This window comes from Miniopterus schreibersii (genome assembly GCF_964146895.1).
Source record: "Miniopterus schreibersii genome assembly, chromosome: 2".
In the NCBI taxonomy this organism is placed as follows: domain Eukaryota; kingdom Metazoa; phylum Chordata; class Mammalia; order Chiroptera; family Miniopteridae; genus Miniopterus; species Miniopterus schreibersii.
Genome location: NC_138102.1, coordinates 145,394,328 through 145,971,043, shown reverse-complemented (window position 1 = coordinate 145,971,043; position 576,716 = coordinate 145,394,328). Strand labels below are relative to the sequence as shown.

Sequence of the window (576,716 nt, the reverse complement as noted above, 5' to 3'; positions counted from 1 at the left end):
ACTTCTTTTAGCAATTTATGTTATGTGGACAAGAATTTTGTTCTTTTGAGTTTCTAGTAATCTTGAATTTTTCCATAAACAAGAAGAATAAAATTATAACTCTTCTTCAATATATACTCTAATAATTGATTTGCATATTTCTTGACAGAATCCCTAACAGTTAAATATCTCGTGCTATTTATTTAAACCTCATCATACTTGGGTTTTTCACTTCTAATATTTACCATGAAGTTCTTCCCTCCAGTTCTTGCCATTTCTGCACATCCTTTTAGATATTTCTAGGCCATGTGTCAAGCTACTAGGCAGCTGTACTTTAGGAACACAAACAAGAACCAAGAACTAATAAAAATAAGAGTTCCGAGCAGCTGAAGTAGATATTACCAAGTACATTCATGAAAATGCACATATGCAATTCAAAGGGGAGGCCCAAACTCAGGGCGCATTAGCACTTTGCACACAGTTCTGGAAGATGTTGTTAGCTGTTTTCCAAGTCTATTAGGCCTGTGAATTTGAAATGAAGCAGTTTCTTTCTCTAGGTCAACATTCTGAGAGGTGTCAACAATGTAACCTAGAAGAACCCAGAAAAACAAAACCACTAAAAACTACTGCAGAGTGAAGTCACTAAATTTAGGACAAACAGCCCTATGCACCTCAAATGACGCTGATGATACTACTGTGACATGCCACCCTCTAGTTATTAATTGCAGCTCATAATAATGATATGTCCATTGTGTTTATATGGTTTCCTGGTGAGGCAAAGAAGAAAATAATACATTTTAAATGAACTTCCATCTAAAATAATTTTCAAATGTTTGTTGTTTAAAATAGCTATTAGTTTTAAAAGGCTGTCTAGAGCAATTGGATCTTCAAAAGATAGCTAAGCTTTTCTATAAATAGCAAATATAGAAAGTTTGTGAATACCATATTAAATGGATCTTTGAGTATCTTCCTTAGTTCTGACACTATAATAACCTTTAATAGCAAGACTATTTATATATATATATATATATATATATATATATATATATATATATATATATATATTATTTATTTATTTATTTATTTTTTACCAATGCCTACCCTTTTGAGAGTATAAATTCCTCAATAGCAGGGACTGGTTTTGTTCTACTTGCTTTGGATATAGAACAGCTATCTGATCACACAATAAGAGTTTAGAATCCTAACTTTTAGAATGAAAGAAATTTCAGAGAGCATTCTATTCCAATCCATTTTTCTACAGAAGTGTTAACTATATGCATAAACATTGTCTTAAAGTTAATATGGCACTTTCTTCTGAAACTATATAAAAATCTACACAGCAACAGTAAATCTCCTTCCCAAACAGAATCCCCAGTGCCCTTGTTTTTCTCTCTTAATACAGTTACCAGTTTCTTTTGTAAAAACAAAAAACAAACAAACAAAAAAACCTATGTAAATATAAGTATATACTTAGAGTTTTATAAAATATAAACAATAGCATAAGATAAAGACTGCTTTGCAACTTGCTTTTTTTACTTAAAATACTTGATTTTTTTAAAAATAATGAATCTGTATGCAGTGAGAATTATAACATAGACACTAAAATTAAGCTCTCTCATAATATTACCTAAAGTTTACTACTAGTAAGTCATTAATAAAGACAGTAGACTCTCAAGGTTGACTTCAGGCTATTCGAGTGCTTTCCTTCAGTTTGGGAATGGAATGATCTCTTCAGAAGGAAGCAAAGAAGATTCAGAGAGCAAATGTTTCTCCCCATAAGAGTGCACCCCCCCACACATATGGTCCTTCAGCAGTTTAAGGTAAAGGTGGGGGGCAGAGATTGTCAAAGTTTTATTCTTAATATTCTTGCTATTAAAGGTTATTATAGTGTCAGAACTAAGGAAGATACCTAAAGATCCATTTAATATGGTATTTGCAAACTGCAGGTCACAAAGGATAAGTGGGCCCTAAGGTCAGTTTAGTGGATTACCACCAGTATTTTCTTAATGAAATAAAAATTTTAAAGAAATAGAAAGTATCAGAATGCATTCCATTTAGTAAAGGTAAAAGTTGATTTATAAAAAAAAATTCACGCCCATCTGGGCGTGGCTCAGCGGTTGAGCATCGACCTAGGATCCAAGAGATCGCGTTTTGATTCCTGGTCAGGGCACATGCCCAGGTTGCAGGCTCGATCCCCAGTAGGGGGCGTGCAGGAGGCAGCTGATGAATGAAGACTCTCTCGTCATTGATGTTACTATCTCTCTCTCTCCCTTCCTCTCTCTGAAATCAATAAAGATATATATATATATTTTTAAATCACAGTGCATTCCTGTTTGTGTGTACACTGGGTTGTGATAAATGTATTTTTTGCTATGGATCACAGGCACAAAAGGTTGAAATCTTATCTGATCTAGCCTCTGGTTTCTAATGAGGTGTAAGTGTTCTCGGGGGGGGGGGGGGGGGGGTCTGTGCATTCCTTGCCGTCTTAAAACAAGCCTCTCCCAGAGAACCATCTTCACTTTGGCTCATTATTTGAGCACAATGTCAAGTGCTCTTTCCATCAAGATGAGTGGCGGGCAGTCTTCATTCCAAACTCGCTCACTTTACAACATAACTTTATCTAGCTAGGTAACTGAATAAAACCCAGTAGAAAGTCATCTTAATCATTACTTATCATTATTATCTCAATTATAGGAGCACAGCAGTAATAGGAAAGACTTAGCTATACCTAGACATGGACCTCACATTCTTGGATGAGCTTCTTTCTTCCTCAGAACCAGTGAGGCAGAGCCTGCTGACCCATCCACAAACCCCCGAGGCATGTGCAAAGCACTGACAGTCTCAATTTGATTAAGCCAAAAGGAAAAGTAGGACTGCACCTAGAGTCTGAATGAAGAATACATCTATCTTTGCCACAATCCTTCTTTGTGATACAGTGTAGAAACAGTAATGGGGAGAAAAAAGATATGTCCAGAAACTTCTGTGATTTACCGGCTTCTTAGTAAAATAAAGAGGAAATGAATGGAGGGTGGGTGTGAGGGTCAAAGGCATGTGTGTTCTGGGTTGAAGCTCAGTGTGGTTATAATTTGAACCAAGTCTTTGGGTCACTCTGAGCCTTCCATGTCTTCATTTCTACAAGAAGGGACTGTGTCACAGCAGGTTAGCCAGAAATAATAACCACAGCTGCACTCAACATGGCATTTACTGTGACACAGTCTCTGTTTCAAGCAGTTTACACAACTGACTGATTTGATCCTCACAACAACACTAGTAGGTAAAAAAAATTTTCCTTGGTTTTCAGACAGATATGGATGAGCAGCAAAGAGGTTAAGTAACTTGTCCACAGTTGAACACCGGATGAGACAGAGATGAGATTCAAACTAGGCACTCTCTAGATGCTGTGCTCTCAACATAATGCAGCACTGCCTCAGCCAAGCCCTTTTAAATCACTCATTCTGTCCCAACTACCCTCCAAAACCCATGTTACTGAAGATATTTTCTACTGAATAAATAAACTATAGTTACTAAGTGATACTGAATTCATTTTCTATTTTCATTAATCAAGACGTACTGAATGGTCAGTCACAGTTTCTGATTCGTATAAAATGAATGACTACACACATTCACAGAATTCCTGCCCAAAGCGAAAATGGAATGTTTTAATTAACCTAATAGTTCAATCATGTATGATTTTGGTTAGTTCAGGGACTCCAGTTACCACTAGGGCCCTCCTTGTGCTTGGGGACATCAGATTTCCCCTGAATACTTTCATAGAGTTCACAGAGATAAACTATTTAACTTACCATTCCAGGATGTCCGCAACTCACATGCTGCAATGGATGAGCATTATATAATTCTGCTTTCAGTTTTTTAGTTCCTCTAATAGTCAAGGGCAGGGAAGTTACAACCACCCTGGAGGGTGTTTGGAAATTGGGTGGGGACAGTTTGGGTTGTCACAATGACTGGAGGGAGGAGACACTGTATGGGGGGTTGGATACTGGCATTTAATGGGCAGAGGTCAGGGACAATAAAAGCCCCCTGTTCTGCCATGGGACAGTTCCACCCAAAGAAGATTTCCCAAGCAGATGCCAAGAGTACCCCTGCTAAGGACCTCCCACCCTGAGGGCTGGCTGCTGGAGAACGGCAGAGGTGAAGGAGAGACATGGTACCTTTATTCTTATTATCCCCAACCTGTGCCTTCCCTTTAGTGGGAGAACCTCACCTCCTCCTGGTCTCTTGTGAGGTCCAGGAAAGACCCTCCTATACTCTTCCCTTAATGTTTCCAGCCTTTCTGTCTGTTTTATGCTGCTCCTGCATACGTAGCAAGACACCATTTGGGAAAAGAGACTGTCTTCGTGCACTGATGGTGTCTGTTCTTCACAGTTACAGCTTAGCAAAAACCTCTGTGCCCAGGCCAAACATCTCATCAGCCCACTAGACTGCCAGGGGTTGTTGTTTTTTATAATATATTTTTATTGATTTCGGAGAGAGGAAGGGAGAGAGAGAGAGAGAGATAGAAACATCAATGCTGAGAAAAAGTCATCAACCAGCTGCTTCCTGTTCACCCCCGGCTAGGGACTGAGCCCACAACCCGGGCATGTGCCCTGACCGGGGATCAAACTGCGATCCCCTGGATCATAGGTCGATGCTCAACCACTGAGCCATGCCGGCTGGCCAGGGATTACGTTTGATTTTCCAGTTGTTCTGGGAGTGGTCAGGGAGGCATCCCCACAGGGTAACCAGAGAGTGGCAGAGAAAAACCTCATGACACATGTCAAATGAGGTCCTTGACCCAGATTTATTGGCACTTTAAAAAATAGGTATCAGAAAGTCACAGTGAAATACCCCTTTATATGCACTAGGATAGCTAAAACTAAAAAGATAATAACAAGTGTTAATGGGGATGTGGAGAAACTGCCCACTGCTGATGGGAATGTAGAGTGGTGCAGGCACTTTGGAAAACAGTCTGGCAGTTCCTCAAAAGTTAAACGTAGAGCTACCATATGATCCAGAAATTCCACTCCCAGGTACCGAAGAGAATTGAAAACATGTCCACACAAGACCATAAAGATAAATTTTTATAGCAGCATTATTCAAAATAGTTCCAAATTGAAAATAACCCAAATGTCTATCAACAGATAAATGGATAACCAAATGTGGATATTTGTGTAGTGGAATACTATTGAGCCACAAAAAGGAATGAAGTACTCATACATGCTATAACATGGATGAAGCTTGAAAACATCATGCTAAGTACAAAGTCCATCACAAAAGGCCATCTATCATATTATTCCACTTATACAGAATGACAAGAATAGATTAATTCACAGAAACAGAAAGTAGACTAATGGTTGTCAGGGGCTAGGAGGAGGAAAGATTGGGGAGTGACTGCTAATGGGGATGGGGTTTCTTTTTGGGGTGATAAAAATATTCTGGAATTACACAGTCATGGTGGTTGCACAACTTTATGAATATACTAAAAACCACTGAAAGGGTGAATTTTAAGGTATGTTGAATATATTTTAATTTTTTTAATTCAGTCTTGATACTGTAGGGAAGAAAAAAGTTTTCCTCAACCCTCTTAGGGTCCCTGGCTGGGTCTGAAAATTAAACTGATAAAAACCTATTAACAGGAGAAGATCATACAAATTTATTTAATATAAGTTTTACATAACACAAAAGCCTTCATAAGGAAACGAAGACCCAAAGAAACAGACCTGAGTGCTTTTATGCTGGGTTGATGAGAGTGGACAGTCATCGAGGAAAATGGTAGCTTAAGGAGTATAAGGTAAGTGAAATAAACTGGGGGGAACTGAGCAAGGCCTGTTTGTTAGGATTGTTCTTGGTGTCCTTTTGTCTTCAGAAATAAGAATGCTCCTTTCCTCAAAAAAAAAAAAAAAAAGATTCATAGTTTCCAGGAGCTGGCAGAAAGGGGAAATGGGGAGTTACTGCTTGAGTTTCTTTTTGGTGTGATGAAAATGTTTTGAAATTAGATAGTGGTGATAGTTATACAACTCTGAACATACTAAAATCCATTGAGCTGCAACATTTTATTTATTTTAAGTATATCTTTATTGATTTCAGAGAGAGGAAGGGAGAGGGAGAGAGAGAGATAGAAACATCAATGACGAGAGAGTCATTGATCCACTGCAGCCCGCAACCCGGGCATGTGCCCTGACCGGGAATCAAACCCCAATCTCCTGGATCTTAGGTTGATGCTCAACCTCTGAGCCACGCCCAGCCGGGCGAGCTGTAACATTTTAAAGGGGTAAATTTTATAGTACATGAATTATATCACAATAAAGCTGTTATTAAAAATATAAAAAATAGCCCAGCCCACATGGCTCAGCAGTTGAGCACCAATCTATGAACCAGGAGGTCACCGTTAGATTCCCAGTCAGGGCACATGCCCCAGTTTCGGACTCGATTCCCAAGTAGGGAGCATGCAGGAGGCAGCCGATCAAGGACTCTCTCTCATCATTGATGTTTCTGTCTCTTTCTCCCTCTCCCTTCCTCTCTCTGAAATCAAAAAGAACATACATATAATATGTACTGCATTCCTTCCTTGTGGCAGACACTCCTCTAGACACTGAGGGGATTCAGCAGGGAACAAAGTAGACAAAGTACTTAATCTCACAGAATTTGCAATTCTAGAAAATTAATAAACAAATGAAAGCTAACTTCGTGCTCCTGCAGACTGAACCCTGGAGCAAGCCTGGGGCACAGCCAGTGTTTGGTCCCCACTCATGTGGGCTCCTGGCAGGCCCACTCGCCCAATACAGCTCCTGGTGCTCCAATGGGCCCATCACGGTGCTCCTCTCAGGCCACGTGCACAGCAGCTTCTTGGCCAAGGCCCCAGTACAAGAATTCATGCCAGGCTCAAGGCATCAAAGTTCTCAGCTGACCAAGCCCTCCTCTCTCCTCCCAGCCTCCCTGGCTTTCTTCCCACCCACTTCTACACTTACTCATTCATTTAACACATTATTTAACAAATATTTACTGAGGGCTATATTAGTTAGAATGCTTTAGGGTAAAAGATACAGGAAACTGACTCAAAACTTTTTAAACAATAAGGAAAATTATTATTTCCTGTAACAGGATGTCCAAACTCCAGGCAAAAGGCCCTGGCTCTGTTTCTCTGCTTTCATTTGGCTCTGCCCTCATCAGTGCACTGTCATTGTCCTCAGGCAGCCACTAGGGTTACATATAGCAAGAAGGAGGGATAAAAATGTCTTTTCAGTCCATCAGAACCAACTTAGATTAAGTAGGTACCCACAGCGGGCAGTGAAGTGCCGTGTGAGGACCGACTTCAACCGCTCTCTCAGACCAGTCACTAGATTGGAATTCCCATGATTGATTTAGGACTCAGCCCTGGAGCTGGAGAAGGGGTTGGCATCCCCAGGATCCTGTGGGCTGCATAGGAAGGAGGAAGGGGCTCAGTATGATTTACCATTTATTATAAACTATTTAACTGTACCTTAAGCTCAATCCAGGCACTAAGTGCTTCTACGTGTGCTAGGGGTAGTATACCTTTTATTTAATGAGGGACTGTTTTTACAATTAAAGTGGTCTCTAAGCCCCCTCCCCCCATGGAACCATGTGTTGTCTCTCCAAGTGGTGGCATTTCAAGATCTATTACACTTGAGTGGGATGCTATTTGAGAGCAAGTCCCTGACAGTCCCAATATCACATTCTATGAGCAGCCACTCACTCATTCTGCTGTTCTTATAAGGCAACTCTGCATATATCCCACAAAATCCTCATGAGCATAGGTGTGCTCTCTAGGAGGAAGTTCTTTCACTTCGGTCCCATCCATGCAATGTGCTAGAAAATGTGAATGCCAAATTTCTTGCTAGAAGGCTCTACAGTTCATTCCCAGAAAGCTGAGTCCAGCATTGGTCAAGTGATCAGCCTATGTTTGAAAGTTTTTTGGACTTTTTGGACACCTCTCAGAAATATTTAAGAAACTTGATTGCAGATTATTCATGTCACTAGAAATAGAAATATACACTCTAGGCAAGTCCTGAGACAATCCATACCTTTTGGTTTCTTAATTCCTACACAAAGGAAAATTTCAAAGAATTTATATGCATATATTCATAACCCAGGGACACAGACAATAATGAGGTGAAGGCCTGGGGGGGGGGGGGGGAGAAGGAGTCAATGGGGGAGAAAAAGAGGACATCTGTAATACTTTCAACAATAAAGATACATTTAAAAAAGGGGGGGGGGTGTTAAAGTGTAGAGCTACTACTCCACTGCCACATACATGCATGCCAAAATTTCCCCATCTGCTAAAAATGTAATTTCAGGTGGCATCAAGAATGAACATGAACATTAATTCTAAACTCCATTTGTGCTTAATCAGAATCACAATTCTGTCTATATAATCTTGTAAGTGCAAGGCAAAGAGACTTGCCAATGTAGCAGGAAGGAGAGAGGCCAACTTGTTGGAAGAAACCCATAATTAATTGATTAAATTTATAAGCAGCAAATGCAGAAATGCTCGTCTCGTCTCTAAGGGGGGAAAAGTTTTCAAAATAATACTGAGACTTCAATCCAACTGATATTATTAGTAACAATACTAATTATTCTATCATGCTTTATTATTTATAAAATTCTTTTATATGCATTACCTCCTTTGGACATCATAACAACCTATTAGAAGGAGAGGAGACATTTTCATTTTATGGAGGAAGAAACTGATAAGGCAAAGTTTAAGGTTATGTCATGAGCCCCTAAGGTAGCAAGTTCAGGAAATGACACTCGCTCCCAGGTTTGACTGTTCCTGAACTGCACCTGGCTCTCTGACATCCATTTCCCTGTGGGGAAAGTTTATATTTCAATGTGCCCACTGCAAAGAAGCAGCTCAAAATTGATTATCCAATTGCTAGAAGAATGGATGGAAGGAAGAAGCAAATGCATAATCTGGAACAAGTTACAGTGAAATCTAGAAATACAATTAAGAAAAGTTAGGAACAGGGAGAGTTAATTAATATAAACTGTCTTCAAGTACATACGGAAAATTGAATGAAGGCAAAGTTGAGGAATTTTGTTCACTGATTTAACACACCTTTTTAAAAATGTACACTATAAACCTTGATTGTTGCTATCATCCAAAAAGATCTTTAATATCTCTATTATTTTTTATGAATAGTTACTGTTTGTTATGTTTACCCAGTTCCAGGCACTCTGCATATATTACCTGGTTTAACCTTCACCATTACCCTATAAATGGAAATTATTAATTGCATTTTGTAGATAAGGAGACTGCAGCTGGAAGGGTTATTAAGTATGTTTCAGCTCACACAGGAGAAAGTCTTGGAAGCTGGGATTAGAAGGAACATTATTATAACTCGATGCCTTTCTTCTGGGTCAGGCTCTCTTTTTGGAAGACAGTTTTCTTAATAAACTTCTTCTGAAAGGCAGATGCACAAATTATAGTTCTTAGTAGCAATAGCATTGACCAATATTCTTAGAAATATCTGAAATTTATTTAGCAAAACTCAAACCTCAATTGCAGCTTGGAAATACACAGTGAAAAACAGAGTAAAATAAAGTACATCTGGGCAATTTCATCTTTTTCCCCCATCATTTTATGTGATCAAATATATGCAGATTTAGTTCACACTCTTGTAATTAATGTTGAAACTATTCAAGGTATCAGGATTTTAATTGCATGTTCCCAGAATACCAAGAAGTGCTATAAGTATTTTATTATAAAAAAGCATGCACCTTCGCAAAAATTAAAAGTGTTTCCCTTAAGATCAAGAATAAGACAGGGATGTCCGCTTTCACCGCTCTTATTCAACATAGTGCTGGAAGTCCTAGCCACAGAGATCAGACAAGAAGAAAAATTAAAAGGCATCCAAATTGGAAAGGAGGAAGTAAAACTGTCATTATTTGTAGATGACATGATATTGTATGTAGAAAATCCTAAAGAATCTACCAAAAAACTGGTAGATTTAAAAAAATGAATTTGATAAAGTAGCAGGATACAAAATTAACATTCAGAAATCGATGGCATTTTTATACACAAATAATGAACTCTCAAAAAGAAAAACTAAAAAATCAATCCTACTTACCACTGCAAAATAAGATACCTAGGAATAAACTTAACCAAGGAGGTAAGAGATCTGTCCTATACCCAGAAAACTATAGGACCTCTGTAGTTCTGTCAACAATAAGTTTTTTTAAAAATGCATGCACCTTCCCTTATAACCAGTGATGTGCTTTTTTCCCCTGATGTGTAAAACTTAGGAGACCATCCATGAGATCATTTTTATATAAATGTTTTTATTGATTTCAGAGAGAGGAAAGGAGAAGGAGAGATAGAAACATCGATGAGAAACATCGACTGACTGCCTCCTGTACTCCCCTACTAGGGATCGCGCCTGAAACCTGGCATGTGCCCTGACCAGGAATCGAGGCAGCCACCCCCTGAGTCATCTATGAGATTGTTAATACTAAATTTCTTGTATTGGTAAACCTTTAAAAGCTATTGTTTGTACTATTAGTGCCCCCCTCCCACCTGCCCAAAGACACAAACTGAATGATTTTGGTATCGGAGGGAATTAACATTGTTTAGTGAAATTGTTCAAGACCAATCCGGAGTCATTATCTGTAATATTGTCCAAGAATGAGTAAAAAAGTGTTCCAGGTGTTCTGCAGCCACAACACACACACACACACACACACACACACACGCACAGTCCTGCCCTCCAGTAGTTAAATCATAATGAAAGTGGATCAGGAATGCAAACCCAGCCATACGTTTTGTAGATCATTAGCCAAGCTCTAGAGAATGAAGTGGCATCAGGAAGACAAACAGGTTACTGTGAAAACATTGAAATCCAGATTCCTTGAGAGGTAAATGCTGCCCACTCCCTGTGGCCTGGTTAGAGAGCTCTTCAGCAGATGGCTGATTTACTTTTCTTATTTCATTCTTGCAGTTAACCTCAAAGAGGGAGAATTCTCAATTTCCAAACCAGATGCGCATAACTGTTTAACTCCAGGAAAATGCACAGAGAAATAGCTGGTGACTTTCTCATTACTAGGCAATGTTGTAGAGATGAGGACTGGGGTTTCTTTTTGCAGCCAACACGACTTGACTTTTATTCCTGTTAAAAGCACTGAAGATTCCTAACTTTGCTAAGGAAAAGAAGACTGAAGAATACATCTGCTCATGGAACATTCTGCCAAAGCAATTTTCTCCCCAGTTCACCTGTACCTCTTGTTACTAGAAAGAACTGTGATTTGGGACCAGCTCAGAGCGTGGTGCTTTTTCCTTACAAACGTGGTCTGCCTCAGATAATTTGCACAAGCTTTCCTTCGAAGAAAGATGAATAAAAAATTTAATTAGCCAGTGGTTTTCTTGAAATGTACCCGAAAGCAGATGACAGACCTCCATAATCAAACTACCACCTGCATTTGAATTTTACAGTATTTTCTCAGAAGGGGAATGTACTGGTTCGTAACTGTCGTTGCTTATAAATATATGCAGTTATTTTTATCTTGTTTTCTATGCTGGATGTGACTTTTGCCTATATATAAGTTAGCGAGAAAGAGCTGCCTTTGCAAGGGAAAATTTATAATTCATTGCTGATGTGCTTTACTAATCGCATAGAATAAATTTGTGTACTATCAACACTGAGAATGTCTTCCACCGCCCAATGTGTATAGCATTTTCATTTTTTGCTTCAATTAACAGGTTTTTATGTGTAATTATTTGGAAATAATGGCTAATTCATCTGTATAAAATTTTAAAAATATTTTAAGGATGGTTTAATTCTAGCATCCCACCACTTAAAGTGTAATACTATACACAGTATTTCAAATACTCAGTGTCATAATAAAAGTTATCTTTATCCATTCTACTTGCTGTTTAGATTTCCTGATTTCCCCCTCACTGTACTTTGTTTTGATTATGCATTCATGAAGCATTTACCAAGTAGCTACTATGTGCCAGGTACCAGAGATACAAAAATGCCTTAAGGCATAATCCCTTCCCTTAAAAGAGCAAAATCTAATCTGGGAGACAGACACATAAACAAGTAACTACGAAGTGCTCTGAGATCCCAGAGGGACAAGTAAAGCCTTCTTCAAGGGAGGTGTGTGTGGGAAGCCTTCATGGGGACTAACATTCAAGCAAGGTCCAGAAGACAGCAAAAATTCAACAAGTGAAAGCTGGAAAGAAAGGCTTGACTGGGCATATTCTGGAATTGCTGTGTTTTCTGAGGTTCAACACAAGGTGAAGATGGGTGTTTATTAACGCGACGACGGGTATATTTATTAAAACACAATTGTCATGGTCTACTAAATGTCACTTAACTTGTTGACTATTTCTTCATTTTCTAAAGAGACCTTAATAATGCAATGCTACACATAAAATAAGAACTATAACATTGTTAATAGAGAAAAAGTAGTAAAGAGTAAAACCCCCAAATAAGTATTCAAGTCAACAAACAGTGGGCTGTTAGTATTTGTATTAATTTGTTCATAATAATTTTATATATTTATATACATGTGTATATAATATTTAAATATATAAATATGTATTTAATATATTTAAAACATAATTTACATGTTTATAATATATCATAAAAAAAAGTATATGACAATATATAATGTATATAGCAATGTAATAAAAACACATAATAGATATAAGCTGGGCCTGCTTTACTTGGTACCTATTATCTTCCAGGCTATGTTCTAGTTGTCAGGAAGACAGAGCAAACAAGGCAGGTGAGCCCCCTGCCCTCATGAGACTTACATTACAGGCCAATGAGGCCAGCAAATAAATGTAAAATAATGTAATGCTTGCAACTTGGGGAGGTATTGAGGCATTTATGACAATAAGAGTTGGGTGTGTTGTGTTTCCTGATGCTAGCTTGCCCTCTAAAACCAGCCTAATCATTATAAACTTTAAAAATAGTATATGTATGTGATTTATCATTTCTATAGTTTTCATAGTAAACACATTTTTCTGTATTTGTCATTTAAAATGTAAAATTGAAAGGCAGTATTAATGGTTTTCTTAAAGAGAGTCAGTAAACTGCACCGTGATGAAGAGCAAAGATTGTAGAAAGAAACGACCTGGGCTCACATCTTATAGCTGAGTGGCCTGTGCAAATTAACTAACCTCTTTGTATTTCAGGTCCTTCAACTGTAAATAACAACAACAACAACAATACCCATCTCATGGAGTTGCTCTAGTAGTAATACGCTTCTATCACGTAGAACAGTACTAAGTACATAGCACTCAGTGAACACCACCTACTATTATTATCAGAAGATTAACATACGCTGTTTAACAGGCCAGTGTTTGAAGTAAGTTCAAGTCTCAAAAAATGTCATAAAAAATTATGTTGTGCAAGACTTTCTCTTGATTCATGGTATATACTATGAGCTGCCATACATTAAAAATAAGATAAAGAAAAAAAGGAAAAAAAAAATTCCAGGAGAAAGGGTCCTCTTGTCCCCAGCAGAGATTTAGAGGCCAGTTGACCCAGAATTTGGGTGTTCTCACAGCTACAATATGCCACTTCTCCTGAGCAGATGAGTAAAATCATTCATCTTTATGGTAGTAGGCAAAGCAAACTATTTCCTACTTTCATCTATGCTGCAGCTTTTCAAGTGGATTTAAACTAGCCTTCTTCAATTAGCAATTGTTTCTCTAGTGGTTTCAAAGCTATTTGATCTTCTTACAGCACTTTATTCCCGTATGTTATTCATACATATGTTGAAAAGCCAACATAATAATATGATTGCCTCATTAAACTTTCACTTAATCAACCTAACTCATTCAAGTAATGATTATTTAGTTTCTTCTCTTCCTGGGAGAGCTGGAAAGGCTTCACAGAGGAGATGATATTTGAGTTAAATCTTGAGAGAGATAGGATATAGGAGTATATCTTGTAGAGAAGGGCAGACTATGCAAGTTCTGGAAGTGGTGAAAAGCTTAGGGTGTAACATCTACAAGGCTGCCAAATCATATTCCACTTAGAAATGAACAATATTAATATAATGGCATCTTTTGCTGGCTGTTGCTAATGTAGATAACTTTTCTTCTCTCTTGTCACTGCCTCCCCCTCCCTCAACACAGGCTCTACAAATGGACATTCACACATATTCTGAAGCATGGGAGATGTTTTACATTTGAAAGAAGAAAGGCAGCATTTGGTGAGTAAGGGACAAAAAATGAAGAAAAAAGCAAGTAAAAGAATATAATCCTTTTAAAACTAGTTTTGTGCCCTCCATAAAGGTGGGGTAGTAAAGATAATAACCTGATGAATTTGTTCAAGGGTGACCTGGGAGATCCTGCACACATAGATGCCCATAGACTCAGTCAACAAGGCATGGCAGGGGGCTACATATACTCCTTCCCCCACTCCCTCACCCCCCACTGTTAAGATCCTGGTAGCAACTGGTGCCCAAGGATGGGAAGCTTCGGGAGCTTCCAGTCACTCCAAATAAACAAGACATCTCAGTAAAAAGCAGGGTGCTTGCTGTGCAGATGTAGCTCAAGACCATCCCCTCTCCCTCTCTTCCATTCAGACTGCTCCTCCTATAAAGGAAGGCTGGGGGAGAAAACAACCCGGGAAGTACCTGGCACAGGCAGAATACTGCTCTTCTCCAAGGGCCATGTTAGTGGTGCGACCTCTCCAGGTGGTTTCACATGAGCAAGGACTAGGGAGGAAGGCAAGCCAGGCGCTAAGTGTTGACCACAGCGGGCAAACCAGCCTTGTGGTGTGGCACTCGTGAGACACGGCGACGGCAGCTCCTAGAAATAACTGAGTGTGCCCTTTTGCATGTTTTCAGCTATAATGGCTAATGAAGAGCTTGGAGTGAGAGCGGGAAGAGCGTTGGTTCTGCAGTTTCACCACAATCCAACGTATGTGCTCGGTCTGCCATGTCTAGGCGCTATTCTAAGAACTGGCAGGACAGCAGCAAAGGAAATATCTCTGTCTTCCCTGAAGCTTACATCAGAGTATATAATAGACACTATAAAGAAGTAAATTATAAGCTATGTTAGAAGTGCTAACATTAAAAAAATAATAATAAAGCAGGATGAAGGGAATGAGCCATATGGGAGTGGGGGTGGCAATTTTAAAGGATGGTCAGGTAACATGTGAGTAAAGCCTTGAAGGAGGTAAGGGAGTAAGTCCTGCCAATAACTGAGGGAAGAGCACGTGAGGCAGAGGGACCAGCCAGAACAAGGGCCCTGGGGTGGGACACTGCCAGTGTTTAAAGAACAGCAAGGAGGCCAGCGTGGCTGGAGAGGAGTAGGTAGGGGATGGGTCTTACTACTCTTGTGCTTACGTTATCAGTATAACCTTCAATATTTGAAGTCATTTGTATATTTTTAAAAGTTTGCTTTAACTGAATGTAGATAATACAACTTATATAATTTACTTACCCAGCCATGCGCAAATTGCAATATTTTGCAATAAGCTGGAAATCAAGAATGAAGATATCACTGTCATTCGTCCGCACTGTGGAACTGGCATTCTTCCTACAGAATACATCACATACTGTCTGTTCTGTGACCACCTGACATCACATAGAGTGTGAGTGTTGGTGTCAGCTCATAAACTGATATTAAAAACATGTAATTTCTTATTTTCCATTAGACTAAAATATAAATATTAATTCAAGTTTTATCTTACAGTGTGCCCCCTACCCACTGCCTGTTCCGATGATCTTGTGCTCTGCTGAGAAAGAGGCACTAGCTATGGCACCTCTCTCCTAGAGAAGCAGGGAAGGATGGTCCCCAGGTCAGGCTGGGGTGTGAGTCCTGGGAGACCTCTCCTGGGCTGCTCCACTGAAGAAGGAAGTTGCTTGTGGATTACAAAGGATGGGGGCAAGAAAAGTGACACAAAAGATACTACTATTCAAGAAAGAAATTAAAACACAAAATGGGACAATGTGTCCCAGAGAAGCTACCAGTCTAAAGGGGCAGGGCAAGACATGGAAAAATTCAGGAAAAGGTAATGAAACAAAAAGTATGAAAATAGCCAATTCTTTGCTGTGCGTTTCAAAAAATATTCACTCTCTGAAAGAGTCAGAGTGGAAAGTGTATGCCAGAAACAAAAGATTTTGAAGATTCTTCATCATTCAGAGACCGTTTCCCCTTCACCACTCATCCCTACTCCCAAATAAGGTGATCAACACAATCTTTTTGCCCAAAATTTTCCCAGATTTAGCAATGAAAGTCCCACGTTCTGAGAACCCTCTTGATCTCAGGAAACCATGACAGCTGGTCACCCTACTCCCAGGTTAAATAAATGATTCCCAGACTTGGAATGAGGGGAGCATCAGAAGGGAAGCAAAAGAATTTGATGTGGATGTCGATCTTGAGGAGCCAATCTCTGCAGAGGAAGAAGAGTGGGAACCTAAAATAAATTTGGCAAATGCAAGATCCAAGGGAACCCATGCCCTCACTCCAAGGTAAAATCTAAAGAAAGTGACAACAAGCCTGCTAATGCAAGGCAATGTGGTACAGAACAGTAACAGAAGTGGGTTTGTGGTAAGTCTAGGCTAAGAGAAGCTGGGACCACCTGAAACAGTTTCCCAATTCCTGCGTGACACAGGAAAAGTGCCTAAGAGGAGCTTGAGGAATCAAATGCAAGAAGGCTTGAAAATGAGCAGAAGAAGGACACAACAGTTCCCTGCATGAACCAGATGAGCAGGGATGACTAAAGAACCTGAATGGATAACCAAGGACCAGTTGGGTAAATGATGAGTGACCCAGGATCACCTCAGCTCCTTCCCCCACTTTCAAAACCTTAACAGCCCCTAAGCCCCTGGAATTTGGATGCAATCCTGGGTGAAGGCAGTGCGGGACGGAGGGGTATGACTAGGACAACTCTGAATTAATTGAGATTTCATTCCCCATGACCTAGCATACAGGGACTTAAAATACAAATTTAATTCAATTATAGAAAAATAAACATATTTTCTACACACCTGAGTCCATGGCCTGAAATTTATAGTTTTTCTCTTTCTCTGAAACACACAGACACACACAGAGAGTTCTGGAAGGGTACACACCAAATGATAAGCAATAGGAAGCTCTGGAGAGGGGACTTGATTGATTTTAAAGACCATATAGCTTTTTACTCTTTATGGTTCCTAATTGTCTAAATTTTTAATAAGATGAACTTATTTGCCATTTGTATAGTTAAAAAAATAAACAAAAGAAAGAAAAGATTATGGATTGTTCCTGCAAGAGTGGCGTATACTTATTTTATTACTGCTGTGCTGCTAATGAACAGATCAGCAGAAGATGGAGAATGAAACTTGCAAGACTCAGTGTGAGAAAAGGAGAAGCCCCAGCGAAGGGTGATGAACCATAGAGGTGAAGAAAAGCTGAATTGTTGTTTTGTTGTGTAGTGTTGTGTTTTAGGAAAGGTTTCTGTAGGCTGATACTCTCAAAAGAAAACATAAGCAACGTTTACAGTAGAGAAAGAATGAGATTTACAAAGCAGAGGCTGCTCTGACTCAAAACAACATTCAAGGGTCCTTCATCAGCTTCATCCTCAGCGGCTTTGGGCAGCTTTCCACGCGGGGGCCACCCCGCCTCCCGGCTGCTCCCCTCCTGGAGGGGTTGGGGTCTGTCTCGCTCTTCTCTCCCTCAGCCTCTCCTGTGGCAGCCTCCAAGCAGCCCCATGGGTTTAATTAGCACTTTCGTGCAGACAATTCCCAAAGCCATCTCCAGAGATGACCTCTCCCCTGGGTCACATTCTTCATATTTAATTCCCTCCTAGCTTCCCATCCTAACATATAAACACAGAACCCATCGTCCCCCTCACCCTCCTGGTTCCAGTCCAGTTAATGATAACTACCGTCACTCCCCAGCCATGTCACTTGGGGTCAAAATCTCTTTTTTCCTCTTCATCTCTTTCTCCACCTCATACAATCAGTTTTTCAGATCTTTTCATTCTCCCGGGTCTCTCCTCCGCTCCATTTGAGCTTAGCCTGAAGCTGTCCCTCTATCCTGTCACTTAGACCCCTGCAACAGCAGCAGTCTTCCAATTCATTTCACACAATGCCCAGAAGCTCCTGGAGGCAAATTCATTCACTCAACACAAAGCACCAGCCACTCTTCTAGGCCAAGGTGAATCAGAAGGAATTAACACAAGCTTTTCCTACTCTCCTAACGCTTACATTCTAGTGGGAGGCAACAGACAAAAACAAGTGACCAAATAACTAAATAAGACTTCAGAAAATAAGTGCTGTGAAAGAACAAAATACTTGGGTATTGCACTGGGGTGGAATTGACAGCTTCACAGGGTGGTCAAGAAAGACTTCTCTGAAGAAACTATCCTGAACGGGGACCTGGCTGAGCTGAGACTTGCCTGAGAGGGCAAAATATTTCAGGAAGAACTAGAAAGAGGGAGAGGGGTAGGCAGGGCCCAGCTCACAGAGAGCCTTGTGGGAATACTGATAATATTCTAAATGTGAAGGAAACCCACTGGTGAGTTTCATGAAGTGGACAGATCTAAATACTATTTCGTTTCTTAAAAGGTTATTCTAACAACTTTGTGGGAAAATGATTTGTAGGGGGCTGGGTATGGGAAAGATGGGAGCAAAGAGAAACCTAAGAACTATTTAAGTTGTCCAAGTGAGAAATGACAGTGGCTTGGACCTGGGAGGCATCAGCAAAAGTGTTGAGTGGTTTGGGATGTAGAGCCAAGAAGAATTTGCTGATGTATTTACTACGGCATACGAAGGAAATCCCGAATATGTTCATGGTTTTGGCCTGATCAACCATGTGATGAAGGCCTATTAACTAAGATGATAAATACTGGGTGAGGAGTACATTTGGAGGGCAAGGACAAGGACTTGGGAAGTTTGAGATACCTGTGAGGCACCTGTGGTAAGATCATATTTTAAGCACATTTTCTTGTATAATTTAAAACTTTTTTATTTTGAAAAATTCCAAACATACACAAGAGAAAATAATATAATAGGTCCCAACGTACCCACCATCCAACGTCAATAACTATCAATATTTGGCAATCATGTTTCACCTCTATCCTTACACACACAGTTGCCCCTCCTACCACTTCACCCCAACCTACTGGTGTATTTTAGAGTAATTTCCAGACATCATAGTATTTTATCCATAAATGCTTTGGTATATATTTACTATATGAACATTCCTTTTATAACATATCCACAAGACCATTATCAAACCTAATATGAGTATATTCATAAATTATGGAAAGCAAAATGGTCATTTTCTAATTCTGTCTTTCTCTCAGTAATCACTAGGGGGAAAAAAGGAATTCTTCTATAAAGATAACTTTTTTCATCAAAGTCTTTCATAATTCTAAAATAAAGCTTGTTTGGGAAGAAAAAATACTTGATATTTTCCCTTATTAGATTTCAGATTAATGTGTTGGTACTCAGCAACTTTCAAAGACTGCCAATTAAGTTATTGTTTGTTTTGTTTTAATACATCCAGTTTTTTTCAACACATTGCAATCATTATGACTTTTTTTTTTTTGGATGCTCAAATGGTTCCCTCTGTGGCCAATAAGCTTCCCTTCCTGTTAGCTCCTACGTCCTTTTAAAACCCAGTGTTCTATATTGTTTCTTTGTTTTCTGGCACCACACAATGTTCCAGGTTTACCTGGTGTATTTCCTGCTTCAGACCTGGAGTCAGCAATTTCTACAAGGAGCCTCAGGCAATGGTATTTAGAGACAATAACCTGGGAGGCAGGGATACATACTAACTGCTACTGGGACATCATTGCTTCTAGGGCTTGTCAGTGGTCCAGAGTTAGGAAGTAAATGTTATTTTTGTTGTTTTGTTTTTAAAAGAAAAATAGATCGAGTGCAAGTCATATTCCCAGAATACATGGTTTTAACTTCTCTAACTTATATATGTGTTGCTTTTATCCTGAAAATCTTGGTTCCTAATCACATTATTTATTTACTTTATCCTATTGTGTGTGTGTGTATATATATATATTTATTTTTTTAAATAACAATATCAATATTAATACTAACAACATGATTACTAAGTGTAGTTTTAGATATCTTTGCAATTTGTTCTGTCCTTAGGATATATTTCACTAAGAATGTATTTTATTTTTTATTTTTTTAATTTATCTTTATTATTGAAAGTATTACAGATATCCTCTTCTTTTCCCCATTGATCCCTTCTACCCCCACCCACCCCACCCCTGCCCCAGGCCTTCACCACACTATTGTCTGTGTCCTTGGGCTATGCATACATGCATATAAATTCTTTGGGTAATCTCTTCCCACCTACCCACTCACCCATACCTTCCCTCTGAGAATTGTCAGTATGTATTTTCAAATTTCATGTGTTTTAAAGTCACATAAAATAATCCTCTATGTTACTGAGACACAAACCCACACATTTGAAATACATTTGTTTTATTTTGCTTCACTTTGTTTCCAATTTTTATGGAGTGTCTTATTTGTTGTTTTCTTTATTTCTGCCTAATTTTGTTTTAAGATTGGGTAAAAACATTTCCATGGCTCCAAGGTGAAACTATCAAATAAACTACATTTAGAGAAGTCTAACATTTCCCTTATCCCCACCACCCTGTTAATGCCCTCCTCACTTACCAGAAAACCATTTACAGGTTTCTGTTCATCCTTCCAATGTTTTATTAATGTAATATATATCCATATTTCACCCCCTTCTTAGATAGAAGGTAGCATATTATAAACACTGTTCTTGACTTTTTTCAACTAATTATATCCATAGGATACAGAGGTCATCTTCATTTCCTTTAACTATTTCATGGTCCTCCATTGTATACTATAGTTTATTTCAACTAATCTTTTATTGTTGGACATTTGGGTTATTTTCTATTTTGCAATTACAAATAGGGTGACTGTGAATTGTCTTACACATATGTCATTCACTACTCTCCCAAGTGAATTTTTAGGAAAGATCCTTGAAGTGGATTGCCAGACCAAAGCATAAATGTTTAGGTAATGTTGCTAGATATGGACAATTCCTCCAGCAGGGCTGTACTCCCATCAGCGAAGTATGGGAGTACTTGTTTCTCAACAGCCTTGCCAACAAAACCCAACACTTACATTCTTGGATCTTTCCCAGTCTGATAGGTGAGAGATGGTGTTTTCATTTTCATCTCTTATTATGAGCAAGGTTAAGTATCTTTTCAGATCTTTAAGTGCCATTTGTATTTCTTGTGAACTATGTGTGTGTATTTCTCGTCCAGTTTTATAAGGCTTTGCTTTCCTCTCAATTTCTATAAATTTTTTAGATATTAGAGACATTAACACTTTTTCTGTGAAAGAAGTGGCAGATATTTTCCGATGTCATCTATGTTTTTTTTCATGTTTAATGGCATTTTGTCAGGCAGGATTTGAAAAAAACATAGTCAAAGTTATCAAAATTTTACCTTAATTTGGGAAATTTTCACTCACATGTTATGGAGTCACTAATGTTTTCTTCTAGGATTTGTACAGTTTTATTTTTTACATTCAGATCTTTTACTCATTTTGAATTTATACTGGTATATGAAATGCAGATGAATTTATTTTTATCTTTTTCATATGGCTAGCCAGTTGTTTCAACATCTTTTTTAAAGGTTTATATTTTCTACTAATTTCAGATGCTGCTTTTATCATGGTCTGAATTTCCATGTGCAATTAGGTTTATTTCTGGATTTTCTATTTGGTTCCATTAGTTTGCCTGTTTAGCCACTTGCCAATAAAATTTTCATCTAATTATAGAGCCTTTGTAATATGTTTTAACATCTGGTCTAAGATCTAGCCCCCCCTCCATTGTTTTTCTTTTTTAAGGTTTTACCGGCTATTTATGTTTAATTGCTTTTCCAAATGAAATATAATCAATTTGTTCAACATCAAGAAAAACATCTGATATGTGTTATTGTCAGAATAGATATCATTACAATATTGAGTCTCTTCCTATCTAAATTCATGGTATGGCTTACAATTTGTTTATGTCTACTTTTTGAAAATTCAGGTATATTTTGTAGTTTTCATATATATTTTGGTCACCTATTCTTAGATTTATGCCTAGGTACACTTCTGTTACTTTTGTTACAATTACAAAAGGAATCCTTATATCTTCTAGTTAGTTATTTTTATATAAGAAAACTATTGCTTTCTATATACTGATTTTCTAAACTGGTATCTAAATTATCTTAAGTCTTTTGGTATTTTTTCAATGATTTTTTTTAAGTATTCCAGATACATAATAATATCTGTAAGTAGAGATGATTTTACCTCTTTTTTTCTAATTTGTATGCCACTCTCTAGTGGCACTGGATGATAATCTTTTTTAAGGTTTTAAATAATAATGATGATATTGGCCATCATTGTCTTAATTCTGACTTTGGCAGATGTTTCCTCATTAAATAAGATGCTGGCTTTGGGGACAAGATACATATAATTATCTGATGCATTTTTAATTCCTAGTAAATCTGTCACTCCCTCTGCATTGTGGCTGAGAGGATACTTCAGGAATAGAGCCGAAGAACCAAGAATGGTTGCTTTTCAAATTTTAATGTACATACCCATCACCTGGGGATCGTGTTTAAGTGCAGATTGTGATTCAGCAGGGATAGGCTGGGGGCTGAGTGTCTGTATTTTTAACAAGCACTCAGGATAGGTTGGGATGCTACTGCTAAAAAGGCACCACACTTTAAGTAGCAATGATCTAAAACAAATAAGTCATTTTTTAGCTTTGATTTTCAAAATACATTTTAAAATAATTCAAAGGAGAGGAAATAACCATGAAAATTCTGGTTTTCAATTCTAAGAGACAGACACTTAAGAGAGAACTGGGGGTTTGCTCGCTTCTTTGTTTTATTTTGTTTGTTTTCGGAAAACTCCCAGTGCTGGTATTCTAACTCTCCGTGAACCAAGCCTGGTGGACTGGAGCAGAGGTTTTCTCATAAGCCACAGGATAGGAAGATGCAGGATGTGACAAAAGGTGGCTTCCTGCCACATAGGAAGAGGAAGACAGTCCTTTCTGCAGCTGGGGAGAGGAGTCTGAGGGGACAGACTTGAGACTTATAGTTCCTCTAGCCCCAGTGAGAAAACATGCTGGGGCTGGGGGCAGGGACAGAAAAGCACAGAGCCCATAGTAGACAATATTGTATTGTGTGCTTAACAATTTGCTAAGAGGGTAGATTTTATGTTGCATTCTTATCGCAAAATAATCATCACCAAAATAATGAATAAGAGGGCAGGAGGAGACTTTTGAGGGTGATGGATAGGCTGATGGCCTAGACTGTGGTGGTTTGTGTGTGTGTGGCGATTTGTGTGTGTGTGGTGATTTTTTTTTAATTGAGACACACTGTAAGGGTAAAATACACACTGGGTTTTGAAAGCTTAGGATAAAAAAGAGTGTAAACTATCTCTGATAATTTAAAATTATCGATTACATGTTCAAATGTTAATATTTGAATATATGTGGTTAAATAAAATAAAGTATGCATTTTTTAAAAGATACTGGGTGTGAAATCATCTAGGTGTCTATTTAACTCACACTTTTTTTCTTTTTCCCTGGCATTGCAACGTTTGGTTAGTCAATTAACCCCTTTGAGCTTCAGCTTCCTCATCTCAAAAACTGAAATACTTCCCCAGTTTTACTGTTTTACTAAGAATCAAATGAAAAATATGCCAAGGCACTCTGCAAATTGCAAAGCATTATGTAAATCTTAGTTACTGATGTGCTTAGAGCCCCTTGTCTTTTTTCACTTCTTAGCATATAAATTCCCATTCTATTTGGGGAAAATCCCACAATGGATGGGGAGCAGGGCCCACACTTCACTATGAAAGTCAAAGAAAGGTAAATATTCCCCGACTCCCAGCAGGTAGAACAGACCCTGGACTTTGAAAGTTCACGGAGTAACCAAAGGCACAGGGTCAGCGATGCATTGCAGCAGCTGCAGTGGGTTGGAGTGCAGTCTGGATGGCACGCATGCAGGGCGGTGCTGCCAGCAACAGCGGTGGCAGTGTCCAGTGGCATCATCCTAAACAGAAGCAGCCCGTGGCAGGATCTTGGCTCTGCCTCATCTCACTTGAAACCTGTTCAAGTCTGGCTCCCCAACTTTCCCTTGGGATCTGACGCATTTAAGACAGGCAGAGGCAGTGTCTATTTTCATAATTTAAAAATCTTGATTAGTACATGTACCAACACATAAAAGAGTCAATCCCTAAGCTTGAGGAGTTGGTATAGAGTCTGGGTTTAATATTCAAACTGCCAATGACAGAATAAATTATACATATTTAGTTATTTAATATATGTCGGTGAAAACCTAAAATAATCAGATGAAAGAAAAAATCAGCTGCCTTTTTTGCCTTTTTTTCTTATTCTACAAACTCTCCCTAACCCACTTAATCATGCCTTTGGCTTTCACCTCAAATTGCTAATCACCCCAAATCTCTTTCACTAATTCACATTCCTTTTCTTACCTCCAGATCCATTTACCACATCTGCAATTAATATGTATACTCGGATTTCCTCCAAGCATATTCAACTCAGTGTGTCTTTCCAAACTGAATTCACCCTTTTGCTTTCATTTTATATTAACTAGATGAATGAATGACAATCAATTTCCAAGGCAGTAAATCTGAGAGTCGTTGTAGATTTTTCTTCTTTTTTGCTTTCCCTATACAATCAAACTTCAGTTCCTACTGATTTGACCTCGTACCTCTACAACCCTGTTGTGATCCAGACAATCTCTGTCAAGCATACTACCATAACCGCCTAAGAAATTTCTGCCTTCAGTCATGCCTCCTTGGACTCCTTCATACTTCACACTAAACACTCTCATTATAATGAAAATGACAACCACACCCCAATTCAAAATCTTCCAATGTACAACATCATTTCCCTCTTTCCCCTTTGTTTCATGGTTAGGAGACATTTGCCACAGTAACATACATGTTCTCTTTCAAATTGCGTATCACCCCCAACTAACACCTTTTCAGGGGAGCCTGAGTGATTTTCCTGGTGAATTTCAGGGAATATACTGACTTAGCCTTTTAGAGTCAGCCAAGCTATAGACATACCCCATTTTTGGCTCACCTAAAGGGTAATTAAATTTTTTTAAATTAAAATATACTTGGCATACAATATTATATTAGTTTCAGGTGTACAAAATAGTGATTCAAAATTTACATACCTTATGATATGATGACCACCATGATAAGTTTAGTAACCATCTGTGTCACCATGCAAAATTATTACAGTATTATTGACTGTATTCCCTGTACTGTACACCATATCCCCATGTGGAGGGTAAGTTTTTTAAGGGCAGGCTCTGCCCCTTTAAGGAAGGGGAGCTGCAGTGTGTCGTGGCACAGTGGTGTGCCCCAAGAATTTTTAAAACATGCAGTACCTGACTATTTAGTCAGGGGCACTGACCTCTTTTCCCTTAGATTGTCAAATTAAAAAAATGACATCAGCCAACCCAACAATAGCCGTCCAGTGTGAATGAATCAAAATTATACCAATTTTTTCATTAGGTTGACAAAAATCATAATATGATTTTTGGTGTGCCATAGAATTTTGGTAATTAGTTTATGTGTGCTATGGGACGGAAAAGGTTAGAAATCGCTGATCTAAGCTACATCGTCCAATTCAGTTTTTTATCTGTAATAAAACTACTTTCCTTTTTTTCTCTTTTTTCAGAATACACCAAGCTCTCATATTTCCTTCCTTTGCAGTGCCATTCCCTCTGCTTCTTCTGCATTTGGAAAACTCTTCTCATACTTCAAGCCTCAGCTAAAATGCTACACCCAGACAGGCTGAAAGGCTCTTATTCTGCTCTCGCTGAAGGTTATCTGTGTCTCTATATAGGAATTATCATATTACATTGTAATTACTTGTTTGCATATTGATTATAGCCTGTAAATTCCTCTAAATGAGGAAATGTACCTTAATTCAACTTGAATTACTAGATCTTAGCATCAAACAACATAGTAGTAGATCAGTAAATCATTATTCAATAAATAAGTCAATAAATAAGCTCACATATACTCTCATCCCTCAAAAAAAGAGTTTGAATTTTAAAAAATGTTGGCAGTGTAATTACATGAGTACTAAAACTGAGCTAAGAAGAAGTGTCACAGTCCTTTTTAAAATGTATGCCGCTGGGCTGGGCGTGGCTCAGCAGTTGAGCATCGACTTAGGATCCAGGAGATGGCAATTTGATTCCTGGTCAGGGCACATGCCCAGGGTGCAGGCTGGATCCCCAGTCGGGGGCTTGCAGGAGGCAGCCGATCAATGACTCTCTCATCATTGATGTTTGTCTCTCTCTCTGTCTCTCTCTCTCCCTTCCTCTCTGAAATCAATAAAGATATTTTTTTTAAAAAATGTATGCCAACTGTAGTGAAGGAGAATTATTACTTCTTAGATGTGTCTTAACAGGATACCAGTCTAAAAATAAAATCAGCTTTACTTATAACCCCTACTCTATAAACTTGCCAAGTACAAAATTACATATCAAATACCTAAGAAAAGAATGCAGTTCTTCTAGGTAAAAATCAGTCTTACAGAAAATTGTACACAATTGATTTTCAAGCTTATATTACTTGCAGCTTATGGGCTACAAAAATGCTGATCGCACTGTTTTATAAGACTCAATCACAGAGAACTGTATTTTGGACAGAGCATGGTGTCAGTACAATTCCATAGGATAGTATTATAGAATGAGAGTATAGGTATGTGTTAATATTGAATAGTAACCCTCTCAGAATCATTCAAAAATAAAAATTGAGCTATTTTAGAAAAAAGGACTACTAAAACACATTTATACATCATCTCCTAGCAAACTTACTGAGTATAGGCTGCACGTACAACAGGAATGTAATTAAGTAAAGAAAATGAAAAAAATAAGTGTCAGAAAAACAAGACAGAATACTCACTGAGATTAGGACACAAAACCTGCCATTAGGCTGTACATACTTTTGGAGGTTGCATATAAATTTGGCCTTAAACAGAGTTTGGCAAATTCCTATCAACTTGCATGTTGTACATAAGCATAAACACACTAGGGTCTTAGCTTAATAGTTAATGCATTTAAGCACATTGATTATTCATATCAATGGGAATGTAAAAAAGGTCAATAAGTCATAAATAATCATATATAATCCTAACATTTTCCTGTCACAAAATGTTAAAGAATCTGTACTGGGTAGCTAAGTCTAAAGCCAGCCTGCATTTCGAACACCATTTTGGTCTGAGAGGCCCAGACTTAGAATTTAACAAGCTTGCAAAAGGTAAAATGTAACCCATAGTTTGCAGCCCTTTGTTTCATGCTACTCTTCATCTCCTAATGTCCCTTGGTCTGATCATGAATACAGACAGGACAGACTCTGAGGTGAAAATAGTGAGGTAGGAATAATCACTTTCCATGCAATCTAAAGTAATTATTGTAGTTAAGATATAGGAACAATAACTAACCTACCCTATGATAATAGTTCCTAAGAGAAGTATGGAGAAGTTTCTCCAGTTTGATCCCATGTTCTTCCTTGTAGATCCAACAGATTAGGTTACCAAATAAGTATGGGGAGAAATATTCTCTTTAGAGAAATGTATCTGTGTTTTCAAAGTGCTTCTAGGAGGAGCTCTCCCATCCCCCAACAATTACACATTAGGAAGTTTCCACTGAACATACCTCTAGTCATGGCACTGAGGTTCCCAGAAGCAATTCAACCAATTGGAGAGTAGGAAAAATAAATAACAGTTGAAAGCATACAAAAAGGTGCCATATATCCAAACAAGTGTTGTATTCCTTGATACAGAATTTGTAAGTGTGAAGGCAAATTGCATTCATCTTGCCAAGATAATAAATCACAACCAAAGAAAGAAATTGCTGATGTACAAGTCGGGGAGCTTATCCATACTCCCCTGAGGTTAACTAAGAAAAGGCATCCGATCTACTCTCTGGCCAAGGTTTTTCTCTGATAGATATAGATAAAAGTTCAAAATACATGAGAATATTGGAAAATGAATATTCTGAAATCCAGGTCTGTTTCAGGCATATAATTAAAAAAACAACAACAGAAAACTCAATGCATAAGGAACTTTATCTTTAGAACAGCAACAAGCTAAGTCCTAGCAGAATCTACTGTGAAGGGACTCAGTCTACTGTTAAGTCATGTGAAGGAAGTCTAACCAGGTCAAAGGGCACAGTCAGGTGTACTGATCCTGGTGGCTTTCATTGCTGCGATTCTCTGGCTCAGAGCCCAGTGGCTGCCTTCCTCTGCTGGCCTTGCTCCTGGCTCCAAAACCATTCTAATTAAAAGAAATTACACTATTTTGCTCACACTCAGACCTGGAATGTTAAAAAGCTGACCATTGTTGAGGGAAATGGTCCAGATGCCAAAATCAAAAGCGAGTGCATAGATTTTTGGGACAAATGGGTGCCCAGCTGGAAAAAATGAAATTGGATTAAAACTTCTTATTTAACATGAAGCCAAACCCAATATGGTGTAAAAGAAAATAACAATTAATATAAAAAAGGAAAACTAAAAACCTATGAACTTTAAAAAATTTTGATTTAGAATAGTTAAAATACTATTTAATCCAAATTAGGTAGTAGAACTATCATCTAGACTTAGATAAAATGATATGAAGAATAATTAGTTTGATGTACTTGATAATTTTTCTTACTGTAAAAAAATATTATGATGCCCCATCTTTGAAATATTTGAAAATTGTTAAATGTAAAAACATGGTTTAAACTGTATATTGATCATTGTTTCACATTATTTATTTTTTATTCATTATGTTAATAGTTTTTTCCTTTCTAAATGTTCTTTAATGTTCTTGCCAGTCATGAGATTCTGTAATTCAGTGGATGTTAGGGTCACTGGCAATCTATCAAGAGATCTCTAAGCAGTTTCACAGTTTAAATATCATACTCATTCAACAAGAGCCTGGTACTTTCCCAACACTTCCTAGTTTCCTTGACTTGTTGGAGAAGGAAAAAAATCATGTATTATTGGGTGTTTTTAAATTTTTTTAAAATATGTTTTTATTGATTTTTAGAGAGAGAGAGAAGAATGGAGAGGGGAGGAGAGAAACATTGATCATTGCCTCCCGCATTCACCCCAACCAGGGATTGAACCCACAAGCTGGGCATGTCCCCTGACCGGGAATTGAACTGGCAACCTTTTGGTACATGAGATGATGCTCAACCAACTGAACCACACTGTTCAGGGCAGGTATATTTAAATCTTAAATAACACATTTTGTTTTATTATTTAACAAAGGAATACTAAAGTACTAGAAGAAAACTTAGGGTATTTATTACAACTTCAGAGTAGGGATGGTCCTTATCTATACACAGAACCCAGAAGCCATTTAAAAAAGATAAATTTAGCCTGGCCAGGATGACTCAGAGGTTGAGCATTGACCTAGGATCCAGGAGATCACAGTTCGATTCCTGGTCAGGGCACATGCCTGGGTTTCGGGCTCGATCCCCAGTTGGGGGTGTGCAGGAAACAGCTGATCAATGACTCTTTCTCATCATTGATGTTTCTACCTCTCCCTCTCCTTTTCTCTCTCTGAAATCAATTTAAAAAATCATATTAAAAAAAAAGATTAAGCATATCAAAATCAACAACTGCATGACAAAATGCATCTCTCTTAGTCTGTTGGGGTTGCTATAACAAATTCCATAAACTGAGTAGTTTATAAACGGAAATTTATTTCTCACAGTTCTGGAGGCTGTGAAGTTCAAGATCAAGGTACCAGCAGATTCGGTGCCTGGTGAGGGCAATAACGTTCCTGGCTCATAGACAGCTATCCTCCGCTCACAGATAAGAAGAGAGCTCCCTCAGGCCTCTTTTATAAGGACGCTAATCTCATTCATGAGCCCTCCACCCTCATCACCTGATTACCTTCCAAAGGCCCAACTTTCTAATGCCATTACCATGGAGGTTAGGTTTCAACATATGAATTATTGGGGTAGGGGGACACAAACATTCAGACCATAGCAACACCATAAGCAGGATATAAAAGCAAAGCAAAAATGTATTGGCAACTCATATCACAGACAACATATAAAAAGCATCTAAACTTGATTAAGAAAATAATTTTAAAACTAATTAGAATAATGGACAGAAGATTTATAAAGAAAATTTACAGAAAAGGAGATTAAATGACTCTTAAATGTTTGAAAGCATGTTTAACCTCATTCATAACAAGAAAAATGCAAATGAAAACTATATTAATATAAAGTTTCACATCATAGTAACAAGTATCCCAAATTTTGATAATACACTGTATTAGGGAATTGGGGCTGGGGGAGACATTCTCAAACATTGCTGGTTGATACAACCCCTATGGAGGTAAATTTAGTAATATCTAGCAAAATATAAAATCCATGTACCCTTTGCCCTAACAGTCGTGCTTATTTAAATTTATCCTACGGTATACTTGCACACATGCAAAATGCCGCATGTATAGTGTTATTCACTGAGGCATTGTTGTAAGGATCTGATTAAATAAATCATAGTATATTCCCAAAATTGAATCCTACATGGTTGTAAAAAACAAGGAATCTTTTTATTAAAAAATAATATATATGACATATTATTAAGAGAAAAAAATGAAATGTAGAACAATGTGTATACTATGTTATATTTGGGCTAAACAAAGTAAGATATATTCACATTTGCTTGATAATGTCAGCTTTTAGGTAATTACACCTACACAACGCAAATTAATACAAATCCAGGCTACCTTCCTATATTTATCAACATGGTCCTTTATTCTTAATTATAAAGAGACAACCAAATATTAGAGAAAAACTCAAAGCACAAAAGAAAAAGATTAATAAGCAACAAACACCAATTGATCAGGAAGAAAGAGAGATGATGCACGGAATGGAAAAAAACTTTCATAAATTAGAGAGAGTATTCCCAAGGAGATTTAAGAGGATATTGCAAAAATAAAAGAATAGGCTTTTACCAAAAAAAATTTAAAAAATTGTTAAGAATATAAGAAAGAAGCCTTAAAATATGGCTGTTAAAAGAAAACAAATAGAAAAAAAACTAGGTAATAGAATAAACAAAATTAAAGACCAAATTAATGATTTTAAAAATAAAGTTGCAGAAATGATAGGTATTCCTAAAGAAGAGAACAAAGATAATGCAAGGAAGAAAAATTAATAATGTTAATTAGAATAAAATGGCACTGAGAGAAAACCTAGAATCCTCAGAATGAAAGAGTTCACTGAGTATTAATGAGTATGAAAGAAAAACACTAAGGGACTGGGGAGGGGGAAAGGACGGGGTGGAATGGGTCATTGGGGAGAAAAGGGACATCTGTAATATTTTAAACAAAAATATAATTAAAAATAATAAGAAGAAGAAAAAGAAAAACACTATACCTAGACACATCCTAGTGAAATTTTAGAATTTCAAGTATAATGAGAAAATGCAAAAATATCCCAGAATGGTTAGAAGGTGAAAAGAAAAAAAGCAGTTCATTTACAAAGGAAATAAAATTTAGCATCTCAGTAGCAACACTTAAGTTCTTGCATAACTTTAAGAGAAAATGATTTTGAATCTAGAATTCTATACTCAGATTAAATATTAGTCAAGGGCAAGGGAAAATAATGACATTTTCAGGCTTATGGTAATGGGTAATATTGAACTCTTACTATGAACCAGGTACAGCTCCAAGCTCTTTGCAATTATTAACTTATTTGTTTAATCCTCAAAACAATCCAATTACTTGAGTACTAGTATTATCCCTGGTTTTACAGATGAGAAAACAGAGCCATAAAGAGGTTGGGAAACTTGCCAAAGATCATGCCACTCATAGGAGGCAGAGCTGGGCTTTGAACCCAGGAAGCTTGGCTGCAGAATGCAACCCTTACTTATCACACAATAGTGCCAATCTGTTATTCAGGTACTCAGAAAATGTATGTCCCATGTAGTCTTCCTGAAAAAAGAAATTTACTTGATGATATACTACAGTAACATGAAATGTTACTGACCTGGGAGTCCAGAGATTTCAGGATGATAGCTCTACACCATGCTAAGGTTCTATGGTACAAATTGCATAATTAAAGTCCAGAAGTTCTTGTCAAATAATGACATATATTTCTCCTGTCCAAAAAAAAAAAAGGCAATTGAAAATAATAATTTTGAGCCATTTTTGGAGTCAAAGAAAAGAGAAGGCTTGGAACATTCTCATTCTAAATGGACAAATTTAATCACATGAACATTTCTATCCAATCACATACTAGCTTCTCCAATCTATATTTACATACTCAGTATTGTAAATGCAGCTTATTGGTTCTTCACTTTTAGAGTTAATTATAGGAAAAAATAGAAAATAAGTCTATTTTCTATAGAATAGAAAGAAAAAAATAGAAGCAATAGAAAATAATGTTAATTTACAAGTACTGGAATACTTAAAATAAGATAAAAGGAAGAAGAACAGGAGAGGGGCGGCAGAACTGTGCTTATTTCCTCCTTTTATAGAGCAGGAGTTATAAAGTATAAATATGAAATGTCACAAATTTATAAAGGTAAACATAAAAATAGGTGAAATAAAACAAAACAAAAACCTAATGAAAACCTGGAGATGGAGAGGGAAAGAGGCAAGAAACAGGTATAAGTAGAGCTTATAATGGTGTCGACTAGGTTACAGTCAGAGATGGCTACCCGACCGGGGGCTGCCTGTGAAGAGCCATCCTACTTGTCCTTGTTTGTTTCTACCATGTGCATGTATCACTTTTGAGTCAATGAATGGATAGGCTGATGAATGGATGGAAGTGAATAAAGAGCTGTACTACCTCCCGGAAGAAGAAACATTTTAACAAAAAAGCTGGCAAAACAGTAAGAGTTCTCTAAATGAGAAAGAGGGAAAAGTATTTTATGCAGAGGGTCCATCCAGAAGGAAGTTCGTTGGCTGGGAAGTGGAGTAGAAAGGGGAAAACTGAAATAAGATTGGACAGACAGACAAAAGTCAGGGCCCGTGGGCCATGTTAAGCAGCTGAAGGGAGAAGCTATTGAAGTGGTCTGAAAAGGAGAGTGTGGCAGCCATAGAAATATGACGCTTGAATCTTCCCTCCAGAGAGGATCAGCTTGAAGGGCTGTAGTTAGCTAACAGCTTCCAGCCCGTACGGGAGCATTCAAGCTGAGGTCACGCTTCCCCCTCAGCCAATGACTAAGAGCAATGCAGTGGAGTATTAGAGCCAGGCCATTACTGCCCTGCGTGGGACCCCTCTGACAGGAGATCTAGGCTCTTTGACTTCTCATCGGACTGGCTAAGGTTTCTCAAAGATGCACTACAGTCTGAGCCTTTTTCTACCCAATCATCCTTCCTTCCCTCCCTCCTCTCCCTTATAACATGGTGTGAGGCCCTCCCCACCACCACCACACACACACACTCCCCTTTCTTTATCTTTCACAGCTATTTCCCCCAATAAACCTCTTACAATTCTAGTTCTGTCTTGGCATCTGCTCCCCAGAGGACTTGAACTGACCCAGGGGGTGACATGAAGTCTTATTTTACTATAGAGTGTAGAATGAGGGTGGTGAGATTGAATATAAAGGAGAAATTGTGAGGCTTTTTAAAGAAATCTGGGTGCGATCTTATTGAGGCCAGGACAAAGATAGTAGACTAGAAAAGAAATGGATGTATTAAAATGATTGTTTTATATAATTTATATAATATATTGGGAGTAGAATTGATGGGTTTTGATAATTTATTAGCAGTGAGAGAAAAGGAAGAAGTTGGAAATGATTCTAAGTTTCTGGCTGGGTGTTGGTACCATTCACTGCCATAAGAAACAATTGGTTGTTCTGCACCCCAGCTTTGATCATGGGACAACTATGCAGTTGATGTCATGCCTAGACCCCAAATGCTCATTTTCCCTTCCCTGAGTTGAGGGGCTTCACAAGAATATAATGGAATAATTAAAATAGGCTGAAGTAAGGGTTCCTCGGACTTCCTCTGTAGGACTCCTAATGTTTTCCATAAGGAAAAGGAATGGGGAGCACTACACATGGACCACCATGGCATTAAAAGAGCACAATCTGTAACCATTACCCACATCTATTACTCTCCAGCCTCCTGTTCCAACTAGGACACAAGCTTTAACAAAACTATACCCCAGAGGCCCTATAACTTTTCTGAATCCAGGAAAGTGATCAACGGCAGATGGCCTTCAGAACATGCTTAATCAATGCTAGTGTACTGTAATGACACTTGGCCTATGAAATGACCATACCACCTTCCAGATGATCTCTTAGGCTAAGAGATGATACCTGGACTTACTATCTCATGAACTTCTATATTTGAGATTCCTGGTTGAATCTTTCTGGTTGAATTCTTTTTATAGCCTCTGCTCCAGCCATCTAAGACAACACACTGGATAAAGATGAGAACTGGGAATATTTCTGATAAGGGGATCTGGTAAGCTCCAAAAGCCAGTATTAGGGATGACATACCCAAAAGATAAGCATGAGAACTTGTATCTTCTTCAGAATGTCTCTCAGCAAGTCAAATCTTTTTCAAGCAAGAGAGAATAGAGTGTCCAAACCAGTTTAGAATTTGTAATCACTTTCTCATTGCCCAAGAGCTCATATATTGGAATCCATCAGAAAGTTTTAAAGAATATTAATGATATTATAAAATGCCCTCAATATAAATTGAAACAAAAAACACTAGGATACAAAACTCCATACAACACTAATCATATGTCTAAAACACACACATAAATATATGTATATATGGGAATATAATATACGCCCTCACAATAATATATAATATATATATACATGCATATTATCTTAACAGTGGTTATCTCAGGATGGTGGAATTACAGATAAATTTTACTTTTTTCTTTGTACTTTTATACGTCTTGCAAATTTTATTAATGAACAAATTTATATTCAGAAAGTTTAATTTTAGCCCTGCCCAATTGGTTAAAGTATTGTCCCCATACTCTAAGGTTGCAGGTTCGATCCCTGGTCAGGGTACATGCCTGGGTTGTGGGTTTGATCCCCAGTAGGGGGCATGCCGGAGGCAGCCAATCAATGACTCTCATCATTGATGTTTCCATCTCTCTCTCCCTCCTCTTTCTGAAATCAATAAAAACATATTTTTAAAAAATCAACCAATGAAGGCATAAATAAGTGGAACAACAAATCCACTTATTTATCCACTTCCTCTCTCTCTCTAAAAAAGTAAATAAATAAAAATCAATAAATTTTTAAAAGTTTAATTTTTAAAACTAGGAGAAATTAAATGCAAAATAAAATGAAAATGTAATTAAAACGGAAAATTCCAAAAGTCAAGAATTTTTAAAAGAGTTAAAAATAAAAAAAATACTTGGTGAAAAAGGTGATGAGATTAAGAAAACAAAAATAAAAAAACCCCACAAACTCACAGACACAGATAACGGTATGGGAATTACCAGAAGGAAAGGAGGGTGGGGAAGGACGAGGGTCGATAAATGCTGATGGGAGGAGACTTGACCTGGGGTGGTGAACACACAATACAATATACACATGGTGTATTATAGACTTGTACACCTAAAACCTATATAATTTTATTAACCATTGTCACCCCAATAAATTCAATTAAAAAGAAAAATAAATAAAATATAAGCTATGCTAGGAACTCGCGTATAATAAAATATAAGATATGCATATACACAGTTAAAAAGTTAAAACATTAAAGTGATAAAAAGCAAAAAAAAAGAAGTAAAAATTAGAAAATAATAATAGAAGAGTATAAAATACACTTTAAAATCTTTAAAGTCTAGGAAGGAAGACTTATGATAAAGTAAGGCAAGTGAAAACAGGAAAACCAAAGATTAAATAGGTAGCAAGAAAATGTTAGTCAATAGAGTATGTCTTTAATAAGAAAAGTAAAGACAAAAGAGAAACAGGTCACATAGTAAAGAAATACAACTGTAGACCAGCAAGTGGACTCGGTCCTCAGCAAAGCTGTCTGGTTGAAGAAGCCTTCCTGAGAAAGCCCCCTCCACTCAAATCTCAGGGGAAGAGCCACAAGACACCTTCCTTCTCTCCTCTTTTACCCACAGCTGTGTTTTTACCAACTCCGTGGAAGAGGGCCTGACGGAAAGTGTCCTCTGCCTTTTAGAAGCTTCAGCACCTATGACCATTCAGTCCCTGGAAGCCGCTGGCCTCCTGCATGCCAGGGGAAAGAACTGTGCTTCTCCACAACAACCATTTTCAACTCCATTTTGTTTATTTATCTACCGCTTACAGCCTACTGTCTACTGACTTGCCATTTTTTCAAAGCAGTCTTCCCTGACCACCTGCTCTAAAGTTTCCCTGTATCCCTGTTTCTGTTAGAATATTCTATTCTTGTCCTTCAGAGACTTTTCATAGTTTGCAATAATTTATATGTACTTGTTCTCTTAATATCTATTTCTCTTAGTAGAGTATAAGCTGCACAAGAACAGTGATCATACTGCTTCGTTTACTATGAGAGAACAGAGTACTGGCACTTAGTAGGCCCTCAACAAGTATTCATTGGATGGATGGATGGACGGACAGATGGATGGGTGAACAGATGGATGGATATGTAGATGTACGGGTGGGTATGGGACTATGCTGAGCCCTATGCTTTTTGTATTATTTATCTTTGTAGCTCAGCACCTCCAATAGTACAGTGTACAGTGAAGCTCTATAAATTTGTTGGCTATATCGTAGGCACTGGGGATTAAAAAAAAAAAAATGAGTAGAGGACTGTTCCCACCTTTCAGAAGTTAAATTCCAGGGAGGGAAACATATCAATTAATAATTACAACAATGTGAGATATATGGTGTGTTAGAAATACAAACCCAGCACTGCGGAAGCACAGAGGAGAATGCATTTATGGAGTTCAAAGAAGCCTCCTGAAAGAGACTGTACTTGAGCTGAATCTTAACGTCTGCCAAGAAATTTTCTGAATACAGAATAGAGGAAAAGCATTCCAGAAGATATGTAAAGATAAAGAGAGGGTCGTTTGAAGGATCCTGAGTCATCCAACGTGGCTGCAGAACAAGGCGCAGCAGAGTGACAACAGATGAGGCTGGAACAAGGACAAGGCCAGGCTGTACTGAAAGCGTTAGCTCTGTCCTAAGTGATGACAAAGTCTGGGATGACAAGCATGAGAATGACAGATTCACATTTACATTTTAGAAAGGTCACTCTGACTGAAGCATAGCTAATAAGGTGGAAGGGCAAGGAGGTGTGGGCACCAGTTAGTATTCATGTGAGAAATGATGAGGGCTTGAATGTGGCAATGGCAGTAAAAAGAAATAAGAGGTAAATTCAGGGGATGTTTAAAAAGTAGAATAGGCAGAAGCAGATCGTGTCCAGTGGGATGCGGAGACTGGTGGAGAAGAGGGTCTCGTGAATGATTCACAGGTTTCTGGCTTGAGCATGGATGAACGATGATGCCATTAACCCAAAATTAAAAAATTAGGATGGTAAAGAAGAGAACATTTGGGGCTATATTGCCTGTTACATTCACAAAAAGAGAATGACACAGTAGCTGAAAAGATAGGTCTATAACACATGACAGCTGTCAGAGGCAAAGACGAGATTTGGCAATGATCAGTCCATGGAAGATAGTTACAGGTGCAGGTGGAAAATTGCCCAGGGAAACAGAGAAGGGAGGAGAAAAGGGGACTAATTGGAATACACGCGATTCATTTCAGTATCAGATCGCAGCTTATTTGGTATAGATCTCTTCCGCTGACTTAATTTTAATAACTTAGTTATTTACTCTGTTAGAGAATTCCATAATTTAATTTTAGTAATGTGTATGCAGTGTTGACACCATTGCTATTTACAATAACTCAAGGCTAATATTTTAATCTTTTAAAATGTTTTAATTATTTGTATAACTAAAACCTAACATACTGCACAAATCATGGCCACTTTATATCTTTCATTTAATTAAAAAGTAAACATGTAGACACAGATGAACGTTGAAATGATTTCCTCCTTACCTCTTCCTTCCTCTGCTTGTCTACTGTGGTTTTTTATTACTCAAATGTTAGAACTGTGCCCTGCTTTTGAGAGAGAGAAACTTGCCTGGAAAATTGCCATTTCAAAGTTCTTAAAGAGCTGCTGGAACAAAAATCCACGAAACAGAGCAAGTTCATTGTTATTAGTACATTCATAAAATGAGACATAAGGTCAAACTTCTTATTTTTACTCCAAAATGTCACCTACTTATGTCATTGATAATGCTTTTTGTTCTATAACAAGTAGATTAATACTTATGTGATTTGAATAAATTCTGAGGCATTTATGCTTTAAAAAATAAGAATATCCAGAAGAAATACTTTTTTTAGTAAAGATACATGTTAAATTAAAATACTGCAGAAGTTTAGGCAGCTCTGTAGCCCACTTCAGAACAACCTGATGCCCTTGAACAGCCTCGTAATCTCACCAGGAAAACTTCCTCCCATTCATTGATATTTGTAATAAAAATTGTGACAGCATTATGCTGAAGTAATTTCCTAGCTAACATAATGAATTAAAATATTCAAGTCATCATTGTTTCTTGTACTCAAGAAGCATGGCAATTGGGAGAATTTCTTTAGCATGATATTCATCAAGAGGCACAAAACACCTCAGTGTTAGTTTGGAGAGGAAAATGTATGAGAAAATACAGGGGACATTGAAAAACTCTCTTGGACATTAAAAATTTTATGACATGTACACAAAAAACAGAAGGCAGGGGTATTTTGTATATATCATATGACACCTCCAAAATTGACCCAAAATTTAGGCAGAGAGGTAACCACTTAATAGATTTGAGAGTCAATCATATCTGCCTGATTGAGAATGAGATGGCATCTCTTTTATTGGTCTGTTCTTCCATTCTGCTCCCCCTCCCCTCAAGACAAGTCAGCAGTGGTGGGTGGAAGGAAGTCTTTTTCTCTCCCACCCCCTACTCCCCAGTAATGCCTAGACCCTAAAAAGATCCTTTGTGCCTTCATAAATATAAACTCTTCCTCCCCTGTCCTTTTAAACTATTATCTTCAATAAAACTATTTGTCCTCTTAGCACACTATCAAGGCACAGTTATTTTTTAATGGCTTTCACTCCCAGACACATTCTCCAGTTAGACCAAGTGTATTTGTCTCTGCATTTTCCATATGTTTTCCTTTGTTTCCCAGCATCCAGTAGCTACCCATTCCCAACACTCACTCTCACACTTAGGGCCTGTTTGAATGTCCTCCCCTCTGTACAGCCTTCCCTGGTCTTTCCCAAACCTATCTCAAATAAATTGCTTTCTCGCAGGTGATTGCTTCCTTATAATGGAGTTGAAGATTAAATGCATTATTCCATATAAACTGCTCAGAACACCGCCTGGAATATAATACGTTCTGTGTGAGTGTTGGCTGCATCACCATCATCATGTGCTTCTGAAGCACCTCCTACAGACCTTCACTGTAGCATGACTTTCATCCTATCACTTTGCCTTTTTTTTTTTAACTAATCTTTAGAGGGAGAGGGAGAGAGGCAAGGGCAAAACATTGACGTGAGAGAGAAACATCAATCGGTTGCCTCCCATGTGTGCTCCGAGTGGGGATCGAACCTGCAAACTTTTGGTGTCCTGGAGGAAGGACATTTCAAACAACTGAGCCACCTGGCCAGGGCTCTCCTCACTTCTTTACTCAAAATTCACTTTCTCAGTGAGGACTTCTAGCCCACCCATCTAAAAATTAAAAACCACCTCCTCTAAAATTCCTCTTCTGATTTTTTAAGTCCTATTACTTCTCACTGCCCACCATACATTTCATTCATTATTTTATTTGTTATTTGTTTTATTAAATATCTCCCTCATCAGAATGTAAGTTCCAGGAGGGCAGCAAATAGTTGTTCAATAAATAAATGAATTTGCACATGGTTTCACTCTATCCCCAGAGAACCTAACACAGCATCTGGCACTCTGGCACTCAGTGGATCAGGTGAGTAACAGAAAGGTCTAGAACCCTGAGACCATTCCAGAGAATGGCACATTTGAATGGAACACCCAGTGAGAAACACACAGCCAGTTACATCCTGAAGGCGCTGAGTGTTAGGAGGAGAGGAAGAATTCTCGTAGTGGCCATCACAACTTTTTATCTTTTTCTTGGCAATGGTTACTAGGGAAGGCTCTGGGTCCAGATACACTGTTTATAAATGATCTATTATTAAATATAAAGGTTGCTGATGCGTAGTATTTGTCAAAGAAAGATAAAGCTGACATACATAGTGTTTATTTCAAAACATAAATTTAAAGTTAGATTAAAATCTTTATATTACAATACTACATAATGGGTACACTTTTTTAAATAGTGTCGACAATTTTTTAAAAAGAGCATAATTCAGGGGCCATTTTTCTCATTATACCAAATGGTGTTTCTGTATTGAAATGGTCTCCAAAATCATACCATAAATTGTGAAAATGCAGGGTAGTTCTTAAGCAGGGAGTCATTTTTGAATGCCCATGTAACTTAACATTTTCTTATTGATTATAATCAAAAGATTTCAGGGAGTTTGGGAAAGTGTCCAAAAGTAGCTGCTGAGCAGGAATGGTATGGAAAAAGCAGGGTTTGTTAACTGGAATAAAGTAAGCCTCCTTGGAACTTGGAACTCAAAAATCCCAGCTCACTTACAGGCTGTCTGCCATGCCCTGTTCACATGGGGTACATTCCTGGCCAGGAATGTTAAGTCCTAAATAATTCTATCCAGAACGACACAGAAACTGATAAAAATAACCCAACAGCTATGGCAGACTGAATGTCCTATCACACTGATCAGAAAGATTTGAAACTCATCCCATTTAGTAGCAGTGTGACCTCAAATAAGAAACTTAACCCCTCTGAGCTTTCCTTACCTCATCTCAATAACACATCAGTGCTGCCTTACCCAATCGTTATGAGGATCTAATGAAATACTGCATGGGAAAACATTTGTAAACCCTGAAGTGCAACATAACTGTGTAACTTTTGTGTTTCGGAGATCTTTGGCACCTAATCCTTGCCTCAACAAATGATCTCTTGGTTCTCAAGCATTGGCTCAATATTAATATCTTACCCATAGAAGTTGTTTCTTTAGACCTTGCTTCTGCCCAGTTCTTTCTTGGACTACTAGAACTTAATTACTTTCCTGACTTCCATCGACTTAGCATTTAATTTTAGGCCTGTGTTGAACCTGCCACCATAAGAGCTGTGAGTGTAAGCTAAGGGCATACTCGCCTGCCTACTATAATTCATCTCAGTAATATGCACTATTTGAAAAAACAACAACAACAAAAAGAGGGTAGAATACAAGTTGGCATGGAATTGCACTTCTTTTTCAGAGAACTAAACCAATTCCTTATCCTTAACACTTTCTTAAAAGGACTTCCCATTTTTTTCCTCACAAAATAATGCAGAAACCATTATTCTTTTTGTTTGTCTCTCACTCCAGCACTGAGCCAAAGGCATTTACAAACTAGAACTAGAAGGCATTCTTGTTTGTAAAGCACCTTGATAGAATCGGAGCTGATGGCTAATGGCAGCAGTAACAAAGTCTATGCACTAGTCTCTTCAATAAAATAATATCCAATAGATACAGTAGTTATTATATGTCAAGGTCTTTACATGTATTATCTATCTCATTTGCCCTTCACAACTATTAACCCCATCTTACAGATAAGGAAACTGAGGCACAGAGAGATTAAGTAGTTTACACAAGGTGGAACAGATAGTGACCGAACTGGAATCAAACTCCAGAGTCAGGCTACAGAGTCTACTGTTTTAACTCTATTATAACACTAACAATCATAATATTAATAGAAATTATATTATCTATTGTTGCATATCAAATTACCCCAAAACTTAGGGGCTTAAAACAGCAACACAGGTGTCTATGGGTCAGGCATCTGGGTATAATTTAGCTGGGTCCTCTGTTTCAGGGTCTTTCACAAGCTGCAATCAAGGTGTCATCTGGGGCTGCAGTCATTTCAGGGCTCGGCCAGGGAAGAATCCACTTTCAAGTTCACTCACCTGGCTGTTGATAGGATTTAGATTCTTGCAGTCTTTTGGACAGAAGCTACCCTAATCCTGTGTGAGACTGCCAAACTGTGGCAGTTTGCAAAGGTATGCAAGCTGGGAAGGCAACAGAGAGTCCAGCAAAATGGAAGTCACAGTCTATTTTAATGTAATCACAGTAGTGACATCTATCACTTTTGCCATATCCTACTCATTAGTAGCAAGTTCCTGCGTCCAGCCACACTCAAGGAGATGGGCATCAATGGGAGTGACGTCAGAAGCTGCTTACCCCCGTAATAATTAACAGTAACTAATGTTTACTGAGGGCTTACTGTGTGCCAGATAATAATCCAAATATTTTAGATATATTAATTCATTTAATCCACACCACAAACTTCAATCAACAGATGAGTTAATGATAGGGAGGGCCATGATTACACTTAGGGGAAGAAAACATGAAGAATGCCATTTTCCTGTACTCCCACAGAGACCGTGCATGTCAGAATGCTTCATAGCTATTTTCACAAATTGACTTTGCCACAACCACAGCTCCCTTTAAGAATCTTCTGTCTTATTCACTGAATGGGCCTCCCCTAGCTAACAGCAAACAGCACTTTCTCAAATTAACTCATCTAGCTCTACTGGTCCTGGAGGTGAAGATGACGAATTACCCTAAATAAATAAATAACATTCAAAATTCACTACTTCTCATTTAAATAATTTATAAAAATGAATACATCTTTATATTAACAGTTTGGTTCTAAAAACTGAATTAATAAGAATTATCTTAAGTTTTTCTATATATGAAAAGCTACCAAGAATTCAAGATATCCAAATGAATTACAGCTTTAATTTAATTCTATATTCGTTTAGATCCCGTTTCTCTTTAAAAAGCTGAGAGGTGCTGGCTCCCAGTTGGCCAACCTTAAAGAAATATAAGAGAGAAGCATTTCCTCTGAAAGATTCCAGGCTATGTGGAAGGGGTGGAGGCAGGCATGGATGGCTGATTAGGCTGTTTCTCTGGGCCCTGCCCTCCAAATTAGAGGCCTGGGGAAGAGGTAGAGTCACTTAGGACAGGAGGGGCTGGAAGTTCTCTTCCCTATTTTTAATAGGGCCTAACTCAGTTGCTTATTATGAGAGCTATATGGAAGACATCCCAGATTCCTAGGCTGCCGGGTGCGTGTCTATTTTCAAGCCTCTGATATTTACAATGACACATCCTTTAAGCATCTAGAAGCCAGTTCCTGGTCAAGATAAAAATGTCAGCAAATGCATATAGACTCAAAGCCCTAAATAAAGAATAAACAAATGAAATACAACAGTTTATTGTTAAAAGAATAATAAGAGTAAGAATTGTTTACCAAAAAGGGTTAATCAAGTAATGCAGGAAAGATTATCTATTAATATATTAATGATTTATCACATTAATAAGTCAAAGAAGTGATACATCTCATGAGACACCAAAAGGTAGTTGCAAAAATTTGGCAGCTATTTATAATTTAAGAAAAATTATCTCAGTAAGCTGGCATAGAGGAAGCTTATTTTACCATGACAAAGAATAGCTACATTACTACCATATTTAACGATGAAACACTAGAATTCCCAATAAAATCAGAACTAAGACAAGAATGCTCTTTATTGTGTTATTTTTAAAGCACAAAAATGAAAATCTAAATGTTCAGCAACTGAGTATTAATTTATAATATATTCATAATATGCTGCCATTAATCATGCTGTACATGCATGTATACATGTGTATGCATGAAATCCATACACATGATATATATAAATCTATACATCTGTGTAGATGTTCATAAATAGAAAATATGTGTGAATATCACTGTGCACCAAAAGAATTCTGAAAACAAACACAAACTTAACAGCGGGTCCTTTATAAGAGCGGGATGGTAGAACTGAAGGATTCCAATGGAAAGACCCCATGTAGAGAGAACCCTGTGTAAGGAGTAATTCTGTACTGTTTGAGTATTTTTACAATAAGGAAATGTAGTATATGTGATATTTAAGTCAGTTTTAAAAGACAAGTCAGGGAGAAACAAGATGGCGGTGTAGTAACAGCTGCGCCCGCCGCCTCCCGCAACCACATCAAAATTACAACTAAAATACAGAACCACCGTCACTCAGAGCCTCCTGAGATCTGGCTGCACAGAAGCCCCACAACCAGGGAGCTGAAGGAGCATCGAGACCGGGAGGAGGGGCGGAGACGCGGGCGGATGGGGCTGAATCTCAGAGAAGCGGCCACGGGCCCACACCCCAGCCGAGGTTGAAACCCGGGAGGGAATCTCGGCGGTGGGGGTTTCCTGGAGGAGTGAGGGGGTCCCAGCCCCACAGCAGGCCCCCAGCCCAGGGCTCCAGGGCCGGGAAGAGACGGCCCCACAACTCCGGGCTGTGAAACCAGCGGGGACTGTCCCTGAGGGTCGCGGAGGCTGCGGGAGCCCCAGCAGCTCCTCTCAAAGGGCCCGGCACGGACTCACTCGGACGCTCCCTCTGAGCCCAGAGCCGGGCAGCAGCCTGAAAGGACCTGGGACACTCGGGGAGGAACTAACCTGCCTGAAGTTGGGGCCAGAGGCAGAGGGGCACCTTTCTCCCAGGCAGAAGAGCTGCAGAGGCCGTTGCTCCTTTGGCGAGTCCTCCCTGCACACAGCCGGCAGGCAGGCGCCATGTTTGAATCCCCAGCACCTGACTCACCCCGTTGGCCCCGCCCCGTGATTCCCGGAGGCCCCTCCCCTCCCCACCTGCAGCTCATCCAGGCCATTTCCAGGGGCTTTTCTGTGCAAGTGGCCTTTCCAGCCTCATGCTTAGGACTTTCCTGAAATCTCTCAAACAAGCAGCATCGTGCCCCACATGGCTTGATAAGGGGCCCCAGGTCTGGCACTAGCGGCAGCCTGCATTGGCTCATAGCTTGGCCTCTCCTGGGCACCTCCAAGCCCAGCACAAGTAGCAGCCATCTACTGTTTGCTGAGTAGCTCATGCTGGGTGGCCCTGGGCAAGGCACTGGCACAGGCTGACTTTGCACCTCCCGGGAAGCCTCAGAGACAGGGCACCTGGTGGTCAGACTCGACCACTCTGGATTACAACCCTACCACATCCACGAGTGACACACTCAAGGGGCACACTTGGTGAACACCAAAGCTCCACTGAAGTAAATCCTGCTGCACAGGGGTGTCTCCAGCACAGCAGCTCTTTGGCTGTAGTTGAAGCTGGTCCTCACAGCTGATTGGCCTGGGGGTCAGTTTCTCCCAGTGACACCAACAGCAACCAAGGCTCAACTACAACAGGACAGTGCACACAGCCCACACAGGGGAGCACCTAGAAGGCCCAGCTCAGGTGACTGGGGAGGCTGAGCCACTGGACCCTACAGGACACCTACTACACAAAGCCACTCTACCAATTCCAGGAGACATAGCAGCTCTACCTAATACATAGAAACAAACACCTGGAAGCAGCCAAAATGCAGAGGCAAAGAAACATGTCACAAAGGAAAGCACAGAAGAAATCTCTAGAAAAGGAACTAAATGAAATAGATCCAAGCAAGCTAACAGATAGAGAGTTCAGAATAATGGTTATAAGGATGTTTAAGCAAATGGTTAGGGAAATAACTGAGAAAACCGATAACATAATAAAGTACCAATTTGATATGAAGGCTACAGGAACTGAAATGAAGAATAATTTACAGGGAATCAACAGTAGAGTAGAGGACGCTGAGAATCAAATCAGCAATTTGGAACATGAGGAAACAAAAAACACCCAACCAGAAGAGCAAAAAGAAAAAAGAACCCAGAAATATGAAGATAGCATAGGAGCCTCTGGGACAACTTCAAGAGGCCCAACATTTGTACTATTGGGGTGCCAGAAAGGAGAGGAAAGAGAGCAAGAAATTGAAAACCTATTTGAAAAAATAATGACAGAAAACTTCCCTACCTGGGGAAAGAAATCGACTTACAAGTCCAGGAAGCACAGAGGGTCCCAAACAACAGGAACCCAAAGAGGCCCACACCAAGAAACATCATAATTAAAATGCCAAAGGTTAAAGACAAAGAGAGAATCTTAAAAGCAGCAAGAGAAAAGCAGTTAATTACCTACAAGGGAGCACCCATATGACTGTCAGCTGATTTCTCAACAGAAACTTTGCAGGCCACAAGGGAGTGGCAAGAAATATTCAAAGTGATGAAAATCATGGAACTACAACCAAGATTACTCTACCCAGCAAAGCTAGCATTTAGAACTGAAGATCAGATAAAGAGCTTCCCAGACAAGGAAAAGCTAAAGGGGTTCATCATCACCAAACCAGCACTACAGGAAAAGTTGAAGGGTCTTCTTTAAGAAGAAGCTAGTGAACAAAAGAATCTGACGAACTAAATAGATCCAGAGACATTGATGCATGCAACTGACGATCATATTTCAGAGGGAAGAGGGAAGGGGGGTGGAGGGTGGGAAGAGATTAACCAAAGAAGTTCTGTGTATATATGCATAACCCATGGACACAGACAATGTGTGTGTCCTGGGTTGAAGGCCTGGGAGGAGATGGAAGTGAGGTGGAGGGGGTCAATTGGGGGGAAAAATGGGACACCTGTAATACTTTAACAATAAAGATAAATTTTAAAAATAATAATAAATAAAAATAAATAAAATTTAAAAAAATAAAAGACAAGTCAATGAATATTGACAGTGAAGAAATGGTATTTCTAATTGAAAAAACAACCATAGGTGTAAGACATATTAATACATAAAAAAATAATCCAAATGATGTACCCCCAAATTTTGACTTTGGTTGTTATGAGGCAGGAACCGCCGCCATTTTAGGAAGATTCCCCATTTCAGGTATCAGATTACCTGCCTGAATGTATATGTAACCTTATCTAACCTCTGTAACCCCGCCCACTATTTTCACACCACAAGCAGGCCCGACCCACGACCCTATAAAGCTGACCCAAGCCCTTTGTTTGGGGCCCAGAATTTGGAGACTGCCTCCTCTGGGACCGCATGCGTTAATAAAGGTCTCCTTTCGCCTCCTCCGGTGTATGGCCTGAGTCTTTTCCGCTACAGTTATAGTGGTGTGATAGAATTGTGGATAATTTTTTCTTTTGCTTTCTTTGTTTTCCAAGTTCTATTAATTACATACTTATTTTGTCGTTAGGTAAAAGGTTACAGAAAACTATGGTAATGTTTAATTTATAGATTACACTAAACAACTATTACAGTGCTTATAGGAAACTCTTTTTATCTTAATCTAGTTTCTAAAAGGGTCATGATGCCTCCTAACTCTATCACAATCTTATAAAACTACTGGGAAAGCTAGATGCTCCCATTTTATTACAAAGCCAGCTCCCTTTCCTGGGCTTGCTTAATTTGGTAATTTCTCTGAGGTTCAAAGCCCTGGAATCATTCTTCATTCCTCTCTCCTCGTTCTGTGTGGAGTAACTCATTAAGTTCTCTCAATAACCGTTCCTCCATTTGACACAGCTCTTTCCCATTTGAATCCCATACTATCTCCTGGATTAGGCCTTCATTACCTCATGCCTGGACCACTGAGACATCTCATTGAGTCTCCTTGCCTGCCAGGTTTGCCCCTTCTGTTCACACACCTCTCATCTTCACCTCACACCCTTCATTGCCTGTATGCCCTCTTTATACCATCCGACTGCTCTAGCCCTTGTTTCTCTAACTGGTTGCATTCCCACCTCCATCCCTCTGGGTTTGACATTGCTCTTTACAATTGTATATAAGTCCCACACTTTCTTCCCAACTAACCCCATCTCCACCGAGGTCTGTCCTTCTTTTTCATCCCTTTATATATCCAATCCTTCATTTAGTACATATTTCTTAACCATGTACTTTATACCAGACACTGAACTAGGCATGGGGATTACTGACTAGTTTTCCAAATTAGTGACTGGACCATGAAGAGTTATGAAACTCTAGCGACTTGACCACGAAGAGTTATGAAACTCAAGTTCCCAACCTTATCTGCTTCACCCATATTTTATCATGTCCTCCAACAGCCATAGAGTTCTGTAAGATCCCCTCCCTTGCCTCTCTGGTTCCCTTGAACTCTATTCTCAAATCTTTCTTGTATTCAACAATTTTTACTTGCCCTGTGTCTACTAGGCTTTATGCTAAATGCTAAGAATGGAAAGGTAAATAAAATCTTCTCTTTACTCATTGAGAGTTTTTGTTTAATTGGGGAAGGTAGGCAGGAAAATAAATACAATAGTGAGTAAAAGGCACTCTAATAGAAGTGCACAGAAGAACACCAGAGTGTGCTTAACTCCACCTGGTAAGAGCAAGGAAGGCTTCATATAGGAGCTAGTGCTTGAGCTGATGGCAGGTAGAAAAGATGAGGAAGTATTTCGAGCAGTGAGAACAGTATCACAAAAGCACAAAGCATTAAACAGCACAGCTGGGCAGGAAACCGCAGGTACTTGAGTATGACAGGAGCACAGGAGGCTGGAGAGCTGGGCTGGGGCCAGATCTTCTTTTGCTTTGCTTTGCACTTGAGGGAGTGAGGAAACACTAAAGAATTTTAAGCAATGAAGTAACATGATTAGATTTGTGTTTTGAAAAGTACCTCTGGTGGCTAGATGGAAAATAGTTGGGGAGGGCTGACCAACGGGGCACAGGGTAGACAAAGTCCCAAAGAGGTTATTATAGTCTAGGGAACTAAGGAGAGCCAGGCAAGTAATGAAGTAGAGGAGTGGGGGAAGGGGGAGGAAATGGTTTGGAGAGATGTCAAAGAGGTGAAATCAACAGGATTTCTCTACGGTTGGGTTTTAGAGACTAAGAGGAGAGATTACACGGTGACTTCCAAGTTTCTGACTTGACGTATCTAGATTCCAAGCAGAAATTAGAGGAGGGGGTATGTAGTCACTTGAGTGGCCTGTTGGGTATTGAGGCAGAAGGTGTTGGAGGTTGTTGGATATATACAGCTGTGAGCAAAAGCAGGTTAATAATAATAAATACAATAATTAATTAATTAATAATAATACCAGAATAAACTCTTTTGCATATTCACAACGGTAAACCTCCTTTTGCCAACCACTATATATATGGAGAGAGAGAGAGAGAGAGAGAGAGAGAGACTGGAGTTCAGGATTTTGTTTGGATTAGAATTAGAGATTTAGAAGTTAGGGTATAAATAGTGGTCAAAATCATGAGAATGGCTAATAGTACCTAGAGGAAATGTATATGATGAGAACGGGTATTAAGGATAGAACTCTGGGGAACACAAGCCATTAGGGAATCAGTGTAAAAGGAATTAGGAAAAGACCATGGGAAGAATTGGTCAGAGAAGTAGAAGGGCAGCCAGGATAGGCTATTGTAGGGGTTTCCAAATGTGCTGTAACAAATTACAATTTTACTATTAAAACAACACAAATTTATTATCTTACCTTTCTGTAGGCTAGACATCCAACATGTGTCTCACTGGTCTAAGGTCAAGGTGTCAGCAGAGCAGCATCCCCTTCTGCAGACTCTAAGGAAGAGTTATTTTCCTTGCCTTGTCCAGCTTCTAGATGCCGCCTGCATTTTTTTTTTTTTCCTTTTCATGTGTCTTCAAAGCCAGCAAGAGCAATTCCAGCCTGTCTCACATCACTCTGATCTTGCTTCTACCCTCACATTGCCTTCTCTGACTCTCTAATTCTGCCTCCATCTTCTACTTTTAGGGACACTTGCGATTATATTGGACTCACCTGAATAATCCAGGCTATTCTCTCTATCAGCTGATTAGTCATTTTAATTCCATCTGAGTCCAATATAATCACAAGTGTCCCTAAAAGTAGAAGATGGAGGCAGAATTAGAGAGAAATTGGAGAACGGGAGTAAATACAATTCTTTTTAAAAACTGTTTAGTAATGGAAGGAAATGGGGCTGGAACAGCCTTAGCTATATGGAGACGGGAAGTTACAGGAGATCTGAACACATTTCCATGATGTGGGGATGGGGCTAGTTGGTAGAAAGGCTGAATATATTAGGGAGGGAATAAGGGAATAATTGATGTTGAAAAATCCCAGAGGAGATGGAATAGATGTGATCAACAGCTAAGATGTGGGAGTTAACTTTGAACAGGAGAAGAAACAATTAATTCTCTGGGTCTAGAGGGAAAACGATGAAGGTGAATCCCAGGAATTAAATATAGTTCTTTTCCTTGGTTGCTGTCTATCAGTAGGAATTACTCATAGGCCTCCACCTGAGGCTATGACACCAGAGCCAGAGTTTTCATTCATTATCCAATATCAGAATGCCACACATTATTAATAGAGTTTACCTCCTTCCACAGGAAGTTTCCGTTGGGTCTTTGAGTGTTCAAGTTTAGAATTACCAAGCAAAAATCTCATTTCTTTCAAGGGTGGTTAATTTCATAAACACTATCTGTCCCTTTCGAAAGATCTCTGATCTGAAGGTTGACAGAGGGGACGAAGGTTGACAGAGGGGACGAAGGTTGAGGGGCTGGGTGAAAAGGTGAAGGGATTAATAGTACAAATTGGTAGCTACACAATGGTCACAGAGGTGTCAATTACAGCGTAGGGAACATAGTCAATAATATTGTAATAACTATGTATGGGGCCAGGTCGGTACTTGAAATATGGGGGGGGCCACGCTGTAAAGCACATGATTGTCTAAACACTATGCTGTACATATGAAACTAACAAAGAATGATATTGAATTAAACTGTAATTGGGCCCAGCCGGGCGTGGCTCAGTGGTTGAGCGTCGACCTAGGATCCAGGCAATTGGGGTTCGATTCCTGGTCAGGGCACATGCCCGGGTTGCGGGCTCCATCCTCAGTCGGGGGCGTGCAGGAGGCAGCCGATCAATGACTCTCTCATCATTGATGTTTCTCTCTCTCTCTCTCTCTCCCTCTCCTTTCCTCTCTCTGAAATCAATAAAGATATATTTTTTAAAAAACACAAAACTGTAATTGGAAAATTTTTTAAAAAGATGTCTCTGACCAAGGCATGCATGCTACACTGCCCCTCACCACTTTTTGTCCCTATTTTTCTGATAGAAAAATTAAGAAAAAAGGATACCAGTCCACTGAGGTATAACTTCATTTAACAGAACAAACCTTCTTTATTTATTTTTAACTTTTTATCATGGGAATTGTCAAACACATTAAAATCAAGAGAATAATATAATAACAACCCTCCCATGTACCTATGACTTTGATAATTACAACCTACTGCCAATTTTATTTCATCTATACATGCCCTTACTCCCCACCTCCACCCCCTAGTATTCTAAAGCAAATAAGCTTTCTAAAAATAAAATAGGACTTTTATACTTAGTAATTATACACTTCATGTATCTGTTTCTCTTCCATCACATCACTAAGACACATTTGAAAGAGCACAACAGAAATATTAATAAAGTCTCACTTTAGATGCTAATTCTAAAATTTTTAAGATTTGTGTAACTATTAAAAACTGCATAATTGCTGGTAGGCAAATAAACATCTTTTTTGTTTTTGTCACCACAACTGCTCAACAGAAGTGCCTACCTATCCTTCATATACTATGAACACTTCAGTTACGTGTTTTGGAATGAAATAATTTTGGTGACTATTTTGCTGCTTAACACTCATCATTATTTTAATGTAAACTTGTTTTTAATTGCCCATACAATGCCATCAGGCGCTGATGCTAGTACTTGAAAACTTAGAAGTTAAATGTGATAAATTGCTCTGAAGAAGGCCAGACCCTACACAGGCAATACTGTTCATTTGGAAGAAAGCACACTGCAAAATATTAGAAATGCTGCTGAGACATGTAAATGGAGAAGATACATCTTTAATCTTAAAAAATCCTCGAGTATCTGGGCAAGGATAATGGAAAAAGAAATACTGGTGACTCAGCTACAAGATCAATATCACTGTAATAGATTTGTAGGCTCTGAAAAAGTATTCCAGCCCCCACTACCTCCACCACCACCATTTATTTTACATTTATTCCTATTGGGATATTATACTAGATCTTCAAGAATATATCACCTGCATAAAATTCAAGTGTCCTACTCTCAAAATTAAATGCAGACACCTTAATGTACATCATTATACAACCCTGTTTTACAGTATCTTCAAGGTACTCAAAATAAGAAAAGATTAAATTTTTAAATTTTATTTTTAATTAAAATAGCTTGAACCAGCTTCATTTGCCAACCTTCCTAGCGGCTAAGTGTAACTCTGTGGCTAAGTTCTGGCCAATGGGATGTAAATAAAAGTGTTATATGGCAGTTTACAGGACCCTTTCTATAAAAGGTTGTAGGTGTCTTAAACCAATGGTGTTGAGAAAACTAGATATCCACATGCAAAAGAATTGAAATTGGTCTCTATCTAACACCATATATAAAAATTCATTCAATATGAACTGAAGACCTAAATGTAAGAGGTAAAACTATAAAACTCTTTAGAAAAAAAACATAGGAAGAAGGCTTCATGACGTTGAATTTGGCAATGATTACTTGGATAGGACACAAAAAGTGCGATCAACAAAAGAAAAAATAGATACATTTGATTACATCAAAATTAAAAACCTTTTTGTTGGTTTGTTAATCCTCACCTGAGGATTTTTTTCCATTGATTTTTTTTTTTTTTTTTTTTTTTTTTAGAGAGAGTGGAAGGGAGCGAGAGGGAGAGAGGGAGAGAGAGAGAGAAACATCAACATGAGAGACACATTAATTGGTTGCCTCCTGCATGTGCCCCGACTGGGGCAGGGATCGACCTGCTACCCAGGTACATGCCCTTGACTGGGAATCAAACCCGAGACCCTTGGGTGCACAGGCGGATGTTCTGACCGCTGAACAACACATGCCAGGGCTAAAATTAAAAACTTTTATGCATGAAAGGACACTATCAACAGAGTGAAATGGCAACCCATAGAATGGGAAAAAATATTTGCAAATCATAGATCTGATTAGGAGTTAGTACCCAGAATATATAAAGAACTCTTACAACTCAACAACAACAAAATCCAATTAAGAAACAGACAAAGGAGTTAAATAGACGTTTTCCAAGGAAGATATAGAAGTGACCAATAATTGCATGAAAAGATACTCAATATCACTATCATTAGGGAAATATAAATCAAAACAACAATAAAATACTACCTCATGAGCATTAGGATGGCTATTATGGAAAAAAAACAAAAACAGAAAATAACAAACGTCAGTGAAGATATGGAGAAATTGGGACCCCTCTGCATTGCTGGTGAACATAAAATGGCACAGCCTGTAAGAAAAACTGAATTGCCACTCCTCAAATAGTTAAAAATAGAATTACCATATAATTCACCAATTCCACTTGTGGCTATATACCCAAAGTAATTAAAAGCAAGGACCCAAACACATATTTGGACACCCATGTTTCATAGCAGCATTATTGACAGTAGGCAAAAGGTGAAAGCAACCCAAGTGTCTATCTCTGGGTAAGTGGATAAACAAAATGTAGTAGCTTATTAATCCTTTCAAAGTAAGGAAATTCTGACACATGCTGTGACATGAACCTTGAAAGCATTATGTTAAGTGAAATAAGCCAGTCACAAAATAACAAATATTGTTTGATTCTATTCATGTGAGATACTTAGAGTAGCAAATTCATAGAGACAGAAAATAGAATAGTGATTGCCAGGAACTAGGGGGAGGAGGGAATGGGGAGTTACTGTTTAATGGGCACAAAGTTCCTGTTTAAGAAGATGGAAAAGTAACTCTGGAGGTTGATGATAGTGATAGTTCCACAACAATGTGAATGTACTTGGTGACCCTAGGCTACCATACATTTTTAAATGGTTAAAACGGTAAATTTTATGTTATGTGTTTTACCACGCACACTAAAAAATGTTGGTAGACCCTTTACTCTCTCTTCTTTGTTCATTTTTCGTTCCTGCTGGCTGGAATGCAGATGTGATGGCTGGATCTGGAGCAGTCTCCTTGGACCTCACAAGTTGTATCTTGCACAAGTCTAAGGGGTAGCATTTACATAGAATGTATAGATAGTTACATAAAAAAGAAATAATCTGTCTTGTTTAACCACTCTTTTTTTAGATTTCTGTTACTTACAAACAAATCTAACTCTAAATGATACAATAGGATATATATATATATAATAACCCAAGTATTCATAAGCCATAACTTTCAGAGCCCAGAGGCATATGGACTATTATAATAAAGTGAACACATTCCAAATGTATGCTAAATTCTGAACATCAGACAATTAGGCAGGAGAAAAGAGCAATATAAAAATAATCCTATTTTTCAATTGATTTATGCATTACAATAATTACCTTATAGTGACAAATATTGTAAAAGTCTAAAAAACTATGAAATGGTTCATGAATAGAGGCCCAGTATGAAATTATTAAAAAGAACAAGGCAAATGTATATATAAGCAAATGTCAGAACTGCCTGTCTTATATGGTCCCATTTGTATGCATATATATATAAAAGCTGACATATGCTTGCATGTGTGAGAAAGAGACATAAGAATAGCTAACATTTATAAAATATGCCTCTGTCCTAAGAGCTTCTCCTAATTATCTCCATAAGTTCTCAAACAATTCTGGGAGGTGTGGAACTTCACTATCCTTGTTTTACAGCTGGGGAAATTGAGCACAGAGTTCATAGCATACCTTGTCCACACACGAACTAAACATTGGAGCCAGAATACTAAGCATAGCTGCTTCTGAGGTGTGACGGTAATAGGGAGTTATAGTGAGGGCAATGGTTACACTCCTCAATTCAGTATTTTTTTAAAAAATATATGTCTTTATTGATTTCAGCGAGAGGAAGGGAGAGGGAGAGAGAGAGATAGAAACATCAGTGATGAGTCATTGAGCGGCTGCCTCCTGCATGCCCCCTACTGGGGACTGAGTCCAGGCATGTGTCCTGACCAGGGACTAAACCGAGATCTCCTGGATCCTAGGTCAATGCCCAACTGCTGAGCCATGCCAGCCAGGCAGTATTTTTTTTAAAAAAAATATATCTTTATTGATTTCAGAGAGAGCAAAGGAGAGGGAGAGAGATAGAAACATCAATGATGAGAGAGTCATTGATCGAGCCCGCAACCTGGGCGTGTGCCCTGACCGGGAATCGAACCCTGATCGCCTGCATCCTAGGTCGACGCTCAACTGCTGAGCCAAGCCCGGCCGGGCAGGCAGTATTTTTTATTATTATTATGAGCATGTATAACATTTTAAATAAATATTTGGGGATATGAGGAGAAATGCCAGAGAAATGTAAGGAAATGAAACCATGTTTAGACCCTAGAGAATTAAAAAGTGTTGAATTAAGCACACTTATTTAAGATTTCTACAAAGAAAATAAAAAGGGATCCATAGAAACTTTAAAAATGTAGTATATGTCAAAACTTAGGGTGATAGCTCTTAATATATTTAGTCCAAGTAGATAGTACTGTATAATGCAACATTTGTCAAACAGTACTTGGACAGTGAACACTGCCTGGTCACCATAAAAAAATAAATAGAATATTTTATACTTTGCCAGAGACACAAAAGAATAAAAAGTAAAAATTAGATTAGTGATGTGGGATTAAAATATCAGATTAAATAAAGATAAATATATATATACACATGCCATTGTAGGGGCTGAATCTACCCGACTCTAGGGAACTGTAGCAGACTCTGCAATGCCCAGGCCTTTTGTTGTGCTCTGAATGGCTTCCCCTCTCAGCGTCTGAATCTTCACCCCTGAAAGCTCCTTCCCTCCATTCTCCGCCCCATCCCAGAACCACAGAAAGCCCCAGCCCTTGCTTCCAGCAGACCAGGGTGCCAAGAAATCAACATTCCCACACCCACTCTAGCAGCTCTCATTCAATGACTAGTCTCAGGAGTTGGTATATAAATACTACAGTTTCCTCTTCCCTCGATGGGGATAATTCTGAGGCATGTATTTTGAACTATTTCCCAGTTTCTCCATGGCATTAAGCTCCAACCACTCCCTGGGGTAGCTAACATAATAATGCACCTTTTATTAGCTTTCTTCCTTCCTGGTATCACTTCCTCACTTTCCTGCCCTATTGTTTTCTCCACTTCCCAAATAAATGCTCACTCTCACTCCTTACCTTGGGGTCTGCTTCTGGGAGAACCCAAATTATGATGGGGGAGGGGGAAGATCTTCATTTATATTGCAGCCTATGTGAATAACGCCTCCTGCAGTGGTGCATTGCTCAACCTGTGACACCATCCGTGTGGCTCTGTAAATATATCAACCTTCATTTCCACAGCAGCCGGAACAAGAAAGAAGATGAAAAAATGCCACGCTCTCATCATGATTATGATAAATGCACCTAGAAGTCACTGTTTTTCAAGGAAACAAAAAAAGCAAGAGGCTATTTAAAAGAGTAAGGAATTATAACAAATAAGGAAAAAGAATCCATTGGAAACCCAGCAGGAAGTTCAGTCTTAGCATTATCATCAAATGCAGTGTTTACTGAGCACCTCTTTACAACTGTGCACCTGGCACTATGATTTCAATATTTAGTATGCTTAAATTCTTGAGTTTAGGAAAAAAGAAACAATAAGCACTTAAACCATCAAATCCTACCTAAATCTTAACTTTGCAAAAGCCATTTTGTTCATCAGGATGAAGGTCGGGGACGGATCTTCACAGTGGCCAGCCCTATATAGGCCACTCTACAAAATGCAGAAATTTTTGAAATTCATGTCTTATAGGATCATAATGAGGACTCCAATGTTTTAAAGGTAATGTTTTGGAAGAATTTTTTCAAACACAGCAAATAAAGTCAATCAATGTGCAAATAAAAGAAACACAACAGATAGCAGAATCTATTAGAGGCCTGCTGATTTATGTATTTAACAAATACTAAGCACCTACTCCACGTGCAGCCTTGTGCTGGGGTGTTGTGGAGAATATAAAGAACAATACCATATGTTCTCTTTCTTAAAATCACTTAGAATTGGTGCTATTTTTGTTAATAATAATACCACGGTAGAGCCTCTTTCTCAGAAATTATGCCAGCCAGGTCAGCAGGCCAGATCCTTACTTTTAAGAGACATCAAATTGCTAATAGACACTCTGTATGTGCCTATAAAATTTAATGTGCAAATCAAATATTGTATTTATATATATGTATTTAGGTCTCTATAGATTAAAAACAAGAAATTATATTTTATCAGATACGTTTTGTACATCAGTGTCCAACTCCCTTTCAAATCTCACAGGACTAACAAGATGATGTGTTTTATACTTGACGTCATCAGTGATGATGAGGAGAGTGGAAGGAGCAGATGTAGTGTTAGTAATTTGTGAGATCAGGCCACCAAATGGCCATTTTCAATGACTTTTCCCCCAACTTCTTTTGAGTCTGTGGGAAAAGAAGGAGAGAATTTCCTCCATTGCAGCTGGTTTGGAGGCCATGTAGTAGTTAGTGCATGCTCTCCTGCAAAATATCACATAGCTACTTTAAGGAATCCTTCAAATGTCAAACCAAGAGTAAGGAAAGAACCAGAGATATTATTAAAAGATCATAATAAAGATGTAGAGTTTCTTATAATACCTTCCAGGTATGAGTGTGAGTGTGTGTGTGTGTACACACGCGCGCACACGCTTGCCTGCATATATGTTGAAACATTTTAAAGCTCTCTTTGATAAATATTAAGTAAATTTTTATTAACACAGTGTGTAGCAGAACTTGACTCTGAGTATCTTCTTTTGGGGGAGTTATTTTGTTGTTTTATATAGAATGGTACCTTTAAACTATTCAGGGAGGCAAGACATATAATACAAGCTCTAAAAAATCCATTAATATTTATTGAGCATTGACTTATGTAAAGATCTATAAAATTCTGTTTCAACTAAAATAATAATAGTGTATTATGGGTTTGTGATATATGAAGACCTAAATAATATACATATAAATTTAATATGAATATAAGAAAAACATACTCAACAATAATATAAAAGTCTGGAGGGGAGAAATGAAAGTATACTATTTTGAGGTTCTTAATTTATTATTATTCCCCAAAGGAATAATAGGAAATGATTTTATTGATATTATTCTGACTCTAGAAAATCCTAATTTTGGAGAAACTCTACTTGGCATTGACCCTTTAAAGTCATGAAGAAGGACATTTATAGTAATCCTGAAATTTATCCTATTGAAATGAAAACTAAGGATTAAAGTGACAATGTTTAACACTTCAACCTCAAATGCCAGCCCACATTTTATTAACTGCACACACTAAAAAATAAGGCAGCACCTAGGAATTACCCTTGCACATTAAGCACGCACAAAATAGGCTTAAGGAAAGTAAGATATAAAAACCTGCTTGTGCCCCAAAGTTCCTACTAGCCTGCTGAAAAGTATGACACTGCCTTTGTGAAAACAAGCAGAGGACGACAGCCCCTTGCCATTGTCATGCCTCCACCTTAAATGAAAGAACCTACTGTGGTCAACAGTGTTGGCTCTGGGTCCAGATTGCTCAGATGCAAATCTCAGTTTCACTTTTTGGGAATGATATTAGGCAAAATACTAAACCATCTCTCAGCCCTATTTCCTCATCTGTAAAACGGAAATAATCACAGTATCTCCTTTTTAGGATTGTTGTAAGGATTCAATGAGAAGATTAATGTAAAATACACAACACAGTGTCTGGCACATAGTAAGTGTGCAATAAATATTAGCTTTGGTTACTCTGTTTGTTGTACAGGTGGCCAGATTTGGTGGAGAGAAAGTTTCTGATATAAAAAAAAGTTTGGTATAGAAATATTAACAAGAATTTTACAGGATCAATGGGTGACAAAGCTTTCAGTCACAATTTTCAAAGTTGACTACTTTATGTCCTGCTAATAAACCCTTCAACCAAAAAGTTAAAAAAAAAAGAGAGAAAAATAAGGCATAGCATAGTTAATAGTAAAACCAGTACTATGAAACTCTTCATCCTGTCCTTACAACTATACTCCATAGAGAAAGACAAAGAACTTCAGACCAAGGTGGGGTAAAAGTAGGTTTACAGTTGTTTGTATGGAAAATAATACAATAATTAACAAGAATAAACTCTGTATCTTGAGTACTCACAGCTGTAAACCTACCTTTGCTTCACCCTGTATTTTTTAGGCAACCCATCTGTCATTGAATTGTTACATTTGCCTCATTTAACAAGCATTTGTTGAGAATTTACTAAGGGCAAAGCAAAATTCTAGTTGCTGGAGAAAATCCAGGCAAAATTTTGACTTTGGGTGGTGGACACACAATGCAATATACAGATCATGTATTGTAGAAGTTTACACTTGAAACCTACATGATCCTATTAACAAATGTCACCCCAATAAATTTAATTTTTAAAAATCCAAGGGAATTTGCCTTTACTGGCATAGGAACATACACTATAAAGTTAAAGTTCTTCAAATTTAAGTTAGGTATACATAACAGAAATAGATTTGGTGTGTTTAGGGTCTAATCTGTGGCCATTGTAACTCAAATTCTCAAAAACGCAAAATCAGTACACCATATTGATCAGTATAGGTATCAGTCGAATAATGTTACAAGTGCATTATTTTGTCCTAAAATAGAATTTTAAAAGTTAACCTAGCAACCAAATAAAGATTTGCCATGTAGAGCCAATTAAACTGGGAGAAAAGGCATCTCTCTACCCTTAAGTGTCTACGTTGTTAAAATAAGACATAAACCTAAAGAATATATCCTACTAAAAGTGTTACTAAAAGATACCAAAGGAGTGCTGGTAATAATTAGGCTTTGAGGAATAGAAAAAAAGAGTTATATGACCTCAACAGTAATTCTGACACTCTATATTTTAACCCATAAACTTTGAGGTGGAGGAAGTAGGAGCATTTCAGAAATCAAATGAAAACTATGGTTCCTCTCTACAGAAAATTGTACATAAAGCATGTGCCAAAATGTTCACATACAATTGATTTTATTAGGATGAACATTGATTTTCCTTACATAACAAACATTTTAAAAATCTTTAGCAAGATTTATGTCTTCCGTATTTCTTCACACAAAAACTAAAGCTTCATTTTGGAGAAAAACATGTAAAATGTTAGGAGAGAACAAAAAGCTAGGTTTAATCCAGCTCAAAAGAAAATTTCTGGAAGGGTCTGTTTGTCTTGATTGTGAAGTTGACATTGAGGGGTGGTAGTCTTTGCCATAGCAACATACATCATCTGCAACATTTGTAACCATTTTTAAGATGATCAGAGTAAGTAGTTTTCAAAATATTTTTATAGTGTTCTTGGTTTTTGTAAATTACAGCCTACAGAAAAATTGACAAAGCTTTATTAAGCCCCCTATTCCCCCCTCCCCCCTCCATCACAACCCCCAAACTTCAGTTGTGGAAGTGCTTCCTCTTTTCCTGGATGTTTTACCTGGTTATTTCTCTAAAATCTCCTAACAATCTTTATTTATTTTTCCCATTGCTTTCCAGAGAGAGTGGGGGAAGGGAGAGAGAAATCAATGTAAGAGATACACATCAATTGGCTGCCTCCTGCACGTGCCCCAACGGGGCTGGGGATGGAGCCAGCAGCCAAGGTACCTGCCCTTCGGCTGGAATCAAACCCGGGACCCTTCAGTCCACAGGCTGACACTCTAACCACTGAGCCAAACCGGCCAGGGCTCTCCTAACAATCTTGAATAACATTTTAAAATGCACCTCAGTAATTCACCAAAGAAGACACGAATGAGCTTTGCTCTGTCACACTGTTCTTAGAATGGGTTTTGTTTTCTTTCTATAAACAATAACAAAAGTAAAATGTCTGTCTGAAATTCAGTCAAGCTCTTCAAGACTGTGCTTGGGGAAAGTCAGCCAATTTCTGTGTAGTCGAGAAGAGTATCACATTTCTGGGTACAATTATTTTAAGGGGCTCTCTGGCTTTTCTAGCAACAGGCAAGACTCCTTACAGGACTGTCACCTGAGGCTGAAGCTTTGATGACAAAGCATCAAAAAATGAGCTTCACTGATGAGCGAAGCTTTTTCTTCACCAACCACCACATATACTCTAGAGTACATCCCAGCCTGAGTGAGTTAGAGGTGTCACAGCACATCGATCCCCTCTGTCTTTGGAGCAACTGGATGGGGACTGTCTCCTGTCAGCAACCAGCTATGTTTGTCCCATTTTACCAGGTGAAGATTACAATCTTCAGTACGTGCCACGGACATGATGGAAAGGACTGAGAAACATAGCTGAAGTTTTACTTGACAAAGAAGTTTTTCACCATTTCAAAGATATTGATGGCTTTTAAAGTTTCTAAAAAGGGTTCTTAAGGTAGACCCCCCCCTTTTTATGACGTGGTATGCACGTAATAGATGGAAACCAGGAGCCGTCTGCCCTCAGACCTGGCAGTAGTTTCATTCAGTGGCATGCTAAAGAAATTGCCGTAGCTGACAATTTCTCCATGACCTGCTTTAAAGTAGGAAAAAACAACACCCAAACACCAGTAATTCTAGTGTGGATGACATCAATCAGCAGAGCTATTACTTCAATTTTCTTCCTGTGCCTCAAATCACAAACTAGAAGTCATTTCCAGGGCACATGACTTCTACAAAGTTTCTGCAGTTGTGTGGCTTCTTCTGTTTCAAATCTTGTTGATCAGTCAGGGAAAGTTTCTTTTGTTCGGGGTACAATCCAAATGTGATGTTTTTCTTCACTCCCTTTAGTCTCCCTCTTTATAAGAATACATGCATAGTTCTTTATAGTTCTGTTTTGTAGGGGGCTCTGATAAGAGCTCTTTCAAACAGTAGCATGTTAGCATTTGATGTTTAGCTAATTAGAAAATTGTAGAACTTATTGTTTTGATTTAAGAGAGGAAAGCTGAGGCATAAAAAGGTAGTGATGACTTGTCCAAAGTAATAGTTATTGGCAAATATTTATGGAGTGGGTCTGTTTTTAGCACTGTGTTTGGTACCACACTGATGTTTTCTGCTTTCTTAGCCAGGCCTTTACTTAGAGACCAGCCTGTCTCTCTCTTTTTCAAATTAAGAAAATCTTTATGAAATGAGATAATCTATTATTTCAACCTTACTGAGTGTCAATTCTGTTTTTTATTTTTCCAGCTTTATTGAGATATAATTGATAAAAATGTACAATTTGATGCTCTGATATACACTAAAATAATCACCACAATCAAGCTAATTAACATATTAATCAAGCATATTACCATCACCTCATTAGTTACCATTTTCTTTTTAAATTTTTTTTATAGGAACTTATTTAAGCTAAACTGATGACATGCCAGAGAGCAAGCTCTCAAATGCTCCAGTTACCATTTTCTTTTTCTTTTTAATTTTGTGATGAGAACACTTAAGTTCTACCCATTTAGCAAATTTCAAGTATACAATATGCATAGTTAACTTATAGTCATATTACTGTACAATGTATCTTCAGAATTTCCTCAACTTGCATAACTGAAATGTTGAACCCTTTGGCCAATCTCTCTCCCTTTCCCCCACACCCCAGCCCCTGGCAACCATCATTCTACCCTCTGCTTGAATGAGCTCAACTTTCTAGATTCCACATATAGTGAGATTATGCAGTATTTGTCTTTCCGTGTCTGGTTTATTTCACTTAGCATAATGTCCTTTGGGTTCATTCATGTCGTTGCAAGTGGCTTCCTTTCTCAAAAGCTGAATAATATTCCACTCTGTGACATATATATATTTCTTGTTTTCAGTTTCACTGAGATATAATTATATATTGCACAATTTATGTTAAATGTACAAGCTTAAGGTGTACAGCATAATGCACAGTATAATGACTTATGAAATGATTATCACAATAAGTTTAGTTAGCGTTTATCACCTCACATAGTTACAGAAAAGTTTTTTCCCTTGTAATGAAAACTTTGAGGATCAACTCTATTAGCAACTTTGAATGTACCAGGCAGCAGAGTTAACTATAGTCATTGCTGCACATTAATTACACCCCCGGCACTTATTTATCTTACAACTGGAATTTGTATCTCTTGACCACTTTCATCCAATCCCCCCACCCCAACCCCCTCGCTGTAAGCACAATATACTGGGTGGGACAAAAGTAGGTTTCCAGTTGTTCAGATGGAAAATAATACAATAATTAATAACCAAGAATACAAGAATAAACCCTGTGTTTCACGTACTCACAACTGTAAACCTACCTTTGCCCCACCCTGTATAGTATCATGGACCTAAAATTCAGAAGGCTCAAAGGAGTTTCTTTTGAGGAGCTGCAGCCAGGGTCAGGGTCTGCAATTTGAAAGAGTATCCACTTCATTCCTTGGACATTGCTGCCCTATACCCATCTACTCACCTTTGTTCTTTCTTTTTTCTTCTCCTGTCTACTGGCAATGTCCTGCTTGTTAAATTCTTTAGCCTCTTACTGTTACTACCAGAGCACTGAAAGCTTAACCTAGACTCTTCATTGATAATGCTAGAATAAAACTCTGTTCCATAATATAGTATCAGATCTCACTGTCACCATAAAATATCTTCAGGTATCATGTTCAAGGGAAAGAGTAATTTTATATGAGATCAAAATTATCTTTGTGTATTTGTATTTCCCTCTTCTGCCGAGAAATGCATGTAACTGTAGTGATAAAAACCTGGAGGCACATTTTTTTATTCTTCCTCACATTTTACCATCCTCTGGGAAAAGGTATCTAGCAGAAAATTCTAGCGAGTACTCAATTCAAGTTCCGGCTGAGTAAGCAAAACAGTTTTTGCTACCACAAAGAATGATCTAAACATATTAAGAAGAGATAAATAGCTAAGTGTTTTTGCTAATACCAAAAACCATAGCTTATCTCAAATGGAATATCTATCACATTTTTCGAACGAAATCTTGAATTTAACTATCCTGATTCTATTAGGGCAAATTCGAAATAATTTTCCTGAGTTACTGTGGTATGTATCATTCTGGATTACTTTTGGAACCAGACTATACATTTTACTTAGTGTCCTACAAAATCAACGTTCTACTTTTTTTTTTTTTTTTTACATTTGAAGAACTACATTTTTAATGGTTTGGTATATAAGCAGAGATGTTTAAGAGAGAACAAACACCAAAGCCTCCAAAAAGAGGCATGTGCTAGAAAAACTGTTGTAGGGAACATGCATGTATCCTGCATAGCAGTTTCCTCTTCTTTTCTAGTTCACCATGGTTTTTAGAAACTAGAATAGTTCTGAACTTTCTAGCTGGTATTGTCACAACTGAATTATTACTTCCTTAAAACAAGGACTCTCAAATTTGAACCTTCAGTTATTTTAAAAGGACACTTTCTCTTTTTTTAAAATTTTATTATTTTTTCTTGACCAATACATAAAGGAGACATGTAGAAACACACATTTTTTATTTTTTGTATATTTTATGCTTAGAACTTTAAAATTATAGTATCAAAGTTAGAAACTTGTGGAAGGAAACACCAAACCAATTTGTTGTCTCTATTTTTAGTTGGTTAATTTCGTTGTTTGTAAATGCAGTGTTTAAACTTATGTACATGCATACCAGCTTCTTTATGCATACTTTTATGCATACTTTCTTTCTTCCTGAAATATATCCTTTTATAATTCTCTTAGTAGGATTTCTTGGTTAAAGTCTTTCTTTTGTGTATATAGAAACATCTTCATTCAACTTTAATTTTTTAAAGAGTTTTGCTGAGCACGCAATTTTAAGTTGTCTTCTGTTGGTAGTTTGAGGATGTTATTTCACTGTGCTCTGGTTTCTGTTGTTACTGTTGAGAAGTCTTCTGTTGATCTAATTGTTGCCCCTTTGAAGGTGATTTTTTCTCTGTCTTGCTACCAATATATCTGTTTTAGGATAATGCAATTTCACTACAATGTGTCTAAGTGTGTATTTCTTATTATTTATTCTGCTTGGGATTTACCCTGGCTCCTAAACCTGAGAAATGACTTTTTCTTAATTCTGGAAGATTTATGGCATATATACATATGTATATAATTTTCCTCTCCTCAGTTTCTCTGTTCTGTTTCTCATTCTACCATTCATGTCTCTTTACGTTCACATATCCCATCTGCTTAAAATTCTGTGATGCATTCTGGGTAAAATCTTCAGATTTATCTTCCAATTCATTAATTCTCCTTTCTAGTATGCCTAATCCACTGTTTAACCTATGTATTTCTTTTTGTTAATCCTCACCTGAGGATATTTTTTCCATTGATTTTTAGGGAGAGTGGAAGGGTGAGAGAGAGAGGTGAGACACATCACCAGCTGCCTCCCAAATGTGCCGACGCTCTAACCACTGAACCACACCAGCAAGGGCCTATGTCTTGCTTTTTAAACTGCAATGATTATATTTTTGTTCCTAGAAGTTGTACTTTGTTACTTTTAAAATTTACCTGGTCATATATTGATAGTCCCTTTTTTCTTACTCATGTTTTCAATTCCATCTCTTACCTAAACATTTCACACTTAGCTATTTTATATTCTGCATCTCATAATGATATCTGAAGTCCTTACAGGTCTAAATCTATTGTTTGTTGTTTCTTATTCCTTGTGCATTTCTTTTCGTGTTGTTTTTTGTGTGTGTGTGTTTTTTACTGTCAATTCATATTTGGCATTTATTTTGAGGAAATCTTGAGGGGCATAAAGAATGCTTTTCTGCAGAAATGATTTCTGATTATTTCTGCTGGGTGTCAGGAGGTGCTACTGGTCTGGGATCATTTTCATGTGTTGGCCCTGGCTATGTGTATAAATTTTACCCCCCGCCCCATGTAGCAATAGATAATACATTCTGTTGTGTTTACTTCCTCTTGAAGCTATGACAATGATAAACACATTTTCTTATTTACTCATTACTACAGGTGATTTCCTTCAGGTCACCAGTTCACTGAAGCTGTAGCCTCTTCAAGTTGTCTGCTTATTCAGCGTGTGTGTGTGTGTGTGTGTGTGTGTGTGTGTGTGTGTGTGGCCGGGGGTGTCTCAGAATTAACCCTGCCCCCAGTTTCTATGGGCCTTGGGACCTAGTTTCTCGGACCTCTGTGTTCTGTATAATACCCAAAACTCTAGGTTTCTGATCTTAGCATAAGTCCCCAAAGTAGCCACAGTTCCTCATTTAATTACCTCTCTGATCTCAGCTCAGTGTTTTATTTTGCTTATTTTTGTTGAGTGTGAGGGGGATTCATGGAGACTTTCCTTATTTTCTTGCAAGCTCCCCATACATTTAAAAGTGTGTTTATTGTATTTTATCCAGTGCCTAGGTGTTTAGCTGTGGGAGAGCCTTTTCAAAAGCATCTAGCTTGTTATGCTGCCAGTAGAAAAGTCATAGCTAGTTTAATTTTCAAACTTTGTTGTTGTTGGAAATAAAAGACAAGTCTTACCAAGTACAAAATCCTTAGTGTTAGTGATTTGTAAATTGTAATAACTACAATAATGACAGGTAAAATTTACTGTATATCTAGTGCCAGGCATTTTATGTAGGTCTCATTTACTCTGAGAATGATGTACAGTGGCACCTCGGTTTTCGAAGGTCTCCACTGACAAACATTTTGGTTTATGAACACTATAAACCTGGAAGTCAGTGCTTCGGTTTTTGAACACGCCTCGGAAGTTGAACACGCCGCACGGCTTCCACTGAGGGCAAGATCCTGAGGCCCAGCTGTCGACAGTTGATCCCTCGGTTTTTGAACGTTTCAAACTCGAACAGGCTCCCAGAATGGATGACATTCGAAAACCAAGGGACCACTGTAGTATTATCTCTAAGCTACAGGTGAAAAACTTGAGCCTTTCCAAAAGTTACAAAATAAATGGCAGAGACAGGGTTTGTCTGATGACAAATTTTTTTTTCTCTTTCACTGAACTGGACTGCCTCTCTATTCAAACTCTGCAATCATAGAAGCTATAACTATTTGGAAAAAAAATGTTATCAGCTATATTTTGTCTAAAGGTGGCAGACTGATCACAGATCAATATGGAAGTATAGTATCTTCATCTCTTAAAAATGGAACAAATGTGGCCAAAATCTGACAATCTCTCCAAAATTTATCATGGATCAAAGACAGACAAAAATGGGAAACATTAGTTAAGTTGAAAAAGAATTATTTTTCAGTCATTTAAGAATATCAGATAAGTTCTAGAAGCAATATATGTTTGTTTTGTGCTTCAAAAACGATTCTTTGCCTTAACTCAAAAAAATTTAATATCACTAACAAGGATGCATAAAATTCAAGATATAAATTAGAAATAGGTGGGGGGGAAAAAGGAATAAGATTTAAAAACAAAGAAGTCAGATTAAAATAAAAATGTATAACATTGAGCTTGTTATATATTTATTTAGTTATACAGGTGACAAATTTGGACCTAAGTTTTCTAAGGTCAACTTAAAAAGGGATACCTGAGTAGTTATGGGTCACCATTTGTATATAGATGTATATACATATATATGTATATGTGCATATACACACACACATATATATACATGTGTATGTATCAACTCAGTTGCTCAGAATAGCTATAGATGAGACTAATTCCTATGAACAGGATCAACCGTTTGTCAAAAAGCATCTCGTAAAGAGAACATTATATAATGAAAAGAACAATATCTTGATTTGTGACATTTTTTGAGAGTGAAAAGGGAATATTAAACATTATGCTGGACAACATAGTAAACTGGGACTGCCCCCCAAAATAAAAATGTATGCTCTCACCCTACTTATAGTAATCACAACTCACAACAAATGACATGTTTTACGAAGATATTTTATTATTGCATCCCTCAATACAAGCTGATGATTGCACACAAAATAGCAATTTAGTAAAAGGAGTTCTGTTTGAGGTTGATACAATGATTGGCTCTAACTTACCGCTGATCTAGTTGAATAGATTTTAGAGCATAGTGGAGCAGGCTAACAAACTCATATGGGTTTAGTGGTGAGGAAATTAATATAAGAGTGTCAAGTGGCCAGGTGCAGGATAATAGAGAATGGTGAATGAATACAACATTTTAAAACAATGTTCTGAAAAACAAAATCCATCTACAGTTGAATTTAGTTTCCAACTAAGTCACTGAGAGTTGGAAATAATAGCATATCCATATAGGATGCTTTTTGGATTTCTATGTAATCTGCACTCAACATTCAATAGACATTTAAAACATTAACCAGGTCTTCCTATTTTCAACTAATTCTTGCTTGTGTTTGTCACTATATTGAAAATGTTTAGTGATTTTTTCCAGTTAAATTTGAACAGCATTTTCTGAATTAATTCCTGACTTTTATAAGTAGCACATTCTTTTGAACAGTAATTATTACTCAAAATTTCCTCTAACCCTGTCTTCTGGAAAATGAGCTTCAGTATGAAAGCTGTTTTAAAAAAAATAGCTTATCCAATCAGAGGCTGTATTAGTAAAAGTGCAAGATTCCAAGCGAGGGAACTAACAGTGAAGGGAGACAGTAGTTTCACTTTACATTGCACTGGCCAGACCCCATTTAGTGCAGCTCAATGTGGGTGTCTCTGTTACTAAAGGGAGACATTGACAAAGCATAGGGTCCCAAATGGCAACACTGCCATTTCCAAGATTTCCTGGTTTCTCCTCTTTTTAAGGGACCTTTTCAGGGTCCTGCACGTCAGTCCCTCCTCTACTCCCCTTACCTACTCTCAAAAGTTGACTTGACTTCAGAGATATCAGCAAACAATTCAAGTCTTCTTTCCCCTTAAGATGTACCTGCGTCCACACAGGTTCATGGAAGAGGTGTCCCTTCTCCTTCCTGTTCAAGACACACTCCTCCACAAAATGCCACTTCTGTCTTCTCAGGCATACTGTTTTATTATTTACTTACATATTCTGTTTCTTCAACTCTCCCTTTCTCCAGGCTCTTTTCTGTGGACAAAGAAAAAGGTCAAATCTCCTTGACCCATCCTTCCCACTCTAGCTTCTACACTACCTTTCCTCTACTCCTCACAGCTTCTGAAGAGGGAGCCTCCGGGCATGTCTTCTTCACCCACTTTCTATCTCGATTCAACAATCTCTGGCAATCTAGATTCCAGTCCCTTCACTACTCTGAAACAGCTCTTGCCCAATGACTTCCAAGTTGCCTAATCCAAAGAACAATTTTCTCTTATCACTGGAGCATTTGTGACTGTGGACTTATTTTAAAACTCTCTTCTAAGTTTCTGGGATAGTGCTATTTCTCGATTTTCCTCTAACATGCCTGGACATTCATTCTCAATCAACATTATAAGCTCTTTGATCACCCCTTAATGTTGGCCCTCCTCCATACATATACATGGAGGCTTCAATTAACACGTGTCCACGAATCCCAAATCTGCAGCCCTAGACCAGATCTAAACTCCTGATATGAATAGTCAGGTGCCTAGCCTTTCTCAAACTCAACATGTCTACAGTTCAACGTACCTGTCCCCCCTCCATTCTTCCTGTGAACCAGTGTCGTCGCCTTTCACTCATTCAAGGCAGTCTCTAAGAAGTCTCTTTGACACCACCTCTTCCTTTTCTCCTACCTCTACATTTAATTGGTCATTAAGCTTTAATTCTATCCTGAATCTGTTTTCTTCGCCCCTACATCACTGCGTTATTTAGGACATTTCTCAGTAGTAACACAGCAATAGAATCCTGATTTTCCTACCTTCTCTTCCCCACTGTATCTATACTGCTGCCAGAGAGACTTTACAAAGTTGCAAGCATGCTGCACAATTAAACTTTCAATAGTTCCCCATTACCTTCATGACACAGCTTTACTCACTCAGCATGGCATCCAAGGCCACTCATACTTCAGCTTTCCTGCAAGTAGCCTGTCTGAACAACCAAAGGACCCTGAATGCCCCAGGCTCTCTCATCCCTGAGTTAGGTGTGCCCTTTCCAAGCCCACCATTTAGTCCTGCACCACTGAGTTCAGACGCTTCCTCCTGCAGGGTGTTTCCCTAGCCTCTCTAGCTAAGATTAGGTGTTTTGTTTCTCAGGTATGCTTCCATAAGCACTCTGTGTTTACTTCTTTTAGGGCATTCATATCAACCCTGCAACTGCTAATTTATGAACCAGAATCCCTCTTTACACACAGGGATATAATATAATAGCTAGAATTTGTTGAAAGCTGTATATCAGGCCTTGCAGTAAGTACTTTGCATGTATTATTCATTTAATCCTCAAAACAATTCTAGGAAGTAGGTACTAGTACTATCTCAACTCCCAGGTGAGGAAGCTGAATTAGAGGTTAAGCAACTTCCTCAATGTTGCAGAATTATATCCTAACCTTTTTGAGGGCAAGGATCATGTCCTATTTGTTTATGAAGAGAACTTGATGATGTATATGGTACATGGTAGTTCCCCAACTGATGTTTACGGGTTAAGTGAATGAAGAGGACAACACTGGGACCAACAAATAGAAATTACATAAAGACAAATTTTAGTCTAAAACAGGACTTTAAATTAACTAGGGCTGTCCAATGGAATGGATCACTCAAAAGACAAGTTACATGCTGCACTTTCCGCACTGAAGAGGACCTGTACATTTGCATTTTTCCTCCTAGTGAGTAACGGCTATATCTTACGTGCTTTTATTCCTCAGATCTAGCCAAGGGCCAGAGATGCTCAGCATGTTTATTGACTGAATTGAATGGGATTTAAAGGCCCTGAAAAAGAAAAAGTTGGTATTTACCCTTAATACAGTCCATTGGAAGTTTAATTCCCATTGTTCTTTATTTCTTCCCATTATTCTGCATTTTCTTTCCAAGCAGCTTTTTTTTTGTAAAAAATGATTTTATTGACTTTAGAAGGAGGGAGAGGGAGAGGGAGAAACATCGATGTGAGAAACATCAATTGGATGCCACTTGCACACTCTCTACCAGGGACTGAGACTGCAACCCAGGCATGTGCCTTGACCAGGAATTGAACTGGTGACCTTTTTGTGCATGGAACGATGCTCAACCAACTGAGCCATACCAGTCAGGACTCCATGGAGCTTTGAGAGTAAAGAGAATACAGGGAAAGAATTTAGGGACTTATTTGTTGTTTGTAAAATTCCATCAGACTGTAAGCTCTGTGAGGGCTGGAACATATCTTTTATCATGTTATATCCTTAGCTTAGCCTAGGCCATAATAGCTGTTTAGTAAAAATTTGTTGGATGAAACACACCCACACACCCCAACAGTATGTTGTTGTTTTTTAAATCCTCACCCAAGGATATTTTTCCCATTGCTTTTTCAGAGAATGGAAGAGAGAGAGAGAGAGAGAAGAGAGGAGAGAGAGAGAGAGAGAGAGAGAGAGACATCAATGTGAGACACATTGATTGATTGCCTCCCACACAAGCCCTGACAAGGGCCGAGCCTGCAACTGAGGTACGTGCCCTTGGCCAGAGTCAAACCCAGGACCCTTCAGTCTGCAGGCTGATGCTCTAACCACTGAGCCAAACTGGCTAGGGCCCAACAGTGTGTTCTTTACTCCAAGGGTATCATGGAATCACATATCATATAAGGAATTCCTGCATTAGATGGGATGTTGGACTAGACGAGTATTGTTATACTGGAAAACTAATTAAATTATATACTTTGGATCCCAAAAGAGAGAGAAATAGAGAAGGGAAGAGAGGAGAAAAGCACTACATCACCATTGTCATTTCTAAGACGGAGAAAAGATTAAGAGTAAGAAAATATCTTCAATGATCCACAGATAGGTAGAAGAAACAGTGGGCTGCATGACCTCTGAGGGCCCTGCCAAATATAAGATCATTTTATTTTCATTTATTGATACTAAATATCAATCGAAAGGCTGTATTTCAAGACACTGATGGTTAGATCTAGAATTCATTAAACAATACTGTAGGCAATGAGGATACAGCTGTACATCTATCAAAAGAGACAGGGAAATTCTTAACCTAATGGAGTTTACATTCTAGTGGAGTATAGGTGTGGAAGAAAAAAGAGAAACAAGATATTTTAGTGGCCAAAAAAGATAGCAAGAGGTAAGAAAGTGGCAAAATTAATGGTACGGCATTATAATGGTTATATTTTGAAGTGCTGGGCACTTGGTCATTGGTATTATTTAATAGGCCTTGGAACAATTTTTGACAGTGACCACACTTAACACTTTAAAGATCCATTCCTTTCTGCCCTGGCCTGTGTGGCTCAGTAGGTACAGCATCAGTCTGCACACCAAAGGGTCACTGGTTCAATTCCTGGTCAAGGCCATGTACCTTGACTACAGGTTCATTCCTGGCCTGGTCATGTGCAGGAGGCAACCAATTAATGTGTCTCTCTCACATCAATGTTTCTCTCTCTCTCTCCCCCCACTCCTCCCTTCCCCCCTTCCCTTCCCCTCTCTCTTAAAAAAAAAAAAAAAATCAATGGAAAAAAGTATCCTTGGGTTAAGATTAACAAAAAATAAAGATTCATTCCTTTCTCAATGTCCTATTATCTATATCCCCCATTTAAGTTGTTAGCAACTTAAGGCTTCCAGCTTTTCCTCTCCTCCATGCATAGAAACTACTAAAATTTTCTCTTGGATATCAATTTTTTTAAAAAATCTTTAACAAATCTGTGAGGAAGCATATGTCAATTTTATCATCGCTCTAATTTTCTTTCCCGCCTTTACCTGTCTCAGGTCTATTGGCAAACTCTTCTAACTCTTCATTAGTGTTTCTCTCTCCATTCCTTCAATAAACCAAAATAACCTCCTTTCATATTTATCAAGTGGTCTTCATCTCATTTTAAATATCCTGATTTTCTTTCTCCTCCATAAAACTTTTCCTAACCTAGTATAAGTAATGTTACATACTACATATTAGCAATTTTACAATTACAGCCAAGATTTGAAACCTAAGTCATAAAACACCAAAATATGTAGAAAAGGATTATAAATGAATTTTATGTTTTATATTTAAACTAGTTTATCAATGTTTATTTTTCTCTTTAACTTCAGTGCAAGACCTTGAGAATCAGACTACTGTTTGAGCTACGTTCTATGCTTTCTAACACAGGAACACAAGGCCCTAATTAGCATTTGACGTTGACAGGTTCAGATCCAAATAACAGAGATTTGTTTGCGGTTGTGGAGTCAATACACAGGAATCACATACAAATGCCCATGTTTTTATTTTCTCTCAAATAATTATAAAGACCAATATTTGCTGTTAAAAAGACAGTTTCAAAATACTTATCATTCCTAGGAAAAGAGTATTTTTGTTTAAAGTCCAAAGAGGCTGTATGTTCTTTATGATCACCTTATGTCTATCTTTCAACCTAAACCTGTTCCCTCTAAGGTATACTTTGAGCATTTATCACTTCAAACTTATACAGCACCTTGTACCTAGGGTTCTCAAACAATCAAATCTATCAGATTCCATAGAATCTTTTCCCTATTTAAAAGAAAAATGAGGTAGAAATATAAAATTGCCTTCTCAATTTTTTTAAAGTAAACTAGTACTGGAGATAGTAAGATCTGGAACTCCTATTCTTGTTTTGGACTATTCTTGTATATAAGTATTTACTATTGTTAGAATTATTATAAATTATAATAATTACAAAAGAAAGCATTTAAGCTCTAGGGTTTGATCATATTGGAAGAAATACCAATTTGTTCACTTTATACAAGAAGCATGAGGAATATCCAAATGCTTAATGTAACATTTCCTTTTAACTATAATAAATGACTATGCTGCAAAAATAATTACTTTATAGTGCTGGGTCTCAGGGAACATTAATCTCACGTCAAGTAAAATCATTTTAACTTTTTAGAGCTGATTCAATCATCTCTGAGTGACTGAATGAAATCTCATACATGAGTGTGCCTGCCATAGGATAGGCATTCTGTGCACGTGGTTAGATCTGAATCCAGATTCTATTCTTTAAGCAAATTCACATGATCCAGGATTTCCTCTACTCAGATATCCAGATGCCACAACTGAATCAGGAAGTAGTTAGAGTTATCAAATCAATAAATATTCAAAGGTTTTTAATGTTTCTTACACTGTGTGTGTGTCAGACACAACTCTAAGACAAATATATGCTTTTACTTATACATATTTTTTATTGTGGGTGATAACCTGGTTGCAGTTAGTGTCTGCAATACCAACATTCTACCTGGCTCTGAAGTTCATCAGAAAAAAAAAAAAAAAAAAAGCTGTTAAGACTGACTTCTTGCCCAGCCGGGTGTGGCTCAGTGGTTGAACATCGATCTAAGATGCAGGAGATAGCGGTTCGGTTCCTGGTCAGGGCACATGCCCAGGTTGTGGGCTCCATCCCCAGTTGGGGGCGTGCAGGAAGCAGCGGATCAATGACTCCTGTCATTGATGTTTCTCTCTCTCTCTCCCTCTCCCTTCCTCTCTCTGAAATCAATAAAGATATATTTAATAAAAAATTTAAAAAAAAAGACTGACTTCTTTTTTAATTCTCACCTGAGGATATCTTTCTATTAATTTTTTTAGATAGAGAGGGAGGGAGAGAAACAGAAATGCAAGAGAGAAATATTGATCTGTTGCCTCCCATCTGTCCCCTGACCAGGATCAAACCCGCAACCTAGGTATGTGCCCTGACAGGAAATCAAACCCAAAACCTTTTGGTATATAGGACAATGCTCCAATCAACTGAGCCACCCAGCCAAGGCGAGACTGACACTGCAACTTTAAGCTAAGACTTAAGGTTACATAAATTTAAAAATGGTTGGGATCTCAGTTATAACACTTTAATATTCCAGTTATGGTCAACTGAAGTGGAATCTTAGTCGTTGTCAAAATACTCTTAAGCTAAACAAACACTGAATTTAACAGGTGACATTAAAGAGTTTCTATGATGTATTTAAAACTGCTTTCCTATGCTATTCAGGTCTTCCAAGTAATGAGATAGAAAACAGAATTATTCCTTATACCTCTTTAATGGCACTTGTTATTTGACATTAGTTATCTTTGTACATTTTAAACTTTCATAAGTATAAACTTCTTGAAGATAGTATGTAATGGTCACTTAATATTCACTGAATAAATAGAAGGACAAATATCCAATGAGGCTAAAGGAGAGGGCAGATAAGTGGCAATATAAGGTACACATTTATAAAAAATAATCCAACTATGTTTACACAATGACTGGGTATATTTAAAAATTCACTATTGACAAAAAAATACCATTTAGGTAACACATATATGCACGCACACATGCATGTGTATAAATTATATAAGCAAATGCAGAGAAAAATGTGTAGGTAGGATCAGTTGAACTCTAAGCTCTATGTTTTATGATAAACCATGAACTGTCAATTATTATAAACCATTGCCTGAAAGCACTAGACCAATGTTTGTTAAAATATAAACACCAGCCAAATTGTTTAGCATTAAGAATATATGAACAGAAAGCTTCATTTTACTCCTGTACCAAAGCAAGGTACTGTACCCATGAATGACAATGCAGAAAAGGAGTACTAGGAGAATCCAGAGGAAAAATGGGGCTCTGAATAAGAAAGAAAAAAAATTGATACTCTTTTGGAAAAGAAAATGTTAGTGAAGAAGTACCTAGCATTCTGAAGTATTCCTTTTGATGCAAGCGGGACTGTGAAGATGCCTAAAATGCACAAGTAATATGCAGCAGGCACTTACTCCTACTTCTCTAAGTTGTCCTTACTTTATCTTTTAAATTCAGAGACAGAGGGAAGGATGAGATAATCAAAGATAAGGAATATGAGAGCCAGGACATATATACTTCTTAATTTTTTATTTATTTTATTATTTCTAATAAAAAAATTAATGTCCTGTTTTAAAGAAGAATGGTGGTGATAAAGTACTGGCCGCAGCAGTGTGGAGGCAAGACAGACAGTAGATGTGTGCTGGGCGGGGCGGGGCGCTGAGGAAGTAGCGTTGCTAGAACTGAACCATGCAGTTGGGTGGGTCTTGGAAATTAGTTGAGTCCTCACAGTTGTATTTCTGCACTATTTCTTGAATCCATCCTCTCTCCTCTCATTCCACTAATAAAGCGCTTGCTTTCAGTCTCCTGTTATGCTGTGATAGTGGCTTCTTTGTATTCCTTAGTACTAGTCACCTCCTGTTCTCAACCTATGTCAAGACAACCATTTTCACTAGTTGTGCACAAATAATAATTTAAAAAGTCAAACATATGTTTAAAAAGTCAAATCTGTGTCTATCTGTAATTATCTATAATTTTCTTCCTTGTATTCCCATATGCTTGAGTTGAATGGAAATGACTGCAGAAAAAGTTAGGGCCTAGGAATTGTATGTATCCTTGCATATATGTACATCTATCACATATGTGACAAAAGGAAAATGGCTGAGCAATACAGACTTCAGGAAATAAGTCCAAATTCTATAACATCATAGATACCCCTTCCAGACTGGCCACAATGTGTAGGTTTCTAACCTTTATTCTTTTTCATCTCCACCCCTGCAAAATGGGCTCTTCCACAGTGGGCTAGTCATCGTTGCCAAAACATACCATACTCTTTCTTACCTCTGGGCCTTTTAATACCCTAACCCAACCTTCCCCACCACCAACTACGAACATTCGTATTTTAAGATACACTCAAATGTCCCATTTTATAAAGCTTCTAGACCCTCCCAGGGACAGCCAACACCTCCATCATACTCCTTGATCATACTGTAGCACAATTATTTCTATATCCACTGTTCCTTCCCATTATTATAAACTCCAAAACTTTAAAAAAGGTCCTACACATTCTTCAAACAGCTTCTGGTCTCAGCACAAGTTGCCTGGCTGATCACCTTCAATCACTGGTAGTTTGAACAGAGACAGAAGAAAACAATGGCAACAAAACATCTGGTTTGAGGGTCATAAGGAACTCTTCTGTTATTTACAAGACGTTCATTTAAGCTACTCCGTGAATATCTATTTTAAAAGGCCTTCAGTAATAATTTTCTGTATCAGATAATCCTTGTTAAAGTTCCCCCTTACATAGGAAATTCTTACAAAATTATGCAAAAAAGATGCCTAAATTGTCAAATATGAATTTCACACTACATACTTATTAAGAGTGCTTTAAAAAGCATTATAATCCAATTAAGAAAAATATGTTTTTCCTAAACATTTGAAAGGTGTTGATCTTGAAACTGATTTAATGACTGGATAGGTGCATTCTTTCTGTTTTCTCTTTTTTAAAATTCAAATAATTTGTTCCTATATTTTTCCTTTTCCTGTTTGCTCCTGACACTATTACTATGGTCTTTAATATCAATTAGATCTCTAATTGAAATCTACAAAACTCTTTGAGCACTTTCAAAGCCCATAAATCTTCAAGGAACCCCAAATTTTCCTTCCTCTAAAAAGGAAGATGCAAAGTTCACTAGATGTTCTATAAATATGCATCATACTTTGTAACTGAGACTTTCCAAATTGTCCTCCCTTCATAGGTCTGAGGGCTTATTACTACGTGCACAGCAACAAAGTCCCTTCATTTTGGTAAATGTATACTTAATACTCTTCAGCACATCCAGGAAATCCTCAAGAACTCTCAGGAGCCTCTGGCAGACAAAGAAATCTATGGGGAAACATTAGGAGAAGATCTATAATATGGGGCAAAAGAAATTAATGGAAGGATTCCATGAATTCTGGGAAACTATATGGACTCCTGATAGGAATGGGAACATAAATAGACAAATTATCTTCTTGGGAGGTGAGAGTTAAAAGTGAAGAAGAAGGATATGAAAAAGGTTTCAGATTCCTAGAGGAGTAAACATTAGGGGGAAGTGGAATGAAGGTACCAGTGAATTTTCTGATTTCTGTAACTAACAATTTTGAAATGCTTCATAGTTTATGAATAGCTCTCACATGTGGCTAGTTCGACATCTCTTCAATAGACATAAAAATAGCTGGTTACTACCCTTAACATACAGCTACAAAACAAAACATTTAAAGAAATTCTAGTTCTTCTAAGTATAGGGGAAAAAATAACACAAAAGAAAATACACAAGTTATATAATAATTAACTTTAGCAAATCAGAAGCTTAATTAGGCTCACATTTAAAAAGAGACTTTCAAGAGTTATTAGATTTATATTAACTTATTGGATAATATATACTAAGAATTATATTGGTTATATGTAATATGGGATTACAAAGAATTAATAGGGTCCTTGCCCTCTAGGAGCTGTAATAAAGGATCAGGCACTTTTTGTTTCAGATACTGTATATGTACTCAACTTTTAACCAAACAAGGATGGGAAAAAGTAGGTTTAAAGTTGTAATACAAATAAATGATGCAATAATTAATAAATTATACAAGAATAAACTGTTTTGCATACTCACACTATAAACCTACTTTTGCCCACCCCTGTATTCAGACTAGCACTGCCCAGTATTTTCCATTGGGACACCAATACTATTAGAAGGCCAGGTATGTTTGGAAAATAGAATATATACAGAGGATAACATAGCAGGATACTAAAGACCCTGAGAAGTCTTGTAGAAAAAAATGTTAACTTTGCTTAACTTGGCATTTTCCAAAATTATGTAACTGCATTTTTAAATTTTTAAAAAATCTAACACCTATAAGCAGATCATGGCACACTTTGAGAAATGCTCATTTGGGCACACAGTTTTAAAAACGTATTCCTATGTTCCCAAAGGCAATGAAAATACCAACTTTTAACACCTTTCACATTTTCAGAAAATACATTAAAGAGAGCAAATTTGCAAATTCTTGGGAAAATACTGTAAAAATAATTATAAGGGATGGAGTTAAATGATTGGGAGACAATAATACATTAGCTTTCCCAAACTACAGACTAGTTGTAAATGTAAATAATGTTTTATAAAGACTAAGAAACTACATTAAAATTTAAAAACAGGTGATTTTAAATATATGATCCTTTTATTAAAAATCTACTCTTTGAATACAGAAAGTTTAAAACAAACATCTTAACTTTGGATAAATTTTACTTATATTCTTAATTACATGTAGAAGTAAGATACCACATGCTCCATATTCCATTTAACATTCATTACCCTTCCACCCTTTTATGAATTTTAAGTTTGTACCTGCTCTTCTCTCGAGGATAGCTAATGGAATTCCAGTATTTAGGCACTTCTAATTGTGGGTTAAAGAAAAAAAAAATCTTAGCAAGATTAAGAGGGGAAAATGTACATTGTTCCTTATAGCTGCTGAAAAGCAGACAGAATTCTAATTCTATATCATAAAACTGCCCTTTCAAATATTATTTCAAAGAGTAGTCTTGTTAAACAAATAGATTTGTGTTGCTATATCTTGTGAAAGTAACTTTTACAGTCTGTAATTCTGATTGTCTGACATAATAATATGTAGCCTTGTCAATATATTTAAAATAACATTCTGATTTCTCAAAGTTTCTTCACAGATTTATTTAAGCTAAGGGGAAAAAAATCATTGGCACATCCCTTTTCTTGCACATAAATGGTCACACACACATATACATACAGCTTTGATTATGTATGATTTATTTAAATAAAAAGTTTTGACTACCTCATCTTGTTTAAGTAACAGGTGCTACAACCAAAACAAAACACTTCTGTGTGATACTGAAGAGGGAACTGGTGGCTCAGAGGAAAAATAAATTGGTCTCTGGTATGCAGTCTGTTTTCAACACAGGGTAATAAAAAGTTTTGCTTTCTCTATGTTCTTCCTAGGTGGCAGAAAGTGCTGTCCTCACCCAAGATTATACTTTTACTTCTCAGAAGTCATAACTGACTGATTCTCCTCAAGCTTTTGTTAGTTCTTGTAGACAATTATAAAAACAAAAGATTCATCACTTCTGGAGGCACTAAAATATCCAGTAGTCCTTAGTTTCTTGAACTGGGCTATTAAGAAATGTTATTAATCTTACTGAACTAAGGCTGTGGTGATTTCTTGTTCAACAGGCATTATTGCTCTTATCTTTATTCACCAACCCGCTTCCTCTGTTAACTCATTCAGATGTTATTCTTTTTCAAGATTAGGCCACAAACTAAATTAATAAATAAATGAAATAAAATCAGACACCCAGCAAGCCTTCTGCAAACATTCAGGTTAACATTATATGTCAGCAATTTTCAACTTTTTATCGCATGACACACATAAACTAATTACTAAAATTCTGCAGCACACCAAAAAGTATATTTTTTGCTGATCTGATTAAAAAATAGGTATAATTTTGATTTACAAAACTAATGATGATATAATAGTAATTACCTACCCTTTTTGTCCCAAAGTGACTTTTTAAAAACTCAGGTACCTATACCTGTATATAAAGATTTCTGGTACCAAGAATTAACCAGTCAGATGCAACCTTATTATGTGCCGTGACCAGTAAGATGCAACTCTATAATATACCTATGTACTTATGGCTCAAGACAGGGCATTCATACCGGATGGCTATTGTTGTGTTGGCTGCTGTCATTTTTTTATTTGACAATCTAAGGGAAAAGAGGTCAGTGCCCCTGATTAGTAAGGTATTGCATGTTTTAAAAATTCTTGCAGCACACCAGTTGAAAATTGCTGTTATATATGTTTTGTTCATAGAATATGTTTTAGTGATTATGTGTATATGTGTATCCTTGCAGAATAGACAGAAACATACTTATATGCAAGAGCTGACATAATGATAATTGGCAAAAATCTTTATTGCTAAAATCTCACAAAAGCACATTTTGTCTACTGACAGTAATCAGGGAATACACTTTTTAAGACAGATTGTAAAAGGAGTTTATAAAGTCCTACAGACTTTTCAGCCTTTCCTGTTCCTCCATCTAGAAACAATAGGGACAGTGTAACATCTAAATGGGATTCTAAAGAAGTAGCCAGGCACACTGCCCATGTTTTAAAGAAATCTTTAGCAATCACTTGGATTTTTTAAAAAACTCATATAATATTAATAGCCTATGAGATTTCTAGGTATTCACCCCACCCCATTCCCATCTAGGTTCATTAGTGGAAAATAATAGCTGAACCTCATATAAGGGGGCTATTCAAGTCTTCCTACCTGTCAGGTGCAAAGTTCTTCTGTTTTGGATCTATACTTGATGTTTAAGAAGATGCATATCTCATCCATCAAACAATCTATTATTAATTTTTGGTCTAGAAGAAAGTTTCTTGGACCACTCCCACTTGAATCACAGATTACTGGTGGCAGCTTACAGATAGCTCCTGGTAGTGCTGGGTCTATTTAGACAGCTAGTGGACCTTCTGTCCTAACCTTGGCCTTCTAGTCGAAAGAAAAGTCAACCACATGTTTCAAACATGTCCAAAATCTTCCAGACCTGTTCCAAAAAATCCATCATGAAACTACTAAAATCTACAGAAGAAAGCACTTAACTTGACTGTCAGTAGTAAGGTCTTGCCTCTGACTGCATTTGATAGTTCTTAACTAGATTATAATTTGTTTCCCTTAAATACAGCCCAGCTTTTGCTTTCAAGCTTTGAGGTTTGGCTTTGGCCACTTCTGAACTGGGTACAAAGACTACAGAACTTTTAAGGCAGATCTACTACTCTGGAAATCTTTCTACAGGAACCTATTTAATCACTTTTCCTCTTAGAAAAGATATCCTTACTTGAGACTTATCAGTCAATACAGGAGAAAGGCTGTTGATCTCATCAAAGACTGGCAAATCACCACCACTAAAATAACAAATGCATGACATTGAGCAAGCACTGTGAAGGTTGTTACTCATTGGACTACCTTTCCTGAACTTTCTGGTTTTGTTATAGAGTATCAATTATAAGGTGAGGAGCATCTGCTACCAAAGACTAAGTAAAACTAACTTAACTAAAAATTAACAGACCTGTACATAGTTATTGCTCTTATATTCTTTGCTATGATAACTCAAAAGACACACAACAACATATTCCTTAAATGTTGGTCTGTTCTCAATTACCACAAACACTAGTGGAAAAATTCCTATACCAGTGTCTTTTGCCTCAATATGTGCAACATTTGTATGTGCAACAGCTGAAGGTAAAAATCACCCTTAATGTTCGGAGTAAGGCACTAGTTTCTCATGATAAAATTTGTGGGAAAATATGGAGGTATCTGCCTTATATTTAGCTATTGATATCCCTGAATTCTTATACTATGTTGATAGGAAGTGAGCTGTATAAAAACATGCTACCTGGCATTCTGATTCTGGGTGAAACTTCCAACTGTAACACGACTTTAGGAAAGAGTACGGTAACTTACAAAGACACCCTTTTCATTTGTTGAGCTCATCTGCACTCATGGTTGTACACATTTGGCCATGCTTCATATCTTCCAATACTTCCCATGGGGAAATAGTCACATCTGTGAAGCCCAATGATTTCAGGAAATAATATTCCCATGAGAGGTGATAAGCTATCTCAGAAAGATCAAAAACTATTAAAATAAAGTAACAATAAGACTACTTCTCTAAATCTGCTCACTGAGAGGACGGCTATTGCACTAAGGTCCTATAGAATCACATGGTTGAGATTTCATCTTATTCAGCAAACAAAGGGTGTGTGCTCTCTCAAATAAGTAATGATGTCCCTATGTTTCTGGCATTTCAAGCTATGTCAGAAAGAATTTGCCAAGTTGCACCTGACTGAGAGCTGGGATCTATTTGCATGGGTTGATAGCCTTTTATAGGACATTTAGCAGTTATAAAATTGTACAAGGTATTGTAGTGAGAAAAAAAAAGTTAGTTTATATGTAGCAGTAATACTTATGTTATATAAGTTGTGGCCTTAAAAGACTCATTTCAACTGTTCTCTCCTGGTTGGTAAGGAAGCAGTGCACATTGGCAAAGAAAGTCTAAGAAGAGGTGATAAAGGAGTTCCTACAAATTCTAATTTAAGGTGAAGTGTTGCCTAAGAAGACCCAGACCTCATATGTGAGCTCAGTTTTTCAAATTCCCTAAATGGCCTTTTAACTTATTCTACTATAATTCTATTTTTATTTTCCTTATTTTCTGTCACTTTTACTGCTCAATGACTTCTGTTTAAACTTTTATATACTACTCTTTAAATAATAAATGATTTGGATAAATTTATGGTTTTATGCATATCTACTTAGCAACTATGATTCTGGAAACTGGGTTTTATTAGCAAGACAGAAAAAATGTTTAGTAGAAAAAACACTAATTTGTAAGCAAGGAGGCATATTGTAAAATGTTTACCTTTTCAGAATGAGATCAATGTATAACAGAAATCAAGAGCATCAGCCTAATTATTGATATCCGAGTAAAGCATGTTTTCTCTCAAATATGCCCTTTCCCTTTGGTTCAGTGGGGAGTGGGTCAAAATCTTAATGTTAACATATATGTAAAACACGAACAGGTGCTAACTTTCCCCCTCCTTCAAACAATGCATGTAATTGTGGATTTTAAATAACAATAATTATGCATATAAGAATCTACATATGAAAAAAGGGCACAGAAATAATTAATGTATTCATAATATCTGTTGAGCAATTTGGAATATGCATAGTTTCGGTCTGAAGTAGTTAGCATTTTTTTTAAAAAGGCTACGCTGAACTGCAGTCTGATGTAGTATCGTTTAAATTCCAATTATCATACATTGAGCCCACAAATAAGCTACAGCAACCTGCTGTGGGATAAAGTGGCCCTGTTGACAGACCGCTACAAAAGCAAGGTCTGGGTCAATTCCTAGGTACATTCCTCAGAAACTGCAGCAAAGGGCAGCAGAGCAAGTGAGCACAAAGGAGAACAGGAAGATGGCAGTGTCTCCTGGACACACCATTGGAAACACTCTAATCAGTGCTACCCATGAACACAAGGTACACACAACTGTGTACACAACGGTAATAAATTCACATAAATCCTTAAGCATTCCCAATTAGTTAGTCAAAGAATTATATTTGGGGCTTACTTTGAATAAATTAATCCCTTATCTGTACATTTTCAATAGAGGGCAAATTGAAAAAGAGTTAAATGCAACTAAACTTTCTTTAAAAATTTATTGTAGTTCTTTAAAAACAGGAATAGATTTTTGCTTGTTTGCTGTAATTCTTACAATTTGATGAACTAAAGTGGCATTCTTTAACTAAAGTTTCAAGCCTAGAGGCAAACAACACACAAAATAAAAAGCAACACCTCAGGTAATCCTCGAAACTTGTTTTTAGCAAATAGTGCTTTAAGTTTTTGGGTATCGCAGGGTCCTTTAAGATGCCCACGCCTGCTGGGCATCTCCCTAGAAAAATGCAATAAACACATCTTGTTTCACAGGGTTCATGAACTCCTTGAACACCAGATATAGGCCACAAGTTGACTTATTTAGCTGGGAATATATTAATACTATTATTTCAAAAGTCTCTTCAGAAATTGACACTGAGAACAAGGATAGGTGAGGAAGGAAAAGTATCTGCAGTGGGCACAAGCCCACTCAGGAGAGTGTAGTCTTGGTATTACTATTTATGGTGGCCCCAACTTTAATGGAGCAGAAAAACAATTGAGGTTAGCAAATGGCAATGTAAAGGATAAATTTAGTTCAGTGGGAAGAGAGCAAATTCCTGCATATCTTAGAGAGGGAAGCTTTTTTTTCTGTTTCCAGAGGAACAGAGGATCATCACTTTAACCCCTCATTAGCTCTGAGGAAAAATATGTCTTTAAATGCAGTTAAAAGTAATAGACATTAGAACAGGACCTAAGTTCATATTTACTTACGCTATTAATAATCACTAATGGCTAACTGCTACTAATATTAGTATTGCTAAAAAGAGGGTAATTTGGTTATAAAAATGTAGCACAATACTCTTAAATTTTTCATCTTTATTTAAAATACCTGGAAGCATTGTAGTTAACTGCAAAATATTAAGTCAGTTATTTTGTACCCCTAAAAAACTGTTTATAAGCATTTCTCATGTACATTATCACCCAAAGATTATTCTAGATTGTTTTTAATTTACTTCTACATACTACAAATTATGTTAAAGAACCATGGCACTTTTAAAAAATTGTTGCCACTGAACCATTGGTTAGAATTTCCCTTAATGAGCAATAAACTTCAACAAATTAACACTGGCCCTGGTTGACTTTTGATTTTGATGCTATTTATGAAGTCTGTGGTATGTTTTCAGAGAAAAACAAAGCTAAATAAATTACCATTAAGTCAATACTACTCTTGACTCATGTAGTTAGAAAGAAAAAAACTACACATAGTTTTATGAAACCTAATTATTACATAGTTTTGCATTTGGCTTAATTTCTATTTTATTGTTTTGCCTTCAAGACTGCCAACTCCTTAATCTTTACAGCTAGTCAAGAATTAATTCTGCATTAAATACGAAATTAATGTGTCTTTGGGGTTTAATTTTTTTAATTAATAGTAAAATGCAATGTCAGAAGAGTCAATGTACCAAAAAATTGAAACAGAAAATCAAAATTCATGAAAACAATTCCTGTTTGTTTGCTTCGTAGTATATTTTTTTACATTCACTGAACATCCCCTTGCCTTTCCCATAATTAAAGTTAATTATTGGAATCTGATTTTTTGTGGATCTGAGTTTTCAAACAATGTGATTTAAATCTGTTATTAGTATTTTTACAGCATTTCAAGTAACACATTGATCCTTACTAACATTAATGTAATGCTGTTTTACACAGAATTATATTTAATTGTCTCTATTCTAAACAGAATTTTTAATTTAACTCGGTTTAAGATTTTGCTAACGTATTAAAAATGAAGAACCCTGGGGTCTGAATATTTCATTATACTCTTTTAAAGCTAGCAGTTAAGAAAAATCTAGTACTGGAGTATAATTTCCTTGAGAGGCAACTCAATTTCTCATCCCTCACTTTTGACCAGGGTAGGCATTCAATAAATACAGGAGTAGGCAAAAATAGGTTTATAGTTGTAATACAAGTAAATAATACAATAATTAATAATAAAAGTAAATATTTCCTATTTAGGCTCTCCTAGTTTTCAGTTATCAAGTACTATAATGAGCACCTTTAGTTTTGGGGCCTACTTTTCTTTTCCGTGATCAAAAGATGAAATTTAAAAAATGCAAAAATGTAGCACCTTAAACTCATAATAATTTAAAACATTCAGGGTTAGATAACTGATGAGACCAACTCCCAGTGAAAAGTACATTTGGGAATGCGTCTCCAAAGAATATTATAATTGTCTAAAATTTAATTTTTCACTTATTAAGTCTTATTAAAAAGTCTTTTTTAGTGGTGAATTATCTCTTTTTAAAAAATAAATTGCACTGGATTTATGTACAAAGCATAATCTCTAATATCTATTGAAAACAAACAAAAAACCCAAAAAGCTTATCAGATGCTTCAGGAACAAATCGTTCAGAAAGTTAGCCTACATAAAAAAAAACACAAAAAACAGCAGCAGTAAAGACAGTAAGAACAGGAAGTGGTCAAAGTGTTCTTACTTTTCTTCTTAAGTTTATCTTTAAAGAAATACAAATTTAAATTCATTAGCCTTGTTCAACCAATTCTTTTAAACTTTAGAGTAACCTAAAATCCAAAAATTTCCTCAATGAATTGACATACCAGTTCTTCAATTAATTTTTTTTCAGCTGTTGTAATCATATACCTGACTTGCTTGATTTGAAATTTGGTATAGTTTTCTTAAGTTTACTTGAATGAGGGAACTTTAAACATCACAGTTTCTTGGTTAAATAATATTAAAAATGATAAGGATCAGAGATTTATATAAAATAACAGAAACTTCTAATTATGGAGTTCAGGGTTGGCAGTTACTATTAAAAATGCTTTGCATTTTTCACATCAAAAGGCTTTGTCAACATCAGAACAGTAAACTATACAAATTAAGTTTCAACAATTTTCAGTTACTGGTAATTTTTACAGGAGTATTTTCCATTAATGTTTGAAAATTATGAAGTACATTTTATTTATATCTTATCAACTTAGAGAATATCTGTTGTAAAACTGTGGGGCATCTCCATAACATTTTTTTTCCCAGGATCCACCTGCTCTATGCTGCCCACTACAGGAAATGCAACATGGTACAAAGAAATGTAATACTCAGCATTAGGGTTACTTTTAGTGCAATCCTATAAAAAATATTCTGAGTACTTGGGTGCTAAGATAAGGTATTCTTGCAAGAGATACAGACTGACTAGTGGTAACCAAATTTATTAAATATAAAGAACATCAGTAGGAACAGACACGGCCAGAAACTGTATCTTGGTAATCCACACACAAGGAGTAGCAACTAGGGTGCGGCAGAGGATGGGGCATGGAACTTAGTGATTGAGGCGCAGCCTGCAGAAAGATACAGTTCTGCATTAGAGAGGAAATAAGAGGGTCAAAATCAACAAAGACAAAACACCTCAAAAAAAGAGTCATATAAAAATACAAATAATTGCTTCAACTGGGAAAAAAAAACACATTTGAAGTAAATTATTCGTGTAATTCATATTTAAGTTTCATCAGATGAATCTCCTTTTTCCTTAAACCATACATTCCCCTTACAAGCAAATATAGTTAATATTAAGCTTACTTTTGTCTTACATTTTCTAGTCTTGGGAAGGTTCAATCACACAGTAACGTGATAAACATCAGGGTTTTTTTTTGTTTGTTTTCTTTGACTAGAGCATATCCTAAGTGTTAGGAATTGAAATACTATCTTTCAGACATACTTTAGGAATCCATTTTGTAGATGGCAGCTTCTTCTGCAGAAAGGGAATTTTTTTTCAGTCAATTATCCAGTTACATATCCCATCTTAAATTTTTAAGAAGGGCATTAAAACGTTAGTATCACATTCTAGGTCTTTAGCCTTAATACTTGTACTGGAAAGGAAAACACACTACCGTACATGCATGTGTGTATACACACAAACACACACTAATAGCAAGCAGTCATTGGCTTAAAAGTAGCAACCTCCCCTCGGAAAATAAAAATATAAAATGTCACCCCTCGATTCTGTCCCACGAATGAGGTTTGCCCACTGCCAAGTGGGATACTAGAAAAGACGCTCTAACTTCTAACCTGAGACATTAACATACAATCCCAGGTCCCGACTCGGACGACTTAAATCCCAGTGTAGGAGCCTCGGTTCCCACTTCTGCCCCATCACCGCCATCCAGGGCCCGGGTTCGCGCCGCGACCACCCGGCTCGCCGGGGCGGCAGATCCGCGAGTCCGCCCGCTCGGGGACACGCGGCTCCCGGCCGACTGCCGGTTCCCGTAGCAGGGGCCTCCGGGGCTCCCAAGGCCCAGCAGACGAGCGGTACCGACAGGCCCGTGAACTCCGGCGTTTAAGAACTACCGAAAAGTCTCGCTGCGCAAGTGACGCATCTGCCGGTGCCGCGGCGCGTCGCCCGGTCCCCGTCCCGTCGGTAAGGGCCCGGCGGCCGAGGCGACCCTCCGCGCATCGCGCTCAGCTCCCGGGAGCGAGTAAGGGCCACCAAAGCCACCAAAAAGACGCCCCGACAAGTCCCTGGAGAAGTCAGCCGCAGCCTTTCCTTCTCCCCTTAGTTAATTACCCCGAGGCTTCTAGCGTTTCCTTTGAGAAAATGGAATAAAAGAGCGTGGAGGTGCTGGAAGTCGCTGACATTTGCCGTCGAATGACATCCCCCTCGACTCCATCCCTTGAGCAGGCTTTCCAATCTCGGATGCATCCTCGGCGGAGGTTTTCCATGTTGACAGATCTCTCGCCTCCCACAAAATGGGGCCGAGGAGGCGGCCGCTGTCTCCTCTATGGGCGCCGCCATTTTGTGAGGTGGCGGCAGAAGCCCGGGGTGTGTGTAATGGTTGAATAGAATGACCCCCTCTAGGGAATCCCCGGCGCTGACAGTTACGTAAGGGGCTGTGCGCAAGTGCGGCGTTTAGGTAATCCGCACAGCCAGGCCGCGCAGCTCTGCGGCCCACATCTCCATCACCCCTAGAAGGACCGGTTGGGGAAGGGACAGACGACCAGGTCTCCCTCGCACCCCGCCCCCCTCGCCTCCGGCCGGGCCGCCGTCTCCACTCCCCCGCCCGGTCTCCGCCCCTCGCAGCTTTCCGCGACGTTCACTGGCCCTTGGGTGTCAGGAACCTCCTAGCCGCAGCCTTATTCCGACCCCACTTAAGACACAAACTTTACTTGGGAAATAAATGTTTCCTAGAGTGAGCGCCGGAAGCGTGCTGGGCTATATTACATAATTTCTTTCAACACCAAATAAATGTTCCCATTGGAACCACTACCTGAAATAACCCATTCAGACATTTATTAGCCTGTGACCTTGGGTTAGTCAGTGACTTTGCCCGTCGTGGCCATCACTAAAATGGGAATAATGATATGCTGCACATATTGTGGAGCTTAATTAACATTTGTCGCTCAGGGTCGAGTCCAACACCCCTTGTAAATGCAAACTTTGGCAGTATTTGTGGCGATGTCGGGTCTCCCCCCCTTTTTTTTTAACCTTAAATGAGGGTCGCATTTAAGACATTTGAGAGCAAGCAAGGAAAAACAAGGTTTTATTCAATATTTATTTTAAGCGCATTTATCTTTAAGATACCTTAATATAAAAATATAAACGTTAATTATTGTCAAAGTTCAAAAGATTGCTTCCCAACCAGTTTAATTACAGTTTGCATAACTCAGCACAGCATAATCTAGTTTGATACGTGACACCAACCAAAGGCAAGATGAATTAAGAGCACTGCTCCGTTTCCACAGAACTAGGGCAGTTCACACTGAATTTACAGTTTGCCAAAGTTAGTTTGTGGGTAATTCATTGAAAATGTGCTAACCAAACCCCCCAAATACTAGCACAAGGCTCAAAAAAGACGATTCCTTTAGACCTTTGGGGGGGAAAAAAGGTAACAACTTGACTTTATTCCAAGCTGTGGACGATGCGGAGCGTGAGGAGCTGCCCCTCTGAGCTTCGTTTTCCTGCCGAGCGCCACCCGGGCCCCGTCGCGCGGGCGGGGACGCCCGGCCGCCCTCCCCGCGCCGGCCGGGGCCGCGAACATCGCCTCCACCCCTAACCCTCAAACAACCGGTAGTGGCCGTTTCCCCGCGCCGCCCCCCTTTCCGCCGGCTTTGTGTGCGTGTGAAATGTGCGGCACATTGCAGATGAACCCTAAACCCGGCGAGCCGAGTCTATTGTTCCCCGCGAGGAGCAGCCGGGGCGGTGTGGAGCCAGGCGCAGTGCCGCGGCCGGCCCTCGGGGGTCGCTGTGCGGCGCTGGCCGCCCGGCCGTGGCGGCGGCGCTGGCGGCGGCAGCGAGGGAGGCTGACGGGGAGGGAACGGGCGGGCGGCGCGGAGCGGCTCGGCTGCCGCCGGTGCCTTCTGCTCTGGACGCCCCGGCCGAGGCGGCCGAGGCCGCGCGTGAATGTGTGCGAGGGCCCCGCGGAGCCGCGGCCGGAATACACGCTGTCACCCTGCTTTCCACAAACCACCACACAGACCTCCCCCTCCCCACCCCCAGCCCCGCCTGCCCCAGCCCCGCCGCCGCCGCCGCCGCCGCCGCCGCGGCCGCCGAAACTCCCGGGCCTCCAGCCTCCCCGACCCCTCACCGTCGGCTCGCCTTTCCCCTCGCTCGCTCGCTCGCTCGCGCGCCCCCGGCAGCAGCACCATGTTGAATCGCGTCCCCCGGCCGAGCCGCCAGAGCCGGCGGCGCTGAGAGGCGGGCGAGAGCCGGGCCGCGGGGAGGGAGGGAAGGAAGGGGTGGGGGCCGCGCTCGCCCCGCGGCTTCGCGCGGATCCGGCAGTCGCCTGCCCCTCTAGTTTCGCTCCGATTTCTTTAAACTTTTTTAGAAATTCCCCTCCCTCCTTCCCTCCTCTCCCCCAGGCCTCCCGCTCCCTCCTTCCCCTCCTCCTCCTCCTCCTCCCCCTCCCTCCCTCCCTCCCTGCGCCGCCGCCGCCGCCGCCGCCGCCGCCGCCGCCACCACCGCCGGCCCATGACTGAGCCCCGCCGCCGCCGGCCGAGGAATGGGCTCCGGGCTCTGGTAGGAAGCGCAGGGAGCGGGGGGCGCTTTTAAAACACCGATCTGGTTTTTTTTAAAACCTCCTTTGAAAAAATAATGGCAAACTCGACGGGGAAGGCGCCTCCGGACGAGCGGAGAAAGGGACTCGCTTTCCTGGACGAGCTGCGGCAGTTCCACCACAGCAGAGGGTGAGAGCAGAACCGGGGGGGCAGCGCCGGGGCGAGCCGGGGCGAACGGGGCTCTCCCGCCCGGGCCGGGCGCGGGGTCCCGGCTGACAAGTGCGGGGCTTTCTCTCTCCCGCAGGTCGCCTTTTAAAAAAATCCCTGCGGTGGGTGGGAAGGAGCTGGATCTTCACGGTCTCTACACCAGAGTCACTACTTTAGGCGGATTCGCGAAGGTGAGTGGAAGTTTTAATTTGTATTTCCCTCTCGCTGGCCTCTTCCAAAAAGTCTCCTTTGACCCCGGAGTGGGCGCTCGGGGCCGGGGGGGTGGCCCGCGGGGGCCAAAGGCGTTCTTTTCGCTCGCAGCCGGTGGCTCGGAGGCGGACGGCGGCGGGGCTGTTTTTGGCCTGGTGGCTCGCGTGCGCGCGGCGGGCGCGGGGCTCGGGCGGGCGGGCGGCCCGGCGCCGGCTCGCGCCCTGCCCGCCGCCCGGCCCGCCCGGCGGGGTCTGAGCGCCGCGGCGGGGAGTGCGGGCGTGCGGGGCGCCCGCGGAAGCCCCGCGCCCTCCCCGCGCCCGCGCCCGCCCGCCCGCTCGCTCGCTCGTCAGCTCTGCCGCGGCTGCCGCTCTAGCACAGGCGGAGACACAGAGACACACAGACTCTGAGAGCAGTTTTCGTGCAACTCAAAATTAGCGCGGGCAGGTTTAACATCGATAATCGGCTGTGAAATGATCCCGGCAGCCGGGGGCACAGCCTCGGCCCCATCGCCCTCGGTTTATACAGCTAACAAAAGAAACCAGGACCTGTCTCCAAATAGCCATCTTAGGCTTCAAGGCTAGGCAGAAGCTGTAGGCCTCAAAGAAGGGCCTATGGAGATGGATAGATCTGGGAGAGGGATCGGAATCGGCCCTGGCCCCGGCCCCCCCAGAACCTGCGGACGTCGCTGTCCGGAACAGTATTGATCCTTTTGAACTTTTTTTTTTTTTCTTTTAGTGTAAACGGACCGCGTTGAGATTTAAAAGGGGGCGACAGAGGGACTTGCGATTGGTTATTGTCCGGGCTTCAAAAACAAAACAAACCCACCAGACCCCCTCTCCCGCCCCCCAAACAAAACAAGTGCTGTTAAATACAGGGCTCACGGGTGAAAATACGGTGATTCAAGAAGTCTTTGCTTAGTAACTCTTTAGGATCGATCCGAAACACCCATTGATGCCTGGGTATCTACAGATCTCTGTAGAATGGGTATTTATTTCATAGTTAGGTTAGAGTTTTCTTGGATTGTGCATTTTCAGACAAGCGTGGCTGTGTTTTTAACAGGTTTCTGAGAAGAATCAGTGGGGAGAAATTGTTGAAGAGTTCAACTTTCCCAGAAGTTGTTCTAACGCTGCCTTTGCTTTAAAACAGTATTACTTGCGGTGAGTAGTAGTGACTCTTGCACAGTATTTGGAAATAAGGGACTTATGGGGAGATTTGTTTTTAGCAAACACACACACACACACACACACTAAACCTTGCACACTAATTTCTAAAGTTCTGTTAATTTCAGCCTGGAAAACATTAAATGTCCACAAAATGAGGTTGTAGGGTGGTGGAAATTTTCCTCACCTATTTTAGGTTTGTTTACATTTTTTATACAGAACCATTATACAGGTGACACCCCACGCCCCCATCTTGATAAACATTCTTTTGTGACATTGTTATTGATTGCTTGATATCCAAGGAGGGGCAGAAAGGTGATGCTTAAGTAAAAGAGTTAAGATAGTTAATGAAACTTTGTATCCCTTGGGAAATTTTTTTCTTTGTTTTGGAAACTTCTTTGTATTTTTAAATTTTGACTTTAAGGTTTTTATAAAATGAAACCTCTTGTGTGGAGCCTTGTCGCTGAGTAGTTTTTCAGTAGAATATTTCTACATAGCAGAACATGTTGGTGCCTTAGGTGACCAGGAATGTTTTTAGAATATATTTTTTAATTTTCAAGTCACTTAAACACATTCAAAAGGATTATTATATAATTAGGAAAATTAGAGATAACTGTGAAAGGAAGTACTATGATTTGGATTTTTCTTTAATTCTCCTCTTCATTTTGATTATTTATTTGCCAAAGTAAATTTCTTATTCAGTTGGTATGTGATAAGTTTAGATGATATATTTTGTGATTCAACTTTAATTTTTTTCTCCCAGTGTCTTTCCTAGGAATATTTTTATATTGTAATTTATTATGAGGTCATCTTTTATTTTTAATGTTTACTTACCCATAGAGGGTCTGTAGTTGGTGGTGGTTATTTAAAACTAAAATACTGCCCTTTATACTTACTGCTTTTTAATAATGATATTATAGGATGGCCTTCTATAAATAATGTGGCATCTGTATAATTTGAGTTTGGCATTTACCATTGATCCAAATGTAATATCCCAGTGTGGATAGTCTGTGTTATGTTTAGCATTCTGAAATAGGAATGTAGTAATTGCACAGGTGTGCTTTCTATTGGCTATTATAGATTGACTTCAGGCTTGAAGCTGAACAGTTCACAGAACTTTGTGGGTAGTTATTGAGCGACACAGAAGTCTAGAAAATATTAAATATGATTAGTTGTTATCTACTGTGTGTCTGTGATGTGTGTTAGAGTACATTTTTAGATAAAGGACTAAAGCAAAAAGCAAAGTAAAACAAAAATTAACCTCCATAACATTGATTTAGTAATGTGGCAAGAAGTTTATGCTTTTATATTTATAGTGATACTCACTTGCTCATTTCCATTTATAATCTTGAGTGGAATACTGTTAATACATGCCCCTGGCTTTCTGGTAATCAGTTTGAACCATTTGGATTTTAGACTGTTTAATATATACATTTAAAGTTATGCCTGATACTTACTGGATTGACTGATTGAAATTTAATATCCATAAGGTACTGTATGATTCATGAGATAGATGTGTGTTTTTCTGAAGAATTTATATTTATCCTAACAGGGTTTTAGACTTCCAGTTTTTTACAAGTTACATAAATACTGCTTTTCCAGTTTTGATTTCTATCTTGAGATCATATCATCCATTGGTGATACTTATAGGTACTATTTTTAACTATATAGTTTCAAGGTTGTTTGCAACTTTTTACATTGTTCTCAGATCAGTTTGAACTTATGCTCTTATTAGAAGCTGCTTTTGGTCTGTGTCTTTAGCTAAACTTGTTTTTCCCTCCATATGTCACTCTACGTTTGTTTTTGTAGGGTTGTAGCTAGGCTACTAGGAAAAAAGTTGAGCATTTGTTTTGGAAAATAAAACCATGTGAAGATTTACATGGCTTCTAAAGAAATACAAAAGAAATATGCTGGTCAAAAATTGGGTACTACCAACTCTGAAAGTTTTTTTTTTTTTTTATAGTGGTGTAATATTGCACAGTTAGAGGACATGTATTATGCTGGGTTTTACACCTTCCTCTGAAAAATCTTAACTGGCAGACAGGATGCCAAGCTTTCACAGTGATTCTGTTACTTAACCATAAAAGTGCCTCTGCATAGTAAGACATAGTAACCAAGTGACTTTGTAAGTTCCCTCTTCCATATATCAAATTGAATTGAATATCATGGTTTCTGATGAGCAGATAATGTGTTTTATAAATCATAGGTGGGATAATTTCTTTAATATGAGCTGCTTTTTCATTTGATCTATTGTAAGACTGTCCTTAAATGTGGTAGTTCTCATTTACTCTACGAGTTTCATATTTGCTGACATTGTTCTGTAATTTTATTATTAATTGGATGATGGCTGTTAGCCTAATATTTTATCATATATCTTCATGATATTACAGATATTTAAATAAATAAGAGCAAACTAGTATTCTGACCATGTATATATTCTAACATTTTTATGTTTGTTTTGATACAAACATAGACGTCATTAAATATAGAGATTGGGTTTTTGTCTGCCAAAAGTTAGCTTGATTGTATCAAACATGTAGACTGTCTACAAAGATTTCTCAAAATCTAAAATTGAAAATGCAGTGATTATTTGTTTCAACATTGGCGTAATTTTTTTAATGTGTTTACTGATGCGTAAAAGAACGCTTTAAAAATTGAATATTAATCATCTATGATGTCTACATATTTTGTTTGCGCTTAGTTCCTTTCTTGGCATGTACACCTCAATATATTCCACAAATGCTTATTATTAGATTATCCCTAACATAAAAGCATAAGGTATAATTTTACACATTTCATAAATGGAGAAATTAAAGTGCAAAAAAAAATTGAAATGGCTTTAGGGGCATTTGTTAATTGGACAAAAAAGTTATATTCCTGACATGTGTTTAGTAATGTTTAATCTGTCTATTATGAATTCAGTTGGTTGGTCACAAATGATTTTAAGAAATTAAAGTATAATTGAAAATTACATAAGGTTTAATTTATGCCCATGCGTATCTTTACCCAGTGTTCCTTATTTACTCTGAATTTTTATTGTGGTTGTTCTGTTTTGGTATTAAGATTGGGGGGGAAGTAATACTCTTATTTCCATTAAGAATTTGAAGCCTTGGTATAAAGATTTAGGTAAATATTTCAGATACTTAACTTGAAGAATTTTGTTTAACTTACTGACTCCAGTAGTACAGCTATACTTAAGGTTAACTTGATGTTTCCATTATAAAACTTAATTTTTTGGAAAGGAAGTGAAATATCTTAGACATTAAAAATCTATTGTACAAAATTATATGTTACTGGTTTTCTTATAACATTAAATGATGTCTTTACACATAACTACCTTTAGAATAGTCAGAAACTTAATTGTAGAGTTCCACCCACCATAGTGAATTTTCAGTTGCATTGTGAGTTTATTCTGTTTCCCCTGGTGGATAAAGCCATTCCTAAGTTATACCAATAGAGTTTACATTTATCAGTTAAGTAGAATGGATACATTCACGTGTTCTGTGGCTAGTGTCCACCATGTAGATCACTTCTTTTAAGAGAAAACCTTTTATGAATTACTTGAGGTTAAGTGAAAGAATGCTTCAAGATTGTAATAAATACACAAATAAAGTAATACATTGAGTTTGTGTGTTGCTAAACAGAATTGATAAACAGAGATTGCTCTTTTTCAAGGAAGGAAAATAAAAGTAATAAAGAGACTGGAAGAACAACTGTATCTAAATAAATTATTCATATATGCATTTTAAATTCAATTTTAAACTGTATCTTTTCATTTTGAACAAACCTGATTTTTATATCTCCTGATATTCTGTTATACTTTAAAGGACATGCAGATTTGTTAAAAGGAAGAGTAGAAAGTGGAGAAAGTTGAAAGACTGATTAGAGCTCCGCTAGGTTAGTGGTGTATCTTACCATACTTTAAGCAGCTTAAATTTGCCCCAAAGCAGAAATAAATCTCTTTCCAAGATAGATAGTTTACTGAAGATAAAAATTTCACTGAGGATTCAAACTAATAACTCTAACTCTCAAAAATGTTTATATGCTTTTTTGCATTTATGTTTTCTGCTTCAGATGTTAACTAAAAATGTCTGTTTCTAAATAGAAGTACCCTTTTATAATCCCACCTCGACTCTGTTGTAGATTCAGTTTTTTTCATAGTTGGTCATGTGTGAAATCCACTATCACTTTGATAGACACCTATATCTCTTCTGTGACTCTTTTATATTCTCAACTTAATGATAGAAGTTGGAAAGGAAGGAAAAACAAACACTTTAATTCATTAGAATTTAGGTGCATTAGTCAGCAAGCAAGTAAGTACTCTACATATTTTTAGGTATTTAGAGTACTTATTATTTGGTAAAGGCTGGTTATTGGGCATTTTTCAGAGTGGTATAGACCCTATTAAGGTTACTGTTAAAAATGGGGTTTGTAGGAATTGGGAATTAGGAAGACATACCAGTCAGGGTTGGGGGATTCTGCCTGTTTCTGCTGCTTTGATCTGCCACCACCATCATCACCACATTCTTTGTTATTCAGGATCAATTAGAGTAGGAATTCCCAATTTGTGTTGTATTAAAAATTCGTTTTCCTGAAATATCAGTATGTTTCCTTGAAAAAAAGGCCAAATGAATTTGAACAATAAAGCTAAACTTGGTTCTGTATTGCAGAACTTCTTAGAGACTTCAGTTTGTTAGTGTGCATTGTGGAACTGTTGACACTGGAGAAACCCTAGTTATTACCTCCCTTCCCATACCCATAGTAAATGATGTTTCCCAAACCCCCACCACACATCACGAGGGTTGTGGTGTGAAACCCCATGTTTGAGGAACACCTACTGAGTTCTGTGGAGTATAGTTTGAGAAATAAAACAATATTTTTCTAAACTATAATGTGATGAAAACATATGTGACCATGATAAAGATTTTTTAAAAATTAGGTTTGAGAGAGAGAGAAACATTAATTTGTTGTTCCATTTATTTATGCATTCATTGGTTGCCTCTTGTATGCCCTGACCAGAGAGCAAACCCACAACCTTGGTGTATCTGGATAGCGCCCTAACCAACCGAGCTACCCAGCCAGGGCCAAAGATTTTTAAGTCTCAGGCAGTGGTTTATATACTGGCATGGTGTTCTTTACAGTGAAACAATTTACAATTAATTTTATTTGATTGATTAGTCTTCTTTTAACTTAAGGTCCTCATTTGAACCAGCAGCCCCCAAAAGGCAATTAACTTCTCTTTATTTCCCTTGTTTATCATTCTAACTAGAGGCTTCTTTTTTTAACAGGATATTTACATTTAAATTTTTGTTTTTTAAACTTGTCTAAACAAGCCTCTCTAAAGAATTGTAGCAGAATTATTAATTACATTGTTTTAGAACGTTGTATTTTGGAATAATAATTCCTTTTGTTGAAATATGATGATGGTGGTAGTCCTGCTAAAAGTTTGTATTTACGTCAGTTCCACAACTTAAAAACTGAGAAGTAATATCATGAATTTTGATTTTAGGGAAACTACTTATAAGTAGATACTGGCTCAAGGTCCAAACTTACTGTAGTTTAAAATGGAAATGTTAAGATTAAAGATTATCTTCAAATATTTTACAACTTGATATTAGAAGCATTTTTATGAAAAGCAAAAGTATTGGCTTTTGAATTTCAAATAGATACAAATATCGTTAGTTCAGTTATCCATGGTAGAGCCAAGGAAATAGGCAGATTAATTCTCCCTATTCAGAAGTATACAAAAATGCATAGATCAGACTGACGAATGTCAGAAGGATGGAGGAGGGCGAGTGGGTGGAGGGGGAGAGAGTAACCAGAGAATTTATATGCATAACTCAAGGACACGAACAATGGTGGGGAGAGAGACTGGGGAAGGGGAGGGGACAGGGTCGAATGGCTCATTGGGGGAAAAAAAGGGACATCTGTAATATTTTAAACAAAAATAAAATTAAAAAAAATACACAAATGCTAATTGGTACTGGTATTGTTTACCTATCATAAAATTTATTAAATGCATCCACTTGTTAAATAAAACTTTTGGGGAACCTGGAATAAAGAGTTGGTTTAGAGTAAATTGTCACTCAGTACCATTCAGATTATCTATGAATTTCATTAGGCTTTCCAAGAATTATGTTATTAAAAATAGAGTCTAACTTATTTTTCTGTTTCAAAACAAAGAACTTTCACTTGTGCTTGGATACTTTTCCATATTCATTATGTTGTAAATTGGAAATGAATGCCTTTCAGCAAGGCATATACCCTGTTGATGAAGTACATTGTAATAACCTGTTGTTGGAACTGAAATCTCTTGGTGATATCTAGGAATAGCTTCCACATTCTGAATTGTTGGCCAGAAATGATGGGTCCATAGTTCTATTAATATCTAAGTCAACCCTAGCCTGTCGGGCTCAGTGGTTAGAGCATTAGCCTGCAAACTGAAGTGTCCTGGGTTCAATTCCGGCCAAGGGCATGTGCCTGGGTTGCAGGCTCACCCTGGTTGGGGTGCATATGGGAGGGAACCAATTGATGTGTCTTTCTCACATCAGTGTTTCTCTCTCTCACACACACTCTCTCTGACAAGCAACGGAAAAAATATCCTCAGGTGAGGATAAAAAAATAATATATCTCAGTGTTTGCAGGATCCTCCCTCCCCATCTTACTGCAAGAGAATTTTGTAGTGGGGCGGCCAAATCTGTTGTTTTGGTTGTTTTACCTCATTAGTTCTTAATAGTTCCTTTTCCTTTTCCCATTATGCCATTGATTTGTTGAAGTAATGAGATCGTTTGTCCTTTAGTATGTCCCAAATTCTGGATTTGGTTGATCACTTCCTCCTAGTGTCAATTAACCTGTTCCTCTATGCCCTGTATTTATTTCCTGAAAACTGATAGTTGGGTCTAAAGGTTGATAACATTCAAGTTCAATATTTTGGGCATTCCTAATAGGTAGTGCTATGTTCTTTAGATCATGAAGTGTATAATATTTAATTGTCCTGCTTTAGCGGTGCAAAGATTGATCAGTGGTTTTAGATATTAGTAGTCTGGAACACTGTATTTTTAAAAAGTGTGCTCCAGGTGATTCTTAAGTATGCTGAAGTTTGAGAACAGCTGATCTAAGTATTGTAATGAAACCAATTTAGCTGCTGAGATAACTGGTGTAACTTGGCATCAGCATGTTGGACAGGGCTACATCCAGAACAAAATTTCTAGGTGACATCTGGTCTAGGGCACCTGCTCAAGCTGCACCTGTCATCTCTAAGCAGAATCTAGACACACCCTACACTTTGTCTCTGGGCTTGAGATATAACAACGGCTCCACTTCAGTTAAGGGGAAAAAAGAATAAATGAAACTACTAATTTGAACTTATCCTAACTGTATTTGTATTATTTGGATTTTAAAAAATTAATTAAAAATAAGTTTTCCTTAATATCTAGGTGTGTGTTTTTTTCTACATAGTACTTTATAATATTCTCCACAAGTGGGATACCATTTGTTTTATTGAATTTACTGAATGTTTTTTTTCTCTGTGAGGATTTTGTTGATCTAAGTATTGCTTAGGGGAGTTAACTTACATTGTATAAATGCCTATAAAAATAACAATACTAACAGTAGCCTGTTTTGTTTAATGCACTTCGTTTTCATTTTTTAAACCGTTTTTCTATGTGAGATTTTATTTTTGTCATTTCAGATTTCTGAACCAATTGCTGTTATTCAATCTTAGAAAAATAACACTTAGAAAAAATTTCTTTACACTACTCAAACTTTTCTTTGAAGCATATGAGTTACTTCTTTTTTAAAAAGGTTGTAGGTTCTATCAAATTCTCAATCTTAAGTGTCAGCCATAATCACCAGTTAGGAAAGTATATTCTACAGCTTTTCAGTCCACACTTTCTCCCCTTCCCCTTTCTGCTCCCTTCCCTGGTGCTTTCATTTTACATTTATACCTGCTTTACATTTTACAAAGCATTGTCTTATACATAATCCCCCATTATCCATAGTTGTTAAATATCTTCAGGTAGTATTTCACCTTCTAGGTATGTTTACCTTTTGTTTCTCTTAGTAAATGATTTTTTTTATTACCATATAATGGGGTACCTAAAATGTTGCTTTTTATGAAGCACTATTTGAATAAAGTTATATAAGAACCCATTGTTGGAATATGCATCTTACCGTGAAATATGTAAAGTATATAATTCTTGTCTTCCTTTCTGATTTTTTACTATTTGGTAAATTCTTACTTAGTAGTGTTTAATGGTCAGTTGCTATGTGAACAAAGATATTTATTATATAATCATGACATACTCATCTTTCATGTTTTTGGATGAAATTTTATTTTGTCCATTGGTTAATTTTAAATAAGTAAGTTATTAAATTAAACATACATGTGGTCAGTAGGAACATTCTTTTAAAATAGGACTGTAAGTTTGGGCCCTATGCAGAAAATACATAACCAGTAATTCTTTAGAGATGGGGCTGAATTTAAATTTATCAGTAATAATGCCCAAGTTGATCACACTTTCCATAATGGTTTATAGATTAAGTGAATTTTCAGTGTACTTGAGCTCAGATCAGACCACTTAGTGCTTCATAAACAGTAGTTAGTACCTTAGCAGGCTGTACCTCCAAGTGCACTCACAAGTACTAGGTCAAGAGTGCTTAAGTGCTTTGGTATAATCTTTTTAGTTTATACCATTAAAAAGTCAAACTTCTGAATTTCTGAGTAGTTTTTCCCAGGTAGTCCCATATTGCAATGAATTAATTCAATCTAGTAGTAAAAAATCTATTTGTGAGAGAAATGGTGAACCTTTTTTCCTTGCCATGTTTTGGTTTTTTTTAATTAACTTTTTTTTGCTATCTGTATATGAACTCTTGCTTACATTTCATTAATATCAACCAATTGTTATTTTGTCACATTTGCTTTATATTTTTCTCTTTTTATATGATGGTGTGGGTATGTACACATACATTATTATTCATATTATTACTCTTTAATCCTTTGATATCATTGTAGTTAATGCCCTTTACTCAGAAATATAAGTATATATCACCTTAGAATAAAAGCATTCTCTTATGTGACAGTAGTGCAGTTTTCAAATATAGAAAACTTAACATGGATATAATTGTATTATCTAATATACAGAGCTTATTCAAATATTACCTACTGTCCCAAAGATGTCTTTTTAGCAATCATACTTACCTTCCCAAACCAAGATCTTGTATTACATATCTTTAGTTCTTCAGCCTTTCATGATGTTACCATTTTTGAACAGTATAGGCTGACAACTGTATTATAGAATTTGGATTTGTCAGATGTTTTTTTCAGGATTAGATTTAGGTTAAGCATTTTTGGTAGGAGGCATGATGTCATTTTGTCCCATTAGTGCTGATGTTAACTTTGGTTAAGGTGGTGTCCTCTTGGTTTCTCCACTGTGAAGTTTCCATTTTCTCTTTTATAATGAATAACCTGTGGAGACATTCTTGGAGACCAGGAACATACCTTGCTTACCATCAAACTTTTACCCAATAGTTTTAACCTCCATTGATGATTCTTGCTTGAATCAGTTATTATGAAGGATGTATGATGCTTACTTATTTCCTAACTATATTATTCCTTCGACATTTATTAGTTAGCAATCTATGATAAAAGTATTTTCATTCTTATTTATTAGATTTTTATTTTATACAATGGATTAAAATCCATTATGTTACGCATTTTGCTGCTTAAATTTGTCCACTAGGCGCCCTTTCAAGACGGCTTCTGTGTCTTTTTAACATGTTCCCATTATTTTTGAACTCTTTCTTGCTTTCTACAAGGTAAGATCTTCCAAGTTCAACTTGTATTTTGCTTATCCAGCTCTCTAGCATCACCTATTTCTCCAAGGCGTCCTGATTCCTCAGTGGTATATAGAAACCAAGATCTGGGTAGTAGGTATGCTCATTGTTATTGGGTTATTTTTTCTTTCAGGCCTTTCAGAGGACAGAGCTAGGAAGTTTGTTTATTTTAAATAGAAATATACATATTTTGAAAATCATAAGGCTTTACTGATATCCCTAAGTATTAGTCCACACAAGTTTCTTTTTGCCTTCTTCCATTCCATGTATCTCTCTTCACCTGCATTGAGAATCCTATTTCCAAGTATATTTACTCCATCTTGTCAGTTCTATAGTACATAGAGAATATTTTCAGAATTGTTATACCCATACCACTGCAAACAGTAAATGTGCTAAATAGAGTTAAAGATTGTTCGCAGTTCTTTTTTCATGTGTTCATACTGAAGCTGTATCATCAGTAGTGTGTTAAAAAATTCAGTGATTAGATTCTTTTTTTTTCTGGGTATTATTTAAAATACAGTAAAATTCATATTTTTTCCATTTGTATACAATTTTGTGTTTTTCCCCATTCTTATTCCTTTAATTTTATTTATGAATGTGCAAAACACTTAATATGATTCTAAAATTTAAAATGTAAGAGAAGATATACTTAGAGGTTGTTACCCTCTTCCCTGCCCTTTCTCTTCTGTACCATCCCCGACCCATGCTCTGGTGGTAATCAATTTCTTTAGTTTCTGGTTATTTTTCCAGGGGTTGGTTGGTTTGTTTGTTTTTTGATTTTTTTTAGTTCCCCTTCTTAAAATGAAGAGTGTATACTTTTTTTGTATTTTGCCTTTTTTAAAAAAAAAAAAATATCTTTATTGATTTCAGAAAGAGGAAGGGAGAGGGAGAGAGAGAGATAGAAACATCAATGATGAGATAGTCATTGATCGGCTGCCTCCTGCACGCCCCCAACTGGGGATTGAGCCCGCAACCCGGGCATGTGCCCTGACCAGGAATCGAACCCCGAACACCTGGATCCTAGGTCAACGCTCAACCACTGTGCCATGCCCGGCCGGGCGCCTTTTTTGGCTTAATATAGCTTGAATATTACTCTAAGTTCATAAAATCCTTTTTGTTTTTGTTTTATACAGCTGCAATAGTATTTCTGTGTGGATATATCCTAGTTTATTTAACCACTCTCCTATATAATGGCACTTAGATTGTTTCCAGTATGTTATAATAGCAAATAATGCCATAGGAGTAATCTTTTGCAAATCTAGTAACCTTATGCAGACCAATTTTTCAAATTTTTGGAGATGTATCATCAGAATAAATTACTCAGGTGGGATTTATGTCGTAATTTGCTTTGTAGGAGAGAACTATTTTATTCCCACAAGCAGTATGTGAAAGTGCCTATTTCCCACAGCCTTGTCATGTGTTGCCTAGCTTTTTACATTTTACCAATCTTGGGAGTTAAGAAATGGTATCTCACTATATTTTAATTATTGTGGTTTTATATAACATGTTTTAATATTTGGTAGTTCCATTCCCATCTCATAGTTCTCTTTTTTACAAGGTTTTATTGGGTATTCTTTTATGTTTGTTTTTCTATATGATTTTTAATGTTAGCTCTAGTTCCACAGAAAAATCTTTTTCATGGGGATCACATTAAATTTATAAAGTATCTTAGAAGAACTGGCATTTTTATGTTACTGAATTGACCTGTCCAAAAACAATGAAAGTCTTTCTGTTCAAATCTGTTTTAAAAATATATATTTTTATTGATTTTAGAGAGACAGAAAGGAAGGGGGAGACAGAGATAGAAACATCAATGATGATAGAGAATCATTGATTGGGTGCCTCCTGCATGTCCCCTGCTGGGAATTGAGCCCAAAACCTGGGCATGTACCCTGACCGAGAATCGAACCGCCATCTCCCGGATCATAGGTCAATGCTCAACTGCTGAGCCACGCTGGCCAGGCTATTCAAATCTTTTTGTATCATTCAAGAGTCTAAAATTTTTCTTTTACAGAGTTTGAACATTTAAGCTTATTCTTTTTTTTTAATGTATCTTTATTGATTTCAGAGAGAGTAAGGGAGAGGGAGAGACAGAGATAGAAACATCAATGATGAGAGAGTCATTGATCGAGCCCGCAACCCGGGCATGTGCCCTGACCGGGAATCGAACCCCAATCGCCTGAATCCTAGGTCGACGCTCAACGGCTGAGCCACGCCCGGCTGGGCTTAAGTTTATTCTTAAGTATATAATCATTTTTGTTGCTATTGTAAATGTGGTTTTCTATTCCATTATATCTTCTAATTGGCTATCATTTATTTATATAAAAGACTGAGTTTTTATATTTGTAACCTGCCTTAACTATTCTACTGTTTGTAAAAAAAAAAAAATTTAGAGATTTATTATTGATTAAAAAATTTTTAGAGATACTAGCAGGTCATCTGCAGATAAGGATACTTTTACTTCTTTTCTAAGTTGTATTCCTTTAATTATTTTCTTTTGTCTAATTGTATTGGCCACTGTTTAACGGTTGAGAAGATGAGGGCATCTTTTCCTTGCCTTGATGCTGATATTAGTTTGATATTTCTAGCATTTCCTCATTGAATAAGATACTGCCTGCTATGTGTTCTTGATGCAGTCTTAATTCTACATATCTTACTAATGTAGTATTTCTATATCTGCTTATTGAATGAACAGTACTATTGGACTTAGAAATCAGATTTAGTGATATTTTTCATATGCTTTATCTACTATCATTTAGTTTTAATTTTTGAAATCTAATTATCTCTATTATCTATATTTAAGAGAGAAGCTATATCAAATGTTAAAATTTTTAAATCTCATTTTGTGGATTATATTTGAATGTAAATATTTCTCATGTTCTAGGAATTTAACATAAATAAAATCAGCAAAAATGCTAAGTGATAACTTGGGAAGAAAATTACCTTTCCCGCTCTATTAAGCAGTCTTTACTGTTTCATTCTTTGCTGCCTACTGCATCACTTGTTACACAGGCTTGATTTTTTTTATATTCTAAAGGTGAGAAGTAATTATTTTAGTTTAAAAGCCTTCTTTATAAGGTAGCTTTAGTTAAAATCGGAAATCTTATATGCTTGTGTGAGTGACTCCATTTAAATCCACTATCACTAAATTAAACGTGTTATGTTTTTACATTGTCTATTTGATCCTCTGAATTAGATATAATTTGGATATTAAAGTCTTCATAGTTTTGAGAGTTGGTTAGAACATTCCTTCATCTTTATCCCCCTCTTTATAAACTTTATAAACTTCGGGGGTTAACTTAAATGGATGTGTGTATGTGCACACATGCATGCATGCAGCACTATTAGCTTTAAGCAAATTGCTTGGTAGTTTCATGGTCAGTTCCTGGCATACCAAATCTTACCTATATTTATCAAGTCTTACACATTTAAGGGGTAAGTTGAGGTACATGTTAGTATTATATGCAAATTTAATCTTTTGTAGAGTCCTAGTAGTAGTGTGTATAGAGCCTGAAAGTTAGATTACTAAGATAGGAGCAAAAAGTATGTAGTAAGCAATAATTGGATATTGCTACTGAACCTATCAATTGATAGCATCATCATTCTTAGGACTAAAGGGATTTTAAGAAGGTGGTGTAGTCTCATGCTTTCTGGTAAGCTATAAATAAGGATACTTTTTTTCTAGTAGGCCTGCATAAGGATAATTGGCTTACCTAAGATCACTATTACTAAATGATGGGAGGGGAAACTAAAAGCTAATTCAAAGCTGCCCTTAGTACTCAAGCCACTTGATTCTGATTTAAAAAGGATAAATGTTGAATATCAGAGATTTCTTTGCTGCTATAAAATGTGACCTTTACTTTTACATTAAACTGATTCTACTGACTTATACCATCTGTGAGGAATAGGTATTAAATTGTCCATTAACGGTGATAAGTATACCCTTGATTTATTATTTGTATCCAACAGTCTTATCGCTTTCTCTTTCCTGTCCAAAGGATTATGTTTATATAAGACAGGTGAACATTATTGGAGAACGCATAACAAAACATAAAACAATCATTGGGGAAGAGTAGAAATCCCTTTTTATTTCATATATTCCTTATTTTAAAAGTTATGCTTTGAGAAACTTAAACTTGCATATTTGATAAAGCTGGCCACTAATTTGTATATGTGAGTTTTTAATAACCAGGAATACTAATTTTAAGTTTTCAGTCTGATACATTATTTTTTAGATGGAGACCTCTACTGGAGGTATGAAGCAATAGACGGATTCTATTATACATTATAAAATATCTGGACAAACAGATGGTAGGGAGATTTATTTTTAAAATAGGCAATATAAGGTATTCAAGAGTCCTTTTAAAAGAATCTTGTGATCCATTAGATAATAGTGTTCTTCTGGTTTATGACACATTTTTTAAAAAGCAGAATACAAAGTTTATATTTTGATTTTTGTTTTTTAGCTTTTTATTGAATTTGCCATGTGCCAAGCACTGTACTAAATGGTTTACAATAACTAGTTTCTTCTTCACATCTCCCTGTACTGTTATTATCCCGATGTTATACAAAACAGGATAACGAGGGTTAAGAATCTTCCCGGAAGACCCACAGTAAGTTCAGGAGTTAATATTTGAACCTGGGCTGTATAGCTCTAGAAAAATTGTGCTATATCGTCTTCCCCCAAGTGCACATGATTACAATTTTTTTTTTAAGTATGTGAGGTCCTAGCCGGTTTTGCTCAGTGATTAGAGCGTCATCCCAAGGACTAAAGGGTCGTCCTGTCTTTGATTCCAGCCAAGGGCATGTACCTGGTTTGCAGGCTCAGCCCCAGTTGGGGCAACCAGTTGATGTGTCTCTCTCACATCAATGTTTCTCTCTCTCCCTCTCTCTCTCTCCCACTCTAAAAAGCAATGGAAAAAATATCCTTGGTGAGGATTAAAAAAAAAAAGTATATGAAGACAGGACTTGAAGGAATTAAGCAAAATATGAAAATTTTGGGGGTAGTTGTGGGATAAAACCTGTGTGCTACAGTACAGTTTGCAGTATAATGTGCTTCTACAAATGTTCGTTTTACTGGATTTTTACAACTCTATAAGATAGGTATAATCCTATCTTACGAGGAAAAAAGCCTCTGAGTACCACTGGTAATAAGTAGTGGTATCAGGATTATGGTTTGGCTTTGTGAATTATAATTCACTGCTCTTATTTTATTACCAAAGCCTTGGGGTCAAGAACTTTTTTTAAAAAAACATTTATCTGTTAAAGCCCCTAATTTAACATTCAATACATTGTAGTTGACCTGAATCAGAGCCTGTCACTGGGAAGGTGTTCATAAGCTCAGGTGGGTATGGTTGGCCTCACAACAATGGAAAATCTAATTTGGAAAATTCTGAAAGAATTGAGAAATTCTGAAGTACACAGTTGGTTGACTATAGCATTACATTGATCTGGCCCTAAGCTTACTTAACCTTTTCCTGTGTGGTTTTGTGAAACAAGCACCAAGAGTCAGTTTTAGTTGTAGAATATATGTTAACATTGTGATAAATGTGGCATTTTGTACAGTTTTATTTAGCACTTTAAAATGTTGTTTTAGGTAAAATAGACACTTAATGTTTCTCCATCTTTCTTTACAAGCTACAATAGAATAGACTCTTGTGTAAGGTGAGAATTGATCCAGACAGAGTAATATTGATCTTGTTTCAAACTAAAATGTGAAGATTCAAGGATTTTGTAGGGTAACTACCATTTCTGAAAAAATGGATACTGGGAATGATGATAACCCACTGGAGGCATTTTGGCAGTTAGGAATGTTTATTATCATCATAGTAATAGCCAACATTTATTGAGCACTTATTTGTCAGGCAAGGCACTGTGCTCAACCTGCATTATTCTAATTCTCAAAACCATCCTTTAGGATTGATACCATCATCATCATTTTATAGATGAGGAAACTAAGATATAGAGAGGGTAAGTAACTTGCAGTAATTACAAAGTGAGGGAGCTGGAATTTAATCTAGGCCTCCTGCGTCCAGAGACCAACTTTTTAACCATGATGCTGAATACTGCTCTTTAGTCATTCAGTGAATAATGATTGATCATTTTTCACTTGCCAGACACTATTCTATGTACTGGACACGCATGAGTGATGAAAACAGAAAATATTTTCCTGTTTGGAGCTAGGGAGAGGAGACAGAAAAATACAGGTAAAACAGTATATATTAGATAATATTACGTGCAAGGAGAGAAATAAAGCAGATAAAAGAAGATAGGTTTCTCATGGAAGAGTGTTATATTTTTAGATAGAGTGAACAGGAGTGACATTTGAATAAAGACTCAAAGGACATGAAGGAGCTAACCAGGTAAATATCTGAGTAAGAGTGGAGCATCCCTAGTATGTTCAAGAAACAGTAAGGAGGCCATAGTGGCTGGAGTTAGTGAGCAAAGAGCAGAGAAGTTAGAGATTAGAATCAGAGAGATAAGAGAGCACTGCTACCAGATTTTGGTAGGGCCTTTGTAAGGTTCTTTGCCTTTTACTGATCAGTGAATTGCCATTATCTGGATCTCTCTGGGTGTTTTGTTGTAAATAGGTGAGGGGGGGGGGGGCTCAGGGGCCGAAGCAAGGAGACATGTTAATGAGGGCCAGTAAAATAATCCAGGTGAAAAAATGATATGATGGTGTTTTGTACCAATGAGGTTCATAGGTCTTGAGATGGTGATAAGTAGCCATATTTTGGATATCTAAAGTTTCAAATCTAAAACTTTCAGAACTTTAATTAATAGAGACTACTTACTGAGAACCTACCAGGTGTCAGGTTTTATACTTTTTCAATTATAAACTTTATTTTCCTTGAATCAAAGTGTAGTAACACATGCTCATTGTACACAATTTAGAAAATACAAAGAAGGGGAAATAATGAACACTATTAATATCTTAGAATGTTTTTTTCAAGTATTTTGTTATAAAGATTAAACCTTAAAACCTATCCACCTTAAGCTGGCTCTCTGTCTCTCCTGATAAAATGTTAGCACCTCCAGAGCAGGAGCTGTGCTTTTTATTTCTTTATCTTGGGTACCTATCTTTGTAATCTGGTTCATAATAAATTCTCAGTGGTGCTTGTTTTGTTTGAATTAATTGTGCCAATCAACTGGGTGCCATATCCTTGCACATTCTTTGAGGACAGATAACATGTGTTGTGTATTGTTTTTTGGGTTTTTTTTTCAAGGCTTGGTAAATGGGCAGTCAGTAAGTGTTGGTAGATTTAATGTACTCTGAACTCCAGCCATGCTTGTCTATTTATAGTTCTCTAAACATGCCAAGTTTTCCTTGCCTCTCTGTCTTTGCATGTGCTGTTTTCTTTGCCTGGAATTCCTTTCCCATCTTTTTTGCCTGATATACTCCTACTTATCTTTGAAACTTAACACAAATATCACCTTCTCTAAAAAGCCTTTTCTTGTGTCCTGAAACAACTTGAAGTGATCCTTTATGATCCCCCTTTTCTCTCACTTGAACCTCTATTATAGACCCTGATATAACGACTTTTTTCGTATCTGTCTCCCTTACTGCACTGCGAGCCCAAGGAAATAGGGACTTAGTTTTATGTATCTTTGTAGTCCCTTCATCATAGTCATCATAACACAGTGAGTATTAGTGCATTCATAGAAGTTAATGTGTGGTCAAGGGAATCAGTGAATGAATGCTGGAAAGGGTCATTGGAAGTGAGAAAAGGAAATCACTGTGGTTTAAGGATAGAGGAGTTTGTGGAAGAGGCCTTGAGTCTTGACATCCAAAGATTGGTTGGATGTAGCTAGAAAAAGGGTGTGTGTGTGGAATGGTCATTTTAGGTATGAGGGAAGTGGGAAATAAGAGTATGTACAAGGTGTTTTAGTTGTGTAAATGAACCCTGCTGCATGTGATTTGTGGAAAGTAAGATGGGACCAAAGATTAGTACCAGATTATGGAAGATTTAGAAAATCAGGTCAAGGTGTTTGACCTCTAGTATTCTATACATTGTAAGGATGTAATGTTGTATTTATTTTTTGCAAAACAATTTGATGAAAATGATGTTTGGGAAACATTCTTCTTACATTTTCACTACATTTGGATAAACAGCAAGGAGTAAAATTGCTAGGTTATACAGTAAATATATATTTAATTGTATAAAAGACTGCTCAGCTGTTTTTGAGAATAGCTGGACCATTTTGCATTTTCCATCAGTAATGTATGAGAGTTCCAGTTGCCCCTCATCCTTGTTAGTTTGTTTAATTTTAGCCATGCTAAAAGATGTGTAGTATCTCATTGTATTTCCCTAAATGACTAATGATGTTAAGCATCTTTTATGCTTATTTACTATCCATGTGTCTTCCTTGGTGAAGTATCTGTTTATATCTTCTGCCCATTTCTTATTGGTTGTTTTCTTATTGTTGAATGTTATGAGTTCTTTAAATATTCTGGATAAATTCTTTATCAGATATATGATTTACAAATAGTTTTTCAGACACTGTTGTTTGTCTTTTTGTTCTCTCTTCTGTTTTTTAAAACAGCTTTATAAAAAAATTTGATATACAATAAACTGAACATGTATAAAGTGTGCAATTTGGTAAATTTTGACATGTGTATATACCTGTGAAATCATTACCACAATCAAGATAGTGAACATATTCATTACCCTTAAAAGTCTCCTCCTGCTCCTTTGTAATTCTTTCCTCTACCCACCTATCACCAGGCAAGCACTAATTTTTTATCATAAATTAGTTTGCATTTTCTAGAATTTTATATAAATGAAATCATAAAATACATATTTGTCTGTTTTCTTTCAGGAAAATTGTTTTGAGACCCACCTATGTTGCATATATCAAAGTTCATTAAGTTCATTCTTGTTTTATTGCTGAGTAGCATTCTGCTGTAGGGATAATACCACAATTGGGTTATTTCTTGATTTTTGTGTACTACAAAAATCACTATAAACATTTGTAATACTATCCTTTCAATAGATTTATACTTTCATTTCTCTAGGAGTGAAATGGCTCAGTAACATGGAAAGTATATGTTTAACTTGTTAAAGAGGTGTTAAACTGTTTTCCAGAGTGATTGTAACATTTTAAGTTCCCATCATCAGTGTATTAAGAGTTGTAGTTGATCCACATTATCACCAGCACTTGATGGTCAGTCATTTTAGCTATATAATAGGTATGTAATGATAGTTTAGTCATTAGAATTTACTTTTCCCTAATGACTACTGACTAGAGAAGAGTCAGTTCAAGTTTTTTGTGTACTTTTTAAAATTGAGTTATATTGGTTTTCCTTATATTCAATTTTGAGAGTTTTTAAATATATTCTGAATATTATCAGATATGTGACTTACAAATTTTTTTTATTCTGTGGCTTATCTTTTTTATGAGAAGAGGAATTTTTAATTTATGAATTTTTTTTCTTTCAAGATTCATGCTTTTGGTGTTATATCTAAGGAATCATTGCATAACCCAAGGTCACAAATATTTTCTTCTGTTTTCTAGGTGTTTTATAGTGTTAGATTTTCTTCAACTTTATTGAGGAATAATTGACATACATAATTGTATATATTTGAGGTGTACAATGTGATGATTTGATACACTGTAAAATGATATATAGTTTTAGGTTCACATTTAAATGTATGATCATCTTGACTTAAATTTTGCATATGGTGACACATATGATTGTTTAATACTATCAGTGTCCTAATATATGCCTTAGTGACATCCCACAAATTTTGATATTTTGTATATTTATTTCCATTCAATTCAACATACTTTTTAATTTTCTTTTATTAGTTCTTTGACTCATGAGTTATTTAGAATTATTTAGTTTCCAAGTATTTAGGGGTTTTGCTAGATACCTTTTCATTATTGGTTATTTTTGATAGTTATTGACTATTAATTTCATTATGATCAGAGAGCATTTTTTCATTAAAAATTTTTAATGTTGACATTATTGCACGTGTCCTCTCCTTTCTCCCCCTTTTCCTACCTCCACCCACGTATTTTTTTATGCCTTGAATCTCTTTAAATTTAATTGAGAGTTGACTTATGGTCTGGAATGTGGTCTTTCTTGGTAAGTGTTCTGTGTGCACTTGAGAAGAAATGTATTCTGTTGTTTATTCAGGTATTCTATAAATGTCAATCAGGTCAAGTATGTTGACAGTTTGTTAAAGTCTAATACACCTTTCTTGACTTTTGTCTACTTGTTTTATCAGTTATTGAGAGAGGAGTATTTGAATCTCTTACTATAATTGTAGATTTGCCTATTTCACCTTGTAGTTTATTAGTTTTGCTTGATGTATTTTTGAAGCTCTGTTAATTTTGTACATAAATATTTAGGATCATATGTCCCGTTGGTAAAATGACCCTTTTGTATCTTTGGTAATATTATTTGATTTGAGATCTACTTTAGCTAATATTAATATAGCTACTCTAGCATTCTTTTGACTGATGTCAGCATGGCATTTCCCCCCCCCATTATTTTACTTTTAACCTATCTGTGTCTTTATATTTAAAGTGCATTTCTTGTAGGCACCATATAGTTGGGTTTTCTTTTTTCCCCCTCTAATCTGACAATCTCTGTCTTTTAATTGGGGTGTTTAGACCATGTACATTTAATGTGACTAATGATCTGGTTAGGTTTAAATCCACCATCTTTCTGTTGTTTTCTATGTGCCTTGTCTGTTCTTCGTTTCTTTTTCCTCTTCTGCCTTCTTTTGGGTTAAGTATTTTTACAGTTCAATTTTATCTCCTTTGTGCATTAGTTAACTCTGTTTTAGTGGTTGCTTTAACTTACCGTAGTTTACCATCTAATGACATTACACATATAATGTATACCTCATAGTAGTATACTTACATTTCTCTCCTCTCTCCCTTTGTACTATTATTTTCTTATATTTTACTTTTACATAGGATGTAAACTAAGTACTACATGGTAGTTAATTTTCTAAAAGTTCTCTCTTAAAGAGATTTAAATATTAAGAAAATATCTTAGGCATTTTTTCATTGTTACCATTTTCAGTTCTCTTACTCTTTTATTGCACATCCAAATTTACATAAAATTTTATCACTATAGTCTATCCTGGCTGAAAGTAGATGTCTTAGTTTTTCCTTTTAACCTCTATCTATATCTATTCTCTTTGCTTTGGGGATTTATGATTTATAAATTAATTAATTGGTTCCACTTGATATACTTTTAGATGCCTTAACTTCATGCTTTTTAGTTTTGTTTTGTTTTTCAGTTTATACATCACACATTTAAATACAGTTTTCATTCTTTAAAGATAGTGTAAGTAAATGAGATTTATTCCTTTTTGTATGTACTTATCTAGTGCTAACCCAAAGATTTCAGTTTTGAATTTACTATCTGTCTTGTAGATAACCCTATAGTTCGACTAACTATAGTATTCTAACATAAGACTAATTTGTCATTTCAGCTTCAAAATAACATGCTTGTTATTTTTCTTCCCCTCTCTTCTCACCATATACAGAAAAAATAAGCCCGTTGAATATATTTTTTACTGACCATTTAGGTCCCCTTGATAAATTGGAATTTCCAGTAGAAATGAATATTGTTATAGAAAATGTAGTTTTATATGTTTGAGATATCCCTTAGTAATTGAATTCAAATAATTGTATCCTAAATGGCTTAAAGCCAACCTTTAAGTCTAGTTTCAGTAAATGGATTTCTTCTTCTTTGGGAAAATTAGGTGGGTGAAAATTTGTATTTATAAAAAAGGTCTATTTAGGGGATTATAACTTGTAATTTTTGTTTAACTGGTTCCTTATAGAGTTAATTTAAAATAAGTTTTTTTCCATGCTTTAAATAATTCAGTAAATGAGAAAATCTCTAATAACTGGACAGTAATGGCAAGTCACTAAAAACATCGACAAACTCTGGGTTCTGGGAAGGGTAATGGTGTGTGATAGGGGATGTATCTGTGGAAATAGAGTTCATACATCTTTGCCATTGAGAGTATGAGGAAAACACTTTTTGGCCTCTGTTGCTGGTAGTCATCTCCTGTTGTAGGAGACAGGGTGAAGACAATGCATTAAGAAGTCATTAAAAGACAATTGAAGTATAGCTTTTGTTGGGGTAGTCCACTTCTGACAGATCAGCATGAGGTTCTCCTTGGACCTACTTCCCAGTGAAACTATATAAATTATTTTTTAAAAAGCAGTTATTTAAAGTCTTCCTAAGGGCATACAGCAAATAAAGAAAATCTACTAAAAATGGTAAGAACAGCCAAAGTTTGTGGTATTTGAATTAAGACTTGCTTCCTCTCTCCCTTTTCCTAGCTCAGTAAGATGGAAACTTCACTCCAGACTGTCACAGCAAAGAACACAGGGTTCTGTCTCTCTACCCCCTACCTAGTTGGAAGGTTTCTTTCTAAGAGGAGCAGGACATCAGCATTTCTCATTCTGTCCCCAGCTACCTGTTGCTGAGGCTAAGTTCTGGGCAAATGGGACTGAGACACAGGGGTTCAATTTTTCTGCCTAGTTTTCACTCAAGGCAAGAGTGCTCTCTACTTGTGTGCAGTGCCACTGGAAATACTGGTATCCCAATCACCCATACCTCAGTTCTTAAGGGACCAGGTCCACACTGAAAGGAGAGTCAAGAAGACCTTAGACAACTGCCCACCATTCCACCAACTGTTCAGCGCCCAAAGCTAAGTTACCACTCAGAAGAAGTGCACTACTCTCTCCACCCCGGGCTCCAGAGCCGTGGCTCAGAGACTTTGCTTGGAGGAGAACCATGCTGTAAAATAGAGAACTCTGAATATTTTTCCAGGGAATTAACTCATTTGCAACAGTATGTGGAGAACTTCAAGCTTAAGAGTGTTCTCAAAAACAATGGATGTGGTGAAAGGCAATTGGGAGGAGATTAGTGGATGCATTTGAGATAAATAAACCATAGGCTGGCTAGTTTGTTGGAGAGGACCAGAAAAATAAAGAGCTGCTAGGAGATCTCCTGGGGTTAGAATAAATCTCAAACACTAAAACACTAACCTTGGAAACTATCCCTTCAAAGAAGCCCAGATTTATTTGGACCAGCCTATGGAACATTTTATGCTTCAGGGCATCGCTGAAAACAGTAGAGCAATCAGCTGGCAAATAGTGGTGCTTAACAGCTGGGTTTGACCAGGGGAAGAGACAGGGAGTCCTGCCAAAACCACTGTTATCTTATGGTAATTTTGGGAATATCCCAGGCTGTGCTTCCTGAAGAGGAATATTAGGGGCTTCACACTGAGAGAACATGGGGGAATAGACTTCACTGAAATAATCCAGACAATGGCTAAGTAAACAAGTGAATAACAATTAAAACCCCAAACGGGGGAACTACTATCTTGAGTTTCTATAATATAGTGTCTGAAATGTCCAGATTTGAACAAAATATTATGAGACATGCAAAGGAACAGGAAAGTATGACCAGAAAAAAGGCAGGCAACAGAAACTGCCAGTGAAATTGACCAGATGTTGGTTTAACAGAGATTTCAGAGTAGCCATTATAAATATGTTACAATGAGAGAACTCACTCTAAGAAGATTCACTTAGTGAGTAAACTCAGAGCGTCCACTCTTTTAGTGAGTGAAAGAAAGGAAATCATGATTAAAGAAGTAAAGTATGATTGACAATTTATATCAAATAGAGACTATCAATAAAGAGAAATTATAAAGAAGAACTAAATGAGAAATTCTGAGTTTGAATAGTACTAAATGAAATGAAAAATTCAGCAGAAGGGCTTAATTATAGATTTGAACTGACAGGAGAAAGAATTTGCCAACTTAAAGATAGATTGATAGGGATTATGCAATATGAAGAACAAGAGAAAAAAAGTGAAGAAGCCCCACTGGCATTACTCAGTGGTTGAACATCAACCCAGTGCCAAGAGCTTGCTGGTTAGATTTCTGGTAAGGGCATATGCCCTGGTCGCAGACTTTGATCCCTAGGACGGGGTGTGCAGGAGGCAGCCAGTTGATATGGATACGTTGATATTTCTGTCTCTCCCTCTCCTTTCCTCTCTCTAAAATCAGTAAAAACATATTTTTTTAAAAAGCGAAGAATAATGAACAGAGTCTCAGAGTAATGTAGGACACCACTGTAAGTTGTAAGTGTCCACCACGTATGTTGTAAGTGTCCCAACATATGCATAATGGCATTGCCAGGAGAAAAGAAATATTTGAAGAAATGATAGCTCAAAAGTTACCAAATTTATTGAAAAATGTAAATCTGCGTATTTTAGAACCTCAATGAACTCCAAGTAGGATAAATTCTAAGAGATCTACAAATAGACACATCTTAGTAAAATTGCTAAAAATAAACAGATTTGGAGAAAATATTAAAATCAGCAAGAGAAAAACAAACCATCACAAGGGAACCCCAATAAAATTAATAGACTTTTTATCAGACAGAGGCCAGAATACAATGAGATAACACATTCAAAAGTACATTAAAAAAAACCCTGCCAACCAAGAATTCTATGTCCAAGAAGTGTCTTTCAAAAATGAAGATGAGATACATTTCCAGATGAACAAAGCAGAGAATTTGTCACTAGCAGACCCACCTTACAAGAAAATACTAAAGGAAGCTCTTCAGGCTAAAAGCAGGTGACCCCCACATAATAATTTGAATACACACAAACACACACAAGAACACCAGTAAAAATAATTATGTAGTAATAAAAGCCAGTGTAAATGCATATTTCTTCTCTTGACTGATTAAAAAAGCAATTGAAAAAATTATATATATATATAATGTATTTTGGGCCTATAACATAGAAATGCATTATATATGTCAATAACAGCAGAAGAGAATTTTATGGAAGCAAAGCTGTATTGAACTAAAAAAAATAAGATGGTAACTTGAATCCACAGGAACAAGATAAGGGAAATATACGTGAAATGAGGCTAATATAACAAAAACTATAAATACATACTTGCCCTCCTCTCAGCTTCTTTAAAGTTCATAAATTATGTAAAGTAATAATTACAATTGTTATAACAATTGTAACATTTATAGGTTGAGATAACATTTTATTGAGTTTGTTACATGTGTAGGTATAACATATATAAGGAAATAAAGTTATATAGGAATGACGTTTCTATATTTCACTGGAGTTGGTGTAAATCTGAAGCTGACTCTGATAAGGTAAGATATATATAGGAAGACCTAGAACAGACATGAAAATAACATATATATGAAAATTCACTAAAAAATTAAAATACTGCATTAGAAAATATTCACTTAATGTAAAAGAAAGTAAAGTAGAAAAAAGGAACAAAAGACATGAGACTCATGAAAAACAAAATAAAATGGCAGACATAAATCCAACTATATCAATAAAGACATTAAATATAAATGAATTAATCCAAAGTCAGGTCAGATTGGGTAAAAATATATAGGACGCAACCATCTGGTCTCTATAGGAGGCACTTTAGATGCAGTGATACAAATAGATTGGAAGGAAAAGGATGGTGAGAGATACATTGTGCAAACAAAGCATAAGAAAACTGGAGTGGCTGTACTAATATCAGACAAAATAAACTTCTAAATGGTAAATGTTGCTGGAGATAAAAAGAGATAACTTTTATATTGATAAAAGTGTCAATTCATCAGGAAGATATAACAATGACATACATATATATGTGCTTCTAACCAACAAAGCACCAAAATATATGAAGCAAAAACTGACAGAAATAAAAGAAATAGACAATTAGACAACAAACTTAGATAAAACAACGATGCAAAAGATTAACAAGGAAATATAAGTCTTGAACAGCAGTGTAAATTAACTGTTCTTAACAGACATCTATATAACTCAACAGTAGCAAAATATGTACTCTTCTGAAGCACACATGGACCATTTTCCAAGGAACAACATATGTTAGGCTGTATGGAACAAACCTTAATACATTTTAAAAGATAGAATTAACATAAAGAATGGCTTTAAACCACATGGAATGAAGTTAGAAATCAACTTAAACTTGGGAAACCCAGAAATATGTGTAAAATTAAGCAATATACTCCTAAATAACCAGTGGGTGTAAGAAGAAATCAAAAGTGAGGTTAGGAAATACTTGGAGCTAAATGAAAATGAAGATGTAGCATGCAAAACCATGTCTGCAGCTAATGCCGTCCTTAGAGGGAAATTTATAACTGTAAATATATATTTAAAATGAAGAAAGATCGTGAGTCAATAACTTGATCTACCTTCATATACTGGGAAAGATGCTAAACTTAAAAGCAGCATGGAAAATAATAAAGGAAATAGTAAAGATTTAAGTGGAAATTAAATGAATAGTAAAACAGTAGAGAAAATAAAATCAAAAGCTGGGTCTTTGAAAATAACAAAATTGACAGAATGTTTAGCTAGAAAAGTTTCTTTTATTGATAAGGAAAAATGAATGTGATTTAAGTTACTAGGATCAAACTTGAAAATGGGACATTGCTATCATTCTTTTCTTTTAATCCCCACCCGAGGACATGCTTAGAGGGAGGGAGGGAGAGAGAAAGAGAGAGAAGCATCTATCGGCTGTCTTCGGTACTCTCCCGGACGGGATCAAACCCCACAACCCAGGTATGTGCCCTACCGGGAATTGAACCAGCAGTCTTTTGGTACATGGGACAACACTCAACCAACTGAGCTACTCTGTCCAGGCACTACTATCATTCTTAAAGAAATAAAAAAGATTATAAAGGAATAACAGTTATATGCCAATAAAATTGATAATTTAGATGGCATGGAAATATTCCAAGAAAGATACAAACGACCAAAATTGACTCAAGAAAAGTAGACAATCCAAATAGATCTATATAACAAATAAAATGATTGAATTAGTAGTTAAAACAATATTGACAAAGAAAAGCCTAGGCCTGGATGGTTTCACTAGTCCTACCAAACATTAAAAGAAGAATTAATGCCAATTCTTCACAGACTCTTGCAAAAAAATACTTATTTGGGGACATTTGTACAAAGAACATTTGTATAGATCTCATTTGAGTCTCTCAAATTTTTGAGGTTGGTAGGTTAGCTCTTATCCTCTTTATCTTTGTAGGTATGTACATGTAGGTGTGCGTGGGTTTTGTGTGTGTGAATATATGAATTGTGGCATACTTTTTACTATTTGGGTTATAAACAGTGGCTTCTTATTAGTGTCCCAATAGACAACACCAGTGGAACTCAGTAAGTTGAGTTGAGGCCCCCCCCCCCTTCCAAGTTCCTAAACCTTTTTGTTAACTATTATAGGAAGCTGATTGTTTAGATTGCTGTTATTGCAAGTGTACACACAACTGTATCTTCATACAAAATGATAATAGTAATAGTTAACATTTATTGAGTATGTAAGTATCAGTAAGTGTGACCAGAAAATTGTTCTAGCTAAAATCTAGATTATTTGAAGACATTCTGAATTTACTGCTGTTCTTGATCTTAAACTAGGACAGTGGTTCTTGACAAAAAAGGACACTTTTGACCCCCAGAGAACATCTGGCAATGTCTGGAACATTTTTGATTGCCATAACTGGGGAGTACTACTGGCATCTAGAGGGTGCTAAACATCTTAACAGTGCTAGGGATGCTGCTAAACATCTTAACAGTGCATAAGATAGCCTTCCACAAATTACTTGGCCCAAAATGTTAATAGAGCTGAGGTTGAGAATCTCTGGGTTAAGGTGATTTTGCCCTTGTCCTAGGAAAAGTGACCAAAGTTTGAAGGAAAATCTTTATTTTCAGTGTTTGGTTCAACTATGATATCTCCATGCCAGTATTTCTCAGGACATAAGTTGGCCACCGGAATGTTTAACTCTGGAAAGATTTAGGCGACCATCATCTCAGGGAAAACCTGGAACAACTATTTTGGATGACTGCTCTATATTGCCTGACTCAGTGTACCAAAATGTGTATTTCTACACTACCAGTGATGTTATCCAAGAGATCTCAATGCTGTTTTTTTGCCCTTCGATTTTGGTTATAGCACCTTCATTCTACCTGATAGGATTCAGTCATTGAATCCAAGCGAGAAAAACAATTTTTCAGTTCCTTCTCTAATAGAAGCTTCTGACTCCTTATGAAAATGTATTCATTCCTGTTTTTATAACTTGATGATCTGAACATCAGTAGTTTCATGGAAGGAAGGAAGACATTATAAAATATTATAATTCTCTGCCATATTGGAACTCTCTACATTAAAGGAAGGAGGCAGATGTTAAGTCATGCTAGCTTAGCCAATGTCACATGAGCTGGGTGTTTGGTGAAGCCATGATTCGGCCTTACCTATGTCTGACATAAAAACATACTATGTTTATTATACTGCCACTCAAATGCAAATAGAGCTTATTTTAAATATATTAAGGAGCGAGTCTCTGTTTTATGTTATTCAGGACTCTTTTTTCCTGTCTGCTTGAAGTACTTTATTGCTGACATTTATTTCAGTAATTTTTAGCAGGTAAACTGTTAACCTTTTGAAGAATGTCATTAACCTCTGTTGTTATAGTAGTGATTGGTGAAAATTCAAATGGTACTATTTTTCTCTGAAAAAATTTATTTCTGGTAACTGAGATGAGAGTATTTGCTTACAAATATTTAGATTTGTATTTTATTTCTAATTAGAGATCTTCTTAAGTCAAAATTTTTATTTAAGACAGTATAATTCACTATATTCTAGTGATTCTTGATAGGTCCCTAGACCAGCAGCATCAACATCATCTAGGGACTTGTTAAAATGCAGATTTTTAGACCTACTGAGACTATCTCAGACCTACAGAATCAGAAACTCTGGGGTTAGGGCTAAGCAGTCTCTGTTCTAAGTTCTCCAGGTGATTCTGGTGCTTGGTAAAATTTGAGAACTCTGCAGAGAGGGTCTTGTTTAATTGAGTTCTCTGGTTTTAATGCAGTGCACTTGTTTTCTTTTTGGTCTTGCCACATTTTAAAACTGTATTATTTATAGGGAGATAAATTGTCCAAATTATTTACTGAAATCAAATAGCATGTATAAAGTGTTCAAAGAAACACTTCTTAGGCAGATTTGAGAAATATTATTTCAAGGGATCAGGATAGGTATTTGTATTTTATATCATAACACCTCAAGAGTTTAATTCAAAATCCTGCATTGTGGAAATGTGACTGTTTGGTACTTAGGGGCTGCTGAGTTAAACAGACTTCTGAGATATGAAATCAAAAAATATTAAAAACACACATACTCCCATAGTAACTTTTAAAATGGAAGTTAGGATACCAAAGAGTGGGAGTACGCTGAAAACTGTAATTGTATTTTAAAAATTTCTTCAACTACACGTTAAGAGGTCATGGTGTAGTAAATATATATTGTGTAGAGATGTAGAGATGGTATTTTAAATAGTGGTAAAAAAGAATTCCAGCTTTGGGTACCTATAATACCACTGTTAGCCTATTTGAGGATGATTATTTTTAAATTATAGCTTAATTAGTATTAATGCTTCAGTTACTACATTTATAATGACTGAATTACCATTAAAATGATAGTCTGTTACCTACAATATATAGGAGATACAATAACATTAAGTTTATAAAGCTGTGCTATCTATAGCTTCCAAATCTTTGGTCCTTGCTTCTTATTGCACAAGCAGTGCATGAATATTGAGGTATTTCAACCTTGATTTTTCTCCCTTTAAGTTATATTTTTTAATAAGCAGGTTATACTACTAAACTCCAACTTGAATCTGGCCCCTAATTCTCTTTTAATACAGGTGCTATATGTATATGTGTTACATTTATTTTTGTTGGACTAATTTATATTTTAAAGTTAGTTAGGTATATATTAAGGTTAGTTTAGCTCATACATAGTGATGTCTTAGATTGTAAAGTTCTAGATCCAGGGACTATTACCTCTAAAGCTTATGTTACACTCAACAAGTAAGATTTTAACAAATTGGACTGTTCAGTAATTTTGCTAATAAGAATGATTAAAGCCCCAGATAATGCCTGGCCTCCTGCTTTTCTTTTCTTTTCTTTTCTTTTCTTTTCTTTTCTTTTCTTTTCTTTTCTTTTCTTTTCTTTTCTTTTTTTTTTAAGGAAAACACTTTATTATAGATTCAGGATGTACATGGCAGAGTGGGATAACCTCATATGTTGTTAATTTTCTGTTTTCATTTTACTTCTAACTTTGGGACATCTAACCCTCCATAACTCTGAATAGAAGTCAGGGATATTTGCTTTCATTGTCAAAATAAGTTTGATGTCTGTTAGTACTTAGGGCTATTTTTTATACCAATGTGCAGAGAGAGGTAGAGCGATGGGGAGGAGGAGCAGGTGGAGAGGGAGAAATAGTAATAAAAAGCCTACAGGGTCTGGATTGATCTGTATTGCTCTGAAGTTACATACAGTAAATATAGTTTACTGAGTAGTGTTTTTATTTAGCTCAGTCTTTTTTAAGAAAATCAGTCTTTTCAGGACTTATACTTAAAATTTAAATTAATTAAAAATTTAAAATAAATGACTTCATTTACAGAATAATGATTTGTTGTATTACAGAATTAACATTCATACTCTTTTATTTAATCATCCGAATTCAGCACTTTGGAAAATAATGAGCTTTTTTTATAATCTTAAAGCTAACATTTGCTAATTATATAAAACATGAAAAAAAATTTTATTAAATTTATTAGGGTGACATTGGTTAATAAAATTATATAGATTTCAAGTGTACATTTCTTTTTTTCCTTTTTTTTTTTTTAAATATATCTTTATTGATTTCAGAGAGAGGAAAGGAGAGAGAGAGGGAGAGAGATAGAAACATCAGTGATGAGAGAGCCATTGATCGAGCCCGCAACCCGGGCATGTGCCCTGACCGGGAATCGAACCCCGATCGCCTGGATCCTAGGTCGATTCTCAACCACTGAGCCACTCCCAGCCGGGTGCAAGTGTACATTTCTATGATACATCATCTGTATATTTCATTGTGTGTTTACCACCCAAAATCAAATCTTCTTAAGTAACCGTATATTTGATACCCTTTACCTTTTACACCCCTTCCCCAACCCCCTTCCCTCTGGTAACCACCATACTGTTATCTGTGTCTGAGTTTTTGTTTGTTCATTTGTTGCTTTCACACACACACACACACACACACACACACACACACCATATCTTTCTTATCCAAACATCTATCAAAGGACTCTTTGGTTGTCTTGGCCATGGTGAATAATGCTGCAGTGAACATAGGGGTACTGGGTCATATGGTAACTCTATTCTTAATTTTTTTAGTAACCTCCATACTGTTTTCCATAGTGGCAGTACCAGTTTACATTCACACCAGCAGTGAATGAGGGTTTCTTTTTCTCCACAACCTCTTCAATGCTTGTTATTACTTGTCATGTTGATACAGCCATTCTAACAGGTGTGACATGACATCTCACTGTAGTTTCGATTTGCATTTCCCTAATAGCTAGTGAAGGTGAGCATCTTATCATGTATCTGTTGGCCATTTGTATGTGTTCTTTGGAAAAGTGTCTGTTTAGGTCCTTTGTCCATTTTAAAAATTGGATTGTTTGTTTTATTGTTGTTGAGTTGTATGAGTTCTTTATATATTTTGAATATTAATCCTTCGCTGGAACTGTTGTTTGCAAATATCTTCTCCCATTTGGTTGGTCACCTTTTTGTTTTGTTGACTAGTTCTTTTGCTGTGCAAAAGCTTTTTGGTTTGATATAATCCCATTCATTTATATTTGCTTTTACTTCTCTTTACTTTGGTGTCAAATTTATAAAATTCTCTCCAAGACTAAGGTCCATAAGTTTAGTACCTGTGTTATCTCCTATGTAATTTATTGTTTCAGGTCATATATTTACATCTTTGATCCATTTTTAGTTAATTTTTTTATATGGAGACAAATCGCAGTCTAGTTTCATTCTTCTGCATGTGGCTTTCCAATTTTCCCAGCACTATTTACTGAAGAGACTTTCTTTTCTCCATTGTATGTTTTGGCTCCTTTGTTGAAAATTATTTGCACACATACATGTGAGTTTATTTCTGGGCGCTCAGTTCTGTTCCATTGGTCTGTGTGTCTGTTTTTCTGCCAATACCATGCTGCTTTGATTATTGTCACTTTGTAGTATAATTGGAATTCTGGGAGTATTATACCTCTAGCTTTGTTCTTTTTTCTTAATATTGCTTTGGCTATTCAGAGTCTTTTGTAGTTCCATACAAATCTAATGATTTTTTGTTCTGTTTTTTTAAAAAATGCCATTGGGGTTGTGGTGGAAATTGTATTAAATCTGTATATTGCTTTGGGTAATATGACCATTTTTAACTATGTTGGTTCTTTCAATCCATGAACATGGGATATCTTTCCATTTCTTTGTGTCTTTTTCAAATTCTTTTAATGATGCTTTGTAGTTTTCAGTGTATAGGCCCTTCACATCCTTTGTTAAGTTTATTCCTAGGTATTTTATTCTTTTTGTTACAGTTGTAAAAACACATTGCTTTTTCCTTTTTGAAATGTTCAATGTTAGTATATAGGAATGCAATGGACTTTTGTACATTAATATCCTGCAACTATATTTGGTTTTAAAATTTTTTGGTAGTCTTTAGGGTTTTCTTTTTTAAAATTATTTTTTATTTTTCAATTATAGTTGACATACATTATATTAGTGTCAGGTGTACACCCCTGTGATTAGACATGATATAACGTACTAAATGATCATCTTGATAATGTCATTCCCATCTAACACCATTCATAGTTATTAGAATAGTACTCTACATCCCCATGACTATTCTGTAACAACCAATTTGTACTTCTGAATCCCTTCACCTTTTTCACCCATTCCTCCAACTCCCCTACCATCTGGCAAACATCAAAATGTTCTCTGTATCTCTGAGTCTGTTTCTGTTCTGCTTGCTCAGTTATTTTGTTTTTTAGATTCAATTGTTGGTAGATACGTATTTATTGCCATTTTATTGCTCATATTTTTATCATTTTTTTCTTCTTCGTAAATAAGGCCCTTTAACATTTCATATAGTACTGGTTTGATGGTGATGAACTCCTTCAGCTTTTTCTTGTCTGGCAAGCTCTTTATATGTCCTTTAATTTCAAATGATAGCTTTCCTGGGTAGAGTAATCTTGGTTATAGGTCCTTGCTTTTCATCACTTTGAATATTTCTTGCCAGACCCTTCTGGCCTGTAAGGGTTCTGTTGAGAAATCAGCTAATAGTCTTATTGGAGTTCCCATGTAGATAACTAAGTGCTTTTCTCTTGCTGCGTTTAAGATTCTCTCTTTGTCTTTAACCTTTGGCATTTCAGTTATGATGGGTCTTGGTTTGGGCCTCTTTGGGTTCATCTTTGTTGGGACTCTCTGCATTTTTTTGGACTTGTATATCTGGGTGTGTTTTTTGCCAGGTTAGGGAAGTTTTCTGTCATTCTTTCTTAAAATAGGTTTTCAGTTTCTTGCTCTCTTCTCCTTCTGGAACCCATATGATGCAAATGTGAGTACACTTGAAGTTGCCCCAGAGGCTTCTTACACTGTCCTCATTTTTTTTTTAATTCTTTTTCTTTTTTATATTCCAAATATCTGTTTTGATTATCAGCTTTATCTACTCTACTGTTAATTCCCTGTAAATTATTCTTGTTAGTTAACCTTCATTTCTGACTGGTTCTTTTTTATGGTTCCATGTTATTTTTTATGCCGTTGAAGTTTTCTCTAAGTTCATCTACTCTTCCCCTAAGTTCATTGAGCATCTTTATAACCAGTGTTTTGAACTCTGCATCTAAGTATACCACTTGTCTTCATTTTGTTTACTACTTTTTCTGGTGTTTTGTTCTGTCCTTTGGGACATGTTTCATTTCTTCTTTCTTTTTAAAATTTTTTATTTATTGACTGATTTTAGAGAGAGATAGAAAATATCTATTTGTTGTTTCAGTTATTTATGCACTCATTGGTTGTTTCTTGTATTTGCCTGACCAGAGATTGAACCCACAACCTTGATGTGTTGGGACGACACTAACCAACTCAGCTACCCAGCTATGGCTAGGAACATGTTTATTTGTCTCATCATTTTGGCAAACTCCCTGTGTTTGTTTCTATGTATTAGGTGGAGGTATTATGTCTCTTGGGCTTGGTAGAGTGGCATAATATAGTAGGTGTTCTGTAGGGTCCAGTGGCACAGCCTCCCTGTTCACCTGAGCTTGGCACTCCAGGTACACCTGCCCCACATGTGGGCTGTATACACCCTCCTGTTGTAGTTAAACCTTGATTGCTGTTAGCATGTCAATGGGAGGGATTTACCCCAGGCCTGTCAGCTGAAATGACTGGTTGAGACCACCATGGAGGATCAGCTATGCAGGGGCTCACCCCATGGAGCAGGACTTACTTCAGCAGGGCTCTGGTGCCTACTGAGTCTGCCCTTTAAGTGTGTCACCTGTGGAGGTGGTTGGGTGTTGCTCCAACATGGTCTGAAACTGTCCACAGGGTACACTAGCTATGGGGCCTCCCAGGAGGTGCAGACTAAGGTCAGCCACTGCCTGTGTTCTGTCCTGGGCCACCTGGCATGAGCTACAAAGCAGTCTGCAGATGGCTGTGAACATAGGCTACCTACCCCTAGTGCCAGGCCTGGGGCCACTTAGTGAGAGGTACAGAGCACTCTGAGGCCAGATGCTGCTTTTCTGAGAGATTTTAGAAAAGTCTGAAGCATGAGCCAAGACAGGACAATCATATGGAAAAGCTACTGGAAACAGCTTGGGTGGGTCTGCAAGTTCATGGGGCAGAGTCTCAGGGAATCACCAGGGCGGATGAACAGTGTTAGGTTGATGGAAACTCAGATATGGTGCCTGCCTGCAGGCTCTTTGAAGGAGGGGCTCAGCAAGGGAACAGTGGCCTCTGCCAGCACTTCTGTCTGAGAGAAACCTGCCCCTCCAGCTCTTGGCCTCACGCCAGATGGTTCAGTTTCTCTGGGTAAGTTCCTGGTGCCTTTCAAGCTGCTGCCCCGGTGCTGGAGCTCAGAGGAGTGAGTCTGAGTAAGTTCATAAGTGGGCTCCTTTAAGAGGAACTGGGACTCTAGCAGCTCTGTCTTACTCAGTCACAATCCCAGCTCACTTTTACAGCCAGAAGTTATGGGGACTTCTCTTTCCAGCACTGGAACCTGGGGCTGTGGGACTGGGACCCTTCGCTTTTCAGGGGGGACCTCCTTAGTGGAGATATCCCTACTGATTTTTATCTACCACACATGGGTATGAGACCAGCCCATACTGCATTTCCCGCCCCTCCTACCAGTTTCAGTGTGGCTTCTTCTTTATGTCTTTAGTTGTAGGACTTTCATTCAGCTAGATTTCAGGTGGCTCTGAATGATGATTGTTTAGTTGTGTTTTTGATGTGGTTGTGGGAGGATGCAAGTACTACATTTATGTATGCTGTCATCTTGACCAGAAGTTTTCGGTTTTTTTATATAGAGAATCATGTCATCTGCAAAAAGTGACATCCCAGTTTGGATGCCTTTTATTTCTTTCTCTTGCCTGATTGGTCTGGCTAGTACTTCCAGTACAATGTTGAATAACAGTGGTGAGAGTGGACATTCTTGTCCTGTTCATGATATTAGAGGAAAAGTTTTTAATTTTTCATTATTGAGTAAGATATTAGCTGAACATTTGTCATATGTGGCCTTTATTATGTTGAGGTACTTTCCATCTATACCCATTTTATTGGGTATTTTACTTATAAATGGGTGCTCTATCTTGTAAAATGCTTTTCCTGCATCTTTTGATATGATCATATGACTTTTATCCTTCATTTTGTTGATGTGGTATATTACATTGATTGATTCGTGTATGTTGAACCATCTTTGTGCCCCTACAGTGAACCCCACTTGATCATGATGTGTTTTAAATGTATTGCTGTATTTGATTTGCTAGCATTAGAACATGAAAAATTCTGAAAAAAATATTTGGAAGAAAATGTAAATCACATATGCTTCTACCACTCAGAAATAATCACATTTAATGTTTTGGTATTTTTCCTTTCAGCCTTTTAAAAATAAATTTCTTAAATTGAGATCACTCATATCTTCATATTTTTTAACTTAATGTAATTGCAAGAACTTTTCCATATCTTTAACAAGTCTTTAATTTTAATAACTGCATAGTTTTGTCATAGTTTTATGTTGTCATAAAAATTTTTTATGTTGTCAAACATTTGTTGCTGCTTTTCTTTAGTATTATAAATTTGGTGAATCTTACTGTTCATAACTCTTTATTTGTATAAATCTGTACGTATCTGTGTCTGACCATTTCTTCCTAGATGCCTAGATGAGAAATTACTGAGTCAGGAATTATAAATGTTATCAAGATTCTTAATGTGTATGGCCAAATTAGCATCCAAAAACACTGATCTAGTTTAACTTCCACCAGCAGTATGTAAGATGTTTATTAAGGAAAACCCTTGTCGACACTAAGCATCATTATTGCATTTAAAAATCATTGTCAGTTTCCTTCATGAAAAATTATATCTTATTTTATCAAATATTGTCAAATACTAAAATTACTGCTATTTGACATTATAGTTCTAAATGGATTAATTGGACTGTAAAAAAATCGTACCTGGACTTACCAATTTAAATTAGAATGTAACTTAATAGATTAATGTCAACAATAGGAAATTTGGAAATATTTGGCCATTATAATGCTCTGAGGGTCCATGGAACCATCTTATTATTACTGTTGAAACAATGCAGCTAAAAGCGAGAGGAAATACATACTAAGAAGACATTTTTCTACTATAGAAAAATTAATGCTTGCTATATTTTTATCAAGTTTTAGGAATAGCAGTTATAGGGTAGGAGTTTAAGAGAATTGCTTTGAAATTCGACTCTTTAGTTTCTTATTTAAGATTATGCCTCTTTTTTACTGTGTTTATATTGGATAAATTATTTAATTTCTAGACCAGTTTCCTTATCTATGAAATGAAGATTAAAAAACAGCTTTTTCTAAGGATTATGAAATATAATACATATAAAGTACTTAGCAGAGTGCCTGAAAGTTGGTTAATGCCAAATAAATGCTAGTTATTATTTAGCAGATTTTGATAGATTTATTTATTCAACAGATATTTACTGAGCACTTCCAGTGTGCCACACACTTTCTTGATGTTGAAAAGAAAGCCATGAAACAAACTAAAAAAATCCCTATTGGAACTTACATTGTAAGTAGGGACGAGAGGGAGATGATATTATCTTGTAAAATAGAGTAACAACAAATAAGAGTTTTTAAAGTTTACAATAAATGACTTCATATGAAAAATGATCTAACAAGTAAGTTAGATAAAGAATGGCTTCCACCTTTTGAGGGAGGAATGCCTTTGCACTGGTTTTTTGTTTAATTTGTATTCGTTTGAAAAGTGATATGATTAGTATCTGCTCTTCTTTATTTGGCAAACTCAAGCCGTTCGCAAAAAAAGAGTCTGGTTTTTATGGTAATGCATTTTGGAATTAAAGATGCTATAATTATTGCTCTGAGAAAGGAAGAAGGAATTGCTTTGTTGAGAACTAAACAGAGTACATGTACACTTAGAAATATATTAATAGAAAATATTAGTTTTCTTTGCTTAACTAATAGCAGAGTATTATAAAATTGGTCTTAAAATGAAAGAAATGTAATATTTCTTTTAAAAACTAGTATTTGTTTTTGAAAATACTCATGAGATATCTTTGAATCTCTCTAAATACCCCAGCCCCATAAAAACAAAGCTGCGAGATAAAGTACTAGTTAACAAATCCCAAAACCTAGCACTGTACTTAAAACAACAAAGATTTATTATCTTAAAGTTTCTGTGGGTTTGAATCTGGGCACAATTTAGCTGTGTACTCTGGTTAAGAGTCTCATAGTCAATCTGTGGCAATCAAGATAACAGTGAAGATGCTGGCTCAAGGTTTGACTGGGGAAAGATCTGCTTTCTAACTTACCGAAGAGGCAGAATTCAGTTTTTCATGGGCTGTTGTACTGAGGTCTTTAGTTCCTTGCTGTTGGCTGGAGGGTTCCCTCATATCTTGCTCTTCTCCATAGGGCAGCTTATAGTAGGGCAACTGGCTTTCATTCGCGCAAATAGGTGGGAGAGCAAAAGAAGGTAAACAAGATGGAAGCCAGCATCTTTATGTAACCTAATCTCAGAAGTGACTTCCCATCATTTCTGTTGTATTCTTATCTTAGATAGGTTCAGCCCACACTTGAGGAAATCACTTAGGGCCATGACTAACTGTTAGGAGTCAGGAATCATTGAGGGCCTTCTTAGAAGTTACCTACCACAGAGAGCAAAGCAAAACATCCAGGGACAACATCTATGAAAAACTAAGTGAAAAGATATTCACATGAGCCCTAAATACAAGAGGTTGGGGCACATCACAGCTGTAAGACCTGAGCAGTTTGTGAGGGAGTAAGGACAGAGAAATAATGTATCATCTGACAGAATAGAAAATTGGAAAACCCCAAAATACTCTTCAAGTACTTGCTAGAAATCTGAGAAAAGTAAGTGGAACTAGACTGGGTGCAAATGATGTGTGTTAAAGTTGAATGGGTTGGATGATCTGGATATTATAAACTCTCAAAACTGCAGCCGAAGGTCCCTTCTAGAAATAACCCACACTGAGAGGAAATTACTGGAATAATGTCCAAATGAACAATACAGAGACAATAAAGAGAAAAGGAGACGATTCAGATAAAAGTGCGTGAGAAGGACCTAGCCAGGATATCTTGGAAAACAAGCTGCTTTTTGAAGACCACACAGAAATGGCAGAATGAGCTTTGAGATGTTAGAAAAGCTCTGCTGAACTATGTCTCCTAAAAATTCAAGAAAAGTAATTTAATTTAAAAATGAGTAACAGAAAATAATAGAAGAAAAATCCCAAAGTTTATTATAAAGGAAAAAGAGAATAAGAAGCAACTTCTTAAAGACAATGAACTCAAGTCAGGAAGATGTGTCCACAAAACAGATGAGTACTATAATCAGTTTCAAAACATTCTAGAATGAATTAAGAAAATGAGATGATATATGAAAGAAAAACATAAATTAGAATTAGAAAAACTCAAATTAAGTCATAGAACTTGAGAAAAAATAGGAAAAAAGTTTGAAATTTCAGAAACGAACCCTAATCTTAGAAGAAATGAAGAAGTAAATACACATCATGGGTAATGTGTAAAGAGATACAAGGTGAAAAGAGAAAAATAAATTTTAATCAGAGAAGAAATGAAGAGAGAGAAAAGATTCAAGAGGGAGCAACAAATAGTAAAAAAAACAACAATCCAATGTATGAGTAATGCAATGTATGGGTAATCCAGTAGCCCTGTAAAAGAAAAACAAAACAAGGAAACTGAACAGATATTAAAAACTAAAAGAAAAGATTTGAAACTGCATATTGAAAGGGCACACTGTGTACCTGAGAATTTTGATCCAGAAAAATGACAACTGACACAATATCAATTAACTTAAAGTGGGAAAAAAATTGTTTGGGCACCAAGTAAAAAGACTAAATGACTTATAAAGAAAAGAGAGATTGTCATCAGAATTTTTTACAAGCAATGCTTTATGCCAGAGGAAAATAGAGTAACTTATTTAAGATATTAAAAGAAAGAAAATGTGAGCCAAGGGGTAATACATGGATTTATATCCAACATAATATCTTTCAAGTGTGAAAGCTGTGAAAAATCTTTATGGATGTATAAAATACTCAGGTAATGTTGTTCCCATGAGCTATTCCCTAAAGAACTTTACTAGAGAAAAGCTTCATACAAAATCAGTTGCAAGGTATGGACATAAGGGTTGTTGCTAACTTTAATTTTCTTCTCTCTTAAAGATTCCTAACTCAGAGGCACCTTCATTGGCTCTAATTATTTCAAGTATTGGGCTATAAATGTTTAGAATTTTGTTACATTCTTTAATATAGCAACCTTGAATAGGAAGAGCAATAAGTCTTTTTGTTAGAGTATTTCTTGTATAATGGAATAACTATGATTCATTTTAAGAATGGATATACTGCCTGGCCAGGGTGGCTCAGAGGTTGAGCATTGACCTTTGGTCCAGGAAACTGAGGTTCGATTCCCAGTCAAGGCACATACCCCAGTTGTGGGCTCAATCCCAGATGTGGGGACATGCAGGAGGCAGCCGATTGATGACTCTCTCTAATCATTGATGTTTCTCTCTCTCTCGCTCTCCATTCCTCGCTCTGAAATTAAAATAATAATAATAATAAAATGGATATACCACTTTGCTTATATAGAGCAGGCTTTCTCAGTTTTGGTACTTACGACATTTTGAGGTTGGATAATTATTTGTTGTCCTGTGCATTGTAGGATATGTAGCCACATTCCTAGTCTTCTATGTACTAAAGTCCAGTAGCACCCCATCTCCATGTAACAACCAAAAATTGCCAGATATAGCTTAGATGGCAGAATCAGCCCTATGGAGAACGACTGCTACAGAGAAGTGTTGAATAATTCTACAAAGAATTTGTTAGTACACCACTGTACTTGATCAATCATGAATACCCACTTCAAACTGTAATAGGATAAAGGCCTACTAAAAGAAATTAATTAGCCAGGATAATGCCATTGTAGATTGGATTATATATTTCATAAACTTTACTTTTGAAATGGGAGATTTTATATATATAGATATATGTATATTTTATGTGTATTATCTATGTGTGTATATTCTATAATCTATAAGTAATTATTAATCTATACATAATTATGCTTTTATTGGATTAATCCTGAAATTAAGTTAGGTGCTATATGCTGGTTTCAGAGAAAGTGTCAGTGTTGGATATTACAAAAATTTAATTAGTAGAATTTCAAAATTAAACATATATTTTTGTCCCATTTTCATATTTAGTCCTTAATGTTAAATTTACCAAATTATTTTCAGTATTTTACATGTTAACCTGTATATTTTCAACATATTAAAACATTTTTTTGAAATGTCTTCTTTTTTAAAAAAAAAAAAATGTATCTTTATTGATTTCAGAGAGAGGAAAGGAGGGGGAGAGAGAGAGATAGAAACATCAATGATGAGAGAGTCACTGATCGGCTGCCTAAGTCTGCAACCCAGGCATGTACCCTGACCGGGAATCAAACCCCAATCTCCTGGATCCTAGGTCGATGCTCAACCACTGAGCCACACCCGGCCGGGCTGAAATGTCCTTTTGATTGTACCTTGTACTACTACTATGGAAGGACTTAACTTGTTAGTATATAGGAAAGGTACCTTCTAAGGTATATCCACTTATGAGTATAAGAAAATCATTCACTTATAAATGCCTACTTATCTGAAGGTATGTAGAAAAGGCACTCTTCTAGGATAAAACTGAAATAAAGTGATACAAAATTTAGGAGTGAGTGTTGTCCAACCCCTCAATGTCTGCATGACATTTCCTGGAGCTTTTATACCTGAGTACCAAAATCACAAATTATGCCACTCCTAGGTGAGAATGTTTCATTTGAGGCTTCATTTATTTCCTAATGAACACATATTAAAGAATAAAATTCATATAGTTGAAGTTTACCCGATTTTTCTCTGTAATTTTTTTTCAATTAATGGTAACTTTCAGGCCTCAGATACTTACCAAAATTGAATATTTTGCTCAATAAGACTAAACCTTTAAAGTATAAAATGTTGATTCTATTTTGGAAAAAGTTCAGATTATTAACAGTCATTATTTGTGCTAGCTTTCCATGTAAATATCAACTATCACAAGGTTGAGGGATATAACTTCAAACAAGATAAGGCACTTTCACTTAGCTCTTTTAAGCTGATTTTTCACAGAAGTGCTTTTATACCTTGCATTGGTTTGAAGGGCCTCACTGTAATTCTGGTTTTCAGGCTTTTAAAAATGGAGGTGATCTCTTCTGATTCAGTATGATTCATCTCCTTCAGGCCTTGAATTTCCCAGGACAGCATTTCACAAACTCCCCATAAAATTGGGTTGGGGGTGAGGATTTCAGAAGGCCCTGTGAGTCTGAGAAAAGCTGCATGTTGTATTCTACTTAGAAATTCACTATGCACCTTAACATATTGTGTTCTTAGCTAAAGAAAACTGTTTAACCCAGTGTTTCTCAAAGTTAATTGACCATGGAATCCTTTTTATAGAGTATCTATTAAGATCTTGAGGAGCAAGTATTTTGTGGGCCAATTTTGGAGGCACTGCTGCTTCCTCCGTAACTGTTAAATGACCAGTGGCAGGGAGATGTAAAAATACCATACAACTGGTTATTTAAAAAGCTGAAGCCTTGATTTTTTCCATTATAATAAATTACCTAATTATGAGTAAACAGCTGAAATGTGTAATGAGCATAAGAATGGAAAACCTTGTTATAACCAGAGTATTTCCTATAAGTCTTTCAGGCTGTTGAGAAGCCCACCTTCTGTTTTTTTTCTAGATTTCCTCTGCTAGAATGGAGGTAATGAAAGAAGATAAGATGAAGGCAGTGAACTGTAGTGATAAGAGCACTAGAGTGCTCTAAAGTTAAACAAGTTTAACCCTGATTCTATCACTTAACTAGTTTTGACCTTGGACAAATTATTTAACTTCTTTAGTCCTCAGTTTTCTAACTTATTGAATGCTTTTAGTTATACCTACCTTATAGTGTTTCCTAGTTGGTAACTAGTGTCTCATCATCATGAATTACACTGAGAGAATTCAGTTAGAATTGAGTTTCTTTGTCAGAGGCACAGGAGTCTTTGCCTTTTCCCCTGGCATGAAGGAAAATGATCATAACCTGCTGATTTATGTAACAGCAAAGATAAACGATCTGTGATCCAGAAGGCCTAAGTTCAAGGGCCTTGTTAGTGGAAAAAACTTTAGATGGATTACTACTGGGTAGGGCTTATGTTTTATTATCATTAGAAATATCACCCAAATAGGAAGTTCCAATGAGATATGATGGATATTAATATACTTTGTATAATAATTTTGGGTTTTTTCTCTACAAGTTACAGCTTTTCTATTTCTAGTTCATCACCAATGAAAAATAAAGGTAATAAACAAGTTTATTTGATCCTTTTGGTTAAAGTAAGAAGAATCTAGCACAAAGTAAAGAATCCTTGAGAAAGCTGCTCAGAAGATTCAGGGTGTTGATTAATACATCTAAAATATGGTGACCATATTCTTTAAACCATATCTTGGACTACATATTCTGATATATAGTATGACAATATTATTTAATATTGGAAGACATAATCAGTATTTGTGATATTAGCAAGGATAGTATTTCCCAGACCTTTTGTTCCACAGGACATGTACAAGTTTGGAGAAAGGTAGTTATGTTAAGGAAAAGACGTCTTATGAAAGGGAGAAGAGGGAAAGGATATAGTGTGGGCAGCAGTCTTTCCAAGCGAAGATAGTAATGCCTTTAGTTTGTATAGTGCTTAAGAGTTTAACAAATGATTTTTTTTTTTCATATATTGTCTCATTTAATTCTTAGAGCACTGTAAAGTACTCAGAGTACTCCTAGCACTGTTCCTTGTTGAATAATTTGAACTGTTAATATTTTAAAAGATGTACAAAATTTGTTTATAAACCTTTAATTATAGAAAAGTGTAACTTTTGTATAGATTCTATTTCTGATCTAGATAGTATTCACATAATATAATTATAATTTTGCTCTAATGCTTTTGCTAATCCTTAGTTTAAAATTTTTTCAAACTGCCTAAAGTTCATTTTTCTCTTTAAACTGGAAAATTTTTAAATGGACAGACATAATATAAAGCTAGGCTTTTAGGATATACAGGTGGTGCAAAAATAGGTTTACAGTTGTGAGTGTGCAAAACAGTTTATTTTTGTATTATTATTTATTAATTGTATTATTTTCCATATGAACAACTGTAAACCTACTTTTGTCCCACCCTGTATTGTCCTGATAAAGCTTCAAAATAATCATGAGGGTATAGATTATTATCCCCACTTTACCTATTCACCCAATGTCATGTAACTTTTAAGAGACAAAGCTAGAATTTGAAACAAGATTTAACTTATTCCAAAATTTCTTTTTTTTTTTTTAATCCTTAAAAAGGATATTTTTTCCATTGCTTTTCAGAGAGAGTGGAAGGGGGAAGGAGGGAGGCAAGGAGGGAGGATGTAGCTTCGATTTGATAGCATTACTTTATTAGATACCACTGAGAGCTTTATCATAATGTTAGCAGCTACTACTTATATGCAGAACACCATGTACTTAGCTCAATACACAGTCTCCTTTACAACAATACTATATACTAGGTAGATACTTTATCTGTTTTACATACAAGAAAACTGAGGATGAGATAAGTTATGTGCCTCAAGTTCATATGTCTTATAATTGACAGCATTGGGATTTAAATCTAGGTTTAATTTTATAACTCATACTGTATTTAAGCATTTTTTTTGGCAACAGTATGTCTATTTTGTAGAGAAATTTATTAAATCTTTCAGAAGATAAGCTATATGAAAATGTCTTACTTTTTTCTCTCAGCAGTATCTTCCTGGGTAATATTATAAAGTACTCCTCAAAATAATTGCTACTGATTACATATATATGCATCTATATGCATGCCAGGGAGACAAAGTAGGGTTTGATTAGACAGTGAACTACTAGAAAAAGTATTACAGTCCTTAGGAGTTGCAACAATAGATAGAACCTTCTCATATAAATCTTTTCATGTGAAATTTTTTGTTCTTAATTGAGAGCTATAAAATTGAACTCTAAGTCCATTTACACTATATTTTAATGCTTGAGTTTATTTGGTTTAATAACTTAATAAACTTCAAGCTAACATTTTTCTGCTTGATTATTAATGTATAGGAGTGTGAACAGTGCATTACTGTGGTTCCTTTGAAAGAAAAATCTCATCAGCTTCAGAGACATTTTATATTCCTTAGAAAATCAACAGTAGTTTCCTTAAGAATTCCTTAATATTTGTTTATGTAATAAAAGAGGAAAGAATAACTTCTGAGTTATTATATGAAACCTATATTTACTGTCTAGAATAATGTAGATCTCATTAATAGTACTCGTGAGGATCAAGCATTGACTACAGATAAATCTCTAATGGATGTTTTAATGCCTAGAATTCTCTTCCCAGTAATACCTGGAAAGAAGCAGATTGTATTGATACATGTCATGCCTAGCATCTTATAGAAATGTCTTTATGTCAAAATGCTGCTATTGGGCAGATACCAAAATTCATGCTTTTACCTATTTCTTTTACTATTTCTTTTAAAGAGGTCTTTTACTATGCTATCAGGAGCAATCAACTAACTTTAGAACCTATGAAAAGTTTCAAGAAAAGACATATAGATGAAACATAATATTTTTTGTTAGAAACTTCTCTTTGTTTATTCTTTTTCTTCCTTAGAGCATAGGTATTTATAATAGTCACATAATGAAGAGTTTCGAGGAAATTCCTTTTATTTTGTGTTCTCCAAACTGAAGGTTTTCCAGCATCTGATTCTTCTTTTTTTAGCAGTGATAGAAGGAATTCTGAAAAAAAGAATATTATTTAAAGCATGTAACAATCTGTGCTGTTTAAGAACTTTTCGTTTGTGGAAAATAAATGTAAACTTAAAGGCAATCTTTTATGAAAGTTCAGATTGATAGTCACCTAATGTAAAGCAGTTTCCTCTTAAGAAAGGGTTATGTATGTATTCAAATGACTTTTCCATCCTAAAAACTTAGAGCAACACACATCAAAAATGTAACTATTCTGTTCTTTTGTCCTCAATCAATTCTCCTGATCTTATACTCAAGCATGTCAGATAACCTATTACTCATTTGATATTTATTAAATGCCTACTACAAAGTTTAAAATAGTGTAGCCCAACCGGGTGTGGCTCAGTGGTTGAGCGTTGACCTAGGATGCAGGCTTTAGGGGTTCAATTTCCCGTCAGGGCATATATGTCCAGATTGCGGGCTCGATCCCCAGTCGGGGGCATGCAGGAGGCAGCCAATTAATGACTCTCTCATAATTGATGTTTCTATCTCTCTCTCTGCCTTCCTCTCTCTGAAATCAATAAAGATATATTTTAAAAAATAAATAAATAAAATAGTGTATAAGTTATGGGTTCAATAAATAGACAACTAGGGTTCAAATCCTGACTCTAAAACTCATTACCTTAAGTTTCCGTTTACGCATCTGTAAAATATACTTGACAACATGACTATTTTATAAGCAAAGTAGAACACCTTCCTCCTCTTTCAGATGTCCTCCATGGGAATGATGGTCCAGAGTTATTTTTTATTTGCCTAGTGCAAGGGTGGGGAACCTTTTTTCTGCCAAGGGCCATTTGGATGTTTATGACATCACTCACAGGCCATACAAAAATTATCAACCTAAAAATTAGCTATGAAAAAAGCTCCTACATTTATTGAATTTCGAGTCCCACCTGCGGTTGCCTTAGCTGGGCCAGACCTGGGCCAGACATTCCCCACCCCTGGCGTAGTAGATAGTGCATTTTAGATTATATGTAAGTTAGGACATGGGGTCTCAGGCTGATTCTTCTGGTTTATAGCCCTTCCACTGGGACAATAATTATTTGTTTATCTTTTGTTATTGACTTCTAATATAATAGCATTGTCAAAAGATGTGGTCCATTGATCCTAGTTTTGATACTTGTTGATAAGTCTCTTTATGGCCTAGTAGTCAATTTTTATAAATATTCCCATGTGCTTGAGAAGAATGTATATTCTCTACTTTAAATATGTCTGTTAGATTAAGTTAAATAATCACCTTACTCTTCTACATATTTATTAACTTTTTTAGTCTGCCTAAATTATCAGTAAATAAAAGATATGAGTTGAAATCTCCCACAACAGTGGCAGATATGTAAATTTGCAACTGCTGACAACTATTGCTTTAAATATTTTGATGTTGTTTTATAGTGCATACAAGTTTAGAACTACCATATCTTTCTGGCAAGTTGAAACTTTTATCATTATATAGTGACCCTCTTTAAACCAAATAACATTGTTTGTTTTAAACCTATTTTGTCTCTTACTGATAGAACAACTCTCAATTTATGTGGTTAGAACGTAACTGCCATAACTTTTGAATCTTTTTCTATACTTACGAATTAGGCACCGTATAAATAGCAACGTAACTGCCATAACTTTTGAATCTTTTTCTATACTTACGAATTAGGCACCGTATAAATAGCATCATATCTTTCTATTTTGTTTTTAATCCAATCTAACTTAATCCAATCTAACGAACTCTTGAGTTTGTTAATAATCATTTTTATTGTTTGTGATTTGGACTTGTTTTTACTACCTTTCTTTAAATTGTTCATTTTTCCTACTTTAGATGATGACTTAAAAAAAATACTTTAATGTATATTTAAATCTTTTTCTTTATTCCATTTATAAACACCTTAGAAATTGTATACTCTTATTTCTGTTATTTTTAGAGGCATCCCTGGTAATGTTGCTATATGTATTAACAGTTAAAGTTATAATTTCATCTGCTCTTGAACAATAAAAGGACCATAGCACACTTTCACTATTAAATCTTCTTTCAAATCTTTGATTATAGCTTGTTTTTTATGGATCTGAATGCTTTTATTTTTGGACAGTTTTACTCTTTTTAAAAAAAAAAATGTTTTAATTACCTTCCTTATTTTATTTGAACAATGTGGGGTTTTGGGGAAATATTTAATCATTTGAGCAAACATTTGTCAATAAACATTCTATAGTACACAAAGCGTTATCAGGTATAACCATTACCCAGGCACCCCCATTCATTTTTATTTGAGCATCTGAATGCTTTTTATGTTTACGTGCAGTTTTACCAACTTATTTGCTCACCATTTATTGGCCCTCTAAGACCTTCCTCCTATTATTTTCTTTCTTCTTGAAGTACATCCTTTAGCATTTCCTTTAGTGTAGGTCTTTTTGTGAAGTACATCCTTTAGCATTTCCTTTAGTGTAGGTCTGTTTTTGTTTGTCTGAAAATCCTTTTTTATCCATGTTTTTGAAAGATAGTTTTGCTGAGGACAAGTTTTGTTTTCTAATAGAACTTTGATGACATTATTCCACATCTTCTGCCTTAAGTTATTGGTGATGAGTCAGCTTTGGTCTAATTGTCATTCCTTTGTTGGTGATCTGCATTTTCTCTTTGGCTGCTTTTAAGACTTTTCTCTTTTTCTTTGGCTTTTTGGGGTTTTATTACAATGTACTTGGTGTGCATTTTTTTTATTTGTCCTGCTAGATATGTTTTCTTCTTATATCATTTGGGTGTTTCATCAGCTCTGGAAAATTTATAGGCAGTATCTTTTCAGATCTCTCTCTTCTTTTTAAATTTATCTTTACTGTTGAAAGTATTACGGATATCCCCCCTTTTTTCCCTCATTGATCCCCTCCACCCCACATCCGCACCCCACCCCCACCCCAGGCCTTCACCACATTATCGTCTGTGTCCATGGGTTATGCATATAAGTTCCTTGATTAATCTCTCCCCACCCACTCCCCCACCCCTGCCTTGCCACTGAGATTCATCAGTCTGTTCCATGTTTCTATGTCTCTGGGTCTATTTTGTTCCTCAGTCTGTTTTGTTTATTAGATTCCACATATGAGTGAGATGTAAAACTGAATCAGGAAGAATCAGAAAATCTGAATAGGCCAATAACAACTGATGAAATCGAAGCAGTAATAAAAAAAACTCCCAGCAAACAAAAGCCCTGGTCCGGATGGCTTCACAGGGGGAGCTTTCTAATTCTTTAAGTTGTAGGTGTAGATAGTTTACTAAAAATTTTTCTTGCTTTTTGAGGTAGGCCTGCAGTGCTATGAACTTCCTTCTTAGGACTGCTTTTGCTGTGTCCCATAGCTTTTGGATTGTTGTGTGTTCGTTTTCATTTGTTTCCGGGAAGTTTTTTTATTTCTTTCTTTCTTGATCTTATTGGTAACCCATTTATTGTTTAATAACATGTTATTTAGCCTCCATGTAAGTGTTTTTACTGTAGTTGATTTCTAATTTCATGCCCTTGTGATCTGAGATGCTTGATATGATTTCAGTCTTCTTGAACTTGTAGAAACTGGTTTTGTGTCCTAACATGTGGTCTGTCTTTGAGAATGACCCATGAGCTCTTGAGATAAATGTATATTTTGCAGCTTTGAGGTGAAATGTTCTGTAAATATCAATTAAATCTATCTGATCTAGTGTGCCATTTAGTCACTGTTTCTGTGTTGACTTTTTGTCTGGAAGATCTATCCAGTGAAGTCAGTGGGGTGTTTAAGTCCACCACTATGACTGTATTTTCCCTTGACAGCTAGATTACATTTAAGTGTAGAAAAGCAAATTTTTTTATTCATTGCCATTTTGTTAAAACAGTTCTGGCATGATGTATACTGAATGGTCAAAACTGACCAGATTTACTATTTTCACTATTTTCTTCAACATTGATTTAACATCAAGAAGCATATTGTTCAATCACTGTATAAAAAAAATTTTTTTAATGTATCTGTATTGATTTCAGAGAGAGGAAGGGAGAGGGCAAGAGAGAGACAGAAACATCAATGACAAGAGAGTCATCATTTGATTGGCTGCCCCCTGCATGCCCCGAACCAGAGATCAAGCCCACAACCTGGGCGTGTGCCCTGACCAGGAATCGAACAGCAATCTCCTTGATCCTAGGTAGATGCTCAACCGCTGAGCCACTCCCGGCTGGGTGAAAAAGTTTTACAGTTCCTCAAAAAGTTAAACATAGAATTATCCAATGGCTCAGCAATACCACTCCTAGGGAGTACCCATAAGAATTGAGCCCTAACTGGATTTGCTGAAGGGTTAGAGCATCAGCCCTTGGACTGAAGATCTCAGGTTCGATTCCGGTCAAGGGCATGTACGTTGGCTGCAGGCTCAATCCCCAGCCCCGCTCGGGGCAGGTGAGGGAAGCAACCAGTTGATATCTCTCTCACATTCCATGTTTCTCTCTTTCTTTCTCTCTCTCTCAGTTTCCTCCCCTCTTCCCCCTCCCTCTCTCCCTCTCCCTGTCTCTCTGAAAAGCAATGGGAAAATTATCCTCCAGTGAGGATTAAAAATAAAAGAATTGAAAACAAGTACTCAAACAGTTTCTTCACAAATGTGCATAGAAACACTATTCGCAATAGCCAAGAGGTGGAAATAACCCAAATGTCCATCAACTGATAAGTGGATAAAGAAAATATGGTACAATCATATAATGGAATATTATTTGACCATAAAATCGAATGTGCTGATAACATGCTACAGCATGGATGAACCTTGAAAACATTATGCCTTAAGTAAAAGAAGCCAGACATAAATGGTCATGCATTGTATGAATATAGTCAAGATGAACTGAATGTTAGTTCTTGTAATGTATTCAACTTTAAGAACTATAATATGATTTCTGTGGAAATAATAATCTTACATTTCAAATTTGTGACATCTAGATACCAATCTGCTTTCCCCTCTCAAACTGCTGAAGATTTACAGATCACTTGATAAATTCTAGGGACCAACAGTAATTTATCCTGAGCACTCCAGTGCCTTAGTTCATTGTTTTCCAACTTCAATCATTCACATACTATTTTGACAGTATTTTTCATCTCTCATATTTTGCAGTTAGGGTTAGATTTGAATTAAAATAGCAGAGACATCCAACGACAGTGACTTAAAGACTGTAGTTTATTTTGCCATTACTTAAAAGTCTGGAAGTAGGTGAAAAAGGACTAGTATAGTAGTAGCTCTGTTAAACTTAGTACTCAGGGATCCAAGTTCTTTTATCTCGTTACTCTGCCATGCATAAGCCTCCATTGCCAAGGTCACCTTACAAACCTAGATGGCTTATTTAGTTTCAACCATCATCTGTATTCTAGCCAGCAGGAAGGAGAAAGGAATGAAGAAGAGGAAAGCTAAGAGGACAAATGCCAGCTGTTTTTTTAAGAAAGGTTCCTAGAAGCTGCCATCAGTAACTTTGTTTAGATCTTAAACTGTCCAGAATTTATGAACATGGCCACACTTAAATATGAGAAGCTGTGAAATGTATTCTTTTTTCTGATGGCATGTGCCCAGTGAAAATTTGAAGGGTTTGTGGAAGATTTGTATCTGCTTTATTATATCACTTCCTTTATTTCCTTAATCTTTTTCTTTATGTTAGATCCCTTATTACTTAAATAACTATTTAAAATGTAAGTAATACATTCTCACAGTAAATACATAGTAAAACCTACCAGAAAAACAAGAAAACTTTATAAATCGGTAGAGGGAAAAGGCAACAGTAAGTCCATTCTTTGTTAAAAAGAGAGATCAGAGTTAGGTGCTAAAGAAATACAGCATCAAACTGGGATTTTGTTTTTGACATAATAATTGAAAGTAAAGAGAACAAACTTTATCGTCATGAGTCAATGCTAATTTTTGCCATGACCTTCTGTCATCCCCAAATAATTTCTTATTCTTAGTCTTCCCATTTGTGAAATGCTGCCCTGGTGCACGCGTGTGCAGGTGCGCGAATGTGTATGTATGTGTGTCTGTCTTATCTACATATCTGTGTATCTAGTAACATAGGTAGATAAACAGTTTGACTATTTAATATAAAGTTACTCTAGAATGAATCAATTTAAATATATTTATAAAATTGTTTTATAATTTAGCACTTGGTAGTTTATAAACAAATTCTTTAGATTTATTGAACGATAGTTTATATTTTGCTGATAACTATTTTGTCAAGAACCTTTGTAAGCTTTTCACTTGAAAATGAAAATACTGATATTTTTGTATGCTGTATTTGTGTATTTTATTTCATTGCTGGTCACTTTTAGTGGCCACCTTGCTGGATGATCTTAAGGAAGAAAAAAATAATTACTGGATTGTAGAGGAATATTGTCATTACATTTCTATAATTAATATTCTGTGTAATTTTATTATTTTGTATATTGATTTTAAAAGCTTTAAGATAAGGATATCAAGAGTGTGAGACAAAGCTCAAAATGTACTAGAAAATGTGCACTATCATAATAATTATATAATCACTATCTTTAATTAAAATAGAAAGTATAAAGCAAATGAAATTCAATACTTTGTTTCTAATTGTATGTATTATTGTTAGGCAATGGATTACACTATCTGACAATATTCTGTTTGTAGAAGTATTTATGGATTTCTCTATAGTATTTATATTGAGTGGAGAATAAAAATACCAGAATTTCTCAGTACATTTATCTTTTTTTTGTTGGTGGTAGCTTAAATTTAGATCCCTTGGGGCTGGTATGTCATCTAATTTGGGGAGAACAAAAGTGTTATCGGGAGTTTCAAGTGAATTCAAAGAATCAGAGTTTGGATATGAGACCATATGAGGGAAAACTAGAGAAATGGGGATGTTTAAATCTAGAAAATAAACTTAAAACATGATTTGTGTACTCAGCAAGCATTTATTGACTAACAGTTGTGTGTTCAGAATGTTACTGCCCTCCCCCATTGTTACCATAGAGCAGCAATTTTCAACCTTTTTCATCTCATGGCACACATAAACAGATTACTAAAAGCCTGCAGCACACCAAAGAATATATTATATTTTTTTGCCGATCTGACAAAAAAAAATAGGTATAATTTCGACTCATTCACACCAGATTACTATTGGTGCTGGCTATTGTCATTTTTTTATTTGACAATCTAAGGGGGAAAAGAGGTCAGTGCCCCTGACTAAATAGTCAGGTACTGTATGTTTTACAAATTCTTGTGGCACACAGGTGCATAGAGTTATCAGTAAGTTTAAGTTTAATAGTAATCTTATTTATAAATTTCCACCTGTCTATATCATTGTTAAAAAGAGAGATTAGAGTTAGAAAGGTGCTAAAGAAATATAAGCATCAAACTGGGATTTTGTTTTTGACATACAAGAAATGATATAAGCAGGAAAAAGTACTAACTGGATGAATTCAATTTAGCTGAGTTAACATTTTCCCTTACTCTGACCAACCACCATATTTGTTTTGAAGCAATATGACAGACATTGCAAAAGAGATGGAATCAGGATAATTGCTTCTGCCTTTTTTCTGTCTTCTGGTTCCATAACTTTATTTGATTATTGCATTTATGTTTTGTGTGTGTCGTGTCGATTCATTGTGTCACGTTCTTTTAGTATGAAAAAAGTGTAGGAATTTTGGTTGGATTAAATATCTCTGCTATTCAGAGTAATATGTCTGGCAAGAGTTGGTGGAAATTTATAAATAAAATTACTATTAAACTTTTAAAAATTTAGCTTTTGGTTATAGATCATGTTTCTATTTTTGAATGATATATTCTTTGGAAACCAAATTTTAAATTTGCACCTATTTTCTTAAAGCACAGTGAAAATTTAATTTCATTACCTCTGCATTCCATTGTTTCTGGTGATTGCTTGAATGTCTTTCTTATCTTGCTACTTTGAAGAAAATCTGTCCTATTTTTCTTCTATCTTTACTAATTTTTATGCCTTTAGTTTTCAGTAATCTTAGATGTGATAAGTACAGATTTTTAAAAAATACTGTTTGTGTTTGATAATCCCAATATCTGAATTTCCTTGGAGTGCATTTTTACTAAGTCTTTTGTTTCTGTTGGTTCTTTGTATCTGTTGCTTCCTGATTTTTCTGGTTGTCTCTTGATTGTATCCTGGGTTGTACTTGAAAACCATTTACAGACTTAATTTGAGACCTGGAATTATATTTTCTTTCTTCAGAGTTTATTTTGAATAGTTTACTTGTGACAGGACTCCAGGGACATTAGCTGTCTAGGATCACTTTAATCCAATTTCAGGGATTAGAGTTTTCTGAGCTCCCTAGATGACTCCAAATCAGTCTGCAATCTCTGTGGGGCTCTTTTACTTGTTCATCTTATTACTACAGTGGAATTTTTCAGGGACACCATCAAAAATGGTTATTTTTGTTTGTTTCTCCCTAGGCTCTCTAGGCTGTCAAACATACTTCTCAGTCTCAAACCACCTTTTCCACAATTTCCACAGAACAAAACATGACCCCAAATGCTAAATTTCCCTTTCTGGATTTCTGTCTTCTCTTTTAGTCCAGTAATTCTTCAGTACTTTCTCATTCTCTAATGACTTTGGGCAACTTAAAAAATGAATATAGTATTTTTCAGATTTTCTGATTCTCAGTAGGAGCATTGGTCTAAATCACCTGTTCTGCCATTTCTGGAAATAAAATGCCCATTTCAGATCTGGTGTTTCTTTAAACACATACACACAACCCTTAAAGTTTTTTCATTGACATGTTAATTAAACAGCGTATTTTCTGGAGCAGAAGCTACAGCAAGAGGCTCAGAGTGGTGGCCGAGCTGCAGGCAACAGAGGCAGGGGACTCTGACAGTGGCGGGGGCAGAACCTGGGCCATGGAACCTCTACTGCTGGGCTAGGGAGGGCTGGCGCCTGGGACCTGTGGCGATGGAGGGCTGTGCCTTTGGGTGTGTCCTGTCTGGCAGCCTTGTCATTCCAGAGGATTTTGTGTACACAGAAAGGGGAACAACACTAACCAAGGGCCATTGGAGACCCAACCAGGAGACACATTTTGGAGATGATAAACTTGGAGATCTCGAAGAGGCAAATCTATTTTTTTTTAAAAGAGTTTCTGAAAATCAAGAACTTCAGCCTGTTGAAAGACGACACAGCCAACAGCAGACTTCATTTAAAGGAAGCCACAAGGTACTCACTGGGACTCGACAGCAGCTCCCCAACCTTCCAACCTGTGGACTTCTGGCCTGGAATACCAGCAGCTGTTTTTCGCTGAACGGTAGAGTTCCTGTCCCCTTGGACACTGAGTGACTCGGACTCTCCAGTCTCTCCCGTGGGGAGCTCCAGTGCAGACTTTGCAGCCCACAAAGAGCCTCTGAGGCAGAGGCACCTTCCTACGATTCAGGTAAGTTGCAGAACACTGAAAGATGAGAATTCTGAACTAAGAATAGAGCTAACTGAGGTTCAGAGCTTCTCTGAACACAACCTGAAATGGTGAAGATACTTGAGCAAAAATGATCAAGGAGGAGAGTGACTACCATGACCTGAAATCTGTGGACCAGCAGGTAAAGCAGGACCTGGAGCTGATGACCAAACGTGCTGTAAAGGCAGAAAATAATGCCATGAAACATGAAACTTGCTGCAGTAGCAGGTCTCCAACTTGAAGCACAATAATGAGGCCCTGCTCCCTCTAACCAGGGCACCAGCCCTAAGGGTGGTGAAGTAGAACACAGATGTGGCCTTGCAGAACCTCTGTGTGGTCATGAACAATGTGCACGCCTCCATAAAGTAGCTGGTTTCTGAAACTGAAATACTGAACCTTGTTGCTTAAATCTATAAACAATATCTGAAATTAAAGAGGACAAGGAGGAATGGAAAGATGGCAGCAGATTAAGTGGAAGCTACACTGACACTCTCCCAGCACCAAACTGGAGTTACATCTAAAATATAGGAAAAACATCCTGAACAGTCAACTAAAGACTAGCTGGTGAGAACCCTCATAACCATGGGTGAAAAATGGAGACCCCATAGAGACGGTTAAGAAGTGCAGAGGCTCCAGAGGGCTGGCTGGGCTCCCACAGGCAGCAGCTGAAGTTCCTGAAGTTTCGGAGAGATATCTCAACTGTGGGGGCTCCCGCTGAGAACTCTGGTGTCTAAGCCCTAAGCTGGGCTCCCCAGCCCAGATCACCAGAACTGAGAAAGGTGCCCACATAACATCTGGTTGTGAAAAACAGCAGAGATTTCTGTCTGCCAGCAAGAAAGGGCCAGAAATTCAGCATCCTCTTAAAGGGCCAACATACAAAACATTGTGTGCAGCCATTCACCTTGGGCTCTGGCAGAGGGAGGGAAAAGTGATCTAGAGCTGTGTGAGGAGAATCTAAGGGTGCTGGTTGGGGGAACAGAGCTTGGATTCCTGTGCTGAGTCATTCCTCCATACTGTAGCAGACATCTTTCTCATGCAGACCTTTACCATCCTGGCAGCTTTTGCCTGGGGGGGGAAGCAATTTCCCCACCCTGTTGGAAAACCTCTTGCCCCACCCTGTGGAGTTTACCCCTAGCTGTGGCCTATAGCCTGAGGCTCATTAAGAGACTAATAATCAGCCTACAGGCAAAGGTGCATATCTGAATGCATTGAGTCTTTTTCTGAGCTGCTTCTGGACCCAGGGCTAGGAAAAGTAGACCTTGGTACACATCTTGTTCCTTTCGAAATGCACCCAGCACCAGCAGAGGGAGCCACAAGCAGTAATTCACTGAAAGCTCCAGACAGCACTCAAGGCCAGTCACAAACAGCATCTGACACTGGCCTGCACCAGAGACCATCTCAAAGGACTGGGAGTCCTAGCAGATCTACCTAATACATAGAAACAATCCCAAACAGGCAGTCAAAATGGGGAGACAGAAAATCAGGCCCCAAATGAAAGAATGAGAATTCTCCAGAAGAAGAGGTAAATGAAATGGAGATAAGCATTCTGCCAGATACAGAGTTCAAAATAATGATTGTAAGGATGCTCAACAGCATGAGAAAACATGTGGAAACTATGAAGGAAATGAATAACATAGCAGAAAAAAGAATACATTGGAAGGATTAAAAGAAGACATGGGGAAGCTGAGGATTGGATCAGCAATTAGAAGACAGGCTAGGAAAAAATAATTCAATCCGAGAACCAAAAACAGAAAACAGGAGGACAGTCTAAGGGAGCTGTGGGACAACATGAAATGTAACAGTATTCATATCATAGGAGTGCCAGAGGAGGTTGAAAGTAAGCAAGGGTTAGAGAACCTGTTTGAAGAAATAATGGCAGAAAACTTTCTTAACCTGGTCAAGGAAAAAGTCACACAAGTTCAGGAGGCACAGAGAGTCCCCAAGCAAGAAGAACCCAAACAGACCCACGCCCAGACACATCATAATTAAACTGCCAAAAATTTAAGACAAAGAGAATATTAAAGGCAGCAAGAGAAAAGCAATCTGTTACCTACAAAGGAACTCCCATAAGGCTGTCAGCTGATTTCTCATCAAAAACTCTACAGGCCAAAAAGGAATGGCATGAAGTAGTCAAGGTAATGAAAAGCAAGGATCTGAAACCAAGACTACTCTATCCAGCAATACTATCATTCAAAATAGGTGGTGAAATAAAGAGCTTCCCAGACAAAAAATCAACAAGGAAACAGTGACCTGAAATGACATACTAGATCAGTTGGATTTAATTGACATTTATAGAACATTGCACCCCAAAGCTACAGAATATACATTTCTCTCAAGTGCACATGGGTCATTCTCAAAGATAGACCACATGTTAGGACACAAAATTAGTCTCTACAAGTTCAAGAAGATTGAAATCATATCAAGCATCTTCTCAGATCACAGTGGCATGAAATTAGAAATCAACTACAGTAAAAACAATTAAAAACATTCAAAAACATGGAGGATCACATGATTTCACTCATGTGGAATCTAATGAACAAAATAAGCTGATAAACAAAATAGATCCAGAAACATGGAACAAGAAGGCATCTCAGAGGGAAGGCGGGGGTGGAGAAGTGGGTGGGGAGAGATTAATAAGAGAACTTGTATGCATATATGCATAACCCAGGGACACAGACAATATTGTGGAGAGGGCGGGGGGGGGGGGGTGTTGTGGATGTGGGCTGAGGGGATCAGCGTGGGGGGGGAGGGAGCATCTGTTATACTTTAAACAATAAAGATAAATTTAAAAACAAAGAGGATGAGGAAAATTCTTGAGATGTTTCTAACTTGCAGCTCTGTTTACATCATGAAATCACTACTTACTGGATTTTAAAATGCCATTGTGTCTTTAGATATGCAGTCTTCACAGGAAAAATATTTATCTTGAGATACTAATTTCATGACCTAGATCAGTATTATTAGCCAGCCTCAACAAGGAGCAGCTCTATAGTGAGAGTTGCACCTGAGGTTTCTAGGCAGCCCTTCCTTCTTGGTGAACTCCCTGCTGTTAGAGAGACTCTATGATCTACTGGAAGACATTTTTATAAAGGCCATCCATTTTTTAAAGTTACTGAACATGGAAACAGTTCTGTGATGGGTGTCTTCCATTCTTATTCCGGAACGTTCCTTCTAAGATAAGTTCAATCCATCGTCCTTGATTTCACAAGTAAAGAAAAGCACTAAATGAGCTGAAACTCAAATGATTGCCTTGAACAGGGACTCATGCCTTTTTGCCATGCTCAGTGCCCCCTGGCTCAGTCCACTCCTGCAGCCTTCACAAGGGTGGCTCCTGTGATTTGGTGGCGTAAGTGTGGATGCCCCATGCGGTGGATACTGCTATTCTCCCACAGGGACCAAGGTCAGTACAGATTCTACATTGTGAAGCCGTCCAAATGCACCTCTTTAGGGGCCTTCAAGGTTTGAAAAATGTTTTTCATGGAAGGTTTTGATACATATTCCTAGTGGCCTTTTGTATAATGAAGTTTAGAATTCAGGAATTCATAGGACATGCAGAGTCTTCCCTGGGTCTCCCGGGTTGCCTTTCCAGCTGCTTTCTGATGTAGTGAGGCTTAACATGCACTCTGCCTTTTTGGCTGTTTTCCTGTAGGTATTATTTTTTTTTAATAAATTTTTCCTCCTGTTTAAATTGACAGCTTTCTTAATAAATTCTAAAATTTAAAAACACACACAAAATAACTATATTTTCTGATAAAATAATAATCTGAAATCTCCAGTTTAATCCGTCCTTTCATTATCTTACTTGAAAGAAGTCTAATATGTAGAACAATAATAGTAAAAATAGCATATGTTCATCTTAGCTGCTTTTATCCCTACTATAATTCTGAAAAATTGTAAATTGATTTACTAATATGACTGTATGTCAATATGTATCTCATGATTTAACAGTTTAATAAATTTTTTTCAGTTTATAACTTCTTATAAGGAAACATTGGGATTTAATTGTTTTTTTAGTACTTTGAAGCAAAGTGATCACAAGTTGATACTATATTTTAATATATAAATTTTTTCTATAATTAGTTGCTAATACAAACATCTCTTTGTCCCTTTATTCTTTATGGGATGTTTTGGGGGGGTTATTTTGTTGTCTTGTTTGCTTTGTTTTGTTTGTTGGTTGAGTTGGCAAGCAATACTTCTGGGAAGCAGCATCTTGTTAAACTCTGCATAAAAGAATGTGTTGCCATTTTCTAGGTGGTATGATTCGGTTATTCTAGGACTTTTATTTCCGTTGGTGACAGGGCCTCTAGATTCCTTTGGCCTCATTTCCTGTGTGTAGAATGAGTGAAACATTCATTGGGAATTTCCCAATTCATTAGAAGTTTATTAGGAATTCTTAATGTTTACTTTTATAGCTGAATTAGGTCAGTGTTTCTCAGTGGAAATACTGCTGCCATTTGGGATGGTACAAATCTTTGTGCATGTTTAACATCCTTGGCTCCTACCTTCTGATTAGCAGTAGGGCTCTCCTACTCATTGTGTCAAACAAAAATGGCTCCACACTTCTTCAGACTATACCAGGCATGGTAGTGCCATCAATTGAGAATCACTGAATTAGATCAGCAACATTCTTACAATAGCTTTTTACCACTTAACAGAATTTTAATTCTTAGATTTAGAAACGTTAAAAATATGAACATGTTTGTTCGTTGCTTTTTAGCACTACGTGCCTGGTCATCTTTGATCCTTCTAATTTGTTCTGATTTATTAAATAATAATATGTTATGTCAATAATCAGCTTAAAATGTTTTATTCTTAAAGCAGTAGTGTTCAGACTGCTCTGTAGATACCTTAGGCCACAAAGGAAATGGTATTGGGATGGAAAAAGTGGATAGGATTCTCCAATAGGGCAGTTTCCTTTTACTTGTCACAAACCGTGCTTTCAGGCAAGAAAGAGTTCTGTTGTCCTAAGTTATATCTTCTTTCCTCTATCTTAATAGGAACAAATGATTAAAAATAAGAAGCATGGTTTAATGACAAAAACATCCAAAATGATTTTGACATAATTTTTAGATCACTAGGTAGTATAAGATATTAATTGTAAGTATTTTTAGACAAATAGATCCCAACAATTGACTGTCTGGATGAGCTTCTCAGGTTACGTTTGTTAAGCTCTTTATGAGAGGAATCATCTCCTTTTCAAAGGAGCAACCAGTTCAGAGGAAAATTAAATCATTTAACAGACCATTTAAACTAAAATGATACATTTGATGAGAATTCTTTATTTCTGTTATACTTAGACAATCCTTCCTAAACCTGTTCATATTTGTTTCCATTGCAAACATAATAATTTTATTAGTGGTTTAATTTAATAAGGTTTTCATTGTAAACTTTATTAAAATCATCGTATCTGTTGGAATGCCCAAGTCATTCAGACGAAGTTTTACATTGCATCTTGATTCTTTGTGGGTTTTACTTTTGTTCCACATTTTGAATAAGTGCAACAGAAAAGTATCATCTGTTCCCTTCTCCCCCAAAATAAATAGTATACATTTTCTAAATCCAAAACATTTACTCTTGGTGATTTCAACATTGTGATTTAGGGAATTCTGGTTATTCTTCTTAGTTCATGGTAGGTGCTTAGTTTCTGGAAGGATTCCTAATATGATGACTTTTTAGAAGACATATATATAATAAAATGTATACTACTTAGACAGTGGAATAATTGTTAATTAATTATAGATCAGAAAGGGTGAAAAACAACAAAAGATTTACAGATTTTATAAGAGTTGATAGAGCAATAAAATGAATCTCAATGATAAATAGTTTTCCTAGGAAGATTAATTTCTAGAGATATTTAGCTGACCATATAGCATATGATTCTAGTACTTCTCGTGTGTGGGGGGTGTACATATACTTTTATTTGGATTCTTTGTTACCATGCTTTTATTTTTTTGTTATTATTTTTTTCAATTATTGGGACATATAAAGAAGACATCTTTATACAAATGACCTAGAATATAGACCCTTTGCTCTATCTCTATATTTTATTTCCTAATAAAGTTTGAAAGAATATACTTACAGAAGCACAGGTTAGTGTGTAGTTTGCTGAAATGAGGCTAATGAGAATTCAGGCAGATTGGTCAGCAAAGAAATAGTAAACTTGGATTCATGATTAGAAAAATGAGTCTTTAAGTTAGGTATCAGACAGCCGGAGCCAGTTGCAGCACCAGGGAGAGCTCCAAGTGTGCTCTTCGTTCTGATGGTGTTATTTTAATGACAGAGGGCATTTGTCCTGTGTACTTTACTTGAACTGGTTAAACAAGAGCAGCTCCCCTGAGGGTCATAGATTTTTCTTCCTCATTTGGCCTGAGCCTTCAGTTTCCCTGTCTGAGGTCAGAAAACAAAGTGTAGCTTATTCAGTAATGAAACTAATTCATATATTATGTGGTAGAGCTGATCGTGAAAAGGAATTCCGTAATATTCTGCTTAGCTATTTTGTCTTGAATAATTTAGCATGATAATACTTACCCTCTCTTTTCTCTCCTTTCCAGAAGAGTTTTTATCAAAAGTACCATTCTTTTTCCTATTTCAGCTTGAAGCTTAACTTTCTTGTAATTTTGCACCTGCCCTTTTTTCTTTGTGTTGTTATATTTTATTAGATTTTAAAACCTGGAAGAGTTCTTGGATTATTTAAGAAACATAAGTAAATGTTATCTTTTATAATCCACACATATATAAAACAAATCCACACACATATGAAGGGTCTGTTTTAGTGTAGGGATATTACATCTTGTGGACCCTCCACATGCCAGTATCAAAGTTATATCTAGAACCTTCACACTATAAGGGACAATATATTTCTACTTACTGTACATCCACCTCAAGTCTACTCTTCTCATGTGGTCACTGCTTTCTAGTTAACCACAATATTCCACTGCAGTCTAGATAACCCATTTTGTAAAATAAGCTCTTTTATATTCTCAATATTTTCTTAGAGCACTCTGCCCTGCTTTCTTCTTCCCCTGTCTTGTCTTCTTTCCTACGCCTTTACTCCCTTTCCTTTCACACTTCCCAGTTCACTTCCTCTCTACCCATTTCCTTTTTCTCATGCTCTCCTCTTTGCTGTCTTTCTTCTTCCTTTCCTTCCCCCCTTTAAATTCTTCCTAGTCCCCTTTCTGTCCTTCCTTTCTGCTTCCAGTCTTCCCCAATTTTCTTCCCTCCAGTTTAAACTAAAGCCTCTTTCTCCAGATAACACTGCTACTACCTGGGTACCATCTCAAGAAATGATCATATTCTCCTTCTCTAAAAAAGCTGTTTTAAAGTTTTGTCACTTTGCTGAAATTCCCAATTACCACTCCTGCCTTCTGTACTCTTTTTAGATATCCTTCTAATATACTAAGAGAATAGAAACCATCATATATAATTTCTTGTTACACTACTTTTCCTGCCACTTCAAAATTATCTATATCTTAACTCATTTTTATCACTCTAGATTCAGAAGGAATAACTTCTCTACCTATACTCTATTTTTTTCTTGATAAAATAAAAACAAAACATAGTTACTGTAGAAAATTAGTAACTATAAATTTAAACAATTTTAAATCATATACTACTTACACTAATTACTGTCAACATTTTGTTACATAGCTTTAAGACTATTTTCTTTGCATATATTTACTTACGAAATTTATTTTTTAAATAGAACCATACTCTCCATTACATTAAAAAAATTTATTATAATATCTCAAATATCCTTTATGTTATTAAGCATTCTTTTACATCAATTTTATGGGCTGCATAGAATTCCCTTGCATAAAAAGTTCGTGTACCAGTTCCGTTTTGGATAGTTATATTGCTTTTCATCATATAAATGGCGATGGACAGTTTTTTTGTTTTAGGGGTTTTTGTTGTTGTTGTTATGTTTTTGAATATATCTTTGAAAACATCTTTGAATAACATGTTTATTTCCTTAGGATAATTGCTAGAGGAAAGATTTCTGAGATGAAATGATAATCATTTTTAATGCATACTGAATTTGCTCCTTTTACAAAAATGTAATATTAGTCCTTTTCACAATGACTTAAACTATTTTAAAATCTAACATACATATGTATATACACATATATATGAAATATTTTTCCAGGTTAATTTTTATCATTTAGCATTGTGTTATTTTTGCTTTATACAAGTTTTTACATTTTCATGAAGTAAATATATTACTCTTCCTTTGTGGGTGCTTCCACGCATGCTGAGAAGGTCCTTCTCCTCTAATATGATAAATACGTTAATGTGTATTTGCTTCTGTTGTTTTTTTGTGGGTGGGTTTTGTTTTTTGTATTTTTAAATTTACATTTAAATCTCTAACTCACCTGGAAATTAATTTGGTCTGTATAGTATGTGGCAAAAATTTAATTTTTTGTTTCCCAACAATGAATCGGTTATTTCAGAGTTAATTACTGAATATGCAATTTGTTTCACATACTTGTTTGAAATGCTACCTTTTTATATTGGATAATGGCTTTCTCTGTTCTATTCCATTAATTTATCTCTGCATTCTACTTTACATCTTGTACCTTTTAATAGATTTATTTATAATTAGCCTTTTTTTATTGAACTATTCAAGAGCACTGTTTTAAAAAAGAAAATTTAAGTAACATAAAGGGTAAGAAAGTTTCCCCTATGAAGGCAATCACTATTACAGTTTTTAAATTTCATTCCAGAAATACTTTGTTTATAGGCAAGCATGTAGCTGATTTTCTTTCTTATTACATAGATAGAAATATACCATATATACCATTGTTCTACATTCTTTTTTATTCCATATTCACATATACAGATTTAACTCACTTTTTACAGTTATATAGTAATCCAATTTAAGAGTCTGTAACAATTGCTCGGCCAGGCGTGGCTCAGCGGTTGAGCGTCGACCTAGGATCCAGGCAATCGGGGTTCGATTGGCTGCAGCCGATCAATGACTCTTTCATCATTGATGTTTCTGTCTGTCTGTCTGTCTCTCCCTCTCCTTTCCTCTCTCTGAAATCAATAAAGATATATTTAAAAAAAAAAAAAAGTCTGTAACAATGGTTTCCTATTGTTTCAACATGTAGATTTTTTTCTGTCTTTTGTTGCTACAAATTATTGTGATGTTACACATCTTTATCCTAGTCTTTACACATCCTTATCCAGTTCTTTGCCAACATGCAATATAGGGTAAATGTAGAAGTGGAATTACTGTTATAAATTATAACTACTTGCAAACAACATTATTCAGCCCTTGCTAATTTCTGAAGAAAAGGAATTTACAGGAAGTCTGTAAAATCAAGTTTCTCAACTCCTACTGGTACTACTATAAATAATCTATTTTTGTGATTTCCTAAAAATTCAGTTTCATGCAAAGCTCCTTTTGGACGAAACTGATTTGTATGTTCATGTATGTTCTACCATGAAGTGGAGAGAAGACTTTTCCATTCTTTTATTGTCTTTACTGTGGCCAGACTCTGCTACTCATCACTTTGGAAAGTTCCCCAAATACTAGGATTCTTGAGTGCTGGATATCAGCCAACAAATATTTAATGCAGTTTCCTTTTTGGCTGCTTAATGTCTATATACAACTCTCTTCTCACACCTATACTTAAAGCAAACAATAAAAACCTAATAAATTGGAATGATTCCTCCTACACTTATAAATTTACTTATTATGCACTCTCTAAGAAGAGACAACCCAACTTTTCACAAGGTATTCCATCTAGCTGTAAGTCCAGGATCTCTTGGTGAAGTCCTCTAGACATGTGTGCTCCACAGACTGATTATGTTCCTAAAAATGGAAAATTCCCCAGTATATAACCTAAGTATAATTAAATAGAAATACACAAAAGGAAATATTTGATATGATAAGAGTGAAATAAGTCATATTTTAAGTTTTATTAGCCATATAAAAAGCTTTTTAAAAAAAAGTATATTATTAATTTCATTGTTTGTCTTCCCCCTTGAGAATGTTAGCCCTATTTGGATGGGGATGTTTGTCTTAATAAATTTTTGTTGAATTAGTGACTGAGTACTATTTTATAAGAGCAGTAAGCTTCAATTTAAAAAATAAAAAACTCTGTCAGTTTAATAGATTGGCATACATTGATTCAAAAGTCTGTTCTATATTCAGTTTATTTTGATACTTGCTTTCTATTGTGGAAGAATGAACTGTGGATGAAAAATGAAACAATTGCATCATTCTATACATTTAATAAATCATGATCTTCCCTTTTTTTTATTGATTTTTAGAGATAGAGGAAGGGAGAGAGAGAGAGAAACTTTGATGTGAAAGGAAAACATCAATCAGCTGCCTCCTACATGCCCCCCTACCAGGATTAAGCCTGCAACCCAGGCATGAGCCCTGACTGGGAAAAGAACTGACAACCTTTCAGTACATAGGACGACACCAGACCAACTGAGCCACACCGGTCATAGCATGATCCTCCTTTTTTCAATTCGTTCTGTCAGTTATGCAGTGTTTTTCTGTTGAAATTAATTTAACGTTTTTTTTCATCTTTCATGAGATCAGTTTTTCTTGCAAATTTTGGGACACTGTCACATTTTTACATTTTTTATTAAAGGATACAAATCAGTTTCTGGGCAAGTATGGGTAATGATAGGTAAGGATAAATCCAAGTGTCTCCATATATCCTTCAAAATCAGTAAAGATCAACAAGAAGAACAAATAAAACTACAAAATCCATACCCTCAACAAAGCCAGAATTCTGACAGAATGCTACAAACTTCAAGTTTCCTGTAAGTGGAAAAGTAAACTCCAAATCCCAGAAGAGAGATTTCCCTCTTCTAACACAAGCATTTATGGACAACAAGGAAGGAGGAGGAAACTAGGATTGCTGTAAAATCACCATCAGAAGGAGAAACTACACCTTAAGTACCAAGGAGTTCTGGTTTATCAGAGCACTGTTTATAGGTCTTGGGCTTAAAAGTTCATGTGATTTCAGATAGCAGTGTTTGAAAGATATTTTTTCTGAGGGAGAAGAAAGTTAAACAGAAGGGAAAACACCCTTTGGAGATTGGATGGTGAAGGAAAAAGAAACTAAAAGGGAAAATTTAAGGTCTTGCAAGATAAAATAGAACCCCTCCCCCCAAATTAGAGAACACACAATCACCCTCCGTACCATCGCCACCAAAAAAAAGTCATCCATTAAAAAATTATACTTTGCTACACTATCAAAAGAGGAGGCTTGTGAAACAGGAATGTTGTGAACCACCCCAAATCAAAGTCACAATAGATAAAATCCTCCTAGATTTATGGAAAGCCACCATAAGAAGAAATCATAATATGGCAATCAAAATATCTCTGCAAGTGAAATCCTCCTCTCCAAAAGAAAACAACCACACAGCAGAAGAAAATGATAACACATCTCTCCAGATTATGAAATAATTGCAAATATAAAAACCAACTAGAATTATAATTTTAAAACAAAAGAAACAAAAAATTATTCCTAAAAACCCCACAAAATTAGAATGAAACCTAGGATGAAATAGTGGAATTGACTGAACCCAAGTAAGATATGGAAGACAAAAACAAAAATCATCTTAAAAATAAATTTTAAATTTCAAGGTGCCCAAGAGGGAATGGACTCAACTGAAAATTTGCAGAAGGGCATTGAAGAAAGGCAGAAAAATAGTCATGGGAAATGAAAATGAAATAAAGAAGTAAAGGGTGGAGCTGAAAGAGGGTATAGGGGAGAGAAATGATGATGAGTAAAGTAAAAAGTAAAAGTAAAGTAAAATAAGAAAAGTAAAACAGGTAAAAGAGAAAGTGGTTGAGATAGAAGTGAGACCAAAAAATTCAACATATATGTATAACTGAATTACAAAAACTAGGCATTGGTAACAGAAATAATATTTAAAACTATAATTTAAAACTTTTTCTAAATAAAAGACCTGCATCTACAGATTGAAAGGACTGTAGGATACTTGGAGATACTGATATTAAGTAGTCGGTTTTGAGTCATATCCTTGTAAAATTGTTAGACTTCAAAGATAAAGAAAAAATTCTGAGAACCTCGGGGGGGGGGGGGAGACCAAGTAACCTACAAGGATGGAGAATTAAATTGGCACATTTCTAAATAGAAACATACAAAGCGAAGTAACAATGAAGCACTGTTTTCAAGAAAGTATAGGGAAAATAAAATGAGAACCAAGAATTTTACGTACAGGGGGGCAAAAGTAGGTTTACAGTTGTGAGTACATGAAACATGGGGTTTATTCTTGTATTATTATTTATTAATAATTGTATTATTTTCCATATGAATAATGGTAAACCTACTTTAGCCCCACCTGGTAAAGCTGTTCTTCAAGTATCAATAATAGAAAAACAGCCCGGCCGGGCGTGGCTCAGCGGTTGAGCATCGACCTAGGATCCAGGAGATCAGGGTTCGATTCCCGGTCAGGGCACATGCCCGGGTTGCGGGCTGCAGCTGATCAATGACTCTCTCATCATTGGTGTTTCTCTCTCTCTCTCCCTCTCCCTTCCTCTCTCTGAAATCAATAAAGATATATTTTAAAAAAATAATAATAGAAAAACAGTTAAACATGCAAAACTCAGAGAACACTATACACATGAATCCTTGAGGAAGCTACTAGAACATGGTCTTTTTCCTAAGAATTGAGTAGTAAACATGATGAGTATTAAATATATTTAATTGTGGATCTAAGACTGAAACATAGGTGGCAACAAAGGTGAAGAATAATATGTAAATCTTACATCTTCTTGCAAAGTAGAAATAATGCAACTATAAAGGAAGAAGGAAGTAGAAAAACTTATTGATTGTTGTAAAAGCAATATTTGGGAGTGAGAAGATCCTGAAAGTTGACATACTAGATGATAATAAGGAAATGGGATTAAGGCATTGCAAATGTATAAGCACAAAGGTAACCAATAGAAGAAGGGGAAAAAAATGCAGACCTTAATACCAAAAGCAACTTAAAAAGAAAATAAAAGAACAAAGAAATTATATCACATAAATTACCTCTAATCATTGCTTTAGCAGTAAATCACAATTTAGATTTCATACAGAAAATAGATTCATAGTCAATAAAAATGAATAACAAATTTTAAAAGATAAAATCAACAAAAATATGGAAGAATAGACCTAAAATGGAATAAAACAGAAACAAATGCACCTGTTTCAAATGATATATCATTGATCTAAAGACAAAAGGAACTGTAAAAATACTGAATTCTAGAAAGTTTGTTTTATTGTAGGATTGAACAAATATAATTTTATTGAGAAAAACATGAGCAAGATTTCTCTCTCATCAGAGAAGAGAGTTAAAAATATTAAAAAAGAATAACTGTGGCATTAAATTGGCTATAGAGGTATTGGTATGATCTCATGCTTTTATAGAATTATAGAAATAGATTCACGCACAGGTGCGTGCTTATGTTTATATTTCTTATGTATGTTGAAGGGGCCTAAAAGCAAAAATATCTCTATAAGCAATGAGTGCACCTAGGGTCCAGATTTTGGTTTCCAAACACTGTTTTTTATTTAAAAGAAGCAGTGTCCCTGCAGGATAAGCCTGTTATATTTTGATCTTTGAAGCAAGAAGCTGCTCAAAATATTATAGAGACATGTCAAAGGATGTGGAAGCTGACTTAAAAGTGCTCCCACTGGCCATATCTAGGACAGTTTGAGCATTAGGATAAGTAATGATAGGAATATAATCATGAAATAATTTTTGAGTCTGTGGTGTATGAATAAACGGGAGAGGATGGAAAGAGATCATTTATGGTAGAATGAATGCCAACTAAGAAGTATAGGAGGAATAATGGAGTTAAGAAAAATCACCATTAACAGTAATAATTGATTCAGTCAAGAATCATCAATGGATGCTAAAACTAGTGGTTGAATGTTTGATAGGAACAGGTATCCTGATATTTACATAGTCTTAAAGTGTTCTCCCATAAGTTAGTTATTAATTTCCAAAAGGAAAAGAGTTATTTTATAGCAATTTAACCTAGCATTCCCAATCTTAACTAATAATCAAAGTTAACAGCACCATTAGTGAGACAAATTGACATGATGTACCACCTAATATGTGTACTTTCACTTTTGTAGTATTCCTACCAAAAGTGCATTCTCCTTACCTAATTTCATTATAATGAGACATCAGAGAAACCTAAATTGAAGGACTCTATAAAATAACTGCCCTGTACTCTTGAAAAATGTCAAGTTTGTGAAAAATGAGATAATTTTTAAAAATTTATTGATTGATTTTTAGAGAGAGAGAGAAACATCGATACGTTGTTCCAGTTATTTAGGCATTCATTGGTTGATATTTGTATGTGCCCTGACCAGGGATCAAACCTGCAACCTTGGCATATCAGCATGATGCTCCAACCAATTGAACTACCCAGCCAGAACTTTTTTTTAATAAATTTTTTATTATAGTTGATACAATATTATATTAGTTTCTTTTTTACACCCTAGTGATTAGGCATTATATAACTTATTAAGTGATCATCCTGATAAATTTCATACCCATCCATACCAATACATAGTTATTAGAATATTATTGACTATATTCGCTATGTTGTACTTTACATCCCCATGACTATTCTATAACAACTGATTTGTACTTTGTACTCCCTTCACCTTTTTCACCCATCCCCCCAGTTCCTCTACCATCTGGCAAATGCCAAAATGTTTTCTGTATCTATGAGTCTGTTTCTGTTCTGCTTGTTCAATTATTTTGTTTTTTAGAGTCAATGTATTTATTGTCATTTTGTTGTTCGTATTTTTTAATCTTTTTTTTTTTTTTTTCCTTCTTCAAGAAGACCCTTTAACACTTCATGTAATACTGGTTTGGTGGTGATGAACTCTTTCAGCTTTTTCTTGTCTGGCAAGCTCTTTATATGTCCTTTAATTGTAAATAATAGCTTTGCTGGGTAGAGTAATCTTGGTTATAGGTCCTTGCTTTTCATCACTTTGAATATTTCTTGCCAGTCCCTTCTGGCCTGCAAAGTTTCTATTGAGAAATCAGGTGATAGTCTTATTGGAGTTCCCATGTAGGTAACTAATTGCTTTTCTCTTGATGCTTTTAAGATTCTCTCTTTGTCTTTAACCTTTGGCGTTTTAATTATGTGTCCTGGTGTGGGGCTCTTTGGGTTCATCTTGTTTGGGACTCTACACTTCCTGGACTGGTATGTCTTATTTCCTTCACCAGGTTAGGGAAGTTTTCTGTCATTACTTTTTAAAATAGTTTTTCGGTTTCTTTCTCTCTTCTTCTTCCAGCACTTCCATGATGCAAATGTTGGTACACTTGAAGTTGTCCCAGAGGCTCCTTACACTATCCTCATTTTTTTGGAATTTTTTCCCTTTTTGCTCTTCGAATTGGGTATTTTTTGCTTCCTGTATCCCAGATCACTGATTTGATTCTCAGCTTCATCTACTGTACTGTTGAGTCACTGTAAATTATTCTTCATTTCAGTTGGTGTATCCTTTATTTCTGACTGGTTCTTTTTCATGTCCTTTTTTAAGCTGTTGAAGTTCTAAGTTCATTGAGCATCCCATCATTATAACCAGTATTTTGAACTCTGCATGTAGAAGATTGCTTTTCTCAATTTTCTGTATTTAGTTTTCTGGAGTTTTGTTCTTTTTAAAAAAAAAAATAACACAACAAAAACGTTTTTATTGATTCCAGAGAGAGGAAGGGAGAGGGAGAGAGATAGAAACACCAGTGATGAGAGAGAGTCATTGATTAGCTCTTCCTCTTGCACACCCCTTATTGGGGAATGAGCCCACAACCCGGACATGTGCCCTGACCGGGAATCCAACCACAACCTCTTGCTTTATAGGTTGACCCTCAAACACTGAGCGACGCTGGCCATGCTGTTCTGTTTTTTCATTTGGAACATATTTCTCTGTGTCCTCATTTTTGCAGCCTCCCTGTGTTTGTTTCTGTGTATTAAGTTGAGCTGAAATAGTTCAGAACAAGGAGTGTGTGTGTGTGTGTGTGTGTGTGTGTGTGTAGACAGAGGGAGAGATTGAGAGAGTGAGAATAAGATAAAGCAAATGAACACATAAAAATCATTGGTGTATAGGGATTGATGACATATGAGTTTTTTGTACTATTCTTGTTAAGTATGAAACTATATCAATATAAAATTTGTTTTTAAAGGGTTCAAAACCCACAGAATTTTCAGGAGATTTTTAAATAGTTTGGAAAATTCTTTTTCCTACTTTAATGTAGACATAGAAATTTTAATATATGACACATGCACAATATTTTCAGCAACAAAATCACATGATGGAAGGAAAATCCTTTTTAAAAAAACATATATTTTAAATGCTCTTTCCATAGCCTGATTTTTTTTCTTAAGTTACTACTTTTTATACATTGTTCAAATGTCAATTTTTCTTTAATGGGTGGATTAGGTGTCTTGTTTTCTTTTGGTTTCTAAATTATCTGTTAGGTAAGATATTGTTCATCACCTAATGTTATCATGGGAAAAGTCAGCAGATTTGGGCCTCTTGAAATGTAAAGTATGTAACTTACCAAGATTGCCAGCTCCTTTCATTTTCAGTACTCTTTACTACAATAGCCATTCAACATCTGTGGTACAAAATATTTTTTTCATCACTTCACATCTCATTATGAAATACATTAGATCTTACTGTATTTCAAAGACCTTCTTTCTATGTAATTGACAACATTGAAATTATCCTGTAACATTTTTGGTGTTTCTGTCTTCAACCTCTTTGCTCCATTTCCCTGTTAATGATACAGTCATGATTTTTTCATGTCTAAGCTTACCTTATAGCCTTCCCTTCTCCCCCTTACCTCTTTCCCTTCCCCCCACCCTCATTCTCTTTCATCTTCCTCTATCCCTTCCCCCACTTCTTTCCTTTCCCAGTTAAAAGCAGATGTTGCTTCATTGTCGCTTTCAGTAGAATTTACATATTTTTCTAAAAGCTCTTTTTCTAAAAAAGCTATTTGTGCCCTGGCCAGTATGGCTCAGTTGGTTGAGCATAGTCCCGTGCACCTAAAGGTTGCCAGTTTGATTCCCGGTCAAGACACACACCCAGGTTTTGGGTTTGATCCCTGATTTGAGGTGCATGCAGGAGGCTACTTATCAGTGTTTCTCTCTCATATCTGTGTTTCTCTCTCTCATTCTCCCTTCCTCTCTCTAAAAAATCAATAAAAACATAATATATTTCTTAAAAAGCCATTTGCTTATGAGAATACGTCTTCTCTACTCACCAAAGAGTAGTTCTTCATAAATTTCATTTTTGAAAGAGAATCTAATAAATACTATAAACTTGGATATCTTAGAAACATCTGTACTTAAGTTCAGCTATATAGAAAACTTTCTACCTAGTATAATGTACTTGAATACTTGTTTTTTTCAACTTCTCAATAGTGGTGGTGTTTTTAATCATTTGCCAACAGTGTGTTGTTTTCTTGGCATATTCTCTATGTATTAATTTAGCCATTTTTATCATAAGAAAATGAAATATTTCTCCAGTGATACAGAAGTTGGCCTTTGAAAGACCCTGTAAATATTTATCAGTACACTTACTTGAAATAATCTGTATCTTTAAGCTGTATGAAGTGTTGATTGTTTCAATGACTTGAAAAATATTGATGAGAAAAATCTAGAGGTTCATTTTCACATCTTGCAAATCTTCACTTATATGATTACTATAACAGCCTAGGACAAGATTTTTGATCAGCATCAGGGCATGTAAATTCACAATTCAGATAGTTTTTTGGTAATTTAATAATATTTTGGCTTTTTTCATATTTGATTCCATTGCCATTGTTGTTACTTCATAGTATTGTTGATAAAGAGCTCATGTAAGGCCCTAGTCATTTGGTTCAGTGGTTAGAGCTTTGGCCTAGGAAGAAGATTAAAAAAAAAAGAGCTCAGAAGAGAAGTGTAAGTTCTGCCGTTTTCCTGTTTATTTTTGCTTGTATTTTTCAAACTACGGTTTCTTTGAAGGAATTTATGTAATTTTCTTATCTTTTCTGTGATGGATAGTTTAGTTTAGTTAGATATTATCTTTAAATCCACTAAAGTTAGACATACACTGACATTAAGCCCGTGGAACCTAAGGTTCTACCGGTTAAAGGCTAGTAGAGGAATGAGGGTTCCACTGTTTGCCCCTTTCACATTGTCTCACACTTGACTGCCTGATATTTTGAGTGAGGGAGGAGGCAGTGTCAACCCATAAATTAAATGTCTCTGTCTCTTGGAGTGTCTTGTGTGTGTGCCCCAATTTAAAGGTTACTTTTCTACAGAAACAAGAACCGTGGATCAAGTTGAGGTGTAATGTTCTGAGAAAGCCTATACTGGTAAAAGAGGTAGTTGAAGAATTCTTTGTTGTGTGCGGCATAACAAAGGGGCCATATGAGAGATCCAAAAGTAGAAATATTCTGGAGTTCTTTATTAATTTTTTTTCAGTTAAGCATGGATGCTTCATTTTCTTAAGTAACCATTATTAAATAACCTTCACCATCCTTCCTTGAGATAAAATCATTATTTTTCTCAATCTACAGGTGAGTTTAATTTTGTTAGAAATTTTTTTTTTTTAAGAATAGTTTTTTTAGACGGAGAGGAAGGGCTAGAGAGAGAGGAACATCAATGTGAGAGTGAAACATTAATCGGCTGCCTTCTGTACAGCCCCTACCAGGGATTGAGCTCAAAACCCAGGCATGTGCCCTGATCAGGAATCGAACCAACAACCTTTTGGTACACGGGACGAACGCCCAACGAATGTTATGAAATTTTCAATAGTGAATTATCATTACATTTCTGCAATAAAATCTTGAGTCTTGTGTGTGAGTGTTTAAGATATGTTGTTTTTTTTCTAGTATTTATATATGTATATATAGTGTTTTTTAACTGCAATTTTAATGGAGTTTGTCAGAGTTTTGCTAGATTAGTTTTCAGGGAGCTTCTAATATTTTTCTGCAATTGGAAACATTTTACATAGCAGTGGAAATGTCTGTTTTTTGAACGTTTGAAATAACTCACAATTTATTTTTCTGTTTTTAAAATTGTTTACATTATGAAATACACATACAACAAAGGCTTAATACACACAAGTTTACACCAAAAGAAGAAAATAATAAAACTCTACTAATACCTTTGAAGCCCTTTATGTTTGTTTTTATATATATAAATCCTCACCCGAGGACATGTTTATTGATTTTATAGAGAGGGTAAGGAAGAGAGAGAAACATCAATTGGTTGTCTACCTGTACACACCCTGACCGGGGATCTAACCCACAACCTTTCTATGTATGAAAGAACACTCTGACTAACGGAGCCACCCGGCCAGGGCTTTTTTTCTTCTTTTTTTTAAATGCATTTCTCTCCTGAGGTGTAATTTCTCACTCATTTTCTAGGTGATAGTTATTATCTGGCTTTTCTTTGCGGTTTTACTACAACCTTGCCTATTGATAAATATATTTAAATTTCTTTTACTTGTTTATGACATATATATATATACACATAAATGGAATCATAATGTATTCTTCTGAAATGATTTTTTTACTTAACAGTTGTTGATTGCAATTTGTATCAATCCACATTAGTTTATTTTTCACTGCCATATAAGATTTCATTCTATGCATATGTCACCGTGTTTTATTTATGCTATCATTTATGAATATGTCAGTTTCTAGTTTTATCTAGGGTATATGCGTAAGAGTATAATTGCTACATCAAAAGGTATTCTTGCTTTTCTCCTTTTCTTTGTATATTATGTACATTAATGTTTTTATTTCCCTACAGTGATATGGAAAGTAATGATTCAGATTTTAATTTTGCTGTTAAACATGAAGAAAATTAGAAACATTGCCAAGAATCAATTTTCCTTAATATTAACTGTGAGAATAAACTATTTTGTTAATGCTTCCTGTATAAATAACACAGTGTACAGTGTTAATTCTTTTTACTACACTGCCTTCTCTTTTTCTCATTTTTGTGGAAAGTTCTTGAACTTCATAATAGGAGTATCATTTTCAAATTATTTTGGTAGTTTTACATTTCCTTTATGTTCTCCTTTTGTAATTACCAATGACATTTGCATTCTCTTTTGTGGTATAACAGTTACAGTTGAGACTAATAATCTGAGTTTAAATAGTCTCTGTGCACATCATCAATTATCTATTTTAACCATTCCTTAATTTTGATTCATCTGTCAATTAGAGTACTTATTTGACTGTTGTTGTTTTTCTAAAGAGGTATGTGGCTTTATTTTTTCTGAGTCATTACATATCTGAAAATGAATTTCTGTTGTCTTACTTGAGCAGCATGATTGGGTACAGGTTTCTAATAAAAGGAAATATTTAAAACTCTGATATTTGTTTTATTATCATCTAGCAATTAATTTTGAAGAGAAGTCAAGCTTAGTTCAACTGTTGTATGTAACTTATGGAGAGTGGGGGCAGTTCTACCTACTTTCTTTCTTAGAAAAAAATTTAAGTTGCATTGTAGTTAGAGAATGTGCCCTATGAAATAGTTAATCCTTAATTTATTGTCATTTTCTGTGTGAATTGATATACGATCAGTTTTATAATTTTCATGGAGATTTGAAAAAAATCACTGTATGTCTAATAAATTAATCTTATTGGTGATTATATTCAAATCTTCTATAATCTAATTTGTTGTTTTTTTGCGTACCGAATCTGTTTGATACAGCAAGAGGTTAAAATTTCTTACATTCATAATAATACTAACCATATTATTTAATGCTGTTTTGAATGGACACACACACCCCCCCCACACACACACACACACATTGTTTTGGTCACACTTAAGCTTTTTAATTGAAAAATGCCATTTAAAGCAATTTCTATATTATATGCCAACTTTACTATTTGTCTTTATCCTTTAAATCTGTGACCTGTGGCATAGAATCTACCACAAAATAAATTAATGCAAGTTGAAGGAAAAGAAGATATAACTCATCCCGCCTGAATCTGTTTCTAATGTTGAACTTGGAAAACTAATTTTCTTTGGTTGCCTGATGAGAGAGTTACTGCCATCTAGATTTCAATATTTTACCAATCTTTAGTTAAATATATAGCATACTAGGCAGATTACTGTAAGAGCTCAATAAATACTTGTTTGATTAATATTATTAACTATTCAAAGTGATGTTATTGACTTCAAGAAGAAAGAGAAATGTGCAGTCTACCATTTGTAGTTTAATGAGTGAACACAATATAATCTATCAGTGTGTAAACTCAAGGTCATGATAGAGACTTAGACTTTAAATTTAATTTTGTGGTTTAGCTGTTTTTTCTTGTCCGTTATAATGTTTTAGTTTTTAGAAGTATAACTCTGGCTCTTGCCAGTGTGGGTCAGCGGTTAGAGCATCGGCCTGAGCACCAAAAGGTCAAGGGTTCGGTTCTTGTTCAAGGGCACGTACCTAGGTTGCAGGTTAGATCTCCTGCCCCAATAGGGACATGTGCAGGAGGCAACCAATTGATGTGTCTCTCTCACATCGATGTTTCTCTCTCTCTCTCACCCTCTCTCTCTTTCACTCCCTCTCCCTCCCTCCTTTCCACTCTGTAAAAAAATCAATGGAGAAAATATCCTCGAGTAAGGATTAACAACAACAAAAAAAGTATAACTCTAAAACAACATAAAAAAAGACTGTTTGTTTATAAAGAGCGACAAGAGATCAGAACTGGATGTGAAAACCTTAGTTGAACTAAGAAAGATTTAGTCTCAGTTGGAAATATTTAATCATGACAATGAGAACAAATACTGGCCCTCAAGCCAGGGAAATAAAAATTTCACAAATCATAACAATTTGCCTAAACCATAAATTTTTGAGGATTAGAATTGTGTAAAGAATCTGCTTGGAGGAATAAGGTTAGAATGTTCCAAGGGACCAGAAGTCTCATATTTTTTAAAACCTTATGAAGATTTTGATTATAAAGGGTTTTATGTATATAATATATACTATTTATTATGTGTATATAGTACTTGTGTTGCTGTCAGTCACTCCATATTACTTAGGCTCCATTTGGGGTGTACTGGGAGGGAAAAATATTATATTGTCTTTTTTTTACTAGTTATGTTGTTTTCTCCCTCAGCTGTAATAAAAAACAAATTTTAAATCTGTGTTCAATTATGAGTAACAAATTTATAAAGAGCATCTTAAAAATAATATTAGTGTAAGATTTTGATTTTAAAATTCTACATCTTATTGTTATTTTTGTCATGTTTGACTAAAATTTATTTAATAAAGATTATCTTTAGTTTGTTTTTAACCATTGCACAGTGAGTTCAATCAATTCTGAAAGATTGTACTATCTGAAATACTTCTATCATTATTATTGCCTGAATGACTTCATGTGATCCCTCACTTTCAGAAAATGTGTCACATAATTTTTGAGCAGCTATTTTTGTCTAAATTATATATACTGTTCTTTTTATGATACCTGTATTAGAAATTCAAAAAGAATAGGTCTGATTTCTTTACCTGCTTAAGTCTGTACTGGGTATGTACTGGAGAGAGACTGCCTTTTAATCATCCTTTCATTTTATATCTGCTGTGGGACACCCCCGGGATCAGGATGAAATGTGTGAAACTGCATACTCTCCTCAGTGCTCCTGGATAATATCTGTGTATATGTCCCTGCTTTAGTATGCTGTAGCTCTGACAGTAAAGAAAAGTGTTAGATTCATTAGCTATCAAGCTGCCAGCTAGAAAAGAGTTCCTTGCTCTAATTGAGCTTATATGGAGAACTTGGAAAGAATGGAAAGGGTGGTTTAATTTTTTTCCAGGTTTCAAAGATGTGAATTATTGTGCCTTGTGAAACTAAAATGGGGAAATGAGGAATTTTAATGATTTTTCATGTCCTTAGTTTTTATACTTGTAAAGTTTTAGCTTCCGTTCACCCCACCTTGAAAGTTAAGGTTTGATACTAAAAAGAAAATAATTCTTCTGAGATCATCATCCTATGTGTTCATTGATACACCCCTCCCTCATCTCAGCTATCTGTAACTAAAAAAGCAAATATCTGGGTAACTCTAGGACTTTTAAAATAGCTACTGCCCGGCCGGGCGTGGCTCACCGGTTGAGTGTCGACCTGGGATCCAGGTGATTGGGGTTCGTTCGATTCCCGGTCAGGGCACATGGCCAGGTTGCGGCCTCGATCAATGACTTTCTCATAATCGGTGTTTCTATCTCTCCCTCTCCTTTCCTCTCTCTGAAATCAATAAAGATATATTTTAAAAAAATAAAATAAAATAGCTACTAATGGACTTAGTACCAGCCTGGATCAGGAATGGTAGAAGGATTGATCTGTAAAATAACCACATCTAGAACTTTTCCATGATAAATACAAGAAATTATATTAATCAACTTATTTGTGAATTACTGTAACAACTTTGTTAGTTACAGTGTTGTCTTTGACAGAGGTTTGACCAGTTGTTTCCCCATTTTAAAATTTTACTTGAGAAATTATTATAAACTGGCAGGTGATGATAAATTGTTAATTTTGAAATTTAATTCTAATTAATATTAGGAAGATGATCATTACTCAGAAACGGTAATGCAGTGGGGGATATGAGAACAATCTCATAAATTGGTTAAAATGTATTAGGCACATGAATTTTGGATGAGAAGTTGGCTGTATTGCTTTTTAAAATGAACATTTCATTTCCAATGCTTATTCCAAAATTAACAAGTACACAGATTAGGCTTATTGATGCATTATCTGTAATAACAAAAAACAAAACTGAAAATAGTTAAATATATCTCTAGAGATTTAGTTAAATTATGATATATCAATACAATTAAGTATTATACAGCTGTTTAAAAAGACTGAATCAGTACTGTATGTATTGACATGCTTAGTTCTCTGAAATATGTTGTTAAATAAAAATATGCACAGCCTGGATAGAAGGCTCAGTGGGTTGGAGCACCATCTTTTACACCAAACAGTTTCAGGTTCGATTCTGGTGAGGGTACATACCTGGGTTGCGGGTGTGGTCCCGTCAGGGCGTGTGCAGGAGGCAACCAACTGATTGATGTTTCTCTCATCAATGTTTTTCTCTCTCTCTAAAATCAATAAAAACATATCCTCAGATGAGGATTTAAAAATATATGCACAGAAAGTATATAGACATATACATGTGAACCTGTGTTTCTCTCTGATGAGTGAGGTTCGGGAGGCCAAGGGTTAAAGAATCTTCTCATTTTTACTTGGTTTTTATAATGACCATGTGTAAGGGTGCAGATGCTAAAGGCAACTGGTCCATGTTTCTCTCTCACATCATTGTTTCTCTTTCTCCCTCTCCTTTCCTTTCTCTAAAAGTCAGTTTTTAAAAAACCACTTTTAGAATCATTGTATTGAGTTTGCAGTATTATTTCTGAAGTGACCATTCAACCAATATAAGAGGTTTGTAGTATCCTAATATATATATTTTTTTAATTTAGGGCCTCTAGAAAAGGAAAACATATATGTGGTAGGAGTTTTTTTTTTTTTAAAAAAAAAGGGTATATATATTTGTTTTTAAATCTCTACTGTGCTCTTTTTCTGTTTCAGTTACCTAGAAAAGTACGAGAAAGTTCATCATTTTGGGGAGGATGATGATGAAGTACCACCAGGCAATCCAAAGCCACAGCTTCCTATTGGTGCAATTCCATCTTCCTACAATTACCAGCAACACAGTGTATCAGGTAAATATTGTTGGAAATTGACAGGGCATAGGTCCCACAGTTTTGAATTAGGAAAATAAACATCATCCAATGAATTAGTCCCTTACTTTGCTCATAAGAACAACTAATTAAAGCCTTAATACAACCTTCAAAGATCAACATCTAATTGGTATCAGGGCCTTTCTGTCATAGGCTGCATAAGATTTTTAGTTATAGCAATTTCCAGACTTGCAAATACCTATCCTTTTAAGTGTTTTTTTCTTACTTCTTTGGCTAATGATCAATTTAAACTTAATAGTTACTGACATGAGAAGAGAAAGATTCTGTTAGGATTTTAGAGAAGTCAAGAATACTTAGATAGCCTCTACTAGATTTTCTACAATTACTGGAATTCCTAACACCAGAATTCCTCAGAAATGTTTCTAACCAACTAATTTCCTGCTGTGGTACCAGGCATTTTTTTTTTCCATTTAAGTCATTCTTATAACAGTTATAGAGGAATCTGCATCTAAAAAGAACAGGACCCAAATTGGAAATAATCAGATTGACAGTCTAATGAAGAGGTTCTTGAGGCAGAGTAGGTGAAGTGGAGGTTCCAGTGTTCAGTGACTCTGGGTTGAGGATGTGATGACTTAGAAGAGAGCTCTGAAGAGATAAACATCTCTTTTGTTTAATCGCCAACATTGGGCCTAAAAAAGATAAAATAATGTCTTTTTCAAGGGTATATTCTTTATAAAATATACAGTGATTTAGCTATTTCTTCTTTGTTAGTGCTAATCCCAATCTCTTACAGTTAATCCTTAAACTCTCATTTGTGCTTTTTATTTGTTTTTTACTGGGTTTTCTTTTTTATAGAAACAGCATCATACAGTAACTTCCTCTTTAAACCTTATAATATATCATGGGCACTCCTCCCTCTAATTTATCCTTTTTAATTGTTGTATATTATTCCTTAGTAAAGATGTACCTTTCTTTTTTTACTTTATTTTTATTGTTAATGCTTGTGCTTTCTGAATTTTATTTTCTATTATCTATTTTCAAAGTTTCTTCCATGTTGAATTTGACTCCATGTTTCTTCCCCAATCAGTAAAAACTGAAGAAACAGAATCTGTGATCTCCTTTAGAAGAGGCTTCATATGATGGTTTTGTATAATTGGGTCCACATGGTGATGAGTGCAAACCAAACCTTGCTTCATTTTTAATGAGTAATCATTATCTCAAGAACCAAAATTAAAGGAAAACATTTTAAGTCACTGTGTAGAAGATCTTGCTAATAGTTTAAGCTGAAAATAAAATGGGGTGACTTGTTAGGTGATGTTTCCTATAAAAAGGACTAATGACCATTATCTCATTCAGGGATATTATAGAGGGTATTCCTATATTGAATGTGACTGTGCTAATGACCTTTAAGACCATTTTCAGCTTCATAACTCTCTGGTTCCTGTATTATAGTAAAAGCAGAACTGTCCATTATTGTAACTTAGAGTTTGATGTCTGTTAACAGATCCTCAAACTGACCCACTTCTGTGTTTGATCTTGTTTAAAAAGAACTTTTCTGGATCTGTTCTCTTTTTCTTCCTCTAATTAAAACAGATTTACTTCAAGAAAGAAGATGTAAAATATTTCTGGTATTTCAGAAGTCTAATGGAAGTCGTCAGTAGAGCTACACAAGTTAAGGGAATGACAGAATTGCTTAACCTGGTGTATAACTCCTTTCTGATATGCTGTCATATGTCTTTCGTTTTTTAGAGGATAATCTGTGTAGTTATGTAACATATTGCATGATTGATAAAATCAGGATTGGAAACTCATGAAAGGAAAGAAACTAGGAATTGGGAATTGCTGGGGAATATCTGACTATAATATATCTAATTCAAACTTAAAAGAGGTAGTGTTTCAGGGCAGCATTTATGAATTTGAAGGTGCTTTTTATTTTTCTAGAAGGAACCACAGCAACATTATGACAGTGTTCTAAAAATTAACGTGATTATCAGTATACAAAACAAATCCTTCATTGATGATTCTTTCGGTGGTTAGAGCATGAGCCTGCCAACTGAAGGGTCCTGGGTTTGATTCCTGCCAAGGGTATGTACCTGGGTTGCAGGCTCAATCCCTGGCCCTGGTCAGGGCAAGTTCAGGAGGCAACCAACCAATGTGTTTCACATCTAGTCAATACCTGTGTGTGTGTGTGTGTGTATGTATTTTAAATAAACACCAAAGTAGAATTACATATTGTTAGATTAAGAGCCTTTAGGAAATTTTAGTTAAAAACTATAAAAGGTTTGTGTTTATATCTTTGATCATACAGCCTTTCTCTCCTTTTAGGTAAATTTATTTACCTAGAGATACTTACTGTTGATATTAAGAAAAGCTATTCTAAAACAATATTTTGAATAATAAATTTCATTTGGCAATAACCTCCAGGGCATTTGGTATACAGTGTAGTTCTACACATCATTTTCATAATAAATGGAATACTGTACATTGCTATGGAACCAAATTCTCCTTTGAGAATATTGGCTCCTTTAGCCCAATGACTTTAAACGGCAAAAAATTTTGAGCAGATTTTGCTTTGAACTTTAGGATTATTAAACTTTGGCATTAATACATAGTGGTTGTATCATTTATTTGCATAGGCTTTCACATTTTTCCTTGTCATAAATACCTAATCCTTTGGTTTCCCTCTTTCTCTATTTTTCCCCCCTTGGTATTGATTTGGATACAGCCAGTTCTACAGTGTTGTAGAGTAAATTATTAAGGATGTTTTGTTCATCTCCTCTTATATTTTTTAATTAAAATTAAAAATACAATTCTTTTTTAAATTAAAATTGTTTATTTGCAATATCCTTAATAGAAAAATTGTGAAAGGCAAAATTGAAAAATAATTCATTGAAATTAGTAGAACTAGAATTTTAGAGCCAACCATAATTTTAGTGATTATTTAATCCAATCCAATTGTTTTGGTAAAAGCCAAGCACCCTATTCATTTCCATTTTTGGTATTTAAATTTGGGAAAGCTTCATACAGGAAGATTTTTTTTTTTAGTTGTATTTGAGCAAAAATTTTCCCTTCAATGTTTCGTATTCTAACAGACATTTGCACTACAACTGTCACTGCCAATATCAATGGGAAGAAAGCACTCTGGAACAATTCTCCTTTCCTCTAAACTGAAAACAAGGAGACGTGATTGCCTCAGATTAAATTAAGTCTGTCAGCAGTGATCCATTTGTATAAACTTTGAGTGAAAAATGTTGAAAATAAATTTCCAATCCCATTCGAGTATAATATTATAGCTGTTCAGTCATATCTCCTTGGGTAAGGAAGGGGGAGGCTCTTCAAACCTTATAAGCTTTTTTTTCTACATTATCTTAGGAATCATTACCAAGCCTGATATAATAAAAGAACTTTTTATAATTATCCCATTTATTTATGTATTTTGGGTTGCTTTTTAATTTTTTAAAAAATGTTTATTTTGTTATGATTGGAGATGTCTTTGGCAAAGTTATTCAGGTAAGGATGTATTGAATTGACTATCTGATGTAGCAGACAGAACAATTCTAAGGTCATATCAAAAGTACTTAAATAAGACTTAACAGACATTGAATGTAGGTTTCAATTTTTTTTGTGTTGAGGGGATTTGTGTAAAAGTTTTGTGGAATCTAAAACCTATTGCTGAGACTTGGGTTCTTATGATCAATTACTGTATGCAGTATAGAAATATCAAAATCTATTCTTATATCCACAGTTTTGTTACTTTTTTCACAGATATTTATTTTCTGGTATTTATGAGATATTTCATTTCAAAATTATTGAAATGAGCAATATGTTATTGTTCATCCTTAAATATGATACAGAATCTGTTCATAGTCATTTATAACTGTATTGTGGTACTTCAATGTTATACTATTGGAGAAATTCCTAGAATATTTTAGAATTGAAGAGGTGTTTCCTCAAATGTCTACATCAGGAAATGAAGACATTTCTTACCTACTTGATTTTCTTCTATGGCATGTTGTGGCAATAGATCCCTACTTTGCATTCTAATATTTTTTAAATTCATATGTTTCTGAAATGTTTTATCTAGAAGTAGTTTAACTCTTGTTTTCTTGCTTCTTCCCATTAAACTAGTTATATCTTTATGTGAAAAATGTACTTGGGGTATATGTCTTAGATTATAGCTTTCATGGCCTGAACTACCCCAATTAAGAGTCAGTATTTCTAGAAATATAACATTTTCTATAACATGTATATGTTATGATTAAGCATTAGTGTTCTGTAACCCCATCTTCCCTACCTTCAAATTTTTGAAAGTGTTTTAAATTAATTCTCCTGCAGAAAATTTTAGTTACCTTGGGTTAGGAAAAGAAATTTTAGGACATTTGAACTATAAAGGTAAAAATGTATAAATCAGACTTCATAAAACTAAAATTTCTGCCCTGAAGACACTGTTAAGACAAGCCACTATCTGGGAAAAAATATTTACAAAACAAATATTAGATAAGTGACTTCGAATATTTAAAACTGACAATATCAGGTGCTGACAAAGATGCAGAGCAACAGGATCTCTGTACATTGGTGGTGGAGAGGCAAGATGTTACAGGCAACATACGCTTTTGTATGACCCAGCAATCTAAGAGAACTTTTTAAAAAAAGTCTTCATGAAGTCCTGTATGTGAATATTTATAGCAACTGTATTCATAAGTATCAAAACTCTAGAGTTCAGATGTCCCTCATCTAGGGAATGTGTAAACAGATTTTGTTATATCTATACTATAGCAATAAAAAGGAACAAACTAATATACACATCAAAATGGATATTTACCTCAAAAAAATTTTGCTAAATTAAAGAAATTAGACACAAAAGGCTACATACATACTGTATGATTCCATTTATTTGGCATTCTGAAATAAAGTTATAGGAACAGAAAGGAGATTAATGATTGTATATGGGTAGAAGAGGGATTTGACCACAAAGGAGCATAAAGAGAAACTTTCTAGGTGATGGAATTACTATGTCTTTATTGTGGTTGTGGTTAAAAGACTGTATTTATCAAAACTCATGTAGCTATAGAACTAAAAATTATGAATTTTACTATGTTAGGTATGTCATAATAAATCTAACCTAAAAAGGAATAATTCTACAATTAGATAAAGAAGGTAGGCAATGTGTCTAAAAACATGATATTGTTAAAAATTTCAAAGGAACCGGTCTCTCTAGCTTTTATAGTATATAAAAGTCAGATTAAGCCCCTTGAAATGCAAGAGTAAAAAGTATAGGTCAATTAAAATAATGACAATAATTGGAAGTCATATCATAGGAGGCATGTGCATTTTTCTATTTTAATACTTTCTGAACAATATAATTTTAACTTGTGAAGTTTAGAAAGTTAAACTCTTAAAAGTTAAACTCTTTAAATTTCCACTTAGTTTATATTCTTAAAAAAATTTTTTTAATGTCTTTATTGATTTCAGAGAGAGGAAAGGAGAGGGAGGGAGAGATAGAATCATCAATGATAAAAGAGTCATTGATCAGCTGTCTCCTGTATGCCCCCCTACTGGGGATCAAGCCTGCAACCCTGGTATGTGCCCTGACCAGGAATGGAACCATGACCTCCTAGTTCGGTGCTCAACCACTGAGCCACACCAGCCGGGCCTCTTAGTTTATATTTTTAAAAGAAAACAAGCTCCTGTCCTGTGTCAGAGGATATTAACAGCAGTGGTTTCTATTCCTTGATAAACTTAAGGTGTTTTTGTCTTTATCTTTGTTAGATTATCTGCGTCAAAGTTATGGGCTATCTATGGACTTCAATTCGCCAAATGATTATAATAAATTGGTGCTTTCACTGTTATCTGGACTCCCAAATGAAGTGGATTTTGCTATTAATGTATGCACTCTCCTATCAAATGAAAGCAAACATGTCATGCAACTTGAAAAAGACCCTAAAATCATCACTTTATTACTTGCTAATGCCGGGGTGTTTGACGACAGTAAGTTTTAAGCTGAACACGTTGAATGATCATTGTATACAGGTGTTAAGAGATTTTTGTAAAAAGTTATTTAAGGAGAAAAGTACTTTTTATTAGTCAATATAATAGCATTCTTTATTTGCTTTTATTAAATGTATTTAAAGTAATGAATGTTTGGATTTTTAACTAAACAGTTTAGAGCGATGCATTTTAAAATTTGCTGCCTAAATAATCAAAATAGGATTTATCAAATATTTCATATCCTTTTTACTTACAGTGTTTATACCTAGGTATAGGTTTTTATAAATCAATTTTTTTTTAATTTTCTGTGAAATTATCTTTTACTAAATCTAGGTTTTCTTCAAACCAAATTGCTCAGTTCTCTAATTGTAGTGTGATAGTTTAGTAGAGATTTAGACAATATCTTTTGAAATCTTTTTTTGCTTGTAGTTTTTCTTTTTTTTTATTTATTCATTTAAAATATGTTTTTATTGATTTCAGGAAGGGAGAGGGAGAGAGAGATAGAAACATCAATGATGAGAGAGAATCATTGATCAGCTGCCTCTAGCATGCCCCCTACTGGCGACTGAGCCTGCAACCCTGGCATGTGCCCTGACTGGGAATCGAACCGTGACCTCCAGGTCCATGGGTCAACGCTCAGCCACTGAGCCATGCCGGCTGGGCTAGTTTTTCATTTTAAAATATCCACGTTAGCTGAACTTACTAATTGCTTTTTGCTTCTCAACCCTCCTACCCCAACACCATTGTCATTTCTTTTTCCAGAGGTATATTCTATTGAAGGATAAGGTATTCACATATATTGAAATTATTTTATCATATAGGAAATATATATATATATAGAACAGTAGACACAGCCTGAAAATTTCATGTAATATTTTAGAGATTCATGGTTTTTTAAATCTGTAAATAGCAACGTGTTTGCAAATTAGTTTATTTTTCTGTGATTTGATTTGTGTCAAGTTTCAAACATATAGGGATTATCTAAGTAGGATTCCTTAAAATTTAACATGTACTTATTTTATATGAAGGCAATTTTGAAATTATTTTAAACAAAAGTGAGAATTAGTTTCTTACTCTGCCTGAAACTATTCTTATTCTTGGTTACATGGGAAAGGAACAAAGATCAGTACTTCTCATTTTGTATTGTAACTTTCAAGATCTAAATTTGGTGATTTCCATCTCAATTTTATGTTCTTTGATTCCTAATACTTGATATTTTATTATTTTTTAATTTTAGTCTTTAATTACAATTTGCATTCAACACTATTTTTGTATTAGTTATTTTGATATTTTAAAGACATCTTTCAGCATTTAATATTGGAGTTTAAAATTGTTTCACATTTTTAGAAACCTTAAAATGAAGTTTTTAGAAAGATTATTCTCAAACCAGAATAATTTTTTTAAAGACTTACCATTTAATCATTGAATAAGGATTATACATGTATATTTATTCCAAGTAATGTTACCAGTTTTGGTTCACTGATGTATATTTTTTAGATCCAGTTTATCTCCTTGCATTCTTTAAGCATTTTTATTTATCTAAAAGAATAAATTAATATGCAGTATAGCAATCTAAAACATTAATAATTTAGAAAATGCTATTTAAGGAAGTCAGAAGTTTGGAATTCCAGAGCACAGAGACTTTATGAAGTCTCCATACTTAAAACATTGTTTTAACATTATGAAAATAATTTCTTTGAATTTGAGAATTTGGTTAGGGTTTTGAGAGGTTTTGGTTTATTTTTTAGGGCATGGAATTTTAATTGAGAGATAAATATAGGTTCCACTTCCTTTGAAAATATGGAATGCTTTTACATTTTGTGTTTGAAGAAGCGTAACAAAAGTGACACAAAATTTAATTTTCCAACTTATATTTTCATTCAGTATTTGTTTCCATAATTTGAAAAACTACTTCAAAAGAAATTATTATGACTTTCTATCATTTACTATGAAACAGTTTTTAGTGAACAAGGTATCTTAAGATGTATTTTTACTCTTTTTCCATACCTACCTATTATTAAGGAATTAAGTAAAAGAAGTAATTCCATGTTATTGAATATACTATTCTTTTAGCTTTAGGATCCTTTTCTACTGTATTTGGAGAAGAATGGAAGGAGAAGACTGATAGAGATTTTGTTAAGGTAATTTGAATAACTTTTGTAAAATATTGAATTATTGTATTCATGTAGCCAAGGACCAAGGTTCAGTTAATGGTTGCTCATTTTATATACATGATGCTACCTATACTTTAATCTTTATCAGAATTCATAAAGATACCTATTTTAAAGTTGTGATTAAGTTGCATAAAGTGCTTTTAGAATAGCTAATATACAAAAATAAAGCTCTTATTTTATTATACATTGATTTCTGAAAATGATAAATCTAAAAAAAGCAATAAATCTGAGAAAACCCAGATTCTGAACAGCAGTCTGAGTTATTTCCTTATGGTTGTTTTTCAGTTCTCTTAACCACTCTTTAGCTGTGTCTAATATTCCACTTGACTCATTTGTTAAGTTTTATTTTAGTGATTGTTTTAATTTCAAAGTAGCCCTTTTTGATCTCCTGTTATGCTTTTAATAATTCTTAAAATATATATATTCAATGTATATTAAAAACAAAACTTACTAATATAATATAAACTACATATAATACATAAACAAATGTAAATATATATTATATATAAATTGTAAATTAGATATACATACAAACGTACACCTGATAATTCTAATATCTAAGCCTCTTGCAACTCTAGTCCTACTCACTCTGACTCAAAGATTATTCCTTTGTATTTTGTATTATTATATATATATTTTAATATGTTTCTATTGATTTTTTAGAGAAGAGGAAGGGAGAGGGATAGAGAGATAGAAATATTAATGGTGAGAGAATCATTGATCCAGCTGCCTTTGGCATGCCCCCTCGGGATTGAGCGTGCCACCCGGGCATGTGCCCTGACCAGGAATCCAACTGGTGACCTCTTGGTTCATGGGTTGACACTGGCTGGGCCCTTTGTGTTTTATAATTTTGGTTTATAAATTTCAGCGGAGTTTTTTATGTGGGATCTTTTTTTACAGATTAGATGGAGAGTTTATTTCTCCACTTTTGTATTGCATTTGCCAAAAAACTGAAAGGAAATACTGAATGACTTTATATTAATTTCTTAATTGGAGATTTTCCAATAACTCTGATAGTAAAACGAAACCCACAGGGATTGCAGAGCACGCTAGTGGTGAAATATTTAGGGGATTGTTTTTAACTCAAAGCTCAAGTAGAGACAGTTCCTTTTATCTCCCTTTTTTCTGAGATTACTAGACCTTCAAATTTCTCGCATGATATGGAGTTGCATTTCAAATTCCCCACTTCACAAGTCACCCCAAAGTCCTGTCTTCATCCCACCCATTAAAAGCCAAGCCTCTTGGTTGTAGTTAGGCAGATAATTTTCTTAACTCCAGAATATTGGTAATTAAGTGTAAGATGCACAAAATATTTATGTACATATTTACATATGCAGTCACAAAGGGCAGTGGGGGCTGTCAGTATAATCACTAATCACATGAAATCAAGAAGACACAAATAGCCTGGCCAGTTTGGCTAAATGGTTGAACGTCGACCCATGAACGTGGAGATCATGGTTCTATTCCTGCTCAGGGCACATGCCTGGGTTAAGGGTTCAATCCCCAGTGAGGGGCATGCAGGAGGCAGCCTATCTGTGGTTCTCTCTCATCATTGGTTTCTATCTCTCCCTCTTCCTTCCTCTCTCTGAAATCAATAAAAACATATTTTGGGGGGAAAAAGACAAGGATGATTAGATGATCACCTCTGTTACATGTTTTCATTAATTTCTGTTCTTTATATTTTTTTTGACCTGCTATATTCTTCGGGTTTAATTTGCTGCACTATTTCTAACTTCTTAATCTGGTGTTTACATCATTGATTTTTGTTTTTACTTTTTCTAGTACTTTTAAATCCATAAAATTCCCTATATGCACACATATAACTTTATTCTTTCTGTTTTGATATTTCATATTTGTATTATAACTCTGTTTAAAGTATCTTCTAATTTCCATTGTGCTTTCCTCTTTGGTACATGGATTATTTGAAGGGAATTTTCTTAATTTCCAAAAACATGACTTTTTTTTAGTTTTCTTTTTCTTATTGATATCTAACTGAATTTCACTATAGTTATATAGCTTTCTTGTCCATTGAACATATTATAAAGTATCTTTTTTTACCTTTGAGTCTACTTTTTTTATCTGATATCATTATAACTATGCCCTCTTCCAATTGGTGGGTGTTTATATGATTCATATTTTACTTTCAACCTTTCTTAGCCTTAATTTTTTAGATGACTTTTTGTAAACAACATATATTTGGGCTATTTTTTTTCCAGTGTGAAAAACTTTGTTTTTAAATTAGTACACTTATTTACATTAAATGTTAATCTTGATCTAATTGTGTTATTATGTTTAAATTTACCATGTTTTGAGTTGGTTTCTGTATGTTCTACCTGTTCAGTTTGTTTGTTTGTTTTCCTTTCCTTTTTTTTTTTCTTTAATTTATTTGAGTATTGTTTATTTTTTCATTTTCCTTCCACTTAGTTTGGTATTTATACACTTATTCTGTTCTCTCATTGATTGCACTAGAGATTATCATTTTAATTCTTGCTAATTTAGTAAATTAGTACTTTTACTAATGTACACTTAAATAATGCAGGAACAGTAGAATGACTTCATCTCCATTTGTTCTCTTTGATTTATATACTACTTTTTTATGCATTACTTTGCTTTTTTTCAGGCTTCTTAAAGTAGAATCTTAGACCATTGGCTTTAAATTTTTCTTCTTGTCTAATATCAGAATATAGAACTATAAATCCTCTCTGTCCCCAAAATTTTGTTAGGTTGAATTTTTATTTAATTCAAGATACTATCTTATTTTCTTGTGATTTTATCTTTGATTGATGGGTTATATATATATAGAAGTATGATGTTTAATTTCTGACTGTTCATTTCAAAATAGCTTTTATTATTAATATTACTGTCATTATTATTACTGATTTTTAATTACATTCCATTGTTGTGAGAGAACGTATTCTAGGTTTTCAATTCTTTTAAAGTTTATCAAGACTTGTTTTAGGGTTCGGTATATTGTCTTCCTTGGTGAATGTCTCATGCTACTTGAAAAGTACATGTGTTCTACTATCGTTGGATGTAGTATTTATTGATATCAATTAAGTCAAGGTGGTTGACAGTGTTCTTCAAGATTTCTCTATTACAGTTGCTTTTCTATATAATTATTTTATGATTTCCTGAGAGATAGTGTTGAAATTATCAACTATAATTAGGAATGTTTATATATGCTTTCAGTTCTGTCATTTTTTGCTTTATTTATTTTGAACCTCTATTATTAGTTGCATATACATTTAGGATTTTTCTATTTTCTTGATGATTTATTTGTGGTCATTTAAAATTTCATGTTTGATATCTTTATTTGAATTCCCGGTGGCCCTTTTTTTTTTTGGTTATTGAACATTGTCTTTTTTCTTCATACACCTAGTGCTTTTTTTATTGTTGCTAAATATTTTTTATCATGAAGGTTTTTTGCAGTGGGTTCTTTTGGTGGTGGACTTTTTCTCGGACTAGTGACTTTAACTGCAAAAGAATCTAATTCCCAAAGTAAAATAACCATTATTTTGAAACATATGTACCAGGAGGTTTAGAAATAAAAAGTGATCTAATAGCCCATATGCTTCTTTGAGTACAAAAATAACGAGATAATGCAGTTGAATGGCATAGACAAGTTGAAGTTAAAGTTCATTTTGTATAGACATCAGTATAAAGGCCTTTGTTTCTTAGCCTGTAAAAGAACATTAAACAAGATTTTTACTCATTTCCTCACATATGGATCAAAAAACAGTTTGTAGATACGGAATACTGGAAAGCAACTTAAATATCTAGGTTACCAATTCAGGAACACATAACTTCACCACTTGCTATTTGATTTTCATATATATATATATATATATATATGTCTATTGTGTGTGTGTATATATATGTATATACATATATATATATACTCAGTAGCTGTGTCTCGGGAGTGTTTATAAACAGGAATACTGTGATTATGTTCAGTTTACTAGTGGGATTCATGACTATTATAATTTTGATGAGCATAACCACTATTTCTAGATATTTGTCATAGCTGTAAAGTAATCTGAAAATATCTGATTCATATTGTTGACAATGTCACAGATGCTGCTAATATTACTGTGGTTTGTTGTCTAACATTCAGAGTTGAAAAAAATGCTAAGGAAATGCTAAATTTTAGTTAGAGGTTAATGAACATAAAGATGTCATTTTTTTCCTCTCATTCAAGTTCATATATGCCCTAATTTCTTTCATAGACCTTTTAAGGATTTGTAGACCCCAAGCTAAGGGAACCCCCTGGTGAATGATACTGTATTATATAAGTTCCTTAGTTATAGAAAGTCAAGCATTTATGTCAAGCAATTAAATACACAGAATATAGTGATATCTATGTGAACTAAAAAAAGTAGAAATGTTACAGTTTTATCGTGTGTGTGACTACTTTTAAAGTAACAGAATAGTTTCAAATTGTCAGAATTAAGCATAATAATTTCTCATTATAGTTTTGGAAAGACATTGTTGATGATAATGAAGTACGTGACCTTATTTCTGACAGAAACAAGTCTCATGGTAAGTCAATGAGAAAAAATTTTAAGTAACTTTGAAATATCGATAATAATAAATGAAATATTAATGAGTCTAATATATATTTTCTGTTGTAGAAGGTACATCAGGAGAATGGATTTGGGAGTCTTTATTTCATCCACCTCGAAAGCTGGGCATTAATGATATTGAAGGACAGCGGGTACTTCAGATTGCAGTGATTTTGCGAAATCTTTCTTTTGAGGAGGGCAATGTTAAGCTCTTGGCAGCTAACCGTACCTGTCTTCGTTTCCTATTACTTTCTGCACATAGTCATTTTATTTCTCTAAGGCAATTAGGCCTTGACACATTAGGAAATATTGCAGCTGAGGTAAGCATGTGACAGTAACTTAAAAAATAGTTTTAATAGTTAGTGACAGTATTTACTTTAAAATTTTAGGATGTGGCATTATTATATTTGCCATATTTATAGAGTATTCAGTACTTATAGTTTTTGCCTAAAATTGTATTATAGAAGTATCACACACATTTGTGGGTAGAAGAAATATTTGAAATGATGCTCCAAATTTAGTGGTGGCTATGCTCACAGTAATTACATTTTTTAAAGTTTTGCAACATTATTCTATTCATTTTTAATAAATGTGAAATACTATACTGGAAGAACCCTACCTCAATAATAGTATCCTTTCTTTTTCCAGCTTTTATTGGACCCTGTTGATTTCAAAACTACTCATCTGATGTTTCATACTGTTACAAAATGCCTAATGTCAAGGGATAGATTTTTAAAGATGAGGGGTAAGTGTACAAACTTTTTACCATCTGTCTAAAGTGCACAAACTTTTTGTCATCTGTTAAAAAACAAATATAGCCCTGGCCGGGTGGCTAAGTAAATCCAGGGCACATACCTAGGTTGTGGGTTTGGTCCTTGGTCCAGCGTGAACGGGAGGCAATGGATTGATGTTTTTCGCTCACATCGATGTTTCTTTCCACCCCCATCTCCCCACCGCCACCCATCCTCTCTCTCTAGATCAATAAAAAAAGAAACATGCTTGTGTGAGGATTTAAAAAATATATACATTTTTTTATGTGTATGCTTTTCAGGCATGGAAATTTTGGGAAATCTTTGCAAAGCAGAAGATAATGGTGTTTTGATTTGTGAATATGTTGATCAGGACTCATACAGAGAGATCATTTGTCATCTCACTTTACCTGATGTGCTGCTCGTAATCTCAACACTTGAGGTGCTATATATGCTCACAGAAATGGGAGATGTAGCTTGCACAAAAATTGCAAAAGTAGAAAAGAGCATAGGTAAGACTAAACCAAAGAAACATTTAAGTTCTTTTTTTTTAAAGGCGAAAATATGAAATGTGCTGTCTGAAATCACAGTTGACATATGGGGTTTACTGTTTATTTCCAGGAGTCGCCATCCTTTCAGACACATCTGTTTGTATTATTCTTTGTGCTTATTTTAGATGAGCAAGAAACTTCTATCAAAATATTGACCAGGGTGTAATGTGACTATTAGTAATCCCTATTCCTTCTCTTTATTTCTATTACTGTATGTGAAATTTGAAATCAACAGAACTGCTATATTTGACTCTCCGAGGAGCAGGTCTAAAACAGTGAAACAAGCTTCATTCTGTTCCTGCAAGTTGCTAATAGTGGTACTATCCTTAAAACCAGTGAACCCACCTCCTTATTGGGTTGTTTTAAATATACTTACTAAAGTATGCCATGTTAACATTTTACTCAGTGATTCAAATGCTTTATTTCCTTCATATAATACTAAAGTCAGAGTTAATAAAGATTTGGAATGAAAAGTATTATTTTTGAGAAAGTAAGATGTCACTTTCCATGTAAGTAGTTCCTGAATCTGGCTACACATCAGAATCACTTGGGAAGCTCTTTAAAAATAAAGATACCTACCCCCCACTTCAGAGCTACTAACTCATTCTTCAGAGATTAAGCCTAAAAATCTTTTTTTAAAGATCCACAGATAATTCTGCTGTACAGTGATTCATAGCCTAGATTTGAGAAGCAATATACTGTACCGCATGTGTTTTTAAGCAGTATGATTTTTAAAATATTATTGATTGATAACTTGGTTTTTTAATTTATTTTAGACATGTTAGTGTGTCTAGTTTCTATGGATATTCAGATGTTTGGCCCTGATGCACTAGCTGCAGTAAAACTCGTCGAACATCCAAGTTCCAGTCATCAAGTTTTATCTGAAATTAGGACACAAGCTGTAGAGCAAGTTCAAACCCAGATCCATGTAGCATCTGCCCCAGGTTAGTGTTTTTACATTTTTTTTTTTCAGTGTGTTTATTGATGTGTAAGATTTAATACTAAGAATAAATTTAGATAGACACTCTGGGGAACTGAAATTTTATAATAGAGCAGGCTAAAGGAGAACTGGAGTATGTACTTTAATTTCTTAAATATTACACATTCCGGAAGCAGCAGGAACAAGGTGAGTACAGAAAAACAGGGAAATGAAGTTAAGCAGCATTTTGAGGGGTGTGAGGGGTTCGATTCAGAACTGTGAAAGCAGTAAGAAGTACCCCGAGTGGGTTTCTTATTTGTGATTTTGGTCATTGGAAATTGATAAGCCAGGAATAGGTTAATCATATATTATGTTACAGTTTTCTCAGGTGGTCATCAAAATACATCAGTAAAATACCCCCCTAGTACTTCTAAATCTTGGGCCAAACACCACAGAAGCAGAGCCTAGGATCACTCATGTGTGCATATATACACAAACATATATACAAGCATGTATACTAGCACTTTGCACCTTTCCTAGAGTCCCTTAGGTCAATTCTGTTTAACTCAAATGTGTTTAGTTAAAATTCAGACCTGTCTAATAACTAACAGTCTCTTCAGTTCTTAGACTTCTTTCTTCTGGTTGAGTCATTATTTTTATAGTTTAGCATTCTCAGCCTTTTTGTATAGTGCTTTCTCCACCTTCATTGTCCTAGCAAACACAGTGCCTTTTACCTCACCTGCTCTTCCACTTCTCACTGTTCCCAAGGTATTTCTCTTTCCTTGTATTTTGTTTTTAATAGAGGATGCTCGTTTTCTCACTTGATCTTACCTCTCACTTTGCAGGTAATATGGATGCTGTGTGGCATAAATTTCTTCAAACTTCATAATCCTTCACTTACAAACTTGTCATCTGAACTTCATTCTCCTTCGGCTTCCCCTTGTCTTAGGAAGAGATGTTAACTTATTCTGAATCTGTGCTCTAAATATGTCTTTCCCATCTTCTCATTCCTATGTCTTAACCTCTCTTTTTTTACCTGCTTCTTCCTTTCAGCCTAGAAATACATTCAGATCTTTCTCAACCTCCCACACTATCCTTAAAACAAAAATCTCATTATCCTTAATCTTTAACTACCTCGTTCATTTAATCACCAAATCTTGTTGAGTCTCCCTAAATACCTGGGCATCTTCAATTGCCAGAGCTTATGACTCAGTTCAGGCTCTTATCATATCTCTCTAGCTATCTTGTTCTCCTTTCATTTAATCATGCTCCCAAATCTCTCTTCTACTCCAATAGAATCAAATTATGTAATCTATTTACTCAAAGCATATAATATGTCACATATTTCATTGATTTTTATGTCCTTGAGTAGTAGATGGTAGAGTTGTATCATATGTGCATGTAGCTTACTTGAATTCAACCAACAGACTGGACAAATAATAAAAGGCATGAAAAACAGTTTTGACTACTAACCTATTCAATGAACTTTAACACACAGGCAATAGATGTCAAATAGCCAATGCATATTGGGGGATCAGTGGTCAGAATATTAATGGTTTCTCAGCCTTAAATAAGAAAAGAAACAGTTCATATTGCCAGTTAACTCAGTGGTGGAGTTATGTTTATCCTCAAAGAAACGGAAGATTCAGTTAATTAAGAGCCATAGAGAAACTGTTCAACCAAGAGAGGAATTAATAAATTGTCAGTGATATACTGGGCTATTTGAAGAATATTCAGGGGTATTTTTGATGAAAGCTGCTGTTTTTTGCCTTGTCACTAACCTGCGGCCTTAATGAATGACCCCAACTTAAGATTTTGTCCTCATTTGGCAAATGGACAGAATTAAACATTGAGTTTGTGGCTTGCTCATTTATGTAGTCACTCATTTATAGAAGGTGGGACTAGGTCTCTAAGGACTTGATCAAAAATGCTCTTGGTGAGCACTTTATTATTTGCTCATTATGAATGGCAGCTTTTTAATTATTTGATTAGTTACCATTTATAGTTTGGCTCTCCACCCTGCCTCCCACCTCTGCCCCCCTACTTTGTTTAATACTGCTTTCTTAGGTAATGGTCATCTTCAGATTTTTTTTCTCACTATCTCTCATCACTATGAAAACTTGTGTAATCTTTCACCCATTTTAGGTTGACATCTCAGTTTCTTCATTGTAGTTTAAATAGTTGCAAGTAATATGTTTTTTATGTATATTAAATTGATGTTTTAAAATAAAAGTTAAACATTTTTGTATCCAGTGGAATCTTGATATCATCATCCATTAAAAAAATACGCACAAAATTTTTTTTTTTATATCTTTATTGATTTCAGAGAGAGGAAAAGAGAGGGAGAGAGAGAGAGATAGAAACATCAATGTTGAGAGAGGTGTCATTGATCGGCTGCCTACTGCACGTCCCCCACTGGGGATCAAGCCTGCAACCTGGGCATGAGCCCTGATCGGGAATTGAACCCCAGTCACCTGGATTCTAGGTCATTGCTCAACTGCTGAGCCATGCCCGGCCGGGCCACAAAATCTTAATGTCAGAAATTTTATGATGTCCCTCTTACTCCTTGAACTCGTAGCCATCACCCTATCTATATTTCTCAGCTATAAATGTAGATAATTAAAAATTTTCTATTTCCTGTTACTTATGAAACTTTGTTTAAAATTTTATTACAAGTTTTAGTAATATATAATACATCAAATAACAATAAATACAAATTTTTATAAATAAGTATTAAATAAAAAGTAAAATTATTGGAAGTTCATTTCTTAATGAGATGGACGAAACTTTTTTCCCTAATTCTCTGGAAAGTATTACTCCAGTGTGTCTAGGAATGGATATTTTGAGTTCAGCATCAATTTTATCTGTTTTTTCTTTTTATAAATATAAGTTGGAAACTTAGTTCATGTCAATAAACAGAAGAAGGCAGAACTTAAAATTCTTTGAATTTCTTCAGAATTGTTGGAAATTATTAAAATTATATTTAAGATCTGACAACTTTAGTTCTCCTATGAGTTTGTTGAAATCAAAGAATTAACAGTACTTGACTCAAAAAAGTATTTGTTGCCCAGTCATTAGAGACATTTTATTTTTCTTTATTGAAAATATATCAAAAAGATATGAACAAGATATGACTGTAAATTATACTTGCTACTCTTACTTAGATGTGCCCTGTTTAACCTAATATATTCAAGAAGTGTTAGCACAGTGGTTCTCAACTTTATTGTGCACCAGAATCAACTGATGGGCTTAAACACTGATTTTTAGGCTCCATACTCTTGAGTTTTTGATTCAGGTGGACCTGAGAACTTTCATTTCTAACAAGTTCCCATGAAATGCTGATGCTACTAGTCAGGAAACTACACTTTGAAAACCACTGAGTTAGGAAATTTAAAATATTTTTCATTTTAAGGCCAATACAGTGTTTTTTGGTAAAGTGCTTTTACCATGTACTTGGAATACATTTTTTGTAAAACCTTGGTTTGGCACTGCAGATTTACCTCACTGGATTATGAAAATGTCTGCTATATAACATACCTGATAAAGGTAGTGTTTATTATTAAAAGTATGCTTACTTTTTGTTACTTAGCCTTACTTTCTGTTACTTAGAACAAGTCTACTATTTTTCAAACCAAGAAAGTATGTTAATACATATTCCCGCCTTCCTTATTTCAGAATTATATGCTAATTAAAGTTGCCATGAGATTGTCATGTGAATGAAATAAGATGCCACCACCTTAAAATATTCTCTGTGCTTTACTTATACAAGATTCTGCCTCTGAAGTCATGCATTCTTTGACAATAGTGGAGGGATAGAGGAGGGAAGGATATTAAGCAAAAATTGTCATCACTCTATAATATAGCTGAATTCAGAACACACCAAAGGGCCAAAATACCCAATTTCTAATGCCCAACATTGCCCTTAACTGTAATAAATAAAACACTGGGATAGACAGGAAGTCCTACCATATAATACCTTCGTTAAAAGGACGCTTTGTGGACATTAATGTTTCTCTAATTCTCTTTGGTGTTCCAGAGGTTTTTACATAATAATAGTAATAGCTAACACTTATAGTGCTTACTATGTGCCAGGCATTGTTTTAGTGACTCACATATAAACTCCTCTAATCCTCATGACCTATGAGGTCAATATACTGTTACTTTTCCCCATTTTAAAGACAGAGAAGTTAAGTAATTTGCCCATAGTTACACAGCTAGTGCTGAGTGATAGAACTCTAGAGCCAGCCTCTCTGGTTCCAGTTACACATTAACCATAATTCTGCAGTGCTATTAAGGGTGAGTGAGATTTAAAACTTTCTGTTCCGCCTGGCCGGGTGTGGCTCAGCGGTTGAGCATCGACCTAAGATCCAGGCGATCAGGGTTCGATTCCCGGTCAGGGCACATGCCCGGTTGTGGGCTTGATCAATGACTCTCTCATCATTGATGTTTCTGTCTCTCTCCCTCTCCCTCTCCTTTCCTCTCCCTGAAATTAATAAAGATATATTTAAAAAAATAAAAAAAATAAAACTTTCTGTTCCAAAATGGGAGAAGGGCAATTATCAAAGAGGAGATGATATACTCAGGCAACACAGTTTTAGGGAGGGCTATATAGAAAAGTTGAGTATCTGGAAATTGATTCCTTTTAAAGTATAAGTGCCTTACTGCCCTGGCCTGGTAGCTCAGTTGGTTGGAGCTTCTTCTTGGTATGCCTGAGTTGCAAGTTTAGTCCTGGCCAGGGTACCTGTGAGGGTCAACCAGTGGATGCATGGATAGGTGGAGTAGCTGGTGGATTTCCCCCCCCCTTACCACCTCTCCCCTCCCTCAACTCAATAAAGAAAAAAAACTTGCAAAAAATAAAATAAAAATACTTTAACATAAAAGTGCTTTGTATCCTTTGGAAGGTCTTCAGGTATCCTGAGGAAAATGCTTCTCAGTTTGTAGCCACTTTCATAGTAATTGTTTCCAGATTATATTGTTAATTTAACTGTGGCTGCATCATTCTTCCTTATGCTTGTAAAGTTTCTCATAATATCAACATAATATTTCATGCAGTTGATTGTTAATTGATTCAGTAGATTTTAGTCTAAGTAGGGTATATTCTCATAGTACAATTGATGAAGGAAAGGGAAGATTTCTACATAGGTTCAGGCCCAGAAAGGTATTTTCTGTAACAGTGTTTTCAAGTTAGGAACAGAAAAGCTGAGGTTTCACCAGGAAAATAATTTTGGTTTTAATTATGTTCTAATCCTCATGATTTATGAGGTCAATATACTATTACTTTTCCCCATTTTAAGAAGCAGCCACCTTATGACCAGTGATTCTACTTCTGGGAATTTACCCAAAGAAACTCAACACTAATTTGAAAGAATATATGCACCCCTATGTTCATTGCAGCATTATTTACAATAACCAAATACTACTCTACCCTAAAAAGGAAGGAAATTTTACTCTTTGCGGCAGCATGGATGGACCTGGAGAACATTATGCTGAGTGAAATAAGCCAGTCAGAGAAAGAGAAGCACAAGTACCATATGATTTCACTTATGTGGAATTAAATGAACAAACTGAACTATCAAGCAAAATAGAGACAAGCTCATAGATAGCAGGCAGACAGCTGGGACGCAGGAGAGGTGGAGGGATTGAGTAAAAAAGATAAAAAGAGAGAATTCATGGACATGAATAACAGTGTGGTGATTGTGGGGGTAGAGGGGGAAGAGGGCATAGAGGTATTAAAAGGTGATGGAAAAAATTTATATTTTTAAGAAAATAAAAATTTTTTTTAAAAAAGAAGCAACATACTGCCCTGGCAGTGTAGCTCAATTGGTTAGAGCATTGTCCCCATACACTACTGTTTCGGATTCGGTCAGGGCACATATAAGAATCAACCAACCTCCCAGCTGGCGTGGCTTAGCGGCTGAGCATCGACCTATGATCCAGGAGATCGCCGTTCGATTCCGGGTCAGGGCACATGCCTGGGTTTCGGGCTCGATCCCCAGTGGGGGTCATGCAGAAGGCAGCCAATCAATGACCCTCTCGTCATTGATGTTTCTATCTCTCTCTCTCCCGCTGTCTGAAATCAATAAAGATATATTTTTTTAAAAGAATCAACCAACCAATGCATAAATAAGTGGAACAACAAATAGATGTTTCTCTCAAATCAGTCAGTAAATTTTTTAAAAGCAGCAGCATATCACAGTATGACCTCTGAAATTAATAAATCTGGATTCAAATCCACCATTCCTAACAAAAGGCTTTTCAGCTACACCAGCTCTGCTGTTTCCATCATGTGTTCCTTTGTGAACTTAATCTCTGAGCTTTAATTTTTTCATCTGTAAAATGGGGATAATTAAATTTAGACCTATACATAATAGTACAACGGATATTGTAAATGGCTTAATGCAGAGTAAATGTTCATTAAATGACTGCTATTAGCTGCTATCCCAATGTGGGGAGGGGGGCTAATCAAACAAAGGTTAGAATTGCTTCTGATCATTCACAGATTTGGCTGTGCTGTGGAGTGCCTCTAGTTCCAGTAACTTAGAAATGCATTTGTTCTGTTTGAGGGTTCTGAGAAGTTTTGCTAAAATGTCAACTGCAAAAAAGTGGGTACATTTTATAAGTTTAAAAACTATATCATGCCGATTCAGTGGTGAAATAGTATAATTTTAAATTTTAATATAAATATGTAAGATTCATCTTTATAACTTATAATTTTATATTAACTCATATCTTTAAATTTTTTATTAGTTCCTTTATTATATAGCATAGCATTTCAGCTTATCTTTGTCTTATCTCAGAAATTTTATATATGCCACTTCTAGAGTCAATATTCATCTTTTATCAGAGATGCAATTTCTGATACAATCTGTTTCTGTAACTATAGTGAGAGGTGCTTCTTTAATGATATGTTGAGCTGTGTGGCCTTGGGCTAGTTATTTTAATCACTTTGCGTCTTAGTTTTATCTGTACCCATCGCACAAAAGAATTAAAGATAATGTATGTAAAGTATTTAACCTAGTATCTGACCCATGGGAAAAAGAGTTTATATTAGCAATATAATTCATATTATTGTTATTATTTGAGTGATTGTGGAGTTAAAAAAAAGAAGTGTATATAAAGCACCTAAGACAGTGCCTGGTATAATATGTGCTCCATTATAAGTTTCTTTCTCAAATTTGTACATTTTCGTTATGTTTATAAACCTTTTTAAAAGGTATTTATTGTGACTATTAATTGGTTCAGTATCTATGAACTAAATATGGCATATAGTGACTAAATTTTTTAAAATGATGTAGCTAATGTATTTTTTTCTTTAGCTTCCAGAGCAGTTGTAGCACAGCATGTTGCTCCACCTCCAGGAATAGTGGAAATAGATAGTGAGAAGTTTGCTTGTCAGTGGTAAGTGGTTTATTTCTGTTAAGGCTTTATCTTTGGGAAGAATAAAGCAAAAGAGAAGAGGAAATGTATTTCAGCAGTCATCCTTCGTAGTTAGACTAGAGTATCACTTATACGCAGAATTGACAATGTAAAACCACTTCACCTGTATTTTGGAATTATTTGAAAGAAAAATATTCAGAATTATAATAGTCTTTGACTAGGATTTTATTAAATTACACCACCTAACTTCTTTTCAGAGTAAAATTTGTGCTAAAAAGTTATCTTTGTAGAAAATAATATTTGTCAGATTGTAGAATTTGTTTTTCTTCTTAAGTTAAGGTTTTAGTAAAACTGAATTGGACTAACTAAGAAAACCACATTTTGTTAAATGTCTCTTTTTTCTAATCAAAAGCAAAACTTATTCAATGCTAGTTAATTTTTTTCTTTTTGTGAATAAGGGGAAACTAATCAAATGACAGACTAGCCAGTTTGTCTATATTGAAATAATCAACTTTGAAAACAATATTTTCTTGAGATGATTGAGTAGTTATGTATCAGCCATTTTCTGAAGAAGAAGAAAAAGGTTCGATTTCATTTTGTCTTGGATAGTTACCTCTACATTATTTATGAATTTTAACTTAAATTCTTTAGAAGATTAACAGACTGAAATAAAGATTATTTTCCAGTGATGTATTACTTTTAAAACTTTCTTTCCTTGACCCCTTTCCCTATTATCCGACATTATTTGTTTCCCATTCCATGCTTCTGTCCCTCTATGTTCCGTATTTTTGGTGCTTTCATATCTTTGTTCCTATGACAAATTTCTCTAGACTTTTCCACTTTACTTAAATTAGGCTTATGGTTTTAAATATCTCTAATTATTTGCTTACCTCACATTCTATATTGTTACACCATGACCCTTTATACTTGATGAATCTCTTCCAATAATGTTTGGAAATGTTTATCTTCTACATTGAAACCAAAACAACTTTTATGTATCTAGTCATTTTGAAAACTCTGTACTCAAAGTATTATGAAAGTTGAAAAAAGTATGTACCAAATCCACTGTAAAATGTATGGTGTTAGGTATGGATTTGGTCTTATAAATCTTAGTTGCACATTTCTGCTATTTCGGGGGGGGAGGAGAGACTCATTTTACCATTATTTTATCATACTTGTTATTTGATGCAGTTTATAAGAAACAGCTTAAGTCGGCCTGTTACATTGTATAGTGAGTCCCAGGAGGAGTCCTGGAAGGATAACTAGGCCTCTAATCCTAACTTATAGATGGAAGTCTCTGTATGAAAAAGACAAACTGAAGTTTGAATTAATTTGTACAGGATTAAGAATAGAAGTCTCTGAAGTAGGGAATGGGAGTATGTAGCATTAGCTCATAATTGGGAACTTCTGTTATATTTTGATTATTACAAGACAGGAACCTGAATAGGTATTCACTAAATAAAACTATCTGTTGCCAATAGACCAAACCTACTCTCTCTGGAATATGAACAGTTTTTATTTTGTTGTTAATGATGTTTTGTGCTAAAATAAGTATGATTAAATAGCTGATCTTTTTATTTAGTCTGTCTAAAACCTAGCATGTATTTTTGCTAATAATATGTGAAACAGTAAAATTTGACTAGGCGTAATTATTAGTTTAAAATACATTGCCTTCACATAGTTTTAGCATACTTAAATATAGACTCCCCTTTAGTGTATTGCATAATGCCATTTACTTTTCTCCTCTTTTAGGCTAAATGCTCATTTCGAAGTAAATCCAGATTGTTCTGTCTCTCGAGCAGAAATGTATTCTGAGTACCTGTCAACTTGCAGTAAATTAGCTCGTGGTGGAATCCTAACATCAACTGGATTTTATAAATGTCTTAGGTAGGATACATAGTTCTTAACTTTAAATAAAGTTAATTTACATCACTTACAACACCTCTTGTTCTTGAGAAAATACCATCTATATTGTTTTAAATATCTCCATACTTAAAATTTCATATGGTTAGGTTGCAGTATGGGGAAAGTTTAAATACAGGGGAATTTTGGACATTACACCTGGTGTCTATGTTTGAACATTATGAAGTTTATCAAAGAAAGAGAAGGAAGAAATTAAGTTTGGTTTTTTTCTACCTACTTTTATATGTTAAAGACTTGACTTTTACCCTTTTTAATCTTGAATAATAGTCTATAACTAACACTCTTCAAATATTAAGGCTCTTTGACATTTTGCAAAGTTCATAAAATAGGCATTGCCTAAATGCAGCTCTTTTGTTAATTATATATGCAGTAGAATTGTTAAAAACCTAACAATGTTAATAAATGATGATTTTAAAAACTGGAGAATTGATCTTTTATATTTCTTTCTCTGCTTCCCACCCTTACAGAATTATAGCTGCATGAATCATACTGATTTATACATAAGTAGCAATGAATATACTGCTGATGTTTGTGTAAACATTGTTAGAAGTTAGGTTTTTTTGCTAGTATGCTAGTTATCAAAACTCAGTATTGTATACTTTACAGAACGGTGTTTCCAAATCATTCAGTGAAGAGAGTGGAGGATTCCAGTAACAGTGGGCAGGCACATATTCATGTAGTGGGAGTAAAACGGAGGGCTATACCACTTCCCATTCAGATGTACTATCAGCAGCAACCAGTTTCTACTCCTGTTGTTCGTGTTGATTCTGTTCCTGATATATCTTCAAGTCCTTCACCTGCAGGTATTGATTTTTATTGTTTTAAATATTACCAAGTTAATAAAATGTATATTGTATACATTAAAATGTATAACTTTTCCTTGTTTTTCCAGTAGCATTTTCTATTATTTAATCATATTCATATGATGCAAAGTTGTTAGATTTTTTTTTTCTTTAATATATCTTTATTGATTTCCGAGAGAGGAAAGGAGAGGGAGAGAGAGAGAGAGAGATAGAAACATCAATGATGAGAGAGTCATTGATCGGCTGCCTCCTGCACGCCCCCGACTGGGGATTGAGCCCACAACCCGGGCATGTGCCCTGACCCGGAATCGAACCCCAATCGGCTGGATCCTAGGTCGACGCTCAACCACTGAGCCACGCCTGGCCGGGCTGTTAGATATTTTCTTAAAACTATTTTCTCTTGTCTTGAGTAATATAATTCCTACATGCAGCTTTTCAGTCATTTCATTATAAATTTTGACTTTCCCTCTATATTTTCAGGACTCCCTCATGGACCACAAACCGTAGGAAACCATTTTCAGAGGACTCCTGTTACCAACCAATCTTCAAATTTGACTGCAACACAAATGTCTTTTCCAGTACAAGGTGTTCATACTATGGCACAGACTGTTTCAAGAATTCCACCAAATCCTTCAGTTCATACCCACCAGCAGCAAAATGCTCCGGTGACTGTCATTCAAAATAAAGCTCCAATTCCTTGTGAAGTCGTTAAGGCTACAGTAATCCAGAATTCTATACCCCAAACAGCAGTTCCTGTTAGTATTGCTGTGGGAGGAGGAGCTGCACAGAGTTCTGTGGTTCAGAATCATAGTACAGGGCCACAGCCTGTTACAGTTGTAAATTCCCAGACATTGCTTCACCATCAATCTGTAATTCCACAACAGACTCCATTACACACAGTGGTACCAGGTCAGATACCTTCTGGCACTCCTGTTACTGTAATCCAACAAGCTGTCCCACAGAGTCATATATTTGGCAGAGTACAGACCATACCAGCATGTACTTCTACAGTTTCACAGGGTCAACAGTTAATCACCACATCACCCCAACCTGTGCAAACTTCATCTCAACAGACATCAGCTGGTAGCCAGCCACAAGACACTGTTATCATAGCACCTCCTCAGTATGTAACAACTTCTGCATCCAATATTGTCTCAGCAACTTCAGTACAGAATTTTCAGGTAGCTACAGGACAAATGGTTACTATTGCTGGTGTCCCAAGTCCACAACCCTCAAGAGTAGGGTTTCAGAACATTGCACCAAAACCTCTCCCTTCTCAGCAAGTTTCATCAACCGTGGTACAACAGCCTATTCAACAACCACAGCAGCCAACCCAACAAAGTGTAGTGATTGTAAGCCAGCCAGCTCAACAAGGTCAAACTTATGCACCAGCCATTCACCAAATTGTTCTTGCTAATCCAGCAGCTCTTCCAGCTGGTCAGACAGTTCAGCTAACTGGACAACCAAACATAACTCCATCTTCCTCACCGTCACCTGTCCCAGCTTCTAATAACCAAGTTCCTACTGCCATGTCATCTTCTTCCACCCCTCAGTCACAGGGACCACCTCCTACTGTCAGTCAAATGCTATCTGTGAAAAGGCAGCAGCAACAGCAGCATTCACCAGCACCTCCACCTCAGCAGGTACAAGTACAAGTTCAGCAGCCACAAGTACAGATGCAAGTTCAGCCACAGCAAACAAATGCAGGAGTTGGTCAGCCTGCTTCTGGTGAGTCAAGCCTGATAAAACAGTTGCTGCTTCCAAAGCGTGGTCCTTCAACTCCAGGTGGTAAGCTTATTCTCCCAGCTCCACAGGTTCCTCCCCCTAATAATGCAAGAGCTCCTAGTCCTCAGGTGGTATACCAGGTGGCCAATAACCAAGCAGCAGGTTTTGGAATGCAGGGGCAAACTCCAGCACAGCAGCTATTGGTTGGGCAGCAAAATGTTCAATTGGTCCAAAGTGCAATGCCATCCACAGGGGGAGTACAAACTGTGCCCATCTCAAACTTACAAATATTGCCAGGCCCACTGATCTCAAATAGCCCAGCAACCATTTTCCAAGGGACTTCTGGCAACCAGGTAACCATAACAGTTGTGCCAAATACAAGTTTTGCAACTGCAACTGTGAGTCAGGGAAATGCAACTCAGCTCATTGCTCCAGCAGGAATTACCGTGGGCGGGACCCAGGCAGGAGTTGGACTTCAGGTGCAAACTCTTCCAGCCAGTCAAGCATCTCCAGCTGGACAATCATCTTGTACTGCTACTCCCCCATTCAAAGGTGATAAAATAATTTGCCAAAAGGAGGAGGAAGCAAAAGAAGCAACAGGTTTACATGTTCATGAACGTAAAATTGAAGTCATGGAGAACCCGTCCTGCCGACGAGGAGCCATGAACACCAGCAATGGGGATACAAAGGAAAATGAAATGCAGGTGGGAAGTCTTTTAAATGGGAGAAAGTACAGTGACTCAAGTCTACCTCCGTCAAACTCAGGGAAAATTCAAAGTGAGGCTAATCAGTGCTCACTAATTAGTAATGGGCCATCATTAGAATTAGGTGAGAATGGAACATCTGGAAAACAGAACTCAGAACAAACGGACATGCAGGATATCAAAAGTGATTTGAGAAAACCTCTAGTTAACGGAATCTGTGATTTTGATAAAGGAGATGGTTCTCATTTAAGCAAAAACATTCCAAATCACAAAACTTCCAATCATGTAGGAAATGGTGAGATATCTCCAATGGAACCACAAGGGACTTTAGATGCCACTCAGCAAGATACTGCCAAAGGTGATCAACTAGAAAGAACTTCTAATGGACCTATATTAACTTTGGGTGGTTCACCATCTGTGAGCAGTATACAGGAGGCTTCAAATGTGGCAACACAGCAATTTTGTGGTACTGATTTGCCTAATGGACCTCTAACTTCAAGTTTGAATTCAGATGTGCCTCAGCAACGCCCAAGTGTAGTTGTCTCACCACATTCTACAACCTCTGTCATACAGGGGCATCAAATCATAGTTCCCCACTCAGGATCAAGAGTGTCCCATTCTCCTGCCCTATCATCTGACGTTCGGTCTACAAATGGCACAGCAGAATGCAAAACTGTAAAGAGGCCAGCAGAGGATAATGATAGGGAAACAGTCACAGGAATTCCAAATAAAGTAGGCGTTAGAATTGTTACAATCAGTGACCCCAACAATGCTGGCTGCAGTGCAACAATGGTTGCCGTGCCAGCAGGAGCAGATCCAAGCACTGTAGCTAAAGTAGCAATAGAAAGTGCTGTTCAGCAAAAGCAGCAGCATCCACCTTCATACATACAGAATGTGGTCCCACAGGTAAGTCATTCTGCTATCACATTGTTCTTTTAAAAATTCTGATTTGGAAATACCATTTTAGAGGGAAATGTACTGTTTTTTCATGTTTTACCTTGAAGTTAAGTGTCAGCTCATCGATGTACTCACGCTGTTGTGCTCTTTTATTTTTCTATTTTTTGTAATGTTAAACACTTTTCAATTAACTTAGCACAGCAATTTTCAACCTGTGTGCCACAAAAGGGACACTGGTGTGCCTCAAGAATTTTTAAAACACGCAATACCTGACTAGTCAAGGACACTGACCTCTTTTCCCTTAGATTGTCAAATAAAAAAATGACAACAACCAACACAGTAGCTGTCTGGTGTGAATGAGTCAAATTAATACCTTTTTTTTTTTTTGTCAGATTGGCCGCAAAATTTTAGTAATTAGTTTATATGTGCCGTGAGATGAAAGAGGTTGAAAATCGTGGACTTAGCATGTAGTTTAAAGACTTTTTATGCTGTTATAAATCCAAATTAGTAATTCCATATACCTAAGGTAGAGAAGCATTTGTAACCTAATCTTCGAGAAAATTTTTGAAATGTAACTTAGACTCCTTTTAGAGTTTGGGGTGGGGTAGTGTTGTTGCTAAAATTACTTCAAAAGGGAATTGCTCTATTTGATTTTGGGGGGGGGGGTTTTCGCTCTTTTCAACAGTACTTCTGTAAAGGATTAATCCTATAAGAATTTTATCAAGTGTGTTCTTGTTATATTTACGTATTTAATCAGTTTTTATTTTTTTTTTTAAGTATTATTTATAATTTCAATTTGTTTCAGCTATTTGATACTTTTAATTTCGTATTTCTTACTCCCTTTGCCTCTACTGTCATGTTTCTGCTCTCCCCTTTTTAATATCCACTGTTCCATCTACATGCCTTTGTAAAGAAATGTGTTTTCTCGGTCAGTGCTACTACATTAAGGGTTCAGTTAGCCTATAAAGATTTTAAGGACAATCCTAAATGCTGTTTCTTCTGAAAGTAGGGGTTCACTTGACAGTGGTCTCTCACCTATTTCCTGGATTACTTCCCCTTCACTCTTCTTCTCTGTGTTGATGGTGATGATAGCAGATCTGTGGTCATTGTTGGCATTGATGTGGGTAAGGAGTAGGAAGCAAATGAAAGATGAAAGAGCAAAGATTCCCTTGCTTCCAGATAGTTCGTCCATAATATGCATCTTTTCTCATGTGAATGGATAAAGCTGGACAGTGCTGCTTTGGGAGCGTAATGAGATTATAATCCATATGTTAGTATTCTGTAGGTATATTTCAGGATACCTAAATAGGTTAAGTACTCTTCAGTGGATGTTATGAATATGGCAATAATTAATATTGAGTTTTGGTGGAAAATACTAAATCATCTTTACTCAAACTTCTGCAAGTTGAGTTTTTTATTTATTAAACACTAAAAAAATGTTAGTGTAACATCTAGCACATGGTAAACATTCAATTAGTTGGGTTTTTATAATTTTTCTTATGTTTAATAATTTCCTAATTCATCTTGATTATATGCCTGCTGTTTATCATTTTATATTCCTTTATAATTCTAAATAGTTAACAGTAGAGCAAGCCAAATTAGAGAAAAACTCTATTACTAGGGAATTGTTACATCAACCCTTATTTTTTTATATCTTTAATCTTTCAGTGTGGTTATATTCCTTAATGATACCTAAGTAACAAAAACAATAATACCAGCTAAGGCTAGGAACTGTGCACTCAAGCATTTTCTCATTTAATCCTCACAACTCTGTTAGGTGAAAATATTAATTATATTTTAGAGATGAGTCTCCAGGATGCTAAATAACTCACCCAGGGTCACCAGTATGTTGACCTCATATTGGTCACCACAAATATGAAGTGGTGCAAGGACTGAAACCAAAACTCATGCTCTTAACCCATTTCTCCACTATTCTAAAAGGTCCCTTTGTAAAGTTCTAGAAAGCCCTTTTATATCTAAAATACTCATTACTTGAACTGTTATGTTATAGGATGTGAGTAACATTAAATGATAATTTTAGAACATTAATGCTAAAACTCTTTACTTAATACGTTGGACTTATATGCATCTAATTTGAGCCATAAAATTAATCCATTTTATTCCTGATCTCAAAAGTGAGTACTAAACTTAGTAATAAAATAAACTAAATTTTATTTCTCAAATTGGTATTTGGTTGCCATGTAGAAATTTAAAAATTGTAAGGAAAAAGATGTATACATGGTGTCTTTGAGAATGAGAATCAGAAACCAGCATTCTTCTGTATAGTACTTAGCACAGTGCCTGCTACATAGTTAAGTACTCAATAATGGTTCAGGTATATTTATCTTCCTGTATAGGATAAAGGCTAAAAAATGATCACCTGTTCCAGATGACATCATAAGTTTCTTTTTTTTTAAGTTTTTATTGATTTTTTTCTTTTTTAAGAGAGGAAGGGTGAGGGAGAGATAGAAACATCAGTGATGAGAGCAAGTCATTGATTGCTGCCTTCTGCACACCCCCCACTGGGGACTGAGCCTGCAACCCAGGCATATGCCCTGACCCAGAATCGAACCAGTGACCTCTTGGTTCCTGGGTCAACTCCGAGCCGCTGAGTCACTCTGGCCAAGCATAAGTTTCCTTTGAAGGACCTTCTTACGAGCCTGCTAATAGCCCTGGCCAGGTAGCTCAGTTGGTTAGAGCATTGTCCTTATAACACCAAGGTTATTGTGGGTTTGATCTCTGGTCAGGGCACCTGTGGGAAACACCAAAAAATGCAGTCTCTCTCTCTCTCCTTCCTCCCCTCCCTCATTCCCTCTCCCTTTCTCTCTAACATCAATAAATAAAGTTTTTTAAAAAGAGAGTCTGCTAATAGAAAACCATTTTCATTGTTGCCCAAATTCTTTAAATTTCTTTATATACTCTTTTAAAAATTGTGTGTGTGTGTGTGTGTGTGTGTGTGTGTGTGTGTGTGTGTGTGTGTGTGTTTTAGTGATTTCAGAGAGAGGAAGAGAGAGAGAAACATCAGTGCTGCCTCCTGCACACCCCCCCTGGGGATCAAGACCACAACCTGGGCATGGGCCCTGACCAGGAATTGAACCTCAATCTCCTGGATCATGGGTCGGTGCTCAACCACTGAGCCATGCTGGCTGGGCTCTTTATGTACTCTTAAAGTTGCATTTTAGACCTTGGTTTAACACCATTTTACATTTAAATTGGTACCTTAAATGGGTAGATGAAATAGAAGATTTTAAATGTGAATTTTTAGCCAAACCTTATTTTTTTCCACCATTTCAAGGGATCCAGGATGCTACGGAGGCACCTGGACCCCAAGAAGGGACTTCCAGACTTGTAGAATGCTCAAGGGTAGAAAGACTGCAGGGAAATGTCCCTGCTGAGAATAGCCAACAGGTAATCCTTCCTAATATCATTTTTGTTGAGTTTATTCCTTCTCATTCCCCTCCCATTAATCAGCTGTATTAATTTAATTTCAGAAAAAAAAAAATTAACAGTAAAGGAGAACAATATATGAAAGTAAATAATAAGACCATAGATTTTTTATTTCAGTAGTATTTAAATGGGCAGTATATATAAATACAAAATAAATTATACTTACTTTAAAGCAAATTTTTTATTCGTAGTTATTTTTATTCTGTTATATTTGCAAGTTAAAGTGCAGCATACAGGATACCGTTTCTCAAAATCCTACCCTCTTCCACTATTTAGGAATTGATATCTTCTGGAGGTACAAAGAAAAAGGAAAAATGAATTTTAAAAGTGAAATTTTAGTTTACAATATTTACGAAAAGACTTGTCTTTTTCAGGAGCATGTAAAACACATGTTGAACATATGTATGTCTTTTAATTCCATGGTCTGATAACATGTCAAATTCTTGTATGTAAAAATAGTTTACTTAATGATATGCCTATCCAAAGTATCTTTTATATGTTGTTCCCAGTTCTCTGTCCTTCACACATGAATCATTCCTAAAATGGTGCTGTATAAAATTGTGAATATTGATATCTTCCTGGTTCCTTCCTTTCTTTGTGTACTAAACTTCTATGTATTCTTCCTAAGAGTGTAATTTATTTAAAATAGCAACATTTTTTATTCCTGAAATAAAAAATGGCATATAGAAATTTGAACTTAAAATGTTACTCAACCCCTCAGCAAGCAGATCTGTAGCCTTAAGGGGGCAGCATTGAGTCATAACCATAGACCATTTTAGGAAGAGCCACGAGAATAAGATTCAGTGTGTGCATTTTTTAAAGAGTACTGGTGTTCAAATTTGTAGACCAGAAGTACATTGTAATAACTAAGGAAGGCATTACCACTAAACAGTTTTTTTGTTTACATTTCAATGTGTTCTTACAAGAGAGGCTTGGAATGTATTGATTATCTAGATTTACATTTAATAAGAGAATAAAACTTTGTAGTTTAAGAAAATGAGGGAATGTTGGAGCAGAAAGAGCCTTACATGTTATCTTGTGCAAAACCCTCATTTTTTAAGTGTTGAAGTAGGTTTCCCACCCACACAAAGATCATGTGTTTTCTGGTGATTTCTATTATTGTCTTAACTCTGTTCTCTAAAGATCTGTACATTTAGACAAAGTTAGAGTACATCTATTTCTTCTTCCCGAGCATTTAAAACTCTCTCTTCTTATCTCTTCATTAGAATGCACTTTCCTAGTTCCTTCAGTTAGACCTTAGGTATCATGATGTCTGGTTTATTCATCATCTTATCTCAACCAGTTTCATTTTATAAATGGCTTTCAAAATGTGTACCTAGAATTGAACACAGTAGTTTCTTACTATTTAGTAAAGTATTTATTTTGAGAAAAATAGATTATCGTTGTAGTTTTTCTAACAGATTGAAATGTTTAAATTTTAGAATAAATCTAAATTTATTTTAAGGTTTTTAAAGTTTAATATTAATAAGAAAGTAAGGATTTAAGAGCCTCAGATCCCAAATTTTATATCAGGAAATATTAGTGTAATCTAGAATTTTCAGCCATAATTTACTCTTGAAAAGGTGATAAAAGAAAGCAACATTATAATTTCTTATTTTAACAAAGAGCAATATCTTTGCCAAAAAAGAAGAAACTACTACATTAACTAACATTTTAAGTTAATTTGACATATAAAAGAAATCACAAAATTGTTTCATATCCTTTGTGTAATTTTACTTTTCTGGTCACTCACTATGGGAGTTGTGCCTTTTCTGCCTTGATTAAGAAAAGAAATTAGTAGTAAAAATTAGTTCTTTCTCAATAGAGTAGAGCAATGATATAGAATATTTGTCAAGAATGATCATTCCAAAAAACTTTGAAATCTACTTTACATTTCAGTCAGGGTTGTGGTTAATGATTTGGCAAGTCACAGCAAACAATAATGTAAAGAAAAAGTAAACTTTTACATCCTGAAAGAAATATATTTTGCATTCTTATATAAAAGACCTACTTCTTAAACCATAATTTAAATGGTACTTTGAAAAACATGCAGTACAATACAAACAACCTATTTAAAAATTAATTTTGTTGAAAGAAATATATAAATTTTTTGGAGGAATCCTAAAAAGTTACTCATATGGTCAAAGAAAATATAAGTCTTTTCTCCCTTGGTATGTTCTGTAACTACTTTAATTCTTTTTGTTTCATTAACATATTTAGTTCTATTTTTTGTTTGTTTACTTTTTATCGTGAAGCTTCTCAAACATACAGAAAAGTAGACCCAGTAAGCCTCTGTGTATGCAACACCTAGCTTCAAATATTCTCACCATTTTGCCTTTCTAGTTTCATCTACTCCCACCACCCTTATTTTATTCTTTCCTGGAATACTTTAAAGCAAATCCCAAACATTACTTCGTTTTACCAATAAATGCTTCAGTATATATTTCTCTAATAGTTAAGTTCTTTTAAATATACATCTCCCCAATAACAAATCCTACCTAACAAAAATAGTAATTTCTTAATATTCTCTGACACCCAGTTCATGTTGTGTTCCCTAGACAGCTCAAAAAATCCTGGGGTTTTATGTGTTTTAAACAACTTGCTCGAATTAGGATTCACAAGTTTTCTGTACATTTGATAAATGTGTCTTATTTATTCTTAATTTAACACCTTTGTTAACTTCACTAACCCTTACCACATCTCTTATTTGGGGTTAAAATACCCTATGATTCCCTATTATTAAATTTTCTATGTCACACCAGTAAGAGTTCCACAATTAAAAACAAACAAACAAACAACAAATAGGATAAAGATTTGTTCACACTTATCAAAGAAAAATTAAGCTTAATTTACGAATATGTGACAAGATAGTCAATAAAATACCTAATTTTGCCTTTAAGAATTTGCAGGTGAATGATTGTCAGATGCATGTTTCCAGAATTAACTTCTGTTGATAGATATTTGTAGTTGGTGATCTGTTACTGTCCCCAAAGCAGTATTAATCATCTTTCCTCCAAAATTTTGTTTCCCTTCTGGACCTCTCTATTAGAGTAATAATATTAATAGTAACACTTGCCATTTATTGAGAATCTAGAGCTAGGCTCTCCGTGTATAATTTCTCTAGTTTTCCCATCTTCCCATAAGACAGATATTATTTACTCTTTATAGATCAGGGGACTGAGGATCAGAGAGAATAAGTAGGTTGCCTGAGGTCACAAAGCTGGTTAAAAGGCAGATTGAAATTTGAGTCCTGATCTGTGAAGCTGGAAAGTTCACATCTTATCCATGACACACACCTACCCTGCCCTAAAATGCATGTTTTTCATGCATGTAGTATATGTTTTTTCACTAACATTGTAAAATATTAAGGGTGGTATCCTCATCCCAAAAGTAGATTTTTTTTCTTCCTTAGAGCTTAGAACTCAAATGCTTTTATGGCACGGCCAGTGTGTTTCAGTGGTTGCACTTCAGCCCATGTACTAAGAGGTCCCCTGTTCAATTCCCAGTCAGGGCACATGCCCGGGTTGTGCATTCATTCCCCAGCAGGGGGCGTGCAGGAGGCAGCCAACATAAGTTGATGCATCCATGTTTCTATCTCTCCCTCTCTCTACAATCAATAAAAGTATTTAAAAGAAAAGAAAAAAAAGCTGGCTCCGTCCCCATTGGGGGGCGTGCAGGAGGTGGCCGATCAGTGACTTCATCATTGATGTTTCTGTCTGTCTCTCTCCCTTCCTCTCTGAAACCAATAAAGGTATTTTTTTTTAAGTGCTTTTATAACTTCACATTTCTGAGAAGTTTTTCAGCATTTTATTCTCTTCCTTTTTTCACTTTTATGCTATAGCCCTACATGTTTGTGTTTTGTCTGTTTTGGGGGGTGTTTTTTAATGTTGTTATGGCTTGTAATCTAAGGTTTTCAGAAATTTTTAACTAAGTTTTGCCCAACTATTTCCAATGTTTCTTTATAAATGGACAAGTATATTTTCTCAGAGTTCAAACTTATCGCCTTTAAAGAATGCTTCGAAAATGTGCTACCATTTCTATGAGAAATTCAGTATTATTTTGCCCTTTGTCGTATGTTATCAATGAAATCTGAGTTAAGGATTCAAAGAAAATGTATTGCCTCAAATTGTTTTAAGGTATATTATAATTATTTACTTACATGTTTTTCAAAGAGAAAGGGATGAGATATAGAAGGGGGAAAACAGCTTATATTTAAAAGGCTTATACCTACAATTAGAATCCTTTCACATTATTCATCAAGTTATGACTGAGCAACCCTAAAAATTAAAGTTGTTAGTTAAAACAGCTTACTGCAAAATAATATTTACAACATTTTACTTCAATGGTTACATTATCTTTTTAACTCTGGAATTTTCTTTCCTTTTTACCATACACTGTTTTATGTTACATTTATTACAAAATCTAAAAGGAAATATGCAAGGAAGTAATAACTTGTAGTTGAGTTCTTGTAAAGAATATATGTAAGTAAATCAAATGGGTATATTAATAGTAGATTTATTTCCCATTTTAATCTATAATTGTGTTCCTAATTTTATTAATGTAAAAAAATCTTAATTCTAAATAATGTATATTCTGTAGCAATAACAACAATGTGATCTTGCCTCTGTGGTCATATGAAATAAAAGAATCTGACTTCTTAAATATTTTTTGTAAAAAATAGTTATCTTCTTAAATAATATTTTAAATTTATAAAAATTATTTTTTAAAAGATAGTCATTAAATCTACAAGTGTAAATTTCATGTTAGAAGTGCACAACTATCAACATAATCAAATTTATAAGCTTATACTATAAAATATGAATGTTTTCTAATGTCATCTCACAAATTATGCGGTTGTGCTTTTCCACAGAACACTCCTATGACGCCTTCACCAGCTGTACAAGTGCAGAGCCAGCCTAACAGTTCTCAGCCTTCTCCATTCAGTGCATCTAGTCAACATGGGGATTCAGTGAGAAAACCTGGACACAACTTCATGTGTCTGTGGCAGTCTTGTAAAAAGTAAATGGCAATTTTATTTGATATACATAAATGTTCTTTGTTTTCTAATGCTTTTATATTCAAATTTCTGTTGTCTATAGTTTTATGAAAATTTTCTTTTTAAACCATTTTTAGCAGAAATATTTTGTTAATTTAAGAGTGATGTTTACATAGACCCAGTTGCATCTAAGCTAAGAAATTTATATAAATGTCAGAAAGAGCTTCATTGCCTAATGGTAGGTTATTAGGGAATGTATTTCGATATTACTTTTCTTGCTTGCTTGTTTTGTTTTTTCGGTCCTAGCATCTGACATATGTTAGTACCAGATGTGAGTCATGTTGCCTCCCAGGTTCTAACAAAGTAATTTGCAGGAAGTCATAAGTATATCTTGGGTTTTTTTTGTTTTTTTTTTAATTCATTTCATTTTATAATATTTTTAATACTTTTTATTTTTAAATTACAGTTGACATACAATATTACATTAGTTTCAGGTGTACAACCTCATGATTAGACATTTATATAACTTATGAAGTGATCACCCCAATAAATCTAATACCCATCTGATACCATATATAGTTATTAAAATATTATTGACTATATTTCCTATGCTGTACTTGACATCCCCATGACTATTCTTTACCAATTTGTGCTTCTGAATCCCTTTACTCTTTTCACTCATCCCGTAAGCTCCCTCCCCTTTGGCAACCCTAATAATGTTCTCTGGATCTATGAGTGTGTTTCTGTACTTCTTGTTTATTTATTTTGTTTTTTAGATTCCACATGTAAGTGAAATCAGCTGGCACTTTGTCTTTCTTTGTCTGACTTCTTTCAATCACACAATACCCTCTAGGCTTATCCATATTGTTGCAGATGGCAAAATTTCGTTGTTTTATGGCTGAATCATATTCCACTATACAGGGTGGAGCAAAAGGAGGTTTACAGTTGTGAGTATGTAAAACAGAATTATTGTATTATTTTTCATATGACCAACTGTAAAGCTACTTTTGCTCCACCCTGTATGTATATAGCACTTCTTTATTCGTTCATCTGTTGATGGACACTTAAGTTGCTTTTATATTTTGGCAATGGTAAAACGATGCTGCAATAAGCACATGGATGTGTATGTCTTTTCTATTTAGTGTTTAGGGTTTCTTCGAATAAATACCCAGAGTTGGAATTGCTAAGACCTTCTTTGCTCTTGTTATAATCTTTGTTTAAAGTCTATTTTGTCTGGTATAAGTTTTGCTACTCCAGCTTTTTTGTGTGTGTTTCCATTTTCATGAAATAACTGTTTCCATCCCTTTGCTTTCAGTCTGTGTCTTTTCATCTGAAGTGTGTCTCAGATGAAACACAGCATATGTAAGGGTCATGTTTTCTTACATGTCAGTCACCCTACATCATTGGAGCATTTAATCCATTTGTATTTAAAGTACTTGTCCTGGCCAGTTAGCTCAGTTGGTTAGAGCGTTGTCCTGCTATGCCAAGGTTGCACGTTCACTTTCAGGTCAGGACATATACAAGAAGCAACCAATGAATGCATAAATAAGTGGAACAACAAAATCAGTGTTTCTCTCTCTCTTCATCCCTCTCTTCATCCCTCTCTCTCTAAAATCAGTAAATAAAAAATTATTAAAGTAATTGTTGATTTATTGCCCTTTTATTGTTCATATTTTTATCTTTTTTTTCTTTAATATGTCTTATAATACTGGTTTGATGGTCATGAACCCCATTAGCTTTCGATTCTTATCTAGGAAGCTCTTTATCTGTCCTTTGATCCTAAATTATAGCTTTGCTGGGTAATCTTGGTTGCTTTTCATCACTTTGAATATTTCTTGCCAGTCCCTTCTGGCCTGCAAAGTTTCTGTTGAGAAATCAACTGACAGTCTTATGGAAGCTTGCTTGTAAGTAACTAACAACTATTCCTTGCTGCTTTTAAGATTCTCTCTTTGTCTTTAACCTTTGGTATTTTAATTATGATGTTTCTTGCTGTGAGCCTCTTTGGGTTCCTCTTGTTTGGAACTCTCTGTGCTTCTTGGACTTGTAAGTCTATTTCTTTCACCAGATTAGGGAAGTTTTCTGTCATTTTTAAAAATAGGTTTTCAGTTTCTTCTCTCTTTGTTCTCCTTCTAGCACACACATGATTTGAAGTTGTCCCAGAGGCGGCTTATACTATACTCATTTTCTTGAAATCTTTTTTCTTTTTGCTGTTTGAATTGGGAGTTTTTTGCTTCCTTATCTTCCAAATTGCTGATTTGATTCTATGATTCATCTACTCTACTATTGATTTCCTGTAATGTATTTTTCATTTCAGTTATTGTATTCTTCATTTCTGAAGGGTGCTTTTTTATGTTTTCTATCTCCATTTTTATGTTTTCTATCCCTTTGTTGAAGTTCTCACTAAGTTCACCTACTCTTCCCCTACTTTCATTGAGCATCCTCATAACCAGTAGGTAGATTCCTTGTCTCCATTTTGTTTAGTTCTTTTTCTGGAGTTTTGTTCTGTTCTTTCATTTGAGACATGTTTCTTTGTCTCATTTTAGTTGCCTCCCTGTGTTTGTTTCTATTTATTAGGTAGAGCTGCTCCATCTCTTGGTCTTGGTACAGTGACCTTAAGTAGTAAGTGTCCTGTAGGTTTCAGTGGCTCAGTCTCCCCAGTCACCTGAGCTGGGTGCTCCAAGTGTGCCCCCCATGTGGGTTGTGTGCACCTTCCTGTTGTAGTTTAGCCTCGATTGCTGTAGCACATCAGTAGGAGGGATTTACCCCCAGGCCATTTGGCTGCAAGGACCAGCTGCAACCACGATGGAGGATCTGCTATGCAGAGGTTGACCTCACAGAGCAGAACTCACTTCAGTGGGTCTCAGGTACCCTATTAGTCCACCCAGTGAGTTTGTTGCTCATGGAGGTGGTAGATGGTGCTTCAGCTTGGTCTGAAGCTGTCCATTTGGTGCGCTGGATCTGGCACTTCCTGGGAGGTGCGAACCCATGTCAGCCATCACCTGTGCCCTGCCCAGGGCCACTGAGCATGAGCTTCAAAATGATCTGCAGGTGGCTTCTACTTGTGTTGGGCTTGGAAGTGCCCAGGAGAGGTGAAGCTTTGAACCAAGGCTGCTAGTGCCAGGCCTGGGGCCACTTAGCAAAAGGTATATGGTATGCAGAAGGCAAATGCTGCTTGTTTGAAAGATTTTAGGAAAGTCCACAGCATGAGCCAAGACAGGCCTTTTGTATGGAAAAGTCAAAGGGCTTGGGTGAGCCCCAAAGTTGGGTAGGGCAGGGTCTCAGGGAATCATCAGGGTTGGGCTAACAGTGTAAACCAGATTGGTAGAGACTCAGATATGGCCCCTGCCTGTGGGCTTTTTGGGGGAAGGGCTCAGAAAAGGAACATCGGCCTCTGCTACTTCTTTCTGGGAGAAATATGCCCTCCAGCTCTCGACCTGATGCCAGACAGTTTCGTTTCTCCCCATACGTCCCCGGTAGCTTTTGAGCTGCTTTTCCAGTGCCAGAGCTCAGAGGGAGTGAGTCCAAGTAAGTCTGTGTACATCCTTTAAAAGGAATGCTTCGGACTCCAGCAGCCCTTTGCCTCACTCAGCCGTAATCTCTGCTGGTTTTCACAGCCAGAAGTTATGGGGACTTCTCTTCCCATCTCTGGAACCCTAGGCTGGGGACCCTGGTGTGGGCCCGAGTCCCCAGGAAGGACCTCCACTGCTGAAATATCTCTCCCAATTTTTAACCACCACACGTGGGTATGGGACCAGCCCATTCTATGCATTTGCCCCTCCTACCAGTCTTGATGTGGCTATTTATATTTTTAAATGAGTACTTCTGTTCAGCTAGATTTCAGATAGTTCTGAAATGGTGATTCTAAGAAGAACAGTGAGTAGAACTGAACTTCTTAAACAAGGCTTTCTTAGACTTGAAGGACACCTTGAGAATAACACTGGTTAAAATAAAATCTTAGTTCCTTTAACAATACTCATCCAAGACACTTAGAACTACAGCACTTGTCTTAATGGACTAATACTCTCATCTTTTAGATATCAAAGATTCTATTTCACTTTTCCCAACTAACCGATAGCAGAAATTACAAGATCCTTTTAAAAATTATATTTGCTATTCATAATTTTTATATTTAGACTTTTTGTTTCACTGTGAACTTCATATACATGTTTGTTGTATGATTGTCGCTATCAATATAGCCTAGGAATTGTTAACAGTATGCCAAATTTCTTTAGACAGTATTTCTCAAACTGAAATCTCAACCCAGTGGGGTCATGAGATCATTTTGTCAGGTCTCTACCAGTGGGTTTTTGCTTCTTTTCTTTGCAATGAAAAAATGAATAAAATATATCAGAGTCTCTCATGTTAGTAAGAGTGTTGTTTCCAATTATATATATATATATTACACATATATTGTGTACTAGATCATAGCTTATAATTTGTTTGTCAAAAAGATTGTTTAGCCCTGGCCAGTGTGTGCACCAAAAGGTTGTGGGTTCTGTTCCCAGTCAGGGTATGTACAGAAGGCAACCAATCAATGTGGTTTTTTTCTCTCTCTCTCTCAAAAAATCAATTAAAAAAAAAAAATGTTGTTTAAAAATGAGTGCTTTAGGTTGTCTCTGATTATTTGTTTCATTCATTTACTTCAACCATATCTCTGTTTTGTGTGTAACCTGATGGAGTAGGTAGTCAACTAATGCTATTTGTTGACTAAAAAGTTTAAGAGTAGCTGCTTTGCATGAAGTGTTTAGAGTATTTTAAGAAATCACTCTGTCCAGGTAGCTCAGTTGGTTAAAGCGTTGTCCTGATACACCAGGGTTGCGGTTTCAATCCCTTGTCAGGGCATATACAAGAATCAACCAATGAATGCATAAATAAGTGGAACAACCAATCAGTATTTCCCTCTCACTCACTCTTTCTCTCCTTTCCTCTCTCTCTCTCTAAAATCAATTTTTTTGAAAAATTTACTGGAATTACAAACGTGCAGCACAATTTTCCATCTTGAATAGGATCAATATTACAAAATTTGATGATATGTATCTTTTCATTGTAAGCCTTTTCTGAATAATACAGACTCAACAAGCCTTCTTAGGCCTGTTTTTTAAAGCCATTTTTAGATACTCCATTAGTAATAAGTTCAGTTGGGTTTTACAGATATTTATGGAGCACACTCTAAAAGGGTGCATGTGCTAGGAGCTAGAAATGTGGAGATCACTTAGTCCTTAAGGAAGCAGATCCAGAAGACCCCAAACAAAGTGCAGTATAAATAAGCATAGTGGACAGTTAATGTAATGCTGTGATGGTTAGGAAAGTTTCACTGCAGACATTACTTTTGAATTGGGTCTTGAAGAATGAGTAGGGGTTTGTTATGCAAAAATAATTCTAGTCAGAATAGCAAGTGTAGGGAATTATTTAAGGAACTAGTATACCCAGTCACCTATGAGAAGCTTAGGATACCAAGAACTTAAGGACATGAAGAGAATGAGAAATGGCTTTTATTATTCATATTTTGTTTCAATTCCAAGAGGAAAAATACATGTCATAGCTATTGTCCACTGAGTGGCTTAATATCAGATCAAAAACATTAACAACTTTCCTTGCTTTCATAAGATTTAGAACTAAAATTCCTTCACTGATATATTATTGTGAAATGCTTAATATTTAAAGTTGAAATAACCATGTACTTTACTTCTTTCATAGAATTAAAGTAGCTTTGAATATACATTTAACCTGTTTTTAGTTCTGTAGTACAATCACACTTTACATGATCTTTTGGTGCTAGTAATTCTTTTCTGTATATTATATAGATTCATTTCATTGAGTCACCACTCCTACATCAGTGCATAATAGTAATTGCATTTTTAATCTGCAGGCATGTATCTCTAAAAAATGGAGACCACCTACCCCCCACTATTTAAACATAATCTACACCTCTGCAGAAAAAGAACATTAATCCCTTCAATACAGGGTGGGCCAAAACTAGGTTTACAGTTTGTATGGAAAATAATACAGTAATTAATAAGTAATAATACAAGAATAAACTTTCTCATACTCACAACTCTAAACCTACTTTTGCCCCACCCTGAATTATGAGGTCTTCAAATATCCAATCAGTATTTACATTTCTGTGTTTCTTTTGTTTAGAGTTTGAATTGATATGCAAGATTGCCTCTGATTGAGAAGTCCTTTAAATCTCTTTTAATCTGTAGATTACTCCTCCATCTCTCTTAATTGTTTTCCTTGCAATTTTTTGTTGACGAAAGCAGGTCATTTGTCCAGGAGAGCATCGCAATCTGGATTTTGCTGGTAGTGTTTGGCATGTTACTCTGACCCTGCATTTTCTGTTAGTTGGTAGTTAGGTCTAGATGTTTGATCAGATTCTGGTTTAATTTTTATAATGACCATTTTAGAAATGGTATTGGTACTTACATCAGGAGATATGTAGTATCTTGTCTCTCTTTTTGTGAGGTAAACACCCATTAGAATCATTGCCTAGATCCATTATTTTATTAAGGGTTTTAAAATGTAGAAATTCTCTTTTGTCCTCACTTTGATTTCTCTGAGGAATAGTTCCTAGAGAAAAGGCTAGATAGGTTTTTTATTATTTCTCTTATTTACCAATTTTCAAAATGAGTTGTTTACTAACACCAAACAAAGGTGACCATGAGTCTTGGTTGGTTGTTTTTTAGTTCAGTAATTTTGTAAATGAACCTATGAATTTAAACATATCTGAGGTATTTCAATACATTACAGTTATGTACTTCTCAATGTTCAATTGTCCTATCTTGGCCAGTGAAGGTCTCTTCAAGCTGGTTTCCAAGTCCTTTGGTTGTGACCTTAATATAATTTTTTGATGGCTTCCTTGCTTTCTGTTAGACAAAATGTTCCAGACTTATCTTGTACATTTCCTGCCCCATACCTGGAATAAAGTATTTCTCCAAGGGTATCTGGTGTCTTTTAATGGGAAATGGTATTTAGACTCCATGGGAGTACTCATCGCTTTTAAATTGGTTATTGTTTCTGGGACTGTTCAGTTGACAGACTAGAAAAATAAATTATTTTTATCTCATGTTTAGGAAGACCTCAACTCTCAGATCATAAAATACACATTTCATTGCCTTCTACTACTTTAATATTTTAACTTTTTGTTCCATATATAATTTAGTTTCATGTCTCTAGCTTTGTTGTCTTCCAAATGGCTAACATATTAACTAGTTCATCTTTCCCTTAGGCATTTGAATTGCCACCTTTGATATATACTAAATTTCTTTATGCTTTTTTTAAATTTCTGGATTACTTGTTATCCCACTGATTTCTGTCCTTATCATTCCTTCACTTTAAATTTTAATGTTAGATATGGCAAGTTCTCTCCTAATTTGTTTATTTTTATTTTTTTATATAAAAGGGGTTGGGTTTTTTTTGTTGTTTTTTTAATTGATTTCAGAGAGAGGAAGGGAGAGAGACACAGAAACATCAATGATAAGACAGAATTGTCGATCAGCTGCAAGCCCACAACCCTGATCAGGAATTGAACCATGACCTCCCGGTTCCTGGGTCGACACTCAACCACTGAGCTGCACCAGCTGGACCTAATTTTTTAATTTTTTTTCAGAGTGTTTCTCATTATCTTTTCAAGCACTTAATCTTGTACCGGGCACTATACTACCTTTTGAAATTAGAATGATGTATAATTCCGAGCTGGTACCTGCATAGATATGTATTCTTTCAAATAAACTTTAGAATGTTTCTAGAGATCCTCCAACAAAGTGTGCTGGGATTTTCATTGTAATTGCTTTTCATGAATAGGCATTTTTGTTCATGCTTGATAGTGAACATTTTCTAATATAGAGTCTTCCCTTACAAAAGAAGGTATCAGCCCATGATATTACAGTCTTTTTTACCCCAGTAGAGCTTTAATGTTTTCTTCACATAAATTCTACAACTTTTATTAAGGTTGTAGTTCTTATTTTTTTGTTGTTATCATGAATGATCTTAGCTTCTATTATATTTTTTCAACTGATGGTTGTTTTATTAATACCATTTATCCTCTCATCCAATTGTAATATCAAATGTTTTCTCACAGTTATGTTATTGTAGTGATAATATTTATCCTTACCTTTTTTAAGAAATTAACAGACTATTTTTTCGAGCAGTTTTAGGTTTATAGAAAAATTGAGCAGATAGTGCCAAGTTCCCATATACTTCCTCTTTCCTGCATAGTTTCCTCTAATATTGACATCTTGAATTATTGTGGCACATACGTTATGATTGATGAGTAATATTTATATATTACTATTAACTAAAGTCCATAGTTTCCATTAAGTTTCAGTCTTTGTGTTATATAGTGCTATGGGTTTTGATAATACATAATGTCATATATCCACCATTACAAAATCACTCAGAATAATTTCACCACCCTGAAAATCTCTGTTTCACCTATTTATCTCTTCTCACCTCCTCCCCTCCCAGTCCCTAGGAGCTACTGATTTTTACTCTCTCTATAGTTTTGCTTTTTCCAGAATATCATATTGTTGGAATCACATAGTATGATTTTCAGAGTAGGTTCTTCCACTAAGCAGTACATTTGTGAGTACACGAAACACAGAGGTCTATTCTTATATTCTTATTTATTAGTTAACATATTATTTTCCATACAAACAACTATAAACCTACTTTTGCCCCACCCTGTATGTATTTACGTTTTCTCTGTGTCTTTTCTGGCTTGATAGCTCATTTCTTTTTCTTGCTGAATAATATTCCATTGTGTGGATGTACTACTTTACTTATCCATTCACCTATTGAAGGACGTTTTGGCTGCTTCTGGGTTTGGTAATAATAAATAAAGCTACTATAAAAGTTTGTGTGCAGGTTTTTGTATGGACACAATTTTTCAACTTATTTGGGCAAATACCTAGTATTACTATTGTTTGATCATATGGTAAGACTATGTTTTAGCATTGTAAGAAACTGCCAAACTGTTTTCCAAAGTTGCTGTACCATTTTGAATTTCTATCAACAATAAGTGAGAGTTCCTGTTCCTCCACATCCTCATCAACATTTGGTACTGTCAGTGTTTTAGATTTTAGCCACTCTACTAGATGTGCACCATATCTGTTTTAACTTATAATTCCCTATGGATGAAAGATCTTGAGCATCTTTTCATATGCTTACTTACCACCTATATATTACCTTTGGTGGGGTGATATAACCCCTTTTTTTGCAGAGTTTTTACTAATCCGTGGATATTAGATTTTGTCAAATGATTTTTCTGTATCAATATGTTCATATGATTTTTCTTGTAGCCTGTTGATGTGATGGATTACATCAATTAATTTTTGAATGTTGAAACAATCTTGTATACCTGGAATAAATAAGTAAACACATTTTTAGGTTAGCTTAAGATATTTATTCAGTGCTGTCACAGTTAGCCTCAGTGGCTCAGCAAAGGGGTAGAGCAGGGTAGGGGTACCCAGTGACACAACACATCCCTCATTTTTCATTGTTACATCACAGTTTTTATACATAGTTTGCTTCAATTTGCTGATTTTTTTGTGGGTTTTTACACCTATGTACATGAGCCATAATGGTCTATAGTTTGGTTTTGTTGTTAAGGTAATGCTGGCCTCATACAATGAGTTAAGGAAGTGTTCACTCTATTTTCTAGTAGGAATTATAGAGAATTAGTATCATATCTTCCTTAAGTGTTTGGTAGAAGCCACCAGTAAAACCAGCTTGTCCTGTTGCTTTCTTTTTTACATTTCCTTTAATAGTCATTGGCTTATTCAGATTATCTATTTCTCTTTGAGTTTTGGAAGATTGTGTCCTTTAGAGAGTTGGTCTATTTCATCTAAGTCACCTATTCTGTAGCATAGAGTTGTTCATAATATTCCTTTATTATCTTTTAAATGTTGTGGGCTCAGTAGCAAGGACTACTGATAGTAATAATTTGTGACTTCTCTCATTTTTTTTCTTGGTTAAGCTGACTAGAGCTTTATCTATTTTACTGATCTTTTCATGGAACCAGCTTTTGATCTGGTTGATTTTTTTTTTTTCTTTTCTATTGATTTCCTGTTGTCATCAAGTTGATTTCTGCTCTAATTTTTATTATTACTTTTCTTCTGCTTGCTGTGAATTTATATTGCTCTTCTTTCTCTGGTTTCTTCTTTTTTTTTTTTTTAATATATCTTTATTGATTTCAGAGAGAGGAAAGGAGAGGGAGAGAGAGAGATAGAAACATCAATGATGAGAGAGTCATTAATCAGCTGCCTCCTGCATGCCCCCGACTGGGGATCGAGCCCGCAACCCGGGCATGTGCCCTGACTGGGAATTGAGCCCCAATCACCTGGATCCTAGGTCAGTGCTCAACCTCTGAGCCACGCCCAGCCAGACTTGATGAGAGAGTCATTAATCAGCTGCCTCCTGCATGCCCCCGACTGGGGATCGAGCCCGCAACCCGGGCATGTGCCCTGACTGGGAATCGAGCCCCAATCACCTGGATCCTAGGTCAGTGCTCAACCTCTGAGCCACGCCCAGCCAGACTTTCTCTGGTTTCTTAAAGTAGAAGCTTAAGTTATTGATTTTAGATCTTTTCTAATAAATGCACTTAATGCTATAACTTTCCCTCTAGATACTGCTTTAGCTGTATTCCACAAATTTTGATAAGTTGTATTTTCATTTTCACTTAATTCAAAGTATTTTAGAAGTGTGTTGTTTAACCTCCAAATATTTTGGGATAGTCCAGCTATCTTTTTGTTAGTAACTGCTAGTTTAATTCCATTGTGATCTAAGAACATACTTTGTATGATTTTTATTCTTTTAAATTTGTTAAGGTGTTTTCTATGTCCCAGAATGTGGTCTATCTTGATGAATGTTCCATATGAACATGAAAAGAATGTATTTTCTGCTGTTGTTGGAAGTACTATATAAATGTCAGTTAGATCCAATTAATTCATGGTGCTATTCAGTTCATCTCTATCCTTACTGATTTTCTGCCTGTTAGATCTTTCACTTTCTAATAGAGTTGTGCTGGTGTTTTAAGTATAATATTTCTTTATTTCTTCTTGCAGTTCTATCATATTTTGACTCATATTTTGATGCTTTGTGTTAGGAGCATATACCTTAAGAATCGTATCTTTGTGAAGAATTGACCTCTTTATGTAGTGTTCCTCTTTATCGCTCATAATATCCTTACTCTGAAGACTGCTTTGTCTGAAATTAATATAGTAACTCCATCTTTCTTTTGATTAGTGTTAGCAAAGTATATCTTTCACCATCCCTTTAATTTTAATCTATCTTTCTTTATATTTAACCATAAATAGTTGGGGTTTTTTAATCCACTCACATTTAAAGTGATTGTTGCTACAGTTGCATTAATATATATTTGTAAATGTTTTCTATTTCACTTGGTTTTTTTGCTTCCTTTGTCTTCCCATGTTATTCTGCATTCTTTGGTTTTAACTGAGTACTTTATATGATATCAGTTATACTTTTTTAAAACATTTTTTTAAATATTTTTTTTAATATGTCTTAATTGATTTCAGAAAGAGGAAGGGAGAGGGAAAGAGAGAGAGAGAGAAACATCAATGATGAGTCATTGATCGGCTGCCTCCTGCATGCCCCCTACTGGGGATCAAGCCCGAAACCTGGGTAGGTGCCCTGACCAGGAATCAAACCCTGGGACCTCTTGGTTCATAGGTTGATGTCCAACCACTGAGCCACACCAGCCAGGTTTAAAATATTTTTTATGGTTGTTCTAGAGTTTGAAATATATATTTACAGCTAATGTAATTCTACTTTCAAACAACAATATATCCTTTCATGGGTGGTGCATGTATTCTTACTCCTTCCCTAGTGCCCCTTATGCCATTGCTGTCATTTATTTTATTTATTCAAAAGCTATAATCACAAAATACATTGTTGCTATTATTTTGAAACTGTACTTATTTGATCAGGTAAGAGTAAGAAAAATAAAATATTTTACCTCCATTTATTCCTTTTCTGACACCCTTAAGGCAAGTCTAGTGTGCAGATGCTCTCAGTTTTTGTTTGTCTCAGAAAGTCTTGATTTCTCTTTCACTTTTGAAAAATAATTCTGTGGACACAAAATTTTAGGTTGGTGGATTTTTTCTTTCAACACTTTAAATATTTCACTCTACTCTTCTTGCTTGCAGGGTTCTCAAGAGACATCAGTATAATCTTACCCTTTCTCTTCTATCACTAAGAAGGTGTGTTTTTCCTCTAGTTTCTTTCAAGATATTTTGTCTTTGGTTTCAGCAGTTTGACTATGACATGCCTAGGTTTAGTGTTTTTGTTTTTTGGGGTGTGTGTGTGTTTGTCTTAACATTTATCATATTTAGTGTTCTCTGAGTTTCCTAGTTCTGTGGTTTGGTGTATCATTAATTTTTGGAAAATTCTCAGCCATTCTTCAACTCTTACTTCTGTTTTTTCTCTCTCTATTTCCATTATTTGTATGTTGTACCTTTTGTAATTGTCTCACAGTTCTTGGATATTCTGTTTCCTTTTTTTATTCTTTTCTCTCTTTGTTCTTCAGTTTGGGAAGTTTCTATTGACATATCTTTAAGCTTACCACTTATTTCTTTGGCCATGTTCATTCATTCTACTGATGATCCATCCCATCAGGGCATTCTTTATTTCTGTTACAGTCTTTTTGATTCCTAGCATTTCCTTTTGATTCTTAATGTCTCCACACCTGTGCCTATGTTAGCCTTCTGTTCTTGCAGATTATCACTTTTTCTATTAGAGCCTTAGCATATTGATGGTGATTATTTTAAATAATTATTTTGGATAATTCCAAAATCTCCCCGGTATCTGTCTGGGTCTGATGCTTGCTCTGTCTCTTCAGACTCTGGTTTTTTTGTTCTTGTGTTGTTTGTTTTACATTTAGCATGCCTTATAAGTTTTTGTTGAAAGCTGGAAATGTAGGAACTGAGGCAAATAGACATTTAGTGTGAGGTTATGTATATCTGGCTAGGAGTTATGCTGTGTTTAATGTTTGCTGTGACTATAGGCGTCAGAGGCTTTGGTTTCCTCTAGTGTTGTGTTGTTGGGGGGGGGGCTTGTTCTGTTTGTTTTATTTTGCCCTCCTGTTTGTCTTTGAGATCCCTTAGAAACTCCTTTATAAATAGAGTTCAGCTCTCTCCGTTTTAACCCACTGTTACTATACTGGAGCCCTGTTGATATGGTAATGAGGTATTGGGAAGGAGAAGCATTCTGTAATCTCATGATTAAATCTCACTGTTTTAGTGGGCTTGAATCTAAGTGCTGTGGCTTTGAGAAGAGTTTCTTAGCTGTTTTGTTTTGTTTTGTTTTGTTTTGTTTTGTTTTGTTTTGTTTTGTTTTGTTTTGTTTTGTTTTGTTTTGTTTTTTCCCTGTGTGAGACAGGGAGTCAGGAGGGGGCTGCAGTTAACTGGTTGCTCTTCCCTAGGTCAGATAAGGTTCTGGTAAAGTAATTTTCATTGAGGGCAGGCCTTTATTAAGGAGAAAAGAACACTCTGGGCATGTTTTTTAATGATTACTTTCTCCTTCCCAGTGCTGGAAGTGCTAGGGAGTTTTTTTTCAGTCTTCATTTTGAGAACCTGGTAGGGTTCCTTGAAGTAAAGCTCAAAAAAGTATGGGCTCTAATCAGAAAGTGACCCACCAGGAATTTTCAGTTTTCCAGATAGTCCATACTAGGCCTCCATCAATTCATCAATTAAGTATTGCTTAAGTATTTTTTAAATTTTTTTTTTAAAGAATATTTTATTGATTTTTAGAGACAAGAAGGGAGAGGGAGAAAGAGAAACATCAGTGTGAGAGCACATCATCAATCAGCTGCCTCCTGCACACCCCCTACCCTGGGGATCGAGTCTGCAACCTATAAGGGACAAAAGCTCCTGGTGCATGGGAACACGTTCAACCAACTGAGCTGCAGCAGCAGGGTGCAGGGAAATTTTATTTTCATTTGGATACTCTTGGAGTTTTCCAGTTTTTTTAAGTGAATATGTTCATTATGTGGGGTGTGGGATAGGTTATTGATGGAAAGATAGTAGTAAGAAAATTATTTTAGACATACTAATAAGCAATAGTGGCATCCTACCTCTGAAAACTCAATGTCTGTTTTGCTTTGAAATTACATTTAAATATTTTAAATTCAGATATTTAATTTAATGGATCTGGAAACCTTAATTTGTTTCCACCCTCATATGATCATTGCAACCAGCTTATTTATTATATTAGAACTTCATTTTGCACCGTATTGAATGGTTTGTATCACTTGAGTAGTTAGATAGAGGGAAAAAAGACCTGGAATGAAGAGAAAGGTAGTAGGTAAGAGGGAAATAATAGACTCTTGTATTGGACAGACAAAGTAATGAGTACTTTAAAATACCTATTGTCTTAATCATATGCACACAGTTGTGTATATTTAGTAATTAAAATTGATTTAATTACTTCACCCTTTTTTTCTTGTGTCTGGTAAATTTATTCATTTTATGTATTGTAAGTAAACTTGATTAATTTTTAATATATTGCAAAATAGTTTAGAAATAGCTGTCAGTTGGACTAGCGACTAGTAGTAGTAGTACATTTGGGTTTTGGTTTATGTGTGTGTTTGTGTGTGTATATCTTTTTATTTTTTTAATATATTTTTATTGATTTCAGAGAGAGGAAGGAGAGAAGGAGAGAGAAATAGAAACATCAATTATGAGAGAGTCATTGATTGGCTGCCTCCTGAACACCCAGTGGGGGATCAATCCCGCAACCCGGGAATGTGCCCTGACCAAGAATCAAACCCTGACCTCCTGGTTCATGGGTTGACGTTCAACCACTGAGCCATGCTGGCAGCTTTACCTTTTTAATTAATAATCTAATAATGTTTAGGTAGAAACCTTAAAAACCCAATAAAAAATGCCTTCTTGTGACAGTTTTTAGTCTATATAACACAGCTCCTGGCATATTTATTTCATATTAATGAAAAAGCATTGTGAGTACAGTAGTACTCCCCTTATACACAGGGAATACCTTCCAACACCCTCAGTGGATGCCTGAAACCACAGATGGTATCAAACCCTATATGCACTATGTTTTGGCCTATACATGCATACCTATGATAAAGTTTAACTTTAGAATTAGGCACAGTAAGAGATTAACAAGAACATAATAAAATAGAACAATTATAACAATATACTGTAATAAAAGTTATGTGACTATAGTCTCTCTCAAAATATCTTATTGTACTGACTCACCCTTCTTGGGATGTTGTATGTAAGATAATAAAATGTTAAACCTATTCCTGAATCTGCATAACCATCCCTTACGTGCAGTAGATGGCTTGGTGTCAGTCGTTTCAGAGGATCACTTGCTGAAGTCTTGTTCAGTGCTTCCTGATGCAACATGTTGCTGTCATTTGCCATATTTTTTGTTCATGTCTTCCACCCACAGATTTAATGCCTCTTCCATCTTAACTAAGCACTGTGGCTGTAACTTTTTCAGTTTCAAGTACTATAGCAAAACTAGCAGGATTTTTTTCTTCTTTACTCTTTCATGGATAGAAGATTCATTCTTACCATAGATCTTAACAACCTCAGCATACAATTTCTTTTGTCTTTAATAAGTTGAGAACTTCCACCTTTTTGAAGGAAGCATTTTGTGGCTTCTCTTTGGCATAGCTGAATTTTTAGCATTGCTACTCTTATGCTTTGGAGCCATTATTAAGTAAAATAAGGTTTACTTGAACTTGAGCACTGCAATGAATGCTATGACAATCTGATAACAGACAGCTACTAAGTGACTAATTGGCAGGGAGTGTATACAGCATTGATACACTGGACAAAGGGATGATTCACGTCTGGGGCAGGAAGGAGTGGGATGGAAGGAGATTTCATGATCCGACTCAGAATGGTGCACAATTTAAAACTTTTGAAATTACTTCTTTTGGGAATTTTCTTTTTAATATTTTCAGACAATAGTTGACCACAAGTAACGGAAACCATGGAAAGTGAAATCATGGATAAGGGGGGAAAACTGTACTAAAAATTAAAAGAAATTCCAAAACTAAAGATGTACTTAGCGATTTTACTTTCAGATGAAACTTTTTTTAATTACATCCCCATGACTTGTTTATCTTATAACTAGAGGTTTGTACCTTTCGACTCCCTTGACTCATTTCACCCACCTCTGACAACCACTAATCTGTTCTCTTTATCTATGAGCTCGGGGTTTTGTTTTGTTTTGCTCATTGTATACTAAACAAAATACATACAGTACAATATTCCATTGTATATATGTACCACATTTTCTTTACCCATCGTCCATCAGTGAACACTTAGGTTGTTTCCAAATCTTGGCTATTGTAAATAATACTGCAGTGAACATGGGGGTGCATATATCTTTTCAAGTTAGTGTTTTTGTTTTCTTTGGATAAATTACGAGAGTGGAATTCCTGGATTATATGATACAGTTTTATTTTTAATTTTTTGAGGAAACTCCAAACTGTGTTTATATTTGGCTACACCAATTTACATTCCACCAACAGTGCACGAGGGTTCTCATTTCTCCACAGCCTTGCCAACACTTGTTATTTCTTGTCTTTTTGATAAAACCATTGTGACAGGTGTGAGGTGGTATCTCATTGTGGTTTTGATTTGCATTTCCCTGATGATTTGTAATGTTGAACATCTTTTCATGTACTTGCTGGTCATCTGTATGTCTTCTTTAGGAAAATTTTTATTCAGATCCTCTGCCCATTTTTTTAATCAGATTGTTTGGTTTTCTGATATTGAGTTGCATTTTGAATATTAACCTCTTATCAGATAAATAATTCGCAAATATTTTCTTCCTTTCAGTAGGTTGCCTTTTTATTTTGTTGTTTCTTTCACTGTGCAGAAGTTTTTAGTTTGATGTAATCCCACTTGTTTATTTTTGCTCTTGTTGCCTTTGCTTTTGCTGTCTAGGAGCTTTCCATCTATGTTTTCTTCAAGGAGTTTTATGGTTTCAGATCTTACATTCAAGTCTTCAATTCATTTTGAGTTAATTTTTGTGTATGGTATAAGATTGTGGTCCTGTTACATTATTTTGTATGTGGTTCTCCAGTTTTTCCAATCATTTTTAAAGAGACTATTCTTTTCCCATTGTATATTCTTGGCTCATTTGTTGTAATCTATTGACCATACATAGGTTTATTTCTGGGCCTTCTGTTCTGTTCCACTAATCTGTGTGTCTGTTTTTATGCCAATATCATACTGTTTAATTACTACAGTTTTGTTAGATAGTTTGACGTCAGGGAGCATGATGCCTCTACTCTTGTTGTTCTTTCTCAAGATTGCTTTGGCTCTTTGGGTTCTCTGTGGTTTCATACAAATTTTAGGGTGAAAAATGCCATAGGACCCTAACCGGTTTGGCTCAATGGTTAGAGTGTCAGCCCTTCGACTGAAGGGTCCTGGGTTTGATTCTGGCCAAGGGCACATACCTTGGTGCAGGCTTGATCTCCGGCCCCAATCAGGGCACCTGTGGGAGGCAGCTGGTCAATGTAGCTCTCTTACATCAATGTTTCTCTCTCTCTTTCTGTCTCCCTTCCATTCTTTCTGAAAAACAATGGGAAAAATAACCTCGGGTGAGGATTTGAAAAAAAAATTTTTTTTAATATCATTGGAGTTTGACAGCAATTGTATTAAATTTGTAGATTGTCTTGGACATTTTGACGGTATTAATTTTTCTAATCCGTGATAGTTTCATACTGAACTTTTGGTAGGTATTTATATAGATGAATATGAATGATATAAAATATGTAATCTATAATGATTTTTGACATTGTCTTTTAGAATTCAGTATTTGCTTTTGATTAAAATTTATTTTAATATGTCAATTATTTCCTAAAGGAATATTAATTTAAAATGTTGTGTATATACTGCACGTCAAAAATAGATTCAAATATATACATTTATATGACATTGGTTTAAAAAGATCAAATTTGAAGGGAGCTCTGACATAAATTTTAAAGATACTGATTGTACAAATTATGTGAATTACTAATTAGTCATTGAAGCCTTTCAGTGTATTCTTTGCTGTCTGGATTCCAGTATTCTTTCTCATTGCTATGTATTCTAATTAATAAGAGAGAGTAGTATCTGACGTTCTTTACATTTGTGTACTTGGCCATTTATTCACACTAACATTTGTATTGTTCAGCCCCAGGGTATATGAGTGAGTGGGGTATGATGTTGGAGAAATGCAAGACATGGACAATCATACAAAATGTGAATTCAACTAAAAGCCAGACTTACCAAAATGTTCAGCATTTAGATTGTTAGATTGCATATGCTAGAGTTTATTATATGTCATATGAAATCTAGTAAATGTTTGAGCAGCTTCTAAAAGTGCAGTGGAGTATGGTAATTGTTTATAAAGAATGTTCTATTGTGTTTTTAAAATGGTATTTCATGCCCGGCCAGCGTGGCTCAACAGATGAGCATCAACCTATGATCCAGGAGATTTCGGTTCGATTCCAGATCAGGGCACATACTCGGGTTGCGGACTCGATCCCCAGCAGGGAGCGTGCAAGAGGCAGCCAGTCAATGACTCTCTCCCCACTGATGTTTCTCTCTCTCTCTCTCTCTCTCTCTCTCTCTCTCTCTCTCTCTCTCTCTCTCCTTTCCCTTCCTCTCTCTGAAATTAAAGACATATTTTTAAAAATTAATTAATTAATTAAGTGATATTTCATTTATTGTTTTAAGAGATTCTTAGCTGACCTTCATTGAAGGTAGGGAATTGAGAATGAAACATTAAACTGAAAACAAATTACCAAAAGTGTTCAGTACCGTTGAATGATTTAACATCGACATATATGCAGAGAAATTTGTTTCAAAATAATTTCAAAATGTTTTTTGAAATGAAATGGACTTGAAATTTGCTTGCACTATGTTGTTTAATATTTCTGTATATTGATCTAGAGCTTTTGTATTAGAAGAACAAGTTTTCTATGATAAAGACTATATCCATTGTCAGAAAATTTCTGTTACTTCTTTTTTATAGGTGGTTTCAGACACCCTCACAGGTTTTCTACCATGCAGCAACTGAACATGGAGGAAAAGATGTATATCCAGGGCAGTGTCTGTGGGAAGGTTGTGAGCCTTTTCAGCGACAGAGATTTTCTTTTATTACCCACTTACAGGTACACTTTCTTAATACTATTTGGTCAGTAACTCATTTCCATTAAAGGTCTTGATGCATATTCTTTTACTTCCTCTTTCTCAAAAAGGATAAGCACTGTTCAAAGGATGCCCTGCTTGCAGGATTAAAACAAGATGAACCAGGACAAGCAGGAAGTCAAAAACCTTCTACCAAGTAAGGAACATGAGTTTACTTCCTGTTGTATATACAAAAAGAAAAATCAGGAAACTAGGCAAAACATAGTAACAATGAAAGTCAACTTAGCATAGTAGGAAACTAGAAACCTGTATTCTGGTCCAGCTCTACCATAAACCAGCTATGTGACCCTGTTCAAATTACTTAAATTCTCTAGTCATTGATTTTCATATTGTATATGAAAAATATTTTGTAAACTAGAACTGTATACAGGGGTAGGCAAAAATAGGTTTACAGTTGTTTTTGTGGAAAATAATGCAATAATAAATGATACAAGAATAAACTGTTTCTCATACAACCGTAAACCTACTTTTGCTCACCCATTTCTTTGTCCTTTGAGAGAGTAATCGAACATGTATTTGATAATTGCAAAGAGATTTTTTCTTACAGCACCCCCTTGAGGGGAGGCCAAAGTGGCATGTAAAGGTCCTATATAAGAGTGTACATGTCACATTTACTCTACGACTTTCATTTACCTGTTATATCATGAACACATAGTTGTAATAAATGTAGTCAAGTTCTGAGTTGGTTGTAGATTCTTGTAAGTTCCTTATTAGATTTATATAGTATCTCCTATTCTGTTTCTGAGGCCCTTAGTTATAGATTCTGTAACCTGAATAATAATTTTAGCTCTGGAAATGTGAAAATTAGTTTGTCACCACTAATTAAGATGCTGCAATGTACCAGGCATTGTGCCAGACCTAGGGAATTCTAAGAATAAGACATAGACTCTGACTTCACAGAGCTGATATTCTAGAAGGAGAACTAGAAATATGAGAATGCAGAATCTGCTTTATGTACTTTATTTATTCATTTTCTATTAATGAGTATCTACTATGTGCTAGATAGACACTAAGGTATAGTAAGAGGTATACGTGCCAAGATACTTTTTGCCATTCTTAAGTGTCTAGAGATCCAGTGAGAGGTATAAATAATTCTTACTATACAGTGTAAAAGTACTAAAATGAAAAGATGCACAAGATACTGTGAGAGTTCACCTAAACCAATCCAGGAGACCAGGGAAGGCTTTCTGATAGAAAGTACATCCAAACTGAGACCCAGAGAACAAGGAATAAATAGTGGAGGGTCTCATAAGCTATAATTATGAGTTTGAATTTTATCCTACAGGCAACAGAAAGTCATTTTTCTGCCAAATATATTTTTCTATAATTTTTACTGTGTTTAATTTGTATATATTGTGTAGCTTATAAGAATATGTTGGAATATGTTTGGTTTTGCTCAAGTTTGGAGGAAGAGACATTTGGTGTATTGGTTACAGTCGATCAAATATCTTTGTCAAATACCCTTTTCTGTTGACACTTACATATAGATATAAACTGGTTTACAACTTACAAATTGCTTTTACATTAACTTATTTCATATTCGGAGCTAGTGTACTTATGTAAAAAAGTGCCAGAAATATCCCCACTTTGGGTATGTGAAACCAGAAGCATAGAGGGGCAAACTGAAATACTCAGTCATACAGCTAGTTACAGTGTCAGAAATAGACAGGGTTTCTTCACATGCAAGTCAGTGCCCTTTCCACCATGGCCTCACCAGAATGCAACAGATATTGATACAATTTTCTGCTTGGCCAAGGAGATCTAGAGTAGTTTGAATCTAATTTTCGGTAAAATCCATTCCTGCATTCTGTATGTTTTATAAAGGACAGTAGAACTATGTTGAAAGGGTTGATGAGTTATTAAATTATGAAAAATAAAATTATGTAACAAATAGTTTGAAGTGTAGTGTTTAGCATAATTTCATATTAGATTATCTTTCTCTGGATGACCTATATCAATGCATTCTTAAGTCATATTATTTTATTCATTAGATACTGTTTAGCCAAAATAATTTGCAGCTCAAATTGTAGACAGTTTCCCCCTTTGTTAACATCTTCACATTACATTCAATGATGTAAACTCCACAATTTTGGTACTGTGTTGTAATTTTAAATTTGGGGGGGTAATGTTGGTTTATAACATTATATAAGTTTCAGGTGTACAATTTTATAATACATTATCTGTATATTGCATTGTGTGCTCACCACCCAAAGTCTGCTCTCCCTCTGTCACCATCTGTTTAATCCCCTTCATCCTCTTCATCCTCCCCCACCTCCCTTTCCCTCTGACAACCACCATACTGTTGTCTGAGTTTGTTTATTGTTGTTTTTCATTTGTTGCTTTCTGTTTTATATCCCACATGAGTACAATCATATGGTTTTTGTACTTTTCCATCTGACTTATGTTGTATTTGTTTTGATTGTGTGTTTACTAGCACAGTAACTTTAAAGATGGGCTGTACTGGAACACCTGTTGTTTGCTTTAAAACTGGTAAATTGGAAAATAAAATACTTGAAATTTCACCTGATTCTAAGAGCCCCTTTGCCTAGGCTGACACAAAGAATAAATATTAATGCTGGATCATGGGAGATTTTATTCATCCTGTATCCAGAGTTCCAAAGGAACCACCTGGGGTTGGCAGGTTAGTCATGGTCAGTCTGTCTGCAGCATCACGCTAACAGTCTCTTTTTCTCTCTGATCAATTTAGGCAGCCAGCCGTAGGGGGCACAAGCTCAACTCCTAGAGCACAAAAGGCCATTGTGAATCATCCCAGTGCTGCCCTTATGGCTCTTAGGAGAGGATCAAGAAACCTTGTCTTTCGAGATTTTACAGTAAGCAAGACTTGAAAGCCTTTCCTGTAAAGGTGTGAGCACTGTATGACTTAGATCTTTATTCTTTTTCTTTTCTTTTCCTTTCTTTTTAAGGATGAAAAAGAGGGACCAATAACTAAACACATCCGACTAACAGCTGCCTTAATATTAAAAAATATTGGTAAATATTCAGAATGTGGTCGCAGGTGAGTAATTTGTTTTCCATAGCCAAAGTGAATTTAGATTATTTTACTTTTCATAGAAGGTAATAAGATTAGATATCTATATTTTATTCACTTTTTCTTAGGAATTTTGTGAATACGTCCAAAAAATTATTCCACGGTCAGGCCATCATGATTTCTTAAAAGCCCAAAAGTAGACAGAAGTTGAAACTACCAAAAGGTGTTCCTTTAACTTGTTTTACTAAGTTAATTTTCTTGCTAGCCATAGAATTTAGAGTAAAAAGTAGATCTTCTAAAGAGAAAACAGAGCTTCTTGGTGGGAGGGAGGAGTGAATCATTTTAATTGTGTGGCATTAGAATCAAAATCAGTTTATTGTCATTTTAATGAAGCTATCAAAGTTAACATTCACTACAATACACTGAAGTTTTAAAAGTTACTTTCTAATGGACTTCACCAAGAGAAAATGCAGGATTTTGTACATCTATAGAAACTAAAAACAATAACACTAATCTTTGAGAGAGCAAATGTTTTGTTGATGCCTTTCGGACCTTCTCTCTCATGAAGCTTAAATTGCTTCTCTAGTATTCCTCCTATATCTCAAGCTCCTTTGCTGAAAAGTTGTCCTCTGAGGCATCTTGTCTTCCAGATAATGAAGATAGTGATTTTCTCTCTGAGTTTCTCTTCTCTCTCATACTATTAGTAATCCTATTCCCTAAATATACCTTGAATCTACTTTAGTTCTCCTCCCTTCTCCTCATTCTACCTTTTGTATTTCTTGCAATAACCTTCCAACTAGATTTTTCCAAACATATAAACAGTGGTATTGAAACCAGGCACAGTGGGTCTGGGCAGCCTGTCGTTACTTCAGCCAATTAAGCAGAGACAAGGTTGAATCATATATGAGGGTTTATTCCAATGATACCTGCAACATGGGAGAGCAGCAGGATTTGTCCACATAAAATCTACTCTCTCTACCCCCCAGAGCCAATTCCTTATATTGGGTAGAAGATCAAAGATTACATGGGGAAATGAGCAAAAGGAATAAGAATGGGTATAATAGTTTACAGGTTATGGGAAATGTGGGCTGTCGGTTGCAAAAGGGTGGGGCACCTCAAGGACCCCTTCTGCAACAAGGTTGTTAATCTTTCCATGATGATAGGTAGTTAAGGAGAATGGATCTTATTCCGAATGTCCCAGGGCATACAACTCCCAGCCAGGTTAGGAAGTGCTTTTTCTAATTAGAACATTCACAGTTAACAGAACATGATTAATATTTTTATAACAATAGCTAATAATCATGGTCAACAGAGCATGCTCAACATCTCTGCCCCCAAAAGTATCAATTACGAAAAAAAGCAATGAATTTGACTATATCAGATTTTTAAACTTCTACAAGTGAGAGATGATTATATTTTATTGAACTTGTGAAGAATTTTTGACAGTTTCCAGGAAGCAAAATCTCAATGGATTGAGATAAAGCTCCAGAAAACGGCAGTTTTGCACCTTATTTTTTATACATTACAATCAAGAGGAGGTGTAACTGGGTTGCATGAAATCCACTGGTGATAGATTAGGGATGTAGGAGAAAGCAAAGCAGATTGGATAAAAAGTAAAATGATGGACACATACTTCTTTTACAGAGGTAGGAGAGTTAACAATCAACAATTAACTCAATAATAATGAGGGGACTTGTGGTCTCTGAAGAGCGGTACCTGTGCTTTGAGGGGTCCAGAAAAAAGAAATTACTTTGACATTCCAAAGATATGTTATTGTAGATGCAAAAAGACAATAGACAGACTCAGTTAAGGTAAAGATTGACCTTTTTCAAGGAAAATACTGGCCTAGGACATGACTACCCATCATAAACTGCTTTTAGTTAAAAAAGTTTTAATTTCAGACCATCCTTTGTGGTTATTTTAGGTCTCTGAGCTTGTCAGGTTAGCATATGGCCCCTTTCCATCCACAAACTCTTAGCACTAAATTTCAAAAAAGTATTTGCATTGACAGAAGTTACTATATTTAGTGTATCAAGTATTCTCATATGTGTGTAAGAAAAATTCTTAATATTCAAATTTTTTAAAAAACTAAAGCTTTTCAGAAACAAAAAGAAATATGGAGGTTTAGTAACCATGAGACAGCACCGACATCTTCGTGCTTCATTTATAATATGATTTCTTCCTATATCACTGTATTGCTCTCCCCACCCTTCCTTTTGCTTAATAGCCTACATTCCAATTTCAGCCAAACTAAACCACATGCAGATTCCTAATCATAGTAGACTTTCATGTTGCACTTTTGTCATTTGTTCTAATGCTCATACTATTCTCCTTGCCTAGAACGCCCTCCCTGTATTACCTGCCTTTGAATATCTGCAAACACTTCATAATTCGATTCACACATTAGCTTCTGTATGCCGCCTTTCCTATGTGTTGTTCCCCTTCCCCACCCAGTTTGTTCTCTATTTCTATAACATGCCTGTCCGATAACATTTAATATTATTTTGAAAACAGTTTTTATATGATTTTCTTCCCCTACTGGCCTATGTTCTGACTTTCTCTGATTAATCTTCATAGTCTGAACACCTAGCATGATGTCCAATACATTTTAGATACTGTCTGCTTCCTATTCATTTTTAGGATTCAACTCAGGGGTGACCTCTTCCTTTCCCGACATCTTCCTTACTATTCTACTCCTCACCTAGGGTGCAGTAGATACTCTCTGCCACTGCACACATTGCATGTTACCACCTTAGATGGGGCGATCTTTGAAAGTAGGGATTAAATATTTATTTTTGATTTTTGTGTCCTTAGTGCCTAGAAAAATGTTTGAGGTGTAATAGTGACTCAGTATTTGATTGATAGACAGATGGAAGGAAAGAAGTCTCACAAATTAATTTTTTGTAGAGTCTGTCTGGAACTTGTATAGGCATTGGAATTCTAAAAGTAATTTTATAACTTTTTCTTAGGGCTTTTTGCTCACATTCACATTGCACATTCTTAAGCTTACAGCATAGACACTTTCGCTGGGTTGAATATAATTATTGGGCCAAAAGTTTTGATTTCACTGTTTTTGTGATGTCGATTTTGTTATTTTATTTAACTCTGAACCTCCCAAATGTCTTCTAGTATCTTCATTTCCTATTATCTCAATATAGCAGAAGCAAAGGAATTAAAAACAATCCATTAAATTCTTCCCATTCACCCTTCCAGTTCAAGTTGAAATCCCCATATAGAACCTCTTTTGAACATCTCCAGCAATGGGGAGTTTTGCTTTAGTAAAAATACTGTTAGAAAATCTGGCAAAACCCATATATGTGGTGAAGAGAGTATAGGAAATCAGATAGCTGCAAAAAGAAAATTCTTTGTTGATACTTCTCATCTCTAGTGGAATAAGTTACAGGATATGATTTTTTTAGACAAAAGCAAATTCTACTTGCAGTAAAAATGCAGCTCAGTAGGAAGATACATGGATATTTACCTTCATTCTTACAGTACATCATACTGAACGATATAAACTGTCAGCATTTTTTAAATTTGAAATTCAGAACAATTGAATAGTGTAAGATGTTTAAATGCAGTTTATCTCCATTCTGATTAAGCATGAGCACTGGAGAATTGCAATACATTTCTTCTCCTTTAGATATATTTATCTTTTATTAGTATAATACATGGGTCTTATTTAAAAATCAAATGGTACTTTTCTATACACTAATAATGAACAATCCAAAAAAGAAATTAAGAAAACAATTCCATTTACAATAAATCCAAAGAACAAAATATTTAGAAATCATATTAACCAAGGATATGGAAGGCTTATATACTGAAAACTGTAAATCATTGCTGAAAGAAATTAAAGAAGACAAATAAATGAGAAAATACCCTTTGTTCATGGATTGCAAGATTTAATAAAGTTGAAATGTCAGTATTAACCAAAGCAATCTATAGATTCAGTGCAACTCCTATCATAATCTCAATGGCACTTTTTTTCAGAAACAGAAACATCCATTCTGAAATTTATATGGAATCTCAAGGGACCCTGAATAGCCAAAACTATCTTGAAAAAGAAAGTTGGAGGACTCACACATCCTGATTTCAAAATTTACTCAAAGTTAAAGTAATCAAAACAGTGTGGTACTGAGAAAAAGACATACCGAGCTCCAGAATAGAACAGAAAGCCAGACATAAGATCTGACACATATATATAGTCAAATTATTTTCAATAAGGGTGCCAATTCTCTATCTAAGAAGGGAAAGACAGTCTTTTCAACAAATGAAGTTGGGAAAACTGGATAGTCACATACAAAAGAATGAAGTTTAACCCTTTACCAAACACCATATACAAAAATTAACTCAAAGTGGATCAAAGACCTAACAGTAAGAGTTAAAACTACATAGCTTCATGACATTGGATTTGGCAGTCGTTTCTTAGATATAACACAAAAGGCACAGGCAACAAAAGAAAAGTTGAACTTTATCAGAATTAGAAACTTGTACATCAGAGAGCACTATTGACAAAATAAAAAGGCAACTCATAGAATAGACAAAAATAATTGCAAATCACATATCTGATAATGGGGTTAATATCCAGAAAATATAGAGAACTCGTAATACTCAACAACAAGCCAGCCAAATTAAAAATGAGCGAATGACTTGAACAGATATTTCTCCAAAGAAGATAAACAAATGACCATTAAGCATATGAAAAGAAAGCATATGATTAGATTACTAATCATTAGGGAAATGCAAATCAAAACCACAATGAAGTACCACTTCATATCCATTAGGATGACTATTATTAAAACATAAAGCAAAAAGTGTTGGCATGGATGTGGAAAAATTGGGACCTTTGCATATTGCTGGTGGAAATATAAAAAGGTATAGCCACTGTGAAAACGGTATGGCAGTCCTCTAAAACGTAGGATTACCTGTGCAATTCCACTTCTGGTTATATACACAGAAGAACTGAAAGCAGGGAGTTGAACAGATATTTATGCACCACTGTTCATAGCAGCATGGCCAGAATGTGGAAGCAACCCAAGTGTCCATCAGTAGATGAATGTATAACTGAAATGGAATATTATTCAGCCTTTAAAAAGAATGAGAGCTTCTGATCAAGATGGAGTAGGTAAATGCAATATACTTCCTCCCACAACCACATCAAAATAACAGGTAAAGTACAGAACAGCCATTATTGAGAACCATCCCTCAACAAGTCCTGTAACTATGGATATACAGAAGAAGTAATTTAAGAACTGGTAGGAGGGACGGAGATGCAGAACGAGCTGGTCCCTCACCCATGTGTGGTGGTTAAGCGTTGTGAGGGATGTCTCAGCTGTGGAGGTCTCTTCTGAGAAGCCAGGAGTCCCAGCCCCACAGTAGGCTCCCCAGTCCAGGCTTCCAGTGCCAGAGAGAAGTCCCCATAACTTCTGGCTGTGAAAACTAGCAGAGATTGCAGCTGAGTGAGACAGAGGGCTGCTTGAACCTCAAGTGTTCCTCTTAAAGGACTGGCACTGGCACACAGACTTACTCAGACTCATGCTGAGCTCCAACACTGGGGCAGCAGCTTGAGAGGTGCCAGGGACATATGGGGAAGAAGTGAATTATCTCACTTTGGTGTGAGGACTGGAAGAGCAGCTTTCTCCCAGACGGAAGTGCCCATTATTCCTTTTCTGGGATCCAAATCTGTCTCCACCAATCTGACTAATACCTTTTTGCCCTGCCCTGATGATTTCCCTGAGACTCATGTCACCCATCTTGCAGGCCTACCCAAGCTGTTTCCAGTGTCTTTTCCATATAAATGGCCTGCCTTGACTCATGCTGCGGACATTTCTAAATTCTCTCAAAGGTTCAAAAACCCCAAACAAGCAGCATCTGGCCTCAGCATGCCACGTACCTCTTGCTAAGTGGCCCAGGCCTAGCACTAGCAGCATCCGGCCTCAGTTTGCAGGTTGGCCTCCCCTGGGCACCCACAGCCATCTGCAGATTGCTCTGTAGCTCATGCCAGGAGGCCCTGGGCAGAGCACAGTCAGTGGCTGACCTTGGCCTGCACTTTCCCGAAGGACCCTTAGCCAGCACATGCAGTGGCCAGCTTCAGACCATGCTGGAGTACCACCCAACCACCTCCACAAGTGACACACTCAAGGGGTTGACTCTGCAGGCACCAAGGCCCTACAGAAGTGAGCCCTGCTCCATAGGTTGGCCCCAATACAGGATCTCCTCTGCTATAGTTGCAGCCAGTCCTCATAGCTGATTTGTCTGGGATTTAAACCCTCCCACTGATGTGCCAATAGCAATCAAGACTCAAAACTACAATGGGAGGTTGCACATGGTCCACATTTTAGCGGGTGGGGGAACCTGAAACACCACGCTCTGGTGACCAAGGAATCTGTGCCACTGGGCCCTACAAGACATCTACTACATAAAGCCACCTTAGGAAGTTTGGGAGACATAGCACATCTTCCTAATACATAGAAACAAACACAGAGAGGCAACCAAAATGAAAAGACAAACGTTCCAAATGAACAGGAGAAATCTTCATAAAATAAACTAAATGAAATGGAGGCAAGCAAACTACCAGTTACAAGTTCAAAACAATGGTTATAAGGATGCTCAAGGAACTTAATGAGAATTTCAACACCGTAAAAAACAACTTAGAAACCATATTAAAAGACCAGTCAGAAATGAAGAATACAATGACTGAAATGAATAAACAAGAAGGAATCCACAGATTAGGTGAAGTAGAGGATCAAAGCAATTTAGAAGGCAGGGTAGTAGAAACATCCAGTTGGAGTAGAAAAAAGAATCCAGCCCGGCCGGGCGTGGCTCAGCGGTTGAGCATCGACCTGGGATCCAGGCGATCAGGGTTCGATTCCCGGTCAGGGCACATGCCCGGGTTGCGGGCTCGATCAATGACTCTCTCATCATTGATGTTTCTATCTCTCTCTCTCTCTCCCTCTCCTTTCCTCTCTGAAATGAATAAAGATATATTTAAAAAAAAAAAAGAATCCAAAAATATGAGGACAGTTTAAGGACCTCTGGGACAACCTCAAGCCTAACATCATAGGTGTACCAGAAAGAGAAGAGAGGGAGTATGAGATTGAGAACCTATTTGAAGAAATAATGAGTGAAAATTTTCCTAACTTTGTGAAGAAACTAGACATAAAAGTCCGGGAAGTGCAGAGTCCCAAACAAAATGAACCCAAAGAGGCCCACACCGAGACACATCACAATTAAAATGCCAAAGGATAAAGATGAGAGAATCTTAAAAGCAGCAAGAGAAAAGCAGCCAGTTACCTACATGGGAGCTCCCATATCTATCAACAATCACTTCAAGTGCAAATGAATTGAATGCCCAAAAGACATAGAGTGACTGACTGGGTAAGAAAACATGACCATTAATTATGCTGTCTACATGAGACTCACTTCAGAAGGAAAGACAGACTGAAAGTGAAGAGAGGAGAAAAAGTTATTTCATGAAAATGGAAATAACAAAAAATGGGGTAGAAAAACTTGTAACAGGTAAAATAGACTTTAAAACAAAAGCCTATGACAAGAGACAAGGACCCAGCATTTCTACTTTTGTTCATTATAAGAAACCCAAAACACTAAATCGAAAAGACATATGCATCCATATGTTCACTGCAGCATTATTTACAATAGTCAAATTATGGAACCAACTTAAGTGCCCATCAGATAGATGAACCGATAAAAAAGTGATGCATATGCACAGTGGAAGATGAGTTGGCCATAAAAACAAAATCTTTCCATCTGTAACAACATGGATGAAACTAGAGGGTATTATACCGAGTGAAATAAGTCAAAGACAAATGCCAGATGATTTCACTTATATGTGGAATCTAAAGAACAAAATAAATCAACAAGCAGAACAGAAACAGACTCATAGAAAACATTTTGATGATTGCCAAAGAGGAAGGGGTGAGAGGGGATGGGTGAAAAAAAGTGAAGGGATTAAGTATAAGTTGGTAGTTGAAGAATAGTCATGGGGATGTAAAGTACAGCATAGGGAATATAGTCAATACTGTAATAACTATGGGTGGTATCAGGTGGGTACTAGTTTTATCAGGGTGATCACTTCATAAATTATATAAATATATAATCACTAGGTTGTACACCCGAAACTAATATAATATTGTCTATCAACTATAATTGAAAAGTGAAAAAATTATTTTTGAAAATGCAGTCAGAGTTTAAGTAAATTAGGGTTGGACCTGGAAACTCTTAATACACTGATTAGATTGAGCCAAAACCCCTGGAACATAAACTATGACTACTCATTTCAAAAATAACCTCCAAGCCTGGCCAGAGTGGCTTCGTTGATGAGCATCTTCCTATATACCCAAAGGTTGCAGGTTCAATTCCTTGTCAGGGCACATGCCTGGGTTGCCGGTTCAATCCCCAGATGGGGCACATACGCTTATTTCTCACATCAATGTTTTTCTCTCTCCTTCTCCCTCTCCCTCTTCCTTTCTCTAAGCATGCCCTCCGGTGACGATTAAAAAAAGAAATAACCTCCTAGAGGGTATTATGCTAAGTGAAATAAGTCAGACAGCAAGACAAATATATGATTCCACTTATATGTGGAATCTAAAGAACAAACTAAATGAACAAACAAAACAGAAACACTCATAGATGCAGAGAACAAACTGTTGGTTGCCAGGTGGTAGGGTGGTTGGGGACACTGGGTGGAAAAAGTAAAGGGATTAAGAAGTACAACTTGGTAGTTACAAAGTCATCATGGGGATGTAAAGTACAGCATAGGGAATATAGTCAATAATATTGTGATAATGATGTATGGTGCCAGGTGGGTACTTGGATTATAGGGGGGAATCACTTTGTAAATTATTCAGTTGTCTAACTACTATGCTGTACACCTGAAACTAATATAAAATAATATTGAATGTTAACTGTAATGAAAAATAAAATTTGAAAAGAAAAGTACTCTCAAGCTGTGGAAAGAGTAGATGTATAAACTCATGACCATTTTACCTATGAATATAATTATAAAAATTTATTTTCTAAGGTTTGCAAAAAGGTTTTAATCATTTTTTAAAAAACAGTTCACCTGAGTAAATAATCTTTATTCAATGATTCCTGAATAGAGACCATCCCATCTGGCAGATGCGAGGGAGCTCCAAGGAGCTATAGAAAAGGAGAGAATTTACAGACAAAAGGAGGTGGGATGAAGAAGTTCTACTAGGAAAGAGCAAATTGTGGCAGTCACTTTTCTTAGGGTATGACAGCGGTCTAGCAGTCAGATGACCTTACTAGTGCTGACCAGGTAATTCCATATTGACTGGTTTAAGATTTGTTCCTTGGGAGAGGCTGAAATTCTAAGTTAGGTACCAAGTCTCACTTTGGTGACCTGGAGTTTAGTACAGCTGACTCCATTTGGGCCTGTTGTGTTTCCCTTCAACACTTTCTTAAAAATTATTGGTTAGAGGAGCAAGTTTTAGACTGGTTTCCTATGTAAAAAAATGACTTCCAATTAACAATAAATTACCCTTGATTATAAAGTATTTTTTAAAGGAATGAAATTCTGACATATGCTGCAACTTGGATAAACCCTGTAGACACGCTAAGTGAAATAAGCCAGACACAAAAGGACAAATACTATATGATTCCACTAGAAGAATCAAATACATAGAAATAGAAAGTAGAACAGTGGTTACCAAGGGCGTAGGGGGAAGGGAGCAGATAGGGAGATAGTGTCTAACGGGACAGAGTTTGGTTATGAGAGGGTGAAAAGCTCTGGAGATTTACAGTGGTGATGGTTGCACAGCAGTGTGAATATGCATATTGCCACTGAACTATATACTTAAAAATGGTTAAAATAGTAAGTTTTGTATTGTGTATATATTACAACAATTTAAAACTAAAAATAACAACAAAGGAGGGATTTGGGGAAGAATGGGGAGGATTTCTAATGGGTGTGGGGTTTCTTTTTGGAGTGATGAAAATATCAAAAATTGATTGTGATGGTGGTTGCACAATTCCGTGAATGTACTAAACACCACTGAATTGTACACCTATATGGGTGAATTGTATACTCTATGAATTATATCTTAACAAAGCTGTTATAACAATAAATTTTTAAAAATTAAATGATACTGAAGAGCTTATATCAAAATATAATATTCCCCTATTCTACTCCTCCTACCACTTCCAAAGGGGATTTTCAACAATTTGAGCTAATCTTCTGGTATTTGCCTGCATATTTCAAAATAATAGTACTTACGTAACTATTTCTTAATTTACCAGTTTTGCACATTACCTGTTGGCTCTCTTTCTAACTAATTGAATACTTTTGAAACTTGTCTCCTGCCTTTCCTTTCCTTATTATGTTACATCACAGTTTTTTTATTAAATCTTAAATCAGATGTTGTCCGATTATGTGATGCTGAGCCAAGTACCACTAGTATTACATTTTTCTTTTTCTCTGTTTTTTGGGGGTTAATGATTGCCTTTTTGTTTAGCTTTTTATGGGCCTACGGCTGATTTTTCCATATATTTTAATCAGTATCTCTCCAAATACTCTCATAGTTATTAAACCTCTATTTTTCTTTTTTTTCTTTTTTTTTTTTTTTTTTTTGCCCTTTACAGTCCAGACAGCTTGCTTTGTGGGCCTAGTACACATCTCTTCTTGGGAATTACTTCACTGTTGAATCCCTTTTCCTTGAATTCCACTTACTTCCTTTATATTAAAGAATTTAATATAAATCCTTTACTTGATTTACACTTGACTTACTTCTTCATATTAAAGCACATCCTGCAATGATTTTAAGATCCTACATGTCTGAAAATGTTTTAGTTTACCCTTACTCTTTTTTTTAAATCCTCACCTGAGGATATTTTTCCCATTGCATTTTCAGAGACAGGGAGAGGGAGGGAGGGAGGGACGGACGGAGGGAGGGAGAGAAAGAGAGACATCAATGAGAGAGACACATGGATTGGTTGCTTCCCATACTCGCCCCAACCAGGGCCGGGATTCAAGCCTGCAACTGAGGTATGTGCTCTTGACCGGAATAGAACTTGAGACCCTTTAGTCTGCAGGCCTACGCTCTAACCACCAAGCCAAACCAGCCAGGGCTACCCTTACTCTTGATAGTTTGACTAGGTATGGAATTTTAGGTAGAAAAATGATTTTTCTTTAAAAATCTGAGGGCATTGCTCTTATGTTTTCTAGCATGCAGCATTGTGGTTGAGTCCAGTGATACTGATTCTCATTTCTTTGTGATCAATTTTTACCCCCTCTGGAAACTCGACGGATCATTTTTTTTTTTTTTTTTTTAATTTCTGATATTCTGAAATTTCAGGATGATGGTGTTTGTCTTGGTGTCAGTGTTTTGTTGTTGCCATTGAAATGGGTGTTTCATTTTAGTGGATCCTTTTAATCAGGAAACTTAAGTCCTTTAGTAATGGGAAATTTTCCTGAATGTTTATTTTTAGAGTACCCTGCCACCTATTATCTCTATTCCCCATTTCTTAAACTTGTTTTGTGGATGCTATACCCTTATAGATTGATTCTCTAATTTTCTTTTCTCTTTCAGCTTTAATTTTTGTGTTTAATCTATTTTCTGGAAATTTTCTTGACTTTATCATCAAAGCTATTGATTTTTACTTTAGCTCTCCTGCTTTAATTTCTAAGAGCTCTTTCTGAATTGCAAGTTGTTGCTCTTCTGTAGCATTCTGTTCATATGTTGAAGAGAGTACCTTCTCTCTCTCTTAAGGATATTAATTCCTAATATTTTTGTTTCTTCTCCACTATAGTTGCCATTTCCTTGAAATTCTTTGAATGTCTATGGATTTTGGGCTTCATTTTATATTATAAGAATAAAATACTTTAAAGCTAGTTGGACCCTCTGGATGTTTGACCTCCACTTACTGGTGATTGCTATTTTAGGGTGATGCCTGATGAACCAATTTATTAGAAGCCCACTTCCTCCACCTGAATGTCACTTTCTGTAGAGAGATTGTTTCTCCTGAGAAGAATCTCTGATATTCTTGCTTTTGGAGGTGGGCAGTTTGGAGAAGAGTCAATGTGAGGTCCTGCATTCTGGAAACAGAATGGGGGAAGGGGTGCCAGGAGGATATCCTGTGTCCAAGTGTGTTCACTGTCACCCAGACCCATTTTTTATCCAATTGATCTCTCACCCCCTAACCTTCACTACATCTGTCCCTGTAAGTCCTAAGCCTTTCTGGTTTAGTTTCTCCAGAAAATAAATTTATGCATTTATTTTGGAAGGGAAAGAAGATAAACTTGTGTTCAAACTGCTGATTTGTATCTTAAGTTGTTTTCAGTAATGCTACTTACAAATTATTTCACAGTATTAGGTGCGTTAACACATTTATGCTTTGTTAAACATATCAGAAACTTTTGAAATATGAAATTAGAAGAATATCATTTTATACAGCAAAACGGACATATTTCATTTTTTATCTAGTGAGTGGTTATTTTTTTTAATTCTTCCAAAATAAAATATATTAATTTATATCAAAAGTGAAATTGGTACCTTAAAATCATCCTGGTGATTTAAATTTAGTCTTTCTAGTTTTATACATGTGGCATAAAAATAAAAGAAAGAACCCAGCTGGTGTGGCTCAGTTGGTTGGCCATTGTCCCATGCGCCAAGCAGTCACCAGTTCAATTCCGGTCAGGGCACATGCCAGGGTTATGGACTCAGTCACCAGTGGGGGGTGTGCAGGAGGCTGCCAGTCAGTGACTCTTATCATTGATATTTCTCTCTCTCTCTCCCTTCCTCTCTGTGAAATCAATAAAAACATATTTAAAAGGTTTTTTTGTTAATAAACTTTTGAAGTAAATTATTTCTAAAGAAAAATATAAAACAGAAGTGTAAAGCCCAATGAGTTATCACAGAATGAACCACCCATATAACCAGCCCTCCAAGTTAAGAAATAGAACATCATCAGTACCACAGTCCCTTGGGATCCCCGCCAGTCTACCCCATTCTGCTCTGTGGGACCACTCCCAGTCTATAACACCACAGATTAATTTTGCCTGATTTTGAACTTTATATAAGTAGAATCATGTAGTATATATTTTCTTGCTAGCTTTTTTTTTTAACTCAGCATTGTTTGTGAGACTCATTCATGTTATTGCATGTAGCAGTACTTTGTTCATATTATTGCAGTATAGGATTCTGTTGTATAAATATACTCAAATTTATTTTTTTATTCTACTTTTGATGGCCAATTGGGTTGTTTCCAGTTTGGGGCTTTTAAGAAGAATGCTGCTGTGCATATTCTATACATGTTTTTTGCCTATATATGTACATATTTCTATTGAGCTTTTACAAAAGATTGGTGATTTATAGGATATTAGAACTTTAGTACATAATGCCAGACATTTCCAAAGAGGTTTTATCAGTTTACACACTCTCCAACAATGTATGAAAGAGTCTCAGTTGCTCCATATACTGAACAATATTTGGTATTGTAATTTTAATATTTAATTTTAGTCATTCTTTTGAGTGTGTGAAGTATCTAAATATGGAAACTACATAAAAGCAAATACCCAAATAGCCAGAAAAATATAAAAAGATGCCCAACTCCTTAGTCATGAATCTCAAAATTTTTTTATAATTGTTTTGCTTTGCTTTGCTATGGTAAAAAATGAATTTCTCTCTCTTTTCCCATTTGCTGCTTCCTTACAGTGTTTTTCATTCAGAATTTAGAAGTCTTCATCCCTTTCCTTTTCACTTTCAATTCCTTTTACCACAGATTTATTTTAATGAAGGCACTGAGCTTCTTGGATAATCTCATGCTGTTTGATTTTTTTTCTAACATGTAATGTGAAAATTTTAGGCAAACTTGGAATAATCTTGCAGTGAACACTCATATACCAATCAACTAGCTTTTACCATTGATACTTTAGTAATACAGTTCACCCTTGAACAATGTGGGGGTTAGGAACGTTGACCACTCCCTCCAACCCCCCTTACCACCCCACCCTGTGCAGCTGAAAATGAGCATATAAACTTTTGGCTTCCTCAAATATAACTAATAGCCTACTGTTGACCAGAAACCTTACAATAAACAGTCGATTAACATGTTTTGTATGTTATATGTATTATATACAGTATTCCTATAATAAAGCTAGAGAAAAAAATAATAAGAAAAAATACATTTACAGTTTTTATTGGGGGAAAAACTGCATATAAGTGGAACCACGAAGTGCAAACCCATGCTGTTCAAGGGTCAGCTGTATCTATCCATCCTTCCATTTCTGGCTGATTTACTACTTTTCTCCTCAACCCTAAGCATCTCTTTTCTTTGCTAGACAATGCTCACTCTTATAATCAATTTTCTTTATATACATAGCTACTTCAAAACTCATTTTGAGTTTAGAGATTTTTTTAAAAAGGCCATTTTCTTTTTGGAATATTTTGGCATTCAAATTATGGTTAAGCTAAATGTTGCCTGGTTTCACTTAATGAAGAGAAAGAAGTGTTATCATACATTGGACATAATTTTTATTCAAGTCATTTCTTAAAAGCAACCATTTTGTTTCCTGACAAGATCTGAATTTTTTTATTTTTTTATTGAGCCAAGCACACTTATCATGAGATCTATCCTTTTAACAAATTTTCAAGTGTACACTACATTACTATTGACTAGAGAGGTACAGTGTATACAGCAGATCTCTGGAACTTTTTCATCTTGCTTAACTGAGACTTTGTACCCATTGCTTAGTAATTCCTTATTTCCACCTCCCCCAGCCCCTGGCAACCACCATTCCTCTCTTTGATTCTATGAATCTCACTATATTAGAGGCACTACCTGAATTTTCTAGAAGCATGAATGAAGATTAATACAAAATTATTCTAGGCAGTCTCCTGTAGTTAGAAAGGTGTCATGGAAAAAAGGCAAACAATCTGAGATGTTGCCTAATTCTGCCACTACTATTTAAGCAGCTGGAGAGTCATTTCTCTTTGAAATGCCTTAGGTTGGCCTCAGTTTACTCATCTGTAAGTTGAACAGGTTGAACTAATTGTTTCCCAGATCCCTTTTCTAACATTACTATACTAACATTTACTGTGGAGCTATGTACTGTCTCTTAAAATTTTAGTTTTTAAACTTGCAGAATCCATAAGGAATCGTCCCTGGGACCTTGGATGCTGATGAACTTCTATGTTTTTTCCAGGTTGTTAAAGAGACATGAAAACAACTTATCAGTGCTAGCAATTAGCAACATGGAAGCGTCCTCCACCCTTGCCAAATGCCTTTATGAACTTAACTTCACAGTTCAGAGTAAAGAACAAGAAAAAGACTCGGAAATGCTGCAGTGAAAAACGATTCCACTTCTGTAGTGGGGAACTCAAAGTCAGACACATTTCACATGATGTTACTGAAGAAAGCACCAAGTCTTAATGGAGCAGAGACCATAGAATGAATTATTTTATCTCCTCCCATGATGCTGAGAGGAAGCTTCGTATTCTGATCTGAGTGAATCCCTTTGTTTTGTTTTTAAAAATCTAAAAAGAAAAAGGAAAAAAAACTGCTGTGGGATTGTCAACCAGCTTATCTGCAGGATGCCTCTCAGATCTGATAAATCCTGATGGAAACTGGTATGATCAGAATTCAGTACCATCCACATTGGAATATACATGGAATATTGTAAAACCTACATGAGCAGATGAAATAGAAGCATTAAATATTTTTATCTATATCCAAAAAGGAGCACATTTTTATATTTACAAAACCGTTTAAGCTGGTTTGAATAATTAAAAGTTTCAGCACACCTATACCCCTGATCTCCGAGGGGGCCACCAATATCTAGCTATGGATTGTGTGTTTTGTTTAGAAATCAGTAGCTTGGTTTTCTTACTTGAGCCAATATATTTTCACTTATTTATTATCATAAAAATTTACCAGTCTGAATAGATCTTGTAAATATTTGTGAATAGAATGAACACCTTTCATGCCACTGCAGCCACTGGAAATACATTCTGTGGTGTCCTAGAAGCATTATTGGTAGGTCCTAAAGTTTTCTAGACTTTCCTGTCAATTGTAAGTAATTGTGATATATTCTACGCAGTGGATGAATGTTCTTTAAATTTGTGTAAATACTTCTGCAAAGGTACTGATGCTGTAAAGTCAAAACAGTTGTGGAACTGTGATTTTTTTTTTCTTTTTTTCTTTTTTCTTTTTTTTTTTTTTTTTTGTATTATACACCTTGTAGAACTCATTTTGCTGGCTGAAAGAATATGGAATAATATATCTCATGTCATTTTTGTAGAAGAAAAACTATTTGAAGGTATTTTTTGGTTTTCCCTAACATGTATCCACTGTAAACGTTTGTCATGTGCAAGCTCAGAGCTTGGACAGAATTTTTTGTATTTGTAAATTGGTTTAAATACATGGAATTTTATACAGGTTTTCTCCTGTGTTATATATGCATTATGTGCAGGTATGATATTTTCTTCACTACTTTTTCTATCTTAATATAGTGTGGAATTTTATTGTATTATTCTTCCATTCTTAATACTGTACCACATTCCTGCTCAGAAACTGCTCACTTCCTGAACTTGTCTTTTCCCCTCAGTGTGACATGTATCCATTTATAACTGCCTATTGCCTGTTCTATTAGCATCCAAACGTGTGGAAGGCCTCCCAGCCTCCATTTCTGCTGTGTCCTTAGGCTGTGCAGTAAACTAGAGGCGGAACAGCTGTGTTACAGGATCGCTTTATTTACCTTGGTGACTGTTTATAGTTTTTAAATAAAAGACTGAACATTGTCTCGAGTCCTTCATTTCTGAGTATGGTTAAGACGCTCCTTAAAACGCAGCTGAAGGCAAGGGCCAGTCACCTATTTGATGTATGTTGACTGATAACACATTGAACAAAGAACAGCTGAAAGGGGTCCTTTACGTGACTGACTGCAGGAGATAAGCAGGAGATTGAGAGTATTTGTTTCCCATTTGTTAGACTACAAGGCAAACACAGATTATTGTTTGACTCTCTTTCTTTGACAGTTCATTCAGAATCACAGTGCATCCAAATATTCAACTTGAATTTGGGAGCAGCTTCTTAGTTAAAAGGGCCTTAGTTTGGATATAAATTTGTTTTTACTATTTTGATTCAACTAGTAGCAAAGGAAAATCTCCTCCCTGAAGGGGGCTCCCTGGCACAGCACTCTGCCATATATTAGTGAGTACTTAAGGAACTTCTTGTCCAACATGAGTCACAATTATTTCCAAGGGTTGTAGGGTTTATTCTTGGCCCACCTCCCAAAATTAGGGCTGCCGACAGTCACACCGGTGACACTGTGGTTAACACCACGCCACAGTGACTCCAAATTCCCAGAACTTACAAGGCTCCCAATGGCTGGCGTCAGTTGGAGGATTTTCTGTTCATTCTATTTACCTAAAAATCTCTTGAATTTTTCTAACATAATTTTGTGTAACAATAATTTTGTGTAACATCAATGTTTGTCTTAAAGGTACATGTTTCTTTGCAAAGGAAGAGACTGCTCTGGTAATCAAATTAATAGAAAAGAGAAGAAGCTTCCTGTTTAAAAAGAGATTTCCGTATTCACTGTTCTTCCACCCCGTTGGAATTGCATGCCACAGCTCCGGCTTTTGTGCTACGATATGTAAATACGTCTGTAGTCTCCTTGAAGCGTTGCTCTCAGCAGAGAATTTTCTAAATATGTATTTGACCTAACGAAACCAATTATGGCTTCCCACTTAGGTTTTTCTTCTTATAGCTTTATAGAACTATATAATGAAATAACATGGACTTGCTGGGTAATGGAGTTAAAGTGCTCACGCACAGGTTCTGCATAACCCTCATTCATGAAAAGGTGCTCCTCGCTAGACAGAAACTTGCTGATTTCCAGTATTGTTATTTTTGTCTAAAGTTCTGTAAATACATGCTTTAATGTTGTCTTTAAGAAATCTATGTAAATAATAGAGTCTACAACATAGAGACTGTACAATTCTGTGTTATATATGTGCCTAGTGCTCTGTTGGCACTCAATAAATTTTAAGTAACAAAACTGATAATCATATAGCCAAGGCATATTTTTCTTCCAAGCTCGAGACAGGATGTGACTATATACTAATGAGACTCGATAGTTCAGGCCACACATGAAAACTTGTCTCATTACTTTATAGTCATGCCATGTATGTTTTTTTAACCATAAAATGACAATAAAAATGATTTTTAAAATGAGAATGTTTTGGACAAGTGACTTCTGTCTTGATCTTGATCACTGCGATTGAAGTTATTAAACACCAAAGAAAGCGCGGTGAGACTATTATCACTGAACAAGCGGCGAAGCAATAGGAGCACAGCGACGGGATCAACCATGTGGGCACCTGGCACTTGACGCTGGGGGTCATTTTGATCAAATAGTAATAAGTTAAAAAAAAAATAAAAAAATAATGCACTATCTATCCAAGGGACAATTTAGCTTATCAATCACTCGTGTTACTTTTTAACTCTCTTTAGAGTACATGAACAGTCACTGGGATACTCAGGATTTTAACTACTTTCTCCTAAGGCAGCAAAACAAATGAAGACAGTGCTACTTTCTAGTTCAATTATAGATAGCCATTGTTAATTTTTTCCAGATGTTTGTGACTCCAGTTGCATCGTGTATCCTCATTTCATTAAGGAGCAAATGCTTCTATCGGTAAAAATGAGTTCCAGGACTGCACTGTGTAGAAATAAGAAGGGCCCAGCTGGCGTGGCTCAGCGGTTGAGCATCGACGTAGGATCCAGGAGATCGAGGTTTGATTCCCAGTCAGGGCGCATGCCCGGGTTGTGCGCTCGATCCCCAGTGGGGGGCGTGCAGGAGGCAGCCGATCAATGACTCTCTCATCATTGATGTTTCTCTCTCTCCCTCTCCCTCTCCCTCTCCCTCTCCCTCTCCCTCTCCCTTCCCCTCTCTGAAATCAATAAGGACATTAAGCTAAGAAGAGAGGCCGAGGCACATTGTCACAAACGTAGGCGAGCAGGTTCCTTTCCTCTGATAAGACGACAGTAGGTCCTCACCGTTGTCAGATTCTTGGAACTGGTGAAATGACATGTAACGAAACCAAGTTGACCCCAGGCTAATAAAACGAGTTAAGTTCCTACAGTATCTCATCCTCATAGCAAAACTTTGAACAAAACGACGTTACTCAAGGCCCTGCTCTACATGTAAATATTGAGAGAGGAAGCTTCCAGTAAGTCCTGGTTCCTGTGGATTTCAGTCTGAAGTCCACATTGGGTACATGTATGTATTGAAAAGATAACTGAATTTAATATATATATATATTATATATAATATATATATATGTATATTATATATAAATATATCTTTATTGACTTCAGAGGAAGGGAGAGAGAAACATCAATGATGAGAGTCACTGATCGCTGCCTCCTGCGCACCCCCTATTGGGGATAGCCAGCAACCCAGGCATGTGCCCTGACCGGGAATCAAACCCCAATTTGGATCCTAGGTCGATGCTCAACCGCTGAGCCACTCCAGCTGGGTGATAACTGACTTTTTAACTTTTGTGAATAGGTAATACAACCATGCAATTCAAGAATCAAAAAGTTCAAGAGGTATTGAATGAAAAGTCCTCCTCCCAGCCCTCTCCCATCTGTTGGATCCCACCCGCACTTGCCAAATAACCATTGCTCATGTTTCTGAAGTACATCTCTGGTATTGATTACATACAAGCAAATAGGGATATTTTCTTGGTTCTACACAAAATATTTCATGCCATAAACACTGCTGCACTTTTTTAAAAAACTGAAGATCTTAAGATCTTCCCATATTGGTATGAAAAGAGCTCCATTTTATGGGTGTACCATGATTTATTTAACTAGACCCTTATTGATGGACATTTAAGTTGTTTCCAAGCTTTAAGTATGCTGTCACTAAGCACTTTCCTCTCTCAGTCGCTGTGATACATGTCTTCACAACCCAATGTAATAGTTAATGTTTTAAGATCTGGAAGCAGCCCAAGTGCCCATCAATAGATGAGTGGATAAAAAAGCTGTGGGACATTCACACCATGGAATACTACGCAGCTGTAAAGAAGAAGAATCTCGTACCCTTTGGGACAGCATGGATGGGACTAGAGAGCATTATGCTGAGTGAAATAAGCCAGGCAGAGAAAGGCAAGTACCACATGATCTCATATGTGGAACCTAATGAACAAAATAAACTGATGAACAAAATAGATCCAGAGACACAGAACCACGGAACAGTCGGACAAATCTGAGGGAAGATGGGGATGGGGAGTGGGGGAGGCGATAGTCAAGAACTTAGACGCATATACATGACCTATGGACACAGACAATAGTGTGGAGAAGACCTGGGTTGGGGGATGCTGGGTAGAGGGGATCAATGGAGGTGAAAAAGGGGACATCTGTAATACTTTCAACAATAAAAATAATGAAAAAAGTAAGGTTTTATAAATGGGATAAAGAGTTTAGAACATAAGTACCTTGACTAAGGTCATATGGCAAGTAAGTGGAGCTGTTTCACCAACACACATGGAGCCTAATTATAGTGAGAAATCAGGAGGATTCTTTCCACGGGGTGTCAAGACTGCTAGTACACACAAGACATCTATTTTGGGTGCCAATCTGTATTTTTTTAGTTTTTTTAGTTTCTAAATTTATCTTTATTGTTATGAGTATTACAGGTATACCATTTTCCCCCGCAATTGACCCCCTCCACTTCGCTCCCACCCCCTCCCCAGGCCTTCACCCTGTTATTGACTGTGTCCATGGGTTATGCATATATGCATATAACTTCTTTGGTTAATCTCTTCCCACCCTCCACGCCCCTTCCCTCTTCCCTCTGAAATATGATCGTCTGTTACATGCATCAATGTCTCTGGATCTATCTAGTTCATCAGATTATTTTGTTCATTAGCTTCTTCTTAAAGAAGACCCTTCAACATTTCCTGTAGTGCTGGTCTGGTGGTGATGAACTCCTTTAGCTTTTTCTTATCTGTGAAGCTCTTTATTTGACTTTCAATTCTAAATGATAGCTTTGCTGGGTAGAGCAATCTTGGTTGTAGTTCTATGTTTTTCATCACTTTGAATATTTCTTGCCACTCCCTTCTGGCCTGCAAAGTTTCTGTAGAGAAATCAGCTGACAGTCGTATGGGTGCTCCCTTGGAGGTAACTAACTGCTTTTCTCCTACTGCTTTTAAGATTCTCTCTTTGTCTTTAACCTTTGGAATTTTAATGATGATGTGTCTTGGTGTGGGCCTCTTTGGGTTCCTCTTGTTTGGGACCCTCTGTGCTTCCTGGACTTGAAAGTCAATTTCTTTCCCTAGGTAGGCGGGGTTTTCTGTAATTATTTTTTCAAATAGGTTTTCAATTCCTTGGTCTCTTTCTGCCTCTCTGGCACCCCAATAATATGAATGTTGGGCCTCTTGAAGTTGTCCCAGAGGCTCCTTATACTATTTTCATATTTCTGGATTCTTTTTTCTTTTTGCTCTTCTGGTTGGGTGTTTTTTGTTTCCTCATGTTCCAAATTGCTGATTTTGTTCTCAGCGTCTTCTACTTGATTCCCTGTAAATTATTCTTCATTTCAGTTTGTGTAGCCTTCATTTCAAATTGGTACTTTATTATGTCATCGATTTTCTCAGTTTTCGTAATACTCCTACTAATATGCTTAAACATCCTTATAAATAAAATTCTGTATCTGTTAGCTTGCTTGGATCTATTTCATCTAGTTACTCTTCTAGAGATTTCTTCTGTTCTTTCCTTTGTGACATGTTTCTTTGTTTCCACATTTTGGCTGCTTCCAGGTATTTGTTTCTATGTATTAGGTAGAGCTGCTATGTCTCCTGGAATTTATAGAGTGGCTTTGTGTAGTAGGTGTCGTGTGGGGTCCAGTGGCTCAGCCTCCCCATTCACCTGAGCTGGGCCTTCTAGGTGCTCCCCTGTGTGGGCTGTGTGCACTGTCCTGTTGTAGTTGAGCCTTGGGTGCTGTTGGTGTCACTGGGAGGAATTGACCCCCAGGCCAATCGGCTGTGAGGACCAGCTGCAACTACAGCCAAAGAGCTGCTGTGCTGGGGAGACCCCTATGGAGCAGGATTTACTTCAGTGGGGCTTTGGTGTTCACCAAGTGTGCCCCTTGAGTGTGTCACTGGTGGATGTGGTAGGGTTGTAATCCAGCGTGGTCGAGTCTGACCACCAGATGCACTGTCTCTGGGCCTCCCGGGAGGTGCAAAGTCAGCCTGTGCCAGTGCCTTGCCCAGGGCCACCCAGCATGAGCTACACAGCAAACCGTAGATGGCTGCTACTTGTGCTGGGCTTGGAGGTGTCCAGGAGAGGCCAAGCTATGAGCCAATGCAGGCTGCCGCTAGTGCCAGGCCTGGGGCCGCTTATCAAGCCCTATGGGGCCGGCTGCTGCTTGTTTGAGAGATTTCAGGAAAGTCCTAAGCATGAGGCTTGAGAGGCCACTTGCACAGAAAAGCCCCTGGAAATGGCCTGGATGAGCTCCAGGTGGGGAGGGGCGGGGCCTCCGGGAATCACGGGGCGGGGCCAAAGGTGTGAGTCAGGTGCTGGCGATTCAAACATGGCGCCTGCCTGCGGCTGTGTGTGGGGAGGACTCGCCAAAGGAGCCACGGCCTCCGCCAGCCCTTCTGCCCGGGAGGAAGCTGCCCCTCCAGCTCTCGCCTGGATCTCAGGCAGGTTAGTTCCCCCCGAGTGTCCCAGGTCCTTTCAGCTGCTGCCCGGCGCTGGCTCAGAGGGAGCGTCCGAGTGAGTCTGTGCCGGGCCCTTTAGGAGGAGCTGCTGGGGCTCCCGCAGCCTCCGCCACCCTCAGCCACAGTCCCCGCTGGTTTCACAGCCCGGAGTTGTGGGGACGTCTCTTCCCGGCCCTGGAGCCCTGGGTTGGGGGCCTGCTGTGGGGCTGGGACCCCTCCATCCTCCGGGAAAACTCCGCCGCCGAGATTCCCTCCCGGGTTTACCCCGCGGCACCGGGTGTGGGCCCGCGGCCCAGTCTGCGATTCAGCCCCATCCTCCCGCGTCTCCATCCCTCCTCCCGGTCTCGATGCTCCTTCAGTTCCCTGGCTGTGGGGCTTCTGTTCAGCTGGATCTCAGGAGGCTCTGACTGACGGTGGTTCTGGATTTTAGTTGTAATTTTGATGTGGTTGCGGGAGGCGGCAGGTGCAGCTGTTACCTTCGCCGCCATCTTGTTTTTCAACCGTCAATCTTTATTTTTGTATTAAGTATTTTCGTGCATTTTGTTGTCTTAGGTTTTCCATAATTCCTCTGATTTATTTTCCATGTATTTCATTTATTAATTTGACATCACTCAACCTCTTAGAGCCAGCAAAACTTTCTGGGAATTCCCTTAACAAAGGAACATTTCTTAGGCAGACATTTATAGTAAATTGAAACCATAGTTTCCAATCAACCACTATCCATTCTGGTGTATAGTTGGGACAACTGTTAGCTGACTCTTTTGGTCAGGGTTGTTCCTCTTCAACATTTTCAGGATGTTAATAGGATTTTCCCTCCCATACCTCAATCTCATCCAGCTTGCAGTGTTGATGGCGTCCCTCTGCTGCTTGTGTGGAAGGCTAAGGAGACAGTCCTGCTCTGAGCCTAAGACAAGCTCACAAATGCCACCCAACACGGCAAAAGGCAAAACAAGGGTCATGAGAATTGTACAGTGTTTGGGGAGTTCAAAATGTGACAGGCTTCATTTGGTTGATGAGTGCGGAAGGCAAAGTCGGAAGGGCTTTGAGGAGACAGAAAAATGTCTTTTAGACAAAGGCCAATAGAAATTTGACTTAGTAGTGGCAAGAGACCGAGTTTGGAGAAATCTTGCTCAGGAAGAGAGATTATAGATAAACTGGTGCAGGAGTTAAATAACTAGTGATAGATCAAAGCTATAAACTCTCCATACACATAAACAAAACTACCAGACATAAAACTTTTGACAATTCCAGAGAGGAGCAGAGTTGGGGTAGGTGTCGCTGAAGCAGAGAAATGACTCCGCTGCCAAAAGAACCTAAAGGGCTCCATGAAGTGTAGTCTGGAAACCAAAGGTAGCAAATAGGTTGAACCAAATTTGGTTGAGACGGGCTCCAGAATCCCTGGACTAGACACTGTGACTTCCCTAAACTGCTGGTAAAAACATTTAGGATTTGCTTCAGAGAGAATTTATCTACTTGAATTTTCAGATATGATGCCCTCTTTACAGCTAAACTGAAAGATAACACTAATTTTGAGGTTGACCCTCTCAACAAATTCCCTCTTGCAGGGCAACAGGACACTGTTGCCTGGGAACAGGCAACTTTCTGAGTTGTACACCCTTTGAAAATTGGCATGGTTTGTTAAAATCATAGCTCAGTGAAAAATAAAGAAAAGGAGCTGGGAGCTGCCACAGTCCAATACAGAAAGCACAATTTTAAGTGCACACATACTAACTTCAGTCTCTTACCTAGGAGACTAGCCAGGAGACCAGTTGGTCATAGGTGACTGAGTGATGAGAACTGCATGTACTCTGGAGAGAGGCAGTGGATATAGAAACATGGAAAAGCCACTTCCGGTGCCCAACCTGCCTGGGTGAGTTGAGTGAGGAAGAGCAACTGGAGTCACATGTAGCTGGGTAGACCTCGCGATGAGCTGAGAGGCGGGACTGTGAGATTGGTTACAGGGATAGACTTCGGACTCAGGCCCATCTGTGAAGTCTGACTTGTCCACTGACTAGCTGAGTGATCTCAGGTAACTTCATTCCTCATTTCATTGTAAAATGAGGTTTGTAATAGGACCTACATTCAGGGTTATGAAAATGAAAGATTATGTGAATAAAATATTGGCACAGATCTAGTAAGAAGCACTCAACGTTAGCCACTGCTGCTATGATTGGCAATCAAACTTGTACTTGCTAGAGCTAAGGAGGACATGATGTCAGCTGTTAAAGTGGAAAAGAGAAAGGCACCTTGAAATTATTTAGAAAAAGCCATGTTACATTGTTAGTTTTAGAAGCGTCTATAATTCCTTTAGGCGAGTGTGTAAATAAAAACTGTGGAATTAAGCGTACACATCCTGACGTTATCAACAGCTGGGCTTCTGCAAGAGTCTGATTGCACCCTGGAAGTGTGTGAACACCCTGGAAATGTTCAAGACCTCATTTGTCTACTTAGTGGGGTCTAACCCCAGATAAAGTAGATTAGGATTTGAAAACAAGGTTTAAAAAGGGCAGGGGAGCAAATTCTCAGGTGCTGCTGCTGCTTCGGAGAGCAGGGATAGAATCCAAACAGTTTGAAGACAAGCTGTGACCTAATTAATTATGTTTTTCTAACAGAACAGCTGTGATGTACAGGGGATCTAAAAAGTTGATTGTGCTTTGCTCCTTGGTTGCTCATTGGCCTCCACCTGGGAGATCATGAACTATCCCACACCCAGAGACACTAACTGGTCTGAGATGAGAGCTACCTTGCAAACCTAAATACGATCTAGATTGCAAACCACTGAACAAGCAAGTTGTATTTCCATCCATCATTATCCAAGAGGAGACAGTGGGAAAACAGCCTGGATATCAGAGCAGAAATTATCCAGTAAGATACTTTGCCATTCACATTGTTGACCCTGAGAAGGAATATACCTGCCAAAAAGGATTTCTTGTTAACAGGGCCCAAATTCATAATCAGAGTCTAGCATGCATTGTTTACAGAGGCTTTTCAAGTACATTGCATAGCAGGGCAAAGCCACAGAGCGGCTAAGCCTCCTACCTGCATTCCTGCCTCTGCGCCAAACCTTACAAATATGTTCCTGGAATCGTGCAACCAGAAGGCTAAGACCTACCCCATCCGATCGGAGCTGCGCAGCTATATGCTTATTTGCATCCGTACTGACTAATCAGAATGGCTCCATAACCACCGATCAGATCACCCAATTCTTACCAATCAGGGACCAAGGCGGGACTTTATATGAACTGGCCTCACCTGTGCCTCCATGAAGGCACTTTGTTTCCTTCCCAGATTGCCTTTCTCGGGCTTGTGAACTGTTTAACTTTCTCCTTTCACTACACCCCACATGGGGGACTCCTGTTGGCACTGGATTGGTGGCAGTAGCCTTTGTTGACAGCATCTATGATCTCAAGCCTCAAGGCAGGTGAGCAACAGCGCCTTTTATATAGGTCACTCCAGCTCAGAGAAGTAACATACTTAAGGTCACAAAGCTGTGCCCTAGTTCTGTCTGAACTCTAAAGCCACGAGCCCCCACTTCACCACCACCAATGGGTTGTCTTCTTTAGTGCTCACAGGATTGAGAGGGAAATATGCTCAACCTAGTTATGGTTTGGGAAGTCTACTGCCTTATGATTTAGGGCTTCCTAAGCCTATAAAGCCAGTGGAGGCTGATATTTCCAGACTAGCACCCCTCAGCTACCAGAGGAGGCTGAGTCTTCCCTTGGGAGCTGTGTGGGGAGCCATTTACGCCTGTCACAGCCAGGTGCTCAAGCTGAGACTTCAGGCCAGTGCTGGTGGGAAGCTGGCAGCTCTCCAGCGAGAGCAAAGCCTCCAGGCCCTCCCCCTCCCCTCACTCCCCAAGCATTGAGGACTGCAATTTTTTTTTTCTTCCTGATCATACAGCTCTTGTACTCTATAGGAAATTTGGAAGCCAAAGAACAGCATAGAGAGAATGCTGTGCTATCCAGAAATAACCTCTATCAATACTTTGTATTTTTTGGTCTTTAAAAATAATGTCGGAATATTGTAGTTTGTTCCTATTTTTTCTGCATTTAATGCTATTCTGTTTTTTACCTGAAAACATTTAAAATAGCTGAATACCTTCACGTGAATGAAGCAGTTTAACTACCTTCTTCCAGTTTTCCACTATTAAATCTAGAAAGGATTATGTGGACCAGTGTCTTTATATCATATGTGGCCTTTTTAAGGCTCTTTCTACTTATTTTCAAATTTCCTTTCAGAAAAATTGTACACATTTGCATTCGCACCAATACTGAGTTTCCTCATGGCACTCCTGTCAGAATTAAAAATTCTTTTTATTAGTTTGATAAAATTACATTGTTTAACTGTGAGGTTGAGCACTTTTCATGTTTATTAAGCACTTTTATTGAGCCTTTAAAGATTTTGAGCAATCGCTTAAAATACAAATCTGATCAGGTCAAACACATCCTGCTTAAAAGCTTTTATTTGAATAAGACAGGGTGTCCCAAAAACACATATACACAGTTCAACAGCTGATAGTTCAACTGATGTTTCTTTCTTTTCAGCCAGACTAAGCTCTGAACAAAGGAAATCCATCCTAAAATGCTATTGGAGCTCAGCCGGCATCGCTCAGTGGTTGAGCATCAACCTATGATCCGGGAGATCAAGGTTTGGTCCCAGGTCAGGGCACATGCCCGGGTTGCAGGTTCGACCCCCAATAGGGGGCGTGCAGGAGGCAGCCGATCAATGACTCTCTCATCATTGATGTTTCTACTCTCTGCCTCTCCCTCTCTCTGATATCAATAAAGATATACAAGAAAAAACATGCTATTGGAAGTTTGAAAATGCAGTTGAAGTACAAACACTGCCTTTATAATTATTCCAAGTGTGTGTCCCAAAAATTGAATACACACTTTAACTGACAACTCACTTAATTTTCACTTCTTTTCAGGTTTAACTGATTTGGAATAATGGGTGAAGCCAGACTAAGCTTTGAACTAAGAAAATTTATCCACTAGACTTTTTTTAAAAATATGTCTTTATTGATTTTAGAGAGAGGAAGGGCGAAGGAGACAGAAACCTCAATGATGAGTCATTGATTGGCTGCCTCCTGCACGCCCCCTACTGGGGGTCGAACCTGCAACCCGGGTATGTGCCCTGACCGGGAATCGAACCCCAATCTCCTGGATCCCAGCTGGATGCTCAAGCGCTGAGCCACGCTGGGCCGGGCTCCACTAGATTTTTTAAATGGGGATACATAAAATATAAAGTTTATGGTATAAAACCCCCAGCAGTTGATGAATTGAGGGCAACCAAATACCAAACAAAATGATTCTTGATGTTGCGATTCCACTGCTTTGTGTTATCAGCAGCACCTGGATCAAAACGGTCATCAGTTTGAAAACAGGCATTGACAAAAAAGATTCATTTATGTAGATTCTTTTAAATTTTGAAAATGAACTGTACGTTAATAAACACTGACTTTAAAATCATTCGCAGTGTATACACTTTTGGGGGGCTCCCTATGTATCGCCATCAATCTTCATTACGACTATTCTAGGCTCAGGGTTGCCATGCTCTCTGGCCACAGCCCTTTTGTACCCCTAATCCCTCTGTCAACTCACTTGTTCTCTTTGCCTAGCTCTTTATTTTTTTCATTGGTTTTCAGAGAGTGGAAGGGAGGGAGGGACGGTAGTGAGAGGGAGAGAAACATCAAGTGAGAGAAACACATTGATTAGTTGTCTCCCACGCTCGCCCCGACCAGGGCCCGCGCTGGAAACCTGTGACCCAGGTACATGCCCTTGGCCAGGACTCGAGCCTGAGACCCTTTGGTCAGTGGGCTGACGCTCTAACAGCCACTGAGCCAAAATGGCCAGGGCAGTTCTTTTTTTATTTTAATCCTCACCTAATGTTATAAGGTTTTTGTTCTGTTTGTTAACCCTCACCCAAGGGTGGGTTTTTAACGATTAATTTGAGAGAGGAAGAGGGAGAGAAACATCGATCAGTTGCTTCCCCTATGCGCCCTGACCAAGCTACCCAGCCAGGGCTGTATCAGTCTTATTTATATTAGTACAATTTATATTTTACTAACTTACTTATATTAGTAAAAACAATATCCAACAGAAGACTGTTTTAAGTTAAGGAATATCTATGTAATACAATACTATATAGCCATGAAAAATCGTGCTGTAGAATAATTTTTATTACATCAATACATCAAGTGAACAGGATGAGTTACAACAATCATGTGCCGTTTGATCAGTTAATAGTTGTTGCCTTTAAATGGAAGAGTTACAGCTGATTCTTCTTTTGTTATTCCGTTTCTTCCCTCTACAATTTTTATTTGCTAAAGTTTTTCTAATTTCCTACAATGACTTTTTTTCTTAGGAAAAATAATGCTATTAAAAGAGATGCTTATCGGTAACTCAGCTTGCTTTACAACTTGGACATCGACTATGGTGCTAGTTACTTTGGTACAAATCCAAGAAATAACAAATGTCTGGAAAGAGTTATAATGAGGTAAAAGTCCATTTCCCAGGATTCTTAATAAAATGTTAACGACACTATGTTGTTTATCAAAAGAATTTATTAGAAAATATTACATACTACATATCTGTTTAAGAGCATTGTTTCAGTAGACAGCACTCCATCCTCAAACCAGCAACAGTGTCTCAAGGACCACAGGCAGCCCCTGTGCTTCCGAAGCTCCATCTTTTGGACGGAACATTCAAGCAGCACACACCATGGCCATTTAAAGGAAGATGATGAAGAAAATGTGGTAATTACCAGGGCAATAAAAAAAATCACAAAACTTTTGGAATGTTCAAATAATAAATAACTACCTTTAGTCTCAAAATTCTAGGCATCACTATAGCCTAAAACATTGGTCAATGCGACTAGTAAGTTGAAGGGACCAAGGTTCCAAAGGTCAAGTTAATACTGAATCTTCATAAATAACAAGAGAAATCTGTAACCCCACAGAATGTTTTTGATTAAGTTTGCGCACATGCAAAATTAATATAAATTTCTGAGGAATGTTAAAGCAGTATATTTTTTAACATAAAGCATGTACTTTCTAACACATTCTTAAATATTTCCAAGTTTGAAAATCTAACCCAGTAACATTCTTCATTAGCTATTTTAAATGCAGTCTAACCGGTATGCCATCCACATGTGGACTATACCTTATTTTCAGGAAAGGTGGAAATAATTCATGACAGTGCTACCAAAGATCTGAGACTTGACCACACTACCTAGTTTTTCTTCAAAGCTTATTTTAAACATGTTTGCAAAAGATAAATGGTGTAAAGCAACTTTTAAAATGTCACCCAATTCCCAAATGTCACTGAAAGAAAACAAAGGAAAAGCAGGCATTGTGTGATTAATCGGCTACAAAATTTTCAAAGTGTGAACAACTTTAACTCAAAATAGATTTAAAGTTCACACAACTGTTTCTAGAGCTCAAAGCTGAAATAAGTGAGGATGTGTGCATTGATATTTAAAACACTGTCTTAATATTTAATTAGAAGAAATATACTTCTACACTTCTTCCCCCATTATCTAAACACAAATTTTAATTAAAAATATATATATATAAATCAGTAGAATACCATATTACAAATGCCCAGAAATGCAGAATAAAGATCAAAAACTGCTTGGAAGTATTTCCATTACTTTTTGGGATTACACTCATAACCTAACAAAAATTATGAACTAGCACAATCATTACTGGGGCCATCATTTCAAAATATTTTGCCTACCAAAGCTAGCACCAGGAAAGTATTATACACATAAAATTGAGAAACACAATCTTTACTTCAGAAAAGCAGTCCTATAGCGTATTGCTCTTGCTAGTTTAGCGAATAAAAGGGTCTGTCTCACTGAGGCATATATTTATCTTTGAGCCATTAACATCTTATCTGAATAGCTTTCCAGTTATATTTGGTATCTACTGAAAATTGTTACTAGAATTAAAGACAGATTATCATGGAGACAACCCATTGTTTTCTTCCAAAATGCCTATTAAAATAATGGTACTATAATACTTTTAACTTACCTTTTATAAAAATTAACATATTCTAGTATTTAAAAAAAACACACCAAATCTCTAGTCCCTGAAGGCCTAACCAAAATGCCATTATTTAATTCCACTCCCTTTCCAAAACACAGATTTTAATGTCAAGATTTTTGCAACATGCTTAATGGCCATCATCTAGTCACCAAATTAACTTTATTCATTGTAAAGCATGTGGAGATTTCTCAAGTGTGAAAAGAACTTCATTAGTGATTGGACAGATGAACAACCACCTGAAGCCACTAAAGTGAGTCTTATAATTCTACCTTAGTTCCAAGGACGGGAGGGTCACCACCACTTAAAAGCAGTTCTCTGGTTGGCACAGATAATTTATCATCTCTAATAGGTAGGAAATATTATGAAAGAATAATATTTTTACAATTTTTACAAAGTCAACACTTTTTCCAAACTGGTCTTCTACATTCAACAAAGAATTTAGACTGCCAAAGTTGTATATCTAGCAAATGAAACTGCTTCATCTCAATCGGGGGAAAGAAAGGCACAAAGAAAAACAAGCAGCATACCCTTTATTTGGTGATACAATAGGTCAACAGTGTTCCAAAGTTTTGAACACTGAATTTTACTCGTGATAATTTGTTTTCTATCTAAGCAATTTATTCAGATGTGTGCTTTAAAAATACAGATTAGGAGCCCTGCAACTGGTATGTTCTGTTATTAGAAATATTTTTCATGGTAATACATTACTTAACTTTCTATAATTAGAGGGAAAAATCATATAGATCATACTTTACTTTTAGCCAGACAGAATAAACGTATTATATATATATATATATCTTCCAAAACCAGTGCACTTAGAAATTTCTAATTTATGCACTTCATTGTTCAAATCAAAAAGCTGTACATCTTCTAGTGTCCACACTGTAACACAGTCCTAGTAAAAATGCACATTCCTTTAACCCCTTTACTTTCCCTTGAATTTGCTTTTATTGGCGGGGGAGAGAAGGAAAGGATATAGAAGTTACAGTGCAGAACTATTATTTATTTTGAACAAAACATTATATCCTACGTTAAAAAAAATAATTTTATCAAAACCAAATGTCAATCACAGTTATGTATGATTTTCAGTTAAAGGTACATATTGGAATTGCACTTTGCAGATATCTTGACAGTGTCCTTTATAGTGCTCTCCATTTCAGCCTATGTTTTTTTCAGTAGACACAGGTTCTTCCAGAGTTTTCTTTTGGCTTCCCTTCCGTGAATATTTGTATTTGTCTACATAGGCTTTAACCAAATTTGCCACTTTAGTAGAATTGACTTCTCCACTCTTACTATGACAAACCTATGAAAAAATGGGGGAAATTTTTTTTTCACAGTTAAAGGGAGCAAAATATAAAGCTTTGTGAAAAACTACTAATCCCAAAGCAGACTTTTTTCCATGTTTCATACCTCATATGAACTTATTCAAAAGTTTAAGAAGCAGACAATTAGAAGAAGGTAGCTCTTATTTTAATTAGATTTAAGCATTCCTTTATTAAAATAGAGATAGTTCAAAACAAAACATACAGAACTCCACTGAAGCTACAACTTACTTTATCTACTGCTTTTCGTACAATCTCTTTATATTCTTCCTTGGTGATATCTTTATTTTGGTAAAATGGCTTAATGGCCAGTTTTACCTCCTGTGCTGCTTTCTCTTGGATTTGCAATTTCTGATAAGAGGAAAATGTATAATTATTATTTGCCCAATTGCATGCTTCCAAAAAATTTCTTTAAAAATATAAAATTAAAAACACTGCATTTGCATTATTAGAAGGAGCTCTTCAAATATTACTGTTATAAACAAAATTTACTAACAAACATATCAAGCATTTCTAAAAATAATTATGAAATATTACTAGTAACCCATTGGGCATCAACGTATTCAGACAGGACCTTTCAAATAATAATAGAATTTAACACTATCAGTAAGTTCCCTTTACCACTTATACAACAGAAAGCTGTTATTTTTTCAATTTTATCAGATACAAAATTATGTAGGTTGCTCTCAACCTTGAACTTGCCTTGTCTGTCTTCGAGCTATCTGCGCTGGCTTCCACTGTAACACTTACTTTGCTTTCTGCCAATTTTACAGCAGCATTAGAGGCTTTGCTGTGACTTGATGACGAAGCATTACCAGAACTTGGTCCCTGAACTGTTTCCATATTTCCTGGGGCTGCTGTCGGAGCAGGCAAGACTGGTGTGCTCATGTTATTACTTACATGAGAAGCACCAGGAATACCCTGTTTTAAAGAGTTATCGTCAATTAATGAACTACTTGTACTCAACAGAAGTCTTTTAGTCATGTATTAGAAATAACATTTAAAAAATTCAAAGCAATTCAACCTTAGTACCTAAGAGAAATGCATATTTCAGGTCATTTATATTTAAAGGACTCTGAAGAAAAATGAGTGACATTCTTAAACAGAGCCCTATTTAAATATGTCAACATCATTTTAAATTATAGTATGTGTATTGTAATGTTCCGACATTAACACTAAAAACAAGAACAACATTTAAAGAACAGTATCTTTCCTGCAAGGCTCTTAATGGAAATTGACTGAAATTAGTGCCCGCTTTAAGACGGGAGAAAAATGAGGCAGTGAAGGTGACTGGCTTGCTGTGAGCTGATAGCAGAAAAAGATTTAAGATCCTGTATTCTGGAATCCCATTCCCCTTTCTTCCAACTATATCTTGCTGTCAGGATTCTAGAATTTCTGAAATGTAGACATAAAACTATAAGCAACACAATGTTTATAAATTACTATTCAAATTATCTATATGCCTAGAGACTCCTCTTCTTTTTAGCATGGTAAATTTGTGAAAATGAAATAGACGGTAATGGATAATGAACAGCATTAACTGGCATCTGTCCAAACAAGAGAATACAAGCTTCATTACAATATTTTATCACAAGTTTCCAACCCCTAAAAAATCCAGTAAGTTAGGGAAAAATTTTAAAGCTCCCATGACAGTTCTAGTTTGGCTCATTATTATCTGGTCTCTTTAATCTGAAAAAACCTGTTTGGATATCAATGACAGCATAATGTAGCCTAGACTTAGTAATATACATTCAATTCAGTTTCTCACTTAGGGGGAGGGAGGTTAGGGGAAGAAGTGTGAAAAAGGGGTTATGAAGATTTATCATAAACCCAGTGATTTTTGACTGGTGTGCCGCAATTTTTAAAACATTCAAAACCTGACGATTTAGTCAGGGGCACTGACCTCTTTCTCTTTAGATTGTCAAATATAAAAATGACAACACCAACCCAACAATAGCCATCTGCTGTGAATCAAGTTTACAACTATTTTTTTGTCAGATCAGCAAAAAATCTATTTTTTTGGTGTGCCGCAAAATTTTAGTAGTTTATGTGAGCCATGAGATGAAAAAGGTTGAAAATCGCTGCATAAACCTAATAAAAAAAATAACTACTTTGGATGCCAGGATGCCCTTTCTTGAACATCTGCCCCTAATAGCTAAATGTTTCCAATGGCTATGCTGATTAAACTTGAGTTGCTAAAAACATACCTGCAATTGCTTTCCATCTGGCTGTGAAGCCATGTAGCTGACTTGCTGGGATGGCGGGGGAGGGGGTGGTGGTGGTGGTAGTCCCTGAGATACACCGGTAGGAGCAGCTACCTGCATGAGAGGTACTCCTGTGTGCAGATGCAAGGGTAGCTGAGGATGAATATTATATGGATTGCGTTGGATGTTCATCAGAGGAGCATGAACACCCACTGGGTATGGGAAGATATTCATAGGCTGGTGTTGTGCATTCATTTGTTGCTGCATTACATTCATTTGTGGTTGCATCATATTTATAGGTAGCTGAGAACCATCACCTTGTTGGTTTGTTTGGTCTTTTAGGTTAGAATCTATCAAAAGAAAAAAGACTTGTGAAAAAGATCACGTTACAAATTTCTTTAGACAGAGAAGCAAGTAACTGCTGGTTATAGGAAAATTAAATAGCAATTAACAGACTAAGAACACCTAAACTAATCTCCAATTACTTGGCTTTACCCTGTCATTTCTAAATAATGTGGGCTGATTTTCTAAATGAAAACATTCATCTAAAATAATTTTTAAGAATAAGGTTACATGATAATATCCATCGCTATTAGCAAAGAATCAACAGCTCAAGAAACTTACTGACTGAAGAAATACAAAATTTACTTAGGTTACTAAATTGGAAATAATTTCTTGCATTATTAACAAAAAAGCCAAGGAAAGATAAATCTTTAATGGAAGAGTGACTTATTTACATGAGAACAATTCTCAAAATAATTCACGTGCATACATCTGAAATAAAATAAGTAAAAGTTAAATCCTGCATCAAAACATCCTAAATTCTTCTATTGTAGCAAATTGTACTTAAAATATTAAAGTCTTTGGTAAAGTCTGGGGCAGGGGTGGAATGAAAGAAGAAAATAAATATTGTTGTGTATATATACTTTAAAAATGTAAAGTGTGTAAACAAATGGGATTCAATTTAACATTATAAAACTATGAAGATGGATCATTTCAATTCATACAAATAAGATATTAAATTTATAATCTCTTTTCTCAAATAGAAGTGCAGAATACGTTACCCTGGTCAGTTGTTTCCTCTTCCTGTCTCATCCATCCAGACTGTGAGCCCGAGGAATTCCTCCCTCGTCGTGAGTAATAGTTTTGCACATCTGCTGGTAGAGTCTTTCTCACAGCCCAACTAGATGCAGATGTCCACCCGGACCTATCTGCAGGTGTATCAAATGAGAACTCTTGCTCACTTTTCCGTTTATAGGGTTGCTGTTCTGCAAACTTGAAAGACTCATTCCCTGAACCATTTGAATTCCCTGAGAGGGGTTTTCGGTTTTGCCACCGATTTTCATTTTGATCTGTGTAGGCAAAATTACCTCTGTAAGTGCCTCTGCCACGGTTACCTCTACCACGGTTAGACATCCAACCTGAACCAAAGTTTTTATTCCAAGAATTCCCTGAATTTTCATTTCTATTTTCTTCCCAATGGGAATCTTTTAACTTTTCTGGATTTCTGGTCCTTGGATCAGGCCCAGAATTTATTGTTTCTGTTACCCAACTGGAGCAGTCATTTCTATGTTTGTCAGCAGAATTTGGATCATCAGCATCTGGACTGTCATTTTTTTCTTTTCTTGTATTTTCATTCTGTTTCTCTGGGTCATTCTTTCTGTACCGATCATTTCCTCGAGGACATCTCCAACCATCATTTGTCCATCTTTCCTTCCACCGAGGAGAGTAACTATCTCTGTCATTTCTACCAAATAATGAATTCTTACTCTTTGTTCTAGATCTTGATGGTGATCTAGAACGAGATCTGGACCTAGACCACCTTCTGGTTCTCCTTTCTCTATCTCTATCTCGATCTCTCCTCGATCCATCTCTATCACTTTCTCTTTCTCTGCTCCGGGACCTGGATTTTTCTCTTGGAGAGGAATCTTTCACTCTTGACTGAGATCTTCTATTCTCTCTAGAACTCTCTCTCTTTGGGGATAGTGATTCTGACCTTTTGCCTTCCCTAGTGCTATCTCTTTTTGGAGATCGAGACTGCGATCGCCTTTTTTCTCTTACAATATCCTTTTTTGGGGACTGAGAACGAGATTTTCTCCGTCCTCTTGCAGATTCTTTCTTGGGAGATGGTGATCGAGACTTCCTGCTTTCTTTTCCAGTTTCCCTTTTGGGAGATGGAGACTGAGACCGCTTCTTTTCCCGTGCAGCATCTTTGTTGGGAGACCAAGTTGTAGATGGGGAATGAAATCTAGATCTTCGAGTACGAGGCTTTTTGGCTTTATCTGTCATATCTACGGGGCTTTCAAATGGTTGAGATACAGTTTCAGCCTTTTCACTTACAGGATCAGAAGATGGAATACTAGTTTGAGAACCGTGCTCTGCAGAACTTTTGTTCAGTTGTTTAGCATCAGCATTTACAGACAGTTCAATTCCAGATTCATTCTGGTCACTGCAAAATGAATCACATTCCATAGGTATCATTTCATTATTGTCTTCACTCAAATGCTTCTGAATCTGTTCAATGTGTGTGTTAAGTAATTTTGTAGCTCTGGGATGTTCAACCAGGGATTCAGCCTTCTCTTCTAAAGATGTGTCTAATTTGATGTTAAGATTATTTTTTAATAAATTATTTTCAGAGTCTTGAATACTACTGAAATTTTCATTCCCTGAAGTATCACGTGTTGCAATTATTTCTGCATCTTCAGTTTCAACACGCCCAGGCAACTGAATCTCTGAGCTCACAACAGCTGTTTTGTCCACTGTTTGTGTAATTTCACCTTCAGAAGATTCTAATTTTGGGCTGTCTACAAGATGTTCTGCTTTTACTGAAGAATCTTTATCATCAATAATTTCTACTATAGGACTCCCTATAACCTCTTCATCATTAATACCTATAACTTTATCTTCATGACCCTCCACAACTTTTTCTGCATTAACCACTACCTCTGCATTCTCAGATAACTCACCTAGGCTTGGTACAGGTTGGTGTACTTCAACTTCAGATGCTGAATATGTAAGAGAATCATGTGGAGGATGATCTGTACATTTATCTGCTTTTACCTCTGATTCTGAAGGTCGAGATATTTGGTCTTGATTTTCTAGTGGATCACCTTCTTCTTCAGAAATATTTTTAGAAATCTCACTTTCTAAACAAAAAACATGAGCCTTGTTATCCGTATTCTCAACTTTTTGAACTTCCTCAATACCTGTATTCTCAACTTTTTGAACTTCCTCGATACCTGTATTCTCAACTTTTTGAACTTCCTCGATACCTGTATTCTCAACTTTTTGAACTTCCCCGGTATCTGTATTCTCAAGTTTTTGAACTTCCTCGGTATCTATATTCTCAAGTTTTTGAACTTCCCCAGTATCTCTATTCTCAACTTTTTGAACTTCCTCGGTATCTGTATTCTCAACTTTTTGAACTTCCTCCTCGGCTCCAACTAGAACGGGAGGATCTTGGATACAAGACTCAGAATGTGAAGATTCCTCTTTTTCCTCTGTATCATGATTCTCAGTATGTTCCTCACTTTCTTCTATTTGCTCACCGCAACTTTTCAAGTTATTAGCAGACTTACTTTCTACATTTGTCTGCACAGTACAAGTGTTACTACTTTCGTCACCTGACTGGTGCTCTTTCTCTAACACAGGTGGTGTGTCAGATTCCGCTGTTTCATCATCTACTGAATCACTGGAAGATGCTTTTTCAGGAGGAGGCACAGAGCTCCGAAGTTTCTTTTTCAGTAAAGGTGGTTTTCTTCCTCTTCTTACAGACTTCCGTTTTGGGGCCTGTCTTGTTTGCTTTTCTGACTCCGCTGAAGAAGAAACACTTACAGATGGATTACTGTTATCTGGGGCATCACACCCAGAATTATTTGATACTGGGGATCTCTGAGACTGAGTGACTGTTTCGGCTCTTGTGTTACGTGTAGATCTCCTTGTAGGAGTCGCTGCTGCAGGTTTTCGTCTTGATCCCCTGGTGGTTGATGTACCAGAAGTTTGCTTCTTCTCTTCTCCTTCTTGAGTATGTGCTAATGCATGTCCCATGCAAGACGTACCTAATATTTTATTTTAAAGAGTAAAAAGTAAGTATATGTTTCAATAAAAACCATAGTGTGGCTTCAGCTTATTTTAGCATAAAATAGACGTCTGTAACAGAATGAAACAAAATACACTTAGGAATCAAACTATGAATAAATGTACAGCTACTAGTATCTGAGTAGTATCAGTATTTCTCAGCTTCTTTTAATGCTCCTGAAATAAGTTATCACAAGATTTGAATCCATGTGGGCAATTTTATAGGAAAAAACAAATGAAAAACAAAAGAAAATATTTGGTCTAATAATTGCTATTTGCTTTATGAATTGGTATTACCTAGGCAAAATGCAAGAGAAAACAAGTTATCCACAAAGAAAGACTCAAATTATTTTTTCATAGTTAAGAAATAGGAGATGTTAATTCTAAAGGTCTATGGTTTGGACACTGAAGCCCTAAACAGAAGGGAGACTTCTAATCAGTCCTTGAAAACTAACTTGAAATTTCTTAAAATAAAAGGGATTTTCTAGTTTGAACAATTTTAAAGTCAAGTCACTGACCAAATATTTACAGAAATATTTAGACTTACGATTTAAACCTTATTTAACAGCTTTTCTAGGTCATCAACACTCACTTTTTATGAGATTGAAAAGCAGCTCATAATTTTTTAAAAAGTAGAAAAGAACTTCACAAACTTTACCAAAATTCTCTAAAGATATGGTACTTGTTGGAAAAACAGTTCTTGGCAACATAGAAGGGATGAGAGGAAGGACTTCTGTTTCAATATTCCAGGGTATAAAACCAATTCTGAAAATTCAAAACAAAATAAAGACATTTTTGTTTAAATGGTTTAAAAAAATTAAGCCAGCAATTTTCCAAATAAGGTTAGCAATATGAAAATACAGCATGCTTAAATTATTTTTTGCCCAAATAGTTAAAAATGTAAATTCAAGGTTACTCACTGTTCAAGGATGGCTACAAAAAAAACCCCCTTTAAATGCATATTTTTCAGATAAATTAATGGCAAAGGGAGATCATAGTAAACTTAAATATATAATAGTTGATTCTTCTTTTTTAAATAATTTTTTATCAAGATTTTTTTAGCTGTTATTTTTTCTGCTATTCTAAAATGACACTTGAATAATAAAATGCAGATTTTAACTGTGCAGTGTGATGACTTTTGATCACTGTACATATCTGTGTAACCATCACCCCAATAAAAAAAAATGAATCATTCCACCACTTGAGAGAGCACCTTCATGCCCTTTCCCCCATCCCCCTTTCTAGGCAACCGAAGAGAGAATTTTGTCAAATTAATCAAATAAAGGTTTTAAAGAAATTAATTAGCAAGATAAAAGGGAAATCAGTCCATGAGTTAATAAAAACTTAAATATTGGAAATAGAACTATACTACTTGAATTCTGAAGCATTTTATAGATACCAGTTTTTTGTTACATGTCTTTGTTTTATAGCGTACATCAAGGCCTCAAACATCAAAACATGTAACTTTTTAATTTTTATTTATTTATTTATTTAAAAATATATCTTTATTGATTTCAGAGAGAGGAAGGGAAAGGGAGAGAGACAGACAGAAACATCAATGATGAGAGAGTCATTGATCGCCTACAGCTCGCAACCTGGGCATGTGCCCTGACAGGGAATCGAACCCCAATCTCCTGGATCCTAGGTCAATGCTCAACCGCTGAGCCACACCCAGCTGGGCAAAACATGTAACTTTTTTAAAAACCTGATTTCTATTGCTATATTTTGAAATTCCTCCATTTAAAGATGATGGCTCTTCAAAGTTCCCTGTGTCTCTAAGGACCCGCTAAGACCCTAAAGTTTCTGTATGCAAACCCAATCCACTCTCAGCTTTTTTTCTGATTCATATTTGCTCATCAGTTCAGGTCTCCTAATAAGACTATCCTATCCAATATAAGGTGAGATTTTGGAGTACGGGAAGAGACGCTTGAAAAAAAATGTGCAACGTGTACATGTACAGAAATACATAACTGGAAGAAAAGGTTTCATATTATACATATCTGGACTTCCTAATTTTACTTCTATTTGTGTTACACTGTTATTCCTAGAGTGTGAGGGCCCCATGCACAACTACATTACAGTGCTATATGAAATAAAGTTCAAGTTACAGGCAACGACCTTAATCTTTATGTACAAGCTTGATTTAAGTATATATCATGTACCTAGCAATGTGCTAGCAGCTTCAGGACTTAAACTAAGAAAAGCCTAGATTATAGAAAGTCTTAAATGCCAGGGCAGAGTAGGGGCTTGATCAAATAATTACTTAAAGGTACATTTTGGAGAGGAAATAACATAATTAAAGCAGTGATTCAGCTAATAGCACATAGGTAAGATTGGAATGGGGAAAAGAGGGGAGGGAGAATGACAGATATAAATGCTATTACTAATAATGAATCTTATCAGTTAGGCACTATCCCTTTTAAATGAATCAGGTATCTACATTTATTAAACAGATAAAAAAACTCTTTAAGGGGTTCTTTAAATAGGAATCTTTGTTAGGTATTTGAAGCACCAAAGTATAATTTGCACAAAACTATCTTAGAAACATAACTACTAAATAAGATACATTTGAATGTAAGTATAAATGATATCTTATGCTCAAGTTAGCATTTAAACACTTCAGTGAACAATTTTTTTTTTTTACCTTCCAATTCCAGGCAATGTGTCAGGAAACCATGACAATTCCAGTTCCTGTCTCTTCTGCCTAATTAATGCACTGATTTCATTGACTTCTATAAATTCTGTACTAAAAGATAAATTTTACACCTTCATCAGAATTCCAAAACTTTAAGTTTAGGGTAACAATTAGGTTCATGATATATGCAGTTGTTTTCATATTTAGCATTATATATCACATTTAAAAGAATAAGAAACTTTTTCTATTTAAACACTTTAAAAATGAACTCATTCCTAAAGTTAGTAAAATATTTATATTATAAACCCAAATTATATTTATGATTCATAAAAATAATGCTTGAATTTCTATTTAAGTGATAGAATTTTTAAAAAGTCATTTCAGACTAATATCCTTACTTATTGAGAGAAAAAAACCCAACGCTATTTCTATTCCATGAACCAAAGCTATAGCAAGCAGTTCCAGCAGAAATTGTAAGTACAATAGTTTCCATCTGAAACTATGCAGAGGACAAAAAAAGAAAATCAAGGAAGGTACAGTTATTTTAACCAAAAAAAAAAAAAATTTTTTTTAAATGGGTATACTTCAGCATTTCAAAGGCTACTCAGATGTAAGTGCTTTCTTTGGTGCTTTGTCAAGCTCATATATTAAATTATACAATCATAATCTGTCTAGTTAGTTCAATCAACTCTATGTGATTTTAAAACTCCAACTTAGTTTTCAAATCCACATATATCTACTTCATATCTACTTGCCAGTCACTACGGATTCAAAGATGACTGGATCTACTCTGAAGGGCTCTGCTTTTCAGGGACTACTAGCTTACTTTTCTATCATATAAAAAGCCTGTGTAGCATAATTTATTATTAATGAAAACAAAACCCACCAGCATAGGCAAACCATTGCATTACAGAGTTTATCATTTTTGCTAAAACTAGTTTATTTTCCAAAAGAAACAAAAACCCAAAAATCAAGAAAAGAAACAAAAACCCAAAAATCAAGGTAGGCTTTCATAATGTTTGTTGAGCCTGAATATAAACTTTTACCGAAAGTTAATTAAAAGTAGAAAATACTAACCAGTAAGATCTACAGGTAAAAGAAGATTCTCCAGTGTGACTACTAGAAGAAAACATATTGGAGAAAAAATTTCTGAAGTACTGACTTGTACACTGATTTGATCTTCGAGGCTAGAAAAGTAAAAAGAGGTTAGTGAAACAGCAAACAAAAAAGCTCCATGATAGTAGGTAATAGTTGTATTTAAATATTTTTATATACCTAAGGTAGTAGGGTTATCTACTAAAAACCAAAAAGTATTATCTAAGAAAAAGATTTTCAACAAACCTTCTTTATCTTTATTGTTGCATTTTTCTTTCCTCCCACTGCACTGTATTTAATTTCTCCTGTACAAAGACACAAAAAGACCTGGTTACCTTGTCTTAATGTTTATTTTAAAAGGTTGTAAAACCAGTACTGATACTGACAAAAGAAAGTTAAAATATGTAAAAAAGTTGCACTTGAAATAATAGTACTTGCATTTACATAATTTTTCCAAATGCTACTTTTGTTATCTTGGTAAGCCACAGATACAAGAAGAATATAAGAGGCTCCAAGAGAGAAAACTGGTAAAGCATGTAATACTGCTATGCTTAGAGTATTAGTATTAAAATTCTAGTCAACATTTTCTGGCACCCTATGAATATTTAAGCCACCTTGTAATAAAAAGTATATATAAGAAGTCAAATTATTTAATATCAATAATGCACATCATATGTCGTTTTTCAGCTCTGACCTAAGAAACAGGTACTGTTAACTTACCTCAAGTAAGAGCTGACCTGGGAACCAGTCCATCAGCCCTTGTCAACTAGAAATTACCATTTAACCACTGGTACCATATTCAAATAAGTATCCTCTTTCCTCCTCAAACTTTATAATTAGAATTAGGAAAAGTAGAAGTGTTGATTAAAACAGCTTTCTGTTATAGAAATGTTTCTGGCTGCAGCACTTCTGACTTATTTTTTGGTGTTACCCGTCCCGTCTGGGAATATATTTCTATGGGATACGTACTTCCAGGTTAAGGAAGATAAAGGATAGTTTCTGCTAACCACAAAAATTGTGTTAGCATCTTTACAGATTACTGCTCTTAGTTTTTCTTTACCATCAAGTCTATGTTATTAGTCATCTATACCTGTCAATACACTTGTTGTCTGCAATAAATTGTGGCTGGTATTGTCATTGCTCTCTCCTCAAAGTCTACAGTGCAAATGACAACTGGTCTTTCACTCTTCAACCTTGCTTGCCTCACAAAGCGATTACTGACTTTGTTCAAAAGAAATCACCCTTGCCCAGTGGGTGTGGCTCAGCAGTTGAGCATTAATCTATAATCCAGGAGATTGGGGTTCAATTCCTGGTCAGGGCACATGAACAGGTGGCCGGCTTGATCCCCAGTAGGGGGCGTGCAGGAGGCAGCCGATCAATGACTCTTATCATTGATGTTTCTCTCTCTCCTTCCCGTTCTTTGAAATCAATAAAGATATATTTTTTTAAATAAATAAATTAAATAAATCACCCTAACTAGGAGCTCTGTTTCCTGCTATTAGAAGACCATATGTATTTGAGGTTCTTCTGTCAGTCCAGTGGGTTACAGCCTACTTTCTACTTAATAGCATACCAATTTCCCTTTAAGTTACTATATAATAACTGTTTGGTTTTGTGCTATTATCCATCCTTCACACATGTCCAACCAAGAACTGTTGTAACAAATATAATTTCAACACTGGGGAGAGGGGTGGCTGGCTGAGTTCCAGGAACTTATTTTCCTACCCTTTAATGTGTATTTAAGAGATATAGATTATTTAAATTGCTTAAAGAAGCCTGAAATAAAAATGTGTGATAGGTACCCAGACACTTTCTTAGAAATATTTCCTTAGCTAGATAGAGAATTGCGGTGTTGTAGCTACACAGTGACTTTCATGCCCTATGGGTGCTGAATTTTCTTCAGGTTTCATTCACTGAACACTTAATGAGTATGTACTGTTTACATAGCATTTCTTCACTTGCAAGCCTATCTTAGGAAGCCAGCTTTAGACAAAATGCTCTCTATGGGAAGAACTGTTAGTTTTCTGGCCAATGTTAAGTGTGAAAATGTAGTCCAAAAGGTATTTCACGTATTTCTGTGTAATTCTGAGGTAATAACTGAGCAACTCCAATAACAAAAATCAAGTGTTCAATACTGGTGGATTTGTCTAAATTGTTGTTTCCTGGAGATCATTTCACAAATCCACCCTACTAATCTATCTGCCTTTGGACAGCAGTGATACGTATTTTCATTTACTATTTATCCAAGTAATGCACACACATGCTTTAAGAAGTCAAAAAGCACTTTTAGGCTTATAAAGAAAAACTACAGAAATCCCTACTCTTGATTTTGTTCCCAAAAGCACTCATCATGTCCCTTAGCTGTTTCTTTTAATATTTCTCTCTTTATTTCTAAATAACATGCTTATACTAGTCTACCTTGTTGTTTTTTGGTTTCAGATATTTTCTAATTTTTTTTTTTAATTTAGAAACACAATTTTCAACCTTTTTCATCCCATGGCACATATAAACTAATTACTAAAATTCTGTGGCACTCCAAAAGATATATATTTTGCTAATCTGATAAAAAACAAAAACAAAACAGGTATAATTTTGATCCAGTCACATTTGGAGGCTGTTGTTGTGTTGGCTGTTGTCATTTTTTTATTTGACAATCTAAGAGAAAACAGGTCAGTGCTCCTGACTAAACAGTCAGGTATTACATGTTTTAAAAATTCTTGCAGCATGCCAGTTGAAAATCACTGCTATAGAAGGTAAAGACTTTCTTCTTATATCACTGACCTATCTCCTTTTCTGCCTCCATCCTAATGTTCTTTTTTGACATATCAACATTTGATATAAGCAATATTACATTATAACTATATAAACATTATTCACAGCTGAACCATATACTGAATTATGATTATTGTTCTTGTACAACTTCTTGCTTTTCCTAGGGTTAATAACTGCTTTGTTTTCTATTTTTTAAAATATATTTTGTTGATTTCAGAGAGAGAAAAGGAGAGAGAGAAACATCAATGATGAAAGAGAGTCACTGATGGGCTGCCTCCTGCAGATCCCCTCCACCCCCGCTGGGGATCGAAGCCAAAACTGGGGCATGTGCCTTGACCGGGAATCAAACAAAGATCTCCTGGATCGATGCTCAACCGCTGAGCCACGCCAGATGGGCTCCTTGTTTTCTTATATTAACAATCATTAAGTTAGGCAATTCTACAACAAAAAAATCTCTTAATATACTTAAACACAACTCAGTTGCCCACTGTCTCAGAAATACTCTTCCTTTTTCTTGCTCCAACTTGACCTGGTAACTCTTTAAAAGGTGCTGTTCAACTGTCATTCCAGGACTCCTCTAACATCAATCTGATATCCCAATTATCTTTTACCTGGGTTGGAACTCATTTTCTGAATCTCATTGTCCCTTCATTACTTCCTCATTTAGTGAAGTATACATAACCTTCAGTAGAATTCTGAGAAGAGGTGCGGGACAATGAATTTTTGAGCTCTTATGTGTTTGAGAATGTCTTTATTTTACCCTAACACCTAGTTTGGGCAGGGTATAGAATTATCTAGGTTAGTAATTATTTTCCCCAGAATTTTCAAGGCATTGCTCCACTGCTCCATCTGTTAACATTCTTTTATACATGGTGTTTTCTCTCTCTAGAAGCTCTTAGGATATTATGATCTGCAGGGTTCTAGAATTTTATTAAGCACTTAGTGTAGTTCTTTCCTCATTTACTAGGTGTTAGGTTATTTCTTTATCTGAATACTCACACTCTACTATTCTGAGAAATTTTCCTTTGTAGTAGTGTCCTTAATAACTTTCTGCCTTTTGTTTTACCTTTCCTTACTGAAATTTTATTACGCAGTATTGAACCTCATGGGCTACTACTTTACCATCTCTTTGACTTTTTGTACTACTTTTGAGATTTCTCAGCTTATTGTCCATTCCTGTTGAATTTTTAAATTTCTGCTATAATATTTTTAATTTCTAAAAGTTTTTTTTAAGTCTTGTTTTGTTGATGAAATATCCTTTCTCTTCTCTCTGAGGATATTAACTTTTAAGTTCTTCCCTGTTTCCCAGCACTGAGTTGTTCTATTAGATTCCTTTTATTTCTTTTTTGATCTCTATTATATTGGCCCAAGGTTTTCCTCAAACATTTGGTGATCCTTCAGACCGATGAATGTCAGAGGGATGGAGGAGGGTGGGTGGGTGGAGGAGGAGAGATTAACCAAAGAATTTATATGCATATATGCACGACGCAAGGACACGGACAATGGTGTAGCGAGGGACTGGGGAGGGAGGGGGGCAGGGTGGAATGGGTCATTGGGGAGAAAAAGGGACATCTGTAATATTTTTAAAATAAACAAACAAAAGATGTAAAAAAACCCAAAACATTTGGTGATCCTTGATTGTTTGTGGGACACTAAAATACTGACTGATAATGGCGTGGATGGGTGGTCCATAGCCTTTCAACCAATGGGTTTCACTGTACAGCAGGGGTGGGGAATGTCTGACCCTGCCAAGGCAATCACAGGTGGGACTCAAAATTCAATGAATCTAGGAGCTTTTATCATAGCTAATTTTAAAGTTGGTAATTTTGTATGTCCTGCGAATGATGTTATAATATCCAAATGGCCCTTGGCAGAAAAAAGGTTCCCCACTCCTGCTTTAGACAGTAAGTGCCCAGTCTTTTCCTGGGTAGTCTCCTTCCCCTTTCCTGTTCAGCCAGGAATCTGCAGGATAAACTTAAAAAAAATTTTTTAAAAATATATCTTTATTGATTTCAGAGAGAGGAAGGGAGAGGGGAGAGAGAGAGAGAAACATCAATGATGAGAGAGTCATTAATCAGCTGCCTCCTGCACACCCCTCACTGGGGATTGAGCCAGCAACCAGGGCATGTGCCCTGACCAGGAATCTAATCAAGATCTCCTGGATCCTAGGTCAATGCTCAACTGCTCAGCCACACCAGCCGGGCTATTTTAAAATTTTTTAATCAATTCTGTTTTTTAACACCACCCCATATCCCTTGCCTTCAGAGATAATGGAGGCCTCCAGATCTCTGAAGATAGTCTAGGGTTCTATTGTATGTGAACTGATTTAATTTTTAACTCCATTCTCCCCATGAAGACTTAGGTTTCAGCTTTCTGCTAAGAGAGTTTACCATTCACCTTGTACAATCACTTTCAAGCTTCTATTCTGTGGATTCTCTTATCTGCTGTCTCTTCTCTCCAGTTCTCTTAAAATTTTTCTTTTCATTCCTTTGTCATTTTAGTAGGGTTCTGGGAGGGATTAGAGAATTAAAATGTGCTCAATCTGCTATGCTTAACTGAAAGCTTGTCTTATTTGTTTGAATTCAGCATATCTCAAACATGTTTCACGAACCACTAATCCCAAAAGATGTTTCATGAAAACACCTTTTTCTATAATATAACCCCATACAGTAAAGGCTTTGAGTCAGAGTCCAGTGCCTGGCAGGCACCCAATTAAAGTTTGATTAATTTATTTCACAGTTAATAAAGGTATAATTAAGTGGATTTAGCATGATTTAAAGAAGTACTCTATTAAGAAATGGAAATGGATGAAAAGGGGGATACCTTTACATACTACACCAATCATAAACTCTTAGCCCAAAGAACAAAGTATATAAAAGAGCTTAAAAATTTAAAAAAACAGTATGATAATTCAGTTATCTTGTTTACCTGAAGAATGAAAGTGACATTTCCTTAACAAGTTTGCCAAAAGGTATGCTAGGTCTTTTACAATACTAGTAGTAAGGCAACACCATCTTCATTAAATGAAAAAACTAAACAGTTTATAAAGTTTTCCCAGAGTCATAGATAATTTAATGGAAAAACCAGTACAAAACCCAAAGGGCCAACTTCCAATAAGATTGTCTAACATGCCTGCTAAGTTTTAATTAACAGTCTACTAATAATTTTTAATCCAGATAAAAGAAGTTCACAATGTCATATGCTCTATTCATTCGTTTGTGTATAACGTAACTTCAGGTAGAAAGTCACATAAATGTTCAAATGTTGAACAGTCCCTTCTTGCTTCAAAAAACTTTAAGAAATTAAAAAAGCTAAAACTGAGTTCTAAAATCTAGCCAAGCAATCTTAGATAAAGAGACAGACAACATTTTCTCAAAATGTTCTTTGATAAAAAGGAATTTAATTTAAATTATCCTCAGTACACCATGATTTCTGTTCAGTGTAGCTGAGTAAATAAAGATGTACTTCCCACTTACTCTACCTTCACCTTAACTTTGTCTCTTATTTCTTGCTCAGTCATGACAGGTTCATTACTGCCCCTAACTTTGGGACAATTACAAGTAACATTTACAGGTTCCCTTAGTCCTCTAATAAGGCCATTTATTAATAATATCCAAGAAATCTCATAAAAAATGTGAAAGTTAAAGGGTAAAATTCTTAAAGGTTCTATGGTTTATGAACTTTAGCTTAAAAAAATAAAATAAAAAGACTGATATCTATCACATTTCTGAAAGATAAGGCAAAATAATCAGTTAGTTGTTATACTAAATAGGGAGCAGACGCTATGCTATCAAAATGATAATTTTATATTAAGAATTATTTTTTAACTCAAAAGTGCATCCAAAAAAGCCATCAGAATAAGGCAATAGTTTGAGTTATAAAGCTTGCAAACAAGCATATAGTGAGAGGCTTAAGGTGGGTAACATTAACGCTATCATGCTTTAGCATGATTCTATAGTGAGAAGAGGCGTTGGATATGTTAGCTGTGTGATCTTGGTTGAGATATTTAGCCTTTTAAAATTGTTTTAAAATTTAATTATAAATTTAAAAATTTATGATCAATACAAATTATGACAGATTTTGAACATTCCATAAAGTATATAAAATGATGCCTACAGAGTAGGTTTAATTAATGTTAACATTTAGCTAGTTTTACTTTACATTAACCTCTTCGTCTTCTTCCTTCACTAGAGGAAGTTAAATTCCTGAAGTTAGTGGTATCATTCTCACATATTTTTATTAAGCTTTCCAAGTCTCAGTTTCCTGTTTGTTACATCCATTGATCAGTTCGTTATCAGAGAGTTGTAGCCAAAGGCAAATAATAAGTACTTAATAAGCATTACCACTGGAAAATGCTACATAGAAAACACAATTACTACCCACAAGAAACCTACCAGAAAAAAATAAAACACAAAACAAGACAGCATACTGTATTTCACTGAAGTTAACTGTAAGACCTTGAATTATATTACGTACCACTATGACGGGAAAATGGCTAATTCTTATAGTACATTTTTTTAAATTACAGAAAATTTCAAATATAAAAGAAGAGAGACTAGCATAATGAAGTCCCATATACCCATATTCCAACTTCCACAATTATTAATTCATGTCCAATGTTAGTCTGTCTACTACCTACTCAAGATCTTTTTGAAACAAATTCTGGACATCAGATGATTTAATGTATAAATATTTCAGTGTATAACTAAGTCTAGAAGGTAAGTGTTCTTTGGGAAAAGAATCAATACCATTACCACAAGTAAAAAAATTTTTTTAACTTCAAGAATTCCTTAATATCAAACACCCAAAGTTCAATTTTCCCCAATTGTCCATAAAGTTACATTTTTTACAACATGTTGGAATATGGATCCAAATAAGATCCATACATTGTGACTGGCTGAATGTTTCTTTGTTAATCTACAGGTTCTCCTCTATCCCTATGAAACTTTATGGAATTTTCTGACTAAAGAAATCAGGTCAGCCCTGGCCAGTTTGGCTCACTGGTTAGAGCATGGGCAGTCTGACTGAAGGGTCTCGGGTTCCATTCTGGTCAAGGGCACATAACTCAATTGCAGGCTCAATCCCCAGCCCCAGTTGGGGCGAGTGCCTGAGGCAACCAATTGGTGTGTCTCTCTCACATCAATGTTTCTCTCTCTCCTTTCTCTCTCTCTTTCTCTCCCTTCTACTCTCTCTGAAAAGCAATGGAAAAAAGATCCTTCCATGAGGAGTAAAAAGAAGAAAGAAACCAGGTCATTTGTTTGTGGTCTCAATTTTGCTGATTGTATCCCCCGTCACTTAACATGCATCTCTTGTCTCTGTACAACTTGTAAATTAGTAGTTAAATTTCTTAATAAGGTACAGGTTTGTCTGGTTTGGTTTTCAGGTTTTTTGGGGCACACTATTGCATATTTGCTGTTATGTACTTCCATAAAGGGTTTTTTGTTTTTTAAAATGTCTTTAGTGAGTTCAGAAAGAGGAAGGGGGAGGGGGAGGGAGAAACATCAATGATAAGAGAGTCATGATTGGCTGCCTCCCGCACATCCCCTAGTGGGGGTCGAGCCTGCAACCTGGGCATGTGCCCTGACTGGGAATTGAACCAGGATCTCCTGGATCATAGGTTGATGCTCAACCGCTGAGCCACACTGGCCGGGCATAAAGGGGTATTTTTAATGTATGGTTGTCTCTCTTTTTGTGATGTTAACAGCCATTGTTGATCACTTCCTAGATCTATTAATTCATTAGTTTACAAAATGCTAATATTCAAATTCTTTATTTTTACTTTCAATTATTTGCTGAAATACTTCTAAAAATATTTAACTTTCCTTTATTACCTGTTCAGTTATCCTGATGAACACTTTATTTAGGAAAGGCAACATAGATGTTTGGACCTATTCTTTTATAAATGTACCGGTTTTCACAATGAGTTAATTTCTTAGCATCCTCCAAAATAGGCCAATTAGTTTTTATGTTTACTTAAACCTGAGTAATTTTCATTAAACATAATATCTAAATACAAACTATTTCATCAGGTATATAATGTATTTCAATGCAGGAAAAAATGTAACTGGCCATGTCAGATGCATTAAACTCCCCAAGTAAAAAGCAGTCTCATAGAAAACTAACTACTAAATGGATAATCAATAAGCACTCAGTACCCCACAAATGAATCCAAGCTCATTCAATTAAGACATTTCCACATAATTACCTTGGTCACCCACTTATAAAAGTAAAATGAGTATTTCTGCCTATCCTAAACCAAACAAATGACTTCAGACATCTTCACTTACATAGACACAACATTAGGTTACAGGCCTTGGACAATGATAACATTCTGGCATGAATAAACTTTTTGAAAAAAACTATAATTTAAAATTAGCTGTTCAATATTAAATTAGCTTAGGATATACACTAAAAACTTTAGTATTTCACATTCTGAATAGTAAAACAAATTCTCAAATCCAAATAAATCACCGATGCTTATAAATAGTCTTCACTACACTGAAGCACTTTCGGTTAGATTTGCCTATATCTCTCTCTTTAAAAGTAAGTCCAGGCAAGAGACACTATGTTTAAGTATAAACATATACTTAAAGAAAATTATAATAGACTTAAAACTAAGATCGACACAGTGAGAGCAGGCCAAATTATCTAGGGAAAATCTATAACATCATTTAATCTTCCTCAGCAGTTAACTTTGTATCAGATCCTAGAGTTACCAAACAAAGTCTATCCATTAGAACAGGATGCTAATCTACAATGATGGGGGGGAAAAAGACGTTTGATATCTAGGTTCGTTAACAAAAGAAAAATGCTCATCTAATCATTAAGTCCTTTTAATGCAATTTCATTTTAATAGTAAATTATCAAAGGCAGGACATTTATTAACCTGTAAATCTAGGATCTATAAACCTGAGAGATTATGTTAATTCAAGTAAGAAATAACAATAACAACCAAATTGGCATTCATAATGTAAAACAATGAAGTTGATTATAATTTACTTTATTAATGAAAAACAAGTTCATTAATTCTTTATTATCTATAAAGAGAAATTCATTGTAACCTAGCCTGGAAATTAAATGTTCACGTTCTTGCTTACAGTTAATAGTAAGTTGTTCTTTAGAACAGGATACATAGCCTGAGCTCCAAAGAGGAATCACAAGGCACTACAGCGCCATTTTTCTCAGGCCCTGCCCCATACCGTTCCTGTACTAAAGAACTATGTACTAGATAAAAACAAAAGACAGGAATATTTAACTGCTCATGTAGATACATAAGAGGTGCTTTATTTCCTCTAAAGTTTCAAATTAGAAGTGTGGCTAGAGGCCAAACACACTTCCTCTGGGGACCGTGAATTATCTTCTCACTGTCACAGACTTACCTTGCTACAGCTTACCTTACTTTATCCCATCTCCCCTAAGTTCTTCTGCACTAGTGAGTGGAGTAAGATCATAATGTAGGTTGCTAAACACCAAGTAATTGAAAAATACCCTTTTCTTCTCCCCACTCCCCACCCCCCACACACTGCACTCTCCTCTTCCCTTCCTCCAAGCTGAGCATAAAAAAACCAAAATGGGCAGGGAACAGCATAAATAACTCCATGAAAGCAGTTTACATAGGATTTAGCAGAATATACAGAGCTCAGTAGAGTCCTATACTCAACTGTTTTCCAAACCAAAATGTCACTAAAGTAAGAAACAAAAAAAGGTTGAAAACAAAAGTAAAAAGCCACTTACTACGCATCTTCAAGTCATAAGGCTTTGCACTTAATAGATCTTCTCCTATGATGTTTTTTCTGTAAACATCAAAAAAGAAATAATTAACATAATACTGTCATTTTGCTCATTTATTTTCAATTCCTTGCCCTCCAAAATGAAATTCATTAGGTATTGAGTTTCACATTCTAGCAAAGAAAGTACAACTAGTTGCCTCTCCCCATTCCAGTGACTCACAATGGAGGTTTACTACCAAGAAACAAAATACCACTGCAATCCCTTTCTCTAAAACTGGCAGAAATTACCAGGAAGAAAGGGTATCTGTCAGGGTTTTCTGTTTAGATGGGACAAACAACAACACTGAATGGATACTGCTGAAGTGCTGAAGAGACTAGGCATATGTAGTAAACATTAGACTTAATGGGAGGAATGCTAAAAAAATTTCCAAAAGACTCTAAAAATAATGTACTGTTAATACACCATAGCTGAGAGATTTTCCACTTTGGGAGAAATTAAGGGTCTGACTAGATGGGCAAAAACCAAATTATTATTTTGTGTATTATTTCCATATACCATCCCCCCACCATATGTCCCTGAGAAAAAGCATTTAAGCATGTGGACTACCTCAGCTGAATTAGACCCTCTGTATGACCCTGTTATAGGTCATATAGTGATGACCACTGTATACTCAGCAACAGCCAAGAGAACTGGGGTAACTTAGAGAAAGCAGAGAAATATATATCCATGACACTGTCACAGCCAGTGATAGGAGCTATGTTAAGAATGAAGTTAGCAAAAGTATTTCTTCATTATACCTGGGAAAAGTGTGCTATCTATTATGTAAACATATATACATGAATCAAAACTGACTCAGATACAGTTAAAAGAAAATGCAAATAAAATCTACTCTAATGCAATTAACATGGGTTTATGGGTGGGCTCTTGCAGTGGGTGTTCCATGAATCCCTTAAAATCATATACAAAGTTTTGTCTGCAAGTATGTTTTATGACATGTTTTTCTGGAAGAAGGTGTCCTCACCTTTCTCCAGATTCTCGAAGTCCATAACTTCCCAAAAGTTAAGATCCAGAGAGCTATAGTATTATAAATTAGTTGCCTGATTCAATAAATCTCAGGGACTCTGTCAACTATTTTGGTGACTAAATAAATTTACTCTCTTAAGAAATTAGTATTCTGATGAAATATGCTAATGAACTATAGAAATATGAATTTGACAGTATATTGATTCAAGAATACAACTTTTGGATAGTTCTAAATATATTTTAGATCAAAACGGGCTTAAATTTTAAATGTACCAGAACAAGTTATTTTAAGTATTAATAATAAATTAATTTCCAGTATATTACTAACTCAATTTAGATAAAAATACTATGTTAGATACCTATTAAACTCGAGTACTAAGCGCTGTATTTCTAGGCAATTATGTTTTAACAATAGCAATTAAAGAAACAAATTGAAACATATTAAAAAATTTTTTAAACATAAATGTTACAGTAGGTAGCAAAAATACAAAGAAGCAAAATGAGAAAGTAAGTTGCTTGAATTATGATTATCTCATAAAGTTTGGTGGGCTATACCATTAGTTACTTTCTACTTTTTGTCCATAAAGACTAGAGCAGTGCTACTCAAAACGTGGTCTGTGCACCAGTGCTTTATCCATTATTGGTTGTGATATGTATGACAATGAGTAAGCATTCAGAAAATTTTATACTGCTGTAGCATTTTTATTTTACAAACATATCAATCTAATACCAAATTAGGGAAAAAAAAGAAAACAAAAAACCCCAAAACTAAGAAAACCAATTCATCAAAGAGTTCAAATTATATTCTCAGATTTCAGTTGGCCCTTCCTTAAATGATCAAGTACATACTTTAAAAGAGGTAATTAAATACATTTAAACCCCATATCATTTTTAAAAAGTATTCATTTTTATTACTAGCTACCTTCTGATTCTACACATATGGATTCCACTTTTCAAGTTCATCACTAACCTCATACAGCTTTTAGAATTTTCATGACAGGAGAGCTGTTTCTTAAAAGAGCTCTTGTTTATCTTGTCTTTTGTTTCTCTCAACTGTCTTTTTACTTGAACCTATGAGAAAAGCAAAAATCACCTCTTTAGAGTGATAATCCAGTATCACAAATGATAACCTATCAATTCTCCTTTGAAAAAATAAAAAATTAAAGAAACAAAATTGTTTGAATGAAACGCTAGCCCAAATACACATGCCTATTCATTCAAGCATGCTAAACCATAAATTTAATACATGTGCTAAGCTCTGGGGAAACAAAATAGTGGGAGACAGGCACATAAACAGGTTAAGTACTCATAACAGAGAGATAAACACAGATCAGCATATATACTACTGACTAAAAATTAACTCTAGAAAAGACTTTAATGAGTAGATGATTTATCAGTTCATCTTAAAGAATGAGTAAAATTTGTCTAAGGAAAAAAATTACTCTAAATTAAGGAAACACAGAAGCGAATGCAGATGGGGAAGTTAATATAAAGTATTAGGACCAGATTATAAAGGGACTTGAATAATGAAACAATTCTATAGGAACCAGAGAATAAGTGAGGTTTTTAAAGGAAATAAATGAGATGATCAATTTTTTAAATTTTTTTAATTTAAGGATTAACTTTGGCAGTTATGTGAAGAATCAAGTAGTTAAGGAGAAACTATAAAAGCCAGGAAACCACAAGAAAGCTCTTACCATACACAGTCTAGATTTACCGTCTGAGAAAACAGTCACCAGCCACATGTAGCTACTGCGAACTTGAAATGTGGCTGGTCTGAATTGAGAAGTACTCTAAGTGTAAAATATACACAGGAGTTCAAAGACTTAGGACAACAACAAAAAGAGAAAATCTCCCAATAATAATTCTTTAAAAATATTACATGTTGAAATAGATGTTGGATTAAATAAATTATATTATAAAATCTGTTTTTGTTTTGTACACTTTTCACATGGTTATTAAAATTTTTGAATTACAGAGTGGCTTATATATCAGAAGAACTGGTCTTGATGTCAGCATGAGAGCCTACAAGAGGTAACAGCAGAGGCATGAAGAAGAAACAAATTTAAGACACTGAGCAGAAGGAATAGGCAAAGGAGGACGGGGCAGAGAGAAAACAATGGAGAACTCCTGACGATTTTTGGGTATGTCAATGTTTATTCCTTTTGTATTACAGACGGAGATGTCCAATGAGTGGCTGAAAATACAAATCTGGTTCTAAGGAAAAAGATCTAGGCTAGTGACACAATTTTGGAAGCTATACCAATATAGATAGTACTGACAGCTACTGAAGTAGTAGAGAAGACTGAGGGGGAAAGTATACTTAGAGAACTGAAAGAAGATCCTATGAGGGGTCCCAATGATTTAAGAAAAGGTAAGAAGGGCAGGGACATGGCAGAGAAGATTGTAAAAGGTCAGATAAGTAAAAGAAACAAACATACACACATACACACATACTAACATACATACCCATAGGAGAAGTATAACCTAGAAGCCAAAGGAAATAAAGGTAAACAGCATTACATGCAGAAATGAGGGGATTGGCCCGTCAGAGATTATTCTGGCCCTTAGCGAGGACAGCTTTAGTAAAAACAAAATGACAGAGGAATGTTCAATGGAACAGAGGTTGAGAAAATGGAGTAAGCAAGTATAGATGTCTCATTCAAGTTCCACTGTAAAGGGTAAAGGACAGTAAGTGAAGATTCCAAAGAAGCAAAGGTCAAAATTCAAAGGGAAATACTGAGAGTACATGGATAATATCACATTTAAGAAATACCTTTTCTAAGTTTCACAAAATTAGATTAACAGTACACCAAACTTTTAATGTAAGTACAAGCCTCACTAAATAAAACAAATTTCTATTCCAAGCAATGTAACAAAATTTTACAAGAAAATATCTTTAGAAACTAGCTCATGCTAATGAATTCTTAGCAATATAACATATAGTCTAGAAAAATGGAGAACATGTCTTTCAGAGAAATTATGCTTTAATTTTGATTATATCACACATTTATATCCTTTCTCCAAGATACTGATTTGCACAGATGTCCAGACTTAACACAATTACAAGTAAAATGATTTTTCATGCATCTTTTATTTGAATTGCAGCCTTATTTGTATATAGAGACTCATCTGTTAAAAATATATCAAAACAAATTATAAATACCTACAATGAGAACATCTAATGCTTAAATAGTTGTACGTTGTTTCCATATCCCTTCCTACTCACACAGACAGCAACTGAACTATCATGGACTTATAGTGCTACCTGGGAACAGTTTTTCCCATCAATGGCATCATACATGTATGTATTCATTATTCCCATTTTTAGTTATATATCCTTTGTGACTTGTTAGATACCTCAAGAAATCTCTTAAAGACAAACACCATATGATTTCACTTATATGTGGAATCTAATGAGCAAATTAGAAACAGACTCACAGACACACGGAACAAACTGACAGCTGTCAGAGGAGAGGGAGGTTGGGGGGCTGGGTGAAATAAGTGATTAGGCAAAAAAAAACCCCAAAACTCATAGACACAGACAACAGCATGGTGATTACCAGAGGGAAAGGGGGATGGGGCAGGTAGAAGAGGGTAATGGGGGTGTAAATGGGGACAAAAAGGAGACTTGACTTTGGGTGGTGAACACACAATATACAGACGATATAGAACTGCACACTTGAAACCTATATAATTTTATTAACCAATGTCATCCCAATAAGTCAATTAAAAATAAATAAAATAATTTTCTCTTAAAAACAGTCATGGTCATGGGGAAAAAAGACTGAGAACTTCTTTTGCTATAAGGGACATTCTTGGAACAAGTGGCAGTATCTGATTAAAATATATAAATTATAAAAAAAAAGAAACCTTTCTGTAATAGTCCTTGATTTTATTTGGTAGTGTTTTTATTGTTTTTTAAGAAAATTTATCTTTATTGTTGACAGTATTACAGATGTCTCCCTTTTATCCCCCATTGACCCCTTCCACCCCACCCCCACCCCTGCCCAAGGTCTTCACCACACAATTGTCTGTGTCTATGGGTTATGTACATATACATATAAATTCTTGGTTAATCTCTCCCCACCCACCCACCCCCGCCTTCCCTCTGAGATTTGTCAGTCTGATCCATGCTTCTATGTCACTGGATCTATTTTGTTCATCAGTTTATTAAGTTCTTTAGAGTCCACATATAAGTGAGATCATGTGATACTTGTTTTTCTGCCTGGCTTATTTCGCTTAGCATAATGTTCTCTGGGTCAATCCACACTGTCCCAAAGGGTATGAGATCCTTCTTTATAGCTGCATAGTATTCCATGGTGTACATGTCCCACAGCTTTTTTACCCACTCACCTACTGAAGGGCACTTGGGCTGTTTCCAGATCTTAGCTATTGTAAATAGTGCTGCTATGAACATAGGGGTGTATATATTTTTTCCGGACTTAAGTTGTTTTTTTTTGGGGGGGGGGGTGTTTGGTCTTTGAATCTAATAGTCCATTTCAAATATTTTTTTAATTAAAAAATGTATTCAAAACTCTATCCAATTAATCAATAAATGTTTTTGAAATACAAAAGTCCTCACACTAAAAATGTTCTAAAAATTGAAATATTCCATAACTAAGATTTAATGTGAAACTTCTTTTAGAAATCTAATATATTTTGTGGAAAAACATAACATGACTACCATTAATATGTCCTCTTTAGGGGGCAAAGAAAAAAAAGAGAATTTCTGAATCCTTGTAGAAAAGTCTGGGTTTGTCATGCTGAGAAGGAATGATAATGACATATTAAACCTAAAGTTGAACAAGTCATAAATTTATTCAAACTGGAAATCTTTTAAAGCAAAATTGAATTAAGTTTATATTTATACTGTTCATGTTAACAAAGTAAAATCTAAGCCTTACCTTAACACAACCTTCCAATGCACTGACTTTAAACACTGCCTGAAAAGGTTTCCGGTCAATAGGACATGAAGCCAGTGTCTGAAAAATGATTAATAATTTATAACTTTAGAAATGTTTCTTTAGAATAAATCAAAATTAATCTATAACAAACACATTTACGATGTTTTCCACCACCAGAACAGGAGACAGAAAAATATTTTTTTCTTCTTTCAAAGGTGAAGATGAAATACTTTCTGCCAGTATCACGCCTCAGAGTAATAAATACCTTAAATTTATTGTTTAGTTCATTCAAATACTTACTGAGCATCTACTGTATGCTAGGTAATTGGAATACAATGATGAAGAGAGAGAACATCTCTATTATTAAGATAATACCTATGAAGAAGACCTGCTTGTCCCATTGAGAACTACTGTTACAATGAAAACAGAGCTGGGCTGAAATCAACAGCTCTGATCTAAAGCTCTTGTGCAACTTGAAATCAGCTGTAAAAAAATGGCATGTACAGGTTCCTTACAGATTTTAATATTCTATGACAATATTGTCTCCAAAAATTAATTATTTTGAATAGGCAGTTAAACCAGCAATAAAATTTTTCTTAAAGATATGAAGAAAATGAAGGATTCCTCCACTTCTCCCCTAGCCACCTAGATGCCCTCTCCAGAAGTAGTTTCTTATATATCCTTTTGGAGATAACCAATGCATATATATGTGTCTCTTTAATATAAAAATATATAATTAATTCAGATGCTGAACTGAATTTTTTTTTTCTCAATTATGTACCTTAGATTAGTTCATATTGCTATTTCAGAGCTGCCTCATTCTTTTCTTTTTTTAAAAGCTGCCTCATTCTTAACAGCATGGTATGCCATAATAGTTTTAATTTTACATTTCCTTTTATGAGTTTGGTTGAGCATATTTTCATATTTTTAAGAGCTATTCAAATTGCTTTTTTAAAAAAACTATCCCTTGATGTCCTTTGACTAGCTTTTTCATTAGGTTGTTGGTCTTTTTCAAAGAATTGCAGGCACTTTATAGATTAAAATAAATTGTTCTTTAATCACTCTGTGGTTCTACATCAACTTTATTTTGATGTAAATATATTTCCTATGCCTTAAAAATTAATGTGCCTCAACTATAATTAAGAGTTTCTCTGATAATACTATTAAATACTTGTATAGGAATGGGTTTATATTATCTAAACAATTTAAGATGGAGTTGTCTACTAGAATAGAAGGGTAGATTCTGTAGCTTATGAAGAAAATACTAAAAGGTGATTATTATTAATACTATGATTTAATGATAACTTAAAAATAATTCAAAAAGTAAAACAGGACTTTAACAATTTAACAGTCTAAAAGACCACAGATAGTAATGGAATTTTGATAAATTATCTTATGTTCCCTAGTGAAAAAATGTTGTGATTTTTACCATTCTGGACTTTGGCACATATCAAGATATCCTTGTACAAGTACAGGTGAGCCAGACTATGTGCAGCCCTTTATTATATAATACATTTTCACAAAGCTCAAGACTCACTTTGGGAGCAGTCAAAATATAAATTGAGTTACTTTTATTACTCTGTTAAAATTAAGTAAGTAGGCCTTGATAAAATGCCTTACCACATCTGAATTTGGAAATGTGACCTTGCTATATTAAATCGGTTCAGACTGGTAGAAGCCAGATCAGCTTACTTCTAAGTACTATGGATTTAAGATACTATTACTTTCCCTACAGAAAACTTAACCTTAAGAAGCTTTACTACAAGTAGCGACAAAGTTGCCCACATCTTTTTAATAATGCACTGCAAGTAGCGGTTCTAGATCAAAGAACTCAACATCATGAATACATGACTGCTGTTTACCACATTAGCATTTACTATATGTAATTCTTATTCTAGAGCTGGGGTGGGGAACCTTTTTTCTGCCAAGGGCCATTTGGATATTTATAACATCATTCGAAGGCCATACAAAATTATCAACTTAAAAATTAGCAATGAAAAAAGCTTGTAGATTTATTGAATTTCCAGTCCCACTTGCAGTTGCCTTGGCAGGGCCAGACCAAAGGATTTCAAGGCCTGTATATGGCCAGAAATCCACCCCTGGGCTAGAGGTTATATTAGTACATTTATAATTCCAAAGAATATTTATAAGTAAAAACTTTTAAGTACTTCTTATTTTTACCAAAGTTTCAAAATATATTACTTCTTTTTTGTAAGGTAAATTTTGAGAAACTTTCCTAAAAAGATAAAATAAAAGATGAAAATGTGTTTCCTTCGATGTTTTTTAAAAAAACTATTAAGATATGTGTAAAGGCTCTGGATTTATATTTTACTTTCAATGCCTGTCCTTGGGTATAACCTTCAGTAAGTTACATAGCCTTTCTGTGTCTGTTACCATCATAGTGAAAATGGGGATAATAATAGAACTTATTTCTAAGGTGTTTATGGGGGGAAAAAAGAATTAATAATCTTAGGAGGGTGTGTGGTATATACTAAGTATGATATGGAGTCCATCAACTAGCTTCACTGGACTAACAATAGCCTGGTCCATTAACAAAAAGATAATCCACAATATGATGCATATATAGTGATGGGCAAAAGTAGGTTTACAGTTGTGAATACGCAAAACAGAATAAAGCTATTGTAATAATCATAACCTGCATGTCTTTTTCCATATGAACTGTAAACCTACTTTTGTCCACCATGTACATGTGGGACATAAGCTCTTAATGACTTTTTGTTGGAATTTTAAAAGTTCACAACATATGGAAATTCAAAGTTTATCATTTTATTATACCTATTTCAATATGTAACACTAAGATCCAAAGAAAGCCACTCTGTGTTCAAAAAATGTATTCTATATCAGATGCATTGAATCTTTCAAAAACTCTGAAATTACACAATCCCATTTTCTTCTTTATTAAATTTCCTCTGTTGACATCAGCTAAATGGCACTTTTTCCTTTACAGTGTTTGAACTGACAGTTTTAACCTGAGCCATTCCATCTGGATCTATTTTAAATAATGGGGTTCTGAATAAGATTTTGTTTTTATTCTTTTTCCTTAAGCATAACTGCCATGGATTTATATGGATTTATCTAAGGTTTCATTTGAAGGGTTCCACTGCTATTATAAAGACAAAAAGAAAGAAAACAGAAAAAAAAAGTAGTAGCAGTTGGAAAAACACTTCTATCTATTATCACAATCTGCATATACTTACATTTCCTAAAAATAATCTAGTTAACACTAGAAAATATGTTAATAGATTTTCTTTGGTGAGGCTCAATCAGAAAAATTTCTTAAAACCAAGTTATTCTCTCCAAGTTAACAAAAGCGTAGCTCAGAAAACAAGCTACCTAGAGTAGATAAAATATCTTTGCTATGGCTACTGAGAAATGATGATATCCATTTCTGACCTGAGAACAGTTCAGCAAAGCATTTCAAAGGGGAAACAGAAAAGAAATTCAGTTATTCTAAGTTAAATCTTTATGGCATATTTCATCAAATTTAAAACAGATTTTTAAAAATTAAGCAGATCTTCAATTTTTTTTGTTGCTGTATACTGTAGGAAAAGTATAAAGCTACTTCAACACATACCAAAGTTCAAAGACACACCATCATTAATAGATACTCATAAAGTGATGACCAAATAGCTATAACAGAAAGGTTTTACAAAAAGATTTAAAAAAATTGTTTGCACTGTCCTAATTTTAAGGCATTTCCAAAGGTACTTCACCCTTAGATCCAGTAGATATACCCATTTGGAAAAATCCAGACATTTTAATTTTAGTTTTCACAGTTTGTACCACTAAACTAATTTAGTTTTTAAGTTGTGTGGTTTTTAAAAAATCACATTTAAAACTAACGTAGAAATTTTTTTAACACACCTACCCATTCTGCTTAAAATAATTTTAGTTTTGGAGAAAATTACCCCAAATTTTGTTTTACTTACATACAACAAAAATAAATACCCCTTGATTATTCACCATTTTGATTCCTATATACAACAAACATACCCTTAATTATTCACCTATTTAAATAAACATGGCTTTCATTTCAATAATTTTAAAGTATCTAATTTAATTAGTTTCATAATCAAAGCAGTCCAATATCACCATTCAACTTTGTGATACAGCTACAAAATGTAACAGAATTTGATCATGGCTTTACATTATAATGTGTATTTTAAAACAGAGCTTACATTTTACTGTGAATGCTCTGTGTCAGTTAAGGAGGCAATTTTGATAGGAAAAAAATCTTCCTAATGATTTCAGTAAAACATACCCTAGTATTCTGAAGCGTTGTAAATTCCCAGCTCAGACAAACCCATATTTAAATGTAAGAACAGGAAACCTTCCTTATTTGGGAATTCAGGATTCTTGATTTCTAATATTTCTTGCTTCCTGCTGCTGCTCTATCCTCAATCACAAAGGCTGCCTACAGATAGCCCCTCCTAGAGAGAGAGAAGCAAGTGTTAAAGATAAGTGCTTAAAGACTAAAGCTCAGTACCTATGCTTACTTACATCAAGATTTGTCTGTTCATGGGAATCTCTAGAACGTCTATCTCTCCTACTAACAAACATAGCACATTATATAAAATTTCAGTTCAAAATCAAATAAAGATGATTTAGAAATGCATACCATTAGAGGTTGATGCTTATTTTAAAACTATTCACCAGGATCTATCCTTTCAAATTGATGGCTCCAAGATACCTAGCCTGGACCAAAGAAAGTGCTCACCTGTAGTCAGCTACATGTTCCCTACCACACACATTTAACCCATTATTTCAAGACACTACTTGTGAATCCACATTAGTGAAAATGTGGTTCTTTGTAACAGCTTTCAGGAATGTATTCCTAAAGGACAAATGGCTATCAGTGAAAATTAACACCAAGGAAGCATTTTATCTAACTACTCAAAGGGAATCCTTTGAGGTTCTCAAAGATACAACAGTTGGGTAGAACTACCTTTAATCTTAATTTCTTTGGACATTTAATAATGAAGACTTTCTTTTTTTAATACAAAAAAAGAAAATTCTGTAAACTACCTGCATATATCATTTTACAAACTCTGATATTTAAAATTAGGCTATATAGAAATATACATTAATTTACCCAACTGATAAAAATACACCATTAAATGTAAGTCTATTACATGTATGCTTTAGGTAATGAGTGTTCACAATGTAAAAATTTTCTTTGTTCTACCAAAGGTTCTTCGAGAAGATTAATCTACAAGGTGAAACCAATGGGGGAGTTGGAAAAATTAGTCACAAGTTCAAGTTCTGGCGAAATCAGAACTAGCAACCTCTCTAACCCATTTTAAGGATGAAGACTAAATAGCTCTAAATCACCTATTGCATAGGTTGTAATAATTAAATGAAATAATGTATTTGACAATGCTTTAGGTAAAGGCAAATGATAAAGTTAAGGACTAACAGTAGCATTCCACAGGTATGTTTAAAATATTATTCACAGAAAAATACACAACAGATAGGTTTGGTTTAGTTCAGGAGTAAAGAAAAATATAAATTTTAGGAAAAACTGATTTAAAAATCCAGACAATAAAATTTTGCTGAATTATGTAATTGGAAAATAGTCTAATCACCAGAATGATGTGTAGATTTATATTAACTGTATAAAGGAACATCTGTATATGAAATACATCAGTAGTCAAGACATAAGTCAGTCATATTTTGATTTTTGGTATTTATTATTAATTCAAAAATATACTCCTCACCTGTCTGCATTGAACACTGTTGTTTGACATCTTCAAGAACTGTACATCACCATAGTAAGACTCTCTTCATTTCTAGTCTCATGAGAGAAAACATACCTTTTCCAACTGTCCAATTTTGATTTCATTAACCTTACTTTCTCAAACTGAAGCTGTCAGCATTTGATATGAAATGGAAGACTGAGATAAATAAATTGAGGGATGATAATCTGCTTATAGTAAGAAAGTTATGACATTTCAAAAATTACTTAAAAGATAAGAAAAATATTTTTATTACTTAAAAGATAAAAGAACCTTGGTGGATATAAAGAACCTCGCAATCACATATATTATTGCATGTCCCCTTAAATAGAGAAAAAACTCTTGAACACTTCAAGCATAAAATGTTTCCAAGTTCTCAAACTTTAACCTTTTAAGAACCTTTCTTGGCTACTTGCCAAATCATAAATCCTATTTTCTTAACCAGTGTGTGTGTGAAGGAGGTATCTTCTTGTCTATAGGGGATCATAATTATGATTAGTTGTCACTACCACAGCCATTTGTCAGACTTCTTGAGCCTTTACCTTTCTAATTGACAGTTACACTCCGCTTAACAATGGGGACATGTTCTGAGAAGTGCGTCGTGCTATGATTGCATAGTTGTGAGAACATCGTAGAGTACCCTTACACACACCTACACTATATGGTACAGACTACTGCTCCTAGGCTATAAGCCTGTACAGCACATTAATATACAAAACGGCAGAGACTAAATCAAGCACAAGAGAAAATGATGTGCTCAGACACATACTATTCACAAGATGTATGACACTGCTGCCAGTTTAACATAGCAAACTTTTTTAAAATAGGTACAAAGAGTACATTCTAAAATAATAATAAGCCCTAGCTGGTTTGGCTCAGTGGTTAGAGCGTCAACCCTTGGACTGAAGGGTCTCTCTCAGGTTCAATTCCAGTCAAAGGCAAGTACCTTGGTTGCAGGCTCAGTCCCTGGCCCTGGTGTAGGGCGAGTGTGGGAGGCAACCAATCGATGTGTCTCTTTCACATCGTTGTTTCTCTCTCTCTCTCTCTTCCCAACCACTCTCTCTGAAAAAGCAACAGAAAAAAAATATCCTTGGGTGAAGATTAAAAAAAAAGTATGGTAAATCATAAACCAGTAACACAGTCATTTATCTTAGCGTTATCAAATATTATGCACATAATTGTATGTGCTGTACTTTTATATGACTGGCAGTGCACTGGGTGTATTTACACCAGCATCACCACGAATGTGAGTAATGCATTGTCCTATGACACTACGATGGCTATGACTTGAAGGCAATAGGGATTTTTTAGCTCCATTATGATCTTATGGGACCACTGTTGTATGCATGGTCCATAGGTGACCAAAATGTCATTATGCAGTGCATGACTGTACTTTAAAATGTGCAAATTCAGACAACCAAAGTTAAACTTGTGTGCAAGTTAAAAACTCTCAATATGTTTAGACTATGTTTTGGCTCACAGAATGGGTAAAATAAACAACCTTCTGAGTGGCTCATAAACTTTAGTGTATTTGCTCTATACATACTTCATCAGTTTAAAGGCTTTCTTTTGTTTAGTTTCAGATTCTCAGCTCTAACATTGATGCTTTAACAAATATTTCAACTTTCCTTAAGTGTCAATTATCATGTCTTTGTTGGTTTTTTAAAATATATTTTTATTGATTTCAGAGAGAGAGGCAGGGAGAGGGAGACAGATATAGAAACATCAATGATAGAGAGCCATCAATCGGCCACCTCCTGCATGTCCCCTGCTGGGGATTGAGCCCGCATTCCAGGCATGTGCCCTGACTGGGAATCGAACTGAGATCTGGACCATAGGTCAATACTCAATGGCTGAGCCAAGGTAGCTGACACCACGTCTTAGTTTAGTTCGATATTCTATTTCTACAATTTTATAAACCAACAGGCTTACTTATTACCAGTTCCTTGAAACTAAACATAGTTATAGTAGACATGCTTAACCTGAATTTGTTCTAGTCCCCTCAAGTGCAGGCAGTTAAGCTATGGGCCATTTAGGCCACCACAGGTTCCATTATCCTGAATCTTTTTGCTCTAGGTAAAGTGGATTTTATGAAGTACCTAAAGACTAAGTTCAGTTACTTAATCACTTTAAAGTCCTTCCATGGCTTTTGTTTTAAATAACCAAGGAACCAAAATTTGAGAGATTGTCCATTACAGAGCAGAATTTCTTCAATGCCTAAAATGTTAAGATGAAGATAAATGAGTCCTTTTTGGTTCTTGATATCCATTCTTAATCATATTTCAATGAACCTAAAGCACAAATTTTCAGACAGCTCAGCTGATCTGAAAGACATGTAAGACTAGGAAGAGGATCCTGAATATATTTTGTACTGTTTTCTTACTATGTATATTTCCAACTGCTGTAAATCTATCTCACTTTAGATTTCTACCTTCCTATTAAAAGTAAACATTAGTAAAATTTTAAACTATGGATCAACTTTAAAAAATTATTTTAATTTCAGGTTATCCCTTGAGATATTTAGAAACAAATTAGCATTCAGAATCCTTGCCTTAATGATCAAATAAACACTGACATAGTGATTTAAATGAAAGAACACAGACATTTAATTCCTAATCCTGAAATCCAAAGTAAACTGTATGCCTTCTCTTTAAAACAGGAGAGGTTTGAGGAAAATGAGAGCAAAGAGCATAATAACTAATAGCCATGAAAAAAAATACATACACTCAGTAAATCTAAAATTTGATTGTTTTTTGGTCAAAGCATATATATGCTTCAAAACAAATCCAATTTTTATCACACCAATAAAAGATTCAAACTAAAAATTTAGTTCAAAGACTAAGTGATTTTGTTATCCAATTTATTATATATAATGAACAATTTTTTAGTAGATTGTGCTCTTCTTAATGCTCTATTTAATGGTATATTTAACTGGTTTGATGGCTGCTATCCCCATTAGGAACAATAAAATAATTAAGGAATATTCTGTTTATGCTCCACTTTCATGGTTAATTACTTTTATTTAAACAATATCACAACACTCCCACCTTACCCTCATCACAATTTATGGTAATACAGCAGATAAGTACTATCTATTAAAAGCAATTTGCCTTCAACAAAATGTTTATATCCAAAGGAGTAACACAAAAGAGGAAAATATTACATGCAAGAAAGTTACTGACTGCAACACCATGTATATTACCAAGTATTTTCAACTTAAAAATATTCAACAAGAGTTAAAAACATAGATAAGTTTAGCGCTGTCTGGTAGGGTTAAGTATGTACATAGTGTACAACCTAGTAGTAGTTCCACTTCTAGATACATCCCCTAGAGAAACCTAGAGCACGTACACCATAATAAAGCTATGGTTGTATGAAAGATGCATGTAAGGAAGGATGGAGAATTGTGTCTATTTTATAAATTGTAATTTTCATTGAGAAAAACACATACTCAGATTATGTTGTTGAACCTCACAATTACATAGTCACTGAATACAATCTTATGAAAAGCACTGAATTAGAGCCTTCTACCCATCTGGTAATACTGCTTCTCTACTGGAAGCAAAATGTCTATTTGAAAATATTTAGCTTTCCCTCCTGGGAGCAGCCCCGGCCTCGGCCTCTCTTTCCTTCAAACTGAAGTATATAGCACTCCCATTTCAGCCTTTACAACCATTACTTTGAAGATAAGCAAGAGCAACAAAATTTGGCCGCCGGGCCTCTGCGACTGGCCCGGTAGGGGAACTTCCGGTCGTGGGGGGGGGGGGGGACCCCGAGATGATGCTCCAGGGCCCCACGATGAGGACTTCTCCCCTGCAGGTTAGAAAGCTGATGCCCTATGGCCCATTCATTTGTTTGGAATCTCAGAACGCCTCTGGAGTGTCCTTTTTTTAAAAAAAAATTGCACTGTTGGAGAGAGAAACAAGATAGAGGCGTAGGTAACAGCTGCACCCACCGCCTCGACGCAACCACATCAAAATTACAAATAAAATACAGAACCACCATCCCTCAGAGCCTCCTGAAATCTGGCTGAACAGAAGCCCTACAACCAGGGAACTGAAGAAGCACGGAGACCAGTAGGCGGGGCGGAGACACGGGCGGATCAGGGCTGGATGGCGGAGACACGGCCACGGGCCCACACCCAGTGCTGCGGTTGAAACCTGGGAGGGAACACAGGCGGTGGGGGTTTCCCGGAGTGACGGGTCCCAGCCCCACAGCAGGCCCCCAGCCCAGGGCTCCAGGGCCGGGAAGAGACATCCCCACAACTTTGGGCTGTGAAACCAGCAGGGACTGTGGCTGAGGGTCGCGGAGGCTGCGGGAGCCCCAGCAGCATCTCTTAAAGGGCCGGCGCACGGACTCACTCGGATGCGCTCCCTCTGAGCCCAGCGCCCGGCAGCAGCTTGAAAGGAATGTGGGACACCTGGGGAGGAACTAACCTGCCTGAAATCCAGGTGAGAGGTGGAGGGGCAGCTTCCTTCCAGGCAGAAGAGCTGGCGGCGGCTACTGCTACTTTGGCAAGTCCTCCCCGCACACAGCCTGCCGGCTGGGGCCACATTTGAATTGCCAGCACCAGACTCACACCTTTGGCCTCGCCCCTCCCCACCTGCAAGCTCATCCAGGCTGTTTCTAATGGCTTTCCGTGCAAGTGGCCTCTTGAGCCTTATGCTTAGGACTTTCCTAAAATCTCTCAAACAAGCAGCAGCGGGCCCCATAGGGCTTGATAAGTGGCCCCAGGCCTGGCACTAGCGGCAGCCTGCATTGGCTCATAGCTTGGCCTCTCCTGGACACCTCCAAGCCCAGCACAAGTAGCAGCCAACTATGGTTTGCTGTGTAGCTCGTGCTGGGTGGCCCTGGGCAAGGCACTGGCACAGGCTGACTTTGCACCTCCCGGGAGGCCCCAGAGACAGTGCACCTGGTGGTCAGACTTGACCACGCTGGATTACAACCCTACCACATCCACGAGTGACACACTCAAAGGGTGCACTTGAACACCAAAGCTCCACTGAAGCAAATCCTGCTCCACAGGGGTGTCTCCAGCACAGCAGCTCTCTGGCTGTAGTTGCAGTGGGTCCTCAGAGCTGATTGGTCTGGGGGTCAGTTCCTCCCAGTGACACCAACAGCAACCAAGGCTCAACTACAACAGGACAGTGCACACAGCCCACGCAGGGGAGCACCTGGAAGGCCCAGCTCAGGTGAATGGGGAGGCTGAGCCACTGGACCCTACAGGACACCTACTACACAAAGTCACTCTACAAATTCCAGGAGACATAGCAGCTCTACCTAATACACAGAAACAAACACCAGGAAGCAGCCAAAATGTGGAGGCAAAGAAACATGTCACAGAGGAAAGCACAGAAGAAATCTCTAGAAAAGGAACTAAATGAAATAGATCCAAGCAAGCTAACAGATACAGAGTTCAGAATAATGGTTATAAGGATGCTCAAGGACATTAGTAAGAGTATGACGAAAATAATTGAGAAAATCGATGACATAATAACGGACCAATTTGAAATGAAGGCTACACAAAATGAAATGAATAACTTACAGGGAATCAACAGTAGAGTAGAGGACGCTGAGAATCAAATCAGCAATTTGGAACATGAAGAAACAAAAAACACCCAACCAGAAGAGCAAAAAGAAAAAAGAATCCAGAAATATGAAGATAGCATAAGGAGCCTCTGGGACAACTTCAAGGGGCCCAACATTCATATTATTGGGGTGCCAGAAGGAGAGGAAAGAGAGCAAGAAATTGAAAACCTATCTGAAAAACTAATTACAGAAAACTTCCCTTATCTGGGGAACACTATTACTGTGAAATAATTTATGAAAGGCAGTGTCAACTCTTTAGACTGACTGGAATGAAATCATGGTAGGAAACTAAAATACAGTAGTATTTAATACTTACTTAAAATTTATATTAAAACTCACCTCTGCCCATTTAAGAATACAGGTCATACAGAAGACATGATTACAGTTTTCTGGGAAACCAACTTCCTTCTCTAATAGGCAGTTAAGACATATTGGACATCTGTCAGCTTCACTGTACAACAGACCAGTGGCAGCAGTATTATCTTTGTCTTCTTCACCTGAAATGTAAAGCAGCCATATATGCTTTCAAGGTCTCCAGACCAAATGACTTCTGTGGCAGTATCATGGACTAGATACTATAAAGGGCCTTTCTACTACAAAGTAATTAGATCTAGACACATTATAATAAACATACTCATTAAGCACAATACCCCCAATATTAATTTTTATTTTTTAATGAGGAAGTGAAAAGAAGTTTTCATGAATTTAATTTTAAAATAATAGTCACATGGTTGAAAAATTTAGAAGTAAAAAAAGGTTATATGGTAGTGACAAATCTCCCATTCATATCTACACCTATCCATCCAGTTCCAACCAACATTTCACAACTTTAGTTTCTTCTCTGTTCTTCCAAAGATTTTTTTAATGCATAGACAAGCAAATCTTAATATATGTCCTTTCAAACCTCCTTCACACAAATGCTAGAGCACTATACACACCAGTTTGCTTTTGTTTGTTTGACCTACTGATGAACATTCACTTGTTTTCAACCTTTGGCTATTACAACAATGCTGCAATGAATAACTCAGTCATTTCACATTTTTAATAGTGTATTTATAGGATTAAATTCCTAAAAATGAAATTGTTAGATCAACATGTATGTACATTTCTAATTTGAATAGATAGAAATTATACCCCTTAGGGTTTGCACTAATTTAAACACCCACCAGCAATGCAACCAACATACAAAGTTATGTATTGCTGACTCCAAAGTAAATAAAGGAGCCCAACCGGGCGTGGCTCAGTGGTTGAGCGTTGGCCTAGGATCCAGGCAATCGGGGTTCGATTCCCAGTCAGGGCACATGCCTGGGTTGCAGGCTCCATCCTCAGTCGGGGGCGTGCAGGAGGCAGCCGATCAATGACTCTCTCATCACTGATGTTTCTCTCTCTCTCTCCCTCTCCCTTCCTCTCTCTGAAATCAATAAAGATATATTAAAAAAAAAAAAAGTAAGTAAAGGAAACATCAAGATTCAACATAAAACAGAAATAAAGAAACAGTCAGCCAAAATGTTAACAGTATACACCACACAAATAGAAAACCTGGGATTGTCCTGGGAGCAAATGTCCACACTAGTGTTCCGATCTCGTGACTAACACTTAGGACAACCTAGGTGGAGAAACTGTTTTTGATAGGCTCCCATAGTAAGCCAAGACTCTCAAATGGTGCTAGGCTCCCATGGTCAGCCAAGACTCTCAAAGTGGTTCCAGCAAGGGTTCAGGGAAAAACAAATACAAATCCTCTGAAGGAAAGCATCCCTAATTTAGTCCCCCAGGATTCCACAGATTAAATTTATCAAATATGAAGTAATAATCAAACATTATCAAACCCAAGAAAAAAAACTGCCTTGAGTAAGAATAAGCAGAAACAATAATTTATTTGGATTTATTTATTTTTATATTTATATATCTTTATTTATTATACATTCATTTAGATACACATTGGCTTCAAATATAAGAATTTTCCAATATTACATAGAATGACTGAACAGCAGACTAGACCTAGAAGAAAAAATATTTGTGAACTGGAAGAGAGATTTGAGGAAACTGTCTAGAATGTAAGAGACACACAAGGTGATGTAACCTGTGAAAGAGAGGTTGGAAAATGAGGTCAGACCAAAGTCTAACATACTAATTGAAGTTTAGAGGAAAAAGAATAAAGAAGAGGCAATGGCGAAAGCAGTAATGACTGGGAAAAGATAAAATAAACAAAAACCAAAAAAACCCCACCATGACCCAACAGATAAAGGATACACAAGGTATGCTATACAGAAGAAATGAAAATAATCTGTGCCCAGAAACAATGTAGCAAAACTGTAAAACATTAAAGGTGAAAACACTATTAAAAGCAAAAGAGGGAAAAGACAGGTTATCTAAAAGCCAATGACAATTAAGGCTGAAAAGAGATTTCTTGACAGCAAGGAAGAAAATTTTAAAATGGCTAAATAAGTGATAGGAAGGGAAAAAAAATTATCAATCCAGAATTGTATATCTATCTTTGAATAGTTTCGAAGAGGAGAAAATAAACAGAAAAACTTAAGAGTTAATCACCAATAGACTTTTCAGTAAAGTAACTTAAGGTTTTTTCAGAAGAAAAGGAGTGGAGAAAAACAATCCCTCAAATATCTGTATCAAATATAATTTAACTTGTGTTCTGAAAAAACACAACAAAACACGAAACCAAACAAACAAACAAAACCACCAAAATGATGGATGAATAACCTATAAATGTAGAGTAGGATGATCAGAGTTAAAGTGTTCTAAGGTTCTGTTGGCAGTGAAGATTAAATAGTAACTTTCAAAAATATTAACTTCAGACAGAGGAAAATATCAATTCTATTTTAAAAATAAAACAGAGAAAGTATGTACCTCCTAAACAAGTAGGGAGCGAAAATTTAGGAAGAAAAAGAAAAAAGCTCAAGAAACCAAAAACCTTGATCAATTGAAAATAAGACATGTGAGGAGGGAAAAAAAATGTGTGCACTTCTTATTCAAGCAGCTTATTTCAGAATTTAAGAATAAAAATAAGTAAAATAAAAACTCCTTGTGTATTATGAAGCGTATACAAATGAACAGTTCGAAAACACTAAGTTTTGCTCTCCACACACAAGCATTATAAAAATGAAGTTACCTTCCATATCTTCATAATCCTGATCTCCCACACTTAGGGTATAGACAGTTTTCTTCTTCATTTCTCCTTGAAAAGGGGTTTCCTATAGGATGAATTATAATAGAAACTTTTAATGTATGCCTTCTCTCAATAATATAAAAAAAGACCTAAACCTGGAAGAAATTATTTTACACATAAAAGAACACACAGCACAAGCCTGTAAATTCTGTGGCTAATCCAGTACACTTTTATACTCCTTGCCATCAGGCACACAGTCTTACTGAAAGGAAAAGACTTACATAAGTATTAAGCAACAAAGACTAAATGATAAATTGTGTGGTCAGACATAAATATAATTGGAGCTTAGAAAAAAAGAGATCAATTTAGACTAGATTTTTCACTAAAGGTGATAAGTTATATATATTGAGGAGTTCACGGCAACAAAGGAGCAATGTTGCCCGGCTGGGCGTGACTCAGCAGTTGAGAGTCAACCTAGCATCCAGGCAATCGGGTTTCGATTCCTGGTCAGGGCACATGCCTGGGTTGCGGGCTCAATCCTCAGTCAGAGGTGTGCAGGAGGCAGCCAATCAATGACTCTCTTATCATTGATGTTTCTATCTCTCTCTCTCCCTTTTCTTTCCTCTCTCTGAAATCGATAAAGATATATTAAAAAACAAAACAAAACAGGAGCAACGTAGTAAAAGGAAAAAAATAGAATTTAGTTAGGTCAGTTTGACAAGAACAAGAGTGAGTGAGTGAGTGAGTGAGTGAGTGAGTGAGTGAAAATGTGTGTGTGTGAGAGAGAGAGAGAACTGAGGAAGGATGAGCACGTATGACAAAAAGTTCATCTGAAAGATTACAATGAGTAACGAAAGTAATAAGCAGAGCAATGTAAATCAAGTAGGGTTAGATTATAGAAGTATCTCTAACGGCTGGCTGTGAAGTTTAAATTCAATCTCATAGATTCCCCTGAAGACAACTGACATGATAAAAGTGAAGTAAATGAATCTTTTGAAAGAATTACCTGCCAGCAAAGCACAGAATGGATTACAGTGGGAAGATATTAGAAGCCGAGAGATTTGCATAGCTAGGGTAACTGGCTGTGAAGTGAACAGAAAAGAAAGAAATTAAAGAGCTGAGAATTTCTGAGATTTGATGACTAAATAAATACAGGGAAGAAATCAAAGATTATTCTGGCCTAGAGAACTAGAAAAATGGTGATTACAAGAGGCAAATGAGAAACGTGGGAAAGAGAATTAATTTGTTAGTCAACAGGAACAAATGCATGAGGTAAAATTGTTTTTTAAATCAACTCTTAGAATTCTTTCTTGAATTGATACAAGACGTGATTGCAATGAACTATTCAAACACATTTTGGATTATCTAGGCACAAGAAATCACCAGTTTCTTATCTGTTATTCTCCCATTTGTATATTAAGTAATTTTTATTAGTTTCCTAAATAATTTAAACATCCTAGTTTCTACATTAAAAGAATCTATTGCCCAGGAAAATTCTCTATTAGGTTAAATACGAAGAAATGCAAAGGCCTGACTTTGGTCCCAAAACCAACTGTAAAGCAGAAGATAAAAAAATTAGTAGCAAATATAAAAATAATTTAAAGGTTTTAGTGGGTTAAAAATCTGAAATGAGTCAGGGTTAGAGTTACTTAAAAAGAGGTGATTCAATCACAGCCTACCTTAATAAAAGTAGAATGTCAAAAACAAGATGTTGTTCGCAGCCTACATGTGCAACATCTGTTTTAGTGCTAGTGCTGTTCTTTAGGGACAAAATAGTGACTGTCCAGGAAGATGACTAAAATGGTGACAGCCCTGGAAACCGTATCATATGCAGAAAGGTAAGGCAGTAAGAATGTTTAACCTGAAAGAACCTAAAGATTAAGAAGAAGGTTAGCAGTTATCTTAAAATGGAATGGGCTGTTCTGAAGAGAAGTAGAATGATCTATCAATGAAGGTATTTAAAGAGAGGCTCAATGACATATTGTGGGATTTTTTTTAATTCAAAAATTTACTGAGTGCTACTGACATACTATTAGGCAATGCTCTAAGTAGAGAACTGATTAAGACAGAAATTCCTGCCTTTAAGTCTACTGGTGGAGATAAAATAAACAAAGTAAAATATCTGGTGTGTCAGATGTTGAGAAGTACTGTGGAGAAAAAAATAAAACAATACAATTATTTTTAAAAGCCATACAATTAGCATGGCTAATAAGTGAGAAAGTGGAGAAATTGTTATTTCATACATAGTATTTAGAAAAAGCCTTTCTAATAAAGTGGCATGTGAATTAGCAACCTGAAAGAAGCAAGGGAGAGAGCTATGTGGGTATCTAGAGGAGCTGTATTGTAGGCAAAAGAACAGCAAATATGAAAGTCCAAAGACAGAGTAGAGGAGCAGGTCTGGTGTGCTCAAGGAACAAAAAGAAATTAATGCAGTTAGAATAGAGTGAAAGAGAGGAAAAGTAGATAAGGAGAGAGGTGATAGAACATAAAGTCATGCAACACCTTAAAGACTAAGGTAAATACATTTGCTTCTTTGAGTGAGGGGCCTGTGGATTTTAAACAGAAGAGGTGGCAAAGGGAAAAGCAGAGGCCAGCAAGGGGACTACTGCAATAATCTAGAGGGGACATGACAATGGCTTGTACCACAGTAGTAGCAAGGGTGATGAAAAGTGCTCAGATTCCAGCTGTGTTTTCAAACGACAGCCATAAAGATTTGCTGACAAGATCAAACGTGGGGTATGTGTTAGAGAACAAGAGACCAGGATAATTGTGAAGTATTCTGACATGAGCACTAGAAATGATGGACTTGCTGAGACAGAATATTACTTTAAAAATATTCAGATAGTTGCCCGGCTGGCGTGGCTCAGGAAGTTGAGCATCAACCTATGATCCACGAGATCACAGTTTGATTCCCAGTGAGGGCACATGCCTGGGTTTCTGGCTCGATCCCCAGTGGGGGGCTGGCAGAAGGCAGCCGATCAATGATTCTCATCATTGATGTTTCTACCTCTCTCTGTCCCTCTCCCTTCCTCTCTGAAACCAATAAAGACATATTTAACAAACAAAAATTCAGATAGTCATATGTTACTCTACTTGATATTCACCCAGAAAGAGTATCAATATCACCTGGGAACTTGTTACAAATGCAGGATACCTCAGGCACCACCCCACACCTAGCGAGTAAGAATCTGCATTTTACCAAGATCTATAAATGATTCTTATGTACACTGAAGCTTAGGAAACAGTGTTCTAGACAACTTCCCAATTTAGTTGATTTTAGAGTCATACTGTGTTCCTGCCTGGCCAGCGTGGTTCAATGGTTGAGCGTCGACCCATGAACCAGGAGGTCACAATTCGAATTCAGGTCAGGGCACATGCCTGGGTTGTCGGCTTGATCCCCAGTAGGGGGCGTGCAGGAGGCAGCCGATCAATGACTTTTATGACTGATGTCTCTATCTCTCCCTCTCTTCCTTCCTCTCTCTGAAATGAATAAAAACATATTTTAAAAAAAAAAATCATATTTTATTCTTGTATGATCTATAATTGAGCATAATTCTTTATTTGGGGGAAGTCTATAATTGAGTGTAATTCTTTATTTGAGGAAAGCCATATTGTAACCTCTCCCCCATTATCCTAAATATCTAAAAATAACAATATATTTAAGCTGGAGTTAATTCAATGTGGTAAAAGTCAATTTGAAAATCAACAATATTTTTAAAACATAGGAAGTTTTCACAAGATGTAATATACCATCCTTTCATATAGCTAAATAATTTATGTCCTATTGAACAATTAAATCTACACTATTTTCACATTTCCTCCATTAAGAATATTAAGCTTAGCCCTGGCAGGGTAGCTCAGTTGGTTAGAGTATTGTCCCAATATGCCAAGGTTGCAGGTTTGATCCCCAGCCAGGGCATATGCAGACATCAACCAATGAATGCACAAATAAGTGGAACAACAAATCAATGTTTGTCTCTCTCTCTCTCTCTGCTCCCCTCCTCTCTCCAGTTCAACAATTTGCAACTTGTTCATGTTTATATGTTCTAGCTGACTAGACTCTACGTTTTAATCTAAGGATCCAGGGTTTTTAATACCAGTTCTGCTTTGAATTTCCAGTAACAGGAACACAGGAATACAATAGAGATTCATGGTCTTAGCCAATAATTTGTGGACAATAAAAGACCTGAAATAAGATGTGCGTGGCCAGGACTATCCTTCCTTGTGGTTTGTGGAAGAGTTAGATATAACCTGATTTCATAATTAACTATTTATGACTCACTCTATAATTATAAGTCATAGTCTACCTAAACTACTTATTAGTTCCACTAAAAAGTTCTGTAAGTTAACTATCTATCAGTGACAATGAACTTTCTTTTAATTTTGGTTTACTTCAAATAAATTTCTAAGAATGGATGTTCCCGCTATAATTTAGGTAAACTCTGTTTACTTTTCAGATTATTTTAATTTGCAAATTCCAATCTTTAATGTCTCTTCCCAGGTTCTACCTTTCCAAGCTAAAATATTTTTAAAGTCTATTATCCCTAATGTAATTATCTTAGAGTACTTCTACCTTCCAGGTTGCCCTTTTCTATTACCTCTGTTACATATTGAAAATACCATTCCAAATATGTTCATAAAACAGTTGGGAAGAATGAATGATCTAACCTCAAAATTTTATTTATCATAAAAGCCATCAACTTTTAGAATGTGGAATGAAAAAAAGTACTGACACAAAACAGTTTTCAGGGACTTAACACTCATTTTCTCACATAAACCCTGGAATACATGGAAATGAGAGCCCCAGGCCAGCCATTAGAGTGCATTCAAGCAACAAAGTATGTAAGACAGTTCAGTTCTCCAGAACAGTGCTGCCCAATAGGGAATTGTTCTATCAAGCACTTGAAATGTGGCAAGTGAAGAACTAAATCTTAAATTTTATTTAAGTTTTAATTAATTTGAGTAATCCAATCTGGCTACTGGCTACTGTGTTAGACAACATAGCTTTAGGATATAACTACCATCCTCTATAAAAGAAAACTGCTTCAAGTTATACTGGAGATACTGACAATGTATTTTCTACTGCAAGCAGTTGCTTGGGGCGCTTCAAGGAATCAAAGGACCACAGGTTCCTGGTAATAGAAACTAAACTTTTTAGCTTTGGCTGGCTCCATTTAAAATTCCTACCCTTTTTCTCTTCTTCCCATCTTTTCCTCTTCCCAAGTCTTTTTCCTTCCATCTACTATAAAACAGAACTCCTTTCCTTTTCAGTTCACTTCAAAACTCCCTCTTCTTGCTTCCTCCTACAGTTCTTCAAGCAAACCCACAGTATCTGAAGATATCAACATCCTAGTTATGACTACAATGTTAGAGGTCCAACAGACATAGATTCAAATCCCAACTCCACTAACATGTAATAAGTGGCTGTTATTATCACTGCCAGAAAGAATAGAAAAATAGGGAGGGGTAGTGAAATTGCCCAATTTTTTTGTTTTCCCTAGACAAAAGTGAAAGATAAAGGCAAATGCAGGACTGAAAAAATACAAATCGACATTTCTGACTAACAAACTAATCACTCAAGTCTAGTACTATTTTGTCAAAAGGGCACAATCAGATCCTTTGGGAACAAAGAAAGAAGAAGGACTTAAGACTGGCCATGAGGAAGTTTAATACTATTTCCCACCCCATTCCCACACCCAATCCTATCATTACAGACTTTACCATAGAAAGGCACTGATATGATAAATGGGAGCCAGGGTTGAATGAAAGGGATACTGAGAAAAAGTAAGAGCTGTCATTATGTTGGGCACACTTACACCACATTCAAAGTGCACTTCATAAAGATTCTAAATGCTATATTGATTTGTATGGCTAAAGTATTCAGAGAATCCATAAAGATTCTCAGAACCTCTCATAGATAGTCTATTCCTTTTTATTCTTTATTTCCAGTCTTCTATCCAAGATAAACCAGTCCCCAAATTCAACCCTCTGTCCAAAAAAATTCAATTGAAAAAGAGGGGGCATTCAGTAAGATACTCAGAGTGATGTATTTCAGTCATTAATGACTTAGGCACTGGTGTCAGGCAAACTTGTGCCTATGATATTGTCTAGCAATAGTAACCATTCAAATGTTAACCATTACGATTAATGCAGGATCTTCCATCCCAACCCCAGTCTTAAAATAAAACCGTTAAGTGCCTCCCAATTATCTACTCAAAAATTTGATCCTACCTGTAAGTATATTATTTTCCCTTGGAGAAACCATGAACAAGGCTACATTTTAATGATGTCTAGGGAGGGATTCTTTCCTTTATTATAGGCTAATGGTAAAAAAACTGGCTGAGTATTTTTATAAATAAATGTTGTTTAAACACAGCCATGTTTATTCCTTTACATATTGCCTATGGCTGCTTTTGCACTACTATGACAAAATTGAATAATTGCAACAGAAACCATACTCTGCAAAGTCTAAAATAATTTCAATCTGCCCATTTTAGAAAGTTTGCCAACACTATTAAACACTAAAGAAGATTGCCTAGTTTGGAGATGTGGTTCAGGTCTCATTACAGAGGGCTACTCCAGCTTTCTTAAGTATAGGCATCTATCTACATTTGTATTCAACCTGTACTCTGGCACCACGGCTACTTATTACACATTTTGAATCAATGGTTCTACAATGTTGTCTTTGATTTCCTTTAAAATTCCCTTGAAGGCTATGTAATTTTGTTGATTTATCTACATTTATTTTATCAATCTGGCTTAAACTATCATGAATATTTGCTCTACTGCCTTCAACTTGTTCACTTCAGAATAAGGTTAAGGCTATTAACTCCTTCAGCTTGATAGTTATTTCCTTTCCATGTTCTCTGCTACATAAATCAACTGACTCCTGCTTCTGATATGTCACTGTTGATTTTTTAATCTCTTGCAGGATGCTCCCAAAGTATTTTTTTCTTCCTGATTTCCACCCTCTAACAATTTTGTCAGACTTTTTAAGTAGACTTCTTTGTTTTAGGTGGGCTATTCTGACATGTGTTGGTTTAAAATATCCTTCACCTGCATGTTTGGTGCTGGAGCCTGATTACTCTTCATACAGAGACGGGAATGTGCCTTTTAGCATAGGATTTAGAAAAACTCTCTGGTTTTAAACTTCAGACCTTAATCTCTTTAAATCCTGTGTTCTCATCTATAAAATGGAGATATAGTAACCACTTCAGTCGTTATAAAGGTTAAACTACATAATCACATAATCCATTTAAAGTGCTTAGCACAAAAGAAGTACTCAACAAGCATACATGCACAAACACACGAAAATCTCCCCACCCCAAATGGATTTTAGATATACCATGAGAAATCTATATGACTCCAAGATTAGGTTTTCATTATTAAAAAAAGAAAACTCCTGTATTTCAAAGAATATCTACATATAGAAAAAACCAGTATGAGTAAAAAATTCACAAAATTTAAATTGTCATATAGCTTTTCAAACAGATCTTATAGTACAAACATAAATAAATTCTTTATTCTACACTGATAATATTTATTAAGATTCTGGTTTATCTGGAAATAAAAACGTTAAACCAAGACACAAAATCTAGGGCTAAAAAGTAAATAATCCTAGGATTTTTTTATCCCATTTTCTGCTTATAGGAGATAAAACGGTAAATAGCTGTAACATATGGCAACTCCAGAAAAAAAAAAAAAAAAGAGCGGGAGGGAGAGAGATCATGGTTAAGCTATAATCACAATACTGTACGTGTGTCACCATCATTCATTCATTCATTTTCTAAGAGTGTCATTTAAAGTGTATTTAATAAGTATACAAATATTCACAAGCCTTCTTACCCTTAAGATTCTTCAGGTCGAACAGTCAGGTAATCGGTTTTCCATCAAACTATTCTAGGGAGAGAATTATGAAAATTAGTCCCATTTCACTTCACTTACACTCAGCTGCATCTATATTTAACTTGAGTTCAAAAGAAAAGAGAACAGGAAAGTATAAAGAACGACTTACTCCAGAGGGCCTCCGGATGTGAGAAAAATTTATTTAGAATTTAAGACATTTTAACAGAATAACTGTATGCCTTCAAATATGAAGACACACATTGGTGCTGAAGACCAACAATAATAAAAACACTTTATTTAGTGAGGGAGGAGCACAAGTCACTTTCAGCACACAGGAAAAAGTGAACTGAAAACAAAGTAAAAGAAAATTAGAAAAAAATGTATCCCAACAAAAAAATCCACACACACACACACACACAAATCCCAGAAACCCAATAACTACTAGAATTTAAATTATTTCCTGAACTAAAGATCTTAAGTATCCTTAACCAGTCATCAGTTTTCTTTATCCAACTAGGCTCTACACCAGACTCCCCACATGTCTACAGCTTATTTCTAATTTATTCATTCAACAAATATTTAGCCAGTTTCCCCATTTCCTAGGCACCACTAGGCCTTAAGCACTGACATACCTGACAAAAACAAAACCCAACAATTACATTACCGTATAGCAGGTACAGTAATGGGGGTAAGCAGAAGATATTATAGAAACACACAATGAGCACCAAATCCTTTCAAGATATATGTGTGTTTGGAAAAAAGGCTTCTCAACTGAGACCCAATGGATTAAAAGTGTTTTTCTAACTATTCTCCCCTATTACAGCATTTCCATTTTAAAGGACTCAGAACTGGAATTATAAATTTTAACATGACAGTGAGGACTTTAATTTTCAAAACAAAGGAAAGGAAGGATACATGCAAATGAGAGCACACAGGTCAGCTGATGTTCTGGCCATGTTAGACCTTTTCTATGGAAATGACCAGTAGGTAAATGTGCCTGATTCCACATCATAAAGGCCTATGGCCAGAAAAAGCTTTTCAGACTAATTGTTGAACATATTTATTGGTGGAGAGAAGTTATCTTTTCTCTTTCTTCAACTTTCATAAAACAGTACACTTTCACAAATTATCTGAGTATATTCGTTATCTAACTGAACACTATGAATTAAACAAACAAACAAACATAGGTCTTTAGTAAACAAAACGCTTGTCCCTTCAACACACCAAGTTCTCTCTATTTATAATCACAGCATTTACATTTTCCAGCACCATATTTTTTCAGTTAAAAATAAAATTCTTAACCAGGAAGTAAAATGCAGAACCAGATTAGGCAATCTATTTATAAAAACAGCAACAGAACTTTTACTTCTACCAATAGTTTCATTACACCCAACTTATTAAATACCAATAATAAAACTGAAATGGATATGAAACTCAGAATTTCAACTGTTGTTTTAATGGAATCATTTACATGCTGCTAAGATCTGAATATTTGTATCCCCCCACCCACCCAATTCATACGTTGAAATCCCAACCCCTAATGGCAATGGTATTAGTAAAAGTGGGGCCTTTGGGAAGTGCTTAAAAGTCATGTGAGTGGAACCCTCATAAACTGAATTTATACCTTACAAAAGAAGCTCCAGAGAGATACCTAGTCCCTTATACCATGTGAAGATGCAAGAGGAAGTCTGCAACCCAGAAGAGGGCCCTCACCCAAATATGGTAGCACCCTGATCTTGGACTTCCAGCCTCCAGAACTGTGAGAAATCAATTTCTGTTGTTGATAAGCAACCCAGTTTGCAGTACTTTGTTATAGCAGCCTGAGCATGCTCTGACACATGCTCTGTTTTCAGTTACTATTGCAGGCCCTGGAAATACTTTCTAGTTCAGATTGTAAAAAAATTATTAGTGATTTGATTGCCTGTCAGCAGCTGATCAACAAAAGAAATTTCTAGGAAACTTTCATATGCAATTCCTTCATTATGGACCTATCCAGAAAAAGGCTTGTTTTCCAAACACCATTCACTGACGAACAAATAATCCTATATATATATATTGTTGTTTACCAGGTAAATTGAAACCAAAGATGAAGTCACCCATACTTGTAGGTCTTATAATACAATCTGCCTCATATGCTTCAGATGGTCTCAAAAATTTCTGTGCAGGGTCTGCAACAGTGACTGAGTGCCAAGAGTCCATGAAGCACGTCACCTCATACTATGCTCTATGATGACCAGTAACCTAATTATTAAAACAAATTATTCTGTAAAGGTTTAAATGAATAAAGAATAAAACATTTCCAAAGTGAAAGGCAAGCCAGAAATCCTCGGCAGAAAACAGCAATTAAACTGAAAATAGAAAAAAAATTTCAAATGTAATATAATTATGGAAAATTAGACTTCATGAAAATTATGCTCTAAGGGTGAAATTAATTTTCCTAATGTAGCATCATCCTCTTAACAGAGCTTGCACTGTTACATATGGCAAGATCACATATACAGTGTGGGGCAAAAGTAGGTTTATAGTCGTTTGTATGGAAAATAATAAAATAATAAACAAGAATATAAGAATACATTCTATGTTTCACGTACTCACAATAGTAAACCTATTTTTGTCCCACCTTGTATGTTGAAAAAAATGATAGACTATAATTGACAAACCATATTTAACTATGAAATAAGGAGATTCGAGTTGCCATTACATTCTAAAATAGGTAGTAAAATTGGGGAGTTCCAGTTCTGGGTAAAATAGGGTAAGCACATTCCACCCTGTTACTCTCACTGAAACTATAAAAACCAGACAGAATAAATGGAGCAGCTAATTGAAAATTCAAAAGTTAATAATAGCAGGTGGATTGGGGAAGACCCCAGAACCTGATATTTTATCAAACTGGCAGTGAGTTTCTAATTTTTCCCCCCCCATCCAGTTGTGCCCCAGCCTGGACTCAATGAAGGCTGAAACCTGGAAAGTGGCCATTAGTAACAACAAAGGAGAGAGCGAGAGCTCTAGGAAAAGCTCTCTAGCTCTGTCCAAGGAGTGGGAAAGGGGACTCGTAATACTCAGAAAAAGTGAGGGAAATCTCTCTTTTTCCTCTGTTCTTCATTTTTCATGTCCTACTTTCAAGTAATCCTATGGTGGTGATGGCTACAAGAGTGGCAGCAGCAGGGTAAGCAGGAGCCTAAAATTCTGAGGGAGAGTCCATCCTCACTGATTGAAGCAACTCTAGCCTAATCTCAATGATTTTTTCTCTCTCCTGTTTTTCTGTCACTTGGCTCCACATGCAATTGTGGAAAGTACACACCACAGTGGAGTAAATGAAGACCAAGCTTTCTAGCCAGAGGACAGAAAAGATGTCCCAGGAATCTAGAAAATATGGATATAACGGAGAGGAAAGAGCTTAAGAAAGTAAACTATAAATTGTTTATAAACTCCTAGCTTACCCTTGAACTTCGCATATACAAATTTGACCATAAGCAACATGCCATAGGTTCAGAAAAATAAATATAGGAATAAACTCTCATGTGGGTTACATGTTGGCTGCTGGGTAGCGTACATATGGAAAAAATCCAAATAGCACCGCAAAAGTTTTGAAAACAGAACTGAGATTAAAATGACAACCTACAGAAAGGTGGTTGGAACTTGTGGCCTCAACCTAATTGCCTGCCAAAACAAAAATATGATCATTCTCCATAGCACTTAAACAAGACACTAAATTTCATAACATAAAGTTCAAAATGTCCAAAACACAATCCAAAACTACTTGGTATAGAGAGAACAAGGAAAATGTCAAACTCATGGGGGAAAACAAAACCAACAGAAACCAGTATCAAGATAACAGATATTAGAGCACTAGGTGAATTATCTGACAGATTTTAAAACAAGCATAAAAATGCTCCAACAAGTAAGAGCAAATATTCCTGAAACAAGGAGAAAGCTAGGAAAATCATAGCAAAGAAATAGAAGGTACAAAGAATTACCATATGAAAATTTTAGAACTGAAAAATGTAAGATCTGAAAAAGAAAACATACTAACAGACTACATAGCAGAATAGAAAGTCAATGAACTTGAAGAGAGATTAACAGAAATTACCCAATCTGAACAGTATAGAGAAGAAACATTTTTTAAAAATTATTAGTGCCCCAGGGATACCAAAACCCTAACATTCATGTTAAGAGCCCAAGAAGGAGAGGAAAATGAGTGGAGTATGAGGAGGAAGAAACAACAGTAATGGCTAGAAATGTCCCAAATTTGATGTAAGACATAAACCTCTAGATTCGAGAAGCTCACAAACCCCAAACGGTATACCTTCCAATTAAATCCATGCCTAGACACATCACAATGAAACTGCTGAAAATTACAAAGGAAAAATCTTGTAAGAAGACTGAAAAAAACAATGTATTATATTTATGAGGGGAAAGTAGGTTAATTACTTGAATAACTATTGATTTCTCATCATAAACTATGTAGTCTAGAAGGAAGTGAAACAATATTCTTAAGTGCTAAGACAGAAAAGAACTATAACCCAAAATCTTGAATCTACTGAAATTATCCTTAAGGAATAAGTGTGAAATAAAAGACATTCTCAGTTGAGGGAAAACCATAAAATTAGTTGTCAGCTCTAAAAGAATTGCTAAATGAAGTTATTCAGTAAGAGGAAATGGAACACGAGGAATAATGGAAGAGCAACACAAGTGGTAAATATCTGGGTAAATATAATGAACTATTCTGTTCTTGGATTCTTTAAAATATGATTGGCAATTAAAAGCAAATATTATAACGCTTTCTAATAAGGCTTCCAATACATGCAGATGTAACACAAGACAATTACAATATAAAGGGGGAAGGGAAAAGGGTCCTATATGATGGTAAGATTTCTGTATTTCACTGAAATAGTAAAATATTGATTCTAGGATGAAAATTAAGTATATATATTATAATCCCTAGGGCAACCACTAAAATGTTTTACATATAGGCAAAAACAAAATACATTAAAAATGGAATACTAAAAAATGTTCAAATAACCTGAAGAAAAAGAGGATACAGAACATAACCAGAGTAAGCAAACAGAAAATAAAATGGTAAATCTAAACTCAAATGTATCAATAATTAAAATGTGTGAGATGCAGTGAAAGCATTATAGCATTACAGAGCTTACACGAGAAAAGGTCTCAAATCAATGAGCTGAACTTCTACATTCAGAAACTAAAAAGCAAAATATATACAAAGCAGGCAGAAGGAAGGAAACAGCAGATATCAATGCAATTGAAAACAGAAAAATGGAGAAAGATCAATGAAACCAAACGCTTTCTTTGAACAGATCAATAAAATGTAAACCTCTAGCAAGACTGATTAAGTAGAATAGCAATGAATAGCCCTAGTAGTATTTAAAGAAATTGAATTTATATAAAAGTCTTCCAAAAAGGAAATTTCCAGGACCAGATAATTTCCCTGGTGAATTTTATTGAACATTTAAAGAAGAAATAACACCTGTTCAATATAATCTCTTCCAAAAAATGGAGGATAAATACTTCCCAACTCATTTTATGAGTCCTGCATTACCCTGATACCAAAACCAGATGAAGATAGTACAAGAAAAGAAAAAACTGATATGCTGGATTTCACAAAAATATAGTAATACAATCTGCCAGTTATAGAATTAAGTCACGGGACTGTAATGTACAGCACAGAGGATTATAGTCAATGATATAACTTTTTATGATGACAAGGAGTACTAGACTTACTGTGGTGATCACAACATAAGGTATATAAAGGTCTAAAAGGAATGTAATATTGTATGTCAACTCAACAACAAAAAATTTAAAACCTATAGTACATTCATCCATACAGTGTAATACCACTCAGCCATAAAAAAGAAGGAACTAGTGTTTCGCTCAACAACTTGGATAAATTTTAAAGGCAATATATTTAGAGCTTCGGAGTTTGTGAACACATGGAGATGTGGGAAGAGTGGTGGGCACCTGGAGAGGTCATGGAAGCTCTGAGTCTCTTCCCACATACCTTGCCCTATGTCTCTCTTCCATCTGGCTGTTCCAGAGTTTTATCCTTTTACAATAAATCAGTGATCTAGTCTTGACAAATTACACAAATAAGGCTTTGCAAAGAGAGCCAGTGGATCCTTCAGTCAGGAACCCCAACCAATGAAATGCAATTCAATTAAAAAAGACATGTATTGAGTAAAAAATAAAATAAAATAAAGGCAATATACTCCGTGAAAGCTAGTGTCCAAAGGTTTCAGACCACACAATTGCATTTATGACATTCTCAAAAGGTTAAAGCTCTAGTGATGAAGAACTATTATCAGTGGTTGCCTGGGATAGGAAAGGTTTGACTACAAAGATAGCATGAGGGAGCTTTTTTGGGGATGATGGAACCAATTCTAAATCCTAACTTTGGTGGTGGTAATACAAATCTATATATGCACTAAAATTCACAAAACTACACACCCCAAAACGGCCAATTTAATTGTATGTTAATAAAATTTAAAAATGGTTTTAGAAGTAAAGACTAAAATGAGAGCAATTATGGGCTAGAATATAAACTGTTAATGTTTTCAACAAAGGTACTTTTTGACTGACAATTTCAGTCTCAGTCTTTCCGATGGTTCTATACCAATACGATGGTGGTAACCAAACACATTGAGGCCATCCAAATTACATTACCACAGATAAGATTGAAGAGATATTTGAATTTTCTGTCTCCAGTTCTCCTGCATTTCTATAGCACTGAAAGGTCTGACAGACAACACATTATCAATAGCGTGAGACACAGAAGTTAAAAGCAACAGGCACAATTTCACAACCCCACTAAATTCTAAGCAGAGTTGTAACAGATCAGAGTTCCAAGATTCTAGTGATGGTATGGAGCTGGCCAGTTTTTCATTGTTGGAGGAAGCCAGGCACTACTCTTGGCTCCCATTTGGGTTACATGCTTATGTAACAGTTGTCTATTCTATGAGAAGAACATACCTACAATGCAATACTTTATTTTTAAAAAAAGAGTGCCTTTTTGTTCCTGAACATTACCATAAAGAGCTTGATAGAGAAATCATAATATATGCAGGCTTCCACTATTCCTCCAAATGAAACAATTATAGAATAGCATATTATATGGCCTCCAATAATTTCAATGTATATTTATGCAATTCTTCTCTAATAACCCCACTCCTGCTTAATAAGGTGTGGAGGAGGGAATAGGAGGAGCTGATTACATCATCTTCATTTGTCCTTAAGATTCTCATTTCCATTTTCTCATCCCCATTTACTAAAGCACTATGACATAACTAATTTAAATAGTAAAGAAGCAAACCTAAAGCTCTTACATTTTGGTTTCTTTCCATTAGCAATTCCTCAATGTCTATTACAGGTCACTTGAAGGGAAGAGTTACAAGTGTAGAAAAGTAAAGTGTACATTCAGAAGATTAAGCCTATGCCTATTAGAAACAAAAAGCAAAAGAACAGTGAAGCATTAGAGACTCATCTCACAACCAAACCCCTTGAAAAGGCTAGAGGCACCCTGGGATCAAGAGCACTGTACCCTCACATCTGGGAAGCATAGCCAAGGGAAGAGAGGAATCCTAGATGGAAGTATGGAAGGAGAGAAAGAACTGGTGTCCTTTCACCCTTTTCTTCTAACCCAAAACAAAAAACTGTCAACTCTGTCTTTAACTTCACCCTGGTCTACCTTGGCAAGATTCATGAACTGAAATGGCAATCTGTCTACCTGCCTTCCCAAAAAAGAGATGGGGAAATTAGGCAAGGCACAGGAAATACTTGCAAACAAACAAACCCTAAGAATTAAAGGAGAGGAATTAGTGACAATAAATGACCACAAGCAAATACTTGTTACAGAGAAATGGAAACGGATTTTATCTATGACAGGAAAAAAAGTATTGCTCTGTTCTGTTTAAACAAGATTTTAAAAACCTTACATTACAGAATTTCAACTCCAGAAATTAGTCTTTTTTGCACAGATGCTAAATGTCACTCTGACTGGTACCTCAAGAAATGCTACTTCCTTGGTACTAATCCCTTCTAAATTGGTACAAGTTGCTACAGCAAAGCCAACATTGAAAATAAAAAGCAACTGTGTTGTACAGTAGACAGGGTTTCCACTCTGTTTACTCTAGCTACGTCTATTATCTGAATTTCTTAAACTCATCCTAGGTAGCTATCTCAGATAGAGATAAATACAATTTTGTTACATAAGTATATAATCAATGTGTTCTCAAATGAATATTTCACAATTTAAAGAGGTATTTTACAATTCTACTCCTATGAAACGCTACTACATATTCTAATCTGGAACATGTTATTACACAGTATGAAAACTTATTTTTTAAAAAACAATATTCTTGAATATTAGCATCAGGCATGGGCAGATATTGGATTTCTAAATGTAATCTTATTATAAATGCTTTGAATATCCCAGCAGCTGAATTTTTGGTTATACTTTTCATACCATGTTTAGCTATTACTTCTGACACATAATACGTTCTCTAATTTAGCTCTTACAATATTTTGTACAATTATCTCCATTTTCCATACAATGAAATTAAGTAACTTGTCCAAAGTCACAAAGCCAGTAGTAAGTATCCCTATGCCAGAAAATAAAAACTATTAATTCAAGTCACTAGATATTAAAAGTATTCAAACAGAAGTGGTAACACGCTTAAAGATCCAATGACTGTGAGTTATTAAGCTGTTAGCTCCCTTGGTCACTGTATTACCAGGATCCAGCACCATGTCTTCAAATGAGTGCCTAATAAACAGTTCTGAATGAATGACTTATGTGTAACAACCATAGGTAATATTTACTCAGCACATTTTATTTGTCATGGTTCTAAACGATACACACATGCACGCGCACACACAAATGCTCCATGGAGAACAAATGAACACTTCTGCAATGAATGGGAAGACAGAGGTTCTCAGCAGAGAAATGGTAACTATAAAGAAAGAAACAAATGGAAATTTTAGAACTGAAAAATACCATATCTGAAATAAGGTCTTAATACAGAATGCAAATGCAAAGGAAAAGTTAGTGAATGTGGATACATCAATAGAAATTAGCTAATATGAAGAACAGAGAAATAAATGACTGAAAGAAAATGAAAAGTCTCGGGGTCCTGTGGACAACATCCAAAATTCTGTTGATGTCATTTCAGTTCCAGAAAAATACAGGTACAGAAAAAATAAGGCCCCAATATCTCCGAAACTTGGTGAAAGGCATAAATTTAAAAATTCACAAAATTCACACATACCAAATATGATTCACTCAAAAAAGATGAACATGCCCTGAGAAATCATAATCAACTGCAAGAAAGCAAAGATAAATTTTAAAATGACCTTTAAGGTAGATAGAGAAACACACCATACAGGGGAAATTAATGACTCAAATTACTGCAAACTGCTCATCAGAAACAATGGAATCCAAGAAGACAGCAGGACATCTTTAGTGCTAAAGAAAAGAACGTTAAACCAGAATTCTATATCCAATGAAGCAATCCATCAGAAACAAAAGTGGAAAAGACATTTCCAGTTAAGAAAAACAAAGAATTTATCGGCAGGGCTACTTTAAAAGATATGCTAATAATGGAAGTTCAGGCTGAAGAGAAATGATACCAGAAAGAAAACTGAAATTTTATTAATAAAGAACAAGAAAAATAGTAAACTGCTAGGTATATACGAGACTATTTTTCTCCTAAGTTCTTTTAAAAATGTATGATTAATGAAAGTCAAAATTATATAATTGTTGATGGGGTTTTCACTGCATGTATATATAGTACATCTGACAACTATAACATAAAGGTCACTGGAGGCACTGGGGGGGGTAGTTGTAGGGCTTCTACATTTACTGCAAGTGGTAAATATTAAATAGACTGAATGTTTAGGTATATATAATATAATTCCATAGCAGCAATCAAAAGAGAGATTGTCAGATTGGATTTTTTAAATGACTGAATTACATGTTGTCTACAAGGAACTCACTTTAAATATAAAGACACAGATAAAAGTATGAAAAAGATACGCCATGCAAATAATACGCCATGCAAGAAAGCAGGAGTGGCTATTAACATGAAATATATCTTAAGCTTCTCTTAAGGGCTTCATTGGATTTGTTTCTCCACCTTTAATTTTAGTTTTACCTAGTTCTATAGCAGTTTTGAAACAATAAAATTATTTTGTTTCATGCATCTCCCTCATATTAGCCACAAGGTATTTGGTGTCTAAGTAACTGGACATGTACAACAGTTCCTAAAGAAACATGGCCTAGAGCTGTCCTATCTGAAGGCTTTTCTATGACAAGGTTTTGAGGTGAATGATAGCTTACAAATTTTTTAAGTTATTAATATTTTATTCCCCATTAGAACAGTAGTTTAAAGAAACAATTTTCTTGATAGGCCATCTAAGCATACAAAATAGTATTACAATTATATTTACATTAACAGATCATGTATCATTTGTAAGCTGTTTCACTGAAAACAGCTTTCAAAGCAGTGTTGCTGTGGCTGCTCTCTTTAATGTTTATATTTGTTTTTGTTTACTTTAAGCTGCTGAACTACTACTGTGGTTGGGATATTGAGCCTGGCAGGCAGCAAAGTGTACACAAGACTGCAGGAAAGTAGGCCCCATGGCGATTGTGGTATTTCATCAAGCAGACGCTGGGGAATATGTGTGACATGAAGAGACATTGACTTAAAATGAAATCATCACAAGGGCTTATGGCTGTGCGGAAGGGCCTAGCTTTGTTCCCTGTGTTTATGTAGGCTCCACCATCATGCTGAATTTTATCAACACTGTGACCTCTCCAGGGTCTTCTTAGTTTAATATTCTCTCCATTATGGACAAATGTAGGCCGAATTTTTATTAAGCAGAAATGGGTCAATAATGGAGTTTCAGATGTTTGTGTTTGTTACTAAGTAGAATATTGTGTTTTATATTTCAATCAGAGGGCTTCTTATTTTCAGTGAAAGTTTCTAAATCATTGGAATCGAGGGCAAGAATCACTTATTATTATTTGTGATACCATTGTTTTCCAAACTTATGATAAGTACACAATACGTTTTCTTACTTATTAATACCATGATAGATATTTCTGTATCAGAATAGTAGGCTATGTCTGGGATTTTACAAATGAAATCAGGATAAAATACTAAGAGCAATTTATTTTGTTAATTTTCCTTATGGTAGGTGCTGTGTGGTGAGGCAGTGTGGAAGAAAACTTGGATTCTAAACCTAGTTCTAATACCTACTAGTTCTCTGATGCTTTAGATAAGTCATTAAACTTTAATGAGCTTCATTTTCTTGTTTCAAAAAACAGCTTTAACCATCTATCTAAGAATGGGTTTTAGAATTAGAAATCATGATTATAAAGTACCCTAGTGCCTGGCAAATGACAGGTGTTGAATAAATGGTAAGAATTATTTTTATGTTGCACATATTGAGTGTTTCTGCTGCTGAAAGTAGGATCTAATGAATATAATTTGATTACATTATTCTGGTTTCTCCAAGCTGTTTTCTCAATCCTTCTTTTTCCTGGATGGTATGATCTGAGGTTGAATGTTATTTTCATCACCTTTGTTTCCTATAACATTTTCCTTATGAACCTTTACTTACCTTATTGAACTGGACAAAAAGCACTAATCAGGAACCCTGAAATAATTTACCTCCTTCTTTCTTCCCCATGTCTCTCAAAACCCTTTTTAGAATTATTAAAATATTTTTAAAAAATGAAAAACACTTCACAGAGAAGTATTTTTAAAACTACCTGTATTGTAAAACAATTTCTGTAGTGAATATACTGTTTATTTTAAATCCCAAAGGTGGTGATATCTCTAAAAATAAAACTCTTTTAACTAAAAAAAAAAAAAGACACATTAAAATACCATACCCCATTCCTGGTGCAAAAAGTAGAGTTGGAGAAATAGGACACAAGAGATGAACAGTAAGATAGCATATGCTAAGTGCCAAATATAAGGTATAGGCATTTTTCAGGATTAATTTAGTCAGAATGAATTCATTTAGGACAGCAATAGGAGATAAGGCCAAAGACATAATTATAAGCCCAAATGTAAAGGAACTTTAAGTCCAAGGTAGGGCTTAAAACTGTTTTGTAAAAAGTAGAGAATCACTAAGGAAAAGTGTCTCTCGCCTCCATTTACCTATTTTGAGAGTGGTTTCTGAGATGCTTAAATTGGGGGTTTTGAAGATAATGTATCAGCACAAAGTGAAGGAAGAGAGGAAAGTATAGAAAATAAGTTAGGAAAACATGGAAAGAACACTGGGGAGCAATAAAGAAGGCCTGATTAGGACTCAGCTTCCCAAGAACAAAGGCCATGTTTCATTCCCAGACCTAATAGACACAGATAATAAAAAAAACTGGAACACAGGATTATGGGTAGGGAGAGTGCCTACTTCATATCAGGCAATAACTAAATACTCTGGCATGCCTTTGCACGATTAATCCTCAAAATACCATACCACAGTATATTTCAAAAACTATACCACCACCATTGAACACTAGAATACCACATTAAAAAGGCTTGAAATCACTCACTAAAATGGAGCTAACTTAAGAATATGAAGCACAGAGATAGAGTTAGCTGCTATTACCACTGGACTTAGGTAAATGCTACTTAGTTAAAATAGGTGAGAATTTTGGGACACTGACTAAGTCACCTATAAAAGGTTACAATCAGTATATGGGACAACCAGAATTCAAAGCCAGGTCTGACTGACTCCAACACCTACATAAAATAGTGAACTAATTTTTATTTTATTGTCAAAATTATATTAAAAAGACTCCCCTAAAAGTACATCTGAGCACTCCAAGGATAAAAAGGAGAATAAGGAAAAGATTAGTCTTAGCACTATTAGAGATGTGAGCTCAAGGTTTAAATAAAAATAGTTGAAAACATATTTCATCACCAATTTTCACTAAGTTTTGGTGTAATAACCTTCTATAAGAAACAAGTTAGTATAGTTTAATGCGTGCGCGCGCGCACACACACACACACGACACCATGTCTCTATATGTTGCTATTCTACCTGAAGTGCTGGAGCCCAAGTTGGTAAGCAAAATGCCATAATAAGGATGGTGAGTAAGCCCAGAGTGAGGTACTCGAACTCAAGCAGAAAGGTGAGATCCTTAGCATGAGGTCTGAGAAGTCTGGAGTGCAACATGCATCTTTGGCACAAGGTGTCAGAGCCTAAGTAGAGTGAAATTGTTATGTAACACAGTGGAGGGAGCAACAGTGGCAATGGAAAACAGATACAGAGGATTGATCATATAGGTAAATAAACTAAGGATAATGGGAGTCAGGTTTCTCCTTGTAAGAAAAGGGAGTTATAAATTTGAGAGAGAGAAAACTATAAACACCGTGGATTGAAACTGGTACCAACTCATGGTTTTTCTAGACACAGATGTAGAAATGAATATAGCACCTAAATCTTGGTTTCCAAATACCTTTCTCTACTAAAAAAACAAAACAAAACCAAAAGCTCCTTGAATAATGGTTGATTCTAGGGCAGTGACAGGGAAAGTATAGGTGAGCCTGGAATATTTTCTTGTGTCAAAAAGGAAGTGTTCAAAGCAAGTAAAAACACAGAAACTACCTTGAAAGGGCTTTCACTGGGAAAACCTGAGACAATTTGAGAATGAATAAATAGCAAGTTTGATAAGGAATGGATTACTTATACAGTCTCAAAATACTTCCCCACATTTATTTAATTACTAAGAGGGGAAAAAATCTTTACAGTAAAGCAGCTTGGGAGACTTTGCTTTAATCAAGTGATCAAAGTGCATATCATCAGCAATGAAACAAACAGAAATTGTGTATGCCATCTGATAGGATGCAATAAGAACACAACATGATTATAGTGATACTCCTGCCAAAAGATGCACAATCTGAATCCAACCGTAAGGAAATATCAGGCAAATTGAGAGACATTTTACAAAAAACTAACCTGTAATATTTTAAAGTGTCAAGGTAAGGAAAATCAAGACTGAGGTATTATCCTACATTGAAGGAGTGTAAAAAGACATTACAATCAAAAGCAAAACAGAATTCTGAATTCCTTTTGTTACAAAGGAAGTTACTGTGGAAACTGGCAAAACTTGAATGAAACCTTAGGGTTAGGTGGTAATAATACAGCAATGTTAATTTCCTGATTTTGATATAGTTTATGTAACAGACAGTCCTTGACCAAATGCATCTTCGACGTACTCTCAAATGGTTGGAAGGGCGAGTTCTTTGTACTTCTATTTGGGACTTAAGCAGGATGTTGTCTGCAACTTACTCTCAAATGATTCCGGGAGAAAAGTTCTTTGTATTATACTTGAAACTTTTCTAAAAGTTTAAGTTTGTTTATAAAAAAAAAAGAAAAAGATTACCTACAATATTCACTTACAGCATCTAAAACTAGCATGTAAGCAAAACAGTACTCCTTTCAAACAAAGAATACATGTGTTTCCTATTCTTGGTATAGTAGTCACCCTTTACCCACAGAGGACATGTTCCAAGATCCCCAGTTGATGCCTGAGACCATGAATAGTACGAAACCCTATATATACTGTTTTTTCCTATACATACATGCCCGTGATAAAGTTTAATTTATACATTAGGCACAGTCGGAGATTAACAATAATAAAATAGAACAATTACGGTATACTGTAATAAAAATTATATGAATGTGGTCCCTCTCTTAGCAAAATAGCACTACTTTCTTTTTCCTTCTTCACAATTTCACAAACAGAAGATTCGTTCTTACTGTAGACCTTAGCATACAATTTTTTTTCTCACCTTAGTCCAGAACTTTCACATTTTCGCTTAAAGGAAGCACTTTGTGGTTTCTCTTTGTTATATTCTTTGGCATATCACTGCTCTTGCACCTTGAGGCCATTATTAAGTAAAATAAGAGTTGCTTAAACGGAGCATTGTGATACCCTGAATGATCTGATAACCAAGACAGCTACTAAGTGACTCACCGATGGAACCACTGGCAGAGTGTATACAGTGTGAATACTTTGGGATGGCTCATGTCCTCAGCAGGCCAGAGAGGAAGAGCACGAGATTTAAACTTAAGAACTGTTTACTTCTGGAATTTTCCACTTAATATTTTTGGACCACAGTTGACTATAGGTAACAAACTGCAGAAAGCAAAACCGTGGATAAGGGGGGACTATTGTATAAAAAAAGACTACTTTATTATTAATGAAATTCTTAATGCCTTTGATCTATATCTGCACTGTCCAAAACAGTAACCATTATTCTGGCTGCAGTGGACATATTTCAAGTGCTCAACAGCCACCTGTCACTGTCAGCTACTGTATTAGGCAGTATAGATATAGAACACTTCCAAAAATTACAGAAAGGTCTACTACTAGATAACACTGATATGGAGTTTGGGAGGCCAATTGACATTATGAATAACTAAAGGCCAAAGAGTCCTATGGACTTTGGACTAATACACCCAACACTGCAAGGCTGCTGAAAAGATCAAATAAAAATGTATGTAAAATGTCTAGGACAGAACATTTGGCACACAGTAAATATCTGATAAACATTAGGTGTATTCTTTAATGCGGGTGGATAATTTCCTAATCTTACTATCCTGCTTATTCAAAAGGTCAACACTGACCCTACTGACTACTCCCCCCTTGAAACACAGGCCTACCTTGGAGGTTTGTGGGTTTGGTTCCTGACCACAGCAATAAAGAAAGTCATAATCGTTTTGTGGGTGGAGGATCTTTTTCTTCAATTTGTAAAGAACAACTGTGAAGTGCAATAAAGCAAAGCACAATAAAATGAGATATGCCCATACTCTATCCTTTGGTGTCTGTAATACCACTCATCTTCCTACTTCTCTGACTTTCACAGTATTCTTTGGGAGCTCATATTGCTCCAGCAAACTTTTTTTTATGTTAGAAGCCATTATGATTCCATTCTAGCATCTCTTTTTTTCCAAGTTATATCCCCTTCCCTAGGCAATTCCACCTATATAGTTTCAACTACCTATGTAAGTGACTTGAACTTTCTATTTCCAAACCTTCCTCTATTCTGAATTTTAGAACCATGTATCTAATTGCCTACAATCATTTCACCCTGAAAGTTCCAAAGGCATGGTCAAACCCAATGTCAGAATCAAAAGAACCATGGCTCTTATTTGGTACCACCACCATCCCGGTTGTTTAACTCAGAAGCCATCTTTGAAATTTTTCTCTCCCTCCCTCCGATCCATCAACTGAGACCTATTGATCACAAATCCTATTCACTGTTGCCCATCTCCACATTTCTCATCCTAATCCAAGCTGATTTTCCCACATCCATTCTTACCTCCTCTCCTCCCTTTCAATACATAGCACCACAATACTAGTTCTGCCTTCTGGGACTATCAAAATTCAATCTAGTTTGGCTTCTAAACATTTTAAACAGTAAGTTAGTTATACCATTCTCTACTCTTAGCTAAGCATTCTTACTTCCTTCTAGTCTTACATATCTGTTTCAAGGTCACATTCTGTCATACTCTCCTCTAAAAATGTGGACCCCCCCCCCCACTGAACGTAAAGCATGGATTGATGTAACTTAGTAGTTCATGCAAAAACTGAGACTTGCATAGTCTAAAGTTTCAAACTATAATTACTACTGTTAATGTTCTTAAAATGTTTCCAGCTCAAAGGATAATGAGTTTTACTGTGGTTGAGAAGGGAAGCCATTTGAGAAATGACAAGACTGACAAATTTTAACAGGATAACTCTCGCTGTTGAGACTATAGGTGAACAAAGGCCAGTGAGACTTTTTAGGAAGCTATTTTGTAAGGGAGAAATGATGATAGTGTTTTCACATTTTATATTGAAACTTTATGTGCCTAAGTACTAGTAATTAACAAAGCCACAACTTAAAAAAAAAAACACAAAAAACTATAAGGACAATGCAAAGATGAGTTTGTTCTTGGGAACAGCAACAGATGATACTGGGCATTTTAACTCTGGGCTCTACTCTATGCTACTAACAGTTATCAAGATAAGGTGCAAGGCTATTATTTTATTCTTCAGGACAGAGGACATAATTAAGAATGCAGGTTTTAAGCTTCATTTCATGAGTCAAGATACAATTTACATCACCAAAAGACAAGGGCAAGCGTGGCAAAGCTTGCTAAAAAAGTTACAATGAATGAACATCCTAAAAAAGGATAACCTTGTATTACTTTTATGTCTGCTACTCTCTTATTCTCTTGAGTTCAGTATTAGGTTGATGAGTAGTATAATATTGAACACTCTTACTTATTACTAAAAGATGCTACTGATGGTGAATCAATGATATCATATAATGGCACTGATCCTCTCTCTCCGCTAATTACCAGCACAGCTTTTTCAAGAAAATTGCCTAAGCATTGGTTAGGGCCCAGAGAATGTTGGGGAAGTGAGTGAGTGACCCCTGAAGAGTTTCATTCAGTCTTAACCCAAGAACCCCTTTACCATCACTGAAAAACATATAAAAAAATTCCCCTTAAAAATTTTCCCCAATACATTAGGAATATTTTTTTATTTTCCTCTGCAGTTTTCTTCCCCCCTGACGTACTAAAGAATGTCTTTACAGCATGAGTACACCAAGAGTAAGCAACCAACCAAATGTTGCCCCACTAAATCTCAAAATGTAACTCAAATTCTCAGGCAAAAGGGTCGCTATTTGAATGCGAAACGAAGTGATTGATATACTTGCAAGCACACACAAAAAAGCGAAAAAGTGCAGCAACAATAAGAATTGCTAATTAAAAAAAACCTCTTATAGTGCAGAAAAACAATATAAAGTAAATTCAGATTATCTTTGGTATGGCAATATGAAACCAAAAAATCCAAAGACAATTTCAAAATTTCATTCCTTTTGCCCAATAAATTAAAACGACGAAACAAAAGTCCCACAAACATTTTATTGCAGCTTTTAACCAATAACAAAAAAGTGAGATGATGAAGCCAACTGCCAAAGAAACAGGAAAGAGAAAGCAATGATCAGGAAACTTCATTATACATGAAAAATTTAATACTATTACCAGTAAAATACAAACACCACCTGTTACTTAAGAATATTTTGCCCTCAATATTCAGCTGCCAAGCTAAGTAGTCACTTGTATGAATTAACTTTTCTTTTAAAAATTGAAAAATACTTTATAACATGCTCTTTCCAAAATTCCGTGAAAATTCCCAAATTGGGGAAAAATGTTAAGATCAGCATCTACTAGCTAATTAAACCTTTCTGACCATGTTCGCTTAAATATCTCAGTTCACTGGCAGTATGATAAAGACGATCGTGAAAATGTAATCCAAAATGAATGAAAAACGCTCAACTCGGAGACATTGTACATTAGTAATGCGGTATAGAAATATATCGGGAGTATTTTAAGGTTCAACATGTGAATCTGTGCAGGTTTTAATCAACTCCTCAAAAAAGGACGTTTACTTTTTTAAAATAAGTTTTCAAAACGTGTGTCGGTGGCCAGCCCGCCAGCAACCTGAGCGTCTCCCGCGGCTCCGAATCCCCAGGTCGGAGGAGGAGCGACGGCTCACGCTAAGTTGAGACCTCCCGGCCCTTTTGTAGTCAGCCCAGGAAACAAACGGGTTTTAAACTTTGGGGGTCGGAGAACAGTTTGAAATTCAGAGCCTGGGGTGGACGCCGACGCTCGAAGGAAGCGCCGGCCCTTCCCCATCCGTGCGCTGGAGGTCACGGCGCAGTAAAGTTTGGTTTCACTAGCGGGCTCCGACGCCACCGACAAAAGCAAAGTCTCCCGAGTCGAGCGGACACCGGGGTCGGGGAGCTCCCGGAAGCCCGGCGGGACACGTTCCCACCGCAGGGAGGGGCCCTACGTGTGGGGCCCGCCGCGGGGCCTCCCGCCCGCACGCCCCCACCCCTATCCCGCGCTCGGCGGCGACGCGCTGGGCCGGCCGCGGCGGAGGGAGGGAGGCGGGTAGGCCACAAGGAGGAAATGGGACAGGGCGCCGACAGCGAGGCGGCGGCCGCCGGGGCCGGGCCTCCTCCGGGGCAGCGGAACCCTTCTCGTCGCTGCTCCCCCCCCCGCCTCGAGACGCGGCTCCAACTTTCCTGCACGCGCAGGACGCCGCCTGGGCCGCGCGAGGTCCCGAAACTTTGTCCGCCCCCCCCCGTCGCCAGCCTGGAACCCCCACCGCGCCCCGACAGCTGCGCGAGGTCCATCCACCCGAGGTCGGCCCGTGTTTACCTCAGGCCGAGGTCGAGGCGCTTGCTCCGGCGGCCCCACTGCAGATCCCTAGGTCCCCGTCACGCCGCCGCCAAGTTCCCCAACAGGGACGCCTTCGTCCGCTGTGAGATGTTCCGGGGGTCCCCGGGGCGCTGGCTCCGTCGGCGGGGTCGGGAGGCGGCGGCAGGGAAGGGAGCGGACCCGAGCTGAGCTGCTCCGCGCGGCTTGCGCCACCGCTGCTCCCCCTCCCCCCGCCTCGCCTGGCCTCCTCCCTCCCTTCGGGGCCCCTCTACCCCTCCCTCCCTCGGCTCAGCTCCGCCGCGCCGCCACTAGTCGACACGCTACGGTGACGACGGCGGCGGCCGGACCAGCTGCACGCTCCCCGCTCGCTCGGGCTCCGCGTGCACCGCTGCAGAGCTGCACGGCACCGCAGGGGGGTGCTAGCAAACCACCTTTTGCGACAGAGGAACGTGGCGGGCGGAGTCACGTCACGCGGCTGGCGAGGTGGAGGGGGAAAGGCGGCAGGGGCGAGGACTTCTGGGAAACATTCTCCCGGTCCCGCCCTCCTCCCCTTGCAGCGGGATGTGCGCATGCGCCTTGCGTGGAGCGCTGGAGTACGCGCCGCTTTGGCCGCTGTTCTCACAAGTAGCAGAAGACAATGAAGGAGGCTCGTGGGGACCTGGATCTGAGGGAGTTTAGCGCTGTCTTTGCTGTCCTATTTTTATGGTAATCCGTCGTTAAAAGACTGTTAATATGTTGCTTGGCGGTGGATTGAGTTTTTACCCGGCTGCGTTGCCCACCTGAAATACATCCTGCGGAAAGGTTGAAGTGTCCGTAACTTGGGAGCCTACCTCGTTCTTCCCAGCTGTCGGGCATTTAAAAAATTTCCGAGTGGAGGTTTCCTAGCGACGTGCTCGTTCCTCCAGTAATTTGTCGGAGCCTGCGGTATGGGACGTGTGTGCCCTTGCCTATCGCTTCCCCGTCGGGCTGTCAAATCTTTTGTCTTACCTCGGAAGTACCTCCCAGACTCTGTCAGAGTCACTGCCTCTTTTACACGCATGTTTTCTCTTCTGGACAATTTCTTCAAGCTCCTGCCCTCGGTGTCCACCCCTTCTAGCGGTGGTCCAGGCAGCCCCCCGGCCCACGCCATCGTCCAGCTAACAGCCCCCGCGGGACGGCCGGCCCCGGGCCCCCCGCCACGTGGCTTCCGCAGCGGTCCAGCCGCAGCCGGCCTCGCCGCGCGCCCCGGGGGCCGCCGGGCCCCGACTCCCCGCCGCGCGCCGCTCTCCCCCAGCCTCCCCGAGCCCCGCCCCAGGTGACTTTCCTCAAGCCCCGCCCCCTAGGCACCTCTCGGCCCGCGCTCGCCCAAACCAGGCTGGGTGCCCTGTCCCCTGCTCCCTGCGGCCTCTCCCGCACTGTCATCTCTACATGGTGGTGGTGGGTCTGCTCAGCGTCTGCCTCACACTGTGAGCACTGGAACAATGTCTCATCACTTTTGTAACAGCACCTGGCACAGTGCCCGTCACTCAGTAAGGACTTGGTAAATAGTTGCTGAAGGGATATATGAATGGCAGCCTTGTCTCTTTCTATTTCAAAGTCTTTGGAGTTTTACAATGTATCGTTTTTGATATGAAGTTTGCGCATTTAGATGGGCTTCAGTGTGTTTGGAGCATCTGAAGGAACAGTGATCTAGAGGAGTTAAAAGGCTTCTGATGGCCGAAGGAAATTCTTATGGAGGGCCTTTCCCTGTCGCTCCAAGAGCAAGCAGTACATTATAAAAAATGTTTTCAAGGATGATTAATACAATCACTGAAAACTTTGTTCAAAGAATTATAGCATAGAACCACACTGTTATGAGCGATCCAACACGATAAGGTGTAGCATTGTTATGGATACATGTGTCACCCTAGGGAATCAGACCTTTAGGAGTGTAACTCCAGATAGACTGACTTCTGTTGCAACATTTCTTCTGTGAGTATTTTATATAAAAATCTATTTGTTTGGAGGGAAATGTTCTCTCCTAAATTAAAAAATATATATATATATATTGATATTTAGAGAGGAAGGGAGAGGAAGAAAGAGAAACATTGATGTGACAAGGGAACATCAATCCGGTCAATCTACTGCCTCCTGCATGCCTCCTACTCAGATGGAGCCCCCAAGCCAGGCATGTGCCCAGACCAGGGATCAAAGGAGCAGCCTTTTGGTGCACAGGCCACACTGGCCAGGGCTTCTCATAAAACTTAATTAAAGGTCAAATGATAACATTTGCCAAATAAAAAACTATAATTTTTAAATGAACAATAACTATACCATTTCAGCAAAACTGAACAATACAAATCTTTTCATATATTCATTCACTGGCAGGTCATCACTTTTTCACTTTTTACAGTTGGCCTCCTAGGTATTATGTGAGCATGTTTTAAAAGAAAAATGCTCTTGATGATAATGTGCTAATGGTTTCTACTTTCATGTGCAAATAGAAGAAGGTGGTGGTTTGTAATAGGCCATCTCTTGCCTCCCCAGGGAAAAGACCATGTATATTTCTGTACATGCAGCATCCTTCTAATTATGTTTGCATGATGAAGATTTATTATTCTCACTGTTGTTTCAATATTTTTTATTTATAATAGATACAGAATTTTAAATAAAATATGAACCATAAAATGGAGGAGTAAAGATTGATATACCAACCATCACCGTCAACAGTTTAGATTTGATTATAACCATTAAAAACACAAATGATACGCATCATAAAACAGCATTCAGCTGAATGTGCAGTTGGTGTGTTGTACTTTCACTGACACTTAAAATATCAAATCTGTCACAGAGCAACCAAAACCTATAGTGGCATCTTCAAAAATGAAGGGTAATCAGTGTATTGATTTCAACAAAGCTTTATCAGAAATAACTGCTATTTTTAATTTACCATTATGAATTGAATACAAAATAAAATTCAAATTAAGAGGGGGAATCACGGTATAAAGACATTGGATTAAGTGGGAAACGTGTTTCTAATATGGACTCTGTCATTTAAGACCTTTGCAGTTTTGAACAAATCACCTAATTTTTCTGGTCCTCGGTTTCCATATCTATTACAATGGAAGTTTTTATTTTAATGACCCCTGTGGCATTTTTATAGCAGAAGTGTACTAATTCAAAGGATGTACAGTTTAAGACTCTTACAAGCAAAACAACCAAATCGACAGTATCTTAGTAAGGAATGAAAAATGCATGCTATTAGGGAAAGCTAATTTACAGGAATTTAAAAAAGACAATGGTTTCAGTTTTCACAACTGTGAAGAATTTTAATCAGGATGATACTGATTGTTATCCAGTTGCTTTCTATGTGGAATTAAATTTATTTCAGCAACAATCAATTGGGTGTCTACTATCTGGGAGGTGCTGGGAGGTGATTATAGATGAATGAACATTGTTTCAAAGACAGTTTGGTGGGTACAGATAAGTGCAAAAACAAGCTAGGATGATATAAATGTTATAAAAGGAACAAAAACAAAGTACTGAGTGGGGTAGGGAATGTCAAATGAAGGAGAGGCTATAAAAAGGACCAAGGACAATCTCATAAAAGCAAATCTGAACACAATACAGTTGACCCTTGAACTGCACTGGTCCATTTATATACAGATTTTTTTTCCAACATATATGCAGTACTATAAATGTATTTTCCTTATGATTTTCTTAATATTTCCTTTTCTCTAGCTTACTTTATTGTAAGAAGACAGTATATAATACATATAAACATCAAAATATGTGTTAATTGGCTGTTTATGTTATCGGTAAAGCTTCTGGTCAACAGTAGGCTATTGGTAGTTAAGTTTTGGGGAAGTTAAAACTTATACACAGGTTTTCAACTTCCTGGGGCGGGGAGTGAGGGATGGGGGCGCCTCTAACCCCCCCTCACACACACATGTTGTTCAAGAGTCAACTGAATAGTCGGGTATTATTCTACATTTGAAAATTCCAGTTTCCCTCAGATTGGCCACCCATTCCCCACAGCACCTCTTCCACATTTTTCACCACTCCTCTCAAGTCTCAATCACACAGTCACTCCTGCTGAGCCCTTCAACCCCGAATCCAGCAAGAGATCTTAGCACACAGTCTTTATAGGAAATAACGTCCTCAGCTTCTTTCCCTATACCTGCCAAGTCTGTCTGTAACTGTTTATATCCACACACACTTGTTTACCTCCATCCCACAGGAAGAACTAATGCTCCTCTCTCTAAGGCTTAGCTTTCTACTTGTGCTGTAAATCTGTTTCTTCTAAACTTTGGGATTTACGGACCATTAACATTTCTGACAGTTGGGGAACTGACATAGGGCTACTAGCTTTTTAACTTTGACAAATAATAGTATACATTTTACAGCCCTCCCTTCTATTATCACCATGATTTCCTAAAGGAAATGCATTTGCAACACCAAAAACTAAATTTTATGAACTACTCTGTTTATTTGCCTTTCCCTGCGGAACAGTGAGGCTGTCACAGCCCTGGTACATTTGGGATTCTGCTTGATACAGATCCCCTCCATCCCCTCAGGGCCTGCTCCGTGGGTTATGCTGTTTTCAATATTTTCAATCTGTTCTTTACTGGAGATTAATTTATCTCTCTTCTCGCCAAATCTAAAAATAGTTTACAGTTTAAGACTGCTTCCTCATTTCACTTTCTGTTCACTTTTTTAAAAGGTAATAAGCATTCATTTACCTATTCAACGCAGAAATATATAAAGTATATTCAAAAGTACAGAAAGAAAAATACAGTTTCCAGCTCCCCGTCCCAATCCTAGATAAAACCCATTTTAAAAGATCGATGTTTCTCTCCATACTTTTTCCAATAGTTATAGAAGCACATGTAAATAGAGGTTTCAATTTTTATTTTTACAATTAACAAATCAACCATATATATTTTTCTGCAACTTTCTTTTTCTTACTGAACAGTTTAGCATGGATAGTCTTACCTAGTTTAATCTTTTAACTAGCTGCACAACTTTATATAGTATTAATATACCATAATTTTAAGCCATTCCGTTATTAATTGATAATGCAGATATGTCCAGATTTTGTGCCATTATAGGTAATGCTGGAATAACTTTTCTTATACATGTATCTTTTTAAAATTGTGCAGTTTTCTATAGAATTGAATCCTTAGAGTGAGATTGTTGAACAACAGATGTACATTTTTTATTTTAATAGGTACTTCCTGTAGAAGGTATATATTGTTTTGTTTTGTTCTGCCATCCAGCATTCACATTCATCTCTTTTTCTGGGTAATGTCACCTCAGTTTTCTTTAGGTGAATTACTCGCCCTTTTAACTCATGGGGTTACAAATGGTGTTGGCTCCTCCCCTGGCTTTTATATTTGGTCAATAAGAGAATAATATCCCACTAATTATAATTTGTTGTAGTTCAGGGATGGGCACATGACTCAATGCAGGCCAATAAAAATTAGATCAAGGACTTTTCCTCTCTGCTGGACTTGTTGTTGGAAGTATGTTAGCTCTTTTCATGAAGAGAGACCTTTACTGAAAATGACTTCCACTCAGAGGAAGGCAGAACTAAGACAAGGAAAGACACTAGATTCTAATGATAACATTTAGGTAGATTTGATTCATCTATGTCTGTATTTTCAGTTGTTTTGACTTTATAAATGACTTTTAGAGGGGAGGGTTGAGTTGGGTTTTCTGTTGCTTGTAGACAAAGATGTCTTGAGTAACACATTGTCAGATTACCTCTAAAATTATTGCAGTTTACACTCTAATTAGAGGTAAAGAATGTCTTTCTGTATCTCTTGCCAGAATTGAAGCATGAATTTTAAATTTTTGTTAGTGTAATATGCATTAAATGCTACCTCACTGTTATTTTAATTAGTGTTTCCCTGACTACTGGTGCGGTTGAACTTCTTTTCATATATTTTTGGGCCGTTTATAGCTTTTGTATGTTTTTATATTAAGTTGTTTGTCTTCATCTTTTTCTCATCTTTTTATAGGATCCCTTTGATGTTAGAGCTCTTAACTCTTGGTGTTCCATATACGTAGGTACCCTTTTTCATAATCATCTTTTGAGTTTGCTTACAGTGGCTTTTGTCATAAGAAAGTTTTCATTTTTATATTATAAAACCTGTCCATTCATTCTTAAACCCACTGTAATGAGGCTTATGTTGCTACCACTTTATTGAAACTGCTCCTGGAAAAAGTCACCAGTGATCTCATACTTGCCTCATACAGTGAAGTCTTTACAGTCCTCAAGAAGCCATTGTCACCTTGTGTTGACTGCTTACTGTGTACCAGACTCTGTGCTAGGCTCTTATGGTATAAAGACAAATAAGATATTGTCCTTGCCCTTAAGGAATTTACAATTTAGAGCAACAGTCAAGCAAACGAACATAATTTTAATATGTACTAGGTGCTGATGTTGAGTTTGTGTTGTGGGCTGAATTGTGTTCCCTTCCCCAAAATTCATGTGTTGAAGTCCTAACCCTTCAGTACCTCTGAATGTAATTGTATTTGGAGATAAGGCCTTTAAAAAGGTAATTAACTTCAAATAAGGCCTTTAGGATAGGCCCTAATCCAGTATAACTGGTGTCCTTATAACAAGAGGAGATTAGGACACAGACTTGTGTGCCCACAGAAGGAAGACATTGTGAAGGCACAAGGAGAAGGTGATTAAGCCAAGGAGAGAGGCCTCAGGAGAAACAACCCTGCCAATACCTTGATCTCAGGCTTCTAGCCCCCAGAACTGTGAGAAAATATATTTCTCTTGGTTTAGCACCCAGTCTGTGGTACTGTTATAGCAGCCCTAGCAAATTGATAGTTTGTCTCCACAACATCCCTTCCATCCCCCACCCCCCTTGTGTGGCATCCATGTGGTTGTGAAAGTCAAGAGCCAGTAACTCTGAGAAAGATTTGCCTTGTTCTTCAAACAAAGCTGCTAAAAGCCTGCTCTCTTTCCATTTGGGTGGTGAAGGCTGAGAATATAAACTATGGAATCACTGTAGCTACTGTCATGGTGAACAAAGTTAGCTTTAGAATAATGCTGCTTCTGTGGAAGACAGAACAGAGAAATGGTGCAAAGTTGGGTCCTTGACATCAGGAAGCCACCGAATCAAATCAGTCCTGATATTTTGCCCAGTTATGTGAGCCAATAAATTCCCTTCCTTATTTAAGCAATTTTGAATTTTTTAAAACTTAAAATACAAAATGTCCTAACAGTTATAAGAAACACAGGGAAGGGCACCTATCACAGATTGAGTTCTCTGGGAAATGTACTTTGAGGTGAAAATTGGGGTGCAGACATTTCATCGGGGAGAGCTCTTGGGATCCACCTATGGAAAGAGTAAAGGAAGCAGGATTAGGCAGAGGAAGACACTGAACTGTGACGCAGTCCGACAAACGCCTCACCCACAGGAAGCTCTGAAGACTTTATGCCGCTTCCATAAGAGTCAGTTTGGCCAAACCCTGAAAGGTAAGGTGGCCTTCTTGAGCCAAGGGTAAGTTCTGGAGGAGTCCGTTGAAATGTTTCCAGAAGCTGGCGGAGTGACTGCCTCAGTCCTGCTTGGGAAGATCTCTGCAATGCACCATGATATCCACGACTGTCCACCCAGGTCTAGGAGCAGCTCCTTTAGGATTCTTTTGGGCCTCTTTTCCTGGAGAAACATCCTGGAAAGTTAACTATAGCCCTTGAAGTTGCTCTTGGGGCTATAATTGAAGCTGATGATATCCTTCCTCTGCCACCCACCCTAGATTCCCCTCCTCCTCTGCTGGTCTAGGAGCTTAGCGCAATGACCCAGACCCTCTTCGCTGAGGGGCCTGAGCCCGTCATCACCAGGTCCTTCTCAAGTTGTGGCTGCTCTACTTGTCCATGTACCATTTAAATTGGGCAGGTGAAAAACAAGATACCTAAGTGGATTACCGGAGTATCAAACATATTCTTCCCTTCCCCTACTGTGAAACAGCTACGCTACTGAAGATCAGGATCAGTTATCTTGGCCTGCTGGTTTCTGGGATGAGGAGCCTGAAGTGACCAGGCAGCAGCTGGGTTTAACTGGACTCTTCCCGTGTCCCCTAGTGGAAGTAATTCCCCTCTAGTCGCCAAAATCTTTAACCTCTGAAGAAAGAAGTTTAAAAATTCCCCAAGTGGATCACTTGGAAGCAGTATTAGATACTCCTACTTCCACCCTTCAGCTACTGGACCCAGGTATTCCCTCTATTAGGGACCCTGTACCATATAATGAAGATCAAATCAGAGTACACCTGAGCCCTAGAGGATGCTGCGTGCCCTTCTCACAAGGTATCCTTTGCAACCTAGTACCTTAGCTGAATCTTCAACAGGTCATTCCCATGCTCTACCGGTCTACTCATTTGTCTAGGTGGTGCAGTATGTGAGCAGATCACTGGGTCTCATGGTCACATGCCCATTGCTGCACCAACTCCCTGGTTGGCAGATCAGATATTTTAATCCTTCAGTGGTACTGGCTGAGACCTTTCAGGCATAAACTTGGAATATGTTTAAATTCCAGTAAGATAGATTGATGCTACTTCCAGATGGAATGAGTCCATTGCAGACAATTTGCAGCCAGGTAGAGGGTAGGTCTTCCAAAGGGTTGGTGCCATAGTGGGGGCCAAGCGTTGGTCTCTGTTACTGGCAGGTTGGATATTTGACAGTGGCAGTAGATAAATAAGCCTTGGTAAGTGGGCTCCCATGACATTGGTCTCAAGTATAACTTCCATTCCTGCCCCCATTTTCATCTTGTGCCTATTGGACTAACAGTGGTGTAGACCATGGCAGAGACTGGTGTATAGACGGGTTTTCTAGCTGTTCAGTGCCTCTTCTGTGATGCATGCTCTCTGTTGGGCATTACATGTGAAACAAAGATCTTAACATTTCATGTCCACTTTTATAGATTCATTCTTTCCCCGAGCTCTTTATTCCTCTTTCTCCCTCCAGACTCTGACCAAGCAGACAAGACTTTTGCCAGTGCCCATACTTTCCCCGCAAAGTAAATGACCAGATGCACAAGCCAAAACTCTGCCCTCTTAGAGGTATTCCCCTCACTGCTGTTTTTCAGGGCCTCTACTAAGTGGTTACCTGTGGCACTTGGACATTGGGACTGCCTCCTTTTGGTCTGGAAGGAGGGAGGCCAAGCATGAGAAATATAGTCTTTGTTGGACTCAGACCAGGAGTCCATAGGTCTTTGGTGGAGCTCACAGAATGAGTTAGTGTGATTGTGGAAGAAGACCAGGTACTGCAACTTGTTTCTGTAGAAAATGCCAGAGAAGTGGATGCCCTTGCAGCACATGTCCACCATCCTCCTGCCTGGCAGTATTACTTGGCCATGATCATCACCAACAACTCACCAGATGGCCTTGGCTATCCGTGTACCTCCATCATCTTTGGCAGCTGCCTGGGAAAGGCCAGGAACTATTCTATAAAAGGTATATATGTCTCCACTACAGATGCCATAATCTCACTCCAGACCCCTGGGAATCTGTGTTGTGATTCTCCCAGTGGATTTTTTAATTATTTTTTTAATATATCTTTATTGATTTCAGAGAGAGGAAAAGAGAGGGAGAGAGAGATAGAAACATCAATGATGAGAGAGTCATTGATCGGCTGCCTCCTGCACACCCCCGACTGGGGATTGAGCCTGCAACCTGGGCGTGGGCCCTGACCGGGAATCAAACCCTGATCGCCTGGATCCTAGGTTGGTGCTCAACCGCTGAGCCACACCCGGCAGGGCTCCCATTGGATTTTGCTATCAACTTTTAAATGTTTACATAGACAAGAAAATTCAAATATATAAATGCATTTTTTAAAAAGCAAATATCTTTACAAATCTCATGATTAGGGGCAATTCCTGTCAAATCATAACATTCTAGTGAGCATCATTTTAGACCTTTTTCTATATATTTACATATATAAAACTATCAATGCAATGCTGTTTTACAACCTGCTTTTTGATTCAATGATATGTTTGTTAATGAATCTAGATTTATATCATTTCTTTGTTTGGATATATCATAAATTATTTAACCACTTTGCTGTGGATCAAGTTCTTAACTGTGTGGTATTGCCCCCTAGAGTATGTTTTGTGTCTAGAGTATTTATATATTGAAATAGATACTATTTTGTTACAAATCACTTTCCTTTTATTTCTCTCTTATATTATAGTTAGGTATATTTTGTTGTAGGTATCTATGACTTTCATTTCAGGGCTGTACAGGGAGTATTACAAAATATTTATTATAAAAAGGGGACTGAGTTGGTTAGGGTTGAAAAGCTTTGCTTATAGATGGAGATAGAGTATTTCCTACTTTCAATATTACAAAACATGCTCTGATGAACATCTTCATGCATTTATCCTTTGGAGTGGGTTTGCTACATTAAAGGGTGTGCATGTTTAACATGTTGACACATTGCACCAGTATACTCATACACCACAGGGCATAAGAGTGCCAATTCCCTCACATTACCACCAACAAGAACACAGTCCTGATGTTTATAGAGGTTACTCTTCCCATAAGAGCTAAAGTTTCTCTTAAAACTCATATTTTATGTCCTGAGGGCAAATCTAGAATCTCCCCATGATTCTGAAAGTTCCAGTAATTTACTTTATTTCTAGTCACTTCTGGGTTTAATTTCCAACTTCAATTGATTTATCTTTCTCTTTTTTTAAAATATGTTTTTATTGATTTTTTTTTTAGAGGGAGAGATAGAAACATTAATGAGAGAGAAACATTGATCGGCTGCCTCCTGCACGCCCCCTACTGGGGATCAAGCCCACAACCCAGGCATGTGCCCTGACCAGGAATCGAACCGGTGACCTCTTGGTCAACCACTGAGCCACACCAGCCAGGCCAGATTTTCTATTTCTTCATGATTCAGTTTTGGTAGGTTGTATGTTTGCAGAAATGTACCCATTCCTTCTAGTTTATCTTATTGTTGCCAGGCAATTGTTCTTAGCAGTCTCTTATCACACTCTGTATTTCTGTCACATTAGTTATTAGTTCCCTCTTTTATTTCTGATTTCATTTCTTTGAGTCTTATCTCCTATTTTTTAGCTAAGGGTTTATCTTTTCACAAAAAGAGGTCTTTGTTTTGTTGATGTTTCCTATTGTTTTTCTGGTCTCTATTTCATTTATTTCTGCTCTGCTCATAGTTATTTCCTTCCTTCTGATAATTTTGGGCTTATTTTGTTTTTTTTTCTTCTAGTTCCTTGAGGTGTCAAGTTAGGTTATTTATTTTGATATTTCCCCCCAATGTAAGTTTGTTTGCTTGTTTGTTTGATTTTGCTATAAACTTCCCTCTTGGAACTGCTTTTTCTGGATCTCAAAACATTAGGTGTATTTTGTTTCCATTTTTATTTGTTACAAGATTTTTAAAATTTCCCTTTTTATTTCTCTTTGACCCACTGGCTGTTCAGAGTTTGTTTAATTTGTACGTATTTGTGAATTTTCAGTTTTCTTCTTGTAGTTGATTTCTAGTTTCATATCATTGTGACTGGGAAAGACACTTGGTATGACTTCAGTCTTCTTAAATTTGCTAGGACTTGCCTTATGACCCGTCATATGCTCTGTCCTTGAGAATGTGCCATGTGTGCTTGAGAAGAATGCCGACGACGGATAGAATGTTCTGTGTGTGTCTGTTGTGTTCATGTGGTTTAATGTGAATATATACAGGGTGGGGCAAGAGTAGTTTTACAGTGTTTGTATGGAAAACAGTTATTAAAGAATAATACAAGAATGAACTCTGTGTTTCACATACTCACAACTGTAAACCTACTTCTGCCCCACTCTGTAGATACTGTATCAGTGTATTTTATGCTGACAACTCTGATCGCATACAAAACTTCACCCTTTACTCCCCCCTTTTCTGTTTCTGATGTCACAGTATACCTCCTTTTGTATTGAGTATTTACTAACAAAGTATTGTAGCTGTATAAGTTGTTAATACTTTTGCCATTTAACCTTAATACTAGAGTTAAGTGGTTGACACACCAACATATTACAATATTGAAGTAGTCTGAATTTTATTATATCTTTACCTTTACCAGTGTGTTGTATATTTCCATGGTACTAATTTAGTAAGAAAAAAAACCCAATTTGTTCATGCTTCTCTCTAATTGAGCATAGAAGATTCTTGGCTTGAGTTTTGGCTGTATTTTCTGCTGGCGGAATAAGGATTTGGAATACATCTTCGTGGTTATTACTCAGTCTGTCTTGGGTCTAGTCCCCTGGACACATTTTGGGTCCCAGGGAGTGAAAACTAAATGGCTTCAAGTAAAAACCAAAAGAACGATTTGACTAAAATCTTTAACTCGCCGGGTCCAAATATCTTGGCATTGCACTCAGAGAGTAAGTTAGAAATCTGTGGAGCCATTTGCCTCCCCTGCTACGGACGACAGTGCAGTTTGGGCACCTTACGAGCTAAGTGTGGTGGTTTCTGGAAACGGCTGCACCTGCCAGAGCAGCGGGAGGAGCTATGAACGCAGAGGGGCAGCGGGCGACGGTGCTGAGCTCCCACCAGAGCTCAGCAGAGCAGCAGCAGTCCTCAGCCAAGAATTGCTTTGCTGGATGGAGCAGTAGGAGAGAGTTTCTCTTTTTTGCAGTCCAGTGGAACAGATACAGGAGGAGTTTAGGACAAGTGAGACATCCTAGGAATACTTAGGGGGTACTTTGCCAGGGCTCACCATGAGTAGGAAGTAAAATTTGGGCCTTAATAAAAAATGTGACATAATTTGTGATGCCCAGTGAAATTTGGCTTTGTTGTATTAATACCCATTGACATGTAAGCCCCTTCTGTCCTTGTTACTCTTAGTAATATGCAGCAGATTTTTTTTTTCTTAGCTTAAAGTTGTTATCAATGAGTGAATGAGGCAAATATGTAAAAGAACCTTTGCTAAATTGACATCTACTCAGCTGCTAAGAGGGTAAAGTAAAACTCATGCTGGCTTACAGATAGTGTCAAAACAGGCAAAGCAAGCCAGTATTTATTGTCTGTAAGTCACAATATGCCACTTTCAAAATGAGTTTTGTATTAATTTGTATTAAAGAAAGGACTCATCCTAGTTTCTTTTTAAGGAAATTGAAGAATGATTCACTCCACTCCCAAACACATTTTAAAATAACTGCAGCCCTAATTTAGAGACCACCAACATTAACACTTGTTCCTTCCCAATTAAAACACACAAAAGAAATTTTAATAGCATCCAACATTATAGGAGCTTTAAGAAAGAGTTCCTGTGTTTTGGAGGAATAGGAAATGAGATGTTAGATAATTGAACATATAATGCTATTTTGCCATATTGTCTCCTTTGGAAGAGATTGATAGATGGTTATCCTTAAGTAGAGACCAAGTTATTTCAAGTGGAATTCCCAGGGATTATTTTAACACCATATTGTTTTAGTTCTAACATTGAACACTTCCTGAAGACTCTGAAACACTTAGTAATAAAGAGAAGACACTAAAATTTATATTACTTAGGGGAAGAAATGAGCATTAACTTTCTTTTTAAATGGTGATAAAAATGAAATTCCTTGAGCTTTCTTGCCTGTTTGAAAATCTATCATTCTGAGTACTTTGAGTCATTTGGTTGTGGGAACATTAATTCTGTGGCAGCCTTGAGTGGCCCCTTAAGCTGAGGAAACTTTTATAGTCCTTGAAAAGAATCAATGTCACAGTGGCTCTCAGATTTACTCAAGGTTTTTCAGAGATATCAGAAATAAGTATAGGGCCCTTGTTCATTTAGCAACAGATTCATTTTAAAGTTTCTTCATTGGAAAAACTAGTATGAGGTGTCATAGACTATCTCTTGTATGATTTTTGTCACAGATACTACTTTTAGATCAAAATTCTAACACTTTCCATTATTTTATTTTTAAAGGATAGGCTTATTTGGAAAATTTTGTATTAATTCTAGTGAAATTAGATCTTTGTCATGATTAAGGTATTATAAGTGGTTTTGGTGAGTAGAACCACATATGAAAGCACGGACCTAACTAAATCTTTTGACTGATAATAACATATGGAACCTAGGGTGATAGTGGTAATAATTCCACATTTCCCACAGTGGTTTAGAACAGCAAGCCTCGTAAATTTCCTGCCCTCCCTTATGTCTTTTCAAGAAATGTTCCTCTTGTTTTTCATGATTTCCTAGCAAGGGATCCTTGAAACACCTTTATTCCTCTTTCTCAAACACATGTACCTAATATTATACACTTTAAAAATCACCGTACTTGGCAATGGTTCTGTTACGGTGTGTTTGAATAAAATAATTAAAGTAAAAAAGACAGGTCTAAACATAGAAGAGCCAACACAAAGCTGAAAGAGAAGAATAAAGTTGGAGGACTCACACTATCCTCTTTTAAGACTTGCTGTGAAGCTACGATAATCCAGTATCATGGTTCTGGCAAATAAGAGACGCATAGATCAATGACACAGAGTCGAGAACCCAGAAGTAGAGTGATACAAATATGGTCAAATTTTTTTTTTTAAAAAAGTATCTTTATTGATTTCTGAGAGAGGAAGGGAGAGGGAGAGAGAGAGAGAAACATCAATGATGAGAGTCATTGATCGGCTGCCTCCTGCACGCCCCCGACTGGGGATCGAGCCCACAACCCAGGCCTGTGCCCTGACCGGGAATCGAACTGCAATCTCCTGGATCCAAGGTCTATGTTCAACTGCTCAGCCACGCCCGGCCAGGCAAGTCAAATGATTTTTTTGATGACGGTACAAAGGCAGTTCAATGGAGAAAGAATAGTCTTTTCAACAAATATTGCTGGAATAATTGGACATATACATGCAAAAAAATGAATGTAGACACAGACCTTACACTCTTCACAAAACTTAACTCAAAGTGGCTCACAGACCTAAATGTAAAATGCAAAACTATAACACTTATAGAAGACAATATATGAGAAAATCTGCATGAATTTGAGGTTGGTAAAGAGGTTTTAGATAGAACACCAAAAGTATGATCCATGAAAGAAAAAAAAAAAGGATATTGGACTTTATTAAAATTTAAAATGTGTGTTCTGCAAAAGACACTGTTAGAAGAATAAAAAGACAAGTAGAGGGGAGAAAATATTTGCAATTTACATATCAGATAAATCACTTATATCCAAAATATACAAAGAACTCTTAAAGTTTAATAGGAAGAAAATGAACAAACCAATTTAAAAATGGACAAAAGAGAGATCAGTGAAATGGCAGAGTAGAGAACTCCAAATGTCCATTCCTCCACAGTAATGAACAAGCTGAAAAAACTGTCAATAAACTTTATGGGGGATTTCTGGAATCTAAAGAAAAGCTTACAACAAGCAGAGTAACTCTTAATAAAAAAAAAAAGTGCTTCATTTTAGTGAGAGAATAAATAACGTCATAAGGATGGGCCCTAATCTGATAGAAATGCCAGAGACCTGTCTCAGGGCATGCACATACAGAGAAAAGGCATGTGAAGACATAGTGAGAAGGTGTTGTCTGTAAGCTGAGGAGAGAAGCCTCGCCTAAAACCAACCCTGCCTGACACTTTGACCTTGGACTTATCGCCTCCAGAACTGGGAGAAGAATACCTTTCTGTTGTTTAAGCTATCCAGCCTGTGGTATTTTGTTACGGTAGCCCTAGCAGCCTAAGATGACCAAGAGTTCTATATCCAGCAAAACTATTCCTCCAAGTTGGAGAAATTAAGTCATACCCACATAAACTCTGAGAGAACTAATAGACCTGCTCTACAAGAAATGCTGAAAGGAATTCTGGCTGAAATGAAAGGACACTGAACAGTACTTCAAGTCCACATGAAAAAATAGAAACATTGGTAAAGATAACTACATAAAGTCAGTATTAATGTATTTTTGGTCTGTAACTCCTCTTTTTTCCTATGTGATATATAAGACAAATGTATCAAACAATAATGACAAATATATATATTAATAAACACACAGTACATAAAGACGTACTTTGTGACAATAACAGTATAAAGGGAAGGAGCTACATAGAAAATAAGTTTTTGTATACTACTGAAACTAAGTTGGGTTTGAATTAAAATCTTATAAATTAAAATGTTAATTGTAATTACCAAGTAATCATTAAGAAAAAAGCTTAAAAATATGCAGTAAAATAAATGAGAAGGAAATAAAAATGGTACACTAGAAAATATCTATGAAACACAAAATAAGGAAGTAGTAGAGGAATTGAGGAACAAAAAAGATATGACATATAGAAAACAAATAGAAAAGTGGTAGCAGTAACTCCTTCCTCATCAGTAATCAATTAAATGTTAATGGATTAAACTCTCCAATTAAAAGGAAGAGATAGTAGAATGAATTTTTAAAATGACCCAACTATATGCTGTCTATAAGAGACTCATTTTAGATCTAAGCACAAATACACCGAAAGCGAAAGGATGAAAAAGGTTATGCTATGCAAGTAATAATCAAGAGAGCTAGGTGACCATACTAATATTAGAACAAATAGGCTTTAAATAAAAAGTTGATTCAAAAGTCAAAGAACATTATATACTGATAACAGGGTGAATCCATCAGGAATAGGTAACAACTATAAATACATGGTGTCCCAAAGAAATGTAAACAAGTGCTTTGAATAATTATAAAGGCAGTATTTATTAAAGTACATTTGATTTTCATTTAACAGCAATCAGCTGTAAAAGAGTGCATACATTTTTGGGACACCCTGTATATATGCACCTAACAACAGAGCCCCAAATTATATGATAGACAGAATTGAAGGAAGAAACAGGTAGTTGAAAAAAAATAGTGGAGACTTCAACACCCCACTTTCGATAATGAATAGAACAACTAGACAGGAGATCATGAAGTAAATAGAGGACTTGCACAACGCTGAAATAACCAGACCTAACAGACATGTAGAAGACTCCACCCAACGACAGAATGCATATTCTTATCAAGCACACATGGAACATTCTACATAATAGATCGTAAGTTATGCCACCAAGTAAGTCTCAATAAATTTAAAGTGAGAGAAATCATTCAATCTAGCTCCTCCAACTGCGATGGAATGAATGTAGATATCAATAACAGAAGGAAGTGTAGATAATTCACAAATATGTGAAAATTAAACAACACACTCTTAAACAACCAGTGGTCAAAGAAGAAATCAGGAAAGAAATTAGAAAATATCTTGCAACAAATTAAAATGAAAACACAACAATGACTGGGAGTGGGGGAAATGGGAAGATGTTGGTCAAAGGGTACACATTTCTAGTTATACTATAAATAAGTTCTGGGATCTAATGTACAGCATGGTGATTAAAGTTAATTACACTGTATTATATACTTGAAAGTTGCTAAGAGAGTAGATCCTAAATGTTCTTACTGCAAATAATAAATGGTAATTATGTGACATGATGGCAATAATGCTATGGTGGCAATAATTTTATTATATATAAGTGTATCAAATCAACACATTGTATACCCTGAACTTACACAATATTATACATTGATTATATCTCAATAAAGCTGGGAAAAAGAAAGAAAACACAGCATATCCAAATTTATGGAATACAGTAAAAGTAGAGCTAGAGGGAAATTAATAGCTGTAGACAACTACATTAAAAAAGAAGGAAGATCTCAGATTCATAACCTGACCTTCCACCTTAAGGACTAGAAGAAGAGCAATCTAGGCCAAGCACGCAGAAGAAGAAAATAATAAAGATTAAAGTTTACGAAGCTGAACATAATTTTACCATATGATTGAGCAATTGTGCTCCTAAGTATTTACCAAACCTATTTGAAAAATTATGTACACAAAAAAACCTTCATGCAAATGTTTATAGCAGGGTGATCCATAATTACCAAAACTGGGGGCAATTGATACATTCTTTAATAGGTGAAAGCATAAACAAACTACGGTACATCCATACAGTGGAATACTATTCAGTCATATAAAGGGATGAGCTATCAGCAAGGCAAAAACATGGGCGAATCTTAACTGCATATTGCTAAGAAAAAGAAACTGAACTAAAGGCTACATATGCAGAATTCCATTTATATGACATCCTGGAAAAGGCAAACCTATAGAGATGGTAAACAGATCAGTTGTTGCCAAAGTTTTTTGGAGGGGGAGGGTTGATAGGTCAGCACAGATTTTTTTTTATGATGGTAAATATTCTGCATGGCCCTGTAATGGTGAATGCACAACATGATGTGTCTGTTAAAACTCATGGAAGACAGAGAGTGACCCTTAATGTATCAAATTTTAAGAGTCATTTAGGAGGTTGGGGGATCCCAGGATGGAAGGCGGACTAGGAGAAAAGAATATTTTCTTAACTATTTCAAGGAGTTGGAGTGGGGGCAAGAACTGACCTGACTTTGGAAACCAATCAATGTGTCTCTCTCACATTGATGTTTCTCTCTCTCTCTCCCCCCCTCCCTTCCACTCTCTATTAAAAAATCAATGGAAAAAATATCCTTGGGGGAGGATTAACAACAACAATAAAACTGTTAAATCAAGCAGCCTGTTTTTAAATCCTGGCCCTATCACCAACTGTGTGACTTTAAGGAAGTTACTTAACTTCTCTCTGCTTCAGTTTTCTCATCTGTAAAATGGGGACGATAATAGTACCTAGTAGGATTGTTGTGAGGAGTAAATGAGATAAGCCTCAGAATTTTTAGAACAGTGCATGGCACATAATAAATGTTCAAGTAAATAGTAGCTCTTATTATAATTATTGTTTTTATTATTAGTGGTTTTTTAGGGTTTTTTTCTACTTGTATTGCTTTTCTTCTTCAGAAACACATGTAACAGCTGCTTTGCATCTGCTGTTTCTACCACTCATAACACATTCACAAGAGCTATCCCTGTAATTTGTTCTACTTTATTTCCTTATGCATACTATCCACCAGAACTGTGTTTAAATTTTGTTTATTCTGTTTTCATTGCTTCTAAAGTAGCTTTTTATCTCTGTGACATTTTTATTTTTCTCGCATTTCTTTCCCAAGGTTTGCTGGCTCACTTTTTATCTCCTGCTGTTGCTTTATAAGCTCTCCTTTGAATTATTTTACTTCTTTTTTTCAGATCTTTCTAATGTAAGGTTATATTTGTAATTTCTTTGAAACTATTTCTTTAACTGTAAAAAATCTGTTTCCCTGGAATTTTTTTGTTTTGTTTTTTAGATACATGCCTCTGTCTTTCTATTTCTCTTTCTGTCTCTTCTTTCTTCCCTTGGATTAACAACAACAACAAAACATAACAAAAACCAAAACCATTTTGAGAGAGTAAGTTCTGTAATAGGAAGCTGATGAACTAAGAGTAGTATAAGAAATCTGAGAATGATAAGAGAAAATTAAACATATACCAAAATTTTAGAGACATCTACAAATTTGTGCTGTGCAACTATTTTACAACAATGAATTGTCATTTTAAAATCCTGTCTATGTCTACTACAAATATATATGCTGCTATTAAACCATTCTTATAGAAAAATGTATCCACCGTAAAATGAAAATGTAAAAGATAAAAATCAAGTCTTCTTTCCACTACAGTTCACTTCACCAAAGTCCTCAACTCGGAGTTTAACTGGGACCTTACAATTACTAGCACATTCACAAACTGAAGGTGAGTTCTGAGTAGTGTAAATAGAACTATATATCAAATTCAAGTAACAGAATAGTTATTTTCATTTTTGCAATGTATTTCCTTTGAAAAAATATTAACTTCGTGGTTCTCCCCTTTCCTTAGTAAACGTATTTGTTCATGGAACTTTTCAGGGCAGAAATAATAGCTTATCTTCTGATATAATTTTATAGGAACAATTATGTAGCCTTCTTGTCTTTGGAAATTATGATGATTTCCTTTCCTTAATAACACTGATCATACCAGTTAATTTCAATCTAGTGGAAATGTATGGCAAGCAGCCCAGAGGTGTCTGGGCAGAAGTGTTATTACTTTAAGGAGATTAGGAGCAGACTTATTGGCTCGAAGAGTTCCCCAGCCATTTCTACCCTTGAATTTATACAATGATGCCCATTAATCTCAAACTGCTTACCTCCTGTCTCCATCCCTTTGCTGTGTGTCCATGATCTGCCAGGTACTAAGGTGCATTGTAAAGATGCTAGTGGAAAGCAAAAGTAAAGTTCCCTGCAGGAGCATCTACTTAAGAAGGTTACCAGGTGGCAAACCGGACGGCCCTCAGCAATGTTCCTGTGCCCTGTGGACACAGGCTCTTGGTGTCTCATGACTTCATTCTACTGTGTCCTCACAGCTTTGATCGCAGCCTGTCTGCTGCCCTCTGCCACTGTCCCCAGCATGCCACCAGTAACCACTTCTTCCTCTTAGATGTTCCTTACTTCCAGGCCTCAATTGCTGTTCCTCACCACTGGTCTTCCTACTTCCGAATTCCCCTCTCATTCGGTCCTTCCTGCCCACTGATGCTGGGTTAAGTCTCCAGAATGCGCTGCTTTGATCCTGCCACCAACTTTAAAGGCTCCCTGTGGCCGAATGGATTCAATCCAAAACCTTCAGTTAGGGCCTTCACAATGGGAACCCACCTCATTCTTCTCTGCACGGCTCTAGGGCACATTCTTTGCCCCATCCAACTGGGCTCCTGAAGTCTGTGATGAATGACAAGGCGGGGTCTGCTAGGAGAGAAAAAGCCATGTGGTCTCTGTCGCAACTGGTCAACTCTGCCATTGTGACATGAAAACAACCATAAGCAATATATAAACGAATGAGCATGGCCACGTTCCAATAAAGCCTTATTTATGGACATGGAAGTTTTAATTTCATGTAATTTTTGTGTGCCATGAAACATTACTATTGTTTTGATTTTTTCCCTAAACTATTAAAAAATGTAAACAGCATTCTTTGCTGGTAGGCTGTACAAAAATGGGTGGCAGCCCAGATTTAATCCACAGGCCATACTTTGCCAGCTCCTGTCCTGGGAAATCACTGATCATGGGCTTTTAGTTAAGCAAGGCCAAGGACCATAGGGTGACAAGAATAGCCCTCCTCTCCCCATGACAGTGTCCTTTGTCACCCATTGTTAGTGTTCTTCTATAGGGGTGTAGCCTCGTGCCACATGAGGTGCAGATGTGCCCAACATGTCTAAGTCTCTACTTACCTACTGACAAGAAGGTCCCCCGCTGGCCACAATGACACGAGGAGGTGGAATATCACAGTGTGTGGCTGGAGCGCTGGGCTGGAGCCAGCAGGTGGGTGCTTTGGAAGGAAGGCAAGTCCAAACTACTGGCAATATCGATTACCTCCTTTCACTCAGCCCCACTGGAGTTCTAGGAACTAAAACCTCATGACTGCATCATTCCCGTTCAGTTTTTAGGTGCGGTGCCTCTCCTGGGGATAGGGTTCACTGACAGATTCCTGGCAAAGCCTGCTGATATTGGTGGTCGTATCACTAGGTAGGAATGTTGAACCAGTAGCTTAATGCTGCTAAAAAGGCAGAGGGGTTTTCTGGATGTCTACTGCCAAAGAGAGGTACTGCTGACCTTCAGAGACCCCCTCAATTTTGAGAACCCCCTCAATTATGCCTCGCCCAAAAACCACAGGTGAGTACTTCTAAAAGAGGAAGACAGCGGGACTCGCAGCTGTCTGTGAATTTCTTCAGGAGGAGTGGGGACAGTGTTGGAGCTGATGGTATGGGAGTGTGCTGGGTTCTCCTTTTCAATTCCTATCCTCGCTTTGGTAGTCGGATTGCTACCCCTGGGAGGTGATGCCTTTGAGAGAACAGCTGGGGAGCAAGTCTGGAACTCAGCACTCACATTGCAAGCCCGCCAATGGCCACTAGAGGGTGCCAGAGCCTGCGGCTGGGGAGCTGAAGCCTCGTTTCCCCCGCGGATCTGGGCAATTATTAGCCAACCAAGAGGCAAAGGCAATCGGCCCTGAGGATGCTGCTCTGCCTGACCATGTGGAGCAAGACAGGCAGGGTCTCAGAAAATCCACAGCCTTTGAGTACAACAGACCAAGTGATTCCCAGCTTTGTCTGGGGCAGTGACTGAGGCTGGTATCTCCTGCAGTTGGGCTGTTAGTGCTTCATGGCTGCAGCGAATCAGGAAAACTCCCACCGTGGAGCCGATGTTGAAGTCATGAAGCACTTTTTAAAAACTGCCATGAATTAAAGTAAGGAATAAAAACGGGGTAGAGGTGTAGGGGCGTGGATAGAGAATGGCCGGGACCATGTTCAGATGAGAGCAGGTCAGGAAACAAGGGAAGGTGAGAAATGCCCCTCCCAAGGGCACCGTGGAGGCAAGGACGGGAGCAGAGGTTAGCCACAGAGGTCTTACCACTCTGCTCTCTGCCTCTCCCAGGGATAACTATCGCAACTTGCTTTTAGAAAGTCTTCAAAGCAAAGTATGTGGAGTCCAGAGGAAGATGGTTATTTGCTAAAAAAATCTGTTTAGAGAATGACATTATAAAATTGGCCTGATAACCTGGAAACTGGCATAGGTTGTAAAAAATTAATAACAATCTAAAATTGAATCCAAGAAGATTTAAATCAACATGGGTGATGGGAGGGAGAGCTGGTTGAGTGCAGAGGGCAGTAATATCTTGTTATGGTTCTTACATTGTTTAGGGGATATAGATTCTGATTAACACTAGACATTGTTAGGGAAATTTTTACATATGCATGTTAATAAGGGAAATCACAAAAAGAGAAATAAACTATACAATTTTCAAACCATTTGAGAAACAAATGAACAAAGAAAACTCCATTAACCCAAAGCCTCTCCCCCCCCCCCCAGAAAAGAAGATAGGAGAAATAACCAGAAAGCATGGAAAACAGAAAAAGGTAAGATGGCAGAAATAAATCTGATATCACAATGAATGAGTTAAATGTGCCTAATTAAATAGAGACTTATGTATTAGGTTAAAAAAAATCAATTGACTATAAGAGACATGTCTAAAACAAAAAGGCACAGGGAAGTTGAAAATAAAAGGATGGGAAAAGATATACTAACAGAAAGAAGGCAGGAGTAGCAGTAAAATATAAAAGGTTGAGGGCCCGATGCTAAAAACACCACCAGTGGGTACCAGACTCTCCATACGAGACATGCTAAGAAATGGTCAGACTGTTACCCCAGGTCCCCAAAGGGGAGGGGAGTGAAAGGCGCGCTTTGGAGAGAGTTGCTGGACGCTGTGTGCCTTCCACTGTCCTGGGGAAAGGGGGGTGGTGAGTCCGCGTTAGTACCTCGTGTCAAGCGAGGAGGGCTTCATTTAGAGAGTTTGATGGGGGTCCCTGGAGTGAAGGGTGCGTACCTGCTGTGTAAGAATCTGGGGCTCGTTCGGCCTGAAGAATCAGAGGAGAGAGAGGGGCAAGGCTGCTTAGGGAGCAAGCCACAGTTGGTGGCGGTGGCGTGGCAGCTGGGGCTATGTGCGTGTTTCCCGTGGACGATAAATGAACTGCGTGGTGTGGGGGTGTGGTGGGCCAGCCGGCCTGAGTCTAGAAGAGGAATCTGCCGGCAAAGGACCCCGGGAGGGCTGATGGCGGCCAGGTCAGTGGTAATCCGGGGCTGAGGGCAGAGTGGACAGCAGCCAGCTGGTACCAAGGGGTCAACGGTGGATGTTTCCACCGAGGGGAATCTCTGACAGACCCAGAAAATTGCTCCGTAAGAAGGAGTCATCTTGGCCCGGCCGGGCGTGGCTCAGCGGTTGAGCGTCGACCTAGGATCCTAGGCGATCGGGGTTCGATTCCTGGTCAGGGCCCATGCCCGGGTTGGGGGCTGCAGCCGATCAATGACTCTCATCATTGATGTTTCTATCTCTCTCTCTCTCCTCTCCTTTCTTCTCTCTGAAATCAATAAAGATATATTTAAAAAAAAAAAAAAAGAGTCATCTTGGAACAAGCAGATCTCACCTGTACCAGTAGATTCTACTTGATCAGTTTCCCCCAGGTCCCGGCCGGGGAAGGAGGTGGGCAAAGGAGGGTGCAGTTGGCGGCATCCCTCTGCCCGGCTTCCACGGCTGGAGCAGGCCAAGGCCGCGTAAGGGGCACGCTGGCTAAAGTGGGGTTGGGAGTTCTCATTATCACACTGGATCGACCTTCTACACATCAAACCAAAAAGATATATTGTAATTTATATATTATCTAAGAGTGATCCAGAGAACGGCAGGACCTGTCCAAGATTTTGTTCGAGGACAGAAAATGGATTATTGGATGAAGCAAGTTTAATAAGGAGCGGTGGGAAAGAATGTATCTTATAACACAATAATAAATTAATTTATAACACTATTAATCTCAGCTCATTCAATATAACTGTTGCATTAAGATAAGATGAAATAGAGTTCAAGGTGAAAAGTATTAAATAAAACTGAGGAGGATATTTTGTATCGATGAAATGAAGACTCTATAACAATGTTACTCGTTCCTGAATCCCTCCTTGCTCTTTCCATCAGTCCACTTAGGAGAACGTTCCTTTCTCTCTCCCCGGTGAGCCTGCAAACTGCCTCGTATTCTACTTTCTACAGACGTGACGAGGGCTCCAGCTCCCTCCTTCCCTCCTCTTGCGGTCAGAAGTCTCTCTGTCCCTACGTGTCATTCATCCGCAAGAATTAAAGGGTGGCTCCATCAGTGCATTCCTGTGTGACCTTGAACAAGTTACCTACCCTCACTGAATTTCAATTTATTATTTGTTAAATGTAGGTAAAAGTTCCTACCTTGAGAGTTAAATAAAATAATTCTTATCAAATCCTTAACTTGGCATCTGGAAGATAATAAATGGTCATTATAGTAAAACAAGGTGAGTGATGAGAGAAGTCTCTGTAGCCATCGCATCTTCTTTCAAGAGCAGAAGACGAGCCTTCTCTGGGGTATTTGCCAGTCTAGCACGTATGAAGGCTCCGGATAAGTTGCCTGCCCATGGTGATTATAATGACAATGAAATGGTGACAACAGCGGTAATGACTGATAACAAGATGCTCCAGAAGTGTAACAACTTAAAGCAAGCGGCCCAGGAAAAAGCCCAGCGTGGCTAATGGGGCCTGGATTATGTCTAGGAATTGGCAGGAGCAGGCAGATTAAGTTGAGATGCTGTAATTGGAGACGTGGGTGGCTCAAGTCCAGCATGAATTCCACGCAGCCTCCAGGGCAAAAATATCTTCCAGGATAAATATCCTCTGTGTGTAGCAGTTCGACAGCCTTCAGTCTTTTCAGCTGCTTGTACACATAAAGTAGTGTATCATCCCATTTAAATATGAAGGACAGCAATACATCTGTTTAACTGAACGTCAGTACCATCACATAATGTCAGGAACATTAAAAGAAAATGCAAATATCTAAAGGCTAAGGGAATTATAATTTGGAGTAAGCAATGGGTCCTATAAAACAAATTGCTCCTGACAAAACCAATTGCAGTTTTGATAGAATTATGAAATCATTTCCTTATGGGACGGCAGTTATATTTGAATATTATCAAATCATTTGCCAGTTCCTCATGCAATTTTAAATAATTCAGATTAGACTTAAACTGTACACTCACAAAATGGAACGGTTCAGTGAAAGCTGGCTGAGGGGCTGCAGATAAAGAGGTCACGGTAATAACAACATGTGACGCTCCAAATGCGGTTTGAGAGGGATCGCTCTCTCCTTGCTTGATATTGTGATTAAGAGAGTGGGTGATGGATATGCAATATCACCTAATGCAATACAAAATGTTGCATTAGGTCCTCTTCAGGAAAGTGTTTGAACATAAAGAAAAATGAACAATAGGTGTAGAGAATTAAAAATTGCAGCAGAAAATAAAAAGCTGATCTTTAGCCCGGCCGGGCGTGGCTCAGAGCTTGAGCGTCGACCTAGGATCCAGGAGATCGAGGTTTGATTCCCGGGCAGGGCACATGCCCGGGTTGCGGGCTCGATCCCCTGTTGTGGGCGTGCAGGAGGCCGCTGATCAATGACTCTCATCATTGATGTTTCTATCTCTCTCTCTCCCTCTCCCTTCCTCTCTCTAAGGTCAATAAAGATACATTAAAAAAAAAAAAAAGCTGACCTTTAGGTTGTAAAATTCAATGAAAATTTTGTGATGTCAAGTATTCGGATACCCAGGGTTTCTTGAGAAAATCTGGTGATGCCTAAGAGGCGATTGGAAAAACCGCAGGCAAAAAACTGAAATAAATTCATGATGACAGTTGCTCTTTGCATCCTAAGCCTCTCATCCAAAGGAGTGCAGGCCGACGCCTCTGCTCCTAAAACAGGGAAAACTAGGAGCTAGAAGTTAAAATATTCGCTGAATAACGATATTGGTGTAACGTGAATATGGCTCTATGTGAGTTAATTGAGAAAACTGAATTTAATTTTCCAAAAGGCAGTGCTTTGTTCCTATTTATTTGTTTGGATAGCAATTTAAAATATAAGCATCAGAGATACTGGATTGAAACTGAGTACATCAACGTTTTGGGGGGGAAATGGTGGTAGAAAAGTAAAGTCCAACAAACGCAGGGTCTAGGGTACAGTTTTCCCTGTTTTAGGAGCAGAGGCGTCGGCCTGCACTCCTTTGGATGAGAGGCTTAGGATGCAAAGAGAAACTGTCATCATGAATTTATTTCAGTTTTTTGCCTGCGGTTTTTCCAATCGCCTCTTAGGCATCACCAGGTTTTCTCAAGAAACCCTGGGTATCCGAATACTTGACATCACAAAATTTTCATTGAATTTTATTTGAGGGACTATCATAAAGAGATATTCCCAAAGTTATTTTTCTCTGGGAAACTTTGTATGTGTTTTCTTTGTAGTTTGTAGTGAAACGCCTGTGAAGGTCCCCTGTAGTCATCATTGCCTCAGTCAGGCCCATCCTAAGGTCAGGTCTTCAAACTACATGGAAGATCGGAGATTTACATGTATGTACGTGTGTACGCACACACGCTCTGACACTCACACTGACACACACACACATATATATTCACATATATTTCAAACATCATTTCACTCTCATCCCTGTCATTTAGGAAAAAGCAGGAGCCAAGATACTTACTCAGATGATTAAGAACAGACTTGATTCCAAAGCAACACAACAACTGAAAAAACTGCTACTTTCTTGCCTTAGGCATGTCGTGTGGTCTATTTTCTGAAGGAAAAGGAAAGCTAAAAATTTCATTTTAAAATATTTTATTATGGAGAACACAACAAATTTCGAACATACAGATAAGGTAACGAAGTGGCTGGTGCCCACCCCTGAGGCGGCCAACCCTGTGTAACCTACACCCCCTCTCCCGTGGCGAGCGGGAACCGGCTCCGGCCGAGGCCCTCTGGAGATGGACCCTGAGCATCTCTGCACAAGTCCAAGTCCTGTCACGCAGCTCGATGGCTTGGGTCAGCCTTGCTGTGAGCATTTGCGCCGTGGCAAATCAGCAGATGATGCCAGTGCTACAGATCAGGCCTTCCCCACCCCATGCCCAAGCTGGTTTGAGAATCACCGGTTTAGCATTGACCAGCACACCACTACCCTTCTCGCTTTTCCCTCCCGTATTATCTTGAGGCAAATTCCAGACATAATAGTATTACTTTACTTGTAAATATTTCGTCCTGGAAAAATGATTCTTTTTATTTAAACATAATCATACATACTATCTAAAAATAATAATTCTTTAGTATCAAGTTGTCAGTCAGTGATCTAATTTCTAATTATTTCTCTTTTTGATTAAAGTTTGTTGTTGGTTTGAATTAGAATTCAAATAAGGCCCTCTTATTGTGATTGGTAGATATGTCTCTTAAATTTCTTTTAATATATAGATTCTATCTCCATCTTTTCTTTTTTGCCTTGAAATTTGTTGAAGAAGCCAGTTTGTTCCTCTGGCAGTTCCCTACAGTGTGGACTTTGCTGATTGCATTTACTTAGGTGGTGTTGTTATGGGACATGTTCCTTTGTCCTTTGAATCTCCTGTAAATTGGTCGTTGGATTCAAAGTCTTAATCAAACTCAGGTTCGATATTTTTTGGCCACACTACTTCATAAGGTGGTACGTTATTTCATTAGCAAGCACATAATATTGGTTATCTCTGGCTTAGTGACGGTTGTCGGCTGTTGTTGATGACTGCCAAATCCATCACTTCATTAGGAGCTGCAAAATAGCGTTCTAAGTCTCATTGCCTACCGAATATTTCTATAAATAGAGATCGTCCTTCATCTTCTCCCTGGTAACCCAGTAGTACGGTTTGTATATTGAATCAGAAGCTCTGTGTTAATAGGACCCCCAGGTGATTCTGATATACGTAAAGTTTGAGAATCACTGGGTGAAGTCTGTGTAATCAGTCCCCTTCGATGGACAGTAGGGTTGCTTTCAGTATTTTTCTATTTCAAATAACCGCACAATGAATTCCTTGTACATAAATGTTCATAATGTTGCTAGTGTTATCTTTAGGATAGATTCCTAGATGTGAGGTTCTTGGGTAAAGTATAGATTCATGCCCAGCCAGTGTGGCTCAGTTGGTTGGGGTGTTGCCCCGTAGACCAAAGGGTTTCCGGTTTGATCCCCGGTCGGGGTGCGTGTGGGAGGCAATCAATTGGTGTTCTTCCCCCTCCCCCTCACTTCCTCTCTCTAAAAATAAAATTTTAAAAAGTATAGATTCACATATAACTTTGCTAGATATTGCTATGTAGGAATGTTATTTCCTTAGGCCTTTCCAAAAGACTCTTTTTTTAGAGTTTGGGATATTTAAGAAATGACGTCTCAGTGAAGTTTTCATTCGCATTATTGTTATGGTTGAGAATCAGCTGCATTTTTTTTCTACGCTCTTGGTCTTGCCAAGACCATTTTTCTCTAGGGTTCATGGAACTTTTGCTCTGTATTTTTAGAAGTTTCTTTGCATCTTAATCCCCCCCTTTTAAAAAATATGTCTTTATTGGTTTTAGAGAGAGGAAGGGAGAGGGAGAGAGAGAGATAGAAACATCAATGACGAGTCATTGATCGGCTGCCTCCTGCACGTCCCCACTGGGGATCGAGCCCGCAACCCGGGCATGTGCCCTGACCGGGAATCAAACCTCGATCTCCTGGATCATAAACTGACGCTCGACCGCTGAGCCACACCCGCCGGGCTGGTCTATCTTTTAATGTAAACAAATACGTATATATTTGTATGTCCCCTTTCTTAGGTAAGAAGTAGTATGCGGTGCACAGTTTTTTCTATTTGGCTTATTTTCACTAAAAACTATAACCCAAAAATGACTCCATAGTAATATATAGAGATACTCTTCCTTTCTTTTTACAGCTGCAAAGTATCCCATTGTGTGGACATATGAAGCCGTGGTTCTCAAAGTGTGGCACCTGGACCAGGAGCATCACAACCATCACCTGGAAACTTTTCTGTGGTATATGTTGCAACGATTTTCTCCCAATTTGTCATTTTATTTTTGCTGTGCTTATAGTGTCTCTTTCCAAGCAAAAGGGTGGTTTTTATTTTTTATTTTTAAATTTTAAATTTAATTTTTTAATTTATGTTCAAAATATTATAGATGTCCCTTTTTCTCCCCAGTGACCCATTCCACCCCTCCCCACCCCGTCCCCAGTCCCTCTCCACATCAGTGTCCGTGTCCTTGGGTTGTGCATATATGCGTATAAATTCTTTGGTTACTCTCTCCCCCTCCGCCCACCGCCCTCCTCCATCCCTCTGAGATTCGTCAGTTTGATCCATGCTTCCATGTCATTGAATCATTTCTGTCCATCAGTTTATTAAGTTCTTTAGATTCCACGTATAAGCAAAATCATGTGATGTTTGTTTTTCTCTGCCTGGCTTATTTCACTTAGCATAATATTCTCCAGGTCTATCCAAACTGTCCCAAAGGGTACGAGGTCCTTCTTCTTTACAACTGCATAGTATTCCATGGTATAAATGTCCCACAGCTTTTTTATCCACTCATCTGATGGGTACCTGGGCTGTTTCCAGATCTTAGCTATTGTGAATCAAGCAAAAGGTTTTTATTATTATGTAATTAAAATGTCCTCAACTCATAGCCCAATTTATTGAGCCTGGTTACTTTTCAGTTTTAGCCCATGTTAAATGTATTTGAAAGTCTTGCAGGGAGAGGTGTGGTTTTTTCCAAGGTTAACCCTTTAAGTGAGGGAGTTTAGCCATGGAAATCTCAGGAAAAAGTAAATCAACACCACTGGAGTATGAGATTTAGTGCAATGTGCTTAGACGCTCAGTATTCTCCGTGACATCTTCGTGATTGCTAACAGGGGCTCGGAGGTGTTGCTGGGGCAAGTTCAAGCTGGGCACATTAAATTCTCTCCAAGCTGTGCTCTTACCCTCTTCTTGGCTTCTGAGCAAGTTGGTGCATTAAGGCTGTTTTTATAAAGCATTGATGCTTCACACTGTGCTTATCTAAAAGGAATTCATGTAATAAAAATAGAAAGACTCCTGACACTTTGGAAGCCTCTGGAAATGGGGAGAGTGGATTATACATATTCACTCCCCTGGTGTGAACTAATTAAGAAAATTCAGTGAAAATTCTGTTACCAACTTAAACATTCTGTTTCTGGCTCCTGATCTACAGGTGCCCAGTGACTGTGGCATGACGCACATGGACCCATTGCTCTTTTGTGACAATTCCCTAACCCAGCTTCCATGAGGAGGTCCACAGTGTAGATGCTGCAGGTTCCTTTCATAGAGACTTTGTGCATGAACTGAAAAGAGGGAGATACTTTAGTCTGGAAGTCAGTTTCTACCTAATTTCCTGTTTGGGGGGCAGTTTTAGATATATGGATGCCTCCAAACTCTTGACATCAACATTAATAATATCATTTTATATTTGTTTTATGCTTTTAATATTTGTAGATTATTTTCACATAAGTGGTCTTATTTGAACCTCATAATTGCACGAGATAGGTGGGACTTGATGATTTTGCACCCAATTCCATTGTGATGGGTTTTCCCCCCCAAAATCACTAGGCAATTCTCAGACACCAGCTGGGCGACCTACCAGGTAAGTCAATTCTGACGCTATGAACCCAGAGATAGCAGCAGATTCCACAGGTTAAGGGCTCTGTCCCACAAGACTGCCCTCCGCTTCAGATGTCGACTGCGAGTCCAGGTTGTTACCTGGGTTTAATTAATTTGTAAGAGTTGAGGGGGGAGGGGAGTGGAGAGAAAGAGAAGAGAAATTTACAGTGAAAAACGTGCAGAATGAATTTCTGTATAGGTCTGCAACCCTGGACCTCAATTTTTCATACGGAATGTGACCAGGGAAATCATAAACATTTATAGGACATTTTAGTTCCTTGATTGAAAGATCATCTGACTACAAAGCATTCTGTATCCACATTCTGTATAAACACAAACATAACACATTCGATGAAAACACTGACTAAAATCAACACGAGTCAATCTACATGAAGAAAACAGCCTTTTGGTTAACAATCAGTTTAAAGGTTAAATGTTGGCTGTTTTGCTCGAAGTTTCACGCGAGCTGAGCGTCCTTCCCAGGGTGAGAGATGCCTCTGTGCTCCGCGGTCCCAGGCATTTGCTTACAGATACGTTAAATTCTTCGTCGTAATCTGTACTGAGAGATTTTTACATGCTCAGCTCTGCAGAGTTAAGAGTGAGTACAAGTTTATTCGCTAATTTCCAGGGTGAGATGGAGTATTCGTGACATACAAGGTGATCCCGATAGTAACAGCAGAGGTAAAAGGAGGCAGTGTGACGGCAACATTGTTGATAAGACGCATCTTTACTCCCCCTGACCGCTCCTTCCCTCATTTATTTATTCCACGGTTCAGAACCGCGGCCTGGCGCTACCAGGCCCCGCCGGACGGCCCGAGCGCCGGCCAGCACCTCTCGTCGCCTTCAGCGTGCCCGACGGTTAGCTGTCGCCTCCCCGCCTGTGACACCCCTGCTCAGCCTCCGTTTCTGCTGGGGCTCCGCATCCTCCCAGACACGCAGCTTGAGATCGCAGTGTCTTATTCAACCTCTCTCGCGTCCGCGGTCAGTTTCTAAGGACACTCGACGTCTCCACCCTTTTTGGTTCACACCGCAGCTCAGTTGTAGGTGAAATATAAGAGATTTGGAAAATAGTAGGCCGCTTATTATTGATAAAAATCACTCCCAGAGCAATAGCGCTAAAGCAGTGCAATCTAGCAAATTTGAGATGCAGAATGAAGCCCAGAACCTACATCTAATTCTGAAAGCACCAGGACACCAAACTCCAACCTCCTGCTGAATATCAAAGAAGAAATGAAAGTGCCATCGTTGTTTGATTCGTCTGTTAAAAGAGAATTTATCTAAATTCAGAAATGTGGTTTGCTGAGTGGTCTATTTAAACAGTATCTCAATCTGTCCTCTGTGTGTAGTGTGAGTGTTCCGTCGGCAAGGACACGGGGTGATCTGTTTGTCTTTTTACACAGCAATTTAAATTTTATTCTTTAATTTTCTGAAATGCATCAAATACCAATAGCCTCTGGCTGCTTATAAAATATTTATTTTAAGAATTATTCAATAAAAAAATCCGAACAGCAGCTGAGCTCATAAATAATTCAGCAAATGGCAAGCTGACTTTTATTCCTATGCACCGGCCAGCCCACAGAGCGGCTGCCCAGCCCTGAGGCAAACGTAGAGAGGGGATTCTGGCTGAGCGAGCGCGGAGGGGAGCCGGAGCACCCTACAAAGGGCCTACGCTCCTTTCCATCAAATTTGCATTTGGGGCCAGAGTCGGTGTCTATCTTTATTATTGTTTCCATAAAATGGGGCGTGTCCCAGCTATTTAGGTCTTTTAAACCACTTTCCAGTGAAGAAGCAGTGTTTTCAGAATGAATGGAGGGACAATTTTTTGGAGTGGCGATGGGTTTCCTGTGCCCTTGGGTGCCGTGCAGTCAGTCTGCTGTATGCGGTTCCACACTGAGGCTTTGGGTGGCACCGCGAGGTAGATTTTATGGTGTCTGGAGCTGATACTTTTAACTACTGGCTCTAGGCTTGAAATTCGATTTTATTTACTAATGTGAATGCACACTTTCTGTGACGCTGTAATCCAGTGTTTCTGGCCCTGCCCGCTATGCCCTGCGCTGGCCAGTGCACTGATGGCTAGCGACATTCTGTCCGAAAGTTCAGTGTCCCGCCTCTCGCGTTTTCCTTCCCTTATATACCAGAAGTGAAGGCCTCGAGTGGATTACTCTTTCGAGATGTGTAAAGCCCAGGGAAAGAAGGAAGTGTATTGTCAGTGATTAGGTAACAGGTACACAAGTATACTATGGCCTGCCTGTTCTGTATTTCAACAGAGATTTTGGCTTTTACATTTTGTGACTAACTTTTAAAATTTTGATGGTGACGTTAGCTGTAAAAATAAATGAAATCTTATTTATTACAAAGGTAAGTAACTTTGAAATATAACTTCAGGAACTTTGAAATATAACCCTAACGGCCAGGTTTATAATTACTTGGTGGTACATTTGACTGACCACTGCAACGTAAGAAATGGTAAGACGATGCATAACATTGGCTGTAGGAACCTCTAGAACGACATCTCTATCTTCTTTTTTAAAGAAATGTGTGTCTAATAAAATGGAAACATTACAGAAGGTTAGCTTGTAACTGCTGCCTGTTTTTTCCTTATATCCTTTATTTTAGACTTTCCCTTTCCTGGGAAATAAGGCTATGAAAACACAGTAGTTACAGTCTCTTGCTCAGAACTCAAGTATCATAGGTTAAAAGCATATATTTGGCTTTTATAAATAGTTAATATCCGCCAGGGATTATGTTTTGTGTATTATGCAGGCTTTAATTTGAGAAAAGGGAGACTATGTCTACCTTCCTTCCATATCAATCAAATCCTATTTCTCCCTTTCTGCACCCTCAGAAGGGATGCCCCATCTCAAATGTTGGGTAAATTAAATTTGATGATAAACACTATTTTTATTTAATATTACTGTTTGACTTTATTACCAAAGGAGTATAAATGGGAATGTTTGGTGTCTCTACTGAACCAGGCATAAACTTTTCCCTCTTCTCTTGAGAGACAACTTTTTCTTTTTTTTTCTTTTTAAGAGAGGTGCTGTGGATGTGGTGGTTCCACAAACATGCCAGGTTCTCTCCTGCCTCAAGCCCTTCGCACTCCTCCCAGATTCCACACAGACTACCCCCTTACTTTCTTCAGGTTTCTTCTTAAGCTTTTCTCAGGCCTTTTGACCAGGTTATCCAAATAGCAACCCTCCCCAAACCCTATACTTTCTATTCTGCTGATCCTTCTGTTCTCCCCTTTTTCATTCTCATCTGAGGACAAGCTCACCAATGAAAGAGAGAGAGAGAGAGACAGAGGGCGAGAGAAACATCAATGTGAGAGAGAATCATGGACCCACTGCCTCCCCCACGCCCCCAGCCGGGGATCGAACCAGCAGCCTGGGCCTGTGCCCTGGCCGGGAAGCGAACCTGCAGCATCTTTGGGTGTGTGGGAGATGCTCCAACCAGCTGAGCCACCCGGCCAGGGCCCCGCCGACACTTTTTTATGTTTCTTCCTATCATTACCTGACATATTACGTTTATCAGTCATTGTTGATATATACACACACACGTATACAATTGTATATCTTCATTGTCTAACATAAAGTCTGGCACGTAGTAGAGGCTTAATAAGTATTTTAAAGAATGAACTATTGAATCATTTATTGAGTATTCATGGCCATTTAAATCTACTATGTGTAACTACCGCTGAGAATGAACAGATGTTAACGTTTTGCCCTTATTTCCGTTAGATCTTTCTCCTAGAGAAATAAAAAAATGACAGAGCAAAAGTTCTATTTCCCCACCCGGTCACCCCCGTCATCATGTTCCTGAAGTTACTGTGTATCAGTCCCATGCACTGATACTGTAGTTTTATCCAGCCACAAACAATATATTCTAGAGCTGTGTATGTTTTCAATTCATATTTAACTATATGATGCTTTAGAGTCAAATCTATTTGCAACTTTCTCTTTTCACTAATCATTATGTTTTTAGATGTAGCTATATTTGTATATTGTTTTAACTGTGAAATAGTATTACTTTGTGTGAATAAATAAACCATCATTCATCTTTTTTCATACACACATAAACACACACACATTCTTTCTCTTTATTAAAAAAATGTTGCTGCAAACTCCTTGCCCATGCCTCTCCTTGAGTACAGATCTAAGAATTTTGTGAGGACTCCCCTGTCCAGTATGGGAGCCGTGGCTATTGAGCAGTTAAAATTCAAATTGAGTGTGCTCTAATTATAAAATACATGTCAGGTTTCAAAGATTTAGTACAAATATATATGTATATATTTAATGCCTCAATACTTTAAAATATTGATTACATTGAAATGATGTTTTGAATATGTTGAGTTAATAAAATATTATGAAAATTAATTTCGCTTGTTTCTTTTTACCTTGCTAATGTGGCTGCTAGAACATTTAAAATTGTATAAGTGGCTCACATTATATTTCTCCTGGATAGGCTTCCTCAGAGGGTTTTCACCGCCAGCTTTACCAGACGTTGCCAAATGGCCCTCCCAGGCGGCTGCCCGATGCACTTCTGCCCGGTGGTGTGTTATGAGAGCTCAATTTCCCGTCTGCTCTCCAACCCTTGTTCTCAGACAACACTTTTTGCCAGCCTGATAAGGTATGAAAAATGGTATCTAGTCATTGTTTTTCTTAGCATTCCCCTTATTTAATTCTTAGACCAGCCTGAAGAACCTAGAAGGGTAAAGGAAAATTTCTTCCTCTCTCCAGATGCATAAAATTTTATTAGAGGAAGTAGATATATCAAAGTGTTATCTTGAATGTTCTGAAGAGATATTGCCAACTTTCTGCACTCCTCCTCTTTACATCTAAGAATGGTATTTTCATCTTTTTACCTTGGAATTTTAACAATATAAAGATAGTTTGTTTTGACATTCTGTGAACTTACAGAGGTTCTAAGATCTTCTGAGAGAAAAATTAATATGATCAATAAAAGCATTACTCTCCCAAACAAACAAAATACACGAGGGCAGAGATTTAGGGTAGAGATGATCGATTCATTCTCTGTTGCTACCGTAGCATATTGCCACAGACTTAGTGGCTTTAAACAACATGAATATTTTATTTAACAGTACTGTAGGTTAGAAATCTGACATGGGTCTTACTAGGCTAAAGTCAAGGTGTCGGCAGGGCTGTGTTCCTTCCTGGAGGCTCTAGGAGGGAATCCATTTCCTTGCCTTTTCCATTTCTAGGGCCTGCCCACATTCCTTGGCTCTTGTCCCCACTTCCCCCAGTCTCAAAGCCAATAACTTTGCATCTCTGACCTTTCTTCCCTAGTCCTATCTCCCTCTGAGTTTCTTCTCAGCCTCCTTTTTCCATCTTTAAGGAACCTTGTAATTACAGTGGGCCCAGCTGGATAATCCAGGACAGTCTCTCTAGTTTAAGTTCAGTTGATTAGCAATGTTAATCCCATCTGCAGCCTCAGTTCCCTTTTACCATGTAATCTAATATAATCACAAGACCTGGAGGTTAGGATGTGGACATCGTTGGGGGGCCATTATTCTGCCTGTCATAGGTGCCAAGTTCCATTTTGGACATGTTGAACTTCAAGTCTCTGTGGTGTGTCAAATTGGAATTTCTTACAGGTAGATGTAAAGATGAATTTGGAGCTCAGTAATATATATGTGCGTGTGTGTATAACATATACATGTGCATATATATATTAATACAGGTTTAAGGAGGTGCTGATATATTTGCAGTCTAAGCTGTGCATAAGGAAGAACTCATGATGGAACAGCAAATAGAACAGAGGAGACGGGGAAGGAAGGGACCTAAGGAGTGGGTCAGAGAGGTGAAAAGTCAGGGACAGAAGATGGGGGTGAACGCAATTTAAAAGAAGGGCCATAGGTATACTTTTGGGGACATGCCAAGACATTGAAGGAATTCATGAGTGATTTTTGTCTGATCAGAAAAGCGATGGTTCAAGTCATTGGCTACCAGGGAGAGGGGCACAGACCTTAAGGAGACCGACGAAGGTTTGAGATGGCCATTGAGGACTGAAGGGAAGGGAGCTGACTACAGATTGGTTAAAAGCTTTGCCGAGTTGTTCCTGGGGCTTAACTGATCCAATATGCTTCTGAGCTGCTGGTGAAAACTAAAATTCATTTTAAAAAAATATATATATATCTTTATTGATTTCAGAGAGAGGAAAGGAGAGGGAGAGAGAGATAGAAACATCAATGATGAGAGAGTCATTGATCGGCTGCCTCCTGCACACCCCCGACTGGAGATCCAGCCCGCAACCCGGGCATGTGCCCTGACCGGGAATCGAACCCCGATCGCCTGGATCCCAGGTCGACGCTCAACCGCCGAGCCACGCCTGGCAGGGCAAATTCATTTTTTACTCTACTCCATGGCCTAGTTAGCCTGTTCCTTCACTGACTCAAGACTTTATTTTACCTTTTGGCCTTCACTTCTGACCTTCCTCTCCCACCTGACATGCAGGCGACCTCTCCCCAGTGCTTCTGCTGATAGCACTTAACCTGGAGGTCTGCGTGCGTGCTCATGCGTGGCTTCAGTCCGCATTAATCTCTCTCTTCTCTGAAGTCTTATCTGAATCTCTCATAGCTGCATCGCCTGTGGGAGCCCCAAGCTGTGAATTAACTTGTGTCATTCTTTATAGCTTCTCATGTGTTAGTTTTCTCAGAGCTCCTATCCACTCATTCAATTAATTATTTTATAGTTTCTTATGTGCCAGACCCTATCCCAGGGGCTGGGTATAAAGTCATGTTCACACCGGACGTGGCTCTTATTTCTACTTCTGAATTTCCCCCATCACCTAAGGTGCTGCAGAGCCCATAATAGGCACCTAATCGGCACACGCTATTGATGATGATATGAGACAAGATACCCGTCAAGGCTCCACCTGATATCCATGTTGCAGTCTGGAGCGAAAATCCAGGGCTCTGCCACGCCAGATACACTGTAGCACCTGCTTAATCTTGAAAAGCCAGTGGTAGGACCCAGATGCTTTCCAGAGAACAAAGAGATGCGGAGCAGAAGGCTGATTTTAGACTTGGAATGTAAATGCTTCAGGTGATAATAGACATTCCTCAGACTAATGAATGGGCAGGGAAACCAAAATACAGGCTGTGGAAGGCTCTGAAATGATAGGTCACCACACTGAGAGAATACAGAAAGAAGCAGCCCTGCTTTCCTGGAAACTGAAAGACACTTTAAATCCGTAGCAGTTTATGGTAGATTTGAAGGCGCCTTACTGAACTGTCTTGTAAGTAGAAATTCATTTATGGAGGTCCTGGGACACACTCAGGGTAAAATTAAGCAGATTCAAATCTACTTGCATAGAATTTGGTGTCTAAGATGGGAGAGGGGATAACAGACCAGTGGACCAGATAAAAGCTGTTCTGAATTAAATAGCTTTTTTTAATATATGGATAAGACAACTTTGTTACTTGTATATGTGTGAGTGTGTGTGTGGTGTGTATAAGGGTGTGGGGGATGCTAACTTTGTCTTGGGTTTAGGGTTAACAGGCAACTAACTAATTATGGGGCTGATAAGCTAAGATTAGATATGACTGGGATGAAAAGCTTTTTTAATGAAATGAGAAAGGGGAGAAGAATGCGTGGGGAAGTTAAAGGAATAATGTTTTGCAGTTGGCAAGAGCACCTGAACCTGTGTGGTAGGGAGGGTGGTGAGGCCGAAGTCCACGCACAGGTTTCACGTAGTCAGGAGAGGCTGGTGGAGCAGCCTGGAGACTGTGGCCAAGGCCTGGAAGGTTTGGAAGAGATGTAGGAACAAGCCCAGGGCATCAGGGGCCTTCAGGAAGAGAAATGTTGTCTCGCATCTGTGGATGATCACGTTGAACTTGCCAGAAAGAGACCGGGACCTCCCTCGATATTCACAATAACTGTGAGAAAAGTGTTAGCACTGCCTTTATTTTTCGGATGAGGAAGCTGATTCCTAAAGTGACACGTGGTTAGCAGATGGAAAATTCAGGAGTTGAACCCCACTTTAAAAAACGTGTAAGCCCATGTCTCTTCACTGATGGGTATGAACTCTTGCGATACTCACAGGTAGACAGAACAAGGAATTTTGAGTCAAGCGGTTTGACGTTGGCAACTTGTGTATCCTCACTGATTTTACCTCCATCCAAGGCTCCGCTTTACCTCTAAATTGAAGACATCCTTTCCATAAACATGTTTGGTGTCTCCTAAATGTAGTTTGTGAATTTTTTCTCCCCACCCAAACCCCAAACTATTCAAGTTCTCCCTCCTTCATGATGTCGCTCACAATCCCTCCAACCAGGCGGGATCTTGCCCACCTTTGAATCTTGTGAAGTTTCTAATACTATAACCACCTGTTCTGTTTATCTTCGCCACTGTTAGATTTTCCTCCCTTCTGAAACGGGCTCTTGTCTTACTCAAATGTTGTGAAGTTCATTAAGTTGAATGGTCGGACACAAGGTTCCTGGAAAAGTGGAGACAGGCCCAGGTGTGAGACCCTGTGCCCAGGTCTATGCAGACCTTTATTTATCACCAGAGGATATTTTCCATGGTTTTGTAGAGAGAGTGGGAGGAAGAGAGGGAGGGAGAGACATCAGTGTGAGAGAGACACATCGATTGGTTGCCTACCGCACTCAGCCTGGGGCTGGAGCCTGCAACCAAGGTATGTGCCCTTGGCCGGAATCGAACCCAGGACTCTTCAGTCCCCAGGTGGATGCTCTAACCACTGAGTGAACCCACTAGGGCTATGCAGATCTTTTATTTTAATTTTTATAAATATGTCCATATTTCTTCTTTTTATTTACTTATTTATTTTTATTATTTTTTAAATTTATCTTTATTGTTGAGAGTATTACAGGTGTCCCATTTTTTCCCCCCAATTGACCCTCTCCACCTGGCTCCCACCCCCTCCCCAGGCCTTCACCCCGTCATTGTCTGTGTCCATGGGTTATGCATATATGCATATAACTTCTTTGGTTAATCTTTTCCCACCCTCCACCCCCCTTCCCTCTTCCCTCTAAAATATGATCGTCTGTTGCATGCATCAGTGTCTCTGGATTTATTTAGTTCATCAGATTCTTTTGTTCATTAGCTTCTTCTTAAAGAAGATCCTTCAACTTTTCCTGTAGTGCTGGTCTGGTGGTGATGAACTCCTTTAGCTTTTTCTTATCTGTGAAGCTCTTTATCTGACCTTCAATTCTAAATGATAGCTTTGCTGGGTAGAGTAATCTTGGTTGTAGTTCCATGATTTTCATCACTTTGAATATTTCTTGCCACTCTCTTCTGGCCTGCAAGGTTTCTGTTGAGAAATCAGCTGACAGTCGTATGGGTGCTCCCTTGGAGGTAACTAACTGCTTTTCTCCTACTGCTTTTAAGATTCTCTCTTTGTCTTTAACCTTTGGAATTTTAATGATGATGTGTCTTGGTGTGGGCCTCTTTGGGTTCCTCTTGTTTGGGACCCTCTGTGCTTCCCGGACTTGTATGTCTGTTTCTTTCCCCAGGTAGGGGAAGTTTTCTGTCATATTTTCAAATAGGTTTTCAATTTCTTGCGCTCTTTCCTTTCTTTCTGGCACCCCAATAATATGAATGTTGGGCCTCTTGAAGTTATCCCAGAGGCTCCTTATACTATCTTCATATTTCTGGATTCTTTTTTCTTTTTGTTCTTCTGGTTGGGTGTTTTTTGTTTCCTCATGTTCCAAATTGCTGATTTGATTCTCAGCATCCTCTACTCTACTGTTGATTCCCTGTAAATTATTATTGATTTCAGTTTATGTAGCTTTCATTTCAAATTGGTACTTTATTATGTCATCGATAGTCTCTGTTGTTTTTGTAATACTCTCACTAATATGGTTGAGCATCCTTATAACCATAATTCTGAACTCTCTGTCTGTTAGCTTGCTTGGATCTATTTCACTTAGTTCCTCTTCTAGAGATTTCTTCTGTTCTTTCCTTTGTGACATGTTTCTTTGTTTCCACATTTTGGCTGCTTCCAGGTGTTTGTTTCTATGTATTAGGTAGAGCTGCTATGTCTCCTGGAATTTGTAGAGTGGCTTTGTGTAGCAGGTGTCCTGTAGGATCCAGTGGCTCAGCCTCCTCAGTCACCTGAGCTGGGCCTTCCAGGTGCTCCCCTGTGTGGGCTGTGTGCACTGTCCTGTTGTAGTTGAGCCTTGGTTGCTGTTGGCATCACTGGGAGGAATTGACCCCCAGGCCAATCAGCTGTGAGGACCAGCTGCAACTACAGCCAAAAAGCTGCTGTGCTGGAGACACCCCTATGGAGCAGGATTTACTTCAGTGGGGCTTTGGTGTCCACCAAGTGCACCCCTTGAGTGTGTCACTTATGGATGTGGAAGGGTTGTAATCCAGCGTGGTCGAGTCTGACCAGCAGGTGCACTGTCTCTGGGGCCTCCCGGGAGGTGCAAAGCCAGCCTGTGCCAGTGCCTTGCCCAGGGCCACCCATCATGAGCCACACAGCAAACTGTAGTTGATTGCTACTTGTGCTGGGCTTGGTGTTGTCCAGGAGAGGCCAAGCTATGAGCCAATGCAGCTGCCGCTAGTACCAGGCCTGGGGCCGCTTATCAAGCCCTATGGGGCCGGCTGCTGCTTGTTTGAGAGATTTTGGGAAAGGCCTAAGCATGAGGCTTGAGAGGCCACTTGCATAGAAAAGCCCCTGGAAATGGCCTGGATGAGCTGCAGGTGGGGAGGGGCGGGGCCTCCGGGAATCACGGGGCGGGGCCAAAGGTGAGAGTCAGATGCTGGCGATTCAAACATGGCGCCTGCCTGCTGGCTGTGCGGGGAGGACTCACCAAAGGAGCAATGGCCTCTGCCAGCCCTTCTGCCTGGGAGGAAGCCGCCCCTCCAGCTCTCGCCCGGATCTCAGGCAGGTTAGTTCCTCCCCGAGTGTCCCGGGTCCTTTCAGGCTGCTGCCCGGCGCTGGGCTCAGAGGGAGCGTCCGAGTGAGTCCGTGCCGGGCCCTTTGAGAGGAGCTGCTGGGGCTCCCGCAGCCTCCCCGACCCTCAGCCACAGTCCCTGCTGGTTTCACAGCCCGGAGTTGTGGGGACGTCTCTTCCCGGCCTGGAGCCCTGGGCTGGGGCCTGCTGTGGGGCCGGGACCCCTCCCTCCTCCGGGAAACCTCCACCACAGAGATACCCTGTTGGGTTTACCTGCGGCATCTGGTGTGGGCCCGCGGCCGCGTCTCTGCAATTCAGCCCCATCCGCCCGCGTCTCCGCCCCTCCTCCCGGTCTCGATGCTCCTTCAGCTCCCTGGTTGTGGGGCTTCTGTGCAGCCAGCTCTCAGGAGGCTCTGAGTGACGGTGGTTCTGGATTTTAGTTGTGATTTTGATGTGGTTGCGGGAGGCGGCGGGCGCAGCTGTTACCTTCGCGCCACCTTGTTTCCCCTCTATGCAGATCTTAATCTAAACAGAGAAGACATCCACACCATAACCTGTTGGGTTATGTAAGCAAGTGATTATTGGGGGATGAATTTAATGTAAAGTTGCTTGGCGCCTCCCTGGCGCTGGCTAGTTTTCATGGACTAAAAACAGAAAAAGTGCCTCCCCAAACTACATAATTTTCTCTTCATCAGGAAGGTTAAGCTAATTGTTTTCAAATTCCTTTCTAATCCTAATTAGGTACAGGTTCTTCTTCAGTGTTCCTCCTGGATTTTGCTCCCTGGATGACACACTGAAAGTTAACCTTTATTTTTTTTATTATTATTATTTTAAAAATATATTTTATTGATTTTAGAGAGAGGAAGGGAGAGGGGGAGAGAGACAGAAACATCAATGATGAGAGTCATTGATCGGCTGCCTCCTGCACACCCCTGACTGAGGATCAAGCTGGAAACCGGGCATGTGCCCTGACCGGGATCAAACTTCGATCTCCTGGATCCTAGGTCTGTGCTCAACTGCTGAGTCACGCCTGTTGGGCACTTTTTTTTTTTTTTTTTGAAAGTTAACCTTTAGCACTGAGCCAAGTTTTACACTTCAGTTTGCAACTTACTAAAAAATTAACTGGTCCATAATGTTGACTGAAATGGAAAATTGAGGAGTTATCTTAGTGATTCAGGCCCAAGCAATTGTTTCACTGGAAGTATCTAAATAATCAAGGCAAAATATAAACAGGATTGTGCAGATTCTGATGCATTCCTTGGAGCTCAAACACAGAAAATTGAAGAGAAATACAAAAAGGGTCTTCTTGTTTATTCTAAATTCAGCTAATATTGATAAAGTGCCCTACCGTATATTGGGGACTGCACACAGTCAGAAATATATTGGTGGATCAGGACGTTCAGGTCCTTGCTGTCCTCTGTTTACATTATTCATTGTGTGTTGATTGGGAAACCGCTCACCCAGAGAATGGGCCACCTGGAAACATGCTTTCAAGAAAGGTGCAGATTCATTTAATAGATATGTACAGGGTCGTTGAGGGGGAAAGGGGCTGTTCGAGAACACATCCCTCTCCCTGTGAGGAATCCCGAATGACCACATCCCTCCTGCACAAAATTCCTCAGCGACAGTGTTGGGCCGACTGGGCCACAGTATATCTCAGTGTAGAAATGCTTATGTTCCTTTGTCTCTTTTTCTTGTTCATGGGATGATTCAACTGCTACTTCGGTCCGCTGAAGTGTGCAGCTTAGATTTCTAACCTTTAAATTCACACACACGCTCTGACTTTCTTTTTCAATTATACCAATTGGCACGATGATTATACCCCCTGACATTAAGAGTCTTGTAGATGTCAATGACTATGTTTAAAATAAGAAACTATAAACACTTATTCTGAAGTTTTTAAGTTTTAAAGAAATTGTTTGTGTTCTAATCTGCACTTTCACTCAGTTGTCAGTAGGTGGCAGCGTATTATTTTTTGCTCACTGTTGAAGGAGGGAGAGGAGAAACAGGTGTTTCAACAAACCTTATTTTGTAAAGACTTCCCTGACTAGGACAAAGGAAGATAGTTTCCATAGAAAATAATAACCCTCATTATCTCATAAAGGTATTCCTTTAATTCTATACATTATTTTGTATTTGTGGCGCCTTTATTTTAAATTCTAGTTTCACTATCTCATCAAGAACATGCCATTATATGTACAAAATTAGCTTTATTTCAGGTAGCTTTTTGTGATTAGGAGCCCAGTTATGAGATGAAAACCCTGAGTAAGATAAACTTGTTTGGGGAAGTGTTCTCTGAGCTGAGGCTGGACATTAGTGATTGGGGAACTAGGGAGAAATTATCTTCCCTGTGTCCATTTTCAGGATGGTTGTTGTCCCTCCTCAGTGTGAAACAGGTGGAAATAAAAAGCACTAATCTACTATTTATTTATTTAGACCTTACAGCTTTCTAAGGATTTTGATTCATGCCAGTGTTTTTAAAGAAAGGGGGCATATTTGCTCTTTAGAAAAACTCGAAAAAATTCCAAAGGCATGTATAGCACTTGGGGTTTAAAGCTAAAAGACTTCCAAGCTTCAAAAATTAAAAAAAAATTAAAAGACATATAAGGACGAAGTAATCAGTTCAGCTGAACAAATACTTATTGAGTGGTGCTTTATTTAACCTTTGTTTTTTAAGAGGTATTAAGCCAGATGCTGTAGAAACACCAAGTGACGATGACATGCTTCCTGCTTTCAGGCCATTACTCTAAGGCAGAGGATCAGGCCTATGCAAACAGATGTATACGAGGCACCTGGTGTATGCTCAGTAAACATTTATGAAATGAATGAATTGCCATAAATAGTTGTTAAAATGTGCTATGGGACTTCAAAGGAGGAAATTAGGTAGACAGGTTAGGGAAAAGAACATGGAGAAGAAGTGGTTTCTGCCATGGCTTTGGAGGAAAGATGTGATTGAGGGTCCAGAGGCGGGAGATACTCTAGGTGCCAGGGCCACCAGAAACAAAGACGCACGGAAATAGCAGGTTGTCCTGTGTGGCAGGAGGGTAGCCAAGGCATTAATCTTCCACTTAAAGAATTAGCAAGGTGCACTGCGGGACGTAATAACCCCTGGAAGTGCAAGGATTCATGCAGGGACCCAGACACCAGAGCTTGGTCAGGAGCCTGCAGGGTGGCCTTTGGCGTTCAGATCCCAGGCCCTTGAGCGGTGAGGGCAAATCCCTTGTTCTTCCTTGTCAGCAGAGGTAACAATTGTTCTTTATTTAGAACAATGACTTTTAAAAAATAATATGTACTTAATTAAAAATTCAAGCAATTCTGAGAAGTATGCATAAGGAGGAAGTACTCCAAATTTCATCACCTAGGAAATGATCATTGTTAACAGGTGTCACTTCATACCGCTTTCTTTGCATATATACAGGTGAAAGGCTGTCTGTCTAGGAATACTTCTACAAAACTGGGACCATATTGTGCATGATAATTTTACATTAAAGTATTAAATTTAATTCTCCTTGAATTTTAAAAGAAGAAAAAAAAACTGTGATAAAAAATGAAGGAATTATGGATCCTTGCGTAAATGTTTCTTTAATTTTACTTACCTTTTAAAAAAAATAGGTAATCTATTCACATTGTACAAATTTTTAAAAATACGTGTTGGTGAAAAGCCAGTGATAATTTCTCCCCTCTCTCTGCCTCCCACCTATCTCCCCAGAAGTGTTTGTGTTACTAGTTTCTTGTCCACCTTTCCAGAGAGTTCAGTGTTGTAAAAACTTCTTCATCACAGAGGTGTTCGTTTCTAAGAATAAGGGGGCAAAAGGTTATAAAGGATTATATTAAGCCTTAAAAATTTGGAACCATTTTGTTCTTATAATTCTATGTTTTACTATTTTTTATTTTTTAAAATATATCTTTATTGATTTCAGAGACAGGAAGGGAGAGGGAGAGAGAGAGAGATAGAAACATCAATGATGAGAGAGTGAGCCTGCAAACTCTGTGAGGGGCTGTGAGCCCGCAACCCGGGCATGTGCCCTGACCGGGAATAGAACCCCAATCGCCTGGATCCTAGGTCGACACTCAACCGCTGAGCCACGCCAGGCCAGGCTGTTTTACTATTTTTTAATAGTAGTATCTAATGCTGGGCACTGTGCTAAGAACTTCACGTGGGTTATTTCATTTGATACCCACAACGCTCATCTTCCTCTTATTGGTAAGGGAACCAAGGCAGGTTAAATAATTTGTCTGAGGCCAAAACAGAATTGGCAGAGCCAAGATTGAAACTCCAGTAGCCTAAATCCTGAACTGCCCACTACATGCGCGGCCTCCTTTTCATACTGAATGTAATACCAGTGCTTTTCCCCTAGTGAGGCCACTCATTTCTCGTGCAGCTTGATTTCATCTCTGGTGGTTTTTCTAGGAAAGGTTGTATCTGCTAAGGCCTCCCATGCTTGAAAATGCGTAGCTTTTGCCTTTATTCTAAAACAACAGAACTGTCGATATCTTTAAGTCACACTTCCTTTCCCTTGGGATTTTGTAGACAAAGCCATTATCTTCTGGCGTTGGTTGTTGTGGAGAATTCTAAGCCGGTCTAACTTTGTTCTCCTGTGTAAACTGGTTTTTGTTTGTTTGTTGACTTGGACTCCTCTTACTATTCCTTTTAATTTCCAGAAGTAATTAACCTAGCCAGGCTATGTAGCTATCAGTTTCAACTATTCTGTATCTTTTTTTCCTTGAACACACACTGCCTAGTTTACATACAAAACTACTTCTTTGTTAATTTTGGGGGACATTTTCTTTTTAAAATACTCTTTTCTGTTTTTTTTGGGGGGGGTGTTTTGTTAATCCTCACCTTAGGATATTTTTTGCACTGATTTTTAGAAAGAGGGGAAGGGAGGGATGGAGAGAGAGAGAGAGAGAGAGAGAGAGAGAGAAACATTGACACATTGAACAGTCGCCTCCCGCATGCACCCCGATTAGGGCCGGGGATTGAATTTGCAACCCAGGCATATATGTGCCCTTGACCAGGAATCGAACCCTTGGCCCTTTGGTGTGCAAGTTAATGCTCTAACCACTGAGCAACGCCAGCCAGGGCAAAGGCATATTTCTTATAACTGCATGTGCATCTACAATTTTTTTCAATAAAAATTTCAATTAAAAAATGAAAAGGAAAAAGATTGCCCCAACCTCCCCACCACACCCCGCCCTAAAAAGACAGCAAATATCTTTCTCTACTTTTAGAGCACCAACAGATTCTCAGGCAGAAAATTATTCTGTAATCTCTGTATAAGAAGGGAAGAGTGTGAGAATATAATATTCTCTGGTCTGAACAACTTCCCACCCCAGTGGTGTGGATGGGACACTGGCGAAGAGTGTTCTGCCAGGTGAAGGAGGGAAGGATGGGAGCAGGAGAAGAGCCTCTAAGTGATTCTGAGCCAAGGAGTAATGTGATGTGCTTGGAGCTGTGATACAGAAAGAATTAACCCTGTTGGAACTAAAATAGAGTACAGAGTAATTTGTCAGGAAATGTGAGATAGTCCTAGGAGCTCAGGATACCACTTCCTGGTATAATTTTGGAGGTGTTCAACAGTTCCCTCAGTTTAGTAACCATCTCTTTCTGGTCTTGGCATTTGACATTTACCTGTTTGTCAACCTTTATATTAAGGTTTGGAATATCCCAAGTGCAACACACTTATGTTATCTGGGATGCTGATGTATCTCATTTTTAGCATCAGATTATCTAGCTCAAGTATCTCCACTTAGATTAAGAGTGGAGAGTAAAGAGCTGGATAAGAGATTATGAAGTTGGGTGACAGAGGAGGGGCTCAGGAAATGACCAAAATATATTCAGCTGCCCATGAGACCTGTGTGATGGGCAGCACTAGGAGTTCCATGCTGCCAAGGATGCCACTGGAGGGCACTAGAGGACTAGGGGAGAACTTGGGAACAGATGTGTGCGGTCTTACACGTTCTTTACATATATTATTTCATGAAATGTTACAACCTTCTGTGAGCTAAGTGTTGTTATCATTACTTTAAAGAGAAGAAAGCTGAGGCTCAAATAACTTAAGTAATTTGTCCATAGTTAGAAAGGGGCAGAGCCAGGACGTCATTGATGAGCTTCTGCACACAGATCCACGGCTTTCCCACTGTCCTACACCACCCTCTACTGGGTCGTTTGACTTTTCCAGAATCTTATATTTAATGAAAAATTCAACTCATGGATGCGCTGGCGAAAATCCTGCACATTTTGTAAATAGGCAAAATTAAAAAGCCAAACCCACCTCTAGTTACTATTCAGTAGCTCTGATCTCAGCCACGTTCCTGGAAAGAGTTTCCTCCTTATTTGGTCCCCACTCCCTCACTTTCATTCACTCTTCCGCTCCTTCCTGTTGGGCTTCAACCCCACTGGAAGTGCTGGTGCTTGGGCCACCAAGGACCTTCCACCAATGGGAGGAGTATTACTTGGACTTTCAACCGCTTTCAACAAGGTAGGCCAATACTTTGCAATGATCGCTGTATATTGGAATCACCCAGGAATTATTTTTTAAAACAACCAGGCTTGGGCTCAATCCCCTGAGACTGTGGTTTAATTGGTCTAGGGTGAAACGTCGTCATTGGCACAACGGGCAGTACTCAGGGGCTTTAAGTGGGATAGTAACATAAATTGATATGGCAACCTCAGCTAGGATTGTAGCCTTGGAGATGGGGAGGAGAGCATTTGAGAATAAATTCAATGGGATTCGGTGACTGATTGGATACAGCACATGGTTGGCTATTTGAATCTGGAGCTCACAGGGGAATCAGAAGTTGTCAGCATTGTTTAAAATAAGACAACAGTGCCCAAAATGGAGTCACTTATGCTAAGTCCCATGTTACCAAGCCAAGATTTAACTTCATTATGGTTTCAGCTCTCCCAGTAAGGGAATCTTAAACCAACTAGTCAGGAATTGCCTGATAGGCCCCTGTCATCCCCTAAAGGGAAGCAACCTTGCAATAACGAATCTTTTTGCCTATGTGACTTCCTTGTTCCTACCCTTCAGCCAATAAGTCTTTCATTTTGTACAGCTCCTTGAAGCTCCTTTCTATCTGCTAGATTGGATGCTGCTTGATTTATGAATCCCTGAATGAAGCCAACAAGATCTTTAAAATTTAATCAGTTGAACTTTGGTTTTTAACAGCACGAGATTGTATACAAAGGTGGTTTCTCCTGCCACTACAGACAGCCAGTCTGATGTGTAGAAGAAAGAAGAGAGGAGGCAGAAAGAAAAAATGTAGGAAAATGCAGGGAAAGATGATTCGGCCAATGACATTCCATTTGAACTGGATGTCGAGTGGGTCATTCTCCTCCTTTCACCGATAGCTGGATATTAAGTATTGTGTAGTTACTTCTTAGTTTCAATAGATGATAAAGTGGTGGTTTGTTTATAGAAGTGGCACAATAGTCCTTGGAATCTAATTTGCAGGAAGTAACAGAAATTCTGTGTACTTTCTAGAGAGCGGTGAGCGATGGCCAGTTAGTAACAGCTGTGAGAGCCCCGGTCAGCCTCTCCTCCCCACCTTTCGGGACGGACGTCAGGCACAGTGGTGGCTTGAAATCGGCCATGGCAGCAGTATTTACACCACAGGAATGTCAAAATGCTACAAACCAGAACTTTTCTTCCCAGAAAGCTGTTTGTTAAATGTTCCACTAACACGTCAATATTTGCAGATAAGCTATTCAAAGCTTCACCATTCCTGCATTTAGCATTAATCCGATGCCACAATTAGAAAGTCAAATGAAGAATCAGAATAGTAACTACAATAGACAATTAGAGTTGGGAGGTATTGCGCTTTCCGGGAGGGGCGATAAATAGCATCCCTGTCTTTCCCTTCTGCGTGTGGAATCCACAGAAACCCAGTGCAGGGTCACTGCATAGCTCTGCAGCCACGTGGGCTTCCTAGCACCTTGTCCCTGAACTGAGTTCATCCATCTGTTGCTGGCGGAGCTGGGCCCTCACAGCCTGTGAGTCTCCCTCACAGGGGCATGTTGGACAGAGAATGTGTTTGTCCTGAGCTCAGGCCATTCTGAGTAACAGAGAGATTCAGGGAGACAGACAGCAACTGCACCATGCAGGCTCAGGCCCTGCCTTCTCAGCGTCCCAGTCACACTGTTTGGGTGGGTCACTTGCCTTGCCTAGGGCAGGGATACTGACAGGAATGGAAGAGAGGGAGGAAGACCTACTTCATGGGCCAAAGTAGGAACTTGAGTGTGGCAGAGAATGGTTTGCTCTGCAGTATGTTTTATTGTAATCCACTTTCTCATGACTAACTAAAATCAGACATTGCTCATATAACTCCAGGCATTTTGCTCTGTAGTGCAGTTAAAGTGGAAGGGTGGGGAGGTGTTCAAGTCTTTATATGGGAAATGATGGTGGTTGTGACATGTTTTACCTACAGAGGCACCTAAGCCATAGGCTAGGTTGTTTGATTTCTCTCTCTCCTTTTCAAAAAGTTGTCAGAGGTTTTTTGACTTATATCTACCAATGTTAAAATATTAACCCCCTTGGAGTAGTTTCATCAAGCAACCAGTTAATTCATTGAAAATGAGATAACAAAGCCAGGCATTTATTTAAATGACTTGTTGAGCTGAATTGGCTGACTAGCTGTTTCAAGAACTGACATCAGCCCTGTCAGCAGTGCTGCAGAGACAGACAGCCTCTCTCTCTCTGTCAGATCAGCACAATAAAGTTCTGTCTACATTTCTGGTTTCACATGGAAATGTTTAAAAGAATGCACAATCCAAATATTTTTGTTTAAATTGTAAATATGACATGTTATCTCTCATACTGAGCATTGTATTTTCCTTTGGGGGCCAAAAGAATCTCAGGCTTTTGTGTGTCTCCTGGCTCTTCCTTAAGGCCTAGTCAGGTCAGATACCAAGTGGAAAATCTTTATATTAGGCTCTTGTAACAACACCTCCTTCAAACAATGGTGGTAATCTAAGCAGCATGCTCTCTAAAAGGCTGACGTGGGAGATCTCTAGATGTTGTCAAAATCCAGCCTAGATTGATGGTGATTTGACTGTGGACATCTGCACAGTCTTCCATGGGAAATGAGGTGTCCCCTCTCAGCACCACAGTGCCTCAGAGCCGGTACCAAGTGGCACCATTGTTGGCAAGCCCAGCAGAAGGCCAGGGCCAGGGTGGTCATCTCTAGGCCCCATCTCTGTGCTGTGTGAGGAAGTGCTGGTGCACCACTGTAAAAAGGCTGGTTGTCTTGTGTGTGTGGCCCCCAAATGAACCTCAGCTCTGGAGTGAACTGCTTGTCCTGTTCAGACTCCAACCCATGTGTTAGGAGATTCAGTGCGTTTTGCCTCTCACTTGTTTGACTTCATTTTAGGGAATGTCTCATTCCCCAAGTCCCGTTGAAAAGGTATCATATTGATTACAATTTTGGCATGGATTATTATTACTGTTGTTATTTTGCTACAACAGTCCTATTAGATAAAGAACTTTAATAGGATGTTTATTGGAAATAATAGACTCTGGTTTGCATGTAACTTGCATTAAAAATGGTGTCCAGAGAACCTGAGCACCATTTCTTTTAGTATTTTGAAAGTTTTTTTTTAAATCCTCACCTGAGGATATGCTTTTATTGATTTTAGAGAGAGAGGAAGGGAGAGAGAAAGAAAAACATCAAACAGTTGCCTCCGGTATGCCCCTGATGGGCCTGAACCCGCAACCTGGGTATGTGCCCTGACTGGGAATTGAGCCCACAACCTTTAGGTGTAAGGGACAAAGCTCCAACTAACTGAGCCACCAGCCAGGACAAACACTATTTCTTTTAAACTTTATTCTCCTTAGACTCTCTGTCTTCTTTACTTCAAAGGAAAAAGAAACACATTTGTAGGAAGGATTTCAACTATATGTATAAAACATTGGCATTTCACCGATGACGAAAAGGTGACTAGAGGATTGAAACCCCACATTTTGGTGAGGTCATGCTGGAGTCCCAGCTGATCTGTTATCTGTTGTTGCATGTTTATTAAGTAAGATACTTGTCACTTTATGAAGAAAATTCTTAAATGGTTATTATTGAAGAAAGATTGCTGACAGTTATTTAAATGACTGAAACTTGTTATTTTATACATCTGTGGCATCGTTTTGAATTCTCCTTTGTCAGTTGTTCAGTATCTATTTTATGGACACCTGCTATGTGCCAAGGAACATGCTGGGTGCTAGGAAGGTAAGATGGTACTGGTGGACCAAGAGACTTGTCTTAGCCTCCTCCCTTATTGCAGCTCCCGGTCTAGATGTGGAGGTAGGCAAGTAAAGGAGTAGTTACGATACTGAATTGTAAGGGTAATAAGGGCAGAGTAGACATCCTAGTTGGGTTGAAATTGGGTCTTGACTATATTTAAAGTACGAAACAAACCAACATTTTTTCTTTTTCTTTAAGAACCTGTTCTAGCCACACAAAAGAGTGGAGAAAAACTCTGGAGTGTGTTTAAAATTGAATGTAGACGTAATCAAACGTTTGGTATGGGTGTGTGTATACTACATTTGAAATATGTCAGGAGACATGATAGAAGCCATATGGCCAGAAGGTGGACTCTGGTGTGATGAGCCAAATTTAGCACAAGGACTAACTGATGGGTGTAGGAAAGTTGTTTTCTGTATAGTGTGGCAGTGGGCTGTGAGCTCATTTAACCTTTCTAGCATCCCTGGATCTGTGTGTGAATTAAAATTCTTCGTGTTTTGAAATTCAAGCAACCCTCTGCAATGAAACCCTCTAAATAATCTACAACAGAGAATAAAATAATATGCTTCACTTTGCAAGAGATTGCAGAGAGGTCAGAGCCTGTTGAAGATACCTAGCATCCGTAGAAAAGGCAATGAGCAGCAGTAATCAGCATCTCAATAGGGACCCTGTAGGCCTTGAGTGACTGAGGCCAGTGCTCCTGAATGGCTGGGATTGCCAGAAGTCAGCAGACGCAGCAGTAAACCATAAAGATACTAGATAAAGTATCTCTCTATCTAGTTTTGCACCTTTGAACATTACCTGAGGTCCCTCAAACATATTGCATGAAAAGATCATTGAGACAAGTGCAAATAGTGATCCAGACTGATTGTTTGTATGTATGTATGTATGTATGTATGTATGTATGTATCTATCTATCTATCTATCTATCTATCTATCTATCTATCTATCTATCTATCTATCTATCTATCATCCATCCATCCATTAATCCTTACCCGGGGATATGTTTTTATTGATTTTTAGAGAGAGATAAAGGGAAGGAGAGAGACAGAGAGAGAGAGACATCAATGTGAGAGAGAAACATTGATCTGTTGTCTCCCATATGTGCCCTGATGGGGATGCTCAGTAACATTTTCTTTGTATCTCTTCCATGGTGCTTCTAACACTCTGCCTTGAATTTTATTTATTTCTACATATTTCTTTTCCTATCTTCTACTAAATTGTAAGCTCCTCCAGGGTGGGAGTTGTGCTGCATTAATTTTCTATCATTGCACGGTGCATGCTGCCTTAGGAGACAGATAAATATTTGACTAAATGGATGTTTCCTAAGATGACTGTAAATGGCCAATGGATGATGTTCTGAATTTAAAATGCCAGCCTCCGGAACTTCTCTCCTGTCTCTTCATGATTGGGAATCACAGAATATCAGAGCTGGCTGGGAACTTAGAGATTATTTACAAATGGAGGAACTGAGAACAGGGACTGCTGAGTGAGTGTGAGAGCTGGGCCTGGAGCCCAGGCCTCCTGACTCCAGCCAGACTGCTTCCATCGAACTAAGCAGTCTCTTTGTGTCACTGATTTATCTGTTATCTTCATCCTGGCAGTTCCGACAGTGTACCATAGAGTAGCCGCTCTGCCAACCTCTCTCTAGCCAGTTTGCATCTTTGACCATTTCCCTCAATGTTGCTTTTCCATCCCATCTCATTGTGGTTACACCATTTTAACAACTTATTTTCAAGTTGGAACTTGGTAGGGGGAAGGTCTCCTTCAAATAAATATTTTTCCTAATGCTCTCAAAACCACACTAAGTATATTCATTGGTTCAGTAGGTATTCCTCACATATTTATCATTAGTACTGCAACAGATTGCTCCGTGATGTTTTTTCTGTTTATCACACTATCGTTCATTACTTTTTCATGTACTCAAACGTTATCATTTGCTTTCATTTCTTACTGAGAATATTTACTGTTGTTTTGGATGTGCTTTTCATTCATCCATCCATCCATCCATCCATCCATCCATCCATCCATCCATCCAGAAAACATTTCTTAGAGCCCCTGTGTGCACTGTCCTAGTAACTGGGGATAAGAATGCGAACGGGACAGGTGTGGTCCCTGTCTTCACAGAGATCACAGTCTAGCCTTGTCTTAGGTATCTTGGTGTTGCCTTTCCCTCTGCCCCATTCTGATATCCCCTGGGGGCAGGGGAAAAAGCCCATTTTGCATCCCATCATATTCTGTTTTACATTTAAAGACTTGGCCTTGGTTTCTGCACATGGTCCATACTTCTCTCTTCTACCCCCATTCCCAGAACCTGGACTCTACTGCTCATAGCAGTGTTTGTTCATACCTCTGGGTCTCTGTGTAAGGCCATTTCCAAACTCTGGAATGCCCTCACCACTCTTCTGTCAGTAAGACACCCAATCACCCTTCAAGGTCCAGACCACATGTTCCTTTCTCTTGAAACTTTCCATTCCTCGGCCATGCTAACGACTTTTCATGTGCTCAACAGCACCCAGATTCCTATTTATGAACACAAAACCAGTCTGGAATATACATGAGTGTAATTCAAATTAGAATACTAAGATGTTATAAAAAAAGAAAAGCTCCAACGAGATTTTTACTTTTTTAAGTAAAATATGCACATGTTAAAAATTCAGTTGTGTGAAGTCCCAACACAAAACTATGGTTAGAAGTCTGTTGTAATCCCTTCCAGATACAAACTCTCTGCATCTACGAATAGGAATCCTAAGAATTTTGTAGGGGAACTGGACAGAATTATTTTAAGTTCATTTAGAAAAATAAAAACCAGAGAAGAAGCAAGAAAACTATGTATAATAATAGTGAAAGGAGGTGTAGGGAAGGAAAAGTTTTCCTCTACCTTCTAAGGGTCCCTGGCTGGGTCTGAAAATTAAACTGACAAAGACAGAGTTACAGGAAAAAAGCATACAGGTTTATTTGCTAAAAGTTTCATGTGACAAGGAAGTCTTCATAAGAAAAATGAAGACTGGAAGAGACAATTAGAGTGTTTTTATGTTGGATTGATGAAGAGTGAACAGTCACAGAGGATTATGACAGGTCAGAGAGTGTGAGGTAAGCGTAGGAAACTGGGGGACACTGAGCAAGGCCTGTTTCTTAGGGTTCCTCCGTGTCCCTTTGTCTTCAAAGATAAGGATGCTCCTTCCCTTTGGGTTTAGGGAGGGCACCCCTCACATTAGAGTTTTATGACTTATTTCAGAGAAGAAGGGCTGGGGGAAGGCCAGAGTGACCTTCCTGCTTCTGTTTTCTCAAACTCCGTCAGCTCACAATACTCAATATCCATGGTGCATATATTGCAATAGGACGGCCTGAAACCCCTCAATGACATGCCTTGTCCGTTGTTCTTACAATCACAGCTAATACCGACCACTTGCCCGGTGCCAGGCATTGGTGTAAACACTACCTGCATTATTCATTTAATCCTCACAACAGCCCTGTGAGTTAGGTATCATTATTACTCCCTTCTTACAGATGAAGATACTGAGGTAATTTGCCCGAGATCACAAAGTTGGTGGACTCTGATCCAAACACAGACATTCGGTTTCAAGAGCCCACATGCTTACGCACGACCGCATCCTGTTCAGGATCACTAAGGCAGCCATTAAAGCCCCAGCAATAAAAGTATAATATTGACCCAGGAATAGATAAATAGATTGCTGGAACAGAACCGAAAGTCCAGAAATAGATTCAGGGTAAAGGTGGCATTTCAATTTAGTGGGGGGGGGGGGGTATTTAATAAACTATGCTAGCACCACAAACTATGCCTTTAGAATTAGTCAAATCTTGATCCTTTCCTTGTCATATAAAAAATCAAGATGAATGGAAAGCCTCAAAAAAATGTTAAAAGTTCAAAAATTCAATAGAGTCTGGCCGGGCGTGGCTCAGTGGTTGAGCATCGACCTAGGATCCAGAAGATCCGAGTTCGATTCCAGGTCAGGGCACATGCCCGGGTTGCAGGCTCGGCAGCAGATCAATGATTCTCTCATCATTGATGTTTCTCTCTCTCTCCCCCTCCTTTCTTCTCTCTGAAATCAATAAAGATATGTTTTAAAAATAAATAAATAAATAAATAAATAAATAAATAAATAAATAAATATTCAATAGAAACTCAGATGTCATAAAGGAAGAGACAGACATACTTAACTACATGAAATAAATTAAAATCAAAAGAAGGATTATAGACTGGGGAAAATGTTTGCATCACATATAAGATCCAAAGGACTTCTACAAAATGTTAAGACAAAAAGAAAAAAAACTAATTTCTGCACAGAATAGGACTCTATGTCTAATAAACATATGAAAAGTTATTCAATTTCCCAAGTAACCAGAGACATTTAAATAAATTGTATCATTTTCTGTCTATCAGATTAGCAAAACCTAAAAATAAAAAAAAATAAAATAAACCTAAGCAAAAGTTTTAGAAAAAATTAATTATCTAATGTGTTTTTATATGCTAGACATTGCACTGGGTATTGATTATACAAAAGTGAATGAAATGCAATTTCTGCCTTTACTAAATGTCTAATCAACTTGAAAAGATACATATATATATGTATATACATATACATATATATATATATATATGCAGATATTTTGCAAAGTAATTTGACAGATGCAAATCTAAGGATTAAATTTCCTTTATCCCATTGAATAATTGCAATTATCCCAATTTGAAATCTTAAATGTTGATGTTTTATGACTGTGATATATTGAACTTTGTTATATATTTTTTATTGTTTAAAGATTTCCAAGAGCAAATATGTTAATAAATAATAATTGCATTATTTTTAAAAAGTAATAGTATTTAATGCCAGAGAAGCTCTAAAGGAGTTCATGTCTGAAGAGAGAAACGGATATATTTAACAAGGAAAGCTGACTAAAACTTGGGCCCTCATGCATCGCTGATTTGTAAATTACTAGATACTTTCTGAAGGATAGTTGGTATATCTATTAAGATTTGAAATCCGCAGCCTATTTGACTTGGCAAATACATACTCAGAAGCCCTCCCATACAAATAAATACACAAGAAAGGGGACACACCAAAGGGTGGTCATTACAGCATTGTCTGTATTGGCAGTTATTTTTAAAATGTATCAGATCTATACTCATTGACCAAGAGAGAGATCTTTGCATAGGTTGTTAAATAAATTTTAAAAAGAAAATTGCAGAATAATATGGGGAGCATGATTCCATATTTGACAAAGTAAAGCAAACCAAAAGCAAGCAAATAAAACCTTTGTAGGTGAATTTATGTACTTGATGGAGAAAGTGTGGAGGGAATCGCTTCAGGCTGTTAACACTGGGGTCTTATTTCTCAAATGATTTAGAACTTGGGCAGGGAAAATGGATGCTATTTATAGGCTCTCTTGAAACACCAACTTCTTATGAATATGTCAGAAATGTTGACAGGGGTGGCTCAGCGGTTGAGCATTGACCTGGGATCCAGATGATCTGGGTTTGATTCCCGGTCAGGGCACATGCCCGGGTTGTGGGCTCGATCCCCAGTTGAGGGCGTGCAGGAGGCAGCCAGTCAATGACTCTCTCATCATTGATGTTTCTATCTCTCTCTCTCCCTCTCCTTTCCTCTCTCTGAAATCAATAAAGATATATTTAATAATAATAAAAAAAGAAATGTTGAGAGATAGCTAAAACCTGGCTTTTGATGAGCACAATAACTTTGACTAGGTCATTTTCAGTTTGATGCCACTTTGCTCTTTCTCTCGTTATGCCTTGCAATGCTACCGGTATTCTGTCATTATTTCCCCTTCCCCACTGAAGACAAATATTTTTCTCTCTCCAGGCCCAGCTCCAGAGTTTCCCCATTACGAAGCTTTTTTCAGTTGCTGCCCACGTGGACTTCCTTTGTACCTCTATTGATTCCTGTTGCCTCAGCCCCTATCAAAGTTCACTGTGTTTTAGGTTTACTTCTCTGTCTGCCCTTTGCTCTAAAGTAAACCTTCCAAGGGTAGAGACTGTGTTTCATGACTGAGTAACCTTTGACTCAGCCAGGGCCTGATACATGTTCCTTGAGTGGAGAGGCTAAGTCTTTGAAGGAGAGACTTACCTTGTCTGGTGGAGCTCACGAGCCTATTTATGGCACTGTTCAAAAATATCATTGTTCCAGTCAGCAACCTTTTAAAAAACCTGATGATTAAGGAAATTATAAACTCTCTTCTGCTGAACCTTAGTGGAAAAAAAAAAAAAAATCCCTGGGATAGTTATATTTAAATTAGCCTTGAGAGGTTAAGCCCTTATATCAAGTATTTATATTTGTAATAAAAATGGATTATTTCCCTAGTTTGCATTCTCTCTTCTATCCACCAAATACAGACAGACATTGCTCACAGACTTACACGGCAATAGGAAGGGGGTATAGCATACTCACCTTTCGAGATTTACTTCTGTTTTGATTTCCCCAGTGGAAAGCATCATTTTTTAAAAAACTGCTATAAAAGTAATACCTGATTATTTAAAAAAATACATAATGCAGAAATTTATAAAGAAGGAAGTGAAAATCACCTGAAATCCTATTATCTAGTAAGTAATACAGTTAGCATTTTAACAATATATATATTCTTTCAGGCCTTTTTTCTGTGTCTGTACCAACAAATATTTTTACAAAAAGATTCACATTAATCATGCTATTTTGCAACCTGATTTTTCACTTAAAATAAATCTGATCATATTCCATATTAATAAACACAGATCTCCATTATCACTTTTAGTGATATTTTGTTATCTGGATATATTATAAGTTATTGAACTAATTTCCAATTGATGGGCATTTTAAATTACTTCTAATTTTTCACTGGTATATAAACATGTCTTGGGATTGCTATCTTGGATTCTGCGGTTGTATGATTATTTTCCTAGGGTAAATTCCTTATTGTGGAATTGTTAGACCAATGGGCACATACTTTTTAAAGTTTTGGAACGATAATGCGAAAGTTTTCTCTGGAAAACATTCTCAAATTTCTACTCTGGTCAACACTGGAGGCAAGTAAGTGCTTGTTTTGCCACATTTATCTGCAGCATTGTGTGTGGTTATTCTTGTTAATTTGCATTTTCTTGATCAATAGTGAGGTCAAATATTCCTCATTGTTTTTCTTTGAACTTTGATTACTGAGGTTTGTGTGTATGTGCGTGTGTGTTAAAGAAGTTTTAAATTTTTTATGTGCTCCATCTATCATTTTTTAAGGCACTGGCTTTTAGGATCATATTTAAAAAGTTTTCTTTCGTGACTGAGGTAATAAATCAATACATCTAACGTTATCTATTATACCGTATCATTTTGTTTTTCATGTTTAAATCTTTGATCCACCTTCCCATTATTTTGGGGTAAGGTATGAAATAGAGTTCTAGCTTAATCCCCTGCCCCCTTTTAAAAATAATTTATCCTTCCTCTGTTCAATTAAATTGTAATAGCAAATATTTAAATAGCGATTTGTGTGCCGGACACTGTTCCACGTGCTTTACGTATATGAACTCATTTAAAGCTCACACCGCATGATGAAACAGGTACTATTCTTATCCCCAATTTATTAACAAGGAAACAGGACAGAGAAGCTACGTAACTTGCCAAAGGTCATGCGGCAAATGATTCTGGAGCCAGATTGGAGCCCGGGGAGCTCAGGCCCAGAATCCACTCTCCTAAGCCCTACCTGCCTGAGCAAAACACCTCGAGGCCCAGCTCTGACGCTGCTCCCCGCAGCCACACCTCCTCTCCTCACCGGAGCAACGTGCTTTCCCTCCTTTCTCTTGAAACCTGCGCACTCACAGCCCTTCAGGCCCTGCCTGGCAGGGAGACTGCATGTGCACGTGGTTCCTCTTCCATAACAAATGCCCGTTTCCTTGGCTGCAGGGGCAGGGGATTAAGTATATTTGCTCCAAATACAGTGCGTTGCTCATAGGAACATACATTTTTCTTTTCTCTATCATTAGTTTCTGTTTTAAATGAAAAATAGCATGAACATAGTAAGCATTTATGCAGCACAAGAGTGAACACTGAAATATGTCTGTTTCTACAATCTCCTTCCAGAGGCATTTACTAGAACTTTTTCTATTTATACATAGATATATGTGTAGACTGTCTGCTTCACAGAAATAGGAATATTCTAAGCATCTCTTCATCTTTTATCAATTCATATATCTTAAACCTAGTTCCATGAATATGTACTCCATGAATACATATAGATCCAGCTCATTCTCTTTTTAATTTAAATTTTTTATTGTTGATACTATTGCAGATGTCCCCCATCCTCCCCTTTGCCTACCTGCACCCAGCTCCCGCCCCCCACCCTTGTCCTTTGCCACACTATTGTCTGTGTCTCTGGGCTATGCATATATGTTCTTTAGCTAATCCCGCCACCCTCCTTTATTCAGTCCCTCCCACCTGGCCCCTGACATTTATCAGTCTGTTCCCTGTATCCATGCCTCTGGTTCTATTTTGTTCATCAGCTTATTTTGTTCATTAGATTCCACATATTAGTGAGATCATATAGTATTTGTTTTCTCTGATTGGCTTATTTAACTTAGCATAATAATCTCCAGGTCCCTCCATGCTGTGGAAAAGGGTAAGAGTTTCTAGCTCATTCTTTTTAAGGGCATCATAAAAATTGCAAGGATGGGTCATAATTTATTTAACCAGTTCCCTGTGGTTGAGTGGGCATTTAGATTGTTTCCAACCTTTTGCTTTTACTGTGATGAAATGAACATCCTTGTACATTAGTCTTTAAGGACATATGGGAGAATATATGTAAGATAAAATTATAGCACTGGAATTGCTAGTTCAAAATTTATGTGCATCGTAAATTTTTATAGACAATGCCAAATTAAACCATAGTGGTTTTTTGAAAAAGACAACTGGGATGTGCATTTATTGAGCATTTAGTTTCTCAGCTCTTGAATGGGTAAAATACCACCTACTTCGCAAAGCTATGCATGGGTTAAATGAGATAATGGATGTGAACGTGTTTTGTAAATTGCTAATTACTAAGGTATCATCATCCATGTTATTATGTAAGGAGGTTATTTTGAGTGGGTTTTTGTGTTTTACTCCCCATGCGGTTTTGAATGGGAGGAGGCAGCCACAGTTAATACCTAAAACACTAACTAAAAATACCATTATGTCTTTTAAGTACAAAAGTAATACAGGGCCTCACAATGTAAAATAACCCAGCAGGACATACGGTGCTTGGTGAAAATTCCCCTTTACCTTCTGCCTTAAATCCTGCTCCTCCGTTAATGTCGTAGAATCACAGATTTTTAAAGTTAGATAATATTTTATAATTATGTAGTTAAAATTCAATAAATAGTTATTGAATACTGAATGACTTTTGAAGAGAGCAAATTAAATATGTGTAGACAAAAACAAATACTAATTAGCATGGGAAAAGGCTTACAAATTGATTTGATATTTATTCCAAAATAAGATAAGCTTGGATTAAATTTAAAAAATGGAAGCGGTACCGAGAGTCAAGGAACACTGACGACCCCACTGCCACACCCTGGTTAAGAAGCAGCATTAGCGTGGTTAAAATTAGGGCACTCGAAACCAGACCTCCTGGCTTGCAGTCCCTGGTAATTTTCTCCTTAGTTGTGTGACTTTGGGCAAATTTACCTCACTTCTATGGACCTCATTTTACTCATGTTTGAAAATGGAGGAAGTAATAGCACCTACTTCATAGGGTTGCAACGAGAATAAATGAACACACATGAAACGCTCAGAGCGTGGCTGGTACAATGTACTCGCTCAGTGACTGTTAACCACTCGGTAAGTGTTGTTAGAATGATAGTGATAAAGGAGAAAAGATTACCCAATGAGCTCATTGGTAACATATTCACAGACTAGAGAACTGAAGTGCAAAGCTGCAGTTAGGCATAGATATAAAACCATGGTTATCTGTAGTGTTCATCTTTGCCTTTGTTTTCCAGGAAACACAATTGTTCCTGGCTCCACGTTAGAGGATGCACATGGTTCAGTGCAGGATGAGGCAGATTTTGGCAACTGAATGGAACACTGGAGTGTTCAGTTTTAAGGCTGATTTATGAAAACACAAAGGCAATAAAGCCATTGATTTAAACATCCTAATACAACTATACAAGGAAATGATTGTTTAGAGTGTTGGACATGATTTTTGACCCTTGAATAAATTGCTTTGTTCCATTCATTCATGAGAATAGCAGAGATTTTAACAATCATTATATAATGTTTTCAATTTTTGAAAAAACTTTAAGTTTGCATAATTTTATATACAGTTGAGTAAAACTTATATAAAGCTATATTTGATCCATACGTATATACTTATAGATGCCACACTAGTAATGGTCCCTTGAATTTATATAATAGTGATAATAATAATTCTGTGTACTTGTATAGTGCACAAAATTATTTTACAAATTGTTCAGTTTTTGAGGACTGGTTTTATTTATTTTTTTCATCATGTGCCCTAATTAATCTCTACTCTTGAAAAAAAAGTAAGAAATTGGAACATCAAACTTATTTAATATCTGTTAAAGGAAAAAGTGTTTTTTTGTTGTGGAGAAAATGCACTGTCAGAAGGACATATAAAATTGATCCTTGTTGAAATGTTAATTTTCTAATAACATTAACTGTAAAAGAAACCATCTGAAAGTCTAATACCATTAAAATTAGCTGATTTCTTTAGGATACAAACTACATGAATCCCTTGTGGTAGGGCAGAGGGAGGAGTACACTATTTTTAACTTAATTTTAAAAATGTTGTTTCTGCATTATTTTAACCTGTAAAACGTCATAGAAACAAACAAATTACTTCTCTACCAGCAAATACAAAACAAAATGAAACGTTGCCATTTGGTTCTTTTATTGCACAAACTGTAGGATTCCAGATGGTGGTGCTGTTTTCATGAAAGAAAACATGCTCATTCTATAAATCTGTTTTCTTTTTTAAGAAGTAAATTATTATAATTGTTCTTTTATTTGCAAATTAAGCTATTAAAACAACACCACAATATGGATACAAATTCTATTAAGCTATAAAAACTACCATTTTTCAATTTGGGATTATTTTAATCTATAGTGATTAATCAGCAATGTGCTTGGCAAAAAGATAGTGGATGTGTATTTACTTACGGTAGGTAGTAATGTAACATTGTGCATCACCGCTCTTTGTAGTATTTGAAAAGCCAAATGTCCAGAGAATGCCCTTATCTTTGCAAAACACAATGCTACATTTATGAAGATATAAAAACCTGTGGGAAAAGTGCAAAATTCAAGACAAAACCATTACTAAGGTGATTAAAATGGCAACGCTATTCAAATTCAAACAAGGAAGCAGACTGTTAAAGCCACACAATGTGAACTGCCAACAGCACTGCTTTTACTTTAGATAACATTTTGTTGTTTTTGTTGTCTTTTCAGTTTGGTCTCCTGGGTGTGAAAGTCATCAAGAGAGAAAAGTAAGTAATTACATATTTTTATTTTCAAAAGTCACTTCCAAAGAGATGAACATTTCTTTTTTTTCTATTAAATTTCCTATATAAAATGACTAAATATCTGTATTTCGCACTCAGAATACCTGTGGATGCTTAAGGGAAAAAATGTCACCTCATATTTACTTAAATTAGATAAAAGCCAAGTGCTTTTTGTGAAAGGTCTTCAGCAATTCTGTGAGCCTGGGCAGGGGATTGCCCTTGACGTGGAAATTGTTCCCTTGGCAGAGCCCATGTTAAGTGATTGAACAGATCTCTCACTGTATGAAAATCAGTCACTTCCATTCAGGAAATTAGATATCCAATGCCCCTTCCCTCAATCAAAATGTTCTGAAAGCTTTTGAACTATTTTCTGTTTTTAGAGGAGTAGGCAGCACAGTGAACACAGAAAAGAATTTAAGAACTTGGATTCTAGAATCTTAACTGCTAACTTTTGACCTTGGGCAAAGTGCCTCACTTGTCTAATCTGTTCCTTATAAATAAATGAAAGGGCTGGACTAGTAGAATATAGATGAGCTATAAGGCCACTTCTAAATCTATAACTATGATTATAAATCAAATATATTAATAGAGATGTAAATATATCACTATGTAAATGAATATGAATATATAATTATATATTAAATACATATTTAAACAATAAGCAAAAATCTATTATTTCACATAACAGGCAAAGGGATAGGAACATTACAGGGTTACTTAATTTATACATCAGTGACATTATCAAAGATGTAGTTCTTTTCTGTCTGTCCTGTTATCTTCACCGTCTTGGCTTTTGTCCTTAGGCTTATCTCCACATGGTTGCAAGATGACTGCTGTAGTTCTAGGTGTTACATGTAGACATGACCTCATCAGATAGAGGGAGAGGAGCCATTTCATTCTGTGGGTCTTTTGTTATTAGAAAGGAAAATCTTTCCTTGAAGCACTCCTACCCCAACCCCAGCAGACTTGCTTCCATGTATCATGTATTATTAGCCAGAATTATACATTACATGCTCATGCCTAAGCCATGACTGGCTTAGACCAATAAAAATTCACCTCCTGAAAGAAGAAAGGACCCAGATGTCCATGTCTCAATGAAACTGGAGCTCTGTTAGAAAGAACAGGAGGAAAGAATGACGGTTGGGTAGGTAACCAACGGGGACGGCCAGCTATCCTGCCAAGTAGTGATTATTTGATGTCACCATGCCCATAAGTTAGGATCAGAAATATATTGCATGGGTACTAATATCCTGTCCCCATAATAGATGTCATTAATGAATGATGGCGTGACTCTTTTATGAGTCACTTATTCAACATCAGATGTTAAATGGGGGGGGGGCAAAAATAATACAAATACTATAACTCATTACCACCACCATTTGAGTTTAAGTTGCTAACATAGTGCCTCATTTCTCACAAATACTTTAGAGTATAATCCCTACAAACATGAATGTTCTCCTACATAACTACAATACATCCATCAAAATCAAGAAATTAATACAGATATATTACTACCACCTCATTCTCAAAAACTATTCAGATTTACCCAATGTCCCAATAATGTTCTTTATAGCTATAGGATCCAATTCAAGATCATGTGTTGCATTTAGTTGCATCCTTCTATCTGGAACAGGATTCCTCAGTCTTACCTTGACTCTCATGACCTTAACATTTTAAAGATAATAGGCCACTTATTTTGTAGGATATTTCTTAATTTGGGTTTGTCTGATGCTTCATTATAATTAAATTCTGGTGATACATTTTTGGCAGAATTATCACAGAAATGATATCACATGTATTTATAGAAAGCCTTGATTATAGATAGTTCTTAATATAATTTTATACCCAAAGTTTTTTTAAAGCAGTTGCTTCTGAATTGTGCCCATATTAGTAGTATAAATTCCATCCCTTGTTGGCCAGAATTTTTGAGCTGCCTAAAAGACAAAACTGGTTAGCAAGAGAAAAAGTATCGAGTTTCTTCTTTGAGCAGATTTTGACACATACCTTGTTCAAAAGGGAAGGAACTAATTGAAGTGATGAGAAGTTAAAAGTATGTTGAGAAGTGATATATCTATATGCAGATTTTTTTTTCAGGGAGTAGTTCTTTGCATACAGTAGATTCTTAGTAAATATTTGTTGAATAACATTGAATTTTAGGGTAGAGCACAATGAAAAACATCTGGTGGGCATCAAATCAAAAGAAGCAGGAGTAGAAAATTGTTGTGGCAGAAGACCAAGGAGTTACCAGCCAGAAGGAAGGAATAGATGATGTTTTCCTACTATAAATTATAAAACTAAAACTAAAGCATGATATTACAGAAATGAAGAGACTAGGATGCACTTTTTACTTCCTTTGCTGATCAGTTGTGTGTATGTGTGTGTGTGTGTGTGTGTGTGTGTGTTTTGGAGGCCTCAAAGGCTACCCTGGCCTGGATTCTGACCAGCCAAAAATAACCTGTTACTGTGATACAGCAGGAACCTTGTGAGAAAGCAGTTATGCCATTTCAGCGTTTTAATTGCCAAGTAATGGGTTGCTGGGCGTGTATGAAATGCACATGAGTCTTGAAAAAACCAGATGTCAGAAGTTCAGAGAAAACAATTTTGCGACATGTCAGAAATAAGGTAGAACTCTGACAATGTGAAATGCTCCCCCAGAGTGTTTGATCCTGAGTTTCATAGAAGGGTGTCCAAGTGGTTGTATATAGGGACATAAGGCCAAATGACAGGGGTGAGTTACTACAGAGAGCATACGTGGAGTTATGCATAGAATCTAGCAGAACAATAGCCTGCAAAGGAGCAGGCCCTTGGTTAGCAACAGAGTTCCACAGGAAAAGAGGAGAATAAATATCACAACTGCCCTTCAGACTCCAGGGCAAATTCTGCTTTGGAATGCAGCCAGCATGATTTACTCATACAATGAGATGTGTAGACAGAAGGAAAACTAATTTTCTTTGATGAGGAATACATTAAAGAAGAACTTTTTAAAAAATATATCTTTATTAATTTCAGAGAGAGGAAGGGAGAGGGAGAGAGAAACATCAATGATGAGAGAGTCATTGATCGGCTGCCTCCTGCACACCTCCTACTGGGGAGTGAGCCCGCAACCAGGGCATGTGCCCTGATCGGGAATCGAATTGCGGCCTCCTGGATCCTAGGCCGACGCTCAACCACTGAGCCTCACCCGGCCAGGCAGAAGAAATTTTTATCAGTTAGAAAACCTACTTGTCTTCAGCAAAGAGTCAGTAAACTTGGGTTACGGAGTTATTGTGACTGAACTTGTTTCTCAAAGCCCAAAGTACTCTGACTTTTGCAGTGAGGCACTGTATTAAAAATCATGACAAGTTTGTCCATGCGTCAGTCACCACCTCAGTTTCTTTCATAGCTTCCTAAGCTTTCCGACCAGAGCTGGAGGAAAGCAAAGGGCCGCAGCTAAGCGCCGTCACATGCCCACACCGAAGCCTCACTGGCCCTTATATAATCTTTGCTTCCTGAGCACAAACTTCTTTATGTATATTACACCTGCTTTTTAACCATGATTCCAATCCTATGTAATTTATTTTGGCTACCTGATTTACCCATCTCTAAAAGAAGTATGTTAGGGATTGCCGATAAAATTGTGAGTTTTTGATATCTCTTTGCACGCCCACCAGCCTTTCCCTTATTTATTAATGCTGTAGTGTTAGGGACACAAGGGTTTATGATCGCTCTACCCTCAGTGAATTGCTCTTTCTATCAATATGAACTGTTCCTCTTTTTCCTTCTTGGTAGATTTCACCTTGAATTCTATTTTGCTTAATATGAATAGTGCTGCTTTCTGTTTCTTAGCATTTGCCTGGAAAATACTCCCCACCTCCCTGGATTCTGTTTCAGGTGTGTCTCTTACAAATAACATATAGTTGAGGGGTTTTTTCTTTTGTTTTCTTTTGTTTTGTTTTAGGCAGTCTGAGAATCTCTGCTTTTTAATAAAGGAATTTAATCCATGCATATTATCATGATTATTGATTATTATACTTATCTCTGCCACATTATTTTTACTTTAAAAAAATAGTTTCATACTTACAGAATATTTGTAAGACTAGTACAAAGGGCTTCAATATACCTTCACCCAGAGTCACTAACTATTGATACTTTGCCACATTTTTTATCGTTCTCTCTAACACACTCTCTCCATATGTGTATATAATCTCTCTCTGTCTCTCTATATATGCACACATAGCAGATGTATATATTATATATTACAAGCTATCTATACATACGATTATTTTTTATTTCGGAACCATTGCAAAGATCATATCCCTTTAGTCCTATATACTTCAGTGTGAATATTCTAAGAAAAAGAAAATTATCTTACATGACCACAGTACCATCATTAAAATACGGATATTTAACATTGCAGTGATACTATGATCTAATCTACAATCCTTATTTAAATGTTTTCCAATAATATGGCTTACAACACTTTCCCCCCACACCTGTGTCTAATCCAGGATCGTGCGTTGCATTTAGTTCATGTTTCTTTAGCATCCTTTACTTTGGAACATTTTTTAGCCTATTTTTTTATCCTTTCTTTTATTTCCATGATTTTGACATTTTTTGAAGAGTGTAAGTCAGTTACGTCATAGAATGCACCGCAGTTTGAATTTCCTGTCATTCTATTTTGTATTTTTCATTACCTTTTCTCTCCTCTTCCTGGAGTTTGGTTCAAATGAAGTTTTTTGTTTGTTTGTTTTGTTTTGGTTACATTCGTTTCTCTAGTTGCTTGGAAGTTATACAATCTAGTTCTACTTTCCTAATGTTATTCTTATATGTTTACTGTACCTATTAAATATTTTTCTATCTCTGTCTAGAATTCTCCAGCATTTAACTCAACTCTAAATAAGATGATCTTTGCACTGTTCCTTTAGCAGCTCCTTCTGCTTCCCCTGCCGTTTTCTCTGCTGAGGTCACCTGGGATTTGCATTCTTTTTTTTTTTCTTTTTTAAAAAAAATATATCTTTATTGATCTCAGAGAGAGGAAAGGAGAGGGAGAGATAGAAACATCAATGATGAGAGAGTCATTGATCGAGCCTGCAACCCAGGCATGTGCCCTGACCGGGAATCGAACCCCAATGGCCTGGATCCTAGGTCGAGGCTCAACCGCTGAGCCACACCTGGCCGGGCTGGGATTTGCATTCTTAATTGTTATCCTTTTATCACTCTCTCAACAATTAGGTTTAACTATAATTTATTCTTTTTTTTGTTTGTTTGTTTGTTTTTTACCCCTCTCCTTTTGTTTCCATCCTGTATCTTTGTCTTGGGTTTATTTTTCATTGCATTCTTTACTAATCTTTCCAGAGATGATTCATGAAATTGATAATTTTTTTAAGTCCTTACATTTACAGAAATGGCTTTGCTTTCATACTTGAGGTACAGCTTAGCTAGGTCAAAATTTTAGGGTTGGTTTCTTCCCCTCAGAACTTTGGAGACGTGTCCTAGCGTTTTCCTTATGTTAGTATTATTGACGAGGTCTGATGTGAACATGCCTCGTTTCTCTGTAGGCCATCCAGTTCTACCCTCTAGAAGCCTGCACATACCCTTTTTATTCTTTTTGTTCTGGAGTTTCCCCAGAATGAATCTAGATGTAAACTCTTTTTTCATTTTTCCTGCTTGGAACCTGGTGGATACCAATATGAATATTTCCTCTTTCTGAGAATTTTACTTCTCGAATCCCTATTTCCTCTCTCACATTCTCTCTTTCTGGAATCCTTGTTGAATGGTCATGGGAGTTTCTGAGTCAGTTCTTCATGTTTCTTAATTTCTTTTCTCATAGTTTCCCTGTCTTTTCCTTCTATGTTTTAAGAGAATTCCTCATCTTGTTATTTCAAAATGCTCTTCATATGTGTCCATTTTACTATTAAAAAAAATTTTTTTTTAAAGTATATTTTAATTGATTTCAGGGAGAGGAAGGGAGAGAGAGAGAGATAGAAACATCAATGATGAGAGAGTCATTGATCAGCTGCCTCCTGCACACCCCCGACTGGGGATCGAGTCAACAACCCAGGCATGTGTCCTGACCTGGAATCAAACCTCGATCTCCTGGATCCTAGGTGGATCTGAGCCACGCCTCGCAGGGCTCCATTTTACTAATTAGCTCTCAAATTGATCTCTTTATTTCAATGATCAAAGTTTTGATTTCTACAATATTCAGTTATGTTCTAGTTATAGTATCCTACATCCTTCTAGGTATATTTTTATACTTATTCTAAAACCCTGTGAGCTCGTTTAACTCTGACTCTTTGATGTCTTTCATTTGTCGACTTTCTTTGTTTCAAGGTGTTCGTTTTGCTCAGTCTTGGTTGCTCGCTCACCTTTTGAGAACCAGTAAGTTCGGCTGTTGCATTTAAACACTGTCTGTGAAAGAGGCGTCATGCGCTCGGGTTCAGGTTGGTGCTGGCAGTGTCTTCTCCTGGCGGGGCTTTTCCAGCCTTAAAGGGCACTCTTGGTTTTCTACTCTGCTTCCCCAGGCCCAGGACACAGCTTCTCTAATCTAGCCTGTGGGTTAGCACTACTGCTTTTCTCCATCTCCCTGTCTTTCAGTCTTACTTGGCCAGCCCGCTGCCCACTGCCTGTAGTGAGCTGTAATTTCCTGAGTAAAGAAAAGAAGAAGTGGTGAAGTCTCTGCTATTCTCAAATTGTCTTGTCTTGTTTTTAACCATGTTTTAGGAACTCAGGGAATTACAAATCTCAAGGGGGGAAAAAAACATTTAACCAAAAAGGTTGAGATCCCTGCCTTAGACTATATACTGCTAATTTCTTTGGCCTCTAATGCTACTTAAAACATGGGATATGAAATTAGGAAAGCTGGTATCTGAGCTCTGATTTTGCCACTTTTTTCCATCTTGTGATCAATTCTGAGCCTTAATTTCTTCATCAATAAGTTGAGGATAGTAAGAATATCGGCTGCATATGTTCCGTGATGATGAAACATAACAGGAGTGTGAACATGCTTTGTGAGTGTCAAAGAGCAATTCAAAGCCATTATTCAGCCCTGGCCGGGTAGCTAAGTTGGAACATTGACCCAATGCTTCAGGGTTGCGGGTTCGATCCCTGGTTGGGGCGCATGCAGGAGTCCACTGGTGGGTACATGGATGGTGGGAACAGCTGGTCAATGTTTCCCTGTATCTCTCTCCTTTCCTCTCTCTCTAAAATCAATTAATACATTTTTTTAAAGCCATTATTCATCATCCTAAATAATGCCTCCTCAGACCTTAGCTGTATGTGGGGGGAAGGGGGTAGGGTGGGGAGGGTAATAGGAAATAGGAGAGCATAAGATGGGGGAGAGGAGACTGCCTCAAGCTCTTGCCCAGACTTCTGTTTTATAATCACTGCTCTCAATTTCATAGAGTTCACAGCACCAAGATTTTGTGTATGTCAAATGCAGGAATCCTGCTTTCCTTATGGTAAAAAAAACCTAGCCAAAGGAATGGCTGTGAAGGTTCCCATTTAAGCACAGCAGATAACTGGTTATAGGGGAGGGGTGGTGGTAAAAGATGGCTATTGACACTCAGGAGATAGGATTATAAAATTAACTTTTTTCTAGAACTTCATCAAAATAACAGGTTTAAATGCATGTTGTCCTCTGTGTAAAAGAACTTGGAGTTATCTAAAATTTGAATCTGAAAATATCTTCTGTAAAGAGAGGACTCTGTAGGTCTTTTTTCTCAATGATGAAAATCTGGATAAAATTGTAAACATTTCAAAGGATCTGAAATCCATGTGGGCTGGAGTCCCAGCCAGAACCCCATAAGGATCCCTCTCCTCAGAGGATTCTCATGCTTTTCCTTTCTTGAGGGAGTACAATTTCCCAGCCAGTTCAGCTCAAGATGTGCTCCACTTACAGGTACTTACTTTGGGGTTTAACATTAAGAGGTCCAGTGAGTGTCGATAATACTACGAGCAATGGATAAGCTTCCTTCCAGTGCACTTTCACACAGGTTATAACAGATGGCCTTAGCTAAGACTGGGATTCTGTGTTTTACTTCTTGGTAAAGCAATCCTTTACCAAAATGTTTTCTCACTAGCCTGAAACTGCCTAGCTGAATGATAATGGTGCTATCTGTCTACAAATTTTTTATGTTGTTAGATTGTTGTTTTCAGAGAGCCAAGAATATTTGTTTCCCTCCATTCTCATTCTTTGGGATTATTCTATCATGCAGGATTCGGCATGGTTTCCCCAGCATTCTCTCACTCTTCTTGGGTTCAGATAAAGGATGAGTTTGGTTCAGGTTTTCCATATTTTAAAATGGAGCCTCCTCATGCTGGTCAGGATTTGGGGAAGGAGTGGATTTAATAGACCAGAAGGGTACAAGAAACTGGTCAGCACCTGGGGCTGCTTTCAGCTAGATCAGCCAGCTTGTTATTGACCTAAAGCTGGCAGCTTTTCTGTGGCCTGCACATAAGACTACAGTGAGCTCAGCCAATTCTCAGCTGACAAGCTCTCATATTTCTAGACATTCCCAGAAAGTAGTGCTCATGGACAAGTACGTATAATTAAAAATAAAAGAAGTATGGAGATACAGTGAAAAACAAAAAAAAAAATCTTAGAATAAAGATCAGCTCTATAAATGGAATGTCACCCCACCGGGTTTGGCTCAGTGGCTAGAGCGTCGGCCCACGGACTGAAGAGTCCTGGGTTCCATTCTGACCCAGGGCATCACCTCGGTTGCAGGCTCAATCCTCTGCCCCAGTCGGTGCATGAGCTGGAGGCAACCAATCAATGTGTCTCTCTCACATCCATGTTTCTCTCTCTCTTTCTCCCTTACACTCTCTGAAAAGCAATGGGAAAAATTTCACTACAATGTCCTTAATTTTCTCATTTTTTTTTCCCTGACCAGTGAAAGTCAGATCCTGGGCCAGCACTAGGACACACACCTAGATATTTGAAAACCACGGTCCCTAGTCCGTGGAGGAGTCTGTAACTTTTCAATCCACTTTGAATATTTAGAGAACACCTATTATGTGGGAATAAAAAAGTGAACAAAAGTTCGCCATTGTAAACAAGCCTGTGTAACTAATTGTTCAGAACACTTTGCCATTAAGGCCTTACTTGAGTTCACCATTGCTTTTAAATAAAAGGCATATTTGTGCAATTGTAATCACTCAAATAGCTAGTTTTGGCTCTTGTTTCTATCACAAATCTGAATGGACCTGAGGTGAGGAAAAGGGTAACACTGAAACATCAAGAGTGTTTTTTGTATTTGATCTGGTGATTTTAAACCCCTGCTTGCTGAGAAAGAGGGTTTGAAGAGCATGTACGTCGAGGTGTGTCCGTTTCTTTGGTGTTACGTATGTGTAACTAAGAAGCCAGAACTCTGGTGAATGAATTGCGACGTTAACAGCGTGCTCTAGGAAGGGCAAAGCTGCCTTTCCCTTTGTCAGGACTGGAAATATGCAAATTGATTGCCAATTAAGGAAAGGTTGACTCAAGGTGAGGAAGGTTTTCCTGTCCCTGCCCTTACTGCTCGTCAAACTTGTTAAACAGGCTAACTGAAAGCAGGGCAAAGTTCTGGGGGCGGGCAAGGGACTACTTCTCTCCAGGTATTATTGGGCAGCTGCCAAAGACAGTTAAAAAAATAGAATGAAATAAAACTGCTCAAGCGTCTAATGCCATGAAGTACAAGGCTGACGTGTTGGGGCTCCCAGTTTTAGTTACAGCAAAGTAATTACCGGACACATGATTTCTTGTAATGAATAAGGGGCTATTTGCGCTGCATCTAGTACTTTTCATATTATCTCACCCCGGAACTTGCAAATTAATAGAGGTGATATATTGTTACGGAAAAAGACTGAATTTGGCAATGACCTCAGACACTGAAGGAACCAGCTGTCCCTCAGCACATGTGATTTTTCATGCTTCTTGGGAACTGGTCTTCTTCAGCTTTCACTGGTATTGGTTTTGAGCAGTGAGTTTTCTCCCTGCTGGCCTCGTGCGGCTTGGCAGCCCACAAATCTGATGTCACAACGTGACTCTTGGCTCTCTACCCTCTGTCAGTAGTCTCTGTTGTGGACGCACTTTCCTGATGACAATCTACCCTGCGTTGACTCTTTACTGCATCAGTCGCTGCAGTTACTCTTGTGGGAAAAAAACAAAACCTCCTTTTGAAAGCATGCAGTGTGTTTGGTTTTTATACAATGGTCTAGTCACAACCTCTGTGACAGCTCTACCTTGGGTAGCTCCTTGGGGAATTCAAAGGAGCTAGGATTGCTTTTGGACTCTCTTTTAACTACAGCATTTTTTTTTTTGACATTTATACTGGCCTAGGACTTGGAATGAACGGTGATTTTTGTACTTGCTGAGTAGTGTTTCCTCACCCATTTCTGTCATCAACTCAAAGGAAACATGGAATCTGGGCCCACAGATAAGATCCTCATTATAATAGATAAACTTTACTGTGGGTTTCCTATGTGACAGATACTGTGCTAAGCTATTTACAATGTGCTGTCCTGTTTATTACTCACAACCACTCTGGGACGGTCTGAGTTACCATTTTTCATTAATCCTCACTTGATATTTTTTCCATTGATTTTTCAGAAAGACTGGAAGGGAGAAAGAAAGAGAGAGAGAGAGAGAGAAATATTGATGTGAGAGAGTCACATCAATTGATTGCCTCCTGCACGTGCCCTTGACCAGGAATATAACCCGCGGCCCTTCAGTCCGTGGGCCGACACTCTAACAGCTGAGTCACACTGGCTAGGGCCATGAGTTCCCATTTTATGGTTGAGGGAACTGATACTGAGAAAGATTAAGGAAACCTGCCCCAAGTCACTTAGCTTGTATGTGCAGAGTCAGGATTCCAAAATCAGTTTGAGTCCAAAGCCATGTTCCATGTTCCTACTCCTTACACTTTCTCCTAGATAAACCATTTGTTCTTGGGCCATGTGGGGGATCCTGGAAGAGAAGATCGGACATCACACACACACGCGCGCATACACACACACACACACACACACACACACACACCCAGAGTCTAGCTTTGCTCCCAGTCAAACATGGTATGGTGCTTGTGGAGCCGTCTGAAGGGCATCTCGGCTCTGCTTAGAGCACCAGTCTCTCCAGAAGAAAGCCCTTTCTTGGAGCCTCACCTGGTGTTGGGCGGCACTGATGAACAGTTTTGCTGAGGCCAGTTCAGCGCCCCAGAAATGGAACTTTGCCTCTACCTCACCCACTTAAGGACTACGGTCCCAAAAGAAGGCCAGGCCAGTCGCCTGAGAAGCAGGGCGTGCTGGATGGCTCTTTGGGCAGGGTGGAGGGCGTGTCTCCCATGCCTACTCTCACATTAGGTGGAGGTTCTATCTAAGGCTTTGCTTGGAGGCCGTGGGTGGTGCATAGCACTGGCATGTAGGTGAAAGTGCCCAGTGAGGACAGCCTCCTTCGTCAATGAGTGCTTCCCTCGCCCACTTGCCTTATAAGGGGAACCCTCCTTACCAAACTCCTCTCTCTAATAAATAGTGTTATGAGGTTCTAGTCTAGACTTAATAAATACAGGGTGTGGAAAAAGTAGGTTTACAGTTGTGAGTACACGACAGTTTATTCTTGTATTGTGATTTATTAATTATTGTGTTATTTTCCATATGAACAACTGTAAATCTATTTTTGCCCCACCCTGTATACAAACTATCCACCCCCTCCCTAAAGTTGGGAAAATTGGAAAAGTAACCATTTTTACAGTACTTTTTTGAGAACTCAAAGCTAAAAATAATTTAGAATAAATAGGAATTCCAAAATGATAAACAGATTTTTTGCGGTAGACTTCATTTATAAGCTCTGACCTGGCCCAGTTCCTGACCCCATTTTTTCTGAGTCAAGCAGGATGTGAACAGATTTAGATTCCTACCCCAAACCAGCAGGATTTAAAATTTAAATCACCCCCCATTCATTCAACAACATTTGAGTGTGCATTCAATATTTGAGTGCCTACTATGTTCCAGGCATGGTTCTAAGCACTTGGGATACATCAGTGAATGAAACAGAAAGATCCCTGATTTATAGAGCCTATATTTCAGCAGGGAGCAGACAACAAATAATAAATTTTATTAAGCAGTAATTGCTATGAGAATATGAAAAAGTAGAGCAGGGGATGTGTGTGTGTGTGTAAGCTGTGGTATTACATAGAGTGGTCAGGATAAGCCTTATTAAGAAAGTGGGAATTGTGCAAGGATTTAAAAGGGGGGAGGGAGTGAGACAGAGGGTATTTGTGGGTGCATTCTAGTCCGAGGGGGTGAGCTAGAGCAAAAACCCTATGGCAGGGATGTGCCTTGTGTGTTCAAAGAATAGTCAGGAAGCCAGTGTAGCTAGAACAGATTGAACAAGAGGATAACAGAAGGATATAAAATAAGAGATAATGGTGAGGAAAGTCAAGAATAACTTTACTTAATTTTTTGTGTGTGAGCTACTAGGAGATTGGAACTGATATCAGCTGCGGGAGGGAGGACTGTGGATGGAGAATGTTTAGGGAATGGGGGAAATCAAGAGGTTTGTTTTGGAAATGTCAGATATCTAAGTAGAGATGTTGATTAGGCATTTGAGTATATGAGCTTGGAGTTCAAGAGAGAGATAAATATGGGAATCATCAGCATCTAGATTTTATTTAAAGACATAGGGCCACTTGAGATGATCAAGATGTAAATAATGAAGAGGCTGGAGAGGTTTCCTGGTTGGTGTGCACAGTCGTCCTGAACTGGGAATCTCTCCTGATGGTCTGTGGCAGAGTTTCACCGCTAGGAGGAACCCGGTCACCTTGCTCTTGGACTCCAGCTTTGAAGCTGCGGTGACACTGCCCCCGGGCCTCCCTCACCTCTCCACGCCTTTAAAGTCAGCTTGGCAGCTGGGGGGACTCCTCCAAGAGCCTGTCCTCACGCGAATCTTCCCACCTCCCTATCTGTTCATGCTACTATGGGGTCATTACACTTGGAGCCAGAGGACTGAGTTATGGAAATACTACTGAAGGGAGGCTCGTGAACAGACACAGTAAAAGTGGCAGGTACTAGTCACATAGCAGCCTTTTAAGAAGTAATCCTAATGCTCAGCTCCATATCCTGCATACCTAGAATTTCTTCTCATAAATATTTGCAGAATATTTTGGGGTTCATAGCCAAACACTAAGCACTCTGTTAAGTTTTCTGGCAAAGGAAAATCATGAGTTAAAAATAAAGCGCATGATATAAAGCAGAAATAGCTATCCAAACATACTGTAATTTTTTTAGAGTAATGGCAAATTTTAAAAGAAAAAAGAATACCAGTGACTCTTTGACAATGGTGGGAATGAAGTACTTCTTCTACCTGACATAATAAAATAAAGAATCTGGAGTCTGCTACTAATTAGTTAGAAATGGAGATGGAAAAAAATATTCAGTTTATAATAGTGACAAAAACTATAAAATTCTTAGGAATAAACATTTAAAGGAAGGTACATGAAGCAGACTGTAAAATCTTTCTGAAAGACATCAAGTAAGACTTACATAAATTGAAAGACATTTTTGTTTTGGGTAGGAGGAAGAGACACAATATGAAAAAGTGTCTATTCCTCTCAAATAAATAAGATTAATGTACTGCTATTGTAACATGAATCCTAAAAGTCTTTTTAAAAAACAGGGAAAATTATTTTAGAATCAAGATAGTAGATTAAATATCTAAAAGTGACCAATACTTTTTTTTTAAAAGAAGGATTAAGAGGGCCTTGCCTTCACAATTATTGACATAAAACAGATGTGCATATAGTCGAGAACACTGTATTGTATACATGAAATTTGCTAAGAGAATTGAACTTAAATGTTCTCACACCACATACAAAAAGGATAACTATTCGAGGTGCTGGGCGTGTTCATTAACTAAGCGGGAGGCATCCTTTCACAGCGTCTACAGCGTATACCTATATCGAATCATCATGATGTCACTCTTTAAATAGCTCACAACTTTATTGGTCAGTTATACCTCAGAAAGGCTAACAAAAAGAAGAAAAAAAGGATGCATTAAAAATAAATTGAAAATTTATTTTTTTGAAACCAAAAAATAAAAGCTAAGTGATGGTAATTCTGATAGTTTTAGCACAGGAATAGAAAAATTGATAGGAATGATAGACTAGGAAGCCCAGAAACACATTGAAAAGTACTTGAGAACTTAATAAAAATGAACAAAGGGTGGTTTATATAATAAATGGTGCTGACTTAATTGCATTCATCTATAAGAAAATTCATACTCTCACTTCACAACACACAATTATACTTCAGATGGATTGAAGACCTTAAATATTATAAATAAAATAATAAACACATTAGATGAATTTTAAGAAGATATTTTTATTACCTGGTACTAAGAGAGAATTTCTTTTTAAAGACTATAAATACAGGAAAACCTAAAACCATACAGTAAAGGTAGCGATAGTTGACTATATAAAAGCAGAAAATAAAAGGATGCAAGATACCAGAAAGTCCCAAAACAAATATGATAGACTAAAAAAAAATAAATATTTTATTACACATGCAATAAACAAGGTGTTCTTTGTCCCTTTTATATGTGTTGATAAGAAAAAGATAAACAATCCTATTGAACAATTGACGAAGAATATGAACGGGCATTTCATAGGATAGGAAAAGAAAACTGCCAATAAATACATATAAAAATGATCAAGTTCATTAATAGTTTCGATATTTAAAATAAAAACAAGATCCCATTTTTTGGTAAACACTTGGCAAAACTTGAAATGTGTCACAGCATCCAGTTCTGGTGGAGATGCAGACAAAAGGAGCAGAAATATATTATTTGTGAGTGTATGGATTACTGCTGATAATTTATAAAGTCATTTTGTAATTTCTATTAAAATTAAATAAGCACAGACCTTTTGGTCCAGGTATCTAACTTTTATGATTTTTATCCTAGAGAAATAATACACCAATTTACAAGGACCTGTAGCCGTGGATATTTATTTTAGTGCTGTATGTACTGGTAAAAACTGTAAAAATCTGTATGTCTATTTATAGGGGAAAGATTGAAAAAATTACACCCTTGGCTTATCCATATTAGGGAATGCTATGCAAGTATTCATAGAATGAGTTAAATCTATAGGTACTATGTTGGAGCGATAGCCAAGATCCATTGTTAATTAAGAAAAAAATTAGATAATTTACTTTGTGGCCACAGTACAACGTATACTATTCCAGCTTTTGTTGTTTTAATTAAGTCACTTAATCCTCACAGCAAGTCTATGAACAGGTCCTGTTATTACTTCCACTTTACAAAGGCAAAACCAGGCATCCAGAGATTAAGTAACATGTCTGAGCTTGCAGAGCCTATAAACTTGAGTCCAGACAGTCTGACTTTACAGTCCATGTGTGTGCTCACCGTGCTGAGACTTACATTTCTGATGTTTAGTATTGGTCTAGTAATCCAGAAGGCAGTCAGCCCTACCTCTGTGTAGATCTGTATGCACATGAGGAAAAAAGTGTTCATTGTGGCTACTTCAGGGTGTTGGGCTATAAGAGAAGATTATTAACCATTTTATTTTATTTTTAAATCCTCACTGGAGGATATTTTTCCCATTGCTTTTCAGAGAGAGTGGAAGGGAGAGAGACAGAGAGAGAAACATCGATGTGAGAGAGACACACTGATTGGTTGCTTCCACATGCACGCACCCTGACGAGGGCCCGGAATCAAACCTGCAACCAAGGTACATGCCCTTGGCCAGAATCGAACCCGGGGCCCTTCAGTCCGTGGGCTGACGCTCTAACCACTGAGAAAAACCGTCCAGGACTATTAACCATTTCATAATGCATCTCTGTAATATTTGACTTGTTGCAAGGAGGGACTTACAATTTTTAAAACACTGATGAAGTATTTTAAAATTAAAATTTAAATATTGTAAAAGGGGAGAAAATAAAATCTGGGACATGATGTTGAATGCTGTGTCTGATTATTATACCTCAGAAGGGAAAGTCACTTACTGTAAACTCTTTAATTTATTCATTCACTCATTTAACAAATATTTATTGAAAGCCTACCCTCTCCCAGATGCCTGGGATACACCAGGCATGGATCCTGTCTTCATGGGATTACATTCTACATAGGGATAGACAGACCATAAGCACACAAGCAAACTACAGCATTTCAGATGGAGATAGGGGTTCTGGCAATAAAATTCAAGCAAGCTAAGGGATGTAGGGAGTGAGGTCTGAGTGTTATGGGTAAGTGAATTGCTAGTTTTATAGAATTGTCAGAGGTCTTAGGGATAACGTGACATTTGAGAAGAGACCTAAAGGCAATGATGATAATTGCCATGTGGATAACTGTAGGAGTGTCACAGCAGAAGAAATAGTGAGTTCAAAGGCCCTGAGGCCAGAGTATGCTTGGTATGCTCAAGGGATGAGTAGGCCAATTTGGGGTGGGTGGGTAGGGAGGAAGAGATCATGGGAAGACCATGTAGAGAAAGGCTTGAGCTTTTTCTGTGAGTGACATGGAAAGACACTGGAAAATTTTGAATAGACAGTGACATGCTGTGACTTAACCTTTGACTTAAAGAATATTTAGTTGGCCATTTCAAATGTGAAGGTAGTAAAGTATTTGCCATTTATTCCACATAAGACACGAAAACACTGTAGTGAGTGTCCCCTGAGAGCATTATTTGAAAATGTCAGGGGGGAGTTTTCAGAGAAGTCTGAGGGGGGCTGAGTGGGATTCCTGAGGGTGTTTGGAAATCCCACCTGCATTTGAGTGGACCCTGCTGACAGAGCACGCTGTTCCATGAGGTGTGCTTAGTGGCTGTTCCACTCGGAGAAACAACCTTAGAAAATTGATAAGGGCATTTTATTCCAGAAGGGGTATTGTTTGTTTGATTTTGAGTGAGGGGACGAAGGCTCATAGGACTTAGCTAAGGCCTGATCCCCTGTGCCCCCAAAACAAAAAACCAGACCCTTAGGATTTTGATTTATCAAGAAAGCTCAAAAAGTTTAGATCATTTGACATATATTGTACACATGGTGGGCTGAAGCAAACTTACTGTCTTAGGTCGGGTTTCCCAGAAGCAAATCCCGAGACTCACTTTGTGTAAAAGTGATTTATTAGGAAGTGTTTCTCAGAAAAATCCACAAGGGGTCAGGGAGTGGGACTTGGAAAAGGGGAGGGAAACGCCCGTGCCGCAGGGGGCTCTGCAGACAGTGGGCGCCCCTCCCCACGCCAGGCAGCTGGCAGCTCCGGGCACCGCACCTGGTCACAGAGCGGGCTCCACAGAGCCTCTGAGAGAAAAGAGCCCGGAATAAGGACATCGCTTGCCCGCCGCAGCGTCTTTGAAAACTATAATGGGAAGTGGACCTCACACTTTGCTTCCTACTCTTTCAGATCCTCATGCTGCTCCGCTGGAAAAGATCGCTTTACCTCAAACATGACCTTTGATGTTTGAAAAGTGAAAGCAAGCTGCTTCCCCAGCCAAAAAAGGGCTGCTTCTAAACTCCTTAGAAGAGACGTCTTTTCAAAAGGTAGGGACAGCACCGAACACTTTCCCTGCTGCCCAGTTTCTAAGCACTGAGCGGTCACTAGAGGCCTAGTTGCCTCCGACAGCCTGACTGGGGAAACAGGGGCCCCGCCTGCTCTCGGGCGTGTTTTGTTTGGCCTGCAAAATATTTTCGGAATTCAGAATTGCAATATCTGCCTGCGAATTAGCTGTACTGTGCCCACAAACAGTGTGTCAAAAAATTATTCTGCGTCCAGAGTGTTCATATTATGAATAAAAGACTGAGAATCAAATATAAAAAAATAATAGCACAAGCTAGGGGGCGGTGAGCGTGGCAACGTAAAATAGCGTGACAGAGAGAGGAATTTCACATCGGTAGGGAAAATTTCAGTTTTCTAAATAAAAATAATAAGCCAAAGGTAACACACAGCCAACCTGAAGTAAGATGGTAAAACCAGTGTAAAGGGCATTTTGAGGAGCTGGTTGTTTACTGATATTTAAGAGGAATGATGGAAATAAGGCTGCTAAATCAGATACACAGTTTTTGAAATTATATTTCTACTGGATAGAGATCATTTGCATCTCAACCAGACAAAAATATATAAGTTAACATTTAACATGTAATGTTTACATTTTATATTTATTTACTATAGTATATAAATAGTACATTGTAATTATGCAATATTATAAATTACATTTGTAAATATGTAATTATATATTATATTTAAATATTATAATATGTAATATTTACATATTACAACTTAGAGATTTATTACACAATCCAAGCCTTTAGTAAATACTAAACAGCACATTAAGCAAAAGTGCATTTCTCTAAGTGATTAAGTAATCTGTGGCTGGCACTGATAAATGATGTTCCAGTCCAATATTATGTCCTGTCTTATTTCTAAGTTTTGGATAATTTTTAAAACATCTCTGGCTATGCCATGATAGATTATGATTTAATTGGCCTGAAGAAGAAAACTGGCATAATTATTTATTAAATTCATAAATTCATAAAATACATAAAACCTACCTACCGCTATTTTGGAACTAGCTATGAAGAACCAAGTTGTGGTTGAACAGGGATCTACCAAATAAAATCTTCTAATGCATAAGATCAAGAAATGTCTCTAGTTTCTATCTGTGATATGCAGCTAGGCTAACTGGGAGCTCATATATGGAAAATAGGGACTGGGGTTGGGTTTAGTTGGGAGGAGTGTTAACATAAAGGCTGTTCAAGAGCTTATTAAGAAAAGAGATGAAAGAACAGCACAAAGGACAACCGAAACAGTAAAAGAAGAGAGACCGGAGTATGAATTGAGATGAAGAGGTAAGAAGAGAATCTGACAGTGTATTGTTCATATATTTTTGTACCTTCTTATGAGTTAGAAAACTTCACAGACATGGGATTCATGGGGCAAACGTTAAGAGCATTCATAATATTAATAGATATTGTGAAATTTCTCCCCAAAAAAGTTGCAACAGTTTACCCTTTCATCAGCTGCAGGTGAAAATGGCTCTCTTACATCCCTACCAGAACTATAATCTTTGCCAATATGAAAGGGAAAAAATTTAAAGGTATACATAGATGTTCTAATTTGCATTTATTTACTTATGAATTAGATTTTTGTTAGATTGAACATCTTTCTATGTGTACATTTCTTTTTCTGGTAGGTCCCTTTATATTTTGTAACCCATTTTTCTATTGAGCTTTTAAGTTTTTTTCTTAGTGATTTTTAAAAGCTTTTCATTTGTTAATGAGATTAGCTCTATGCTATGTAGCCAAGGACTGGGTTGGCAGAACTTGAAGAAGCTTCTAGGCACTTCTTTAAAAAGACAAACGCTTTTAAACAAGGAAAAGTCAATCAAATAGCCGCTCTTAAGTTCTAAATAGGAGCCAAACAGGCAGGCATCACCCCAAGGGAAAAACATAACTGGAACATTTTTGTAGTTTAATGAGTGTCCAAAGCCAAACAGCCTTTGGTGTATTGAAACAATGACTGTTGAAAAGGTCAGGCAAATTTGCAGAGGCACCAGGGAACATAGTATTAAGTCTCCCATCAGTTCCTTCTCTTTTGCATTTTGCTGGCTTTGGAACTCCTCTTGTAGACTGAGATGATCTCAGAAAGGGGCAGGAAGCAGTCCTAAGAGACACAAGAGGAACTCAGAATGAGGGACATCTAAATCCAGAACTGGGATCAATATCAATGCAATGCCCCCGGGATGGGGAAAGGAAGAGGGCTGGCTCTGATCCAGTGCGTGGTTGTAACTGGAGCCCCTTCTGAGCCAGGCAGCTTGGAGGGCCTGAGCTGGCAACCAACTTGTAGCAAACTGAGGTGCTTTTCCTTGCTTGGGCTCCTCAGGTGACAGCCGCCATAGCACTGTGTGGATTAGGGTCATTTTTCCTCCCTCTCTTCAGTCATAGAGTTGTGGGCCTGCGAGGGCAGCATTGCAGCGGTAGACACAGATGTACCCCGCTGTGCAGAGCCGGGGTTCAGCAGTGACACTGCGCGGCAGGCAGCAATGGGCGCTGCACTGGGGCGGGGGAGAAGCCCTCTGTGGGCTGACTGAACTCACCGGTTAGTGCTCCTTTGCCTGGAGTCACCTCTGGAGTCAAATGCCTCAACGGTTCATGCGCAGTTTGGAGATGGACATCTTGGTAATTTGACACAGGAATACTTTGAATAATTTTGACCTAAAACTTGAAAGTCAGGTCATACCAGTGCAACATATGCGTGACAAATGTTAGTTTTGTTTCTTTTTGGATTTTTTTTTTTTTTACACTTTGGCACTTTTGTAAGCCATGGAGTCTTAAAATATTTATTGATCAATTACTTCCTTTGTGACTCCTGTGTTTTATGCCAAGAAAGGCCTTCCCTTCTCCAAGATAGTATATTTATGAGCTATAGATCTACAGATAATGATAGCAAAGTTGTGAAAATACTTTGAAAGGGGCAAAAAAGATTACTGGGTGAACTTTCACTGGAATGCTACACAGCTCTTCAAGGTTATCTGGAAAGATAGAATCATGCCTATGATAGAATGGGTGCCAATGATAGAATGGGTAGCAATTAATTACCATAGTAAATTAACCACAGCCTGTCAGTCAGTCTTATTATTTAATAGGTTTCTGCTTCCGGAAACTTGCCTGAGGCTATGCTATAGCTACAAGACACAGCCCCAGAATCTCATGGAAAAGGACTGGGCCAAGTACATTCAACTATCAACATTTCAGAGAACAGACTCTTGGGTACAAGCTTCCTGAGCTGACATTAGACAACTTTCAGGCTGTACCTGTGGTGCGAGTGTGTGTTCACAGGACTCTTTTTTAGTCCAGAAGCAAACAACTTTTTGAAAGCAGAATGTTAACCCAAGACCCAGCAGAACAGAATGACATAGGAAGGAACCAGTTGATGAAGGAAATTTTACTGTGGTGTGTTGAGGCTGTTTTAATGATCTGTTTTCTGGATCTATAGGAGGCCATTTCTCTTTCTTCTTAAGCTATCTTTAATCTACAACAATTCAGTGGACTCTACTTTTGTAAAGTGAAGTTAAATATTTCTTTTTTGCTTCTCATTGTATTTCCCTTCATCCCCACCAATTAAAAATCTTCGTTTCCTTACTTTTTTACAGTAATATTGTTATTTGCATAGGTTCAATAAGAACTTTATCTCTACCAGTATATAACTTTTAAAAAACACCCAAGGAAGCCTATAGGTTAATTAATACTTGTTGAGCTTATGCAAATAATCAGGTCAGACCTAATGAGACCAGCCCCCCCTTTTTTATGACCAAGAATAATCTTAAAGACTTTATATTCACAAAGGGGGGAAATGGAAAACATTTTGAAAGGCAAAAAAGATTACTGGGTATATTTTTTTCTTTCTTTTTATTTTATTTTAAATATGTCTTTACTGATTTCAGAGAGAGGAAGGGAGAGAGATAGAAACATCAATGATGAGAGAGTCACTCATCGGCTGCCTCCTGCACGCCCCTCACTGGAGATCGAGCCCGCAACCTGGGCATGTGCCCTGACCGGGAATCGAACTGCCATCTCTTAGATCCTAGGTCAATGCCCAACCAATGAGCCATGTACGCCGGCCAGACTACTGGGTGCATTTTCTATGCAATATTAGATATCCCTTCTGGGTTATCGGACTCTATACAAATTTTGCCTTGCCTCCCCACCCCCTTTTGAGTTATTTTATAAATCTGTGAATTGTAGAAAAATGATGGAGATAGAAATCATTATTGCCCAGAGGAGCAAATGGATTCTGTCTGGTGAGATGCAATTACTTACCCCTGTGAGGAAAGCCAGTTTTTCATCTATTAGCAAAGTCATTTCAGCATCCCTGATTGCTCATATATGTGCCTGTTCTTTGAATTCTCCTTTTAACTATCTTTAAACATCTTACTTGTTCCTTCATTAAAAATGAGCTAAATAAAAATTTTGACACATGACTTTATATGAAAGTAATAGCTTTACATTCATAAAAATATAGATATATTTACCTATGTGTCATGCTTAAAGTCTTCAATACATTTGAGCTCTCTCGACATTAGGGATAGGGACCTAACTTTATTTTCTTCAAAAAACTAGTCATCTTTTCCACCATTCATGTGAGTAACCCCCATTTTCCCCATTGATTTGAAAGACCACTTTTCCGGTGTTATTTGGGTCCTTTATGTATGTGTTCTCTATTATGTTCTATTTCTTTCTTCCCACATCTGTATAAATCTGTGTTAAGTGCTATACCCTTTGATAACTTGACAGGTCATTTTGATGTTGCATTGACCCTTATGAAGAACAGGCTGTCCTGCCAATTTGGATTAGTCTAAAATTTAAACTAATGAAAGGTAAAATGTTATACAAAAAGTTAGCCTCGTTATTTGGGCCTCATCAACCCCTCCCAGACTATCTTAAGCAGGCAGAACATAATTATAAATCTAGAAGGTTCGCAAACAGGTTCTCTAAGTTACAGCGTTATCGGTAAGTCCATAGTTTGTTCCATAGGGGGGAGGAGAATAACCTTTACCCAGACAATTATGTGTAAAACAGGGCAGAGTAGAACAGCATTAGCAGGCACTCATGGAGCCATGGTGGGAGAAGTCAGGGCGGTCAAAAGCACAGTGGGACTGGGGACCTTTTAATTTAGAGCAAAACCCACAGTAGCCTTTTGGATGTATGCACTTTGACAACTGCTTGGGTTTGAAAGTGATAATTACACCCTTTGGCCCTGGAGTTTTTGGGCAGTTAGGGGATACAAACAGGAGACACATAAGGATAAAAAATATCAGCTCCATTGCTAATGAAGCTAGATTGGAGTATACAGCTTGGACTCCTAGGCCCCAAATTTCTACCTGGAGACCCATGTATGCACTGATGTAGCCCTGAATGGCTTTTCACCCTGGGCAGCTCAGGGAGGTCATGCCACGAAGGCCCAGTACTTCCCGCACTAACACTGTCCCCAAGAGGACTCTGGGTATCAGACTCTGGCCATTTTGCTGGTCTGAGAACATTTTCTTAAGATCATGGGACAGAGCTGGTGATGGACAAGAAAAGGCCAGGTTGGCCGAACTTTCCCCCGTTTGTTCCTGGGTAAATAGCAGTGTGGATAGGAGTTCCTATTTTATGGGTTGGCTTTAATGTGGGTCGAGGAAGACTGGAGTCCCTCTTACAACATAGAGCAAAAAATGGTATTTGTAAAGATGAACCTGAGTTTAAAATGTTATGTTCAATCTACTCTGGTTATGAAGAATGGAGAAATATGTAGTATGTTTCAGACCAGATAGTTTACTATCATAAGTATATTTTAAATATAAGCTTCTGTGAGCTTCCAGTGTTCTAGAACACTGGCAACTGTGTGCAAGTCTGTCTCCAACAATCCTGAGTAGTGTGTCTGGTCAAACGACCCCCTCTTCTAGTACTGCATCCCAAAAGAATGAACACAAAACTCATGAATATTTTTAGTTCATGTTTTTAATGTTTAAAAACCATGTTAATGGAGCAGTTATAGAACAGAACCTCTTACATTTCTCTATTTACACCACATCCTGGGGGGGGAAACCTGTATTTGATTAATCATGAATAGCAGTTTGGTGACTTGTGACTCACTTAAGTCATTCCTCTAAAATTCATTTACAAAGTCTTTACATTAATAAAACAGTGATGAGCTACACATACTGGACTTAGATGAAGTCCAAAATACACTGGACTCCACAGAGTGGATTACATAACAATGATGAAGGTTTAAGTGTTTGGGGTAAAAATGACTTAAGACAATCTATGTTGGCGTCAACACTGAAAAGAAAAGGCAAACATGCACGACTTTTAAAAGCTTGGTAAAATAATGCTTCTTTTCCCTCCTTCAAATCTGTGCTCCTAGTTAATGTTCAGATTCTTTCCCCCAAGATCCCAAAGTTTGGTAAATGCAGCAATTCAATTTTGGAAAAAACCCCACCACATTCTCCTCCCCAACTTCTGTTTTTATAAATACTGTGTAGTAGTATCAGTGTTAACAAGTGAAAGAGCATTATGAAGAAACTGTGTGTCACTTGGGGTATATCTATTTCTATATGACAATAATTTGGGTCTAAATATTCCTTAGTTGTAGCTCAGAGGACTAGCTTTTAGATAATTGATCTTAGTATCTTTTAAATGGTTGATCTTAATGAAATCAACACAACTATTTCTCAGACACTTCTCTTTCTAAACAATTAAGATTTTTAGGTTCCAAGTTTACATTAAGAGAACTATGTTACCTGGCAGAGAATGTAAATTTTTCTAATTCCCAAACAAACCCACTAATATCTATGAAAACTTTTATTCTCGATAGGCAGATGCTAGAGACTTCTATTTCAGTGCGGATCAACAACTGCAAAAATATACAGCCTCCTATTTATTTACAGTATATTTACATACAGATGAAGTATTTCCTACAATAAGCCTCAGCTGCATAGATACTTCCTTTTAAACACACAAATTCAAGCCTGAATACAGATGAGCCCAGTTTCACAGCCCTTCCTCCAAGAAAACCCAAAAAGAGAGTATCTAAGCCTCATGAATTTTACGTATTTCTCAAGAACGTTCCCTTTTAGATTTGGTGATATTTTTCAGTTGTAGCCCTGCTCTCCTCCCCCCAATCTGTACCTGAAAGCCTTACCTCATAAATAATTCACTGTCTTTTAGAGGAAGTATGTTCTCTTGCTAAAGGGTTCTCAGATCTGCCATCCCCAAGGAAAGCCTTTGTTAGCATTGCTAAATGCTAGAGTCTGTATGCTCTTTGTTTTGAAAGTGGCTACAAGTTTACTGGAATGGAGGAATTATATATCCTTTAAGGCTTATGCCCTTTCTAAGCCTCAAGCCGTTTACACTGATAAACTGAGAGAAACTAATGGCTTTTGCTCTAAGGCATAAAATCAAATGTCTGATCACATCCCTGACCTCTCCCCACCCACCCCTAACTCGGCCGCCAGCATTCCGATGCACTGAAACGGAACCGAGCTCTGCATTCTTTTCAAAGCCGCTCGCGGCCCCTCATTCAGAGGAGACCTGCCAGTAAAGAATTCACTTTAAGGAGAGGACAGGATTGATCACCACACAAGGAACCCAAGCATTCTGCAGAACTTGCTCCTGACACGGACTCAGGATTCTCTCTAAGGATGCATTTACAGAGGGTACATACTCCTTTAATTCCCCTAAAAAAACACCCCAAACAAAAAAAAAACCCCAGCAACACCTCACTTTCTTCACAGCTCTAAACAATGGGATCTTATTGTGCCTCAGCCCAAAGTTATACCCGAGCGCAGGCAGCCTCCCCCCGAGCACCTGCAGCACCGCTCCAGTGGGGCGAGGGGGGAGGCTGTGCTGCCGAGGCCCCCTCCCCCCCTCCCTGTCCGGCTTCCCATTTCTTGTCCCAGGAGTCCTGTGAACCACCTGAGTAGGACTCATGGGGAGAACAAAGGAGAGACTAACTGGCTCAGAGTGGTACTCAAACCTAATGTGCATCAAGGTCCCCAGAGGGCTCATCAAAGCACCCTTGGCTCCTCCAATGCCCCAGCTTCTGATTTCACTCGGTCTGGGTGGGGCCTGAGAATTTTCATTTCAACAAGTTCCCAGGTGAGGCCGCTGCTGCTGCTCTGGGGGTCACACTTTGAGAACCACTGGCTTAGAGGCTCAGGTCCAACTCCAGAAAAAAGTCAGTTCTGGGGTGACAGTCTGTGGCATCCTCTGAAATACCTCAGAATCCTAGCACCGTCCTTTGCCCGCCCCAAGCCCCGTGACCATCACATCACCCATGTGCGCCTTTCTCTACAGGGTGGGCAACTATAGAAAAAGGGAAGTGGGTACAGAGCTTTTTCACCCCATCTGACTACTGGGCAGTGAAACCAGTTTGTTAGCACCAAACCCATTATATGTGCTGTACGCTCGCTCCAATGACTGGCACCTGGGAGGGGCTATGCGGCAACATCCTTTTGTGTGTGTGCAGTGGGCAGGGAAGGAGGTTGGTGAACTACAGAAGCAAAAGGCCAAGCCTGTGACCTTCAGAGAAAAGAAGGAATCAGCTGAGGAAGGTCCCTGGGAGTTTACAACTCACAAGAGGCCCCTCATGCTCCTTCACAGTCCTCCTGCCACTAGCTTCTCTGGTGGCCCTGGACTGATTCTTCCCCTCCTCTGCTGGAGACCCTGCTTCAGGCCACTCTGGTCACCTCCGACTGGTGGTGCCCTTACGCCCACCACCCAGCAGGTGTGTGCGGCTGGGGTGGGCAACCCAGATTCCACCAACAACAGGAATGGCATGTTCTTGGCAACTCTGATCAAATACCCCTAGAAACATTATGTTTCATGGTTAGGGTCTTTAACAACCTCGTTATATTACCCGATGTCAGCTAACCTATGGGTCTGATCACCCTTCCTAGCTGGTCTGGGAGCCTAACTTCCATGTATAAGCTGGTTCATAATAGAAAATACATTCCAGGTTACAAATAATCAACTGACAGAGTTTTGCAATATGATCAGCTTATAAACTGGGGCCTGCCTCTGCTTAACAAGACTAAATTTCTTTCCTGTACACACTTTAGTATCCCCACCTCCAATACGTAATGTTAAGGAAATGAGGGAGTTACAGTATTCTGTATGGCAACAACCAGAGAACAGTTCCAAATCAAAAGAATGAAACTGGCACTGTTCACTAGTGTTGGGATCTAGCTACCAAAGGGAAACGTGCTGCTCCCAATGGCTAAGGTATAATATTCTTTAGTCTACAAATTTAGCAGAAAAACTTCTATAATACTTGACTGTGTTGTTTAAATTCTACCTAACATCTGTGATACATGTACTTTTGGCTACCAGTTCGCTATTCTGAACAAGAAGATTAAGAGCAGTATACTTTACGGCAAATCCCACACAAAGGATGGAATTAATCAGTGGTGTTTGACAAGCTACAGTAGGGTCTATTATATTCAGTCAACAACAAACTTAGATAAACATACAGAGAATATTTTAAAAATCTGTGGTATCAGACATCTACAACAATGTGCCTCCTCGAAATAAATATATTTTAAATACTAATCATTCCTTGTACTGATACATAAAATCCAGAGGTCCAAAAATATCGCTACACATCCTTCTTCCCCCAAGAGTTAATGATACATTTCTAAATTGACTTTGGGAGTGTAAAATGAATTGCTGTAAATTAATAAGGAAGATAGTAGCACAATATAATTGTAAACTAAATAGTTTTTGTTGTTGTTGTTTTTTAAATGGAGAGCCATCCCACTCTCTGGTATTGCATTACTTGGTGCTCTAGACAAGCCTCCAAGGGCCAATTAGTTTCTCTCCCTGCTCATCTAATATGAAAGACACTGCTGAAAAGGAGTGTCTTCTGTATTACTGGGTTAGGTATTCGTATCTAAATACCTGAACTACAACCTAATGTGAATCTAATTCTGGAATGTTACATTAAAAGCTATGATGACCCTATCCAGAAATGCAGGAGGAAATAATCTTTCCTCCTCCCCCAAGAGGAGAGAGACAAGGTGCTCCGATGTCTGCCTTTTCTATGGGACAGTGGTCTGTAAGGGGAGGGGACAGGTCCATGGTGCTCCGAGGGAGTGCAGAGGCCTCTGGGGATTTGAGTAGGGGAGGAACAGAATCCAGAGCTCAGTGCCTGGAAACCCTGCCAAGAGTCTGCGGTTAGATTCTGCTTATCGCAGGATAAGAAATCTGTTGCTCGGTGAACTTCTGGGTTTGACAAATTCAGCGAGACTATAGATTAAAACACAAGGCCTGTTTCAAGAGATCAGCTCACAGAGCACACACATTTACTGTGTGACATAGACAATCCAGCCACAGGTGATGGGCCAGCTTAGAGGTAATGCAGTTCTGGGGTTCTGTTCCCCATTGCTTTCCAAGCTACCTTGTCCCAAACTCTCTCCCTTCTCAGTCTGTGTAGCTTCCTTCTTTCCCCTTTAGGAGAGGGGCTCGGGTAGGAGTGCAAGGCAGCTCTATCCCGTGTGGGGTGCATGGGGCAGGCAGGCAAGGCCCAGCCCTAGGCTAGGAAGGAGAGGGAATGGCACGGACACCGAGGTCCTCAGCTGGGGGAAGGAAGGTACTCAGTGATGTTGTCACAAGTTCTCCTCAAAGACTATCTCTGAGGTTCTCTTTTTCTTTTTCTAACATTCTGGATGGATTATTAATGGAGAAGAAACAGGAATGAGGCTTATTTAAAATACAAAAATCTTGTATTTGCAGGAACCTAAATTTATAGATATAAAACAAGTATTTTAAAGCCCCTCCCCCCTCCCAAGTACCCAATATAAAACAGGAATTACTTAGATCATCCTTGGTTAGATACCTTGTTCTCTGTGCAAGAAGCTGGCGGACATGAAGAAAAGCTGCTGGAGGCGTAATTTAAGAAATGCTTCCCCTTCAACAACAGAGTGTAGGGCTGAAGGCTATCTGCATCAGAGGAATATTTTCCTAGGCGTTTAGGATAATCTTTTTGCAGCATTCTTGCTCCTCAATTTATTATAAAGGTGTCGTGGGACTCCCCCAGTAGAAATGGGCTCAGGTCAGAGTAACTTTGACACAAGTTGCCAAGAGGGAAACAAAACTTCATTTGCTAGATTACCCAAATGTGCAGTTTAATATATTTACCAAGGTAAGAATCGTTTCCATCCCTTCCCCGCTGAGAACACGTCACCAGAGAACGTCTCTACATGGAGTGGACGTGGTACCAGGGAGGCCACTGGTCTGCCGGAGCTCAGCTGCCAGGTGATGCGAGCCACCTCAAACACTCGTGCTCGGACCCAGCAACAGCACACACCCTGTGACTCTCATACGATGATCCCTGTGTGCTATGTTAACCAAAATAGGCAAATTATTTATGAAACCATTTTTGTCTCTGTAAAGCAAAATAAATATATACAATTCAAGATTTTTTTTTTTCTTCTAAAAAGGTACAGATAGTGTGAGCTGAACATCTGTAGGAAAATTATTTCAGAATCTGGATGTATAATAAACAAACATGACTGATGATCATGTTTTCAAAGTTCTAAGATACCTTGACATCACACAAAAATTGAGTTAAGAGAGTGAAAAAATAACTGACTGTGGAAAGTACTAGGAAATATGCTTGCATGAGATTTGGAGGAAAAAAAAAATCCATGATCCTTAAATTGATCCCAAATTTTGGAGGGACATGAACCATTATAGAAACAGGTCTCTGGTTTGCTACCAAAATGTGATTCCTTTTTAAGTATCTTGTAAATTTGCTTCTGTAAACTTGCAAAAGAAGTGATGAGGGTTGCTGATGGATGGTGACTTGACCGAGCAGCAGGTGGTAGTGTTTCCTTTTCTCAGTAGGTCTCAGTGGCCTTCGTCATTCCCCGGTGAGCAGGCCCAGTCGTAGATGACCAAGGGAATGCTGACCAGGGAGAACAATACCCCCAGGCCCAAGAAAAGGGCAGCCTGGAGCGACAGAAAGGCATGGGTTATTTTCGGTGAGACAGACATTTCCCACACGCACCTGGGAAATAGACATCAGTGCCTTCCCTCTCCTCTGTGTACCTGTGTGTTTGGAGTTTGCTGCAACCATTGCTGAACTGAGACTGTGTGTGAATCTGATTCTCCAAGGGTGGGAAATACGAGCAAACTATAGAGAGTTGTGCTCTACATTCTGTTTTTTGACTTATGTCCTACAGCTGACTGGGTATCCTTACAGCTTCTTTCAAACTAAGATTACAACCTAAAAAAATAGCTTTGGAAAACATACGGGTCTGTTCCTCACTCTTGACCAACCAATCTAGGTTATCGCTGGCAGGCAAGCATTTCTGTTTGAAAAGTGGAAAAAGATATGAAAGCAAAGTACATCTGATCAAGTGACAGAAAATGGATGTCAAAAACTAAGTGACTTCAGTAATAACTATGTACGGTGCCAAGTGGGTACTTGAAATATCGGGGGCACCACTTTGTAAAGTATATGACTGTCTAACCACTATGCTATAGACCTGAAACTAAGGCAAAATAATACTGAATGTAAAAAAAGAAAACATCTAAGTTACTTTAAGGGTTGATGAAGGCCACGGGTGGGCAGATCACTAAATCCAGAACCTGGAGAGCAAAGACTATAAATTGTTTGGCCTTAGACTAGGCAGAGAGAGCTCTGCAGGGAAAAGGGTGAAGCATCACGGGAGCCAGGGGAGCTGCACCGCAGCCTGCGGGGTAGAGCGAAGGGAAGGAGAGGAGGCAAATGGTGGGGCTCAGAGGGATGCGCGTGGGCTGCGCATCGTGGGTCCGGTCTAACTCCCAGTGGGTCCTCGGACGGATAGGAGCCCTTGTCTCATACGATTCAGTAGTTCCTACTACCAGTGTTATTTGGGAGCTGGGTTGGGGAAGCCCAGAGAATTCACGGGCAACAGGGTCTCTTATCATTTTTGGATCTTTCTATATTTCACTCCTGTGCCAAGGTGACTGCTCCTTCCTCTCTGTCCTTGTGAAGCAACTACTGGGAAGGTTTAGGAGGACTTGGGATTTATGGCTTCAGTGGTAATCCTGTTGGGGAAGTAGATGCTCTCCCAGAATCAATGCACAAGGATGCTCCCTCCTGCCTCCGTCTCCTATCCGGGTCTGTTGACTCGGGTGCTATGTGCGATTGGAGTCTTACACTATCTGGGAGGGCAGCTGAGAAGCCTTCTCCGAGGCCAAACAAAATGGTGCTCCGGAAGGTACTCATGCAGCGGCCACTTCAGCCCTGCTTCCCTCACTGTCTCCAAGTGCACCACCTTGAAGATGCCCTTGAACTTCACCAGACCTGGAAACAAGAATCCCAATATAGAAAGGTAGTTTCTGAATCCAGGTCTGTTTCTCCAAAGCATTTCTGTCAAATCATAAAAAGACTCTTTAAGCTAAGTCAGCCATTTAAATTAAGCATCATATGTCCCCTGAGCTAAAGATAAGGCATCACCTTACAGAGACAGGACGATAAACATCCTGTCTCCCAGCTGGCCCTGCCCTGGCTCAGAGCAAAAGCGAAGGCACAAGAGTAATCCCTGAAAAGATATTGTGGGAAATAAGATTCTAATGAGATATTTTAAATCTCCCAAAGTGGAAAACTACAGGACCGCTGCCTCCCTTCGAGGCTGCTAACTGTAGCATTAGAAGATAGAGATGGACTATTTATTTGGTAAATTTAAACAAAACAACTAATCAGAAAAATGAGGGTGGCCGGCAGAAGACATACCCAAATTCTTTGAGTTCCTTTATCTCCATCCTGGTTCGTGAGTTTTAAATAAAGAGATGAAGGAAGAATGAAAATAAGCATATTAGCAGATGTAACTCCTGTAAAATAAGAAGAGAAAGTTCAAGGTTGTTACTGTGGAAGTTCAGCTTCCTAACTAGCTGCTGCAGAATAAGTGTAAAATCATAAAGCCATACCTACGACTCCAAAAATATCCTTCATGGAGGGTATGAAGATCACCAACAAGTTAACAATGACCAAGAGTATTATGGTAACAAAGATGTGACGACATAGATTAAACTTTGTTTTCTTAGCCAGTTCAAATAAAGATGAACGAACCTGTGGGGAAAGAAAAGGAAGGTTCTGTAAGGGCTTGCGGCATGCCAACCTTCACCGTTCTTGGCAGAAAGTGAGGTATTGTGTCCAGGAGTTTGTGAAATGTTCTGTAATTTATAGTTAGTGTAACTGTTTGGGAGGCAGGGGGCTTGATTTAAGATGGAAAAGTTTTTATTTATGACTAGATTGTTTTCCTTTAGGAGGGATAATTTCTGTTTTTGTTTTATCTATGGATGTGGATTCTCCCCTGGTCCTTCTACATTCTCTCACTGTGCATGGTCGAGATTCGAACATTCTACCTGCATTTCTCTATAAAAACGAGGGACAGATTAATGAGAACTGAGATTCCTTCCACCAGAGTCTATCCTATCTCACTGATGCCACTTTCTTCCTAAAGAGTCTTCACGGATTCTTGGGATCCTTCCCCGGTGCAGTTTCAATGACACAGGAAAGCTACCTGCACCAGGCTCTATCTAGACCGGGCTCCTGAGACAGAAGGAAAGGCGAGACCTCAGCATTTCTCCGATTACACTGAGGCTTTACTCACCGTGAAAAATAACACTGGCACCGTGAGGATGACAGCAACGATGACAGCCAGCCGTACCGTCAGGACGAGAATGTCGTCTTTGCTCTGGTACTTGTGAAGGAGGTCTGAACTCACGTTTTCTAAAATGAGGAGAAAGAGGGTATCGAAAAGAAACAGAGCACATCACTGAATGACAGTTTTCCCGAACAACAAAGAATGTGACAACTAAAGGGCAAGGAAAGCAATGATGTGGGTTGTCAAAACAATTCATAGAGTTGAGAAGGAAAATCCCTGTTGTGACACATGGTCCACCTGTCCATCATAACTTTAACTAAAAGGAACTTATAGTAACCCCAAGAAGAGGCTACAAAAAGTGGCTATGCTTAATTTATACTAAATTAATTCCAGGAGTAAGTTGGGATTAAAAATAACATAGGTTGAAGCACAGAGCTATTCTTTTTAAAAAAATATGTTTTTATTGATTTCAGAGAGAGAGAGGGAGAGGGAGAGAGAGATAGAAACATCTACGGTGAGAGAGAGTCGTTGATCGGCTGCCTCCTGCACGCCCCCAACTGGGGACTGAGCCCACAACCCGGGCATGTGTCCTGACCAGGAATGGAACCATGACCTCCTGGTTCATAGGTTGACACTCAACCACTGAGCCATGCCAGCCGGGCACAGAGCTATTCTTAATTTAGATTTTCTCCTACTTGGCGCCACTCATCAAACAACACCAAGTAGCCAGCCTTGCTGAGTGGGTGCGTGGGCGACTGCAGGCCACTCGGGGCCTCTTTCAAACTCTCCTCTTACTGCTCTTACTGCTCAACTTCCAGTGACCAAGCAGCAGGGGTGCCAATGGAACTTATCCACCATCAAGAAATAATTCTTCTCTTCCATGCATGTTTTTCTTATATATATAAAAAGAGCATTTTGCTTATATACCATTTTGAACTTTTTCTCAACTCTGAACTTCAGAAAGTGTTATTTCAAAGACAACCAAAGCTAGAATGGCAGTCGTCAAGAACATGAGAATGTTCACTCCTTTGGCAAGAGATCATTCCCTTTCCCCATGTCTCCTTTCCAAGGGCTTCTCACAGGATCTTGGATTTCACTCCCTTTAACTTTCTATGTCATTCTTTCAAATCTTTGCAAGGCTCCAGCTTCTGGTGAAAAATTAGGCATTTTATTTTTAATTAACGGGAAGTGTCATGAGTGTGGCACTCTGCTCTTTCTCACTTTCAACATCTGTCTCTGTCTCTATTTTCTATTCATGGAATCTGACCCAATTTGAAACAGCAATTAGGAAATTCTCTGATAGACTTTTCACTTTCCTCAGTACAGGTGCTATGCTTATAAAATGCTCTTTCTTTTAAGGACAGCATTAGGAGAAAAAATTGCAGCATATTGTTTCAGTAATTATCCTGTTGTGCAGTCTGCATGACTATGGAAAGGAGCCATTGCCATTTGCTGTAAGTAGAAGAAAAGACCAGCAAAATCAATGTATAGAAAAAGTTATTTTGATAATCGATTTTTACTAATTCATTTACAATGACCTACATTTATGTACTGATAGAAATTACTCACCATAGAATGTAAAGTAGCCAAAAATGGCAGTCAAGAAGTACATAACAAACATGGCAAAAAAGGAGATATTTGAAACCATCTGCATTCTTTTCTGTGATCGACTAAAACAAAGACAAAAAGAATTTGAAAAATTAAAAACCATGTTACCCAATTTAAACACCAGCGTTAACAAGGAAGTGTTAATACTAACTTGACTTTCTATCAGGATGGGGCAGGTGTGACCGGCTGAAATCACCCCAGGCAATTATGCCGGTTTAGAATAACTTCTTTTATACCCAAACGGGTATTGAGAGAGAGATCCATGGAACTAACAATTCCTTGAGAGCTCTTACCCATTCTTTTGAAAGAACATCGAGTTCTCATCTGAAGGGCAGAGAGTATTTTTAAATGTTTGTGTTTGATATTATCTCCACAGTCAGCATCCACGGGGAAAAAAGGCAGAAAATTCAAACGCTGTTCTCCCACCCCCAGAGACTAGGGGCGGAGCTGGAACTTGACCTCAGGTGTTCTGTTGCTAAAGCTGTTATTTAGGTTCCAGTTTTCCCACTGAGCAGCCCCAGAGATGCAGCTGGAAGTCTGGATGTCTCCATAGCAATACCCAAAAGATCACAGAAGAGGGATGATGAAGGGTTCTGTCTCTTCAGTAAAGTTTACTCTGGGAGTCTGAATGAACCTTTAAGTTTCTTTAACTGCCCAAGTAATTAATCTATAAGACTTGTACTCAATAACAGACTACCAATAACCATATTTGGTTGTGTCATAACAAGAAGTATGGAATAGAAGAAAAACTGAGAAGTACACATGGGAAAACTACAAACTAATAGCTAGACTATAAAATTTAAAAGATGCCAAAGACATTTAAATATCCTAAATATAGGATCATAAAGTTAACATTGACATACCCACAGATAGGTAGGTATAAATATTTCAAAATTTACCTATACTGATTAAATATGAAAGAGGAAGAATTATGAGTGAATTCAATGCTAAATGACATCCACTTTATTTTTGCTTCAAAATGGTAATAGCTACCATATTGCATGTCTTTTCTGAGCTTAAGACTATGCCATGATGACTTTTTATATAGAAAGTCTGATAATGGTACGCTAAAAAGAGAGCCAATGAGGAAATTTATAGGTAGGCCTTTAGTTTTCTCTAGAATAGCAATCAAAATGAATCCATAGAATCATCTTAGTCATTTAAAATGAACAATAGTATTCTTTTGTCTAATTTGTGGTCTTAACATTAATTTTTCTCTGCCTGATTTACCAGCCTTTTCCATCTAAACCAACAGGCAAATCAGATCTGGCGTATTTAGCAGCTCATAGATGAATCTGAAGATCACTATATTCTACCTGCCAAGTAGGTATAAGAAACATAAAGCAACACAAACGCTCAAACTCTCCTAAGTAATACAGTGTTTGAAAAACCAGATTAACAAAAAAGCCCACATAGTGTGCACTTCATATATTTACATCCAAAATATACTGCAGGTTTCTGGTTTTTCTTTTTTTCTTAAAATACAGTACTTGCTCAAGAATGGCAGATAGTAAATGTTGAGCTGGGTGACGAGTCCACTGGGGTTCATTACATGTGTCTGTTTATTTTAATACAGTGCTTGCCTATTAGTGAGTGGTAATAAAGTGATCAAGATAAAAGAAACTCTTACTCTTTAAGCTCACTGTAAATTGGCAGGACTGATGGATGGCAGACAAATGCAAATGCAATGGTTGGTAGAGCATACACGGTCTATTTGAAAGAAAAAAAATAAACATTAAAAAGGGTATTTTTACCATAAAATTATACATCTCCAGTATTTCTGAGCTTTTCATCTGACAGCTCTTCAGAATCCCTGGATTATTTGGTTATTAGGAGGGCTTTGTTAACTAAAATAGGAGCAGCGTTCCTAGGAGAGCTTATCTAGCTAGACGTTAGGCACTTGCCACAGACGGGTTTGAGATTCAGCTTACCTACAGTGTATTTTACATACTCCAGACACAGCATAACCCACATTTATATAGCGCTAACCAGTTACATAACACTTTTCCTACCTTATCTCATGGAATCCCTACAATAACCCTGAGCAGTAGACAGACCACTGCTGTTCTCCTGACTCCCTCCAGCAGCCTGGGAGACATGCCTAGGACTTCCACCTCTATTTTATTGCTCTTTGCTATATATGGGGTGCATCTAAGCAAACTTAAAAGATGGCATCTAAAATGAAAATTAGTTCCACATTCACTACTTTGGCTGCCTCCTTAGAGTTAAAAGAAAGAAAGGGGGGTTGGGGAGGGAGAGAGGGAGAGAGAGAGAGAGAGCGATTGATTTAGTTTTCATAGATATGACTTTTTAAAACTTTCAAACTCAACATAACTTCTTATGCAAAAAGAAGCTGGCAGAGAAGGAAGGAAAAGTAGCATTTCTCATGCTCTAATTCTGCCCAAGTACTGTACCAGGTACATTTTCAAAAAAACACACACCAACCCCCCTTGTAAGATATAGAATACTCGTTTTTACATGTGGGGTGGGGTAACTTGCTTGCGAATTCAAGTCCAAGCCTAATTGGTTCCACAGTCCACTGTCTGCTATACTATTAACTGAATCTCAACAGTATAACAGTTTCGTAAGTGCCCATTTGTGTTGGCATCTGTATTTCGACTGTGTAGCTGGGAAAGTCTGAGGCATTCCTTTTTGTCACCACCAGATAGGAAGCAGTGGGCTAAGGATGTTATTAATCTATTTTTAAAGATCTATAGGAGAGGAAAGAGCTGAGACAATTATCGAGAGAGAGATTTTCAGAGAATGCTTAAGGTTGTCCTACATGTAAACAGGGTTCAGCGGGAGCATGAAATATAATATTTGTATATCTCTCAAAGGTGTCTAAATGGAGTGTGGAATTTGGAAGCGGGGGTACTGCGTCCTTTTGAGACTGAACACATTTAAAGCAGTTTAATTACTACAAGATTAAGAAATATAAAGCCCTTAATAAAAATGCTCGTTTTTATATTTGAAGGATAAGGAAACTTACCTTTGAATTGAAGGTAACATATTTTGGCGTACACATGCCAGTATTTGTTGAATTATCACTTATTATTGTTGAATTTATTCCCTGCTCTTTAACAATGCAGGGAATTTGAAATTTCTTGTAGATAACCTGGTATTAAAAAATATAGGAGAAACAATATAGACTTTATCAAATAAAGCCAAGTAAGGAATAACTGTTACATGGCATTGTACTATGGCAAAACCAAACCAACCATTCCAACCAGCACTTACCACTATTAGGAAAAAAACCATACAGCTCAAGGAAAATCCACTAGTATAGCCAAGATACCCTAAAAAAAGTTTTAAAAGTTATTATTAAAAATTATTATTATCTCATCCATCACCTTATTTCTTTCAATGCATTTTTTAAAAATGTTTTTATTGATTTTAGAGAGAGAGGGGAAGGGAAAGGAAAAGAGAGAGAGAGATGGGGATGGGAGGGGAAACATCAATTGGTTGCCTCCCATATGCACCCTGACCAGGGAACAAACCCACAGTCTGGCCACGTGTCCTGACTGGGAATCGAACCTCGACCTACTGGTGCATGGGATGACACTCAACCGACTGAGCCAGGGCAATGCATTTTTTCAAGCATAATTTGGGGTTCCAATAGTATACATACATGCCAACGTGAATGCAAGATTTATTATCCGATAGTGCTACTTTACTTGGCAAAAGTGTGACTTTAAATAAAAACATTATGTGTGTTGATTTCAGTTCTCCCTGACACACTAGAGAACACAGGTGTCCAGAATCCAGGGAAAAAGAGCCTCCCAAATTTAGTCACGGTTTCTGCTGGTGTACTGTGATGGATACGTATGGCCAAATCCATTACCCTTTATTATGCACTTACTGTGTGCATAATGGCCGTCAGACACAATACTTCTCTTCCCAAATAAGAGGCAGGCACAGAGGAGATGAAGTGATTTCCAGGGATAAACTGAGCATCTGGGGATCTTTACCTTGCTCCCCTTAGAATGCCTGACAGATCTCCAACCCCCGTAACCTCCAGAAAGGCAGAGTTAAGTGGCCTCTGGGGGGCTGCACTATTCTCATCCCTGGGGGAGAAGAGCCCTTCTCTACTTAAACTGAAGAGTTACCTGTATATACATAGAAAAGCCTAAACACAGACCCAGAAACAGAACATTAAGTAGTAGTTGTTTTTTTAAAAGTCCACTTATAGATCTTATAGAACAACTACAGAGGCTTGATATTTTTCATATAAAACAGAAAACTATGGTTAGCAATCATTTTGGGAAGAACTTTAAGTGTCTGCCTGGAATTAGCCAAGAATTAAAGAAAATGCATTTTAGAAGTTTTGGACTAGGTGGCAGTGTGGCCACCATTAGTTGATGTATGAAATTCCCATAGCATCAGGCACACTTGTCTCTGATTAGAAGCACACACAAAGATGGTCAAAACCAAATGGATGTGAGCTAGTGGTTGCTTACCACTTTTGACATTTCACTTCTCTCTCTCCCTTTAGTGAGGCAAATAACTGAGATTGGTTAGACTTTGATCATTTAAGAGTAATTCACTATACTTTTGGGTATAAATATAAGCAACTTTCTGTCTTGATATTAGACTTAAAAACCTAATTGTCTAAATAATCAAGGTATTTAAGACCTTGCACAAGGAGAATTCCACTTTTTGGACTTTCCTCAGAATAGCCTGTAAGTTGTGCTGTTGGGAATAAACGCTGTCTGTCCCCTTTCCAAGACCTCCACAGCTTAGGAGAATGATTGCTTAGGAAGTTGCTCATTGACCAGTGTTGTTGTTGTTTTTAACGATTTTTAAATTGATTTTGAGAGAGCGAGGAAGGGGGAAGGAGAGAAAGAGAAGCATTGATGTGAGAGCGAAACATCAACAGGCTGCCTCCTGCACGCCCCCTACTGGGGACCCAGCCACGTGCCCTGACCGGGAATGGAACCAACAACCTTTTGGTGCGTGGACCGATGCCCAGCCAACTGAACCACAGCAGCCAGGGCCTGACCAGTGTTTTTACCCCATATTAAAGTTGAGACTAAGTAATACTTGTAATTTATCATTTACTTAATCTTTACCGTACAAGTGAAAGCAGAGGGCAACATTTCGTTTTATTAGGTTACTGATTCATATGGGCACTATAGAGACTATGATAAAAGCAAGATCTTTCCTTACCTAAATTCTTCAAGAGACATAGAGGGAGGATTATGCCAAAGGTAACTATCACCACCAGAACACGGCCGTCCACATACCAGGCTCTGAAAGTCATTTCAGGGGTTAGGTCATATTTCCTTAGAAAGTGCCCCCCCCCCCAGTGTAAAATTTCACAATATATTTTAATGAATTTTTTTACTATTATAATTTTTTATCATTATTCAGGTTTTATCCAAACACTTTAATGCAACCACTACTCATTTACTATTGTCTTTCTCCCATGTGATGGAAGAAGGGATATTGTTTTTATTTCCTCCCCCATTGGCTAAGTGTAGCATTCCTTTAAATTATTTATGTGGTCTCAAAGCTGAATGCACACATTGCATTCTGTCAGATTACAACTTGTGTCATCAATTATTTAAAGAGAAAGTTCCTTTTTGTTTTGCTTGGCTAATATCCTCAAAAAACAAGTCACCACAGGTAGGCATTGCTCTCTCCCTATTCTCTCGTATTTGACCTTGAATCCTCATTATAGAACACTAGGAACTATGTCTTTTATGATTCTCCCTTGAAAGAAAACAGAGAAACTAAGACTGACAAGAACTGTTAAACAAGAGAGAGTCAAAACATAATGGCTGTGCCAAATGTAGCTGCAACATTTTCCAGGGTTAACTGCATTTTAATGAAGGTAGCTCATGTAAATTTTGCTTCCAAAATTCTATGTCCCTTCTTTAAAAAAGGGTCTTAATTTTTTTTGTATGTTCCACTTCTGTGTTAAAAAATACTCCATATCTGTTCTATTCCACAGAAACTATACATAGATCTCAGGCTCTTAAGAAAATGCAGCATCTACCATTTGCAGCCTGACAAATGAATCTACCTTTTAAATGCTCCCATTCAAGTGGTTCTCTCTGCTCCTTTTATTTATATAACTCCAGAGAAACTTGTTGAAACAACAAACAAAGAAAAAAACACCCCAGGGAAAACTTTGTTTCGGTAATTTTCATAAAAAAAGAACTTTGGTTAGCCCACATTTAAATGAAAAACATTTTAGTTTTGTTTTTTAAAAAAAGGTCTATAACTTACGAAAATGTCTCTTCCTTTCCCATTAGAAACTTTATGGCAGAGGGCAGCTCATTTTTTACTATGAAGAGGTAGCTCAGCATTGCTAGAGGGAAATGAGAACATTTTAGAAAGAAGATACTAAGGCTCATGTTGCAAGCTATATAAAAGGTTACCAGCCTGTTCTTAGACTAACCTTCAATAAGACACGAAGACAGCTTTAGATACTCTTGCAGTGTCCTTGGTTTTAAATAAGTGACTGCTGTCTCTGCTTTACTTTCCATGTGTCATTTTAGCAATGAGAATAACTTCTTGAATTATGTTAAAGTTCATGTGGCCACCCAACCTCCAGAATTAGAAAACATAATGTTCACCTACTTTAAAGTTATGTATAGAAAAGCATGTTGGTTTTTGTTTTTACCTCCGGTGTTCTGGAGAGAGGTGGCTCCAAAGATTACAAACTTCCCCGTGGTGCCAAAGACCTGTTCTCCCAGCTTTTCATAAACCATGCAGCCTATTTAGAAATCGTATTTGAGAACACAAGAAATGACAGGGTACTAAAAGTTAAAACTGGCTAAGATTTCATCATGCTATTAACGATTCCCCAAGTTATTTCGCATTTTTCTCAAAACCATACAAATGGCCTTCTTGGCTTTGCAAGGGTTAAAGCCATTCTCATTATAAAACCACCTCTTGACATTTTAAATTGTCAGACATGACCACAATTTATCTTTTTTCAAGTTGGCTATAAAAGCAATTACAATGAAACCATTAGGTTATAAGGCTTATTTTTTACTACTTCAAACAATCCATTTACTTTACTGGTGGGAAATTCCCACTCTGATCATATTCTCAGGTCTTGTGATTATCATTAAAATACAGATTTGATTTAAAAATAAAAACCCTGATGGTTGGGTTAAAAGTTTCTTTTTGAATTAATAACCTAAATATTTATGCTAACAAAGAATTATCTTAATCATATTCCATCAATGCCTCTTGTGTCCTAAATATGCTAACACATTCAGAAACATGTAGTAGTCACATCAGAATTCCGATTGTTTGTAAAATTTAGTTCAAAGATAAGCAGCTCACCAAAGAGAGCAGCAGGAAAGTCTATCTAAAGAATAATTTGGCTATAGCAAATTCTAAAGTGTTCAACTAGCCTATCTCAATAAATACTAAGATTCCAAACCATTTTTTTAAGTGTTTATATTTCCTTATGACAGTTCAGCTCAGATTTTCAAAAGGTTCACAGAAAGTAATATGGGTCAGGCTAAATTAAACTTTTGTTTAATCTCTCATAAGACTGGTGTTTAAACCAGACAACGGTTAGATCCCCAATTTATTACAAAATGTTCCAGTTAAATGGAGTCGTCTATATACAATAATAGCTGGCCGACGTGGTTTTAGCTAATGTAAAAGTCAAAGTATTACAAACATAATCCAGTATGCCAAGGACTAGAAAATAAACACTTCAGGTATTACACTACCCAGGGTACTTGAAATCTTTTCATAGCACACTCACTCCCACGTTGCCTCGGGAGTAGCATTTTCTCCTTGGAATAGGCACAAAAGAGAACGAAAGCTCTGTTTACTTTTAAAACTTGGAGGCTATAATATAAAAAACATGGGATCCTTGTTCTGAATTTATAAAGAGCCAAGGAAAAACCAAAGCCTTTAAAATGAAGCCATCTTAAACTAGAAAAAAAAAAAAAGGTGTAATTGAGGGTTTACTTTAAATGACAACATTATTGATCACTGTTCACGACAACTTAATTTATAGTTGCTGTATCCATTTCTCTAGGTAAATACTGCTATAGGTCTTCCAGTGACTATAGGTCAAAGTACTCTTTTTCTTTAATAATCAAGTTTCTGAACAGGGAAAGCATAGTTTGTTTACAATTTCACCATCAAAATCATCCATCCTGGAGTTAACAAAATCAGACCTATTATCAGTTTACCTGTTTCCTTTGAGCAGATCAACAGAAGGTTTATGGAATATATAGACAGCAGTGTCACTGAAGACAAAAGTATCCTAAAGCAAAGAAAAGAAGTCGTGTAATAACTATCAAAGAACATGCTTTGACCTTACATTTTAGAAGGGCAAAGGTTTATTTATATGGTTAACACTGTTGATGGTATCCAAATTTTGGAACCTATTAGTCAGACCTTCTTTAAAATCCTCGATAGAAATGTTCTACCAAATAAAGAACTGCCCATTAGGATCTGAGTAACAGTTCAAATCCTTTACATAATTGTAACTCAAAGCCTTAAATAGAAATCTCAGATCATTTCTGCTGGGATGACTCTAAAACATTAGGAAAAAAGGCTTTTGCAGTCCAGGGTACCCTGTTCCATCGGCATAAGAAAGTGTGAGGAAGGGGTGTAGGAACTGGGGAGGCTGGGGGGAGGCTTGCAGTGACGCTTACGTCAGTGACCATGGCACTGTGGGCAATTTCTCCTATTCCTAGATTCCTCGCCAATAATACAAAGACACAGCCAAAGAATGTCTAGCATTCTTCCAGTCCAATTATTCTATGGCTGTTTATGCATCTACACATTGGACCCCTGAGATAATTCCCTTCCTTTGCACCTGGTTCCTCTTGAAAGAATTAGCACCTCTTTCAACGGAGGGGAAAATTTTGACAATCAAGCACAATGAAAATACTTTTCTGAATGATGAACTTTTTTTTAGTACATCTGGCTCATTATTAAACCCTCCTCAAGAAAAAGCACAGTTAAAATGATGTGGCAGATTACATAGATTATTTCTGAATCATTTGGTTAAAACAGACATAATAATGGAAACTAAAGCCTACTTATTATAAAGAAAAAATTTCCAGGCCCCCAGATGAAACCACTCACTTCCTGATGTAGGGAAATATATCCCTAGAATAATACATTACTGTAACTGATTCTCTGTTTGAGTAATTAAGGCAATTATTTTTCTAGCAAGTGCTATTGACAGGTCCTTGGCACATCCTGTGGTTCTCTCTTTGTGGCCTGTCTCCTTCCGAAACCCTCTGGCCACCTACCACACCTGGTGAACCACGGGCCTTGGGCCCAGCTCAGACGTTACCTCCTCAGGTGCCTTCCCTTGCCCCAGGCAGAAAGTCTGCTCCTTAGCTCTCTTAGATCTTAGGGCATTTTGTTTCCCCTGTGTGTAGGAGGAATACAAAAAGGTCAAGCGCAGAGTCGATGGGCTGCCAGAGATGGCCAGAGAACACAGAGGGGCACAGCTCAGCAGAAGTAAAACAAACACGGGGAAAGAACAGAAACTCTAGCACTTTGTATGAAGGTTAATAAATAAAGAGGAATTTAGATAAAGATAAGACTATAAGGAAGTGCATTCAGATATACACTGACTTAGCTAAGATCCTTGACAGGGCAGGTGATTAAGACGGTAAGGACACAAGAAACGGAGAGCAAGCATTTATTCACCAATCCAGTTTCGAGCTATGTAAGGGAACATGATTTGATGTGTTCTGCCAGAGAGTAAGATATAGGATACAGCTGTGGTAGGATTTTTCTTTCATCTTATAAGATAAACAATATTTACGTTGAAGAAGTAAGCTTTGAGTTTTACTCACAGTCCACACATGATTTTAGGACTGAACACTGAGTGGCAACTTCGACATGTGTGTGTAACAGGCCATTGAGCATTTCTGTGTGGCACAGAATAGCATGGGCTTCCCAGGTGGGGGTAGGATGGATGCAGTCTTAGGATTAGTCATGTGCTATTCTAGAGCGACTGCGTACCCTGCCCAGTCAGTTCTCCTGGGACCAACCTGAGGAAGGGGGGGGGATTTACCACTGGGCCCCAGGCTAATAAGTAGAGTCTGACCTTGTAGGAGCTATGTGCCTAGCAGAAGGGACAGTTACTAACATCTACGTAATGATTAACCAAATGCCCCACCACTGGGAGAACTGGTTACTTATTAGTGAAAGAAACATTCTAAAGGAAACTTGTTCCCTTAGCTAATGTCCCTGGGACCATGTGGTTCTTGCACTTGGTCACCTCTTAGCACATTCTATTAGGCTGAGCCTCTTTGTAGAGGATGCTCAGCTGGCCTCTGGCCCTTGGCAAGAGGTAGAGAATTTCTTCATAAACTCCCATCGCTTCTTTTTCTTTTTCAAGTAAAGGAAGTGTTGATCAGGGAAGATTTTAGCCAGGAGTCGCCTAGCCTCTTCCCCACATTTAATAGCAGAATGAGGTTCTCCCACAGTGGTGAAAACAACTCCCTTGTTCCCGTGTTTAAGAGACATAACATTGCACCCCAGACAAGGGGACCTGTGTAGTGAGAGTATGATGGCCTTGGCCTTTGGCACCCAGTCTCTGAAGACTCTCCTCTCCATCTCTCCCAAAATATAAATCTTCCCTCCAAAGGCTAAAAACTAATAAAAACAAAAATCTTTTTCTATCAGGTCACTAAGAGGCAAATTCCATATGCAAAATTCTAAGACTGCTTTTGGCTATCACAGATTCTAGCACTGATGGGATTAAATTTTAGGAAAGTATACTCCTTGTTTAGATTCTTAGAAAGAAGCACTAAGTTGTGTAACTGGCTATAACAGATCCTAGAAAAGCTTAAGAGGGTCCAGCCAGAGATGTCACAGACACAGAGAATGTGACATCTAAAAGAAAGTAAACTCAAGAACGCAGACAACAGGAGAGTGGTAACCAGAGGGAAAGGGGGTTAGTGAGGATGAGGGGGGCAAAAGGGGGCAAATATACTGTGACAGAGGGAGACGAGCCTCTGGGCGGTGAGCACAGAATGCAATATACAGATGATGTATTATATAGAACTGCACACCTGAAACCTGTATAATTTTATTCACCAATGTCACCCCAATAAATTCAATTAAAAAAAAAGAAAGCAAGCCTAGCTATAAAACGAGAGATCACACGACATACTCCCCTCCCAGCAGCAGAGCCCTTGGAAGAGGTGGAGGTGAGGTGGCAGTCACCGCTGCAGGCCCAAAAATAGCTCAGGTGGGCGTGTTTGGGGCTGCCACGCAGGTGAGTGTTTTCAACTCTCCCAGGACCCACTCCTCTCAAAATACAGAACCCTTCCCTACCCTACCCAGCACGACTCACCCTGTCCTCTCCCCGCCAATATTTAAAGCAGCTCCCCGCAGACTTTAACGTACACATATGAATTACGCTAGGCTCTTGTTACAAGGAAGATTCTAATTCAGTGGGTCTGGGGTGGGACCCAAATTCTGAATTTCTAACAAGCTCCCAGGTAATGCCGATGCTGCTGGTCCACAGAACACACAAGGATTTAAGCCGAGCTTCGGCCCTGTGGTATATACACCTCAGTGTTTCTGATTCTCACAACCGCTGAGCTAGGGCCAAATCGCCGGCCACACTGTCTGCGGGTGGGGAGCCGGGCCAGCATTACAGAGCGATTACGTGTAACACGGAAGCACTTACAGCTGAATCGGTATCGGTCAGTCCTGACCGGCCTGCAGTGTGAACGTAGGGTCTTATCTACTTCCTTTGGCCAACTTCCTCAGGGCACTGGGGCCCTGAGGTATACAGTCACCAAGGTATATATTTTCCACCCACTCCTGACTGCCTCATCCCTGCCCCGGTTTCTTTCCTGGGCCCTCTGGGCCTGAGAACCAATGACACCAAAGGCCTAGAGTAACCTCAAACCTCAGTCCTCAGCCCCCCGTCCTGGGAGGCTCTGAGGAGCGGAGAGCTGGGTCCTCTGGCAGCCTGGCTTCCCTCACACACCCTACAGCCAGCTGGGGTCTTTTGCTGCTGCTTCTCCCCCCCTCCAATGGCAAGGCCCTGGGACACAGGGCGCCAGGCCAAAGAGAGTCTTCTTTTTGTCCTTCATGGCCTCGGGTCAGTTTTTCACAGTCTTAATAGTATCTGGCTTTGTACTTAGAAATAAAAAACATTTTCGCCAAGGTATATCTTTTTAAATTATTTTCGACTACACACCCCTTCTCCCCCTGCCATGTCTCTATCCTTGCAAAAGGGATATGAGGCCCACCACACTATGTAATTCTTCCTCTTCTAAACCTGGTTAAAAGTATAAAACTTTGACCATCCTCAATTCAATGAGCGGAAAGTCTGCATAAAAACTCCCTGCACTGGAGGAAAAGTGATCTTTGTCACCAGTCCTGCTTTTATCCATCAGCACCTCCCACCAATCTTCAGGCCCTCACTCCAAAACTCATGGACATAATATGCTGCTTGAGACAAAATATCTACAAGAAAATTTAAAACTTTAGTACAAGGAAATTGAAGAAATGGTAGGAAACATATTGTTTACTGGCCAACCGTCCTTCTCTAATCCTTCCCCCTGTTGTGGTCTCTGCCTCACTCTCTTCTACTTCTTACCCTTCTTCTACATTTCCAAATGGTCTCCCCTCTCCTGCACGTTTTCATTCATCTTTTATCACCACTAACTCTCCCTGCTCTTCCATTCCACCTCCGATTCTTCCTAAGGAAAATATCTGTATGAAGTGAGTAAAGATTTAAAGACACTGCTGAAGAGCCTGGCAGATGTTGCTCAGTGGTTGAGCACTGGCCCATGAACCTGGAGGCCAAGGTTCGATTCCAGGTCAGCACACATGCTGGGGTTGTGGGCTCGATTCCCAGCATGGGGCGTGCAGGAGGCAGCTGATCAATGACTCTCTCTCATCACTGACGTTTCTCTCCTTTCTCTCTCCCTCTCCCTTGCTCTCTCTGAAATCAATAAAAACATATTTAAAACAACCAAACAAACAAAAAACAACACTGCTGAACAGAGCACAACACTAGCTGGGGAAGGAAGAAGCTCTAGGCAGCCTGGAGAACCCGACTGAGGATGGTCAGATTCAGGGGTTTCCCAGGCTAGTGTGACAGACGGTGGAGAAACGAAATTTAGCGTTTGGGAAAGAGAGGGCTTTAAGTGAGGGACTGTGGCATCTAAGCTGAGCAGGGGAGGAAACACAGATCAGAGGTTCTCAGTGACATTCAAGGACAGCTACAGTGGGAATATCCAAGGCAGGATCCTAGGAGTAGAAGAGGTTGTGGTCAGAAGTAGGGTAATTGTAGAGGTGGAATAGTGCAGCGTGGTTCCTGGCCCAGGGAAGCCATGCTGGTGGGAGGTTTAAGGGGAGAGGAATGGGGACATAGAGGAAGAATTGTCTGTTTAATGAGAGCTCAAGTGGAAGGAGACATGTGAGATAAGGTGTCCTGGGTCTCTTAATTCATGTATAAATTTTAAATATTTTGAAAAATTCAAAATTATCTTTTACATACAAACACATTTCCTGGAGCTTTAGTTTACTTTAATGGGGATTCAATATAATCAATAAAACGCTTTCTTGATCTTCACTAAAATTCAATTTCGAGAGATTCGCTATGTCAGGCCCATGCTAGCACTTTTAAAAAGTATTTCACTTATGAGTAGTACAATTACTACCTATTTTACAGATAAGAAAATTGAAGTTCAGAAAGGTTAAATATTTTGTCTAAGGTCACATAGCACTGGAGCCCTCAAGGCCTGGGAGTCAGACTCCACAATCCTTATCACCATGCTGTGTTGTCTGCCCAAAGCAAATGTGCAGAGAATGTGCGGGACTGACAGCAGAAGACAAAAAACTTAGAATGAAATACATCAAAATGTTAACAGGGCGCGTGTTTTAACAGTGAGACTTTAGATGATTTCTTCAAACTTTTAAAATGTACTGTATGCATTTTCAAAAAAGTCTTTAATGATTATCTTACTTTTACAATACAAGTATTGAAACAAAAAATATAAATAGCCTTTCAAATGATAGTATTATTATTCCAAACACTTTTTTTGGAGGGGGGGTTAAGTCCCAGGCTCATTAATTTAGCCCCAATTTCGTTTAACGAGCTCACAAAATACTTACGAAAAGGAACAGAGACATATAATCTCAGTCCCGAAGTGGACTTCTTAGTCATTAAAACCTGACTAAACGTCAACATTCTGAGAGTCAGAGGACCAGCACCCCAGGATCTGATAGCATGTGATTATTTGTAATATTTACAAACTGAACTAGGGAATGAAAGGGGTGGTTTTAAAAGGCTGGGCAGGGAACAGGTGGTGGTCAATTATCTGTACAATTCCTTCTATGTATTTCCTTGTAGGTAAATCCAAATTCTTTGGTGCAGAGCTGCTCTTAAAATAGCCTCACTGTTGGTTAGGTATTTTGTTTTGTCTAGAGAAAGAAATATGTATCGCTGATGACCAACTCAAATAGTATCTAACAAAATCCTAAAAAGAAAGAAGTATTTAAAAGAGGTACGCAGATAGAAATAGAATTTGTCAGCTTAGTTGACGCTCGGTGAGGTTAAGTGAGTTAGGAGGCCGCCCCTATAATAAGGAAGTTACACCAGTAAGATAGACACATGCCCCCGCTTCCTGTTTTTGCCTATTGTTGTGAAGAGCTGTGGCTTCTGTGAGCCCTCCATTTATAACTCTTGACATGTTGCCCTCCCTCCTCCTCTCCCATTCAACAAGGATAACTGGTTTCCCTTCTCCTCAAACCTAGAACCTTACCTTTAAAATGATGCCCCCTTTATCATTACTGTAAACATGTAACTCCTCAGTAACAGAAAAACTCCATGTCACCATTAAACAAAGGAATGCGCTGTACTCGGTGAGTATCGGGACTTCCGTTTCCACTAGGAATGACGGATTTGGGGCTTCACTCATACTTTCCTACTGTTCCCCTGGTCCCGGTGCACATTTAAGGAGAGATGGAAGAGTCAGGAGGAACGCTCCATGGGTTTGCTGTCCTCCCTTCTCCCTTCCCACCACGTTAGTGGCCTCCAGGGCAAATTACTTAGCTTCTTTATCTATAATGAGGATGATAAGTAGGGTTGTTATAAAGCCCCGTGAAACAATATATACTTTATAATTACCTTCTTTTTAAAAAAATCTTTAAAAAAATAAGTCATTCTCAGCTAACAAGCCATACAAAAGGCTGCAGGTGGCTTCGGTCTGTAGACTGTGGTTGGCTGATACAGATGTAGATCAGTGATACCATGTGCCTGATGTAAGGTGAAGCCTGTGACCACAGAACAAGGCAAAACAAACGGGCCCACACAGGGGCAGTTTTTCCAATCCACTAAATCAACGACCACTTCGTGAGTAATAAAGTTCAAGTTAACCTTGACAATCCAAACTTCTGGACTCTACAGACCTATTGTGCTGACACACACCTGGCCCACTATAACCCAGAGCAGTGAACGGAGAAGGCATTCCGTGCATCCTGGAGGTGAATAATACTATTAAAACCTTAGTGTAGTTAAGTTGCTTCTTGCAAGCTACAAAAAACACAGTGCTCCAAAATGGACCCAATGCATCTCAACAGCGTGTGCACTCTCTTGGGTATGCGTGCGCAGACACACACTCCTACCACTCTGGGGCGGAGAGAATTGACTTCTTGGAACCCCTTATCAGCCACATCTTAGATGACTCACCAACTAAGCTCAACTTTTAAAAACAATGTGTGGGTATCATCTCCTATGACTGCCAGCTCTTTGTTTACAAAATAGGAACTCATTTTTAGCACAGCACTCACCACTTTCTTATTCCCCTATTTCTGAAAAGCTTCTTATTCCAATGCATTTCAATAGAGTTCAGTGGCACTGCCACTGTCCTTTTTACATGTAATTCAAATGCTGGCAAGCCTAAATGTGCCATCTTTCCCCTTCCAGTATCATTATTCCCAAACAAGACACTCCGATGCCCATGATTTTTCCTGCCAGCTGAAGGACAATTTTCTCTTCAGATCATTTCTAAGGAGCAGTGACTATAACTCAAAGAATTTTAAAAACAAGTAACTGATTGACAAGTCGGAAGATGAATGTAACTAACCCATGGACCTCCTAGGATCATCCGGAAGAGCAGGGTTTCCTTATTGACTTCCTCTTTGGCCCTGTTTTTATGACAAGACCCAATTTGGTCTTTCTTTGGGAGGCAAAGGACTTCTGGCTTAGGAGTGCAGAGAAAAGATGACGTAACATTTACAAGGAATAACTTGAGAAATATCACAGACCATCTTTGTTACCGCTAAGAGCAAAGTTATCATCTTGGTGGGTGTGATTCTTTTTGGAATATATATAAGGTAATGAAGCTGTGACAGCTCAGGAACAGGTAGAGTACTTACAAAGGTACTGCAATTTCACTCCAGTTTAGTAGAATTTGCTCAAAAAGATTCAGAGATTTCAGAGAGCTACGCTGATGTGTTATTGAAGAACACACACCTCCCGATAATGGGAAGCCCATTTCTGCAACACAACAGTAATGATCAAATACCTGTAATACATGAACGGGACTTAGGGCAACATGTTGATGGGTCTATAGTTCCAGTTCCATTGCTGCCTATCCCTTGTGTAGGCTCAATTGTAAAACATCGAATTTAAAGGGTGAAGGCACCGGATAGTCTGATCTTAGTTTACAGAGACCGTATTTTTTAGGTTTACCCTTACTGCCGTGGCTATCTACTGGTTTGTTTTGTAAACAGTGTAATTATAGACAACACTGATGTTGCATCTTTTTGGTGATAGGATAATGATAAATGGTCCACAAAGGTAAATATTGAGAGAGAGGAGAAAAGAGAGAAAGAGAGAGAGAGAGAGGGGGAGAGAGAGAGGGGGAGGGGAGAGAGGGAGGGGAGGGGGGGAGAGGGAGCGGGCGGAAGCGGGAGAGGGGGAGGGAGAGGGAGAGGGGGAGGGAGAGGGAGAGGGAGAGGGGGAGAGAGAGGGAGAGAGAGAGAGGGAGAGGGGGAGGGGGAGAGACAGGGAGAGAGGGAGAGAGGGAGAGAGAGAGAGGGAGAGGGGGAGAGAGGGAGGGGAGAGAGGGAGGGAGAAAATTCACCTACAATCAAAGCAAACAATTGACAAAGTGAAGGTAATTGCTGTAAACTGACAATGACAACTACTGTTCTTTTTGCAAATAGCAATTTAACAACAAATGCCCTTTTAGCAATGCAACACTAACCTCAGAACAGTATTTCTTAAGAGTCTCTGAACTATTTTGAATTTTCAAATGAAGGAGGCAGTACCAGGAAAGTAACTGAGACAACCTTGTGATTATTATCATTACATCTCTACAGCCTACTTAAAATTTGAGGGTGAAGTAAACCTTTCAGTTAATTTTCCCCCCCTCTAATAAGTTTGCAACAATGAGAGCCATTGTTTTGCCCCAAAGCCTTGTTTTTTGTTTTGCAACATCTAATGCTTACTTATTCATTCATTCATTTGAGTGAAACATTCTTGAGAATCAGCTACATGCAAGAGCTGTTCTAGATCTTGCTGGGGGGAGAGGAATGAATTGAACAAGGAAGAATTAGACAATCCTGCCTTTGTAGGGCTCAGAGTTTAACAGGGAAGGTAAAATATATGCCTAGATAATGCCTTCCATCTGGAAGAATCAGGGAAACATTTTTAGAGATGGCCTCTAACCTGGGCCTATGGGACCATCAGGATGTACCATGGGACTGCACACCCTCTCGGCACGGCGTGGGGTGGTGGCAAGGCCGAGATGAGTAGCCCCTACGGAAAAGAGGGAGGGTAAGTGTGGCTGGGGCAGAGGCAATCTGAAGGGAAAGGTTCAAAATATAGTTTAGAACAGGTGGCACAGCACTAATATCTCATTCTAGCTCTCATGGTCTAAATATCTACACTGAAAATATTTTCCCCCCTCAAGTTTTCTGTAGATAAGTGGAAAAGGGAGAAAATCTCATTGCATTGGTTTTAAGTTCTCTAAAAAACAGTTGTTTTCCATAGCTTCTCTCCCTAAAACACATGGTTCAAAAAAGGTAATCGAAAGACTGTAAACTTCCCACTCCCATTCCATCCCCAGGCCCGGAGTCACTGTCCAGAAGTAACCACTGTCAACAGTTTTCTTGTCTTTGCTCCCTAAATAGTCTGTGCAATATATGCACATGTACACCATCTCACTCCATGCTCACTTCACCCAACATTCAGTTTGTTTTCACATCATAATATTCCAGGGAAATTTTTCCAAAACAGTACAGATAAGTCTACTTTACTCTTTTAAATACTCTAGTTTATGGAACTACTATGGTTATTGAACCAATTCCCTAATTATGAACTTGGTATTATCTGACTTTGGTATTACTTGGTTTTTAATTTTTAAACACAAAAAATTTAGTTAAATCCTTAGCAGGAATTAAATCCAAGGGCTTTTGAAGGCAGTGGGAAATCTCAAATAGGACATGAGGCCAAGTCACGCACAGCTCTGACAAATACAAAGAAGTTCAAAAGGTTTATTGGTTTTGCAATACACTTCATCGATGGTTCTTGGTGGAACAGCAGTAAAAGAATTCAGGAATATTGACTGATTTTACAAAGTGATTTAAAAGCTAAAGTATCAATTTGCAAGTTTCCATTGATAAGAATAAAATTTCTCTCATGATGTACATTAACAATGCAAGTTTGGTTTCTGAAGAAGGCATTGCTAAAAGAAAGCAGTGTCTTAGATCACCAGGGTTCTAGAGTCAAGAAAGCCTGGGTAGAACCGTGGCTCCCCTACTTCCTTTTTTTTTTTTTGATATGTCTTTGTTGATTTCAGAGAGAGAAAGGGAGAGGGAGAGAGAGAGAAACATCAGTGATGAGAGTCACTGACCGGCTGCCTCCTGCACACCTTCTACTGGGGATCGAGCCCGCGCCCCGGGCATGTGCCCTGGCCGGGAATTGAACTGCCATCTCCTGGGTGCTAGGTCGACGCTCGACTGCTGAGCCACGCCGGCGGGGCTTCCCTACTTTCTAAGTCATTATCAAGCCTCAGCTACTTCATCTGTAACATGGCACTAATATTCATAGTATTGTTGGTGAGGATTAAATAAGACAATGTAGCATATACAGGGTGGGGCAAAAGTAGGTTTACAATTGTTCCTATGGAAAAGAATACAATAATTAGTAAATAATAATATCTAAATAAACTCTGTTTCATGTACTCACAACTGTAAATCTACCTTTGCCCCACCTGTATAGTTACCATTCTATAAATTTTAACCATTACAGTGACTACCTAATTTTTACTTTAACAAGTATTTACTATATAGTGTTACTATATATCAGGCACTACTGGTGCTCACTCTCTCCTACACACACACACACACACACACTCATTAACTTCTCATACATAGTAGCCCTATGGGGTTGATATTAATTAATAAATGTTTTTGTGCATGCCACTTTTCAAAGTGTACTTTTAGATACATTATCTTTTTTATTCTTACAAACACTACCCAAGTGAGATGGAAAACAGAAAACAAGGTTCACAAAGGTCTGGGATTATAATCAATGAAAATAAAATGTAAACTATCGTTTTATATAGATGTTTCACAATGATCATTTCAAATAGACTGCTCATAAACTCAGTGTTTACAATAAACTATGATGTCTCTTTGAGCTCTCAAAAGTGTAATGAATTACATTCTCCTTTTTCCTGGTTTTAAATTTCGGGGCTGGGGCTACATTATTAAAATAATAAATAACAATACATGCTAAGAAGTTATGGAAAAATATAAAGCATTTATTGCTTGATAGATTCTGTATAGTGCAATAAACCTCTCCTTTACTCTAGCATTAGGAGGAGATAATATATTCTAAAGAGGTTCATTTTTTAGAAAATGTATGCCTTTTATAGAAATCTTTAGAAAATGTAACTTTCTTGTTTTGGGCTGGGGTGAGGAAGATAGTATTGTAAAACAAAACAAAACCCACCATTCTGCATTCATGTTCACTTCCATGCCAATCCCTACTTTTGCTTTGACGGAATTATGGGGAAGCTGTGTAAGAAGATTAGTGATAGAAGAGGCAGTTACAATGAAAGGAATTTCTTCAGAACCCATTGCCTTTTCCTTGGATCCCCACTCTCAGGAAAACTCAATTCAACAGGTGCATTTCACTCCTAGGAATTTGGGCCTCCACACATTCCTGTATTGCTGCTTTAGGATACAGCCCCACTTTGTTTCCAACAGAGAACTATACCTCCAGGTCAACTGTAAACTAAGGTTCCCCACTACCACACTTCCTGTTCCTCATGTAGAATCATAAGGCCTCAGAATTCAGGAAAACACAAAACCTCACAGCATTCTTACCACAGGGCAGAATTCACTGAATCTGCCTTAATTGAATCAGATGTGTGTTGAACAGGGATGACAGCCATTACGGTTAGGTCCAAAAAAAAGAGGAGCCCGAAACTCATCCAAGAAAAAGAAATCACCCCAGCAAGTTTCCAGATGAGCCCAGTGCAAAGCCCGTGGCCAGGCTCAGTGAGACACAGAGGAGCCTTCCCAGCTGCTTTTCTAAAGAAGCTTGAACAGGCTTGGACCCTTTTTCCTTGTTGGCCAATATGAGTCTGGAACAGGGCCCTGAACCAGATGAAATATCTTGATCTTGCCAACTGCTTCTTGGCTTTGAGCAGCTGTAGGAGCAGCTGGTTTTACAACACACAGAGTGAGCCCTTGTTCTGAAGTTCCGCATTTTGAGAAAAACTTAGAAGTTGGGGTTTTTATATAAAGCTACTTCATGAGCTTTAACCTGGTGTGATGGGTTGCTATTTATGCGTCTTGCAAATAACCAAATGATCTATAATACTTCTATCCAGGGGAAATCTTCCTGCGACTACAAAAGTCAAGTTTATCCAATTATTTTTGTTTCCAATCAGAAACTTAAGAGTCATGAGATAAGAAATCAATTATCCCTGAACCAGTATAATTAAAAATCAATTGAATTCCAGGAATCATAGATTGAATGTACGAATTTACTCCTGCTCCCTCCTGATATCCCAGTAGGGGGCTTTTTTTTTTTTTTTTTTAAGGTATAAAACCGCTAGGATAGTAAGAACATGAGAGGAGACAACACTAACAAAATTTCAGAAGCTGAAAAGTAGCAGAGCTAAATCTTAAACTGGCAGTGCAGAAAGCCAAGACTAAGCCGATTTATACCACAGAATTCCCAAAAGGCCCTGGTGGCATTACTGGAAGTAGGTAACAATGGAAGGGCTAAAATAAAGAGGATCTGTTTAACTTATTTTAAGAAACAGCTAGATTCCCAGACCAGGCACCTACTCCATAAAGCTGAGTGACTGCGCCTCTCCTACCCTGGCAAAAGATACGTATCTCAAGATACATTCTCTGGAAAGTATAAAATATAAGTTTCTGGCAAGAGACTCAGTACAACTTGTGAGGAGGGGGTACTAGGACTGGGTGAACACATGTACTCTGAAATAGTTACCCCAACCCTTTTCCACCACTTGGTTTCCAGAAAGATGCAATGCCCAGGCCCCCCAGGCAGGTGACTGGAAGATCTCTGGGTATCTGAACAGCCAAAGAGAAACTGACCCTGGTGGTTCCACAAGTAAAGAGTCATTAACAACCTCAGGTAAAGCCATTGCCAACAAGCCCCACTAATGTGTACCAGCTTGAATTAACTTTGTCCTTCCTCCCTACTCTTGATTAGAGCAAACAAAGAAGGACAACTTGACATCTGAGGAAAGATTCTAAAATGAAAGAGTCCAAAACAAACAAAAATGTCAATTTGTACCACAGGAATACAACCAGCAGAATTTGAATTGTTGGAACTATATGACAAATGGCCTAGTTTCTTCAACAAATAAATTGCACAGAAAAAGGGGAAAGAGAAATGCGGGAACCTATAGATTAAGAGACTTAAAACACATATCAACCAACTGCACTATATGGACCTTATTTGAGTATTGATTTGAACAATCCAAATTGTTTTTTAAAAATGAGATAATCAAAGCAATTTAAAAATTAGTTGGCTGTTTGATGATACTAAGAAACTGTTGTTAATTTTTTAGGTATGACATATTATGGTTTTTTTTAACAGTCCTTATATTTTAGAGAAATATATTGAAATATTTATGGATGAAATTACATGAGAGCTGGGATTTGCTTCAAGGCAGTCTAGGTGAGGGGACTAACTAAATAAGCCTGGCCATGGGATAAAGGAAACATGGAAATCTTTTATAATATTATCTTTACTATTTGTTTGAAATTTTCCATAACAAAGACAAAATAATATAAAAAGGAACAAAGAATTTTTAAAAGCTTCTGTAAATAAACAATAACAGAAATAAAACATTCAATAAATAGTTGAAGAAAAAAAGTAAGGACACATCCTAGAAGATACAGTGAAAAATTGTAGACATGAAAATAAAGAAAAAAATAAAAATTAGAGAACTAGTCCAGAATGTTTAAAATCTTGGTAATAGTTCTAGGAAGAGTGAAAAGAGAAAGAGGAAATAGGAATTTATCAACACAATAATGTAAGAAAATGTCCCAAAACTGAAGACCATGAATTTCTAAATGAAAAGAATGCAGCAAATTCCTGACTCGATGAAATAGGCTTACATCAAGACACATCATTGGAAACTGCAGGACATTGGAGCAGAGATTTGACACGTTTCTAGAAAAAGTAAAACAAAAACCAAAAACCCTGACTATATTTGAAAGATCAGGAATCAGAAGCATATAGGACTTCACAACAGAAAACACTGGAAAGCAATGAAGTAATGACTTCAAAATTCTGAAGTAAAATTATTGCCAATTTAGAGTTTCTAGATCCAACCAAACTATCAATCAAAGGTGAAGGTGGAATAAAAACATTGTGAAGGCCTCAAACATTTTATTTCTATTCATCGTTTCTCAACAACAGAAGGAAGTAAATACAGAAAAAGGAAGAAGTGGAATACAAGAAACAAGGCGTTTACCAGAGAATAGAGGTGAAGGGAATTCCCAGAGTAGTGATAAAGATTTCAAAATAAAATTTTACTTTCTGTGTTTCAGTTCCCTTATCTGTGAAACAGGGGGCTAACAATAGTATCTGTCTCATAGACTTATAAAGATTCAGCATAAAACAGAATAGTATCTGACTAAAATAAGAGCTACCAGAGTGTTATCATTATCAAAGTTAACTCTACCCTATGTTAACATATAACTGCTTGACATATTACAATAACTAAAAAAAAAAAGAAAGAAATCAATGTAAAACACATTTCTGAACTGAACATATTTCCAGCTTTGGAATGACTAAAAATAGTCACAGAACCATAGGATTTTGGAGGTTGGCAGGGTTCTGAGATTTTTCTAGTGCAATTTTCTTGTTTTAAAGGGTAGGAAATTGAAGTTCAGAGTGCCTAACTCACTTAAGTCTACATAGGCATTTAGAAGAGGAGTTGGACTGGCAGTCAGGTGTTTCATGTCAACACACTGAAAATCAGAGTGCCGCTATCCTCAGAGTGTCAGAGCTTCACACATACCAAAAAAATCACAGTAGAAATATTTTGTCCAATTCAGTGACTTTCCCTAAAACCTGGCACTTGGCTCAATATATCCATAAGCAGAAAGGCCACATAGAAAGATCTACTCCGGGCAAGAAAGCTACAGTTGGGTTTACTACTGAGTTAAGGTTGACAATAAGGAAGAAATGGTATTGAATTCACTGCACAGGAAGGATACCTCTGGTGGGTTTACACGCAAAAGTGAGAATATTAATCCCTAGTGCTCTGGACCGATATGAGGCAGCGTGGATGGGCGCTGCCTTATCAGGCAAAGTACCACTAATACGCCTTTGAGGTTTGGGAGAGGGAGACTTTTCCTGGTGGAAATTCTATGATCTGTCTTCATCTTGTTTCAACTGAAAATAAGCCCTCTGTACAATGGCACAAAGTCCCACTCAACAGTTTGAGATGAACTTATTTTAAAAGAAAACTGCCCATTTGCTTTTCACTGAATCTCAGAGGAAAAGTACATGCTAATTTATCTTCTTTAAAACACCGGCAACTTCTATGCTTCTTGAATATTTATTACAAACAAATTTGTAATTACTTTTGGATATAGTAAATGTTCCAAAGTAATCCAAATACTACAGTGGTGACCAGTTGCATTATACACCTCTTAATATTTTGACCATTTAGCTAACATTTAAAGTGACAGGTAAAGAGTTCAAAAATAGAATAAAATGCTGTTTTCAAATCTTTTCTTTTTATAAATGCCTATCTTGGTATTTTTAATTAACAAGGTTTTCTCCTTCCACTTTCTTATAAACATTAGGTGCATCTTGGGAAATCACTCAAATAAACAATACAAAAGTATACACCGGTAACTTAGCTACGTTAGTGAAAACATAAAAAGAAATAAAACCTATTTAGAAATATTTCCAATTTCTTCTGTGTTTGAACAGAAACATACAGAAAACACAGTTTAAAATTGAAAAATACCACAATGTCAATACTCACAGAAAAAGTAGGATCCCAGTGTTTGCCAGGGCAAAGGCGAGTCCCAAAATCCCACTGCCCATAATGGCGTTGCTTAGGTTAAAAACAGACATGCCTAAGGAGGTTGTTCCTGGAATCTGAACAAAGAGACAAACATTCACACTAAGCAAAACAGTCCCTAAATCTGTTCATCACACCAAAGCCTTTAAACACTATTAGAAACCAACACCAATTAAATTCAAGAAATCCTTCCTTCGTGGTTTATTTTTTTAATGGATTTCCAGAGAAAATACATACTATCTGAGGAATATTCTGGTAAATAGAGATAGCTATGCCTTTGGTACTATGCTGCATGAATTAAAAACATCTGTCCCAATTTATGTGATTAAAAAAATAAGCATACTATTATAATGACACTTACATATTCATCACATTTCTTTTTTTCCAAATGGCTGTTTGTGAGACTTCTTCTACTTTCACGATCAGAAATAAATTTGCTGTAAAGACATGTATAATACATTTAACTTCGTGGTAATAATTCGAAGCTAAACATTTTATCTAAGTGATTGATTACTTACCAAAACATATTACACATGAAAAGCTATCAGATTCCAATCATTTCAATACTAATAAATTAAAACACTATATGCAATGTAAATTAACTTTTATGTAGATTTTTCTCTAACTACAAGTAAGATAATGTTAAAAATACTATAAAGCTGTCATGTGAAAGAATCTCGGAGGCAGGATTCCTTCTGAGCTCACATTCCTGGAGTACAAAAGTATTAAATAGGAATTCCCTCCCCCCTGCAAAAAAGGAAACAACTCTTTTCCCTTCAAATTTTCCTTCAGCACGTGCTACATGCAAGTGACCAGACAAGGTGATGAGGGAGACATGAGGGTATGTAATACAAGACGCAGACACTAAGCTATCAGAGTTCAGAAGAAACTGTGGTCAGGGAGGCAGGGCATTAGGCCATGGTTAGGGGCAGAGCTAGAGCTTTGAGAAAAGCATGGGATTTAGAATGTGAGTTTGAATCCTCACTAGCTATGAGGGCCTGGGCATGCTACCACAGTTTCCTCTGAAATTAGAGTAACACTATTAAATTATCTCATGGTGTTATTGGGAGAATTAAATCATTAGTATAGCCCCAGGCACAGAGTAAGAGCAACACGTCAATCATTCCTGTCCATGGAGGGCATGGGGGTTGAGTTGGGATGGGAGATTCAGACAGGCTAAGTGGAGTAAACTATCTGCAACTACATACAAGAAGGAATTCAGAATGCCCTCGGAACCATATTCAGAATTAACATCACAACTTTATGGCCTAAATTTCTAATTTTTAAAAAATTCATCATTAAAAAAATAAGTGGTATTGTCAAAGAAAAGTCCATTTGTTGGCAAACGGCTGCTTGTATTAGTAAAACATGTTAGGCATGCTTTTTAGCTCTTCCAGACATTTAATTATCTGGCCTTAGTAAGAACTAATCATAGTAAGTTTTTCACTAATGAATGTAAAGCCACTTGAACAGAACTATTTTAAAGAAGCATATTTCTTTAAACTGTACAGTATATTTTCATACTCTTTTTTGAATAATGCTATGTTTCACGATAAACCATTTTCAATGAAAAATATGAGTCATCAATGTTGGCTTTATTTACCTATCTTTTTCATCTTTAATCCAAGGGGTCTGGCTTCTCCCTGGCTTTACTTCTCCAAGTTTGCATTATTTTTGCCAAGATAAACCAAAGACAGGCAGTAGGTGTGTACTACACACTTCCTCTGAGATCATCACCTGGTATAAGCAGCACAATCTGCGGTTTATTCCCTTTGGCATCTGCCTTTGCCTAAGACCTGGCCAGTTACTGTGAGAGTTCAAAAGGAAGGGGAAGAAAACCTTGGTCTCTGAAACAGGAGAGACCACGTCAGCTAACACCAGAATAGGAATGTCAGGCTGTGCAAAACTGAGATAAGATAAAAAATCCAGGGAAGGAAAAACCATTATTGGGAGGATTAGCCAGAGGAAACTTAAGGCAGAGGCCTGAGAAATAGCATTACAGGAGAAAGACATAATGAAAGCAGTATCTTTGGAGACCAATCTGGCAGTTGTGGAGCATTCGGCCCTCCTTTTGCCCTTAACGTTTTAGATCCTTCTACAGAACTGAGGTTTACAGGTCCGGCTAGAGAGGGGCAAGGAAAAGCAGCCTTCCATTTCACATAGGCTGTGGGTGCTGGACTTACAAAATTAAATTAATTTCCAAAATAAAATTGCCATTAAATAAAAGACTGCATTGAATCAGGCTAATTTTAATAATCAACTCAAGCCTATCAAATCTTTATCCAAAAGGTCCCCCATTTGCCTTTCTTGTGTAGGGACATCTTTTCCAAAGAGAATTTCCATTATTTCTGACTTAAGGAAAGAGCCTGAACGTTTTCAAACAAACTGAGCAAAACACCAGCAAACTGTCTGTGGCCGATCTAAGTTCCCTGCCTGGCCACACGCCCCAGAGTTGGTGGCAGAGGACTGGTGGGCAGAAAAGAAAGGGATACAGGCACTGTAGCACAAGAGGCATTCGGTAGGGTCAAGCACTGGGCAACAAGAGGGGAGGCAGAATAAGGCCCTGGCATGGCTGCCGGCGGTTCCTGCAGAGCTTCTGCAGGGTGGGGATGGTGAAACTGACTCACAGAGCTGCTGGAATGAGTAACCATTGAAAAGCACACTGAAACACATTGTGTGTCAACAGCCTCCCTGATTCTGCCTTTTCTGGTGTACTTTCTGCAGCAAGACTTAATAGGTTTTCCCAAAACTCTTCACTGGCTCTCCTACTGAGAATATTATAAATTCCTCACCCTGCAATTCCAGCTACTGCTGAATCTGACTCTGCCTCCATGTCCCAATCTCAGCTCCCCCTTCTCCTCAAAATGATCTTCCCAAGAGGGGGTGAGGGCTGACACAAGACCATAGCAGTCTGAGAGCAGGGATGGAAAAACAAGGCAGCAGAGGGAACCCACCTCCATGCGGGAGTCCCTCAATTCTCTTCTCAGCCAGCACCTTCCTGCCAGTCCAAAGCTTCATCTTCCATAAGTCTTCTGATACCCCGGTTTGAACTGAGTTTTCTGACTCTGACCTACTTACTACCTTTCCTGTCGCACATACTGTGCTACTGAACTCATCTCACATCCATAGTGGTTGTATAGCGCTCTCAGTCCCTCAGCTCCTTCTTAAATGTACCTGCCCTTGCATTAGCAACTCACAGGAACCCTTCATAAACCAAATATACATCTTCTATTTAGGAATCAGGGAGTAGCTTAGGCTGCAGGGAAGTTGAGCTCAGTAAGAATGAAGTACTTAAAAAAATCCTCTTCATTCTCTTTATGATGTTTCCATTTTTTCTTCTCCTTAGTCTTTAAGTCTTTGTATTTCCGTAAACTTTTTCTTAAACAAAATAAAACCAACCTTTTTAGTAATGGAAAAGTCCATTCAAAATAAGTAGGTCAAGCAGCTTATCACAAGTTCCTGCTATCTTACCATTTAAAAAATGCAATTGTGTGTTAAAAAGCATTGACCCTTGGCAAAGAAAATGAGTTAAAATTTCTCTTTATTCACTTAAAAATGCACTATGGGAGAAGGTGACTTTGACATGTAGTCTTGGAATGATAAAAGTATCATTAAAAAAGACTTTTCACTGGGTCGGTCTGTACCCATAAAGAAGAATTCAATCAACTATTAGGTAGCCAATTGTTCTGAGAACAAAACCAAACAAAAACATCACAGTGGCTGTCATGGTGACCTTCAAAAAACAAAGCCACAAACAGGAGCAGGCATTATACTGAGGTGGTGTGAAGGGAGACTGAGCAACAGTTATTTAAAACCAAAAATAAATCAGCACCTACAGTTGAACAAGGGTGGGCTGTACAATAGGAAAATGATCTTCCTATTTTAATCTCTACCCATCAGATTATTGCTAGATTATAGTGTTTCACTTGAGGATTCATAACACAGAAGAGATAAATGGTTGAACTTAGATGACTTTTCCAACTTCTTTCCCTGAAATTCTAACATTCTATGAACTAGAAAAAGAGAACAGAAGGAAAGAAGCAAGTAACAAAGCAGCTAGAGAACATGAAAGAATTCAAGAAACAGCAGGCATTTAAAGAGAAGGGTGAGAGGTAAGCAAAGACTTACTTGGCAAATAAACTCTACTGAAAATAGCAGAAATCCAGACTTTAATTGTAACAGGAGCTCTTAAAGCAAGGAAAGAATTTTCTGATGTAAAAACTGACCATAGGAAGAAGGGATAGAGCCTTTTTCTTTAAGAAAAAAAAAATCAGAAGAAGAGAAGGGATAACTTTTCAAGGATCCTCCCAAGTCATATAAATTTAGTATATGAACTCTGAAGGATATACAGGGACCCCAAAAAAATGCTGATGTAGGGTGTAGTGATAAGAGTTGCCCCAAATTCTTTTAAGAAAAATTTTAACCAGGGACTCTCAAACTTTGTTAGATGCTGCCTGGGTCATGACAACAATAACTATGCATAGAGATGCGAATAGTAAATAAATATTAAAATATCTGAATACTTGCCTCCATACAGCTTTAAAGTAACAACAGTCTGCAATCATCCAAAACCTAAAGCAATATTATTATTCCTTGGGGTAGACAAGAAAGAGTGCTTGCAAAGAAAGAGGAAGCACTTTTACTGATAAAGACTCATCTCACTCTAAAAGGCTTACTATTTGCCAGACACTGTGCCAAGTACTTTACATGGATCTTCTCATTTATTTTCACAATTACTGCATATGGTCGGTACTATTATTAGCTCTATTTTAGAGAAATTAAGTAACTTGACCAAAGTAACATTACTAATAACTAAACCGTTGAGCCAGGATTTGAACGTAAGCTGGCCAACTGCAGAGCCTGAGTTCTTAACCTACAAACAGTAATATGTTTCATATTCCCCAACACTCCCATGAGGTAAGGTATTATTACTATCCCTGTCTTATAGGGATGGAACTGAAGCTCAAAGCACAAGATCACACAAGACCTATTGAAAGAGCCAGAATTCAGTACAAGTCTAAATTCAAACCACTTAACTGCTCGCTCTCTCTGTTCTGTGTCCGTCTCTGTTTTTCTCTCTCATTTAACAAATATTTTATAATGTCCATTCTGTACCAGGCACTATTACCTATCATTTCAAGGTACAAGTGATATAAAGATGATTAAGATGATTACTTTTCTTAAGCTCACATCTAGAGGAAGAGTCTAGCACTTGCTACTCAAAGTGTGGTCCATGGACCAGCAATATGGGTATTACCTGGAAGCTTGCTAGCAATTAGAATCTCGGGCCCCATCCCAGACCTACTGAATCAGAATCTGCATTTTAGCAAGGTTTCCAGATGTTTCATATACACATTAAAATGGACCTTTTGAAAGGTTTTGCTGTTCCAGGTACAGATTTCTATGACTATAACCCAAAAATTAGGGCATGAAATAGAACAATTGAACTGGAATAGAGGCAGGTGTTCTAATGCCCAAATGGCTCTTCTCTATTTTTACCTAAACTTTAAAAATTGATTCTTATTGTCCTAATGGGGAGTCTGCAGGCAAAGCTATAAGCTAGATGCCCGGTAATGAGAGATCAACATTTGTTTTCAACATTTTCTCTAGCTTCTGAAAAAAAAGAGAAACTATTACATAGAAGTTCACCGTTCTGGGGGCTGGTTCTCTTAGATGCATATAACTGGGCCTACCTTCCTCCCACCAATGTGAAAAGGCTGCAAGAAAAATGAGAAGTACTTAGGTGTAGCTTTTGCAGCAATCACAGTGAAGATCTATTCTGATTTTTATTTACGTTTCTGGTTTCATGCCATAATATGTTGTTTTTAATTTTTTTTACTTGCCCTAGAGCCAAAAATAAAGCGAGGTTCATGAACTGTGTCAGTGAAAGAGGGGAGGTAAGATAAATGAAGAAATAAATGCATCACCCAACATTTGCAATAAAGGAATCAAACTCTGCAAAACAAGCGGTCAACACCAACAGTGAACCCACTGTACCCAGCTCAAGGTCTTAGTCATAGTCTCGGGGAAATGAGCTCACTGGGCAAGGTGCCCAAGTGTCCAAGTCATGGGTGAGAATGGGTACTTCCAGCTACTGCAAGTGGTCTTCACCTCAAAAACTTAATACCTTTATTAAATAAAACTTTTTTTTATAGTCCACTCTGGAGAGGGTTTATAATCTAGTAATCATGCAAAATAAGGCATAGTGCATTTATTTTGTTAACCTATTTTCAGAGAGTTTAAATAGCAGTCAGGCAGAGTAAGCTGGAAAAGAATGCTTAAGCTGAGAGTGGTTGATTCCAGTTAGAGCCTGTTAGATGCTTGGTTTATCTTAAAAATAAGGAAACCACAAGTTCTTTTTTTTTATTTTCTTTTTATTGTTTACACTATTACAGGTGTCCCCCATTGCCCCCCTCCCTTTACCACATTGTAGTCTGAGTTCATGGGCTATGCATAGGAAGTAAAACTTTTTAAGATCAAGTTCAGACTCGACACTGAATATTATAAATGACTCCCATTTTAAGGTCTTCAAGGTTTGCATTGCTTTGGGAATGAAGCTGTTATAAAACCAAAGTGTCCTACTTGTGAAATGGTTGGAATCCCATGCACCATTAAGTGAGGTCAGCAGTGACTACAGAACACTCCGAGTACAAAGCATAAATCAGCACTGGTAGATTTTAATAGAACTGGCTAATGCCTGAGCATTATAATCAAAGGCAGCAGGATAGAGTAGAAAGACTATGATTTCAGATGGACCTGTGTATGCCCTTGAGCAAGTTATTTTATTTTTCTGGGCCTCAGTTTCTTTACTTGTAAACTAAAGTTTTAAATTTTCCTTATTTGCAAAAGAATACTTTACATGACATTATACGGATAAATGGCAATATATGTAAACACAGCTGGCAGTCAAGAAATGTTAGTTATTATTAATAATTCGACTCATAAAAAGTAGAAGTAAACTTGAGTCCAACAATAAGAAATATCACAACATAGTAAATGATACTTGTATTATGAGGAGTGTCTGGTTAGAGACTTAACCTCTAAGAACATTTAAGGAAGAGAAAAAGGAGAAGAGGCAGGGCTGAAACTTCTAAGCAAGTCTAAGTGATGGCAACTAAGTCCTATGCTGAACTTTCATTGATGTATGTATACATACAACCAAATATAGAGCAGATTGTCAGGAATTATTCCTACAAAGATGCCTGCCTAGGTGATGTAATGTTTTCATCTTCCTCTACCTCAATTTCCTTCTGACAAAGCCCCAGCCCCCCCAACCCCCACCAAGAAAAAAAGTGTAGCATCATTGCTGTTCTAATAAGGAGTCCTGTATACTCCACTCTCTTCTCCTAGCCTTTTAGGAGGCTTCATGCTTCAAGCAAGCCGCACCACTAACTCCCAAGCTGGAGACCTTCCTGCAAAGGGATCCACACAAGCTGGCTATAACATCAGTAGGTCAGAGAATGCCCACATCATTAAAAACATAAAGAAAGCCATTTGGCCCTACTCTTGTAACTTAAGAAACATAAAACTCAAGAGTTGGAAAGACCTGCGGGGGCCAAGAGCTTCCAGGCCAGCACTCTTCCCAGCGGCCTCTCTGCCGCCTCTCATTCATGCTATCTTTTCTTTTCCTTCTGCTCCGTGTACTATTTCTCTACTATAGGTTCTCAAAGAGCCATTTGGGCTCAACTATAGTTATTATTATTTAAAATCCATGTTGCGAATGATGCTCGTAAAGATGCATTTGTAGTTTTAACACAAGAGCATCGGCAAATGCAGCTTTGACCATTTCTTGATTAAAGTGTGGGCGAGGTCAGATGACTGCAGGACACATTCAGATATGGGATGCAGTGAAATGCCAAAAGTGTGCTTAATTCATAAGCACAGAGCTTTTGAAAACTTAGAGCTGGTTGGGGTCCAATGTATTTATACATTTTTATTAGACTCAATTGAAAGATTGGAAAGGGTGAATAAATTACTTTCCTATTTGCTTCATCTGCTATTGCAGACTATGCCCAACAGATGTCACATAAGAAATTCAAATTACATCTTCAAATGGAGCATAACTTTAGTAATGAATAATTCGAGAGAATGCTGAAAATCAGAATATTTTAGAGACATTTCTTTTACTGGATAGAAAGTGTTAGTAGAAAAATACTCACCTATTTATTTGACCATTTTCTACTTCAGTGAAGTCATTGGAATCATTGCTGATGTTGTCATCTTCGGGGACTGTCATGTTTTGCAACTCAGTCAATTCAAGTCCACTTTTGAAATGCATCATGTTTACAAAATACCTGTAGCCAAAAAATTCGTCCAAAATCTCCTGTTCTGAGTGTATTTACAAGTGGACAGCAGCAAAAATATAAGCTTGACACCCCTAAAAGACAACACAATGAAATACAGTTAACATATGAATATAACCAACTGAGCAAAAATAGTTTAAGTAAACAGTTAATTTACTGATAATGCAACTTTTACATTTTGCTACTCGATACATTAAAAGCAATCTTTGTACATCAAGTTAGAAAGGCTCTAAATTTTATGCTTTCATAAGTCTCCCTCCATTTTTAACTATAAAATGAGTCATGTCCTACAATCTTTATGCTCACATTTATAGGAATACCATGTCAGCGGCGGGCAATATAGACACCCTTTCATAAAACTGTGTTTAAAATGAACTCGAGTTGGTTACTTCAATGTGTCAGCTGGCAGGACATGCATACAGCTTGGCCGGGACTGCAGAGCCACAAGAGCCTCTGATTTAGCAATCCCAGGTGAATAAACGTGCATATCTTAAAGAAATGACATCGTGAGGAATCGATCACCCAACCCAGAGGTCAAGTAGTAAAGGACGAACCTGTGTTTTGAAATTTAGCAATTTATCCGTCAACTGCAAGAGATTAATGCAATCTCTTCAACAAAATCACTCCATGTCAGGGAATTAGAGAAAAATTCATACTCAGGGGATTTGGGTTAATCCATCTGAAACTACATTTCCTCATCAGACACAAAAGACTTGCAGAGCTCACATTTTCCCTGACATGGATGACTGTGATTTAAGTTTCTGAAGGGTCACCAACAGTATATGAGGAGGGGACCAAGTTTCAGACACACAGCGTCACAAATCAAAAAGCAGGTGGCAAGAGTGGCGAATGCAGTTTCAAAAGTAAGGCTTCTATACTTGCAGAAGCCTCACCGGGAGACTCTCAATGAGGTGATGGGGACCATGGAATGAAGCAGGATGTCAATGACTTTTTTTTTTTTTTAACCTCTAATGGTAATTGGATGACATTTTGATGTTTTTTCTGATTCTGAATTCCGTAAGATGATTGTAAGCTTAGTTAAGAGTCAAAACACCAGCCCTGGCCAGGTGCTCAGTTGGTTAGTGTTGTCTCAATAAGCCAAGGCTGCGGGTTCAATCACTGGTCAGGGCACACATAAGTATCAACCAAGGAATGCATAAATAAGTGTAACAACAAACCTCTCTCTCTCTCCCCCTTCCTCCCTTCCTCTCTCTCTCCAATCAATTAATATAATTTTTAAAAAAAAGAGTCAAAACACCAATGTGCCCATCTAAGCATCGTAGTATATCTCAAGAAGCACTTGGCTAACTGATAATATTTTCAGGACCCACAGAAAGTACCCTAGAAGATGCTTTTCCCATGCTTTTCTCCTCCCCACAGGGAGGCCACACATTGTTTCTTTTCATTCACATTCTCCTATCTAGAATGAAATCTCCCCAGTTCCAGGATCCTTTACAGCTTCAAAACATCAGTACTTTCTAATACCTCAGGTTCCAGGAGCTTCACCCTTCCTGCAGGGCAGGGTCTCTCCTGGAAAGCAGGAAGCCACGACAGGGAGACGTGAGCTCCGTGAACTCCCGGTCTAAGGCCAACGTGGCAACTCAGGGCGGACTCTACTAGCCAGGGTGGTAGTACTAGAGACGGGCCACTTCTAATTGCTTTGAGTGCCTTCACACAGTAGCAGTGTTTACAGCCTGTCTTCACTTTGCAAAGGCTGAATGCATTAAAACAGTTGAACACCACCTTACCCCTTGCCCCACCCCCTCGACGAAAGCTGCACAAACGGACAAGACGGGGTCATTTCTAAGAGTCTCTCCACACTGGCTCTCTCCCGTAGGGCTCCCTCAGAGGGAGAGATACCACAGGGCTAATAGAAAGCTGATTCAGTGGATGGCATTTCCAATCTGGATTAAGGAGTCCTTTTCTCTCCATAAACTGGTAGGAAATGGAACTAGACAAAAGCTTTCTGGAGGGGGGGAAGCTTGACTAACAAGAGGTCAGTAGTCTACTGTTTGAATTTAAACTTTCATATTAATATATGTGTGCGTGCATATGTGTGTGTTTACACAATTAACATATATATAAACATATATACATAAAACTAGTCATTTAAAAAAATGGACAAAAAATGAAAAGAATAAAAAGAATACAGGAAGCCCTGGCCACTAAAATTACATCAGTATTAGGCAAATACCAGTACTAAGTTAATCATAAAGAATAATTTTTTCTCCTTTGGCTTAAAGAGAAATTTATTTTTTCATACTTTTAGAAGCTAGAAGTCCAAGATCAAGCTCAAGCCCAAGCCCCCTTCTGAGGTCCCTCTCTGGCTTGCGGATAACTGCCTCCTTACTGTGTCTCACATGGTCTTTCCTCTGTCCATGTGTTGTCTGTGTCCTAATTTCTTTTTTCCCCCCTTAGAATACATTTTTATTGTTGTGAAATAACCTGTCTGAAATCTCATTGTTCTTGAAAACAAAGCCTGGAAAATGGGGAAAATTAACAAAGTTAGTGACACCTGTCACTAAGGTTGAGGCAACACTCAGAAAATACTATCCATTCACTGTACGTATTTATTGAGTGGCAAGTGACAAAGGGACGTGAAAAGTTTGGGAAAAGTCATATTCAGAGGTCTGGGCAGCATCAAAGAAAAGTCACATTTGCACTGGCTCTTGAAAAAATTATTTTTCTTGATTCTAAAACTAATACAGGTTCACTGTAGAATCTGTAAAGAAAATTGCTGTGAAAGAAATCCCACTATCCAAAAATGGCCACTGTGGGGTATTCATGTCTTTCCTCTTTTCTTTCTTCTTTCTCCCTCTCTAGCTTCCCCCCTCCTCTCTCTGTATTTGATTTACAATTAGGATTTTAGACTGTTTTAACCTTTTTTTGTTAGTTAATCCTCACCTGAGGATAAATATTTCATTGATTTTTAGAGAGTGAAAGGGAGGGGGAAAGAGAGGAAGAGAGAGAGAAACATCAATGTGAGAAAGACACATCGATCAGTTGCCTCCCACATGCACCCTGACCGGGGCCGGGAATAGAATCTGTGACCTTTGGGTGTGAAGGGCCACTAACCACTAGGTCACCGGCCAGGGCTAACCTACTTTTTTAAATAGCATTACACTGTAAGCATTTTGAGGAAGTGCTTTTAAAAAATATATTAATTCCTTATTAATAAATAATATAGGTTTTGTAGAAAAATTGTAAAAAATAAATTTGCCAATGAAGGAGGAAACAAATATAAAGAAATAAGTTACCGGTTATCTCAGCAAGCAGAGACCATTACTGTATATATACTGGAGTATGATCTCCCAGGGTTTTTGCACGCACATAGATATAGCGCCTGGTACACAGTAGGCACTCAATAAATGTCTGTTAAATGAAAAGAACAGGAGAGGAAACAAGACGGCAGCGTAGGTAGCAGCTGTACCCGCCGCCTCCCGCAACCACATCAAAATTACAACTAAAATACGGAACCACCATCACTCAGAGCCTCCTGAGATCTGGCTGCACAGAAGCCCCACAACCAGGGAGCTGAAGGAGCATCGAGACCGGGAGGAGGGGCGGAGACGCGGGTGGATCGGGGCTGAATCCGGGAAACTAGGGCGGGCACCAGGGCCACACCCGGTGCTGGGTTTAAAGCCAGGAGGGACATCTCCGGGTGGTGGTTTCCGGAGGAGCGAGGGGTCCCAGCCCCACAGCAGGCCCCCAGCCCAGGGCTCCAGGGCCGGGAAGAGACGTCCCCACAACTCCAGGCTGTGAAACCAGCGGGGACTGTGGCTGAGGGACACAGAGGGTGCGGGAGCCCCAGCAGCTCCTCTTAAAGGGCCCGGCACGGACTCACTCGGACGCTCCCTCTGAGCCCAGCGCCGGGCAGCAGCCTGAAAGGACCTGGGACACTTGGGGAGGAACCAACCTGCCAGAAATTGGGGCGAGAGGTGGAGGGGCAGCTTCCTCCCGGGCAGAAGAGCTGCAGAGGCCACTGCTCCTTTGGCCAGTCCTCCCCACACACAGCCGGCAGGCAGGCGCCATGTTTGAATCACCAGCGCCTGACTCACGCCTTTGGCCCCGCCCCGTGATTTCTGGAGGCCCCGCCCCTCCCCACCTGCAGCTCGTCCAGGCCATTTCCAGGGGCTTTTCTGTGCAGGTGGCCCCTTGAGCTTTATGCTTAGGACTTTCCTAAAATCTCTCAAACAAGCAGCATCGTGCCCCATACAGCTTGATAAGTGGCCCCAGGCCTGGCACTAGCGGCAGCCTCCATTGGTCCATAGCTTGGCCTCTCCTGGACACCTCCAAGCCCAGCACAAGTAGCAGCCAACTACGGTTTGCTGTGTAGCTCATGCTGGGTGGCCCAGGGCAAGGCACTGGCAGAGGCTGACTTTGTACCTCCCGGGAGGCCCCAGAGACAGTGCACCTGGTGGTCAGACTCAACCACACTGGATTACAACACTACTACATCCACAAGTGACACACTCAAGGGGTGCACTTGGTGAACACCAAAGCCCCACTGAAGTAAATCCTGCTCCATAGGGGTGTCTCCAGCACAGCAGCTCTTTGGCTATAGAGGCAGCTGGTTCTCACAGCTGATTGGCCTGGGGGTCAATTCCTCCCAGTGACCCCAACAGCAACCAAGGCTCAACTACAACAGGACAGTGCACACAGCCCACACGGGAGCACCTAGAAGGCCCAGCTCAGGTGACTGGGGAGGCTGAGCCATTGGACCCTACAGGACACCTACTACACAAAGCCACTCTACCAATTCCAGGAGACACAGCAGCTCTACCTAATACATAGAAACAAACACCTGGAAGCAGCCAAAATGCAGAGGCAAAGAAACATGTCACAAAGGAAAGAACAGAAGAAATCTCCAGAAGAGAAGCTAAATGAAATAGATCCAACCAAGCTAACAGATACAGAGTTCAGAATTTTGTTTATAAGGATACTCAAGCATATTACTATGAAAACAACGGAGAAAATTGATGACATAACAAAGCACCAATTTGAAATGAAGGCTACAGGAACTGAAATGAATAATAATTTACAGGGAATCAACAGTAGAGTAGAGGACGCTGAGAATCAAATCAGCAATTTGGAACATGAGGAAACAAAAAACACCCAACCAGAAGAGCAAAAAGAAAAAGAATCCAGAAATATGAAGATAGTATAAGGAGCCACTGGGACAACTTCAAGAGGCCCAACATTTGTATTATTGGGGTGCCAGAAGGAAGGAGAGCAAGAAATTAAAAATCTATTTAAAAAAATAATTACAGAAAACTTCTCCTACCTGAGAAAAGAAATAGACTTACAATTCCAGGAAGCACAGAGGGTCCCAAACAAGAGGAACCCAAAGAGGCCCACACCAAGACACATCATCATTAAAATTCCAAAGGTTAAAAACAAAGAGAGAATCTGAAAAGCAGCAAGAGAAAAGCAGTTAGTTATCTACAAGGGACCACCCATACAACTGTCAGCTGATTTCTCAACAGAAACTTTGCAGGCCAGAAGGGAGTGGCAAGAAATATTCAAAGTGATGAAAAACATGGAACTACAAACAAGATTGCTCTACCCAGCAAAGCTATCATTCAGAATTGAAGGTCAGATAAAGAGCTTCTCAGATAAGAAAAAGCTAAAGGAGTTCATCACCACCAGACCAGCACTACAGGAAATGTTGAAGGATCTTCTTTAAGAAGAAGCTAATGAACAAAAGAATGTGATGAATAGATCCAGAGACATTGACGCATGCAACAGACAATCATATTTCAGAGGGAAGAGGGAAGGGGGGTGGAGGATGGGAAGAGATTAACCAAAGAAGTTATATGCATAACCCATGGACACAGTCAATAATGGGGTGAAGGTCTGGGATGGGGTGGGAGCGAAGTGGAGGGGGTCAGTTGGGCGGAAAAAAGGACACCTGTAATACTTTCAGCAATAAAGATAAATTTAAAAAAGAATTAAAATTAAAAAAAAGATTAAAAAAGAAAAAGAATGAGTACAAATAAATATTATATATTTCTAAAAATGGAAGTCATACCATACAGTTTTAAAAACATCTTTTTCACTTAACAAGATATGGGCTCCTATATTGAGTTGTCAGTAAACACAGGTCAACACCATTACTTCTATTGATTAACGCCTTGACTGTGCCATAAGTTGACATCCAACCTGCTACTACTAGACAGTCACACTGCTGATAGGCAGGAGACTGATAGGCAGAGATGAGGCCTGAGCTGAGCTTCTCAGTGAAGAGGAACATAATCAAATGCGCAGAGGCAAGAAGTGCAGGTGGAGGTCAAGAAACAAAGAATTATAGTGTCACTGAAAGATCGAAGCAATTATCAGACTATACAATTAATTAAAAATCCGAATGGGGTCATCATGTGAAGATCTTGATGTTAGCACAACCATAATTACTCTCTCTCAATGTTTATATTAGGTAACAAATTATAGTTTACTCAGCACAGAACATTTCTGATCCTTCACTGCCTTATTATGCCGGTATGCTTATTGGCACATTAATAGGAACAATATACAATACAAAAACTTACTCTCTGCTCTTCATGGTGTTAGGTAGCAAAGGAGAAGATATGCAAACTTGTCTGGCTTTGCATTGCTCAGAGCCTATTTAAACAAGCAACACCATCCCACATAAAGTGACAATACGCCATAAAACCTTTGCATCATAGAACCAAACTATATGGCAGAACAAAGAATAAGTCCAGAAGGATCTCAGAGACAGACAGACATACATATGTACATACAAGAAGGAAAGGAAGAAAGGGGGGAAGAAAGGAGGGAGGTAGGAAAGGAAATGGGGCCTTGAGAAATCAGGTAAGGTTTTACAAAGTACTAGGGCCTGCACAATGTCTAAAAACAGGCAGGATTTAGACTGGGGGATAGAAAAGGCATACTTGTATTGGGAACAGCATAAGCAAAGACATGGAGGCCAAATGTGCATAGAATAGCCTCGTATGACCATTCAGATGGGCCTGGCTGGAGTAAGGGGAGCAAGATATTATACATGTTTCTTGAGGAATAGGAGGTTTTATAGGTTTGGTAAAAGCTGGTTTAAAGACTGTACAGGGAAAACCAAACCAAAGAATGTAGCGTAACTTAAACATTTTCCAAAATTACTTTTTGGGAGAAATAAGCAAAACTACAATTTCAATTGCTAATGTACTTTGTGGTGGACTGGCTCGCTCAATATTTGTTCCCACTTTGTTGTAGTCCAGTTCTACAGAGGATGGAGAGCTGAACACTATATTTCCCACATCCCTTTGCAGCTTGGGTTCTAGATATAATTTAGATTCCACCAATCAGAGAGAGCTAGGTGCTGGGGGCAAGGCATCCATTTGGCTGCTCCAGTTCTATCAGGTGAAGCAGACGGCAATGGAGCCAACAACAGTGTCTTCAGATTCCTGACAATCAAATTTGGCTCAAGTGGTGTGTTCCTGGAACATGCAGTTGAGACAATGAGGAACCAGCTTCCCGGTTTCCCAGCTTCCTGATAGAGGCACAAGTGGCAGTTTCCTTAGCAGGCTAGCTGAATGGTGGTATTCTAGTCATTATTCCCTAGAGGCCCGGGCCAGACCTGCTGTGTCATCTCTTGTAACAATTTGATAGGCACTTCATTTCCTGTATTAAATCCCTTTTTGTTTAACATACATAGAAAGATTTCTATTATATTAGACCCTGACTAATATTCTTAATTTTCTTTTTCTTCCCCTTTAAAATTTTTATTATGGGAACTTTTAAACATATATAAATGTGAACAGGATAATGAACCCCCATGTACCAACTTCAATTATTATCAATTCAAGCCAGTCTTGTTGAAGTTGTACCCCCACATTCACATAGAATTATTTTAAAGCAGATCCCAGATATTCTATCATTTGTAAATATTTCAGCACTTATGCCTAAAAGGTAAAAACTCTTTTTTCAAACAATGCCGCCATATCACTGTCAAACCTAAAAAATAACAAGAATTCCTTAATATCACTAAATATACAGTCACATTCACTTAATTTTTAAATTATTATGAATCACTGTTGGTGTTTTATTCTGAAGAACTAATAAAATCACACCTCTCCGAGCTCAGCTCCTGGGAAGCAATCACGATAGCCAGGTCCGTGGTTTTGAGAAAGCTTAAGGCCTGAGGCTGATGATGGTCCCGTTCTTCCTGCCATCTCTTCTAATAACTGACTGAGCCTGTCCACCCATTCGGGGTCTTTGAATCAACAGGCTCTTAGAATGGTAACGATATGGATCTACGAGCTGCTTTTCTGTATCTAGAAAGACCTCAAACAGGCTAAATAGCTTAACTAAAATGTCAGGTATCCTTGCTTTTGGCTAGATTGCATTAATTTGATGTGATAATCCTAGATTCTGACTGGCAATTTTATGTACCTTCGAGTAATAAAAATGAAAAATTATTAATAAAGTTGTAGTCAAAACTCATTGAACAGTATAGTTAAGACCTGGATGTTGCACTGCATAGCAATTATACTTCAATTAAAATTAGAGTTTAAAATTGCTACTCAAAATCTTTGAAAACCTGAGGCCCTTGGGAGGTAAAGAATAGTAAAAGTGGCCCTTGGTAGTGAACAGGCTGGGAGCTAGTCAGCAACCTCAGAAGAAACGGCAGTTTTCTCTATCCTTATTCAAACCTCACAACTTAACCCGTGCTAGTGACCTCAGCTCTGCTAGGACCCTGGATCGCCATTTCCTCTCCACTGGCTTCTCTGACTTCTGTCAATCACTCTCAGCTCTGTATCTGGAAAGTAACCTTGCCCAGAACCATAACGACCACCTGCCCTGCCCCTCTTCTCTTTACTGCCAACAGTCTGAACAACTTATTCCTGTCCTCATCACTCCCCTGAAACCATGGCCAACTGGCAAATTCTGGCTCCACCATTTAGGAGTTGGAGCTGTGTGACTCCAGGCAAGTAGGTTAACTCCTTTTTGCCTCAGTTTCCACTTCTGTAAAACACAGATAAGCTAATACCCACCTCATACAGATGTTACAATGATTCCACGGTGGGGTCCACGTGCAGCACGTACAGCAGTGCCCGGCCTGGTTCTTGTAAGCTATGGTGACTATGATTGCTGCTATTGCTACTGCTTCCTAATCAAGACAAGAGGCCTTTTTCTCAGTACTCACTCTCTTCAACTCCTTCCAGAGCATGGAGCACCGTTCACTGACCTCCACCAACTTGCTCCTCACTGCTCCTCCTAAGTGCTGCTCTCGGCCTCCTTGGCCAGCTCCCTTCCTTCGCCCTCCCCCTTAGTGCAGGGCTGGCTCTTCCGCCCTCCACTCTTCCTTCAAAGCACTCCAAATTCTTTCCTTTTTACGATTTCAAGCCTGTAGTGTCATGTTCATCCCACAGGGCATCCTTCAGATGTTTTTCCCCAGGCATTTCCATTTCGTAAAACTAGAATTCCTTTGTATTATGAAATAGGATCTCCCTCACAAGTACTACTTGATAATAATCACGTCACTTAACATGCCACATGTTTCTTCATCTGTAAAATGAGAAGGCTGGAGGGAGATGGTCTCTCAGGTTCCTTCCTGCTCAAAAAAATTTCCACAAATTCTTTCTAGGCTACAGCTGCCCTCTGGACCTCTCCATGTGGATGTCTGCCATTCCCTTGAACTCCACGTGCCTAACTGAACACATCGCCTGACCTCACACATCAGCTTTTCTATTTCTGTTAAAGATAATGTTTATTCTCCTAATCACTTAGACTTGGAATCCAGCCAGATATCACTTCATTGCTACCTCATATCTAATCAGTCACCAAGTCTTATCGACATTCTTTCATGGTGTCCCTTCCCTTCCTCTCAAACCTGTCAGCTCCACAATCCTGACTTTGCCCTTCACTTTCCTCCATGCTACCTACTCACCCCTCCCCTTTCCCATCTACAGACACAGATTCTTCCTGAAAATATGTCTTGCACATCCCTGCCCCCCTACCCACCCCAATCATAACTGCTCCTAATGTCTACAGGGTAAAGTCTAATCTCTGGAACCTCAAATTCAAAGCCCAGATTACTCACAATTGTCTCTTTAATTTTTCTCTCCCATGACTTTCTTTCTGAACCTTCCAGTCCTGCAATGGATCTACTCTTCAAGCAGTTTTCTGCTTTGTTCACATCATTCCCTTGGCTCTGAACATACTCCCTCCCACTCCTTCCCATTAAGCCCATGCCTACATTTCTTTCAAAGCCCAGCATGTTTGCTTGCATGCTTTTTTAGTTTTCAATTTCAAACCAAACTTCTGTGTGATGTCTTTCAACAATGACCAACCTGTGATTGAGTATTTACCTATGATGAAGTGATAGGTAAATACATTAAAGCATTACAAAAGATGGGGGGCATTTGGCAATGTCTGGAGACATTTTGATCCTCGCAAGTAAGGGGGTGCTGCCAGCTTCTAGTGGAAAGAGGTCAAGGATGCTGCTAAACATACAATACACAAGACAACCGTCTACAACAGAGTTATCTGGCCCCAAATGTCAGTAGTGCCGAGGGTGAGAAGCCCCATGTTAAAGGAAACTCACCAGGGGATAAGTATTAACCATTTCTGTTTGGAGCAGGGAGATGAGTTGCTCACTTCCTTGGACAGACTGTCTCCCTGAATCCTATCTTGTCCACTGTATCCCAACACCTGCTCCTACAGCTCCATAACTCCTCTTCTGTTCAAGTGCCCATATGATCTTTTAAATGTCTGTTATCAATATGCCCAGCCTATGATGTTTGGGAATTAACCTACCCATATTCAGATGTTTTGAAAGTACTGTGACTTCTCTAAGACAGTAAATACTGATAAACTTCAGAAGTTAATGAATTCAACCTGTAACCCTGGATATAGGAGAATGGACTATATATCACATGTTTTTTAAATTGACACTTAATTTAATTAGAATAGTGAGTGTATCTGAGCAGTGTAAATACCACAAAGTTAAACATATCTTTCTCATCAACAAAAAATTCACAGATGGAGTTTTTAGTAATTATTTACTGAAAACAACCTGGAAAGTTCAGCCTTTGAAAAAATTCTTTTTATTTGCACATGTATGTTTTTGCTCAACTGATATCTCTGACCAAGGATTGCTATTGAATTAAAAACCGTGAATGGGAGTTTGTTCTTAAGTCCTGGCTAAGCTGTGACAGTTAACTCCCAACAAAATACTCTAAAAAAAACAAAAACAAAAAACACACACACAGAAATAGTAAGAATTTTAAAGCACCACAAAATGGTGCATGTAAAGAGGATCATTTATAAAAAGAAATATTTAAAAACAGACCTTTATTTGAAAAGATAAAACATGCTATAACCCAATACCAGGTGATGGTTAGTCTTTGAACAAATTTTTCCTCCTCTCTGGGCCTCTGTATTCTCACCTTAAAATAGGAAAGGCAGATTAACTAATACACTCTCAAATATATCCCCCACTTCTAAAATCCTCTAAATTTATGATTCTATAGACTATTTCTTAATGGATCATAATCAGAGACAAGATGATGGACTTGTGGACAAACCTTTTGAATAGATGACTTAGACCAGGAGCCCTCAGTTCTGACTAAAAATAGGAATCACCTCAGGAGCTTTAAAAAAAACAATATTGGAAACTGAGTTGTGTGGCTCTAGGATGGGGGCCATATTTCCTTCTCATGGTCAAGTGGTGCAGAGTCCACCCTTCACGCAGCCAAATCTTGGTCTATTTGGTCCTGATAAACTCTGCTGGCCTCACCCTGATGACTCCCTGAGACTCTGTACTGCCACAAAGGTCTGTGGGCACCTGGCAGGTGGGAGAAAGATTTGGGACATTTGCTGAGTGGCCTCAGACCCAGCACTGGCACTGAGTTTGAACCTATATGGATCTGGTGAACACCACTTGCCCCTACCTGGTGACTCACTGAGAACCTACCTCATGCAACTCTAGTACAGCTAGAGGCTCATTCAGTGATAGAGCCTATCAGGCAGCCAGCAGGTAGAGGCAGGTGGAGGCAGATCTTGGGGTGCCTTGGGAATTTTGCTGACCTGCCCCTGGGCCCAGTGCTGCTAAAAGCTGGCCTTAGTGTGCAGCTTGGTTCTTTCCATACACACCTACATTCAGCAGAAGCAGCAAAAAACTGTAGACCACTTTGTACCTCCAAACTGGTTGCCCAGGGCCGGTCACAAGCAGCATCTGACATTGGCCTGAACCAAAGTCCCTCCCAAAAGGCCCCAGAACCAGAACACCCAGTGGCAAGTTTCAGACAGTATCAGAGCAGGATCCAATTAGCTTCACAAGTGGCATATCCAAATGGAGATCTCAGCAGGCACCAGATCCTACTGAGGCAAATTCTGTTTGTGTTATCAGAACCTGCACAACAGCTTATACACTGTGGTCAGGGTAAATCCTCACCATCAGCCAGCCTGAAGGTCAACCCCACACACAAACAGGCCAATGGGAATCAACACTCAATTTCAACAGGAGGGCCCACATAACCCACACAGGGACATTCCTGGAACACCCAGATCAGATGATCAAAGAGACTGTGCCACTGGGTCCCAAAGGACACCTACTACATAAGGCCACCCTACCAAGACTAGGAGTCATAGCAGATCTACCTAACACATAGAAACAAACACAAAAAAAGCAGTCAAAAATGGGGTACAAATAAACATGTCCCAGATGAAAGAACAGGAGAAATCTTCAGAAAAAAGTTAATGAAATGGAGGCAAGCAAGTTATCAAAAAAAAAAAAAAAAAAATTGGTTATAAGGAGGATCAAGGAACTTAGTGAGAACTTCAACAGAGAGAGAGCAAGCATAAAAAAGGACACTGAAACCATAAAAAAGAAACAGTAATAAATGAAGAATACAATATGTAAAATGCAGAATACACTAGAAAGAATAAACAGTAGGTTGTATGAAGCAGAGGATCAAATCAGTAATTAAGAAGACAAGGTAGCTCTAGCCAGTTTTGCTCAGTTGGCCTGCAGACTGAAGGGTCTTGGGTTTGATTCTGGCCAAGAGCACATACCTTGGCTGCAGGCTCGATCCCTGGCCCTGGTTGGGGCACACACAGAAGGCAACCGATTGATGTGTCTCACATCAATGTTTCTCTCTCTGTCTCTCTCGCATCAATATTTCTCTCTTTCTCTCTCTCTCAATCTCCCTTCCACTCTCTCTGAAAAGCAATGGAAAAAATATCACTGGGTGAGGAAAAAAAACCACACACACACAAGGTAGTAGAAAACACCCAATCAGAGCAGCAAAATGAGAAGGAAAAAAAAAGAATTAAAAAAATTGAGGCTAGTGTAAGGGATCTTTGGGACAACATGAAGCGTAAAACATCCACATCATAGGGGTTACAGAAGGAGAAGAGAAAGAGCAAGGAATCAAGACCCTATTTGAAGAAATAATGATTAAAACCTTCTCTAACCTGGTGAAAGAAAAAGACATTCAAGTCCAGGAAGTGCAGAGAGTCCCAAACAGGATGAACCCAAAGAGGCACACTCCAAGACACATCATAATTAAAATGGCAAAGGTTAAGGGAAAAAGAGAATCTTAAAAGCAGCAAGAGAAAGACAGTTAGTTACCTACAAGGAGCTCCCATAAGACTGTCAACTAATTTCTCAATAGAAACATTTCAAGCCAGAAGGAATTGGCATGGAATATTCAAAGTGACGAAAAGCAAGGATCTACAACTAAGACTGCATTACCCAGCAAAGCTATCATTTGAAATTGAAGAAGAAATAAAGAGCTTCTCAGAAAAGGAAAAGCTAAAGGAGCTCATTACCACCAAACCAGTAATACAAGAAATGTTAAAGGGTCTTCTTTAAGAAGAAAAAGAAAAAGGAAAAAGAAAAAAGACAACAACAGAGGAACATAGTTATTATAAAGACTAAAATGGCAATAAATACATACCTATCAATAATCACTTTATTTTTTTTATTTTTAAAATATATTTTTATTGATTTCAGAGAGAGGAAAGGAGAGGGAGAGAGATAGAAACATCAATGATGAGAGTCATTGATCGGCTGCCTCCTGCACGCCCCTGCCTGGGGATTGAGCCCGCAATCCGGGCATGTGCCCTGACCGGGAATCAAACCCCGATGGCCTGGATCCTAGGCTGGCGCTCAACCACTGAGCCACGCCTGGCCGGGCTCAATAATCGCTTTAATGTAGATGGCTTAAATGCTCTAATCAAAAGACATAGGGTAGCTGAATGAATAAGAAAACAAGACCCATATATATGCAGTCTACAGGAGATCCACCTCAGAACAAAAGATACACACAGAATAAAAGTAAAAGGTAGAAAAAAATATTTCCTACAAATGGAAATTAAAAAGAGGTGGGACAGAAATACTTGTATCTGACAAAATAGACTAAAATAAAGGCCATAAAAGAGACAAAGAAGGACACTACATAATGTTAAATGGATCAACCCAACAAGAATATATAACCCTTATAAACATTTATGCACCCAACTTAGGAGCACCTAAATATATAAAGCAAATCTTGATGGACATAGAGGGGGAGATCGACAGTAATACAGCCATAGTAGGGGATTTTAAAACCCCACTGACATCAATGGGTAGATCTTCCACACAGAATATCAACAAGGAAACAGCAGCCTTAAATGACACACTAGATCAGATGGATTTAATCGATATCTTCAGAGCATTTCACCCCAAAGCAGCAGAATATATTCTTTTCAAGTGCACATGAAACATATTCTAGGACAGACCACATGTTAGGACCAAAACAAGTCTCAATAAATTTATGAAGAATGAAATCATATCAGCCATATTCTCTGGCCATAATAGTATGAAACTATAAATCAATCACAAGAAAAACACTGAAAAACATAAAGACATGGAAGCTAAATAACATGTCACTAAACAATGAACGGGTTAACAATGAGCTCAAGGAAGAAATCAAAAGATACCTTGAAATAAATGAAAATGAGAACATAACTCCCCAAAATATATGGGACACAGCAACAGCAGTCCTAAGAGGGAAACAAAATGAAGGATGAAAATCACATGATCATATCAATAGATGCAGAAAAAGCATTTGATAAAAATCTAGCACCCATTTATGATAAACTCTCTCAGCACAGTGGGAAGACAGGGAACATACCTCAACATAATAAAGGCAATATATGACAAACCCACAGCCAACATCAATGGGCAAAAATGAAAAGTGTTTCCCTTAAGATCAGGAACAAGACAGAGATGTCCACTTTCACCACCCTTATTTAACATAGTACTGGAAGCCCTGGCCACAGCCATCAGACAGAAAGAAAACATAAAAGGCATCCAAATTCGAAAGGAGAAAGTAAAACTGCCATTATTTGCAGATGACATGATATTATATAGAGAGAACCCTAATGATTCCACCAAAAAACTACTGGAACTGATAAATTCAGTAAAGTAGCAGGATACAAAATAAATACCAGAAATTGGTTGCATTTTTATACAACAATAATGAACATTTAGAAAGGGAAACTAAGAAAATAATCACCTAAGAAAATAAATTTAAAAAAACACACCTTAGAATAATTTAACCAAGGATATAAAACACTTTTACTTGGAAAATTATAAGACACTGAAGAAATAAATTGAAATAGATACAAATATGTGGAAGCATATACCATGTACATGGATAGGAAGAATTAACATAATTAAAATGTCCATATTACCCAAAGCAATCTATAGATCCAATGTAATTCCTATCAAGATACCAATGGTGTATTTCACAGAACTAGAACAAATATTCCAAAAACTTATATGGAACCACAAAAGACCCGAAATAGCCACAGCAATCTTGAGAAAGAAGAACAAAGTTGGAGTAATCATGCTGTGATACTGAGCTATACAAGGCCATAGTAATCAAAACTATGGTACTAGCATAAAAACATACATATGAATCAATGGAACAGAATAGAGAGCCCAGAAAAACTCTCAAATCTTTATGGTTAATTAATATTCAACAAAGAAGGCAAAAATATACAATAGGGTAAAGACAGTCTATTAAACAAATGGTGTTTGGAAAATTGGACAGATACGCTCAAAAAAATGAAACTACACCACCTTCTTACACCACACACAAGAATAAACTCAAAAAGGATTAAAGAATTATATGTAAGACTCGAAATCATAAAAACCCTAGTAGAAAACACAGGCAGTAAAATCTTGGACATTTCTTGTAGCAACAATTTTTCTGATATGTTTCTTCGAGTAAGGGAAACAAAAGAAAAAATAAGCAAATGGGACTACATCAAACTAAAAAGCTTTTGCACAGCAAAGGAAACCATCAACAAAATGAAAAGACAACACACTGAACGGAAAAACATATTTACCGATATATCTGATAAGGGGTTAATACCCAAATATAAAGAACTTACACAACTCAGATCAAAAAAAACAAACAATCCAATTAAAGCATGGGCAAAGGACCTGAATAGACACTTCTCCAAAAAGGACATACAGATGGCCAATAGACATATGAAAAGATGCTCAACATCACTAATCATCAATGAAATGCAAGTTAAAACCACAGTGAAATATCCCATCACACCTGTCAGAATGACCATCAGTAAGAAATCAACAAACAAGTGTTGGGGAGAATGTGGAGGAAAGAGAACCGTCATGCACTGTTGGTAGCAATGCAAACTGCTGCAGCCACTGTGGAAAGCAGTATGAGGTTACCTCAAAAATTGAAAATGGAACTGCCTTATGACCCAGTGATTCCACTTCTGGGAATATATCCAAAGAAACCTGAAACACAAATTGGAAGGAATATATGCACCCCTATGTTCATTTAAGCATTACTTACAATAGCCAAGATTTGGAAGCAGCCCAAGTGCCCATCAGTAGATGAGTGGATAAAAAGCTGTGGGACATTTACACAATGGAATACTACTCAACAGGAAAAAAAAAGAAAGAAACCATACCTTTTTCGACAACATGGATGACCTGGAGAGTATTATGCTAAGTGAATTAAGCCAGTCAGAGAAAAACAAATACCATATGAACTCACTTATATGTGGAATCTAATGAACAAAATAAACAAACAAAATAGTAGAAACAGTCTCCTAGATACAGAAAACAGACTGACAGCTGTTAGAGAGGAGGGGAGGTTCCGGGCGGGGTGAAAAAGGGAAGGGCGGGGTGAAAAAGGGAAGGGATTAAGCCAAAAAAACAAAACCTCATAGACGCAGACAACAGTGTGGTGATACCCAGAGGTAAGGGGTGGGGGAAGGTAGAAGAGGGTGAAGGGGGAGATAAATGGTGACGGAAGGAGACTTGACTTTGGGTGGTGAACCACAACACAATGATGTGTATTGTGTAATACAGATGATGTGTTAGAGAATTGTACACTTGAAACCTATATAATTTTATTAACCAATAAATGCAATAACAATTAAAAAGTTTTAAAAAGGTTTAAAATAATAATAGTGATAATTCCTCCCCTCCCCAACACACACCAGTTTCTGATTTAATTGACCTAGGAACGCATCCAAGCATGGATATTTTAAACACTCTCCAGGGGATTTTAATATGCATTAATATCTACAGATTTAGACTGAGGGTTAAAAACAAATGCAGCCAGGGCCCAGGTAGGCACAATAAATGAGCAAAGCAGATCGGCATAAGCAACTGGAGAGCATGTATCTCATCTATTTCAGTAGGAAAAAGCTTTTGATTTTTTTATTCAAGAAATTCAAGAGATCCAGATTTTAAAGGAAATTCTGATATTTAGATGTTGGCAACTAATTCCAAACAATTTTAAAAGAAACTGGATGTCACACAAAATACACCCACAGGCTTCATTTGGTTCTATAGCCACCAGTTTGCAACCTAAACAAAACCAGTATAAAGCAAACACAACTTCTTCCCTGTACTCTGTCATGTCTCTCTCTCACTCAGAGCCTCTTCCCTCCATACCTTGGGCCCTAGCCTATCCCTTTCCTTTTGCTTTCCATTGTCTCTTTCTTTCCCAATCTTCTCTGTCACTCCTAAGAGATGGAAACTGAGATCCACACATTAAATCTTTATGTGGCGCTGGCTGTATCACCCACTGGACAGGCTTCTATGCCTGGGGAAATTCAGGTTATAAATTGTAACCTGAGGCTATGGCTCCATGATGTCAACAACTGGTTAGTTTAGTTGAGTCAAGGGAAAAGTCATCATGATTTCACATTACTAAGATTTTATCAAATAACATTTGGAGATCTTCATTTAATTTCTGGTTTTGTTTTGTCTGCTTTTCATTCTAAACCACTGCATACTAGAATTATCCCTGACGCTTGTTGTGCTTGTGTTGTTGTTTTTTTAATTCCCATGTCTGAGCTCTACCCCAGGCCAACTAAATCTGAATCTCTGGAAATGGAGTCTGGGCGTTCATAGCTTTTAAAAGACCCCAGGTAAAACCAATGTGAAGCCAGAGTTGAGAATCACTAATCGAACCCATCTTCTAAACATTAGCAGTGTGTTTAACCTCAGATGATTATCACCATTAATAATTCCTTTAACTTGTTTAAGGATTTTCTAGGTTCTCTTTTCATTGTATCTTCACAACTTTGAATTAGGCAGCTCAGCCACTATTATTAACAATAGACCAATGAGAAATGAGGCATAAAAATGTTAAATGAGCCCGACCAGCGTGGCTCAGTGGTTGAGCGTCAACCTGTGAACTAGGAGGTCACAGTTCCATTCCTGGTCAGGGCACATGCCCAGGTTTCAGGCTTGATCCCCCGGGGGGGGGGGGGTTGCTGGAGGCAGCAGATTGATGATTCTCTAATCATTGATGTTTCTATCTCTCTCTCCCTCTCTCTTTCTGAAATCAATAAAAACATATTTGAAAAAAAAAGTTAAATGAGTTGCCCAAGAGTCTGCTAATTATTGGCAGACACATTGTAATTTCACTTGAGGCAGAGTTCCTTGATTGCAACCCGGGTTTCCCCAAACCATGGGGCATTCCTAACCACTAAATCCCTTTACTGTTAGTGAGTAACCTACACACAGGTGGTCACTAGAAAACCAATTAATATAATGTGACCAACTTTCAGAAATAAGTATAACAATGACTCAGGTTAGGGTGAGTGTTCAAGGTGTGTTTTCTGAGGTCTATGACGTGATTTTGAACGTGCCACTTCCATGCACATACTTCCCCCACCCCCACACTGACCTTTCACAGATGCATAGTCTCCCAGAGGCTGAAATGAGTCAGATAGTTTCCATCAAGATATTATTTTCAGAAAAATATTTTTAAATGATTAAATAGTCATAGAATATCAGAGGTAAAGGGAACTTTACTGATAAACTTTCCCTACTCCCTATGATAGATGAGAAACCTGAAGTTTTTGTGTGTTTTTTTTAATCCTTACCCAAGGATATTTTTTTCATTGCTTTTTCAGAGAGAGTGGAAGGGAGAGAGAGAGAAAAACACCAATGTGAGAGCAACACATCGACTGGTTGCCTCCCAAACACACCCCCACCAGGGCAGGGGGATCAAGCCTGCAACTGAGGTACATGCCTTTGGCCAAGGTGCGTGCCTTTGGCTGGAATCAAACCTGGGATCCTTCAGTCCACAGGCTGACAACTCTAACCACTGAGCCAAACGGGCTAGGGCTGAAGTTCCTTTTAATTCAATATATATGGAGTGCTAACACCATGCCAAGCATTTCACATCCATTATTTTAATTAAATCTTCAGGATTACTCAATAAGATGGGTACCACTACTGCCACCACCATCATCGTTATCATCAGTATTCCCGTTATACAAATGGAAAACAAAAAACCCTGAGGTTTAGAGATGCTAACCAACTTACCCAAAGTCCCTAAGCTGGTAAGTTAAGACCTGGTACAGGCATCCCTTGGTATCTTAGGAGGATTGGTTCCAGGACCCCTGTGGATATTAAAACCCATAGAAGCTCAAGTCACTTATATTCAACAGCGTCAATTTTGTATATTACCTAAGTACATCTCCCCATATACTTTAAATCATCTTTAGACAATGTAAATGATATGTAAGTATTTGTTATACTACATTGTTTAGGGAATAATGACAAGACAACAGAGTCTGTACATGCTCAGTACAGATGCAACCATGGTAGGTTTAAGTAACTACATAGGTACATGTTGACAACAATATAACATTTAATTAATTTATTTTAATTTTTTTATTGTTCAAAATATTACAATGTCCCCCTTTTCCCCCACTGACTCCTTCCCCCCAATATAACATTCTAGAAAAGTATTTTTTAATCTGCGGTTGGTTGAATCCAGGGGTGCAGAAACCACAGATACCAAGGGCCGGCTTGTATTTACGTCTCACTCAAAGCCTGTGGCCTTATCCCCCAAACCCATCACCTGGAGTGACAATCGTGCAAACCACCAGTAAAAGGTAAACAAATCTTTAATAAAAATGCTAAAAGGTGATCAGTGAACACTTATTCAAAGAGGTAGAAATTTGGAATTTGGGCTAGGCCTTCACAAATATATAGAATCTCAGGCATTCCAGTCTGGAATCAACATTGACAGTGAGGGAGAAAAGTGACAGAGAAGGCACAGGGTGAACTGGGACAAAGAGGTGAGGAGTCAGGTTGTGGAGGGTCCTGAGTGCCTGGTTAAGGAATTTACACTTTAATTGTAGGCAATGGGAGTCTACTGAAGGTTTTCAGAGGCAAGGTCATTAAAAAGTGCAAACTGAGTTTTAGAAATACAGATCTCATGGAAGTGTGGAGGCTGAAACAGGGGAGCTCGGTATGGAGAAGACCAACCAGAAGGCTGCTACTTCACTCTTAAACCACGTGTCGCACTTGCTACTTCCTCCCCCGAGCGCTGGTTTCTTCAGGGTATCTCCATGTCTGTTTCATGATTCTTGTATCCCAACACCCTACTTGAATTGCCATGTCCAGGTCAGGCGACAGGGACTTGAACTTGGGACATTGGAACTGGGGATAAGAAGACAAGTTTGAGGGGCATTTGCAAAGGCCCGGCACCTGCTGAGAAGTGAGGGGTGGGTAAGAGAGAAAGGGGAGCAGAGCAGAAAAAGACTTAACGCTTCACCTTGGAAGAAGGGGAACAAATAATGAGATGCAGAAAAGAAGGGATGGTCACCAACAGCACAAAGAGGTGAAGGAGATGGAGCTTGACCAAGATCTCAATCCAATGGGCATTTTATTAAGCAGCTACTCTGCTGGACGTGAGGGGCCAGTGATGAGTAAGACTGGTTTTGCCCTCAAGTATCATCTGGAGCGAGGAAAAGACAAGACTAGCAATAGCCTGATGATGCCTGGCCTCTTCAATCTCAGGACAAATGCCACCCTCTCTACACAGGCACTCCTAGAGGGTCATGTAGCTCGAGCACCCTCCCTCACCACATGACCCTGTTTTATTTCTTCCTTGCACTAACAAGTATCTGAAATTCATTTATACGTGCATTTATTGTCTGTATCCCCAGGAGAACAGAAGCCTCACAGAAATAGGAACTGTATCTTGTCAGTCCCGCCTGCCACAAAATAAGCCCCCCAATAGGAGACACTTATTGAATATAGTTTGTGTTTTTTTATAGTGAACAGACCTCATGGATGTTAAGACCTCAAAGCAAACTTGGCGGGTTTCTAGATGCTTAGAACGGAAGTGACTGAAGAGTCAAGTCCTTTGAGGTTGGGGCTCCATCAAAATCCAGGGGGTCGACAAAGGATCAGTGCCCCCAGCTGACTGTTTCGCATAGATTTCTGGGGTCCCAGCCCTGCGTGAGATGTGTAACAATGAGGGCAGCCAGCCACCTAGCTCAGGTTTTCTTTCCGTTGTCTTGCTGACGTCAGAACAAGCACGAGTTGTTGCACAGTTTCTTCCATCAAGGTGACAAATTACAGCCTTGCTGGGCCCTGCCGTCTGCAAACCATAGATTTAGTCTCTCCTCCCCCTTATGTTATAAAGTAAAATAAAATAAATTTAAACCCACCTCAGAGATGTCAAATCCATAGATAGCGTTTCCTAGCTTTGGGGTCTTTCTGACTTTGCCTCCATCCAGCCCCCTGGATTCGTCTGAGAAAGGACGTGCTCCCGGCGGCAGTTAGGTTTCCGCCGGAGAAACAGGGCGATAAAAACTGGGTCTGCGGCGCAGAGCGCGATACAAAGGACTCCCAATTGTGGCACCACCCTCCGCAGCCCACGGCAGCCTGCGAGAGGCACCCGGAACTCCGTGAAGCCGTAACCGCGAAATTTTGCCGCCATAGGCGCTTCTACCTTCTCTGACTACAGTTCTGCCCCAATCGGAGGGCGGGAGATCCCGCAGCCCCGCGTCGAGGGGGTCGCGGTGGGCGCCGAGGCGCGCAGAGCTCTGGGGGGCGGGTTGGGGCGGCGAGCGCCCCGGGACCCACACTCGGGCCGTGGAGCGCTTTCGCTCCGGCACCGACGTGGCCAGTGAGAAGGCCTTTTGTGGAAACATTTTTAAGGACGCGAGCAAGGTGCCGGGATGGGCCGAGGAGGTGGAGTGGAAGCCAGACAGTCCGAGCCCGGGCCCCGCGCAAGCGGTGGCCTTTTGTTCGCCAGTTCCAGCGCGCTCAGCTCCCGGAGCGGCACTTCTCTCTTTCTCCCCTTCTTGATATTGGAAAGGACCCCTTCAGGGCAGGAAAGGACAGTGAGTCACAGCTGGTACCCTTTAGTGACCTCCACCCGCATCCTCCTACTCCTCTCGGTTACTCAGACAGCCGCAGGGCTCCGGGAAGGGTCGGCAAACGCGCGCGGGTTTACTCAAGCTCCCAGGCCAGTCCTGGAAGCCCGGCCGGCCGCGCGCAGCCCCCCGGGCATCACACGCTCCCCGCTGGGCCCTGCGGACACAGGAAATTAGCCCCAACGCCCAGGATGCACACACTCCGCGGGTACGCAGTCGCGCCCTCACCTCGGCTGCGCTCTCCCCGCAGACCCGCGCGGTCCCTGACCCTCGTGTAGTTTAAGCAGGTCGGGTGCCACACGCGCGGCCACTATGAAAACGCAACCAAAAAATAAGCCACAGCCCAGGCGAAGGTGAAATCGGGAACCTCCGCGCCTCCTTACGCAGCCACGTGCACTCGGAACAACAGGAGACCTGGACTTTTCCAAAAGCACATTTCCAATGCATCCGGCACCGCCGCGCACCCCTTCCTTTCAGGCCCGCACGGATGACTTCCACGTTACCGCCTCCTCCCCGCACGTCTCCAGCATCCCTTTCCTCCCGCCGCCGCTCCCTCGGCTCTCCCGAGCCAGGAAAATCACCCCTACCTCGGGCAATAAAGGGAAAAGTGTCAAAAAGGTGAGATGTCAAGGTGTCCGCCCTTCCGGATTTTACCGCCGGCCGTGTGATGTCCTTTGTGTCAAGGTCTAGCCGCCTCGGCCGGGAAAATGTGGCCTCGGTCCGCGAGGGCTGGGCGCGGAAGCTCGGCGTGGCGAGGAAGGTGAAGGGAGGAGGTTCCCGTCGACCTTCAGACAGAGCGGCGCGGCTGCCTCTGCCCCGCGCTCCCCTGGCTCTGCTCCTCCTCAGTGGCGGATTGCATCAGAGTCCCCCCACCCCCTCCAGCCCGCCACTCCGCCAGCCAGCCTCGCACTTACTGCGACACGCTCGGGCGCTGAGAGTTTCGAATCGCAGTCATTCTCCTACCGGGGGCCGCGTCGCCCGCGCGCATCCATAGCTTGTGAGGGTTTAACGGGGAGAGTCAGGCCATTCCTCCTCGTCCTGCGCGCGCTCACCTCCCCTAGGCGCGCCCGCTCTGGAACCGACGCTGCTTGTTACTGAGCAGTGCGGGTCACATGGTGTCTCTCCTGGCGGCAGCGCCGGCTGTCTCCCTGTCGCTGAGGATGCAGCGACCGCGGCTGCGGGAGACTGAACATCGGGAAAGGGGTGGGGGAGGGGGTGCGGGGTACGCAGACGACCGGCGCTCGGAGGGTGGCTGCGGGAGCAGAGGCGGCGCGCAGCCTGGACACCTGCCCCACGCCCTCCTGGGGCCCAGCAGCGAGCCCAGAACCGGGCTGTGGCGGTGGCTGGAGATTGGGAACCCTTGGCGATGGCAATGGGGAGGCTAGGAGGAGAGGAGGGCTGTTCCGGGGGGGTGGGGGGGCGCCTGCGGGGTACGCCTGAGTCCAGTCCCGCCGCCGGAGGGAGGGGAGTTGCATTGTGGGAAGGGCGCAGAGTGCGGATGGCGGCGGGGGCGGCTGGTCTCCGCGCAGCCCCTGGAGCCCCTTTTGGCGCCTGGAGCTGCGGGCAGCGATGCGGCGGTGTGTTGGTTCCGGGAACAGCACCGACACCGCCTCGGTTGGCGGGAAAGGGGCCGAGGCGGCCGGGGCAGCGGGGCGCGCGAGCGCCTCTGGAAAGTCTTTGTCTGTAACCCGCAGTGGGAGGGGCCTGCCGCTCCGGGAACCCGCGGCCGCAGACCCCGTCAGCCCCCGCGACGTCTGGGCTGCGGCGCTTTGTGGCGGGGACTGGGTGTGACCCGACGCGAGGCGATTGCTGAGCCTGAGCGCGCACCTGCCTGGGCGCGGAGAGGCCGCAGGTCCCGGGCCGGGCGCCCCACGTGACTCTGCCGCGCTGGCCGGGAGCGTTGGGGTTTCCCGAGCTCGGGCGCCGCAAACCCGGGGGGCAGGGTGGAGGGGACTGGACGACGGGGCCGTTCCCCTTTTGCTTACTCTTTGTTTCAGCCCCTTCTAATTGGGCGCTTTCCTGGCCGGCGAGTTGTGTTTCTTTAAAATGGCGACAGGAAATCCCACCTGCGCATCAGCCAATTAGACTCCTCACAGCTCGAACCTGCAGGTGGGAACGCGAGGCCTAATTCACAGGAACGACTGTCTCCGCGCTTCATCAAAACAGGAAGGGCGAGGGGAGGCGGAATTCAGAGACCACCTGGGTGCTTCAGGCGGGCGGACTGAGCGGTCACTGTCGTGGAGAGGTGACTGCCCCCCCATCACCTGGAAAAACGGGAGGACAACCAAATTTCACAACCCTCCTGAGTGACCGAAATCCTCCTCCCGTTGAATGGCAGTAAATGCTCTTCTTCAGTGCAAAGTGGCTTCCTGAGAACCCTGTTAGGAGGAATGTTCTTGAATAAATCTGAGAAACTGAACAGTCGGTGCCAGCCGAAGGGGGTGAAATGATAAGCAGCCCGACTCAGACCTGCGATCCGATTGTTCCCGGAGGTACTGCTTCCCTCGCCCACCTTTGTCCTAGCCGTCTTTCCCCACTTCGTTAAAAAAGAGGGTTAATAGTAGCCACATCATAGTAATATTCTACAGGTTACCAAAGAGTTGGTTCTTTCCTCCCGCTTCCTTCCTAGAAGCGGCTCCTTTAGTATAAATTAGTCATGTTAAGTAGTGTGCGTCGTGCCTGGCTGGCACCATAATTTTTATGAGAAAAGGTAAGAAGTCTGGATAGGCGAAGTAGGTAACCTCTGAGCACAGCTCAAGCCTGTTGAAATGTTTCCCTTATTAGGCAGAATGTACATTCACCAATGTTTGTTTGCAGACTTAATCTTTTCATTATAGTTTTAACTTACTAGTTTCAGTGCACCAACATTGGATTCAATATTGATGAATTGAGCTTCTACTCTTTGTCAGCTACTGTGCTAAGCACTTTAGATATAAATATCTCATGTAATCCTTTCAACCACTCAATTAGGTATTATCCTCTTAGTATAAACAAGAAAGCAGGTTCCAAGTGGCTAGATTGGCCAGTCACTTAAGACTAAGTGGTGAAAGGGGAAGTGAGGGAAGGGATTCCTGTTCAGGTCTCCATTCAAAAAGTCCATGTCTAGTCTTGACCATGATGCTATAACCATTTCCAACTAGACACTCTTGGGCCTAGAATTTACAAGGATCTTTATCCCAACATCTGGATTTTAGTTGACAACCTGTAACTGGAGTGCAAACATCAACATGGAAGCTGACATGAAGGACTGTTGCAGTGTGGAGAGCTGGAGGAAAGAGGTAGTGTTTAGGACAAGTTACTTCATGTGAGTTTTTCTCCAGTACCACTTGTAGGCAAAATTTCTTTTCAAAATAAGTAGCTCACCATTTAAACCCAATTGCTGTGGTCTCAAATGAGGGCAAAAGGTGTCATGGTGACAACTGTTCACTGTGTGTTTACTGAGAGATGAGTAACATAATAGCACTTTACAGATGGTCTCTCATTTATTTTATATTGAATTTATAAAATTCAACAGCACATTAGTTAATAAAATTATATAGGTTTAAGGTGTACAACTGTATAATACATTATCTATCTGTATACTGTTTGTGTGTTCACCATGCCTTTTTGGTCAGTTAATATTTGACAAAGGAGGCAAGAATATAAAATAGGTAAAGATAATTTATTAAATAAATGGTGGGAAAATTGGATAGGTACGTGCAAAAAACACACAAAAAACACAAAAAACTAGACCACTTTCTTACACCATACACAAGAATAAACTCAAAATGGATTAAAGACTTAAATATTATATTTGAAACCATAAACATAGGCAGTAAAATCTCGGACATTGCTCATAACAACATTTTTTTCTGATATATCTCCTCTGGCAAGGAAAACAAACAAAAAACTAAACAAATGAGACTACATCAAATTAAAAAGTTTTTGCACAGCACAGGAAACCAACAAAATGAAAAGACAACCCACTGAATGGGAGAACATATTTGCCGATCTGATAAATGTAATCAAAATTTATAAAGAACTTATAAAACTCAACACCGAAAAAACAAACAATCCAATTAAAAAATGGGCAAAGGACCTGAATAGACACTTCTCCGAAGAGGATATACATATGGCAGATGGTCTCTCATTTAATCCTCACAATATCCCTAAGAGGTGCAGACCGTCCTAATCCCTGATTCAGAGGTTAAGGAATTGATCCCAAGTTCACACAACTCTAATTGGCACATCTAGGTCTTGAATCCAGAGCTGACTCCAAAGCCAATTCTCTATGCCTGGCTCTAAAATGTTCCCTGATGCTGGGTGAAAGGGTGAAGGGATTGAGAAGTACAAATCAGTAATTACAAAATAATCACAGAGACATAAAGTGCAGCGTAGGGAATATAGCCAGTAATATTGTAATAACTATGTATGGGCCAGGTGGGTACTTGAATATTAGGAGGATCACTTTGTAAACTGTATGTTTGTCCAACCACTATGCTGTACACATGAGACTAATACAAAATAATATTGAATGTAAATTGTAATTGAAAAATAAAATGTTACCTAATGCTGGAGCAACCCTCTTTGGAGGGCTCGGAGATGCGCAGGTCCCAGACCACTCTGCCTTCAGATGGGAACTACTGCCCTGTTTTTAGAGAGTCAAGGGAATAAGTTTACTCTTTAATAAATTTGTGAGCTCCAAAGGCACGGTTGATAGATCTAATGTTCCCAAAATGTTGCTGAGGAAGTCAGGACATATTAACAGGTTGTATTGTGGATTGCCCCGTGGAACTGAGAAAATAAAAATTCTGTATCTGCTCTGAAAGTGAGGTTGGAGAAAGAATTTGTACTGTAAAAGGAGAATTGAATCACCTCAGATCATCTGGGAGTTTCTAGTAGTCCCACAGGTCCTTTCTGTATGGTTCCAGGAAGGAGGGATAGCTTTGTGAAGAAAGACCAATCACATCCCAAAGAGGACTCAGCCTGAGCTTCAGCTACATCTGCTGTCAACCCAGCTTCACCCTTTACTCACTCAGGTTACAGTGGCTCCCCATCCGAGTTGCACAATAGGGCAGCTGGAAGCATTACCACCAGCTACGGGCTTACAGAGGAAATGAACTTTCCTCAGGGAATATTCAAAGCTTTCCAAATAATCTGGTCCAATACTAGCAGACTTCTTATGTATGAGCTTCAGTAATAGGATCAAAACTATCTCCTGAATAAGTAGAAAAACTTGTAACAGAAGCAGAAGACCCATCTAGAAGCAACTCTTAACCTTATTAGAAAGTAAGTTATTTATTCTGAAATCAGCCTTCTATTCCTAGTGATAGGGTCTACCCTGAAACAAAGGATGGTTTTAAAAGTATCGGGTTCTCTCTTGACTAATGTAGTCACATTTCCTTGCCTGATGAACCTTTTTTTTTTTTTTTTTAAGCATCCTTAATGTTCCTTGGATCTCATCCATAGATGACTATATTTTGACACTAGGAGTTAGTTAAGCAGCCACAGCAAAAAGGAATTTGGTCATCTTTCTGCAGATACATGGCACTATGTGTCCTAATCCCTATAGATAGCACTGTGACAGGCCCTACTGTGGCCTCTTCCAGCATCCTGATGAACATTCTACCTCACCAGGTTTGTAATTGGCTTTAGGTTTGGCAGGAGATAGACAATCCCCACCGACTCCAAACTGAATTTAAATTAAAGTCCCAGAATGGTTCTTTTAAAAAATGTCTATTGTCTCTGATTTTGGCCTGAGTGTGAATAGGGTTCATTAGGTATTATAACTTGTTGGCAATGCAGTTTTATTCATCCAAGCCAAACTTAGAACCAGGGACAGGGATCAGTCCTAGAAGTTTAATGTCTAATTTACCTGACATTTATGCACCATTATGCAGCTCAACTGTGCATGTATCTTCCTAGCTTGTTGCCAAATTGGATAATGATACCCATCTGATGACCAAATGGCTCAGTGTCTACACAATACTTACCACATAATAGGTGCTCAATAAATGGTATCTGTTAATATTTTGCGCACTTTGCAGAAATGGGCTCTGGGCAATGAATTCTTTTTTTTTTTTTTAATTTATCTTTATTGTTGAGAGTATTACAGGTATACCATATTCCCCCGCAACTGACCCCCTCCCCTTTGCTCCCACCCCCTCCCCAGGCCTTCACCCCGTTATTGACTGTGTCCATGGGTTATGCATACATACATATAACTTCTTTGGTTAATTTCTTCCCACCCTCCACCCCCCTTCCCTCTTTCCTCTGAAATATGATCGTCTGTTGCATGTGTCAATGTGTCTGGATCTATTTAGTTCATCACATTCTTTTGTTCATTAGCTTCTTCTTAAAGAAGATCCTTCAACTTTTCCTGTAGTGCTGGTCTGGTGGTGATGAATTCCTTTAGCTTTTCCTTATCTGTGAAGCTCTTTATCTGACCTTCAATTCTAAATGATAGCTTTGCTGGGTAGAGCAATCTTGGTTGTAGTTCCATGTTTTTCATCACTTTGAATGTTTCTTGCCACTCCCTTCTGGCCTACAAGGTTTCTGTTGAGAAATCAGCAGACAGTCGTATGGGTGCTCCCTTGTAGGTAACTAATTGCTTTTCTCTCAATGCTTTTAAGATTCTCTCTTTGTCTTTAACCTTTGGCATTTTAATTATGATGTGTCTTGCTCTGGGCCTCTTTGTGTTCCTCTTGTTTGGGACCCTCTGTGCTTCCTGGACTTGAAAGTTGATTTCTTTCCCCAGGTAGGGGAAGTTTTCTGTAATTATTTTTTCAAATAGGTTTTCAATTCCTTGGTCTCTTTCTGCCTCTTCTGGCACCCCAATAATACGAATGTTGGGCCTCTTGAAGTCCCAGTGGCTCTTTATACTATCTTCATATTCCTGGATTCTTTTTTCTTTTTGCTCTTCTGGTTGGGTGTTTTTTGTTTCCTCATGTTCCAAATTGCTGATTTGATTCTTAGCATCCTCTACTCTACTGTTGATTCCCTGTAAATTATTCTTCATTTCAGTTCCTGTAGCCTTCATATCAAATTGGTACTTTATTATGTTATCAGTTTTCTCAGTTATTTCCCTAACCATTTGCTTAAACATCCTTATAACCATTATTCTGAACTCTCTATTTGTTAGCTTGCTTGGATCTATTTCATTTAGTTCCTCTTCTAGAGATTTCTTCTGTGCTTTCCTTTGTGACATCTTTCTTTGCCTCCGCATTTTGGCTGCTTCCAGGTGTTTGTTTCTATGTATTAGGTAGAGCTGCTATGTCTCCTGGATTGGTAGAGTGGCTTTATGTAGTAGGTGTCCTGTAGGGTCCAATGGCTCAGCCTCCCAAGACACCTGAGCTGGGCCTTCTAGGTGCTCCCCTGTGTGGGCTGTGTGCACTGTCCTGTTGTAGTTCAGCCTTGGTTGCTGTTGGCGTCCCTGGGAGGAATTGACCCCCAGGCCAATCAGCTATGAGGACCAGCTGCAACTACAGCCAAAGAGCTGCTGTGCTGGAGACACCCCTATGGAGCAGGATTTACTTCAGTGGAGCTTTGGTGTTCACCAAGTGCGCCCCTTGAGTGTGTCACTCGTGGACGTGGTAGGGTTGTAATCCAGCGTGGTCGAGTCTGACCACCGGGTGCACTGTCTCTAGGGCCTCCTGGGAGGTACAAAGTCAGCCTCTGCCAATGCCTTGCCCAGGGCCACCCAGCATGAGCCACACAGCAAACCATAGTTGGCTGCTACTTGTGCTGGGCTTGGAGGTGTCCAGGAGAGGCCAAGCTATGAGCCAATGCAGCTGCCGCTAGTACCAGGCCTGGGGCCACTTATCAAGCCGTATGGGGCCTGCTGCTGCTTGTTTGAGAGATTTTAGGAAAGTCCTAAGGATGAGGCTCAAGAGGCCACTTGCACAGAAAAGCCCCTGGAAATGGCCTGGATGAGCCGCAGGTGGGGAGGGGCGGGGCCTCCAGGAATCACGGGGCGGGGCCAACGGTGTGTGTCAGGCACTGGTGATTCAAATATGGCTCCTGCCTGCGGACTGTGTGCGGGGAGGACTCGCCAAAGGAGCAATGGCCTCTGCCTGCTGTTCTGCCTGGGAGGAAGCCGCCCCTCCACCTCTCACCCGGATCTCAGGCAGGTTAGTTCCTCCCCGAGTGTCCCAGGTCCTTTCAGGCTGCTGCCCGGCGCTGGGCTCAGAGGGAGCGTCCGAGTGAGTCCGTGCCGGGCCCTTTAGAGGAGCTGCTGGGGCTCCCGCACCCTCTGTGTCCCTCAGCCACAGTCCCCGCTGGTTTCACAGCCTGGAGTTGTGGGGACGTCTCTTCCCGGCCTGGAGCCCTGGGCTGGGGGCCTGCTGTGGGGCTGGGACCCCTCAGTCCTCCGGGAAACCTCCACCGCCGAGATTCCCTCCTGGGCTTCAACCGCGGAACCGCGTCTCTGCGATTCAGCCCGGATCCGCCCGCGTCTGCGCCCCTCGTACCAGTCTGGATGCTCCTTCAGCTTCCTGGTTGTGGGGCTTCTGTGCAGGCAGATCTCAGGAGGCTCTGAGTGACGGTGGTTCTGTATTTTAGTTGTCATTTTGATGTGGTTGCGGGAGGCGGCGGGTGCAGCTGTTACCTACGAGCCATCTTGTTTTTCTCTCTGGGCAATGAATTTTCAAAGCCCAAGTTGATAGGCACAAAGTATCTTATTATACTCACCTCAAACTGGAGCATCTATCAAACCCTCACCTCTATTCCCTTCCTCTCACTATGGGAATGAGAGACAGATGGTATTTCAAAAGTCATAATTATAGCTAATTTTCCTGTTTTAAATTTTTTTGGTATGCCTTTTATTTTTTATGTTCAGAAGTTTAAAATTTTTATGTTAATAAACTATTGAGATTTTTTTTAGACCTACAAATTAATTTCTTATACAGATATAATATTCATGGAATTTGGGCTTAGTTTCTTATGCCTTTGGTTTCCCCCTATTTAATTCTTTTTTTTTTTTAATTTTAAAAAAATTTATTGACTTTAGAGAGAGCAAGGAAGAGAAATATCGATTTGTTTTTCCACCCATTCATGCACCCAGTGGTTGATTCCTGTATGTGCTCTGACTCGGGATCGAACCCACAACCTTGGGGTATCCAGATGATGCTCTAACCAACTGAGCTACCGGCCAGAGCCCAAATAATTAAATGGGCTCTGGCCAGTAGGTCAGTGAGAGTTACGGTAGTGAGAGTTAAGAATTTAGCCCTGCCGGGCGTGGCTCAGCGGTTGAGCATTGACCTGGGATCCAGGCGATCGGGGTTCGATTCCCGGTCAGGGCACATGCCTGGGTTGCGGGCTCGATCAGTGACTCTCTCATCATTGATGTTTCTACCTCTCTCTCTCCCTCTCCTTTCCTCTCTCTGAAATCAACAAAGATATGTTTAAAAGAAAAAGAGTTTAAATTTATTTGTTTCAAATTACTAACCAGTTATTGCAGTGCCCATTGTGAAATACCTCCTCTTCTCCCCTCAGTTGTGGTGCTTTCTTTATCAGATGTTATTACGTTAAAATATATTCTCTCTCTCTCTCTCTCTCTCTCTCCCTCCCTCCCTCTCTCTCTCTCTCTCTCTCTCTCTCTCTCTCTCTCTCTCTCTCTCTATATATATATATATATATATATATATATTGTTCTACTCCTGATCTCGCTATTCTGTCTGCTGATCTGTCCATTCTTTACTACCTCTTTATGAGGCCCTGCTGTGTGTCTTAATATCTACTAGGGCAAAAGTCTATTCAAATTTTTCTTAGCTACTGTATCTATTTATTATTACTCCGGTGAATTTTAGGATCATTACTAAATCAATAAAACAAAAACATTAGAATTAGACTTTTGTTACACCTATAAATCAGTTTAAACACATGCATAAAACATTTACAACAAAAACACCAAATATCTAAAAATTTCCTTGACAAGAAATGTGTAGGCTCTCTTTCCATAATTTTTAAAGTATAAATTTTTTGCTAATGTATATGCCTGCCTGGTATGGCTAAGTTGGTTGAACGTCCCCCCATGCACCAAAAGGTCACCCGTTCGATTCCAGGTCAGGGCACATACCTGAATTGTGGGCTTGACCCCCAGTAGGGGGTGTGCAGGAGGCAGCTTATCAGTGTTTCTCACATTGATGTTTCTCTCCATCTCTCTCTCTATCTCTCCTGCCCTCCCTCTTCCTTGCTCTCTAAAATCAATAAAAACATATTAAAAAATATTTTTTGTAATATGTAAGTGAAGATCTGAATACATTGATAAATATACTTTTAAATTGGAAGATAGCAATTTTTCCTAAATTAATTTATACAAAATTAACTTTGCACATAAAATCCTTTTTAAAAAATAAAAAATGTACCATGCTAACCATTCATAGCTAAGGCAGTCATTTTTAGGTAAATGACATTTCTATATTAAGAAAGCAAAAATAAGAACTTATGTGCTTAAGTTTTAACCATGCACAATATATTTGTTGATATTCTTAGAATAAGAATAGGTAAAAATAAAAGATACAACACATTTGCTATACGGAATGAAAAGAGAAGCTTGGTCTAAGTTGCCAAAATTGTTTTAAAAAATCAACCAATTAGGTATCTGTCATAGATGGGGTTCCCAGGGAAACAGTCTGAGACTGAGATGAATGAGTAGAAAATTTATTAGGGAGTGCTCTTGGGATCCACACTTGAGGAAGGGAGGAAAGGAAGCAAGATTAGGGAAGAGAGAGAAGTTGGGCTATGAAATAGTCTCAGAAAACGCCTCAGCCCACCCCACAGGGAGCCCGAGCCTGTGAAGCCCTTTAGAGCTGTCTTGATGTAGGGTGAGGGGCCAGATGCTTTACCCCATATTGACCAGTCATTGGATGCTGGATGCTTTATGGGAAGAGAGTATGACCTTGGGTGAATCAACTTTCTGTAGCTAAGATTCTCCATAAGAGGGCAGATGAACGAGAGCTTCTGCCAGCAGCAATTCTAGCAACAGTCCTCAGGGGGAACATGGACTGTCCCACAGTGTCCTCTGTCATATAAACTTCAAGTAGCCCTTATAATTTCCGTATCATGTATCAATGAATACTTAATAAATATAAGTGTAAAAGTAGGAAATTCTTGAGAGGATTATTTTTAAATACAGCCTAGTGTACTTCATGTCATAAACAGAAAAGAAATATAAAAGAAAGAACTGTAGGGTTCTCATTCTTCCGACTTCTCTGACTCCTGGACTTGAAAAATTAGGGTGGAAGAGTTTGAATCTCATTTCCTTTGCTTTCCCCTTATTTAGTGAAGCAGTAAGATTATAGGAGCCAAGGGAAATAGCAAGGGACCAAGGCCACCATACATGTTTAAACAGGGAAGAGTCCTTTGTTAATAGTAACCTATCCATATAAAGAAAAATAATTCATTCTTCTCACCTTGTGAAGCGAGGTTGGGGGTGAGGGGACAAAGCAGGCGGAGACGGAGGGGCGAATGGGGGGCACAGAGGTGTGCCTGCAGAGGAAGATCGCAGAGGAGGGGGCAGAAGGAAAATGACCACACCTGCTTGTGCCCACCTCTGGGTCACGTGTTTGCATGTCGCCTGTTTGGCCTTCACGACGACCTTTGAGGTAGATACTATCATCTTAAATTTTCAGAGGGAGGGTTTGAAGGGCAGAGAGGAGACGTAACTTAGTCAAGATTTCACAGGCAGTAGCTAAACTCGAATTCAAACTCAGATCTGCCTGCTCTCAATGGCTGTGTTTCTATTATGTGCTGTACATATGAGGGATAGAATGAGACAAAACAGTTAGAAGTTATCGCTCCGTTTTAGCAGAGCTCACCTTTATCATGCAGTGCTTTAATGAACATTTATGGAGTGCTGACTGGGCACTTTACTATTTGTGGGGATTAAAAAAAGATGAGTCTTAGTCATGAAGATCGACCGAGCCTATCAGTCCCATTAATTATTAGGGTATTGGTTTTGCCATTTTGCTCCTATACAAGTGTCAGAGTAACTGGAATAGTTGTCCAATTAATTCCTTTGATAGCTTGACCAAGTTATCTAAGTGCATGTCAAGATGGCATTTGAAAGACATTAAAAACAGGCTATGCCCTGAGGTGGATTTCTGGAGATGACAGGAGGACATGCTGGCAAGGATGGGCAACCTGTTTTTTGAATGGAGGCAAAGTAAAAGAATGTAATGTAAGGGGAATAAAAATATGAGGTAAGAGGGGCATTCCTGAATTGTTTGTTGACTTTAATGAAGAACCTAAAATGGTAAGTTAGATGCCATTCATTTTTTCTTTTGGTATAGGGTCCTGGTGACAAGCAAGGGCTTTGCTACTAAATAGACCCAATTCTAGTTTTGTCCATATGCAAGACACACGTGTGGGCAAGTGACTTAGCTTCCTTAATCTTGAGTATCTTCAGTTGCGAAACAGGGATAGTAATAGTACCTGTCTCATCCAATTGTTGTGTGGATTACATGAGATATAAACTTAAGCAGAACCTGACAGTGCTTACCATTATTAGCTCTTGTTAAGGACTAGGATTCTTTACTGAGCACTTATTTAACTCTGTTTTATATTTAACATGGGAGACAGGAGAGTCTGGTTATTATAAAAATGGTCTCTGGAACCAGGCGGTCTGCGTTCAAACCCAGGCAGTGCCTTGTGCTGGCTGCGTGACTTTGGGCAAGGTACTTAACCACATTGTCCCTCAATTCCCTTCTGCGGAGTGGAGATGATAACAGTTCCTACTCATGGTGTTGCGAAGATTGAGTTTGTGTATGTAAAGCCTCTAGAGCAGCACCACATAGGAAGAGCCAGGAGACTGCTAGCTATCATCATCATCACCACCACCATCAACTACTCAGATTGTTAAAGACAGGTGCTCCTCTAGATCAGTTGACAGAAAAACACACAAGCCCTGATATACAAAACACTGGTGTGTGTACACACACACATACTGCCTACAAACTGTCCAAGCTGCTCCAGGCCTTCTCTGGGGAGACCAGCAATGCACTCGTACCCTGTTGAATTTCCCTGGGGAAGGGAGCTGACTTCCGTAACAAAATCTAAGGGCAAGATAAGACAGGAGGAATGAGCAGGCTGTGACACAGTTAGTCTGGGACAAAGGGTAACCCTGGTGCCCTCCTCACCTCCCTTATCAGCTTCCTTCTGCTACTCCGGAGCCCAACTCTGTCCCCAGGGCTCTCCTGTGTCTGGCCCTTGATGTCAGTGATTTTTAGCCATGAGCCCTGCTAAAGTATGAACTCTAATTAAGGTATTTGCTGATAACTTCAGGCATGAAACCTCCCAGGGCATCTTTTCATTGTTTACAGGAGGAAAGGTCAATGCTTTGAGGCTTCCACTCTCCAGCCCTCCCACTTCTCCTTAGTATGTGTCAGGATGTGGGGAGAGCCCACAGCAGGTGGAGCCCTGGGACCCATCTCCTCTACCTGCTGCTGCTCCGGAGGTGCTGGGGTAGATGTGAAAGGTGTGCTGGACACAACCCACATCAGCTGTTCTGATCCCTTACCAGATTATAAGTCAATTCAGGGGTTCTATTTTTAGTTTAGAAAGTGTTGTCACCAGGTATCTGGTCAGTCTCTTTCACTTTACTCCCACAAGAAAATTTCACACTTTTAGTTGAAGGAAAGAAGGGAGCCACATTAAACAGAAGGGAAGACATTTACTTGAGGGCTCTGACAAGGCCCCTGAAAAGACTAGCCATGCCTTGAGTGTGCCAGTTGCAACGAAAGTGTCAAAGAGTGACCAGAGCCCGGCCGGCATGGTTCAGCGGTTGAGCATCGACCTAGGATCCAGGAGATCACGGTTCGATTCCTGGTGAGGGCCCATGCTGGGTTGCAGCCTCGATCCCCAGTCAGGGGCATGCAGGAGGCAGCGGATCAATGATGTTTCTATCTCTCCCTCTCCTTTCCTCTCTGAAATCAATAAAGATATATTTAAAATTAAAAAAAAAAAAAAAAGACCAGATAGATCTTGAAAGCATCACAGAAACATAGCGTCCCAAGCTGAGAAGCTGAAATTTTCCTCCATAACGCTCCTGATAAGTGGTCTTCTAGCCTCTTGGGGCTACTGATTTTGTTTTCAGGTTACTCTGTTTATCCTTGCTCTGACCCTCCCCACCTCACCCTCCCCTTCCCTCAGCCCTGTGACAGACGCTCCCAATATTGCGGAGAAGCTTCTCATGTATTCTCTCTGTAGCCTCCACTGTCTCCCCCACCCCAACCCAAGCTGTCTTGTCTTCGATTTCTCAGCATATGCATTTCTAGTTCCCTTGATCACTCCCTATGGGTATCGACAATGTGTCCTGCCCTTAAATTTTTCACATATGTGATCTCTGCTCACTTTGGCTGTTTCGCTGACAGGCCATGTGTCCCACATTTTGTTCAGAGAAGATGTTGCTCTGAACCGCCAGGCTGTTCCTTCAGATTCTCCAGTTCTGACCCCTGATGGTTCTCTTCCTCTCCCTCCAACCCATTACAGCTTCCTAAGTACTTTCCATAGGTGTCTGTAACAGTTGCTGATCTCTAAAGAACTCTAAACGTTATTCTATGGTGCTGGGGGACATGGAATACAGGAGTGGCCAGAATGTGTTGGGAGGGGGTACAAACAATAAATCTTACGTGGTGAAGGGGAGTGCAGAGTCAGGGTCTAAAGTTAATATAGCAGAGGAAAGGTATAGCAAGTCGAATTTGTACCTGAAATCTCTTAAGACTTTGGGTCTTTCTGTTCCTTGATAACTATTTGTCTTCAGTAGATCATTTTTGTTTTTCTAACTCTTTATTAATTAACATTTTTATGGTCCTCAATTAATTCTTCAATCTCTTCCTTGAGAATATCTACAACCCTTGCTGCTCAAGGACTAGCAGTGCTGGCATCCTGTGGGAGCTTATTAGAAATGCAGAATTGGAGGCCCTGCCTCAGACCTACAGAATCAGAATCTGCTTTAACCACATCCCTATGTGATTACTATGCACCCTGAGAAGCACTGCGCTAAACCATCATGGCCACCTGCAAATACACCCTGCTTCTTTGTCAGTGCCTGGAAAAATCTTAAAATAATGGTGCTTTGTTCCAAATTTCCACCAATGTATATCAATCATTTTATCCTTGACTGCATGCATTAATTTTTTTAAAAAGGTGAGGATAGCCCCGCTGGTGTGGCTCGGTGGATTGAGTGCCATGCCATGCACCAAGAGGTCACTGGTTCAATTCCTGGTCAGGGTACGTGCCCAGGTTTGGGCTTGATCCCCAGTAGGGGGCGTGCAGGAGGCAGCTGATCAATGATTCATCATTGATGTTTCTCTCTCTCTCTCTCCCTCTCCCTTCCTCTCTCTGAAATCAATAAAAATGCATTTTATTTTAAAGAAACACAAAAAATCAGTAAAAACATATAAAAAATAAAATAAAATAAATGAAATGAAATATAGTATAGTGAAATGAAATGAGTATAGTTAAATTGAGGGGTGTTCAAGTTGTGGGTGATGTACTTCAGGAAGTACAGGGATAGAGTACTTCACTATACCTCTAGAATATGGAGATATAAATCTTTGTCTTATGATTAAAATGGTAATGAAGAAAGGAAGGGGTATTGGCAGAATCAAAAGTAACCTTAGGACTAGAGCCGAAAAGACAGGATAGAGTTGGAATGGCCATATTGGCTGCAGAGAGAATGAATTAACAGGCACTAACCCACTACTCATGCCTGGAAAGTAGAAGTAATGTGGAGCAATTCACAGACTGTCTCATGGAAAATTGAGCTAAGAAATAATGTGACTACAAAGGATGTTACAATTTTTTTAAAAAAGTTGTAAAGGATGGACTAGAACTTTTCCAAGCCTCAGTTATCCTCTTTGTGAAACGGATGGTAGTTTGCAGTGTGCAGGTTGTTGTAAGGAATAAAAGTAAACCATGTAAAGAACTTAGACCAGGGTTAGCACATAGGAAGCACTCAGTTGGCCCAGAGATAGTTGTAATTATTCTTGTGTGGGGGCTGACAGACTGGAAGCCAAGAAAGCATCTAGAAAGCTCCCCCAGTAATGATAATAATAGGAACAGTGGTTTGGGGCTCACTGTGCACAGGGCACTATTCTAAAGGCCTCTTACAGAAAGTAACACACTCCTGACAACAGTCCTATGAGGTAGATACTGTTATCTCCCCTTGTCAGAAACTGAGGGACTTGCATAAATGATCTCAAGATCCAAATGCACACCATGACTTCAAATCGGCGCTCTCCACCACAAGGCCATCCCACTAAGGATGTCCCAGTGAAGACAGGAGGAGACCTGTGATGGGAGAAGTAGAAAAGAAAGGGGGGGGGGCAAAAATCCATCCACAGCCCGGCCGGGCATGGCTCAGCAGTTGAGCATCGACCTAGGATCCAGGCGATCAGGGTTCGATTCCCGGTCAGGGCACATGCCCGGTTGCGGGCTAGCTGATCAATGACTCTCTCATCATTGATGTTTCTATCTCTCCCTCTCCTTTCCTTTCTCTGAAATCAATAAAGATATATTTAAAAAAAAATAAAAATCCATCCACAAAGCAGAGATGGCAGCGTGTGAGCGAGCAGGCCTGGATGAACGGCAAGTCCAACAGGACAGCGCCGGCAGGAAGGGGCACCGACTCCAGGGTGGAAGCTTGCTTTGTTCTTGGCTTACCACCCTTGAAATGTTTAACGTTTGATCAAAACCGCTTGGATCACATCGGAGCTGTAAACAATTATTTTTAAAAAATAGGATTGCTTTTGCTTTTTGAACAAAGGACACTCAGAATTCACCTGAAGCCTGTGTGTTCAGTGATTAGTTCTGGACATAGGTGAGTGTTTTTCTCGAGTAGCACATATTTAAAGAGCATAAGTGGCTTTTTTTCACACCCCATTTAATTTACGCTGGTTTTACCTTCCTGCACAGATGGCCTGCTTTTCCTCTTCCTGTACTTAATTCTCACTGAAGCCAGAGTGCTAGATGCCCATGAGGATTCAGCGGAGCTCAGGGATATAGGAAGAGGAGTCAGATGGTGCTAATATTACAACAAAGCTGCAGGGAATGCTTCCTCAGTGATGACATTATGCATAAAGCATTTAAAACATATTTTTGCAGCACATTTAAGAAAATGGGAAGATGCAAGTAATGTCAACTAAAAATAGGGAACTAAATAATATATGCAGTATAATTCTCAAATGGTGACATTTTAAAAATGTATATAAATGTATGTTTTATATATGTGTATCACATATTTTTTAAGAGCCAGGAATTTATTTAAAAATATCATTGATGGTTACTCTGAATGAAAGGACTTGAGTGATTTTATTTTCTTCTTTAAATTTATTTTCACTTTTCTACAGTGAGTACATACTAATTTTGTAATCAGAAAAATAACAAAATACCATACATTTGAAAAAGAAACGCAACACTTAGAGTTTCTGGGTTTTTTTGTTTTGTTTTGTTTTGTTTGTTTTTAATGGTGAAGCATTTAAATCTGAATTAAAGCTGCAGTTTCTGCTTAGTTTTTTGCCGGGCGGGGGCGCTATTAGTCCCCAAGATTTAGTCCCCAAGATTTCTGCAGTTGCCCTGTTATTGGTATGTTTGGGAGAGCCTTAAGTGCAGGGAAGAAGTGAGGCTCCTTATCTGTCTGCACCTGTTAATTGTTTAGCAACACTAAGTACACTTGCTCTTCCTATTAAGTGGAAAAGTCAGTCTAGAGGGACAGGATAGGGGGTGGTGGTGAAGGAAGAGCCTGAGGAAGAGCTTCCTTTCCAGCATTTTTCAGTGATGACTATTCCAGGGACGCCGCCAGCTGCAGCCTGCAGCTGTGTTTCCAGCTGTGCCTAGTGGGGCTGGGCGGTGTTTGTCAAGGGCCCTAGTGGCCGTTTTCCTGGGCATGTAGACTAGCAGTAAATATGGTATAGCTATGGCTACACTGAAACGCTAGGGAATGGGCTTTCTGGGCAATTTTCAGAAAGTTGAAGTTCTACCTTCCAGGTGTCAGAAAGATCAAGTGAGCCAATGTACATAAAATTGAAACCTACAAAGCACTATATTGTTGTGTTTGAGATTACATTTCTCTCCTTAAACTCTAAAACTTTAAAGCTTAATTACCATTACTTTCATAAATGAAGTAAATATTTTTTTTTTGCTTAGCATATTTTATAATTCCTAAAACAACAATACAATGACCACACAGAATGCTTTAGAACAAGAATGAAATGGTCCATCATTCAAGAACCCAGTTATTTCCATTTGAGGGGGCTTTAAAATGTGTATGCTTATATTATAAGAATAATGAAATTGTATTTTGGGGGGAAAATATCAACACTAAAATTCCACTACCTTAAGACAACTAGCATCAATTCTGTGTATTCTCTTCCAAGTTTTTTTCTAGAGGCAAATCTTTAAAGTTTGAATGGTAGTGGACATAATAATTTTTTAAATCTGATTTTGTTGTTCTTTTCTGTTTAACAGCATATAAAATAGGAGACAGGTTAGGGTAATATTTGTTTGTTTGTTTTTTGGTCTTCATTGTTGAGAGTATTACAGATGTCCCCCCCTTTTAGGAGTCCTCTACCTATAAGTGGAAAAAGAAAGTTAACCTGCAGAGGGCCGGGGGATGAAACAAAAACCTTCAAAAGAACGTTAAGTGGAGCAATACTTACTTCACAGAATTATTGTGAGACAGAAATGAAGTAATATCCACACCATGGCTAATATACGGCCTGGGACATAGTAAGAGATCAGACAAATGGTAGCTTATTGAACCATATATATGTGGTTCCATAGACTTTATACGAGGGGGGGGGCAAACGTAGGTTTACAGTTGTGAGTACGCAAAACAGTTTATTCTTGTATTAGTATTTATTAATTATTGTATTATTTTCTATAGGAACAACTGTAAACTTACTATAGCCCCACATTGTACTATTATTTTAATATCAATATAAAATTCATCAGATAAGTGAACTCTAATATCTTTATTGTTGACCATTCATTTTCTTCTAATTTTTCAGCATTATAAATAAAGCAGGACATGGATCTTGCCACATTCTAGATTCCCCCTTGAGACTATATATAATTTAATAGGATAACTGTGTCCATGAACATTTTATGGTTCCTATACAGCAAAAGTGTCTGTTAAAAGTGAGGGAGAAATTAAATCATTCCTAGATAAACAAAATCTAAGGGAGTTTGTTAGCACTAAACCTTCCCTGAGTGAAATAATAAAGAGAGTCCTGCAGGTTGAAATGAAAGGACAATAGACAGTAATTCAAAGCCAAATGAAGAAATAAAATGTTTAATAAAATCTAGTATTATTGTAACAGTGGTTTGTAATTCCACTTTTTGTTAAGAGACCAATAAATTATAAAAACAATTATTTATCTAAAAGCTACTATTATTGCAACTTTGGTTTATAACTCCACATTTGGTTTTCAACATAATTTAAGAGACTAATTAATGGCATTTTAAAAAATTATTAATTTATGGTTTTGGACACACAATGTATAAAGATATAATTTTATGATATCAACTGAAAGGTTGATATTAAGAGCACAGTTTTTGTTTGTTATTGACATTAAGGTGGTATAAATCCAAATTAGAGTGTTATAACTTTAGGATGGTCAATGTAATCCCCATGGCAAACACAAAGAAAATAACCCAATTCAAAAATAGGCACAGGACCTGAATAAATATTTCTTCAAAAAATATATTCAAATGGCCAACAAGCACGGGAGAAGATGCTCAGCATCACTAATCATTAGGGAAATGCAACTCAAAACTGCAATGAGATACCATCAAACATTCATTACGATGGCTACTACTAAAAAAACAACAGGAAATAGCAAGTGTTGGTGAGGATGTGGCAAAATTGGAACCTTTGTGTACTGGTGGTGACAATGTAAAATGGTACAGCTGCTGTGGAAAATAGTATGGCAGTTTCTCAAAAAATTAAAAACAAAATTTCATTATGATCCAGCAAACCCCATACCTAGGTATATACACACAAAAAATTGAAAGCAGGGTCTTAGGGGGATATTTCTACACACGTTCACTTTGCAGCGTGGAGTGGGGATTATATGCAGAGCATGGCTTTATTATTACATAATATCAACAAAATGGGGATTTATAATGGGTTCTATAAAAAATAGTGATTTTTCAATTAAATTTAGAAAATAGGCAAGCAGAAAAAAACTTTCTTTACTTGAGTTTATCCTATCATCACAAAGTGGGTCTGAGTGAGCTTATGGCTTCTTAGAACAAAGGGTAAATAAAGTCTTTCAAGACCTACTTGTGCACATTTGGTTTTTCCTAAAAGACCTGGAGATCATGTATTCAAAGAGATCATTAATGTTTACATCTGAAAGTCTTCTTTCTCAATTAATTTTTATTTACCTATCGGATAAAGGCTTTATACACACACACATGCACATTCATAGGTTTATGTTTATGTGAACATGTGTATGTTCTTAGTTTGCTTACTTATCTTTTTTTCACAGAAAGAAAAAAGAAACATGAAATTGCAAGAGAACCTTGGTGAATGCACCCCTTCATTTTGTATCAGGAAAGGGGAGTTTGGGGATCTGGGTCACCCTCCTTTTACCTCCCTCACCTGCTCTCATTCCCCCTCAGGCTTAAAGAGACTATGAGGGTGTAATTGATTATAAAGTTTCTTTCTCTCAGAAGAAGGCATACAGAAGGACAAAACACATGTCAATAAGCTATACAGACATTTAAAACCTGACTGGGATGGAAAACATATGTCCAAAGACTTGTACATGAATGTTCATAGCAGCATTATTCATAATAGCCACAAAAGTTGACACAACCCAAATGTCCACCTCCTGATGAACGAACAAAATGTGGTGTATCCATGCAATGAGATATATTTATACTTCTATCTATAAATGTTTACATATTTATAGTCAGTATGTTCGGCTCTCTTTTGTACTTAGAACTCTCTGATTTGTATGATTTATCAGGGTGGATTCTATGGTATGTGGATTATATCTCAGTAAAGCTGCTAAAGAGGGGTGGGGGAGCATGACTAGATTCCACTAGAACTATTATAGTTGTTTTACTACATCTAATTTCACCATAGCAGAGTTATAACATTTTCATAAATAACTTGAAGTTTATTTACATAAAGCCAACTTTTTCTGGAAACATCTTTTCTTTGGAAGTCAGAGTTTTCCAGAAAAAGCAGGGAACATTAATAGCAAATTTGCTCAAACCCTCTTGGAGGATTATGGAAATGTTTGCAGTCTCCATTCACATTCACCAGTTGTAGCTTCTTAGGCGATGTTTTCTGAATATTTAAAACCTCCTGCAGAGGTGGAAGCATTCTTATTATTAAGAGTGATTCTAAAACAGCATACACATTTGACATGAAGAATTAAAGAGAATGGCTGATGGAGTTCTAGCAAAGCTACTTCTAAATTCTACCACTGTTCTCTACAAGCATGGAGTCTTGTTTTCCTTTGCCCAATTTATTTAAGCAATGAATTTTTTTCCAGAAATTGAGAAACCAGCAAGCAATGATAAAGTTCACTCTAAAAACAAAGTTGAGTTTTTAATTGCCTTTCCATTTGATCTTCTTTAAGGATTAAAACGAACAATGTCATCAATATGCTAAAGTAAGGAATTAGATTGAAATAATATTACAGGCTTTATGTTATACAACATTTTTAATCTTATAGGTGCGACAACTGATATTTCGGGGCTAGGGATCATTTCTCAATAGAAAAATTCTTACACAGAAAATAATACATTATGTAATTAGATTCAGAGCTTATCTGGATCACACTCTTAATTATACCAATTGAGAAAAATAAATTCTAATCTACAAAACAGATTAGAAATGACCACACAAATTTCCTTAGCCTGCCATCCAGTATTGTTACCAGTTATTATCAGAAATTATCTATAATATTTAGTGAGTTAATCCACTACTAGCTCCCCTAAGAACATAGCTATGAGAATAAAACATACATAAATTAAAAGAGAAGTAGAGACAGAGTCAATCCTTTGCAACCTCTTTAAAATCAAATAGATGACTTCTTCCTGGGTCTAAACAGCTTTCTTTTCAGCTGATGTCAGCAAAGAATCCATACCCTGCAATGCCTAAGGGCTATAATGGAAGTGAAGGGCCAAACAGTGGAAACAATCCAAACGTCCATTAGCTGACAAATGGATGAATGAAATGCAGTATATACATACAATGGAATATTATTCGGTCATGAAAAGGAATGAAGTGCTGATACATGCTACAACATGGACGAGCCTTGAAAACATTATGCTAAGTGAAAGAAGCAAGTCACAAAAGACGACATATTGTAGGATGCCATTTATATGAAATGTCTGACAGAAACTAGGTTAGTAGTTGCCTAGGGCTGGGGAGAGGAAGAAATGAGAAGTGACTGCTAACGCACATGAGGTTTCTTTTGGGGGTGATGAAAGTCTTCTAAAATTAGATAGTGGCGATGGTTATATAACCTTATAAATAAACTATAAATCACTTAATTTTATACTTCAAAAGGATGAATTTTATAGTGTGTGAATTAAATCTCAATTTTTAAAAAGAATCTAGACTCCTGGTAAAATGTTGCTTAGCTCTAGCACCTGGTTCATTGAGAAGAATATAGGCTGGAAGAAATGGGGATGGGTCTCCTACCTCAAGAAAGTCTTAGAATGAATGAAGACTGGTCACCCATGACTGGATGACCCAGAGAAGCACCAGCCCAGACAGGGCAGAGGTTGCATTCATATAAGAGCCAGTGATGGCCCTGGCCGGGTTGGCTCAGTGGTTAGAGCCTCAGCTCATGGACTGAGGGTCCAGGGTTCAATTCCGGCCCCGGGCACGTGCCTTGGTTGCAGGCTCGATCGCTGGCCCAGGTCGAGGCATGTGCGGGAGGCAACCAATGGATGTGCCTGTCTCTCTCACATCAATGTTTCTTTCTTTCTTTCTTTCTTTCTCTTCCTCTATCCCCCTGCCACTCTCTCTGAAAAACAATGGAAAAAATATACTCAGGTGAGGATTGGAAAAAAAAAAGCCAGTGATGGGCAATAGCTCCTATCTGGTATATTTACCCAAGTCTACCTTCCCCTTTGTTTCTTCAACCCACCTGTGCTGGTTAGTCCATTTGTCCCACTCCCAACCTCAGCCCATTATCTGTTCTTTTCCACCCTGTACTGTGCTTCTAGAAGTTGACTGTCACCAGTGCATCTCCTGGGTTCTCTTGCTTTTTTGGAGTCCAACTGGGTTTGGCCAATATGAAGCACAAGAGGTTAGATTGGAGGGTGTAAGTAAAGAGATTGCGATATTTGTCCGTCTGGTCTTCCTTTCCACCCCCACTCCCATCCCTCGCCTCCTTGGGATCCTGGCAATAGCTTCATTGCTCTACAGCCATAGCTCCTGTGAGGCAATCCCTTCACATCTCCACATCTCAGTAGGTTCTAATTTCCCTCCTTTTATCTTTTCAGACCAAGTGCTGATAATGGCCTCCTGTATTGCTTGTCCTAGATGCTTCATCTTTCTGTGTTAGTTTCCTTAATCCTGCTCGCATCTATTTCCTGTTGGGACAACGACTGACATCCTACGGCTTTCCCTGTCTATCTCCTGAGGCTTCTTGGCACTACTCCCATCGACCACTTCTGAACTCCTTTCTTACTCTCTAGGGACAATTGCATTGATGGGTGGGGAGTGGAGGAAGGATTGCACATGTACGATTCCTTTCTTTCTATTTTATGCTTTAAATATTATTGAGAGATGGCGACTACTGGGACCCAGTGCAGGGCTTCCCCTGTACAGAGTTTTAAAGGGACAGACACAGAGAGGGCTTAGCGGGCAGCCCGGCTGTGCACCATGGAGCTTTGAGAGACAGCCTGGTACCCAAGTTACCTTGAAGCATTTAGGACTTCAGCTATTGTTATTTCTACTCACCCTAGCATTTCTGTGCGAGGGCTTATGTTATGTAAGCTCTCTGGCTTCATTTTTTTCCAGAAAAGAAGTAATCATTAGAAAGCTAAGATAGTCTAGGGACAAGGCAGGGCCTGACAAGAACTTAAAATTATTTCATTACATAAATACACATATGCCAAAGTCAAAAGTTTATAATGAATTGAATGCCCTGTCTTAGCCCAGTCAGCCCCAAACTAATAAAAACAAGCTTTTGTTAAGTAAAATCAGATCTATTGACCCATTGCTGTGGGGGAGACCAAACATTAGAAAAACCATGGGGCATCTCACCAAACAAAGGGAAAGATAGTTAGGGTAGATGGAGTTCCAGGGAGGAGTAGAATTGAGGTGAAATTTTGATAAATCAGTGTTTCGATAGGCTCCAAGGCTGTGTGAAGTGGTGAATGTGACATCCAACCTGCAAAGCAGGCCCGGGGTCTTGTTTCCTTAGGGAAAAGGGAGTGAAGACTGATGTGACATGCTGTGTGCAAGAAACCCCTTATCTGAAACTTTGCACCTGGGCTGTAGGTCCAGCTTGCTTCTCTGTTACAGTAGCTTAGACGCCCCCCCCAGGCAAGGGTGGGTCGTTTCATTCTTACTGATCATTTCAAACAGCAATTTAAATCCAATTACTTAAATTTATGACAGTCTCTGATTTTCGAGAACAGTTTCTCAGTGTGGAGAAAGCCATAGTCGCCCCAGGAAGGGGGTTGTTATGACACTTTACAGCTGCACTGTGTCCTTGGGGGAAAGAATGTTTCCTGTTAACTTTGCAGCTGGCTTTATCGGTGTCTTTTATTTCATTCTGATGAATGGTAGGGCGGATTTCTACAGCCCAAGCAATTTTTACTTCCTGATTACCTTGATGAACTTCATTGGACATAGAGCATAAGCAAGAAAAAATCTTTTGTAAGATTGAGCTGCTGATATTCTTGGTTTTTTGTTTTTGTTTTTACCAGAGCATAATTTAGGCTATCCTGGATGCCGCAGAAATTTTTGTTTTAATTAAATTCCCATAAAACAAGGTACTGGCTTAGGGGCTGGTAGCAGGTGGTAGAAAACTGTTATTACTGGTGGATGGAAGGATGGACAGCCATATTATGCTGTCCATTTCGTGAAATTGGCATCTAAGATAATTTGGAAGGCACATCAAGTTCCTAATATTTTGTAGCCTTAATAGAAGAGGTTGGAAATAGAATGTTTGTAGCCTGCGTTGGTTGCTGATGACTCTGTTTGGCAACGTATTATAAGAAGTAGATGAGCTCAGAAAAAAAATTGGCCAGTTTGCAAGCAGGAAAGGGAATATAGAGTGTCCACAAATTTGGGAAGTGGTTGTAAAAAGCAACCATTTCTGAGCCTCAAACAGTAAAAAGTAGCACTGGAAAAGTAGCCATGCAGCAAGGATCAAATCAAGGCAAAGTCATTGGACATATTGTGAAAAATCTCTGTACAATATGTGCTAAGGTGCTACCTGCTATATATTTTTTATATTTTTTATTTTATTTTAGAGGAAGGGGGGTGCAATAAAGTAAAGAAATGTAAAAAAATCAAGAAGCATGATTAAAGAGAAATGAAAACACATCCATTCAAAAACTTGTAAACAAGTGTTTATAGCAGCATTATTCATAATAGCCCAAATGTGGAAACAACCCAAATGTCTATCATTGGATGGATAAATAAAATACAGTGTACCCATACAATGGCCTATTATTTGTCAATAAAAAGAAATTAAGGAATTAAGAACAGATATTTGCTGCAACATGGATAAACCTTGAAAACATACTAAGTCAAAGAAGCCAGCGACAAAGTGTTGTAGGTGGTGGGAACGGCCCTGGGTGTTAGTTCCATGGAATCAGACCGGACCTGGGTTCAGCAGCCTCGGTACTTGGATTCCGGCCAGGAAAGAATTCAAAGCCAAGACCCAAACTATAAGAGAACATTTATTTGGTAAATCACAGAGGTAGAAGAAGTAATTTCTAGAGGAAATGGGCTTAGGAAACAAGTTATACAGGCAAAGGAAGGGCCCTTGGAGCTTGGGAGTGAGGAAGCTAATGCTGATACTGATGCTGACTGCCTGGGTGGTGGGGGAGAGGAAGGCAAGGGGGAGGCTCAGGGCGCCCTCTCAGGAGGGAGAGCACGCGGGGTTCTCCCTCCTATGGGTTTTAAGGGAGGAGATTTTAGGGGCAGTCCCAGGGGAAGATCTCATTATAATATTCAGCAGTTTCCAGGTGTGTCCTTTCAAGGTTGTGGTCTCCACAGACTGAGCGGTCAGCACCAGAGCAGGGGGTCGTGGTCTAATGCAGCTGGTCCTGAGGCCAGCCGTGGGTGGTTTTCTTGCTTTTCTGGGCCTGGAGCTGAAATACACTGAGACCTAGATGTTATCTCTAGGGAGGACAGGTCAGGGGGTCCAAACCACATGACCAGGGATATGCTAGGGGAGGAAAGGCAACCCTGGGGGCAAGGTCCCACCCTACAATTGTCCTTTGCTAGGCACCCAGGGCTTTCCATCCTGGTGACCTTCTGTGCATGGCCCATCATCCTTGCTCCGCTCATGTCTGTCTAACTGCCTGTCACAACAGGACCTAATATTGTATGATTCAGTTTATAGGAAATGTCCAGAATGGACAAATCCGTAGGGTCAGAAAGCAGATTTTTGTTTTTGCCTCTTGTTGGGAGTAGAGTGGGTGGGGTGGGAGAAAATGGGGGGAAATAGGGAATGACTATTAATGGGTATGGGGTTTATTTTAGGGTGATGAAAATGTTCTGTGATTAGTGGTGATGGTTGTACAACTCTGTGAATATACTAAAAACCATTGAACTGTATACTTTAAATGGTATATTAATTGTATAGTATATTAATTATATCTCAAAAAATAAACTTGGATAAAAAAAGAGTATGTTCGAAAAAAACCTGTGAGCTGACTATTGGAGTATAAAATTCACTGGAATCAGATGAGAACAGTACTAAATTTAAAGAGTTAAACTGTTAAAGGGACCACTAACTGAGAAAAAGAAAATTTGGCTTCTCAGGATTTAAAACAACTCTTGGCCCCAACCTTCTATGAGTAGGAAGTGGGCTAGGGACATATCTTAACCTCTAAGGATGATATATTCACGAATTCCCACTTTTGGTGAGGCTCAAAAGGACATCAGAAAAAGAAGAATCTTACAGAAGGTTCACTCGAGGGCTATGGAGACAAGTGGATTGAGGACTCCCTTCTAGGGGACAGAACGGGAGCCTAAAGAACTTATCCCATCCCAGGGTTTGAAGCCCTCCTTAGGTTGACCAAGCAGGATTTTAGAGTTGCTACAGACCTGGACTTCGCAATGGGAGTATTTAGTGCATTTCTCCCTCCCCTGATCCCCAGTGTATAGTAACTATATTGAGAGCTGATAACTTATCTTTTTTAGTATACTGGACTTGGGGCGAGAAGAGTCCCATCTAGATCGAATGTAGACATAATAGAGCATCACGCCCAATAAAGAGACCACCACACATCTGCCAGAAGTCCTAGACTTGAAGTTGGATGCTGTGGGTGAGACTTTTGGCTTGTCTCTCTCGTGATGAGTGTATTTTAAGTGCAGGTGGGAGAGAGAACCAAAAAATTTGGAGACCAGAGGAGCGAACTGTGATATCACCAGTGAATTTCAACAAATGCTTCTGGCTCTCTCTGTTTCTAGCCACATGTTGGGATCATAGTTCTCTCTCACCTTGTGTAAGACCATGCGATTTATTTTGGCCAGTGAAATACAAGCACAAGAGGTGCACGAACTTCCAGACAGAGGTTCTAAGCTCCAGTGCACAATTCATGTCATTGTCTTCCTCCTGCTAAGACATCAAGCAGGCGCTGAAAGGGAGCTTCAGTAAACCTGGGCCCACCACACTGACACACGTTGGACACAGAGCATGAATGAGTTAAGCAACTGAGACTGGCGAGGTTTTGTGACCACAGCATAACCGACTGTCTGAAACGCAAGGTAAAGTCAAACGCCTTAGGTAAGTAAGATGCATGCTGCAGTTTGTGCCCTATACTATTAAGTAGATATCAGTAATTAAGCCATTCCAGGAGAGGTTCTTTCATTTTGTCCCACCAGAATCATTCAAGTTTTCCTCTAGTTGAACCAGTAAAGAGGTCATTCATATATAAAAGACCCTCATTAGCAATTAAATGTTTGTTCGTGGTTCTGGCCTGTGCTACGTGTGCCTTTGGGTAATGCAGGCACTCTCTTATCCATTTCCTTCAATGCCCATAGAATTAATTCGTACATTGTAATTCTTTGAAAGTGGGGAGAAGAAACAAAGTATCAATTTAATTGTTTATCATTTAGTTCTGGAGATGAGTTCATTCCATTTAATAAATGTTTATAGAGCATATAATATGGGCTATGACCGAGACCCTTCTAAATATGAATCTATGCTTGCTAGCCTCCTTTAAAAAAACAAAAACCCTTTTTGATAATTTTCTAAATACTTCAGCAAGATGTGTTTTATTAGTAGCACAGAATTTTGCATTTTGGAATCCAGTTATAAAATTATTTGCACAATTTAGGGTATTTGCATTGCTTTGGGAAGAGAATGCATAACACATCAGATTAGCAGCTCAAACACCTCTGTGGGAAACCTCTCCAGACCCTTTAGCTGAGTTAGGTACCCTTCTTTCACACCCCCTTAGAACACTACGCTTCCTTCTATAGTTTCTGTCACACTGTATAGTAACTGATGGTCCATTTACTTATCTGTTGTCCTCACCAGAGTGTGAGTTCTTCAAGGACACTATATCTTTGTATTCCCAGCTCCTGCAAACAATAAGTAATCAATAAATAATAAAGACAACAACTATAAGTTATTGAAGGCTTACCATATATCAGGGCTACGCTAAAAGATTTACACACAATATCTCATTAAACCTGATAAGTCATATGTAGGTGTGTTTAACACAAATATTAGTTGAATGAGCCCCCTAAATCTTCTAGGCTTCTGGGGTCTCCCTGTATTTTAGCATGCAAATCAAAGTAGTGTGAGCCCTAACCGTAAATACTGTCTTCCCCAAGATTTCTGCAAATTTCCTAGGGCTTTTTTTTCATAGTTTCTTCTTGCTTTTATTTGTCTTTTCCTCCTGATTCTTGACCTCACTTGGGTCTTTCCTACTGCCTGTGTCATCTCTTAGCTCTATATTAAACATGAACACAGGCCTTCGCTTTAAAGTCACCGCTGTATCACCAGTTTAAGGCAGCTGCAGGTAGCTGAGGGAAACAAAGTAGCACGTTGCATTGCAGCAGAGCAAGCAATACAAAACTGAACATTAAACCAAATACCTTTGAGAGAGTGAACAAGAAACTGCCAACAGTAGGTGCCTAAGGAGGGGGGAATTCAAGGGTTCGGGGCTCAGGATTGGAAGATGGGCTTTTAATTTATACCATGGGCTTATATCACCTTTTCAAGAAAACAAAATAATAAACAATATATAAAATCATTTTTAAAATTATTACTTTGCTTTTCTTAAAAGTCCCTTGTCCATTCTCATCTTCAGAACATCCTCCAGCTGCCTCTTGTAGCTGGATCCTTCCTTCCCTCCTGTTCCCTGTACTCTCAACCTCTATGCTCCACTTTCCCAACTCTTTTATTGGTTTTCCCTTAATTGTACCCTTTTTCTTCCAGTTTTCAAGACTGTGCCCAGAAGGAGAGAGAAGGGAGAGCTTAATCTTTCATTTACCAAAAGGGCATCATTCTTATCTATGAATTATGCCATCAAATATAGGAAGCTGAGTTAGTTCATATTTTAAATTACACCTACTAGAATGATTATCATTTAAAAAATGGAAAATAGATAGTATTGGTGAGGATATAGAGAAATTGGAACCCCCGTGCTTTAGCTTGTAGGGCTGTATAATGGTGCAGCTGCTGTGGAAAACAGTTTGGCAGTTTCTCAAAAGATCAGGCACAGAATTGCCACATAACCCAACAATTCCATTCCTAGGTATATATCCAAAAGAACTGAAAGCGGGGACTCAGATATTTGTATACCCATGTTCAATGCACAGTAGCCAAAGGGTGGAAGCAACCAGTGTCTATCAACAGAAGTATGGATAAACAAAATGCGATATACACAAACAATAAAATGTTATTGAACCATAAAAAAAATGAAATTTTATTATATGCTACAACATAAATGGACCTGGAAAACATTATGCTTAGTAAAATAAGCCAGACACAGAAGGACAAATACTATATGGTTCCACTCATACGTTGTATCTGGCATAGGCAAATTTATAGAGACAGAAAGTAGAATAGAGGTTACCAGGGACTGAGGGGAGGGAGATAGGGAGAGTTATTGTTCAACGGGCACAAAGTTTTTGTTGGGGATATTGAAACAGTTTTGGGTATGGAGAATGGTGATGGTTACACATGTATTTAATGCCACTGAATTGCACACTTATGAATAGTTAAAATGCTAAATATCATTGCATAAATTTTATTATAATAACCTCTCCCTCCAAATACCATGCTTTCTCTACCATCTATGTACTCTTTCCTCCATCACAGAGATGCAAACCCAGGCTTTGGAAAATAACATTTTCAAGTTTCTACATCTAGAAAGTACAGCATTGAGATTCAAATGTAGGTATGGATCCAAGCCTTTTATTAATCCTATGCTCCGCTAAATCATTATTCCCTTATTTGCTGCACCACTTAGCACTTCTGATGTTAGACTGTAGTTAACCGTTGGTCTGTTCCCTGGCTTGACTGTGGACTTCTTTAAAGAAAGGAAAACTTTCTCCGTCATTGAATGTTCGGTGATTATCTGTCATTGAATGCTCGGTGATTATCTCAGGGTCCGACTCATGGAGTCTTCCTGAAGCTGAAGGCATTGTTCAGGATTAGGCCAAGGCCAGTGGAGGGCTTGGCCCGGCGTGGGGCTGTGATGGATTCCATCGAGGGACTCAGCAAGCCTCAGTGGAGCACCCGTTCCAGGCACTGTTAGACGCTGGGGAGCAGGGGCAAGAGCACACAGTCTCTACTCTCAGGGAACTTCAGTCTAGTGGGCCATGTGCTCAGTAAGGCAGAGCCTTCAGGAACAGTCAGACATGTGCTCAGAGGGCACACAAGGTACAACGGAGAAAGTGGTGCTTGATTTGAGTCTTGATTTTTTTAAAAAAGTGGGGGAGGATTATCCAGCAGAACAAGAGCAGTAAACAGTGTCCCAAGCAGAGGACAACACACGTATGAAGGCAGAGAGGTATAAGAGCATGGTGGGCTCTGGGAATATTTGTTTGTGGTTGGGATATGGATATGGAATAAGGGGGGTGGGCGGAAGGAAGGGAAGATGTGCTGGGGAGGTGGGAAAAGTCCCAGTCATGAAGGGCCACAAAAATTTGGGACTTCATGCTGATTGGGATAGGAAGCTACTGTAGGGCTTTAAAAAGAGAACATGTAGCACAGATGCGGAAATAGGGACTGAAAACCAAGTCAGATAGTCTAAGGGACCTGCTGTCCCAAAGCCACTGCAGAGAAGCCAGGCTGGGCCAGAGGGCAGAAAGTGGATGCTAGCAATCGGGCGTGGGTTCCAGGACTGGGATCTCGAAGAACCTGCAGAGCATGCATGCGACGTCACAGGAGAAACCTCAAAGCAGCAATGCTTGTCCCCTCATTGCAAGAGGCAGGACAAGATCTCTTCTGATGTACTTCTCTGTGCCCAATCCTCTATACCTATTCTGCACCCAATGCAATCTTCTTCCTCTCCCATTGAACTATATTGAGATTGTGAGTGATCATTAATTCAACAATTGTTCATCATCTGAGATGAACTGTCACTTTGATAGAGCTCTTGGGATCGAGACCAATAATTGGTATTGGGATGGAGGCACCTGTCTTCCTCATAGCTTGGGCTGGGGGACGCTGACAAGTTTAGGGTGCTGTGTGATCGTGCAGGCACCTCATTGTATCAAGCAAGCTAGGAAAAGGGTAAATAGAAGAAACCAGTGTTTATTGATTACATATTTGTTTACTTGTTTAAAACATATTAAATTTCTTAGACAAATGGTGCATGTGCTTCACTGAGGAGCCAATGGGGCGAAGCTACCATCTGTGGGATTCTAACTGAATGCCTCTAAGTCAGAATCCCGCCCAGGCAGTCACGGCAGCAGCCCCAGGAGCCTCGGTTGGCCTCAGATAGCCAGTCCCCAGCTGTCCCCGGATGGCGGGCTAGAGTTGGAGCACCCCTCACTCGTGGTGCTATGTGCCCTGCCACACATTTGGGACAGGGCTGGTGGGGAGAGCCCCTTGTTTCAGGAAACAGGGTGCAGCCAGAAAGGGGGCCACCCCCTCGCCTGTCATGCAATGCACATTGCTGGGGAACCTGGTGCTAAACCAATTCTAGACGACCTGCTTCTGGGTCTGGGTTTCGGAGGTAGCAGAGCAGGTTCCTCGGTGTGATCTACTGAAAGTCAGTCCTTGACAGAAGGGTTTGTAAAAAAGAAAGAAAGAAAAAAACAATTAAAAAAATAAAAAAAAGAAAAAACATTAAATTTCTAGTTTTGTAGGTGAAAACGGATAGAAAATTGGCAGTTTTATGTGGTTCAGACTATGGACCTCAGAAGTGCATAATGGGGTTAATTAGTCCCATTCCCCGCTGGTCCTTACCGGCCATCCCTCGCCCATCCGTTCTCGTCTTTGCCCTGTGCACGCCGGAGAGCCAGAATACTGACAGCTTCCACCTGCCTGCCGCTCTCCGTGTCAGGCCCTTCTTCCTGCTGCTAAATAACCACTATCGCCAGTGTCATCTATACTATTCCCTTGCTTCTTTTTAAATTGTATCAAATATAGGAATATGCTAGTCAAGATATTGTTTAGCTTTAGTTATTTTGAACTTTATAAAGAGGATATAGTAATATATGTGTGTGACATTGAGACTTGCTTTTTTTTATTCAAGTTTTTACTGCTAAAATGAACTGTAGTTCATTCATTTTCAATGCTGTATGATATTCCATTGTGTGATATAGGTACTGAAAGGTACTTTCTGGGTTACTTTATTTAATCTCCAAAACAACCCTAAAAATGGACATTTAATATTCATCTTTACTTTGAAGGTAAAGTAATTAATAGCATGAAGCCAGGACTGAGCCTTGAGTCTCAACTTCACCATTTTCTAAGCAAATTACTAAATCTATAAGTAACTTGAGGCTTAACCTGTAAGCCTCTGTTTCTTCTGTAGTAAAATTTAAATTAAAAAACAAACAAACAAACACTGCCTCAGGGGACTGTAGTGATTACCCTCAGGGCGCAGTACCTGGCATGTGGTAAACACTAAATGATGCCTGTTAAGTTAAATTTTATTACAAAGTAAGCTAACCGAGGCTTGGGCAGATTAAGGAACTTGCTGGAGACCACACAGCTAGTATAGTCTTGCGCCACATAAAGACATTTGGGTCAATGATGGTCCACATATACCACGTGGTCCCATAAGATTCAAATGAAGCTGAAAAATTCCTATCACTGAGTGGTGTCATAGCCATCTAGCCGTCCTAGCTTCACGGTGCCACTATTCCACAAATACCGTTGTGTAACTGTCACGGGGTTGTGCTACCACATCATTTGTTAATCTTGAAACTTCTTCTGACCTCCTTACATTGTTTCAAATATATCCCCTGACAAAAGCAGGCTGAACTGTCAAGAAAAGGCAGAAATTCCAGGGCTAGTTAAGATTGCTTGAAAAAATCCAATAGGAAACCCAAGGTCCACCACTGAGAAACTGGTTTGTTTCTCAAAGAAAAGCCAAGGTGGCACCGGACCCCTTCCCGAGCAAGGTGGATGTTTAAAGTTAAAATGAGACAAGCAATGCTTGGCCGGGCATGTTCCCAGCGTGTTCGGGAACTGCGCATGCTCCCTTAGAAATCCGAGCACTGGCTACCCTTCCTCAGGGGTTCCCACCCCTCGACCCGCCTCCCTGCCTCCCTTCCCCAGGACCTTTAATACTTTTGAGCCAGGATAGAAAGAAAATGAGGCAGAATAGTAAGACAAGTGGAATAAGGGAAAGTGAGACAAAATAATAAAACAAGGCCAAACAATTTGAACAATTTACAGCCAGCTAATGAATTACAAGGTTTTATCTTCCCTAAGCAAGGACACTTATGAGCAAATGGTTTACACATTCCAGACCTTCCCAGGGCAGAACGGCCTCCTTCCTGGCCCCTCTTCAATGATGTTCTTTAAAAAATGAAACCAGCCCTAGCTGGTGTGGCTCAGTGGTTGGAACGTTGGCCTGCACCCCGAAGGGTCTTGGGTTTGATTTTCAGTCCAGGGCACAGACCTGGGCCTGGGTTTAATCCCTGGCCCCAGGGAGGCAACAAGTTGACACATGAATGCTTCTCTCTTTCTCCCCTTTCCTCCCTTCCACTCCCTCTAAAAATGAATGAAAATAAAATATCCTCAGTGAAGATTTAAAAAAAAAAAGAAACTAACCGGAAAATAACCTTAACCCCTCTATACACACATGTTGATGAACCAACATATTGAAGGACACACCTGGGAAGCTAATGAATATTCTGTTAAGACCCTCCCCTGAGAGCTCCCCTAGGATTACTGCAGGCTAAAGAAAGATAAAGAGCCTCAAGACGAAGGACCCAGTGTGCTTTCTCTCTCCAGGATGCCCCTTGTCCGCAAACTCTAAGGGTCCCCACAAGACTTGCAACCAGGAGAGCAATGGGCAGCAACAGCTGGTCCTGGGCTCGCCCCTGAACCTGTCTCCAAGGCCCCCTTTTTTCTTGACTTTCCAGTGAGCTAACAGCAGTCTCTCCTTGGCTCACTCGTGTCACTCTGACTTTTACTTCTTGGTGAGTTCATACAGCCCAATAAGGCCTTTCTGTCTTATAATGTTTCTAAAGAGCCAAAGCAGCCCCACCTAGGCTTTGTTTCACTGTCCCCAGCTTTAATAAACATATTCTCAAAGTCACTTGGACCCCTGTTGTGAAATCTTTCCGGCACGAAGTCAAGAACCCACACGCTACCGACCATCCTAAAGCAGACCCTCTCTGGGCCCTGTCCCCATCCAGTAACACTTTACTAATTCCATAGAATCTGGAGAAGGAATCATTGGGCATTCAGTTATTGCTTTTTCAAATACTGTCCCATCCTATTGATAGGAGCGACACCAGGTGGATCAACCATGATTTGGGGTCTCTGACCCGCAGGCATTGGTGACGTAACAATTGCCTACAGTATTCAATACAGTAACATGCCATGCAGGTTTGTGTTCGAGGAGCTACAGAGGAGCTATAGGGGAACAAAATTTGTCAACCCCAAATTTATCTATTTGGCGTATTTTAGGTTGGTTAATTTTAAGAAACAGCAGACGCGGAAGAAAATCTGAAAACCAAGTAGAAGTTACCCTTTGTGAAAGACATTTGCATTTGTGAGGTAAATCTCCATTTGTAAGGTGTCCCCCTAGCTGTACCAGGAAGAGGGGGATAATTTTATTTCTAGAAACTCTTTTCAGTGCAGCAGACAACAACTTAAACCTGCATAACAACCTTACAGGGCTTCTCTAGGTATCCTCCCATGACTGACTCCCTCCACCCCCAACATCTTCTTTTTGGTCTTTAATGGAGATGGTATTTACAGTGTTGGCTTCAGCCATTTTGGTGAATTACTCAGTTTTCCTGGGTCGCTCCCATGTACACAGGAGACATACATGTTATTAAACTTTTGGGTTTTTTTTCCTTCTGTTAATTTATCTTTTATTATAGGGATGTCTTAGCCAAGAATCCAGAAAGGCAGAGGGAAAATTATTTTTCCTCCCCTGCGGAGCAATAATCTATACCATATGGCTTGGGTGTGTAATAGATTATACCATCTAGGTTTGTATAAGCTCAGTCTATGACGTTCACAGAGCAATGAAACTGCCTGACAATGCATTTCTCAGAATGTATCCTATGTTGAGTGGCACATGACTCTAATGGCAAACCAGAACCTGAACTTATCTCTGCACAACTACAAGGTCATGCTTTTTCCCCTCAGACCAGGAGAGCTTTCCATAAACAGTGCGGCACGGTAACAACTGGTGTGGAGTAATTACTAGTACTGTTGGTTACTAACTCCTCTTCAGTAAATATTGTAGTGAAATATTGATAGCCTTTTAAGTGTATTACTGCTTGTTTGTGTTACTGGAAAGGGACTGGGCCCAGAGCAGTACTGGGATAGCTAGTAGTGTGTCGGTTCTTGACTTTGTGCAGGAAAGATTTCACAATACTGGTCCAGGTGATTTTGAGAGTACATTTATTAAAGCTGGGGACAGTGAAACAAGGAAGGGCCTAGGATAGAAGAAGCATCAGGAGAGCTTGGGGCTGCTTTGACTCATTGGAAAGTCAGAGAAAAGTGGCCTTTGAGCAGGATCAGGGTGGTAGGCCAGGAGGAGCTGCCACTGCCCATTGCTCCCCTAATTGCAAGTCTCATGGGGACCCTTAGAGTTTAGGAGAAGCTCGCCTGAGAGAGAAGAAAGGTGTGGGGGTGCTCTCGGGAGGGAGATCATGCCCTGGGTCCTTTGTATTGAGGGTTTTAAAGACTGGGAGTTTGGGGGAGGTCTTAGAGGAGGGTCTCAATAGAATATTCATCAGCTTTATGCTGATGAACCAAAATGAGATTTATTCTCTTAACTTTACTTGTCCTTGAGTGTGGTTGGTACAAATGGTACTAATTGGATTTCTGCTCTCTATTTTCCTTAATAGGATTGAAACCAGCACAATGGGTCCTGGCTGCCTGTTGCTACTTCAGCCAATTAAGCAGAGACAAGGTTGAATCATATATGAGTGTTTATTCCAATGACACCAGCAAAATGGGAGAGCAGCAGGATTTGTCCACATAAAAGCTGCTCTACCCCCCCCCCCACCCCCCATAAGCCAGTTCCTTATATTGGGTAGAAGGACAAAGATTACATGGGGAAGTGGGCAAAAATGAATAAGAATGGGTATGATGGTTGACAGGTTACAGGAAATGCGGGCTGGGGGTTTGCAAAACAGTGGGATGCCTCTAGGACTCCTTTGTTTTGAGAACAAGGAATTAATTTTTCCATGATGCTAAGCAGTTAAGGAGAATGGATCACATTCTGAATGTCCCTGGCCATACAACTCCCAGCCAGATTAGAAAGTGCTTTTTCTAATTAGAACAGATCACAGTTAACAGAACATGATCAGTATTTCTTATAACTATAGCTAAAGATCACAGTCAACAGAACATGATTAATATTTCTGCCCCCAACAGGGTGATTTAAGCTATTTACCCTCTGGTTGGGGAGGAGAAGTGTAAATCTTTTACACTTAAGTGTCCTTGGTTACTGAAGATAGCATTTGCATTTTACTCGATGGCTGTAAACTGCTTGGCTGTTTATCTATCTCAGTTGCCCTATTCTACTTGTCCTGTCTTACTGGCCTGTCCCACTTGTGTGTGTGTGTGTGTGTTTTAAGAAAGAATGCTCATTTAAAATGTAGTTCACCAGTCTCTCCCCCATAAGCAAGAAGGAATGTTCTTTTGTTTGCTTAATTGCCTCCAATACAGGTGGTTAGTACTAAATGTTTCTTTTTGGAGCAAGTATGAGAGAAAAAATGTTTTCAAATTTATGAGGCTCTCATGCATTTTGAGGAGAGATTTTTGTACTCCACATACTTCCTTTTTTGGCTCTTTCTATTTAGGGATTGGCTTAAAAATACAGTCCCTCTATCTGGAGCAGAAGGGTTGTGAACCACAAGTTCCATATCTCTTGAGACTTTCAGTCTCTTTCAAGGGGAAATACAAAGAAAACAAAAGGAAATAAAAAATATATAGCTTATTTTTGGCTTGGAACACAACACAATTTCATGATAGGCTACAGTAGATTGGAGATATTGGAAGAAAATTCATCATTTACCAAAACTTAAGGGATGCTTTTCCCCTCCAGAAAAATAAACACTTGATTGCTGGAATTGCATCCTTGAAACAGGTATCTTTAATATTATTTGGTTCCTTTTATTGCCTGTTGACCAGATACCCCTTTAAAAAATTATATTGATGTGTGATTTTGCAAAATTTTCAGTAGGAATGTATGTAACTTTGGAAGTTTAAAGTTATACATTTAGGACCTAGGAATAATTCCCCAAGTCCCCAAGAAACATGATTCAGAGGACTGGTTCATGATTCAGAGGACTGATTCATGATCACTTGTTCTTTTAAAATTAAAGACTCCAGAACTAGATCAATATATATATTTTTAATCCTCACCTGAGGATATTTTTCCATTGCTTTTCAGAGAGTGGAAGAGAGAGAGAGAGAAAGAGAGAGAGAGAAACACCAATGTGAGAGAGACACACTGATTGGTTGCAGCCGGGGATCAAGCCTGCAACCGAGGTACGTGCCCTTGGCCAAAATCGGACCCGGGACCCTTTAGCCCACAGGCCGACATTCCAGCCACTGAGCCAAACCAGCCAGGGCAAGGTTGATATTTTTTAAAGATTTACTCCCCTACCTATTTATAAAGACTACAGTTTCTTTGGGCAAACCTAAAGCAATTCTCAACAATGGCGTCCTTGTTGATGAGGGGGCAAGAAATTAATTTTTCTATGTCAGTGTCTGTTTTCCACTTTAATTTCTTTACCTACTCCACCTTAGAGATAACAGGAAGGACTTCAGTATCTCCTCAGCAATACATTCACAGTCAAGGAGACTTGACCTCTATGCGAACTGAGTGTCAATCTTGAGGTTATTGGGTTGTACTGACCTAACGGCGATTGCGTTGTAGACAGGGGGCTTAGGCCACCATTGTGTCAATAAGGGGAGAAACAGGCTCGTTTCAGAAAATGGTGACGTGGTAGCTGAGCTTCAGGTTGGCAGGATTGTTGTTATCTTGCAGTGTTGATCTGAAAGAATTTAGTCATCTTTTTCAAACCATGTTGCATAGGGCCCTAGTTGAAGGCGGCATCTCATGGGCCATTGTGGAGAGAGAAAGAAGGTGCAGAAAGAGGTTGTGAGGATTAGCTTTTAAGCTCTGGATTTCTCCCCTGTTTCAACCAGCACACTCTGTTGTTGTTTTATAAAATATGTCTGTATTGATTTCAGAGAGAGGAAGGGGGAGAGAGAGAGAGAAATACCAATGATGAGAGAGTCATTGACCGGCTGCCTCCTGCACGCCCCTTGCTGGGGGTCGAGCCCACAATCAGGGCATGTGCCCTGACCAGGGAATCGAACTTCAATCTCCTGGATCATAGGTCAGTGCTCAACTGCTGAGCCGTGCCAGCCGGAGGCACAGCTCTGTTTTTTCTCCTTTATAGATTGGGCTCTACATCAGGTATTTTTAATACAATCAGATGAAAAACAAGAACTGACAAGAACTCTTTTCAGGGAAAGTATTGTAAGTGGTTAGAAAGAATACTAAGATATGTCCTTTTGGAAGGGTGGGAATAGAAGTAAGATCTTCAAAAAAGCAACAATGAAATGAAAATAAATGGTCAGTAAAATGCCATCTTGGGAAAGTGAGTCCTGATGACTTGAAAACACTTTTTACCTAAGAAGGATAGGCATATTTGAGGACAGAGTTGAACTTATCATGAGGATAGGGGATAGGCTGTGTATAGTGTGGCAGGAAGGGCAGACAGAGAGAATCTTTAGTTCACAGCCAGAGGGACTTGGGAGAGGAAATGTGTCAAATGGGATTTCATGAAGTTGAACATAGTGGGATGTGCAATATAAAAAATTCTCTTTGCTATTTAACCCTCCCAACCCCCCACACCCCAGACAATCTTTAGTAAAACTTGCTCAGTACAGTAATGCTTTAAGGGCTTTAGTCGTGAATAGATTGTTCCTGGTGAAAGCAAGAGGTACTCTTAAGGCTTGCTAACTGATGGTGTAAAGAAAAACAGAAACATTGTATGTTTCGCTTCGTTACATGAAACATGACCAGAAGGATTCTCAAGACTTAATAGCAGGTAATACTTGCTGCTAAAATTTATTCCAGCGAAGGATACAGAGCAAAAACAATAGGAAAGAGACTTGCCACAGTGGAGTCAAAAGAGGTCAGGCACAGGCCTCCGAGAGCTTTCTTGTCCGAGGCCATGAAGGACTGCTCTTTTCCTAGCAGTGAACTACAGGGGCCTGTGCAGAATGTCTGCCCAGAGAGGCCCAAATGAGTTTTAAGGTCAAAGGCTTTTAGTGGGGTTGGTCACGTAGACAACATTCTGCTTTGCAACCAGCCTTGGCAACCAAAACCAAGGACCCCAACAATGAAGCCAGGTACACATCATTAATCTTGGTGTTTGTGTAAAGCCAGTTTAGCACGGTCCATTGCTTCAGGTGTATGTAACAAAATCATCAATCACGAACATAAAAAGCATTCTGAGGGCCACAGTCCCAGGAGTTGGCCAAGGTTCACTCCTGGTTCCCTTGAAGACAGAAGTAGTAAGCAACCACACTCATTGTGTCAGTATTTTCCCTCACAATATGTGGAGGGCAACCAAATCTGCCTAGGATTTGAAAAAGGATTTCACAACTAAAAAATCACTGGCATGCAGTAGACGGTAGAGGGTAAAGAGGGCTTCTGCCACCTGGAGGCGGATCATAGGCTGGACAAGAAAGTCTCTCTTGTAGGTAGGCCTCTGGTTGAAGAGACATGAACTGTATCAGTGTGTAATTTCATGGTATTTGCTGTATTTCTTTTGTAGGCATTTAGTAAACTCTTAAAATTTTGAGCCTTGTGTCAACTGTTATAGGAAATGAAGAGCATATTTATTCACTCAACAAATTATGTTGAGGATTTATGTACTATTTGCTAGAGACTATTAGGACTGTTGGGGAAAAATTAATAGAAAATCAGATGCTTACTCTTATGAATCTTACAACTCTGATGGGGGTAGGGGGACACAGAAAAAATAGTGATTTGAGGAAGCTGTAATCCATTGAGTTGGGGCAAAGTCATAAAAGAAAACTGGGGTTCTACCTGGATGTCTAGAAAAAGAAAATCCAAAGGAAATGAGTTTATCGGTATCTCTAGGCTATTTTATTAGACACTGTTTTTTTGGCATGCCTTCCTAACTAGGATGACCAACCACCCCCAGTTTGGTTGGACGGAGGACTTTCCCAGGATGCACTTCCAGTGCTAAAACTGGGACAGTTTTTTGTTGTTACTGTTAATCCACACCCAACGATATTTGCATTGATTTTCAGAGAGAGTAGAAGAAAGGGAAAGAGGTGGGGGGGAGAGAGAAACATCAATGTGAGAGAGACACATAGATTGGCTGCCACCCGCACGTGCCCCACCGGGGCTGGAGATTGAACCCGCAACCCAGGTACGTGTCCTTGACTGGGAATCAAATCTGTGACCCTGCGGTGCATGGGCCAATGCTCTAACCACTGAGCCACACTGGCCAGGGCTGACCACCCAATTTGCAGCCCATGACTATTTCACTTCTCTGAGAACTATTCTCCTAACCACTGGAGTGGGTCCTGGCAGCCATGTCCATCTGGCTATGTTAAAGATCAGCATCCATTACTTACCAATGTTTATCCTGAGGAGTTGGCTGGAGAAACTGCTCAGAATCTAACCGCAGAGCTCTGGAGTGAAATCTCACACACTTCCACCATTGAGGTCTCTAGGACAAATTGTGTTTGACCCTTTGGAAGCCCGTTTAACTTTTCCCGGAGGTACTCCACTCTCCTTCAAAGAAGTTCTCTCCCTCTGTTACCATTTTTGCTTAAGCTAGTTTAAAAGGATTTTCTTTACTTTGTTACCAGAAACTTAGTAAGCCAATTCTCCAGGTAAGATTATTTCCAAGTCAAGGCAAACAGTTCTGGTTTAGTAGAAATGTTTCTAGATTATTCCTCAGGCTTACTGAAAATCTCTTGGGAATAGCTGGCTGCCTGTTTATAAAACTGTCTTTTCGTCTCCCGAGTGGACCTACCCATTAAATCGATTTCTAATTTTAGATTAATAAATTGGCTTTCTGGTTCATTTTGGTATCATTTTTAAAAAATGGTTTTATTGAAAGTGTACAGATTTTGTTAAAACCCAAGTCTGGCCCAGCCAGTGTGGCTCAGTTGGTTGAGGAGGTTGCCAGTTCCATTCCCAGTCAGGGCACATGGCTGGGTTGTGGGCTCAATCCCCACTAAGGGGCGTGCAGGAGGCAGATGACCTCTCATGGATGTTTCTATCTTCTCTCTCCTTCTCCCTCCCTGCCACTCTAAAATCAATAAAAACATATTTAAGAAAAAAATAAAATCACCAAGTCTGACACATAACCCTACCCTCTTTCCCTCCCATGGGCATCTTAGTTGTACACGGAAGGTGTTCAAAGCTTCTCAGATGAGCAACTTTGTTGCTCAAGTCCTGCTGCACTTTCTACTCACAAATAATTTCTTTCCACTTGACCAATGTTGATAATGGGTATTTGTTTCAGAACCCCCTTGCCTTTGGAACCACTCCCAGGTACACCTGCTGTTCTGTGCTAACGCCTTTTCCTTTCACCTTTGGATAACTCTCTTTAGGAGCCCTAAGCTTTTAAGGCCATCAGTAGGCCACACCGGAGTTACCCTGTATCTCTGTAATCTTCACATCTAGTGTCACTCAGGTGCACCTACACACCCATCAGCTTGTCCATTCCTCTCCAGCACTTCCTCTCCTTTGCTAATTCACCAAAGTGGAACTAATCTGACCTCCCAGGCCAGTTTCAGCACCCCTTAATTTTAACTGTGCATTAGTTACCACCTGGGTAGCTTTCTGAGGGAAAAATTCTGGGTGGCCCTCCAGACACGCTTCAGAAAGCTGCATTTTAAAAAAACTTCCCAGGTGATTCTGATGCACTATTGGCCTACTTACAGCAGATCTAAGCCTGGGTCCTTGTGATTACTTTTAGTGTTTTTCATTTCTCTTCACACTTTGTAAATTTCTAATCTTTAGGAATTTAAAAGCAGAACTTTTCTGTTTTTTCTTCATCATTATATAATCACTAACACATGGACCTAAATGCTAGGTACTGTCCTGGCAAAATACATCAGACACTGCTGATCCCATTACCCCAAAGAAAACACTGCTACTCAGGATTAAGCATGTATTTATTTTAGTTCAGTTAAAACATACATTGTTTCATTGAAACGGTGTAGCACTCTCTGCCAACAAGTCATACTGGAATTGTTGGCCTCTAACAGTACAGGGGGGATTTTTACATTATATACATAAGAGTAACACACCTAGGTTCTCAAAGGTCTTTCCTTACACTAGATCACATTTGATTTCATAACAATAGCCCTAGCCGGTATGGCTCAGTGGTTAGAGCATCGGCCCGTGAACTGAAGGGTCCCGGGTTCGATTCCTGCCAAGGGCACGTACCTAATTACACTAGATCACATTTTGATTACTGCATTTTGAAAATTTAGACCTTTTTAAAATTTAAATAAGAGAGCTGAACTTGCACCAAGTTTTCATGGAAAAAAAAAATGTAATGGTCAACCAGTCTGTTTATTGCAAATACAATTTAAACAATATTTAAAATTTTTAGTGTTTACACAATTTATCAATTTGTTTATATTGACATCTCTGTACAGGTAATTTTGGGACAATTCTTAGATATACATAATGTGAATTCATCAAAATGCAGTTAAGAAAGTTACAGGAATATATACACTTGAACCCAAGACCCAAACCTGACCTATGGAATTATATACAACCTATTTACAAATACATATGGACAGACAATGTATATACATAGATTATCATAAATATTGAAAAATAGGTTAGCTTTAATGGATTAATGCTGTTCTATAAATAACATTACAGTTATAACTGAAACATCCACGGAAGACAGTAATGCAAAATGAGGTGACAAGACAGTGGTTTTAATACTGAAGACTGCTTATTAATGGGAATTCACTGTTCAGGAACCTCAAGACAGACAAGCTAGCTCCAAGAAAATCATGCAATGGAATTTACCCTAGGCAGCTGATTTTGAACCTCAAACAGCCAATGAAAATTAGATGAGCCCCCCACATCAATTTGCTGTAAGGACTTTTTTCCATTCTTTCCTGGTTGACAGGGTATTTCCTCCCACGTGGAAGGATGTAAACTGTAGAAAATGGCTCTTTACTTGGTATTCTCTGATAGACCTTAGATACAAAATCAGCAATTCTTCCAGGAACTCAAGCAGAAGTGCCAATTCTTGGTCTGAACTAGAGGTGAGGTTCTGGATTCGAAGGGAGTACCAAAAGCCCAATTAAATGAAAGCAGTGCTGTAGAATCCACCTTCTCACTGCCTTTCTAGATGGTCCCCAATTACTTTATTTTTGTAGAAACAAACAAAAATAGACCATTGGTTTCACCAATGTAGCACTACAAGACGTCTTCCAGTTCCACAAGGGTCTTTAAGTACAGACAGACATACCTGGTCTATAAACTAGTCACATATAATACAAGAATGCGTAACAAAAACCATGTCCGCCACATTTCTGGCCCTTGCCTAGAACTAAAAATGTTTAGTTCAAGAGAAAACCTTTAACAGCCAGATGACCAACTGATGATTTCATTATTTGCTTCCCTCAACCACTAATGGAATTATGTATTAGATTTTGGACATTATGCCTAATGAACAAAGTACCACATTATTTAATAATATATTCACCATACACCATAACGTACAATAAATGTGCTCTTAAAAGCCAAGTAATTTTTTCAGTTCTAACTGCAATTTACATGGAAGGGTGAACATGCAGTTGGACCAACTACTTACACTCAGGTTGCACTGTTTTCCCTAGCTAACCATTTGTTGGATGTAAACAAATAATTCTATGTTGTACAAGAATGAGATGACAATTCAGTGCAAGTAAGTTTTTAAAAAAACCTTACTGCATGAGAAACCCAGTGGCCTATATGAAGAGAACTTAGTATTATCCCAAATACCGGTGTAACCTGTGGATCAGACCTCTACTGTAGACAAAACATGAACACGACTAAGCCATATAGTATCAAGTAATTCACACCTCCAGTAGCAGATGAGCATTTTGAAAAGTCGTACTCTAGATAGAATAGTTTTGGCTTACATAGCCATCAAATGCCCAGTTTCCACTGCTGGAAGCAATGTCAAAAAAGGGCTGGCCCAAAAACACCAGAGCTGTCAATCCAGCTCTGGAAACAGATGCAACTGAATAAACCCTGTTTTACCCAATTGCACTATTTGGTACCTCAAAATTAGTTACTTTACTTCCCACAGAAATATCTGTATAATCTTCTGCTCTAATAGACTGAAGCCATAAATATTTGTCTGAATGAACTAAATTATTTGGGAACACAGAAGAAAAACGATGAACAGAGTTCATCTGATTTGGTATAACAATAAGCCGTCAATTATCCTTGAAGGGTGAAGTTTGAATGGAAAAAAAACTATGCTCCTACTCATAGTACAATTAGTCATTACATCATTTTGTCTAAAAATCATTTTGGATAAAAAAAGTATTTGGCTTATTATGCCTACAAAAAGGCAATTCATTTCATAATACTCATTTGTTTTTAAACACCAATGAAAATTTTTTTACGGAATTTATTGACAACCATTTTTGGACAATGTTCAAAAAAAGCATCTTTTAAAAGTAAAATAGTACTTCTGAGGTCTTTCAGTATTTTTGGTACAAAAAATAATAGTGTTTTTCTCAATGGTTATTTCAATACTTTGCTGTAAATTAAGAATTGTTTCTCACATCAAATGGTTCCATTAGGCACATTCAAGTAAAACCATAAAATATCCAAGTTAAACAATGACACAGCCAAACATGTGGCTTGATAAAAGAGTTCGTCCATTCTCTGGAATGGAATAAAATTGTCACTTCCATTAACCCGAGACTCGTGGTTTTGTTGTTAATGTCCATTTCTATCATACAGAATAGTTCCTTTAAAAAAAAAAACAAAAAAAACCAAAAAGAGTTCCCTTATTCTGCACTCAGAAGAACCAGTGAGGAATCTGCACTTCAAAAGGAAGTGAAACTGAAAACATTAGGTGAAATTTCATAGTAGCTGAGAGTTGACTCAACACTGGCATCAAATGGATTATTGAAGTTTTAGTGGTGGCAGTTAATGGCCACCTTCCTTGGCATTGTGTACCCAATCCAGAATAATCAAGGCCATGCTTCCGATCATCACCACTACACCACTTAACAGGAAGAGCAAAGCCTGCAATAAGCACACAGAGAATGCTGATCAGCAAGGAACAAAACTTATATGTTCAACATTCCTCTTTCTACTTTTAAAAATGGGCTTATGATTACTAAAATTACGTCAATATTTTATAGAGCTACAGTTTCACCTTGCTATAAAAATATTTAAATGATTTTAAGTAATCAAGGGGTCATCTATAATACAAAATAATTACCTCTGAAAGCTTCAAAATTTCACTTTTAAATTTCATTCTTTCCAAATGAAAAGGTAAATAAGTCTCTTACAATTCTAGTACTTTAGACTAGAATGTTCGTAGAGTATTAATAAGGACTGAAAAGCAGTCTTTTTCTTAATAGACCCACCAGAATCATTTACACTTAACATATCATGGTCTATCTTGCTTGACTAAACATGCCATCTTTTTCTCTTTTATATACTCAAGGCCCATTTAAGTGCCTGTCATACAACAGGCAGCCCCCCAAATACTGGTTCAACAAATACTTACAGCTAAGGAAAGTATCTTTACACTTTATACTCTATCTCTATAATATCTAATAACTTTCTTGCAATTAACTTAAGCATGTATTAGAAGGCAAACTCTTCCACCTCCTTGCCCCCAATCTTTCATTTGTGAAGCACACTGTTATAGAAACATTTACTAGAAACTTAAAAGTGAAACTGTAACAAATGATAGCTAAGAGACTAAAATTAAAATCAGTTGAGGAATTTCTGATATTGAAAGATTACTGTTTCTATAGTCATAATCTTACTCACCCCAATCTTTTGTACAGATTTCATAGTTTCTTTCTTAACTAACTTGATATAGAAGGCAGATGGAAGAATAAAAATCAACATAGCAGCTGCAGATGCACCTGGAAAAGAATATTTACCATTTCTTGAGAATTCAATAAATCACTTGTCATCCATTTTTTAACCTTAAAATTCCTGATATTTAAGTCAACCTTGATACTTTCTAAAACTTACCAATGAAACCAAAGATATCTCTAATAGTCGGGACAAAAATGACAAGCAAATTGGTAAATGCCAAGATGGATATTGTAATGAGACTATGACGCCACCAGCTGAAATCTTTTGTTGAGCAAAATAAGTGAGTTATGGAACCCCGGATCTGCAAAAATAAACAAACAGATAAACAAGTTAAAGTTCCAGCTTTAATGAATAAAAAACCCAAATAGAAAATCTATCTAAAAGCAAGCAGCTATTTAAATGATAAAATTGTGCCACCTCTTCTGCTGTTTTCTAAACATTTGAATCCTGAAAGATCACTTAATATCTACAATTATGGAAAACATGCCCTAAAATGTTTTGAAAATTTACAAAGTATTTTAAAAAGCCCCTTCAAAAAACCCATCAACTCAGTAATACTTTAGTGGTGTTTCCCTTCTCCCAGAAGATAAAAATCTCACAAATCTTCACCTTTAAACTCATTCCTACTGAAAAGAGAGCAAGTGATTACTTACTGGGAAAATAACGACTGGAACTGTCAGGGTGACGGCCACTAACACAGCCAAACGGACAATGAGAAGGAGGATATCAGCTCCCATGACATTAGAGTAGGTGTGAAGCAATTCTGACTCAACGTTTTCTGTGGAGAAAGAAAAAACAAACTTTTAAGAGTGCTATTTTCTCTGAAGATAGGTAGAAAGTCTAACTTGTGGCAAAATTTGCACCGAAGTTATTAGCTACTCACAAAATGACTACCAACTAAGAGGCTAATAAGATTAATTTGGAATTAGGGTTAATGCAATTAAAATAACATTGAAGGAAAATATTTCTAAATACCAAGTAGAGATTTAGCCCCATGACCCCCATTAAAAACAACAGGAGCTAAACAGCTAAATCCCATGGTTTGGCTTACAGTTTGTGTGTCTTGTATAATTTGAAAGTGACGGGAGGAGATAGGTAGAATGAACTTAGATGTAAGTACATCATATAAAAATGGCATCAGATGACAAATGATATACTTTTAAACCTGGATTGTAGAAATTACTGATTAAATATACTATAGGAAAGTCTAAGCTCTAAATTCTATTTCTCATCACTAATGAAATATACTAAAACAGACTGAATTTTTAAGTAATTAGAATTATACATATCAAAATATCAATTTCATTTCACAATGTAATTTTTTTTTTTGGTAAACCAGACATTATTTACCATAAAATGTCAAGTATCCGAAGAGGGCAGCAAGCAGGTACATGAGAAACATAGCAAAAAATGAAATCTTGGATACATTCATCATTCTCCTACGGCTGCGGCTATGTAAATTTAAAGAAAAATACAAAAATATATATTAGCAGTAGTTACAGCAGTAATCAAATCATATTTTTCCAATAAATCTATATGAAAATAGGTACAGAACTCACTCTTTCAGCTCTTCATAAATGGGAAGAATAGCAGGATGACAGACAAATGAAAAGGTCAGAATTGGCACAGCATAGACGGTCTGCAAAGATATAAAAATATACTCAATATCCTAATGTAACAAACTTGTGTTACCACAGTTCTGCAACTTATATTTTATATCAACTAATCTTATAATCAAAAGCTAAAATAATTAATTTTCCTTACATAATTAGATTCTAATCTTCTAATTTGTTCACTATATGTGATCAGTATCCTAACTTCTGAATGTGTCCATTATCATATGATTATTTCAGTTTAAAATCTATTTTAAAAAAATATTTTTATTGATTTCAGAGAGAGGAAGGGAGAGGGAGAGATAGAAACATCAGTGATGAGAGAAAATCATCGATCAGCTGCCTCCTGCACGCCCCCTACTGGAGATTGAGCCCAAAACCAGGGCATGTGCCGTGACCGGAATGGAACCGTGGATCTCCAGATTAATAGGTCGATGCTCAACCACTGAGACACACAGGCCAGGCATTTTAAAATTCTATTTTAAGACATAAACCAGTGTTTTTTCTTCTCAGCCCTCAATAATAAGCTAATCATGTTTTCTAAAGAGCAGTTCTCACCCCTCCTCCCTTTACCTTGGGAATTATGTTAAAATTTCCAGTAGTTTCCCTCTTTTTCCCCCCTAAAATCTTCCTTTCAGAAAATAAAGATTATATTTAGTTACCTGTGAGTTGAAGGTAAAATAATATGGTCTGCAAGAATCATCAGTCGTGTTAAATGCCATATGAGGTACTAAAGCTGTTGGCTGTATGAAGGTCATATTCACTGCCTCACTAATCAATGAATAATCTTCAAAAGGACAAGCAATCTCAAATTTCTTGCAAATCACCTGAAAATATATTATTTTTCATGTGTTAAACTGAATAATGTGACAGGGCTTATAAAAACAAAAAATTTCTAGCTTTAAAGAAGTTATACCTACCACAATCAGAAAGAAGAGCATACATAACAAGGAAAAGCCACTGGTATATCCCAAATATCCTGGGGGAGGGAGGGGGGGGGAAATGTTAATTTAATGAAATAGGTTTAGAGCAAATATACTTTTCCCTAGTAAATAACTCAATTCTGCTTGAAAGACTTGTATGGTTCCAATATTGTTTTTAATTCTTATATACTAAGCTATAGAATTACTTAAAAATAGTTACTAGTTACTAAAATAATAAAAACTTTCATCCATCTTATATTATTATTTACAAAGTATAATAAACTATAAAATGTCAGCAACATATTTTGGTACCTTGCTAGTGAATGTGCTAGGATTTTGAAAGACCTATGGAGGTTAGTATGCTGCAACTCCCAAAGATATGTGTTTAGAGCTTTTTAGCTCAATGTCTATTAAGAGAAAGCCAGTTAGCTGGTGATAGGATCATTTCAAGTCTAGAGATGGGTTTGCTCACCTAAATTTCTCAGCAGCGACAAAGGAAGAATGAGCACCAATGACACCAGCAGGACCAAATAGTCGCCGTTCAGATACCACAGTCTGAATTAAAGAAAAGAAACACAAGGTCAAACCAGTCACAATATTCTCAGAAGAATATACACATCTTCTTTCAGAACTCACTTTATACAAATACTATAAAAACACACACAAAAAAGATAGGTTTGGAAGTATCACTTATTCAAAAAGTCTAAAAACAGGAATAAATCTCAAATTTTGTATGCTGGATGAATATTCACTCAGGTTAGAAATGGGGTATGAAACAGTGTAACTTTTGTCCCACTGTTTGCTCTGGGAAGGCTGCCAGCTGATTCATAACATGAAATACTTCTTAAATACTTGCTACTAATATAGAGAACAAAGAGGTACTGTTAAGTCAGTAATCTTATCTTTGAACATTTTCAGAAAAATTGCACACCAACTTTGTCATAGCTTTGGCTTGCAATTTTTAATGCTAGAAACAAGAAAATTTTAAAACAAGCTTCTTTCAGAAATTTGTTAGCAAATGTACATATGAAATACTTCAACAAGGAAATTTTTTCATATTTAGATAAGATACATAGGCAAAAGCAAAACAATAAAACCCAATCCCCAAACCAGGACTTATTCCAGGATGTCAAGAGTATGCTTTAATACCTTGACCCACCTTAACTCCAAAATAGTCAAAAATCCCTTCTGAAGAGAAAATATTACCCATAAGTCCTAAAAGTTCTAGCAATATTTTTCCTTTTTAGGTAATTAACTATACCCTCTCTTTTAAATCACTATTTTAAATTCTAATTGCCTGGTGAATTCTACTCCACTCACTTCAGCAACAAAGGCCCAACAGAAAACTAGTATCTAAAGATTAGATTACTGCCCGGCCAGGCGTGGCTCAGTGGTTGGGCATTGACCTAGGATCCAGGAGACCGAGGTTCGATTCGCAGGTCAGGGCACATGCCTGAGTTGCAGGCTCGTTCCCCAGTTGGGGGCGTGTAGGAGGCAGGCGATCAATGGCGACTCTCTCATCATTGATGTTTCTATCTCTCTCTCCCTTCCTCTCTCTGATATCAATATAGATATATTTAAAAAACAAAAATCAGATTACTAAAATAAATTTCTAAAGCATGGAGATAACCACAACACCTCTGTTTTTTGAGATAAAGGGCTGCCAGTAAGTGGGGAAGTAAATTATCTTCCCCAATGTTTACTTTAGATAAAAATCTGTTAGTCCCCTGGCATGAGTAACTTTGCTAGTAGAATAAAAATTCCACAGAATGGTCATACATTTTCTGGTAATACACATTTTAAATAGATTAAGTTTTAAACACTTTTAATTTGTGAAAAGCAGACAGGAATTGGTTTTTAATGTAATTCAAAGCGGCAGTCCTAATGTAGGCTAAGGTATGTGTTATTCAGCTATAATTTCTTAAAAAGAGTAAATATAGAGAAAAGTTTAGAAAATCTGTTTTTACATGTAGATTAGAAATGAATTATCCAGAGTTATAGGACTAGCTATGGTGTAGACCTTTGGCCTTTCATTCTCAAAAGTTCTGTTTCATCAATAACATTTACAGTAATTTATGGATAATCGTTTTGTATCCAACTTTGATAAAATGTCTCTAACCATTTTAGATTAGAATTGTTTCTTATGAGCAACCTTACTTAGCACCTACCCAGTTGTATCTTCAATGTTCAGTAATGCCTTGATCACCAAAGGTAACTCATATTTCACTATGAAGAGGTAGCTTGACATAGCTGGAGGGAAAAAAATTATACCATTACAAGTGCAAAATGTGACACGTGACACCAAAAGTAACGTGTCACCACTCTGCTACACAAAGCAAAAAGTCTACCAAATCACCTTTTAAAAAATTCTTACCTCCAATGTTCTGCATTGTAATTGATCCAGAGGCTGCAAGCTTTCCAACCAATCCAAATGCTTTTTGTCCCAATTGTTCGTATAATAAAGACCCTATAATTTGAAGAACACAGAAGCATGAAGCAAGTATTTTATATGGGAAACATAATCATGACAGGCATAATTGTTTTAGAAATACCAAGAATGCTACCATACCTCCTTCATTGGCAGTCTTCAAAAGGAGATGAACAGAATACAGGGAAAATATTGACACAAATGTCAAGAGAATTCTGATGAGAGAGAGAAAAGGTGCAGGGTTATAAACAAGCACAGCTTTATTTAAAGACAATTCTTTTGGGTTGTTATTTGAACATTAAATATGCAACTTGTCCTAACATTTCTCGTGCTAGATAGAATGCCCTCGAGAATGACACTGTCCTAAGCTAGAGTGTCAACATATTCTCTTACCTGGCCCTAAAAACATGCATCATATCTCAGGTAATAGAATAGGTTCTACAGTACTGGTAAGAGCAGGGGTTTACACACTGAACAAAACATGTAGGGAGACACTGGAAAGCCAAACTTTAAAGTGGTGGAGTTATGGACCTATAATTTGATTCTGGCACCATAATAATTAGCTGCATACTTGCCACTTATCTGTACTTTAATAGTTCATTTTACCTGTAAAATGGTGGTAATGCCTGCCAGGAAACCGAGCCTACAAGGTACTTTTGAAATCCAACTGAGATAGCACAAATCAGAGAAGTAACCAATGTGACAATATATATTGCATCCCATGGTATGGAATACAGGCCCAGCACTATCACAAAGTTAAACAATGCCTGTGCTAGATAGAACAAGTAGGCTTATTAGTCCAACTGTCTAGGCTATATCCTCTCTGGAACAGGGTGGGAAAAAAAAAGAACAGAGAGGGACTAAGGTTCCCGAATGTTTTCCTTTAGGGCACAGGTTCTCTCTCATTTCAGCTTCCCCCAGGGCAAGCCAAGAAAAATATAAATTTCTTCTTAGTAAAAGGAACAACATATGGAAATCAGGGAAACTCACAGGAAACTCTGCAAATAAAGACACTCACGTTTTTTTTGTTTTTTTTTTTATTCTGTATGAGCAAATGGAATACAGTACCATATAAGGTCTGGTAAAGAAACTGACGTCTGTTAGTTAAAGATAGGTGGTGACGTCAAACTGCTCTTCTAATGCCAAAAGTTTTATGGGGTCTAATCTGAGGTGGGAAATAACATCATCAGCCTCACCTCTAACTAGACAAAGGTGTTGGTTTAATCAAAAACAATTTTCAAAGTGTGCTGACAAATTCAGTCTTCCTTTCTCTTACACTGAAATGATAATGAGGGACGGACTTCAGAACCTTCGAGCTCTCTTTCAACCTCAAGATTGATTCTACTTGATAAGGTTAGCTGCAGAGTAAAACACTGACAGATTCGAAACTCACTTTAGCACTCCAGATACTATTTAACCATAATCACCAAACACAGAGACCCTATTAAAGTATAATTTCCAAAGTACAAGGCTAATATATCAGAATTGTGGTTTCACTTATGAAACAGAGATGCGAGGTAAATACTGCACTAGAATCCCACTTAAAAACTGCCTCCAGTTTTTATAGTAAGAGTTAGGAAGGCTTTCAAATACTTAACAAGGATGCCATTCAATTTTCCCACTAAAAACTCTGAAAGTCTAGGGTCCTTTCTATGTAAATTCCTGGCCCTTCACTTTAGCAAGAGGTCTCAAAAGCCTCATGGTTAATGAAGCAAGCTGACTGAATCCTGGCTTTCAAAGCTCAAACTGTGCTTAATTTCAGCGTGGAACTTCACCAAAAAGCAGAACATTGCAAAAGTCTGCTTTTCTTTTCATGAATTTCTATTCTGCTGGAGAAGGCACCAGTCAGCTAACAAAAAGTGTACGTGTCACAAAGGGACAATTCCATCTTTCTTCATCTGTACAACAAAATCGATCATACATCTTCCACAGAAATTGACTTAGCCAGAAGCCCAAAGGTACTTAAACTTAATACCTACGACATAAACATCATTGAAAATGTATGCTCAACTTTATTGTAGTTTTGGAAATAAGGCCCATACTTTCTACTATATTCTCCAAGGGTCAGTAACCCCACAATGGTTAACCACTTTCTCTAAAGTTTTCTTAGCTCCAAAATTCTATTCCAGGTATACATGCTGGAAAGCACAGAAGTAGCCAATTCTAACTTGACAATTAAGAAAAAAACATTTAAAAGCAGATACTAATTAAAATATATTAATTTTTTGCTATGACAATCACACAGATCTGGAATAAATATAAACAAGCCATAAAACACATATGGGTTGCTTTTCAGCTGCTTTATGACTCAGTTTTCTTAAAACAAACATATTTCAGGTTAGGCAAATACTACCACATCTTATATATTTTCTAAAAAGTAATTGTTTTTGTCATGCACGCAGGGGCTACAGGTCCTCGGGGAGATCATGTCAATTTACCAAACTGATTGAAGTACTATGCTTTACTTTTTTTTGCTTCAGAGTATGCCAGAACAAAATTTCTAACTACCCTGGATTTATCAATAGTTCCTTTGAAATATTCACCCCTGTGAAAAATGTCTTAGCTATTTCTATTGACTTAAAGACTTCTGTCTTAATTATCAGTTTTAATTGTCCTATTTTTTTCCTAACTAATTGGCTTTCTTGATATGCGATTATATACCAGAATAAAATATTTTTTGATTTCTCATATTTAAAATTTTAAGCGAGTGATTTTCAAGTCAGTTTCTGGAGCCAAAACACGTTCTATCATCATATGAACTGCCCTGCATGGCAGACTCACTACTTACACATACTTACATAAAAAGAGCAATTCCAGTATTAGCCATGGCATAAGAAAGCCCAAGGATTCCACTGCCCACAATCGCATTGCTCAGATTAAATACTGACATTCCAAAGGAAGTAGTACCTGGATGCTACATAGAGGGAAAACGATAACCAAACATATAACAATAATTAAATGGAGAAAACCAGCTTTGGGCAAGTTAGATTTGAAATCTAAAAGTAAAACTATTCTTTAACTCCATAAAGCCACAGACACACAAGTTATTATTATTTTTAACTTACAAAGTCTGTTTCATACTTCTTTTTCCCCAAATTCGATTCAAGTAAAAAGTTCTGGTTTTCAGGATCTACATCTACATAATGGCTGCGAAAGGAAAAAAGAAAAAGGGAAATCTTAGGTTGGATCAAAATATACCCTGGAATGCTTTAACACAAAACAGCCCTTCGGTTATCACACACCTTTATTTAAATACGTAAGTTTTAAGTAGGAGTCGACTTTCACGCCAGATACTGTCATTGCAATAAGACAACCGGATACGCTTTCAGACATCCCTCTCCAAACGCTACAGTAAATTAAAGAAACAGAAGCAGAGTCTCCGAAGAAACCCCCACTCGCACAAGCCGCATTTTACAAAGGACACTCGTCCCACCTTTTCAGAGCAGCTTGCTTGGTGGGGTAGGAGTAGTTGAAGTCACTGTTGGAACTGTAGCTGCTGCTGTCCTCATCCGGGGAAATGTTGAACCTTCCCACTTCGGCTTTCTTCATGCTGGGCACCGGGAGGACTCAGAGGCTTCGAGGAACACTGGACTCCTTTTGTCTGTTGCGGGGCCCGGGCCGGCGAGCTGCCTGCGAAGAGGGGAGAGGCGGCGCGTCAGACCCGCAGCGCCCGCTCGTCACGTGACGCCGGCGGGCGGCGCAGGCGGCTGATTCATCCGAGGCGAGTGGAAAAGTACCAGCTCGAGGGGCCCGGGCGCGCCGAGGGGCTTTGGAAAAGTACAGACGGTGAAGCCGCCGAGAACAAAGATGGGGCCGCCGCGGGCCGAGGTCCCGGGCCCTTCCAACCCCGAGGCCTCTCAGCGGATTTTAGTGCCCCCCCCCCCCGCTCCGAGATCGGGAGGGGTGCGGGGAGGTCTGCTGCTCTACCCCACAGCCGCCGGTCGCGCCCGGGCACCAGGGCACACGGCCCACCCAGGCACTGGCTAGGGGTGCACGCCGCCCAGGCGCGCAGCCAGCTCCCCGTTCCTAGCATTTCAACAGCGTGGCCGAGTAACCCGTCCCTCTCGCCCGGAGCCCCCCGAGGGGGGAATGCCCCTGCGGCGCTTAGCCCACTCGAGGGGCGGAAAGGCTGACGGAGTCCGCGGCGGGCGGGCCGGGAACGGTAACACCCGTTTCCACGAGCGCTGCGGGTTTGTTTACACGCGCACGCTCGTGCCCTGGAGCACTCAAGTCCGCTGGCATTTGGCTGGCGAGCGCTTCGCCCCGCCGGCCACTCCTATACCGGGAACGAAAACTGATGCAATATCGACCGCCGATTGTCAAACGTCCTCGGCCCGTCTTCCCCAATCGTGGCCTCTGCCACGCTACTAAAAGCCTAGACCCACCTCCGCGCCCCCAAATTCCAGACACCCTGGATTTAATTATTTTTATGGATGCAAATCAGTCACAAGACTTGCCGCAACAGAGACGCGGGCCCGGCTGGCACCCCTCCCCCTAACGGGAGAATGCGGTTCCGCTCCGGGCGGGCAGGCGGCCCCCGCGCCGCACACCCTTCCCCAGGCGAAGGTGGGCGGCGAACCCCCCCGGTGGGCCGGGGTCTAAGGCCGGCTCCGCCGACAGTAATCGCCCGCCCATGGGGGGCGGGGGGGGGAGAAACGACCCCCGCAGCTGCCTTCCCGCCGCGGCCCCTCCCGGGCGCCCCTCCCCCACTCCCGCCCGGGCCTGGCTCCCTTTGAGACACCCCAGCGCCCTTTTACCTCAGTGGTCTCCGCTCCTGAATCCCGGAATGCCACACAAACGCCTTCAGTAGGTTGTTCTCAGCGAAAAAAAAAAAAAAATTAAAAAAAATCGAAAACAAAACAAAAAATCCCCAACAATAAGCAGAAAAAATAATTTTAATAAAAAAAGGAAATGGCAAGCTGCCCCCCAATGGTCCGGCGTCCGCCGCCTCAGTGGAAAGGCGCGAGCGCGCGAGAACGCGTGGTCGGGCTGCCGGGGGTGGCGCAGGGCAAAGTGCTCCGGCACAGCTACGTTGCGGGACTCCCGAGCGGCGGCGAGAGCGGCTGGTTAAAGCGGCCGGCGCGGACGCGCCAGGCGGGGCGGGGCCTCCGGGTGCTCTCTTTGTCAACACCACCTGGGCTAGGCCCCGGGCCCGCCCCGGGCCGCAGGTCCGGCCCATTCCCGCGACTCCCGCCCCCACGCCGGCGGAGGACTCGGCGCCCGCCCCGCCCCCGGGCCCCCCCCAGCCTCCCGGAACGCCAACCCCTGCTCTCTCCAGCTCCCCGGTCAGCCTGGGCAGGTCCCCCCGCCCCGCGCTTTCCTAGTCATTTCAGCCCCGCCTGGTGCCCAACCTTCGCGTTCGTCCTTAAGGAGTCTTCTTCAAATTCCCTTCCGTCGGTGCTACCAGCACTCTGCTTTCTACTCAAGGCTTTTTTGGGGACACATTCCGCCCACTCAACCCTTTCCTGCCTGTTGTGTTTGTGATTTGCATGGGTTCTTTCCCCCCCACCCCTCGGCAACGTTGTCTCCGTGGTCGGTTTCTGTTCTTTCTTCACCTAGACCGGCTTTCGCTCTTTAGCACTGGCCGATGAGGTGGGTGGGCAGCTCCGAGTCGGGATACCCTTCACGCATGAACATGGAAACAGTACCAGGGGGAAAGCGACATCCTGAACTGCAAGCCAGACCTCTAGATGGGGGGCCCCGCTGGGGCCTCCGGTTAGGGGGCACCGGCTCTTCCAAAGAGGCTGTGGGAGTCCCCAGTTTTTACTTTGCAGACACATTTCAGTCATTCCACCTCGACCCCACCCCACCCGGAGAGCACTCCGCGCCTGGCCCTCCGAGCCTTCCTGCCCTTGCATTTACAGAGGCTCTGCCTCCGTGGAAACGCCGGTCCGAGAGGCTCGGAGCCCGATCCCCGCTTCCCAGGGGCGACGTGGTCTTGCCGAGCCAGGCAACTAGGGGGCCCCTCTGCTGTGGAATGCGCGGTGCTGCGGGAAAGGCCGGACCGCCCTGGGCTGGAAACAAAAGTCCCCTTGTGAGAGATAAATGTTTGTTGGATGAATGAATAAACAAACGAGTTTGACCTACTGCTCTCTTCCTTTTGGGGACATGTGAGAAGATTGGGCAGGTCACAGAGGAAAAGGGTTGGGTGTGATCACAATTTTTGCTTTCCATGTTTTCCTGAGGGAATCTGCAACTATTTCCGTGGCGCGTGCGGCTGCGTCCGGTGGCTTGGGCCTGCACCAGTGTTGGTGACCGACAAGGGAGGACCTCGTTTCCCCTACGTGCCTATGTCTCCCACCCCTTCTGCTGGTCAGACCTAAACAACAGGCTTTCCTGCGTTAGTGCCCAACTTCCCCTCACTATCCCCGGAGCCTTTCTCATCGAACCTCAGGAAAGCCTCCCGCGGCCTCCATCCCTCCCTTCTCACCCCTCCTTTTGCAGGTACTATTTTCTAAACCATGGGGTGCAGGACTTTTTTGAAATCTGGGTTGTCTTGTACTCAAATTGTTCAAGTTTGTTTGTAATCTTGTCTCCCCAGAAAGACTGCGAACTCCCCAGGGCAAGTTTGGCATCTCACATAATCAGGGTTGAAAAGAACTTCCTTCCACATACATTCCCTTGTAGCACCAGCTGAGGCCAGATGTGCTTGGGTTTTTGCCGTTATGCTTTGGGCTAGGGTGCATGGGACACAGTGCCCTTACCCGCTTTTTGGAAAGTGTACCACTAAATGCTTGTTAGTCACAAGTGTTACAATTTTGCTTTGTGTCCAAGCTAATGTTTTAGAAGAACAGCAGTTTTCAAACTGGAAAATGGGACCCAGTGGTCAATAGTGATGAATTCAGTGGATTCCCATGGCCGTTTTTTCTTTAATGCATAGAATTAAAAATATCAGTATGATATATATGATAATGCTAATTACTACTCTGTAAAACTTTAATTTGATCATGTATACATATTTATATATTCTGAATTATGATATAAAATGTACTGTATTTCTTACTATGGGTTGGGACCAAAGAATTTTGAAAGCTACTGAGAACAAACCTATCCTAAGACAGAAAAATAATCACAAATACCAGTTGTCAACTCTGAAATTTCAGGAATGCATTGTCAAGGTAGGTTGTTAGAAGTTTTTATGGGGCAGATAGTTATCTTCTGTAGAATTATTTGACTGTTACCACCTGATAAAGTGGTTTTGTTTCCTGTGGGATATAATGAGTACAGTGGACCTTCCCAACTTGTTAAACAGTTGGTCTTTAAAATGACCCTCAAAATTACGTTAATCCAACATCTCAATTTCCCTGAAGTGGGCTTAAACATTAAATTTGCTTCTCTCTACTCTCCATTTCCACCCACATAGTTTTGTTCTCAGGTTGGTTTTCTTTGATCTGGCCCTAGCCTATATTTCTGCCTTTATCCTTCATTATTCCTTGTGGTAGCCAGCTTCTGAGATGGCTCCGAAGGCATCCCACCTCCTGGTATTCATGCACATTTCTAATCCCCTCTCCTTGAACGTGGGTTGGACCTAGTGATGTTCTTCTATTAAGCATAAGTGATGGCATGTCATGTCTAAGATTAGGTTACAAAAAGACTCTGGCTTGCATCTTGCTCTCTCTTGGTCTCTCTTCCTCATTTGCTTTGAGGGAAACCACCTACCATCTTGTGAACTGTCCTATGGAGAGGGCCATGTGGCAAGAAACTGATGTGTCTGGCAATAGCCAGGGAGAAGCTGAGGGCTGCCCAAAGTCACGCCAGTAAGCTTGGAAGCTGACCTTGCCCAGTTGAACCTGAAGATGACCAAAGCCTAGCTAATACCTTTGCAAGAGGACCCAACTAAGCCCAGCCTGGATTCCTGACCCACAGAACTAAGTGATAATACATGTTTGTTGTTTTAAGCGGCTAAGTGTTGGCATAGTTTATTACTCAGCAACAGATAACTAATACATTCCCCTTTATATATATTCTATGCTTTTGCCAAAATGTATTGCTAAGTGTTCTCAATACAAACCATTTCCCATTCAAACTGGTCCCGTTACTTGAAGTGTTCTTCATACATTCTCTTCCCTGCCACTACTATAAATCTAAACTCTGCCTTACCTTTGAAGCCCTGCTTAAATACTACACCTTTCATTAATTTTTCTTTATTTGATGCTCCCATTAGAAATTGAGCTCATTCTACTTTGAACTTAGTGTTTTATAAGTATCTTTTTGTGGTACTTTTTTTTCAGTAATCCTCACCTGAGGACATGTTTTCCTTCTGTTTTAGAGAGGGAGGAAGGAGAGGGAGAGAGAGAGAGAAACATCGATGTGAGAGGGAAACATTGGTTGCCTTCTGTAGGTACCCCAACCGGGGATTGAACCCATGACCTTTTGGTGCTGGGGAGGCGCACCAACAAACTGAGCCACATCGGCCAGGGCTGTGACAATTCTTTTTGCGTTGTCAGTGTGCTAGATTTTATGTTAGTGTCTTTTTAGGGTAAAATCTGGTTAATCACATCCAGCCTAGTCACTGAAAAAGAAGGTGCTTTTTTCAGTATATGGATGAATTAAATATGTTTTTTTTCTCTATAGTACCTATCACCACCTGAATTATATATATTCATTTACTTGTTTAACCTTGGTCTTTCTCACTAGAATGTAAGCTCCACGAGGGCAGGAATTTAATTTGTTTTGAGTACTGTCAGTTCCAGCACTGAGAACAGTGCCTGATAATATATTGCAGGAGTAAATAGTTTTGAGTTTCTCTAGGACCAGGAGAAATCACATTATCTAATACAGGTTTCCACCCCCCACTTCCACCATTAAAAAGTAAAGCATACCTATGAAACTTTTGTAACCCATTGTGACTTAAAGCAAAGACGTAATTACCATTAATTTATGTGCTGGGGATGAGTGTAGTTCCTAGGGAAGGTGCTTTTGGGTGCCACTCTTGCTGCTTGGGGTGTGTAATGTCTCTATAACAGCTTTTTGCAAAACAAATGCTGAAAGCTATTTTCACTTTTCACCTTTTTTTTGTAGAAGTGAAATCATCTTTGGATTTCTTTCTGTTAGTCAAAACAGGTACTACTTTAGTCTTTTATAAAAGTGAAGTGGAGTAAGGTAAACTTTTGTAAAATGGGGGACACCTGTGTGTCTAAAGGACATCTATTGCATCCCTTATTGGCCAAAGCAGAACTCTTTCCCTAGCAAAACTGTCCTTTTCCTAATTTTTACAGTTTAAAGGACTAACACCACCATTTGTGAAAGAGGTCAGGCCCCAGACCAGTGAGTCATCTTGAGCTCTCTCTTTTCCCCCCCTCAAATATACAGTCTGTTAGCAAGTCTTAAGGAATCTGCCCTCAAAAGATTCGGACCCTTGCCGCTTCTCACCATCTCTGCTGCTCTGGTCCTAATGTAAGCAACTATCACCTTTCTCCTGGATCACGGCAAAAGGCCACAACCTAACTCATTTCTGGGCTTCCATACTTGGTGCTCAGGGTCCATTCTCTGCTCAACAGTCCAAAACATCTCAGACATAAATAAAATCCCTTGATTAAAGGGCTAAGTTATTTCCCTTATCTAAAGCCCTCCAGTGCCTTTTAATTGCAATCAGAATAAAATCCGTATTCCTCACTGCCCGGTTGTGTCCTTGCCTACCTCCTCAAACCTCACCTCCTACCATTCTTGTCCTTTCACCATGAATTAGCCATGTTGATCTTCCTTCTGTCCCTGAAACACCTCAAAAGTTATTCTCTTTACAGGGCTCTGCACTTGCTGTTTCTTCCACCTAGAAATATCCTTGCCTCTATCTTTGTGTGGCTGCTTTCTCATCACTGCTCCTTGACCATCCCAGCAAAAGTTGCCCCTTCTGTGCATTTCCTCACTGTCCTATTATATTTTTTCATAGCATTTTTTTTCATGATGTGAAAACATGTTATTTAATCTTTATTTCTTTGCCTGTGATCTCCTCCCCTTTCCTGCATCTTCCTTCCCAAACTCCTTTCTGGAATGTTAACTTCATAAGGAAAAGTCTTTCGTTTGACTCATCATTGAATCTTTAGTGCCTGGAATTGTGCCTGATATACAGAAGGAGTTCAATGAGTGTTAAGTGAATGAGGACATTTAACTTTGTCCCTCAGTGCCTAGCACATAATAAACTGAATTAATGTCTGTTGCAATTGCTTGATGGTAGAAAAGGACAGGTTTTTCTTGAGCCCAGTCTCCCATAAACCACAAGCATGAGAACGGATTCTAAGACTTGCTTTCTATGGGTTATTACCTAATTAATATGAGCTTTTGCTCTGTACGCAGCCTGATATTCTCATCCAGACAGTGTTATTCAAAATTCAAGTATGGACACTGACACTATGGAGAAATAATGAAATTCTACCATCCACCCCTGTCCCTCTTTAAAAAACACTTTTCCCTTTATTCCAATGACTTTCATATTTTCTTAGAATTAATCTCTCCCAAGTTCTTCAATAAATTCCTCTCTCTATTCCTTTTCATTATTCTTATAATTTTGTATATTTTATTCTTGGGATCATGTTTAGTAGGCACTCAAAAAATGAAGGGTTGTGTTTTATCTTTGTAAGGCAGCCCCCAAGCCCAAAGCAACAGTATTAATTCTGTGAGCACCCTGGCAACTTTGCCATATATTTCTGGTGTGGAAGGACACTCAATTAGGTAGCAATTGCTGTGTAACAAATTATTCCAAAACTTAGTGGCTGAAACTCTCAAAGCTTCTCTGAATCAGAAATTCAAGAGCAGTTCAGTTGTGTGTTTTGGTTCAAAGTCTCTTATGAGGTTGCAGTGAGCTGACAACTATTCTGTAGTTTATCTAATGGCCTGACTAGGTTAGGAGGGAACTCTACAAAATACCAGATGGTGAGGCTGTTTGGGGGCCATCCTGGAGGCTGGTTGCCACAGAGAGGTTGCTAGCAGCAAACTTTTTATTGCAAGAAACACAATATGCAATTAAAACTGGTTTAAATAATAAGGACACTTTCTATCTTATCTAATAGAAATTTTATATATAGCAAAGTCCTAGGGTTAATTCTTGGCCTTGATAATCTCTTTAAAGACTAAGAGCTCACCATCTTTTCACTCTGACACCTTCAGCATGCTGGAGATGTCTCCTGCCAAGGTCACATGTTGGATGCTTTGGTTTTGTTGTAGGCAGCGAACCAGCACTGGTTGTTAGTCTGGTAGGGTCAGATGGGACCTGGGTTCAGCAACCTCAGTACTTGAGTTCTGGCTAGGAAAGAATTCAAAGCCAAGACCCAAACTATAAAAGAATATTTATTTGGTTAATCACAGAGATAGAGAAAGTAATTCCTAGAAGAAATGGGCTTAGGAAACAAATTGTAGAGGCAAAGGAAGAGCACTTGGAGCTTGAGAGTGAGGAAGCTAATGCTAAAGTTAACACCAACATCCCTGGGGGGCAGGTAGGGGTGGGGGTAGGGGGAGTGCTCCCTAGAGGAAGAGCACTGGGTCCTCTGCCCTAAAGGTTTTAAGTGTGGAGATCTTAGGGGAGGTCCCAGGGAAAGATCGCATTATAATATTCAGCAGCTTTCCAGGTGTGTCCTTTCAGGGTTGTGGTCTCCACTGATTGATTGGTTGGCGCTGGGGTGGTAGGGTGGTAGGCATCATTCAATGCAGCTGGTCCTGAGGTCAGCCTTTGTTGTTCTGGTCCTGGAGCTGAAATACAACTGAAGCCTAGATATTATCTCTAGGGAGGAAAGGTCAGGGGGTCCAAACCACATGACCAGTGATATGCTAGGGGAGGAAAGGAAACCCTGGGGGCAAGGTTCCATCCTACAGTCGTCCTTTGCTAGGCCTCCAGAGCTTTCCATCCTGGCGACCTCCTGTACCTGGCCCATTGTCCTTACTCTGCTCATGTCTGTCTGCCTATCACAGTTTCAGGGGTCATATGTAAATAGGACCATATTCACTGAAAAATAATGTCAATTCTGTGAGTCAATTTTATTATGAGAGATAATATGTCCTGGAAATACTGCTGTATATGTCTCAGATCCTATCAGCCAGAATTCAGTAACACAGTCATGCAAAGAAAGCACATTATATGGTGAATCCAGATGTTTGCAAGCATTAATGTTTTTTGTAAGTGCATACCACATTTCTCATCCAGAAAAAGAAAATTATAGTGCCCACAGAAACTGAAATTAAAAATAAAAATTAGATACCTTTACATTTCAGTATAAACATAATCAATTCTGTCAGGACTGTATAACTTCCCTGACTACCACTATTCTTTTTCTTTCATCTCCTCCCCAAATAAAGGGGAAAGGAATGGTCTGATTAATGACCTTTTGTGGTATTTACTCACTGGCCTTTTCATGTGACCCTGGAATGGTCCATTTTGCTAGGTATGGAATATACTAATGAATGTGAACAAAACAGTGTCAGAAAGATGAAGAACTTATTGACCATGGTTCTTTCACTGGGTAAACTGACACCTGCTGATTAACAGTAAGTGGCTTGGAAAGTGAAATGTGAAAGCAAAATCACAGATGTAAGTTCTCACATATGTGCTTACAGGTTGTTAAGAATGTGCCAAGATTTTACTAAGGATCAATAATTAAGCTAGAAAACAAGATGTATATATACATAGTAAATATTTTATATGTTTTATTGAATAGTATACTGTACTCGATTCTTTTGGAAAATAAAAAATTTCAGACTCTTACAATTTTCCAAATTAGGGTGATTCTAAAAACCTTTATTTTTATGCTTAATTGTTAGTGGTGTCTTTTCTTGCCCAGAGAAATGATAGTGACTGAACGATGTGCTCTACTCAGAATACTCTTAGGCCACAGTGGACTTACATTCCTGGCTTCAGTTTCCTGATATTTATTTACCCAAGGCTAAGATACTGAAATAGGAATTTGTTAAACTAACATACCTGCAATTCTGGTTGTTAGATTGAAAGCATTTTAATATCTGGGCTCGGTTCTGGGATCTTTACTCAGGTAAAACTCCCACAGTTTTGGCATCTTATTTAAGACACCTGCATCCAATTCCAAGTCACCTCATTTTGGGACATCTGGCGCTAATGCCACTTTTCAGCCCCGTCGCCCCATCCAGTGACATCGGTCAGAAAGGACAGTCCAGAACCAACCTATCCTGAAACTGCTAAATGTGTTTTTCTTGAGGCGAACCACGTGCATAACACACCCCTTTTGCGTGAAATAATGTCATTGTGTAGTCATTTGTCACCCCTCGGTGGATGAAGTCAACTCCCCGAAGTAGCTGCCTCAGTAATAAATCTTATTCGTGGTTGGACAAACCAAGTGAGGAATGTTACGGGAGAGGGAAAATAACTGGTTTATTTGCCTGGTGGTGAAGCGGGGGTCAGCAAAAGACAACTGGGCCGTGCCCACGCTTTGTGTGAACCACGACGCAGTGCGTCCAAGGAGGGGAAGGCACCATGTCTGTGGGAACCGTCTCCCCCCTTTGCCTACCCCTCCCGGAGCTGTGGGGGTGCCCGAGTCAGGCTGATCCGAGGGAGCGGGGCTGAGGGGGGTGCGGCGCCCCAGAGGCGAAGGCGGAGGCGCCGGGACGCCGCTCCTCGCAAAGCGGGAGGGAGGCAGGGCCGCGGGCGGCTCGCAGCTCGGAGGAGGGGCGCGCACGAGGCGGGGGCAGCGGCGCCGCGGAGCAGCGGGGGGAGCCGCGTCGGCTCGGGGGTGGGGTGGGGTGGGGGCGTGGCCAGAGTATCCCCCGGGAAGAAAGGAACCTCTTCGGGGCGGGGCAGCCGGGGCCTGAGGGCGCGGAGGGGGCGCGTCGAGGGGAAGCGAGGTGGGTGGGGCTCCGCTGCGCAGCCTCAGTAGAGCTCTGGAAATTTCCAATAAGGGAGAGAAGCAGAGGAAGGGGGGGAAGGGGGAAAGGGGGAAGGAGGGAAGGGGGGGAAGGAGGGAAGGGGGGAGGGAGAGACTGGGGAGCGGAAGCGCGGGCCTTTATTTCAGACCCTCCGCACGGGAGCGGGGTCCGTGCCAAGGTCCCTGCGGTCTCTCCTCGGCCAGCTGGGAGGCTGCCAAGTGCGCGCCAGCCACGCTCGCCCCGGGCGCGCCCGCTGCTCGCCCGCGACGTGGAAAACCTAGAGAGTCCTAAAACTTCGGGGCTCATGCCGGGGTGCTTTGAGGAAAGCCGTGCCAGGGCCTCGAGGGCCCGCGGAATTTTCGCGAACGCGCCACGCCGCGTGGGGACGTCCCGCAAGGGAGACCGCAGCCTGGGAAGCGAGCACGCCCCGTTGGCATCTGTCGGTGCTTGTGTACGTGGCTCCTGACCGAACTGGGTCTGGAAAGCCGCGCTCGGAGGGAGGGACCAGGGGGTGAGGCCTTGGCCCATCCTCTGTGCCCTGGGGCCCTAGGGCGCTAGCCTCCGTCAGATTCAACCCCCAGAACCCTAAGGAAACCCTTGGGGGAACGTGAGCGATGGCGTGCAGCTGGTTGCAGGTGGCTCCCCGTTAGGAAATCGGAAAACCAAAGATGCCCGCTGCTGTCGTGTCGAGTAAATGTAACACAAACGCTCCGCCCCTGTCTCTGCTCTTGTAAACATTTATTACAGGAGTCGGACTGTTGAATCTCTCGTGCCCTTTTAGGTTCTTTCTAGTAATAGCCACTTTTTCCTCAAGTCATTCCATCAAAGTCTTGGAAGCAAATTAAAAAAACCCCCCACTAGCCTGAATTAGGAAGTTCAGCTCTTTGTCTACCAACCACGTTGCCTGGGAAGACAGAGTTGTGAGTTTGCTTTGTTCAGGTTTCCTAACGGCTGCTGGGGGCCCTTTTCTCTCGTTCCCACCTCGAGGCAAAAGCCTAGACTGGGGAATACCAATGAACTTGCCAGGTGTTCCTTATTTTCTGCATTTTTTTTTTTTTTTTTTTTTACCTTTGACGACTAGAGCTATTTGTATTGTTTCCTGATGGGTTTCTGCAATTAGAATTAGTGTAATTAATAAGGACAGCTAATATGCTTTTAGTGGTTGGGCCAGGCATTATTTTAAGTTGTTTATAAATATGTGAATATTCAATGATTATCAACTTTGTGAGGGGGGGACTATTATTGTCCCATTATTTACCTTAACTCATTCCTTACAGATAAGGAAATTGAAGCATGGACAAGTTAGATAACGCCCAAGGTTATCCAGCTTATAAATGGAGGAAGTGGAATTTGAACCTAGACTGTGTGAGGTAAATCCCGGGCTATGATCACTATGCTGTAGAAATTCACTATTAACAAACATTGTATTGAAGTATTATATTTATATTTTGGTGTTTTCTCTTTCTTTTTTCTTTTCACTTAGCCTTGCTGAAATTTATTTTGGAGCGATGTCTAAATTTAGTTTGGATAGAAAACCACACACAGTGTGGAAAAGAAACTCTTGTGATGAAATTATGTATTCTAAGCTAGTATTACATTTTTCTTATATATAAGATTACTGAAATATTTGCCCTAGGAACTTAATTTTTTCAGGAGAAATTTTTGTTGTCATATACCTTTAGCCCCTAGTGTACGATAAACCCTCCAGGAAAATGACAATGAGGCTCTTCAGTTGTCAGTAGTCAATAAATATATATTGATTGCAGTGTACCCAGGAAGTGAACGCCCTTGAAAATGTCAATGACATAATGCCAGATGAAAAGAGAGTTCAAAAGAAACATAAATATTGGGTAGATTCAATAGGCAGATACTGTACTCTTTCTTTCTGGAACCTTCTTTTCTGCCCTTGAAACTGTTCTTCGACTCTCCAAGACTGAGTTAGAAGCCTCTTCTGTGGCACTGGGGGTCAACTCCTGTGGGGGACTTACCACACTGCATTCTCATTGTTTGTTCACCTGGCTGTACCTCCTAGGAGATTCTTAAGTTTCTTGAAGGGCAGGCATTCTATCCTGCTCAGTAGTGTGTCCCCAGAACTCAGCATGGTTGTTTGCCTTAAAATAGGAAGGAGCTCAGCAATACTGTGTGGTTAAAAGAATGAGTTTAATTGGTCAGCTTTATTTTGTTAGGATGTACTGAACTGAGATTTAATAGAAACCATGAGACCAGTGTAACCGTCGGGAACAGAGTCTCTGTGCTCTCTTGGTCTATCATCTATCTATATCTATCTATCTATCTATCTATCTATCTATCTATCTATCTATCTATCTATCATCTATCTATCTATCTATCTATCTATCATCTATCTATCATCTATCTATCTATCTATCTATCTATCTATCTATCTATCTATCTATCTATCTATCTATCATCTATCTATCTAATCATCTATCTATCTATCATCTATCTATCTATCATCATCTATCTATCATCATCTATCATCTATCATCATCTGTCTCTCTCTCTCTCATCTGTCTATATCTATCTATCATCATCTATCTAATCTATTTATCTATCTTTACCACTAGCCAAAGGCCAGGGATATATATTTTGTTTGAGTGTGTACATATCCCATTGCCCATTTGTTTTTTTGCACATAATAGTTTCTTGATGTTTATCAAGTAAGAACAAAAACAACCTGAAAATTTTTGTGCTGGTTAGCTACTTTTATTTCAGCAACCAATTAATGTCAGAGACTTAATAACCACAGCTTTAATCCTTACTTCACAATTTAGGTTCTTTAGAATGATAGAATCATGGATTTTTGTATTGCTAAAGGAGACCTTATAATTGCTGTGTCCAATGCATAACCACTAGGCATGAAGCTATTTAAATTAATACAAATTAAATAAAAAATGAAATTCCTTACTAGCATTAGTTACACTTCAGGTGCTCAATAGCCACATGTGACTAGTAGCTACTCTATTGAAGAGTACTGACATCGACATTTCCATTATTGTAGAAAGTTCTATTGTACAAAGTTGATAAGTTACCCCCCAAAAAGGGTATTGTTTTTTTTTTTTTTAAATTTTATTATCTTTTAAAATCCTCACCTGAGGATATTTTTCCATTGATTTTTAGGGAGAGGGAGGATGGGGAGAAAGAGAGAAACATCGATGTGAGACATCCACTGGTTGCCTCCCGCATGTGCTGCTAACCCAGGCCAAGGATTGAGCCTGCAACTGAGGTATGTGCTCTTGGCCAGGAATCAAACCCATGACCCTTCAGTCCGTGGGCCGACGTTCTAACCACTGAACCAAACCAGCCAGGGCTGGAAGCATAGTTTTATTAGCTTAAATATATCACTAATACTAAAAAATATTTCAGATTGCTTAGCAATTCTTTTAGATACGAAGAACAACACATCTGTATTTCAATAGGATAAAATTTTCTTCCTTAACAGTTGTGTTTAAATTAATACACATTTAAACATATTTAGCGTAACTGATGGTTCAATGGGATTCCTCTTTGTATTCCCTAAAAGTGAATATTCACCCCAGTTGATTAACTGCGAATCTTAATTTTTCTCTTTAAAAATACTATCATCAATTTGTGTCACTGCACAAGTTCGACATTCGTTAGATTTGGCTGTGCATTTATGCTCAAATGACTGAGAAACTAAAACACTCAGTAATGTTGGTAAAGGACAAATGCCAGATAGTTTGGGACTGACCAAATATATATTTAATGACATCACACATGCAACACAGAGAGTTCTTAGTTTACACACACTCTCTTTAGAAGCGGCCTGAATATAAAACATAATGGTGTACTTTCTTTAAATCCCCCCAAAGAACAGTGTCACCGAGTTAGCCATTGTATAAACAAATTAGTAAGTTAAAAAATATATATATATTCTTGGATTTCTTAGAGAATGTATAGCTTGAGTTGTGGAGGCAATAAAGAAGCTGTGAAAAACCCTGGGGAATTAGTAGAGGTTATTTCCGCAGTTAGAGCAGATTTGCTTAAGTGGGAACCCCCTGACAAAAATAGCCTAGTTCCACCTTTCCCCATTAGGCCCACCCCTTCTGCTGAGCTTCTCTCCCTCTCCCCCAGTCTTTTAAAATTCTCCAATTTCATTTGTACTCCAGTTCTATCAATTCAGAGTTTTGTGGTCTTGAGCAAGTTTGGTAGCTTCTCTTAGCCTCAGTTTCCTAAATTATAAAATAGGAATAATACCATGGTGGGTGTCAAGAATTAAAAGAAAAATTTATTTGAAAATATTTTATAGATTAGAAAATTAATGGATTACGATTATGATTGTGTATATTAATAAAACTCAAGAATACCCCCATCCCCAAGGTTAAGTGGCCATCAGTTTCATGCATATGATGGGAATCTGGTTCATCAGAATATTTAAGCCAGTTGATGGTTTGAAGGTTCATGGTGGGGTGGGGGATAGGTGTTCTGGGAGGCGGAAGACAGATTTAAAAAAGGAAGCCATGAGAGAAAATAGTTAAAAATTTGGAAGGAGGTTGGGTAAATACCACCTTTTCCTTTGAGGAATGTAATTACTTGCATTTTCTGCTTCCTTCTTATGTTTCATTGATTATTCTTAAGGCTAAAGTTTCTGCTTTACATTCTAATTCATCTGACATAGCGTGTTTTTAAAAACTTAGCATTGCTTACTTTGATTTTCCAGTAGTCTTTTGCTGATGAAGATTCTGTGAAGGGCAAATTCAAAGTGCAGCTGGCTGCCACAGCAACAGGGGTGGAAAAGTGATGGCTGTGGTTGTGGGCTGTGGGGGCTGGGCAGCTAGGCCTTTAGACCTCAGAGAAGCAGTGCCAGTCACAGACACTTGCTGGCTTTAGGCAGGGGCAGCAGTAGTTCGACCAGACCGAACCGAACCGAACTGAACCGAGCAAAAACAAACAAACAAAAATGGGGGAAGAGGAGGAAGGAGAGAAAAAGAGAGGAAGAGAGAGACCGGCAGAGAGAGAGAAAGAGAGGAACGGGGGGGCAGAAATGGGTAAAGAGGAAGGGAAGGACACCAAAGGAAATGATGGATAAGATCATAGTTCTAAGCACAGTGCACGTATTAACTCACTTAAGCCTCATGACAACCCTATGAGGTGAGCACTGTTATTATTATTACCCCAATTTGATACATGAGGCAATTGCTGAACAACTCTTCCCAGTGTCACATAGCTCCTAAGTGGTAGAAGTGGAACTTGAACTCAGCCATTCTGGCCCTGGAGTTTGTGATCTTAATCTCTACACTACCAGTTCTCAGACTTTCTGGTTTTAGGACTGTCTCCCCCACTTGCACTTTTAAAAATTATTGAGGATCACAAAGAGGTTTGTTCAGGTGGGTTATATCTATTGATATTTACCATATTAGAAATTAAAATAGATTTAATTCTTTAAAAAAATAATAAGCCCATAAAATGCTAACATAACATTTTATTTAATTAATTATTTAATTATTCTATTTTTTACTGAATTTATTGGGGTGACATTGGTTAATAAAATTATATAGATTTCAGGTATACAATTCTATGATACATCATCTATATATTGTATTGTGTGTTTACCACCCCAAGTCAAGTAAAGAGGTGATGGAAGGAGACTTGACTTGGGCCGACATAACATTTTAAAGTGAAAATAGCTATGTTTCTCAAAATAAAAGAAATTAGGGAGAAGAATGGCATCATTTTACAGTTTTGTGAATTTCTGCACTATACTAAACCTCTTTTGGTGTGACAGTGGTTAAGGAGAGGGAAGGAAATGAAAGAGACTAAGAGTGTGAATGATGGGCACTGAAGGCTGCCTCAGGGAGTGCCCCAATGTGGCCTGAATGAGGAGGATGTGATAACTAAAGACCTGCTTCTGCATAGTATAGAGCAGCATGGATTTTCATGCTTGCTTTAATCCTTAATAGGTCTACCTATCTATGTACTTACAAACATATATATTTACACACAGAGATATGTATATAAATATATATACACATACATATGTATATATATTTGAAGGTCAGTAAAAAACTTTGAGTCTAGGAAAGATTCTGAATAGGAAGGAATTTTTGAGATTATCTGACTAATTTTATGGAGGGAAGTAGCTGAGGCCCGGCAGGAAAACAACTTATTGCTGGTTGAACTGCTGGTTAGTGGCAAGACTGCTGGTAGAACCCAGGTCTCCTGTTTCCTCATTCCACTTCAGAGTGTCGTGTCATATGAATTAGTAAATCTATTTCCACCATTCCTGGTGGAATTGACAACCATATAATCTTTGGTAAATTCACATGGTTCATTGATGCCACTGTGAAAAATTGCCCTTCTCCTCCCAAAATTGCCTGTCCCAAATGTCTTGGTCTCTTTGATATTTTGTTAGGACTTGTTACAACATCTTGCTTATTGCCTTTTGTCTCACAAGTACTGTTGAAGAGAATATGGGATTGATATTGGAAAGAAGGTAAGAATATGAGAAGCAGCCGTTCTGAGACATCTGAGAACACTGATTGGCCAGTCCCTGTTATCTGCAGGATCTGATTTTCTTAAGGATGAGCATATTTTGGTCCATAAGTCTCCAAGATAAGCACATTCCTGCCAACATGATCCTTGGACGAACTGTTCTGGAATTTGAACTTGCTACTGAAAAGGGGTTAAGTCCAGGACACACACATTCATTTCAGTGGGGGGTGAGCCATAGTTGGCTATGTTAGCACCTCATTATACAACAGTTCCAGGATAAAGTGATTCCAGATGTGCTCTCAGCAAGTACCTAGTGCTTATGTGTTTAACCCATTAAGCTAAAATCTACTTTCTGAATTTTGAAGAAGGCAGAAGTTAGTTAACTAACTAGTCATTCCTAGTTACGTTGTAAAGTTGATTCTAAATTGGCTGTAATTTGCAGTGTGCTTCACATTTAGGTGATTATAACCATGTGAAACATATATTTACACTTATATTCACATACACATATGTTTGATCAGAAGTGCATTTTTGGACACTGGCTCAGCAATCATTAAGTTCCTTTTTCTTGGAAGTTTCACTTAGAAAAGTTGAGAGAACATGTACCTGAGAAGAAGTCTTAGCTTCCTTCCTCTGGTCAGTGGCTTGATATATGCTTAAGCTGCTTGTGATCCTGAAAAGTAAACATCATGGTTAAAGACTCCTTTCCCCCCTCCCTATCCCCTTTTAAAACACTATTTGAAAAGTTTTATTTCATAAGTTTTGTAACTTGAATTTACAAAGAAGAGGTGAAAAGAAAAGGTGCTGAATGCTTTCTCTGACAAGTCAGATTGTTATTAAGAGCATGGGTTTTGTGTCATTTGGCTCTGGGTGTTAGAGAGCTGAGATGAGCACTTCATTTTGCTTTAAAATATTTCAGATTCATCTGAAGAAATTATGTTTTCTGTTGAATATAAAAGAAAACTTAGCTGGTCTTCACTTACTTTAGTTGAGAACATTGCATCCTAATATGCTTCTCTGATATGATATTAAAAATTTAGGTATTATGTCTGGGCCTCGAGGACCACAACACTTATTTAACCTAGGGCAGTGATTTTCAACCATGTGCTGCAAGAATTTTTTTTTTAACATAGAGAATTTTTGTGATTTTATTTGAGTCAAACTGTCAACAATGGCTGGGAAGCAAAATCTCAATGGGTTGAGATAATGATCCCAAGAATTTTTAAAACATGCAATACCTGACTATTTAGTCAGGTGCACTGGACCACCCCTCCCTTAGGTTGTCAAATAAAAAAAAAAAAAAGACAATAGCCAACACAACAATAGCTGTCTGATGTGAATGAATCAAAATTGTACCTATTGTTTGGTCAGACTGGCAAAAAATATGTTTTTTGGTGTGCCACAGAATTTTAGTAGTAATTAGTCTATGTGACATGAGATGAAAAAATGTTGAAAACCGCTGAGTGGGCATTATTCACTGAGTGGGAATACTAGAAAACATATTCTTCAGAGGTACATACTTTGTTGCAACTAGCGTGGCAACTACAGCAAGACAATCCAGATATGAGCATGGATTCTAGATCCAGACTATCTAATTTGATTCCCAGTTCTGCTTTTTACTAGCTGTGTGCTTCCATTTTCACAAATGTGTAAAGGATGAATAATAACTGGTGAGGATTTATTTATTTATTTTAAAATATATCTTTATTGATTTCAGAGAGAGGACGGGAGAGGGAGAGAGAGGAACATCAATGATGAGAGAGTCATTGATTGGCTGCCTCCTGCATGTCTCCCACTGGGGATCAAGCCTGCAACCTGGGCATGTGCCCTGACCAGGAATCAAACCACGATCTCCTGGATCCTAGGTCGATGCTCAATCACTGAGCCACGCTTGGCTGGGCACTGGTGAGGATTTAATGAGTACTGTAAAGAAAGTACTTAGAACCATGCTTAGCACGTATAAGCACTATGCAAGTATTAGCTTAGACAAGAAATCTGAGAATTTGTCTTTGCCATATAAAGTGGCAGCTTAAGCAACATATCACTAGTTAAAATGAAAAGAAAAATGATTTCTTAGGATTAATTCTCTTGTGAAACATATTCTAGGTGCTTCCATCCAGCTGGGGCTAGAGTTGGAGGATAAGAAGGTGAGGAAAGTATAGATAGTGGAGTGTGAATGCCACTGCCTAAAGCCTCAGACGCGGCCTTGCTAGATAGCGATTTGTTTATATTATTTGCAATTGGAGATAAAGACCCTTGGTGTTACCCATCAGCCAGAAATGGACTATAGTCTATGTGTGGATTGTCAAGCATTGCAGTTTTATAATGCAATAAGACTTACCCTGAAGGAAATGAAAAGTTGTGATACTCCCTAAGTCATTTAGGGAGTCAGTACTGAGTCAGCCAGGTAGGGCTGCTAGTCTATGACAATTAGTCTTGTGCTATTGTAACCCTTCAGACTCTTCTGGCCTTTGACTTGGAGAAGACTCTTCTTCCTCATGTCTGACAGTCCCATCCCAGAGTGCAGGGCTTGACAAATAGAGTACAGACTGGTTTTCAGCCCCCATCACCTTCTCCACCCATGATTTGGTGCACTATGCAAACTGCACATTGAATGTGGTAGCCTTGAAGACAGGTTTTTGAATGTTACTTCTATGCTCTAGCTCAGGAGATATATTGTTCATTTTGTTCAGTTATAGTCTATTTAAATAGTTAGAATTGGGGAAGAGATAGTTCAGTGGTTTTTGTCATTGAATTCAATAGGCAGTTGCCAATTATTACTAAAATAATCCACAAGCAACTGGCTGATGGTTCAAGACTGTTTTCTATTAGAGGTTTTATTAAAGCACTCAATTTAGGGTTAAGGTCTTGGTGAACATTATGTGAGTTTAAAACGAGAAAGGCGCTAGAATATTAGACCTTTTTGGTCAGTCATAAATCATTTCTGCAATGCCATTGGTCCTTTTTTCTACTAAGGTGGTGCATTTTATTTCCAATGGTTTGCAAGCTGTGACCAAAAGACAGAGTGCTCTGAAAAGGCCCTGGCTAAAAAACTGTCAGTCATTTGACATAGAGTCATGTCAGGAATGGCCTCACAAGATTTGTGGGTTTTGGCCTTTCTTGTTTTTCATTCAGCATTTCTTTTCAATATTATTCACAGTTAACTCCCTTATTGGACATGCAATAGATTAAAATCACATTAAAATTTGGACTTCAGCCAAACATAGAAAGTTTTGATTCTTTGACATAACCTCCCCAGATTCTTCTATTACAGTTAGTGGTACTGAACTTTGGAAGATGGGAATCAGGTGTAGCTCTACTATCCCCTGCAGAGAGAGTGCCATCTGTAAATGGGCACTTGCAAGTTTTATTGTTTCAAATCTATTTACTCTAGTTCTCAGGGAAACTTGAAATAACACCTATTGTTCTATGCTTATCCCTTCCGTTTCCATTCCCATTTCCTGCCTTGAGTTTTTTCCATTATGAAATGAGTAGGAACTTTGCTTTTTAGCTCACTCGTGGTATAACAGCTCTAGAAACAGCTGTTTTGATGATCAAACTTCTAATACTAAGCAATATACTTAACACATGACAGTTTCTAAAGTACTTTTCAAATGCCTTATCAGATTTAATCAACCTAAGCTTTTGAGATGGCTGTTATGATTGTCTCCATTTTTATAAACTAGAAAACTGAAGTTCTACTCTGGCCGGATAGCTCAGTTGGTTAGGGAATTGTCCCTATACACCATGGTTGTGGATTTGATTCCTCTTTAGGGCATCTACGAGAATCAACCAATGAATGCATAAATAAGTGGGACAACAAATTGATGTTTCTTTCTCCCTCTCCCTCTCTCTCTCGCTCCTTTCCTCTCTCTCTGAAATCAATCAATCAATAAAAAATTAAAAAACAACAACAACAGACAACACAAAAGAAAACTGAAGCTCCGAGATGCACATACTGTGCTATGCAAAGGATATAGGGAGAAAACCAGGCTTTTTCCATTTTATGGATTAAAAAAAGAGATTTATCCCCATAGTTTCCATAGGATTAACTAGCACTACAATTTAATAACATCTTTTGCTTGCTTAATTGTGTGTAGCATAGCTCATGTGGTGGGAAATATCTACATTGGTAGTTAGCCTGTGAATTTGTCTCCATGTGTTTAGGTCCTCTTTTGTGCTGATTTAAAATTCTTAGGGTTTTCAACTCAGGCTAGACCAAAGGCCAATAAACAAGTCTTGGGCAAAACAATTATAGTAGTTTGGATATCTGCAGCCTTTCAAAGTAATCAGTCAGAGAACCTTACATTTTTGTTTTGTTTTGCTTATTGTGTGTCCCAAGTAATTTGAAATTTTTATTTTTTCTTACTTCTTTTCAGGGTGTGTTGATACTCAAATTAATTTTGAACTGCTTTTAAGAGTATCCAGTACCTAGCATATAAAAGGCATTTAATACATTTCAAAGAAATGATTGAATTGTTCAGCATATGGGCAAATGGCAATTTGTAAGTAAGCATCCCTAAATGCAAATAAACATTATGTTGTTTTAAACTAGAAGGTTTGACACAGTCTGAGGTGATATAGGAAAAGGACTTTGGAGTCGGAAAGATCTGGGTTTGAATCTTTACTGTAGTCCTCACTGCTAGTTACTACATCTTAGGTAATAATTTCTCTGATCTTCAGTCTACTCACCTGTGAATTTGGGATTATGTTACCTACCTTGCAAGATTACTGTAAGGATCATCTGAAATAATGTATGTAAAGTATCCAGCACTCTACTTGATGCATAAAATGTACTCAAAGTTCATGCCCGGCAGTTTAAGAAAACATATAGCTAGCTATTGTGGCTCTAACTTATTGTAATTTAAAAAAGATATTTCTGAGTGCCCAGTATGTAGTAAACAGATGAGAAGAATATGAAGATACATTAATATTATCCTAGCTCTGCAAGGTTCCTACATTTGCTATTGAGGCAGTGATAAGCCTGAAGTTTCTGAAGATGTGCAAAGATTAATTTAAGTCCTATCCCAGAAGTGCAGTTAATCTTGAGGGCTCTGAAGGGCAAGCAGCTTGGAGGTGCTAGGGGAACAATGTAGATTAGATGGGACATTTTTCTTTCTTTTTTTAAAAATATGCTTTTATTAACTTCAGAGAGAGGAAGGGAGAGGGAGAGGGAGAGGGAGAGGGAGAGAGAGAGAGAGAGAAACATCAATGATGAGAGAGAGTCATTCATCCACTGCCTCCTGCATGCCCCCACCTGTGACTGAGCATGCAACCCCCGAGCATGTGCCCTGACCGGAAATCGAACCATGACCTCCTGGATCATAGGTCAATGCTCAACCACTGAGCCATGCCAGCGGGCAAGGTGGGACATTTTTCAATCTCACTTTGCACACACACCAGTCTGGGCAGCAGGGCTTCCTTCTGTGTCTTCAGGAATCGCAGAAGCTGCTATAGCTACTATTACTTTCCGGAAGGGAAATAATTATTAGCCACTGATTGTCGATGGTAGGATTATTTAAAGCAGAGTGAGATAGCCAAGTCTGTTACTGAGGAAAGACCCAGTCTGTCAATAATCATAATCAACCAAAGTCATAAGCAATCATTTTTTTTGATATGATTTGGGGATATGGCATTTTAAAAATTGTATGTATAACTTAGCAGTCAAGCTCACAACAACACATTGAATATTATCAGATTAACCTTTGTGTGTAAAAATCAGCTGCATAATTCATAGCATAAAGTACTCATGATGACAATAGCAGTACAACAAACTATTCTAAATTTTACATAGAAGAGCAAAGGGCCAAAAATAGATAATTTTTGAAGAAAATTATCTTTAATATCAAAACTTGTTATGAAGCTTTAGTAATCAAGGCAGGAGAGTAATGGCAAAGGCTTAGACATATATGTTGATGGGACAGAATGGAAAGTTCAGAAACAGATCTACACATATATGAAAACTTGATGTATATGAAGGTCATATAGGGGAAAAGCTCGATGATTCAGTTATGGATTCTGGTACAATAGGAAAAAGGTAAAATTAGACCCCTACATCACACCATACATAAAAATTAATCACAACCTACTTGCTTTGGCTCAGTAGTTAGAGCGGCAGCCTGCAGACTGAAGAGTCCCATGTTCAATTTCAGCCAACGGCACATACCTCAGTTGCAGACTCGATTCCTGGTTGGGGCGCCTGTGGGAGGCAACCAATCGATGTGTCACTCTTATATTGATGTTTCTCGCTCTCTCTCTCTCTCTCCCTTCCACTCTCTCTGAAAAGCAATGGAAAAAATATCCTTGGGTGAAGATTAAAAAAAAGAATCACATATAGATTAAAGGCCTAAATGTAAAGAGCACAATTTTAAAATATCTAAAACAAAATATTTTATGATCTTGGGATAGGTGGGGATTTCTTAAACAATATACCAAAAAACAAAAACAACAACAACAAAGAAAACCATGGATAAATAAACCTGACTTTTAAAATTTGAAACATCTATAATTAAAAGATACTTTAACAAGTGAAAGGCAAATGAGCAGATAGGAAAGAGATTTAAACATATACAAAATTCATGCACAGAATATATAAAAAATTCTTATAAATCCATAAGAAAAATACAACCCTGTGAACAATGGGTAAAAGATGAATAGGAAGTGCACAGAAAAGAAAACCCAGGTGGTCAGTATTCATGAGAAAATAGTGATTAAGGCAGTGCAAAATCGAAACCATCAGGGGATAGGATTTCCATCCACCAGAGAGCAAGTGTTGGTGAGGTTATAGAACAAAGAGAAATCTTATGCATTGCTCATGGGAAAATTTCACTGGTACTACCACTTTGGAAAACACTTTGATAAAAATCTAGTACAGTTGAAGATGATTCTACCATACTACCTGCACCTCCACTGCTGGGTTTAACCCCTAGAGTAACTCTCACAGCACCTGCCACAGTCCTAATGCAAAGTGGGAGCTCAGTAGATAGGTTTTACAAGAAGGAAGGGTGGGAGGGAGGAAAGAAGGAAGGAAGGAAGGAAGGAAGGAAGGAAGGAAGGAAGGAAGGAAGGAAGGAAGGATATTTCTATCATTGGCTTTTTGCTTTGTTCTGGGTGTTGTGGGACTGCTTCTTCCTTGCCATGGTGGTCCCAAATTACCCTACAGGTCAGCCAACTCTATTGTAACTTTGGGGATCTCAGAAGATTAGCTTATACATCTGTGAGATTCTACTGTGAATGGAAGTAACGATTTTCATTAGATGATGCATTGCATACATTCTGTAAATGTACTTCCTTGCATAATCCACAGTGATATAAATACTAGGAACTGAATATGTAAAATGAGTCTATCTAATGTGTGAAATGAGATGCACCAGTACATTATGGGAAGCATACAATATTAGTTATTACTGGATCTTTACAATTCTATTGAAAAAAACACATGAGACCTAATGCTCTGAAAAGATAAAATGTTCTTTTCAGGCATATAAATAATAATAAAAAAAATTCCACTGGTTTATGGAGAAATGGGTGTTCTTTTAGTAAATATTCATATGCACCAAGCCAATCCTTTTATAACTATATTCCTAAGATCATAGAAAACATGGCAGCTCTTCCAATAGCTGGAAAAATGTGTGGTTACCCTGGCAACAGCATCTTAGTTCCTGCTTCCAAGTACCACCTGGTGATTTCAAGTGTAACAGCTGTGCAGCATCTACATTTCCATTGAGGAAATAAAATGCATTCATGCATCATCTCATGGAGCATTTAAGAAGAAACGAGCTTGCAAATTTGAGTAAGGAGGAAAAGAAATAGCACTGCATACATACTAGCACAGCCAGTGAGGTTTAAAAGCCCTAACTGCAGTCTTGGAGGCATGCCTGAAGCAGCCAAGGCCACTGCATTAGGGCCATTGAATCTTGAGGGAGATTTTCCATCAGGACTCTACCATTCATATAGGCCCAGTAGCCCAAGAATATTTTCTTATCCCTTACTAAAAATGTGTGCTTTTAGGAGGAATTGGCACTCTCCATCCTAACAGGCATTTAAACAAAATGGTTGTATACCCATCACTGTGAGAGGTAGAGGAATATGCCCTCAGTTTCATGCTTGCTTCTCAGTGCTTCAAATTTTACCCAAAGTATTGGCACCTTCCTGAGATCTAGTTATATTTAAGAAGCCAAATCCTAAGGTAATTTCCAATAAAATGAGTTATATGGGAACTTCTGAATTAGGTAGTTGAGTGCTAGAGGGAAAGAATAACATTGCTAGGCTGCAGGGGCACAGTGGGCTAGGGGATATATATTAAAATTTTTTCTTTACCCCTTTTCCCTTGATTATTATGCTTCTACACATATATTATGGAAAATTTAGAAATAGAAAAAAGTATATAGAAGCAAGAAAAAAATCACGGAAGATCCTAACATTGTTAATATACTGGCAAGTTTCTTTTATTCTTTTTAAAAAATACATCTTTATTGATTTCAGAGACAGGAAGGGAGAGGGGGAGAGAGAGAGAGAAATATCAATGAGAGAGTCATTGATTGACTGCCTCCTACACGTCCCACACTGGGGATCGAGCCCGCAGCCCGGGCAGGTGCCCTGACCAGGAATTGAACCTCGATCTCCTGGATCATAGGTCAACGCTCAATCACTGAGCCACGCCCGGCAGGGCTCTTTTATTCTTGTTGGTGCATTTTTCACCTTTGTGCTGCATTGTAGAGGAGCTGCTTCAGTTATTTATCCATACTACAGTTGATTTTCTGCGGTGTCAATTATGATCATTATTGCTTCAAAGGAATATTTTAATTCTGATATGGCATTTTTTTTTTCCTTATTCCAGTGGCTTCATACTCTTTTCTCCTTTCATCTTAGTCTATTTATTCTTGAATTTCCTTCCTCTTTTTTCATAGAGATCATGTCTTCAGACACCTCTGTTTAGGACACCAAGCAGGACATCAAAATTTTCTTTGGTGCTATAGAACCTTTTCAAAGGCATCAGGTTGCTTTTGTCCTGCCTCACCCCTGGACAGGGAGCTATCTATCCAGCCCAATATAAATAGGGTACACAGAGGGGCCCTAGTACTATCCACTTGAATTCTGACAACTTCCCCTCTCCGAACTAAACACTGAAGGCTCATTATGTGCACTACTTCTGTCCAGTTTTCAGGACTTAGAATTCCTTCACTCAGTCATTCCATAAATACCCAAATCCTTACTATGTGCAGACACTGTTGCAGGCGCTGGGGAGAGGGCAGAGAACAAAACCAGTTTATAGAAAACAAGTAAATCTGTAATTGTACAATGTAGATTATAATATTAAGCTCCTGGTAAGGGAGATAGGAGATTAGGGAGGCAGTGAATTTACTTTGGGTGCCAGGGAAAGACCCCCAGACTGTAAGGTAATATTTGAGCTGAACTGAGGGAATGAATTCTCCGGTTATCCAAAGAAGAGCATTCCCAGAATAGGAATTTAAAAGGGCCTTTTAAGCCATTCTGAGGCTTTGGCTTTCATTCTGAGTGGGATGGGATGCCATTCTAGGGTTCTGAGCCGAACGAAGTCCCAGAAGCCAAGTGAATCAAATATTTTAAGAAAGGGGAGTGATCAAATGTTGCAGACAGGGTGAATCAGAGGATAGATGAGCGCTAACTGTTGGGTGTAGCAACATGGACTTCATTGGTGACTTTGACAGTAACTATTTCAATGAAGTCGTGAGGGTGAAAGCTGTTTGGAATGGGTTCCAGAAGGAATGGGAGGAGCTGGACAGGAGGAAGACTATAGGCTACTCTTTAGAGGAATTTTACTCTTTTTTATTTATTTATTAAATATATCTTTATTGATTTCAGAGAGAGGAAGGGAGAGGGAGAGAGAGAGATAGAAACATCAATGATGAGAGAGTCATTGATCGGCTGCAGCCTGCAACCAGGGCATGTGCCCTGACCTGGAATCGAACCCCGATCTCCCGGATCCTAGGTCGATGCTCAACCACTGAGCCACGCCCGGCTGGGCTAGAGGAATTTTACTCTTAAAAGAAAGAGTAAAATGTGGGACCAAGAAAGTTAAAATTTTTTTTTAAATGGAAGAAATTATTACAGCACATTTGTTTGCTGGAAATGATCCAGTAGAGAATAACACCTCAGTGATGCAAGAGCGAGTGGACAATTGCCGGAGCAATATCTTGCAGTAGGTGAGAGGGGATGAGCTGCAGGGCACAAGTGGCAGGAGTATGACTGTTCAGTTATGGCTGCAGGAGGGAGGCTGGGATGTGGGCACAGAGGAACCTACGTGGGTGGGAGCGTAGACACCCACTTAATGTGGCTCAGCTGGACTCTCGCCAGCAGGTGATATATTTGACAGACTAAGGTGCCACCTGCCATTCTTTGTAGCATGTGCACCAGTGCACTCCATGAAAGGCCAGTCCCTCTGCCTCTCCCTGCGTAGGCACACACGTACAGGTGCTGTTCCCAGGCCTGCTCTTGTCCTTCCCACATCTTGTTGATAAAGCAAGTACTATGTTAATGTCCATTTTGCAGTTAAAAATAAAAAACTTGGGTTAAGACTGGTTTAGCCACTCATGCAAGATCATACACTGATAAGTGATAGAGCAGGGAATTGAACTCAGATGTTTTCACTGTTTCTGGGTTCTTCCACACTGTTATCAGGTTGGATCCAGGGAACAGGAAAGGGATATTTTACTTCCACAGACTTGGAGATTTGATATTCTTCTCCTGCCCTTGTCTACATAGAAGGCCCCCAGAGGATGATTGTGTGAATGCACTCACTATCTGTTCAGCACACAGGGGTGCCTTCACCAGGTGGAGGGATCTCCAGGTGCACGCAGCTTACAGATTTCCTCCTTACCCCACTCACTGAGTAGAGCCTAAAAGCACCCAGGGGCATGCTCCTTTCACCACAGCCTTTGTGAGACTGCTCTAGAATAGCATCTTCCTGCCCATTCATCCCCCGACCACGACCATGACTACCTTTCGGTTAACACTTCATTCTCTCCTTTTGCTCTTTAGATCTGGGGAGAAGCAGGGTTTTGCACTGATCTAGTTGCCCCTAACCAGAGAATAATAGAATTTTGAACTTGGAAGGAACCATTCCAGGGCCTCTGGTTTAATCCTTTCCATATGCACCCCACTTTCTTCATCTGCTATGTTGGCATCTCAGGCACCACCTAACATCTACTTCTAGAACTTTATACCTCAATGCAGGAAAACACACACACACACACACACACACACACACACACACACACACACGTATGTGTGCATGCACGTACATGTGTGCTTTTGGAAGAAGCTCTAAGAAAAAAGATGTGAAGGTTTAGTCTGAAAACTCTCTGCTATTCCAAGGACTGTCATCATTAGGTGGGGCCACCCGAGGTAGGGCTTTAATATGTCTCTGGCAGTTACCCCATTTTGATGCATTTTCCTCAAAAATCTGTTACTTTGTATTAAGTGAGCTGCACATTCCAAGTGGCAGGTGTTTCCTATTACTACACAAAAATGATGTGTATTCAGCCTCCATAAACTATTGTGTCATGTCATGGCTGATCAGTTTAAACTCCTAAATATAATGAGGTGTTATTGAAAAAGTTCAGAGGTATTGATGAATGAAAAGTGTGCTTTAAGTATGAAAATAGGACACATGTAACCAAGGAGTATATTTAGATGATAAAAATGCCTTAAAATTAAAGTTTACATTAAAAATTATTTTGAAAAAATGATAAAGTTTGCATATATACATATGCATATGTATAAATACAATTACATATATCAGTAAAATATTTTTAGAGCAATACATTGATGCTCCCGTGGCTCAGAAGCATATGCACTAAAAAACATCTTAGAATGAAAGAAAGATGTTTCATTCTGCCCCTCACAGAAAATCTTGCAGGGGTTCTCACTTCGATTTGCTGCCCTTTGCAAAATCTTGCCTGAAAGTCCCCCTTCCTTTGTGGAAAAACTCAGGCATGGGTATGAGCACAATCAGTCATTTTGAAGAGATTAAGATGATGGCCTTCCTAACATTTCCATATATGTTGATCGTGTGGGGGTGGAGATGGAGGATTAGGCAAAAGCTAGAATTAGTCATATGAATTATGTACTTGTTTGGACACTGGGCCACTCCTGCCCCAATCAGTGCCAGTAAATCCTGCAGACAGCTTCAACACCACCACTCTGTTTCTATCCCACTCATATAAAATTCCATGCCAAGGTACAAACCACAATCCTCCCTTTCTTGTTTTTTTTCATGCAAAAACTATTTTAGAATAAATTTAAATGTCAAACCTTCAAGAACTTTGAACAGAAGAGGCTTCAGCTCACTCAGTTCACAGCATGGCTAAAAAATAAAAAAAATTCTGATGAAAGCACTAAAATTTTAGAGGTCTATATTTTTCACTGAATTTAAGCTCCAGAGAGAGAGAGAGAGGAGAAAAGTGCTATGTTGGAGGAATAGGATAAAAGGAGAAACATTGAGGAAAGCACAGCTATCAACAGCAACACTTTCATGCTGAGGAGAGGCCCAGAGGCCCCGTCTGTGAATAACACTGCAATGGCCGCTTTATTCAGTATGTCAATAAACATGGTCCCCACACCATTTAAAATATTCAACACTGACCTAAACAGACATAGACATAAAATACCAGTCCAAGCATACATTTATGAATATACACATAGAGCACACTGCAGGAAGAACTTGGTGCCTTTCCCCCCCGAATATTTTATGCACACATTTCAGTACATGCATATTCAGTGTTCATAGTCTGAGTAATAAAAAACACATTTTAAAAATCAGTCCTAGACAACAGGAAATACTTCCTGTGGAAGTTCTAGGAGGTATAGTCTTTATTTAACAGATGCCTGTTGGCAGTAGAAGGCAGGAAGTTATATGACATGTCTCTAGCTTCAAAGAGCTTAAATTGTGGTGGAGATTTTCTGGGAGTCTGGTAATCAGGCAATTTAAGAGAACTTTTGTATAGCTATATGAGAAAGATATAAAACCGTAAAGAGGGAAGAGAAGGTCAGAGTTTTGATTTCAAAATTAGAAACTAAAAAAGAATGTCTGGGCAATATGGAAAAACCTTGAGGTAGAAACAATTGAACCAGTCACAGTACTATGCACTGTCGAATCAAGTGCTGGAGTCTGAGCCCATGGGCTTATAGTTTAAACCTAACACAGTTACATTTACCATGGTTAATGTGTTAGAGCTATTTATTTACATTCCATTGCCTCTATTAGAATATAAGCATTTTTAGGATGAGATAGCATTATGTTTATCTTTTATTCAAACCCCTCTGTGTTTAGCATTGTGTTATTGTGTAGAAAACACTAAAAACGTTGATGGCCGCTTGCCTTTAGGTTAATACGGCATCTTCCAACTGCCAGTCATTTGAGTAACTTCCTCACAATTTTTGCCGTAGCTGTTTACCACCAGTATTATTATTTACTGGAAGACAATGATTTTTGTTGATAGAGAACTAAAGAATATCACGTTTCAGAGTGAGCATGTTATTTTCATTCCATTTCCTTTCTGTCCGGCTTACACCAAGGAGAGAGTTCCAGTTTCCTTCTGGTGTATCTTTAATAACTCTCTGACATTTGGAGATCTTTCTTTGGAACTAATATAGAGACTTCTGTAGGCAGCAGCATCTAGCTAGAAGTGAATAACATTGCTTTGTTTTTCTTTGATTGTGTTTTGTTTTATGGAAAGTGATACTAATTTTCTATTTATGGAAGTGACAAAAATGTTCTTTTAACATATACTTAAGTTAAAAACAAAGAGTTGAGTTAGAGAAAAGTAGTGCATCAGTTATCTATTGCTATATAACTACCCCAAAACATAGTAGCTTAAAAAACAATGACTTACTAGGATTCTGTGGGTTGGCTGGGCTCAGCCGGGCAATTCTTCTTCCTGTGATGTCTGCTGGGGATATTTCTGTGGCTTGAGAACTTGGTGGGAGCTGGAAGGTCCAAGATGGCTTCACTCATATATCTGGCAGCCAAGCTGGAATGGCCAGAGTGGCTGCAACTGGCTTAGCCTCTCTCTCTCCATGCGGTCTCTCACCAGTCAGTAGTTTGGCCTAAGCCTTTTAACATCGTGGATGGATCCTAAGAGAGTGAAAAAGAGAGCTGCAAAGTCTCTAAAGGCCTAGACCTGGAAGTCACAGATTATTACTCCGGGAACATTTTGTTGGTCAAAGCAAGTGACAGGACATGCACAGATCCATGGGGAGGAGAAATAGACTTCACATCTTTTTGGCAGGTTAATGGCACATGTGATCAGAGGTGGGAGGAATATGGCAATCATTTTGCAAATAACCTACCCTAAATGGTAAGTAAGTAAGTAAGTAATAGGGCAAATCGTAACAGATATTGGCAAAAATTGTGAGGTGGTTACTTGAATGACTGATATTTAGAAGATGCAATATTCACCTAATATCTAAATATTGCACTAGACAGTTAGTCCATTGACTTTATTTTAGCACTTTGTACATCCTAAGCACAGTACTATTAAAACATGTATTAAAGGAAAAAAGGTAAAACATGATACAAGCTTGTCCTAGAACTGCTTATTCTGGTGAGAGAGACAGATGTATGAATAAATAATTATAAAAAATAACCATGATGCATATTACAGTAAGAGGTTTAAAATATAAAGTACTGACATTTTATGTAAAAGTTTGAGAGAATGTGATTTTCTTGGGCCCATGACTTTTATCAGATTCTTGAGAAAGTGTGAGACCCTAAAAGGACCTAAAAAGCACTGAATGAATCAAGAGACACAATGGTGTGATACACGGAGATGACAGCTGCTAACTGTAGTGGTGAGACTTCCTAGAGGTGATAACACTTACAGATGGGAAAGAGGGGTAACTGAGGAGGAAGACTTGGCTTGAGCTTGGAAGCCAATTAAATGGGGAAGGCAGTGAGATGGGCATAGGAGAAGGAGGAGGAAAATCATGAAAGAGGGTAGGAATGTGGGGAACTGGAGAAAGGAGAAGTCAGGGGACTTAATTCCAGGATGACTGAATATTCTGGCTGGGAAGAATGGTAAAGATTAGAAAATATAGGAGGAAGGGTGGGTTTTCTGGGAGCATCTTTCCAGAATTCAATTTTTTTCCAAGTTGTAATTGAGTTGCCCACATAATAAACCAATCAACAAATGGAGAGGCCGATCTAGACCTACTGCCTTATGCCAAGCACCTTTACAGGAATTGGATATAAGGCAGTGACTATCCTAAGAGAGGTGATGCCCATGTTCCTATGGAGCTTATATTCTAGTGGGGTTGGAGCAGGGGGATGATGGGGAGAGAGACAATTAGATTTACACAGATTTTACCTAATATTAAATGCCAAGAATAAAATAAATCTTATTAATGGGATAGAGAGGGTTGGGACCACTACTTTAGGGTAGTAATGTAATTGGAGGCAGCCTTTTGAAATATAACTCAAAGCTAGGAAGAAGGGCTAACCTCTTTTAGCTTAATAAGGTAGTAAAATTGTACTAACAGGAGAATAACCTTTGCAATGGAAGGTGTTCTCACCCAGACACAGATCATTGTGAGGGACTCTTCCCCAACCACCTCCCCCCACCCCCGACATCTGAATCTTTCCTATCTGATGGCCAGGATACCAGAGAAGTGGAAACTGCAGGGAGAGAGGAACTATAAGAGAGGGGGAGGGAATGTACAAAAGAGTGGCAAGGGAGAGTCACCCACTGACCACTGATGGTGTGTCCCTATGGGGCTCTCAAAGTCAGGGAATTGAGTCCCACTCCCATATTTAGTGCCTAGGAATCAGTTAACCAGCCTAGCGATGCCACTCTCAACCCCTCACCACACTTTGAATGCTGTACAGCATGGCTTACCTCACTGTGTGAGACGGATTACATCACTATATGAGATAGATTACATCACTTGGACTTGAGTAAAGAACTGATTGTACAATCTCCTGTGTTTTGGTGTGTTGATTTGAGAAGTGGTAGGACATGTCCTCCCTCACCATCCACTGGCAGTTGTCTGGACCCTTCAATGGGAATGGTAGGTTGAGAACAGAGCTGCCTTTGAATCAAACTACCACCAAGGAGAATTTGCCTTCTGACCGTTCCATCCACCCCAATGTATGGATATATTTAATTTTTAAGAAAATTGCATATTGTAATATTATCCCGATTTTTTCAGTTACTCATTTCCGAACACATCTCCCCACTCCCACGAAGAATATGAAAAGTGTTAAGTAAACCAGTCTATGTCAGTAATTTGGACCACATCTACTTTGACTTGTGCCAGAATGCCCCTCTAGATTTAAGGTGAACAAGAGTAAATTAGTTTATGGCACATGTTGAAATTATAGGCTCCCATAAAATAAAATTTTCAGTGATTAGAACGTATCCTCATTTTAAAACTTATGAAATTTTCAAATATTGGATGGGCAGAAAACAATTTAAATGATTGGATCTCTTATTATTATTTTTTAATCTTAGGTAAAATATCCTTTCAAAACCACAGCCTTTGAGTGTTATTAGATACTGTGGGCAGAAAATGGCGAGGCATGTGCCAGTCTACCTGTGGTAGCTCAAGACCTCATTCTGAGAGAAGAGGTTTGGGTTTGGGAATTATTTTAGACAATTATTTTTCTGCCATTTGCTATTGTCACCTTGGTTTAATCCACAAACTATGTTATTCAAAATATAATAATTTATCAGGGAAGAATGAATCCATAAAGCACAGGCACTATATAGGACTCTAAAATCCTAAAAAGTACACATTACAGAAAAGTTGAAGAAAATAAGGGCTTAGTGTCATGGAGCAGCTGTCTTCCTTTATCCTATTGTTTGCGACCTTGACTATTTTAGTCATGACGTAAACCAATGGAATCAAATCACTGACATGTTTATTATTCTCTAGTCACATCTGGTAGTTATTAATACTATAGAGGTGGCAAGGACAATTTCAACAGACAGTGCCTCCTGTCAAGAGAAAATGAAAACCTTCCGGTAAAGTCCCCAGAATGTTGGCAGTAGGCTTTGTCCTGTCTGTCTCCTGGCACAGACTCTTAACATGGGGATCTGAACTATTCACCCTGAACTTAATATAAGAGAGGGAAAGACAATACTAGCCTTACTACTACTACTATTACTACTGCTGCTACTACTACCAGCAATAATAATACAAGCCATAGCAATTACCCGCTACTTATGTTCTCAGGGCCTTTCTAAGCATCTTCCATACATTAACCAATTTAATCCTCACGACATCAATAGATACTATTACTACCCTCCTTTTACAGATGAGGAAACTGAGGCCCAGAGAAATCATCACACATCTGTGAAGTGGAGAAGCTTGGATAGGAGGTGGTGCTGAAGGGTGAATTAGATTGATATTAAAAATGAAGAAGATATGATTTTTCTGTCAGGTAGAAAAAATCACTTGGAAGAAAGCTGCTCCATCTTTGGAGCTACTACTAACCCTGAGGAGAGGGAGCCATATCAAACTCCCCTTGGCCATGCTCTGCCCCCCACCTGGAAAGGGGCCAAGGACCAGGATAGAGGCTGTGTGGGGTCGCTGCTGAGACCGCTCACCCATCACCATGCATTCCAGTTTCATGAAAGGTTTGAGCTGGAAGGATGGCTGGGGACACATTAAACTGTCCCATTTTAAAGAGAGGCCCTGGAGCACCACACAGACTTAATGTTGGGTCACAGGGACACCTTTTCTATGGCTGTAGGAAAGCAGACTTTTTCAGGGCGTGGCAGGTGGGCAGTTAACTGAGCAGGAATCTGGAGCCCAATTTATTTGTTTCTTTCTTTACCGCCTGTCCCTGGCAGACAGGAATGACAAGGATAAAAGTTAGGATAAAAGGGAGGAGGTCCTACCAAATTTTATGGAGAAATGTGAACAGGAAGGAGACCTTCAGGCGGGATTTATTTATAGCTTTGTGGGATGTACGGACTTGTGTTTATGGGTACAAACGTTCAGGAACTGTGAAGTTTAAATTCCTTTAATGTTCTAAGTAGGTGCCCCAGAGGTATTCATTATTTTGGTTTTCATATTGATGCTATTAGGAAAAGTCAGAAAATTCTGAAAATCTCATTTCCTCACAGAAATTCCTGCTGGTGCCTCTTCATGAGTGCCTCTAGCATGGGCATTCTTAGGTGCTCCGTGTTTTGGACATGGGATTGTCACTGTTACCTGGACCCTTTGGTGTGGGCTGGGGTTCCACTCAGGCATGTTGGAGAGAAGGCGCCTTCCACAGCTGCTGTGTTTTATCCCAGCCCTCTTATTACTGTGCCCAGGGAGTCATTCCCTTTCTACCTCCTAATTATGCCTCTGGGTACTTTATGGTAAGGGTGACATTTTTCTCTTGACAGGCACTATTATAGTACAGAACTATCCTTGTCACACTTTATCACTTTTAATAACTATGAAATCTCTTACACGATGTCTAGAGCTTCATAAACATATGTTGATGGCACTATTTTATCAGCCCTCCAACAGTCAAGGTCACAGACAATGTGCCAGAAGAAGGAAGACAGCGTAATATTATAAATAGATGTATAGCTTGAAAATGACCCTCTTTGGTGTGGAGACATTAGTTGGCAATGAGAAGTGATGAAATGCAATAATAATTTTATTTTACTTAGGGAAGTATCCAGGTGTATGCCAAATGCTTGCTATGACTGATCTGATTGGTTATTTTGGTTTAGCATGTCAGAGGTTTAAACATTTATCATAGTTGTTTCAGGACAATCAAAAATGAATTAAAAGATAAGAAAAGAACAAAAGTAAAGTTTGGATAGTGAAAAGTTAGAATATGAGAAGTAATTTTAATTTAGTAAATTTAAGTGAAACATATAAGAATAATATACCTTATATTTTATCATTCTCAACATTTAAGCATAAGCATAGGGGACAATTTAAGTATTAAGTTGAAATACTAGTACTAATCCCATTTCCTTGCCTCTTGATCTCTCATTTATCCTCAAGAAGTATATTTAAACAACAAAATATCTAAAAGGTATATTGGTTTTGTTACTTGGTGCTCAAAAATATCCCCAAATAATTGGTTTAGATGGATGTTTTGTGCTTAATAGACCTCAGAACTCCCAGCAAGAAAAGCACCAGAAACAGTATCACTGTCAACAGCAACAGCACCTAAAATAATGGCAATAGCATTAATTGGTGTCCATATACATGAATATTAACCCTTTCAATACCCTGTTTAGACAGATATTATGACAATAGTATAAAGGGTCAAGAGTTCAGGCAGTGAGGTTAGATCTTGGGTAAGTTAGTTAACTTCTCTCAGAATTGCAATTTCTTCATCTGTAAAGGAAGAAGTATTATTATCACTTACAAAATTGTTATTATTAATACTACCTTAAAATTTTTCCCTGACAAATTAATAATGCATGTGAAACACTTAACACAGTGCCTATTTTATGATTGCTAGTTTATTATCATTGCCCCCATTTTTCAGATGAAGTGCAGGCTCAGAAATTCAACAAGCTGGGAAATGGAAGGCAGGAATCCAAACAGGAGGCATCTGACTCCCAAACCCCTGCTGGTCATCGCCAGCACTCTACTATGTTGCACTAGAAAATGTTGCTTTGTGGGAAAGGAGGGCGTAGGAGTGAGGTTCAGGCTTTGGCTAGGACTCTAACTCTAACTTTGGGAAGAGGTGACAGAGATGTAGGGAAAAGCAGTTATTTTTAGTCAGGCCTCAGATGCTGCTTCTAACTGATACTCCTATTCCTGCTGCATTCTGCCTTCTCCCAATGGTGTTGCCTTTTCCATTGTCATGATTGCCCCACTCTAGAGAAATGTTTAATTAGGTCATTCACCCAGGCCCACTGTCTCTGAACTCGATTAATTCCCTGGATAACTAAAAGACGGAAAGGGGGATAACCTACCAGTCTGATATTTCATCTACCCCACCCGGTTGTGTTATATAGACCCGGTTGTGCTCAGCCCTTGCCAATTTCCGCAGTTTCATTTGTAGCATCTTGCAGGAATAAGGGCTATTCTTGAATGAGCCATCACAGTTCGTAACACTTATGAGCAGTTACTCTGGTTTTCTATTCAGTTCCTTTTCTGCTAAAGAATAGCATTTGTATTGTGCAACTCCCCACCCCTTGCAAAAATTTGGGAGGAGAGATGCTATTTGAGGTTGAAGATTTCTTTGTGTGACATCCAATAAAACTTGATTTTGCACTCTTTTTAAGTGATTTTAGAAAAATTCTGTAGTATAATCTGATAAGGATTGGTGACATCACCATTCATTGGTATTTAGTCACTTTTCTCTCTGTGTTTCCATCTTGGGGATTCTCCCCTGCTTTAGATTTAGTTGTTTTTATGTTTGTTTTTCTCAGTTGGAGTATAGGCTTCTTGCAGGGAAGGACAAGGCTTCCTTTTCTTTGCTTGCACCACACCTGGTACAGAGCACTGCTCAGTAAGCATCAGAGCAGGTAGAGCTAGTGAATCACTGTGTGCTAATTTGGGGGGAACCTTCTTGCTAGCCATTAACCTGTCAAATGAATGAAAAGGAGAAGGGAGCTCATAGATAGGAGTCAGAAATAATTTTAGCAAGTCGGTTGCCTTTGGCAGTCACTAATTGACACCAGCATAGGGTGAGAAAAAAAAAAGAGAGGGTAAAAAAGATGCAGAAGAAATGACCTGAAGATAAAAAAGAGGCCTAGGATAGGGAACCTATTTGACATCGCCCATTATTTCTCCCTGTTCCCAACCCATCTTGGGCCAATGTGCTCTACCATTATCCCAGCAACAAACATCTTTACTTGTTTTTCTTTAAAGCTTAATCACGAGAATGGATTTTGTTGGATTCTCAAATCGGAAAGGGGTGGGGGCTGGAACTATTTAGGCAGTGAAAAAGCATGTCACCATTTTTCTTCATTTAGCCAGATCAGGAGTTCTGGCATTAGCAAGTGAGTGGAGATGGTATATCTGAATATCTGACCCGGGGTCAGGACAACTGATTGTGCTGACTGGGAGA

General features: G+C 38.2%; 4 protein-coding genes and 2 long non-coding RNA genes across 20 annotated transcripts; 2 read left to right on the top strand and 4 right to left on the bottom strand.

Moving 5' to 3' along the window:
* Positions 1-86,971: 86,971 nt before the first annotated feature.
* On the bottom strand, positions 86,972-88,784 carry LOC308552178. The gene is made up of 2 exons (XR_013998110.1): positions 88,340-88,784; positions 86,972-87,526 (listed from the first exon to the last, which is right to left on the bottom strand). It is a non-coding gene; the product is annotated as an uncharacterized lncRNA (long non-coding RNA).
* A 1,926-nt stretch (positions 88,785-90,710) lies between these two features.
* Positions 90,711-247,511, top strand: ARID2 (AT-rich interaction domain 2). 2 transcript variants are annotated; one of them, XM_081127109.1, is made up of 21 exons: positions 90,711-90,954; positions 91,070-91,163; positions 92,242-92,339; positions 171,618-171,751; positions 177,500-177,718; positions 179,792-179,859; positions 184,365-184,431; positions 184,524-184,606; positions 185,103-185,199; positions 185,506-185,715; positions 186,531-186,698; positions 193,990-194,071; positions 195,803-195,937; positions 196,580-196,776; positions 197,257-200,111; positions 208,420-208,568; positions 227,569-227,707; positions 227,795-227,880; positions 230,452-230,575; positions 230,669-230,760; positions 245,918-247,511. In XM_081127109.1, the coding sequence occupies exons 1-21, from the start codon at positions 90,863-90,865 to the stop codon at positions 246,060-246,062; spliced, it is 5,334 nt and encodes a 1,777-aa protein (XP_080983235.1). In that variant the 5' UTR covers positions 90,711-90,862; the 3' UTR covers positions 246,063-247,511. The 2 variants fall into 2 exon arrangements, with proteins under 2 accessions (XP_080983235.1, XP_080983234.1); XM_081127108.1 differs by having other exon boundaries at positions 184,524-184,774.
* A 14,494-nt stretch (positions 247,512-262,005) lies between these two features.
* Positions 262,006-331,218, bottom strand: SCAF11 (SR-related CTD associated factor 11). 6 transcript variants are annotated; one of them, XM_081130543.1, is made up of 17 exons: positions 330,824-331,218; positions 311,573-311,626; positions 303,731-303,812; positions 300,943-301,100; positions 289,259-289,336; positions 285,322-285,422; positions 283,332-283,390; positions 273,072-273,130; positions 272,808-272,917; positions 271,740-271,841; positions 269,754-269,860; positions 268,291-269,076; positions 266,083-268,257; positions 265,022-265,368; positions 263,517-263,735; positions 263,046-263,165; positions 262,006-262,795 (listed from the first exon to the last, which is right to left on the bottom strand). In XM_081130543.1, exons 3-17 carry the CDS (start codon positions 303,789-303,791, stop codon positions 262,649-262,651), a joined length of 4,629 nt encoding a protein of 1,542 aa, XP_080986669.1. In that variant the 5' UTR covers positions 303,792-303,812; positions 311,573-311,626; positions 330,824-331,218; the 3' UTR covers positions 262,006-262,648. The 6 variants fall into 6 exon arrangements, with proteins under 6 accessions (XP_080986669.1, XP_080986668.1, XP_080986670.1 ...); XM_081130542.1 differs by having other exon boundaries at positions 266,083-269,076; XM_081130544.1 differs by having other exon boundaries at positions 263,565-263,735; positions 266,083-269,076.
* Positions 331,219-331,345: 127 nt separating this feature from the next.
* Positions 331,346-351,438, top strand: LOC308553976. Its single transcript, XR_013998324.1, has 3 exons — positions 331,346-331,528; positions 350,334-350,406; positions 351,127-351,438. It is a non-coding gene; the product is annotated as an uncharacterized lncRNA (long non-coding RNA).
* A 71,044-nt stretch (positions 351,439-422,482) lies between these two features.
* SLC38A1 (solute carrier family 38 member 1) lies at positions 422,483-484,904 on the bottom strand. Of its 6 annotated transcripts, none has more exons than XM_081127988.1 (17): positions 484,451-484,904; positions 480,685-480,761; positions 460,710-460,927; positions 452,912-452,987; positions 452,512-452,627; positions 436,201-436,274; positions 434,661-434,753; positions 434,264-434,345; positions 433,199-433,281; positions 431,270-431,328; positions 431,022-431,147; positions 429,663-429,742; positions 427,994-428,094; positions 426,431-426,549; positions 425,745-425,886; positions 425,551-425,648; positions 422,483-423,779 (listed from the first exon to the last, which is right to left on the bottom strand). In XM_081127988.1, exons 3-17 carry the CDS (start codon positions 460,829-460,831, stop codon positions 423,678-423,680), a joined length of 1,473 nt encoding a protein of 490 aa, XP_080984114.1. In that variant the 5' UTR covers positions 460,832-460,927; positions 480,685-480,761; positions 484,451-484,904; the 3' UTR covers positions 422,483-423,677. The 6 variants fall into 6 exon arrangements, with proteins under 6 accessions (XP_080984114.1, XP_080984115.1, XP_080984116.1 ...); XM_081127989.1 differs by lacking the exon at positions 484,451-484,904 and adding an exon at positions 484,124-484,386; XM_081127990.1 differs by lacking the exon at positions 484,451-484,904 and adding an exon at positions 482,826-482,976.
* A 41,606-nt stretch (positions 484,905-526,510) lies between these two features.
* On the bottom strand, positions 526,511-540,588 carry SLC38A2 (solute carrier family 38 member 2). 4 transcript variants are annotated; one of them, XM_081127077.1, is made up of 16 exons: positions 540,163-540,588; positions 538,839-539,035; positions 538,471-538,552; positions 538,204-538,319; positions 535,547-535,620; positions 535,352-535,444; positions 535,146-535,227; positions 533,450-533,532; positions 532,975-533,033; positions 532,717-532,881; positions 532,001-532,080; positions 531,792-531,892; positions 531,095-531,219; positions 530,598-530,742; positions 530,388-530,485; positions 526,511-529,628 (listed from the first exon to the last, which is right to left on the bottom strand). In XM_081127077.1, the coding sequence occupies exons 2-16, from the start codon at positions 538,952-538,954 to the stop codon at positions 529,530-529,532; spliced, it is 1,518 nt and encodes a 505-aa protein (XP_080983203.1). In that variant the 5' UTR covers positions 538,955-539,035; positions 540,163-540,588; the 3' UTR covers positions 526,511-529,529. The 4 variants fall into 4 exon arrangements, with proteins under 4 accessions (XP_080983203.1, XP_080983204.1, XP_080983205.1 ...); XM_081127078.1 differs by having other exon boundaries at positions 538,839-539,031; positions 540,163-540,251; XM_081127079.1 differs by lacking the exon at positions 538,204-538,319 and having other exon boundaries at positions 540,163-540,449.
* Between the last annotated feature and the right edge of the window lie 36,128 nt (positions 540,589-576,716).

Excerpts from the sequence above, each read along its gene's own strand:
- ARID2 (XM_081127108.1), top strand. The coding sequence starts at position 90,863 with ATGGCAAACTCGACGGGGAAGGCGCCTCCGGACGAGCGGAGAAAGGGA. Across the intron at positions 185,200-185,505 it reads TAGATTTTTAAAGATGAGGG|GCATGGAAATTTTGGGAAAT; the intron begins GTAAGTGTACAA and ends TATGCTTTTCAG. Across the intron at positions 227,708-227,794 it reads CTTTTATTACCCACTTACAG|GATAAGCACTGTTCAAAGGA; the intron begins GTACACTTTCTT and ends TTTCTCAAAAAG.
- SCAF11 (XM_081130542.1), bottom strand. The coding sequence starts at position 303,791 with ATGAAGAAGAAAACTGTCTATACCCTAAGTGTGGGAGATCAGGATTAT. Across the intron at positions 269,861-271,739 it reads ACATTGCCTGGAATTGGAAG|AATTGGTTTTATACCCTGGA; the intron begins GTAAAAAAAAAA and ends TTGAATTTTCAG. Across the intron at positions 269,077-269,753 it reads CATATCTTTAGAGAATTTTG|GTACGTCTTGCATGGGACAT; the intron begins GTAAAGTTTGTG and ends ATAAAATATTAG.
- SLC38A1 (XM_081127988.1), bottom strand. The coding sequence starts at position 460,831 with ATGATGCATTTCAAAAGTGGACTTGAATTGACTGAGTTGCAAAACATG. Across the intron at positions 426,550-427,993 it reads TGGCTACTTTACATTCTATG|AAAACGTGAGTTCAGACCTC; the intron begins GTGAGTAATTTC and ends TCCTCATTTTAG. Across the intron at positions 425,649-425,744 it reads GGATATTTTTGGAGTCGTAG|GAGTTACATCTGCTAATATG; the intron begins GTATGGCTTTAT and ends CTTATTTTACAG.
- SLC38A2 (XM_081127077.1), bottom strand. The coding sequence starts at position 538,954 with ATGAAGAAAGCCGAAGTGGGAAGGTTCAACATTTCCCCGGATGAGGAC. Across the intron at positions 535,621-538,203 it reads ACTGGAATTGCTCTTTTTAT|AATTCTCTTGACATTTGTGT; the intron begins GTAAGTATGTGT and ends CTCTCTCATCAG. Across the intron at positions 535,445-535,546 it reads GAAGACTGCCAATGAAGGAG|GGTCTTTATTATACGAACAA; the intron begins GTATGGTAGCAT and ends TTCAAATTATAG.